The sequence below is a fragment of the Phocoena sinus genome, chromosome X (genome assembly GCF_008692025.1).
Source record: "Phocoena sinus isolate mPhoSin1 chromosome X, mPhoSin1.pri, whole genome shotgun sequence".
Classification (NCBI taxonomy): domain Eukaryota; kingdom Metazoa; phylum Chordata; class Mammalia; order Artiodactyla; family Phocoenidae; genus Phocoena; species Phocoena sinus.
This window is the reverse complement of record NC_045784.1, coordinates 97755123-98331838: the sequence shown is the minus strand read 5'-3', so window position 1 is coordinate 98331838 and position 576716 is coordinate 97755123. Positions and strand designations below refer to the sequence as shown.

At 36.6% G+C, this 576716-nt stretch overlaps 4 protein-coding genes, 3 non-coding genes and 4 pseudogenes across 8 annotated transcripts in view; 4 read left to right on the top strand and 7 right to left on the bottom strand.

Annotated features, from left to right (window-relative positions):
- Nucleotides 1–12391, bottom strand: part of LUZP4 (leucine zipper protein 4) — a 15497-nt gene extending 3106 nt beyond the window's left edge. The window contains 3 exon segments of the mRNA XM_032618963.1: nt 1293–1402; nt 2554–2682; nt 12304–12391. Coding sequence (XP_032474854.1) covers nt 1293–1402; nt 2554–2682; nt 12304–12391 — 327 coding nt within the window.
- Nucleotides 12392–81534: 69143 nt separating this feature from the next.
- Nucleotides 81535–184302, top strand: LRCH2 (leucine rich repeats and calponin homology domain containing 2). 2 transcript variants are annotated; one of them, XM_032620823.1, is made up of 21 exons: nt 81535–81935; nt 114325–114469; nt 117866–117992; nt 121718–121823; nt 121907–122043; nt 127034–127167; nt 131481–131568; nt 131870–131981; nt 132186–132283; nt 132380–132438; nt 134086–134193; nt 140085–140150; nt 155922–155970; nt 156049–156165; nt 165528–165572; nt 168589–168639; nt 170880–170937; nt 171699–171811; nt 171994–172131; nt 172285–172362; nt 181538–184302. In XM_032620823.1, the coding sequence occupies exons 1-21, from the start codon at nt 81584–81586 to the stop codon at nt 181655–181657; spliced, it is 2301 nt and encodes a 766-aa protein (XP_032476714.1). In that variant the 5' UTR covers nt 81535–81583; the 3' UTR covers nt 181658–184302. The 2 variants fall into 2 exon arrangements, with proteins under 2 accessions (XP_032476714.1, XP_032476715.1); XM_032620824.1 differs by lacking the exon at nt 81535–81935 and adding an exon at nt 138205–138261 and having other exon boundaries at nt 114328–114469.
- Nucleotides 162224–162457, bottom strand: LOC116748035 (annotated as a pseudogene).
- On the top strand, nt 168971–169099 carry LOC116748187. Its single transcript, XR_004348199.1, has one exon. It is a non-coding gene; the product is annotated as a small nucleolar RNA SNORA35 (small nucleolar RNA).
- A 72620-nt stretch (nt 184303–256922) lies between the features above and the next one.
- IL13RA2 (interleukin 13 receptor subunit alpha 2) lies at nt 256923–272977 on the top strand. The gene is made up of 10 exons (XM_032620332.1): nt 256923–256929; nt 257892–258013; nt 259794–259945; nt 261385–261538; nt 262067–262187; nt 265793–265977; nt 266921–267066; nt 268487–268631; nt 271984–272099; nt 272860–272977. The coding sequence occupies exons 2-10, from the start codon at nt 257920–257922 to the stop codon at nt 272908–272910; spliced, it is 1164 nt and encodes a 387-aa protein (XP_032476223.1). The 5' UTR covers nt 256923–256929; nt 257892–257919; the 3' UTR covers nt 272911–272977.
- A 45929-nt stretch (nt 272978–318906) lies between these two features.
- HTR2C (5-hydroxytryptamine receptor 2C) lies at nt 318907–563880 on the bottom strand. The gene is made up of 6 exons (XM_032619710.1): nt 563314–563880; nt 539506–539567; nt 421217–421331; nt 416288–416601; nt 342801–343001; nt 318907–322387 (listed from the first exon to the last, which is right to left on the bottom strand). Exons 3-6 carry the CDS (start codon nt 421249–421251, stop codon nt 321564–321566), a joined length of 1374 nt encoding a protein of 457 aa, XP_032475601.1. The 5' UTR covers nt 421252–421331; nt 539506–539567; nt 563314–563880; the 3' UTR covers nt 318907–321563.
- Nucleotides 363098–365320, top strand: LOC116747736 (annotated as a pseudogene).
- LOC116747474 lies at nt 368024–368547 on the bottom strand (annotated as a pseudogene).
- On the bottom strand, nt 475561–475663 carry LOC116748152. Its single transcript, XR_004348173.1, has one exon. It is a non-coding gene; the product is annotated as a U6 spliceosomal RNA (small nuclear RNA).
- Nucleotides 482707–511498, bottom strand: LOC116747167 (annotated as a pseudogene).
- On the bottom strand, nt 518416–518544 carry LOC116748186. Its single transcript, XR_004348198.1, has one exon. It is a non-coding gene; the product is annotated as a small nucleolar RNA SNORA35 (small nucleolar RNA).
- Nucleotides 563881–576716: the final 12836 nt, after the last annotated feature.

Below are 576716 nucleotides of genomic sequence, written 5' to 3'. Positions count from 1 at the left end.
ATCTCCTCCGTCAAACTTTCACAAATCCCCTTAATCAGAATGAATTGCTGCATCCCCACAATATATAACTTATAACCCTGTTAGAACATGTATTGTAAACTGCCTGGCATTAAATTTCTTTCTTATCTTTCTTTCCCACCACCACATATAATATTTGAAGCAGGGCTGTTCTGGTACCTTGCATAGTGCCTAGAATAGACATTTAATTAACATTTGCTAAATCAATCCTCTAAATATTTGAATATGCAACATGTTCTCCTTCCCCCAAAATTTGCATTTATATAATTTGGCAAAAATGGTTTAAGCTCCCAGAACCAACATTTTTTACTAAATGACCACATAACACTTTAAGAAGAATCACTTTATAGGGCAAGCTGAAACCATAGTATCAATGTTAACTTATGAATCTGGATATGAGCACCTCTAAAATTTCTGTCCAGTGACTGGCTCATCTATACAAGTTTAGAGGCGATGGATTTACCACCATAAAATGTACAACTATAGTAAGTCCCATCTGTTGGTTCCGGAGTTTATGTCATACACTAATGTCATCTTTTAGTTTTTACAATTCTTTCACAAGTCTACTAAAACTGTTTTTATACTAAAACTTAAGATCAACAACTCTTATTATATAAGGACAAAAATGAGAATGATTATACAAGACAAATCATGAAAACAGTCATCTCTTTTGGCATTTTATAAATTCAAAATTTCTAGCAGTGATTGAAAATAGCAAAAATAAATGTTTATTAAAACAGTTACAGGGGCTTCCCTGGTGGCGCAATGGTTAAGAATCTGCCTGCCAATGCAGGGGACACGGGTTTGAGCCCTGGTCTGGGAAGATCCCACATGCTGCAGAGCAACTAAGCCCGTGTGCCACAACTACTGAGCCTGTGCTCTAGAGCCCGCGAGCCACAACTACTGAGCCCATGTGCCACAACTGCTGAAGCCCGCGTGCCTACAGCCTGTGTTCTGCAACGAGAGAATCCACTGCAATGAGAAGCCCACTCACTGCAACGAAGAGTAGCCCCCGCTCACCACAACTAGAGAAAGCCTGCACACAGCAACAAAGACCCCACACAGCCAAAAAGAAATAAATAACTTAATAAAAAAAAAACAGTTACAGAGGAAAAATCAATTAACAAATATTGAAGTTAAATTATGCTTCAAGCAGCATGAGGGAGTACTAAGAAACAATCCCCGCTCTTAATAGAATTTTAAATAATCCTTAATATTAAGAAATATATTAAATTTAGGACCTTTATATTGGTTAATTCTTGGTATTTATTTACCTGCTTCTTTAAAGGCTGCCTGTTTAAAGAGCTTTGTCCAGACTTGAATCCAAAAGGTTCTCCGTTTGGCTTTTCATCATTTCTTTCCTCGTTTATGAATCTTGAGTATCCTTTAAAAGATAATTATTTTCTGTATTTTCAGTAGGTAAATTCAACATATCTTTCAGAAGTAATACCTGTGATCTCATTGTTTTCAAGCTACGCACTGGTATTTGCAAAACTTTCGATATTTCATTAATCTGATATCACCTAAGAGTCTCAGTGAACTCTAGAACAGTCTTTGCCATACTATTTCTATTTGTATACCTTAATATAGTAGTCTTCTCTGTATACAGCACCTCAAATTTGGTTTCATATGCCACCAAAGTTGGACATATTATCTGAAATTCATTGAAAGAATACTCTAATAGAATAAAGAGAGATGCAGAAAAACTGTTTTGTATTAATCATGTGAATATTTGCCTCAATCATCTGCTTTGATCTGGGTGTAAAGACAGCTTAAGGAATGATCAGAGAATATAGTTATCCAAAGGCTCACGAAGGTCAATTTTATGTTTAGTCAGAAACATGAGATTGGCCCCCTTACCATTCTTAGCAGCTTTGCCCCTATAATAACCACCATCCCTCCTTTTCTCAGAACCTGCTAAGCCACTGAAGGATTCAAACAAATACTGTAAGGAACATGGGTAGACAGCTGGAAGGGGCTCAGAGTACACACAATGTCAAGACGGTTCCAACCTGTTCACTAGACCATGGAGATCGTTAATTGTTGAAAAGAATTCTCTACTATGGCAATACACAGCACATTCACATTAAAATATGCACACTGCACTGACCAATGTGATTAGGGATACAAAAGGCTTTCTTCATGTTCTTCTGCACTCTCTTTGCCCTACAGCATTTATTTTTTCAAAATGTGGATGCCATGGTGCTCAGGCTATTAACCATACTCTTAACCCTTCTGTATTGCCTCCTTAAAGTGGAACTGGACCATCTAGACAGGCTTGGGAGCAAGCACAAAACATTTCTCATTCTTATCCTGCTCTCTCTTAAGGAAGTAACTCATATAAATTAAAAATTTTGTTTTCATTTGTCATGGCATAAATTTTTACCAATCCTGTATGCATACATTTCCAGGAAAGATAAAACTAGCAACACAGTGCAACTTTAGAACACATTCCAAATTTGTGAATTTGCTTTCCCAGTTACTCACAAATATTTCAGACTCTTTTTACCACGTGTGATTTTTTGTATACTTTACCTCTCTGCTGGTGATGCTTATCAGCATTTGATTGCTGTCTTGAAACTGAGGTATTTTTTTTATTGTTCTGTGTCTTATCCTCTATATCTTCAGTGTCCATACCTATCTTTCTAAGTATTATAATGTCATCTGTATTAGAAAACACAGAAAAAAATAAAGACAATGAAAAAAGCTGAATTACAACAATGTGTCTCAAGAGAATAATCTATATTCTTACCTCATCGTATTTTAGAATATTTAAAAAATTGGTAGCCCTGAAAAATAACACTATAATAATAATGAACTTGTAAAACCATAACTAAGATCAAACAATGCAGACATTTTAGGGTTAGTTTCCTGGAACAATAAAGAGAAAAATTCCTGTTAAACAGATTTATAGTAACTTCATTTATGCAAAAATAAAATACTCTCAGAATATAGTAGCTTAAGGGGGAAATCACTTAAATAAATGATTTTACTAAACGTTATTTTAGTTTCAGAGAAATGTAGAGCAGTAGTGTCATCCCTATATGTAAGATGACACTTTTGTAAGACTATATGTAAGAGCTAGATAATTAGTTGCATTTATTTTCTTGAAAAGTAAGAAAGAAAACAAGGGCAATGGACATTCACATGAGATACCAAAGAGGTGAGGAACCAAGATTAGTGTAATAGTAGGAAGCAATCAGATTTTACTTTGCAGTCAGGCATGTTCTTATGCGCTCATGTGAAGAGCACTTACATGGCATGATTTGAAGAATGAGAGACAGGTACCACCTGCTCTAAAGTATCTCTCCTAAACTCTGGGATGGAAAGGTCTAAAGGTTGGATGTTTTATCGGTGGATCAAAGCTTACTTAGGTCAAGGTATCTTTAGAAATAAGCACAAGTTAGGCATTTGGAAGGACCCAGTGAAACTAGAAGAAAGAGGGGGAGCTGAGAAGGGTGCAAAGAGGAAACAGATACCAAAGATTAACCACTCCTTTATTATTTTGCTTAATACTAGTCCTACCTCAGGTCTCCAAAAACCTGATTCTGATTTTCTTTGAAATAGTTGATACCTCCAAAGGTAAAAATCAGGGTAAAGCCGAATAATCAACTGAGCATCATTTCTTGACTATCCTATTTTAAGCCTTTGTTCTGTCTGTCTCTCAGCAGCCATTGGCTGTAATATTTCCTGCAGACATAGTCTTTAATTTTCTGTTCCTTGTATTCTTTTTTTAAAATTTATTTATTTTTTATTTATTTGTTTTTGGCCAAGTCGGGTCTTCATTGATGTGCATGGGCTTTCTCTAGTTGCAGCGAGCGGGGTCTACTCTTCATTGTGGTGCTCAGGCTTTTCATTGTGGTGCCTTCTCTTGTTGCAGAGCAAGGGCTCTAGGCACACGGACTTCAGTAGTTGTGGCACGTGGGCTCAACAGTTATGGCCCAAGGGCTCTAGAGAGAAGGCTCAGTACTTGTGGCACACGGGCTTAGTTGCTCCATGGCATGTGGGATCTTCCCAGAGCAGGGATCGAACCCGTGTCCCCTGTATTGGCAGGCAGATTCTTAATCCCTGTGCCACCAGGGAAGTCCCTGTTCCTTGTATTTTTTATGCATTCTCTTTTCTTTTTAATTTTTCTTCTGTTGTTTCTCTGTATTCTACATTTAAAATCTGTACAGACTTTTTTCTCATTACCTTACAGTCGACCCTTTAACAACATGAGGGTTAGGGGTGCTGACCCTCCCTGCAGTTGAAAATCTGCATATAACTTATAGCCGTCCCTCCCTATACATGGTTCTTCTGTATCCATGGTTCCTTCATATCTGTGGCTCTGCATCTGTGGATTCAATCAACCAGAGATGGTGTAGACTATAGTATTTACCATTAAAACAAATCCAAGTATAAGTTGTGAACAAAGAATGTTGCCTGCCATATCAGTAAACAAAGGATGTTGCTGCCAACTAGCCATCAGCTACTGCAGCCTCCCTGTGCACCCTGAGGGGATCCAGGATAGAAAACAACCCCAGATACTGGCCCTAGATAGTTAAGGTGCATATCAAAGGAATCATTTCAATGAGCTCAGATTCTTGCATCTTCCCATGTATAGAAAAGTGCTAAATTCATTAACAGCAGATGGCTGGTTTTCTTTAATTAACTTTATTATCTTTTGATTAATTATCTTAATTAGATAATTTAATTAATTATCTTTTGAGTTTCCGACTGCCTGTTTTTTCCATATACCCAGGCTCCTCCCTTACCTCTTTGTTACCAAGTCCAAGCTCGCTCTGCTTCCCGCACAACAGGCCAATAAATCGGGAGACAAGGTGCTGAGGCAAGGAATAGCGACTTTATTTGGAAAGCTGGCAGACCAAGAAGATGGCAGACTAGGGTCCCCAAAAAGCCATCTTATCTGGATCTGAATGCCAGTTTCTTTTATAGAATAGAGAGGGAGAGGAGGTGAGGAAGTAAAGTAAAAAAGCCATTTATCTTGCAAAATAGGAGGGGATGTGTTAATTTCTTCTTTTCTGCAGCCATTCACAGGTGGGCAGGGTCAGAATGTCTCTCTGTTGAACAAAGGGCTTTTAGTCTAACAGTCAGGCAGAGGGGCAGGGTTCCCTATGGCAGGTCATTATGTATGCTTACAGCTATAGAGAGTGATTATAATAACAAAAGCAACAAAAAGCAAAGGTTAAAGTATAAGAAACAGATTCAACATGGAGTCAGAATTGGCTCTTCCCTGTTACATCTTCAGAGCAGTCCCTCAGAGCTATCTGAGAGGCTGTCTTCTGGGCTTAAGTCCTCAGAAAGTCTGCCAAATTAAACCTAATTCTCAACTTTTAGGTTGTGCGTTTTTTTTTCAGTCAACAAAGTAGACTCGCATAGTTCAAACCTGTGTTGTTCAAGGGTCAACTGTATAAGGGAGTGCACTATCAGAACATTTTACAGGGCACCACAGGAAGATTTTTGAATCTCCAACCCTTCTCCCTCATCAGCCCTGAAACAATCACTACCCAGCCTACAGAGACCCAATGAGATAGGTGACTTCCCATATAGGAAAGCAAAACTTCCAGAGAGGAGAAAATGAAGCACTGGTATCTTTCACAATGAAGTAAGTGCTTTCACATGAGGGAGTGCTCTGCCTTGTGGCACTCAAACACAATTTGCAGTGCCTTTAAACTTTTCCTGTCCTCAGAGTGACCAAAATTAACATCAAGCTCTGTCTTAGAATTGCATAAGGATTAAACAAAATAGAAAATTTCTCAAGGCTCATGCTGACCTACAGCTACAGTTGAGAAATATTTATCCAATGCTTTATGACAGGGATGGCTCAATGGATAAACCATGTGGATTAATAATAACACTTTTAAGGGAGTTCACTGATGGCCTATTGGTTAGGATTCCGGGCTTTCACTGCCTTGGCCCATGTTGATCCCTGGTTGGGGAACTGAGATCCCACAAGCTGCACAGTATCACCAAAAAATTAAAAAAAAAAACCACCTTTAAATTGAATAACACTTTAAAGTTTACAGAGCATTTCCACATAAAAGCTCTTGGCACAGTACCTGGCATATATGAGACACTCAATAAATAAGAAAATAAATGAACAAACAATTATTAAGTGTCTGATATATACTGTGCCCCCACACTTAAAGGTCAGCAGAGATTAGCCTCACTTTTAACGAAGAAAACAGGAATTTCCTGGTTGTCCAGTGGTTAGGACTGTGCACTCTCACTGCCGAGGGCTCGGGTTCAGTCCCTGGTAGGGGAACCAAAATCCCACAAACCATGTGGCATGGCCAAAAAGAAGAAGAAAACAGACTCAGGAAGATTGCATGACTTACTTGAGGGCAGAAAATTATTCTGTTAACAAGCTAGGACAGATTCTAGTCCAAGACCCTTGCCACTACATTACACTTCCTCCTTTGAAAGCTCAGCTATTCCCCAGAATTAAAACAGCAGCACCGAGGCTAGTGACCATTCATTTGAATGTGGTATTCCTACTAAAATAGCATTTTCCTTTCAATTCTATTTGAAATTAATTGCACAAAGTCAAGTTTAGCATTCAATTAGTGTAACAGCAACCTCTAATCCAGTATTCAAGCACCCATTTTGCCCTGTCCCCCTGATTCCTTCAGCCTAAGATTTGGTATGCAACCATTTGGTATGCTTGTTTTGAACCACAGAGTGCTATACAGGAAAACTATGGCATGGCTTTAAATCCTGTCTGTGGTCTTATTTGCCCAAAAGGACTTCAGTCATTTGAGCTTTGAATCAAACCACCCTGCAACTCACATAATTCTTATAAACTCATGAGTGAAGTACATAAAATGGCTCTGGAAATACCTAGTGTCCTCTTCCCCTAAATTCAAATCCTTCTCCATTAGTTTAGCTTACACATAACATTATAAAGACTTCAGTTTTAAGGTCATCCTGAGAGTGCTACATTAATCCCACAGGATTTTTTGAATCCTTTCCTTTTGAATATATTACTGTATGGAAGCATTTTCCCGTCTCAGTTTGACTCAATCCAAATGTCATATAACTCCCTAGTAATATGAATGAACAAACGTCAGAGAAAGAGTAGCGAATAGCAGTAGTATGACAGAAAGCAAAAAGTTGTACATTTCATACAAGACGGGATTTTTATAAAAATGTCATTCGCAAATAGGCTTTACAGAGATTGTCAAAGTTCAACAAATATGTATAAGTTTCATATCTGCTACCTGGCCAACAGCATCAAGATATTTTGACTCATGGTAACTGTTTTAGAAGAGAGAAGGTAGAAATATGCTCTGGTATCCATCCAAATCTACAATAAGGAGACTCTTTGAGCCAATAATACATTATTTTCCCACTTATTTAGCCATACCTTAAGGCCATTCATTGCCCTAGACTACAAAGGATTTTGTTATGGTGTTGACATTTAAATTTTCTTAAAAATGGTCACTGCTTTCACCTAATTTAGACTCATAAGTGATAGTACTGGCTTCTCTTTAAAATATAAGCAGCCCTGTAATATGGGTTCGGGTTTAATGACTACACCCACAGCTGCTATATAAAATTCATTTAACTAATAAGAAATTCAATTTTCTCTTTGTTATTTTTCCATTTTTGTTGTACTTATCCCAGAATTGAATTTCATATCAATTGTGCAAAAGGGTCACTTGTACAAGGGAAGATAAGTACACCAAAGTAGAGTACAGGAAAACAAGCTACACAATAGACAGTAGAAATTTGTCCTGACAGTCTGTAACACAGGTAAATGAAACTCTGTTTAAAAGATGAAAAGGGGACTTCCCTGGTGGCGCAGTGGTTGAGAGTCCGCCTGCCGATGCAGGGGACGCGGGATCGTGCCCCCGTTCGGGAAGATCCCACATGCCGCGGAGCGGCTGGGCCCGTGAGCCATGGCCGCTGAGCCTGCATGCCCGGAGCCTGTGCTCCTCAATGGGAGAGGCCACAGCAGTGGGAGGCCCGTGTGCCACACAAAAAAAAGTTTTGCCTGTTCCCACTGAAAAGATCAAAACCCGGACTCATTTGTTGGAGAACCAATGTTTAAGAGCATGAACCAGTGACGTCTTAAATATTTTTTTACAACCCTAAAATTATGAAATTTTACTATCATATGCAGCCTCCAACTAACTTACCATATTCAATTCGACATCTTTCCTCGGCCTTGCAACCATGATTTGAGCCTATCTTTTCCAAATTACATTCTCCAGTATCCCCCTAGCTCTAATCATCTACTGAAATGACAGTGCCTCCTAAATCCGTTGAATCTGCTATTGTCCAAGTTAAACCAAACAAACACCTCCCTCAGTCTCCCAAAGCTTGACATTATCTACTGTTTAAACCCCATCCCTCAACCAAATGATTTTCAATCTCTCTCAAGTTGGCTACATCTCTAAAGTTTGATATCCAAATCCAGAGAGAGAGAGTAGGTAACTACTCCAGCTTCCCAAATTGCTAGCTACCCAAAAGTGAGGCTGTAGGTCCACTTTCTGAAGGACATATAGCAAATATATACTCAACTTTTTCCACAGGTTTGTGCGCATTACCTGTAGTATCTCATTTAATCCTCAACAACTCTATGATGCAGATACTACTCAACTGAGGAAACTCAGGCTCCAAGAGATAAAGAAACTTGCACAAGGTCAAACAACCACTAAATTTGGGGGACCAGGCTGCTCTGCAACTGTGACCCCTAATTCTCTGAATTTTGAGAGAAACTCATTGCTTTGGCTATTTACCAGTTTATATTTTTACCTCTATAAGCATCTGTTAAACACCAATCAATGAAATCAACACAAAGAAAAGTGCAGAAAGCATTTGGATTTACCTAAGTGCTATAAATTGCCCTCAGTTCTGGGATTTTCCCCCCACTCAGAGTCCCTGTGACAGGGCGGGGCCTAGAATAAGGCAAGTGAAACACTTACCTCAGGCATAAAATTTAAGGAGGCTCCAAAAAACTCAGTATGCAAGGTAAAAGTAATATTTAACACAATATTTTCAAAAATGAAAATCAATGCAAGAACAATCCCTGATGAACAAAATATCAACAACAAAAAAAGACCAGATCAGACCCTGTACTTGAACAACTTTGCCTTACTTGCCTCACTCCAATTCCTTTATTTACAAAAGAAAAATACTGTTTACCAAAATGGGGTGACCTGCCAGAGGGTTGTACCTTGGTTTTTAAAAATATTTCACTAAAATATTATTTATCTTGGGGGGTAGGGTAAATTGGGAGATTGGGATTGACATATACACACTACTATACATGAGTTAGATAACTAATAAGAACCTACTGTATAGCACAGGAAACTCTACTCAGTATTCTGTAATGTCCTATATGGGAAAAGAATCTAAAAAAGAGTGAATATATATATATGTATAACTGATTCACTTTGCTGTTCAACAGAAACTAACACAACATTGTAAATCAACTATACTCCAATAAACATTAACTTTAAAAATGTTATTTATCTTGATCACTGAAATTTTGGTGCCTCTTTAAATTCTGCACCCTTGGCAAGTGCCTCACTTGCCTGACCATAGTCCCAGCCCTCCCCAGTGACCAAATACTACTTTTTAAAAGTCATTTTAATGCCACAAAATGTTTAGGAACTCATGTTGGAGCTGGGGGTGGGGAGCAAGCAGTAGTGTGGAATCCACAAGGTCTATGTCTTAGAAGAGTAAAGCCTGTTGATACCGATCATGAAATAGATTGTTAAAAACATGTGAAAGCAGAAAAAAAGAAAAACAAGAAAATTTCTTAGGTACTATTCATGGCCATTCCCCCTCAGAAGCAAAGGGGGAGGTAGGAAACTTCCTCAACCTCATAAAAGGCATCTATGAAAAACCCACAGCTAAAATGATGATTCATGGTAAAAGACTGAAAGCTTTGCCTCTGAGATCAGAAACAAGTTAAGGACATTTGCTCTCACCACATCTATTTAACATTTCATTGGAAATTGTAGCCAGGACAATTAGTCAAGAAAAAGAAATAAAAGGCAACCAGATTTGAAATCAAGAAGTAAAACTATCCCTATTCTCAGATGCCATGATCACGTATAGAGAAAATCCTAAGGATACACACATACACACACACATATTAGAGCTAATAAACGAGTTCAGCAAGGTTGCAGAATACAAGATCCATACACAAAAATAAATTCTATTTCTATACCCTAGCAATGAACTACCCAAAAATGGTTAAGAAAGCAATCCCACCAAGAAGACCATTTAATAGGAGAAAGAATAGTCTTTTTAACAAATGAACTGGATATTCACATCAGGTAGTTAGATCCTACCTCATTCTATCTGCAAAAATTTAACTCAAAATGAAGCAAAGATGTGAATGTAAAAGTGCAAACTAGAAAACTCTTAGATGAAAACACAGGAGTAAATCTTCATCATTTCTTAGATATGATACCAAAGCATGAAAAACAGAAGAAAAAAATAAATTGTACTTCATCAAAATTAAAAACTTTTGTGCTTCAAAGGGCACTGTCAAGAAAGTGAAAAAGCAACCACAAAATAGGAGAAAATACTTGTAAATCATGTATCTGAGAAGGTTCTAGTATCCACAACATATAAAGAACTCAACAATAAAAAGGCAATCCACTTTCATTTCAAAAGTCCACCCTCCCTGTTTTGCTCTCTCACCCTCCTTATTTCTATGGTTCATTCTGCCTGCTCCCTACCACTTCTGAGGTTTTCCTGGCTGCAATGCTCTGCTCATTTCTGAGGTCTGCCCTCCCTGTTTCCTCTTCCACTCTCTTTCCTAAAGTCTACTGTCCCTACTCCTTGCTCTCCCCACTTTTCTTCTCCCCACTTCTAATGATTGCCCTTACTGCTGCTCCCTGTCTCATATTTTAGATCTGAACCCCTGTCCTTGCTCCTCATTTCTGAAGTCTGTCCTTCATCTCTTTCCTCATTTGTAAGATCAGCCCTCCCATTTCTAAGTTCTGCCGTCCCTGCTCTGCTCTCCCACCCTCAGTCTCTAAGGTGAAACCTCTTCTTACTGCTCTTCCCATTTTCAAGTTCGGCCCTCCTTTGCTCCTCCCCTCCATATCAAGTCGGCCCTCACTGCCCTGCTCCTCCCCCTCTCATTTCTAAAGTCCCTGATGCTGTGCTGCTCCTTCCCCCCACTCCCATGGCTAAGGTTTTCTCCTCCTCTGCTCTGTGCTGCCCCACCCCCACCCACCGCCAACCCCGCCTCATTTAAGCAGTCCATCCTCCCTCCCTCCCGCTGCCCATGTTTAAGTGGATGAGAGTGAGTAGAGCTCTGAGGTGAGACACTAGACAGCACCAGCAGAAGGGAAAGGCGGTCTATGCTGAATCAGCACCAGTCAAGCAACCAAATAAACCATCCCTTTGCCCAGTCTGGCTGCTCGACCACCACTCCTCACAAATTAGCCTTAGCCTTAGCCTTGCTCCTCCAACCCCTGGAATCCAGTCCTTCGTGATGCCCTGCGAAGAGTGAGGGACTGTGAAAGGGCGGGTAACTTGCTATCATTCCTTAAGAGGGTAAAATAGGGCTTCCCTGGTGGCACAGTGGTTTAGAGTCTGCCTGCCAATGCAGGGGACATGGGTTCTAGCCCTGGTCTGGGAAGATCCCACATGCTGCGGAGCAACTGGGCCCGTGAGCCACAACTACTGAGCCTGTGCGGCTGGAGCCTGTGCTCTGCAACAAGAGAGGCAGCGATAGTGAGAGGCCCGCGCACCGCGATGAAGAGTGGCCCCCGCTCGCCGCAACTAGAGAAAGCCCTCGCACAGAAACGAAGACCCAACACAGCCAAAAATAAATAAAATTAATTTTAAAAAATTGTGAATCACTGTTGTACACCTGTAACTTTAAAAAAAAAAAAAAAAGAGGGTAAAATATATGGACACAGCCGGCTTTTCATTTCCCACACAGGGTCCTTTCCCGCAATCCCTACTCCGTGATTTCTGTCAGCTTTGGCCAGTTTCCCACCTAAGAGGTCAGGGCTAGCCTGAGGCGGTCCGGTCAGGCCTGGTCTGAGGCGGTCCGGTCAGGGCTGGCCTGAGGCGGTCCGGTCAGGGCTGACCTGACGCGGGAAAATGGGAACAGAGAGGAGAGGCAGGGGCCAGAAGGCTGGCCAGGTGCTTTATCTACATGGGGGCGGGTGCTGGCACAGAGGGGAAGCCTCCCGGCACAGAGGGGAAGCCTCCCGGCCCAGGGTGTGTGCCTCACAGCACCGCTTCCAGCCTGCCTTTCTCCAGTCAGCCCTGACTAGCGGGGGCTGGGGTCCGGGATCTACATACCTAGAGACAAGTCTAGAATGTTCATTTTTTCTCTATTGTTAGTGCCTGTAAGCACCTTTACAGGAGGCAGTTTGGAAACCGAAGCCATCTCTTCAGCGAGACGGCGCAGCACTGTGGCACCTCCTCACGGCTTCCTAAGGCAGGCGAAACTTGTCAGCCAATCACAGTCCTTTGCTTCTCTGTTGCTAAGGCCCAGGGGGTAGAGCTTGGAATCTACCAATCAGGAACCTGGCTCGCCAGAAAAAAAAAAAAGACCTGCCCATTTCTTTCCCGCGCTTTCTAAAAATTGTCTCTTCTCACATGCATTGACCGCTCAGTCAGACACTTTTTTTTTTCTGTGACGGCTTGATCCTTGCTTTTCATAGCTCTTAGAAGAACCCCGTTTCTCCTCTTTGAGGTTGGCATTCCTTGTGAATAAAACCTTATGTTTTTGACGTGATGGACTTGTTCCCTGTTTCTCTCAAATTTGAAGAGCTACCACAAATCTAGCAGTTAAGACTCATCCACAGACATACAGTGCCACATACTTTTTCATGACTTCCCTATAGGTGCATCCATGACATTCTTTAAGAAAAATGTAATTGTTGCTCTTATTGCCTAATACTGCTCAGTATACACTACTTTTAAATGTTAGAGGAATCCTGTGTCACTGGTTCTTCAGGGGAAATAAAAATCAAATTAATAATTTTCGAGAGCTGAAAACTTGTTCAAGTTGTTACAGAAACCACAACATAAATGCAGAAGAGATTTAAAATTGTAAATTATTTAATTATTTGTTGTATTTAAGTCATTGCTTAGCACCAGGGTCCTAAAGATTAATAGGTCAGTCTTTTTCTCAAGGCATATACAGTTGCCTGAAAACAATAAATATATGCAAAATATTAATTTAGGTGCTATAATTCAGTCCATACAACAAATACTGAGCTCCTTACTGTGTTAGGCTCTGGGGATACTGGTAGCTACAAAATATATGTATGAGACAAAGGAGAAAATCCACCTTGTGTATCAGGAAAGAATCATTTAAGACTTGAAAAATTAGGGAGTAATTTTAGGGGTGGGAAGGATATTTCCTGGCAGAGGAAGCATCACTACCAGCACACTTTGGAAAGTGCAAGCCATTCCGTGTGGTGAGGTACTGAAAGATGAATCTGAAGAGATCAGCAGAGATTAGATTATGGAGGACTTTTATATTATGTGAAAGATTTGGAACAATTTTTTCCTATCAGATTTATTGAGTTATAGAGCGATAAGGGAAGAGGATCAAAGACAGAACCCCAAGGAAATTACAAAGGAAATCGAACAGAAAATATCAGAGTTATGGGAAAAAACAGGAAAGTGGTATCCAGGAAATAAAGGGAGAATTCCAAGAGGAACTTAACGGTCCACTGGGTCAAGTGTTGCTGGAAGGTCAAATTAGCTAAGAAGTGAATTCATTAAATTTAGCAATTAAGAGGTTTTTTTTTTCAACCTTCAGCAGAGTTCTAACAGACTATAAGTTGAGGATTGATCAATTAATTAATTAATTTTTATTTAACAAATACATATAGCATTTACTATCTGCCAGGCACTGTTCTAAGAACTTTATTAGTCACTCATTTAATCTTCATGATAACCCTGTAACCTAGCAGGACCCCGTGAGGACCTTCCCAGGACAGGCCTTCCCCCATATCCTCTGCTTTAGCTCCTCTCTGAAGTACCTAGATAACAGTATTTGATGCACATTTCCTGAGTTGTTTTGCAGATGTAAACCCCCACAACCACCCACCACTGTCTCCCACCCCCCACCCCCCAACCCCAACCCCACCCCCCCCCACCCCAACCCCCCCCACCCCTGCAACAAATGGAAGATGTTAAGTACTTGATGACCACGAGCACATAGCCCCAGGCCTCCTGGAACCTAAGGACTGATGATAACTCCTGTGACACCACCCTGCTGCCTCACCATCAACCAATCAGAGAATTGTGCACAAGCTGATCACATACCTGGCAACCCCACCCTCCCTCACCTGGCTTTTAAAAGTGCTTTGCTGAAGCCCCTTCGGGGATCTCGGGGCTTTTTAGGGCATGAGCCACTGCTTCTCCTTGCAGGGCCTTGCAGTAAAACTTTCTCTTCTCTAAATTCCGAAGTTTCAGTTTGTTTGGCCTCACTGTGCATTGGGCACATGAACTTTTATTAACAATCCTGGAGAGTCAGTCAGGAGATCTTGCCCGTGGCAGGTTGACCCCAGCCTGGGGCAGCCCATTCCGAGACCCCAGCAACTCCCGGAGCCCATTTCGCTCTGGGGATCTCAGAGGGATGGTCCCTGACAGGTGCCAGCCACCCATGGCATGAGGCTGTTTGGAGCCAAGAAACGACTGGAGCTGCAGTCTACATTCAGTGTTGTTGGGTAAGTCACTAAAGTTTGTGCAGGCTTGGAATTCTCTCCCCTCCATATGGGTTGTTTCTCTTGTGGGAAGTGAGCTACTTTGCTGGAGGGTAAGTAGTTCTTGTGTGTACAACTGGGAACAGTTTCCCCCCTCAGTTTGGGCTTTCCCTCTATGGGACAAGCCAACTTGTTTTGCATTTGATTGGGGTACCCTGTTGGAGAGGGGAATTGTCAGACTCTACCCGATTTGGGAACTGGTTCATTTCAAGAGCTGGGCCAATTTGTTAGGAGGCCTACATTTGGGAGTGGAAGTGGAATTCTAGACTACACCTCCACTGATTTTCTGTCTGTGTGACTGTAGCTTAGTTGCTGTTTGTGTTTTTGTGTGTATCATTTTGGGGTGAGCCACTCACGGTCCATTCTTTTTTGGGAGCCAGGCTGCTCTGGAGCCTCAATCTGGGAATGGAGGTGGAATATCTGGGCTATGCCTCATCTGATTCTTTGTTTGTGAGACCATATGTTTGTTGTTTGTATGTGTGTTAATACTTGCATTGACCAGTTGAGATGCCTTTGGTGAATAATGGGACTCGTGTGTGATGACACCAGGGTATCCTTCCCTATTGTGTTTGTTTCACCTGCAGCAGAGCATTGGTTGGGATTTTCTTCCTTTTTGGGGCTAGGGAACTGTGACCCTAAAAGACTGATTTAAATTGCTGTTTGCTTGATATTTGATAACACCGGCTATGAATAATTAAGTATGGATGATCCATCTCTGTTCCATCTTACAGTCCCCTGGGGTACTTTTACAAAACTAAGAGATCTTTAGCTATGCTCCCTAAATGAAAGAAAATGCCTTAATACTCCCTGAGATCTGGAGGGCAAAGGTCCTAATGCCTTGGCTATTATATCAAAGTAGGTCTTTTGCAATTGCTTTTATCTTACAGGTGTATGTGTGTATATGTGAATGAGTGTCTCAGTACCTGAGTCCAAATCCCTTTTTCTCTTCCTGGTTTTGCTGAAAGAGGGGCATATAAATGTGAGCGGGTGATATGTATTATTTATTGTATTTATATATTACTGTTATTTATTTGTTTAAACTGAAGTGGATATTTGGGAACTAGAAAAAAGAAAGTTCCCTGAAAATAGCCCAAGATGGATGGGTTTTGTATAAGTAGTTAGGAGAGGAATTCGCATTTCTCTTCCTGTGCCTTTGAGATGTAAATGATCTACCTGGGCTCTCTGGAGCTTATCTAATCAATCTGTGTTGCTTGGAACTGAAGAAAAAAGGGATTCAGAAATAACATTAAAAAAAAACAACCCTCAAAACTTCTGGGAATGCTCCCTCAGCCAAACTGTAATTCATAAGCTTCATAAGGGATCATCAAGAACAAATAGTAAAGCCTTAGTCATCTGAGCAAACAATTTTAATGTATTCTAACTGTTCTTTGTAAGCTAGTAAGTTTATATTGTAATACCTGATTCATAGCTGAGTTTTTTTTAAGTGCAGCTATGAAATCTCTAGTATTGATCTCGGGTGGCCTCAGCCTGAAGCGGCTTGAAGCAAGGTTTCGGTTCCCAGACAGAGATTGAAGTCAGGTCGCAGCGGTGAGAGCACCAAATCCTAGACATTAGATCACAGGTCAGTGACAAGGCCCTGGTTCTTCCACTCTGCAGAAAAAGAATTCCCACAAAGACGGAAAGTAGGGAAACAAGTAAGGTGTTTATTAGGAGGAAAAAGAGTACAGTACGTGTGGATAGGCACATGGGCAGGCTCAGAGAAAGAGTTGTGCCCTCATGGTAGTCTGAATCACTTTTATGGGGCATTTCTTCTGGGTTTCCTTTGAGTCATCTTGCTTTGCCTGGTTTTGAGTCTGTATTTGGTATATCTCAGGGTCTTCCCCTGTGTGCATGTGCATCTTTTAGCCAAAATGGATTCTAGCAAAGAAGCCTATGGGTAGTTGATGTCACTTACTATGGGGTGGTGCCCCCTCCTTTTTTGACCTCCAAGGAGCCTTTCTGCACATGTAGTCGGGGAAGTCTCCTAGACTTTGAGAATGAGGACTATGTGGTCCTTTATCTCTTATCTGGGCAGGGCCCCAGCCTCCTCCATCGTCCTGCTTTTATGGAGTTTCTGCTATTATGGAGTTTCTGTTCACAGGGGAGAAACTGTTCAGCCTGGGGCTCATCTATCTCCTGCCTCACTATTGTTTGTTTATATATCTGTGTACACATTATACATATGAGATATCTCTATTTCTGGAAAGTATTACCAAAATTGAATTTATAAAGAGCTCTATTTAATTGACTTTAAGTGCTTGCAAATTAAACATTAAAAAAGCTAGACAAAATAAGCTTCAAGTTCACGTGAATGGGGAAATACTCTATTAAGTTAATACCTGGTATTAAGGTTAGTTTTTTTGTTGATCTGATCAATATAGCCCTGTCTTTAGAGTCATCAACATTATGAATAATACTTTCACTGCACCTAGGTTTAATAGAAGTTAAACAAAATCTTGTTATATCTGTTTCAAATTTGTCAGCAAGAAAAATAACTTGGTTTGATGAAATTTTTATGAGTGAACTAAATGCAAATGGGATAAGAGCTTTTAGGTAAACTCTATAGGAATAATTACTTTCTGAAAATTATCTAAAATAGTCTCTCCAGATTTTGGTAACTATTACTTGCCTCTTGGTTTTCACTAGAAATTAAGGTTTTTAAGAGCTGGGGATTCTAATTTAAATGTGTAATTAAAGCTACTAAAAATTATAAAGCATTTCACTATACAGCAGGAAAGTGGGATATATATTTTGAGTAAAAAAGGAGTTTTATTCATGGTCAGGCTGAGATTAGCTTAAACTTAATTGGGTAGATGGATTTGTTATTAAAAGCAGACTGGTGCAGGACTAGACTTGGTTCCTCTCTGCTAAGAGAACAAGTTTACTTAGAATGCTGCTTTTGATTACAGATTGTGTGAACTTCCTTGCCTTTCAGTGATCTGTATTTGTTTTTAAATATTCACAGTGACCTATGATTCTATCTGACCAAATGTTTTTTAAAAAAACTTTTTGATATTTTTGATGAACTTCCTATCAAATTCTAATTAAAATTCTTTTGATTTCAGCTAGCTTTGGGATGCTCCAGAGGACCCCTGAGGCACTTCAGAAAAAATATATATACATATTAAACTGACTAGAATTGGTAGGTATGCTAAATTACATGGAAAGCATTGTCAAATGAGTGATAAGCCTCCTCAGATTATACGGTATGAATAAATGTTATTAATATAGACATTCTAAAAATTATATAAAGTTTCTGAAATTTGTATATATCCTGATATAATGTTATAATTTTAGTTGTTATCTTAAAATGTTGCATGTCACAACAACTTGGATAAGCTTCTTTGCTAAGAAGAATTGTAATCAGATCCTTAACCTTGCCTTTTTAAGAACTTTGTCATTCATAGGCAGCTAAGCTGATGCTTTGCAGAACTGCCACATCTTCAAGAAGAGTCATAGAAAGGATGTTTTGACAAAAATAGGTTTCTGATAACTTTTAAATTATATTGCTAAACTAGGTAAGATATTTTAAAAGTCTAATGGAAACCTGATTTCATAAAACTGTTAGTAAAAAAGATTAATTATACAAGACTGAGTAAACTGATGAATATGGTTGTAATTTTTTGATTTTGCCTGAAATATTACTGGCTTTTAATCTGTGTTTATCCAGATGTAAGGAAAGCTTTCCCCCTAAGTATAGTTATGACACAGTCAGAAAGTTAAAATTAATAGATAGGTCCAACTACAAATTAGATAACAACATCGCTAAGGGGTTTAATATTCCCTGCCCAAGGTTGATCAATTCCATTCCACAATCCCTTGTGGAAACCCTTCATCACCCCCATACAGCAGGAAGTAGCCAAGAGTGGTCATCACCCCTTTCCCCACAAGATTGTGGAATGGACATTGATGGGAATAGTAATAGGGAAGAACAAATCTGACTCCGTATTAGACCTGTTTCTTTTACTTTAACCTTTATATTCTATTGTTTTTGCTATAAGTTCATCACTAAAGGGATGTTGCTTATAGCTTAAAGTATACATAAGGCCCATCTCAGGGAATCCTGCCCCCCTGCTTGAATGTTAAACTAAAATACCTTGCTTCAGCTCACAGGGAACATCCCGACCCAGCCCACCTGTGAATGGATGCAGGAAAGAAGAAATTAGCACATCCCCTCCCAAGTCTGGCTGAAGTCAGGAGATATTTGCAACAACTTATAACCTATATTGTCTTTTTTGTTGTTTCTTGCTTTAACAAATGTGTGACTGAGTCTCTGATAAAATGATAATATATAGTTCCATGTGAGATCAACGATTGTAATCATGTAATACTAGATATGGGAAGAAGCAGCAAGAGGGAATATTTTCCTGGATCATAAGAGACTAATAAGATAGATGATCCAGAGATTTTTGCACTGTTAATAAGGTTTAGTCTGTTAGACCCAAGCGGTCTACGAGGGATTCCAACTCGCCCAAGAACCGCCAAGAGTCGAGAGCCGCTGCAACACGCAAGAGGTTTATTAGGAGCCGATGCACCGGGGTTCCCTGAACCTCACGCAGGAGGCCGATGGGGAACCCCTAAAAGCGGAATCACATACTTTTTATAGGTTTATTTATTCATAGGGCGGGTATATTCTCACAATGATTGGGTAAATGTGGTGACTTTTGAATTCATTGGCTTAGGAACTTTTGTCCCACCTTCTGGCCGTTATAGTTGTCTGTTCATTGTGGCGGTTAGGGCGTATACCTGTTACGGGCAACTGGAAAATTACCCGCTGTCTGGCAAGTCCCCGTCAACTGAAAAACTCCAAGAATTGGTTTCGATAGGGAGAAGGAGTGGCGCACGATAGGGAGAAGAATTGGTTTCGATAGGGAGAAGGAGTGGCGCACGATAGGGAGAAGAATTGGTTTACGGGAACAAGTGAGGGGGTGGAAAGTCCCTAAAGGCCCCACAAGTCCAGTGATAGCACATTGAGTGGCCTATCAATGAAATCTTCACCAGACCTGGGAATGAGCATTACTAGCACCGTGGGATGAAATGGTCATGAAATGCCCCCAAAACCATGGTCAAATTTATGACCATGAAGGGGCCCTGCTGGCTGAAAATTGGCACTTGCCATCTACCTCTTCACTGCAGCTGCTGACCTTCAACACCCCCCGAAAGGAGTTCAGGGTGGAGATCAGGAATGAGGCACTCTGTGCTCTGGGAAAAACTGGCAGAACAAGGCTTCAGATAGTTAGATATTTTCAGAAGATTTTATGAGCCCAAATTCTTGCACCTTCTCATATCTAGAAAAGCATTAAAATCACTAATAGTGACATCTGCTTTGGCCATTGAGGAGAGAAATGCATTTGGAAGTAAAAATGGAGTAGCTGTGTGAGACTCAGATGCCACCAGCCATTCTCAAAGCAGTGTCTGCTGGAATGTGGGTACCTCTGTCAAGTTTATGATTAACCTCCTTATCAGAACCTTTATTCCTTTTCTTGTCCAAAACTTGTTCTCCTCAAGATTGAGGAATACCAAAGAAAAGGGAGGAATTGTAACCCAGCAGGACCCCATGGGCGCCTTCCCAGAACAGTTCTTCCCCCATATCCTCTGCTTTAGCTCCTCTCTGAAGTACCTAGATAATAGTATTTGATGCGCATTTCCTGAGTTGTTTTGCAGCTATAACCACCCCCCACCAACAAATGGAAGATGTTAACTACTTGATGACCAGGAACACATAGCCGCAGGCCTCCTGGAGCCTAAGGACTGATAATGTTAACCCCTGTGACACCACCCTGCTGCCTCAACATCAGCCAATCAGAGAACTGTGCACAAGCTGATCACATACCTGGCAACCCCACCCTCCCTCACCTGGCTTTTAAAAGTGCTTTGCTGAAACCCCTTCGGGGAGCTCGGGGCTTTTTAGGGCATGAGCCAACGCTTCTCCTTGCAGGGCCTTGCAGTAAACCTTTCTCTGCTCTAAATTCTGACGTTTCCATTTGTTTGGCCTCGCTGTGTATCGGGCACACGAACTTGCGTTAACAATCCCATAAAGTAAGAGCTAGTATTATTTTTTTTTACAGGTAAGGAAATGAAGGCACAGAGGCATTAAAAAATTGCCCAAGGACACATAGCTAGTAAATACCGGAGCTACACTCAAACTCATGATTTTAACAGCTACTTCCACAAGGTGAAATAGAGTGTTTCTTGTTGATGGAAAAGATTTAGTTCAACATGTTTTAGGTTATGGGAAAGGAGGTAGGGAAAAGAGAGGCATTAAAAATAAAGGAAAAAGAATAGGAAATAATCAATGGACACAGTTCCTATGCTAGAGGAGACAGAAAGAATGGAATTAAGAGTGCAATTGGAAAAATGAGTCTTGAATAAGAGAAGAAATAAATGTATAATAAAGGTAAAATCTTAACGAATGAAAAACTTTCTGTGTATTACACAAGCTTTCTTAGACCTCACCTTCAGCCTGTGGGTATTAATAAGACTTACATTAATAGCAATAACTCAAATTTCAATGGTTTCTATTTCTGTATATTCTTGAAATATATCCAACTCCCTGAAGAATGTTTCCCTTAATATTTCCTGGAGGGGGGGCGTCTTTCATAATGTAACCACAAACAATTCAGTTAGGTGCCATACATAATCTGCTATTTCTTTCTTTTTCTCTTCCTCTGGACTCCTTTTCTTGATGTCTTTCAGTCTCCATCATCTGCTGCTACAAATGAGGAATTTGGAAACCTTAAGAAGTCCAAAACCACATGCTAAAGTGTAGAACTTCTGTCTCTTCTTCTGGGTCACATTTATTAGAGGGATACCAAAGTGATACTTCTAGAACCCCAATGTATTAAAAACTTTTACTGGAACATTTTTTTCCAGTTTTTTTTTTGTTGTTGGCAGTGCTGGTGGTGTTTTGTTTTTGTTTTTGTTTTTAAATTTGCCCTCCCCACTCTCTCTATGTTTCAGAATTGAACCTAGTAGAAATTGGGCCAGGTGACAACGTGAGAGAGACCTCTCATAAAATTACTTTGCATAAAAATTGCTTCTGCCCTCTGACAAGAATGTCATTTAAAAAGCAGAAACTAACACAACATTGTAAAGCAATTATACTCCAATAAAGATGTTAAAAATAAATAAATAAATTAATTAAAAAAATAAGAATGTCATTTAATAAGTCTGGCCTTGTGTAACTTTTTCTCTGCTTTCAGTCAAATAGGCTTAGGTTCAAACTAGGTCCCCTGCTACATAAGGATAAATGTACAGTTCTGAATGTTGTTTCTCCAAATCAATTGTAGGACAATTTGGTATTTTTAGTCAAGGATCTTTTGGTTGGAAATAATAGAAGCCTATTTCAGCTAGGTTAAACAAAAAGGAAGATTTATTAGAAGAATCCAGTGGAGGTCAGCAGTATGCAATATAGTTTATCCTCCAAAAAGATAGGAACTGGTTAATTTATTTGATATACCAGAAGTATTTGATGCATCTGATCACTTTTTACTCCTTGAAACGCTTTCTTCACTTGACTGCTAAGACACCACACTTTCTTGGGTTTCCTCCTACCTTACTGACTGCTCCATTTCAGTTTTCTTTTCTGGTCCCTCCTCATCTCCCTGACCTGTAAACCACTGGTGTTCAAACTTTAGCATATATCAGAGTCACTTGGAAGACTTATTAAAATACAGCTTGCTGGGCTTCACCCCCAGAGTTTCTGATTCAGTAGGTCAGGAATAGGGTAGGAAAATGTGCATTTCTAACAAGTTCCCATGTGTTGCTGATGTTGCTGGTCTAGGGACCATACTCTGAGAACAACTGCTTCGAATGGTGGAGCCAGAGCCCAGTCCTTAGACAATTTCTCTATTTACATACACTGCCTCAGTGATTTCATCCAGTTTCATGGTTTTCAAAAGTAGCTATACAACAAATGTCTTCCAAATTTGAATCTCTAGCTCAGACCTCTCCACTGAAAGTTTGTAAAACTGACTATCTACTTGACATCTCTACTCAAATATACAATGGTCATCAGAAATTTAATTTTTCAAGACCAAATTCTTTTTTTAAAAATTTTTTATTGAAGTATAGTTGATTTACAATGTTGTATTTATTACTGCTGTACAGCAAAGTGACTCAGTTATACATATATATACATTTTTTCTTTTTAATATTTCATTCTTTTTTATTTTATTTGACTGAAAATATTTTATTTAGTCTTATTTTATTTTCCCTGTCTATTTATTTATTTATATATATATTTATTTATTTATGGCTGTGTTGGGTCTTCATTGCTGCTCACAGGCTTTCTCTAGTTGCGGCGAGTGGGGGCTACTCTTCATTGCGGTGCAGGGGCTTCTCATTTCGGTGGCTTCTCTTGTTGCAGAGCACGGGCTCTAGGCGCATGGGCTTCAGGAGTTGTGGCACATGGGCTCAGTAGTTGTGGCACATGGGCTTAGTTGCTCCGCAGCATGTGGGACCTTCCTGGACTAGGGCTTGAACCCATGTCCCCTGAATTGGCAGGTGGATTCTCAACCACTGCACCACCAGGGAAGCCCTACATTCTTGTTCACATTCTTTTCCATTATGGTTTATTTCAGGATATTGAATATAGTTCCCTGTGCTATAGAGTAGGATGTTGTTGTTTATCCATTCTATGTATAATAGTTTTCATCTGCTAATCCCAAACTCCCAGTCCATCCCTCTCCCACCCCTTTCCCCAAGACCAAATTCTTATCTTACTGAAACCAAGCAGGACCCTGTGGGGCCCTCCTGGGCACAAAAGCTTTTCTCTGTCCCTGTTTATTGCAGGAAAAAGGCTTCAGTCTCCTAGACCTTCTTGAATATCAAAGGGCAGATTCAAACAGTTGCTAATCAGAGAAGTAAGGGAATGCAGGAACAAAGGAGGAATAATAAAAAAACAATAGTGCAGCAGTTAAAGAAGGGTCCTGGTTCTTCCTCAAGGGATATCCATAACAATATCTTTGCCTTCTGCAGGAACTAAGGCCCCCACCCAGGTGGAGGATGGTAACTTCAGGCTTAGCACAAGATTCCTGGAACACTGCCTTATTACTTCTTCATCAACCAATCAGAAGAAAGTCACACATACTGCAGCCCTCAACCTAAAATTTGCCTATAAAAACTTTTCCCTGAAAACCGCCTGGGAGTTCATGGTTTTTGAGCATAAGCCACCATTCTCCTTGCTTGACCCTGGAATAAGCCTTTCTCTGCTCCAAACTCTGATGTTTTGGTTTGTTTCATCAGAACACAAAATTACGTTTGGTAACGTTACCTTACAAAACCTGCTTCTCCCATGTTCTGCCCCATTTCAATAAATGACATCTCCATTCTTCTATTTGCTCAGCACAAAAGTTTTGGAGTCATTTTTGACTATTTTCCTTCTATCACACCCTATATCCAGTCCATCTGCAAATCCTGTGAGCTCTACCTTCAAAATATATCCAGAATTTCATCACCATTTCTCACCACCTCTACTACTACCATCTTGATTCAAGCCATCATCATTTCTTGCCTGGATTATTGAAATAGCTTCCTAACCTATTTTCTTACTCTGACCTGGTTTATTGTGTCTAATCTCCACACAGAAGCTAAAATGAGGCTTTTAAAACATAAGTCACCTGTCCAGCAAATGAAGCTCCTTCCTATTTTGGGGGAAATCCTACTTTTAGATTCTTATTGGGAGACAGATCCTGTCTCCCATTACAGCCGAAGAAAATTCTCAAGAAACTAGAGCAAAAAAATATGACGTAGACTTGGCTTACATGGAATCTGGCATTAGTACAACAAAGAGAGTGTAGAATTCATTATGGCCACAATAGCCAGTTTCTAGGGGCAGCAATGGCAGTGGTGCAAATTTCAGTATCAGTGTATGGCAATGGTGGCCTCATCAGATTAGTTTTGAGGTGTGATTTTAGTTGCAATTCTGATTTTCTAGCCTCTCGTGTTGACTGAAAAAGAAACGCACAACCTAAATGTTGAGAATTATGTTTTATTCAGGGAAGGCAGCCTCTCATATACTTCTGAGGGCCTGTTCAAAAGAGGTAAGGGAGGAGCCAGGATATATAGGAGTTTTTGCTGAAAAACACACATGTAGTTGGACATCAAAAGATTACTGCTGGAAAAAAAAATTACTGCTGGGAATTCCCTGGCGTTCCAGTGGTTAGGATTCTGTGCTTTCACTGCTGAGGGTGCGGGTTCAAACCCTGGTCGGGGAACTAAGACCCTGCAAGCTGTGCGGCACAGCCAAAAAAAAGACAATATCTGAGGTTTAAGCATTTTGGACATACATCTATACTTAAAAAAAAAAGATTACTGCTAATCACAAAAAACAGACATCTCAAGTTAATGATTATATATGGGAAGCCGCAAGAGTCTGAGCTCATTGAAATTATTCTTTTGATATACATCTTAACTATCTAGGGCTAGTACCCTGTTTTTCTCCATCCTGAATTCCCCTCAGGGTGTGCCACTGGGGGGCGGCTGCGGCTGCTGATGGCTTTATGGCTTCAACATCCTTTGTTTACTGAAATGGCAGGAGACATTCTTTGTCCACCGTTGATTCCTGCCCTTTTTCTTGAGCCTGGTTCTTTAGAGTCCCTGGCTAGTCCTTTAACTACCCAACTGATGTTCAATAAATTCCTTCCATGCTTAAGACAACTAGAGTTTGTCACATTCAATTAAGAACCCTGTTCCTACTGACATCAATAGAAATATCCAGTATAAGTGTTGTCAAACTCAGGTTCATGTGCCCAATGCACAGTGAGGCCAAACAAAAAGGTTGGAGTTTGGAGCAGAGAAAGGTTTATTGCAAGGGCCAAGCAATGAATACAGGCAGCTCATGCTCTAAAGATGCAAACTCCCAGGGAAGAGTTTTAAAGGCAAATCTCGGGGGAGGGCTGCAGAGTGTGTGACTTTCTTCTGATTGGTTGGTGGTGAGGTAACATGGTGGTGGTCCAGAAATCTCAGTCATCAGCTTTCAGGTTCCAACCAGTCTGGGGTCCACATGCTTGTGCTCAGCCTGAAGTTACCATTTTCCACCTGGCCAGGGGCCTTAGTTCCTGTAGAAGAACTCAGAGATATTTACCAGATTGTTAAGTATAGCCCTTGAGGAGGAACCAGGACTTGCTCTTTTGCTGTACTATTGTTTCTTGACTGCTTTTCTTCACTCTGTCACTTCCCTAGTTAGTAACTGAATCTGCCCTTTGGAACTCAGGGAAGGTCTAAGAGGCTGAAACTTTTTCCCTGCAAACAAGAATGGTGGGGGAATTCCCTGGCCCGGGTTCAATCCCCAGCTGGGGAACTAAAATCCCACAAACCACACAGTGCAGCCAAAAAAAAAAAAAAAAAAAAAAAAAAACAGAAAGAAAGGGGGGGATACAGAAAGGATTTTGTACCTGGGAGGGCTCCGTAAGGTCCTGCTCAGTTTCAATCTCCCTTTTCTTTGATACTTCTCAATCTTGAGGGGAACAGGTGTGGGACAAGAAAGGGAATATAGCTTTGGATAGAGAGGTTAATCATAGACTTGACAGGGGAACTCAGTTTCATAAGGGAAATAAGCTTCCATTATAAGGGAAAGTTTTCCTTTAGTATTGGCCACCATATATGAACTGATGAACTAGATTAAAACCAGGGAAAATCAACTAGATTTGTGAGGAGATTTAAATCATGTCATGTGAAGCAATATTGAAGAAATTGCAGATGTTTAGCCTATAGAGCAGAAATCTCAGAGGAGCATAATTGTTTTGAAATAATCCTATGGAAGAGGGAGGAATTTATTATTCTGTCTAGTACTAGAGGGCAGCACTAACCCAAGTGGATGAAATTTACAGGAAAATTGATTTCTGCACTGTACAGAGATATTCTAATAATTAAACCACAATAATGGGACAAAACTACAACAACAGGATAAGTTGCCTTGAATTGAGGTATTGACACTGGAAATATTGAAGCAGAAGCTAGATTATTGACTACTTCAGTGGGTTAGAGTCTGTGACCTCTGAGGTTCATTCTAAATCTGAGGTTAGAGTATAAGGAAAACAAACAGTGGTGACTCCTCTGCCCAATTATTTCAGTCATACAATCTAGAGACCAATATCAGTCTCTCGGGTTTTTAAAGTAGTAAGTAGGCATGATAAGAAAGGAACAAATAGGGAATCATTCCCATCTAGAGAGGTGATAGTAGCATAGAAGATTTTATGTACCTGGAGATTAAGCACTATATTTCAGTAAGAAATTAGGTATTAATTTACATACACTTAGCTATCCATTCTTAGTCAGATTTTCCTGGCAGAGTACCATAACAAATTACCTTGATTTAAAGGTTAAATTCTTTAGGGAAAGAACTCTGTTATACTGTTCTTAGCAGGTACTTTTAGGAATACAGTCATTCTAATTCTAGGTTATATCTTTTTTAACATGAGCATAATTTATTGTTTGGTTGGTAATTAGTTGATCCTTGAGTAACCAAATATATGTCCCAGCAATATTTAAAGCAAGCTCCTATTTCTTCCTTTTTTTTTTTTAAAAAAAAAGTTATTTATTTATTTAATTTCTTTGGCTGCTCCAGGTTTTAGTTGCTGCACACAGGATCTTCGTTGTAGCATGCAGGATCTTTAGTTGCGGCATGTGGGATCTTTTTTTTTTTTCCAGTTGGGGCATGCAGGCTCTTAGTTGCGGCATGCAGGATCTAGTTCTCTGATCAGGGATCAAACCTGGGCCCCCTGCATTGGGAGCGTGGAGTCTTTTTTTTTTAATATATTTTTAAAAATTAATTTATTTTATTTTATTTATTTTTGACTGCGTTGGGTCTTTGTTGCAGCATGCAGGCTTTCTCTAGTTGCTGCGAGCAGGGGTTACTCTTCTTTGCGGTGCGTAGGCGTCTCCTTGTGGTGGCTTCTCTTGTTGTGGAGCACGGGCGCTAGGTGCACAGGCTCTAGGTGCGCAGGCTTCAGTAGTCGTGGCACACAGGCTCAGTAGTTGTGGCACATGGGCTTAGTTGCTCCACGGCACGTGGGATCTTCCCCGACCAGGGCTCAAACCCATGTCCCCTGCACTGGCAGGCAGATTCTTAACCACTGCACCACCAGGGAAGCCCGAACATGGAGTCTTAACCACTGGACCACCAGGGAAGTCTCTCCTATTTCTTCCTTTAAAAAAAAACAACAACAACAACTTTTTAAATTGTACATTTAAATTATTGATTTCATTCATATGTGTGTAGGTAATTTGGAAAACAGAAAAAGTAAGCTGAAAAGAAAAGAAAAATAAATATTCAAAGATAACTCTAAACATTTTGTATATTTCCTTCTAGCTATACTTTCACATAAAAGATTTTTGTGTAGGTAAAACTTACATAGTAAAAGACCGTATATATATACATGGCAGAGAGCAGTTCAGGGTAAGGGAGCCCAGGAGAACTGCTCTGCCACGTGGCTTGAATTCTCAGGTTTTATGGTAATGGAGTTAATTTCCGGATTGTCTCTGGTCAGTTATCTTGCTTGGCCCATATTTGGTCTAACTCAGGGTGCTTCCTGGTGGCACATGCATCTCTAAGCCAAGATGGATTCCATCATGAGGGGTTCTGGGAGGTTGGCAGGACATATCATGTCCCTCCTCCTTTTGGTCCCTCCTGAATTCTCTGGGTAGTTTTTGGTTAGTTTTCGGCAGCAGCACCACATTCTTTATCAGGACCTCCTGTTGTGAGACAATTCAGTCAAGCAGTTGTCATCGCTCCTGGCCAAGGCAGGTGGTCAGCAGTTCCCTAACACACACACACACACACACACACACACACACACACACACACACACACATATAATGTTATTCCTTGCTTTCCCCCAAGGTTGATAAGGGTTTGCTTATGTAACTAAAAAAAATCTTTGCATGCATAGTTTTAAATGCCTGCCTAATGTTGTTGCTACTTAACCTCAGGGACACATCCTTAATTTTGTGATTATCACTACAGCCCTAGTAGTTAATATTCTTTTGGGGTAATTTTACCCATATTTTTAAAAACCATTTTATGAGAGGTTTTTGCTTATCATCTACTGATTATGATCATGTGACTTTTCTTCTGTAGCCTGCCTGTTTGATGTGGTGGATTACATTAATTGATTTTTATTTTATTTATTTATTTTTGGCCACGCCACGCAACATGTGGGATCTTAGTTTCCCGACCAGGGATTGAACCCTTACCCCCTGTAGTGGAAGCGCAGAGTCTTAACCACTGGACTGCCAGGGAAGCCCTACATTAATTGATTTTTAAATCATGTGCTTTAATAGAACACAATTCAAATGTTACCGAACATAAGTTTGTGTGCCTGAGGTACAGTGAGGACAAACAAACTGAAACGACAGAGTTTGGAGCAGAGAAAGGTTTATTGCAGGGCCACGCAAGGAGAACGTGTGGATCATGCTCAAAAAATCCGAACTCCCTGATGGTTTCTTGGGAGAAGTTTTTATAGGCAAAATTTGGAGTGAGGGCTTCAGGGTGTGTGACTTTCATCTCATTGGTTGGTGGTGAGGTAATAGGGTGGGGCTCCAGGAGTCTTATCCTCATCCTGCAGTTGCCATCCTCCACCTGTATGGGGGCCTTAGTTCCTGCAGAAGAACTCAAAGATATTGTTATGCACACTCCTTAGGAGGAACCAGGACTGTACCCTAAGGCTGCACTATTGTTTCTTGATTTCTCCTCCTTTGTTTCTGCATCCCCTTTCCATCCCTGATTAGCAACTGTTTGAATCTGCCCTTCGGAACTCAGGGAAGGTCAAGGAGGCTGAATGAAGCCTATTCCTACAAATAGGAAATGGGGGACATGGAAAGGATTTGTACCAGGGAGGGCTCCACAGGGTCCTGCTCGGTTTCACAAACACCCTGCTTTGTTGGAATGATTTCTTTGAACTTAGTTGCTGAATTTTCTGCAAGAAAAAGTACAGGTTATAATCTTAGACAAATTATGTTTTGTACATGTTGCTAAAATCTTGGCTCTCTGTGTCCCAATGCCAAACAGAAATACAGAGACAGAGTTATAGAGGAGAAAGAAAGAGTGGCTTTATTTCTTTGCTAGGCAAAGGGGGGACACAGTAGGCTAGTGCCTCAAGAACTTTGCCCTGCTCCGTGGAGAATAGGGAGAGGTGTTATAGTCAGGGCTGTAAGGGGTATGCTATAAGGATCAAAGCAGTAAGTCTTGCATTCTTCTTTCTTCTGCAAGAGTTTCAAAACGGTAGGGTAGCTGACAAGATTAGGGTGTGTGCAGGGTCTCAGGTAGTCTCTTAATCTTGATGAGCTTCTCTGGTCCCTTTAATCTTGCCTCAGGTGGTTTCGTGGCTGCTCCTCCCTTGATTAGCAACTGTTCAAATCTGCCCTTTGGAACTCAGGGAAGGTCATGGAGCTTGGAGCCTTGCCTACAAGAAATGGGGGACAAAAATGCTTCTGTGCCCAGGAGCCCTACAGGGCCTTGCTCGGCATCATAGATAGGTTTCAAACAGAAGGTTTCTGAGGAGACTTTCATTTAAAGGCTAATATTTCTAACAATTACTGATTATACAGTTAGATTTTTAAAAATACGTTTTCTCGTAACTACTCTTTTTTGATACGTATTAGGTAGCCTAGCAGGTTTTCAAATATTTAGGTATATGAGTATACAATCGTAGAAGGAGAGGATTACTTAACTTTTTTTTTTGGCGGTATGCGAGCCTCTCACTGTTGTGGCCTCTCCCGCTGCAGAGCACAGGCTCCGGACGCGCAGGCTCAGCCGCCATGGCTCACGGGCCCAGTCGCTCCGGGGCATGTGGGATCTTCCCGGACCAGGGCACAAACCCGTGTCCCCTTCATCGGCAGGCGGACTCTCAACCACTGCGCCACCAGGGAAGCCCAATTACTTAACTTTTAAAGAAAATAATACAACTTTTACAGTAAACTCTTTGAACTTTTATCAAAGTTCATGTTCACAGTTTTCAAAATTGCACAATGAGTGTTTTCCTAGAAAGTAAATCATTTGTTATTTCCTGCTATGTTGCAATTCTAGGTTACAAGACTGGCTAACGATAGATAGCAAATAGAATAGAAATAAATGGGGCAAACATTTATTACTCTTATAGGTTTTTTTTCTGTTCCAGTTTCTAACTTCTGACATTTTACTGGGGGCATTAGTGGTGGGGGAATTTAAACTCTGAAAAACAAGAGAAATGAAATAATTTATGTAAATATATACAAGTAGAAGTTACAAAAGAGTAGAACTCAACATTTACAGATACTTTTTCCCACACAATTGAATTGCATATAACATATACTGAAATGTATAAAGAAATTTGAGGGGGGAATTTTAGCCAAATTCAATTTGACATTTTCAAGTGTCAGTTGCACTTTTTGGAGTTGCGTTTGAGAATGTTGAGTATCACTACCTTTAACTCAAAATGCGAAGCACAGCAAGAATATCTTTGAGGCTAAATACAAAACAAGGGGATTAGTTCATTCATTTATTCATTTAACATTTATTGACTACTCATTATCTCTCTTGTACTTTACTAAATTCTACCATGCAGATAGTGGAGACACAGTAGGGAGAGAGACAAGTATAAAAATCATAAAAATGACAGTGAATTGTGAAAAGTGATATAACTTACCAATGAACAATGTGCTGCAGAATCACAGAGGATGGAATAACAACTCTCTCTTAGGGTATGAAGGTGTAGAGAAACAGTTACAAAGACATATGCACCTAGCAACAGAGCCCCCAAGTACATGAAACAAAAACTGACAGAACTGAAGTGAGAAATAGACAATGATAGTTGGAAAATTCAATACCACACTTTCAATAATCAATATAACATATACTTTAAGTGGGTGAATTTTATGGTATGTGAATTATGTCTCAACATATTCTTTTTTTAAGGTGTAGAAAGGCTTTGGTAGGGAAGACTTCATACGGCAAATGTACATCTAAAAATAACTCCGTTTTTCTGATTTTGTAAATGAACATTATCACATACATTTTATTTTTAAGTTTTTTTAAATTTATTTTTTATTGACATATAGTTGAATTACCATGTTGTGTTAGCTGTACAGCAAAGTGATTCAGATGTGTATATATATATATATATATATATATATATATATATATTTCTTTTTCAGATTCTTTTCCCAATAGGTTATTACAAAATATTCAGTACAGTTCCCTGTGCTACACAGGTGGTCCTTGTTTTTTATCTACTTTATATATAGAAGTGTGTATGTGTTACTCCCAAATTCCTAATTTGTTCCCCCCATCACGTACATTTAAAAAATGATAAAAGTAAAAAAAAATGATAAAAGTAATAAGTAATATATATTTATATGAGAAAAGTGTATTACACATAATTTTAAAAACCATCCCTTCTACCACCTAGTGGTATCTACTTTTTTAGACACTTGTTGACATTTAATATACTTGTGTTTTTCAATGCATATATTTTTGTTTTAAAATAGGTAGTATTTTAGGGACTTCCCTGGTGGCACAGTCATTGGGAATCTGCCTGCCAATGCAGGGGACATGGGTTCGAGCCCTGGTCCGGGAAGATCCCACATGCCACGAGCAACTAAGCTCATGCGCCACAACTACTGAACCTGTGCTCTAGAGGCCACAAGCCACAACTACTGAGCCCACGTACCACAACTACTGAAGCCTGCGTGCCTAGAGTCCGTGCTCTGCGACAAGAGAAGCCACTGCAATGAGAAGCCTGCGTGCAGCAACGAAGACCCAATGCAGCCATAAATAAATAAATATTTATTAAAAAATAAAATAAAATAGGTAGTAAAGTAGCATAAAATATAATACAGTTTATCTCGTTTCTAAATCTAAACTCCTTGATAATTTCTTAAGCCATTAAATATTCTTTTAAAGCTGTATAGTATTTCATTGCATATGTGTATCAGAATTTATTTAACCATTCCCCTTTGGTTGGTCACTTAGCTTCATTCCAATGTTATGCTGCACAAGGCATAATGCTTTGATAAACAGAGGCATACAAAATTTTTGTGCATGTCTCTATTTATTTCATTAAAATAAATCTCCCCAACTAGGACAACTAGGTTGAAGGATATCCAATACTGTTAATGTCCTTCAGAATATTTTCACCAAAATATACTTAAAAGTATGAATTTTACAGGACTTCCCTGGTGGTCCAGTGGTTAAGACTTTGCCTTCCAATGCAGGGGGTGCAGGTTCGATCTTTGGTCGGGGAGCTGGGATCCCACATGCCTTGAAGCCAAAAAACCAAGACATAAAACAGAAGCAATATTGTAACAAATTCAATAAAGACTTTAAAAATGGTCCACATCAAAAAAAATCTTTAAAAAAAAAGTATGAATTTTACAACAAATTTCTGTCAACATGACAAAGCTAAGACCATATTTGCATAAAATTCCTTTTTATTTATTGCTCTTGAGGCTGATTTTTATTTCATGTCTATTGGCTATTTGCTACTTATCCTTTTTCAAAGTATGTTTATGTACCATACCTGTTTTTCGACTGGGATATTTATATTTTTTGATTTTAGGAGCTCTCTAAAGGTTATGGATATTAACATTTGATCTATCACGTTACTGGGAGTCCTTTTATGTTCATTTAATTGTCTACAGAATGATGGAGACTAATACAGTATGTTACATGAACACTACTTATCTGAGAAGTGGTGAGAAGATTATGATGGGTAGTCCATGATCTTTCTGATACACATTAGAAACTATTTGGATTTGAATTAATCTTCACCTTTATTACATAGACTTTATACAATATCCAAATTGAAAATCACAACTATCTTCCTATCAGATCACCAGAACTTTATCACTTTCAACTAGTTTGCTTCCTAAAAGGACATTAGTTTGTTTCCATGTTCTTAGGAGGATATATATTCATCAATTTAAATATGCAATGCTTTTTTATCTTAGCTAGGATAATTGTTTAAAGATTGACATAATGGCATATCCTTTTTTTTTTTCTTAGCGGCACGCGGGCCTCTCACTGCTGTGACCTCTCCCGTTGCGGAGCACAGGCTCAGCGGCCATAGCTCATGGGCCCAGCCCTCAGCGGCCATAGCTCATGGGCCCAGCCGCTCCACGGCATGTGGGATCTTCCCGGACCAGGGCACGAACCCGTGTCCCCTGCATCAGCAGGCAGACTCCCAACCACTGCGCCACCAGGGAAGCCCCTCCTTTTTTTTTCTTAATTGAAGTACAGCTGATTTACTGGCATATACTTTACATGGAAGAGCAAAAATAAGATTTTAGAGATTATTCTATATTTCATTCTGTTTAATAAAACAGATTATAAAAACATTGATTTAGAAATGTAAGCTGTTTAATTAATTATTATTATTATAGTAAAAATATTTAACATAAAATTTACCATCTTAAGCATTTTTCAGTACATAGCTCAATAGTGTTAAATGTATTCACATTGTTATTTTTTTCATCCTGCAAATCCGAAACACTATGCCCATCAAACAACTCCCCTTTTCCCTTTCTCCCCAGTCCCTGATTATCACCTTTCTACTTTCTGTCTCTATGAATTTGACTGCTCTAGGTACCTCACATAAGTGGAATCATACAGTACTTGTCTTTGTGTGACTGGTTTATTTCCCTTAGATAATGTCTTCAAGGGTCATCCACGTTGCAGCATGTGACAGGATTTCCTTCCTTTTTAAGACAGAATGATAAGCCATTTTATGTATATACCATGGATGTATTTTGTTTATCCATTTATCTGTTGATGGACATTTGGGTTGCTTCCACCTCTTAGCTCTTATGAAAAGTGCTGCGATGGATGGGTGTGCAAATATTTCTTTGAAACTCTGCTTTTAATTCTTTTAGATATATACCTAAAAGTAGGATTGCTGGATCAAATGGTAGTTTTATTTTTAATTTTTTTGGGAAACTCTGTATAGTTTTCTATAGCAGATGCACCATTTTACAATCCTGCCAACAGTGCGTAAAGGTTCCAATTTCTCCACAACCTCACCAACACTTGTTATTTTTTGCTCGTTTTTGATAGCAGCATCCTACTGAGTGTGAGGTGATATCTCACTGTAGTTTTTTTTTTTTTTTTTTTTTGCGGTACGCGGGCCTCTCACTGCTGTGGCCTCTCCCGTTGCGGAGTACAGGCTCTGGACGCGCAGGCTCAGCGGCCATGGCTCACGGGCCCAGCCACTCCGCGGCATGTGGGATCTTCCCGGACCGGGTCACGAACCCGTGTCTCCTGCATCGGCAGGCGGACTGTCAACCACTGCGCCACCAGGGAAGCCCCTCACTGTAGTTTTGATTTGCATTCCCCTCATGATGAGTGATGCTGAGCATCTCCTGTGCCTTTTGGCCATTTGTAAATAAGCTCCTTTATTTTTTAACTCACCATTTTCCAACTCAATATAATTATTTTAAATTAAAGTCTTTGATAATACATTAATTAATGTCTTTGATGACATTGTTTTTCTCCTGGTATGCAGTAAAACCACAAAGTTTTTTCTACTAGTATGCAGTAATGCAGATTTCTGTAGTTAATTTGAAGATGGAGTGTTTTTTGCATACCTAGTTTTAAAATTTATTTTGTTTAAAATTTAAAATTTTTATTGTACATGATATAACCCCTTTGCAAGTAAACCATCTTTCACATTAGAAAATATATGTAAAATATATGGTAGAGTACCTAGCATATAAAGAAATACAATAAATATTATTTTCCTATTAATTAGTACTTAACAATTTTATTTATTCTTGAGGATTTTTACAAAATATACCTAATTTTCCACATGAATATTTCCTATGCTTGAATGTTCAAAATAGGGTTAGAAAAAGAAAGACTCTTGTCACAAATAAATATATAGAAATTATATATTGAAGAAAATAAAGTTACGTAGGGCAGAAAAAAGTTTTCTGTGGCCTTCTTAGGATCCCTGGCTGGGTCTGAAAATTAAACTGACAAAGACAAATAAACAGAAGTAAAGCATACCAATTTATTTAATATAAGTTTTACATGACACGGGAGCTTTCATAAGGAAATAAAGACCTAAATACACAGTTAGACCTCAGTATTTTATGCTAGGTTTAATGAAGAGTGGACAGTCATGGAGGAATATGATAGGTTAGGGAGTATGAGGTGTTAAAAGATAAACTGAGGTATATTAAACATTTTAAGAGTTTTCTGAGCATTTATCCATTCAAATCTGGCAACGCTGAACCTGAAGTGGTTAGGGGAACTCCACCAACAGGAGATAGGGAAAGGATTTATAGAGAGAATCACAAAAAGGAAATTATTTCATTTGCTATAGCTTAAAACCTGGTTGGCTATTTGTGATTGGTTGTTCTTAGCATTTTGATTTTGTAACCTTGAGGCATTTACAGGCTTAGATTTTGGTTTGCTTATGTAGGATTACATGGCATTAGAGCCACCTCAATATAATGGCCTCTCTTTTTAATCAATTTAACAGTAGATAATTGTAGTAAAATGAGGGAAATTTAGCAATATCTGCTTGTTAAGATTCTTGTTAGCATTCCTTTGTCTTTGGAGAAAAGGATTGTTAGGGGAACCACTGACTGAAACTGCCCGCCCTGCCCAGGCACCATAGTAACCACTTGCATGAGTTATCTTACAACAGGAGGTCCTGGTAAGGAATGCGGAACTAACAAGCTACCACAACTGGAAGAATTCAGGAAAGGTCAAGAGGAGAGAGGAGACTCCAGTCCATATGTCCTACCAACCTCCCAGAATCCTTCTTGCTGGAATCCATCTTGGTTGAGCAGTGTGCGTGCCACCAGGAAGGACCCTGAATCAGAGTGATTGGCCAGAGACAACCTGGAAACTAACCCAATTACCATAAGGCCTGAGACGGCGAGCCATGTGGCAGGGGAGTTCTCCTGTGTTCCCTTACCGTGCTCCTTCTCTTGCCCCTTCCCAATAAAGTCTCTTGCTTTGTCAGCATGTGTATCTCCTCAGACAATTCATTTCTGAGTGTTAGACAAGAGCCCACTCTTGGGCCCTTGAAGGGGTCCCCCTTCCTATAACAGTATGGGTCCTTTCCTCTGGGTATAGGGAGGACACAGCCTCATATGAAGGTTTTATGACCTGTTTCAGGGGAGGGGCTGTGGCAGGGAGGGGTGGGGGTGGAGTTCAGAGTGACCTTCGTGTTTCTGCTGTTTTCTCAAACTCCTTCAGTTTAAAATGTTCAATATGCGAAAAACCTAGAAACAATAAATGCTGGAGAGGGTGTGGAGAAAAGGGAACCCTCTTGCACTGGTTGTGGGAATGTAATTTGATACAGCCACTATGGAGAACTGCATGTAGCTCCTTAAAAAACTAAAAATAGAATTACCATATGACCCAGCAATCCCACTACTGGGCATATACCGTGAGAAAACCATAATTCAAAAATCATATGTACCCCAATGTTCATTGCAGCACTATTTACAATAGCCAGGATATGGAAACAACCTAAATGTCCATCGACTGATGAATGGATAAAGAAAATGTGGTATATATATATATATATATATATATATATATATAATGGAATATTACTCAGCCATAAAAAGGAACGAAATTGGGTCATTTGTAGAGATGTGGATGGACCTAGAGTCTGTCATACAGAGTGAAGTAAGTCAGAAAGAGAAAAACAAATATTGCATATCAACACATGTATGTGGAATCTAGAAAAATGGTCCTATTTGCAGGGCAGGAATAGAGATGCAAACATAGAGAATGGATGTGCTGACACGGGGGGGAAGGGGAGGGTGGAACGAATTGGGAGATTAGGTTTGACATAAATACACTACCATTTTTAAAACAGATAGCTAGTGGGAACCTGCTGTATAGCATAGGGAACTCAGCTCAGTCCTCTGTGATGACCTAGATGGGTGGGATGGGGTGGGGAGCGAGGTCCAAGAAGGAGGGGATGTATGTATACATGTAGCTGATTCACTTCTTTGTACAGTACAAACTAACACAAGATTGTAAAGCAATTATACTCCCATAAAAAAAAATTCAATATGCCAAAGTGCCATATTTAGGGTAGTGTGTCCTGAATCCCACTGGTTACAAATATTCATTTACAAATACAAACTTACAAAATGGCCTCTTTGTAAATTAGTTCTAACATTGAGGTGTAACACATTTAAGACCTGTTTCTTGGCATTACTCATTTTCATGATGGCAAAGAAGCATTTTTTTAAACCCTGAAATTCAAGTCACAAAAAGCATCAACTTTTCTTTAGATGTCATAATGCTTTTTATACCAAAATACCAGAAAAATATATCCCATGGTGATAACTAAATATCACAAGTGAAGAGTATGGAAGTTTCATCTCATGTGTGACTTTGAAAATGCCCTTTTGCTAGGAACATGGGAAAGCAATTCTGCCTCAAATGGTGCTACTGATAAATATCATATTGGCCATTTAACTGTTTTTAGCAATGTTCTGTACTTGTAAAAGAAGTGACCTTTTAGTAAAAGATTTAAAATTAATCTTCTTCAAAATGGAGGCATTTTGAATATTATTAATTGCATTACAAAATAATGTAATTATATGCTATGAAGTAAACAGAAGTTCAAGAAATTACATATCTCTTATGGGCATTTATGTGTATTTGGATAATTCAAGCCTACAATTTTTTTTCCTTGCCTAAATTGATTTTGGTTATCTAACTCATTTTCTTCCAGTCTTTCTTTTGTTCTGTACCAAGTAGATACAGAACAAAAAAATTTAAAAAAATAGGAATAGGAATAATAATAAAAAATAGGAATAATAATTTTTAAAAGGTACAGAATTTTAAAATGGAAAAAGAGGGAATTCCCTGGCAGTCTAGTGGTTAGGACTTGGCACTTTCACTGCCGAAGGCTTGGGTTCAATCCCTGGTTGGGGAACTAAGATCCCACAAGTTGCATGGTGTGGCCAACAACAGCAACAAAAAAAAAAAAAAAAAGGAAAAAGAGCCCTGCAGATGGTCCAGTCCAACTCTGTCATTTTAAAGACAAAGAAATCTAGCTCCAGAGAGGTTAGCTCTTTGTCTCACAACACACAGCTAGGAAGGAACTGGCAGAATAAGACTAGAGAACTAGTTTCCTGAGTCACATTATACTGCCTATCAAGGTAACCATTTGAGAGTGTTACTGAGTCCAAGCTCTCTCTGCTCGTGGCACAACAGGCCAATAAATTGGAGACAAGGTGTTGAGGCAAGGAATAACGACTTTATTCGGAAAGCTGGGCATCTGAGAAGATGGCGGACTAGGGTCCTAAAATATCATCTTATCGGGGTCTGGATGCTAGTTGCTTTTATAGAACAGAGAGGGGGAGGAGGTGAGGAAGTAAAGTAAAAAGGCTATAAGTCTTGCAAAATATCTCCTGGTTTTGGTCAGCTTTGGGGAGGGGATGTGTTAATTTCTTCTTTTCTGCAGCCATTCACAGGTGGGCAAGGTCGTGGTGTTTCCCTGTGAGCTGAACAAAGGCACTTTAGTTTAACGTTCAGGCACAGGGGCAGGGTTCCCCGAGGCAGGTCCTTATGTATGTCTATAGCTATAGACAGAACAAAAGTAATGGAAAGCAATGGTCAAAGTAAAAGAAACAGATCCAACATGGAGTCAGGTTTTCTTCCCTGTTACAAGAGGAAGGTGGGGGGATATTTTATTTTTCTTTTTCAATTGTCAAAACATACCTAGAGCATATTAAAACTTAGAAAAGTTAGCCAAGTTGTTTATATTTAGATTGATAATTTTGCTAACATTTTGAAATACCTACCCTCAAATAAATGGGAGGTGAAAATAAATGCATCCAAAAAATGAAATTGGGTAAATAATCAGTTAAGCTTGTTCCTTTTCTTATCCCTTGTATTTTATTCTGTGGCATTAAAAATATCCATTTCAGGGCTTCCCTGGTGGTGCAGTGGTTAAGAATCTGCCTGCCAATTCAGGGGACATGGGTTTGAGCCCTGGTTCGGGAAGATCCCAGATGCCGTGGAGCAACTGAGCCTGTGTGCCACAACTACTGAGCCTGCACTCTAGAGCCCATGAGCCACAACTACTGAGTGCGAGTGCCACAACTACTGAAGTCTGCGGGCCTAGAGCCCATGCTCTGCAACCAGAGAAGCCACCGCAATGAGAAGCCCACGCATCACAATGAAGAGTAGCCCCCGCTCACTGCAACTAGAGGAAGCCCACGTGCAGCAATGAAGACCCAACCCAGCCATAAATAAATAAATAAATAAAATTAAAAACAAAACCAAAAAAATATCCATTTCATAATTATATTTGCTAGATTCACTCACAAATCTTCACAAAGTAGTGGTAAGGTTTTTCATGAGCAACATGCTTCACATGTTCTCATCTGTTTAAAGCTATTGTCTTCACTTCTTTTCTCTTTCCACTACATTGGACATGGTATCTCCTCCCTCACCCCTAGCCTTTTTTTCTCATTAAGATTGCAGGTTCATGAGTTCCATTATTTAAGCTCAGACAAAGAAAAGATGTAATTGAGATCCTTCCTAAAGAGTAGAGCTCAGACAAATATGCATTTCTTTTCTTTCTTTCTTTCTTTATTTTTTTTGGTCTCTCATCTTTTCCATGTGATGAATAGGAATAGTTTGTGGCAGATCCCCCTGTGCTCACACTCTGATACACAGCTGGTGAATTGTTGAGCACTCGGCATGTGGCCTGACCTGCACCAACACCCAGAGCTGGGGCCAGGGCACACAGCTTCTGTCATAGTTGCATGCAGAAAACACACAAAGCTTAATTTGGAAAGTGAGAGAAAGGATAAAAATATCTAAGTATCAAATATTCAAATTTCTTTCTATCAACCTGCTTTCTTTATATATGGGAAATCTTACATTCCCATTATCTACCTAACTACAATTTCCAATTGATTAAGCAGGTTATTTTGCATTTTCATAAAAAAATGAAACATCACAATAACTCTCCTGTCTGAGGGTTTTTTTATTTTCCTATTTTTTGAAAATAGGAAAATACAAGTAAATACACAAATTCACCTTCTCTATCTAGACTACTGGAGAGTGATTATTTTTCAAAATGACAATCTGAAAATGTACCACATGTTCAAGCATAAAAAAATAGCTTGTTTTGGTATTCATTAATCTAATACAATTGAATTTGGTTTTATTAATATTCTTTAGAATATTCTTATTCAACAAAAATTTGAACAAAAATGAATTTAGCTACATTTCATAAGAAAATCGATTTGGTGAAGACATCCTTATTCCCTGAGCATTTGGTTCAGTTTTCATAATTTACTATCTATCCCTGAAGCCATCTTTCAGACATGGCATTTTAAAAGTTTCATTCCTATAAAATTCAAAGAAACATATTTTTTAAATAGGAAAACTATTTTTCAGTTCTGCCATATTTTCAACTGTGATATCAAATAGCTTATGTTTTGGGGGTGAAAGAATGCATTCAGTGAGAGATCTACACCCCTCATTAATGTGACTGTTTCATTTTCTGGACTGTATCCTGTCTGTTACTCTTCTGCATTCAGATATTCAGATAAATTATCTATTTTCACAAACTCAGTGAAGAATTATTAGTTGTATATTTAGGCATATTCAGCAACTCTGAAATATCCTTAGGCACATATGAGCTCTTTGTTAAGAACCTTCTGCAGATGAATAGGAGGGAACAGTTTTTGGTTTCTCTACTATCGTACAAAATACCACATAATAATAATCACAATTATCAATTATCTCCTTTTTTCATTAAACATTTCACTGAAAATATATTCATGATCAAGTACTATTGTTAAGTAGCATTGACCATTTGTTCTGATTTTTAATTCAAAAAGGGTTTGCCATAATTGCTGCCTTATATACCAAACTGATGTTTTAAAATAGATGTAGCATCTTCCGTTTTTCATTTTTCAGAACACAGAAACAAGTAAGAAATAAAGGAACTGCAACACCTTCAAAGGATATCAAACTAGCACATTCACATTTAGCTTTTGAATTTAGCTATAAGGGCCCTTGGGCTTATTCTTTGGTTTCGATAAGAGCCAATGCTTGCTTTCCAGATGTTGCTATTGCTTTACTTTCATGACTCATAATTCTGCAGTAGCATGTGTAATGCTATTTGTGCACATACTCTGGTGATAGTACTACCTAACTAGTAAATGGGGATACTGTCACTAGGACACAGCAAACTACTACTAACTCCTCTCACCTGCAAAGATTTCCTACAGGCTTCCCTTTCCCTTAAAAACTGGTGGATTGTTTACAGCTACTGTAGGGGAGGAAAAAATAATTTTCCCTCTACCCTTCGGAGTTCTTGGATGAGACCTTCCCCCACGTAATAAAAGACAGATTAACAAAAGAAGAACAAACAGAACTTTATTAACATGTATATTTCATGTATACATGGGAGATACCCAGGAAAACTGAGTAACTCCCCAAGACGGCCAAGTCATCACCTTCAATAAATACCATCTTCAGTTAAAGACAAAAGAAAGATGTTGGGTGTGGGGTGAACCAGTTATGGGAGGTGACCAGGAAAAGCACAGTAAACAAGGGTAAGGTTTGTTATGCAGATTTAAGTAGGCACCTTTTCCATTGATAAGATCCTGTTGTGATTTAGTCTTTCTTCCTTTCTTGGTACAGAAAGGGAGACACTTACAAGCGGAGATTTACTCTATAAATGTAAATTTCCCTTACAAAAGAGCAGCTTCTCTGTTTTCAGAGCATCTCCTGTGTCTGCTGTTTGTCAAAATAATTAGCTCAAAATAATTTATATGCCAAAGAGGCATATTTTGGGGTGGCATGTTCTGCTACACTTCACTACCTTAGTTCCTGTGGGAGAATTCGGACTCTATTTAACTCTACATGTAGAATTTGACTAGTCTTTGAAATGAATACTCAATTTAAAATATGTTACAAAATGTTCAAATGAAAAGCCTATATACACGTACACAATCACTATATGTATACCAGGTTTTTCAGTGATAAAAGAAAAAAATTAGTGATAGAACTGCACCCCATGAACAGAAATTCAGCTCTCAGACCGCTCCATTTCTCCTTATCGGGAAGTAACAGAGAGCAGGTTCTCTGGGTGTGTACACTTAGGAATAAGAAGGAATCATTGGCACAGATTCCTCTCTATAGCACACTTGTAAAGCTACTGTTGACTTAAAAAAATGCACAGTGTGAGAGCTGTGAGTTGTTTTATTTGGGGCAAAGTGAGGACTTCAGCCCAGGACACAGCATCCCAGATAGCTCTGAGAAACTGTTCCAAAGAGGCAGTGGGGAAGGTCAGTATATATGTGATTTTGGTGAAGGGGGAGTACATGCAATTGAACGGATATTTTTTTGCAGAAGATTTCTGCTAGTCACCAAGAGCAGTCATCACCATGAATGATTTTAGTGTTTTTCTGGATATGAAGAGATACAAGAATTGGGCTCATAAAATCGGCTCCTAAAAACATCTAACTATCTGAAGACCTGTTCTGCCAGTTTTTCCCAGGGCACAGAGTGCCTCATTTCTGCTCTCCCCCTGAACTCCTTTCAGGGGGTGTTGAAAATCAGCATCTGCTGTAGCACCTGATTTAATCCTTGTAGAGGTAGATGGCAAGTGCCAATGGCGAGTGCCAATTTGTAGTTGACAAGGCTCCCTCACAGTCATAAATTTGACAATGCTTTGGGAGGTATTTCATGACCATTTCATCCCACGGTGCTAGGAAGGCTCATTCCTAGGTCTGGCGAAGATAGGCCACTCAGTGTGCTATTACTGGACTAGGTCTTATAAACAATTGCTAAAGGTAGCTCTGGACCACCTGCTTTACTAATCTGTTATAGTCCAAGAAAAATTCCCTCTTGTTGTATCTTTCCATATCCAGAGTTACACTATTACAATCATTGATCTCATATAAAACTATGTATTTTTGTTGGAGGCTCAGTCACACATTTGGTAATGCCAGAAACAACAATCTTGTAAAACAAGCAAAATACAAATAACATACCTAGCAGTATTATTAAAGTCATAAGTAAGAATTAAGCCAAGAACTTCCATTAGGTGCAGCCCAGTATATCCTCAGGTCGTCTGACTTAGTCTGTTCTGTACCAATCCTTATCTTTCAGGAAAATTATATTTTGACACGGTCCATAATGCTCCCAGCCCAATTTCCTAGTGTTGCTAGGCTGGTTATCCTTAGTATAATTTGATTGTTCCCAAGATAAAGGGGGGCGTTAAAACTTAAATGACCGCAGCCTGTTGTTAACACATAAATCCATCCCATAATTTTGGGAGGTTTTATTCCTTGGCTGAAATATTGCTTGTTGCTCTGATTGAGCTTGAGTAACTTTAGAGGAAAATTAATTTTTTATGGCCAGGGTCAGAGCAGGTATTATTAATTGGCTAGGTGAGGGAATCCGCTGAACAAGACTATAATTTCTTTCCTCTAGAACAAATTACCTAAGGGTCATCCAATTAGAGCCCTGGAGGGGAGAAATCCACCAAGATAACCCAAAAGTACTAGACACAGGTAATTGGCTGCAAACCCAACAATTGGATTGATTTTTTTTTAACATCTTTATTGGAGTATAATTGCTTTACAATGGTGTGTTAGTTTCTGCTTTATAACAAAGTGAATCAGCTATATATATACATATATCCCCATATCTCCTCCCTCTTGCGTCTCCCTCCCACCCTCCCTATCCCATCCCTCTAGGTGGTCAAAAAGCACCAAGCTGATCTCCCTGAGCTATGTGGCTGCTTCCTACTAGCTATCTATTTTACATTTGGTAGTGTATATATGTCCATGCCACTCTCTCACTTCGTCCCAGCTTACCCTTTCCCCTCCCCAAGTCCTCAAGTCCATTCTCTACGTCTGCGTCTTTATTCCTGTCCTGCCCCTAGGTTCTTCAGAACCATTTTTTTCTTTTTAGATTCCATATATATGTGTTAGCATACGGTATTTGTCCCTCTCTTTCTGACCCACTTCACTCTGTATGACAAACTCTAGGTCCATCCACCTCACTACAAATAACTCAGTTTCGTTTCTTTTTATGACTGAGTAACACTCCATTGTATATACGTGCCACAACTTCTTTATCCATTCATCTGTCAATGGACACTTAGGTTGCTTCCATGTCCTGGCTATTATAAATAGAGCTGTAGGCTTCCCTGGTGGCGCAGTGGTTGAGAGTCCGCCTGCCGATGCAGGGGACACGGGTTCGTGCCCCGGTCCAGGAAGATCCCACATGCCGTGGAGCGGCTGGGCCTGTGAGCCGTGGCCGCTGAGCCTTCGCGTCCGGAGCCTGTGCTCCGCAACGGGAGAGGCCACAACAGTGAGAGGCCCGCATACCGCAAAAAAAAAAAAAATAAAAAAAAAATAAAAAATAAATAAATAAATAAATAAATAGAGCTGTAATGAACATTGTGGTACATGATGCTTTTTAAATTATGGTTTTCTCAGGGTATATACCTAGTAGTGTGGATTGATTTTTAAAATTAGCATAGGATCGTGCCCATGATAGGAAAACATTTGACTCATATACAAAGCTCTAAGAAGTCAAGAAAATATTGTAAATGATCGTACAAGTCAGGTCTAGGATCTTGGGCAACCTGTCTACTTCTGATGTCATCTTCTTCTTGTCCTAGTGTGAGTGTAATTTCCCCTCTGATAAGTGTCCTTTCATCTAGGTCGGAGATAGTCCTTTAGATTATGTCTCTTCCAGTATGCATAATCCCCTGGTTGCAAGTCATGGGGATTCTGATTTTCGTCCAAAGGTAGATTACTGAGATAAGCTTCAGAAACAAACTTAGAGTGTCCTTTTAATAATTCAATTTAACTTTACATCAATATAACATAACAGCAAGGAACTATCTGGGAAGTTAGTAAATACAGACCTCCATTAACAAAACTGGGATTTAACATTCATTGAAACATCTTTTTCTCTCTAAAATTACCCTCATTTCTACCAAATATAACCAAATTAAGACTAATTTGTTTGCAAAATAAATCTGGTCTAATAAACTTGGCCTGATGATTTATATAACTATAATAGATCGTATAGGCTTTTTGCTTGCTGAAACTGTTATAAGGAGTCTCAGACTGGACTTTTAAAAGACCTCTCAGGGCTAGGAAAGTCACACCAAGGGCTTATCACAGATTTCACCTAACAAATCTAGGTGAATTCTTCCCTTTTCAAGGTCACCAAAATACCTTGAGATTTCTATACCTACTAGTGAGGTAGCCTTCCTAATTTATCTGATAAAGCTGATGGGAACCTAAGAGTTTCCAGTGTCTGGAGGGAACAGATAAAAAAGATAAATGTTTCAATTCTGCTTACAAAGGTATAATTTACCAATTACTGTAAGTCATAATTAGTTTGAGGGGAAGGTTTACCTTACACCTGGAAAACACAGATTTAAACCAGTAATTTTTCAGATAAAAATCATAAAATTTATAACCATATTCACCAGTTCACCCAGTCCTATGTAACTAATACTTTTTGTTAACAGCTTTATGAAGCCATCAGGTTTTTCATTAGAATTCTTTAGTTTCCTACCCAGTTCAGCATTATGGTCTGAAAGTCAGAAACTTGTATTTATTCAAAAGCCCTTTCTATAAATCTTCTTGAAGAGGAAGCATTTTTGCCAAGGCATCAGAGTGAAACCATGTCTATAATGACAAAAGACTTAAGGCATGTTTAAAATCTGCTTACAATGCAATGCAACTGACAAAGCAACTTGGTTAATGCTGTGACGTACACTTTAAGATAATAACTAGAATTATGACTGATAACATTTTACCAGGACATGTCAGAATTTTAGGAACTGCATATAATTTCTAGAATATCTATATTAATAACATTTACCTTACACTAAAACCTAAGAAGATTTATTACTCATTTGACAATACTTCCCATGTAATAATGTACCAAATGAACCTATTTTATAATCTCTCTTTGGGATGTTTCAGGGGCACTTTGAAGCATCCTAAAGTTAGCTAGAGGTCAAAAGGACTTCATTAGAATTTGATTTAGGAAGTTTTGTCAAAAAATATCAAAAAGGATTTAGAACACTCAGTCAGGTAGGATCACAGGTCACTGTGAAACAATAGTTATTCACTTAGCCAAAGTAACAATAAAAGATTTCAAAGGCAAATACAGAACAGATCACTTAAAAGGTAAAAAAACTTGAAATCTATTATCAAAGGCAGTTCAACATTTTAAGAAATCTTGTCCTCTTAAGAGAGACAGAAGCCACATTCAAGTTTTGCACCATCTTACTTTTAAAATTAATTTACTCAATTAAATTTATTTTAAACTTAGTCAATCCTGACCATGCACAAAACTCTTTTCTCAGGGTCCTCTTTCCACAAACCCTTTGTCACTTTCTATATCCAGCGTTTTATTTTCCCATTCAGAAACAGCCACCTGTAAGTCAGATCTACTTCCTTTTCCCTTAATAAAATGTAATTCCATTCTTCATGCCTCCTTTACTGAAAACACACATCTTACTTTCCTTAAGCAACTATGAACTGTCTTTTATGTTAGTATTCTGTAGATTGGTGAACATAAATACCAGTGATATTTTCTAAAAACACTTGCTTTCTTTAGAGAAAGTGGCACCAAACATACTCATTAATAGTCCTAAATACCTTTTGTTTCTCTGTAAAAGTAAGCCAATGTTCAGTAATTAATGTTTCAGTATCTTATTTTATTTGGGAATGACCTAGCTATTCAATAAGCTTCCATCACTTAATTTAGCATAACTCTAGAACTGCAAGTTACCAGAATCTGGAGACACTATTGTAGATAGACATTCCTAAAGCAAAATTATTCTTAATAGAGTTTATCTGAAAGCTCTTATCTCATTTACGTTTTCTTTCCTTAACAAGTTTCTTCACATCAAGTTACTTTCCTTGCTGACAAATTTGTAACAGATATAACAAGATTTTATTTAGTTTATATTACACCTAGGCATAATAAAAGTATTATACTTAATGGTGATGACTCTAGAAACATGTCTATATTAATTAGATCAACAAACGTAAACATTAATACCAAATATTAATTTAATACTGAATATTTCCCAGTTCATGTGAACCTGAAATTTATTTAGCTTAATTTCTCTTGTATTTAAGAATTGTTTGATTTGTAAGCGCTTACTTTTCTTTAAGCCAATTAAATAGAGCTCATTTACAAATTAACCACAGCAATATTATCCAAAGACAAAGACACATACTGAGACATACATATATCCAGACAGACACAAGAGATCTAGCTGCATTTTCTATACTTAGTCATGAATCAGGTATCATAATATAAAACTCACTAGTTTATAAATAACAGTTGGAATAAGAAACAATTTTAAAAGGCTTCTTCCAGTTTTTTTTCTTCTCAATCTCAGGAATTAGAGATGGTCTAGATAAGACAAGTGTTCCTGAGACCTCTGGTCTCAAGGCACAGGGAGAGAAAATCAGGTTCTCCTAGTAGGACTTATTCCCTTAGGGTCAGAATTCTGAAGAGAATTTTTTTTTTTCCTTCAAGCTAGCTTTCTCTACTGGTTGGGAATTAAATGGGGGTCGGTTAAACTTCGACTGGCATTGTGTACTTAATTGGTGCAATTGAAGGTTCATAATTTTCGTAGATACCTCCTTTTCTTTCTTTTTAATGGTTTTGAAAAGTTGGTCTGATATAGTTTCAAGTAATTAATTATTGGTTTCCTGCAAAGAAGTTACTCTATCATTTCCTCTTTTAGAAGATTCTAGATACCAGTCAAAGTAAGCATTCCATTCAGTCTCTTTGATCTTACATCCGGCTTTTTTTTTTTTCCTGTGTGTGCAAAACTATTAATTTTGGAATATCAAAAGAACCCCAATTTGGTTTTTTTAGGTTGAGATCTCCTTTAGTATAAGCTTCCCAATTAAGTAGGTACTTGCAAGTATGAGTTTTTGTACATACATAAACCTGGCTGGAGTGTTAGTCAGAGGCTGGCTTTCTGATGCCCCTTGTTTCTGTGTTTGAGAAGCTCTATTTCCTATCTTAAAGTTGAATTTGTCAGGGATAAAATTTACTAATAAAGTTGTGTGGTGGGCCAGGGTGCTGCTTGTGAGCTTAACTCCTCTAGGCATCACCCCAGAGTCGTTTCAGCCCTCTTATTTGTCTCAGTTTCTCCCTTTGGCGGTCTAAGACCACTGCGGGTGCTCGGATCGCTGAGTGGCTAATTCTTATCTGCAACCTCTGGAGGAGCAAGTGTTTAATTAATGAATGGGTTTCCCTATGGGACCACTGCACGGTATGAGGACTCTGCCTCCACCATTCCTGTAAATTTCTCAGTCACCTGAGAAAGCTGTAACCGGCCGGGAGGAGTCTTGTCCCTTTTCTTTGGAGCAAAGCTCTCATGTAATATCTTCATTTCTATCCCGACAAATTCTATTAAGGCAGCTGAACTGAGGAAAAGCATCAGATCAGCCTCTTACCTAACCACTCAGCACAGACCACTCAAGTCTACAACTGAGCAAACCCTGATATCTTTCAACCCTCCCCCATTATCTTTCACCTGGGTGTGTATTCCCTGGTATCTTTCAACCAAGCCCCACCCAGTATTTTTCCACTGGGTATTTCCCTGGTATCTTTCAACCAGGGGCCCCCCAATATCTTTCAACTGGGAGGAGGCAGGTACCTGCTACACTGCCAAATAAAACTCAGGGTCATCAACCAATACGGGAGATCTGAGAACCAGGAGAGACTTACCCAAATTTGTCTGGACTCTCCAAGGAGGCAGATGGGCACAAGTAGCCTCTGCTGGTACCAAGGTTCCAGTTCCTCGTAGAGTTCAGGTGAAGGAGAGATGTCCACTCTGGGTCCCTTCGTGGTCGCCATAATAACTGTCAACATAAAAAAAAATGCACAACGTGAGAGTTGCAAGTTAAGGTTTATTTGGGGCAAAATGAGGACTGCAGCCTGGGAGATGGCATCCCAGGTAGCTCTGAGAAACTGTTCCAAAGAGGCAGTGGGGAAGGTCAGTATATATGTGATTTTGGTGAGGGGGGAGTACCTGCAATCGAGTGCATATTTTTTTGCAGAAGCTTTCTGCTAGTCACCAAGAGCAGTCATCACCATGAATGATTTTAGTGTTTTTCTGGATATGAGAAGATACAAGAATTGGGCTCATCAAATTGGCTCCTAAAAACATCTAACTATCTGAAAACCTGTTCTGCCAGTTTTTCCCAGAGCACAGAGTGCCTCATTTCTGCTCTCCCCCCTGAACTCCTTTCAGGGGGTGTTGAAAGTCAGCATCTGCTGTAACACCTGATTTAATCCTTGTAGAGGTAGATGGCAAGTGCCAATGGCAAGTGCCAATCTGTAGTTGACACTACAATTGCACATTTATTTAATTTGTTATTATTAATATAGGAAGGCAAAATATAGGACCAGGTAGTTCTGTAAAGACAGAAGTCAGCACTTTGGGTTGCCATCAGAAGCAAGCATGTGAACTGAGTTCATTATAGTTCACAGTTGTTAGATGCTCCCATGGTCAATGCCTAAAAGCAATCAAGCTGCTGTGTCTGGTGTTATACACTTTTCAGGAATATGCTGAAGAATAATGCCTAGTGGTAGAGGGAAAGAACAACCCAGAGAATATTTCCATATTAACATATATGGAAAGGAGTGCTCCTAGTCAGAAGCATCATCTCATGTGCTTCATTCATTCATTAACTTATTCAATAAACACATACTGAGCCAGATACTGTTCTAGGTTGTGTGAATACAGCAGTGAATAAAGAACAGAAAAATCCCTGCCCTCATGGAGCTTACATTCTGGTGAGGGAAGATGGACCATAAACAAAATAAGTAAGTAAAATAAATAGTATAAGTGATAAGTGCTATGGAGAAAAAAATATGAAGGGGGATAAGAAGTTGTGTTTATGGAGGTTGTAATATTAAATAGGATGGTCAGGAAATGCCTTTATGAGAAGTGACATTTGAGCAAAGGCATGAAGGGGATGAGGGCATCAGCTATGGAGAAAGCTGGTGCAAAAGTGTCATATGGAGAGAAAACCAAATACAAAGGCCTTGAAGTTGGGAGAGTGGCTGGTGCCTTAGTGAACAGGAGGCCAGAGTATTAAAGGTTGGGGGCGGGGAGGCGGGAAAATTGTGCATGGCTAGGAAGGAGCTATCATTAAATTTTTGGCTTTTTTTTTTTTTTTTTTTTTTTGGGGTACGCGGGCCTCTCACTGTTGTGGCCTCTCCCGTTGCGGAGCAACAGGCTCCGGACGCGCAGGCTCAGTGGCCATGGCTCACGGGCCCAGCCGCTCCGCGACATGTGGGATCCTCCCACACCGGGGCACGAACCCGTGTCCCCTGCATCGGCAGGCGGACTCTCAACCACTGCGCCACCAGGGAAGCCCAAATTTTTGGCTTTTTATGTGACTAAGATGGGAAGCCACTTGCAGGGTTATGAACAGAGGAGTGAAGTGGTGATTTGACTTATTTTTTATTTTTTTGGCTGCGTCGGGTCTTAGTTGCGGCACGCAGGATCTTTCATTGAGGCATGAGGGATCTTTTATTCATTGCAGTGTATGGGCTTTTCGTTGCAGCACTCGGGCTTCTTTCTAGTTGTGGTGTGCAGGTCTTCTCTCTCTAGTTGTGGCGCGTGGGCTCCAGGGCGCTGGGCTCTGCAGTTTGTGGCTCGCAGGCTCTCTTGTTGAGGTGAGTGATCTCAGTAGTTGTGGTGCGCGGGCTTAGTTGTCCTGCAGCATGTGGGATCTTATTTCCTGGACCAGGGATTTAACCCGCGTCCCCTGCATTGGAAGGCAGATTCTTAACCATTGGACCACCGGGTAAGACCCTGGCTTATGTTTTAAATATGAATCACTCTGGTTGCTGTTTTGAGAAAAGACAGTAGAGGGCAAGAGTGGAAGCAGGAAATAGGGAGACCCGTTATGCTGGTGATAGGTGATGGTTGCTTGGAACAGTATAGTGTAAAGGTGTAAAGTGGTTGGATTTGGAGTATATATTGAAGGAGCGAAATTGGAGGTGGAGTGTGAGAGAAATGGAAATATCAAAATCGTCAAATATTCTACATAGTTCTTAAGTTATTCCTCACTTTAAGTGTTAGAAACATTTCTAAAAAGTTGCATATATAACTGATTCACATTTGAAGTCTATCAGAGCAATTTATTGTTTACAATAAACGCATAATGAATCTATAAGAAAAAGACTTTTAAAATAATTTATGGATTCCCTAATTTCTGTTTTTGGTGTCATTGTTTATATATATTATTGATTTTTCATACATAAAATGTAGGATCCATTTATTTATTTAATTTTTCTAGCTTTATTGAAGTATGACAAATAAAAATTGTATATATTTATGTTGTACAATGCGATTTTTTAAAAGATGTACAACATGGTGATTTAATTGTATTATACATTGTGAAACAATTACCAAAATGACATTAATTAACACATCCATCACCTTACTTAAGATCTACTGTCTTAGCAAATTTCTGGTAATACAGTATAGTACTGTTAACTATAATCATCATACTGTACATTAAGTCTCCAGAAATTATTCATCTTATAACTGGAAGTTTGTACCCTTTGACCAACATCTACCCATATCCCGCACTCCCTAGCCTTTGGCAACCACTGTTCTACTCTCTTGTTCTATAAGTTCAACTTTTTTAGATTCTACATATAAGTGTCATCATACAGTATTTGTCTTTCTGTGTTTGGCTTATTCACTTAGCATAATGTCCTCCAGGTCCATCCATGTTGTCATAAGTGGCAGAATTTCCTTCTTTTTTAAGAATAATATTCCATTGTATATATATATATATATATATCATATTTTTTTAATCCATTCATCTGTTGACAGACACTTAGGTTGTTTCCATATCTTGGCTATTGTGAATAATACTTCAGTGAACATGGGTGTGTAGCTATCTTTTGGAGATAGTGATTTCATTTCCTTTGGATATATACCCAGAAGGGGGGAGGTTGCTGGATCATATGGTGGTTCTATTTTTTTTTTTTGTGGTGCGTGGGCCTCTCACTGTTGTGGCCTCTCCCGCTGCGGAGCACAGGCTCTGGACACGCAGGCTCAGCGGTCATGGCTCACGGGCCCAGCCGCTCCACGGCATGTGGGATCTTCCCGGACCGGGGCACAAACCCACGTCCCCTGCATCGGCAGGCGGACTCTCAACCACTGCACCACCAGGGAAGCCCTGTAAGATACTTTTAATTTCTTTAATATCTTTTGAAAATAAGAACTATCTTTCTTGAGTGGAGTTATAGAAGTCTATTCTCAATGACAGAGCAACAATTCAAATATACCTATGTTTTATATAAGATGGCACAGAAAGAGGCTAGCTGGCTGCTAAGGTTATATCTTACAGGATGTCTATACATGGTAGGGGGGGTGGAGAGTCTTAGTGCATATAGAGTCTTCTTATCAGGGACTTGAGAGGCAATGTTCACAATGAAAAATATGCTAGACAAAAGTCTCCTTTGGGAGACTTCCCTGGTGGCACAGTGGTTAAGAATCCACCTGCCAATGCAGGGGACACGGGTTCGAGCCCTGATCTGGGAAGATCTCACATGCCAAGGAGCAACTAAGCCCGTGTGCCACAACTACTGAAGCCCACGTGCCTAGAACTGGTGCTCCACAACAAGAGAAGCCCGCGCACCGCAACGAAGAGTAGCCCCTGCCCGCCGCAACTAGAGAAACACCGTGTGCAACAGCCAAATAAGTAAGTAAATAAATTTATACATATTTAAAAAAAAGTCTCCTTTCTTATAAAGGAAGCATGAAGGACTGAATTATCTTAATGGGCTAGTGTAATCCAATTATAATAATTAGACGCATCCATTGCTTCTATAGGGATGGAGCTGTCAAGAAGAATGGAATCCTCCTTCAATCCTCTCAATTGCATGGCACTGGGGAAATGGACAAATTGCTATACTCCAAGTACCTTACTTTAATATAGCTCCTTATCAGTCACCAAGACTTTTCTTCCATTTCAAATTTCCTCATGAAAGAAAAGTTTAAATGGCCTTGATTATAGTTCATTGTTATATTTTAAATTGACACCTTGTTTTATTTATTTATTTATTTTTAATTTTTGGCTGCGTTGGGTCTTCGTTGCAGTGTGCAGGCCTCTCATTGCAGTGGCTTCTCTTGTTGCAGAGCAGGGACTCTAGGCACGCGGGCCTCAGCAGTTGTGGCACGTGGGCTCAGTAGTTGTGGTTCGCGGGCTCTAGAGCACAGGCTCAGTAGCACATGGCATCTTCCCAGACCAGGGCTTGAACCCACGTCCCCTGCCTTGGCAGGTGATTCTTAACCACTGAGCCACCAGGGAAGTCCCGACACCTTCTTTTGAAGGGGTTGCTTCTGACTTAGGGAACTTCTAGTCCAAATGTCAACATGCTCAGAAGTCATTTCTTACATGGGCATTTTCCTGAGACTATTTTCCCAGGTGATTAATCTTATCCATTTGGTTTCAATTATTTTAATTTTCCCATCAGACCACAGCATTCCTGACCTCATCTAAAAATGTTGGGGGTATATTGTATTTGGAGCCTATAGTTCTTTTGACTGAGTACAGTTCCCATGGAGACATTTATTTATTTTTAATGTATATAATGCATTTCAAACCACTAAAGGATTAAGACTTTCACATTCTTAATTTTAGCTAAATACATCCTGAGTTACTGCCAGGTCTTACCCACACTAAGGTATATTCAAAAGCTGTTCCTCTGGGATTAGTCACGTCTCACTGACTTCACTTACTGATTAACAGGCTGAGTAAAGGTCAGTTGCTTTTGAGCAGGCCGATGAAGTATTTCCATGCATTTAAGCAATTTCTCAAATTGTAATATGAAACCTGCCGAAGAAAGATTATACGTGGGAACCAAGACAGATTTCTTTAGTTTCAATTCGCTACATTAAATCCTGTCTTGTCTCAATTTAGTTAGATTTTTAGTGCTGAAAGGATAACCAAAATGTTAGAAGTTTTGAAGTTAAAAATACAACCACTTTAGATTCCTCTAAAATAAAGAACACAAAACAAAATGGCCATTTGAGGACATCAATAGAAGTACTTTTCCATATTTCTTTATTAACATTTCTAAGATTACAGCTTATATATACCACTTATATTTTGTGAGACTATTTTAGATTTCCAAATGCTCTCATATTTTTATCTTTTCTGTACTATAACCACCAGCTATACTTTGTGGTACTTGAAAAATTATACTATTGTTGTGGATTTTAAAACTTGGGTAGTTTTTATATATAGATTCCTCTGATAATATGTTCCTAAAGGTGTAGAATGATTTAAAATTGTTTTGAAGTTCAGAAACTGAACATTACCTGAGTACTATGGCTGATCCATTATATTCTAATGTGCAAGCCTTTTAATGATGAATTTCCAAACCACTCTATGGGAGTTACCATGGACACTAAGAGGCACTCCACTGCCAAATCAGATAGATAGAAAAACGGTTCTTTTAATATATTTCAGGTATCTGCAGCTTTCCAGAACTGGTTCTGTCACAAATAAATCAGACTTAGCCTTAATTTATCAGAGATTTTCTGACAGCATTTCAGCTACACATATTTGTTTCATTCTCTTCTGCATTCTGCCTCAGTTCGTATTTTATCTTTGTGAGAGGCATTACAGTAAAGACGCATGATAATTTCCTAAATGTTAGTTAGCTGAGACAGTAAGACCTGTTTTCAGCATTGGACTGGCAGATAAGGGAAGGAGCGATTTGTTTAGTGTGTCTCCTCCACAGGGAGATCTATTGAATCTTGGAGAGAAAGACTTATTTCTGCCTATACCCTTTCATTTGGTAAGTGTAATCCTGCATGCATTCTTCTTGTTGTAATTTTGTGGTTGTTGCTATATATACTCCAAAATCATGAATTTAAAATCTATTCATGTTCTTCACAGGATCTTCTTTGATAGGGATTCATTATGTAATCCAGTTGATAGACTTATGAAGCCTATTCTTCCCTGAAGAAGTTTGATATATTGAGGGAATATCATTGTCATTATTTTTACCATAACATATATTTTGCTTTCTAAAAATCTCTTTTAATTAAATGTAATGTAATAAATTAGGACAAAATAGGGTTGGCTCTCTACTTGTTATACAATAGTGAGATATTTTCATATATTATCAAATATTTCTCAAATATTTTAATAAATTTATATTCATGTATTACAATTTTGCTTCTATAGTAGTGTTTTAAAGCTGATCTATGATGTTGAGTTAATCAAGGCACTGACAAAAATTTATGTCTTTTCCTCAGTCTAGTCATTTAATTATTTTTATCTTTAGACAAACTAAAATTTTTATTACTATTAGGCCTACACAAATTTAAATCCTATCTCTATGAACCACTCTACGTCTCTTTTAGAGATTATGACCTTAAACATACCTAATTCAGCAAAGTGTTATGTAGCATTATTCTTTGCCTTACCATATCAATTATCTTTATTTAGGCCACTTGTTCAGAATTTCACCTATATTGGCAAGACTATTGCTTGTTTTCATTTCTTCGGCATTACTGTACCAACAGATACGTTAGGAAGATAGGCAGACAGCTGGTGAACAGACTCATTCCCTGCCTTGGGGCTTACAAAGCAATTCACCAAATTTATCTTTCCCTAGTTCGTTTCACATCATCACTGTTTCCAAATTGCCTGCTTTTGACCTCTAAGGATTTGAGGATGTCTAATATATAAAAGCAGCTGAAAGTAAACTGGTACTTCATCAGTTTTGATATGAGTTGACAGGGTTTTCTTTTATGAAATTCTGTACTTTGCTTCCTTGTTTTTGATTGACTCATCTTTTAGTTTTAATTATATCATACAACTCTGATTTCAAAGATTATTATTATGAAGGTTGTAAACAACATATTTCCTAATACTCTGAATTATATATTTTCAGCATTAATCTCAATGCAACATTAGAATTTTTTAAATGGCCTTTTAATTAATCTTTTTGGTTTGTGTGAAATCAGAATCACAGTTACAGAAATAGAGAGAATGTTGAAATCATTACCAAGTGTTGAGGCAACTGGCGATCTCATGCAAAGGAAGAGAAAAGCCAGGGTCAGTGGCATCGAGCCACAACTGTAAATTACATTAGAGTAGGGAGATAAGGTGATGCTTTAGAGCCAAGAGCAACAAAACCTCATGATAATAATGACAGCCACTATTTGTGGACCCTCACTATGTTCCAGGTATTATACTCATTATATAGTTATCCCTTTTAGCACTAACAGTGGGATACGTATGTGCCAGAGTCCCCATTTTGTGGATTTATTGTTCAGTCAACAAATATTAACTGAGTAATAAAGATGTGCCAGATTCTAGTGAACAAGACTTTTGTCCTCATGGAGCTTATGATCTAGTGGTGATGAACCACTTACTGAGTCTTAGGTTGTATAACTAGCTTAAGATCAGTCTGTGTGGATCCACATTCACATATTGTATTTACCTTCTATCAATAGTTTATATTATGGTGGCTATGAGGTAGTAATCAGAAACCAGGTGGTAGTAACAGGAAACTTTGTGCCAGAGATCAAAGCCAGTTGGACACTGGATAAGCAGGTAAGTTTCCAGAACATTGCTGTTGAAAGTCAGAGCAAAAGACTGTTCTGTGTACTAAGGAATGGTTTTTTGTATATTGAATATTTGATCATATTACTTCCTGTATTAGAACCCTTCAATGGTTCCACGTTGCCTTTGGGGTAAAAGCCAAACTTTTAATAGTAATCTATGTGGCTCAGAGAGGTTGGACACTGTATACCATTTCAGTCCATTTTGTATCTCCTGGCACTTCTGCTCTAGCCATTCTGAACTACCTTCATTTCCTTGAATGGGCGTGCTGTCTCTTGCCCCCTGCCATTTGCACAAGCTCTTCCCTCCCTTGCCTTGCTAACTCCTGCTAATCACTGAGTTCTCAGCTTAGATAGTAACTCTTCCAGAAAGCTTTCCCTGACTCCCAAGTCCAATTAGGTACCCTTTCTCTATGTCCCCTTAGCACCTTATATTCCTCCACCACAGCACTTACCACTCTATAACTGTTGCAGGAAAGGGGACCCCTTCCAGGGCCCAAGAGTGGGCTTTTGTCTAACACTCGGAAATGAATTGCCTGAGGAGACACATGAGCTGACAAAGCAAGAGACTTTATTCAGAAGGGGCACCCAGGTGGAGAGCAGGAGGGTAAGGGAACCCAGGAGGATTGCTCTGCCACATGGCTCACAGTCTTGGGTTTTATGGTGATGGGATTAGTTTCTGGGTTGTCTCTGGCCAATCACTCTGACTCAGGGTCCTTCCTGGTGGTATGTGCATCACTCAGCAAAGATGGATTCCAGCAAGAAGGATTCTAGGATGTTGGTAGGACATATGGACTCGTGCCTTCTCTGTCCTTTTTACCTTTCCCGAATCCTTCCAGTTGTTGGTGGTTGTTAGTTCCACATTCCTTAACAGGACCTCCTGTTGCAAGGTAACTTATGCAAATGGTTACTGTGGTGCCTGGCCAGGGTAGGTGGTTTCAGTCAGCGGTTCCCCTAACAAATCCCCCCTGAGAGACTTCATACTCAAGATACTTCTTGGGAATTGGGGTGGAGGTCTCTTTCTTCTGTAACTACTTCCTGCTGAGAGTGGGCGTAGTCCTGCCTAGTAGAGTAGAAGTCTCTTTCCACCTGATCTAAATTGAGGTATTCTGTTCCCGAAACTGACTTTCACCCTCATAGTAACAACAATTTAGCCTGAAAATGTTGGACTCTGTCAGAGATGAACCTGGTAAGCAGTTGAAACAGACAAAGGCCAGGCCAGACAGGAGGCTAACAGGATGGTCATCACTGGGCCCAGAAAAGGAAGGCAAAATTTGGGGTGAGGGCTGCAGGGTGTGTGACTTTTTTCTGATTGGTTGGTAGTGAGGTAATAGGGTGGTGCTCCAGGAATCTTGCCCTCAACCTGAAGTTACAATCCTCCACCTGGGTGGGGGCCTTAGTTCCTGCAAAAGAACTCAAAGATACTGTTATGCATACTCCTTGAGGAGGAACCAGCACCCTGCCTCAAGGCTGTACCCCCACTTGACTGCTCCTCCCCCGTTTCTGTATCCCCTCCCTTCGCTGATTAGCAACTATTTGAATCTGACCTTTGGAACTCAAGGAAGGTCAAGGAGGCTGAATGAAGTCTATATGCTACAAACAACAAACAGGGGACACAGAAAGTATTTGAACTCCAGAGCCCCACAGAGTCCTGTTCAGTTTCAATTCAGGGAACTGGGCAATGACGGCTCTGGCCACTTCCTGTTAAAATGGGGCATGGTCCTGCCTCAAATTGGAAAATTGACACTGAATTGGAAATATTTCCGAGTTCCAAGTCCTGGATCTGAGTCTTGTATGATTAAAACCTCAATCCCTTGGTCTGCTATTTTGGTGTAACAGACTCAATTAGAAGTAGTTGGAGGAGTGACAACCGGAATTTTAAGAGGCAAAATAAACCTCATTTCTTTTCAGGAGAATAAGCCTGAAACTCAGTCTGGACCTGGCACTGTGGGGAGACTTTTACCCAGTTGTTTAGTTTTATCTAAGTAGGTTTTAACTTTTAATGTGGTATTAACACGTAGATAACAGGTGCTATTGGTTATCATACATGTCTCTTCTTTTTGTTAATGTACGATCTAAACCAATTTCATTGTCTAAAAATGTAATAGTTACAAGAGGAGACATTTAAAAAGTAAGGTTGCAGTTACCAGCTGCCAGCAGGCATTGTTTTGAGAATGGCTGGTGGCATCCAAGTCTGACAGAGCTCAGAAAACCCAGGTTGTTAGCAATACAAAGACTTGTCCAAAATCTCACCCATAGTGTCACCTAGTTACTTCCTTGGATGTCGGAACCATAGCTACTCCATTTTGACTTTCATTTGCATTTCTCTCCTTAATGGCCAAAGCAGATATCACCAATAATGATTTTAGTGCTTTTCTGGGTATAAGAAGATGCAAGAATTTGGGCACATAAAATCTTCTGAAAATATTTAACTATCTAAAGGCCTGTTCTGCCAGTTTTTCTCAGATCACAGAGTACCTCATTCCTGATCTCCACCCTGAACTCCTTTCAAGGGGTGTTGAAGGTCAGTGGCCACAATGGCCATTGACTAAATCTTTGCAGAGGCAGATGGCAAGTGCCAATTTTCAGTTGTCAGGGCCCATTCAGCGTCTTAAATTCAACCATGGTTTGGGAGGCTTTTCATGACCATTTCATGCCATGGTGCTAGGAATGTTCATTCCCAGGTCTGGAAAGGATTCTGCTGATAGGTCACTCAATGTGCTATTACTGGACTAGGCCTTATTAACAGTAGCCAAAAGTCTCTGGACCACCTGTCTTACTAGTCTCTTATGGTCCAGGAAAATTGTCCCTCTTGTTGCTTCTTCCCAAATCTAGAGTTACACTATTACAATCATTGATCTCATATGGAACTATATATCATCATTTTATCAGAGGTTCAGTCACACATTTGGTAATGCAAGAAACATCAATTTTGTAAAACAGGCATATAAAAATGTAATACAGCTAGCAGTATTAGTGAGGTCATGAGTAAGAATTTAAGTCAAGAACTTCCAGTAGGGGACTTCCCCGGTGGTGCAGTGGTTAAGAATCTGCCTGCCAATGCAGGAGACATGGGTTTGAGTCCTAGTCCAGGAAGATCCCACATGCTGCAGAGCAACTAAGCCCATGCGCCACAACTACTGAGCCTGTGCTCTGGAGCCTGTGAACCACAACTACTGAGCCCATGTGCCACAACTACTGAAGCCCATGCGCCTACAGCCCATGCTCCACAACAACAGAAGCCAGCACAATGAGAAGCCTGCACACCACATCAAAGAGTAGCCTCCACTCGCCACAACTAGAGAAAGCCCGTGCACAGCAATGAAGACCCAACACAGCCAAAAATAAATAAATAAATATTTTTTAAAAAAAAAGGAAGAAAGAAAACCAAAGCTTAGAAGCATAACATTTGAAAACAAAAAAACTTCCATTAGGTGCAGCCCAGTATATCCCAGGTCATCCCACTCCATCTATTCTGTACCAATCCTTATCTTTAAGGGAAATTATATATTGGCACTGTCCATAAGGCACCCAACCTGGTTTCCTAGTGTTACTAGACTGATTATCTTTAGTATGATTTAATTTTTCCCAACATAGAGGAGCCTTTAAACTTAAATTACCATAGCCTGTTGTTATCTACATAAATCCATCCCATAATTGTGGGAGATTTTATTCCTTGGCTGAAACTTTGCTTGTTGCTCTGATTGGGCTTGAGTAATAGAAGAAAATTCATATTTATGGCCAGGGTCAGAGCAGGCATTATTAATTGCCCAGGTGAGGAGATTCCATCTAGTAATATCAATAGTGACCTAAACATGACTATAATTTTTCTTTCAAAGTAAATTTCTCAGGGCCAACCAATTAGAGCCTTGGTGTGGAGAAATTCCCCAAGGTAACCAAGAAGTACTGGTAATTGGCCGCAAACCCAACAAGTGGATTGATTTTTAAAACTAGCATAGGATCATGCCTATGATAGAAAAACATTTGATTCATAGGCAAAGGTCCAAGAAGTCAAGGAAACATTATAAATGATCATACAAGTCAGGACGAGGATATTGGACAAGTTGTCTATTTCTTTTTTTTTTTTTTTTTAACATCTTTATTGGGGTATAATTGCTTTACAATGGTGTGTTAGTTTCTGCTTTATAACAAAGTGAATCAGCTATATATATACATATGCTCCCATGTGTCTTCCCTCTTGCGTCTCCCTCTTATGTTGTCTTCTTCTTGTCCTAGTGTGAGTGTAGTTTCTCCCCTGTTTGAGCATTGTTTTAAGGTGATTTTGAGGTCAGCCGTCCTCTCTATAGGCCAGTTCAGTGCAGGGGCTCTTTGTGAGTGGAAATTAATCCAAGAGTCAATTCCCTTCAGTTTCAGTGTGCATAAACTACTTAAGAGTACCTAATAAGGGCTCTTCCCTCCAGGTTTGAGATAGTCCTTTAAATTATGTCTTTTCCAGTATGCATAATCTCCTGGTTGCAAGTCGTGGGGCATCTGATCTTCATCCAAAGATATATTACTGAGATAAGCTTCAGCAACAAACTTAGAGTGTCCTTTTAATAATTCAATTAAACTTTACAACAATATAACATAACAGCAAGGAACTATCTGAGAAGTGAGTCTTAATGAATACAGACCTCAGTAAACAGAATTAGATTTTGACGTCTATTGAAACATCTCTTTCTCTCTAAAATTACCCTCATTTTTATCAAATATAGTCAAATCAAGATTAATTTGTCCACAAATTAAGTCTGATTAATTGATAAAAGGCTCCCTGGGCCAGAAAAGCCACGCCACAGGCTTGTCACAGATTTCACCTTACAAATTTAGGTGAATTCCTCCTTTTTCAAGGTCCTGAAAATACCTTGAGATTTCTGTACCTGTTAGTGAGGTAGCCCTCCTAATTTATCTGATAAATCTGCTGGGAACCTAAGTGGTTCCAATCTCTGGAGGGAGCAGATAGAGAGAAAAGATAAATGTTTCAATTCCGCTTACAACGGTATAATTTATCAAATTACTGTAAGTCATAATTAGTTTGAGGGGAAGGTTTTCCTTGCACCTGGAAAACAGAGATTTAAACCAGTAATATTTTAGATAGAAACCATAAAAATTATAACCATATTCACCAGTTCACTCAGTCCTATGTAACTAATACTTTTTGTTAACAGCTTTATGAAGCCATCAGTTTTCCCATTAGAATTCTTCAATTTCTTACCTAGTTCAGCACTATGGTCTGAAAGTCAGAAACCTGTATTCAAAAGTCCTTTCTTTAAATCTTACAAAAGACTTAAGAAGGCATGTTTAAAATTGATTACAATGCAATTGACAAAGAAACTTGGTTACTGCTGTGACATACAACACTTGAAGATAATAACTAGAATTATGGCTGATAACATTTCAAAAAGGGTTTAGAACACTCAGTCAGATAGGATCATAGGTCACTGTGAAACAATAGCTATTCACTTACCCAAAGTAACAATAAAAGATTTCAAAGACAAATGCAGAACAGATCACTTAAAATGTAAAGAAACTTAAAATCTCTTATCAAAGGCAGTTCAACATTTTAAGAAAACTTGTACTCTTTTTTTTTTTTTTTTTTTTTTTTTTTTGCGGTACGCGAGCCTCTCACTGCTGTGGCCTCTCCCGCTGCGGAGCACAGGCTCCGGACGCGCAGGCCCAGCGGCCATGGCTCACGGGCCCAGCCGCTCCGCGGCATGTGGGATCTTCCCAGACCGGGGCACGAACCCGTGTCCCCTGCATCGGCAGGCGGACTCCCAACCACTGTGCCACCAGGGAAGCCCAGAAAACTTGTACTCTTAACAGAGAGAAAAGCCAAATTCAAGTTTTGTACCAGCTTACTTTTAAAATTCATTTACTCAATTAAACTTATTTTAAACTTAGTCCTGACCATGCACAAAACTCTTTTCTCGGGGTCTACTTTCCACAAGCCTTCTACCACTTAACTTATTTTAGCACAATTCTAATTTTCGAGTTGTCAAATATCTGGAGAGATTATTTTTAGGTAGACATTCCTAAGATATAATTATTTTGAAAAGTTCAACAAAAGCTGTTATCTCATTTACATTTCTTTCCTTAAAAGTTTCTTCACTTCGCGTCACTTTCCTTGCTGACAAATTTGTAACAGATATAACAAGGTTTTATTTAGCTTATATTAAACCTAGGCACAATATAGCTATTACACTTAATGTTGATGACTCTAAAGACATGTCTATATTAATTAGATTAACAAACTTTAACTAAATTTAATACCAGATATTAATTTAATACTGAATATTTCCCAGTTCACATGAACCTGAAATTAATTCTGACCAGTTATATTCTATATTTTTCAGAATTTATATAAGCACTTAACTTCCTCTAAGCCAATTAAGTAGAGCTCATTGACAAACTTTGATAATACCATCCAAATGTAAGGACATGTATATAATGCACACAGACATATAGACAAACACAACCAGAGATCTCATAGCTTAACGGAACCAGAATTTCCCATTTCACAAGGCAGAATGGCCATCACAAATCACAACACAGAACACAAAGTATAAAACACAGGCCTGGCTGTCCTAATCAGACACTCCCTTAAATACAAGATTGCAGTCTCTCGGAAAGCCTTCTACAGAGACACAGAACTTCAGATCCGAGTACTAACAGAGTAACTGGAAATATCTTGGGTCTTCAAAGATTTCAAAGGGAGGAAAGGAGGCCAGGTTGAAGGAAGAGGGGAAGGAGGGGGGACAAAAGGGGCGGCCTTATGGACGTCTCCTGCCACCTGCAGATGCCCAGGTGTTATGGGACTTTTCCCTGGGCTTCCAGGAAGGGAGGACGGGAACTCGGCCCTACCAGAAACCAGAGACCAGATAACAGACCACAACCGGAATTCAAGTTCTCTGCCCACTGGAGGTGATCAGGCTCCGACCCTCAGATCAGGCTGAGGCCCTTCAACCAGACTCCTGCATCCAGGACGAGGACAGAAGAAAAAAGATTAGGATAAGAGGGGTTGAAAAGAGGAAAGAGAGAGGGAAGGTGAAAGAGGTCAATAAAGTTCCCTACCCGGTTGGGGAACCCTGGCCAGTCGTCCACGTCAGGAGGAGACCAGGGATAAAAGGGTCCCCGTTGTGGCCACTGGGTCTTGTCTGTAGGTGGGAGAGCTTGTCCCCAAGTACTCCGAGTGGTGAGAATGTCAGTCATAGTGAAGAAGAGGCCCCACCAGAGTTGCCATTTGTTGCAAGAAGGGGGACCCCTTTCACAGCCCCAGAGTGGGCTCTTGTCTAACACTCGGAGATGAATTGTCCGAGGAGACACACGTGCTGACAAAGCAAGAGACTTTATTGGGAAGGGGCACCTCGGTGGAGAGCAGGAGGGTAAGGGAACCCAGAACTGCTCTGCCACGTGGCTCACAGTCTCAGGTTTTATGGTAGTGGGGTTAGTTTCCAGGTTGTCTCTGGCCAATCACTCTGACTCAGGGTCCTTCCTGGTGGCATGCACATCACTCAGCCAAGATGGGTTCCAGCGAGAAGGATTCTGGGAGGTCAGTAGGACATACGGACTGGTGTCTCCTTTGTCCTTTTTACCTTTCCTGAATTCTTCTGGTTGGTGGTGGCTTGTTAGTTCCACGTTCCTTACCCAGGACCTCCTGTCGCAAGATAACTCTTGCAAATGGTTACTGTGGTACCTCGCCAGGGTGGGCGGTTTCAGTCAGTGGTTCCCCTAACGTAACTGGACTTTTACCATTTACTCATGACACTATAAATTCCATGAAGACAGGGACACTGCTGCCTGTTGACCATTGTATCTCTACAACCTAACACAGTGTTCAGCACATAGTAGCTGCTTATAAATGAATGCTAAATGAAGGAAATATCAAAGAGACCAGGAATATCAACTTTGGAGGCCATGACATAATTTTAATGATTTGAAGTGTTTTGTATAAATTCATCAAACGTATGAGCTAGAAGAGACTCAAGAAGTCACTTTGCTCAACTTCCTACTCAATGTGAGAATTCCTACTACATCATCCCTTAAAGAGAACTCTCTATCCTCTATATATGAACACTTCCAGGGGTAAAAATTCACTATTTTGCAAGACAGTTACTACTTCTATTGATGGCTATATCTAATTGCTTTAAAAATAACTTCCTTATATTTGGACTTTCCTACTATAGCTTTCATCCATAGTTTAAGTTCTTCCTTCTTGAACATCACAAAACTAATCTTTTACTTTCTTGAGAAACTCAAATTTAATCTTGTCCTTTTCCTAGAAGAACCCTTACAAATAGTTGAAAGCCATTATTATGTACTTTGTAAATCACTAGTTCTCAAGCTTTAATACGCAAAATAATTGTCTAGGGAGCATGTTAAAAATCTATATCACCTAGTCCTATCCCCAGGGACTCTGATTCAATAGTTCTGGGATAGATCTTAGGAATCTGAAAATTTAACAAGCATCCCATATAATTTTGATGCAGATAGTCTATAGACTACTCATCAAGAAACACTGTCCAGGAAAATATATTTAAAACTTTTCCCAATGAATGGTGTTTGTAACACTTGATTTTCAAACTCACTGGACATTTCTGTTTATTCTCTTCAAGTGTAGCTCTTATGCTGGAACCAAATATTCAGTTGTATTTTGATTAACAAGAAGTAAAGTGAAGATAATATCTCCTTTAACCTGATTCATGTACTTCTATTGAAATAGTACACAATTGTGTCACCAATTTTCAGTAGATGTGTCACATTATTGACTGTGACTCTGTTGTTAACTAAAACCTGCTAGGGCAGGAATGAATTACAAGGAAAGGATGACCCAAAGTCACAGAAAAGAAAGAAAGAGGGAATGGGATAAGATGACAGTAGACGAAGGCATATCTTTAAGAGGGGTAGCAATATATAGTATTTCCACCAAAGGTGGCACACTGACTCCTCAAAAACTCCAGTTTCCCTCTCCAACAGCACATGAGATTTCCTACTGCCAGCCATGTATAAGAGCTGTTGCTCACTGTCACCTACTGATACTCTCTCTGAAGTCAGCAGATAAGCAGTCTGTTTTGCTCCTTATTAGACAGCTGGTAGACCTGCTTAGCCTACAATAAGAATCAGCATTCTGTAATCAGGAGTTGGACCTTGACACACTTCTTTGGAAACATTTTTGATTTCTAACAGACTACTGAGGGTACCTTGGCATATTTGTTGAAGATTATCTAAAACTCTAAAAATAGCTATGAGCACAAGTCTCCCACATGCATACAATTTGAATAGGTCTGGCAAGATGCTTTTAACCTCATAAAAGTGTCATATAATGTTATGAATTGGATTTACATGCTTCATACACCCGGTGTACAGATTAGCACTTTCTGTTATGACACCCAGGCTCTGTGCCCTCTACTCCAAACAGCAGGAAAAATTTATGAGCCAGAAAACCTTTCTTGGAATCGGCCTTAGGGCAGTAAGCAGTGGAATTTAGTTGCTCACAAGGCTGGAGTCTGAGAATGTACCCAGGACTGAAAATAACAAATCGTTGAAACATGGCAACTTTGTGTTAAATGCAAGGATAGAGAGCCGATCCCAACTATGATGTGGAAAGAGGCGAGTTTAGAACGTGATTCTGAGAAAAAAAGGATCATTCTATTACAGATGTTAAGATTAAATGATTTCAATTCTCATACACATATGTGTGTGCCTCAAAAGGTGTTGGGATCACACTCTTTTAAGTGGTACCCAGGAGCCAAATATAAGGTGTTTATCCTAAGACTTATATGGTAGTCATCTTTGCATTTCTCTATTCTGGAATAAATATTTTTGAGTATCTACTATGTGCCAGAACACACATATGAATTTGACACAGTCCCTGCCTTTTAGGAGTTCACATCTGAGTGAAAGGAAACAAGACAAAGAGGTGATAATGTGTTATAACTAATATGATAGAGATAAGCACAGAGTGCTTTGAGAACACAGTGAACTGGAGGGAAGGCAACAGATGAGAAGTTGAAGAAAAGCTTTTTGGAAAAGTGATGCCTAAACTGAATCCTGAAGGATGAGAAGAGTTACTCGGAGGAAAGAGTTTGGGGAACTCATTTATGTCAAGAGGAACAGCATGGTGTATGGCAGGAAATGTAAATGATTTAGAATGGCTAGACTAGAGCATAAAGTAGAAAGCAAGTGAGTGGTGAGAGATGAGACTAGAGAAATAGGCAGGAACCAAATCATGAAAGGCCCTATATGCCATACTAAGGGAGCTGGACTTTCTTCTGTAGGCAATAGGGAAGCTGGTAAGTGACCTTTTTTTAAAAAAATAAATTTATTTTATTTATTTATTTTTGGCTGCGTTGGGTCTTCGTTGCTGCGCGTGGCCTTTCTCTAGCTGCAGCAATCAGGGGCTACTCATTGTGGTGCGTGGGCTTCTCATTGTGGTGGCTTCTTCTGTTGCGGAGCTCGGGCTCTAGGTGCGTGGGCTTCAGTAGTTGTGGCACATGGGCTCAGTAGTTGTGGCTCGCGGGCTCTAGAGCACAGGCTCAGTAGTTGTGGCGCACGGGCTTAGTTGCTCCGCAGCATGTGGGATCTTCCCGGACCAGGGCTTGAACCCGTGTCCCCTGCATTGGCAGGTGGATTCTTAACCACTGTGCCACCAGGGAAGCCCGTAAGTGACCATTTTTGATAAGTCACTCTGGCAGCAGTGTGGAGAATAGAAAGGACCAGAGGCCAGACCAGAAGCAGGGAGACTAGTTAGGAAGCTGTTGTAACAGTCCAAGAGAGAGATGACTAGGGTCTGAACAAAGGGGATGCATCGGGGATTGCAGGAAAGAGATGGGCTTGAGTTTGAGACTGTTGAAGAAGAGTTTTGTTGTTGTTCTTGTTTTGTTTTGATCCAAGACTGAGTTTGACCTTGAGGTCTAATTGGTTGATGTGGTGGTAGTAGAAAGCGGGTAATGGGATGGTGTGATGCAGCATCATAAAAGTTTATTTCAGATAAGATATTTGTTGAAAATTTCTTCTGAAAGTGTTATTTTCAAAAAATACTCTTTTCTGCTCAACTTTCAAGGTAACCATTTGCTGGAGATTGGATGCTTAGCCTGTTGGGGGTTAATAACTCATGTGGTTTATCCTGCTCTAGGCTAAATTGTGCAGTGGGAATAAAGAAAGTTAGGGTCAGAATGAGGGAGAGAGGCTCTGCCTGCTGTCTCTTTTTCCTCTCTCCCAAAGCACAAATACCCTCTAAGCAATCTCACAAAAAAAGAAGCTTTCTGTGCCAGAAATGTTTATTTTGCAAAGGAAGAGTCCAGAAGACCATATGGAATGCAACTGATGATAATATTCAGTTCAGAAGTGTACAAGAACAGTAAGAAGAAATAACTAGAATAAATAGCAAATTATTAGTGCATAATGCTGAATCACAGAGAATTAAGTTTAAAATACTAAACAAACTTTATGAAGATAAGGATTGATATATCCATTTAAAAATGAATCTTGTGTACAAAGAAAATCAGAATAAACTGTGTATCAGATTATGAAATAAGGTTATGATAGAACACAATTACACATTAATGAAAGTGAACTCAGAATTATTAATACTGAATAAATTAGTCCAGAAGAATGAGATGATATATTATGCTTGAATAAGAAGAGAAAAGATCCCAGGCTTAGATTACATAAATGTGACTATGTAATTATTCTTGAATATAGTTGTGAAAGGAGATGTAAATGTTAAATTAACTCTAGATATCAATCAGATGTCAAGGAATAGAACTAGTGATGTGAGGGAATAAAGGTCTAATATGTCTCCAAGTCCTGTTGAGTCCTCCTATAAAATCTCTCTTAAATTTGTCTCCTAAACATTTCTAATACCTCTACTTTAGTCTAACGTAACAGTTAATCTTCCCCACTCCAGTTGCCCTCTGCTTAAACTCATGGAATATATGATGATGCCAGATCCTCTTTGAGAAATTTATCTAATGAATCCAATCTAATCACTTCTTTCTGACTTCAAGACCAACCATAACCCAGTTCCATCCTACCTATGCAAGCTTATTTTCTATTCTCCCCAACATGCCCCCTTTGCTCTGGTCAGGCCACACTGAATACTGTTCCTAAAACACCATGTGCTCATTTCTGTGTTTGTCCCTTCCTGAGATGTCTTATCCCTCTGCTCTGTCTAGGTCATCATTCTTCAAGGCTCAGATCAAGTTCCAACCCCTCCATAAAGATTTCCTTAACTCTATTCTCTGATTTCCCCATACAAGTATAAATGGGACCACATATTCTCTAATTTAATTATTATTTAACTACTTATTATATGCAAGTCTTTCTTCTACAACTACATTGCAAACTCATCGAGGGGATATAATTCACAATTACCTCAATTATCATTGGGGCTAGGCCATTTTTATTCTAACATTTTGGGCCATTTTGATACAGTAGATATTTGGACTCTAAGGACATGTTGATTTCCTAATTATGTACATATATACATATTTTTATAAACTAGTTCTTCCACAAGATGGACTATAATGCAGCCTTTTATTAATTAATTAATTTAGTTTTGCTGTGTTGGGTCTTCGCTTCTGTGCGAGGGCTCTCCCCAGTTGTGGCAAGCGGGGGCCACTCTTCATCGCGATGCGCGGGCCTCTCACTATCGCGGCCTCTCTTGTTGCGGAGCACAGGCTCCAGATGCGCAGGCTCAGCAGCTGTGGCTCACGGGCCTAGTTGCTCCGTGGCATGTGGGATCCTCCCAGATTAGGGCCCAAACCCATATCCCCTGCATTAGCAGGCAGATTCTCAACCACTGTGCCACCAGGGAAGCCCTGTACAAATATTTGATTCAGAATTACATTCCACTATTTTTGTCAAGAAAGCATATTAAGAGTAAACTCAGCTCATCCAATTTACTTCTTTGATCAATTTATATTAACTGCTATCAAAGTCTTTAAATATTTTTTGTATTAATTTTTATTTTACTGAAATTTTAATCTTAAAAAATCTTTTCCATGTTCATTTTACAATGAATAATTTGTCAATTTTAACATTTTTATAGAGGTTTAATTGACATACAAAAACTGCACATATGGAAAGTGTCAATTTGATAAATTTTGGCATATATATATATACCTATGCAACCATCACCACGATTAAGATAGTGAATACACCTATCACCCCCAAGAGTTTTCTTGTGCCCCTTTGTGATTTCTCTCCCCATGCTCCCAACCTCTACATGCCCCCAGGAAACCACTAATCTGGTTTCTGTCCATATAGATTAGTTTGCACTTTTTGAGTTTTATGTAAATGGAATCATACATTATGTACTCTTTTTTTTTCTGGCTTTTTTTCATTCAGCATATTTATTCTGAGATTCATCCACATTGTTATGTTGTATCAATGGTTCATTCTGTTTATAACTAAAAGGTATTCCATTGTATGGACATAATTCAATTTGTCCATTCTCCTATTGATGGACATTTGGGTTGTTTTCAGTTTTTGGCTACTCCAAATAAATATTCTACTAACATTCATGTGTAAGTCTTTGTACGTATATGAGCTTTCTTTTCTCTTGAGTAAATACCTAGGGGTGGAATACCTGAATCATATGGTAGGTGTATGTTGAACATTTTAAGAAATTGCCATACTGTTTCCAAAGTGGTTTTACCATTTTTACATTTCCAACAGCAGAGTATGAGGGTTCCAGTTTTTCCACATCCTTGTCAACACTTGGTATGGTTAATTTTTTTTTAATATTAACAATTCTAATAGATGTGTAGTAGTGTCTCGTAGTTTTATTTTTCATTCAGTAATGACAAATGATGTTGAACATCTTTTCATGTGCTTGTCGGCCATCCAGATATTTTCTTTGGTGAAGTGTTCAAATCTTTTGCTCATTTTTTTTGGATGTTTGCTTTCTTTTTATTACTTATGACTCTTATTACCCTGGAGAGTTATATACATAGTGTAAACGCAAGTCTTTATCTTACATATGGTTTGCAAATATTTTCTCTCATTCTGTGGTTTGTCTTTTCATTCCATTAACAGTGTCTTTCAAAGAGCAGAGGTTTATAATTTTGATGAAGTCCAATTTATCAATTTTTTCTTTTATGGATTGTGCTATTGGTGTCATATTTGAGAAATCTTTGTCTAAATCAAAGCCAGAAATATTTCCTCCTATGTTTTAAGTTTTAGGTTTTGCATAAGTCTATGATATACTACTGGTAAATTTTTATATGTGATGTGAGGTATGGATCCAACTTTGTATTTTTGCATACGGATATTCAATTGTGCTAGCAGTATTTGTTGAAATTGTCTTTTTTCCACTGACTTGTCTTTACACCTTTGTCAAAAGTCATTTGTCCATAAGTAGGAGTTTACTTCTGGACTTTTTAATCTGTGCTATTGACCTATTTCTCTATCTTCACACCAGTACCACACTGTCTTGATTAGTGTAGCTTTGTAGTAAGTCTTGAGTTTTCATAGTCTTAGTCTTCCAACTTTGTTTTCTTTTTCCAACTTTTTTCCACTATTCTAGATTTTTTGCATTTTTACATGCAAAAAAAAAATTAGCTTGTCAATTTCTCCAAAAAAGACCTGCTGAGGCTTTGGGGAAAACTGGCATCATAACGATATTGTCTTCCAGCCCATGAAGATGATATATCTCTCCATTTATTTATGTCTTATTTAATTTCTTTTAGCAATGGTCTGTAGTTTTCAGTGTACAGGTCTTCACATCTTTATCAGATTTTCTATCCTGCAACTCTGCCAAACTCACTTATTTGTTCTTGTAGCGTTATTATAGATTCTATTTATTTTCTACATAGATGATCGTATCTGTGAATAAAGACTCCTTTCCATTCTGGATCCTTGCCTGCCTGCCTGCTTCCCTTCCTTCCTTCCTTCCCCACTTCCCTCCCACCCTCCTACCTCCCCTTTCCCTCTTTTCTCGCCTTTCTCTCTCTTTCTTCCTTTCTTTCTTTCTTTTTCTCTTTCTTTTCTTTCTTTCTTTCTCTCTTGCCTTCTTATTTTGTCTGGAAACTTTAGTAAAATGTTCAATGAATTAGTGAGAGTGGACACCCTTGTCTTGCTCCTGATCTTAGAGAGAAAGCATTCAGTCCTCCACCATCAGGATTATTGTTAGCTGTAGGTGTTTCATAGATACTCTTTTTTCCAGCTGAAGAAGTTTCTGGAAACTCTCTCAAAGCACTAAGATTGGGCATTTGCCGGTCTTACTTCTTTTGTGTCTCATACCCCAGTTATTACTGGTTTTGTTGACTGATATTCAGTGTTTTGAAAGCCATAGTTCTATATACATTGTCCAGATTTTTGGTTGTTTCAGGTGGGAGGGTAAGTCTGGTTCCTTCAGGCCACGTTGGCCTAAAGTAGAAGAACCAACATTCTCTTTTGTGTCATATATAATATAGTAATGATATTTAAAAACTGAACGTCCTTAATACTGGCAAAAATATTCTTACTTAAGTAATTCCCTGGTGATCCCGTGATTAGGACTCTGTGCTTTCACTGTTGAGGGTGCGGGTTCAATCGCTGGTCTGGGAACTAAGATTCCACAAGCTTTGTGGTACAGCCAAAAAAAAAATTCTTACTTATATTATTACTGACAATGTAAATTAGTACAAACCTTTTGGGAAGCAATTGGCAATGTTTATTAAGAGAATTAAGATATTTCTACCCTATGATTGAATACATGAATTTCTTGGAATTTAATATAAGGAAATAATAAATAAGAAAAATGTTTTATTAATAATAATATTAATAGAAAACTTATGTATAATAAAGGAATATTGGTAAGAATCTAATTATCCCATAACAGATGTACATATCAAGTAGTATGTGGTTATATAATATAGAGTACTATATAATATATAGTATACAGTTATAATATCTGTAAAGAGTATGTAATGATAAAAATGCTTATATGATTTTATAAAATAAATAAATGTTATAAATATTTATAAATGAAATAAATAATGAATAAAATAAAAATTTGTGTTAGTAGGAAAGCCTGGAAACAAATGCGTAAAAATCTTATCACTAAATACATCCCTTTGGCTGTCTTTGTGAATTGGGATTATGGGTAAATTTTCATAATGAGAAAAAAACCTTTTAAAATGCCATTGTAATAATTTGGGTTTACGGTATTTTGAAAAAGAAGCCAGTAAATATAAGTCCATATAAGAAAATAGGCCATCATCAAAAAGTCTACAAATAATAAATGCTGGAGAGGGTGTGGAGAAAAGGGAACCCTCCCACGCTGTTGGTAGGAATGTAAATTGGTGCAGTCACTATAGAAAACAGTATGGATGTTCCTTAAGAAACCAAAAATAGAGTTCATATGATCCAGCAATCCCACTCCTGGGCATATATCTGGACAAAACTATAATTGGAAAAGATACATACACCCCAGTGTTCATAGAAGCGCTATTTACAATAGCCAAAACATGGAAGAAATGTAAATGTCCATTGACAGATGAATAAAGAAGATGTGGTATATATATATATATATATATATATATATATATATATATATATATGATGGAATATTACTCCACCATAAAAAAGAATGAAATAATGACATTTGCAGCAACATGGGTGAACTTAGAAATTATCATACTAAGTGAAGTAAGTCAGAGAAAGACAAATATGATATATCACTTGTATGCGGAATCTAAAAAAATGATACAAATGAAGTTATTTACAAAACAGAAGTAGACTCACAGGCATAGAAAACAACTTTATGGTTACCAAAGGGGAAAGGGAAGGGGGATGGATAAATGAGGAGTTTGGAATTAACAGATACACACTAGTATATACAAAATAGTTAAACAGTAAGGACCTACTGTATAGCACAGGGAACTATATTCAATATCTTGTATAATGGAAAAGAGTCTGAAAAAGAATATATATATATACATATGTATGTATATGTATAAAACTCAATCACTTTGCTGTACACCTGAAACATTGTAAATCAACTATACTCCAATTAAAAAAAAAAGTAGGTTGATTTGAAAGTCGATGAAAGGTGTTAATGAATAAATTTAATGATTTTATGTAAGCTAAAGAGGCAGCACTTAGCAACTGGGAATCACCGTTTTATGGAGATAGTTTAGAGGGAGTTAGCAGCTAAGAATTTTTGGACTGAGAAAAGATACTAAGTCAGATAGATTACTGCCAGAAGTTACAGTGATTAAGAGCCTTGGTTTAGCACTCAGGCATCCTTCTATTCAAATTTTTACTGTGCCACTTCTCAACTGAGACCTTGAACAAGTTACTTAATTTCTCTGGACCATAGTTTCCTCACATATAAAATGGGGATAATAATAATGTCCGCTGCACAGGACTCTCGTGCAATTAAGAGAGATAATTTACCTTTCACTGCTAGATATTATTAGCCAGTGGAGTATGTTAATGATAACGATAATGACAATGATACTAGCTAAAGTTCTTTAAGTTCTTACTATGTACTAGACATGTATTAAGTAATTCTAATCCTCACAATATCCCTATAAGGTAGGTAGTATTAGCCCTATTTTTCAGATGAGAAAATGGAGGCACAAAGAAGCTAAGGTACTTGCCCAAGGCCACATAATTATTAAGTGGTAGAGGGGTGGAAGCAGAAAATCCAGTTAGGAGGCTACTGTAGTAGTCCAGAGAAAATAGTGACTTGAGTTAAGGTTATGGCAGTGGAGACGATGCTAGTAGTCAAACAGTACGGTGTGTTTATATCTTTGGTTTTGGCAACTTATCAAAAGTCTACTGCCTATGACCAGTAGGAGAAGTCATAGCCAGCTAAGGAAATTTTAAAGTTCTCTGGAGTTTTATGTATGTGTCCTGGAAAAAAAGGATTTATTCTAAGTAGAGGTACGTATTTAAGATGATTTTATTAAGGAGTGTTTAAGAAATACAAAATGGAAGAACTGGATGAAGTTATCAAGGATAACCTAATTGTTTACTAATTAGTACCTTAGAAATATCTACTCCATTATTTAATGACTATGGTTAGCTGTTTTTTTTTTTTTTTTTTTTTTTTTTTGGTACACGGGCCTGTCACTGCTGTGGCCTCTCCTGTTGTGGAGCACAGGCTCTGGACGCACAGGCTCAGCGGCCATGGCTCACAGGCCCAGCCGCTCTGCGGCATGTGGGATCTTCCCGGACCGGGGCACGAACCCATGTCCCCTGCATCGGCAGGCGGACCCTCAACCACTGCGCCACCAGGGAAGCCCTGGTTAGCTGTTTTAATAAAGAGACTTTTAAAACCACAAAAGAGTGGCAAAGTATGTTAGTTTCCTACATTGATATGCCTGTTAATGCCTGGAAGTGTGAAACATGAGGTCATCTCAACCAATATATTTTCTCCTACTTTGTGGAATCATACCATAATTGTAGACAAAGTACTTAAGCAGATGTAAATATCTTCTTGAGGGTCAGCATTGCCAACCTAAACTTATAATGTAAGTGGATGCTGAAATTTCTGACTGCCTCACCAAAGCAAAACACATCTAAAATATCCTGCAATATTTGATCACACTCTCTTGTTTAGGGAACAGAGCTTTGACCCTTCCTTCTGACAACTCACAAATAGGCTAACTGGGGTCATGATCATGACCATGGTTAAGAAGAAATAGTCTTGTTGCCACACAGAGAGAAGCATTGGATTTTAGGGTCACATGTGATCCAGTTATCACTTGAGAGCTTCAGGTTTACAGATTCAGTCTTTAAAAGAAATTTCATCATCAATCAAAAAAAACCTTATAATCTGGGTACACTGCCACCAGGCTCAGAGTCATTTCAATTACAGTCCCACAGAGATTTACGTCATACGTTTATTTGATTGAGAGAAACAAAAACCCATAAACCTGTAACAACCACACTTTGCCATATATAGTGATGAAGATTTGAAGCAAAATTTAAGCAAAAATTAAGGAAAACAAATATAGACTTTGGTAGATGCCCAACTTGATTCTTTATCACTTCATTCCAACCTCCGTTTTAGACACAGATTTTGGTCCAAATGTTTCTATTTCATTCTGTTTAAGGAAATACAGAATCTAAACCGTTTTGGGATTTATCTTTTCTCCTGGGGTTTTAATCTATCTTGATACTGTAATTCCTTTAACAGGCTTTACTGAAATGCCATTAACATTGGATTATTTTTTTCTCTCACAGGTATAGCCTGCTTAGAGGTAACACGATAGTTGCCTAGGTTTTCCTTTTAGGAATTTGGATTTTGCTTGAAAAGGCCCTATTTGATCATTTTCTCTCACATACTGCAAGAAGAGGAAAATAATTATTGTAAGACAAGCTTGCCCAAAAGGCATATGGCATGTTTCCATGTTTACCTATAAAGAGGAGACTTTCCAATGTAATACTAAAGAAGACTAAAAACTCTTCCTCAACCTTATATTTTCTAACTGGACGTAACAGGTTTAATAATTTAATGTCATGTTTTATTTACTTTCCTTTGGCCAAGGTAAACTAAGCAAAATTCAGCAATCTGTATCTTTTACATACTACTGTAATAAAAACTCTTCAGGACTTTTAACAGACCTGTGTTGCTTACACAAAGCAAAACATCTAAGATATATTTTTTAAGAAGGATTTGGAACAGATATTTAAATGGATTTCATGATATCAGGTAAACATACTAGAAACACAGAGGTCAAAAGCTGGGATTGCATTAGAGACAGTAAGCAAGAATTGGAATCAAGTTACTGGATCATATAGTGAAAACACAAGAGTTAGGAGAGGCAGAAACATGGGGTGAGTCAATAAGGATGTAACTTCAAGAGCAGCACAGAGGAAAATGTCTATTAGTGCTGGTAGCACAATAGTACAGAGGAATTTAAGAACTGCTATGCTGATAATTCATGGTTCACTCAGCTCAGTGTTCTATCGGTAAAGTGAACCCAGAAAAAACAAACTGTTATACTATGTGTTTTATGTAAATATCTCACGTAATCCTCACTACAATCTTATGAGATAGCTAATAATGTTATGATCCCTTGTTTATAGATGAGAAATCTGAGAGTTTGAGAGCTTTAACGACCTGTCTATCTTGCATCTTGTAAGTATCATAGCAGGGATTCTAACCAAGAGAGAACATAATAGTGCTTATTTTCATCAACATTGAAGATTAGGCATGTAATAGCTTCTTTTAAGTAATAGTTATCATTCATACATTTGTCCAAATCCCTCTTGAGTTAATAAATATTAACTTTGGGATTAATGAGTTTGTTAGGATTGGTTAAAGCAATGCAAAGGGGGAATTCCCTGGTGGTCCAATAGTTAGGACTCCATGCTTCCACTGCCGGGGCCTGGGTTTGATCACTGGGTGTGGCCTAAAAAAAGAAAAAAGAAAAAAAAAGACAGAGGAAGGAGGATCAGGGATGTCATATATAGTGTGCTATAAATTATGCTAAAATAAGTTAATATATACTACTCTGAAGGTTCCATGCCAGAACAGGGATTTTGGAAGGGACTGAAGATCAAGTTACCAGAGAGATGAAGGCCAAGTAAATTTCTCCTTCCATCATTTCTCTAATCATTTTAGGTGTACTTCTTAGGGCTTTCTCTAATTCAGGACTTGTGCTGAGAGTGGAGTGAGCAGAACTTCACATCACATTCCAGCAGCAGCTGTGGAATAGTTCAGTAAGATGTAAATTAATATTTTTCAGGGTTTCTGGTATATATCTTGATGATACTCAACATTTCATTGTCCCCCACCTCCACAACCCCCGAGGTTAGTATTTAACTGATGTGAAATACTGATGTTTTCAGGAAACAAACTGCAGAGACTCCCATGGCTTTTTTCCTGGATCCTGCTCAGGATTTAAAAAAAAATCATATTATAGTTTGATCTAGTTAATCCCCAAGTTCGTTGCCTTGTTCTAGATTCTGAGATAAAACATATCTCACTTTTGATTTATTTATAGGCTGGCAAGAACATCCTGTAGTCTATCCCAATAATCTTGATCTCTAATAGAAGAATTTGGAGCTTTGGACTGTGACTTTACTTCTCTATATTATTTAAAAATGTTGAGTAGGGGCTTCCCTGGTGGCGCAGCGGTTGCGAGTCCGCCTGCCAATGCAGGGGACGTGGGTTCGTGCCCCGGTCCGGGAAGATCCCACATGCCGTGGGGCGGCTAGGCCCGTGAGCCATGACCGCTGAGCCTGCGCGTCCAGAGCCTGTGCTCCGCAACGGGAGAAGCCACAACAGTGAGAGGCCCGCGTACCGCAAAAAAAAAAAAATGTTGAGTAACTACCAATTTGCTTGGGATAGCGCTGACTATAAACTGACCTGGAATTTCAGAAGTCCCCTCTAGAGTTCTCTTGAATACAAATCACGTTTGAAGTTGGCCAGTGCTTTATTTAATAGAGGCTGAATATTTTGTTCAAAACCCCTTGTTTCCCTTCTATAATCTTTGATACATGTCATCTAGTCCTGGTGATTTGTCAACAGTCAATTTTTAAGTTTGGCTTGGATAATTCTGAGTATTGTCTGTAATTTAACCAATTACCAATGTGTTCACATCGAGAATAACATCAAAGTGGTAATCACTGTAAAAATATCCTCTCGTATAGGCTGAAACAAAAAATTTATGCAATATGTCAAATATCTTTTTGCCCACAATTATCAAGGAATTAACTGATTTCTTCCTTGGCTTTCTCCATTTTGTATATTTTTTATTATTTTATTTTCTTTCATGAGGGATTCACGGGTGTAGTAGAGAAATTAACATTTATTGAGCACCTAATTCTATACTGTTACTTGCACAGAGAATAGTTCCTTGCACAGAGTAATCACTCAATAAATGTTTACTAAATGAATGAATGCCAGGTATTGCAGTGTCACTTTACGTACGTGATCTTACTTATTCTTACAACAATCCTATGTGAGGTATATGCTATTTTTCTTCATCCATAAAATGGAAGAATAATAGTACCTATTTTACAGGATTGTTATGAAGATTGAATGACTTTATATAAAGCAATTAGAACAGTTCCTGGTAAATAGTAAGCACTATTTATATATTATTATTATTATTATAAGTATGATTGTTATTTTCCAGTGTTCCCTATGAGGAAACTGAAGTACAGAGATTTTAGGTCACTTTTCTGAGTATTACACTGGCAGTTAAAGGGTTGGAACAAATTTCTAAATTTCATGCTCTTTCTTCTAAACCTTTTACCTCCTGCTAAATTAATTAAACAAGAAGACCATTAGACTGAGATGGCTCTAATGCCATGGTGGCCTACATAAGCAAACCAAAATCTAAGCCTATAAAAGCCTCAAGGTTAGGAAATCAAAATTCTAAGGATAACCAATCACAAACAGCCAACTAGGCTTTAAGCTACAGCCAATCAAATAATTTCTTTTTTTTGCTTCCTCACTTTCTTTATATAAGTCTTTCCCTTGGCTCCTGTTGGTGAGTACTCTTAACCACTTCCTGTTTGGTACTGCCCAATTCCAATAGATAAATGCTCAAACTCTTAAAATTTTAATATGCCTCAGTTTATCTTTTAACACTCCTTATAGCCTTGGTGTTCTTGTCAAAGAGCTCTAGAATGTGTTATTTTGTCAGATTTTCATGTATATCTAGCCTATTTTGTAGGCTTCCTATTTTTCCTACTTAGATTATCTTTTAAATTCTTTGAAAGATTACTTTCCTTCTTAAATTTGGTTGTACATGGCCTTTTTCACTTGACAGGTGTCCTGATCCAGAGGACATACTTTTCCTGGAGTCCAATACGTTGTTTTAAATAATTACTAAATTTTTTACTGGCTAGTTATTAAACATTCTTTTCCTAATCTTTTCTCTACCTAATGAATTTAGTTTCCCTTTCCACCTCTTTTGAATTGAGAACTTCTGGAAGTTCTCAATTAATACCTGATTTGATTTGCGATATAAGAAAGATGAGATATAAGGTACAACTTTCTCTTCTGACACCAGTGGGTTTAAATAATTTGATTTCACTTGCTAATTCATTGTGGAGGTCTGATTCTCAGTTCTGTTCCTTCTGTGGGTCATGCATCTGGCAAATGTAATTTCTTGCAACATAATTATCTTAGTTAACCTATATGGCCACAAAGCATTTTAGACAAGTTGTAATTCTTTCCCGTACTTTTTTTCCAAAGCAGAAATTTTTGTGGAGCTTTCTCCAAGAAAATGAGACTGTTGACAGATTGCTTAAACTGAAATGGATGTAAAAGAGATGCGCAGGATATTCAAATTAATGATAACTGAATATGACCAAGCATTCTGATAGTTTTCTTGTGTAACTTTTCTATTAGTGAAAAACATTTGAATAACTCTGAGTGGGAGTGGAGGGATGGCAGTGGCCTGTGTGGTTGCGTTCATGTTCTAAGAATGAACTCCTAAAATCCAAGATTGATTAGCTTCATATCCACAGTGTTAAATCTTCAGAATTCTACCTAAAACCAAAACCTGTATTTCAAAAATAAACTTTAAGGTTGTTTGATGATCAAAGAGTTTTACATCAGCCATGCTGACATGATGAGAAGAAACTCGAGATATTTTGGAGATCTTGGCACAACTTCAAAGACTTAGAGGACAGAATGCCGAGAACTTTTCCAAGTTTTGGAAGGCAGCAGTTTGGCTGAGACCCACACGCACTGAAACGAGAGGCTTCTTTGAAAACACTTTAAAAGTCTTTTCCTATTTTGGAATTCTGAATTATGGCAAAATTCATATAGGCTTAAAACTCAATTCTGCACCCATTTTCCTCCCCAAAGTTTCTCTCCGTGTTAACACTGCTAAAGGATTCCTGAGGCATTTGCCGTAAGCATTTCAGTCAGGTCCCTGATAGTCCTTCTAAACGCCGTTTCAAAATACTCTGAAATGAATCCCTTTCATCTCTATCTAATATATTTACCTTTGTTTTGCAGACGCAAAAGGTGAAGCAACACGGAGATTTGGGGGCATATCGCCAAATGACTTACAGTCAAGCTGGTGTCGCTTCGCAAGATTTTGGTACCCAAAGCAGCGGAACCGGGATTCAGCATCCTTCCTCTGATCACACGTTTCTTAAAGCAAGCATTCTGCGCGTTTGAACAGCGCCTCTTCATCCCCAACACCTCCTCCCAGCCCGCCCCCTAGTTCCTTCCCACCCTCTACCTCGCCCCCCCACCCCGCCCCCAGCCTGCGCATGCGTCCTAAGAACCCCCTACACTCGCGGCACAAGCTGAGAGTATTGTCGGGGGCTATTCTCTCTCCCAGGAACATGGCGGCGAGTCAGGGAGGTGGTGGTAACAGTGGGGGCGGCGGTTGTGGTGGAGGTGGAAGTAGCGGTGGCTGTGGCGCGGCCGGAGGGGGAGGTGGCGGAGCCGGAGTGGGAGGCGGCGGCGGCGGCGGCGGGACCCTGGTGGTGCCCGTCCCGGTACCGACTCTTTTCGGTCAGCCGTTCCCCAACGGGCCGCAGTGGAACCCGGGGAGCCTACAGCCTCAACACACCGTGAGGAGCCTGGACCGGGCCCTGGAGGAGGCGGGCAACTCCGGCATCCTGAGCCTCAGTGGTAGGAAACTCCGAGACTTCCCGGGCAGCGGCTACGACCTGACGGACACCACCCAAGCAGGTGACAGGACGGGGAGGGGGAGGGGAAGCTGGGCTGAGAAGGAGGAGGTGGGGGGAGTGGGTGGCTGCGTGGCTGCGTTGTTGGACTCTGCTGGTCTGGGCGGGTGCGCGGGGGCGGCGAGACTGACAAAGTCAGAGCAGCCAGTTCTGAATGTGAGGGGAAGAGCAGGGAAAGGTGGGGGCGGGGGCGGGAATGCTGACTGAAGGGTGTATGGAAATCGGGTGGGATGTGAGGGGTGAAAGAGCATTATTGTTAAAGCGAGTTTCCCCAGTAAGGGAGGTATTGACACCTTCCTGAATGCACTGCTAACTCTCGTGGATGTTCCCATCTTTCCCGGAGGAAAAAAAGGCAATACATAACATCATAATCTATACATATTCTTTAAAGCCATACGTGCCTGCAAGAATGGTATATCCCTTTTCCTAGTACAGCAGCAGTATTGCCACGGTTTTTCTGTGTTTTTATTTTGTGTGTGTTTTAATCATCCTAGAATATTCTTGCCTTCTTGTCACATATGCCTTTAAAGACTGAGATTTGTCATTTTCCTGGTGTTGAGATAGTGGTGGTTAAATTAGTATTTGCTGCAGTGGAAAATTAAATCATCAATCACTTATGTGTCTGGTTTACTAGGGGAAAGAGTCCTTGTTTGAGTTATGTTGGAGTCTTAATTTTTATTGCAGATATAACCAGAAATTTTAAGGGCATTTTTGAGAAACAAAATTAACTCCATTCTTCTTGGAGTTGTGGGTTAATGGTTCATCATTTTGGACAAGAAATTGGCTATTGTAATGTTCTTCATATACTCTCTGGTACTCTTTGTTGTGGATGGCATTTTTTGTTATGAACACACTCTCTTTCCCCTCTGCCTTATAAGCCAATGCCGGTTATTTTAGGTGTGTTTTGGTTTGATGAAGGATTTTTTACTTTTCGTAATCTTTAAATTTGTTATTTATGTGTCTGTTTTTATTTGCTTTGCTGAAAGAAATCATGGACAGATTGATTTTAATAGATTTAGTGATTTTGAAGCAATATAGTAAGTAAATTCACTCATAATGAGAAGCAATAAAAGACCTCTTATTTTCAGAATAACACAGTTTCATTGTATTACGTTTCTAGATATTAAATCAAGGTGTGTGTTTGGGTGAGGGTGGGGAGAGGAGGAAAACCTAAAATTGAAGCCTTCTACCCAATTATTCTCTTAGGAATTATCCTAAGAACTAGAAATGTGTAATTGATCAGTGATTTTGTATTTTGGAAAGCATGTTTGAGTATTTACTCCTTCACTCTGAACAAACAATATGTTCACATATTCATGATACATTGGCAAGATATTATACTACTTGGTATGTTCTTCAAAGGCATGAAGAAAAATGGTTTCAGACTGCATCATTATAGAGATATGTTGTTTTACTTGTTACCTATAAAAGATTTCTTTATCTATAGGACAAAGTTGAAGCATCCTCTCTTGGCATTCAGGGCTTTCACTGCCTGGCTCCAATTTATTATTGCAACCTTAACTCTTCAAATGCTCCTACATAGAACCCTCTGTTCCAACTAGGTCAGTTCTCTGTCCCTCAAATATAGTTTATGAATTTTTGCCTTATCTTTGTAGAAGGTCATCCACATGCACGAGATTTCCTTCTTTTCTCCACCTATTTAATGTTGTTCAAGCTCCAGCTTTTCCAAGATGCTGTCTCCAACTCCCTTAGTCCACAGCAGTCTCCTGTTTCTTTGAATTCCTGTGGTACTTATAGTCTTTACCACTTACCTGCTAGTGCTGGCTTTATTTTCTTTTTATGTTTTGCTTTCCCTGAGAAGATGGAGAGCTCCTTAAAGGCAGGGAAAGAGTCATATACTTGTTCAGTTTTCTCATTATATATTGCTTATATTGTACTTAATAATATTTTTCATAAATATGAATATCATCTTATGTGGTTATAACCACTGGCTTTTAAGGCTTCAGTTTGTTTCCTGAGGCAAGTTTTAACACAAACCAGAACCATATTTGTTCTTGGTAAAATTCATTCATCATAAACTTTATCAGTGCCTACAGTAACAGAGGACTTTTTGAGATAATTCCACCGCATTTTACTTTTTTAAAAATTGAATATATGTTCCTTGTGGGAACACTTCACAATTTAAATGAGAAATCTGTGGGTGACTCATTTGCCATTCACTTTTGACCAAATTCAGCCATGAACTAGTTAGGGACAATAATCTTATATGTAAAGAGACTAGTATCCATTATATATAAATGGAACTGAAGACAAACAGAGCACGTTTGAGATTATACATACATGCCGTACATACATACACATATATATACAGACATACAAATATGTATATACAGTATATTCTCTGCTTGATGAAAACAGTTCTGTTTGTTGATATTGTTATACTTAAAATGACTCAGTGGGATACTGTTTCAGTACCAAATTGATTAGACAGCAGTGGTTTATTGGGTTGGGAAGAGATTGGAAGAAGGGAAAATAGGTAGAAAGCTATTTGTTAATCTAGGTGTGAGGTGGTGAGAACCTAGGTTGAAACAAAATTGGATTAGAAGGGGAAATTGATAAATTTCAGAGGAAGGGAGAGGGCTTTTCACATTACTTTGCTGTTCCTTACATATACATAAGATGAAATAGACCTGTGGTTTACCACCTTGCCTGCATGTTAAAATCACAAGGGAGTGTGTTTTATTTTTTAAACCTATGTCTGGGCCCCACCCTAGATCAATTTAATCAGTCTCAGGGGCAAAGAGAGGGTTTTTTTGTTTGTTGGTTTGGTTTGTTTTTTAAGAATTCCCAGGTGATTCTAATGTGCAGTCAGGGTTGGGAAACTCTAAAATAGCTCATTTTTTAGGCACTCAAGATATATTTATTGTTTGAGTGAATGAGAACATTGATAAAAGTTTGGTGACTAACCTAAAGCTACTTGTCAAGAGGGTCAAAACCAAAGCTAGGAACCAAGTGTTCAAGTTCTAGTTCAGTATTCTTTTTGATAGACTTGAGTAAAGCAGACCCATTTTTTTCATCATATTATGTCTGTAGTGACTAGAAACTTACCAGGAAACTATAATTTCTCCAGTTCCCTACTGTTGGATAAATTTGCGTTAAGAAAATAATGCCCCTAGAATATGTAGCAGCAAAATCTTGTTTTGTCTATTAATAGTCTTCCTGTGAGGGAAAGTGGATAATAGGTTGCTGATGGCAAAGTTTATCTTTGGTACCTTTTTATTTCTCTTTGCATTTCTGGTGTCTGTTCTTCTTCACCTGTCCCCTCTCTCCTGCTGCCCTCCTTATTTCTTTTTCCGTCTTCAGCCTCACTCCTCTTCCTTTGCTGGGATGGAGCTCAACGCTAAATAATTATGGCAGCCTTTCCAGGCAATTAACATTTAAAAGGGAGAGTTTGCCAATTTACTTGAATCTCCATTTGGTGGTTTGTGCTCGCGACCTTTTTTGAATTGATATGCCTTGCAGATACTTTTTTTTTTTTTTTGGCCACGCGGCATGTGGGATCTTAGTTCCCGTGGAGTCTTAACCACTGGACGGCCAGGGAAGCCCCTCCAGATACTTCTTGATTAAAATACTCACCCGTATAAAAACATAAAAATAGGGATCAGAAAGTTGGTTACCCATTTCAGGAAAGTAGCTAACTCTGGTTGTAATGTCTTATCTTTGCTGGTCTGTGGGTAGATTTGGCAAGACAGAGGGAAATTGCCTAGAACTTTAAAAAGTCTGTCTGGATACTGTGATAATTTGTTGACTTTAAGAGAGCTTGGAAGTGATTTTAATGGCTACCCAAACAAATCCTGAAACTTTTCATATTTGACTTTGTCACCAGTGCTACAAATAAGTCTCAGTCTACTTGCAGCTGCTCCCTCTGCGTCTTCATACTTCTTTATGTCCATAAACAATAGGTCTGTGAAACAGATTTAGGAATTCTTTACATACATCAGATTGTGCTGTGTCCTGGTTAATCACGTGTTTTCCTGTAAACCTGGAGTCAACTCTAGTATTTCCTACATGTGCTGGTTCACCTCTTCAACTGTGGGGCATGGTGCATTGTATCGGCTTGTAAAATGGAGCCAGTTAAACTGTGCAGCATCTGATTTTGTAACATAGGTGAAGGCCATCTTAGCGCATTCAGTGGAATAACCTTGTGATTTTGTGGCCTGATTCAAATATCTGCCTTGCTTTACGTAATAAATATCTTACTGAAAAGTTGAATGTGAAGGACACTTTTGACGGTTGACTCATATTTTAATTGCTTCAGATTGAATTTGAATTGCTGAACCTTGCAGTGATTTATTTTATTCAGTGATGAATTCTTCTATAGCATAAATAGTTGCCCCTTAATTTCTTTTGCAAGTTCACACTTTAAAATAAAATGTTATCTTAAATTGGAGGGTATGTTTATCATTAAAATAATACCATTTATACAGCTCTTTATAAATTCTGAGCACTTTAATATATATTACCCTATTGTATCCTAATAATAACCCTTTGAACTTTGTAGAGTGCATAGTAATTACTCTTTGTTGTTGAGAGAGGTTAAGTGATTTGCCGGAAGTTCAATGGCTAGTGTATGCCAGAGTGTGGATCAGAGGCTAGGTTTTCCAACTCTAGCACTATTGCAGTGTTATTTCCATTGCAACACTTTCTCTTCTTATAACAAAGCTACTATTAAACACTGTGCTAATAAATAGGTTATTTAATCTGAAAGATGAATGCTTATTTAGTTTCATAGATTATATAGTTTTTGTTTGTGGTGCAGTGTGTTTTGTTTTGTGCATGGTATTTGCATAGCTTGTCTTCATGCCCCTCTGTTGGTTTTAGAATAGATTCATTAAGCAAGCTTTTATTGAACTCTAACTTTGGAAACATGATCCTCGAAGGGTTTACAAACTAGGTGAATGTGTACAGTAATATATGTAACAATTAGAAAAGAGTTATAATATATAATGTTCAAAATTGTATGTTTTAATAAACTGTACAATTAAGTGATATGGAACTGGGGCATAAGGCTTAATTTTATTGGGGGTTAAGTTAGTTTGAGAAAGTTTCCTATAGAGTTAGATATAGCTGAATCTTGAGATAAATGATCAGTATGGGATCAAGTTATGATTAAGCAGGAGGGACAGTTGCACTGTCAGGGGAGAAATTGCACTGATACGGAGTTGAGAATGACATTGCATGTTAAGGGCAGATGTTAACTGCAGGTTCACTCTATATTTTCTCAAACATACTTGGAGGCTGAAAGGAGGGAACTAGTAGAGAGTTCAGTGTTAAGATGCAAGAAGGGGAGGGGGGATCTTCATGGAGTGGGTGGAAAGTTGTTAGCAATGGAAGGGAGGAGTTACCTGACTTTTGCTAAGGTGAAGGGGAAGGTAGATGTTTGGGGACATTATTGTCTTAAATTTTAATCTTAAGTGAGGCAGTGTCATCTGGGAGAACAAAGTTACAAGCATAGGAATAAGTACTCAATAGAGCAAAATGCTTTAAGGAGTCATTATGGAGAGTAAGCCATAGTTTAGAATTAGGACTGTGTTAAGCAGCTAAATTAGTTGCTTTTGAACAATATGAGCTTACGATGTTTTCTGAAAAAAATTGTATATACTGCATGACAGGTAAAAGAACAGAAATGGTTGATTGGGATATTTTTGAATTGGGGTTATAGTGACACTTGATTAAGTTTAAAATTTAATATTTTGATTTAGATTATTTGTAACATAAACTCTGAAGCATTTATTTATCATCAAAAGCATAAAGATGTACAAGATCCAGAACCTCATTGACAGCATGAGAGATGATGTTAAGGACACTTCACAAATAAAAGTAATTGAATACTTCGAGCATATTGATTTCCTGGGAGGTGATATTTAAGTTCCAAGGCATACAGAGAAGCTTTGCAAAAGGGCATATCACTCTCCTAGTCTATCCCAGCAGTACACTCTAGGGGATACTTAAACTGTATGATGCCCACCCCCATCGTACAGAGTCTGTTCATCCTCATGATGTAGAAGGGGAAACCTTTTTCTTTTCTCTACACTTTGTGTGTATTTAGGTAGTTCTTGAAGCATTGTAACACTCTTATAATCAGTTTTCTGAAAAGTTTCAGAAAGTTTTCTCTGCTTCCCTTTTATAGGAAAAAATACCTTATACTCCAGGGAACCATTTAATGTAATAAAAGAAAACTGTACAAGTGAGTTTTATAACAATAATTTAAATTTGTGTTTAGTCTCACTTTAAACTAGTGTATTCAGTCTGCTAAAGGTCTAACTTTTAATCTTTACATTTCTCCTGTTTCAAATAAATTATAAATTGATAGCATTCCACTTACAGAATACTAGTCAATGGACTGTATGGATAATTAAACAATGGATATTGTCTCATATATTTTTTGACCGCAAAATTTTTTTAAAGTTTTTTTCCAAATAAGAAAGTAAGTTCTTCCCTATTTGTGGACGTTGTTAATCTGTGTACTCTTATAATTTGTGACAGAGATTGTTGTCACTTTTAAATTAATTGTTTAAGTTCCTTTCAGTGGAATTTTATGTATAATATTAGGGATTCAAGGTGACAAGAAACAGAAATAAAATAACTGTGCCATAAAATTTTATTTGAACTCTATTGAGACTAACCAATTCTAGAGCATTTGTGTATCTGGATTTCATTCAAAAATGACTTCTCTACATTATTATGTCCCTGAGAGACTCTAGAATGTGCAGCATAGAAATTTTCCCCTCTTAAAAAAGTAATTACAATATATAAATCCTTAATACTTTGAGCTAATTGGTTGGGGATGTCTGTGTCAATGAGAAATCAATTACTTTTAAAGATATTTATACATTAAAAATAGTAAATTGAACATAGCTATCTCCTTAATTTACCTTGATTAGTATGTAAGAATGGATTTGTCATATCTATTTTATGTAAATGGACAGGGTGATAAAGTTGCTGCCTTTAAGGAACTTATGATTTCCTAGTGGTATAAAATAAGTACTCATGTATCTATTATATAGGCTAGATCAAGGTTTCAAGGAGTGGGGGAACTTGACCCCAGGAGATATTTGGTAATGTCCGGGGACATTTTTGACTGTCACAACTTGGGGCTATTACTGATATCTAGTGGGTAGAAGCCAGGGATGCTGCTAAGCATCCTACAATGAACAAGACTGCCCACACAACAAAGAATTACCTGGTCCAAAATGTCAGTGGTGATTGAGATTGAGCAATGCTGGGCTAGAGTAAGATAAATGTCTTAAGTGAAAACAGAGTGATGTGCAAGTTTGAAGAGGGAGCGGTGACATGATTGTGTTGGTAGAACATCAGAGGGGGCTTTATAATGGAGATGGAGGATGGGCTTTGAAGGGGGAAGGATCAGATTTTATACTTAATCATAAAAAGAGGATACTATATGAATATTGACGTCCTAGAGTCTCTTCAAACTCAAAATGTCAAAAAAAGATCAACTTTTGTTATTGACCCTAGGCCCCCTGATCTCCCAGACCAGAAAGTTGGGAATTATTCTTGACTCTTCACTGTCCCTCACCCTCTATATCTGGTTAGGACCTAAGGCCTCTTGATCATAACTGTTTGAATAGCTTTCAGATCTGTTTCCTTCCTGTCCTCACTGCCATTGTTGTTCAGGTCCTCCTCTCCTCACCTTTAACTGGACCTATCAACAGTTTTCCCAAATGATCTCTCTGCCTCATGTTCAGTTTGCTTCAAGTCCAATTAGTCTTTCACACTGTAGCTGGAGCACTCTAATATGCAAATCTGATTGTCACTTGTTGCTACTAAAACACCTTCGATCCAGTAAGCCAGCTCCTTAATAATACGTTGCTTATTCCTTGTTTTGAACTTTACAAAAATGTGAAAAAGCTAATACATAACTCTGCTTTATATAACTGGTAATTTTTATATTATATTAATATTACGTTGCTCAGATTCATCCAAATTGTTGTATGAAGCTGTAGTTCATTCTATTTTTTAAAAAATTATATATTTATTTATTTTATTTATGGCTGCGTTGGGTCTTTGTTGCCGCACACAGGCTTTTCTCTGGTTGTGGCGAGTAGGGGCTACTCTTCGTTGCGGTCTGCGGGCTTCTCATTGCAGTGGCTTCTCTTGTTGTGGAGCACGGTCTCTAGGTGTGCAGGCTTCAGTAGTTGTGGCGCACGGGCTTAAGTTGCTCCATGGCATGTGGCATCTTCCTGGACCAGGGCTTGAACCTGTGTCCCCTGCATTGGCGGGCGGATTCTTAACCACTGCGCCTCCAGGGAAGTCCCTGTAGTTCATTCTTTTTGGTGGCTCCATTATCTTTCATTGTGTGACTATAGTATAGTTTATCCACTATCTTACTCCTGGCCATTTGGGTTAACATATTTTTGCTCTTGTGAGCAGTGCTGCTATAAGCGTTATTATACATGTCTTCTGTTGGGCACGTGCAAGAATTTCTCTTGTGTTTATTCTTGGGAGTGGAATAGCTGGATTGTATGGTATGTTAATGTTCAAATTAAGGAGATAATGCCAACTGGTTTACAGTTTACCTTTCCATCAACCTCTGTAAGAGATCCTATGAATTCGTATCTCCTCCAACACATAGTATTGTCAGATTTAAACATTTTGGCCAAACGAGTTTATTATTTTTAATTTTTTTGGCTGCACTGAGGCATGTGAGATCTTAGTTGAACGACCAGGAATTGAACCCGCACCCCCTGCAGTGGAAGCGCGGAATCCTAACCACTGGACTGCTAGGGAATTCCCCCAAACGAGTTTAAAATGGTAGTTCAATGACGTCTTTTTTTTTTTGTAGTATGAAACTATTTTTTTTAATTGAAGTGTAGTTGATTTACAATGCTGTGTTAGTTTCAGGTGTACAGCAAAGTGACTCAGTTATTTATATATATGTGTGTATGTGTGTGTATATATATATTTTTTTCAGATTCTTTTCCATTATAGGTTATTACAAGATATTGAATATAGTTCCCAGTGCTATACAGTAAGTCCTTGTTGTTTATCTATTTTATATATAGTATCTGTTAATCCCAAACTCCTAATTTATTCCTCCCCGCTCCTTTCTCCTTTGGTAACCATAAGTTTGTCTTCTATATCTGTGAGTCTGTTTCTGTTTCGTAAATAAGGTCATTTGTGTCGTTTTTTAAAGATTCCACATATAAGTGACATCATATAACATTTGTCTTTCTCTGTCTAATTTACTTCATTTAGTATGATAATCTAGATCCATCCATGTGGCTGCAAATGACACTATTTCATTCTTTTTTAAGACTGAGTAATATTCCATTGTATATACATCTTTATCCATTCATCTGTTGATGGACACTTAGGTTGCTTCCATATCCTGGCTACTGTAAACAGAGCTGCAGTGAACATTGTGGTACATGACTCTTTTTGAATTATGGTTTTCTTAGGGTATATGCCCAGTAGCAGGATTGCTGGGTCATATGGTAGTTCTGTTTTTAGTTTCTTAAGGAACCTCCATACTGTTCTCCATAGTGGCTGTATCAATTTACATTCCCACCAACAGTGCAAGAGGGCTCCATTTTCTCCACACCCTCTCCAGCATTTATTGCTTGTAGACTTCTTGATGGTGGCCATTCTGACTGGTTTGAGGTGATACCTTTCTTGGTTTATATTTCCCTGATCACCAGTTTCATTAACATATCTTCAAATGTCTTACCTACTTGGCCATATATGTTTCCTGTACTGTGAAATAATTTATTTTGCCCCAAATACTAATACTATACTAATCATTTGTCCATTTTGTATATTGTATTTTCTCCTAGTTTGTAACTTGTCTTTTTTGCTTTTTAAGGAGTCATTTGCTGAACAAATGTTCTACATTTTAATACAGTCAAATTTATCAGTCTTTTATAGTCACTATTTTTTGTGTCTTGTTTAAGAATGTGTAAAATATATTCATGTATGTTTTTTACTAAAGGTTTTAAAGGTTTGTTTTGGGTGTTTCAGTTCCTCATCAATGTGGAGTTGATTTTTATGTATAGTGTGAGGTAGAGGTCCTATTTTGTATTTTAGTACATGGACCATCTTTTTCCAGATATATCCCTGCCTACTTCTTTTCTTTTTAACATTTTACTGAGATATAATTCACATGCCAAAAATTCACTCATTTAAAGTATATAGTTTATTGGTTGTTAGTTGTACACTCATCACTGCAGTCTAATTTTGGGATATTTTTATCACTTCAAAAAGAAACCCCATACCCATTAGCATACCCCCCCACCCCGCCACCAATCTAGACCTAGGCAACCTCTAACTTACTTTTTGTATTTATAGATTTGTTGATTCTGAACATTTTATATAAATAGATTCTTACAGTATGTGGCCCTTTGTGATAGTCTTCTTTCGTTTATCATGTTTTAAAGTTCATTTATGTTGTAGCATATATCAGTACTTCATTCCGTTTTATATCTGAATAATATTCTATTGTACATTTTGTCCATTCATCAGTTGATGGACAGTTGGGTTGTTTCCATTCTTTGGCTATTATAAATAATATTGCTATGAATATTATGTAAAAGTTGGGTAGATGTATGTTTTCATTTCTCTTATACATGTAGGAGTAGAATTGCTGGATCATATGTTTTTTTTTTTAACATCTTTATTGGGGTATAATTGCTTTACAATGGTGTGTTAGTTTCTGCTTTATAACAAAGTGAATCAGTTATACATATACATATGTTCCCATATCTCTTCCCCCTTGCGTCTTGGATCATATGTTAATTCTATGTTTGACATTTTGAGGAAATGCTAAATTGTTTTCCAAAGTGGCTGCACCATATTACATTTCCAGTAGCAGTGTATGAGGATTCCAGTTTCTTCATATCTTCAACAACACTTGTTGCTATCTGTATTTTTGTTTACAGTCATCCTAGTAAGTGTGAAGTATAATCTCATTATAGTTTTGATTTGCATTTTGCGAATGACTAATGATGTTGACCTCCTTTCATGTGTTTATTGTCCATTTATATATCTTCCTAAGGAAATGTCTGTTTAGATTCTGTCCACTTTCTAATTGGGTTGTCTTTTCCTTATTACTGAGTTATAAGAGTTTTTTTTTTCTTTTTCTTCTATACATAAAACCCTTACCCAAGTATATAGCTTGCAAATGTTTCTTTCCTAGTCTGTGGGTCGTCTGCTTTGAAACACAAAATTTGAAAATTTTGATGAAGCCCATTTTATCTTTTTTTTTCTTATGTTGCTTGTGCTTTCTGTGTCATATCTAAGGAGCCATTGCCTAATCCAGGGTTATGAAGATTTACTCTTGTTTTCTTTTGGTTTTATAGTTTTAGCACTTACGTTAGACATATTATCCATCTTGAGTTCTTTTGTTTGTTTGTTTGTTTTTCAATTATAACTTTTTTCTTACCAGTAAATACTGTATTTTACCCCTCAGGTGTGTTGGTACTTTTTTGTTTTTCAGTACACGGGCCTCTCACTGTTGTGGCCTCTCCTGTTGCAGAGCACAGGCTCCGGACGCGCAGGCTAAGCGGCCATGGCTCACGGGCCCAGCCGCTCCGCGTCATGTGGGATCTTCCTGGACCGGGGCACGAACCCACGTCCCCTGCATCAGCAGGCCAACTCTCAACCACTGCACCACCAGGGAAGCCCAGTACTTATTTTTTAAATTAATTTTTTTATTGGAGTATAGTTGATTTACAACGTTGTGTTAGTTTCTGCTGTACAGCAAACTGAATCAGCCATGCATATACATATATCCACTCTCTTCTAGACTCCATTCCCATATAGGTCATTACAGAGCAACTAATAGAGTTCCCTGTGCTATACAGTAGGTTCTTATTAGTTATCTTTTATATGTAGTAGTGTGTATATGTCAATCCCAATCCCCCAGTTTATCTCCCCCCTTTCCCCTTGGTAACCATAAGTTGGTTTTCTACATCTGTGACTCTTTCTGTTTTGTAAATAGTTTCATTTGTATCATTTTTTTAGATTCCACATATAAGCGATATCATATGATATTTGTCTTTCTCTGTCTGACTTAGTTCACTCAGTATAACAATCCCTAGGTCCCTGTATGTTGCTACAGATGGCATTATTTCATTCTTTTTTATGGCTGAATAATATCCCATGGTATATATATACCACATCATCTTTATCCATTCCTCCATTGATGGACATTTATTTAGGTTGCTTCCATGTCCTGGCTATTGCAAGTAGTGCTGCAATGAACATTGGGATGCATGTATCCTTTTGAATTACGGTTTTCTCTGGATATATGCACAGGAGTGGGATTGCTGGGTCGTATGGTAGTTCTATTTTTAGTCTTTTAAGGAACCTCCATACTGTTATCCATAGTGGCTTTGCCAATTTACATTCCCCCCAACAGTGCAAGAGGGTTCCCTTTTCTCCACACCCTCTCCAGCATTTGTTGTTTATAGATTTTTTGATGATGGCCATTCTGAGTGGTGTGAGGTGATACCTCATTATAGTTTTGATTTGCATTTCTCTAATAATTAGTGATGTTGAACATCTTTTCATATGCCTCTTGGCTATCTGTCCATCTTGAGTTCTTTGTGTATGGTGTGAGATCAGGGTCCAACTTTGTTCTTTTGCATATGTATATCTAGTTGTCCCAGCACCATTTCCGGAAAATACCTTTCTTTCCTCATCCAGTTTTCTTGTTACCCTTGTCGAAAATCAACTGACCATAAATGTGAAAGTTTATTTCTGGACTCTCAATTCTATTCCATTGATCTGCATATCTGTTCTTTTTTTTTTTGCGGTGTGCGGGCCTCTCACTGTTGTGGCCTTTCCTGTTGTGGAGCACAGGCTCCAGACGCGCAGGCTCAGTGGCCATGGCTCACGGGCCTAGCTGCTCCGTGGCATGTGGGATCTTCCCGGACCGGGGCACGAACCCGTGTCCCCTGCATCGGCAGGCAGACTCTCAACCACTGCGCCGCCAGGGAAGCCCTGTATATCTGTTCTTATCCTGGTACCACTCTATCTTGATTTCTGTAGCTCTGTATTAAGTTTTGTAATCAGGAGGTGTGAGTCTTCTTCCAACATTGTTCTTTTTCAAGATTGCTTTGGCTATTTCGAGACCAATATGAATTTTAGGATCAGCTTGTCAATTTCTTCAGAAAGTGCAGTTTGGGATTTTGATAGGGGTCGTGTTGAATCTGTAGGTCAATTTGGGGAAATTTTACCATCTTAACAATATTAAGTTTTCCAGTCCATGAATATGGGATGTCTTTTGATTTATTTGTATCTTTAGTTTCTTTCAATAATATTTTGTTGTCTTCCTCAGTCTTTATTTTCTGACATACTATCATATAGAAAAAAATAGAATTTTTTCTTAATTTCATTTTTGGGATATTCATTGCTAGTTTATTGAAATATGTCTTTTTTTTTTGTGGCTGCACCACGTGGCTTGTGGAATCTTAGTTCCCCGACCAGGGATTGAACCTGGGCCCTAGGCAGTGAAAGTACGGAGTCCTAACCACTGGACCCAAATATAATTGACTTTTTTTTTTAGTAGACTTTATTATTATTATTTTTAGTATTTATTTATTTATTTATCTATTTATTTAGTGAGCTGTGTCAGGTGTTCGTTGTGGCATGTGGGATCTTCATTGTGGCACGTGGGATCTTTCATTGCAGTGCTTGTTGCGGTGCACGGGCTCTTTGTTGCAGCACACAGGCTTCTCTCTAGTTGTGGCGTGTGGGTTTCCTCTTCTCTAGTTGTGTCGTGGGCTCCAGAATGCATGGGCTCTGTACTTTGCGGCATGCAGGCTTTTTAGTTGAGGCACGCAAGCTCAGTAGTTGTGGCACACAGGCTTAGTTGCCCCACAGCATGTGGGATCTTAGTTCCCCGACCAGGGATTGAACCTGCGTCCCCTGCATGCGTCCCCTGCATTGGAAGGCGATTTCTTTACCACTGGACCACCAGGGAAGTCCCTATAATTGACTTTTACATAGTGGTCTTTTATCTTGCAACCTTGCTGAACTTGTTTCTTCATTCTAATAGTTTTTTAATGGATTCATTAGCATTTTCTGTATGTACGATCATGTCATCTGCAAATAGAGATAGTTACACTTCTTCCTTTCGAATCTGGATGCCTTTTATTTCAGTTTCTTGCCTAATCATCCTGGCTAGAACTTCTAGTACAGTGTTGAGTGGATATGGTGAGAGTGGACATTCTTGTCTTATTCCTGAATTTAGGAGGAATGCATTCAGTCTTTCACCATTAAATATGATATTAGCTCTTTTTTTTCATAGATGCCCTTTTTCAGGTTGAAGAAATTCCTTTTTATATCTAGTTTTTTGTCTTTTATTGCATTAATATGGTATATTACATTGATAGGCTTTTAGCTGTTATATCCTTCTTGCATTCCTGGCCTACCTGCTTTTCAGTTTAGTCTCATAGTGTTCCAAAACTCTACATTCCAGCCTGCCAAATTCCATGCTGTTCCTTGAAAGTATCATGCTATTCCATGTTTTCATGTTATTTTTGCCCTTACTGTTGATGTCCTTCTTCTCTCTCTTTTCTGCCTTGTGAACTCCTGTTGATCTTTTGTATCCAAGATCAGGCCTTTCTTTATTACCTTTTCCCTTTCCTGCATCCTCTACATATAGGGATTACTCTATCCCTCTAATGTAGCTGCTGTGATCCTTTATTGCAATTAATATACTTCCCCTATTGTAACATTCATTATCAATTTAATAACTTTTCCAGAAAAAGAGAAACACTACCACAATAAGCACATACATGGATTTTAGAAATGTTAACATTAGACGAAAATGTGCATTGTAAGATCAAAGAAATATGGTATTTGTTTACATTTCTCTTTTTATTGATTTTGGAGGTTTTTGAGTATAGTTGCTTTGTTGCCATTCCAACATTTAGTATAGTGTGTGGTACACAGTAGATGTTTAGCACATTTGTTCAATTTAGCCTGCTTCTTACCCTGGGGGCCTTTTCAGGTCCCTCCACAGTTTGTCTCTTTCCTTTTCCACTATGTTTTCCAAATACTTCTCATGTATGTACCTGTTCTTCAGTCAGATTGGACTTCTTACTGTCTCTCTGATTTTTGTTTTTATTGTTTTGTTATATTATTTAAAAAAAGAAAAGCTATCAGAAAGCAAAAAGTAATAACAGCTTATTAATTGCTTCATAAGCAAAGATATGATTATTAAATTTTAACAGTTGCAAATTAGCTATAGTTTTTATATATTGTTATATTGTATCACTGAATATGTTTTTATTTTAGAATAGTTGACTGCTTTTAAATATTTAGGTTAACTAATAAAATTGATTTGTAAGTAATGTTTATGACATTAAATAACATGTTTGGCATTAAAATTATTATAAAATGTTTTGAGGATTAATCTGTTGTTTTAACTAATCCCATCTTGAAAATCATATTTGTAGATGAAGTCCAGGAAAAACTGTGAGATGAATGCCTATTTTGGCTTGGGTTTAGCAGATTTTCCAGTAGTATAGCTCTAAATTGTTTAAAATTATTTTCATGTGTCTTGGTCTAGTTTTCTCTTCTTACATTGGTCTACTGTCCTCCATTTGCCATAAACTCTCAGAAATAATTGCTGTATATATTTTCACTGCTTCTCTTGTAAAAAACCTCATCAACTCATGAATGAATGTTTTCTCAACATTAATTTGTGTAATGTTGTTGCCTTAAAAGTCTTTCCATTATAGTCTGTTGTATACTTTTCTTCCAAATTGTTCTTTCTGAGAGTTTTGTTTATGCCACTGTTCCACTGAAGAAAAATGCTTTATAACATGATTTTTAACGACTGCCTAATAGTCTATTGTATGTATGCACCATATTTTATTCAATCATTCCTCTATTGTTAGTTGTTTAAGTTACTATTTAATATCAGTACATAGCCAGGTGCAGTTGTGCTCTTAGCTTTACATTGCTTCCCTCAAGAGGAGTTTAAACTCTTTGAGGGCAGATAACACTTTCTATACAAAAATACCCTATAGTGTTTGGTTGACTGCAGTGTCTCTCTGCAACAGTTGATAGTAAATGCTTGTCAGATTTCTAAACTTAAAATTATGGGAAGGAGCATGATAATTTTATGTACTGACTTCTTATTCTATTTGTGTGACTATAAACTAGAGGAATGGCTTTGCCATGGTATCTTGGTGATCTTGCACATCTCCACATAGGCAAGGCTGAACCACAGTCTGACTCAAATCTTGGGGAAAGACTCTCTGATCCTCCCTGGTACATGGCAAGATAGATGACATAAGGTCATTTTGTGTCCACCTCCCTATCTTGTGGGAGGCTGCCTCAAGGCAGTTTATTATCTCCTTCCCTCATTCTGGTGAGACATGGGACATTCTTTCAGATACGGTTGTGAGTATAAAATTGCAAAGCAGCAGTCTAGAGTTGGCTCCTCCATGACAGAGCAACCCTCTGTGCATGTTGTCTGTTATTTGGTCCTTCCCTCCAGTTTGGTTTTGTCCTGCGGGACTAGGGACATGGGGAAGTGACACCATACAGATCATGCTTTCTCTGTCTGTGTTAGTAATAAACTGTCTGAATCCATTTGGTCTTATTGGTAGCTGCCAGTGTGCTGCTGTGTAGGAGCCACTTGAACATTTAAGATATACTAGTGGGGTTTTCTTTGGCCTGGTTTGTGGAATTTGTCATTTCTTTGTAATTAGTTTACTGTAACTTGCTTTTAATTTCAGCATCCAATATTTAGTGCCTTGTTAAATAGCTCAAATAAGGATGATCCTTGCTCCGTAAATAGTTTTTTTTTTTTTTTTCGGTACGCGGGCCTCTCACTGCTGTGGCCTCTACCGTTGCGGAGCACAGGCTCTGGACGCGCAGGCTCAGCGGCCATGGCTCACGGGCCCAGCCGCTCCGCGGCATGTGGGATCCTCCCGGACCAGGGCATGAACCCCTGTCCCCTGCATCAGCAGGAGGACTCTCAACCACTGCGCCACCAGGGAAGCCCAATACAGTATTTTTTTAAGGGGCACAGTACACCGGCTGTAAAATTTGTCTTAATCTGGATACATCAAAGATGAAGCAGTTAGTTTTGTTTAGCATAGTAGCTTGCACTTGGGTTTTTTGTTTTGTTTTGTTTTGTTGGGTTTTTTTTTACCCTCCTCCAGGACTGCTTTTGTTTTGGAATCCAAAGCCTACTAGAGTTATATTGGGAAGTCAGTTTGACATAGACTGTTCTTATGTTACATTAGACTTTCCTTTCTCATGCAGTAGAAATGTACTAAGGTATCATAATTAATGCAAATAAAAAGTATACTGTGTGCTTGTCCCTCAGTATCCATGGGGGATTGGTTCTAGGACCCCAGTGAATACCAAAATCCACAGATGCTCAAGTCCCTTATGTAAAATGGCCTAGTACAATTGGCCCTCCATATCTGTGGGTTCCCCATCTGTAGATAAGGAGGGCCTACTGTATAAACAGATCCATTTGATTTTCAGTGACTAGTTGACATTGACCTAGGCAGAAAGTACATCAATGTTAGATTAATCATGCATCAGTTCAGATATCTTAGAGATGGTCAAGGTGACATGTTTTGTTATCACTTACTTCATTATCAGACTAATTATAACAATTCAAATTGTATAGTTTTGGGGGTTTGCTTTATGAAAATAATTTACATGAAAGCATGATTTTTGACATTAAAACTTGCATACTTTCATAGTAATTTGCATTTTAAAAATTATGACATATAATATTGGATTAGCAATAAAACATGACAGCACAGTGGTGATGTTTGGTAGCGGGCCAAGTTGTGCCCCATAAAAACAAAATAATCATATATAATACCAACTTATAATTAGCCTATAGCTGTCTGGATACATCATTCTTATGAATGAAATATATATGGTTAGAATTCAGTTTACATTCTGAAATATAATACTTTTAAAGTAGTATAATATTAATAGTGTTTCCTTATAACAGAAGCATGCTTGCTTATTGTAGAAAATTTAGAATATTAAAAGCATAAAGAAGAAAATACAAAACGCTCCTTATTCTACCAACCTTGAGTAAACATTAACATTTTGGTGTATTTCCTTCATACCCCCACACTCATCACCTTGTACATACATACCTGTCGGTCTTTGTATGTGTATATACTGAGTGTATAAAATGTACATTTTAAAATGAAACAATTGGCTCATACTGTGTATATAGTTTAATATTTTGAGTGTTCTAGTTTTTACCCTCTGAGCATTATTTCCATATTAAGGAATAAAGTCTATAATATTATTTTTAAAGGTTGCGGGATATTTCACTTTGAGGGTATACTGTATTTTAGTTAGCCTTTACCTATTGTTGGACATTGAAGTTGTTTCTAATATTCTACTCTATTAAATAACTGAAATGTACATCATTTTTTATGCATCTTTATTTGGTTTTAAAAATTGCTAGAGATTGAATTCTTGGATCAATGGGTATGAACATTTTTAAGGCTCTTGATTCATATTGGCAAGTTTCCTTCTAGACAGGTTACCTCATTTTGAATTTCCATCAGCGGTATATGGGGAAGTGCCCAATTCAAACTAGCCTTGCCAACATTGGGTAATATCTTTGAAAACTTTTAAATTTGATGGGTGAGTTATAGTGTCTTATTCTTTACATTTCTTTTGATTAACAGTGAGGTTGAATATATTTTCATATACATCTTGGTCATTGATGATTTTCATTTTTGAATCTGTTCATGTCCTTGGGCCAGACTTTATCTATGAGTTGTTATCATTTTGCTTTTTGATAGACTGCAGTTTTCCTTTTTATGTAGCAAATCTAGAAATCCTTTCATTTGTGAATTATTTCTTTATTTGATGCTTTGAAAGTCCATCCTTCATTCTAGAATTGAGTGACTATTCACTAGAATGTTTTGCTAGTTTTTTATGATTCATTTTTCATGTTTATCTTTTTCTTCCATCTGGAATTTATTTTAGTGAAAGTTATGTGATGAGGCTCTAACATTTGTCTTTTGAAAATAAAAGTTTTTCAAGAACCACTTAATAATACTACATGAATTCAAAATGCCAAATTTATAGTCTAATAAATTTTATAGGGGTTGAAGTATAGTGTCATTCTCAAATATCACTTTGATGTTTGAATGTCATTATACTGCATTATTTCTTGGTGAAATTGAAACACTTTGTAGAATTTCCTACAGACAACTGTGCATAGAGCTGCCCCTCCCCCCTTAAAAAAAAATAAAGTCTTGTCCTTCCACGTGGCTTAATAGTTGTATGACTCACAGTCCTTTTCTCACTGAGCATGCATATAATCTACCCTCTGGTTAGCAGCTGTGGTTTCTCCTTGCAGCATCTGTTTTTGTTTGCCCCCTTGCTTCTCAAAGTGCCTGTGCTCAAAAGGAGCCTTCCATCATTGGTTGCTGCAGGTCACTAAGGTCTGCTTGTTATTGTTTCTCATAACTGTTGGCTTTAAAGCATTTTTTCTTCACTTTTTCTAATATCTACTTCATACTTTTTTTTCCTCTCCACTGTATTTATGGTTAATATTTTAACATCATGGAGTAGTTTAGAAATTCTTGAGCTGTACATCTTACTCATTCAACAAGGCTTTAATGTTATAGACTGACTTTTCATTATCTTTTCCTGAATGACAGCACAATACCCTTCTAGGGAATACTGAATCAAGAAATCACCTGTCTTTGCTGAGGGCATCTGTTGAAAGCAGATGCCAGAGCCATGGGGTTGTCATTTCCCATCAGGTTCCAACATCAGAGTCTAATACTTCAAAGACACTCTCCATTCTTGCATTGACAGACAGCTGTGGTGCCTCCTGTTTTCTTGTTGCTTTTGTTTCTAGTCCTAACACTTCTTTTAGATGGAAAAGTAGGTAAGGAAGCATTAGTATTTGAGGGTGTATTAATCAGATTTTACGTGCTGTAACTGCTCACATTTGAGTAATATCAGTTACTGAAGAGCACAGAAAATTATTTTCATTTTCATGTTAGGAAATAAGTATTTTAGTTAGTTGATTTTATGCACTCTCCTAAAGACATAATTCTAGCATATATTTTCCATGTAATAAGAACTGAATATAATTGCAATTTCCATCATTTTATTTTAGATCTTTATGAACATTATATATCATTAGGTACAAATTGATAATTTTCCTGTCGTTTCTTTTGCTTACTTCCTCTAAGGATTTTAGGTTGTTACAGAATGTTTATTCATTTTCAGTAGCTCTGAGATAATGAGTAGTAGTAATTAAGTGATTTTGGCGATCTTTTATAGGTAATCATCAGTAGAATTAGAATGTAATTCAGATACAGTCTAGTGCTCATCTACTAAATAACAGTTATACCTCATTTTTCAGTCTGTAGGACTTCTGTAAACTGTGAGATACACCCCAAGGATTATGAAGTATTGGTCCCATCACAACAGCTTTGTAAAAAATCACACTTTTAGTTGAACTAAGTGGGGGTGATTTTTTTTTTTATAGTTCCTTTCACTGAAGTGTTATTATCTGAGCCGATAATATTTGGTGCTAGGGTGGAACAATAATTGGGATTGCTTAGACTTGGTGTCTGACTGGCTTTTAAGCTACCCTAACACGTAGTACCTAATTCATGGTGCTTAATGGAATTTTGAATGAGTGGCACAGCCTATGAGTCAAGTCAGAATGCTGCCTGGGAAATAAGAATGAGACTTGGAGGGTGAGAATCAGGATTTGCCTGCCTCTGTCCCAGACTCTAAGGGCAGAACCACAGATAATTTGATGCTTATGATATTTAATTATTTTACTTTGTGTATTTTCTGTGGTGAGGCTGCAACTTCTGATCCTTGGTCAAAAAGGAATGTACACCTTGGGAGATAATTTTCCGTGGGTCTCATGTTTCTGCATATCTTGGGAGTGAGGCACTAACTGCCCTTTGTTCAGGACTATCTTTTGGAAGAAAGGACAATCATGCTTATTATCCAGTAAAATAATGTCTCCCTTCGAACAAAGTGCAGGCATGTGTACTGTCTATTATAAAAGATTTGGGTTCCTGCAGCTTAGACTTCCTCTCCTTTAATGTGATGTATTGTATGTGCAGGAATCCATCTATACCCATATATGTTGCCCCTGTGAGATTTGGGGGGGGCAAGAGGAACTGATACAGACTTGCTGCTCATGCCACTTGCTGTGCTGTGAGTAATAAAGTCCTCTGACACGCAGGAGTCTCATGCCTTCTGCCAGCCTCCATTCAACTGTGGTAGGCTAGCTTGTTGGCTGACAAGTAGGCTAAAGTCTCAGATCCTTTAGAGTTCTTGACAGGTACTCAGCCTATAAAATGTTACAAATCTTTTGAAGAAACTCCTTTACTTTTTAATTTTCTTTTTAATCTTTATTGAGTTGGTTAAAATATTGAAAAATTAATAAGGGTCCATTCTTTAAGGAGCCAAGAAAGCTATGTTTTGGCTCAGACTAAACAGTCCCGAAATGGTAAATTGGGAACAGCTGAGAGCTTTATAATGGTGTTCATTATTTTCTTAACTAAAAATTGGGACTTGAAGTAAGATATATATTCTGCTTCTTATTGCAAGAATAAATCTAGGCTATGAATGTAGTTAGGAGATTTAGAATTTCTCTGACCCTGCTTTGTGGTTCCAGTGGAACAGAATATTTGGAATCTGGAACAGGAAGTCACAATAGTGTGTTGGAGGAGTGGAAAAGCACACACAGAACATGGACTTAGAAGTCATATCTGAGTTTGGAACCCCTCTGCTGTCAGTTATTACTAGTTTTTTAACATTATAGTCATGCCATTCAATATGTCTTTGATTCATATGTATAATGAGGAATAGTGGCTACCTCATAAGGTTGTTATGAGGATTAGAAATGATTATGCAAAGCCCATAGCCTTCTGACCTAGCATATGTGGAGGGTGCGTGTGTGCGCGCACACGCGCACACATGAGACAGTTGCTTCAGTTCCACTTAGGTTATTGTTGATGTGAATTTAAAGTTCTGACTTCAAATTATTTCTCTCCTTAACTGTCATGTTCCTTTAAGCAGAAAATTCTCTGTCTCTGTTACTGATGAGTGTTTTCTAAAACACACATCATTGTTAGAAGTTTTTCCATAGGTGAAAATGTGACAGATTTTCAAACATAATCTGGCATTTTTTAAAAATAAGAGGGACTATAGCAATCTATATTATTATCACCCAGAGAAGACTCATGTATCTTAGTTCGTTTTAACAATGTGTGACAGAAGTCATACAGCCTTTTGAACACTGAGTAAAATAAAACTATAATTAGTACAGTATAATAGTATACTTTCTGAAAGTCATTTTCTATATTTTGGCAGAAATGCTAGCTGGTGGGCCAAGAAATGCACTGGGTGACAGATGGACCCGTCTGTGGCTCTTGTGGCTGCAGCTTGGGAGGCAGCAAACAGATTTCCATTCCATCTGACTCCTCTCTTCCCTTCTCTAGCTTCTTTGACCTCTGAAGCTCAAGAGTGATACAGAACATAATTTAGATCAGATTATTTAAAATGATCTATTAATGTCTAACAGGCTCCCAGCAGTTTTACAAGGAGCGATTTGAAGGAGGCAGGAAACAGTACACAGCAGTCTGTCTACTGTTGAGTTATTGCCAATACTGCTTGATATGATTTTATAATAAAAACCAAGACAAAAGAAAAATAGTTCAGTGGTTATAAAGGCACTTATCCTTAAGGATACTGAGATATCACCTTACTGTTTAAGAAAAAAAATGTACGACTATTTAATTAAAAATTTTTTTGCAGGTATTCTCTCATTAATTCTGATTTTTGAGGAATCTGTTTATTTTCTGTGGCTGCTGTAACTAGTGACTACAAACTTGGTGGTTTGAAACAACAGAAATTTATTCTCTTATAGTTCTTGAGACCAGAAGTCCAAAATAAGTCTTTTGAAGCTAAAATCAAGGTATCAGCAGGACCGTAAATCCTCTGGAGGCTCTAGCAGAGAATCCATTCCTTGCCTCTTCCAGCTTCTGGTGACTGCTGGCATTCCTAAGCCACATCACTCCAATGCCTGCCTCCATCTTCACATGGCCTTTTGCTCAATGTGTCTGTCTCATTTCCCTCTGTCTTCCCCCTATAAAGATACATGTGATGGCATTTAGGGCCCAGCTGGGTGATGCAGGATAATCTCCATTGCAGGATACTTAATTATATCTGCAAAAATTTTTACCCTATAAGCCAACATTCACAGGTTCCAGGAATTAGGACCTGATATCTTTGAGGGGCACCATTCAGCTTACTGCAGGAAGATAAGGAGCAAAATTTAATTTCCTTTCTTGTGTGTGTGGGAAAGGTGAAACATCTTTATAATTTTCTTTTCCCAAGTCCTACTTGTCCCCTAAGAAGGCAGACTTTAAAGCTGTTGTGAAATGAATCTCCCCATAAGGAGTAAATTAACAGTTTGTTTTCCATCTTTAGATGGAACCATATTAAATAAAATACCAATTTTGCATGTACTTCTTGAGTATGAATATGTTCTTTTTTAGTCATGTTATTCTAGTTGCCCCAGTGCATGTGTTCATTAAATGATTTTTAATGTTATAAAAACTTCCTTATGGTTTAATTGTACATCACAAGATAAAAACTTAAATCAGAGTTAAATTTTATCCATTATATCTATGTAAACGTTAATTTTCACTTTTTTGAAGGAAAATATGAGATGCTGTTAGTGTGAGATCAAGAAATTAAAATACAGTTTTGTGTTATTGCCTACCTTTGCCTCTATGGTTGTATTTTTCTTTTGCCGCTCTTTCTCTGTTTACCCAATTCTTAGAAAAGATGTTTATACATATTTAAAATCTGAAAAAGCCTAGAACAAGATTTCCTTAATTAGAGGCTTTGTAATGGCTTCAGTTTTAATTTTAACTTTATTATGCTTTACTTAATTAAATTAGAATAATAATTGTAATTTTAAGTGGTATTTACTAAATAAATATACTACCTCATCCAGAAAATAGTTTATGAATTTAATTAAATTCCCTAAGGGAACTCATAATATTATTATTTTTTTATACAGTAGGTTCTTATTAGTTATCTATTTTATACACATCACTGTATACATGCCAATCCCAATCTCCCAATTCATCACCCCACCCCACCCCACCCCCCACCACTTTCCTCCCTTGGTGTCCGTACGTTTGTTCTCTACAACTGTGTCTCTATTTCTGGCTTGCAAACCGGTTCATCTGTACCATTTTCTAGGTTCCACATATATGCATTAATATACGATACTTGTTTTTCTCTTTCTGACTTACTTCGCTCTGTATGACAGTCTCCAGATTCATCCACATCTCTACAAATGACCCAATTTCGTTCCTTTTTATGGCTGAGTAATATTCCATTGTATATATGTACCACATCTTCTTCATCCATTCGTCTGTCGATGGGCATTTAGATTGCTTCCATGTCCTGGCTATTGTAAATAGTGCTGCAATGAATACTGGGGTGCATGTGTCTTTTTGAATTATGGTTTTCCCTGGGTATATGCCCAGTAGTGGGATTGTTGGGTCATATGATAATTCTATTTTTAGCTTTTTAAGGAACCTCCATACTGTTCTCCATAGTGGCTGTATCAATTTACATTCCCACCAACAGTGCAAGAGGTTTCCCTTTTCTCCGGACCCTCTCCAGCATTTGTTGTTTGTAGATTTTCTGAGGATACCCATTCTAACTGGTGTGAGGTGATATCTCATTGTAGTTTTGATTTGCATTTCTCTAATGATTAGTTATGTTGAGCAGCTTTTCATGTGCTTCTTGGCCATCTGTATGTCTTCTTTGGAGAAATGTCTATTTAGGTCTTCTGCCCATTTTTGGATTGGGTTGTTTGTTTTTTTAATACTGAGCTGCATGAGCTGTTTATATACTTTGGAGATTAATCCTTTGTCCGTTGGTTCGTTTGCAAATATTTTCTCCCATTTGGAGGGTTGTCTTTTCGTCTGGTTTGTAGTTTCCTTTCCTCTGCAAAAGCTTTGAAGTTTCATTAGGTCCCATTTGTTTATTTTTGTTTTTATTTCCATTACTGTAGGAGGTGGATCAAAAAAGATCTTGCTGTGATTTATGTCAAAGAGTGTTCTTCCTATGTTTTCCTCTAAGAGTTTTATAGTGTCCGGTCTTACATTTAGGTCTCTAAGCAATTTTGAGTTTATTTTTGTGTATGGTGCTAGGGAATGTTCTAATTTCATTCTTTTACATGTAGCTGTCCAGTTTTCCCAGCACCACTTATTGAAGAGACTGTCTTTTCTCCTTTGTATATCCTTGCCTCCTTTGTCATAGATTATTTGACCATAGGTGCGTGGGTTTATCTCTGGGCTTTCTATCCTGTTCCATTGATCTATGTTTCTGTTTTTGTGCCAGTACCATATTATCTTGATTACTATAGCTTTGTAGTGTAGTCTGAAGTCAGGGAGTCTGATTCCTCCAGCTCCGTTTTTTTCCCTCAAGACTGCTTTGGCTATTTGGGGTCTTTTGTGTCTCCATACAGATTTTAAGATTTTTTTGTTCTAGTTCTGTAAAAAATGCTATTGGTAATTTGATAGGGATTGCATTGAATCTGTAGATTGTTTTGGGTAGTATGCTCATTTTCACAATATTGATTCTTCCAATTCAAGAACATGGTATATCTCTCCATTTGTTTGTATCATCTTTAATTTCTTTCATCAGTGTCTTATAGTTTTCTGCATATAGATCTTTTGTCTCCCTAGGTAGGTTTATTCCTAGGTATTTTATTCTTTTTGTTGCAGTGGTAAATGGGAGTGTTTCCTTAATTTCTGTTTCAGATTTTTCATCATTAGTGTATAGGAATGCAAGAGATTTCTGTGCATTAATTTTATATCCTGCAACTTTACCAAATTCATTGATTAGCTCTAGTAGTGTTCTGGGGACATCGTTAGGATTCCCTATGTATAGTATCATGTCATCTGCAAACAGTGACAGTTTTACTTTTTCTTTTCCAATTTGTATTCCTTTTATTTCATTTTCTTCTCTGATTGCCTTGGCTAGGACTTCCAAAACTATGTTGAATAATAGTGGTGAGAGCGGGCATCCTTGCCTTGTTCCTGATCTTAGAGGAAATGCTTTCAGTTTTTCACCATTGAGAATAATGTTTGCTGTGGGTTTGTCGTATATGGCCTTTATTATGTTGAGGAAAATTCCCTCTATGCCTACTTTCTGAAGAGTTTTTATCATAAATGAGTGTTGAATTTTGTGAAAAGCTTTTTCTGCATCTATTGAGATGATCATATGGTTTTTCTTCTTCAATTTGTTAATATGGTGAGTCACATTGATTGATTTGCGTATATTGAAGAATCCTTGCATCCCTGGGATAAATCCCGTTTGATCATGGTGTATGATCCTTTCAATGTGTTGTTGGATTCTGTTTGCTAGTATTTTGTTGGGTATTTTTGCATCTATATTCATCAGTGATATTGGTCTGTAATTTTCTTTTTTTGTAGTATCTTTGTCTGGTTTTGGTATCAGGGTGATGGTGGCTTCATAAAATGAGTTTGGGAGTGTTCCTTCCTCTGCAGTTTTTTGGAAGAGTTTGAGAAGGATGGGTGTTAACTCTCCTCTAAATGTTTGATAGAATTCACCTGTGATGCCATCTAGTCCTGGACTTTTGTTTGTTGGAAGATTTGTAATCACAGTTTCAATTTCATTACTTGTGATTGGTCCATTCATATTTTCTATTTCTTCCTGGTTCAGTCTTGGAAGGCTATACCTTTCTAAGAATTTGTCCATTTCTTCCAGGTTGTCCATTTTATTGGCATAGAGTTGCTTGTAGTAGTCTCTTAGGATGCTTTGTATTTCTGCATTATCTGTTGTAACTTCTCCTTTTTCAGCTCTAATTTTATTGATTTGTGTCCTCTCCTTTTTCTTGATGAGTCTGGCTAATGGTTTATCAATTTTTTTAATCTTCTCAATGGACCAGCTTTTAGTTTTATTGATCTTTGCTATTGTTTTCTTTGTTTCTATTTCATTTATTTTTGCTCTGATCTTTATGATTTCTTTCCTTCTACTAACTTTGGGTTTTTTTGTTTTTCTTTCTCTAGTTCCTTTAGGTGTAAGGTTAGATTGTTTATTTGAGATTTTTCTTGTTTCTTGAGGTAGGATTGTATTGCTGTAAACTTCCCTCTTAGAACTGCTTTTGCTGCACCCCATAGGTTTTGGACTGTTGTGTTTTCATTGTCATTTGTCTCTAGATATTCTTTGATTTCCTCTTTGATTTCTTCAGTGATCTCTTGGTTATTTAGTAACATATTGTTTAGCTTCCGTGTGTTTGCGTTTTTAACATTTTTTTTCCCTGTAATTGATCTCTAATCTCATAACATTGTGGTCAGAAAAGATGCTTGATATGATTTCAATTTTCTTAAATTTACTGAGGCTTGATTTGTGACCCAAGATGTGATCTGTCCTGGAGAATGTTCTGTGTGCACTTCAGAAGAAAGTGTAATCTGCTGTTTTTGGATGGAATGTCCTATAAATATTAATTAAATCTATCTGGTCTATTGTGTCATTTAAAGCTTGTGTTTCCTTATTAATTTTCTGTTTGGATGATCTGTCCTTTGGTGTAAGTGAGGTGTTAAAGTCCCCCACTATTGTTGTGTTACTGTCGATTTCCTCTTTTATAGCTGTTAGCAGTTGCCTTATGTATTGAGATGCTCCATTTTTTTTTTTTTTTTTTTTTTTTTTTTGTGGTACGCGGACCTCTCACTGTTGTGGCTTCTCCCATTGTGGAGCACAGGCTCTGGACGCGCAGACTCTGGATGCGCAGTTTCAGCGGCCATGGCTCACGGGCCCAGCCGCTCTGCGGCATGTGGGATCTTCCTGGACTGGGGCACGAACCCATCTCCCCTGCATCGCCAGGCAGACTCTCAACCACTGCGCCACCAGGGAAGCCCTGAGATGCTCCTTTGTTGGGTGCATATATATTTATAATTGTTATGTCTTCTTCTTGGATTGATCCTTTGGTTGTTATATAGTGTCCTTCCTTGTCTCTTGTAACATTCTTTATTTGTAAGTCTATTTTATCTGATGTGAGTATTGCTACTCCAGCTTTCTTTTGATTTCCATTTGCATGGAATATCTTTTTCCATTCCCCTCACTTTCACTCTGTATGTGTCCTTATGTCTGACGTGGGTCTCTTGTAGACAGCATATATATGGGTCTTGTTTTTGTATCCATTCAGCAAGCCTATGTCTTTTGGTTGGAGCATTTAACCCATTCACGTTTAAGGTAATTATCGATATGTATGTTCCTATTACCATTTTCTTAATTGTTTTGGGTTTGTTTTTGTAGGTCCCTTTCTTCTCTTGTGTTTCCCACTTAGAGAAGTTCCTTTAGCATTTGTTGTAGAGCTGGTTTGGTGGTGTTGAATTCTCTTAGCTTTTGCTTATCTGGAAAGCTTTTGTTTTCTCTATCGAATGTGAATGAGATCCTTGCTAGGTAGAGTAATCTTGGTTGTAGGTTCTTCCCTTTCATCACTTTAAGTATATCATGCCACTCCCTTCCGGCCTGTAGAGTTTCTGCTGAGAAATCAGCTATTAACCTTATGGGAGTTCCCTTGTATGTTATTTGTCGTTTTTCCCTTGCTGCCTTCAATAATTTTTCTTTGTCTTTAATTTTTGCCAATTTGATTACTGTGTGTCTTGGTGTGTTTCTCCTTGGGTTTATCCTGTACGGGTCTCTCTGCACTTCCTGGAATTAGGTGGCTATTTCCTTTCCCATGTTAGGGAAGTTGTTGAGTATAATCTCTTCAAATATTTTCTTGGGTCCTTTCTCTCTCTCTTCTCCTTCTGGGACCCCTGTAGTGCAAATGTTGCTGCGTTTAATGTTGTCCCAGAGGTCTCTTAGGCTGTCTTCAGTTCTTTTCATTGTTTTTTCTTTATTCTGTTCCACAGCAGTGAATTCTACCATTGTGTCTTCTAGGTCACTTTTCCATTCTTCTGCCTCAGTTATTCTGCTATTGATTCCTTCTAGTGTAGTTTTCATTTCAGTTATTTTATTGTTCATCTCTGTTTGTTTGTTCTTTAATTCTTGTAGGTCTTTGTTAAACATTTCTTGCATCTTCTCGATCTTTGCCTTCGTTCTTTTTCCGAGGTCCTGGGTCATCTTCGCTATCATTATTCTGAATTCTTTTTCTGGAAGGTTGCCTATCTCCACTTCAGTTAGTTGTTTTTCTGGGGTTTTATCTTGTTCCTTCATCTGGTACATAGCCCTCTGCCTTTTCATCTTGTCTATCTTTCTGTGAATGTGGTTTTTGTTCCACAGGCTTCAGGATTGTAGCTATGTTGTAATTTAACTAAATAATCTTGCTTTTGGAGGGGAAAGAACATGAAGCATCATACAATAATATATAAATTATTAAAATAATATCCTGATATTATTTAAATTATTAATACTGATATTTTGTCTTTTTCTCTGGTTACTTCTTCGAACACTCTCTTTATTGTGATTTTTGTGTTTTCTCTTGACTATTATTTTCAGTCTTCTCTGCTTGTTGTGTTTTTACTGCTCAACTTGTAAATCTTGGTCTTCTGGATGGCCCAGTCTTGAACTTTCTTTCTGACTCAATACTCTGATTTTAGATGATGTTTTCCATTTCTATGATTTTAGAGTAATAACCATATTCCCACAACTTTCAGTTTACTATATCCATCCCAGACCTCATGTCTGAGATCCAGAATGATGTGATTAACTGCCCATTTCACAGTCCCCTGTGGGATATCTTTCAGTTATCTCAGTTTGTACAAATATAAAATTGAACCCTTGATTCTAACCTCTGTTTCAAAAAACAAAACAAAACCCTAACAGCAAAAACAAGAACAAAAATCCTGTTCCACTTCTCACTCATCTATTAAGTAGCATCATTTAGTTGCCTAGGCCAGAATTCTGGGTGCCATCCTCGATTACTACCTCTTATTTATCCCGCATAAACAATCACTTGCCCAATTCTTGGAAGTACTAATATCAAATATATTTCAAATTCTATCTACTTTTTAAAATCCCTATTCTTGGAGTCTCAATGCAAGCTACCATCATCTGTTTCTAGGGCCAGTGTATTATTTATGAGTACTTACTAGATATACAGAATAACAAACTGGGCATAATTTTGTTTTTAGTGTTTCAAATTAACTTTAATCAGTAATTTTCAACTCCCAACTCCCAGGATTCTTTTGGTTTTCTTTTTTTTTTTTTTGGCTGTGTTTGGTCTTCATTGCTGCACATGGGCTTTCTCTCATTGCAGTGAGTGGGTGCTACTCTTTGTTGCAGTGCACGGGCTTATTGCGTTGGCTTCTCTTATTGTGGAGCATGGGCTCTAGGTGAGCGGGCTTCAGTAGTTGTGGTGCGTGGGCTCAGTAGTCGTGGCTTGTGGGCTCTAGAGTGCAGGCTCAATAGTTGTGGCACACGGGCTTAGTTGCTCCACAGCATGTGGGATCTTCCCGGACCAGGGCTCAAACCTGTGCCCCCTGCATTGGCAGGTGGATTCTTAACCACTGTACCACCAGGGAAGCCCAACTCCCAGGATTCTGAAGTTACAAGAATAAGAGGTAACAGTCAACTGTAAAAGAAACATTCTAAACTAAAAAGAAAAAAAAAGACTTAATTTTTCCCCCTAAATAGAACTGCACGATGCTTGGGTGCTCAGAGGAGGTGAGCCAGGAAAATGAAAGTTCAGAATTCGGTTTCTAATAATTCTGTCTATCCTTTTATTTAGTTATTCAGAATCTTATGGTGGGAGGAAGAATCCAAATTAATCTTTATATTATATAATCATAACTAAAGTTTTCTTTCACCAATTACGAAATTTTGCATTAGGTGAGTGTGTGTGTATACACACATACATAAAAACATATTAATACATGTATATTAATATTCTGAATAGGGAATTTATTATACTGCTAAATATGTAGGTCTCATCCCTCAGAGTGAGGAAGTTGAGTGTTGGTAGGAAGCTGTTCTTATGAGGGCATACCAGATGATAAGTGAGGTACAGTGGGCTAAAATACACTATAGATGTTCTTCTTGACAGAGGTGAATGATAGTCTTATGTTTTTAACCAAATAAGTATAATGAAGTTGTGTAAGCAAAGTATATTCCTACTGTAAGATAGCTAATTTGATAGTTGTTCAGGCAGTGGTCCTCAACAGGGGTAGGAGGGTTTGTACTCCAGGGGACATTTTTTGGCTTTCATGACTAGAGGGTGTTACTAGCATCTAGTAGGTAGTTGTCAGGGATGCTGCTAAATACCCTACCATGCCCAGGAAAGCCTCATACAACAAATAGTTACACAGCCCAAAAGGTCAATCGTACTTTGGTTGAGAAATGCTTTTAGGGTATTTTTTTTCAACCTGCCACATGATATCCTAAATATTTTTCAAAATTTCATTTAACAAATAAACTGTCAATAGAGGTATAATAGTTATAATAATTCCATGATTTTATTTTTATGAAAACTTAAATGAATAGAAGTATATTTGTGTGTACCTGGAATAATTTAGGAGAGGAAGGAATCAAGGGTGAACAAGTTTGTGGTTTGAGCAGCTTGTGAGCAGGATGTTGGTGACATTATCTAAGATGAGAGAAAGAGATATGTGGAAGATCTTCAGTTCCGATTTTACACTTGGAGAGTTTGAGGTGCCCGAGAGATATCCAGAGGAAGTCCTAAAGACTAGAACATAGGTGTTCAAACATATATTTAATTTGAAATTTGTCAATATATGAATACTAACCCCAGTTTTGGATAAAATCACCTAATAGAGTATATATCTTAAGGAAAGAGTACCTTATGTCACAGCCCTTAGGAACACTAGTATTCACAGTATGGGTAGAGAAGAATCTAGCAAGAGACTAAGAAGTAGCCAGGGAGATAATAGGAAATGATCCAGAAATGTAGTCTTCCAAGCCAAGGGAAGAGAAATATTTCCAGATGGCTGACTGGTGGTTGATAATGGAGGCTGTTGGTGACCTTGGTGGGCATGAGAATGAATAGAAAGCAAATTACAGTGGGTTGAGAAGTCCATGGTAAGTTAGACAGTTATGTTGTAGATTTATGTAAATTTGGCTATAAAGGAGGCAGAGGTGGATGGAGGCTGATGTGGGATCAGGGGAGGGTTTTTTCGTGTTTTTAAATATCAGAGAGAATTCCTCACTGATACTTTAAAAGATAATGTTTAAAGATAGTGAAGTATATAAAGTACGGTTTGTTAATGAACCGACTTTCCATGAGGTCAATATTTAAAATAGTTGCTTGGATTCTAAGTGATTCAGCAAGTGTGAAAATAGTTCTGTTAATTCCATAAATACAGGTGTATGTTTGACACTCAAACATTACTTTTATTTTTCAGATCTTTCAAGAAATCGTTTTACAGAAATTCCTTCTGATGTCTGGTTATTTGCACCTCTTGAAACGTTAAATTTATATCATAATTGCATCAAAACCATTCCTGAAGCCATTAAAAACCTACAGATGTTAACATACCTTAATATTAGGTAAGGAAACAATTTTGTGGGGGTAGATTTTGTTTTTTATTACAGTTCTGATTCTTTTTAGTTGAAAAGGAATGTATTTGGTTTGGCTATGTAGCCTATATCTCAGGAGTATCTTATTTGTATTTTTTATTTATCCACATTATAGGCTTTTGGTCTTGCTCTTGACAGCAGTGCTTCTCAAACTTTACTGTGCACAGGAATCAGATGCAGATTCTGATTCCATAGGTCTGCAGTGGGGCCAGCATTTCTAACAGCTCCCTGGTAATGCCCATGCCTGCTGGTCCTTAGATCACTTTGAGTACCAAGGCTTTAGATCAGAAATATTTTACTGAAATCATAGCACCACAACACAGATTTATTTATATGCATCCTCAGTTAAAGTGGAACATTATAAAGAAACAGTTCTTGATTTATATTTTTCACTTTTGTGACTTCTTGTTGCTACTTCAAGGATGGATAGATTGGCATGGGAGTATTGGAAGGTTAGGAAGCGGGTAATTGATGTTAATAATAAGTGCTTACTGTGTGCCAGCAGTGTTACAAATACTTTACCCATATTACCTCATCACATCTTCACAACAGCATTTTGAGATACGTGGTTAATTATCCCTGCACTGCAGATGAGGAAACTGAAGCACAGAGAGAGGTTAACTATTTGCCCAAAATTATATATATCGCAAGTGGTAGAGCCAAGATTCAAATCAAAGCAGCAGTATGGCTATAGAACTCTCATTCTTAGCTATTACCCTATATTTATAATAGAGTGAACATTGAATAAGTATAAGAAAAAATTGCCCTATCAAATGAGTGACATTGAAAAAAAAAATGAGTGACATTGAATGGAAACTGGTATATTGTGACTTAACTTTAGAATCTTTTTCTTATTTTTCTTTTATGTTTCTAGTTATAAGGAATAATTTCTTCCCCCTTCCTTAACAAAGTTACTTGTCTAAATTCTCATATAGGGAAATAGTAAATATAATTAATATACATAAATAATAGCATTTCTTTCTCTCTGTGATATATTATTTATGTCTCCCCCAGTGGTGTAACCTGTCAGTACCTACTATAACTGAATATAATACTTTAACTGAAACCATTTTACACCTTAAAATGTGTGAGAGGAATTTCCTTTCATAGAGGTTGGTCATTTGGGTTGTTCCTTTCTCTAATTGGGTACATAATCTCCCTGGCCTCGCTTGGGAAAGGTTTGAGGAAAGTGAGGTATTTTTAAGTTTTTTGTCTTTTTTTAATTTTGTTCTTTTATGGAAAAAGTGATTTGTCAAAATTGAATTGCATTTCTATATTAACATATATGGTAGATCTTAGAATAGTTCTGCTAAAACTTTCTGTGATTCTTTCCTGTTTTGATCTCTAAAAGTTGACTCCTGGTTTTTGTTTACAGTCGGAGAAATTTTTGAATACACTGTATTAAAGTAACATTTGTTCTAGTGACTGACTTCCTTTGACTATCTCTAAAACGTGTGGCAAAAAAGTGAAGATTGATGACTTATTAGCTGTGTATAAAGAAATGGAAAGCTGACTGCTAACTCGATAAACCTGCTTCTTAAGGGAAGAAAAGAAGCCAGTTTTTAAACTTTCTTGGTGTGAGGGAGATTAGAATGAGTTTGTATGTGCCATTCTTTTTCCTGTTTAGTTTTTATTTTGGTGAGAAGATCTTGAGAAACTTGTAAGATAATTTTTTAGCTCTTTCTTTCTTCCTGGATTCTACTCTCCTTTTCAGTGGAATCCTCAGGAAGATCCCTGTGTGCTCTAGACAGACCACTTTCCCAAGCATCCTACTTGATCCTTAAAGTGCAAGGGTTGTGACAAGCACCTGGCATATTTGACATTCCACCAGTCCGGCTAGGATTGCTCGTCTTGGGGCATTATCCTTTTTTATTAAAGCCTGTGCCATGTGATTGAAGCTAGTCTAGTGTTTCTGGACATCCTCTGTGGGCATAAAATGAGGTGAAAGGTCTTGAAGTCCCCCCAATGGGGTAACATTGGGCTTTTGTTGCTCTGCATGTTACACAAAATGCTAGGTACAAGTCTATAAATATCACTTTGAAAAGCAGGAAAAATAATAGCAAATTGCTAATGAATGCTTGGTAGTATGTAAATATAATGATGCACTTTATATATTTTGGTAGTAGGATTGTCTTAGTCTGTTCTCGTGGTGCTGTAACAGAATACCATAGACTGGGTGGCTTATAAACAACAGAAATTTATTTTTCACAGTTCTGGGGGCTGGGAAGTTCAAGTTCAAAGTGCCAGCAGATTCGTGTCTGGAGAAGACTTGCTTCCTGGTTCATATAGATGGCTGGCTTCTAGCTGAGTCCTCACATGGCGTAAAGAGCAAGGGAGGTCTCTGGGATCTCTTTCTAAGGCCACTGATCCACCTCCCTAAGGCCCCACCTCCAAATACCATCACATTGGGGATTAGGTTTCAACATTATAGTTTTGAATGGGGAGGACACAAACAGTCTACAGCAGGGATTGTTTGGGTCAGTCTGCATTGGCATGTAAATTTGACCAAAATTAGTTTGAGGGTAAGGGACCCAGAGCCAAATTGCCTGGATTTGAATCCTGACTCTTCCACTTACCAGCTCTGTGACTTTGAGCAGTTTACCTAATCTCTTTTAGACTTTTTCTTCATCTGTAAAATGGGCATCATGATAGTGTCTATCTTCCTAAAGTAGGTTGTTTTGAGGGTTAGTCAGGTTAATTCATGTGAGGTGCTCTGAACATGGCCTGCCGCATAGTAAGCACTCAATAAATGTTAGTTGTCCTTATATTTAAATGTATGCACAGAGACAGGAATGTTGTATCAACTTCGAGCTGAGATAAAGGTGCTAGTAGACTGTTCTACCATAAACCCATAACAAAAGCGAATGGGTTGGGTTACTACATGTTTTTAAAGATATAATTCTATTCATTCTTTCATAAATTTGAACACAGCACATGCAAATTTATCCTTGGAGCCTTTCCCTAGGGGTGTAGAGGTATTGAATATAGTGAAGTTATGCCAGAGAGCAAGGTTCTAGCAATTTCTAGCTCAGAAGAATAATTCTAGGTTTTGAGGGCTGGTGGTGTGTAGGACAATATCATAGGTAACAGCACAGGCTTTGCAGTCTGTTGTGCCTGGGCAAGTCACTTAAGCAATTTTAACCTTTATTTTTACTTGTATAATGGAGATAATAGTCTTGTGGGGTTACTATGAGGATTAAGTGAGATAGTGCATGTAAAGATTTTAGCCTGTTACAAAGTAAGCACTCATTAAATGATAGTTACTATTTAGTGAAAATTTACTTTTGAGGTGATCTGTTCTTTTTCAACATAACATGTCAAGTTTCAGACATATTTCTCATAATGAGACTTTCTTATTCTTTTCAGTCGAAATCTTTTATCAACATTGCCAAAATACCTATTTGATCTTCCCCTTAAAGTTTTGGTCCTCAGTAATAATAAACTGGTATCCATTCCAGAAGAAATCGGGAAGTTAAAAGATTTAATGGAATTGGTGAGTAAAATAGTTGCATCGATTGTATATAATATGCATAATACATACCTTTATATTTCTGAAGATTAATTCCTTTATGGAATTTCACTGTAATTAAAAAAAATAACTTGGTATATGCCTAAGTTCACTTTAGTGAAATTTTGAGATACCATTGCTTATGTCTGATTTTAGCTCACAGCTACAATAAAAGCCTGGTTGTTCCTCAGTCCTAGTGAGGTTAGAAGGCTTGATTACAAGTCTTAAATGCTTTCAAACAAATAAGCATTTGTCTATCCATCTTGTGGACAGTAAAGGTTTTAGACCAGGAAGAGATAAGGTGGGTTTTTTTTTTAAGGTTTTACAGGGCTTCTGTGAAAGCGTCAGAGAGAGGAGAGTACAGTGCCTACAAACAGTAGAATTAATAAAATGACCTTCCTCTCCTATATCCTTGTGTGATTTTATGACACCAAGATAAATGGAACCAAGATAAATGGAAAGAGGACATTTATATAATTGATTATAGAAATTGATATAATTGATTATAGAAATATAGGAATAATTTAAAGTAATTACTTTGAACGTACCATTGTAGGTATTAAAGGACATTGAACTCTGAGAGAAACATAATCAAATCTTCAAAGCACTGAGCTGTTTTCACATTTTTCTGTTACTTCTACCCATACAATATACCATGCTGTTTATTTTTATTTTCTGTTTTATCTTGAGTAATGCTTTCCCAATACATAGATTCTTTTAAAAAGTGTTCATAAATATGACTTTTTAATGTGTGGAGGGCCAAAAGTTTTCTTGAGGAATTTATATACAGTTTTATAATGGGAAATTAATGTGCAAATAGAATGTAAGGAACAGAAATTTCAGGAATGTCTTTTTTTTTATTCATTAGAGAATACCTACATGTGCAATTGTAATGCAAAGAAACTTCCTTGAACTTAGTCTTGTTATGTTGTAGAACCACAGAATTTTAATATTGTAAGAGATCTTATAAGTGATCAGATGTAACCACTTCCTAACACAGGAATCCCTGACACATCTAGTTGTATATTTTCAGTGGTGGACAAATCTTCGCGTGTGTGTATCTGAGGCAGCCCTAATTCTCTTTTGCAGAACTTTGTTATCTTTCTTATTTTGAATTAAGATACATGCCCCTATCACTTTTATCCATTGGTCCTGGGACTACCATGTGAAGAAGTATATAGATAATGACAACTTTTCTTCCCTTCGGATATTTGTAGTCTGTTGTATGTCTGCTCTCCATTTTACCAAACTCTAAGACCTGTTTTTCTGTAGCTTAAACATCTTTATTTTATTCCTTTTCATATTTTCTATATTTCTATTCTTTATTACTTTTTATCTTTAGCTATGTCTATACTGATAATGCTCCCTTTTATTAAGGTCTCTTTTAATGTTACACTCACAAATGAACAGAAGATGTGCTCTAACTTGTGATCTAACAAATTCATATTACAAGGGACCCATTACTTTCTTTGCCCTGCACACTGTTAACGTTTTTAAAGATTATATATATATATTCTACTTAAAGATTCTGTGGCTCTGTAATTTCTTTTTCATTCAGTTTTTGGCCCTATGTTCTAAATTGTATTACATGAGATAGTTTTTGGATAAATGAAATTTCAAAAATATTTAGGATTTTTAGATTTAGTGTAGTTTATTTAAATAGAATGTGAAAAAATATTAACCATTATTTTAGTAGGCACTATAAAATTATTGTGCTTTAAACTCTCAAAATTAGTAATGGTGGGTAGGTTGCATTAGGCTGGCTAATTGACAGTTTTAAATCACACAGTGAATTTGTGGGTATTACCTGTCATTGGAATGTTTTCCCAGGACACTATTCCATAAGAGTGTGGTAGCCAGCTATAGTGAAGTTCTGTCATTAGATCTAGGAAATACTCTCAGGCCTTCAATCCCCAGCAGAGTATTTTGTAGAGTACCCATTGGTGAGTGGGTCAGTATCCTGTGCCTGGGTTTATTTCTTCTGGGAAGTGGCAGCTACCTATCAAATTCTTATGGATTTTTTTGTATGGAAATCTTCAGTATTAGGCACCTTCAGGAGGAAGCCATAGTATTTGCTTTAATGGGCATTTTCCCAAAATTTTATTATCCATCATTTGGACAATAGCCTATCTTCAACACAACAGCTAAGGTGATCCTGTCAAAACATAAGTGAGATCATGTCATACCTCTGTTTAAAAGTTTCTGGTACCTGCCCATGTCTCTGAGTAAAAGCCGAAGTCTTACCCCTTCCTCCATCCTAGCCTTCCCCTTGCCCACTTCCCTCTAGCTACATGGGATTCCTTGCTGTTCTTAGTACATGTCACACATGCTTTGCCTAAGAGCCTTTACATTTATTGTTCCTTCTGTCTGGAATATTCCTTTCTTATGTATTGGCATGGCTCATACTCTCACCTCTGATAATATTGCTCAAATATCAGCTTCTTTATGAAACAGTCTAAATTGCTAATATCCCTCCCCACTATTAACTAGTACTGCCATTTTCCTTTACCCTGCTCTGTTTTTTCTTCCATAGCACTTATCACCTTCTAGCATATTGTATAATCTACTCCCCTTGTTAGAATGCAAGTTCCATAAGGAGCTGCGAAGGCAGGAATTTTTGTTTGTTTTATTCATTGATGTGTCCCCAGCACCTACAACAGTGCCTAACAAATAGTTTGTATTTGATAAATATTTGTTGTTGAATGAAGATGCCTTAGATATAGTTAGAAAGAATTATGTAGGATACATTTTTTAAATCATCTGTGGGTTAGATGATTAGATATTATTTAATATTCTTTATCTTCTTTTGAATTTACCCTCCTGCCTTTTTTACTTTTGATAAAACAATATATGTATGTGCCACTCCTCTCCCTTCAAGCTAATGTCAGTTCCAGAAAGTTGGAAATTGGGGGCAGTTGCAGTACAACATGAATTTCATTTGCAGTGTGTCTGGAATGACTGCTGCCTGAGATCTTGTTGCAGATTTTTCTTCCCTTTTTTTTGATGTGATAGTAAGAAAGGGGAGGGAGAGGGACCACAGGTAAATAATTTAAGCTGTGCCTTTATCCTCATATTATGGAAAGGTGGTCTTGTTTACCTTTAAATTGGGGTTTGCATTTTAACCTAACCCTGAGACATTTCTGATTAGATCTCCTAGAATGCCTTTTGGTTATGAGGTGAGCCACACAATTTTGAGCTTGTAATCCCTCATGTTTTGTATCCCTTTGAGAAATAGGTTTAGTTAAATCGATGCTGACCATGGTCTTTGGTTCTTCAGCTCACATCTGTAAATCCTTGACTTTCTCAGCTTCTGCCCAACCAAGTATCTCAAAACAACTACTATAATTGACAAATTATCACAATGATTGATAGTTGTCTTTCATTTTTACCTATGAATTAAGAGCACCTGGATCATCCTTACTTCTGTTTTTAGTTGGTAAGAGTGGTCTTTAGTTGAGATTTTCAAAAGGCTGACTTATGTAGTACTAAGTTGTAACCTTACATTTTTGCACAGAAAAATGTATGTTAACTGTGCTGAGTTGATTTCTCGATGTAATATAAATGGAAATCTGCCTGATAATCAATGTTTAGAGAAATGACATTAGAGGTGACTTTTACTAGCTATTAGCCATGTGGTTTAATTTAAAAGTTGAAATACATCTCTATTTCTCTGTTAGTTTGTTATAATTTTATTTTCTTGTTTTCCTTAGGATATTAGCTGCAATGAGATTCAGGTTCTTCCCCAACAAATGGGAAAATTACAGTCACTTAGAGAGCTAAATATAAGAAGAAATAATCTTCATGTATTGCCAGATGGTAAGATGCTCACTGTTCTTACTCACGAGAACAAGAGAGTACCTATGTAGAATTTAATTTAATTATTTTTTATTCCTGAACAGAATTAGGAGATCTTCCCTTAGTCAAGCTGGATTTCTCTTGTAATAAAGTGACCGAAATTCCAGTTTGTTACAGGAAGCTGCATCATTTACAAGTAATAATTTTGGATAACAATCCATTGCAAGTACCACCAGCGCAGGTTTGTAATTTTAAAAAATGATACTTGTTTCTTCTATTTTTATTAAGAATTATATCTGTTACTGGTAAATCAAAAAGCATCAGAATTAAGAGTCAATTTGTTTTTGAGGTATTGTCTCAAAGAGTTTTTCTGAGAAGTGACTTTTTCACTTTGGCAGGAGGTTTAGCGTACTTTCTAGAGATTAGGATTTGGATCACCCAGATATCAACTTTCTGCTTGTGAACTGATAATTCTGGTTGTCTATGTTATTTTAAAAGGATAGACTATGGAGTCTCTACCTCTGTCCTACTCAGGTATATATCTACTTGAGATTTGTTGTGTGATTGATCAGAATACATTTTCAGCACTGATAGGTGGAATCATAACAGAAAGAAAAATATACAAGTGGAAAAGTTTTAATTCATACATTTAGTTTGAGAATTAAATCCACGTGGAATCCACTAAAATTATAGCATAGGAATACACTAAGCTGTAAACCCACGAGGACAAAGAATGAGACAGAAGAGGACAGCAGGGGAGAGATGGCAACAGAATGTTGGAAAATGGAAAATAAGTGAAATAGTGGTAACTAGGATCTCTACTTACACGGCACAAGAGTATCTGGCTGAGGAGGCACATGGTAGTGAAATGCCAGCCTGCACTCTATTTCTAAGCTACATGCCCTGGCACTGGGTTTGTATACATCCAGAAGACAGGTTGCCTTTTTCTTCCTACAAAGGTGCATTCCACTCATTGCAAAGGAGGTGCCTTTTTAGGCTGGCTGGGGTCCTGGTAGTAGCTGCCCTAGCAGATTGGGGAAAGCTGAAACTGTGTCTGCTGTGGGAGAAGGCAACAAGAAGCAAGTTGATTTTACTGTGTTAAATCTGGGAATGGCTTGACTGTTTCTTTTGTGATTATTGAAGGAATCATGTAACTACAAATATAGGTATGAAAGACTGAAAACATGAAGGTCTGTAGAATATCTAAGGCTTTGATATCCAGTAAACTTTCTGAATGATTGGAGTGTTCTATAACATGTGATGTCTAATACCATAGCCACTTGCTATTGAGTACTTGAAATATGGCTAGTGCGACTAAGGAACCAAATTTTCAATTTAATTTCATTTTGATTAATTGAAATTTAAATAGGTTTACATGACTAGTGGTTAACATATTTGATACTACAGGTCTAGGTTGACACTCTGATTCTTGTCCTTAGCTCCACAGCTACATGACTTCCCCTCCCTTGCCTTAGCAGAAGCCTAGGGTTTACTCTGAGGAGTAGGTGGATTCTCTCAGATTCTCCTCCTCAGCTCAGCAGCCAAATGAGTATAGTTCCTTGCCTCAATATAAGCCTGGAGTTTACTCTTTAGAGCAGCACTGTCTATTAGAACTTTCTGTGATGATGGAAATGTTCTAAACCTGCAGTGTGGTAGCCACAAGTGGCTAATGAGCACTTGAAAGTACATAGTGTGACTGAAGAATTACATTTTTAGTTTTATTTAGATTAAATTTAAATAGCCACATGTGGCTAGTGACTACTGTATTGGACAGCACAGCTATAGAGAGACTCAACCAGAGTCAGGGGCTCCAGGTACAGCTGTGGGTAGGGGTGAGACCCCATACTGGAAACAGTGAATGCTTACATACTGAATGCTGGGACTCTCCAGTAGATGTCTCTTGCTTGGCTCCCAGAATACTTGCAGCCTCTCTTATATATCTCAGGCAGAGTTGGTGGATTTCTCTCTTGGTAAATTGACTGAACTAGGAGAAAAGACCTATAGATATACTGATCGTTGGCAGGCCCCTGAAGAAGTGTGCAGTCACTGTCTGAAATCTAGACAGTGAGGCTCACCGTTGATAAACTTCTCCCTCATACATAGAGCTTCCATTTGGCTTCTTATTGTTTCACTTTGAAAATGAACAGACAGCAATGGATCACTAGATATTGCAGAAATAATTTCTAACATGAAAGACCAAAAACACTGAAAGGCTTCCATTGAAACAACATGGGTCACATTCATAGCGGTGGTAATCAGAATGACTTCTCAGCAGCAGCATGGGAAGCTAGAAGATGTTAGAATGATGCCTTCAAAGACTGAGGAAATACCTCCAACTTTATAAAGTCAAACTATCAGTTAAATGTAAGATAGAAAAAAGTTTCAAACATGAAAGATCTCAGAAATTTTAGCTCTCCCGCACCCTTTACTAGGAAGCTAGCAGAGGATATACTATATCAAAATGAGGGAGTAAATTAAGAAAGAATTCATGTCCAAGATAAACAGGTATGCATAGACCTAGAGAGCAACAAGTCAGTTTGGAAAAGGGGGGTTGTCTCCAAAAAGAAAATAGAAAAAGAAGAAAGAAATTGATACCTGACTTGATGTGTTTGTCAATATGGAGCGATGTTTTACAGTTCTGTCAGAGTCAGGAATGAATTAGTAATAGGCATACAGAAAATTATGCAGAGGAAAAAAATGGGACAAGTAGTCATTTTAGGAAAAAAAAAACAGGAGAAAGGAAGTGTAATCTACTAACCTATGTAGCTCATCTGTGAATATTTTCTTGGTCATAATATTGTACATACTGGATTTTGATTTAATGAAAAATTGTGACATAGTTATAATAATAGCAGAGATTTATATGGCACTTACCATGCTCCAGGCACTGTTGAAAATGCTTTACATGCATTAATTCATTTCTTATAGCAACCCTATAAAACAGGTACTGTCATTATACCTCATTTTATATAGGAGGAAACAGAGGCATAGATGTTTAGTGACTTGTCCAAGGTCACACGGCTAGCATATGGTGGAGCCTGGTTTCAGACCAAGGTAGTCTGACTCCAGAATCCATGCTCTAACCACTATGTTATGCTTCTGAAGAGGGAGGAAGTATGTTTATATGAGTTGGTAGGGATTGGGGATGGGAGGAAGGTGGTTTGATGATATGTGATAGTGGTGGTGATCTTGTGGAGACAGCAGTGAGCGATGGCTTGAAGCGAGATCTTAATTCCCTGCCCAGGAATTGAACCTGGGTAGACTGGGTGAAAACCAGGAATCCTAGCCACTAGACCACCAGGGGCTAGAGGCTAGAAACAAAGTTTCCCTGGCTCTTGCCACGTTTGAAAGCAAGAATGTTTCAAGGAGGCAAAAACTGTAAAAACAGGTACAAAGTTTAGAGACACAGCACAAGTGGGAGAGCACACAGAGAAACTGTTAAGACAGAAGCAAAGCTGAGATACACACCTGGAGAGAAAGGGTGTGGGCGTCCTCCTTAATGAGCAGGAGCGCACCAGAGAGGTGATTCAAATCACTTATATAGGGCAGTTCTTCCGGGTTTCCTTTGCCTGGCTCTGAGTCCATATTTGGTTTAACTCAGGGTCCTCTCCTGTGTGCGCATGCCTCTTTCAGCCAGATGGATTCCAGTGCAAGGATTTCTGGGAAGTTAACCAAACGTATTATGGTCTGGCGCCCCCATCCCTTCTCTGACCTCTGAGGAACCTTTCTGCGCATGTGTAGTTGGGGAGGTCTCCTTGACCTCAAGAATGAGAAATGCATGGTCTCTTTATCTTTCATCCAAGCAGGACTCAGCTCCTCCTTGCTCCTGCCATTATCTTTATCTTGGAGTATCTGTCCACAGGGGACAGGTTCCAGCTGCTCAGCCAGGAGCCCATCTATCTCATGCCTCAGTGGTAGTGGTAACATAAGGAATCTAAGTCCTCATCTTCCTTAGTAAGACCTCAATAAATAAAATATATAATTGAAAAATAAAAAAATAGCATTCGACCCATGTTATTTATAAATATGAAGGTAAAAAGCAGAAACCAACTGAAAGAGTTGAATGTGGGGACTGGGTCTTAGAGATTGAAAGGGGTGGAATGGGGGATTAAGTTTTTGTTATCAGTTTTGTAATTCACTTTGATTTTTAAAACTATGTACATGAATTATTATGATATAAATTAAATTTACAAAAGAAAGTAATTTGCCATCATTTAATTTGGAAATAGATACTTTTTAAAAATAGTTTGGACAGACAATAGGATACATTTTAATTGGTAATGTATTTATATTCTAATAGCTCAGATGTTTTAAATTTTCCTCTTAAATGAAGTTTTTCAGTGGTCAGGTCAGATCTGGTATCTATTAGGTTTATCCTTTCTACGTGGAATGATAATTACATTTTAATGTACTTTTCTTACTGTTTTCTTTGTTCATTGTTTTGTGTGTTGCTAGGTTATGTGTGCCCATAAAACAAAACATTTTTTATTCTAATTTTTGAGAAATACTTATTCGATAACACTTATGGTGACTGTAGTTAACCTTTGTAAAGCTGACTTACTGTTTCCCTACTGTGCATTGTCTATCTTTTTTATTATAGAATATTTTCTTTCACATAGTATTTTTCCCTTCGTTATTCCTTTTCTTTATCACCAATGAAAATAACTTTTCAGGATATTGTCTTAGTTGAATTGACCATTTAAAGCTTTATTTTATTCTAACTGGCCTACCGTCACACCTTTCAACAAATTCATTTTTCCTATATTTACATTCTTTTGATTAGCTTTCTTCCAGTGTTTAGCCCAAATGACTTAGTGATTCTGATGAGATTACTTTAAAGAATTACATGGATTATTATTTTCTGTTCTTACCACTACAATGAATATATTTCTTTTCATTTTTTTCGAATAAAGGCAACTTTCATGAATTATAAATTTTATATTGTTTAGTGGTTTGTACATTGTGCTTTTAACAAAAAAACCCAGTGAAATACAGAAAAATTAACTTATTTTTCTAATAAGAACAGAGACCGCAATAGAATTTTAGTTGGTATCAGTGTTGTCAGATTTTTTTCACCTAGTGTCAGAAGTACAAATTATTTAAATATGCAAACTATCTCTCATGATTGTTATGTCTCCGAATAATTTGAGATTATTAAAATTTATCAATAAATTGGTAGATGACATTTATATTTGGACCTATATAATTAAATCTTTATTATTTACTGACAGATATGTTTAAAAGGTAAAGTACACATATTTAAATACTTAAATATCCAAGCATGTTGCAGAATGGATAAGAAACCAGATTCTCTGGATCTTCCATCATTGAGTAAAAGAATGCCCTCCCAACCTCTCACAGACAGGTAATGTAATATTCTGACAGTCTCATTTCATGATTATTGTGTCTTCTTTCTATATAAAAGATATTTATTAATCTCAAGTATACTGAATACACTTAGACTGATTGGCCCAGTGTTAAATAATTGGCTGAAGTGAAATATCACCATCATAGAATGAACTTTTGGTATACTAGAATACATTTGGAATTTTCTCAAAAATTTATTATTAAAGCTTTTAGTAGTAAAATGTAAAGATTTGGCATAGTACAGAAACACTAATTTCTCAGCACTTGACAACTGTTAATTTACTCCTGTGATTACTCTGTTGTACGTGTCAAATAACAAGTAGAATTTGACTTTGAACTGAGGTTAGCGGAAGAGCAAGACATTTCGGGATACCTTTCACCTTCATATTCTTTATGTCTGGATCAAAGTTGAGTTACCATTGATGTTCTCTATGATATTGGTGTTTTTCTACTCATGAGATTTTGAAATGTTAGATTTGATATTTTGTTTTTAATTCATCCTTTCGAGATGTAGATTGGTCTGAACAATTTTATGAAAACATAATTCCGTCTAGTAGCATGGAAAATAATTTGGAGTTGGATGAGAGTATACTGTTGTTAACAGTGCAAGTTCTTGAATTCACAAATAGGACTTTTTCTTGAATATTTTTGTTGCCTCAGTAGAATTAAATATCAGAACATTAACTTTAGTTCCCAAAGATTATTTTGTTTAATATTATAAAAGATAGTAGACCAAACAATTCTATAAAAATTAGAATTAGTTCATATACTAATCTCTATTAGTATGCTTTATATTTATTTAAAAATTACTTTAGTAACAGCATTCATTGTATTAGTCATTTATTTATTTTAAAAATATCAGTTGGGGCTTCCCTGGTGGTGCAGTGGTTGAGAGTCCGCCTGCCGATGCAGGGGACACGGGTTCGTGCTCTGGTCTGGGAAGATCCCACATGCCGCGGAGCGGCTGGGCCCGTGAGCCATGGCCACTGAGCCTGCGTGTCCGGAGCCTGTGCTCTGCAACGGGAGAGGCCACAACAGTGAGAGGCCTGCGTACCACAAAATAAATAAATAAATAAATAAATAAATAAATAAAAATATTAGTTGAATGCCTACCGGCAGGTTCAGGGTATGTTTTTTTTTTTTTTTTTTTTTTTTTTTGCGGTACGCGGGCCTCTCACTGCTGTGGCCTCTTCTGCTGCGGAGCACAGGCTCCGGACGCGCAGGCTCAGCGGCCATGGCTCACGGGGCCAGCCGCTCTGCAGCCTGTGGGATCTTCCCAGACCGGGACACGAACCTACGTCCCCTGCATCGGCAGGCGGACTCTCAACCACTGCGCCACCAGGGAAGCCCTCAGGGTATGTTTTATTTAATTATATACACATTGGCCTTGGCTCTCATGAAGCTCACATTCTAGTGGAGGATGTCAGTCAGTAAATAAAGCAAGAACACACACACACACACACACACACACACACACACAATTTCAAATTGTGGTGACTGCTTTGAGAGAAAGGAACAGGTTTCAGGAGTGTGGTCAGGGAATGTCTCTGAGAAGGTGAGGTTTTAAGTCAAGACGTGGAAGGAGAAAAGCTAGCTGTGGCAAGAGTGAGGGGAAGAGCATTTCAGGCAGAAATAATGCCATGTGCAAAGGCGTTAAGTTAGGAAGAAACTTGCTGTGTTAAAAAGCTGAAAGGAGGCCAGCATTGTGGTATAAGTTGATTTTGGAGAGGTAGTCAGGGCTGAAGTCATGTGGGGGCTTTGGGGGCTGTGGTAAGGAGTTTGAATTTTATTTAAAGTACAGTGGGAAGTCATTGGACAGTTATAAACAGGAGAATAACATGATCTGAATTATGTTAAAAAAAAACTATTTTGGCTCTTACAGAGAGAATACATTGGAAGTATACAAGAGTAGAAGTACAGGGACTAGTTAGGTTGTTGTGGTACTGCCAAGAGATCAAGGGGTCTTGAATAGGGTTATTGCAGTAGAGATTAAAAGGAGTGGACAGAATTGAGATATATTTTGGAGATGTTCTCTAGCAGTGCCGTCCAATAGAAAGGCAATGTGAGCCACGTAAGTAATTTTAAATTTTCTTGTAGCCCACTTAAAAAAAGTAATAAGCAGGTGAAATTAATTTTAATAATGTATGTTACTTAACCCAATATATCATGTCATTTCAACATATAATTAAATGTAAAAAATTAGTAAGCTATTTCACATTCTTTTTCTTCCTTTTAAATCTTTGAAATCTAGTATTTATTTTACATTTATAGCATGTCTCAATTTGGACTAGTCACATTTCAGATGCTCAATAGCCATATATGACTGGTGGCTACTGTATTGGACAGTGCAGGTCAATAGAGTTTATTTATGAGTTGGCTTTTGGGTGTGCTTATCTCTCACTCACAGCTGGTACTGAATTACTTAGAAAGTTCTTGTACTTTGAGTTTCACACTCATGTTCTTGGCTATATGGTTCTTACTACTTTCTGTGCCTTGACTCTTTTGTAAACTCTTTATTTTACATAGGCATTACAGTAGCTATACTTATCATCAGCTTTTGGAGTCAGACATAATATGCCTGTGAAGCTCTTCTCCGACCCTTAATAACTGTATGTCCTTGTGTCATGATATCTCTGGTTCTCAGCTTTATTATATATGAAAAGGGAAATAACCATATGGATGCTGTCAGGATTAAATGAAATAATGTATATAGAGTACTTAACACAATGTCTGATCCATAATAATTCCTCAACAAATAGCTTATTATTATCATTATTGTCTATTACGAATACACCAATGTATTTTAGTATAGTACATGGATGTATTATTGTGCAGTGGAGTCAGATGGATTTCAGTTCTAATCATGGTTTAACCTCTCGTAATTCCTCTGTGGGCTGTGTAAATTATTTAATCTCTCTGAGCCTGTTTCTTTATTTAAAATGTTAGCAATACACACTTCATAAGCTTGTTGTGAGAATTAAATGTGTGCTTGGCAACTAGTTCAATGAATAATATTCAGTAAATGTCATAATTTTCCCCCTTGGGAAGTTAACTTTTGTAAGCTGTATTATCTTCATTTGTAAAAAGAAATAATGCGTAAATTGTATAATGTAAGGATTATAAATAAAATATGATGTGTACCTGGCATAGTATCTAACACAATGTAGACACTCAACAAATGCTAGCAATTGTTGCCTCTTTTCATCCTTCAAGATTCATCTCAAATGCCACTTTCTTGGATGAGGCCTTTCCTAACCTTACCAAGGAGAATTAGTTAATCTCTCTTTTCTCACAGCACTTTATATTTACCTTTGTCATATTCTTCAAAACATATAAACATACTCCCTTCCCCTCTGGGCTGAGAGCCCATTGAAGCCAAACATTTTAAAATTCATCTCATCTCAGGTGTTCAGCATAGTGCCTTGACACTTGGTAATTGCTTCCCTAAGTTTGTTGATATACTTTTGAAAAGTATAAAATCAGTATTTGGGGAGGGAGTATAGCATAGTGATTAAGATTAGGGACTTTAGTGTTAGATAATCTTGGGAACAAATTTAGACTGCCATTTACAAGTTGCGTGTCATTGGGCAATTTTTTCAACCCCTCCTGGCCTCACTTTCCTCTTCCATAAAATGAAAAAGCACCACTAACCTGCTAGAGTTTTCACAAGGAATGTATAAGGTATTACCTTTAAAGCACCTAGCCCAATTCTTGGCACATAATCAGTGGTCAGTGTAGAGTGTATAGTAAATTTGCAAATTAAAGTGAAAAATATCTTGCAACCTGGGTGGCATACTGTAATTCAGAAATTTGCAAGGACAGCTCTATCCTCACACCAAAACAATTGCTTATTCAATGAGTCACAGACTTTTTTTGCCTTTTTTCTCTTTTCTTAATTACTAAATGGGCCTTATTTACAAATCTAAAATATATTTTTAAAGATAATGAAGAAAAAACTCTATGAATTAAAGTTAAAAAACATTTCAGCATTCTGTGGTGAAATTTGTCAAACTGATAAAAATAGGTCTTTATCAAGATGATTTTCTAGCATGGCTGTCTGCTTTTCTGAATCTCAGGAGAAATAATAAGCTATTGTTAAGTTTTTACAACAGAGCACATGAAAGAAAAATATTACATGAGGGACATGAATAAAGTGTTTTGTATGATCTGATATTTTTCTCCTCATGTCTTTAAGGATCCTACATATCAAAAATGTGTAAGACTGTATTATCTAGGGAAATTTTAGGTCAGTTATGTATTATCTATTTAAGAAGAAAACCCTAACTGCCCTTAGAATTTGTATTTCCATAGTATGGAAGATTTTTATCCAAATAAAAATCATGGCCCTGACTCTGGAATTGGAAGTGATAACGGAGAGAAACGATTGTCTACAACGGAAGTGAGTCTTCTCTATTGCTGAACTGTTTTATTTTAAAATTTTATTAGAGCTTTGAAATAGACACTTGCACACACTTGATTTCTTTTGCTTAAAAATATGATCATCATGCATTTTATGACTTCAAATGAAAAAAAGACATGCACGTTTTAAAAAGCAGAACAGTAAACCTCATGTTAATTTTTGGTTTGAAAACTGGAGATTTAAATCAGATGTTCTATACTTAAGATGTGATATTAAAGCAACTTAATCCTTATCATATGTTTAAAACGCCTCATTTTTACTTTTTGCTTATTCTGTTCAGCCATCAGATGACGATACAATCAGCCTTCATTCTCAAGTCTCAGAATCAAATAGAGAGCAGACATCAAGAAATGACAGTCACTCAGTAGGAAGTAAACCTGATTCTCAGAAAGGTAATTCATATGGTGTCTGCTATTTTTATATCATGTACATAGCTCTTATTAAAAATGAATATTTTATTTAAAATGGCCTTTAAAAAATTATAGTATCTTTGGCCAACTCTTTTATTGGGAAAATGTACTTTTTTCTAAGCACTGCAGTGTCAGAGAATACTGTTTACTATTCATATTTTCTAATAAATATTAATCTCCACTTAGACCAGGAGGTGTATGATTTTACTGACCCCAACACAGATGATATAGCAGTTCCTGAACAGGGAGATGCACCTATTGGATCATTTGTCACTTTCCTTAAGGTAAAGAAAACTTTGAACAAGTATTAATAACATGTTCTCCTTAATCTCACAAAAGTGAACAATACATTTTAAAATGATAACTTTCTTTTGTATAAGGGAAAAGAAAAAGGCCCTGAAAAATCTCAGAAAAATGAAGAATTGGGAGATGAAAAAAGGTAAGCACACACTAATTCTCAAATTGAAATGTTACTTACTAATACTTGAAATATTCTTTAGATATTTCTACTTGAACGAATTTTTTTTTGTTCATTTACCTGTTAAGTTCAGATAGTTAATTTGTGAATATTTCATCTGTCTGCATTCCTCAATTAAACTGAAAATTATACTGAACATATAAGTTGAGTGTAGTATATACTCTGTTTTCCCCTATAAGTGTAATTATAATATCACCCATTATTATTACTGAAGAATACTGTACCTTCCCATACATTGCCTCATTTGAGCTATCTAACAACTCTTTAAAACAGATGGTATTGGCATAATTTAACCGATAAGGGTACTGAGGCTTGGAGTTTCAAATGTCTGGAACTCAGGTGTTCTGACTCTTGGTCTAATACACTTTCTGTTTCATCAGACTGGTTATGGTAATTTTAAGGGTATTTACTTCTCTATTTTATTAAAATAATTGTACTTTGGATCTTTTCTGTATCATTTATCTTATGAAATGATGGAATATGACCTACCACATTTTTCAGTCACTCCTTCAAGTTACTTCATAGCTGCAGGAAGCAAGGAGCATTTGTTGAATACCTACCATATACCAGGATCTGTGCTATGTGTTTTGCCATGTTTCTTACTTAATCTTCACTAAATCCTGTGGGGTCGATATTGTCCACATTTTTACAGATGAGGAAGGTGAAGCTCGGAGACTGAAGTTTCTTGTCTAGAACTACTTAGCTAGTGTCCACTAGAACCTCGGGTGTGAACCTAGCTCTCTCTCTCTGATCCCCAAGTTTTTCTCTTTTCTCTGCATTGTGCTTCCCCCAAATGACCTCATTGGTAACTTTTTAACAGTCATTAATTAATCATCTCTGGTACCCCATAGGGAGATACAGTGCTTTGTCTTGTACTCTATATTTCATTCGTCTCTTACTTTCTCACCTTATCTCATGAGGACAGTTGCCTATACTTGAGTCTCCAGTGGCATGCAAGATATGGTAAAGATACAGAGTCTTAGGCTTGGTACCATTTTTTAAATGAAATACCTTTGGGGTAAAATTACTAGAGTTTGGAGGACAATTTTAAAATCTCTTTGTTCTTTTTGAATGATAAAACTATATATTTTAATGAGTGTTTTTTGGCAAATTGCCAGTCTGTCAATCTATTTTGGATTTCTACTACTTAAACATCTTACATAGAGATTTTGAAAATCAAAACGAATAAACTGCTAAGAGTAGAGTGGCTTGATAAAATGAGAGATTTTCATAGCATTTTCTATCTCTAAAGATAGGCCAAATAGAGCTCTGTGGTCCTTATTACACTCAAGATGGAGAATATGCATTGTTAAACTACTATGGCCATTACACATTTCAGAAATTACAAAATGGTGGTGCAGTTTACCTTTTAGCCATTAATTATATTAATATAACCAGTATGCCACGTTGCCTATTGAGAGGATAGATATGTTTTTATATTCCTTAAATATTCTTTATTTCTTATTTTAACATTTTAAATACAAGGACGTTATAGGGCTTTAGCTTTCACATGCTATTAAAAATAAAAAATGGTTTCTACATTTGGAAGCTGGCATAAAATATCATCTGCCTTACTTTTTGGATAACCATGTTTGTGTCACCTTTCAGACTTGGGAAAGAGCAATTACTTGCTGAGGAAGAAGATGATGGTTTGAAAGAAGTAACTGATTTGAGGAAAATAGCTGCTCAGTTATTGCAGCAAGAGCAGAAGAACAGGTATCTTTTTCAGTAATGAGATTTAAGTGGGCAACTTTTATAATCATTAAATCTGAGTATTTAAAGATTCTCAAATAAACAGTAAATAATAGGACCATCTTAAGATCTATTTCAAGGGACTAACTACTAAAAGACAATAGGAAATTCTTAGGAGAGAAATAGAAAGTTACATATACAATTAACAGAATACTTTATACTCATCTAGTCATTATATTTAATTATTGCTTTGATATCTCTTTTTTATTCCTGGTGCTAAATAATAATAATTGTTGATATTCACCTTAGCTCACAGTAGCATTAAATATGTTATGAGCATTTTTTTCCAAGTACGTGTCACAAGTATATAGTGTGCTTTTTATCAGATTTTGAGTTACTTGGGATATGTGTAAACTCCTTAAAATTGAACTGAATTATATAATCGTTGATTAAATCAGTGTGACGATTTGAGAGTCACAGGTTCACTTTAGTCTGTTTCTTGGTCAAGGAGCATTTCTCCCTCTGGCTGGGCTTTCTCCAAATGCGTGTTATTGGCAATGAGGAGGACATTGTGTTAATGAGTGTAAAATCAGTGCAGGTCCATTTTTAACACAGAAAAAGTTCTATGTGCTGCTGAGGGTCAGCTTTATTGCCATCTTCATGTACTGAGAGTACTGCATTTATAGTTTTGAAATAATAAAGCAGATCTAAGATTTTTTTGTTTTGAGAAAATTAAAAGAATAATTTTGGTGCACTTAACATGGATAACTACTAAGCATTTTACTTATTCAAAGCAATAAATGTTTATAGATCATATGACCATGTTTTGGGAAGCTTAAAAAAGTATACTGGCATTTCAAAGATGCTTTGAAAAATAATTACTATTAAAACTTATTCAATGACAGATGTGTGGTTTTAGGGGCTACTATTTTTAAAAAATAATCACTCAGTATCTTTTTTTTGCACTGCTACTGCATTTATAGAATTGAAAACCATACTAGAAAATATCACTCATCTTTATCCCTTCTATATCTATATCTAATGTATCCTCACTCTCAATTGACATTTTTCTTCTGCCATAACTTTCTGTCACCCTTTTCTGTGAATCTTCTAGTCTTTCCCTATGATTCATTTTTAACTGGGCTTTTTAAAAATTGGCTACTTATGAGGTTGTGTGTGTTTTCCCCCTTCAGTATAATTAAAGTATTGATCTCCCCATTGGTTTAAGAGGTTTGATGAAGCAAGCCACCACCTGCTCTGTGTAGCTTAAAAAATAGTTGAGTTTCTACCTCCTCTACCTGGCAGGAGAAAAAATTGCATTTATCATTATGGACAGAGAATACTGATTTTATAAGAACCCACAACAATATCCATTTCTCTCATTGTGTTGAGAATAGCATTTGAGTGCATAATTTTAGATTTTAACATTGCCATATATAACATTTCTATATTTTCAATTTTCTCCTATTGTTGTATTAGTTTTTCATCTATCCCTCTGACAAATTATTCTTTCTAGCCTAGATACAACATCAAATGATGTTTCATAGGTCTTGTTTTTGTGATAGTTTTGTAATCAGAACAAAACAGCGCCTAGCACTGTACATAGTAGGTACTCAGTAATACTGTTACTGGTTAAATAATTGCTTGAAAATGAGATCAACAAATTTAAAGCTAATAGGAACCATTAATTTAGTTAATTTGTTCTCTCTACATAATTTCTGTTATTTTTTGAGATTTATACAAAATTAATTCCTCTCTCTCTGAACTGTTTCTCTACTTCATCCTCCTTTTCAGATGTTAGTGCATACAAATATAAGAGCTTTTTGGATTAAATATTAATATGCCGTGACATTAATGTTATAACTATGTCTAATTTTTGAAGGCATTAAAATTTTATAATATCTGTTCATAAAGTAAGGAGTACATTTTACTTTTAAAATTTGTAATCTGTAGACAATTTAAATTAGATCCCAGATTTTTTTATGCTGAATCTAGTGTTTTCTCCATTAAATGATCTCATCCTTCCTTCTAAAATATGTTGCTATTGCTTATATGTCTTAGATGTAGATAATTAAAATTTTTTGTTTACTGTTACAATACTAAAATTTGAGTGAGTCCAAAAAGTCAAAAGTAATCTTGTATAAGAATATATGCCTTAGAGGATGTGAGTTTGTATACCTTCTCTGGTTGTAGTTTTTCCCTTTCACACTGTATTGTTTTAGATTCCAACTTTATTAATGAAGAATCTGAAATGCTATTTAAAATTGCAAGTCAACCAGGAGTTGTAAAATTTCTTTTTAAGTTTTAACATAATCATTGTAATGTTTTTGTTTGTTTATTGTTAGTCTTGATTTAAAATAGTTTATCTGGGGTAAGATTATCTTTGTATATCAGGAAGTACCGCTTAAGACTCCTACTTTGACTGTATGCTTACTGTTTAACTGCTCTTTAGCTAGCTACTAGTCAAAGGTAAATGCAGTGTTAACTCTCAGCTAAAAGAAGCCATGCGTGTACTCCAAAATTAGAGGCAATTTAAAAATTGCTTATGTTGAGTTTAGTGATGATTTTCTTAGAGCAGCTTTGCCACTTAGTTTGCACTGTTTTTTAAAATATCTGTGATTCTTTTTTTTTTTTTTTTCTTTCTGCGGTACGCGGGCCTCTCACTGTTGTGGCCTCTCCCGTTACGGAGCACAGGCTCCGGATGCGCAGGCTCAGCGGCCATGGCTCACGGGCCCAGCCGCTCTGCGGCATGTGGGATCTTCCTGGACCAGGGCACGAACCCACGTCCCCTGCATTGGCAGGCCGACTCTCAACCACTGCGCCACCAGGGAAGCCCTCTGTGATTCTTAAAGAAGGTTTATACTAGTACGCGGTGGATGAAACTGTCCTAGGAAAGTAACAAGAAGATATCACACAGAATTAATAATCAAAAAGGGTGGGGAAAAGGATCACCAAATAAACCATCAAGTAGATAACTCATAAGTGTTCAAAGTCTGAAGCCTAGTTATTTAGAAGACTGCCCCTTTTTTGTCTTAGATGCATAGATTAAACTACTTTGTATTGACAGTTTACTGTTAAACTTTTAAAAGCTAATCTTTATCCCCTTTGTCAAACTATTGGATTATTTCTACTGGTATTTGAGGGTATTGAAGTCCCCCTGAATCAATGACTTTGTCTATATTAAAATAGCTGTTCCACAAATCATAATTTTATCTCCACAAATCATAATTTTATCTTCACTATAATTTGGGAAGCTAAATAAAAAACTATTGTCTTAAGAAATCATTATTTAAAAATAATGTTGCTCTGTAAATTACTTAGCCAATTCTTCAAATTTCCACCAACTCTACTTATGTATGTTAACATTAGAGAAGTGGCTACTGCTCTTCTTACACTGATTTTCTTATTACATGGCTGATTAAGTAGATGTTTAACTGGCTTCTTAAAATTTGTTTGATTATCATCCTAAAGAAAGGATTATAATACATGCAAGCAATGAATAGCTTCAGTTGACTGGTTCCCATTGCATGTTCATTCCTTCTAACTTATTCTATAGTATTTTCTATTACGTCTTCACTTTTAATAATTATTTTATTTGCTTTTAGGTGTGTCCTGAGAATTTTTACTTACTGTACAAACGTGCTTCTGAGTGCTATGTGATATAGCTAAATTTAAAAAAGTAATTATGAAAAGTTATATTGAAGTATAATTAATTAAGGATCATGGAAAGCAAAATCAGATTTTGAGCAGTTTATTATTTTGGTTTAGAATTATAGAAATTATGTACATTACCTTTTCATGTGATTTTTTTTTTCTGATCACGTGAACTCTAATTTGAGGAGCATCATGTTAATCTCTAGCTTGTTATAACTAATCAGGTAGTTCTCTCAACCCTTAAAATCTATCCATTCTTTCTTTTCTGCTTGCTTTACTAATGACTTCCCTATCCTCTCCCAAAACATCTTACTTCTTCCATCTTTTGGTTTGGTTGATGTACGTGAAATGTGAATACAGACGGAGACCTTTATGTTATAGAGCATCATTCAGTGAAAAACTCTTCCAGAGGACCAGAACAGCAGGACGTGCATCAAGGTATCTAGAGTTTGTGGACGCCTTAAGTATTAAGGGGCCAGGTTGATGCAGCTGAATTATATAGAATTATATAGTCTTTTACTTAAAACTCAGTACTGGTACCTGGATTGGGGAAGTGTCTTAATAATCTAGAAGAGGTATTTAGATAAAACAGACACTCATTTTAACTTTGAATATCGCAGAGTAAAATATTAAATATCAATTATACACAAAATTTTTCATAGGAGAATTTTCAAGTACATAAAATATATTTTATAGGTAAGTAGATCTCAACTTTTGTTCTTTCTGCTCCAATATGACTTATACACATAAATAATCACAACACTAGTGAGTATGGTATGGGGAGAATTCAGAATTTACTGCAGTGAAGGGCACTGTAGTTTGACCTCCCCTTCCCAGGGAATAATTCTGACATTGCCCCCCAGGATATTTCACACTGCTATATCTCCTTTTTAAATTAAGATTTTTTTTCCCTTTCAGTTTTATTGAGATACAGTTGACATACAGCATTGTATAAGTTTAAGGTGTTTGGTATAATGATTTGACTTACATACATCATGAAGTGATTATCACAAGCAGTTTAGTGAACATCCATCATCTCATATAGATACAGAACTAAAGAAATAGAAAAAAATTTTTTCCTTGTGAAGAGAACTCTTAGGATTTACTTCCTTTTTTAAAAATCACTCTTTAATGATGTAATTTTTCCTCATAGTCTTAGATAATTTATTATCTAAATTCTTCTGCATTTGGGGATTCAGTACAATTTTAGTGCCTGCCCACACAAAGGTGTCAGTAATCTCGAAATTGTTTGGTGCAAAGCTACACTGCTTTGCTTGTGATAGTTGACCTTTGCCCCTCACTGGGACTTCTTCCTGGTGAGGCTCTACTAGATCTAAGCTAGTGAGGAAACTGGGGTAATGGAAATTGGTTTCTTTATGTTAACCATCTTTCTGGAATTACCCACTTATATTTATTTCATTATGTGTTTTAATAGTTAGTATGTAGCTTTAATTTGGAATTTCTTTTCTCCTGTGTATTCTTTTGATAGTTGACATCTGATGATATTATTTTGAATAAAAGGCAGATATTCTACTCCTTATAAAACTAAACTTAAAATTGAAAATTAAGATAACATTTATATCTATAGTAAGGGTAAATATTAAGAACTCTTAAATATGTTACTTATATTAAAGAAAGATAGTTAATAATTCATTACTTTTGACTTTGAGATTAACACTTAGAATTACATAAAATTATGGACAAATAGTTCTCTCATACAGTGGTTTATCATTCTTTATTTTTCTTTTGTTTTTTGGTTTTCTTTGAATACTGTTTCATTTGGTTATTAAAAGTTTAATAAACTTGTGGAGTTTTTTTTTAAAGAATTGAACTTTAGCACTGGCTTTGCATTTTGAATTAAGTTTTATTGGCATTAGGCAAAATGATACTACATCAGCATGATCCTGTCATTTGCTATCCTGGGAAAACTAAATCAGTTGTGATGGTACCTAAACAATCTGCATCTCTTTATCTTCTGTCTCAGCCAAAAGTTAGATATGCACAGGGAAATAGCATGGCTTGAAGATATCCAAGCCTTGAGAAAGGGTTTATAAGAGAAGATGCATGGAAGAGTTGGTGAACTTCATCCTCCATAATAGCCAGTGCGCTTATGAGCATCTGATCTAAATAACATTTAAATATTGTTTTCTAGCAAAGATCTTCATGGACCAGATGCAGTTATTTATGGACATCTTTTATATCATGTATATACACTATTCTCTTTAATATACTATGGAATTAATGTGTTGATTTACTTCTAGGATTCTTAATCATTCAACTTCTGTCACAAGAAACAAGCCAAAACAAACTGTGGAATGCAAAAAGAGGTATAAAAATATCTTAGTACTTATAGTTAATATTTTATAATGAAAGTTGATCCTTTAACAGTAATGTTCCTATATGTGGGCTTTAATTGAATAATTGATATCAATTTAATATAACTAGATAATTTAAAGAAGAAATGGGCTTTTTTTTTTAAAGAAATGTGTTATACAGCACAGGTTTAATTGACTTTTGATTTAAACAAATCCAAAAATGCTGATTTGATCTTTTTGTACTCATACCTGCATTTTGTCTTGATGACAGATTCATTTATCTGTTTAGCAAACATGTATTGTATTACTGTTACTGTCAAGAATAATGTGTTTCTTCATCATTGATTGCGTTTATTCTCTATGTATTGTTCACTTTTTTTTAATTAATTTTTATTGGAGTATGGTTGCTTTACACTGTTGTTTTAGCCTCCAAGGCACAACAAAATGAATCAGCCATACACATACAGATATCCCCTCCCTTTTGGACTTCCCTTCCATTTAGGTTACCTCAGTGCATTAGGTAGAGTTCCCTGTACTCTACAGTATGTTCCCATCAGTTGTCTATTTTATACATAGTATCGATAATGTATATTTGTCAATCCCAGTCTCCCAATTCCTCCCACCCCACCCCTTTCCCCCTGGGTGTCCATACATTTGTTCTCTATGTCTGTGTCTCTATTTCTGCTTTGCAAATAAGATCATCTATACCATATTTCTAGACTCCACATATATGCGTTGCTATACTGTCTTTGCTTTTCTCTTTCTAGCTTCACTCTGTATGACACTCTCTAGGTCCATCCATGTCTCTACAAATGATCCAATTTTATTCCTTTTTATGGCTGAGTAATATTCCATTGTATATATGTATGACATCTTTATTCATTCATCTGTCGATGGGCATTTAAGTTGCATCCATGACGTGGCTATTGTAAATAGTGTTTCAATGAACAATGGGGTGCATGTGTCTTTTTGAATTATGGTTTTCTCTGGGTATGCCCAGGAGTGGGATTGCTGGATCATATGGTAGTTCTATTTTTAGTCTTTTAAAGAACATCCATACTGTTCACCATAGTGGCTGGCTGTAACAATTTACATTCCCACCAACAGTGCAAGAGGATTCCCTTTTCTCCACACCCTCTCCAGCATTTACTGTAGATTTTTTTGATCATGGCCATTCTGACTGGTATGAGGTGATACCTCATTGTAGTTTTGATTTGCATTTCTCTAATGATTAGTGATGTTGAGCATCCTTTCATGTGTTGGTTGGCAATCTGTATATCTTCCTTGGAGAAATGTCTGTTCAGGTCTTCTGCCCATTTTGGGATTGGGTTGTTTGTTTTTTTGATATTGAGCTGCATGAGCTGCTTGTATATTTTGGAGATTAATCCTTTGTCAGTTGCTTCATTTGCTAATATTTTCTCCCATTCTGAGGGTTGTCTTTTGGTCTTGTTTATGGTTTCCTTTGCTGTGCAAAAGATTTTAAGTTTCATTAGGTCCCGTTTATTTTTGTTCTTATTTCCATTTCTCTAGGAGGTGGGTCAAAAAGGATCTTGCTGTGCTGTGATTTATGTCATAGAGTGTTCTGCCTACGTTTTCCTCTAAGAGTTTTATAGTGTCTGGCCTTACATTTAGGACTTTAATCCATTTTGAATTTATTTTTGTGTATGGTGTTAGAGAGTGTTCTAATTTCATTCTTTTACATGTACCTGTCCAGTTTTCCCAGCACCACTTATTGAAGAGGCTGTCTTTTCTCCATTGTATATTCTTGCCTCCTTTATCAAAAATAAGGTGACCTTATGTGCATGGGTTTATCTGTGGGCTTTCTATCCTGTTCCATTGATCTGTATTTCCATTTTTGTGCCAGTACCATACTATCTTAATTACTATAGCTTTGTAGGATAGTCTGAAGTCCAGGAGCCTGATTCCTGCAGCTCCATTTTTCTTTCTCGATATTGCTTTGGCTGTTTGGCGTATTTTGTGGCTCCAATACAAATTGTAAAATTTTTTGTTCCAGTCCTGTGAAAAATGCCATTGGTAATTTGATACGGATTGCATTGAATCTGTAGATTGATTTGGGCAGTATAGTCATTTTCACAATGTTGATTCTTCCAATCCAAGAACATGGTATATCTCTCCACCTGTTTGTGTCATCTTTGATTTCTTTCAGTCTTATAGTTTTCTGCATACACGTCTTTTGTCTCCTTAGGTAGGTTTATTCCTAGGTATTTTATTCTTTTTGTTGCAGTGGTAAATGGGATTGTTTCCTTAATTTCTCTTTCTGTTCTTTGTTGTTAGTGTATAGGAATGCAAGAGATTTCTGTTTATTAATTTTGTATCCTGCAACTTTACCAAATTCATTGATTAACTCTAGTTTTCTTGTGGCATCTTTAGGATTTTCTGTGTATGGTATTATGTCATCTGCAGTGACAGTTTTACTTCTTCTTTTCCAATTTGGATTCCTTTTATTTCTTTTTCTCTGATTGCCATGGCTAGGACTTCCAAAACTGTTGAATAATAGTGGGAAGAGTTGACATCCTTGCCTTGTTCCTGATCTTAGAGGAAATGCTTTCAGTTTTTCACCATTGAGAATAATGTTTGCTGTGGGTTTGTCATATATGGCCTTTATTATGTTGAGGTAGGTTCCCTCTATGCCCACTTTCTGGAGAGTTTTTATCTTAAATGGGTGTTGAATTTTGTCAAAAGCTTTTTCTGCATCTATTGAAATGATCATATGGTTTTATTCTTTAATTTTTTAATATGGTGTATCACACTGATTGATTTTCATATATTGAAGAATCCTTCCATCCCTGGAATAAATCCCACTTGATCATGGTGTATGATCCTTTTAATGTGTTGTTGGATTCTGTTTGCAAGTGTTTTGTGGAGGATTTTTGCGCCTGTGTTCATCAGTGATATTGGCCTGTAGTTTTCTTTTTTGTGTGATATATTTGTCTGGTTTTGGTATCATGGTGATGGTAGCCTTGTAGAATGAGTTTGGGAGTGTTCCACCCTCTGCAGTTTTTTGGAAGAGTTTGAGAAGGATAGGTGTTCACTGTTCTCTAGATGTTTGATAGAATTCACCTGTGAAACCATGGTCCTGGACTTTTGTTTGTTGGAAGATTTTTAACCACAGTTTCAATTTCATTACTTGTGATTGGTCTGTTCATATTTTCTATTTCTTCTTGGTTCAGTCTTGGAAGGTTGTACTTTTCTAAGAATTTTTCCATTTCCTTCAGGTTGTCCATTTTGTTGGCATATAGTTGCTTGTAGGACTCTCTTACGATCATTTGTATTTCTGTGGTGTCAGTTGTAACTTCTCCGTTTTCATTTCCACTTTTACTGATTTGAGTCCTCTCCCTTTTTTTCTTAATGAATCTGGCTAAAGATTTATCAATTTTGTTTAAAGAAGAACCAGCTCAAAGAACCAGCTTTTAGTTTTATTGATCTTTGCTATTATTTTCTTCATTTCTGTTTCTTTTTTTTCTCCTCTGATGTTTATGATTTCTCTCCTTCTACTAACTTTGGATTTTGTTTGTTCTTTCTATAGTTGCTTTTGGTGTAAGGTTAGGTTGTTTATTTGAGATTTTTCTCATTTCTTGAGGTAGGATTGTATTGCTCTAAACTACCCTCTTAGAACTGCTTTTGTTGTATCCCATCGGTTTTGGGTCATTTTTATTTCCTTTCAGTCGGGTTTTATTAAATTCTTCTATATGAATATGTAGTCTAATCCACATATATGAATTCCAGAGAACTATAAGACATCAAAAGTTTCTATTTATTCTTTTTGGTGGTTTGAAAATTTGCATCAGACTCAACTCCTGAGTCATTCCTCTGGAAGTAAAAAAGTCCAAGGCTAGGGCGTAGGTACAGAAGAACACACAGAGAGAATTAACATTTGTTGAATGCTTGTTAATATGTATACCATTTTTAGTGCTTTAGATGTATGATGTAATTTAATCCTCATAATAACTCTATGAAAGAAAATAACTCTATGAGTTATTGTTACTATTGTCATCCCCATTTTATAGGTGAGAAACTGAGGCTCAGAAATTACCTTAGCTTGTTCAAGGTCACACAGCTAGTAAATGGTACAGTGAGGATTTAAAACCAGGTTGTCTGGCTCCAGAACCCCAAGTCTTTTTTTTTTTTTTTTTTTTAAACATCTTTATTGGGGTATAATTGCTTTACAATGGTGTGTTAGTTTCTGCTTTACAACAAAGTGAATCAGCTATACATATACATATGTTCCCATATGTCTTCCCTCTTGCGTCTCCCTCCCTCCCACTCTCCCCATCCCACCCTTCCAGGCTGTCGCAAAGCACCGAGCTAATATCCCTGTGCCTTGCGGCTGCTTCCCCCCAGCTATCTACCTTACTACGTTTGTTAGTGTGTATATGTCCATGACTCTCTCTCGCCCTGTCAAAACTCACCCTTCCCCCTCCCCATATCCTTAAGTCCGTTCTCCAGTAGGTCTGCGTCTTTATTCCTATCTTACCCCTAGGTTCTTCATGACATTTTTTTCCCTTAAATTCCATATATATGTGTTAGCATACGGTATTTGTCTTTTTCTTTCTGACTTACTTCACTCTGTATGACAGACTCTAGGTCTATCCATCTCATTACAAATAGCTCAATTTCATTTCTTTTTAAGGCTGAGTAATATTCCATTGTGTATATGTGCCACATCTTCTTTATCCATTCATCCGATGATGGGCGCTTAGGTTGTTTCCATGTCCTGGCTATTGTAAATAGAGCTGCGATGAACATTTTGGTACATGACTCTCTTTGAATTTTGGTTTTCTCAGGGTATATGCCAAGTAGTGGGATTGCTGGGTCATATGGTAATTCTATTTGTAGTTTTTTAAGGAACCTCCATACTGTTCTCCACAGTGGCTGAACCAATTCACATTCCCACCAGCAGTGCAAGAGTGTCCCCTTTTCTCCACACCCTCTCCAGCATTTATTGTTTCTTGATTTTTTGATGATGGCCATTCTGACTGGTGTGAGATGATATCTCATTGTAGTTTTGATTTGCATTTCTCTAATGATTAATGATGTTGAGCATTCTTTCATGTGTTTGTTGGCATTCTGTATATCTTCTTTGGAGAAATGTCTATTTAGGTCTTCTGCCCATTTTTGGATGGGGTTGTTTGTTTTTTTGTTATTGAGCTGCATGAGCTGCTTGTAAATTTTGGAGATTAATCCTTTGTCAGTTGCTTCATTTGCAAATGTTTTCTCCCATTCTGAGGGTTGTCTTTTGGTCTTGGCTATGGTCTCCTTTGCTGTGCAAAAGCTTTGAAGTTTCATTAGGTCCCATTTGTTTATTTTTGTTTTTATTTCCATTACTCTAGGAGGTGGGTCAGAAAGGATCTTGCTGTGATTTATGTCATAGAGTGTTCTTCCTATGTTTTCTTCTAAGAGTTTGATAGTTTCTGGCCTTACATTTAGGTCTTTAATCCATTTTGAGCTTATTTTTGTGTATGGTGTTAGGGAGTGATCTAATCTCATACTTTTACATGTACCTGTCCAGTTTTCCCAGCACCATTTATTGAAGAGGCTGTCCTTTCTCCACTGTACATTCCTGCCTCCTTTATCAAAGATAAGGTGTCCATATGTGCGTGGGTTTATCTCTGGGCTTTCTATCCTGTTCCACTGATCTATCTTTCTGTTTTTGTGCCAGTACCATACTGTCTTGATTACTGTTGCTTTGTAATATAGTCTGAAGTCAGGGAGCCTGATTCCTCCAGCTCCTTTTTTCGTTCTCAAGATTGCTTCAGCTATTCGGGGTCTTTTGTGTTTCCATACAAATTGCGAAATTTTTTGTTCTAGTTCTGTGAAAAATGCCAGTGGTAGTTTGATAGGGATTGCATTGAATCTGTAGATTGCTTTGGGTAGTAGAGTCATTTTCACAATGTTGATTCTTCCCATCCAAGAACATGGTATATCTCTCCATCTATTTGTATCATCTTTAATTTCTTTCATCAGTGCCTTATAATTTTCTGCATACAGGTCTTTCGTATCCTTAGGTAGGTTTATTCCTAGATATTTTATTCTTTTTGTTGCAATGGTAAATGGGAGTGTTTTCTTGATTTCACTTTCAGATTTTTCATCATTAGTATATAGGAATGCCAGAGATTTCTGTGCATTAATTTTGTATCCTGCTACTTTACCAAATTCATTGATTAGCTCTAGTAGTTTTCTGGTAGCATCTTTAGGATTCTCTATGTATAGTATCATGTCATCTGCAAACAGTGACAGCTTTACTTCTTCTTTTCCGATGTGGATTCCTTTTATTTCCTTTTCTTCTCTGATTGCTGTGGCTAAAACTTCCAAAACTATGTTGAATAAGAGTGGTGAGAGTGGGCAACCTTGTCTTGTTCCTGATCTTAGTGGAAATGCTTTCAGTTTTTCACCATTGAGGATGATGTTTGCTGTGGGCTTGTCATATATGGCTTTTATTATGTTTAGGAAAGTTCCCTCTATGCCTACTTTCTGGAGGGTTTTTATCATAAATGGGTGTTGAATTTTGTCGAAAGCTTTCTCTGCATCTATTGAGATGATCATATGGTTTTTCTCCTTCAATTTGTTAATATGGTTTATCACATTGATAGATTTGCGTATATTGAAGAATCCTTGCATTCCTGGAATAAACCCCACTTGATCATGGTGTATGATCCTTTTAATGTGCTGTTGGATTCTGTTTGCTAGTATTTTGTTGAGGATTTTTGCATCTATGTTCATCAGTGATATTGGCCTGTAGTTTTCTTTCTTTGTGACATCCTTGTCTGGTTTTGGTATCAAGGTGATGGTGGCTTCGTAGAAGGAATTTGGGAGTGTTCCTCCCTCTGCTATATTTTGGAAGAGTTTGAGAAGGATAGGTGTTAGCTCTTCTCTAAACGTTTGATAGAATTCACCTGTGAAGCCATCTGGTCCTGGGCTTTTGTTTGTTGGAAGGTTTTTAATCACAGTTTCAATTTCAGTGCTTGTGATTGGTCTGTTCATATTTTCTATTTCTTCCTGATTCAGTCTTGGCAGGTTGTGCATTTCTAAGAATTTGTCCATTTCTTCCAGATTGTCCATTTTATTGGCATAGAGTTGCTTGTAGTAATCTCTCATGATTTTTTTTATTTCTGCAGTGTCAGTTGTTACTTCTCCTTTTTCATTTCTAATTCTATTGATTTGAGTCTTCTCCCTTTTTTTCTTGATGAGTCTGGCTAGTGGTTTATCTATTTTGTTTATCTTCTCAAAGAACCAGCTTTTAGTTTTATTGATCTTTGCTATTGTTTCCTTCATTTCTTTTTCATTTATTTCTGATCTGATTTTTATGATTTCTTTCCTTCTGCTAGCTTTGGGGTTTTTTTGTTCTTCTTTCTCTAATTGCTTGAGGTGCAAGGTTAGGTTGTTTATTCGAGATGTTTCCTGCTTCTTAAGGTGGGCTTGTATTGCTATAAACTTCCCCCTTAGAACTGCTTTTGCTGCATCCCATAGGTTTTGGGTCGTTGTGTCTCCATTGTCATTTGTTTCTAGGTATTTTTTTATTTCCTCTTTGATTTCTTCAGCGATCACTTCATTATTAAGTAGTGTATTGTTTAGCCTCCATGTGTTTGTATTTTTTAAAGATCTTTTCCTGTAATTGATATCTAGTCTCATGGCGTTGTGGTCAGAAAAGATACTTGATACAATTTCAGTTTTCTTAAATTTACCAAGGCTTGATTTGTGACCCAAGATATGATCTATCCTGGAGAATGTTCCATGAGCACTTGAGAAAAATGTGTATTCTGTTGTTTTTGGATGGAGTGTCCTATAAATATCAATTAAGTCCATCTTGTTTAATGTATCATTTAAAGCTTGTGTTTCCTTATTTATTTTCATTTTGGATGATCTGTCCATGGGTGAAAGTGGGGTGTTAAAGTCCCCTACTATGAATGTGTTACTGTTGATCTCCCCTTTTATGGTTGTTAGTATTTGCCTTATGTATTGAGGTGCTCCTATGTTGGGTGCATAAATATTTACAATTGTTATATCTTCTTCTTGGATCGATCCCTTGATCATTATGTAGTGTCCTTCTTTGTCCCTTTTAATAGTCCTTATTTTAAAGTCTATTTTGTCTGATATGAGAATTGCTACTCCAGCTTTCTTTTGGTTTCCATTTGCATGGAATATCTTTTTCCATCCCCTTACTTTCAGTCTGTATGTGTCTCTAGTTCTGAAGTGGGTCTCTTGTAGACAGCATATATAAGGGTCTTGTTTTTGTATCCATTCAGCCAATCTGTGTCTTTTGGTGGGAGCATTTAGTCCATTTACATTTAAGGTAATTATCGATATGTATGTTCCTATTTCCATTTTATATATTGTTTTGGGTTCGCTACTATAGGTCATTTCCTTCTCTTGTGTTTCGTGTCTAGAGAAGTTCCTTTAGCATTTGTTGTAAAGCTGGTTTGGTGGTGCTGAACTCTCTCAGCTTTTGCTTGTCTGTAAAGGTTTTAATTTCTCCATCAAATGTGAATGAGATCCTTGCTGGGTAGAGTAGTCTTGGTTTCAGGCTATTCTCCTTCAGCACTTTCAGTATGTCCTGCCACTCCCTTCTGGCTTGTAGGGTTTCTGCTGAGAGATCAGCTGTTAACCTTATGGGGATTCCCTTGTGTGTTATTTGTTGTTTTTCCCTTGCTGCTTTTAATATGCTTTCTTTGTATTTAATTTTTGACAGTTTGATTAATATGTGTCTTGGCGTGTTTCTCCTTGTATTTATCCTGTATGGGACCCTCTGTGCTTCCTGGACTTGATTAACTATTTCCTTTCCCATATTAGGGAAGTTTTCAACTATAATCTCTTCAAATATTTTCTCAGTCCCTTTCTTTCTTTCTTCTTCTTCTGGAACCCCTATAATTCGAATGTTGGTGCGTTTCATGTTGTCCCAGAGGTCTCTGAGACTGTCCTCAGTTCTTTTCATTCTTTTTTCTTTATTCTGCTCTGCAGTAGTTATTTCCACTACTTTATCTTCCAGGTCACTTATCCGTTCTTCTGCCTCAGTTATTCTGCTATTGATCCTATCTAGAGTGATTTTAATTTCATTTATTGCATTGTTCATCGTTGCTTGTTTCATCTTTAGTTCTTGTAGGTCCTTGTTAACTGTTTCTTGCATTTTGTCCATTCTACTTCCAAGATTTCGGATCATCCTTACTATCATTATTCTGAATTCTTTTTCAGGTAGATTGCCTATTTCCTCTTCATTTGTTAGGTCTGGTGGGTTTTTATCTTGCTCCTTCATCTGCTGTGTGTTTTTCTGTCTTCTCATTTTGCTTATCTTACTGTGTTTGGGGTCTCCTTTTTGCAGGCTGCAGGTTCGTAGTTCCCGTTGTTTTTGATGTCTGTCTCCAGTGGCTAAGGTTTTTTCAGTGGGTTGTGTAGGCTTCCTGGTGGAGGGGACTAGTGCCTGTGTTGTGCTGGATGAGGCTGGATCTTGTCTCTCTAGTGGGCAGGTTCACGTCTGGTGGTGTGTTTTGGGGTGTCTGTGGCCTTATTATGATTTTAGGCAGCCTCTCTGCTAATGGGTGGGGTTGTGTTCCTGTTTTGCTAGTTGTTTGGCATAGGTTGTCCAGCACTGTGGCTTGCTGGTCGTTGAGTGAAGCTGGGTGCTGGTGTTAAGATGGAGGTCTCTGGGAGATTTCCGCTGTTTAATATTATGTGGAGCTGGGAGGTCTCTTGTTGACCAGTGTCCTGAAGTTGGCTCTCCTACCTCAGAGGCAGAGCCCTGACTCCTGGCTGGAGCACCAAGAGCCTTTCATCCACACGGCTCAGAATAAAAGGGAGAAAAAGTAGAGAGAATTAGTAGAAGTATGAGGAAAGAAAGAAGGAAAGGAGGAAAGGAAGGAAGGAAGAAAGAAGCAAAGAAGGAAAGAAAGGAGGGAGGGGGGGAGGGAGGGAGGAAGGAAGGAAGGAGGGAAAGAAGGAAAAAAAGACAGAAAGAAAGATGATACAGTAAAAATAAAATAAAGTATAATATAGTTATTGAATTAAAAAATATTTAGAAAAAAAAAGGGACGGATAGAACCTTAGGACAAATGTTGGAAGCAAAGCTATACAGAGAAAATCTTTCACAGAAGCATACACATACACCTTCACAAAAAGAGGTAAAGGGGGAAAAATCATAAATCCTGCTCCCTGATACCACCTCCTCAATTTGGGGTGATTCGTTGTCTAAAGGAGGGAGGGAAGGAAGGAAAGAAAGAAAGAACGAAGGTAAAGTATAATAAAGTTATTCCAATTAAACTTAATTATTAAGAAAAAGAATTTTTTAAAAAAAGTCATGGACGGATAGAGCCCTAGGACAAATGGTGGAAGCTAGAGTATACAGACTAGATGTCACACAGGAGCATACACGTACACCTTCACAAAAAGAGGAAAAGGGAAAAAAATCATAGATTTCGCTCCTAAATTCCCCCTCTTCAATTTGGGATCATTCCTTGTCTATTCAGGTATTCCACAGATGCAGGGTATATCAAGTTGATTGTGGAGCTTTAATCCGCTGCTTCTGTGGCTGCTGGGAGAGATTTCCCTTTCTCTTCTTTGTTTTCACAGCTCACAGGAGCTCAGCTTTGGATTTGGCCCTGCCTCTGCGTGTAGGTCGCTGGAGGGCGTCTGTTTTTTCGCTCAGACAGGACGGGGTTAAAGGAGCCGCTGATTCGGGGCCTCCGGCTCACTCAGGCTGGGGGTTGGGGGATGGGGGAAGGAGGGGCACTGCGTGCGGGGCCGGCCTGCGGGCGGCAGAGGCAGCGTGACGTTGCGGCAGAGGCCGGCGTGACGTTGCACCAGCCTGAGGCCCGCCGTGCGCTGTCCCGGGGAAGTTGTCCCTGGATCCCGGGAACCTGGCAGTGGCGGGCTGCACAGGCTCCGCGGAAGCGGGGTGTGGAGAGTGACCTGTGCTCGCACACAGGCCCCTTGGTGGCGGCAGCAGCAGCCTTAGCGTCTCCCGCCCGTCTCTGGGGTCCGCGGTTTTAGCCGCGGCTCGCGCCCGTCTCTGGGGTTTGTGCTTTCAGCCGCGGCTCGCACCCGTCTCGGGGGCTCGCGCCCTCAGCCGCGGCTCGCGCCCGTCTCTGGGGTTTGCGCTTTCAGCCGCGGCTCGCGCCCGTCTCGGGGGCTCGCGCCCTCAGCCGCGGCTCGCGCCCGTCTCTGGGGTTCGCGCTTTTAGCCGCGGCTCGCGCCCGTCTCTGGAGTTCCTTTAAGCAGCGCTCTTAAACCCCTCTCCTCGCGCACCAGGAGACAAAGAGGGAAGAAAAAGTCTCTTGCCTCTTCGGCCGGTGCAGGCTTTTCCCCGAACTCCCTCCCGGCTAGTCGTGGTGCACTAACCCCTTCAGGCTATGTTCAAGCCGCCAACCCCAGTCCTCTCCCTGAGCTCCGTCCAAAACCAAAACCCGAGCCTCAGCTCGCAGCCCCGCCCGCCCCGGCGGGTGAGCAGACAAGCCACTCGGGCTGGTGAGTGCCGGTCGGCACCGATCGTCTGTGCAGGAATCTCCCCGCTTTGCCCTCCGCACCCGTCGCTGTGCACTACTCCGCGGTCCCGAAACTCCCCCCTCTGCCTCCCGCAGTCTCCGCCCGCGGAGGGACTTCCTAGTGTGTGGAAACTTTTCCTCCTTCACAGCTCCCTCCCACTGGTGCAGGTGCCGTCCTTATTCTTTTGTCTCTGTTTTTTCTTTTGCCCTACCTAGTTACGTGGGGAGTTTCTTGCCTTTTGGGAGGTCTGAGGTCTTCTGCCAGCCTTCAGTAGGAGTTCTGTAGGAGTTGTTCCACGTGTGGATGTATTTCTGGTGTATCCGTGGGGAGGAAGGCGATCTCCGCGTCTTACTCTTCCGCCATCTTCAAGGTCCCCCCCCAAGTCTTAATATATGGCAACAAGAGCACTTTGCTTGCTCCAGATGCATACATTTCACTGATATGTTTTCCTAACTACCTCACAGTCTAAACTGAACTTACTTTTCCCAAATCTGTTTATTCTCTTGTAGAGTTTGCCTGAGTGAATGTGCCACTATTTATATAGTCAACTTTGGAATAATTGGAAATTCCTTTCTCTTATGCACCCTTCCCAATCTGTTCAGTCACAGAAAACTATAGCGTCTTAACATTATTTGCGTCTGTCCCAATCTCTCCATTCCTATTACGGTTGTGTTGGTTTAGCCCCCGTCTTTTCCACCTGGATCACTGCAACAGGCCCCAGACATATCTCCTTTCTTGAATTTGGCCTACCTTTAAATCTGTTTTCTGTACTGGTGGTGTAAGAGTGATGGTTCTAAAACACAAGCCTGACTATGTGACTCCCATTTATTATCTTCTAATAGTTCTTTCTAACTTTTAGGATAAAGCTTAAAATGTTTGGCTTAACCCACAAGATTGAAGTGAATTTCTGCCTAGCTGGAGAGCCTCATCCAATATACTGTTCCACTGGCACCTTTTCTGGCTAGGAATAGTAGTACTCCTTTCTTTATTACAAAATAGTTTCACATCTCTGTGTTCTATATCCTGGTATCTCTGCTGGGATTACCCTTTCTTCTTCCATTTTTCACTTAGGCTTTTAGAATTCGGTTCAGGCATAAGATAACTTTTCATACCCAAGTCTAGAAACATTCATCTCTGTCAAATTTCATTTAACTGGATTTAACCCACTCTCTCCCTTTTTGAATACTGATTCTTTATCTTACATATTTTGTTGTCCTTGAACTTTCTGTTATTACCTTCCTTCTCAGTTCCTTTCATTTCTGTCTTAAGCTTTCTCACCAGGTTTATAACATTCTCTTGAGAAAGCCCCAGCTACCCAAACTTCAAAACTGTGATATTCAATCCTGGCCTTTTTTTTTTTTTTTACAGAATTATTTCTTCCACTTTTCTCATTTTCAGAACAATCACCAATTTCTTCTTTAAAAAAAATGAAAAATCTTTTAGTTTTTTCCTGATTATAAGAATAATGTAGCTTTATTGTTAAAAACAATAGGAAAATTTTATCACAAAGAAAAAATAAATATCATCTATTATCCTACTCCCCAGAGATGAGAAGTCTTAATATTTTGGTATTTTCCCCTTTAAACCAATTTTCTATATATGTGCATGAACATTTGCATGTTCATGTGTGTATGTATGTACATACATATACACACTGCAGAGTTGTATTACCTGTTACCTACTCAGCACCTCCACTTGGATGTATAATAGGCATATGAAACTTAACTTTCCAAAATAACACTCTTAATCTTTCTCTTTGTACCTCTAAACTTGCTCTTCCTGCCTTTTTCCCCATTTCAGAAAATGTCAACTCCATCTTTCTAGTTGCTCAGCTCAAAAACCTCAGAGTCATCCTTAACTTGTAATTTTCTTTCACACCCCATAACTAATCCTTTAGCAGATCTTGTTGACTCTGCCTTCAAAATATGCCCAGAATCTAATCATGTCTTGCCACCTCCATGCCTACCACCCTAGCTCTAGCAATCTCTTACTTCAGTTATAACAGCCTGGTAACAGGTCTCCTTTCTGCCCTTGCTTTCCTTTAGTCTGTTTTCAAAAAAATATATCAGATTGGTATTTTAAAAATGTAAGTCAGATCATGTCATTCTTCAGAATTCTCTAATGACCTCCCATTTCATTCAGAGTAAAAACTAGAGTCCTTTAAGGACTTGTGAACCTCTACATCATTTGGCTCCCTACTGTATTCCTCTTGCTATGCTCTTCCTGCTGTTTAGCTCTTCTCTAGTTATACTGGCCTCCTTGCTGACTCCCAATACTCCAAGCATTTCCCACCCCTTCAAAGCTTTTGCCTCTGCCTGGAGTGATTTCCTCTCAGATAACCATATGGCTTATTCCCCTGTCTTCACATTTCTGCTCAGATTTCACTTCATCAGCAAGGGATTACCTGAACAACTTATATAAAAGAGCATGTCTCCTCCACTCCTTTGTCCCTTTTCCCAGACCCTGCTTTATTTTTCTCCACAGAACTTAATTCCATCTGACATTGTAAATATATACTTTTTTACCATCTGACATTCTCAATATATACTTCTTTATTTATTCATTTCTTGTCTTTACCACCCCAGCACCACCTGGGTGCACTACAATGTTGCTTTTATCAGTTATTAAGAGAAGACTATTTGAAATCTCCAACACTAATTGTGGATTTGTCTTTCTCTTTAAAGTTCTTTCATTTTTCCTTCATATATTCTGAAGCTGTTGTTAGATGCATAAATGTTTAGGATTGTAATGTCCTTTTGGTGAATTTACACCTTTGTCATTATAAAATGACTTTTTAAATATTCTTGGTTATATTCTTTGCTCTGAAGTGTACTTTTTTGATATTATATAGTCACCTCAGCTTTCTTTTGATTAGTGTTAACATGATATATCTTTCTTCTTCCTTTTATTTTTAACCTATTTGTGTCTTTATGGAGAAAGTGGGTTTCTTGTTGTTAGCATATGGTAGTATCTTCCTTTTCTATCAAATCTGACAATCTGACTTTTAATTGTGGTGTTAAGATTGTTAATATTTAATTGGAACTATTGGCATTCATGGATTTAAATCTACTGTATTATTGTGTGTTTAATTTTTACCTTATCCATTCTTTGTAGCCATCTTTCCTCTTTTTCTCCTGTCTTTAGAATTAAATTTTAAAATTCCTATTTATCTCCTTTGTGGGCTTATTTAGCTACAACTTGTTGTTATGTTAGTGATTGTTTTAGGGTTTAAAGTATAATATTTAGCTTATCACAGTCTACCTTCAAGTGCTATTATGTCATTTTATATGTCCTATAAGAACCTTACAAGAGTATACTTCTGTTTCTTCCCTCCTGGCCTTTGTGATATTGTTGCCATACATTTTACTTCTGTGTTACATATTACATTGTTATTCTGGCTCTAAATAGTCAATTGTTTCTTTAAAGAGATTTAAATAATCCGAATAATGTCTTTTATCTTTACCCCTTTAGTTACCATCTCCAGTGCCCTTTGTTCCTTTGTATAGCTCTGTATTTCCATGTATATCATTTTCCTTCTACCTGAAAGAGATATTTTAACATTACTTTTACTGCTGGTCTGATGTTGAATCCTTTAAGTTTCTGTAATGTTTAAAAAAGTCTTTGGGGTTCCCTGGCGATCCAGTGGTTAGGACTTGGCGCTTTCACTGCTGTGGCCCTGGGTTCAATCCCTGGTCAGAGAACTCAGATCCCACAAGCTGTGCAGCACAGCCAAAATTTTAAAAAAAGTCTTTATTTCACCTTCATATTTGAAAGATATCTTTGCTAGTATAAAATTCTAGGTTGATACTTTTGTTTTCTTTTGGTACCTTAAAGAGGTTTTTTTACTGTCTTCTGGATTGCGTTGTTTCCTGTGAGAACTCTGTTGTCAGTATTCGTTTCACTGGACCTATTGTGTCTTTTTTCTCTGGCTGCTTTTTACATTTTCTCTTTATCATTTGCTTTTAATTTGATTATGATGTATATTGTTGTAGTTTTCTTCATATTTCTTTTGCTTGGAGTTCATTGAGCTTCTCAAGTTTGTGGGTTTATTGTTTTCATGAAATTTGAAAATTTGTGGTCTTTATTTATCTTTAAATATCTTTTCTGTCACCTGAGTTATATTATTCTGGAACCCCAATTATATGTATATTAGGCCACTTGAAGTTTCATACAGATCATCTAAAGAAATTATTATTATTCTTTTAGTTTTTGGTAATTATTTTAATATAATAAATATCCTGTGTTTTGACTATGTCTTAAGATATACATATTAAGGCATCTTTAATTTTTTAGTGTCTCAGCAGATGAAGTTAATTCACCATTATCACCCCTCACATGGCAGGTAAGAAGAAATTAAATTACTGTTATATCTAATATTTTGTTCTCATTTATTTAGTTAAAAGAAATTATTTTATTACAGCCCTTAGAAAGTCAAAAGGATCAAATAGATGAACAACAGTGGCCAGAATCTCAGCCTATAATCTGGCAGAGTGAAGAAAGGAGGCGGAGCAAACAGATTAGAAAAGAATATTTCAAGGTACTTTATTAAGTTTTAAAATTTACTCTTTAATTATTAGTTTTGACTTTATCCATTTTGTTTTACATTAATATGACAGAATATAACTCTCTAGTTAGGTATAGTAGATGTGTTATTTTATCTTGATTTCCTACATGTATGTGGTATACATATATGAGCCAGTTATTTCCATAAAATTTCAGTAATTCAAAATAATTAAGAGTAGATCAGTGTGAATTGTGATTTGCCAGATACTTTACAAGAAACATGAATGTTTGCTACACTGCTAGTTGTAGCAATATGTAATAGTATTTTAAAAGAATTGCCCAAAAAAGGTCTTTCATTGGATCTGTTTCAGTAAAGAGTTGACACATTTTTACAATTAGCATTTAACTGTTTCTATGTAAATAAATGCTATTTACATGATTCTAAAAATGCCTGAAAGCATTTTCCCCCATTTTCTTTTCTTATTACCTTAATATATTTCTTAGGATGGCATTTTATCTTAGATAAATTAAAAGCTCAGACCATCTGAATTATCTCAAATTTCTAGTTAGAAGGGTTTTAATGAAATTTCATTGTGTACACCTTTGTAAATATTGTAATATTGTCTAATTTGTGATTAAGGTCTGCTGTATTTGTAGTGGCCAGTCATTAGAACTGGAGTAATCTTTAATACTAGTTAGAATTTGTTATTGGAATTTCTGACTCAGTGCAACCAAGCTCCTGCTCTATGCATAGCAAATTTTATTGTTTTTGTGGACCTTTTCTATTTCCCAAAACCTAATTTTTATCTAATAATAAATACATATCTAAATACATGTTCTAGGTTAAATTATAGGTAATTTGAAGTTTATATCACTAATAAATACGATTATATTTCATGCTTTTCTCAGTTTGGTAAAAGTGGGTCTCTATGCACATTGATCAGTTTCCTTATTATGGGAGTGTAACATACATTTGGAAGTAGTATCATATGACCAAAGCAAAAATGTTATATGTCTTAGTCTGTGATAAGTTTACTCCTTCAACAAATAATTACTGAATCCTTTTAATGAGCCTTATGTTACCTGGTCAATATGAGAGATAATGAAGAAATTAAAAGACATAGGGAAAAAAGGAAAGACATTCTTAGCAGAACCCTGGTCAGTACCCTTTACAAATCTTCAGTTATATTTGCATTCTGGCATTTATTAATTTGTAAGTCCCCTCTTTTAGTTTATGGCACTTGAACAAACTCACTAAAGAAAATTTGTTAACAGATAAAACTTAATGAATAACTGATGATGTGGTAGAAATTTTAGTATTTCTAACTAATAAAAGAGATTTGATATTTATTTGATCTATTAGTATAGTAAAAGCATACAAATTCTGACTGTTTTTCAAAATACTTACATGGCACTTAGTAAGAAGTAAGTGCATTTATTGTCATTCCTATTTTATAGATGGGGAAATTAAGGCACAAAGAGGCTAAGTAAAATGCTTCAAGCCACTTAGCTAATAAGCAGCTGAGTCAAGACTTGAACCGAGAACCTATGCTGTGCTGCCTGTTGATCTGCTGTGGATAGCCTAATAGCAAATGAACACACTTTCAGATAAATACAGTTTTATTGTCTTTTAAATATTTTATTGTAACTCAAGTAAACTTCTCAGTAAAGTCTTAATAGAAGCCTCAGTGAACCTTTAAAAAATAGTTATTTGATTTAATAGTATCATTTGTTGATAAATATTTTATTTTTTATGGCTTAAGTATACCTTCCATAATATTGCTATTTTTTAAGTTGCTAAGAGATCAAAGGAGATAATATTTGAAGAGTCCATAATCATCATTCAACAAATGTTAATTTCTACTATAGTTAATAAAGTAGGTGCAAAGATAAGCTTCAGTAACTGGGAATGTTTTAAGGAGACATGTAGTTCTCCTCAATAGTCAGAAGATGTCAGTGTTAGGACACTGTAAAAAAATAAAGTCAACAGTTTTTTCCAGAGGTGTTAAAAAAAAATTATAAAACTGAGATACTACTCTCTAAGTGAAGTCAAAATGGTTATTCAGATTTGCCAGTATTTTCATGATTAAAATATTATCTATGAAAAAAAATATTATCTATGAAGTGTCTTTCTTTCAAAAAGAAAATTTCTCTTAATCACTTATCTCAAGAATAAAAAGGCTTATTCATAAGATAATAGTATTGAACTTAATTTGGATTTATAGTTAAAGTATACTACTCTAGAGATATATATCAGATTATCACTAAGCTCACTCAGTGATGGCTCCTTTAGCTTTGCTTTGTTATGAAACATACAGACCTTTTGTGCAACTTTATCCTAACATATATAAATGACTGAACCACAGGATTTCTTTGTTTGTGTCCCATGGTAAATTATTCATGATGCTGTTATTTAGAAGATTTATTGAAAGTGTGTGTGTGTGTGTGTGTGTGTGTGTGTGTGTGTGTGTGTGTGTGAAATCTAGCTCTCCAGTTTCATAGTTGCTAGGACTGATTTTGGGAGGTATGTTTTTCAGGTAAGCCCCTGAAACTAAATTTTAAAAAGTTTCAACATAATTGGCCAGAGTATGTGAGTAAGAAGGTAATTTAGGTCAGATTATATAAGTAAATCATTGTAGGAGAGTTATATTAACTCTTTTAGACTCCCAGCCGCTCTTGCGTAGATTACTATTCTAGTAAATAAAATTTAATGTCATTGTTGCTGAAGTAAAATCACTGCATTTCTCAGAGTGAAGGTATTCCAGAAAATACATTACTTTATTAAAAATTGTAAGGCCAGCAGGTCCGGGGAAGGGCCCAGGGAGCCAGACGGAACCCCCGCCAAAGTGGCTGATGCAACCGACACCTGACATTGACACACCACTCGGCCCCGGTCTTCCCGCTCCCCGAGGGACGGAACCAGCGGCTCTGAGGCTGATGCAACCGACACCTGACATTGCCACAACACCCGAGAGATTACCAAAAAAGGGCTGCTTCACACAGCAAGCACCTCCCCTGCGTCCGCCCCTATAAATTTTGTTTGTGCCCGCACCCGGGTGCGACTTCTCTGGCCCCTTTCTCTCGGACCAGTGAACCTCGCCCAGGAGCGTTCCCAAATAAAGCTTGTTTAAGCTCTCCTCTGTTTTTGGTGCCGTTCCTTACAAAAATCTTTTACAGAAATTTATTAATATCATTTGAATAAGATACACAACAAAGTATGAAAATCTAACCTTTTTTCGACAATGTTCAATGTAAATTAGTAGCTTTAATTTCTTGTAAGAATGACAACACAAATTTCTAAATGCGTTTGATGATTCATTTCTAAATAAAGTTAAAAAACATCAGAATAACTATACCAAATTAGTTTTAAGGCTTATTTGATTTATTTAAATGCCATATATATTTGTCATCAAATGTATCTCACTACTTTTGTGATAAAACATTATAATGACTCTTAAAATACATATCTGATTTCATAAATATAGTACAATATTTTAACTTAATGGCTAACCCCAAGGAAAATATTTTTGTATATTTTCTCTGACCATGGTTAATTTTATACCGGAATAGGGAAGCCAACTGGGCTTCTGAAATAACCTGATTTGTTCTGAGTCAGAGTTTGTGCACAAGTACTGTCCCTTCTGTGAAATTAATATAAGCTTCAGAGCTGAACTGATCTTTGTGTTTCTGAACAGGCCTTTATAGTAGTATTTGAATTTAGATATAATAAAACTTCAGTTATTCCAACTAATGTTAACTGACAGCTGAGTTGAATTAGTAAGAAGTTGGACTTATAGAATATTTAAAAATCTGTGTATATATTCTGATTTGGATTTTAGGACCTTTAAATATGTGCAGTAATGCAAAACTAAGTATCTTCCTAAGTTTTCATGTATAATGGATATTTTAAATTAGAATAGCAGTTGAGTAATAATAATACAAGTCTCATTATCTAAGTTCTCGACTGTATCATCCTCTGTTTCTTTCCTTTATCAATTATCCGTTCAGTCTTCTATGTCCTTTCTCTTTACCTTCCATCTTATAAATGTGCTCAGACCTCTACCATTATCCCTGATTCCCCTTTCAGCTGTTGCCTTATCTCTTTGTTTTCTTCTAGGGCCAAACTTGCCATTTCTAGATCTGCAGTTTCCGATCACTCCTTAACCCACTGCAGTCTGTCTTTTACCTCCATTTCTCCATGGAAATAGCCCCTCACTAGAGCCTAACATGTACCTACTAATGGCAAAATCTAGTGTAGCATTTGACAGTGATGACCACATCTTTCTTCTCAAAACTCCTTGCTTGGTTTCTGCCTCATTTTCCTTTCCTGATTCTTCTTTTTTCTTTTTGATGCTCCTGGCTAACTTTTCTTCTGATTTTTCTTCTGCTTGTTTTTAGGGGTCTCATCTTTTGTTACTCTCTCTGAAGCTTTTATGATTCCAGATGTCTCATATTCTCCTGGGTCTAAAGTTACATCTCATAACTTTTTTTTCCTGTTCTCTGTACCTGTGTTTCTAATTGTCTGGATGCCATGTTTTTCAAATCAATATGTCTCCCCTTCCTGCCGCACTATGATGGAACTTGCTCCTCCTCTCTGTTCTTTATTTTAGTTAGTAGTAGTATTACCCACCCAGTTCTCTAAGCTCTATACCTCAATCCTCCTTGATTTTGCTTTCTTTCTTTCTTCTTACCTTATTGGTCATCAGGATGCTAATTATGCATCTTTCTCCAATTCATTACCTCTTCTCCATATCTACTGCCCTTGCTTTTGTTGGAACCCTCATTCTTTCTTGTCTGGGCAATTGTAATAACTTCTTTTTTTTTTTTTTTTTTTTTTTTTTTTTTTGCGGTATGCGGGCCTCTCACTGTTGTGGCCTCTCCCATTGCGGAGCACAGGCTCCGGACGCGCAGGCTCAGCGGCCATGGCGCATGGGCCCAGCAGCTCCGCGGCATGTGGGATCTTCCCAGACCGGGACACGAACCAGTGTCCCCTGCATCGGCAGGCGGACTCTCAACCACTGCGCCACCAGGGAAGCCCTGTAATAACTTCTTAATGGTCCCCCTTTCTCTAGTTTCACGGTCCTTAGAGAAATCCCTGGCTTAAAATTCTTTATTGGCTCCCCATTATAAATTACATAAAATTTGGACTTTTAAAAAACTTCACAGCCATCCTTACCTACTTCTTTAAGTTTTATTACCTGCCACAATTCACTCGTTACTAGCTACTCTTTTTTACATAGGCTGAGCTTTTTTATTCCTTTGTGCTTCCCTTCTTCTGAGCATGCACATTCTTTTATTCCTGAAAAATCCCTACTAATCATTTAAGATTTAGGGATGAGAGTATAGCATAGTGGTTAAGAGCTTTGACCTCAGAAATCAAACCACTTTGGTTCCAGTCCTTACTTAGATATCTACTAACTGAGTGACTTTGGCAAATTATCTAATCTTGCTGAGCTTATTATTATTTTTTTTTATCTTCAGATGACTCTAATAGTATCTTCCTTCATAGGATTATTATAACTACTGAATTATTTAATAATATAAAGTGCTTAGAACAGCACTTGCCACAGAGTATACACTAATAAATATTAGCTTATTATTCACTAAAATGTCATTCTTTTGTTTTTCTACCAGTCATCTTTTTTTAAATAAATTTATTTATTTTATTTATTTATTTTTGGCTGTGTTGGGTCTTCGTTGCTATGCACGGGCTTTCTCTAGTTGTGGCGAGTGGGGGCTACTCACTGAGGTGGCTTCTCATTGAGGAACATGAGCTATTGGTGCCTGGGCTTCAGTAGTTGCGGCACATGGGCTCAGTAGTTGTGGCTCGTGGGCTCTAGAGTGTAGGCTCAGTGGTTGTGGCACACGGGCTTAGTTGCTCCGTGGCATGTGGGATCTTCCCGGACCAGGGCTCGAACCTGTGTCCCCTGCACTGGCAGGCGAATTCTTAACCACTGCACCACCAGGGAAGTCCCTACCAGTCATCTTTTTTCAGATGTTAATTCTCAATTAGGATATGAAAGGACTCAGCAAAGATCAGGGCTGCTGGGCAAAGAAGGTCATGGTCAGGAATGCAGACTGCGTCCTCCTTTTCAGTAGTACTTGCATAACTGCTCATGTTTGAGTTCCTTGTAAGAAAGGCAGTAGTTGAAAAGCACATAAGCATGGAAAGTCCAGTGAAATACTTGTAATACTCATAGTAACCTCTTTGAAACTCTCCAGCAGTGCCTTTAGGGGTGAAATCCTGCATCAGTATCAAGCTTGGGCAGCTCCCCTGTTTTGACATCCATGAGTTTCTTCGCCTTCACTAGTATGCCTGATGCCATCTTGGGGTCCTGGTGTCCAACTGTCTAAATGTCACTTTTTTGTTGAAGTAGAACAAGAACAAGTGTCATCAGTGACTTTGTGCCTAAGGATGGCAAATAGGTTTATTCGCACATGCCAACTCTATTCAGTGGCTACCTGGAACATTGGATTGAAAGTATATTGAGGCTATGTCTGGAATCAGCTGGAAAGAGCACTTTGGTAGATTAGTGATAGTTGTCATAAGTCATAGGAGAGACAGTGGAGGAATTTAGGTCTTGTATTTGTCATCCCTAATGCTGCTCATCCTCCAGTTTGTGGTTGAGCTATCAGGTAGGTTATCTATTTTTCCAAGAGTTATGGAAGATAATGCTGCATAAGTAAAAGGGGCTATTAACTAGAACCTTGAATGCCAGGCAGAGAAATTTGGACATAATCTGAAAGTTAGGTTTTTTCAACAGAAGAGTCATGAGTTGCATGTAGTATTTTGAAAAGGTCAATCTGCCACTGATTTGCAGGATAATTACCGGCGAGGAGGAATCAGAAGAACTTTAGTGGTTGTCATAACTGTATTTCCTTGATTTCCTGCTCCTAAAAACAAGCACTGTTTTTACATTCTAGAATTTGTGATAGTAAGCATATTACCTCTGTGCCTTAGTATAAAATGGAGATAATATTGGGTTGGCCAAAAAGTGCCTTTGGTTTTTTTTTTTTTTTTTTTTTTTTTTTTGCGTTACGCGGGCCTCTCACTGCTGTGGCCTCTCCCGTTGCGGAGCACAGGCTCTGGACGCGCAGGCTCAGCGACCATGGCTCACGGGCCCAGCCGCTCCGCGGCATATGGGATCTTCCCGGACCGGGGCACGAACCCGTGTCCCCTGCATCGGCAGGCGGACTCTCGACCACTGCGCCACCAGGGAAGGCCCCTTTGGTTTTTAATTTAAAAAAAAAGACACAGTTTTCATTTTCACCAAGAACTTTATTGAACAACATATTCACTCTTTTGTTCCACTACTTTTTCCCATTTTTCAGGCAACTTCATAATTCCATCTTCCCAAAACTTTTTGTCTTTTTGAGCAAAGAACTGTTCCAGGTGCCTTTTACAGTTTTCCAGGGAATTGAAATTTTTTTCGTTAAGAGAATTTTGTAAAGACCTAAATAAATGGAAACCCAAAGGTGCAATGTCTGAATATGGCGGATGAATCAGAACTTCCCAGCCAAGCTGTAACAGTTTTCGCCTGGTCATCAAAGAAACATGGGGTCTTGCGTTATCCTGATGGAAGATTATGCGTTTTCTGTTGACTAATTCTGGACGCTTTTCATTGAGTGCTGCTTTCAGTTGGTCTAAGTGGGAGCAGTACTTGTTGGAATTAATCGTTTGGTTTTCCGGAAGGAGCTCATAATAGAGGACTCCCTTCCAATCCCACCATATACACAACATCACCTTCTTTGGTTGAAGACCAGCCTTTGGCATGGTTGGTGGTGTTTCATTTTGCTTGCCCCATGATCTCTTCCATTCCACATTATTATACAGTATCCACTTTTTATCTCCTGTCACAATTTGTTTTAAAAACAAAACTTTTTCGTTACGTTTAAGTAGAGAATCGCATGCAGAAATACGGTCAGGAAGGTTTTTTTCACTTAAGTTACGTGGAACCCAAACATCAAAGCGATTAACATAACCAAGTTGGTGGAAATGATTTTCAACACTTGATTTGGATATTTTGAGTATGTCAGCTATCTCCTGCGTGGTATAACGTTGAGTGTTCTCAGTTAATGTCTCAATTTGATCGCTATCAACTCCAATTGGCCTACCCGACTGTGGAGCATCGTCCAGCAAGAAATCTCCAGCACAAAACTTCGCAAACCACTTTTGACACGTTCGATCAGTCACAGCACCTTGTCCATACACTGCACAAACCTTTTTATGCATTTTGGTTGCGTTTTTACCTTTCTTGAAATAACAAAGCATAATATGCTGAAAATGTTGCTCTTTTGTTCCATATTTTTTTTTTTTTTTTTTTTTTTTTTTTTTTTTGGGGTATACGGGCCTCTCACTGTTGTGGCCTCTCCCGTTGCGGAGCACAGGCTCCGGACGCACAGGCTCAGCGGCCATGGCTTACGGGCCCAGCCGCTCCGTGGCATGTGGGATCTTTCCGGACCGGGGCACGAACCCGTGTCCCCTGCATCGGCAGGCGGACTCTCAACCACTGTGCCACCAGGGAAGCCCTGTTCCATCTTTAATATTAAAATGGCTATACAAAAATTTAACAATTTTGATAAGTCTTTTTTAAAATGCAAGCTGATATGACAGCTGTCACATACAATCTAACAAAATTGTTTTGAATGAAGTTAAAGACAACTAAGTGCTGCTAGAGCCATCTTGCAGAAAAAACTGAATGAACCTTTTGGCCAACCCAATACTATTTACCTCAGGGTTGTTAAGAATATTAAATGGGTTCATACATGTAACACACTTCAATCAGTGCACGGTGTATAGTAAGCACTGGTATAAGTGTTATTATCACTGTTACTGTTATTGTATAGTCAATATATACATTTAATGTAGTATTTTTTTAACCTAAAATCAGTAGGTTTCTTAAAAATGGATGACATTTTTGAATGGTGAGATTACAGGCTAGGCGTGAGATAGTGGGGCCTAGAATAGAATAATATTTGAGAGAATTCAGAAGAAGTAAGTCTGAGGGAGATCACAGAAAGAATTGACTTCTTGATGTTTTGTAAATAGCGGATTAAGAAAAAGGAGGATTTAAGACAGCACTCAGATAGCAAACCTGAATGAATGGGAAATGGATTGGTTTAGGAAGGAAATGTTACTTGATGTATGTACTTAGAACAATGCCTTGCACATAGAAAGTACTGTTTTGTGTTAGCTATTAGTAAGTAGTAGGACTGTTTAAACTGGTTATGTAATTACACAGTTTATTTATCTTTACATATAATTTACATTCTATATATAATTTAGATAATTTAATAAAAGTACCAAAATGTGAATAAACCTCATATATAATTTACTACTTAGAGAATTTATTTGTTCAAGGAAAAATAAAATAATGTGATTTAAATATTTTTCAGTATAAATCATCAAGGAAGAGTTCAAGTGGCAATGAAAACGATGAGGTGAGAAAACAGGGTAATATTAGCAATTGTTTAAAATATTTACTTTCACATGTAGTTGGCTCAGTCAGAGTAAAATGTAATTCATCTTTCAGTTTGTTATTGATTTAATGCACAAGTTTTCTCCAGTAATAAAAACTGAGCATCGTTAGACAATTATTAATTTAATCATGTAATTTCCATCTGTCCTTTGTAGTTCAGCTTTAGAATTTTATTAACATTCATCTTGAAACTAATTAATTTAAAATTTTTACATTTTCCTATATTTTATCTTCTTAAATCAACCTGGTGGTCAATTGAGATTTTTCCTTTGGAATTTGTTAATCTCTTTTCACAGCTCTGTATACTATTTCAACACTTAAAATTAGATTTCTACAGTTTGTGCATTACTATAAATTTTTCTACCTCATCATTTTAAGCTGTACAGCAGCCTGGCATTTTTGAAATGATACAGTCTCATCACCATGAATACTTAAGCTTTGTGTATTTTTGTTTGGAAGGATTGGTAATTCATTTGATGTTGGATACTTGGCAGGGTTTCTGAAAACTTTAATTTTAGGAAATGGAATCACCAAAAAAACGTTTGTTGTACCTGAGCTAGAAGTTCAGCTTGGATATTTTCCCTGTCCCTTTATATATTATATCCACTTTGATCCTGCCTGCTTCAATATCTAATCAGTTACCAAAACCTTTTTTTTTTTTGATACAGAAATATTCTGAATACATTCCCCACCTGCATTTCTGCTCTGGCACAGGCCCTCCTCATTTCTTGCCTGTATTACTGCAATAGCATCCTTGATCTTCTCCCTTTCTCCAGTCCATTCACCTCTCTGCTGCAAATGATTGTTTCAAAGAACACAAATATGATCAGGCCATTCCCTTGCTTAGAAAACTTCACTGTCTCCTCATCACTTAGAAGGTAAATTCAAGGTCCTCCTTCATTAAGCTCCTGCTTACCACATCAGCCTCAACTCACGATTTGCCTTCCTTCCACCATACTGTCCAAAAATGTGGAATTACAAGGTTTTCTGCACTCATCCTTACATTTATTGCTTTTTTTAAAACATTTTTATTGGAGTATAATTGCTTTACAATGTTGTGTTAATTTCTGCTGTACAACAAAGTGAATCAGCTATACATATACATATATCCCCATATCCCCTCCCTCTTGAGCCTCCCTCCCACCCTCCCTATTCCACCCCTCTAGGTGGGCACAAAGCACCAAGCTGATCTCCCTGTGCTATACAGCAGCTTCTCACTAGCTATCCATTTTACATTTGGTAGTGTATATATGTCAGTGCTACTCTCTCACTTCATCCCAGCCTCCCCTTCCCCTTCCCTACGTCCTCAAGTCCATTCTCTACGTCTGCGTCTTTATTCCTGTCCTGCCTCTAGGTTCTAAAGAAACATTTTTTTATTCCATATATATGTGTTAGCATACGGCATTTGTTTTCTCTTTCAGACTTACTTCACTCTGTATGACAGTCTCTAGGTCCAGCCACCTCACTATAAATAGCTCAATTTTGTTTCTTTTTATGGCTGAGTAATATTCCATTGTATATATGTGCCACATCTTCTTTATCCATTCATCTGATGATGGACACTTAGGTTGTTTCCATCTCTGGGCTATTGTAAATAGTGCTGCAATGAACATTGGTGTACATATGATTTTTGAATTATCGTTTTCTCAGGGTATATGCCCAGTAGTGGAATTGCTGGGTCATATGGTAGTTCTATGTGTAGTTTTTTAAGGAACCTCCATACTGTTCTCCACAGTGGCTGTATCAATTTACATTCCCACCAACAGTGCAAGAGTGTTCCTCATGACATTTTTTTTCTTATATTCCATATATATGTGTTAGCATACGGTATTTGTCTTTCTCTTTCTGACTTACTTTACTCTGTATGACAGACTCTAGGTCCATCCACCTCAGTACAGATAACTCAATTTCATTTCTTTTTATGGCTGAGTAATATTCCATTGTATATATGTGCCACATCTTCTTTATCCATTCATCTGTCAATGGACATTTAGGTTGCTTCCATGTCCTGGCTGTTATTACTTCTGTGCCTTTGTCCTTGTTGTCCTCTCATCTTGGAATATTGTTAAACATCTACTCAGTTTTTTAGTTTCTCAGGAAACTTGATTTTATCCACCACCCCCACTGTTTCCCCAAGTGCCCCTTATCTGTGCCTCATAATATATCATGCATAGCTCTATCCTTATACTGAAAAGATTGTACTACCCATGTAAATGAATCTGTTTTCACCCTAGACTGAGAGATCCTTGAGTGGATGATATTTTACTAAATTTCAGTGTTCTCAGTGTCTAGCACCAGTGTCTGACATATAGTAGATAGTAATCATTTGTTGATGATGAATACATGTCCTCTTTGGTATGCATATTCAAGATTAAATGTTAAGAATTTTGTATTTGTTTAGTAGTAGTGGTTGAAAAAACATGGACCATTTAGTAGTATTTTATGCAATTCAATTAATTCTTTGTCATTATTTCTAAGCCTATGTTAGATACACATAATTTTCCAGGTAAATGTTATTATTTGGCGTGATGGAATTTTTGCATGCTTCCATGTACCTGTCTCAGATGGTAACATATTGTTGCCATTTCCCATCAGGAATTAATCTTAACACATGACTATTTTCTAAGAAATATAGAAAGGTTTTTCATTTGTGATATTTAAAGGAAATACATTTATAAGAAAATATTTGATGTAAGTAGATACTACTTCTAAAACTTTAAAGGGCTTATGAATCACCTGAAATACAGATTCTGATTCATTAGGTCTTGGGTGGGGCCTGAGATTCTGCATTTCTAACAAGCTCCCAGAGGATGCTGATGCTACTGGTCCACAGACCACACTTTGGCAAGGTGGTAGATGGCATTTTCCAGATTCTTCCTTTAGTAGTTAATCAAAAAATTTTCAGTTTTCCTTTTATATGTCTAAATCATCATTCATATTTTAATTTCATCTTTCATCTTCTTGTTTTTATATTTTAGCAAGACAGTGATAATGCTAATATGTCACCACAATCTCCAGTATCATCTGAGGTACAAGTTCTGTTTTTAAATGTGTTTACATAGGTTTCTTTGTCTCTTCTCTCTAACCTCATCTTTCTTTTTTTTAAGTGTAATTTATTCACCCATATTTAAAAATCCATAGTAGGTTAATTTATACAAACCTAGCCTATAAAAAATTCTAAGAACACCATATTTTTGAACAAATATTCATAATCAATATCACTTAAATTAGTTATTGAAAAATGCCTATAGATCACAGAAAATAATTCACTTTATACATTTTTTATGTTTTATAATTCATCCATATTTTGAAATCAATGATAAGAACAGCTTTCAGATTTTAAATTTGAAAAAAGTACTTCAGCATTGTGCAATGGCCTTTGGTTTTTCTCATAACCAGTTAGGTCTGAAAGCAATGCAAGAAAAACTTCCTTTTTCCACGAGAAACATCCCTGTAGTGGGTTGTTCCTATCGACAGGAGGGTACACCTTTCCTAGCATCTTAGACCTAAGGAGGAGCATGGGGAGAAGGGGTAGATGAAAGTTAGAGTTTCTGAGATCTCAACCAAATACTTTGGTGGTTTGAATGATTAACTCTTCTAATTTAGTTAAACCTATTGCTTCACAATAAGAGATAAATTAAAAAAATTCTAAACAGTATCTCTTACTTCAGATTACTTTAGTATTCTAAAAGTATATTGGCATTAGTAAATAGATGATTATGTGTTCATTTGGTGAATTCAGAACTTTGTCTAAACGTTTGGATGATCCAAATTCACCATATAACTTTGGTTAATTAGCCAGTATTTCATCTTATATAGGTGGTGTTAATTTTTTAAAAAGCCAGGATTCTTTGTCTATTGTTTTGGGTGAGTTGCATTATAAAACTGTTAAATGGACGTGGACATTAATTTTATAAATATGTTTCTAAATTATTTATATGGCAGGAAAATGATTTGCATTCTTTTAGAAAATAATTTAAATTAGGATATCCTAAAATTAGTCTTTGTCACATGCTTTTGTAAATCCTTTTTTTACTTTCAGTTATAACAAATGTAAGTGCTGCCTTATTTAACTAGGTACTTTATGATTTTATGATCTGTGCTCATGGGGAGAGTATCAGTGCCAGTTTTCTCAAATAAATTATATTGCTTTTATAATACATTTTTCCTTACATTTGGATAAGTGAAAATTTTGTCTGGAAATTCATAACACTTTAACCGAAGTAATCAAGACACACTGAGGCTTGTAGAGGGATAGGGTGGTGAGCATGTATTTTAGAAGCTCAACTGACTTTCAACTTGAATTGCTTATCATATGTTAATCAGAAAATTAAGAGAGTCAACAGAATTCTGATTGTTTTAGTTTCATCTGTGAAAGGAAAATGATAAAAACAATTAGTATAGTGCTTTACTATTAACAAAGTGCTTGCCTATACATTTAAACCTAAGAGCAGTCCCATGAGCTGGGTAGTATCCTCATCATTTTACAGCTGCAGAGACTGATAACTTTTCCTAAAGACTCCAGTCGATAAATGGTAGAGAAGTGACTGAAGCCCAAACTCTGGCTACTTCAGTTGTTGTACAGATTAAATAAGATGCTGCTAAAATTACATTATCTTTCCACCTTATAATTTACGAAGTGTTTTCTTTTAGTTATCTCACTTAATCTTTACAACATCCCATTTTAAAGGTGAAGGAACAGTTACAGAGAAATTAAATGTTTTGCTCAAGGCTTAGCCTAAACTTTCTGACTCTAAGTTCAGATTTTTAAAATATACCACGGTTCTTTCCAAAGCACACTACTGTGTGAAAGCACTTTGAAACAATGTGCATTCAGATAGAAGAAATAATACTTTATTATCTATCACTCTGCAGCCCCTATTAGTATGAATGTGTATATTTGCCTCAGATTATCCACTAAGGGTCAAGTCCATAGTAGGTACTGAGTAAGTTTTACTAATTTCACTTATCTTTTCATTGAAGCTTTTTTTCATTTTGGGGGAGACTTTAATCTGGTTCGTCATTCAAGAAATATCTATTTTATATGCTTCAATAATTTTCATTTTCCTTATACTATGAGGGAGAAGTCAATTAGCAAATATTTATAGACCTTTTAAAAGTGAAATATATCAATTTGAATTGAAATGCAGTTTACCTTTCTCTACTACACTAATCATGGAAAAAAATACTTCTCAAAATTGGAATGGATATGAATAACTACCTTGATTATTTTGAAAGAAAAGAGGTTTTATTTGTTTTTTGTTTTTAGGAGTATGATAGAACTGATGCTTTTTCACATGGTCCCTTTGGCTTGAAGCCTAGATCAGGTAAATATATATTCTGCAAATAAAATTTATTGGCTATATATGAAACGAGTTTCTCAGCTTAAATGGGATTGATTCCATAGTTTTAAGTACACATAGATTCTTTCCCCTCTCCTAAAAGTAATTTTCTCTTAACCTTATTTGTCTTTCCAATTCCCATTCCCCATTTCTTTCTTCCTCTTTACTTTCAAGCTCCTGAAACCTCAGCTTTTTGCCTTAGATATACTGCAGTCTTATTTCTACTCTACTGTGACTGCTATTAGAATGACCACTCTGCCAGCAGACCAAACACTGTTTGAAATTATAGCACTCCATTATATTGTGGTTTTAAAAAGGGATCTTTTCGCATTTGGCAAGCCCAAAAGAAAATGGATCCATGTTACTTGGCAAGGTATTGAATTATAGTTTTTATTCGTGAATAACTGTATTGACCTTCAAGAATAATTTCCTTTTTCTTTAAAGATAATAAAGGCTGATTTGTGTTCAGTAATAATTCTTAACCTGGATCATAAGTTTCTAATAATATATGTTTAAGTAAGAACATGTATAGGTGGTAGAAATTGTTACCCTTGTCTTCCCTGTTACTTTCAATTATGCAAATAAGCAGATTTCAGTTATATTCTGTAAAAAATATTTAGAATTTATTAATAATAATAGTGTTTTATGTCATTTTGTTCTGGTTCTTTTTATCATGTCTCTTTCCCCACCGATGGTTGATCCTTCCTGTTAGCTTTGTAATAAGCTAGGAAATTTCTGTTTTATAGCTTTTAGCCGCTCATCTCGTCAGGAATATGGGGCAGCAGATCCAGGTTTTACAATGAGAAGAAAGATGGAACATCTACGGGAAGAACGAGAGCAAATACGACAACTTCGCAATGTAAGTCATATTGACCTTTCAGGTCTCCTTTATAGAAATGGGTTTAACGTGGGAAATTAACAAGGTATATTTTATTTTCAGTACTCCTTAAAATTTTAGATTACATAATGATTAGTTGTATAAATATATAACATATATGTTTAGATAGAATATCTGTGATTTATACCCATTTTTTTTTGTAGAATCTCGAATCCAGGTTAAAAGTAATTTTGCCTGATGACATTGGAGCTGCACTGATGGATGGGGTTGTTCTTTGCCATTTAGCCAATCACATAAGGCCACGCTCTGTAGCTAGTATTCATGTGCCATCACCAGCAGTGGTAAGTTTTGTCTGCAATTTGTTAGTTCTCTAAAGGAAGATAGAGCTTCTTGAAACAATCTTTAAATAATATACTTCAATAAATCTAATTTTCAGTTTTTATTAATTTCGTATAAATATACCTGAAAATATACCTTTTTTTCTTACGTTACAGCCTAAACTTAGCATGGCAAAATGTCGAAGAAATGTAGAAAATTTTCTTGATGCTTGTAAAAAGCTGGGTGTCTCACAGGTAATTATTTTTCTAACAAAATGATCATTTAATTATTAATTTATTGCATGCAAACTGGATTCTTCTTCACAGTAGGAATGAGTAATGCTTTCTGAACATGAAAATGAATACCTTCCCTTGGTACCTTCTACTGAGTCTCAGCTTCAACTGTAACAGCTATCTAATGAATGATTTTAAGCTGCTTTTAAAGTAATTGTAGAAATAGTTTCAGTTTTTCACCATTGAGGGTGATGTTGGCTGTGGCTTTGTCATATATGGCCTTTATTATGTTGAGGAAAGTTCCCTCTGTGCCTACTTTCTGCAGGGTTTTTATCATAAATGGTGTTGAATTTTGTCGAAAGCTTTCTCTCCATCTATTGAGATGATCATATAGTTTTTCTCCTTCAATTTGTTAATAATGGTGTATCACATTGATTGACTTGCGTATATTGAAGAATCCTCGCATTCCTGGGATAAACCCCACTTGATCATGGTGTATGATCCTTTTAATGTGCTGTTGCATTCAGTTTGCTAGTATTTTGTGGAGGATTTTTGCATCTATGTTCATCAGTGATATTGGCCTATAGTTTTCTTTCTTTGTGACATCTTTGTCTGGTTTTGGTATCAGGGTGATGGTGGCCTCGTAGAATGAGTTTGGGAGTGTTCCTCCCTCTGCTATATTTTGGAAGAGTTTGAGAAGGATAGGTGTTAGCTCTTCTCTAAATGTTTGATAGAATTCGCCTGTGAAGCCATCTGGTCCTGGGCTTTTGTTTGTTGGAAGATTTTTTTTTTTTTTTTTTTTTTTTTTTTTTTTGCGGTACGCAGGCCTCTCACTGTTGTGGCCTCTCCCGTTGCGGAGCACAGGCTCCGGACGCACAGGCTCAGCGGCCATGGCTCACGGGCCTAGCCGCTCCACGGCACGTGGGATCTTCCCGGACCGGGGCACGAACCCGTGTCCCCTGCATCGGCAGGCAGACGCTCAACCACTGCGCCACCAGGGAAGCCCTGTTGGAAGATTTTTAATCACAGTTTCAATTTCAGTGCTTGTGATTGGTCTGTTCATATTTTCTATTTCTTCCTGGTTCAGTCTTCGCAGGTTGTGCATTTCTAAGAATTTGTCCATTTCTTCCAGGTTGTCCATTTTATTGGCATATAGTTGCTTATAGTAATCTCTCATGATCCTTTGTATTTCTGCAGTGTCAGTTTTTACTTCCCCTTTTTCATTTCTAATTCTATTGATTTGAGTCTTCTCCATTTTTTTCTTGATGAGTCTGGCTAATGGTTTATCAATTTTGTTTATCTTCTCAAAGAATCAGCTTTTAGTTTTATTGATCCTTGCTGTCGTTTCCTTCATTTCTTTTTCATTTATTTCTGATCTGATTTTTATGATTTCTTTCCTTCTGCTAACTTTGGGGTTTTTTGTTCTTATTTCCCTAATTGCTTTAGGTGTAAGGTTAGGTTGTTTATTTGAGATATTTCTTGTTTCTTAAGGTAGGATTGTATTACCCTAAACTTCCCTCTTACAACTGCTTTTGCTGCATCCCATAGGTGTTGGGTGGTTGTGTTTCCATTGTCATTTGTTTCTAGGTGTTTTTTGAGTTCCTCTTTGATTTCTTCAGTGATCTCTTGGTTATTAAGTAGTGTATTGTTTAGCCTCCAAGTGTTTCTATTTTTTACAGATTTTTTCCTGTAATTGATATCTAGTCTCATAGCGTTGTGGTCAGAAAAGATACTTGACACGATTTCAGTTTTCTTAAATTTACCAAGGCTTGATTTGTGACCCAAGATATGATCTGTCCTGGAGAATGTTCTATGAGCACTTGAAAAGAGTGTGTATTTTGTTGTTTTTGGATGGAATGTCCTATAAATATCAATTAAGTCCATCTTGTTTAATGTACCAAATAAAGCTTGTGTTTCCTTATTTTCATTTTGGATGATCTGTCCATTGGTGAAAGTGGGGTGTTAAAGTCCCCCACTATGATTGTGTTACTATCGATTTCCCCTTTTATGTCTGTTAGCATTTGCCTTTGTATTGAGGTGCTCCTATGTTGCGTGCATAAATATTTACAATTGTTATATCTTCTTCTTGGATCGATCCCTTGATCATTATGTAGTGTCCTTCTTTGTCTCTTGTAATAGTCTTTGTTTTAAAGTCTATTTTGTCTGATATGAGAATTGCTACTCCAGCTTTCTTCTGATTTCTATTTGCATGGAATATCTTTTCCATACCCTCACTGTCCGTCTGTATGTGTCCCTAGGTCTGAAGTGGGTCTCTTGTAGACAACATATATACGGGTCTTGTTTTTGTATCCATTCAGCCAGTCTATGTCTTTTGGTGGGAGCATTTAGTCCATTTACATTTAAGGTAATTATCGATATGTATGTTCCTATTACCATTTTCTTAATTGATTTGGGTTCATTATTGTAGGTCTTTTCTTTCTCTTGTGTTTCCTGCCTAGAGAAGTTCCTCTAGCATTTGTTGTAAAGCTGGTTTGGTGGTGCTGAATTCTCTTAGCTTTTGCTTGCCTGTAAAGGTTTTAATTTCTCCATCAAATCTGAATGAGATCCTTGCTGTGTAGAGTAATCTTGGTTCTAGATTTTCCTCTTTCATCACTTTAAATATGTCCTGCCACTCCCTTCTGGCTTGCAGAGTTTCTGCTGAAAGATCAGCTGTTAACCTTATGGGGATGCTCTTGTGTGTTATTTGTTGTTTTTCTGTTACTGCTTTTAATATTTTTTCTTTGTATTTAATTTTTGATAGTTTGATTAATATGTGTCTTGGTGTGTTTCTCTTTGGATTTTTCCTGAATGGGACTCTCTGTGCTTCCTTGACTTGATTAACTATTTCTTTTCCCATATTAAGGAAGTTTTCAACTATAATCTCTTCAAAGATTTTCTCAGTCCCTTTCTTTTTCTCTTCTTCTTCTGGGACGCCTGTAATTCGAATGTTGGTGCCTATAATGTTGTCCCAGAGGTCTCTGAGACTGTCCTCAATTCCTTTCATTCTTTTTTCTTTATTTTGCTCTGTAGTATTTATTTCCACTGTTTTATCTTCCAGGTCACTTATCCATTTTCTGCCTCAGTTATTCTGCTGTTGATCCCTTCTAGAGAATTTTTAATTTCATTTATTGTGTTTTTCATCACTGTTTGTTTGCTCTTTAGTTCTTCTAGGTCCTTGTTAAACGTTTCTTGTATTTTCTCCATTCTATTTCCAAGATTTTGGATCATCTTTACTATCATTATTCTGAATTCTTTTTCAGGTAGACTGCCTATTTCCTCTTCATTTGTTTGGTCTGGTGGGTTTTTATCTTGCTCCTTCATGTGCTGTGTGTTTTTCTGTCTTCTCGTTTTGCTTATCTTACTGTGTTTGGGGTCTCCTTTTTGCAGGCTGCAGGTTCATAGTTCCCATTTTTTTTGGTGTCTGTCCCCAGTGGCTAAGGTTGGCTCAGTGGGTTGTGTAGGCTTCCTGGTGGAGGGGACTAGTGCCTCTGTTCTGGTGGATGAGGCTGGATCTTGTCTTTCTGGTGGGCAGGTCCATGTCTGGTGGTGTGTTTTGGGGTGTCTGTGGCCTTATTATGATTTTAGGCAGCCTCTCTGCTAATGGGTGGGGTTGTGTTCCTGTCTTGCTAGTTGTTTGGCATAGGATGTCCAGCACTGTAGCTTGCTGGTTGTTGAGTGAAGCTGGGTGCTGGTGTTGAGATGGAGATCTCTGGGAGGTTTTTGCCGTTTGATATTATGTGGAGCTGGGAGGTCTCTTGTAGACCAGTGTCCTGAAGTTGGCTCTCCCACCTCAGAGGCACAGCCCTGATGCCTGGCTGGGGCACTAAGAGCCTGTCATCAACATGGCACGAAACTCCAGAACTCCACACTCCTGAGGCCCCTGTCTGGATGTGCCACCTCTCCCCTTCTGTGCAGGTCCAGTTAATTTTTATATGTGTTGAAAAGTATGGATTGAAGTTATCTTTTTTTAGGCCTGGGATTGGGTTACACACATTTTTTTTAACATTATTATTGAGATATAATTAACATACCCTAAAATTCACCCATTTAAAGTGTATAATTCAATGATTTTTAGTATAGTCACAGAGTTGGGCAGCAGTCTAAGTGTAGAATATTTTTTTGTTTTTTGCATTTTTGAGTGTTTTATTTATATGAAACTGGATAAAATGTGTTTATTTCTCAGACAGAAAAGACATGTGGAGGTAGAAATGTACCTTTCAACTATTCATGGGTACACAGGTACACTGGGGCGATTGTAAAAGTGCAGATTGTGATTCAGTAGGTCTGGTGGGCCTGAGTTCTAGTTTTTTCACAAGCTCATTTTTTTGTTTAACATCTTTATTGGAGTATAATTGCTTTACAATGGTGTGTTAGTTTCTGCTTTATAACAAAACGAATCAGTTATACATATACGTATGTTCCCATATATCTTCCCTCTTGCGTCTCCCTCCCTCCCACCCTCCCTATCCCACCCCTCTAGGTGGTCACAAAGCACCGAGCTGATCTCCCTGTGCTATGCGACTGCTTCCCACTAGCTATCTATTTTACATTTGGTAGTGTATATATGTCCATGCTACTCTCTCACTTTGTCACAGCTTACCCTTCCTCCTCCCCATGTCCTCAAGTCCATTCTCTAGTAGGTCTGTGTCTTTATTCCCGTCTTGCCTCTAGGTTCTTCATGACCATTTTTTTTAAGATACCATATATATGTGTTAGCATATGGTATTTGTTTTTCTCTTTCTGACTTTTCACTCTGTATAACAGTCTCTAGGTCCATCCACCCCACTACAAATAAACCAGTTTTGTTCCTTTTTATGGCTGAGTAGTAGTCCATTGTATATATGTGCCACATCTTCTTTATCCATTCATCTGTTGATGGACACTTAGGTTGCTTCCATGTCCTAGCTATTGTAAATAGAGCTGCAATGAACATTTTGGTACATGACTCTTTTTGAATTTTGGTTTTCTCAGGGTATATGCCCAGTAGTGGGATTGCTGGGTCATATGGTAGTTCTATTTGTAGTTTTTTAAGGAACCTCCATACTGTTCTCCATAGTGGCTGTACCAATTCACATTCCCTAAGTGTAGAATATTTTTATCACCCCAGAAAGAAACCTCTTACCTGTTAACAGTCCCTCTCCTGTTCTATCTCTTTGAATTTTCCTATTTTGGACATCACATATTAATGACATCATATGTTGTGGGGTCTTTTGTGTCTGGCTTCTTTCAGTTAGCATAATACTCTCAAGGTTCATCCATGTTGTAGCATAAAGCAGTACAGACATACCCAGTTTTATTGCACTTCACTTCATTGTGCTTCACAGATACTGCATTTTTTACGAATTGAAGGTTTGTGGCAACCCTGCATTGTCAGATGATGATTAGAATTTTTTAGCAAGAAAGTATTTTATAATTAAGGTTTGTTTTAAGACAGTGTTATTGCACACTAATAGATTGTAGTATAATGTAAACATACTTTTGTATTCACTAGGAAACAAAAGTTCATGTGACTTACTTTATTGTAATATTTGCTTTATTTTGGTGATCTAGAACTGGAGTCTCTATCTCTGAAATATGGCTCTACCTCATTTTTTAGGGCTCTATGTATATACCACAGTTTGTTTACCATTCATCAGTTGATGGATATTAGGGCTGTTTCCATTCATTGTTTATTATGAATAATGCTGCTATGCACATTCATGAACATGTTTTTGTTTGAAAATGTTTTAATTCTCTTAGTTAACTAGGTTATATGGTAGTTTATATGGTTGCTCTATGCTGGATTATATGGTAGCTCTATGTTTACCTTTCTGAGGAACTGCTAAGTTATTTTCTGATTTACATTACCAGCAGCAGTGTATGAGGGTTCTAATTTCTCTGAATTCTCACCAACAATTATTATTGTCTACCTTTTTTTTTTGCGGTACACGGGCCTCTCACTGTTGTGGTCTCTCCCGTTGCGGAGCACAGGCTCTGGACGCGCAGGTTCAGCAGCCATGGCTCACGGCCCCAGCCGCTCCGCGGCATGTGGAATCTTCCCGGACCGGTGCACGAACCCGTGTCCCCTGCATTGGCAGGCGGACTCGCAACCACTGCGCCACCAGGGAAGCCCTTGTCTACCTTTTTGATTCTAGTCATACTAGTGGGTCTGAAGTGGTCTCATTGTGGGTTTTTTTTTTTAATATTTATTTATTTATTTGGCTGCACCGGGTCTTAGTTGCGGCATGCCGGATCTAGTTCCCTGACCGGGGATCGAATCCGGGCCCCCTGCATTGGGAGCACGGAGTATTAACCACTGGACTACCAGGGAAGCCCTATTGTGGTTTTGATTAGCATTTCCTTAATGATTAATGATGTTGGGCATCTTTTTGTGTGCCTATTGACTATTTGTATATATTCTTTGGAGAAATGTCTTTTCAAATTCTGTGCTCATTTGTTAATTGAATTAGTCTCCTTTTTATTATTAACTTCTGTATATATTCCAGATACAGGTTCCTTATGAGAAATATGATTCTAATTTTCTGAGAGTTCTTACCACAAATGGATGTTGAATTTTGTCAAGTGCTTTTTCTACATCTGCTGAGTTAACATATTTTTTCTTTCACAGCATTGTGAATTACATCGGTTGATTTTCAGATATTAACTCAAACCTGGACTGCTGGGATAAACCCCACTTGGTCATGATGGATTTTGTTGTTGTTATTTTTATATTGTTGGATTCAATTTGCTAAAATTTTGTTTAGCCCTTTTGCATCTATGTTAGTGGGGTTATTAGTCTTCTGTTTTCTTTCTTTTAATGGTTTTGCCTGGTTTTGGTGTCCAGTAATGCTGACCTCATGGAACATGTTAGGGAGTATTCCCTGCTGTTCACTTTTCTTGAAGATTTGGGGTAGAATTGCTATTATTTCTTTATTAAATATTTAGTCAAATTCATTATTGAACCTTGAAGCCATCTAGGCAAGGGGTTTTCTTTGTGGGAAAGTATTTAATTACAATTCAATTTCTTTATTAGATATAGGGCTATTCTATTTTTCTGTTTGTTCTTGTATGAGCTTTGGTATACTGTATCTTTCAAAGAATTTGTCCATTTCATGTAGTTTGTCAAACTTATTGTTATAATGTTGTTTATAATGTCCCCCTTATTATCATTTTAGTATTTGTAGACTCTCTTGTGGTGTCACTTCTTTTATTCCTGATATTGGTAATTCTTGTATTTTCTCTCTTTTTTGTGATTAATCTAGCTAGGGATTTATGAATTGAGAAACATTTTCTCAATGAACTAATGTTTGGTTTCATTGTTTTTTTTTTGCTATTATTTTCTCTTTTTTAATTTTATTGTTTTCCTCTCTCATCTTCATTATTTCCTTCTTTATGCTTACCATTGGTTTAATTTGCTTTTCTTTTTCTAGTTTCTAAGATGAGAGTTGAGGTCATTGATATGAAACCTGTTTTTCTTTTCTAATATATATTTTAGTGGTTTTTTGAATAAATAAGCAAAATATTAGGAGGGCAACAAATGTTGCAGTGAAAATGGAGTGAGAAGATAGTTTTTGAGAACTCTTGATAAATGAGATATTATCAGTAGTATTTGGTGATTGACTTATGGGAGTAAGGAGGAAAGAGACCACTATGATTCCCAGGTTTATGTTGAGAGAGATTGAATAGTGTATTACTCACTGAGGTATAGAATACAGAGGAGAAGTTAATTTAGTAAGAAGTAGTTCTGTTGTGGACATATTGATTTTGATATGTCTGTTGGATATCCATTTGGCTGTATCAAGTTGACATTTGTATCTGGAGCTCAATAGAGAGATCTTGGCAGGAAATAAAGACTGCCAAAAATATAGTTGTTACTATTTGGGAATAAGGACCCTGTCTTGCCAAGGCTTCCAATGTTTCTAGAACCACTGAATTAAAAAAAAAAAAAGTGGGCTTCCCTGGTGACGCAGTGGTTGAGAGTCCGCCTGCCGATGCAGGGGACACGGGTTCGTGCCCCGGTCTGGGAAGATCCCACATGCCGCGGAGTGGCTAGGCCTGTGAGCCATGGCTGCTGAGCCTGCGCGTCTGGAGCCTGTGTTCCGCAACGGGAGAGGCCACAACAGTGAGAGGCCCGCGTACTGCAAAAAAAAAAAAAAAAAAAAAAGTAATGTTTCTAGATTTTTCAAACACTGTGGTAGCTAACTAAAACAAATTATGAACCAGATGGGACCTGTAGATGGTCTGTTTGCCACCCAATGTATCCATTCTTATTTTCCTGAGATGAGCGAGTGTCCTACCTGAAGCAGTAGAATTCATTGTTTCTTCAAAAATGCTACCAAATTTATTTGTTGTGCACATGCATGCAGACCTTCAGTTAAAACCCTTGTAGTTTTGATGAGGCTTTGAGAATACCAAGGAGAGGATATAGTTTGAAAAGAGAAGAGGGTGAAGACAGAACCGTTGGTAACATTAAGATTGTTAGAAGATCAGTGAAGGCTAATGAAACCTAATGCAAAGTTGTCTCTGAACCCTCTTTCTCATAGAGTTGTGAATATCAAATGACACACGTGATGACTTAGAAGAGAAGGCAGTTGTTATTTATTAAATTCTAGACTATTGGAACTAAGAAGCAACACATCACTAGAAGCTGGAGGGAAGTAACCTTAAGACAAAAAAAAAGTACTGAAGTGCTGTATACATCACAGACCATGGAACCTCAGAACTGATAGAAAGAACCAGAGTGGCTAGTTTTGTATAGGACTGAACAGTTTACAAAGTGGTTCCGTATATAGACTGCTGTGTTTGTTTCTCACACAGTTCCATTTTCAGGTTGAAAAAACAGAGTCTCAGGGAATTTTAGTACCTTTAGTACTTCATATGGCCCTTAGATCCCTTGGCTGGAAATGTAGTGCTCTTTCTGCTGTAGCACGAAAGCTTAGGGAACATTTAGCACCACTGTCTCACTTTAAAATATTTGCTTATTGTGTGTATCAGATCAACTTCAGGTCAAAATACAACCTGTAAAATAGAATTCCATACCATAAAAAAGTATTGAAACAGACATTTTAAAATTAGATTTTAATCTAATTAGAATTGTGTACTTTTAACTTGAAGTTTCATAAAAAGCATGTTTTAAACACCCAGTTCTGACTTTTTCAGGTTTTGCTACACTATTAAAAAGCAAATGTTCAGATATCATTTGTTTTTTTTTTTTCAGGAAAGACTCTGTTTGCCTCATCATATTTTGGAAGAAAGAGGTCTTGTGAAAGTTGGTGTCACAGTTCAGGCTCTTCTTGAATTACCTACAACCAAGGCATCTCAGCTTTCTACGGCTTGATATAACATTTAAAAATCATAAGTGTCTAGTTTCATTTGAAGTGATTTCAAATATCTCAAATTTATGAATAAGGATGTCTAATCAAAAATAATTTTATTACATCAAGCCTTAGGTTTAAGAAATATTATGTTAAAACATTAAAATTCAATTTTGCATTGCCCAAACTTCTTTTGGGGGAAAACTGGATCAACTTAAGAGTTTTTGATAAATTCAAATTCTCTTTTTACTAAGTCAGCTGATAACCTTGATTATTTTTCAATAATCAGATTAATACTAAATTTAAAATGTGGTTTCAATTCAATAATCACATTAGGTTTAATTTTTTTTTATCATAGCATACTGGTGAACATGTGGATAAGGTAATCATTTTTTTACCAATTTAAAACAATTCTATATTTGAGTTATTTAATATGCTTGTAATTCTAGTTTATACATAATTTCTTCAATCTTTGGTCTTAGTTTTCTAGAAAAAAGTGAGTAGAAATTATAGAACTCTGGCTTTATATTAAATTCTTTTAGTATTATAGGTTGGTGCCAAAATATTTTCAGTTGTACTGTAGATTGTTTACATGTGAAGTGCCTGTGTAATTGATGACTCTTATATAGTCTTAAGCATTTTTGCAATTTCTTTTTATGTATTAATGGAATCAATGGAATTTTAAAATATTTTAGTAGATTTTGTAAGTTCAGTAATATGTGAGGATAAATGTGCCTCACATTGTGACATTTGTGTTTTTTTATTTAGTCCATTGCAGTTTTCGTAAATTGGTTATTTCATGTTGTCAGAAAAACAATGTTAATATGCTTAATTTATGCTATTTAATTTTGCAAAACTTAATCATCTTTTAAAATGTATTATTTGAAGAGTATTTTATTTCTGTATTGAAAATGTTACACAAAGCAGTAAGGTTTTTGCAAATTAGCAGAGTAATTAATTGTCAAGGACATTTTGATAAAACTGCCAATGTTTGGATTTATATCTTGACTTTCAGGAACGTTATTACATCAGTGTGCTGCCTTTGGTTACATTCAGATTCAGAGAGCAGCAACTGAGGAATAGGTTTTTATTAGAAAATATGTCCATTTGTGGAACCTGTAAATCTTAATTGATCCTCAACATGATGTTGAAATAAACACAAACCATTCTATAAATCTTTTCATAAGTATACTGTTACATAAAGTCCTTGTTTAATTTAGAGATGGATAAATTTGCATTGGTAGTAGTGCAGGAATTTTTCAAAACCATTACTGTGATGAATAACTCAGTTTGCTGTAGAAAAACCTTAGTATAATTATAATTACTTTTGTAGTAGTCAAGCAAGTATCATATCTTAAATATGTGATTATTTGCACTTGTTACCTCTTAATATGGATGCAACTTACTAAAAATGTTGGCCTGGGTATTTCAAAGGTATATATAAAAGGTAAAAACCATTGTGCCAAATGGTATAGTAAGGGTTGGTTTAGGAACAACTCTACTTTTTTGATCAATCGGCATGAAGCCATATAATTAAGTTTTGGCTTTAGGATACAGATGTGTTCTTTACATTCCCCAAGGGTCAAATTGAAGCTTTTAAAGAATTAAAGCTTCTTATGACTAAAAGGTTTAAAAATTAAATTATTAGTAATTTATTACTTTAAATATTTGAGCTAATTAGTTATTATTTTTCAGTTGGATCTTAAAAAACGGCATTGACATAATCAATCTCTCTAGTGAAAACTTGGGTAATAAAGGTAAGAAATGACAAATACCTTAGTTGTTAGTTTTTAATGTAAAAATTTGACAATGTTACAAATAAAGCGATCATTAAAAGCTACAGCAATCATTCATACTGCTTTCATAGTTATCATGCTGTAGAATTCCTCTTGTTAATCAATCTAGATGTTAATTATTTTACAAGTATCTTCATGTTTCATATTATTGAAATATTAGTGAAATTATAGGCCATTTCCTTATTGCATTTCACTTACTTGTCAATTAGTTATTACCTTAAAGAGAAAATACACCAGAACGTTTGTAGCATTCTTTACTGCAAAGCAGAATTCCATTTAAGATGGGTCTATCTGAGGTCCATACCATGGCAGTTTATTTAATGTAGTGGCAAAAGGCAACATCACCTCTATGTCAGTTTCACAGCATAGTCCCCAAGCACACATTATACCAAGGCTCTGATGTATTTCTTCTAGTATTTTTGAGTAAGTGTAAAGTTATTCTAAATGGTCTTTATGGTTATTATATATTTACTTCATCAGTTATTGAATTAAGAATAATTATCATTATTTGAATTGGATTTGTGATTTGAAGAAGGTTAAATAATCAAACTAAAATATTTTATTAGGACCTAAAACATGCAGTAGATAGCTGCTTCTGCTAAATTTTATTCCTGTATCGCACAAGAAAGAGGTGATGTCAGATATGTTAGAATTGAAATAAGGAGTAAAAATACATTACCATTTGTTTCATAATTATCTTTACAGAATGCTAGTTTATTGACTTTTCTAACTGAATTTTTTGAAGAATTCAGCAATGTTTGTATTGGTCACAGATCTATTATGATTGATTTTCTGATGCATTTAAAAATAAATGGAACACTAAATGTATATTACTGATGCAAACTGTGGATAAAGTTGAACAAAAAAATTAAAGTCTGAGATTTCTTTTCTCCCTTTCTACCTCTTCTCTTAACATCACAGCATTCATTTTTTGTAGGTATTTGATAGCTTGTGTCTATGTTCTCTAGTATGGAAAAATAGACTTCAAGAGGATATTCAAAGTAAGTTGAGTCTAGATTTTCTTTACATCATGATATTTTTAGTAGACAATGTTTTCTTTAAAAAAACAATGATTTCCTCAGATATCTTCACAAAATGATGTCACCTTAAGATAGACTGGATATAACATAAATGTCAGATAAACCTTTACATAAAATAAAAGGTAGGACACTCCCTTCTGGCCTGCAGAGTTTCTGCTGAAAAATCAGCTGATAACCTTAAGGGGATTCCCTTGTATGTTATTTGTTGCTTTTCCCTTGTTACTTTTCATGTTTTTTCTTTATCTTTAATTTTTGTCAATTTGATTACTTTGTGTCTCGGTGTGTTCCCCCTTGGGTTAATCCTGTATGGAGTCTCTGCATTTCCTGTCATTTAAAGTTAGGAATAGATTGATTTTTACTGTGCCCCATTAATATGCATCAAGTAGCTACCTAAGTAGATGAGAAATGCATTAGGTATGTACATAAAGAGTAATAGATTTTTCAGTTAGCAAATTGAATTTTCTAGAACTTTGTTGTTCAGATATCTCAGTCACTTCTATTGCAAAGAAATACAAAGTAATGCTGTATAATTTATAAAGTAGTAATTAAAATTATACCTTAGGGCAGTGATTCTTTTCTTTTATTATATAAGTTTCAGGTATACAGCATTATAATTCGACATCTATATATATATACACTACAAAGTGGTCACCACCACAAGCCTAGTTACCATCCATCACCATACAGTTTACCCTCTTCACCTGTTTTGCCCTTCCCCAACCCCTTTCCCCTCTGGTAACCACTAGTCTGATCTCTGTATCTATCAGTTTGTTTTTGTTTTATTTTCTTTGTTTGTTTGTTTGTTTTTTAGATTTCACTTAGCATAATACCTTCAAGGTCCATCCATGTTGTTGCAAATGGCAGAATTTCATTCTCTTTTATGCCTGAGTAGTATTTCATTGTGTATATAAACCATATCTTCTTTATCCATTCATCCATCATGGGTGCTTAGCCTATTTCCTTATATTGGCTACTGTAAATAATGTTGCAATGAACATACGGGTGCATATATATTTTCAAGTTAGTGTTTTTGTGTTCTTTAAATACCCAGAAGTGGAATAGCTGGGTCATATGGTAGTTCTTTTCTTAATTTTTTGAGGAATCTCCATACTGTTTCCATAGTGGCTGCATCCATGTACTATCCCACCAACAGTGTACAAGGATTCCTTTTTCTCCACATTCTCACCAATACTTGTTATTTCTTGTCTTTTCAATAATAGACATTCTAACAGGCAGGTGATATCTCATTGTGGTTTTGATATGCATTTCCCTAATAATTAGTGATGTTGAACATTTTTTCATGTACTTGTTGGCCATTTGTATGTCTCCTTTGGAAAAATGTCTATTTAGATCCTCTGCACATTTTTAATTCAGTTTTTTTTTGTTGTTGTTGAGTTATATGAGCTCTTTATATATTTTGGATATTAACCCCTTATCAGATTTGTGATTTGCAAATATCTTCTCCCATTCAGCAGGTTGCCATTTTGTTTTGATTATGGTTTCCTTTGCTGTGTGGAAGCTTTTTAGTTTGATGTAGTCTCATTTGTTTATTTTTGCTTTTGTTTCCCTTACCTGGAGTCACATCCACAAAAACATCGCTAAGGCTGATGTCAGTGAGGTTACCACCTATTAAAATTTATCGTTTTTCCTGCTCATATTTTGCAAGCTAATTTTTAAAATTTACCTCTCAGTACTACATTTGTCATTGAATATTCATTTCTGCTAGTTGGTCCCAACAATCATGTTCCTTTGAAAAGTAATTCTGTTTATTTTGAATGATTGTACATCACATTTGCATGGAGGAAGTTAATATATCCATTCCACAGATTTGTAAAATAGTCTATGTAGAAAATGGTGTATTTCCTAAAATTTTATATTTTTTCTGGAATAATTTATTTCTAAAGCAATTAGCTTTGAAATCTTTCTCTGTGTTGTTTTAGAATAATTCATTTCAGTTTAAATGTAATGTTTTTATGTTTATGGTTCTATTGTAGATATAACATTAATATAACTCAAGTTCTGGTAATTTTGGCCTATGGAAATGTTAAAAGTATTTTTTTAAACAAATTATAAAGTACTAGGAAATTTTTCACTGTTTTCTATACTCATTTCTAGGTGCTTCTGATATTATTTGAAAATCTTATTGGTAATATTTATATCAGTAGGGATCTAATTCTTTAACTGATCTTTTATTTATTTGACTTGTCAGTTATTTCCAAATTGTTTTCTCTTTCTTTCTATGGCAAAGTTGCAAGTGATAAATGCAAATGGAAATGGTTTTCTTTCTGCTAGATCTTTTCTTAAACCAAGGTGCCTCTTTAAAATTGCTTCTGTACTTTCAGCCTGGTTAATTTACAGGAATGAAAGAAGAGACTACCACAAATGATCCTGTTTTGCCCTTAGGCCTAGACCCACGTGTTTTCTAGCCAGACTTGATAAAATACGGTTTTGTTGATAAAGGGATAAGGTAGGACTCTAAATAGTAAGATCTAATATTTAGTGAGTTCTTAACTATGTGCATAGCATTGTACTGAATGTTTTCAAGCATTATGTAATGTAATTCTCAGAATAACCCTATGAGATGGGTACTGTAATTATCCTAGTTTTACAGATGAGGAAAATTAGACCAGAGGTTAAGTAATTTACCCAAGTTTACCCATTTCATAGGTGGAAAATCTAGGATTCTAATTCTATCCAACATCAAAGAAACTTTATTTTACCACATCACCTTCAGGAAATAAAGTTCTTTAGTCCTCCTAAGGAATTAATTGTTATGAATCCTTCACTTGCTTATTTTTGTAGTTTAGACTATATTTTTTCTGTGGTATATGTATATATCTATTTTCTGTATAGGCCTACACAAAATATGAGTCCATATACATGTTTGAATTTTAATTATTTTTCTTGTATTGGAGAAACTTAATGAGAAATTTGAAATAATAACAGGCACCATGGCGTGTCTCAACACTTGAGTTTTAAATCACTCAGGAAATACTCAGTATCTATTACTTGCCAAGCATTGTGTCCTGGGTGCCAGGTATGCACTGATGAATAAGACAGATACCTATACCTTGAAGGGGCTCACAATCGCAGTATTCTATATAGAGTGCCTTAAGAGTTCTGTTTTCTAAGCCTTCTGTGACTCTTAGAAATATAAAGATAGAGTTTATCACTTACTATTTGATTTATACCTCAGCCTAATATGACGGTTTGCAATAAAAGTAATCAATAAATTACTGTCATGTATCCAGTTAATGGATAATAATATGACGGTTTGCAATAAAAGTAAAAATAATATGATGGTTTGCAATAAAAGTAATCAATAAAAACTGTCATGTATACAGTTAATAGAGAATAAGAGCCAAGTAATGAATAGGATGGTAGAACAATTATAGATAGAAAATCCAGACTGAAGTCAGTTACTACAGTTTTATTCAAAACTTAGCTCTGAGCCTCCTGCCAGATAAGAAAATACATGAATATATCAAGAATGTTGTTTCCTTAGGCTTTGGAGATCAGTCAACGCTGCATTCACTGAACCTTAAGTGTAGTAATCTCTGTTATGTATTGAGCACAGGCTTTGCAGGACAGACCGTTTAATTCCCAATTCCTTTAGTAGCTGTGGAACTTTGTATGTGCTAACTTCACTTGTCTGTGTGGCTACTGCATAGAGTTGAGTAGATGAAATGAGAATTGTGTAGATTGCCTACCACAGCACCTCATGCGAAGTAGGTTTCCTCCATTTGGATATTAAACATGTAGATAAAGATTTTGTTGCGAAAATTATTATATCCTAATTCAGATGGAAACCTTATATTGGTTGGCCACAGGATTACCTGTAGGTAGGTACCAAAATTCCTTTATGAATGAGTATCATCTATTTGAAAGTCTTAACAATTGCTCAGTTGAAATTCCAGATACCCATCATAAAGCAGAAGAGATGGCTTTAAGCCAGGAGTTACTAATTATCTTCCATAGCAACAAATTGAGTTTAATACAGTTCCTACAGATCACTTGAGTTTTGAGCTGGAATGCTATCTCAATGAGCCAACCAGAAGTAATTTATATCCTTTCTTCAAATTTATTCCCACAGTCTCTCAGTTGATTAATCTGTTTTAATACTTCATTGAGAAAATAGAAACCATCAACTGGGGACTCTATAATCTTTCCACTTGTAATCTTAGCTGCCCTTACACCTATTAGATTATTCAATGCTGTTACAGTGGAAGATGTGTCTTTCTACTTATCAAAGGCCACATATTCTCTGGGATAAAAAACCCTCTTTTGTACTTCACTTTTTTGGTTGATAATTCTTTGTGCATTTTTGATTTCTGCCTCTCTACCTTGATTGTTACCATCGACATAAAAGCATATGCTAGTTTCATTTGAAAACAACCATAAAACTCCCACAATACTCCCAGCAACTGACCTTTTTTCTGCTTGGCTAAAAACCCAGATCTCTTAGAAGAATACTCTATGCTGTCTCCACTTCCTCACCTTTCACTCATTCTTCAGTCCACCCTGTTCTAGCTTCTTACCTGATCTCTTCACTGATGTTGATTTCTCTTATCAAAATTACCATGATTTCCATATTGCAAGATAATGTCAGTTCTTTGTTCCCATCTCTTTTGATCTTTCACCTGCTTTCATCATAGTTGGCCCCTCCCTCCTTGAAACATTGTCCTCTCTCACCTCTTTATAACATTATATTCCTCCAGTTTGCCTTCTATCCTCCTGGCTACTCCAGCCGTACTTCCAAACGAATGGTTCTCAAACTTTAGTGTACTTTAAAATAGCTTTGAAAGCTTGTTAAAATGCAGATTCTTGGACTTCACTCTCCCAAGTTCTTTTTTAACACCTCTGAATTAAGCCTAAGAATCTATAGATTTTTTTTTTTTTTTTTTTTGCGGTACGCGGGCCTCTCACTGTTGTGGCCTCTCCCGTTGCAGAGCACAGGCTCCGGATGCACAGGCTCAGCGGCCATGGCTCACGGGCCCAGCCGCTCCGCGGCATGTGGGATCTTCCCAGACCGGGGCATGAACCCGTGTCCCCTGCATCGGCAGGTGGACTCTCAACCACTGCGCCACCAGGGAAGGCCCAGAATCTATAGCTTTAACCAGTACCCCAAAAGGTTATGATGTAGATGGCTCATGAATCTCAATTTTGAAAACCTTTGCTCCTTAGGTCTCATTCCTGTGCCTGCCTTCTGTCTACACTTTCTCCTTTGGAGAGCTAATCCATTCCTATCTATATGTCAATGCTTCTCAGCCCTAACTGCATAAAGAATCACCTAGGGAGCTTTTGAAAAATGTTAATGCCCATTCCAGACCAATTAAATCAGAAATTCTGGAGATGGAACCTGGGCTTTAGTATTTTTAAAAGCTTCCCACGTTATTCCCATTTGTAGCCAGGGTTGAGAACCACTGTTCTACAGATGTATAACTTTTATCTTTAGCTCAGCCCTTTCCACAGAGTTTCATATGTATGTATTCAGTTGCCTACTTAACTGTATCTCAGATGTCTCAATCCTAGAATGACCAATAAAGAACTATTTATTCTGCACCCTGGCCTCAAACACATTCATACCCATAGAAGTATAAATGTTAATATCGTTGATTCAGTTGCTTATGACAAGAAAGAGGGAGTCATTGTCAATTTTTTTAACTTTATTTTTTCAGGTTCAAGTCATTAATAAGACTTGTCACTTTTACTTTCCAGAATACATATCAGCTTTGTCTCATGCTTTCTATCTACACTGCCAGGACTGTAGCCCAAGCCACCATCATCCCTTGTCTGGACTGCTGCAATAGACTCCTAATTGGCTTCCACACTTGCTTCTCTAGTTCATACTCCATATTGCAAACTCAAGTGACCCATTAAAGCCATAAATTATCATGTCATCCCCGTACTTAAAACATCTCACTTATAATAAACCCTGGGTTACCTCTCCAACATCAACTCCACTACCTCTCTTACAACTCCCCATGCTCCAGCCACATGGGTCTCCTTTCTGTTTATTGATCTCATCAGTGTATCAAGGCCTTTGTATGCTGCCTGAAATGCAATTTCCCCATGGCTGCTTCTTATTATTCAGCTTGAAAGTCTCCTCCTCAGAAAGTTCTCCCTTATTATTTTATAACATAACACGCTGTTTATTTCTTTCATAGTACTTCTCAATGTGACATTTTATTTTATGTGTTAATAATACTTTCCTATAAGACTGTAAGATTCATTAAGGCAGGGATCTATTTGATATGTCTTGTTCATTACTGTATCTTTAGCTGGTAACACAGTGCCTGGCACCTAGTAGGAACTCAGTATAAACTTGAGTTATGAATAAATCAATTTAATTAATATCCCCAGATAACTAAATGAAATGACTCCGTGAACCTCTCCTCCGTACTCACTGAACTTGACAAATCCCAAGTCATCATTTAGGTGCAGGATTTCTTAAGGCTCCCTTTGTCAACTGCCCCCCCCATTAGTTTAAGCTCCTTTTTTACACATTCTCATACATGATGTTAAAAATTATTTCCCTAGTATTTGTTCAGTCAATGAATTATATATCAAAATAATCTAAGACTACATCAAATTACTTAGAGATGGGGTCATTCTTACCTATTCCAATTTCAAGATAGTTTTAGAATAAAGGCTGTGAAGAAATATTAAATCCTGGGAACTATATCTAGATCATATAGCATAGTTCATAGATGGCTTCAATCTATATATTCATAGGTCAAAAGTTTTTCATTAAATTATGTAAAATTCTTATGTAGTTCTCAATTGTGTGAAAATAGGGAGTTAAGTAATAGTTAAAAGGAGGCCATTTGTGTTTTTTAAAGAGCATTTTTGAGAGACGGGGAGAGAAAGGAGGGAGGAGGAGAGGACAATTTTGAGGAGATATTTAGAAAATTGATGAATTGTAATCTTGGAGAGAGAAGGCTTTAAGAAATGGGATAAACGGTACTTTGATCCCATCCTGCCTAAATTATGTCTGAGAATTTAGAGTAAAATGTTTTCCGAAGATTGGAATTTCCAATGATTCAAATAATTCTTATGACAGATCTTCCTAGGGTTTTTAAACTTCAGCACAAAGTTTTAAAGGATTTCAACTTTAAACTTAAAGTAGTTAATAAAATGAACTGTAACTGGTAGAATGATTAGTTTTCTCATAGAGATAATTCTGGAATCTAAAACATAGGGCTTATAAACCTAGGAGAAATAGCTCCCAGTCTCCATTAGGCACTGGTGTCTCTCACTAAATGAGATCAAGGGAAATGTAATCACAGTAATGATAAATAAAAAAGGAATAATTACTAATAATTTTTGTCATTTGATTAAAAATGTGAGTGAGCTCCTATCTTGACCTACCCAACAGATTATCCATCATATGACAAGATTAAGTTGTGATTAGATATATATGATCGAGCATGCATCTACATGTTTGGTTTTTTTTTAATTTGGAAGCTTGGTAAGGCATCAAAGAAGTATTTTGTTCACTTCTCTTCGTTAAAATAATATACTCTACAAGCAATTGACAATACTCTATTCAAAAATATTAATGGATGGTAGTACATAGAGCTTGCAGGTGCTGTAATAAAAGTTGTGAGATTATAAGGGGGCTGATTTACTTATTGCACATAGTGGTGCCAAAGTAGAAATATTACTTGGCCTTGTACTGTAGTTATGTTTAAAATGCCTTATATTTAACATGCTTTTTAAATGTGTTGTGATTGGGGACATATTATTATTATGTTTTTATAAAGACAATTTCTGTAGAAAAGGAAAGATTATTGGTCAGAGTAGATCTGTTTTGACTACAGGGACATACTTGAGAGGCAGAGACTTTAAGATTGCAACACAATGGCAATAGTCATTTTTTTTCTTCATATTGAGCGTATGTTTTCTCAACACCACCTTCTAAATAATCCATAATTTTTCCTTTGATTTGTGGTACCACTTTTATCATATTTCAAATTCTCATATATATGTGTATCTATCTCTGGGCTCTCTATTTTGTTCTATAGGTCTATTTGTTGAAACAATATTAGTTTTTTAAAAGTAAAAATAGGTACTTAAAAATCATTTATGCCCCCTGGATTCAGCACTCAAGCAGGCCATGCTAACAGAGCAATGCAATTAACTTTTCCTATAAATTAAATGTGCAAATGTTCTGTGGAGCACTTGCTTAGAATAATTTTCTATCATTTGCAGAATGTGGTAGAAAAATTTTCTACCAATGGCTAGGTGGTTTGAAGATTAATTACAGGAGGACCTTCAGGATGGTGGAGGAATAAGACGTGGAGATCACCTTCCTCCCCACACATACATCAAAAACACATCTACATTTGGAACAACTCCTACAGAACACCTACTGAACGCTGGCAGAAGACCTCAGACCTCCCAAAAGGCAAGAAACTCCCCATGTACCTGGGTAGGGCAAAAGAAAAAAGAAAAAACAGAGACAAAAGAATAGGGATGGGACCTGCACGTCTGGGAGGGAGCTGTGAAAGAGGAAAAGTTTCCACAAACTAGGAAGCCCCTTCACTGGCAGAGACGGGGTGGGCAGGGGGAAGCTTCAGAGCCATGGAGGAGAACACAGGAACAGGGGTGCAGAGGGCAAAGCGGAGAGATTCCCACACAGAGGATCAGTGCCAACCAGCACTCACCAGCCTGAGAGCCTTGTCTGCTCACCCGTTGGTCTGGGTGGGGGCTGGGAGCTGACAATCAGACGTCAGAGGTCAGATCCCAGGGACAGGACTGGGGTTGGCTGCATGATCACAGCCTGAAGGGGGCTAGTGCACCACAGCTAACCGGGAGGGAATCCGGGAAAAAGTCTGGAACTGCCTAGGAGTCAAGAGACCATTGTTTTGGGGGTGCGCGAGGAGAGGGGATTCAGAGTACCACCTAAATGGGCTGCAGAGAAGGGCGTGAGCCGTAGCTATCAGCGTGGACATCAGAGACAGGCATAAAATGCTAACACTGCTGCTGCAGCCACCAAGAATCCTGTGTGCAAGCACAGGTTACTATCCACACCTCCCCTCCCAGGAGCCTGTGCAACCCACCACTGCCAGGGTCCCGTGATCCAGGGACAACTTCCCTGGGAGAACACATGGAATGCCTCAGGCTGTTGCAGTGTCATGCTGGCCTTTGCGACTGCAGGCTTGCCCCACATTCCATACCCCTTCCTCCCCACCAGCCTGAGTGATCCAGAGTCCCCTAATCAGCTGCTCCTTTAACCCCCTCCTGTCTGGGTGAAGAAAAGATGCCAGAGGGTGACCTACATGCAGAGGTGGGGCCAAAACCAAAGTGAACCCCAGGAGCTGTGCAAACAAAGAAGAGAAAGGGAAATTTCTCCATGCAGCCTCAGAAGCAGTGGATTAAAACTCCACAATCAACTTGATGTACCCTGCATCTGAATAGACAATGAATCATCCCAAAATTGAGGTGGTGGACGTTGTCAGCAACTGTAGACTTGGGGTTTGCTGTATGCCACTGACTAGTTTCTGATTTATAGGATGATCTTAGTTTAGATTTTAGCGCTTGTTATCATTGGTGGATTTGTTTAATGGTTTGGTTGCTTATTTTTTTTTATTTTAATAACTATTTTATTGTACTATTTTTTCTTTCTTTTTTTCCTCCCATTTCTTCTGAGCTGTGTGGCTGACAGGGTCTTGGTGCTCTGGCTGTGTGTCAGGCCTGGGCCTCTGAGTGGGAGAGCCGAGTTCAGGACATTGGACCACCAGAGACCTCCTGGCCCCATGTAATATCAATTGGTGAGAGCTTTCCCAGAGGTCTCTGTCTCAACGCTAAGACCCAGCTCCACTCAATGACCAAAAAGCTCCAGAGCTGGACAACTCATGACAAACAACTAGCAAGACAGGAACACAACCCCACCCATTAGCAGAGAGGCTGCCTAAAATCATAATAAGGACACAGACACCCCAAAACACGCCACCAGACATGGTCCTGCCCACCAGAAAGACAAGATCCAGCCTCATCCACCAGAACACAGGCACCAGTCGCCTCCACCAAGAAGCTTACACAACCGACTGAACCAACCTTACCCACTGGGGGCAGACAACAAAAACAACGGGAACTACAAACCTGCAGCCTGTGAAAAGGAGAACCCAAACACAGTAAGTGAAGCAAAATGAGAAGATAGAGAAACACACAGCAGATGAGGGAGCAAGGTAAAATCCAACCAGACCAAATAAGTGAAGAGGAAATAGGCAGTCTACCTAAAAAAGAATTCAGAGTAATGATAGTAAAGATGATCCCAAATCTTGGAAATAGAATGGAGAAAATACAAGAAGCGTTTAACAAGGACCTAGAAGAACTAAAGAGCAAAAAAAAATGATGAACAACACAGTAGATGAAATTAAAAATTCTCTAGAAGGAATCAATAGCAGAATAACTGAGGGAGAAGAATGGATAAGTGACCTGGAAGGTAAAATAGTGGAAATAACTACTGCAGATCAGAATAAAGAAAAAAGAATGAAAAGAATTGAGGACAGTCTCAGAGACCTCTGGGACCACATTAAAGGCACCAACATTCGAATTATAGGGGTTCCAGAAGAAGAAGAGAAAAAGAAAGGGACTGAGAAAATCTTTGAAGAGATTATAGTTGAAAACTTCCCTAATATGGGAAAGGAAATAGTTAATCAAGTCCAGGAAGTGTAGAGAATCCCATTCATGATAAATCCAAGGAGAAACACACCAAGACACATACTAATCAAACTATCAAAGAAAAATATTTCAAAGCAGCAAGGGGAAAGCAACAAATAACATACAGGGGAATCCCCATAAGGTTAACACCTGATCTTTCAGCAGAAACTATGCAAGCCAGAAGGGATTGGCAGGACATGGTTAAAGTGGTGAAAGGGAAAAGCCTACAACCAAGATTACTCTACCCAGCAAGGATCTCATTCAGATTTCATGGAGACATTAAAACCTTTATGGACAAGCAAAAGCTAAGAGAATTCAGCACCACCAAACCAGCTTTACGACAAATGCTAAAGACACTTTTCTAGGCAGGAAACATAAGGAAAAGACCTACAATAACAAACCCAAATCAATTAAGAAAATGGTAATAGGAACATACATATTGATAATTACCTTAAATGTAAATGTATTAAATGCTCCCGCCAAAAGACAAAGACTGGCTGAATAGATACAAAAACAAGAACCATATATATGCTGTCTACAAGAGACCCACTTCAGACCTAGGGACACATACAGACTGAAAGTGAGGGGATGGAAAGAGATATTCCATGCAAATGGAAAATCAGAAGAAAGCTGGAGTAGCAATTCTCATATCAGACAAAATAGACTTAAAAGTAAAGACTATTACAAGAGACAAAGAAGGACACTACATAATGATCAAGGGATCAATCCAAGAAGATATAACAATTGTAAATATTTATGCACCCAACATAGGAGCACCTCAATACATAAGGCAAATGCTAACAGACATAAAAGGGGAAATCAACAGTAACACAATCATAGTAGGGGACTTTAACACCCCTCTTTCACCAATGGACAGATCAACCAAAATTAAAATAAATAAGGAAACTCAAGCTTTAAATGATACATTAAACAAGATGGCCTTAATTGATATTTATAGGACATTCTATCCAAAAACAACAGAATACACTTTCTTCTCAAGTGCTGATGGAACATTCTCCAGGATTGTTATATCTTGGGTCACAAATCAAGCCTTGGTAAATTTAATAAAATTGAAATTGTATCAAGTAGCTTTTCCAACCACAATGCTATGAGACTAGATATCAATTACAGAAAAAGATCTGTAAAAAATACAAACACATGGAGGCTAAACAATACGCTACTAAATAACCAAGAGATCACTGAGGAAATCAAAGAGGAACTCAAAAAATACCTAGAAACAAATGACAATGAAAAAATGACAGTCCAAAACCTATGGGATGCAGCAAAAGTAGTTCTAAGAGGGAAGTTTATAGCAATACAATCCTACCTCAAGAAACAAGAAACATCACAAATAAACAACCTAACCCTACACCTAAATCAATTAGAGGAAGAACAAAAAAACCCCAAAGTTAGCAGAAGGAAAGAAATCATAAAGATCAGATCAGAAATAAATGCAAAAGAGATGAAGGAAACAATAGCAAAGATCAATAAAACTAAAAGCTGGTTCTTTTAGAAGATAAACAAAATTGATAAACCATCAGCCAGACTGCAAGAAAAAAAGGGAGAAGGCTCAAATGAATAGTATTAGAAATGAAAAAGGAGAAGTAACAACTGACACTGCAGAAATACAAAGGATCATGAGAGATTACTACATGCAACTATATGCCAATAAAATGGATGACCTGCAAGAAATGGGCAAATTCATAGAATAGCACAGCCTTCCGAGATTGAACCAGGAAGAAATAGAAAATATAAATAGACCAATCACAAGCACTGAAATTGAAACTGTGATTAAAAATCTTCCAACAAACAAAAGCCCAGGACCAGGTGGCTACACAGGCAAAATCTATCAAACATTTAGAGAAGAGCTAACACCTATCCTTCTCAAACTCTTCCAAAATACAACAGAGGGAGGAACACTCCCAAACTCATTCTATGAGGCCTCCATCACCCTGATGCCAAAACCAGACAAAGATGTCACAAGAAAAGAAAACCACAGGCCAATATCACTGATGAACATAGATGCAGCACATCCAAAGGATCATGCACCATGATCAAGTGGGGTTTATCCCAGGAATGCAAGGATTCTTCAATATAAGTAAATCAATCAGTGTGATACACCATATTAACAAATTGAAGGATAAAAGCATATGATAATCTCAACATCTTCAGAAAGAGATTTTGACAAAATTCAACAGCCATTGATGGTAAAAACCCACCAGAAAGTAGGTATAGAGGGAACTTAACCTCAACATAATAAAGGCCATATATGACAAACCCACAGCCAACATCATTCTCAATGGTGAAAAACTGAAACCATTTCTACTAAGATCAGGAATAAGACAAGGTTGCCCACTCTCAGCACTATTATTCAACATAGTTTTGGAAGTTATAGCCACAGCAATCAGAGATGAAAAAGAAATAAAAGGAATCCAAATCATAGAAGAAGAAGTAAAACTGTTACTGTTTGCAGATGACAGGATACTGTACATGGAGAATCCTAAAGATGCTACCAGAAAACTACTAGAGCTAATCAATGAATTTGGTAAAGTAGCAGGATACAAAATGAATGCACAGAAATCGTTTGCATTCCTATTACACTAACAATGAAAGATCAGAAAGAGAAATTAAGGAAACAATCCCATTCACCATTGCAACAAAAAGAATAAAACACCTAGAAATAAACCTACATATGGAGGTTAAAAGACCTGTACTCAGAAAACTGTAAGACAGTGATGAAAGAAATCAAAGATGACACAAACAGATGCAGAGATATACCATGTTCTTGGGTTGGAAGAATCAACATTGTGAAAATGCCTGTACTACCCAAAGCAATCTATGGGTTCAGTGCAATCCCTATCAAACTACCAATGGCACTTTTCACAAAACTAGAACGAAAAATTTCACAATTTATATGGAAACACAAAAAAACCCTCATAGCCAAAGCAATCTTGGGGAAGAAAAGCAGAGCTGAAGGAATCAGGCTCCCTGACTTCAGACTATATTACAAAGCTACAGTAGTCAAGACAGTATGGTACTGGCACAAAAAAAGAAATACAGATAAATGGAACAGGATAGAAAGCCCTGAGATATACCCACACACATATGGTCACCTTATTTTTGATAAAGGGGGCAAGAATATACAATGGAGAAAAGGCAGCCTCTTCAATAAGTGGTGCTGGGAAAACTGGACAGCTACATGCAAAAGAATGAAACTGGAACACTCCCTAACACCATACATAAAAATAAACTCAAAATGGATTAAAGACCTAAATGTAAGGCCAAACACTATAAAACTCTTAGAGGAAAGCCTAGGCAGAACACTCTGTGACATAAATCACAGCAAGATCCTTTTTGGCCCACCTCCTGGAGAAATGGAAATAAAAACAAAAATAAACAAATGGGACCTAATGAAACTTCAAAGCTTTTGCACAGCAAAGGAAACCATAAACAAGACGAAAAGACAACCCTCAGAATGGGAGAAAATATTTGCAAATGAAGCAACTGACAAAGGATTAATCTCCAAAATTTACAAGCAGCTCAATATCAGAAAAACCAAAAACCCAATCCAAAAATGGGCAGAAGACCTAAATGGACATTTCTCCAAAGAAGACAGACAGATTGGCTACAAACACATGAAAGGATGCTCAACGTCACTAATCATTAGAGAAATGCAAATCAAAGCTACAATGAGGTATCACCTCACACCAGTCAGAATGGCCATCATCAAAAAAATCTACAAACAATAAATGCTGGAGAGGGTGTGGAGAAAAGGGAACCCTCTTGCACTGTTGGTGGGAATATAAATTGATACCGCCACTATGGAGAACAGTATGGAGGTTCCTTACAACCTAAAAATAGAACTACCATAGTATCCAGCAATCCCACTGCTGGCCATATACCCTGAGAAAACCATAATTCAAAAAGAGTCATGTACCACAATGTTCATTGCAGCTCTATTTAGAATAGCCAGAAAAAAAAAAAAAAAAGAATAGCCAGGATATGGAAGCAACCTAAGCATCCATCAACAGATGAATAGATAAAGAAGATGTGGCATATATATATATATATATATATATATATATATATATATATATAAAATATTACTGAGCCATAAAAAGAAACAATTGAGTTATTTGTAGTGAGGTGGATGGACCTAGAGTCTGTCATATAGAGTGAAGTAAGTCAGAAAGAAAAAAACAAATGCCATATGCTAACACATATATATGGAATCTTAAACAAAAAGTTTCTGAAGAACATAGGAGCAGGACAGGAATAAAGACGCAGATGTAGAGAATGGAGTTGAGGACACAGGGAGGGGGAAGTGTAAGCTGGGACGATGTGAGAGAGTGGCATGGACATGTATACACTACCAAATGTAAAATCGATAGCTAGTGGGAAGCAGCCGCATAGCACAGGGAGATCACCTCGGTGCTTTGTGCCCACCTAGAGAGGTGGGATAGGGAGTATGGGAGGGAGACACAAGAGGGAGGAGATATGGGGATATATGTATATATATAGCTGATTCACTTTGTTATAAAGCAGAAACTGACACACCATTGTATAGCAATTATACTACAAATAACATGTTAATAAAAAAGCTCATAAATAAATGAAAAAGAAATGAAGGAAATGATAGCAAAGATCTGTAATACTAAAAACAGAAGTCTCTTCTTTTCCTTACTGTTCCCCTCACTGCTGCCTCCAACTAACTTTTGTACCAGACTTCGGTCCCTTTCACATATTCACAGGGCATTTTCAAGGATTTTCAAAATTAGTTTTGGGGGGTCTGTGTTTACCTGTATAGCTTCTCTAAAATTAATTTTGGGACGAAAGGTAGTAATTGTGCTCGTTTTCCGTCGTTGACATGATCTTTGGAAGTCTTGCTTATGTATTTTATATATGAACTAATATTAAACCAGAGTCCCCTCTTCTGTATTTGTCCAATTTAGTTTTTGAACCTTTACATTTCTTCTCAATATATTTTATTTGTTAGTTGTCAGACATTTCCAAAATATTTTTGAGTCTTGATTCTGCCATCTACAGGTTAACAATTATCACCTCCAAATTTTATAAGCACACCATTTATGTCTTCATCTAAGTCTTTATACATTGTGGTGTTCAGCATTTTATCAATGTGGTGTTCTGCTTGAGACCTTATTCACTATTGATAGCAATCAACACTATGAGTATTGTTTGTCAACCAGCTATGTACCTACCAGAATCATCTAGGCCACTGCTTCTCAAACATTAATGTGCATAAAAATTACCTGGGAATCTTGTTAAAATGAAGATTTTGATTTAGTTGGTTTGTGGAAAAGCCTGAGATTTTGCATTTATAACAAGCTTTTATGTGAGGTTGTTGCTGATGGTCCATGGAACAGACTTTGAGTAGCGAGGATATAGGCACATTTCTTAATCACAAATAAAATAATCATGAGCAGTTTTATAAATAACTTTTTCAGGAATAAGATACATTAAGAATAAGAGGGCTTCCCTGGTGGTGCAGTGGTTGAGAGTCTGCCTGCCGATGCAGGGGACACGGGTTTGTGCCCCGGTCCGGGAAGATCCCACATGCTGTGAAGCAGCTGGGCCCATGAGCCATGGCCGCTGAGCCTGCGCGTCCGGAGCCTGTGCTCCGCAACGGGAGAGGCCACAGCAGTGAGAGGCCCGTGTACTGAAAAAAAAAAAAAAAAAAAAAAAAAAGAATAAGGTTTTCCCTGACTTGCCTACCTGGTAAGACCAATAAAAAGACATTAAATTTGCTCTATAAACCGCCACAAGAAGCTGCCTGCTAGTCTCTCTGTACATTGCCCAGCATCCTGAAAACACTGAAGGTACAATTTTTGGTAACAATGATATTAATAATGAGCACTATTTTGGACCAGCTTGGTTTCTGCCAAGTCTTCAACATAGTCAGACAGACTGACAAATTAGACCAAAATACTTTGTAATTCTCATTCACTTCTTTCCATCTATTTACCTGCATGTTTCTAGGCTCCTGGTTATGATGAAAATGTGGAGGAATGCTTGATATACAGATATGATTGATTTAAAATCATCTAGATAATGGTAAGTAGGTGTTTTCTAAAGTGTTTTAGGGTGCTTGTAAATACTTTCCATGTATTTTAGATATGCCATGAAAGGCTACTTTTGCTTAGCTTAATTCATTTCAATTATGTATGAAAAAAAATTGTTAAGCAAAAATAGAACAATCAGAATTTTGTCTGGAATATTGGTATCAGTGCAATTCAAAATTTTTAATGGTATTTGGATGTTTAGAACAGTACTTCCAGATATCTGTTTCCTATGTTATTATAAGAGAAATAACATTAGAACCATCCACCTCCTTAAAAGTGCTGGATTAAATATATATATATAACAAAAAGTGGTAAAGTAGCCATCCTCCAAAATAAAGTTATAAAGGGATCATACTACAAAAAATAAAATAAAATATGTATTGCTGAAGACTTTGCTGAGCTGATAATAAGGCATCCGTAAGTGCAGATCAGCCTGATGGTTTCTGACAAAATGTCTGTTTTGACAGTTGCATGGGACTTAAGGATAGGAGATAAAATTTGACATTTTTCAAAGTTGGCATTCCAAAAGCCAGCAAAAGGAGAATGTGGCATGAGGCTTAGTCTTCAAAGGGTTGTCTGATGTACAAAAAAGGAAGAGGAAACTTTCCTGGCTTGACTTTGACATTGAGTGGAAAAGAAAAAAAAAAACTCTCATAAGTATTAATAACCTCAAATTAACCATCTCCAGCATGGGCTTGTGACTTATTGCACATTTTTTTGTGTATATTCCCAAAACCTCAAGCATAGAATTTAATTAAATTATACTCTGATTGTTGGTGTTTCCGGGTAACTGAACAAAGCAAAAGAGTATCTTTTCTAGAGGAGTGTATCTTCAATCTCAAATTCCCACAGATAGGGATCTATAGAATATGAGCTCACAATCAGATTTCAAAAACAACCCGCAAGAAAACAAGGGTTCAGCAGAGATAATAGAAAACAGACTAAGACATGAAAATACTTTAGATATTGGAATTATTGGACATGGAATATAAAATAAGATTTTTGAAAATGTTTGAAGAAATTAAAAATGGAAATTGACAGTATGAGTAAAGTACTAAAGACTATAAAATGGGCCAAGCAGATTTTTCAAAAAGTATCAAAATGATCTAGAAATAAAGTTATCACTGAATTTAAAAACTCAGTGAACAGATTTTGAGCATATTGGAAGTAGCTGAAGAGAGAATGAAGAAGAAATTACCTGGAATTCATCATAGTGAGAAAAAGAGAAATTTAGACATGGAAGATAAAAGGGGAAAGATCTAAGCTGTATGTAATGGGGTTTCCAAAAGGAGTGGTGAAAGAAAATGGGTGAGAGGGAACATTTGAGTAGATGAAACCTGAAATTTTCCGAAATGGATAAAAGACAACAATTCTTAGATTAAAGAGCCCAGCAAATCTCAAGCAAAGTAAATAGAGATCCACTCATACAAATCTTGTGATAAAATACAGAATACCAGAGGGAAAGCAAAAGATGAAGCACCTAGAGTGAAAAGAGCTACAAAGCATCAGTGACTATACTGATTGCTTATTTCTCTAAAATAACAATGAAAGCTAGAAGACAGTAGAATAATATACTGAGTATCTGATAGAAAATCATTATCAACCTAGATTTGTATAGTCAGTGAGACCATTTTTTAAAAACTAGAACAAAATAATATTTATAGACATGTAACAACTAATATTGTTTACCACCCATAGAATCACATTAATGAAAACTTTAAAGGAAGCACTTTGGGCAGAAGGAAAATGACCCAAGATCATCTGAGATTCAAGAACAAATGATAAATAAGAGTAAAGGTGAATATATGGGTAAATCAAAACTAACATTGACTCTATTAAATGATAACAACAATGGCTAATTTAAAGACTATATAGGATAAAATTAAAATACCAGACCATACTTAACATACCTTGAGAGGGAGGTGTGATTTGAGCTAATGTTCTGTGATGCTTGTCTTTTCCGGAAAAGGTAAGTTTTTTTTTTGACTTTAGACTTTAAGCATGCATGAGAAAATGCCTAGAGTAAAAGTAAAAGATTAAAGAAAAATATTCTAAAATAAGAGGAGGAAGTTGTATGAGAAAGAAAGTCAATCAAAATGGAAGGATGATGAGAAGCACTTCCACATTGGTGGAGTGAGGACCTCTGAAAATCCATTCCTTCACAGAAGAAATAAGAACACAGCAGAAACTGTCAAAATTAGCTTTTCCACAGCTCTGAAAGTTTACCAAAGGCTTGTAAAAATCCAAGGAGCATTTATTTTTTAAAAAACAGCTGAATCTCAGTAAAACAACATTATGAAGTTTTGACTTGCCCTATTCCCATCCTCCTTTCCTGAGTTCTGGGGTAGCCTTAAAAACCAACAGTCTCAGGACCATGTGTAGCTGTGAATAACTGTAGCCTAGCAGACACAGAAGGGGGAAGATTGGATTTCGAGCTCCCCAAAGAGCCTCATACCCAGAGAAATGTCAGCATTTGACCTTTTTGGCAGTTCCCTGGGAAATCCTCATTATCAGGACTGGCTTTTGTTTGACCCAACTGTTGGCTTGCTCGATGAGGAAAACCTTATGCTTAGGACATTTTTCATTAAAAAAAAAAATTAGAGGCAATTGTTTAATATCACAGTCTCCTGAGGGGACCATTAATATTTGGGGCAAACAGACAGCATGCCAAAAACCTTAAAAATCTGGGGAATGAAATGTCCATAGGGATCTTTGAAAAGTTCTGACATATCCCTAAGGATCTAGGTGGCCATGAACATGTGCACATCTGAGCAAATACCCAAGAAAGAACTGAGAGGACCCTAATCTCTTATCTGACTGACCTTGAAGCTCTGTAGAAAACAGGAAATAAAGACTAAGGCGGGGTTGTAAACTGCCAGTATTGAAGGTATTTTTCAACAAACAGCACCTCAGCAAAGGGTGGGAAGCTTACTAGTTTGAGGTGATGGAGGTAATCTCTGTTCAATCATTAGCTAACCATTCAGCTATCTGAACAGAGACTTCAATGGCCACAAAAGCCAAAGAATATAGACTCTAAAGAATTAGTTAGAGTTAGTTAGGGAAGTCACTAAACAATAATCAACAACAAGAAACCCTGGGGAAGGAAGATCTGATTTCCAGAGTTGCCACATTATATTATTTAAAACATCCAATTTTCAATAACAAAAAATTAGAAGACACACAAACAGGAAAGTATGGTGCATATACATAAAAATTTTAGTCAATAGAAATTATCCCTGAGGAAGCCCTGAATTTTGATATACTACTCAATGAATATAAATAAGCAATTATAAATATGTTCAAAGAATTAAAGGAAACCATGTCTCAAGAGTTGAAGTATGAGAATGGTGTTCACCAAATAGAGAATATCAATAAAGAGATAGAATTTATAAGGCAGAACCAAATAGAAATTTCACAGTTGGAAAGTGCATTTCATTAGGGTCAGGCTCAAAAGCAGATTTGAGCTAGCAGAAAAAATAATCAGAATTCTTGAAGATTGGACAATTGGGATTATCCAGTGTGAGGAACAGGAAAAAAAAAAGATGAAAAAAATGAATAGAAACCTGTGGGACACTGTCAAACACACTTACTTACACATAAAACTTCCCAAATTTGACAAAAACTTTGATCTACACACCCAAGAAGCTTAACAAACTAAGTAGGATAAACTCAAAGAGATCTACTCCAAGACAAATCATGGTCAAACTGTCAAAAGACAATGAGGGAAACTTGAAAATAGCAAGAGGGGCACTAGGAGGCTGATCTCTGCTTGTGAGAACAAGGGCTGCTTCTTGCTCCCTCCATGCCTGTTTGCATTCTTGTGGAGCCCCTAACAAGATGGAGCAGATCTCAGAGGTGACTTCAGGAGAACAGGAGGGTGAAAAGGTCAAGCTGAAGGCTAAGGGAAGGGATAGAAACAGAGATAACCTGTCCACCATCTTCTTAAATCCCAGGGCCCTTTGAAAACCCTGCAAGAAACGGGAGTTCTGTTAATCTGCCTTGATCTCCAGTACCTCACTCAGTACCTAACACAGTGGGAGACACATAGACCTTTCTCTTTAGACACAGGGAGTGGCCAGTTTCCTAGGCGAGGTGGGGAGAAGGTCCTACTCCTTTCAGAATGGATCAAAGGAAACATTCAGGGGTTAGTATGCAACAAAATTTGAATACCTACCATGTGCCAGACGTAATCTCCCACTCCTGCTACTACCCTTCTGTTACTTCAAGGGCCTCTCTCAGGAAACTGTCCATTTCTGGTAAATTGATCTGGAAATCTCATCCAGGGAAACACATCCAACCCAGCCCCTTTCCAACTCTGCATACCTCTTCTACTTTTACCATCTTTAACCCACAGACATGTCTACAGACTTGCTTGTTGTAGTCTTAGGAGACTGAGCAGGCTCTACTTTTTGTTTAGTTCAGTCACCAAGGTTTCAGTAGTCATAGCAACATTTACACCTCCAACAATGAGCCTAGGCCTAGGAGTTGATTGGTCACCTGGACTGTTGCCCTGGAGACCTGAAGGGAATCCTGGTTCTCCAGCCTTCTATTAGTGACACAGGCAATTCTATGAGCAAGGACCACAGTCGCATTTTAGGATTTCTTCTTTTGTGGTCCCAAGGAGTATCTATGGTTCTAGGTCCAGGGAGCATATCACATGCCTGTTTTACTAAAGAACAACTATAAAGGAATGAATCATATGCTTCATTTTTTAATTGTTCATTTTATTAAATAGTTTATATAAAGTCAGACCAATTGGTCTGACCATAAAAAAGAAAAAAGAACACAGCAAGAAAAAAGTGACTGATTATGTACAAGGGATGTTTAATAAGATTCACAGCTGATTTCTCATCAGAAAGAGTGGAAGCCAGAAGGCAGTGAGATGATGAAGTGCTAAAAGAAAGATTCAATTAAAAATTCTATAACTAGCAAAATTATTCTTCCAAAGTGAAGGAGAAATTAAGATACTCTGAGATTAAAAACAGAATTTGTCACTAGCTGACCTGCCCTACAAGAAATACTAAAACCTGAAGTGAAAGGACACTAGATAGGAGCTTGAATCCACATGAGATAAAGAGCACCCTAAAGGTAAGTACATAGATAAATATAGAAGTCAGTGTAAATGCAATTTTGTTTGTAACTCTTTTCTTCTATCTGACATAAAAGACTTCTGTGTAAAACAGTAATTAGAAAACTGCACTCATGTGCTTATAATGTATAAAGATGTAATTTGTATGACAATGAGAAAAAAAGATGGGGGAGGGGCAGAGAAATATTGGAGCAAAGTGTTTGAATACTACTGAAATTAAGTTGGTACTCATCTGAACTATATTGGTTTAATGTTAGATATTAATTGTAACTCTCATGACCATCACTAAGAAAATAACTAAAAAGAGATTAAAAGAAACAAGGGAATGAAATGGTATACTACAAAATATCTATTTAAGAGAAAAGAAGACAGTAATTGAGGAATAGAGGAACCAAAAAGACATAAGATATATAGAAAACATTGCATTTACATTTACATTTATAAATACAAAACCATAATAAGGTACCACTTCACACCCACTAGGATAGCTATAATCAAAAGGACAGATAATAACACGTGTTGGTGCAGGTGTGGAGAAATTGGAACCATCGTATATTGCTGACAGGAACATAAAATATTGCAGATACTTTGGAAAATAGTCTGACAGTTTCTCAAATGGCTAAACAGAATTACTATATTACCCAGCAATTCTATTTCTAAGTATATGCCCAAGAGAAATGAAAACATGTCCACAACAAAACCTTGTACATGGATGTTTATAGTAGCGTTATTTATAATAACCAAAAAGCAGAAACAACCCAGATGCCTATTAAATGATGAATGAATAAGCAAAAAGTTGTATATTCATACAATGTAATGTTATTAGGCAGTGAAAAGGAATGATGAACTGATTCAGGCCACAGCATAGATAAACCTTGAAAAAAATGCCAGGAAGGCAGTCACTAAAGACCATACGTTATATGATTCCAATTACATGAAATGTCCAGGATAGACAAACCTATGGAACATAGGTTAGTGGTTTCGTAGGACTGACAGGGTGAAAAAGGGGGTTGGGTGTACATACTAATGCATGTGGGGGTTTCTTTTTGTGGCGATGAATATATTCTAAAATTCATGGTATTCATGGCTGCACAACTCTGTATCTATATTAAAATCTATTAAACTGTACACTTTAAAAGGGTGGATTTTATCATGTGTGATTATATCTCAATAATGCTGTTATTTTAAAAGATAAAATATGGAGAAAAGCAAGACAAAAAGTAGAAAATAATTTTAGACAATAAATGTAAACAAAGCTATATTTCCAGTTAAAGGCACAGATTGTCAAATTGAATCAATATATAAAAGAAAAAAGATAGACAATTATATGCTGTCTGTAAGATACACTGAGAGGGAAATCCCCAGTGGTCTAGTGGTTAGGACTCTGAGCTTTCACTGCTGAGGGCCCGGGTTCATCGGGGAACTAAGATCCCACAGGCTGCACGGCATGCCACCCCCCCACCGAAAAAAAGAAAGATACACTGATGTTGAACACTGAGGTCATAAAATCATGGTAAAGTTAGCAGGCAACTTTTAACAATATAGAGCTTATGTGTTATACTGAGGCAAAATAGACAATAAGTATGACACAGTCCTAGCAACAGTTAACACATTATAAAAGTCTCAACTTGGGGCTTCCCTGGTGGCGCAGTGGTTGAGTTCGCCTGCCAATGCAGGGGACACGGGTTCGTGCCCCAGTCCTGGAGGATCCCACGTGCCGCGGAGCGGCTAGGCCCGTGAGTCATGGCCGCTGAGCCTGCGCTCCGCTACGGGAAAGGCCACAACAGTGAGAGGCCCGCATACGGCAAAAAAAAAAAAAAAAGTCTCAAATTATCATGAAGGTATAGTAAGTCCAAATTTGTGTGTACCCAGTATCTTAGCCTTAACATATATAAAGCAAAATCTCTAGATAGAAAATTTAAAAATTAATAAATCTACCATCGTATATTTTAATATCTTTCTTAGTGTTTGATTCATTAAGAAGACCCCTCAAAAATGACTAAAGAATAGAGAAAATTTTGACAGCACAATTAACATATCTGATTAAAATCACTTTTATATAGAATGGTGCACCAAGCAAGTGTAAGGCCACAAAACATGGGAGTTGAGGATACTGACAATAGAAGGTTGAAGTGATAGAACATGAAATCTAAATTTGATAGGGAAGAAAAGCAAAGATATTGGTAGGGTGAGAATCTGAAAATATTCTCAAATGGTATGGTGACCAAATTTATTTCAGAAGTAATTAGTTCTGGGTGACTACAAGTTCCAGAGTGTTGCCATGAAAGTATATGGCTGAAATGGGGTAGAAGTCATGGGAGGTAGAGATTAAGGTACTGAAAGTTCAGAATGATGGATATGTCATTAACATAGGTTTGAAATACCCTAAATGTCAGGACTTGAAGCGGAAAAGTGTTCTGAACTAACCGTAAGTCAAATCTTCATTGAATGGAGGAATATTAGCAGGGATTGGTAGTTCCACAACCAAAGAAGGTGTGGTTAGAGCTAGATGGCATAAACCAGGGTTTTCACAGGCAACTAGATGTGTGAGGCTCTAAAAGTAATATGAAATGAAGAGAACACTGGTCCCATCACTTACCCAGAGCTAAATTGAATGTGGGAGAAATAGCAGCCTCTACCTGGCTGTATAGCAAGAGAAGTATTATCCAGAGATAAACCTGTTTAAATTAAGGTTAGAGAAGGAAATTGCAGTTAGTGAAGGAGCTTAAATTGTATCACAGTTTGTTAAAATATTTTGGAGGTTTAAAAGGAGAGGTAAGAGATTAAAGAGACCAGTGGTAGATTCAGTCAGGGGAAAATAATTGTTAGAAGGAGAATGGACAGCTGAATGAACTTATATTCATACAGATGACAGATGTGTGGATTAAGCTGGTTGATAGTTATAAGTAATCCTGGCTTTCCCTTAGTGGATGGTGACAAGCAGGTGTAGGTCCATTGCACTTCTGAGAGGATTTGAGTCTTCGATGGATTCAAGGGAGGGAGTTATTATCTGGCTTGAATTCTAAGGGGTCTGGCTCATAGCTCTAAAGATTCAGAGTAGATGTGAGGCTCCCATTACCTCTTTTTCATTTCATTAAGTCTTTTGAAGAGTCCAGGCTAGATGTTCTGCAGAATTTCACACATTCTGGATTTATTTGAAGTTTTCCTTATGATGAGTTTCAGGTGAACCATATCTAGCAAGAAGATAACATGAGAGTGTGTATAATTCCCACAGCATCACATTAGGTTACATATCATGTCAAGCCATTCTGTTATTGTTGAGGTCAAGCTTGACCACTAGGTTAATGTGGTGACCACCAGATCTGTCCACTGTAAAGCACTATTTCCTCTTTGGTCTAATCAGCCATAGCTTGAGGGTGAACAGGGTCATTTGGTATAGACCATGGTGACATATACCTAGCAGGGTTGTGAGAAACAGGCAATAAGCCATGACTGGTATACACAAATAATCCACATATGATATAAATTGGTAAGAACTGTAAGAAAATTGCTTATAGAAACATACACGAGGGAGCAGTCTTTTCTGTGTGCCTAGAGTGGGGATGGTGGTTGTGGAGGAAATAAAGGAAAGCTGTGGAGCAAAGGTGATATTTGAGAGTTGGATCTTTCAAGACGAGTTAGGGCTTATTAGTGGTTGAAAGTGGTGAGGACATCCCAGGCTGAGAGAAAAATCATGAGGGGAAAAAACAAAAACAAAAATAGAGGCCTGAAATTATATGGTTCAACTAACCATATAAGAGAAAAAAATCCTGAGTGCTAGCATATATGATGCATAGAAACAAGTGACTGGGAGATAAGGTTAGAAAGGTAGACTAGGATAGGTTATGAAAAACCCTGAACTCCATGTTAAGGAATTTAGCCATGATTCTGTAAGTAATGATGCTAAGGAAGGTTTCTAAGAAAAGGAATATTCATATTGGGCTTTTAGAGAGACGTGTGGATGGCAGTGTGGCAGAATAAGAGGGAAGATTGGCAAGAAGTCTGACAGACAGGTTTTTGTGAGAAATGATGAGGGCACAGGCTAGGTCAGTGGCAGTGGGTAGGAGAGGAAGGAATTGATATGAGAGATATTTTAGGGGCAAAATCAACTGAAGTTGATGAGTGGCTACATGTTGGCATTGGAGGGGAAGTCAAGAATATTCTAGGCTTTCTGACTTGAATCATATTAATGGTGATGCCATTACCAATATAAGGAAGGTAGTAGGAGAAGCAGATTTGGAATAGGGCAGTTAAGTTCTAGATATACTGAATTTGAGTTACCTAAAGTGTACAATTTTCTGTTGTAATTTCAGTTGATTTTTTCTTCTTTTTTATAAAGCTTTTTTCCTCTATTTTATTCCATATTCCTATTTGGATCACAGGGAGTAAACTGGAGTGATGTATACAAGTTCCAAGTAGGCATGCAGAAAGCAAAATATGTCCTTTGACCTAAAGATAACTAGGAAGGAATCAATCAACTGTTTCCTGGGCTATACATTGGCAGTCATTATATCTGAACAAACTTGGATTAAAATTCTAGGGAAGACCTGTTCTCAAAGGATTTGTGTACCTACTCATTGATATGCTTTATGAAGTGACTTGAGCCATTTAATTTCTCAGTCGAATGAGAAAATCAACCCACAGATTGACCCTTAACTTTGAAAGTTTTGCAAGGATTAATTAGATAAAATGTTCCTTTTTCCTTAGAAGCCAAGGATTTGTTATATTAGTCCCAACCAAGATAAATCAAGTGTTTTTTTTCTCAAATTTCTTTGTTTTTCTGACAAAGCTGTTTTTATTTATTATTTAATTCCACTAAACTCTCTAATTTCAATAGATGCTAAGAATAAATCCCCTAGAGGAGAAAAAAATAATGAACAAAGAGAGAAAATAAGCCAACATTATGACATGGAGCTGCATACACAGCTGACTGCACACTAATAAACAATGTCCAAGAAGACTGGGTTCTGAAGAACATTTCCTTAATTATGGTCATGATCTGTGCCTTCCAAGAATAATATAGTATGTGCAGTATTTTAACAAGGGTAGAAAAGACATTAGTAACAAGATCTCTATTTTTATTGGAATTTTTCAGGTCATGACATGTATATAAAAATGTTTATCATATATTCCTAGGAAGGTTGGATAAGAAATCTTTAAGCCATAAAAGGTTGATAATTTTGAAAACATTTAAAAATGGAAATGATAAATTTATGAAACTTTAAATAAAACCTCAAGATTTCTAGGATGCTCAGGAGTTTCAAGGCATGGGTGTTTTCCCCCCTCTAATTCAAAGCAAGTTCCTTCTTTTGGAAATTCCACTGCCAATTTCATTTTGTTTAATTTAGGTTATGTTGGGTAATGTGCAGGGTTTATAACTCAGTCTTCCCAGATGTATTTTAATTTAATGTTCTTTCTCTGGACTGTCTCCCAGTTTTTTCTAGTCTAAAGATTGTCTAATATAATTTTGATTGTGAAGGTTACTTGGGGTGAGAAAACAAACTGAGATTGAAGCACTCTAATGGGGAAAAAAGCCATAATACATGTTTGCCTGTACTTCATACTTTCCTGTTTATAACTTGGCTTTCTTCTTGTATACCTCCTCTATTTGTGCCCAGAAGTTTCACACTGATTTTTTATCTTCCAATCTGCTAGATCGACCCTTTCTGGATTAGGAATTAAAGAACAGTGATTAAGAAATGAAGTATAGAATGAGGAATCTGCAGAAAAAGAAAAATAAAGGGGGAACCAGAAGATCTGGAGATGGACCTAACCAAATTTATGAAGCAGACAAGCACATATCTTTGGTACCTTCTGTTCTCCTTGTTCAGCCTCTCTCCCCACTTCCACCATCCTACTTTTGCTCTTTCATCCCCTTCCCGCTTAGCTTGATTTTCCTTCCTATACCGCCTTGCCCTTTGCTAGCTTGTCAGCTGTTTCCTCTAAGATAATAATGGACCCATCTAAAAGTATCCTTCGCACAAGTATTTGCATTTTACTAAAAGTCTATTACAGAGTAGAATTCTCTCTAGGCCCAATAATGAGTTCCTAATGACTTAATGGAATTTGCTTCACCATTGTATATGGGTGTACTTTGTGCTCCTAACTTTCATACTTCTCACTTTCATGTCTGCTTCCCTCCTGAACTTCATTCTTCCAGCAACCCCAGTCTCACGAGGTTTTGTACATGTTCAATTCCCAGAAGATATTGCTACTTTCACCAGGAGAGTCAAAGTGAAGTGTGGTGGTTGTGTGTATGAGGAGAGTGGACAATACCTAAATGTACACACACACACACACACACACACACACACACACAGAGGAGGGACAGGTTTGCAAGCTTTACTGAAAGCTATAATTACAGTCTCTGTGGAATGAAGACTCTTCCAATCAACATAAGAACCTCTCTCACAAGGGACATCTGCTTGACAACTGTATTCAGGGAAAGAGGATTTTATCTATTTCAGGAAACTCTTCTTGTATCTATTATTATTTTTGGATTATTTTCCAGTGAACTATGACTATCAGATCTGTGATACAGACTTGAAAATAAGCTTTTTTTAGTTACTCTGAAATTATTTAGCAAGTGTCTCTCTCTCTCCTTTTCTCTCTCTCGCTTTCTGTATTCCCTTTGCATTAGCTTTTCTCTCCTTTTCCATGGGAACAGTATGTATTTGCAGGGATAGAAACTACTCCCTGTTGCTCTAGGGAACATAGGACATAGCCAAGATGGCCTTGGGGAATGTGGGAGGGAAAAGAGGCTTAATTCTTTTGAAGGCCACTTTGATCATAAAGATGGAATAGGGAAGAAAAGAAAAATTGTAAACCTTGCCAGGCCATGAGAAAATTATCTGTTTTAGTATGATGTTCTTCTACGATCCATGTGGAAAAGAGGAAGAGACAGTTTGAATGAATAAAGGTACAGATGGGACTACAGACATACTCATTTTACTGTATTTTGCTGATACTGTGTTTTTCATACATTTCTTTCTTGGTGGCAACTCTGCTTCAAGCAAGTCTATCAGCACCATTTTTCAAGCAGCATTTGCTCGCTTTGTGTCTCTGTGTCACATTTTGGTAATCCTTACAATATTTCAAACTTTTTTATTATTATTACATTTGTTATGGTGGTTTGTGATCAGTAATCTTTAATGTTACTATTGCAGTTGTTTGGGGACGCCATGAACCTCACCCATATAAGATGGTGAACTTATTTGATAATCATTGTGTGTGTTCTGACCGCTCCACTGGCCAGCCATTCCCCCCATTACTCTGCCTCTCCTCAGGCCTCCCTATTCCTCTCTATAACAATATTGAAATTAGGCTAATTGAAAACCCTACAGTGGCCTCTAAGTGTTCAAGTGAAAGGAAGTCACATTTCTCTCGATTGATTGGTTGATTGCTGGCTGCGTGGTTTGTGGGATCTTAGTTCCCTGACCAGGGATCGAACTTGGGCCCTCGGCAATGAAAGTGCAGAGTCCTAGCCACTGGACCACCACATTTCTCTTACTTTAAATCAAAAGCTAGAAATGATTAAGCTTAGTGAGGAAGGTGTGTGTTGAAAGCCAAGATAGGCCAAATGCTAGGCCTCCTGCACCAGTCAAGTTGTGAATGCAAATGAAAAGGTCTTGAAGGAAATTGAAAGTGCTACTCCAGTGAGCACATGAGTGATAAGAAAGCAAAACGGCTTTATTGCTGATACGGAGAAAGTTTTAGTGGCTGGATAGATGATCAAACCAGTCACAACATTCTGTTAAGCCAAAACCTAATCCAGAGCAAGGGTCTAACTCTCTTCAATTCTCTGAAGGCTGAGAGAGATGAGGAAGCTCCAGAAGAAAAGTTTGAAGTTAGCAGAGATTGGTTCATGAGGCTTAAGGAAAGAAGCCATCTCTATAACATTAAAGTGCAAGGTGAAGCAGCAAATGCTGATGTAGAAGCTGAAGCAAGTTATCCAGACCATCTAGCTAAAATAATTAATGAAGGTGGCTCAACTAAACAATAGATTTTCAATGTAGAGGAAGCAGCCTTCTATTGGAAGATGATGCCATCTTGGACTTTCATAGCCAGAGAGAAGTCAGTGCTTGCCTTCAAAGGACAGGCTGACTGTCTTGTTAGGAGCCAGTGCAGCTGGTGACTTTAAATTGAAGCTAGTGCTCATTTACCATTCTGAAAATCCTAGGGCCCTTAAGAATTATGCTAAATCTAGTCTGCCTGTGCTCTATAAATGGAATGGCAAAGCCTGCATGACAGCACATCATGTTTACAACATGGTTTACTGAATATTTTAAGCCCACTGTTGAGACCTACTGCTCAGAAAAAAAATTGCTTTCAAAATATTCCAGCTCATTGAAAATACACCTGGTCACCCGGAAGCTCTGATGGAGATGTACAGTAAGATTAATGTTGTTTTCATGCCTGTTAACATAACAACCACTCTGCAACCCATGGAACAAGGAGTCATTTTCACTTTCAAGTCTTCTGATTTAAGAAATACATTTTGTAAATCTATAGTTACCATAATGATCCCTCTGTTGGATATGGACAAAGTCAACTGAAAGCCTTCTGGACAAGATTCACCATTCTAGATGCCATTAAGAACATTCCTGGGCTTCCCTGGTGGCACAGTGGTTGAGAGTCTGCCTGCTGATGCAGGGGACGTGGGTTCGTGCTCCAGTCCGGGAGGATCCCACATGCCGCGGAGTGGCTGGGCCCGTGAGCCATGGCTGCTGGGCCTGTGCATCGCAACGGGAGAGACCACAACAGTGAGAGGCCCACGTACCGCAAAAAAAAAAAAAAAAGGAACATTCTTGTCATGGGAAGAGGTCAAAATATCAACATAAACAGGAGTTTGGGTAAAGTTGATTCCAACCCTCATGGATGACTTTTAGAGGTTCAAGACTTCAGTGGGGGAAGTAACTGCAGATGTGGTGAAAATAGCAAGAGACTTAGCATTAGACGTGCCAGGTGAGTGAATTGCAGCAATTTCATGATAAAACTTTAATAGATGAGGAGTTCCTTCTTATGGATGAGCAAGAAAGTTGTTTCTTGAGATGGAGTCTACTCCTGGTGAAGATGCTGTGAAGATTGTTGAAATGACAGCAAAGGATTTAGAATATTACATGAACTTAGTTGATAAAGCAGTGTCAGGGTTTGAGAGGATTGACTCCAATTTTGAAAGCAGTTCTACTGTGGTAAGATGCTATCAAACAGCATTGCATGCTACAGAGAAATTGTTCATGAAAGGAAGAGTTAGTCAACGCGGCAAACTTCATTGTCTTATTTTAAGAAGCTGCCACAGCCACCCCAGCCTTCAGCAGTCGCCACCCTGATCAGTCAGCAGGCGTCAACATCAAGGCAAGACCCTCCACCAGCAAAAAGATTGTGACTTGCTGAAGGCTGAGTTGATGGCTAGCATTTTAGCAAATAAAGTATTTTTTAAATTAAGGTATGTATATTGTTTTTTTAGACATAATGCTATCGCACACTTGATAAACTACAGTGTAAATGTAACTTCTATATGCACTGGGAAATTTAAAAGATTTGTGTGACTTGCTTTAAAGCAATATTTGCTTTACTGTGGTGGTCTGGAACCAAACCTGCAATATCTCCAAGGTATGCTTGTATAATAAATTGGAAGGTATGTAAACACAGTGATTTGGTTGTGAACCTTTTCTCCAACAGCAGTGGTGTGTTTCCCCATCCTTTCTATAAACTCTGATTTCCTATACATACAGACATTGTTGTCTTTCTTATGTCTGTTCAAAAATCAACTACAGACTGATAACTGTCTACCAAAGTCTGTTCTGCCCTACTTCCTGTGCACCCAGCTAGACTACATTTCCCAGCTTCCCTTGCAGTTAGGTTAGGCCATCTGACTAAGTTCTCTCCAATGGAATGGGAGCAGAGGTTACATATGTCAATTCCAGGACGTGCCCATAGAACCTCCATATGTGCACTTCCAAGTTTTATTTGCCTTTCCATGGAAAGGAATGATGGCAACCAAAGCAACATTGGAAACCATATGTTGAAAGTAGAAAGATTACCTGGTGACCTGAATACCCACTCTGGATTGTTAAGTGAACAAGAATTAAGCCTTTGTTGCATTTGAGCAATTGCATATTTGTGTTTATTTGTTAACAGGAGTCTAACCTACCCTACTATGTTGTAGTAGGAGAGCACTGTATTCCCCACAAAGTGTGGCACAGTGCTGAGCATAGAGTTGGTACTCAATAAATATTAGTTGAATGAATGAGCCACTACACTAGCCCATTCATGAAAACTTTCCCGGAAGGTATAACTACCATGCAACACTAAGCTGAAAATTTTGCACCATTTGCACATAATTTCATTTATTTTAAGTGATAATTGATATTCAGTTATTGAGCACTTAACTGAATGACATGTTTTACTCACAAAAAATCCTGATGAGGGAGATGATACTACTTCCATTTGACACCTGAGGAAACAGGTTCAGAGAATTAAGCTACTTTCCCAAGGCCACATAACTCCTAAATGGCTGAGCTGGAATTTAAATTCAAGCCTCTCTGACTTCAAAACTCTTTCCATTACATCATGCTGCCTTAAATACGTTTGGCTTAATACACCATGTTTGTTGTTTAGATTTATAGTCTTGAGAATATAATATGATTCAAAGCAAAGTACAATCACTTGGAACTTAGTCTCTAAATAAAGTAATAACACATGAGATAATCTTAGCCTATTAATAGAACCATTTAATTAGTCTGGTAACCAGTTTACGACCATCTCTTACACTCTTTCTTCCTAAGTGTTCTTTAAAATTATAGAGTAAATATAGTAAAAGCTCAGCTAGAAGGCATGGGGATTGAATTTGAGACACCATGGCTAGACAATTTTCTGGGTAGGGATCAGAAAGCAACAGAAAACATTTTTAGTCCTTGTTGGAAAATACTTCAAAATTTATAAATTCATTTTCTGACCATCGCATGGACTGGTGCAGTGGTATGTCAAGCTAGAGAAATATACTCTAGGGGTTGTTTTAGGTGGACATTGTTGTTGAGTATACATGTAAGAATGTCTATTTATATTTATTTTAATAAAAAATAATGAATCTTTTATTGTATATAATAAAATATTATATATAATTGCATATATATATATAAACGATGTTGTCATCACTTAGTCTGTTTGATAACAGAGGGTCACATGTGATGTCATATAATATCTCTGAGGTATCCCAGAGCAAAAGTGTAGAGGAATGGACCAAAACACTCACTTATTAAATTTCACCATAGTGTAAGATATTGCAGTTTACATGTTCCCAGTTAGATTTCTCAATCACATCATCAAATTTTAAACTAACCCTCACAAAATGACTCTAAAAGATTCCTGCAAAGAATATTGATGATATTACTAATAATGCAAGAATGACTGAATAAGAAATTGACAGCATTCTTTGCAAACTACATTATTAGTTTAAATACAAAACAAAAGAAATCCTAAAAACATGATCTAATAAGACCTGCTAAAATGTTGGCCTACAGTGTTCAAAGTTAACAAGACTTTGATATATGAATTTATATCCTGTATAGTAATAGTGAACTTCACCTTGAAAATGCTTTTTGCCTTAAGATATTAGCTAATTATGACACTGTACGTGTATAATTTATAAATGAACATACATCTACTGAGAGGATGTGTTCAAAATAAAACAGTGAATTTTATTATCTACAAAGTTTGGAGACCTCTTACTGTATTAGCAATATTTATTTACATGTCTGTTTTCTATACTAAATACTAATTTCCTTGAGGGGAGAGAGACTGTGTCTTATGTTTATATCTAGAGTACGCAGCTCTTGGTTTTTTAGTGCTAGGTGCTAGGTGCTCAATTAATATCTGCTAAATGGAAATAGAAGAATATAGGAATACAGACAACATTAAAAGGCAGCCTGATCTCTGTTAACAGATAGACAATTTTTTGTTATGTGATTTTGGAAAATGCACTATTTTCCTCATCTAGAATATGGGGTGAATACTTCCTGTTCTTCCTATCTCAATGGTTTCTTATGAAACTCACATGTAAAAATAAATATAAAATTTAAAGTCATGTACAGCTCTGATGTGTCTATACTATTTTTAAAATATAAACTACTTTGGAAGCTTAGTATCATGAAAAACTAAAAAAAGAAAATGACAGAGGAGAAAAATATTAACTATGTCCTGAAAATTAAAATAAATGCCTTTCAGTGTGTTTTGCCTTTGGAATGCTGACAGTTTCCTCCAGTTGTTCAAACAAATTATTTCAATGAACATACGATAAATGTTACAGGGTTTTTTGGGGTTTTTTTTACATCTTTATTGGAGTATAATTGCTTTACAATGGTGTGTTAGTTTCTGCTTTATAACAAAGTGAATCAGTTATACAAATACATATGTTTCCATATCTCTTCACTCTTGCATCTCCCTCCCACCCACCCTCCCTATCCCACCCCTCCAGGCGGTCACAAAGCACGTAGCTGATCTCCATGTGCTATGCAGCTGCTTCCCACTAGCTATCTACCTTAGGTTTGGTAGTGTATATATGTCCATGCCTCTCTCTCGCTTTGTCACACCTTACCCTTCCCCTCCCCATATCCTCAAGTCCATTCTCTAGTAGGTCTGTGTCTTTATTCCTGTCTCACCCCTAGGTTCTTCACGACATTTTTTTCCTTAAATTCCATATATATGTGTTAGCATACGGTATTTGTCTTTCTCTTTCTGACTTACTTCACTCTGTATGACAGACTCTAGGTCTATCCACCTCATTACAAATAGCTCAATTTCGTTTCTTTTTATGGCTGAGTAATATTCCATTGTATATATGTGCCACATCTTCTATATCCATTCATCCTATGATGGACACTTAGGTTGTTTCCATATGCTGGCTATTGCGAATAGAGCTGCAATGAACATTTTGGTACATGACTCTTTTTGAATTTTGGTTTTCTCAGGGTATATGCCCAGTAGTGGGATTGCTGGGTCATATGGTAGTTCTATTTGTACTTTTTTAAGGAAGATCCATACTGTTCTCCACACTGGCTGTATCAATTTACATTCCCACCAGCAGTGCAAGAGGGTTCCCTTTTCTCCACACCCTCTCCAGCATTTATTGTTTGTAGATTTTTTGATGATGGCCATTCTGACTGGTGTGAGATGATATCTCATTGTAGTTTTGATTTGCATTTCTCTAATGATTAATGATGTTGAGCATTCTTTCATGTGTTTGTTGGTAGTCTGTATATCTTCTTCGGAGAAATGTCTATTTAGGTCTTCTGCCTATTTTTGGATTGGGTTGTTTGGTTTTTTGTTATTGAGCTGCATGAGCTGCTTATAAATTTTGGAGATTAATGCTTTGTCAGTTGCTTCATTTGCAAATATTTTCTCCCATTCTGAGGGTTGTCTTTTCGTCTTGTTTATGGTTTCCTTTGCTATGGAAAAGCTTTGAAGTTACATTAGGTCCCATTTGTTTACTTTTGTTTTTATTTCCATTTCTCTAGGAGGTGGGTCAAAAAGGATCTTGCTGTAATTTATGTCATAGAGTGTCCTGCCTATGTTTTCCTCTAAGAGTTTGATAGTTTCTGGCCTTACATTTAGGTCTTTAATCCATTTTGAGCTTACTTTTGTGTATGGTGTTAGGGAGTGATCTAATCTCATACTTTGACATGTACCTGTCCAGTTTTCCCATCACCACTTATTGAAGAGACTGTCCTTTCTCCATTGTACATTCCTGCCTCCTTTATCAAAGATAAGGTGACCATATGTGCATGGGTTTATCTCTGGGCTTTCTATCCTGTTCCATTGATCTATATTTCTGTTTTTGTGCCAGTACCATACTGTCTTGATTACTGTAGCTTTGTAGTATAGTCTGAAGTCAGGGAGCCTGATTCCTCCAGGTCCGTTTATCGTTCTCAAGATTGCTTTGGCTATTCGGGGTCTTTTGTGTTTCCATACAAATTGTGAAATTTTTTGTTCCAGTTCTGTGAAAAATGCCAGTGGTACTTTGATATGGATTGCATTGAATCTGTAGATTGCTTTGGGTAGTAGAGTCATTTTCACAATGTTGATTCTTCCAATAAAAGAACATGGTATATCTTTCCATCTATTTGTATCATCTTTAATTTCTTTCATCAGTTTCTTATAATTTTCTGCATACAGGTCTTTTGTCTCCTTAGGTAGGTTTATTCCTAGATATTTTATTCTTTTTGTTGCAGTGGTAAATGGGAGTGTTTTCTTGATTTCACTTTCAGATTTTTCATCATTAGTGTATAGGAATGCCAGAGATTTCTGTGCATTAATTTTGTGTCCTGCTACTTTACCAAATTCATTGATTAGCTCTAGTAGTTTTCTGGTAGCACCTTTAGGATTCTCTATGTATAGTATCATGTCATCTGCAAACAGTGACAGCTTTACTTCTTCTTTTCTGATTTGGATTCCTTTTATTTCCTTTCTTCTCTGACTGCTGTGGCTAAAACTTCCAAAACTATGTTGAATAAGAGTGGTGAGAGTGGGCACCCTTGTTTTGTTCCTGATCTTAGTGGAAATGCTTTCAGTTTTTCACCACTGAGGACGATGTTAGCTGTGGGTTTGTCATATATGGCCTTTATTATGTTGAGGAAAGTTCCCTCTATGCCTTTCTGCAGGGTTTTTATCATAAATGGGTGTTGAATTTTGTCAAAAGCTTTCTCTGCTTCTATTGAGATGCTCATATGTTTTTTCTTCTTCAATTTGTTAATATGGTGTATCACGTTGATTGATTTGCGTATACTGAAGAATCCTTGCATTCTTGGAATAAACCCCACTTGATCATTGTGTATGATCAGTTTAATGTGCTGTTGGAGTCTGTTTGCTAGTATTTTGTTGAGGATTTTTGCATCTATGTTCATCAGTGATATTGGTCTGTAGTTTTCTTTCTTTGTGACATCCTTGTCTGGTTTTGGTCTCAGGGTGATGGTGGCCTAGTAGAATGAGTTTGGGAGTGTTCCTCCCTCTGCTCTATTTTGGAAGAGTTTGAGAAAGATAGGTGTTAGCTCTTCTCTCAATGTTTGATAGAATTTGCCTGTGAAGCCATCTGGTCCTGGGCTTTTGTTTGTTGGAAGATTTTAAATCACAGTTTCAATTTCAGTGCTTGTGCTTGGTCTGTTCATATTTTCTATTTCTTCCCTATTCAGTCTTGGCAGGTTGTGCATTTCTAAGAATTTGTCCATTTCTTCCAGGTTGTCCATTTTATTGGCATAGAGTTGCTTGTAGTGATCTCTCATGATCTTTTGTATTTCTGCAGTGTCAGTTGTTACTTCTCCTTTTTCATTTCTAATTCTATTGATTTGAGTCTTCTCCCTTGTTTTCTTGATGAGTCTGGCTAATGCTTTATCAATTTTGGTTATCTTCTCAAAGAACCAGCTTTTAGTTTTATTGATCTTTTCTATCATTTCCTTCATTTCTTTTTAACTTATTTCTGATCTGATTTTTCTGATTTCTTCCCTTCTGCTAACTCTGGGGTTTTTTTGTTCTTCTTTCTCTAATTGCTTTAGGTGCAAGGTTTGGTTGTTTATTCAAGATGTTTCCTGTTTCGCAAGGTAGGATTGTATTGCTATATACTTCCCTCTTAGAACTGCTTTTGCTGCATCCCATAGGTTTTGGGTCGTCTGGTCTCCATTGTCATTTGTTTCTAGGTATTTTTAAATTTCCTCTTTGATTTCTTCAGTGATCACTTCGTTATTAAGTAGTCTATTGCTTAGCCTCCATGTGTTTGTATTTTTTACAGATCTTTTCCTGTAATTGATATCTAGTCTCATAGCATTGTTGTCGGAAAAGATAAGTGATACAATTTCAATTTTCTTAAATTTACCAAGGCTTGATTTTTGACCCAAGATATGATCTATCCTGGAGAATGTTCCATGAGCACTTGAGAAAAATGTGTATTCATTGTTTTTGGATGGAATATCCTATAAATATCAATTTAGTCCTTCTTGTTTAATGTATCATGTAAAGCTTGTGTTTCCTTATTTATTTTCATTTTGGATGATCTGTCCATTGGTGAAAGTGGGGTGTTAAAGTCCCCTACTATGAATGTGTTACTGTTGACTTCCCCTTTTATGGATGTTAGTATTTGCCTTATGTGTTGAGGTGCTCCTATGTTAGGTGAATAAATATTTACAATTGTTATATCTTCTTCTTGGATCGATCCCTTGATCATTATGTAGTGTCCTTCTTTGTCTCTTCTAATAGTCTTTATTTTAAAGTCTATTTTGTGTGATATGAGAATTGCTACTCCAGCTTTCTTTTGGTTTCCATTTCCATGAAATATCTTTTTCCATCCCTTTACTTTCAGTCTGTATGTGTCTCTAGGTCTGAAGTGGGTCTCTTGTAGAGAGCAAATATATGGGTCTTGTTTTTGTATCCATTCAGCCAATCTGTGTCTTTTGGTGGGAGCATTTAGTCCATTTACATTTAAGGTAATTATCAATATGTATGTTCCTATTCCCATTTTCTTAATTGTTTTGAGTTCGTTATTGTAAGTCTTTTCCTTCTCTTGTGTTTCTTGCCTAGAGAAGTTCCTTTAGCAGTTGTTGTAAAGCTGGTTTGGTGGTGCTGAACTCTCTCAGCTTTTGGTTGTCTGTAAAGGTTTTAATTTCTCCATCAAATCTGAATGAGATCCTTGCTTGGTAGAGTAATCTTGGTTGCAGGTTTTTCTCCTTCATCACTTTAAATATGTCCTGCCAGTCCCTTCTGGCTTGCAGAGTTTCTGCTGAAAGATCAGCTGTTAACCTTATGGGGATTCCCTTGTGTGTTTTTTGTTGTTTTTCCCTTGCTGCTTTTAATATGCTTTCTCTGTATTTAATTTTTGACAGTTTGATTAATATGTGTCTTGGCATATTTCTCCTTGGATTTATCCTGTATGGGACTCTCTGTACTTCCTGGACTTGATTAAGTATTTCCTTTCCCATATTAGAGAAGTTTTCAACTATAATCTCTTCAAATATTTTCTCAGTCCCTTTCTTTTTCTCTTCTTCTTCTGGAACCCCTATAATTCGAATGTTTTTGTATTTGGTGTTGTCCCAGAAGTCTCTGAGACTGTCCTCAGTTCTTTTCATTCTTTTTTCTTTATTCTGCTCTGCAGTAGTTATTTCCACTATTTTATCTTCCAGGTCACTTATCCGTTCTTCTGCCTCACTTATTCTGCTATTGGTCCCATCTAGAGTATTTTTAATTTCATTTATTGTGTTGTTCATAGTTGTTTGTTTCATCTTTAGTTCTTCTACGTCCTTGTTAAATGTTTCTTGCATTTCGTCTCTTCTATTTCCAAGATTTTGGATCATCTTTACTATCATTATTCTGAATTCTTTTTCAGGTAGGAATTCTTTTCCTAATTTTCTATTCAGGAATTCTTTTTCCTCTTCATTTGTTATGTCTGGTGGGTTTTTATCTTGCTCCTTTATCTGCGGTGTGTTTTTGTGTCTTCTCATTTTGCTTATCTTACTGTGTTTGGGGTCTCCTTTTTGCAGGCTGCAGGTTCGTAGTTCCCGTTGTTTTTGGTGTCTGTCCCCAGTGGCTAAGGTTGGTTCAGTGGGTTGTGTAGGCTTCCTGGTGGAGGGGACTAGTCCCTGTGTTTTGGTGGATGAGGCTGGATCTTGTCTTTCTGGTGGGCAGGTCCACATCTGGTGGTGTGTTTTGGAGTGTCTGTGGACTGATTATGATTTTAGGCAGCCTCTCTGCTAATGGGTGGGGTTGTGTTCCTGTCTTGCTAGTTGTTTGGCATAGGATGTCCAGCACTGTAGCTTGCTGGTCATTGAGTGAAGCTGGGTGCTGGTGTTGAGATGGAGATCTGTGGGAGATTTTCACTGTTTGATATTATGTGGAGCTGGGAGGTCTCTTGTGGACCAGTGTCCTGAAGTCGGCTCTCCCTCCTCAGAGGTACAGCAGTGACTCCTGGCTGCTGAACCAAGAGCCTTTCATCCACACAGCTCAGAATAAAAGGGAGAAAAAGTAGAAAGTAAGAATTAGTAGAAGCAGAAACAGAGAAAGAAAGGAGGGAGGGAGCGAAGGAGGAAGGAAGGAAGAAGGAGGGAAGGAAGGAAAAAAAGAAAGGAGATAAAGTAAAATAAAATAAAGATAAAATATAATAAAGTTATTAAAATAAAAAAAATTATTAAGAGAAAAAAAAGAAAAAAAATTTAAAAAACGGGTGGATAGATCCCTAGTACAAATGATGGAAGCAAAGCTATACAGAAAAAATCTCACACAGAAGCATATACATACACACCAAAAGAGGAAAAGGGAAAAATATCATAAATCTTGCTCTCAAAGTCCAGCACCTTAATTTGAGATGTTTCGTTGTCTATTCACGTATTCCACAGAATGCAGGGTACATCAAGTTGGTTGTGGAGGTTTAATCCGCTGCTTCTGAGGCTGCTGGGAGAGATATCCCTTTCTCTTATTTGTTCTCACAGCTCCCAGGGGCTCAGTTTTGGATTTGGCCTCGCCTCTGCAGGTAGGCCCCCGGAGGGCATCTGTTCTTCGCTCGGACAGGACGGGGTTAAAGGAGCCGCTGATTCGGGGGCTCTGGCTCACTCAGGCCGCAGGGGAAGTTAGGGGCACGGAGTGCAGGGCGAGCCTGTGGAGGCAGAGGCCGGCGTAACCTTGCACCAGCCTGAGGCATGCCGTGTGTTCTCCCAGAGGAGTTGACCCTGGATCCCATGACCCTGGATCCCGTGACCCTGGCAGTGGCGGGATGCACAGGCTCCCTGGAAGGTGGGTGTGGATAGTGACCTGTGCTCGCACACAGGCTTCTTGGTGGCGGCAGCAGCAACCTTAGCGTCTCATGCCCGTCTCTGGGTTCGCCGCGGCTTGCACCCGTCTCTGGGGCTCCTTTAAGCATCACTCTTAATCCCCTCTCCTCTCACACCAGGAAACAAAGAGGTAAGAAAACGTCTTTTGCCTCTTCGGCAGGTCCCGACTTTTCCCCGGACTCCCTCCCGGCTAGCCGTGGTACACTAACCCCCTGCAGGCTGTGTTCACGCCGCCAACCCCAGTCCTCTCCCGGCACTCCGAAGCCCGAGCCTCAACTCCCAGCCCCGCCCGACCCGGTGGGTGAGCAGACAAGCCTCTCGGGCTGGTGAGTGCCTGTCGGCCCTGACCCTCTGTGCGGGAATCTCTCCGCTTTGCCCTCCGCACCTCTGTGGCTGCGCTCTCCTCCGCGGCTCCGAAGCTTTCCCCTCCACCATCCGCAGTCTCCGCCCACGAAGGGGCTTCCTAGTGTGTGGAAACCTTTCCTCCTTCACAGCTCCCTCCCACTGGGGCAGGTCCCATCCCTATTCTTTTTTCTCTGTTTATTCTTTTTTCTTTTGCCCTACCCAGGTACGTGGGGGGTTTCTTGCCTTTTGGGAGGTCTGAGGTCTTCTGCCAGCGTTCAGTAGGTGTTCTGTAGGAGTTGTTCCACGTGTAGATGTATTTCTGGTGTGTCTGTGGGGAGGCAGGTGATCTCCATGTCTTACTCTTCTGCCATCTTCCTGGAAGCCTCCTACAGGGTTTTTTTGAAAAAGAGAAAGAGGGAAATGTAGACATTGCTTACCATTTCCAAATGCTTCCTATAGTTCAAATGGTTTCAGCATTCCCTTTGTTCTTTTTTAAGTCAATTCTACTTAAAAAGAAATCATTTAGAGATAAATGAAAATGGAAAGCACAAAAGGGAAACTATTGGGGCACTTCCCCATTTGGTTTCAGACTCATTTCCAGAGAATGTGCACGCTTATAGTCACATGGAAAAGCAAGTCTAATACTTCATTCCTATTTTGTTAGCTAAGGTAAACAAATAAGTTTGGGGTTTTGTTTTTTCTTTTTTTTGAGTGTGAGGAAATGAACTACAGTAGTTTAATGAAACCAGGGATATGCAGCACCTTGGGAGAAGGGAATTTGGTTTTTAATAGGTAGGGATCCCAAGAGCAGGAAAAAATGAGTGAGGTTTATATGGAGTGAGGCTGACCTATCCTACCTGATCTAAGTTAAGTTTCATGAGAGATCCAGGTGAGACATTTCCTGATTATGTTCTAATATCACCTCTAGATTTTTCCCTGACCATTTTAATACTCTCTTCAACTACCCCAAAACCACTTACTCTCCTCTCAGTTCTCAAATCAGCCCATGGTTGTCTCCATTTTGTTTTCATTTTCTTTCTTCTATTCTCCTTTACTCCTTTTGCTTCTTCCATGTGTGCCCTTGTCTAAGTGTTTATAGAAAATACATATGTGGTTGTGTATATGAATATATATATCTATATAAATGATGAAATGCAACTTGTAAGCACTGAATAAATGTTTTGAAATAAATAAACGAAAGTAACATTCAATAATATTTTGCAATTGGTTGAATAATACTTGCTATTTCTGTTTTCAACTTAATGATTTAACTGATGATTGATGCGTTCAATAGTATATCAAAGTAGAGCATGTCATAGTGCCAGTCTGTATACTAGCTATCCCTCAGGGATTAGTCAACTCCTTCATTCATTTAGAGCATATTTATTGAGCACTTAACGTGTGTCAGGTACTAGTTTTAGGTACTTGGGCATCATCAGTGAACAAAACAGACAAAAATACCTGCTGCATATAACCTACAGTCTAGAGGAGAGAGACAGGCATAAATGACAATTAATTCACTAACTAGATGATATTGTATATTAGAAGGAAATGCATGCTTTGAAATATAGAAATAGTAGGTGTTCTGTGCATGTGTGTGCGTGTGCATGTGTGTGATTGGAACAGGTTGCAGTTCTAAATAGAGTGGACCTAGTGTTGGTCTTATTGAGAAGGAGATGTTTGAGAACCAAAGAGAGCAAGTCAGGTACTGAACCAGACTGATCTTTTAGGGCCCCTCAAATCTTACTACAAAGGTGATACCTATTCTGCCTATGTGTAGAGTTGGTCCAATTTGTATACCACGTCAGGGGTAAATCCAAAGGGCACCATTACTTTCTCTTGTTGAGAGTCTGATTCATCAATAGAAAACAGAAGCCTTAGAGAGGCATTAGTTCTTGTGCTATTGTGTAATATTTGGGAAGACAGCTTTTACATTGTCAATACCTTCATACATTCCAAAAGCTCAAATTTCAAATATATAGCATATGGCTATTAGAACATAAAAATGCACCTTGGCCTGCACTATGTAGTTCTCCAGAGATTCTAACTTCACAAAATGAAGTGGTCTGGAAATGAGGACAAGTATCGAGTGCTCAGCCAAAATATTTCTCTGGTGACATAAGAATTAGGGAGCCAAGAACTGCATCATCCACTCCAGATTTCTGGCTTTCTCCCAAGAGTTTAAACATTTGTTTCCTGAGAAATACCACAAATAATTTCTTGGCTTCTGGACAGGATACCACAAAGCTAAAACTGCACTGCTCTTATTTTGTGAGCTTGAATTAGGACTTTTGCATTTTTTTAATTTATATTTTTTTACACTGTGGTTATACAGCTATATTTTGGATAATCTGGGTGATTGCTTAATATTATTCTGGCAGATAAAATCTTAGGTAATGAGCAGATACTACAGACCTCATGTAAATTCTAAATACATTCTAAAGGGTTTTAGAGTATAAAACATAAAATGAGAAGCTCAAATCTAGGCAGGCCTTACCAGAATTCTGAAGCATTTACCTAGAGAAACAGAAAATAGGTCACGGGACATAGAGATGTGCTCTGAGGGGAATGTTGAAAGAACAGTATTCATCAACCCAAAGAAGAAAAGCCTGAGGGATAATTTAATAATTGTCTTAAAATATCAATGACTCAGATGCAGAGGATAGTCAATAGTCTCTTTATTCTTAGGTGATTAAATAAACTTAAGAAAGGGCAAGGGAGATTTTTGTTAGACCCTTAAGGAGGAATCTTGATTGTGAACACTGGAAATGGATCCTGAGGAAAGTAGTGGAATCTTCTCTCTAAAGAGGTTTATAAATAGGAGAAAGTCTCACTTGTCTATGATGGTTTGAATGTAGCAGCAAGACCTAGCGACCCTAAGGATTCTTCTGTAGTACTACATTTGGTACACTAGCTCTTTTGGAATCATGTTGTCTTTATATAATGTTGGAGTGTGCTGGCATGATTTGCATTTAAAGTATTGGTTAAGTGATATTTAAAAAAAAAATCTTCTATAAACAAATTATAATCTTTAGTAGTTTCCTCTCATTTCAAAACATAAGGATAGTCTGAGTAATATCTCAGTATGTTTCCTTACCATATCAGTAATAATTATTTCACTGGTGATGATTAGTATAAATATTACCCATTCTTCTTGGAAGGAGGGAAAATAATGTGAACTGTGCCAGTCCACACAAGTTCTGTTACCTTAAACATTTTGTAAAAGCAAACAGTATTTATTTGAATAATTTCCTTTCCACAGATATCATCGAGGTTACCACATTTAATGTTTTTTCATATAAGTTCATTTGCTTTTAACCCATATTACTCTTCTTACACAGGCCTTGTAGAGACAGTTCACAAGAAGTGGCTGGGTCTCACACATTTGGAAAGGTAAGTCTTAATTTTCTTAAAATTTATAATAAACTTGTGTAAAATAAATGTATTTTTAATAAAGCAAATTTTATTTTAAAGTATTTTTGGAGACTAATTAGAGCTGGATATGACTTTGTAGGTCATCAAGCTTATTTTACTGTTGAAGAAATTGAGGTCCTGAGAAAATGAAATTTGCATCCAATGTAACAGTGGTAGAATTATGGCCAAAACTCAGGTCCCCTAATTCACAGTCTAGTGCTCTTAATACACATCACTAAATCTGTCTCTATTTTGATGGTTATTTGTCTGGTGAGGTGCCATGGGTATGTATATGTCTGTGAGGGATAAGAATCTGTTGGTCCATAGAAGTGTGACAGGCATATGAGAGAGAGATGACTCAGAAGAGCATGTTCTTTAAGATCGAGGGACACAGGAAGGGTACCATGGCAGAGGGAGATTCATACAGAAGATATTTCTTATGACTTTAGAGATGACCTTTTTCTTTTGGGACTCTTCTAGAATAAGGGGTGAGGAGGAGAAGGGAGAGATACTAATTTACCATGCTTGGAAATTTTAAAAAAAGGTTGATATCATGGGAATTTGACTCATATTAAATATCATAGATGATAGTTAAGAAATTAAATGTGGCATATATTGGCCACAACAAATCCCACCAAACCTTATGAAAAAGAATGTTCACAGCTGTTTAATTTTTTTCTAAGGAGTCCATAGTAAGCAGCATCTATGTAGCTTGGAATTAGAGTCTGTCTGTGTCATTAAGTATTTGGATGACATAGCAAATGACAATTGTCAAACAGTGTGGCATTCTAAAAGATTCATGGTAATGTGGAAGGCTAATGTCACTGATACATTAAATGAAGGAAAAAGAAGATAGTCCAAATTTACACACAGTCAGGCTACCTTGTCCTAAATAAAAACTATGTTTGCTGGACCCATCTCAAGTTCTCCCTCCCTGGACAACTCAAGTCCTCCTTCATATTTTTCTTGTGCGGCCAGAGAGGGTGGGCCAGAGGGAAGATAGGGAATACTTTCAATACTCCAAAGAGAAGATAGTGAGACCTCCTGTTTATCATTTAAAACTCCACTTAGACATCATCCCCTCGCTGAAACCCATAGCCTGGATTTCCATAGACCCACATGGAAAAAATGCTTCTCTCTATCATAGTATTTAGTAGACTGCATCATATTTGTCTTTGCACCTGTCTACCTCCCTAGACTAGACTGTGAGCTTCTTGAGGGAAGAAAATATATTTTTATGCCTTTCCCCTAATTTAGGTTTTCCAAGCTTTAGGAAGAAGTGGGAATGATAACTGCTTTTCTACACTGGCTTCCTTACAATCCTTTATTCTATCTTCTGGGTCTCTGAGATTCTGCAGCCCACTCTGGCATATGGAACTGATAAACTAGGGAAGGAATCTGGTCATTGTTATTTAATGTTTGAGAACTTATAATTATCTGTGGATGTTATATCCTGAGACACTCTGCTGCATTTTCTCCAAAGGAGGGGCCTCTTTTGTATCAATAATGGAACTTTAAGGATTTCTGTTAAGCATTTACAGAAAATTGTTCCTCTTACTTAAAAAAAAATGCAGGAGGCTTAGGCATAGTTGCCAAGTATGGGAATGAGGTCTTTGATGGCTTAGCAGTTCTTGCTTTCCCATCTCCTTCCCTTTTGATATTTTCTCATTATGTTTATCCTCCCTCTTCTAGGATTTTTTGTTTCGTTCATACATGCATCCATGTATTCATACCTTCATTCCTTACAGATCACTAAAATGTAGCAGTCCTAGTCTTTGTACTTTGCAAAATACTCAAGATAAGAATTAGTCATACTGTGCAAATGTGAAAGATTAACACTTACCTGCTTCTTTCCCATACAGACCTCTTGAGAACTTTATGTGAATATCAATGCGTGCTTTAGAGAAAATAATTCCTGCTTTGAGAGTTTATCACAGAGACGTTATGCCAAATTGGGACTTGTAACCCCAGTAGGTGGCAAGGGGTAAATCTTGACAAGTAAATGGACAGATGGAGCTTTATTTTATTCAACCCCTGCCCAATCTTCTGATTAAAATCTTCTATCACCTAATTCACACATAGGCTTACTGTGCACCAGGCACATAGTAGATGCTTTACACATATTCATTTAATTCTCACTGCAATCCTGTGAAGTAAGCCCTTTTAAAGATGAGGAAAGTGAGGCATGAAGATGTTTAGTACATTCTCTAGGGTCACGCAGCTAGTAAATAATGGTGCTGAGATTCAAACCCAGGCAATATGACTCCAGATTTAATGTTCTTAGACACTGTACTAAGATCTGAAACTTTTATGATTAATTTAGTATGTATATCTGCATTTCTCTTAGCTATTCTGTGTCTTCTTCTAAACGTGTGTCACATATATATGCTAGAGAGCAGCTCAGAACCAAGGAAAATGGTATGTAACTTTGCTCTCAACATTTAAACACAGCACACAAGGATTAATGGGGAATCTACCAGAAAGATCAATTGAAACTAGTAGTAACAGAAAATCAGTGCAACAATTTGGTGATACAGAATGAAGGAAGATTTTTTAAAAATTATTTTTAACAGCTTAGTGAGGTATAATTGATATGCAAAGAACTGTACATATTTAATGTGTACAATTTGATGAGTTTGGAGGATTTTTTTTAAAGGTGTCTTTTGGGTCCTGAAATTATGAGTCTTTGAACAACTTTCTCTTCAGGGAAATTTTCATTTATTGTCCCTTAGTTGTTACATGAGCACAAAAATTTTTAATTGGTCTTCAAACTTGAATAGAAAAGAAAGGAAATGAGGGGTTTAAAAGTAAGGAAGTTTCATATTTTAATGCAGTAATGCCACCAGCCAGGTAAGGAAAAGTTCTAGAAAAGAGCTTTGTAAGAACAAGTCTTATAAAGTGAATAAAAGACTGTGTGGCTTTTAGAAACTTAGTGATTAGCACTGTAGAATTAATATTGCTGAAACTTCGACTATTTAAAATAGAAGTTAAAAGAAAGATGACTGAATTAGTTCTGACATGTTACCATGTGAGATAATATACTTTTGTATTTGAGAATAAAGGACAGAAAGATTAAAACCAGTGAACACCATTTAGTTTATCTAGTGATGTTTGATTATTGTTCCAATCAGCAAATGTTCATCTTTTTTTTAACGGTGTGGTAATTCTCTAGAGTTCCTAATTTTCTAGTTTTAGAATGACCCATGCCTCAACCTGCTACACAATCCAAATGGTCACCGGACAATCTCATTCTCAGTCTCAGAGCTTTAAGGACCATGTATATATCATGAACTCTCAAATTTTATCTTTAGTACTGAGCTCTCTGCTACGCTCCAGATTTGTGTATCCAACTGTCTACTCTGTATCTTCACTTGGAAGTTTAATGAGCATCTCAAAGTTATCATGTCCAAAATTGAATTCTTTATTCCCACACCAAGCCTGCTCCTCCCCCACTGTGCCTCCTTTCAATAAACGGCATCACCATTTACCTAGTTGCCTAGATTAGAATCCTTGGTGTCATTTTAGATTACCCTCTCTCTCACATACCCTACCTCTAATCCTTTAGAAAATCACATCAGCCCTACCTTCAAAATATATTCAGAATATGGCACTCCCCACCATCATAATGCAGGCTGCCATCATCTCTTGGCTAGAAAATTACAAAACTTCCTCGGATAGAAAACTGTTTCCTTTTCCAGTTTATTGTCTACTCAGCAGCTGGAGTTATCTCTAAGCTATAACTAATTTCATATACTCCCCAATCAAAACCTTCCAATGGCTCCCCATCTCACTCAGAACAAAAGCCAAAGTCTAAAATGGCCTGGAAGGCACCACACAAACTGCCCTCTCTGTCAACCTCTCTGACCTTTCCTCTTCTTACTTTCTTCCTTGCTTACTTTGCTCCGGCAACACAGTCTTCCTTGTCACAACCTACACAGTCCCTCATCAGGGCCATTGCACTTGCTATTCCATTTGCCTGAAACACTCTCTACTCAGTTATCTTCATGACTCCCTCCATCCTTTTATTCAGATCCTTCCTCAGAGAGGCCTTCCTGATCATCCTTTCCAAAATAGCCTTGTTTCCTCACTCCACCCATTACTATTTAGCCTCTTACCCTGCCTCTTTTTTTTATGGCATTTATCATTACCTAACATATTTTTTTGTTTGCTTGTTTGTTTGTGATCTATCTCCACCACTGGAATGTAAGTTCAGTGAGGGCAGGAATTTGTTCATTCATTGCTGTATCCCGCTTACCTAGCACAGAACTCAATGTTTGTCAAATAAATGACTGACTGACTGAATGAATGAATGACGGTAACCTAGGGAGAAAGTAGGTCATAGTCTTAGGAAAAAAATAAAACATTTCATTAAAGATATGCTGCCAATCTAAAATATAGTTCACAAATATTAGTGTAAAGTATCCAGCTGTTCTCTTTTCAGGTGATACAGCCACTTTGAAGTCAAATGTTAATATGCAATAAATATGATCCATAAAATCTGTGGTTTTCTTCTAAATTAAATGCAAAGATTAATAGATGAGATGGTTTTGAAACCGGTTTAGGAACTGTTTAAGCATTTTAAAACCCGTATGCCACTATTAGAATGGCAACTTGAGAAAATTAATGTGTATTGTTGATCTTTATTTTTCCTAAAATTATGCTGGGCCCTGGCTGTTAGGAATTTTCTGCTGGCTGTCCGGCCTCCAGCTGGGACTTAACTTCCTAATTTTATTAAGGCGCAATACAAGGACACACATGTGTATACTCTGGTTTCCTGTTAGTAGTTAATTAACAAGTTCATTATATGTTTGTTCCTGTCTCAGCATTATCAAGACAAATAGGGAAAGATCATGATGTTATGGTAAAATTCTATATGATTGTTTCTCTGAACTCTTTTGATTGAAAACTGTTTATTTTATAATACATTTAGATGTTAAAGGGGATAAGTGGGAGAGTTGTAACTTGTATTCTCAGAAAAATTCGGCAGAACAGACTCATCTGGAGAATAGCCTAGTCTGTTTTAATGAATTTATGGAAAAAAAAGGCTTTTACCACGTTTCATCAATTATTTTCAAAGGATTCAAATAAACTAAGGAGTATTTAATACTAAATAGCAGTGTGATATAGTGGAAACTGATTCTTATATAGGCTGTTACTAACTAAATGGCCTTGATTAGGTCATCGCTGCATTCAGGGCTTTGGTTTACTTGGCTGTAAAAAGAGGGTGTTAGACTAGGATTTTTAGATTTGTTTCAGCATTTAAGCAGTATCTGTGAACATGATGCTTTCTTACCTTTGAAAGTAGGAATATCAGTTTTCATGACATGATTAATAAAAATTTTATCTTGATAATTATTGAATCTAGATAATGGGTACATGCAGTTTCATTATACTATTTCTACTTTTATATATCTTTGAATATTCTTAAACAATAGCAAACTTAGAAATATAATTGATGAATAAAATGCTTGATAGCAGATAATATGTTCAAACTGATCTTGTGAAGTCTATTTCATGTCTATGCTATTTTCTTCCAGTGTCATCTGAAACATTTATATAAAATAGCAGTTCCTCTTATGATCATTCCAGGGCAGTTTTCTTCAGTTTTTAGGAAACTGTGCCAAGGTTCACGACCAGATTAAAAATATCCCCATGTACAGATTTTCAAGGTGAAAGTATTCCTTGATCAGAAAACTAACAAAAGTTTCTTACAAGCATCATATAATTTATATTGATTTGGCAACTCACAACATGAACTTTAGATTGGCTTAATTATCTGTACCTCATTCTTAAACCCAGGCTAATTTTTCCCCTCACCACCCTACACATTGCCAGGTCATTTCTGGAAGATAATATGGCAGACTACATTGCAGCTGAGCAATCCTGGGTTTAAATCCCTATTTCAACCATTTCCTAAATGTGAGACCTTGGGAAAGCTTTTAAACTTCTCTGAGCCTCAGTTATCTTTTCTATAAAATGGGAATGTCAATAGTAGTATCTACATCATGGAGTTATTGTGAGGACTAAAGAACATGGGTAATCATTAAACACACTGCCTGACAAGCAGTTTAAACCAACATCATCAGCCTATTCTGTCATTATTATTTTTGTCACTTAGTTGTTTGCATTATTAGAATAAAGCTATGTGTGGAGAAATTTTTTTAAAAAGGGAGAAAATATGGCTGTTATGGTTACCTTCACTAGAAGCATTCAATACATATTTATTGAACATCTGCTATACTCTAGGAACTAGATTTATAGAGGCAAGTAAGGCACACTTCCTGCTCTTAAGGAAATCACATACTAAGGGGAAAAACTGACATGTGAAAGCTTAGAGTCAGGGCTGAACTTAAAAGAGTGGGCAATTGTTGGCATGCTGATATTTAAAGGGAGCTAAAAACAAAATATAACCAAAGCCAGAAACCTCTGGCCTATCACTACATCTGAATTACCATTAGCATATTTTTCTTTGGAGTTTATACATTCTTTGATTTTTGGATTCCATGTGCAAATGCCTTTGGAAAGAGTAACACATTAAGTAATATCAATTGCATCTTTAAAAATATATAAGTATAGTTGATTTACAGTATTGTGTTAGTTTCAGGTGTACCACATAGTGATTCTTTTTTAATTTTCTTTTTTGCAAATTATATCTCATTATAGGTTATTACAAGATAATGGCTATAATTCCCTGTGCTATACAGTAAATCCTTGTTGCTTATCTATTTTATGTATAGTAGTTTGTATCTGTTAATCCCATACCCCGAATTTGTCCCTCCCTCCCTCCCTCTCCCCTTTGGTAACCATAAATTTATTTTCTACGTCTGTGAGCCTGTTTCTGTTTTGTACATGGATTCATTTGTATTATTTTCTAGATTCCATGTATAGTGATTTCATATAATATTTGTCTTTTCTCTGACTTATTTCACTAAGCATAATATTCTCTAGGTCCATCCATGTTTCTGCAAATGGCAATATTTCATTCTTTTTTATGGCTGAGTAATATTCTATATATACCACATCTTCTTAAGCTAAGCATTTGTTGATGGGCACTTGGCTTGCTTCCATGTCTTGGCTATTGTAAATAGTGCTGCTATGAGCTCAATTGCACTTTTTTTTTTTTGCGGTACGCGGGCCTCTCACTGCTGTGGCCTCTCCCATCGCGGAGCACAGGCTCCGGATGCACAGGCTCAGCGGCCATGGCTCACGGGCCCAGCCGCTCCGCAGCATGTGGGATCTTCCTGGACCGGGGCACGAACCTGCGTCCCCTGCATCGGCAGGCGGACTCTCAACCACTGCGCCACCAGGGAAGCCCTCAATTGCACTTTTATGAAGATTTATTTCTATGTTATTTAGAGTACAGAGAAAATTGCTATAATCAAGACACCTCAAAATATTATGGCTAAAGCAACAGACCAAAGGTGGGCAGGCAGCACTGCTGCAGGAGGTCATCCAAGGCCCAGGGTCCGTCTGCCTGTTGCTTTGCTATCTCCTAGTATGGTGACTTTGTCTACGTGGTCAAAGTTTGGCTCCCATTATCATGTCTGTGCTATAGCCTACTGGCTGAGTGAGGAGAGAGACGGAAGAGGACAAGAGTTTTTTTTTTGTCAAAACATGATCCAAAGGTTGCACACATTGCTGCTGCTTGCATATCATTGTCTAAATTTCTATCATATCTTCATACCTAACTGCAAAGGAGTCTGGAAAATATAGTCTCTGGCTGGGAGGCCATGTACACAGCTAAAGGTTCTGTTACTAACAGGAAGAATAGGAGAATGGATACTGGGGAACAATTAGGGTCTCTGCCACAGTTTATCAGACAACTTTATCTTGATAAGCTTCCTGAAAGACCTAGGCCTTTCCTAATAGGGGGGTTGTATGAGTCATAAAGAAATGGTTAAAAAGACGGTTGACTCGTCTGTGGTGTTTTCTGACATCAACCAATTATTCAGTCTCAGATTTTCTAATACCAACTGGGTATCCTACCATTCAATTCAATTCTGACACTATCTGTAGTTAGCAAAGACCCCACAGGTTAAGAGGTCAGTCCATCAAGACTGTCCCTGCTTCAGATGCCAGTCGAAAGTCCCAGCACTTCTGACCAACTAGCTATAAATTTAGGAAGTCCTAACGACTCATTTCAGGTTTGATAGTTCACTAGAATGACTCAAGGAACTTGGGGAAACACTTTATTTGCTATTAATGGTTTATTATAAGAGCAGCCAAATGGGAGAAATGTATAGGGCAAGGTATTGGTGGGGATGAGGGTACCACAGCTCATGGAGTTTTTATTCTCTCTCCAGGCATGTCAACTTCCTAGTACCTTAATGTGCTCACCAACCTGGAAGCTCTCCACACCCAGTTGTTTAGGAGTTTTTATGGAAGTCTCATTAGTAAGGCATAATTGATTAAATCTTTAGTGATTGAAACTCAACTTTCAGCCCCTCTCACCTTCCAGGAGCTCAGGGGGTGGGGATGATAGTTCCAACCTCTAATCTCAAAATCGGTTTCTCTGGCAGCCAGCCCTAATCCTGAGCTAAGTGGAGGCTCACCAATCATCACCTCATTAGCATAAACTCAAGTTTGCTGAAAGGAGCCCATTACGAATAACAAAAGCCACTCCATTAACTCAGGAAATTCCAAGGGTTTTAGGAGCTTTGTGCCAGGAACTGGGGACAAAGGACCAAATATATCAGGAGCAGCAGTTCCCCCCACCCAAGCCATCTCTTCCTAAAGATGCTCACCTTTTTTACCACAATGCACATAGAATGAGTTGTTCTTTCCTCTGAGCTCCCTTAGCTGCCAATGATTCTATCATAGTATACTGTTCTTATCACACAGTACTATAATTATCAATAGTTTCCAGTTTCTATCCCTCTAACTAGAGTGTGAACTACATGAGATACTATCTAGCTCACATTTGTACCCCCAGCATCTAGCAAGGTGCTTGACACATCATTGCTCTGTGAACCGTTAAATGGATGTGAGAGGATAGAAAGCAGAGACTGGCACTGCTGACTTTTGGCAGTCTGTGTGTCTGTGTTTAAGTGTGTTTGCTGTTAATCTGGGGACTAGATCATGATGTTGCTGACTAGCATTTCCCAGCTCATTTGGATTTCCTGAGAATCTCAGCTCTGGTATCCTGCTGTTGAATCTGTGGTAGTCTGTAGGGGAACTCAGAGTTCATAAATTAGCTGGTTTCAGAGTATTAAAAACTGGATTTGGGGGAACACAGGCAGTCTAGATGCCCTTTGTCTTACAGAGCATGTTCTTTATAGGACACTGCTTTTCTGTATACATGTCAACTATACCAATAACTTTTCAAGTCAGTTTTCCGGGGTGTTATGATTTTTAAAAATCCCCACAGAACCTAAGAAGTTTAACATTTGCCTGAAAGTTTAAAAACTGTTCTCAGATTCAGAGAATTTTTTTAAGAATGGGGTGTCTGTGTGCGTGTGTGTGCGCGCATATATAAACTAGAATGGTTATTTTATTTATTTTTTAAATCTTTATTTTTCTTGTTCATGCTAATTTGATGTCTTTTTAGCATTACAAAGGAAATAACACTTTGGGGCATTAAATAATGCCTTTGTTGATTGCCTCACTTGAACAGCAGTTCAGGAATACCCATTTCCTGTTTTGATGGTCCACAGAGTGGGAGTCACTGAGCTTTACACAATGAAAGAGATATCGTGATCCCTGCCAGTAAGCTATTTTAGCGGCTGAGGTATCAGGAAGAATCCCAGTAGTAGCTCTGTAGGAAGAGCACTGGACTATGTGTCAGGTCTACCTAGGTTTTATTTCTCTTGAATTTTTGACTTCTGGAAGTTATTTAACCTACTGAAACTTATATATGTTCCTGCTAAAGAGCTCAGAGATAGTACTTGTCTACCCTAGGCCCATCTAGCTTCACTTCACGGTGTCAGCCTAGGAAGTCTCAGTTCTGATATACCTCTGGCCCAATGAGAACAATTTTCTTTTAGCAGGTAGAAGTCTGGAAATAACCTAGTGTATGCTATGCCTCTGGAATTGATTTGGGCCCCTGGGAAACTTTGTAAGCATCAGGCTTTAGCATTTATCTCTTACCCCACCATCTGCTACTGGCTGTTTAATTGGACTTTGGTTCCAATCTGGAAGCTCAATTCTTTTTCCATGTCTCTGTTGAAATTGGGATCCAGACCTAAATCTTTTGCCTAATTTCTGCTGGCCCCTTTCCAGGGACTGACAGTTGACTGCTTACAGAATCATTTGTATCATCTTGCCTTATTCTCTCAGAAGAATGACTTGACCCCAGTTGTCCTTAGGAACTTCCCCACTCTGAGGCTTTGATGTACCTCTTCATTTCATGTCCCTTGGGTGAAATGAAGGGACATGACCCTGGCCTGCATCAAACGTGGGTTTATACACTTTTTTTGGTGTAGACCAGCTTCCAGCTATGGGGGCACCATTCCAACTAGTCTTATCCCACCTCCTTTCTCTACACCAATCAGGCTTACTCCCAAATTCTCTCTTAGGAGTTGCAACATGCCTTGTATCTGTGTCAGAGTAATGAGTGCTAAGGTATAAGCATACAGGTTTCACTGGCAACTTCTAATGATGTCACTAGAAAGCCATCAAATAGGACTTTTAGTATATTAAAATGAGTTGTCTTTTTAGTTTCTTTCTCTTCACACCAAGGAGCAAAGCTAAGCCTGTGCTTTCACTGATTAAGCTATCAAATCAATGTAGAAGTTCAAATCTAATCAACTTTAACATCTGAGGCATGGTGCATTATTGTTTCCAACAGCATTTTATTAACTTTACAGTCGGCCCTCCATATCTGTGTGTTCTGCATCCACAGATAAGGAGGGCCAACTGTACTGCACCATTTTATATAAGGGACTTGAGCATCCATGGATTTTGGTATCCGTGTGGGGATCCTGGAACTAATCTCCTGTGGGTACCACGGGATGACTGTATTTAATTTATGGTTCGCATCTCTACAAATAAATGTGCTGTATTATTCCAAGGTATTATTATACTTTTATTTCTTTGAATTGTACCTCTCCATTATACTACTATAAAGTATAGTATAATAAAATATTTGCAAGGGCCAGAAAATTTGGGGGAAATAGGAAGCTTGAAGAAAACTTCCTGGAGAGTTGTTTTTTGTTTTTTCTTTTTTTAAATAGAAGAAAGTAAATGCGTTAATTGGAATTGTAGTCACAGGGAAAGGAAAGAAGATTTTGAATCTAGGTCTCCTTTTTCTTACCATCATGTCAGCAAATTCTGATTATAAAATTCCTCACGTAGGCCTGATAAGTAATTTCTGACAAAAATGACTGTGAAAGAGGCAAACTAGCTGACATCTGAAAAGCAGATACCAAACTCCCTAAACAATTCTCAGTTTCTTTCCACTTTCCAACTTCAATTTAGGGGGAAGCATTAACTATGCGAAAGAACACAGAAAGAAAAAAATATCTTAGGTAAAACATAAAGTTAGTAATGGAGTGAAGACTGTAATCCATGATCCCCTCTTCATTCAGACTCTTTGCTTTTTCTTTGTTTATTCATATATTTAGTGTAAAATATATCTTTGGTATTTGAGAGAAGCTATCAACTCTGAACCTGTGTTCCAAAGCAAGGACGATACTTTTTATCCATTGGAATATTAGATGGTATATAGACTGAGATCCAGTCTCAATTCATCCCTATTTCAGAATAAATCAATGATGTCACTTCACCTACTTTAGAAAAGCATCAAAAGTATCCTGGCTTCTTATAGTTTTGCATGGTTCCTGGTCATGGAGATAAAATCAGGGGTGAATTAAAAACTCTGTGGAGACTTGAAAGATGAGGGGTGATTTGGTGTTGATCTGAGTTTCTTAATTTAATTTTATCTGGGCTGAAATAAAATCTTGTTTGGTTATATAAAGAACTATTTGATAAACTTTCAATGGGAGAAAATATGCATGACACTTAATGAATTTTAATTATAACACTGAGGATTTTAGAAATCAGGGAAACCTTAGCCATCATCTAGTTCTAATGCTAATTTTACATATGAGAAACTGACCATTTCTTAGGGAAAATGCAGAGGCAATTTTTGCTTGGAATTGAAAGTTAGACTAGATGACTTCTGAGGTTACATTCAATAAATTTTTTGAAACTGAGGCCCAAAGAAGTTAAGGAAATCGCCCAAGGTCACCTAGTTGATTGTGGGAAGGAGAGCCTAGAGTTGAACCCAGGTTTCTGGATTCCTTGTCCACTTTTGACTCTCTTCCTACTTAAAGATATTTGAAACTCAACACAGTGAGTTTATAGTCCTGGCATAGTCCTAGCATACACATACTTACCTTTGGATTATCTTTTAATTCCCAATGTGGTGAGTCACATAGTAAAATAATATTAGCATACTGAAATGCTGTATCAGGAACTAATTAAAAGGGAAAGAAAATCACTCAGATGAACTTCATGACTTCCTCTCAGTCTTTTGACAAACATAACCTTGAATGCTGAACTGCTTTGAATGCACATTTTCTCATGACAGTACATTTGGTGGATAAAGCAGAGCTCCTCCTACATAAAGACTTCAGTTCTAAGGTCATATAAAATCCACCAAGTTAAAAAGCTGTTCAATGAGCAGATTTCAGTGATATTGCAGAAGAATTTGATTATAACTGGACACATTATTTACTTATAGTAAGTCTGGAACTTAAATTTGGGGGAGGGAGAGAGGGGATTAGAGGTAAATTGTTTTGAATAATTATTTGTTTCACTTTCTTCACCTCTTTTAAAATGGGTTCATAGATCTTTTTTGTGGCAAAAATTGTTTGACTTGACATAATATTAATTTGGGGAAATAATGTAATTTTTTGCATGAAGCTAATTAATAGGTGCTGGTTAATCAGTATAAATAACACTAGTGATTTTAATTTTTATTGTTGTTTTCTTATTAGCCTTTATTTTCTATACAAATCATACCTCTTATAAGCAAACCTGGTCCTTCAGAAATGGTAAGAATAGTTGAATTTTAGAGTTAAGAGGTTTTCTGAGATTGTTTTCTATGTGATTTTTTTTCTATAAGTGAGAATCTTCCACTTTGCCATAACTTTTCTCTCTTAAGCTCAGAAATAACCATAGAGCTCCTCTAAAATGAATGATTTAATTTACCTTTATATGATATTTTGATTTAATTTATGGAACATGCATACATGTATATATGGTGATTTCATTTATTTGAATATTATAGTTACATATATCATAGATTATTAAAATAAAAATGACAATTTTCACTGCTTTTGCTCTGAAATGAACTAACATTTTATACATTTGATGCTTGTTTTCCTTTGAAAGAATCCATAGTTAAGATTTAAATCTGACCATCACTTTTATACATTGCACTCATTTTGGATGCTTCCAGGTTAGCCTTCTTTCTTCAATATGTAAAAAGATATATAAAACCAGAACACGAATATAGGGCATTTATCAGCTGTTTTTGGTTAAAATTTTATTAATGTATAGAACTTTTAGAGCATTCAAGACTTAACTGCATAGATTTATTATTATTAAGTAATAAACTAAGGACTTAGAGATCTGGGTTTTAGTTCTAGATCTTTTCCATATGGTCCTGTGACCTTAGGATGGACATCCTACCCCCTCTCCATCTTTATTTCTTCATCTGTAAAGTGAGCCAGATGTCCTGACTCTGCCTAATGTTGTGAAAGGCAGTAGAAATGTTAAAAATGATTATTTAAACAATAGGATTAATCAAAGGAGAGACAGAACAACTATTGGATTCTTCTTATTTTTTTCTGATGCTAAGATCTTACCTGTAAGTGAAAAGCTGCTTTCAGGGTATTTTTTTGAAAATCGGAGGAATATCACCTGTATTTTTCTGCAACTTGGAGGAGTGGGGTGGGGTAGGTTGCTGGTTCCTTTGATGTATTTTTCAGAGTGTCTTCAAAGAATTAATAGGAGGTGACTCCTGGATATGGGAGAAGCTGAAGGCAGCTAATAACAATTGGGTTATTATGGCCACTATGCTGCAGGACATTTATGTGAACTATCCCAGGGCTCCCAACCTCTGGGCCATGGACCAGTACCGGTCTGCGGCCTGTTAGGAACCGGGCCGCACAGCAGGAGGTGAGCAGTGGGTGAGTGAGCAAAGCTTCGTCTGTATTTACAGCTGCTTCCCATAGCTTGCTTTACGGCCTGAGCTCCGCCTCCTATCAGCGTTATGGTGAGTTGTATAATTATTTCATTATATATTACAATGTAATAATAATAGAAATAAAGTGCACGATAAATGTAATGCACTTGAATCATCCCCAAACCATCCCCCACTCCCGCCACCACCACCCCCCGCCCTCCCCAGTCCATGGAAAAATTGTCTTCCAGGAAACCGGTGCCTGGTGCCAAAAAGGTTAGGGACCACTGCACTATCCCATTTAATTATTTCCTAAGCCCCAAGTATTACTGCCTTCATTTTATAGATAAGAAAATTTAAGTGCGGAGAGCTGAAGTGTCTTCTTTAGATCTGTGTGGCTGCAGTGTCTGGGCTCTTTCCATTATTCCATGCTGCTCCAAGAGTCTCATGGGCAATACTAAGAAGATTTGGAATTACGTCTTCCATTCTCTCTGTGGGAATCAAGACTTATACTGGGGAGATGGATAACGTGGAGTCACAGAGTAGGTAGGCAGGTGCCTACATGATATGATTTGGGAAGCAGTTGACAGGCCTGCCCACAAGTATCATCTTCATTGGCTTGTCACATTCACTTTTCCTGAGATTTTACCACTAAAATGATTACTTTGCTTGTTTTGTTTTTCTTTGCCAGGTGGGGAGGTTTGTGAGGATTTTCAAATGCACATACTCCTAGGAGAGTTCATGTATTTAGCAGACAGTGTGAAATTGGAGAAAGAGCTCAGATTTAGGAGCCAGGAAGACCTGGAACTGAATTCTGATGCCGCCAAGTCCTAGCTTTTTAACTTGCATGTGATAACTAATCTCTCAGAGCTTCACTTTCTTCTTGAATAAAACAGAGATAATAATGTATATGCATAGGCCCTTATTATAATAATTATAATATATTACATATCTGGTATGGGTAGTTGTAGTAGAGTGGGAAGAGCACTGGAATGGAAGTCAGGAGACTTGGTGTCCCTGCCATATGCTTCATTCATTTGCACAACATCAGTCACTAATACTATTTTAAGCTGTGTAAATAACAAACCTGTACTTATCAAAGAAAGGCATGGAGAAGAAAAGTATATCTTCCCCTAGAACAGTGATAAATTCCATTTATTGCAAATTTTCTTAAATAGCCAGATGATCCTTCAATACATGATTTCAAAACACAGATGGATGTTGTAATTCAGTTTTCTCTGTTTCAAAGAACATGAATACACAGGGATTATAAATATTCAAAACATTAATGCAATTTATCATCATTTTCCTTTCCTCTATTTCCAGTACCAAATGGTAGCATAAATTCCCAAGCAGTGTCCTAAACCAGAAACAGGAATCATCCTAGATTCCTTTCTCTCATTTATCTTCAACCATCATTTCATACCCACACACATCACAGATCTCCTTCTCTAAATACCCATTTTCAGATGGAAGATCATGATTTTGGTGTTTGATATTTTGCATTTGAGGTGTGTTTGAGACTTCTAAGTGAAAAATTTGAGAGAACAATTAGATATACAGGTCTGGAGCTCAGAAAAGTAGCTTGAGTGAGAGATATATGTTTGAAAGTCATTGGCATATAGATAGTAATGGAAGCTGTGGGAGTGGATAAAATTACATAGGGAGAACATAGAGTCAAAAGAGATGAGGGTTTCAAAGAACTTCATTTAATATTAGGATAAGTAAAGGGTGAACCTAAAATGAAATGAAAGTGTGGCCAGAGAGGTAGAAGGAAAACTGGGAAGCTGGTGTGAGAAAAACCAAGGGAACTGTGTTTCAAGAAGGATGGTGGTAAACAGGTGAATGCCACTTTAAGGTTGAGATAAAAAATATTGATTGGATTTCAGTAACATGGAGGCCATTAGTTATTTAGTGGGACATGTTTCAGGAGAGTCATGGATTGGTGGTGGGATGAAGGAAGAAGCTAGAAGGGAATGGAGTGGTGAAGAGTGAGTGGGAGGTGTGAAAATAGCAAGTATAGACAACTCTTCCTAGAAATTTGGCTGTGAAGAAGATGGGAGTATTGGGGCAGTAGCTGGAGACAAATATATGGACAGATAGTTTTTTTTTAAGTTTGGGGAGAAAATGAGCATATTTAAATGCTAATGGATATATCCACCTGATATTTACGTATGTATGTATACATACATCTCATGTATGTTGAAAATATATGAGAAGAAAAAATTAAATTGTAAGATTCCTGATAATGTGATCAGGGTTGGCATCCAAAACACACATGAGGAGTTTTTACCTTAGTAGGAAATATTACTCCTTTATTACAGCAGTAGGGAAGGAAGAGAGGGTGTGGGGGAAAATGTGGAATCAAGAAGATGAGGGAATTTCCATCTGATAGCTTCAATTTTGTTTTTCATTTATTTTTAAATTTTTAGTATAGTTGATTTACAATGTTGTGTTAGTTTCTGCTGTACAGCAAAGTGAATAAGTTATACATGTATCACTCTTTTTTAGGTTCTTTTCCATATAGGTCATTACAGAGTATTGAGAAGAGTTCCCTGTGCTATACAGTAGGTCCTTATTCAGTTTTGTTTTTTAAAGAGACAAAGTCATGTGCTGAGATTGGGGAGAGGAGATGAGAGGATTGGAGATACTGGAAGAAGTTTTTAATTGTTGTCAAGAATAGAATAAAGCTGAACAGAGACATGTAATGTTTCTGAGTAGTACTGTGGGTTCATATGAAATTGAGTATTATAACTTTATCATGGAACTAATCTATTGTGGGACTTATTCCTTCAGCACCCACCTTCTCTGGTATAGGCACAGAGAAAACCTGAAAGTTGGATTCATTCAAGCTTGGGATTTTGTTAGGAAGTTATGATAACAGGCAGAGGGACAGCTTTAGTTTGGGGTATGGAAACTAATCTAGATTGAATAAAAAAGGGAAGAAAGCAAAGTCTGCCAGATGGATTTGGAAAAAACAGTCAAGTCTTTGCAAAGCTGAAAAATGATCACAGTGGCAGTACTTAAAACGTAAGCTAGAATGAAAGGAGATTATGGGAAAATCACTTAACTTCTCTGGCTTGTTTTCTCATCTGTATATAAGCCATGGTGATAGACAGTGGAAGCCAAGTATGTTTTGTGTCTGTATAAATTTATGCATGTATCTCATTGCCTTTTGATAGTAAGTATCAAGAGAATCAGGAGGACCTAGGAATTTCTGAAGAGCATCCTGCCCACTTCTAAGGAATGAAGTAGGGTTGGAGGATAGGAAGTGGAATGAAACAGGGTTAGAAGGTAGGAGGTATGAGTCATTCTAACTCTCCCACTGATGCTCAGTCAAAGGAAGACAAAGCCATGCTTCTATAGGTGTGATTCTACTACAAGTAGTTCTCTTTTCTCTAGGTATGTTTGACTTTGCTCATCCAGCAGTGATTACTCTCTAACTACGGAATCAGCCATCTCCTTTATCTAGCACTTTTGCAGGAAGAACAGTGTACATTATTGGTGGAATTAGTACTGATTCATTGAGAGGAAACTTGAACTCCAGGGCATTTTGATAATAACCAAAGCATGTGGATGAGCTATCAACATCTGGAAAAGGTGAAGCAGCATAGGATTAAAATTATGTGAGTGCACCATCAGAACATCATTCAGAAAACTGTGGCAGCAGCTCATGGTGATGGGAAAAGTGCTGTGGTACCTGAGAGCAGCTCATGTTAGCAGAATCTCCAGATGTCCAGAGAGAGTTCTCTAGCACTTATTTAGCACAGTAAGGACTTTGAAGGCCTCAAAGGGGATGTTGGAGTTTTATCACATTGTGTTTTGTCACTGTGAAAAGTTTCTACTTCAGCATTTGTGGTTATAATATTTGCAAGTGGGGTGGTTCAGTATGATTTTCTCCCCCCAGGTATCTGGTTGGAGACTTTAGCCAGGGAAGTGCTACACAGCTTAAATGTAGCTGACTCAAAGCCTATGTAGAAAATGTGGGGTTGGACTGTATAAGCGCATACTTTGATTACCTGGAAATTTGGGCCTAAAAGATTATGAACTTTTAAAGGATTTTTAGGGAATTCCCTGGGGGTCCAGTGGTTAGGACGCAGCACTTCCATTGCCGTGGGCCTGGGTTCAATCCCTGGTCGGGGAACTAAGATCCTGCAAGCCATGTGGCGCAGCCAAAGAAAAGGACTTTTATACACAGTGCTAAATACGCCTCTAATTAGGTTGCAGGCTCTTCTTAAATAAGAAAGTGGTTTATTTTGCTCTCACATAACTATCTGGAGGTAGCTAATCCAAGGCTGCATGAAGCTTTACTTCATGAGGTCAAAGGCCCTGGGCTATTCCAAACTTGTTCTGCCATGCCTAGGGTGTTTTCCTCATCTGCTTAATCAAAGATGGCTCACTACCAGGACCACATTCTAAGAAGCAGAGTGGAGAAAGGGGGAAAGGGAAAGGGGAGAAATGGTCTATTCTCTTTAAAGGCATGACAGAGATTGGAGATAACACTTCTGTTTATACCTCTTAGGCAAGAACTTAACGTTGTCATGGTAGCCTTCATTTTGTATGCCCATGTGCCCAGCTAAAACATGGGGGTTTCATTACACTGAAGGAGAGGAGAATGAATATTAGGGAACAAGTAGTAATCTCAGCCACACTGCCTCCAAAAAAGATTCTATCAATTCACATTTCTGCCAGTAGCCCAAGGAAAGCTCACACACTATAGTAACAATTTTGTTTATTAATTTTGCTTATATTATAAATTATTTAACTGTAAGTTTATATAATTTAATTTTTAAAGACTTTATTTTTTTAGAGCATTTTTAGGTTCACAGCAAAACTAAGAGGAAGGTACAGAGATTTTCCATATACCTCCTGCCCCCACACATTTATAGCCTCTCCCATTATCAGCATCCCGCACCAGAGTGGTACGTTTGTTACAAGTGATGAGCCTACATTGACACATCATAATCACCCAAAGTCCATAGTTTACATTAGGGTTCGTTCTTAGTGTTGTATAGTCTGTGGGTTTGGGCAAATGTATAATGACATGTATCCATGATTATAATATCATACAGAGTATTTTCACTGCCCTAAAAATCCTCTGTGTTCTGCCTAGTCATCCCTCCCCCTCACTTCAACCCCTGGAAACCACTGATCTTTTTGCTGTCTCCATAGTTTTGCCTTTTCCAGAATATCGTGTAGTTGGAATCATCACTTATATTGCCTTTTCCGATTGGCTTCTTTTACTTAGTAATAAGAACTTAAGGTTCCTCCAAGCCTTTTCATGGCTTGATTTCTTTTTAGTAGAGTAATATACCATTGTCTGGATGTACCACAGTTTATTTATCCATTCACCTACTGAGGGACATCTTGGTTGCTTCCAAGTTTTTGCAATTATGAATAAAGCTGCGATAAATATTTGTGTGCAGGTTTTTGTGTGCACATAAATTTTAAACTCCTTTGGGTAAATAACCAAGGAGCATGATTGCTGGATCATATGGTAAGAGTATGTTTAGTTTTGTAAGAAATCACCAAACTATCTTCCAAAGTTGCTGTACCATTTTGCATTCCTACCAGCAAAGAATGAGAGTGCCTGTTGCTCAGCATCCTTGCCATCATTTGTTGTTGTTGTCAGTGTCCTGGATTTTGGCCATTCTGACAAGTGTGTAGTGAGTTACTGTGGGGTTTTGTTGTTGTTGTTTTTTGGTTTCTGGTTTCTTTGGCTCTCCTTCCATAAACTTGATGACAGGGAACTCTGTGTCTTGCTTGCTTTCATATCTGCAGCCTTGAGTGCAAAATGGATGCTCAGGAAATGTCTGTGAAATGAAGATCTGGATAGATGCCTATGATCGTATCAGCACCAATACAGCAATCAAAGGCACAGGCCATAAAAATAGAAACTGAGGTTCTATTTTGATGAGAAGCCCCTAAAGTCATTTAAGAAACATTGTCTAACCCAACCTCAAAAGCAGCTATCAAAAAAAGTGAGAAAGTAGGTGAGTAGGCAGACCTACCACTTAAAATTATTAGTGGATTCAGAGCTTTTAAGCAGATGATTATAAAGAACCAGTTCTCTTAAAGCAGGAAATTCATTTTTATGAAGGGCAATCAGTCCAGTGAAAAACAATAAAGCCCTGACGACATACAAGTAAAAAATAACCTTTTTATTATAAGTACTTTAAAAAAGTAAACTCACAAAGTTACAAAACTGGTCTAATCTTCAAGTAATGCATGGAAAATATTCTGAAGCCAAACAACTAATGAAAATGTATTGAGGGACTTCCACTGGTGGTGCAGTGGTTAAGAATCCCCCCGCCAATGCAGGGGACATGGGTTCAAGCCCTGGTCCGGGAAAATCCCACATGCTGCGGAGCAACTAAGCCCATGCGCCCCAACTACTGAGGCTGCGCTGTAGAGCCCGCGAGCCACAACTACTGAAGCCCACACACCTTGAGCCTGTGCTCCGCAACAAGAGAAGCCACCACAATGAGAAGCCCACACACTGCAACAAAGAGTAGCCCCCGCTTGCCGCAACTAGAGAAAGCCTGCGTGCAGCAACGAAGGCCCAATGCAGGCAAAAATAAATAAAATAAATAAATAAATAGATTTATTTAAAAAAAAAAAAGAAAAGAAAAGAAAATGTATTGAGAAGAGAGAATGCTCCAGTATATTTAAAATAAGGACAGCCAGGAATCCAAAAATATATTTATTTCCACTTAATGGAAAAGAGAAAACATCAGTAAGAAAGAGGAAAAGAGGGAGAAAATGGAAAAAGAAAAATATAAGGAAAGAAGATGAGGGGCGTGTGGGAGAAGAAGCAGACAGCAAGAGCCTGAATGATGAAATAGGATCATCCATGCTCTGAATCTCAAATAGGCTGCCAATCTAAGCCAGAATACAAATCCTCCTGCCTAGAGATATGCACTTATTGGAGCCCTTTGGGAGTATGGACAGTTATATTATTTGATCCCTCAGTTTCAGAGTTTTCAAAATACAATAAAGGCTTTATGTTCCCTAGAACAAGAATTTCTGATATCCCTTGATTCTGATTTTCAATCATGTTTCTAGACCAATAGCCAAGTTTTTAAAGTGCCCTATAAAAATATAGTTAAAGTTGTTTCTGATTACTTTTGCTGCAGAAGACAAATTTAGAAGAAAAACAATGAAATCTCAGATTGCACATAGATGGAAAGTAAAGATGTTCTACAGTCCGGAGAAATTGCAGGCTTTTAAAAATAATATTTCATTGGAAATGTGACAAGATGGAGATACCTTTGTAAAACAATTTGAGCAGATGGAAAGTATTTGTTAAAGTAATCACTGGTGAAACTAAACTTTGATAGTTTCTAATTGTCTCAGAAAAATGTTCTACCTTGGTATGGTGCCCTTTGATAAGTACAATCCTAAAATACTCTGGCCTGCATCCCTCAAATAAGAACACTCACTGTTACTAAACAGGTACGACAAAAATCTAAGTAACAACAGGATCAAACCTTTATGTGAGGGCTTCCCTGGTGGCGCAGTGGTTGAGAGTCCGCCTGCCGATGCAGGGGACGCGGGTTCGTGCCCCAGTCCGGGAAGATCCCACATGCCGCGGAGTGGCTGGCCCGTGACCCATGGCTGCTGAGCCTGCGCGTCCGGAGCCTGTGCTCCGCAACGGGAGAGGCCACAGCAGTGAGAGCCCTGCATAGCGCAAAAAAAAAAAAAAAAAAAAAAAAAAAAAAAAAACCTTTATGTGAGATGTTCTCCATTCCTGTTTTCAAGAGGGAAGAAATGAGTGACTTCCTCCTAGCAAGAGAACCTTATGTTCCTTCATTGCAAACTACTCAAGAGAGTTATCCATACTCATTGTCTCCCTCCCATTCTTTCCTGAACCCACTTTAATCTGAGTTTTGCTCCAGACATTCCACTTATTTCCTTATCAATGTCACCAACTATCTTCAGTTTGTCAAATTTGTTAGACCATTCTCAGGCCTTATCTTACTTGGCCTATTGGTAGCTTTTGACATTGTCTATCACTTTATCCTTGAAACATTTTCCATACTTGGTTTCTGGGACACCACAAACTCTGGGTTTTCTTCTCACCTCCTTGGCCTCTCCTTAGTGTCCTTTGTTGATACCTCCTCATTTCTTTGGCCTCTATATATTGGAGGGTCCCAGATCTCAGTCCTTGGTCCTCTTCTCTTTATCTTATCTACACTATACTCTAGGTGACTTTAATTAATCCTATGGCTTTAAATACTACCTATATACTGATGACTCTCAAAAATATATCCATAGCTCTGGTCTTTCCCCTAATCTCCAGAGTCAACTATCCAACTGCCTACTCATCTTCTCCTCTTGGATGTTAGTTAGGCAGCTCAAACTGAAACATATAAAGCTGAACTCTTGTCCATCATCCCCAAGCCCCATAAACAATTATTCAGTTGCCCATGACAAAAATACAGGCATCATCCTCTGGTACTCCACACTCAATCCATCAGTAAAATCCTATCAGCATCTCCACTGCTGTCAAGTTGGTCCAACTTACCATCAACTCTAGCCTGGATTATTGCTTCTATCCTTCCCTTCCATACAGAGTAGCCTTTTCAAATGTAAGTTACATCATGTTATTCTACTCACAGCTATCCAATTGCTTCTCATTTTACTAAAAATAAATAGGAAATCCAGTACCATTGCCCACAGTCGGCCTATCTTTGTGAGATCATCTAACCTTTTCTGTTTCTTATCCTACTGTTGTTGCTATTCCTAGAACTATTAAGCTGATTCCCTCCCCAGGGCTTTTGAATGTGCTATTCCTTCTACCTGCAAGTTTCTTTCCCTGTATCTTCATCTGGTTCATTCCCTCACTTCATTGAGGTCCTTAATGTTACTTTTTCAGAGAGGCATTCCCTGACCACCCTATCTAAAATGAACTCTCATTACTCTCTTTCATATTATCCTGCTTTATTTCTTTTTGTGAAACTTATAATTATCTGATATTGTCCGTCTGTCTGTCTGTTTATTGTCTGTCTCCCACTCCAGAAAGTTAGTTCCAAGAAAGCAGGTTCTTTGTTTTGTCCACTGCTGTACCTCCAGTGGCTGGAACAGTGCCTGGCATGTAGTAGGCTTCCAGAAATAATCGTTGAATAATGAATACATGATAGAAATATTTATGTGTTTTTGTTAACATTCTTTTCCATAACTGATGGCAGTATATGTTACACAATACCATATTTTCATGTATTTACAGTTTATATCTTATGTACACGCAAGAGCATACTGGTAGAATAACATTGAAACAATATAAAATCTGCTATTTTTTGCTTAAGTTGTATGACCTTGCGTAATTTACTTAACCTTTCTGAGCCTCAAACAACTCATTTATAATACAGTATTGCGATAATAATAATTGTAACTATCAACGACTTAAATGAGCTAATCCATATCAAACATCTGGCACAGAGCTTGACACCTGGTAAGATAAACTGTAGTCCCTATTATTATCATTTTCTAAATCCCCTGCCAAAGTTGGTGCTAGAGCCCAGATCTCCTAGTCAATGCCTTCTCATGTAAGATCATATAAATTTGTCATTTCACCTCCAGACAACATTTAAGCCTTTGCAATCACCCTGAGGCAGGGAAGACCGGGTGGGGCCCAAGGACATCCTCCTTATGTATATGCATTAGGCACAAGGCAAAGCCACCTCCTTGTTTTGCATTTAATGAGGCCATGACGCAAGTCAGAATGGCATCTAAAACAGAAACTTTGTAGCATCTGAGCAAGAAACTCTGAACATGAAAACAGTGGCGCATGCGCAAATAAAAATGCACAGGAAAAAAAAAATGCACAGGTTGCTGATGAGCCTGTACAACCTTCCAGGTGTGGCGCTCAACTAGTAAGGGAAAATATAAGGGCAAACAGCTCTTAGAACGCATGTACAGTGGCTTCAGGAGGCAAGTGTGCCGGAAGCTGATGCAACCTGGTGCAATCCAGGCCACACCGAAACCTTCCCCTCGAGTATTCTGCTCCTAATCAAAAAGACCCCCACCCATTCAAAGGACTAAAAATAAGATGAAAAGGGGGATCAACAAGCCTGTGGGCACTCCTCACTCGTGAGGACGCACTTAGCTGGCACTCTTAGCTTCTGCCCTAAATAAACTGCTTCTTTGTTCTCTTTGCTCCTCAGCCTCAGTGTGTGTGTGTGTGTGTGTGTTTATTTTTCCTTGGTGTCTTGTGTTCCTTGCCCAAACTCTTTTGGACAAGTTGAACAAGAGCCTGGACTTTTGATAAAGCTTTTCCAGTATCAACCCTACTTTTCCATTTCTCTCTCCTCAAGCATTACTTCTCTTCTATTTTCCCATTTTCTTTTTCTCTTATCCCTATTCTAATTGCTTTGGATGATATTTTTAGATATTTTAAATAATACAGAAAGTATCCAATTTCATAACTTTTTTTTTTTTTCTAAACAACGGCAACAGAAATAACATGGCCATACTTCCTTTAGGAGTTTTTCTTAGAAGCCACTTTAGTGACATTGCAAAACCCCATTCATCATTTTATAATAGATAATTATTTGTCTTTGTAACTTGGTCACTGCCTTTACAAACAAAACAAGAACCTGTGGCTATTTCAGATACTTTGGAAGGATCTTTTTTTCTTTGTCAAGGCAGAGAAGGAACTTTTCTACAAAACCGTATTATGTAAGTGACTGCATTATTAGCTTTACAACATATTTCTGTTCCTTATTTCTGTTACCTTTCCTTTCAGTGTGGATTGTACCAGCAGTGGAGTCTTGTTCAAGTCACATTACCTCTCTAAGCCCCAATTTTACTGATTGTAAATATGTGATACCAACATTTCATACCTGCAGATTTGTTAAAATAATTCAATAAATTCTTGGTAAACTATAAAAAGCTAAACAAATGCAATAGATTATTATTACTAAGACAAAGACCAGTAAAGGCAGCTACTGGATCAACAAGGGTGGTAGAAGTTAGAGGTTAATAATAAGTACCTACTTATCAACTGTGCACAAGTCAAGTTTGCTGAATTAGTAGGAGCAGATGTGTAGTTTGGAGCAAGCTGTTTTCAAGTTCTTTCATAGTAACAAGGTGCTCAGAAGCAAACCCCTTGCAAGTATATAGAGCAATTTACTATTCTCTTTCACTTTTACATACATTATCTCATTTAATCTTAAAACTGCCAGGCTGGTGTCATTACCTCCATTTTATAGAAGAAAACTGAGTTATAATTTGCTTCCAAACACATTAGTGGTTGAGGCAGGGCTGAAATCCAGGTTGATATTTACACTATTGTGCCTGTATACAAGCTCCTCATCTATATATCTATTGGCTTATTCAAAGATTACTTAGTCCTGTCAGCTTTTGCAACACTGTGCTGTGAGTCTAAGTTTGCTTTGGATGGCTTTTAGCCCTACCCATAACCTCCCCTATCTTGTGACTTACAGAATCTGTATCCTGGCCCACTGGCTGTTTCAGGAATACCAATCTATTTTTTTTCAGTGTGCTTGATTATCAGACAGGAAGAGAAGTGTTAGAGTTTCAGTAACTGTCTCTCAGTTGGAGAGGGGAAGAAAAGAGGGGCTGTGATAATTGCTTATGATAATCCATTTCTTGAGAAACTGTATTATTGGTAAGTACCTGTAGTTTCTGCAATAATGCAAGGATTATCCCAGCCAACTCTTAGAATGAAGGGATTATGTAGCATGGCTTTGAAGAGGTGGGGAAGTGAGGCTGAAACCAGGAAATAACTTTAGGCCTGCCATTCCAAAGGAGATTCTTAGTGGGAAACTGTCTAAGTAACAGTGTTGTGGGAAACTGAGTGGGTAGAAACAGGAAGCTGTCCTCCACAAGGGTTACACTTGTGTAGTGGTTATCAAGGGTTCTGATACTAGGCGGTCTGGGTTCAGATCCAAGCTTCACCATTTATAGCCTGTGGTAACTTGCAGGGAGTTGTTTAATTTCTCCTTGTCTCAGTTTCTGGTCTTTAAAATGGGAATAAAAATAGTACATACATCCAAGGCTGACCGAGTATTATATGAGATTATGCACGTAAAGGGTTTAGCACAGGCTAGTGCCTGGGGTGCTGGGAAGGGTAAATAAATAGTAGGAGGTATTATTTTCATTATTACAGATGTTATGATTCATCACTTGTACCTTGTGTCTTAGACAAGATTCAGCTGGGATAGTATTTGGTAAAAAAAAAAAAGTGCACAATGAAAGATTATTGAATTATTACTCTGCTAAAAATGTCATGATGATAAAACTATGTGGTGGGGTTGATGGTATGGGTGGTGACAATAGGTTGAGGAAGGTTCGCAGGGAGCCTTCTGGTAACATAGGTTCAGGACAGACTCCTTATAACAAGAAAGTTCATTTGCTAGTCAGTGGAAAGCACTTAAGAGAGCTGGTTTTCAGTCCTAGCTCTGCCCCCAATAAGTTGTGTGAGCTAGGATAACTCACTTTCCTCGCTGGGTATTTCCTCATTTTTTAGAATAAAATGACCAGATGAGTGGTTGTTAACTGTGGACTGGGGGTGGGAAGTATATCAGAAAATGTTTCAAATTTTGTATCTCTGCATTTCCATCCCCCATCTTCCCTTTGTCTTCAGATCCCTTCCCTCTTGTAAAAAAACTCTGTCCTCTGGTAACCATATAGTATACAAAATACCTCATTGCACTAGTGACAGTCCTGTAACCCACAAGCCAAGGAAAGAATTGTCTTCATGTTCATTTGGGTAAGAAAGTCTAGGTGGGACACTAAGGTTGATTCAGGAATTCCTTTTGTGGATTTCTAGATAAGTGATTCAGGAAGCCAGCTATCCCATTTCCTACCTTTGCTTAATGTATTTGGCTAATCCAGGAAGTGCTATTTGATAGCCTGAATCAAATTTCAGTAGCCTATAAATAGAATAGAAGCAAGGTATTTTTAACTCTTAGCATTTATGCTGTATATGACACAGGGCTATGAAATATTTAAGGACAGATTGATAGGGGAGAGAGAACTTTAAGATCTCTCTGAGAGGGACTTCCCTGGTGGTCCAGTGGTTAAGAATCCTCCTTCCAATGCAGGGGACGTGGGTTCCATCCCTGGTCGGGGAACTAAGATCCCACATGCCCACTAAGCCCACGTGCCGCAACTACTGAGTTCGCAGGCCACAACTAGAGAGAAGCCGCGTGCTGCAACAAGGAGCCCGCGTGCTGCAACTAAGACCCGATGCAGCCAAAATTAAAATAAAATAGTTATTAAAAAAAAATCTCTCTGAGAGCATTTTAAGGGAAGCCTGATTGTCTTAGTCTTTATAGGTAATATGAAAGGATTTCTCTTTGTCAGACCTATTGCCTTGGATCCAAAAGTAACCCGTCTGTTCCCCTCAATCAGTAAAAGCAGCTCTATGGCAGAAATATGGCTTTCTGTTGACGAAACCTACTTACTATTTATAGATGCCTTAGAAGGCAGCAGTGGGCTGGTGGTGGGGAGGGAGGAATTGAGGAGAGAGATTCACTGGACCTCAGTAAGAGAAATGGCATCCCCTTATGAGTTTATGAGACATAGAAAAAGAAACAGCATCGTGTTGATTCAGCCTGGCTAGCTAATTGAAGGAAGACTTAAATGCTGGAGTCTCAGAGGAAAAGCTTTCATAATCCTGAGTCAAACATGTGGGATCCAGCATAGTAAGGTGGAAGTGCACTAGAGTGGGAATCTCATCTCTTCTACTTCCAGCTCTGTTACTAACTTGCTGTGTAATCTTGGGTAAGTCTGAGTTTTACTTCCCAATATATGAAGGAGGATTGGACTAGCCTTGCCTCCAATATACTTGCTGGCTCTAACAGTTTGATCCCAAGGTTCCATTATGTAATAATCGAAGCCTACCAACATGAGAACGTTACAAATGGACCAGGTAAGATGAAGAGGGTGGAGCAGGGAGAGAGGGTCTGTTCTGCTTAATTAATTTATGTAGGAGAAAAGAAAGGTAATCCCTGACTGTTGGGGGGTAAGTGACCTTTAATCCTTAACTTCCTGTGAAATTGTTGGTTTTAGGAATATAGGCTCAAAGAGAAGTGTAGAACTGCAAGTAGTGATGTTTCATTGAAAGGAGAGTATTTTTTGATTGAATGAATATGTGGAGACATGAATCCTTTTAGTTTCAATCATAAACTATTATTCTTCAATAATAAAAAGATGAATAAATTGTATTCTGTGACAGTGAAGTGCTCTTTTAAGAAAGAGGTGGTAAATTCAGATTTGTCCTTACTGTATGTGGTGTGAAAATGGTTTGGAGGCAGGAAAAACTGGATAAGGAGACCCCTGATGATGAGATCCTCAATTTAGGAAGGGGAGATTGGATGGGAGAGGGAGGAGTTGAGGAAAACTCTCAGGTTTCTGCTTTGGGCAACTGGGAAGATGATGATGCCATTTACTGATATAGGAAATAACATGGAAGATTAGAACAGATAGGAGAGTAGAAGATGATGATGATTTTAATATTTATGAAGAAATGAAGCAAAGTTCTGAGTTATCTGAGGCTTTGGTGTAGATTCTGAGCTTTGTCATTATTCAGATAACTTTCAAATCCTGGTCATAGCATATGATGTGTAGAAAAGTGTGTGTGTGTGTGTGTGTGTGTGTGGCGGGGGTGGGGGTTGAAGGGATATGTTTGTTTGTTTTGCTTTTTTTTTTTTGCTCTCATAAGAAGAATGAGACTAAAATCCTCCTTTCCAATTATTTTGGTTCCAAACTTGATTTTTTTTCTGTTTAAATGGTTCAAAGGGACACAGTTTTCACAAGTCTTGATAGAATGCACACAGAGAGTTCCCAAATGTATTTTTAGTCACATTTAGTCCTTTTTGAGGTATGATAAAGTTAAACTGCTATATTTTTCCTTCCTAGAGTAGAAATTTGAAGGTATTAAATCTTGGAGAAATGGCTTTCATTCATTTGGATATCAGATGCCTGTATACCCTTCTTCTTTGCACAGCATTCGGCTCTACTTTGTCTTCAAATGCTGAGATAAAAGGTAAACCAAGAATGGAGTAGTTTTAAAATTAGGGATATTAACTGCCTTTTCAACCTACCCTATGAAAAGTGCATAACAAGTAGATGGCTTGTTATTGGAAATATTTCAGGGAGTCCATACACAAAAGATATGTTCTTACTAGTCAGCCTCATGTATAAGGTAACTGATGATAATAAACATTTTGTGGGATAAAAGCCAAACTAAAAGACACTTTCCATACCTTTCTGTGTAGTCTTTTCTAACAAAGAAGTTAATTATCCGAAACCTCATTGCCTGGTACCCAACTAACTGAAAACTTTCCTTTATTACTATCCTTAACTTTTAAGACAATTAGATAAATTTTAAAAATACAGAGATTTAAAATAAAATTTTAAAATAATTACAGAATTATTAAATCATGTCTACTGAACTTTTCATTGCAGAAGGTAATTAGAACAATGCGCTTAACAAAGATTTCTAATCATAAAAGTTGAAACAATAGTATTGTCATTTCATCCTCAATAGAAACCTTCTTTATTTGTTCATGCAGGTCCCATTTCAAATCATTATTTGTGCCACCGTTTCTTTCTGTTGATTCTTTTCCTCACCTCAACAAGTAATATGAAGTGAAGTATTAAAATGAACAACAGGGCAGAAATGAGAGGAAATTGTTAGCAGAAAGGCAACATGAGGACAGTACTATAGTACTAGATTTGCTAGTAGGTTTAGTAGTTTATAGAATAATTTGTTGTTTTATGCTTTTTAAATCACCAGATGAGGGAGCCATTGCCTCCCACTGCCCCCACCCCCTCAAAATAAACAGGCTTGTTTCCTGTCACTCTACTCAGCTGCCTGCCACTTTTTCTTGAGCCCTTCCAAAGAGTGTCTCTGGTTTGCCATGTTCTACAACATACCTCTGAACTTCAGTTGACTAGAGGATTCAATTATCTTGAATGGACCAACAAGATCTGCCTGTTCTCCTAATTCTTAAGGCGCTAGCCATAGTAAGTCATATTTTGTATTTTCTATCCCTTTTTTCGTGTGGGCCATGATGTTATTTACATATGGTAAACACAGGATTAATACTGACTGATTCTTGCTATGAGACAGATTTAGGTAATAAAGTGTATTCCCATCCTAGACTAAATTCTTGTCTATATTACCACAGAGATAACTCCATGTTGAATTTCTTATTTCCATGAAAACTTATTACCTAGCTTGGCTAAGTCACATTTACATATGCAATTCCTTAAAGAAGGGACAACTATGTAACAGTAACCTAGAGTTTTAAAAACAGCTTTATTGAGATACAATTTAAAGGATATAAAACTTACCCTTTTAAAGTATAACTGGGCAATGGTTTTTTAGTATATTCACAAAGTTGTGTAACAGCCACAACTATCAAATTCCAGAATAGTTACATTACCACACAAAAGAAAACCCCAAATCCATTTCAGTAGTCACATCTCATTCTCCCCTCCCTCCAGCCCCCGGCAACCACTAATCGATTTTCTGTCCCTATGGATTTGTCTATTCTGATATTTCACATAAATGGAATCATACAATATGTGGTCTTTTGTGGCTGGCTTCTTTCACTTAGCTTAATGTTTTCAAGGTTCATTCATGTTGTAGCATGTATCAGTATTTCATTATTTCTTATGGCTGGATAATATTCCATTGTATGGATATATCACAGTTTATCCATTCGTCAGTTGATGGACATATGGAAGTAATCTAGATTTAGCAATCTTTGTCATAAGACACAGGATAAAAATTAAAATATCTTATTGATTTTTTTCAGTTAATCCTCCTCAGGATTTTGAAATAGTGGATCCTGGATATTTAGGCTATCTCTATTTGCAGTGGCAACCTCCACTGTCTCTGGATAACTTTAAGGAATGCACAGTAGAATATGAATTAAAGTATCGAAACATTGGTAGTGCAAGCTGGAAGGTAAGTAAAGCATGCACTTAGATATTGGAATGATTATTAGTTTTCTTGTGATTCCTGATGTCAGTGTCTACTTTTATTCCTGTATCTCAATAGCTATTATTAAGATATAAGCTGCATGCTAATGAGAACCTACTGTATAACACAGGGAACTCTAACTCGCTGCTCTGTGGTGACCTAAATGGGAAGGAAATCCAGAAAAGAGGGGGGTATACGTATACAGCTGAATCACTTTGCTGTACAGCAAAAACTGACACAGCAGTGTAAAGCAACTATACTCCGATAAAAAAAAAAAAGAATATTCTTCACAGTTTCACCACATTTTCCTCCTGAATTATCTAGGCATAAAATGGCAATTCTTTTATTTGTATTGGAAAAGAGTGGACATTTCAGTTATTTCTGAAATAGTAATTACAATGTCCATTGCATTAAATCAGCTTTTGATTGATTTATGACTCATTAAAGTATTGTATCGTGGAATAAAAGTTCTTAAGAAAAAAAATAATAAGCTGCATGCCTGCTGCTATCTCCTGTGCATCCTGCAACATCTGTTTTCACCCCACCCAGTATTAAGTCTACCATTGGAAATACAGGAAAAAAGAAAACTTGGTCCCATAGAATATGGACTTGAAGAGTACTTACACATTTTACCATATTTCAAAGTTACTTATATACCTGTATGTGGGTCTTATATATGCTACTGGGCTATGTGAGCTTTTGCTCTGTAGGAATCAAGCCTTATTTATCTTGTACTCTCCCTACAGAACACAGCATGGTTGTGTGCATATATTGTATTAAGTGCTCAGTGAAGGTTTACTGAATTAACTATTTACCTAGTCAACAAGCATGTTTATTCAAAGATTTTTGGTTGTACAAGGCATTCTGTTACCTTTCCTAATTCAGCTAGGTAGTTTCAAGGGACAATTCAAATCAACATTCATTGTGCAACTTTTTTTCTCCAAGCACTCCACTAGCTAGGTATCGGTAATAGAAGGATAAATGATACATGATTTTAGTCCTTCAGGAGGTCACACTTTGTCTAGCTTTCTTCAGTTACCTCCAAGATTTATATGATTCCTGAAGAGTTCATATGATATTTGAAATGTGATAAATTGTCATGTAATAGGCATATGGTACATGAAAATTCTCTCTCAATTTCAACTTGACGGTTATAGCTCAAAAGTTCCTCCCATAGAGCCTTTTTGTCTTCCAGAATTTTTTTTAATGAGATGCTAAGATTCAAATGATGTCATCAAATGATATAATATGCAGAAGTGAACTCTGCCAGGAATATATCTGGGACATTTTATCAGATAATCATCAGGAATTTCTTAGATATTGGGAACTCTCCAGGGTGTTAATGACTTTTTAGCCTTATTAATGTGGCTCATGATACCATTATTGTTTTAAGCTTAACTTTGTCTCATCTTTTTATCAAACAGACCATCATTACTAAGAATCTACATTACAAAGATGGGTTTGATCTTAACAAAGGTGTTGAAGCAAAGATACACACACTTCTGCTAGGGCAATGCACAAATGGATCAGAAGTTCAAAGTTCATGGTCAGAAGCTACTTATTGGATATCACCACAAGGTTAAAACAAAGCTCTCTTTTCATATTTAATACTTTCAGAACAATCTATATGGGAAGTAAGTCTCTTAACCTTTATACATCAGATTACATGTACAATTGAGAATGTGGCACAAAAGAGGATCCTTCTTAGAAGTGGGTGACTGGCCTTTTTGAATTCTTTAAATCAGCAAACACATGTGGCAAAACCTACATCTTATTAGGTTAATATAGTTCCCAGTTTGGGGCTCATATTAGTAAATATGCATGTGACTATTTATGCAACTGCTCAGAGCATCCTAGAATTATTAATTTAGTACTTTTGCATATGCTTACACTAGTACCAGTAAATAAGCCCTCAAAAGTTTTTGATTTTTCATGTCCCACTTACAGTTGAAGTGATTTGCAACAACTTCCTTTTGGAATATTCCTGATTATGTTGATTGCTAAATCAAGTGGAGAGGTCAAAGGAAATGAAATAAATTGCATAGTTATTTCCCACATGATTCATCGTCATGTCTTTCAAGCATTCACAGTTTTTTCATTTCTTAGGAAATCTGGAAGCTAAAATTCAGGATATGGATTGTGTATATTACAACTGGCAACATTTACTTTGCTCTTGGAAACCTGGCATGTGTGTCCATTCTGATACCAATTACAACTTGTTTTATTGGTAAGTATTTTTATAAGAATTCCATATTAGGAAGATATCTATCAAAATTAATTCACAGTATGAGTAACTGTATTTTCATTAAATTAAATTCATTATATCTTTTCAGAGTTGTATTTATGATGAAGTTTATTTACAATTATTTGGGATTTTCAATGGGAGTAAGTAGGTTTAGGCTGTAGCTACTAGAAGGCACTCTATGGGCAATAATAAGGAATGCAGTCATTGTTTCTGTACTGGATTAAATATTTTGTATCTTTTAGATAGATGGAGTTATAACCTAAAAAGTTTTGGCATATTTCATATTCTTGCCTTTTGATCCTTTTTCTGACTTCCCTACGTTTGTTAACTGTCACTAAGGCTTTTAAACTTACAACCATCTTGAATCTTCTATCTCCTTCATTCCTTAATTTTTTCATGGTAACATTAATCACCACAATCAACAATGACACTGCTTTGCAAGGTCTCACATCTGTTCTTTACTTCCCATTTCTACTGTAAGAACTCTTCTTCAGGCTTGCCTCGTTCCACACCTGGATGATTGCCATAGCCTCCCAAATGATGGTCTCTCTGCTTCTAGTCTCTCCCCTTCCTATTCATTCTGCACACTGTAGCCAGATTTATCTTCCTATTCTTCTATTTTCATATGCCATTCTTTTGCTCAAAAACCTGCCGTGGCTACTCATTGTCTCCAGGATAAAGTCTAGGCCATTCGAGTCTCTGCCTCACTGCATCACTGCCTTTCCAACATTACCGTCTACTACCACCAATGTGAATGTTCTGCTCCATTTAGACCCATCTCTACATATTTTTCTATCCATGTTATGATTGATCTTTTATGCCTTTGTGTGCATTGGTACCTAGAATACCATCTGACTCTCTCTTTCACTAACCCTTATCCATCCTTCAAGACCCATCTGGTATTCAATTTCATTAACCCTTTACTGCTCACATTAGCTTCTGTTCAGTTTTTCTCTGAACTATTACTTATTATAGTTCTTAACTACTTATTGTCCAGATGACCTTTAAATTTTTGTCTCCTTCCTTTCTTAAATTTTTAAGAGATTGGTGGGCACAAACTATTTCTGATACTTCTCTTGACTGTCTCTGCTGTGCTATGCCCATAGTAGATTATCGCTAAATATTCATTAAATGAATGAACCAAATGATGATAATAACATCGGTAAGTTGATAGACAAGTATCAGAACTTATGCATTTTTAAATAACAGAAAAAACAAGAGAGGACAAAGCATTACTCTTTGTGAGTCTCAGACACAAATTATCATGGTGTTTTTCTTTAGAAAATTACAATGTATAAGCAATAAGGTATAAGCTATTAACAATCTCCTGAGTACTGGGTTCTAATCCATATTATGGCATCACTTAACTTAGTGGTCTCGGGCAAACAATTTCTTGTTGTGGGGTCTCAGTTTCCTCATCTGGAATTGGATGGGTCAATTTCTAAGTTCTAATTTATTTGTTAATTAAATAAATTCAATAAATATTAAGCAATTATTAAATGCCAGGCATTGTTCTAGATAAAAGGAAGTATGAATAAGGCAAAGTCCCTGCCCTCTTGTTCATTGTAGCTCATGTTTAACATAACTTTATCCTCACCTTAGTAAAGTAGTGAGGGATAAATATTGACATTTTAGAGACTGGAAAATAAGGGTACCGTGAGGCTTTCCACTGGCATAAAGTAAATTATGTAAAGTCAAGCCTAGAAGGCAAATATCCCAAACTCTAACCAGGTGAACTAAACCAGAGACTACAATTTTGCAGACTTGGCCTAAAATAAATACTTGGCATAAAGTGAATTCAGTAGAGTCCTGATAGTTGTACCAGCACCTTATCAGCTGCTAGATTAGCCTCATTGCAAACGGGATTTTGGCTGCTTTTAAGATAATGTCAATTTTGTATTACAAGTTATTCTTTAGGAAAATAAACCAGGCATTTGTTCCTTTGGAAATCAGTAGGGAAATTCTCCCCTAATTCCCATTAGCTTTATTACTGAAAAGAGGTTAACTTTCAATGATATGGCAACATTTCTTGTCTAGGAGAATGGGAAGTTAGATATTTACTTGCCAAACAACTCCTCTTTTTCTTTTTGAGCCCCTGTTGGCTTTTCTGAGGTTTATCTCTTGATGTGTATTATATCCTCAGAGGATTTTAATTCATTTTATTAAACATAACGATATTTTGTAAGTCTGCTTTTATTTATCAAAAAATTTTCTCTTAAATTTAAAAAATTTTATATATCTTTTATCTTTAATTTTTGTTTTATATTGGAGTATAGTTGATTTACAATGTTGTGTTAGTTTCAAGTGTACAGCAAAGTGATTCAGTTATACATATACATATATCCATTCCTTTTCAGATTCTTTTTCCATATAGGTTATTACAGAATATTGAGTAGAGTTCCCTGTGCTATATAGTAGGTAATTGTTGATTTTCTATTTTATATATAGTAGTGTGCATATGTTAATCCCAAACTCCTAATTTATCCCTTCCCCCTTTGGTAACCAGAAGTTTGTTTTTGAAGTCTGTGAGTCTGTTTCTGTTTTGTAAATAAGTTCATTTGTATCATTTTTTTAGATTCCACATATAAGTGATATCATATGATATTTGTCTTTCTCTTTCTGACTTACTTCACTTAGTATGATAATCTCCAGGTCCATCCATGTTGCTGCAAATGGCATTATTTCATTCTTTTTTTTATGACTGAGTAATATTCCATTGTATATATGTACCACATCTTCTTTATCCATTCCTCTGTTGGTGGACATTTAGGTTGCTTCCATGTCTTGGCTACTTTAAATAGTGCTGCTCTGAACATTGGGGTGCATGTATTTTTGAATTAGTTTTCTCCAGCTATATGCCTGGAGTGGGATTGCTGGATCATATGGTAGTTCTATTTTTAGTTTTTTAAAGAACCTCCATACTGTTTTCCATAGTGGTTGTACCAATTTACATTCCTACCAACAGTGTGGGAGGGTTCCCTTTACTCCACACCCTCTCCAGCATTTATTGTTTGTAGACATTTTGATGATGGCCATTCTGAGTAGTGTGAGGTGATACCTCATTGTAGTTTTGATTTGCATTTCTCTAATAATTAGCGATGTTGAGCATCTTTGCGTGTGCTTTTTGGCCATCTTGTAAGTCTGCTTTTAAATCTGTTTTCTTATTAAAAAATCTGTTTTCTTCTAATAAGTTCTCCAGTACAATAGAAAAAAAGCAGTATCATTTAGGATTATCAATATAAACCCCATATTTTCTTAATAGGAATCTTATTCTTTGATTCTCAAATCCTGTTTGTGAGTCAACATAACCTAAGTATATGAGTAAGAATTCTTGCCTTATAACTGAGATTTTGTAAAGACTCCCACCAGATTTTAAGCTCTGTAAAATCATGGCCTATCTCTACTTTCCTTACTATTGTAGCCCTAGCACTTATCATAGGATCTGGCACATAGTTGGTGCTCAATGAGTATTGTATGTTATTAAATGATTTTTTTATTTACCTAGTATCTTAAAATAATTGAAAATTGAATACCATGCTACTAGGAGATATTGGTAAACACAGCTCTTACAACACTTCTTTTTACAGGTATGAGGGCTTGGACCATGTGTTACAGTGTGCTGATTACATCAAGGCTAACGGAAAAAATATTGGATGCATGTTTCCCTACTTGGAGTCATCAGACTATAAAGATTTCTACATCTGTGTTAATGGATCATCAGAATCCCAAGTTATCAGACCCAGCTATTACATTTTTCAGCTTCAAAATATAGGTGAGGTAAACAAACAACTTCAGAATGTTTCCAGTTTAGGCCATTTACAATCGACCATGTGGAAGAGAAGAGATAGAGATAGAGATAAAGGAGATACCTACAGAAATGCAAAGCCAGAAAACTGGGGGCCAACAGAGTATGAGGAAGCACTGATTAAATATGAAAGTATGGAAGATAAGGGATTGAATGAGTATAAAGTATCATTTTCATTTAGAACTCACAATTTGTTTCCCAGCTTGAGTCTGTCTGCTATAAAGTATTTTTGTCCAGTGTTGGTGATGGAGTAATTATGGAATCACTTATTCCCAGGCCTCAATAGGCAAATGGGTGGATATTTTCTGAGTTTGTGTTCTCAGTCCTAACAGTTATGAGAATGACAGGTTCTAGGGTCAGTCATACCTGGGTCTGAATCTTGAATTTACCACTTTCTAGCTGTATGACTTTGGGCGAGTTACTTTTAACATGTTTCAATTTCCTTATCAGTAAAATGAGGATAATAGAGGACCACCTCATAGATTTATTGTGAGACATGAATAAGGTTATGATGTAACATTCCTGTTTCACTGCCTGACACATCATAAGCTCTAAATAAGAATTAGCTATTAATAAAAATAGTAGTAGTAATTTGTTGTGGTAGTTGTTTCTAGTGCTATAAAATGGAAAAATGAGTGTAATGATTTGGGTCATCTAACTTTTCTCTTGGACTTAAATATTTGTCAATATGTGACTTATCAAAAAATGAGTTCCCCAAATAACCAGGTTTCTTAATAAACTAATCTTGGTTGGCAAGCCGCTTTGATTTTAATTCACATTATAGTGAATAGTCTTGAGCCACCTAATTTATCCTGGAGGCTTCTGTTAGTAAGTGTCCCTAGCTTTTGATAAAGGCCACTGCTAAACTTTAATAACCTCCATGTTGAAATTATTTCCTTCTGCTTTTCAGTTAAACCTTTGCCACCAGACTACCTTAGTCTTACTGTGAAGAATTCAGAGGAAATTAACCTGAAGTGGAGCATTCCCAAAGGACCTATTCCAGCAAAGTGTTTCATTTATGAAATTGAATTCATAGAAGATGATACTGCCTGGGTGGTATGGATATTGTGTTTATTTGAGAAAATCATGAACATAGCCTTTTAAATAAAATGGCAAACATAAGAACCAAAATCAGTTGCTATCCACATGAAGAATAGAACATGACATGTACCTTAGTTTAACTTCCAGAAAACCAAATAATCAAATAATCTAGTGGACAAAAGAAAGATGCTTGCAGTCTGAAAGTATTATCAATCAATTATACCAATTTTAAAGCTACATAGGTCCTTAGAGATAATCTAGTCACTTGTTTCCAATATTATGTCAAAAAATTAAAGTTGTCAAGCACATGCATAAGACGGATTGCGAAGAGGCCTCATGTAAAAAGAACACAAAGCAAGAAGCACAAACAAACATAAAAACCACTTCTTGAGGAGCAACTATCAGGTCAAAATCAGAATAGAGCCTGTCAGGGCTACCAGAGAATTGCTTGTAGCAGGGAAGAGAGGCTAACTGGGGAAGTAAGCCATGGTTCCAAGACTGATTACCCCTCAGCACCAGCAATGTGATGATGCCTTTAGCCCCACTGTGTTATATGTTAATTTTATTCATTGGTTTCCAACTTAGGGAGTGGTGGAGACAAGTAGGTGAGCCATTATTTCTAATCAATTCATTTCACTTACAGATGAGAAAACTGGGAGTTGAATACATTTACAAGTCCCAAGGAAGTGAGTTGACTTACAATCAAATTACACAGCTAGAACTAGAATCCAGATCTTATTCCCAGTCCACTTTAACCTACATTACATTGTGCTGTCTCCCAAGAAAAGTTACAACAAAAGAAAAGCTGTTATTTTGGATGAGAAACACTCTTCAGCTCTTTGAGATGCAAAATTTAAGTAATCACTTCAGTGATTTTTTTTTCTTTTAGTTGTTTTGAGATCATCCAGCCTTGTGTATTCTCATATTGGAAGGGGTAGTTTCATGCCAAGCCCTGAGCACTATTACACTGGTCTTATGATGATTAACCAAAATAAGAATAAGGGAAAAAAGAAACTTTGTGTATATGAACTCTACAGTTTCCATAGAAACAACATTCACATGAGGACTCTTTTTGCTAACTCAGTATATATAGCATTTTCCAATTTATGGAATCTGGGAAATTTGACACTAATCCAAAATGGGTGTCATAAGCACCAAAACTACCTAGGAATTTTGCCCTGTCACACATGCCCTTTACTACTAGTAATCCATTATCACTATAGAAAAAAATGTAAATATAAATAAAGAAGAAAAATGAAAAATAAAACACCATACAGAGAGATAACCACTGTTAGGATTTTGGTATATACCTTTCTAGTCATTTGATGCATTTCTTTCATGTAACAAAACCCACTTAGAAAATGACAAATCAAATGGGGGTGGCTAGCTGCAGTTAGATCAAATAATGATATCTCATTTTTTCCTTGGCTTTCAGACTACCACAGTTGAAAATGAAATATACATCACAAGAACATCAAATGAAAGCCACGAATTATGCTTTTTAGTAAGGAGCAAAGTAAATATTTATTGCTCAGATGATGGAATATGGAGTGAGTGGAGTGATGAACAATGCTGGAAAGGTATAAGATAAAATAACAGTACCTAGAGTATTTCTAGCACTGTTTGAGGAAGAAGATGCCTTACTGGATGTCATAGGTCACTACAGTTCAGTGACACTGGTTATGAAGGTCATAGGGTCAACTCTTCATTATTTTTTTTATTGAAGTATGAGTTATAGTTGTACAATATAGTGATTCACAATTTTTAAAGGTTATATATACTCCATTTATAGTTATTATAAAATATTGGCTATATTCCATATTTTTATAGATGTCTATAACATTAATTGAGCTGTATCTTTTCCACATTCCAAGAGTTAATAGATTCTGTTTGATTCTTCCTACTTTCATTTGACAAACTAATCTTACCTGTTTTGCTTTGATTTTACTAGTGGATTACTTTCCAGTGGTAGTCTTAGCTCCAAAGTATGGTGGCACTATTCTCGAGCTTCTTATATACTAACTAGATGTTAACCAAATCTGCGTGTATTAGTACCAATTGTAGTCGTACATTTACTCTGAAGTTTTACTTACAAGTATATATGTATTTTATCAGAATCTTGACATTATTGTGTGCCTTCTTTATATGGTTTGAAAAACTATGTGCTCATTATTCACATTTTTTATAGTCTGTGCCTTTTCCCTATTGAGAGTTAAAGGAATCCATTTATACAATGTTAGAAAGAAGGAACAATCATAAAATATGTTGACATGGTTATTGAAGAAAATATATTTAAAAAAAGAACAGCAAACTATTTTGCTAACTATTGGCTAGCAAAATAATTTTCTCTCAGTGTATTTTGTAATTATGGAAGTCAAAATACTCTTGCATATAGTCTATAAACAGAGAAGATAAATTAGCAATCACCACAATTGAACATAGATTTATGGAAAATCTAATGTTCAGTTTTAACTAGTTTAAGAGTCTTGTTATAGTTCAGTCATCAACATCTTGTTTTTCTGACTGTCAGTAAAGAGAATATGCTAGTTCTTTGCGGGGAAGCCTATTTTAATCAATATTTTCCTATGCTTTCAATTTTCAAGAGAACAAATTTTAAGCAAGGATAGGTAGCATACACTTGTTTTCGAGTGTCTGGTACTGTGCCTAATGAATATTTTTCTAATTAATATGTCATCATTAGTAAAATGAACATTCCGTTCACTTCCAACACTGATTTAAAGTGACTTATGATAAAAGACATGTTTAAATTAAATATATTTGGGATTGACGTGTACACACTGCTATTTTTAAAATAGATAACCAACGAGGACCTACTGTGTAGCACAGGGAACTCTGCTCAGTACTCTGTAATAACCTAAATGGGAAAAGAATTTGAAAAAGAATAGATACATGTATATGTATAACTGAATCACTTTGCTGTACACCTGAAACTAATACAACATTGTTAATCAACTAGACTCCAATATAAAATTAAAAATTAAAAAAAGAAAATAAACTTTCATAGAAGACAAAAAATAGCAATATAAACTAAAAAATCTTGAGAATGAGGCAAAATATTATTGTACTTCACAGTATACTGGCTTTATCAATAGAAAATATTAATAGTTGTTTGAAATTGAAGGAGATTAACTCAGCATTGCTCTTTCACATAAAGGTATATAAATACATATACAGATATAGATGCAAACATAATGGCATTTCTATCAATCATCTCCTTTTATGTTGTTCCATTATAATAGAATTTGTGTTTGACTGTAATCTCCCTATTAATATAGTGGTGTCATTGTTCTCTTTCATACACGAAATATTTATTAAGCACTTACTATGTGTCAGACTCTTTCAGGCACTGGAGATATAGCAGTAAAAAAAAAAATCCTTGTCCTCATGGAATTTATATTTTATTCCCAAGTTGAGTAGAGATAGACAATAAATAAAGAAGCCAAATATATCATATAATCAGGGCCATGGAGAAAAAATAGGAAGAGAGAGGAAGAACTCAATTAACTAAAGATATATGGAATCAGAAAGAATACTTACTTGTTCTGTTTTTCATTTTTGTCACTAATATAAAAAATCTGGAGACTCTGTGGAACTGACATTGAGAAAGTCATGCCCTGAATTATATCTTGTTATTATTCAGTGCATGGTTTAAAGTAGATATGGTGAGTTTTTAGGCATATCCTCAAAATATACATACTTTTATGTATTTTATATGCAATCTTTTTTTTAATTGAAGAATAGTTGATTTACAATGTTGTTTTTTGTTTTTGTTTTTTTAATTTTTTTTAAATATACACTTAACCATGTTATTTATAACAGATTTCTTTTGCCCTGATGGGTGTCTCTTGGTAGAACCTTAATAAATTTCAGATTAGGAACAACGACTTTCCTGAGATGCATGTGGTCTTTAGTTCTTTTGGACATTTCTTATTGGATGTTTTAAGTTATAGAAAAATAGCACAATAATTTTTTTTGGAAATGACTATAAAATTAACTCTACTGAAATGTCACAAAAGAAGCCTGTTTTCCCACTGTTAATTTTGCATGCCAAAAAACTTACGTTATTAGTCATTTCTCTGGATTATATCGTTGCAATTCTTAACTGAACTGAGCCTATGAATTTGGTAATTTTCTAGTAGAAAATAAGATCCCAAGGGACTAGGACAAAGAAAAATGTGGGGTTGGAGGTAGCTTTGAGTCTAGATATAGACCTAGGATTCAAAGTGTTCCATAGTATTTCAAAACATGTGGGAGATACTAGTTTTAGAAGGACAAGCTTTGTGTACTTTTTAAGTTTATCTAGTGATTGCTCATTTCTTGCTATGCAGACGAACCATTAAAACTTCATCCCTAAAAAAAGAAAAGAAAAAAAGAAGAGAAAAACCTCATCTCTTTAGGATCCAGAATGTGAGGCAACTTTAAAAACATGACCTTTAAAGAATATTTATTTGCACTGAGACTTTTATTGAAGACCTGCTTTCACTCACTACATCATTGTATGATATAATGTAAACATTTGAGTTATTGAGAGTTAAGAGATACATACACAAGACATGTTTATCTAATCACTTGGCTAACGTTTTATCATTTTGTTATTATGAAAAATTCGCAAGGTCAAATTTTAAACAAAATCATATAAGCAAATAAGAATGGGGCTTTAGGTAGTTATTTTTCTAAGCAAAATAAAGAGCTGTCACAGTTCAGTAAAGTAGTACAGCAAAAAAGTGCACAAATGAAAGGAATGCTGTTCTCAAGCATCACTATGGTATCTAGGTACTGGCAAATATGGCAGAAGTTGCCAAGTTTGACTCAGTTCTTCACCATTTACTAGTTTACTTATAAAATAATTCAGTTTTTAAAATAATTGTACACATCTAACCCTTCCCACTTTTTTGGTGATTTTAATCCTAGGTGACACGTGGAAGGAAACCTTAATATTTTTCATGATACCATTGGCTTTTGTCTCATTACTTGTTTTGTTAATAACTTGCCTGATTTTGTATAAGCAAAAAAATTTGCTGAAAACGGTAAGTTGTATGACATTACAATGTTTAGTCTGAGATAGTAGATAAAAAATATTTTGCATTTAGAACTGATGGACCTACATTTTATAATTTTGCCTGTACACTGTGAGTGTTCATTGATGTTGTGTAGACTATGATAATGTCTTCAGGGAAAGTACAGTAATTTTAAAAGTCAACCCTAAAAAGCTACGTTTTGGGGTGGATTTACTTTTGAATGAAATATAAGAATAATGCTTTAGAACATGAAACACTATTTACCTCTAGATAAAGGGAAAATATGAGAATTACAGGAGAAAAGCAGGATTGGGGAAAGGAAAGAGTGACTTAAAATGGACATAGACTGAGATATACTACTAGTGTGCCACAGGCAAAAGATCACAAAGATTAAAAAAACTTGGTGCGTACCCTCCAAGAGCTCACACTCTAGTTGGAGGAGCTAGAATCTATACAAAAAAATATAACCTCCATTATGAGCTGATTTTATCTGATTGCTTTTTGAGTTATACAGATAATGCTATAGAATTTCAGAAGATGGAGGGACCACTATGGGTTGGTGAGCTTTAAGGAGGAAGTGTGACTTGGAGAAAAAAAATATCTTAATGCCAGGTCTTTTAAAGATAAAGAGAACTGTGAATGTGTGTGAAATGTTTTGCTTTATTTCTCTGCTGAATGCTTTTTTGTCTATTTCTCTGAGTTGTTAATCTAAGTGAAATAGTTTGTGTTATTAATGACTGTTAATAATGGAGCTCTTTCTTAATTTCAGATTTTTCATACCAAAAAAGAAGCTTCTTCTAATCAGGTGATACGGTGCTGACTCAGTAAATTCCAGGCTTATGGCCAAATGTTAAACAAGAGTCTTATCAAACTGAATTTTTTCCCCAAATGTTGAATAAATCTTATCTTGAAAGCCTTGTTGTATTTAAATAGACATTAGATTATTAAAATCCTCAACTAGCAGCAAATTATCTGAATCCTATTAACAGATTTTTTTCTTGTTAAAAAACAAAGTTCAACCAATTAAATTGACAATCTAATTGGCTTTATTAGATGATTGTGAATCAGGCAGTATCCCATCTAGCAAGTAGAAGGGTGCTCTGAGGGGTTGTACAAAATAAAAGGTTTTTATAGGAAGAAGGATGGGACAAGGTCCTATTAGCAAAAGAAAAAAGAAAAGATTATTTTTAGACCAAGACATCTTTTCTGAGGGGGAAGGGAAAGGAAAGGGTTTTATCATGCAGATTGCCTCTTCTTCCTCTTAGGGGATGTAGAGGGCCCACGTGGCAGATGACCTCATTGGTGCTGACCAGAAAATTCCAGGCTGGTTGATTAAGATTACATTTCTGGGGAAGGTCAAAACTGCAGTTAGGTTAGTTGTTAAATCTAGGTTTGGTATCATGGGCTTTAGCACAAGTTATGCCTTTTTGGGCCTGTGGTTTTTCTCTTTAACATTCCTTAATCCAAGATGAGAGTGCTGCACGTAGAAAAGTCAAGGGAGGGGTCAGAATCTAATCTGTGATGTATTCATAAAGCAATGTGATTTTGTGACTTTCACTGAGCCATAGAGATATTGTCAAATCTTGGAAGATGAGATTCTAGTTTTTTTTAACATTGCACTTGGGATGAAATTATTCACCATGAATAAGGTTGTTTGGCTTTAAAAATAACCTGTGGAGAGGATTAATAAGAAGCAAGAAGTTTTAAATATATTCATAGTCTAAATGTGTGCTTCACGTTTCATCAAAAGGCGGGAAGAATGCAGTGCTTAAAAGGCTGAAAATAATGAAATGACTAGAGATCATATTCGAAATATTCAGATGTCACAAACTACACAATACAAGCCTGAGAGTTTCCTATACTAGTTGGCAGGCAGTATTTCCTACTTTCTGATGGTGTGATTTTTTTTTTTTTTTTTTTTAGTTCAGAGACCAAAAGGCACAAGCCTCTGAAATCAGTAAGAAGCCTTTCAAAGCATATGCAAACTTTAGACTAATTGACAGTTGACTTCTAGGAGAAGACGTGGCAACCTAGTTATAGACAGTTACTTTAAAATTTAGAGAATAATGACCTACAGATTACAATCAAGTTTTAATTTGGATCAATACCTAATATTATTCATAATGGTTCTACTCTGGTCCACAGACCAATAGAGTGGGCATTACCTGGGAGCTTATTAGAAGAAATGCAGAATTCGGACCCCAACCCAGACATACTCAATTAGCAATCGGCATTTTAACAACATCCCTAGGTGATTCATTTGCACATTCAATTTGAAAAACACTAATATATTGCAGTATTCTAGAATGGAAAAGACTAAAATAATATAATGGAGAGGTAAGCCCATGGGCAGAGTAACTATAGCTTTGACTATCATTGGCACTGATCATCTATCTCTAAAAGGGGAAAAAAGAGCTAAAACTGAGATGTAAACCAGAATACCATCCTCTACTATCACTTGTAATCAGTGATAGGATGCACCACCATTTCCTTAAGTAGACCTATCCTTGTTAAACATTAAAACCCCCAAGGTAATATGAATTAAGACATAATGTTTGGCAAATTACTCTCAATTCAGGGCTTGCTAAAGTTGTTCTTAGTGTGTTAAGGGATTGTGGGGAGGAAGGAGTGTGGAGGGGAGAGGTCATGGCTAGGTAGGGAAATCGCAGGCAATCCCATCCTTGGAGGCTGAGTGGGTCTTTGGGACCTAGTATTTCAATTCCCCTGTTCAGAACGTGCATAGCAAGCTCTTCTAATCAAAGATTTCTGGAATCCCTGCCATAAACTTAGCAGTCCCTACCAGAATTGCCCCAATAAACTGGCTATAACAACCATGTGGCACCAAATCTGGACAGAGCTGGACCTTGCAAAAGGACCCCTGGAACTCCTGGCCTGCTAGCTGTATAGGTTTATTAACCTTTAAGTAATGTGACCCCAAATTTTCTGAAATTGAATTTTTTGAAATTGAATTTTTTAAAATCGTTCTCTCTCTCTCATTTTTGTTTTGCATTATGATAGAGTTTTAAGGTACTGAATATTTCCCAAATGCTTGGTATATACAGAGTGCTTTAAGCCATGGTCCCCCTCTTGGCCATCTGTCTTCTGCCACCTAGGGCTGCCCTAGCCCCTTACTTTGAACCCCCCTCCCCTGGGCTATCCCAGCAACTAAGGAATAATACCTTTTATATCAGGAGTTCCCTAGGATCCTACTCTTGGGCAAAAGTGAGCGAGGACGGCTTCATGGGTATGTGTTCTGTGCAGTTACACAGGGCCCTATTCTTGGATGCTTGGAAGGGCCTCAGCCATGGTTTAATGATCTGCTGTCACCATCTTGAAATTTTTAATCATTTTTGAAGAAGGGGCCCCATATTTTACTCTTTACTGTGTTCTGTTAATTATGTAGCCACTCCTGAGAGCCAGCATCAGTTCTGATTTAGTTTTCTCAGGATGTACCATTAAAACATTTTGGACATCACCCCTGGTTTTTTATATCGGTAAATCAATAACTAGAACCTTAGAAATCACTCACCACCCACCCATCATCCATTCATTTGTCCATCCTTCAATCCAGTTCAACATTTATTGCACAATACCATATTCCAGACACTGTGATAGTCACTAAAATAGCCATCCAGCCTGAGACAGTCATTTGCTTGAAGGGGAGAGAAGTGACATTTATTGAGTGTCTACTATGAGTCAACTTCTAGGCTAGGTGCTTTATATAACACTATTTCAGTAGTCTTTCAATCCTCATCACAATCTGAGAGGTATATAAAGTGCCCATGTTATAAATAAGGAAAAACTTAGGCTAAATAATACACTTAAAGTGTTAAAGCTAGAATGGGAATTCATTATTATTTCCATGCTCTGAACAGCCCTAGGTTCATTCACTCTAAAAATAAGTTATTTGAAAAAGCACTCCTAGATTGGTGGCATGAGGAGCTCGATGGAGCCTCTCTATCAGCAAAACAACCATAACTGGTAAAAATTATTTTAAAAAAACAAATATTTAAAGTATCTAGAAATTGCTCTAAAAGCCTACAGCAAATGGAGAAACATTTATTCAAGAAAATCTGGTAAATCTTGGTAAGATCAGCTAGAGTCTATGGCATTTGAACCATGAACTATGCCCTACCTCCCACCTTTCCCAGCTCAGTGCAATGGGAATTCTATTCCAGGTAGGTGTAGCTAATAACACGGGACTTGCTCTTTTTCCAGATTTCAGTTTAAGACAATGATTTCTCCCCAGGAGGGGTTGGCCACCAGCGTTCTTTATCCTTCCCAGCTCTGTTGCAGAAGCTCTTTTCCAGGCAAGAGAGATCTGAGGCTCCCTTCCTCCACACAGCTCACATGCATAGGACAGAAACTCTACCCCAGGCATAGTAAGCTGAGAATACTAGGCTTCAATAATCTTCACACCAGTTTCCCTGTAGGGCAGAGGTTCCATTCTGTGAGAGACAAACCAAGAAGACCAGCGATGCCCCATCCCCTCCTGCCTCCCAGCCTAGAGTCTTGCTTGTAACGGGTGGCACTGCAAGAGTAAAAGTTCCTGCCCCCATCTCTGGAGCAGTAGCACAGAGGTTCTGCAAAGGGTGAGAGTCAGGCCATAAGAACAGAGAGCTGTGTAGCTCTCCCTGACTTTATTTGGAATAGAGACTGAGGAAGTTCAAGTCTAAGGGTGCTGTAAAGAAATGCAGATTTTGCTGGTGAGGAAACATAACACAAAAAGGCAGAAGAGGAGATAGAGCTCTATAACATTTCTGTATGTCACTGTCTTTAAGTTAGTATAAATCTGAAGTAGATCTAATAAGCTGTATACTGAAAGTCCACTTAACCACTAAGAAAATAAATATAAATGTAGAGAACAATCTTTAAAGTAATTCAAATGCTACACTGAAAACATTTACAAATGAAGGCAATAAAGCAGAAAAAGAAAGAAAAAACGAGTCAGAAAAAAAGAAAAAGTAAAATGACAGTCATAAATTCAATCATATTAATAATGACATAAAAGAAGGCTATATGAGGGCTATACGTACTCATTATTTCCCAGTTCCTCTCATTGGACAAGAGTTTGGGAAATGTACATGTGAGCGTGTATGCATGCATGTGTGTATCCTCCTTATATACCTCAGGCTGTGCTATCACAAAATGCTGGATTGTCCCCAACCCATGTGAATACCTTTCTCAACCTGCTCAGACTCTGACACCCCACTCCAGACCACCCTTTCACAGACATGACCCCCTTACCCTGCTTGGGCTTTGATATTTTGTGCTGGGACTCCCCCATGTGCAGATACTCTCCTTGTTCCACTCAGCCTCTAACTGCCCACACAGGGATGCCCCACCTCCATGCATGGATGCCCTCCTCACCTTGCTTGGCCGCTAACTTTCTACACTAGCCTGCCTCCCCCTTGTGGATTTCCTCTTCTCTGGACTTAGGCTTTTACTCTGCATGCCAGGCAAGCCTCCTATTTAATATCCTCCTGACTAAACTGACTTCTTGTGTCAAGCTGCTCGGCTCTGTGAATGCTTCTTAATCACACTTGGCCACTGACTGCCCATAACAAGTCCTAGCATGGTCATCCTGTTTACCCTGCTCACGTTCTGACATCTCATACTACACACCTCCCTTCCCTGCTTTTGTGGATCTTATCATCTCACCCTGTTTGAGTTCTGACTCCCCATACTGGGCTACTCTGACTGCATGGGTATTCTCTTCACCTCCACTTCACCTCTAACATATCGCTCTGGGTCACTATGATTCCACTCCTCCCTGTCATGGATGCCTATCTTGATCTATCTCACCTAATTGCTTTATGATGAGTTGCTCAGCAAGAGGAAGAAGGGGAAGGAAGGGGGGTCTTGAATTGAATTTGGAAGGACAAGTGGGCATTGCCAATCAAAGATAGATAAAGGGCATTTTGGGTAGGGAACTTATATGTGAATTATGGGGTATAGAAAAATAATTTTTCAAGCTTATAATTCTTCCAGAAGGTTACTAAATAATTGCATCACAATTTGTTGAACAAACTCTCTTCTCCCGATGCAAAATGACACCTTCTACCTTTATCATATACTTAATTTGTATGCGTATGTGTGTGTGTGTGTATCTTAGTCCGCTTGGGATGCTATAACAAAATACCACACACTGGGTTACTTATGAACAACAGAAATTTATTTCTCACAGTTCTGGAGGCTAGAGGTATAAAATCAGGGTACCAGCATGGCCAAGTGAGGGCCCTTTTCTGAATTGCCGACTTCTTTTGTATTCTCACATGGTGAAATGGGGCTAGGGAGCTCTGTGGATTCTCTTTTGTAAGAGCATTAATCCCCATTCTTGAGGGCTCCACCCTCATGACCTAAGCATCTCCCAAAGGCCCCACCTCCTAATATTATCACACTGGACATTAGGTTTTCAACATGAATTTTCTGGGGACACAGACATTCAGACAAGAGCTGTGTGTGTGTGTGTGTGTGTGTGTGTGTGTGTAGTTGAGTTTATTTCTGGGCTCTCTTCTTGCCTAGTGAGCTGTAAGTCTAATCATGTACCAGTACTAGTCATGTACCAGTACTTCTCTATTTAACTATGTAGTCTAATAATATGCTTTAATATCTAGTAAAGATAGCCCTCCATGCTCATAAGTCTTCTTTTCCAGAAATTTCCTGCCTCTTCTTAAATGTTTATTTTTCCACATATATTTTAGAATTAGCTTGTTTTATTCCCCACACCAATCATATTGGTATTTTTGTTGAGATCTCATCATAATTATAAAATAATTTGTGGGAGAATTGATATCTGTACAAAATTTTTCCAATCCAAAAAAATAGGTATCTTTCCATTTTGTCAGGTATTATATTGTGTTTTTCAGTAGCATTTCAGAGTTGTCTTCAAATAGCTATTGCATGTTTCTTGTTTAATATATTCCTAAGTAATTATCTGTTTGTAGCTTTTGTAAATGGTGTCTTCCATTATAAATGTAATTGGTTGTTAGTGTATAGGAACACTTTGTTTTATATATTGTTACTTTTACCCAGCCATCTTGCTCAATTCCTTTAAAGTACAGTTGTCCCTCGTTATCTGTGGGAGATTAGTTCCAGGACATCCTGCCCCCACCACAGCAGATACCAAAATCCACAGATGCTCAGGTCCCTTATATAAAGTATCATAGTATTTTAGTTTTTGCATATAACCTACACACATCCTCCCATATACTTTAAATCATCTCTAGATTATTTATAATACCTAATACAATGTAAATGATATGTAAATAGTTGTAAATACAATGTAAATTCTATGTAAATAGTTGCCAGCACATCATGAATTCAAGTTTTGCTTTTTGGAACTTTCTGGAGTTTTTTTTTTTTTTTTTTTTTTAATCCACACTTAGTTGAATCCTCGGATGTGAAACCCATGGATAGGAAAGGCCAACTGTATATAATAATTTTCTCTTGGGGTCTCCAGATATACAATTATGTCATCAGTAAGTAATGCTAATGTTACCTCCATCACTCTAGTTTTTAAAAATGAACTTAAAAAAATCTTAGGACAATTTTAGATTTACAGAAAAAAGCAAAAATAGTACAGAGAGTTCCCATATATCACACATATTATTATTAACTAGAGTCCCCACTTTATTTCTAAGATTTTTCCTACTAAGATTTCCTTAGTTTTTACCTAATGTCCTTTTCCTGTTCCAGGAACCCATCCCAGATCCCACATTACATTTAGTAGCCATGTCTCCTTAGGCTCCTCTTGGCTGTGACAATTTCTCAGGCTTTCCTTATTTTTTATGACCTTGATAGTTTTGAGGAGTACTAGTCAGGTATTTTATAAAATGTCCCTCAACTTGGATTTGTCTGATGTTTTTCCTATTAGCCTGGGACTATGGATTTTGGGGGAGGAAGACCACAGAGGAGGAGTGTCCTTTTCATCGAATGATACCAAGGTTATATACTATCAACATGACTTGTCCCTGTTAATGTTGACCTTGACCACTTGGCTGAAGTAGAGTTTGTCAGGTTATTCCACTGTAAAGTTACACTTTTTCTCCCTCTCCATATTGTTGTATTTTGGGGGAAGGAAGTCACTCTGTGTAGCTCACTCTTAAGGAATAGGGAGTTATACTCCACCTCCCTGAGAGCAGAATTACCTACATAAATTATCTGGAATTCTTCTGCATGGGAAATTGGTCTACTCTCTCACGTTTGTTTATTCAATCGTTTATTTCTATCAGTGTGAACTCATAGATATTTATTTTATACTTTGGGGTCTAATCCAATATTACTTTATTTATTGTGTTGCTCATATTGTTACAGCTTTGGCTATTGGGAGGTCTTTCCTGTCTTCTTTGACATAACCCCATCACTGTGGGTCTTTTTTATTTTTTAGCACTTCTTTACTTTTTGACACAATAAGATCCTCCAGGCTCATCTTCTATATTTCCTCTCTGAGCCCTAGAATCAGTAATTTCTCCAAGAAGCCTGGTTACTTTTATTGGAAAATAGTATTAGGAACCAAGATCTGTGCTTATTTCTATGTCGTTGTTTCTTTCAGATTTTAGGAGTATCATTTCTTTTAGACCGTTTCAGCTAACAGGACAAAGAAATATATGTGTGAATACTCATAATCATATAATATACTCAAATCATATTAGTTACATATACAGATATCTATATTTCTACATATAAATATTTCTGTTTAAAAGTTATACTGATATATCCAACAGTAATACATTACCACGTGAATCACTTTGCTATCTATACCCTCCCACTCTAACAGTGAGAAACCTGTCTCCCAGCATCTGCCATCTATTTAATTAGTTGTTAAGTTCAAGTATACATGTATAACAATATCAGGATTGTTAACCTGTACCCCCATGAGAACGAACATTATCAACTAGAGTACAGTGCTTTTTTCTTTCGCTTTTAGTCTTACAAACTCTTATAATTTCCCAAGTTACTTGTCAGCACCGTTTTCCTCCACCCCGTTAGTGAGGTTGTTTCATACATTTGTAATATAGTTAGATTGTTTAGTCAAATTCTGCATTCCATTCTCGGTGTCAAAATATATTTTTTTCATATGCATACATTAAGATTCGCTTTTTGTGCTGTAAAGTTCTATGGGTTTTCACAAATGTGTAATGTCATGTATTTACCATAACATCATACAGAATAGATTCACTGCCCTGAAAAATCCTCTATGCTACACCTGAACCCCTGGCAACCACTGATATTTTTATTTATAGTTTTACCTTTTCCAGGATGTCATATAATTGATAACATACAGTGTATAGCCTTTTTCAGACTAGCTTATTTTACTTAGCAACATGCATTCAAGTTTCATCCATCTCTTCTCATGATTTGATAGCTCATTTCTTTTTATTCCTGAATAATAATCTGTTATATTCATGTACCATAGTTTGTTTATCCATTCAACTATTAAAGGACATCTTGGTTGCTTCCAGTTTGTGTGTGTATGTGTGTGTGTGTGTGTGTGTGTGTGAGAGAGAGAGAGAGAGAAAGATTATGAATAAAGCTGGTATAAAGTTTGTGTGCATGTTCTTGTGTGGGCATTAGCTTTCAAATCAGTTGGTTAAATATCTAGGAGCATAATTGCTAGACATTTTGGTAAGACAATGTTTAGCTGTGTAAGAAATTGCTTCCAGAGTGACTGTACCATTTTGCATTCCCACTAACAATGAATAAGAGTTCCTGTTGCTCCTCATCTTTGCCAGTAATTGGTATTGTCAGATTTTTGGATTTGACGATTCCAATAAGTGTGTAGTGGTATCTCGTTTTAATTCACAAGTATACTTTAAAAAGTTATTTCCATATTTCCACTGTAGCATTTACATTGTGTTTTAGTACCATAATTTCCACAGGTGTTTAATCTTATGTTTAAATAGATCCACTGCTCAACAAAACTTCTGCTGCTGTTTATACCATCAGTTCTTACTTTGCTAAATTTGTCCTCTAATAATTTTTTTCATTTATATTGGAAAATATTTATTTCTAATTGAACAACACTGTCCATATTTTCTTTTCCTGAGTACTGCTTTGTCCACTAATGTTTAATGCTTCTACACAAAAGTTTAAGTTCTGCATGAACTTCTCCCACTTTTTATTTATTTATCCTGTATGGGACTCTCTGTGCTTCCTGGACTTGATTAACTATTTCCTTTCCCATATTAGGGAAGTTTTCAACTATAATCTCTTCAAAGATTTTCTCAGTCCCTTTCTTTTTCTCTTCTTCTTCTGGAACCTGTATAATTCGAATGTTGGGGCATTTGATGTTGTCCCAGAAGTCTCTGAGACTGTCCTCAGTTCTTTTCATTCTTTTTTCTTTATTCTGCTCTGCAGTAGTTATTTCCACTATTTTATCTTCCAGGTCCCTTATCCGTTCTTCTGCCTCACTTATTCTGCTATTGATCCCATCTAGAGTATTTTTCATTTCATTTATTATGTTGTTCATCGTTGTTTGTTTCATCTTTAGTTCTTCTAGGTCCTTGTTAAATGTTTCTTGCATTTGGTCTATTCTATTTCCAAGAGTTTGGATCATCTTTACTATCATTATTCTGAATTCTTTTTCAGGTAGACTGCTTATTTCCTCTTCATTTGTTAGCTCTGGTGGGTTTTATCTTGCTCCTTCATCTACTGTGTGTTTTGCTGTCTTCTCATTTTGCTTACCTTACTGTGTTTGGGGTCTCCTTTTTGCAGGCTGCAGGTTCGTAGTTCCCATTGTTTTTGGTGTCTGTCCCCAGTGGATAAGGTTGGTTCAGTGGGTTGTGTAGGCTTCCTGGTAGAGGGGACAAGTGCCTGTGTTCTGGTGGATGAGGCTGGATCTTGTCTTTCTGGTGGGCAGGTCCACGTCCATTGGTGTGTTTTGGAGTGTCTGTGGACTTATTATGATTTTAGGCAGCCTCTCTGCTAATGGGTGGGGTTGTGTTCCTGTCTTGCTAGTTGTTTGGCATAGGATGTCCAGCACTGTAGCTTGCTGGTCATTGAGTGAAGCTGGGTGCTGGTGTTGAGATGGAGATCTGTGGGAGATTTTCACCGTTTGATATTATGTGGAGCTGGGAGGTCTCTTGTGGACCAGTGTCCTGAAGTTGGCTCTCCCACCTCAGAGGCACAGCCCTGACTCCTGGCTGGAGCACCAAGAGTCTTTCATCCACACGGCTCAGAATAAAAGGGAGAAAAAGTAGAAAGAAAGAATTAGTAGAAGTAGAAAGAGAGGAAGAAAGAAAGAAAGGAGGGAGGGAGGAAGGAAGGAAGGAAAAAATGAAAGCAGATAAAGTAAAATATAATAAAGTTATTAAAATAAAGAAATAATTATTAAGAGAAAAAAAATTTTTAAAACACCAAAAAAAAAAAAAAAAAAACGGACGGATAGAACCCTAGGACAAATGGTGGAAGCAAAGCTATACAGACAGAATCTCACACAGAAGCATACACATACACACTCACAAAAAGAGGAAAAGGGGAAAAAATCATAAATCTTGCTCTCAAAGTCCACCTTCTCAATTTGGGATGACTCATTGTCTATTCATGTATTCCACAGATCCAGGGTACATCAAGTTGATTGTGGAGCTTTAATCTGCTGCTTCTGAGGCTGCTGGGAGAGATTTCCCTTTCTCTTATTTGTTCTCACAGCTCCCAGGGGCTCAGCTTTGGATTTGGCCCCGCCTCTGCGTGTAGGTCGCCGGAGGGCGTCTGTTCTTCGCTCAGACAGGACAGGGTTAAAGGAGCCGCTGATTCGCGGGCTCTGGCTCACTCAGGCCGGCGGGGGCGGGCACGGAGTGCGGGGCGAGCCTGCGGAGGCAGAGGCAGGCGTGACGTTGCACCAGCCTGAGGCGCGCCGTGCATTCTCCCGGAAGAGTTGACCCTGGATCCTGTGACCCTGGCAGTGGCGGGCTGCACAGGCTCCCCGGAAGGGGGTGTGGATAGTGACCTATGCTCGCACACAGGCTTCTTGGTGGCGGCAGCAGCAGCCTTAGCGTCTCATTCCCGTCTCTGGGGCCTGCGCTTTTAACTGCGGCTCGCGCCCGTCTCTGGAGCTGCTTTAAGCAGTGCTCTTAATCCCCTCTCTTCAAGCACCAGGAAACAAAGAGGTAAGAAAAAATCTCTTGCCTCTTCGGCAGGTCCGGACTCCCTCCTGGCTAGCCGTGGTGCACTAACCCCCTGCAGGCTGTGTTCACGCCGCCAACCCCAGTTCTCTTCCTGTGCTCCGACCAAAGCCCGAGGCTCAACTCCCAGCCCCGCCCACCCCGGCGGGTGAACAGACAAGCCTCTCGGGCTGGTGAGTGCCTGTCGGCCCTGATCCTCTGTGCGGGAATCTCCCCGCTTTGCCCTCCGCACCCCTGTGGCTGCGCTCTCCCCCGCAGCTCCGAAGCTTTCCCCTCCGCCATCCGCAGTCTCCTCCCGCGAAGGGGCTTCCTAGTGTGTGGAAAACTTTCCTCCACGGCTCCCTCCCACTGGTGCAGGTCCCGTCCCTTTTGTCTCTGTTTATTCTTTTTTCTGTTGCCCTACCCAGGTACATGGGGGGGTTTTTTGCCTTTTGGGAGGTCTGAGGTCTTCTGCCAGCGTCCAGTAGGTGTTCTGTAGTTGTTCCACGTGTAGATGTATTTCTGGTGTATCTGTGTGGAGGAAGGTGATCTCCGCGTCTTACTCTTCCGCCATCTTCCCGGAAGCCTCCAGATATTAACTAAATTAGTAAGCAGGAATCCGGATTTCAGGACTCTCAGTTCGAGTCCCCTTTCCGCCATTCCAATTCAGGCTGATGATGTTTCTTCCCAAACATGGCGAGGAAAAACAAAACAAAATCAAACAAAACACCGCTTTTTGTTGGTTTCTTGGAGCCAAACAGCCTATTTGTGTCTCTTTGAACCACAAACCAGCCAAATTGGGACGCTGGGCCCTGCAGTGCTGTGAGGCGTGGGCAGGACGGAACCAACAGCCTCCTAAAGTACCCTCTTTTAAATTCCCATACTTGAAAAAAAATTTTTAATAACAGACCTACGTCAGACCTTCACAATGGTTTTTGAAAATTTACTGGTCTTTGAGATAAAATAATTTAAGAATCCCTATACTAAGGCCTGTGATCACTATGAGATACGCTTAAAGATAGAGCATCAAAGCATAAGTTCTCACTTCCTTTGGCTATCTACTAGTGCAAATAACCTATTTCTTCCAGCTGTCTTTGAAAGTGGTTTTGGTTTTCAACTGACAGTTTTCCAGAGCAGCTGTCATCTTGATGTTAAACACAGCAACAGACTTCGCTCACACATTAGATAAAAGGCAAGATTCATAAAGATGGTGGCAGTGATCTCTAGTTGTCATTTTAGGATTATTTATGTACTTCACAATCACCGAAAAGCCTTACTATGCTTATCAGTTAAATAATTAAGACATGAAACTATTAGAAGGGATTATTGATTCTGTTATTTAATGCTTCCACATTAATTCTATCAAAAAAGGAGATAAATTCTTATGATACACTGAGGTATCTACCATATAAGGCACTTAAAATGCTTTGCAAAGATTAAAGCACTAGAGAAGTGCAAAATACTATTAGCTGGTACCCACCTGAAAACTGTTTCTTCTACTTTTTTATTTGCCTCCCTCATAGATTTATGACTTTTCATGTGCTAGAGAAAAGACCTAGGCTATGTGTTTGGATACTCCTTCTAAAACACTATTGTTAGGACCTCAGTTATAATTAAAATTTCATTAAAAGCATTAGAGTTGTTGTTTCTTGATAATATGCTAATAAACAATAGTCTTTGAAATTTCTGTACTTTCCAAAAATTAAAAAAAATATTGTGAATATAAAAATAAAATAAAATACAAATATAAAATAAAGAATAAAATCATTCAATGTAGCAGCTGGAAATGAAAGTCATTAAATAAACCAAGCTTGCTTTATATCTGGTAACCACTGGGTGTCAGCAATGTATGATTTTCAACCTAGAATCTTTAAATGAAGTTGTATGATAATCTGAGTCTATTTTGTGTTTGTATTTCACTTAATATTTATTCTCATTTGAGATTTATATTGTTGCACCAATTTTATATATTTATGATAATTTTATTCCCTGGCTGATAATGCTTTATAATCACCACAATATTATAGAACACATAATAAATGACACCTCCTTGTAATTCGATAACATAATAAACTGAAGACCTCTAGAAAGCAAACAAAATGTAACCAAGCTGTTAGATTACAGTTTTTTTTAATTTTATTGAAGTATAGTTGATTTACAATGTTGTGTTAATTACTCCTGAACAGCAAAGTGACCCAGTTTTACATATGTATATTCTTTTCCATTATGGCTTACCACAGGATATTGAATATCGTTCCCTGTGCTATACAGTAGGACCTTGTTGTTTATCCATTCTATATATAATAGTTTGCATCTGCTAACTCCAAACTCCCACTTCATTCCTCCTCCATCTCCCCTCCTCCTTGGTAACCATAAGTCTGTTCTCTATGTCTGTGAGTCTGTTTCTGTTTTGTAGATATGTTAATTTGTGTTATATTTTAGATTCCACATATAAGTGATATCATATAGTATTTGTCTTTCTCTTTCTGACTTGCTTTGCTTAGTATGATAATCCCTAGGTCCATCCATGTTGCTGCAAATGACATTATTTCATTCTTTTAATGGCTGAGTAATATTCCATTGTACATCTATATACCACATCTTCTTTATCCATTCATCTGTCAATAGACATTTAGGTTGTTTCCATGTCTTGGCTATTCTAAATAGTGCTGCTATGAGCATAAGGGTGCCTATATCTTTTTGAATTATTTTCTCTGGATATATGCCCAGGAGTGCGATTGCAGGATCATATGGTAGCTCTATTTTTATTTTTTTTAAGAAACCTCCATACTGTTTTCCATAGTGGCTGCACCAATTTACATTCTCATCAACAGTGTAGGAGGGTTCCCTTTTCTCTGTACCCTCTCTAGCATTTATTATCTTTAGACATTTTAATGATGGCTATTCTGACCAGTGTGAGGAGGTACCTCATTGTAATTTTGATTTTTCATTTCTCTAATAGTTAGCCATAATGAGAATCTTTTCATGTGCCTATTGCTCATCTGTAGGTCTTCTTTGGAGAATTGTTTATTTAGGTCTTCTGCCCATTTTTTGATTGGGTTGTTTCTTTTTTGTTATTGAATTGTCTGTACATTTTGGAAATTAAGCCCTTGTCAGTCACATCATTTGCAAATATTCTCTCCCATTCTGAGTGCTGTCTTTTCATCTTGTCATGGTTTCCTTTGCTGTGCAAAAGTGTTTACGTTTAGTTAGGTCCCATTTGTTTATTTTGGTTTATTTTTGTTTTTATTTTCATTACTCTAGGAGGTGGATCAAAAGAGATATTGCTACAGCCACAGAGAACAGTATGGAGGTTCCTTAAAAAACTAAAAATAGAACTACCATATGACCCAGAAATCCCACTACTGGGCATATACCTTGAGAAAACCATAATTCAAAAAGAGTCATGTACCACAATGTTCATTGCAGCACTATTTACAATAGCCAGGACATGGAAGCAACCTAAGTGTCCCTCGACACATGAATGGATAAAGAAGATGTGGCACATATATATTACTCAGCCATAAAAAGAAATGAAATTGAGTTATTTGTAGTGAGGTGGATGGACCTAGAGTCTGTCATACAGAGTGAAGTAAGTCAGAAAGAGAAAAACAAATACCGTATGCTAACGCATGTATGTGGAATCTAAAAAAAAAAAAATTCTTATGAACCTAGGGGCAGGACAGGAATAAAGATGCAGATGTAGAGAATGGACTTGAGGATACGGGGAGGGGGAAGGGTAAGCTGAGACAAAGTGAGAGAGTAGCACTGACATATATACACTACCAAATGTAAAATAGATAGCTAGTGGGAAGCAGCTGCATAGCACAGGGAGGTCAGCTCAGTGCTTTGTGACCATCTAGAGGGGTGGGATAGGGAGGGTGGGAGGGAGACACAAGAGGGAGGGGATATGGGGATATATATATACGTATAACTGATTCACTTTGTTATACAGCAGAAACTAGCACAACATTGGAAAGCAATTATACTCCAATAAAGATGTTAAAAAAAGAAAAGATATTGCTGCAGTTTATGTCAGAGCGTGTTCTGCCTATGCTTTCCTCTAAGAGTTTTATAGTATCTGGCCTTACATTTAAGTCTTTAATCCATTTTGAGTTTATTTTTTGTGTATGGTGTTAGGGAGTGTTCTAATTTTATTCTTTTACATGTAGCTGTCCAACTTCCCCAACACCACTTGTTGAAAAGACTGTCTTTTCCCCATTGTATACTCTTGCCTCCTTTGTTGAAGATTAATTGTCCATAAGCATGTGGGTTTATTTCTGGGCTCTCTATTCTGTTCCATTGATCTGTATGTCTGTTTTTGTGCCAATACCATGCTGTTTTGATTACTGTAGCTTTGTAGTATTGTCTGGAGTCTGGGGGGGTTATGCCTCCTGCTTTGTTCTTTTACCTCTGGATTGCTTTGACCATTCTGGGTCTTTTATGGTTCCATATAAATTTTTGGATTATTTGTTCTAGTTCTGTGAAAAATGTCATGGGTAATTTGATAGGGATCTCATTAAATCTGTAGATTGCTTTGGGTAGTATGGCTATTTTAACAATATTGATTCTTCCAATCCAAGAGCATGGGATATCTTTCCATTTTTTGGAATCATCTTCAATTTCCTTTATTAATGTTTTGTAGTTCTCAGCATATAGGTCTTTCACCTCCTTGGTGAGGTTTATTCCTATTTTTTAATGCAATTTAAAAGGGTTTTTTTTTTTTTTTTTTTTTTTTTGGGGTATGCGGGCCTCCCACTGTTGTGGCCTCTCCCGTTGTGGAGCACAGGCTCCAGATGCGCAGGCTCAGCGGCCATGGCTCATGGGCCTAGCCGCTCCGCAGCATGTGGGATCTTCCCGGACCAGGGCACGAACCCGTGTCCCCTGCATCGGCAGGTGGACTCTCAACCACTGTGCCACCAGGGAAGCCCTAAAAGGGATTTTTTGCTTGCATTCCCTTTCTGATATTTCATTGTTAGTATAAAGAAACACAAATGATTTCTGTATGTTAATCTGGTATTCTGCTACCTTGCTGAATTAATTTATCAGTTCTAATAGTTTTTGTGTGGAGTCTTTAGGGTTTTCTATATATAGTATCATGTCATCTGTATATAATGACAATTTTACCTCTTCCCTACCAATTTGAATAACTTTTATCTCTTTTTCTTTTCTGATTGCTGTGACTAGGACTTCCAATACTATGTTGAAGAGAAGTGGTGAGAGTGGATATTCTTGTCTTATTCTAGATTTTAGCAGGAAGGCTTTCAACTTTTCACCATTGAGTATTATGTTGAGTGTGGGTTTGTCATAAATAGCTTTTATTATGTTGAGATATGTTCCCTCTATACCCACTTTTGTAAGGGTTTCTATCATGAATGGATGTTGAATTTTATCAAATTATTTTCCTGAGTCTATTGAGATGATCAAGTGCTTTTTGTGTTTTCTTTTGTTGATGTGGTTTATCACATCGATTCATTTGCGTATGTTGATCCATCCTTGTGACCCTGGGATGAATCCAACTTGGTCGTGGTTTATGATCTTTTTTATGTGTTGTTGGATTCAGTTTGCTAGCTTACAGTTTTTTGTATACGTGTGTGTGTGGGGGGTGTTTATAGATTCAAATCATTTAAGTACTAGATAGAGTGGGATTGCCCAGAAAACACATTAAAGAAGCCATTCTTTGATTCAACTCTACAGTCACACACTTAACACACATTTACTGAGTGCTTACTGTGTGTTAGGAATTGTTCATGGTACAGAGGATAAAGTGGTGAATAACATAGACATCATCCCTTCTCTCAAACTGTTCAGAGTCTAGTTGGGAAGGCAAAAAAGTAAAATTACAATTATAGGGAATATAATATGTGCTGTATAATACGTAAAGGGATGACAGCATAGTAGTGGGGTTAAGTGCTCCAGCTCTGGAGTCTGGCTGTCGTTGTATTCCCATCCCTGGTTTTACCAGCCATCTGACCTGAGCACAAATACCTAATGTCTCTCAGCCTTGCTTTCCTCATATGTACAATGATGATAATTATAGTACCCATCTCATGGGATTGTTTGGAAAATTAAGTGAGGTGATCCATTTAAGGTACTGGACACAAAGCACTCAGTGTATCTCATAGTATTAGTTTGTTATTAATGAACCCACAGGTTGCTGTGGGGGGCAGTAAGGAAAGGACATAGGGATGAGAGTGAATAGTTATAGGGTTGGAACTTCCTTCCAAAGTTGACAGCATCTGCAAAAGCATGAATACACATTTTAGGAACTTAAAATTGTTTAGTATGGTTGGCAAAGAACATGTGTATAGAGCCACTGAAGTAATGACATTGGAAAAAAAATCAGTGGTTAATTTTGGACAGGTATTTGAAGATGTTGGTGGACTTCTCATAGATAGTTGGATATAGGTTTGGAGTACAGTGGAAAGATTTGGGTTGAAGATTTGGGGGTCATCAGCATATAAGTGATAGTTGAAGCCATGAATGTGGATGATGGATAGGGAAGTAATTCAAAGAGTTTCAGCTCTGGAATTATGTGATTAGTGTTATAGAAATATCACTCTGATCGCAGCACGGAGGATAGATTTAGGATGGGTGGTGGGGGTGCTTCTCTAATTCTAATGGCAGAAAGACAATAGAACTTGTCAAGAATATAAGATTTTCATTTGAACAGCATACTAACATGATTTATTTCAATAATAATGCACTATGACATTAAAAAGTAGTAAGAAAATTTTGTAAGAAATCATGCAAAGTGTACACAAAAACTTTAATGATATTTGCTTCAAAGTCATCACCTTAGGAAATCATACACTGTTATAGCAAGAAGATAATTTTTTTTTTTTGGTCACGCTCTGTGGCTTGTGGGATTTTAGTTCCCCAACCAGGGATTGAACCTGGGTCCTGGGGCGGTGAGAGCACAGAGTCTTAACCACTGGACTGCCAGGGAATTCCCAAGAAGAGAATTTTTTGATTATGTATTAACATGATTTATTTTTCTTGTACTGATTACCCTTTTATTCTAGAAGAGTCACACATGTCTGGTGAGGTTTAGGATAATTACAGCAGAAATTGAAAGACATAATTAGTTAATATGTTTCTAATCTTCAAAATAGATTAGATTGAGCCTCTACTGTGGGAAATTTTAGGAGTAAGTTGAAGAAGCAATTTTTATCTTAAAAGCCAGGCTTTATTGAGAGGGAGGATTTTCTACCCCCTTATCTCTTTGTTGCACATATTTACACGGGAGATTTTGTGTTTAAATAGAGTGAGCAGAAGAGTTTTGGATTGGAGTAGGGATTTGTGGGAGGATTGAAGAAATAATGACAGAAGATGTCATGATAACTGGAGATTGAACTGTTAACATGAAAAATGTTGAGACTGAAGTTGAAGGTGCTATTTTCATGAGACATGGTAAAACTTTCTGTCTTGACTGACCTTTTCACAAAGAGATGGTGAAACATAATGTATTGGAGGGCAAACATAAAAAAATGACAGACTTGAGAAGATTTTGTTTACCAAGAAAGACATGCTTTACCTTATTATCTTTGATCAATGGACTGTGGATAACAAAATTTTTACCTGTACCACATTTGTACAAATATGGACTTCACGTTATGTAGACCAGGCCTGACAAGTTCTTTCAGTAAGCTAGTTGGCCAAGATAGCAAGATGATGTATGAAGTGGAATATTACCTAGTAGTTTAACAAATATAAGTATTGTACCCCAGTTTTCAAACATCTTCCAGTATAACCATGCTGATATTGGTCTACTTTATTATATCAGTCACAGAGAAAAATATTGCAGTATTCAAGTATAATTTTGTAATAGCTTATTTTTCAGTTCTCTCCATTTTTGCTTCTTTTCAATTTTTAAATTTAATTTAATTTAATTTTTTTATACAGCAGGTTCTTATTAGTCATCAGCTTTATACACATCAGTGTATACATGTCAATCCCAATCAAACAATTCATCCCACCCCCACCACCCTGCCACTTTCCCCACTTGGTGTCCATACATTTGTTCTCTACATCTGTGTCTCAGTTTCTGCCCTGCAAACCAGTTCAGTTGTACCATTTTTCTAGGTTTGACATATATGCATTAATATATGATATTTGTTTTTCTCATTCTGACATTACTTCACTCTGTATGACAGTCTCTAGATCCATCCACGTCTCAACAAACCACCCAATTTTGTTCCTTTTTATGGCTGAGTAATATTCCATTGTAGAGATGTACCACTTCTTCTTCATCCATTCGTCTGTCAATGGGCGTTTAGGTTGCTTCCATGACCTGGCTATTGTAAATAGTGCTGCAATGAACATTGGGATGCATGTGTCTTTTTGAATTATGGTTTTCTCAAGGTATATGCCCAGTAGTGGGATTGCTGGATCATATGGTGATTCTATTTTTAGTTTTTTAAGGAACCTCCATACTGTTCTCCATAGTGGCTGTATCAATTTACATTCCCACCAACAGTGCAAGAGGGTTCCCTTTTCTCCACACCCTCTCCAGAAATTGTTTGTAGATTTTCTGATGATGCCCATTCTAACTGGTGTGAGGTGATACCTCATTGTAGTTTTGATTTGCATTTCTCTAATAATTAGTGATGTTGAGCATCTTTTCATGGGCCTCTTGGCCATCTGTATGTCTTCTAAGGAGAAATCTCTATTTAGGTCATCTGCCCATTTTTGGATTGGGTTGTTTGTTTTTTTAATATTGAGCTGCATGAACTATTAATATATTTTGGAGATGAATCCTTTGTCAGTTGATTTGCGTGCAACTATTTTCTCCCATTCTGAGGGTTGTCTTCTCGTCTTGTTTATGGTTTCCTTTGCTGTGCAAAAGCTTTGAAGTTTCATTAGGTCCCATTTGTTTATTTTTGTTTTTATTTCCATTACTCTAGGAGGTGGATCAAAAAAGATCTTGCTGTGATTTATGTCAAAGAGTGTTCTTCCTATGTTTTCCTCTAAGAGTTTTATAGTGTCTGGTCTTAGATTTAGGTCTTTAATCCATTTTGAGTTTATTTTTGTGTATGGTGTTAGGGAGTGTTCTAATTTCATTCTTTTACATGTAGCTGTCCAGTTTTCCCAGCACCACTTATTGAAGAGGCTGTCTTTTCTCCATTGTATATTCTTGCCTCCTTTGTCATCGATTAGTTGACCATAGGTGCGTGGGTTTATCTCTGGGCTTTCAATCTTGTTCCATTGATCTATGTTTCTGCTTTTGTACCAGTACCATATTGTCTTGATTACTGTAGCTTTATAGTATTGTCTGAAGTCAGGGAGTCTGATTCCTCCAACTCCGTTTTTTTCCCTCAAGACTGCTTTGGCTATTCAGGGTCTTTTGTGTCTCCATACAGATTTTAAGATTTTTTGTTCTAGTTCTGTAAAAAATGCCATTGGTAATTTGATAGGGATTGCATTGAATCTGTAGATTGCTTTGGGTAGTATAGTCATTTTCACAATACTGATTCTTCCAATCCAAGAACATGGTATATCTCTCCATCTGTTGGTATCATCTTTAATTTCTTTCATCAGTGTCTTTGGTTTTCTGCATACAGGTCTTTTGTCTCCCTAGGTAGGTTTATTCCTAGGTAATTTATTCTTTTTGTTGCAATGGTAAATGGGAGTGTTTCCTTAATTTCCCTTTCAGGTTTTTCACCATTAGTGTATAAGAATGCAAGAGATTTCTGTGCATTAGTTTTGTATTCTGCAGCTCTACCAAACTCATTGATTAGCTCTAGTAGTTTTCTGGTGGCATCTTTAGGATTCTCTGTGTATAAGTATCATGCCATCTGCAAACAGTGACAGTTTTACTTCTTCTTTTCCAATCTGTATTCCTTTTATTTCTTTTTGTTCTTGGATGGCCATGGCTAGGACTTCCAAAACTATGTTGAATAATAATGGTGAGAGTGGACATCCTTGTCTTGTTCCTGATCTTAGAGGAAATGCTTTCAGTTTTTCACCATTGAGAATGATGTTTGCTGTGGGTTTATCGTATATGGCCTTTATTATGTTGAGGTAGCTTCCCTCTATGCCTACTTTCTGAAGAGTTTTTATCACAAATGGGTGTTGAATGTTGTGAAAAGCTTTTTCTGCATCTATTGAGATGATCATATGATTTTTATCCTTCAGTTTTTTAGTATGGTGTATCACATTGATTGATTTGCGTATATTGAAGAATCCTTGCATCCCTGGGATAAATCCCACTTAGTCATGGTGTATGATCCTTTTAATGTGTTGTTGGGTTCTGTTTGCTAGTATTTTGTTGAGGATTTTTGCATCTATATTCATGAGTGATATTGATCTGTAATTTTCCTTTTTTGTAGTATCTTTGTCTGGTTTTGGTATTAGGGTGATGGTCGCCTCATAGAATGAGTTTGGGAGTGTTCCTTCCTCTGCAATTTTTTGGAAAACTTTGAGAAGGATGGGTGTTAGCACGTCTCTAAATGTTTGATAGAATTCACCTGTGAAGCCATCTGGTCCTGGGCTTTTGTTTGTTGGAAGATTTATAATCACAGTTTCAATTTCATTACTTGTGATTGGTCTGTTTATATTTTCTATTTCTTCCTGGTTCTGTCTTGGAAGGTTATACCTTTCTAAGAATTTCTCCATTTCTTCTAGGTTGTCTGTTTTATTGGCATAGAGTTGCTTGTAGTAGTCTCTTAGGATGCTTTGTATTTCTTTGGTGCCTGTCTTTTTTCATTTCTAATTTTATTGATTTGAGTCCTCTCCCTCTTTTTCTTGATGAGTCTGGCTGATGGTTTATCACTTTTGTTTATCTTCTCAAAGAACCAGCTTTTAGTTTTATTGATCTTTGCTATTGTTTTCTTTGTTTCTATTTCATTTATTTCTGCTCTGATCTTTATGATTTCTTTCCTTCTGCTAAGTTTGGATTTTTTTTGTTCTTCTTTCTCTAGTTCCTTTAGGTGTAAGGTTAGATTGTTTATTTAAGATTTTTCTTGTTTCTTGAGGTAGGCTTCTATAGCTATAAACGTCCCTCTTAGAACTGCTTTTGCGGCATCCCATAGGTTTTGGATCATCGTGTTTTCATTGTCATTTATCTCTAGGTATTTTTTGATTTGCTCAGTGATCTCTTGGTTATTTAGTAACGTATTGTTTAGCCTCCATGTGTTTGTGTTTTTTACCTTTTTTCCCCCTGTAATTCATTTCTAATCTCATAGCATTGTGGTCAGAAAAGAGATGCTTGATATGATTTCAATTTTCTTAAATTTACTGAGGCTTGATTTGTGACCTAAGTTGTGATCTATCCTGTAGATTGTTCCATGCACACTTGAGAAGAAAGTATAATCTGCTGTTTTTGGATGGAATGTCCTATAAATATCATTAAATCTGTCTGGTCTATTGTGTCATTTAAAGCTTCTGTTTCCTTATTTATTTTCATTTTGGATGATCTGTCCATTGGTGTAAGTGAGGCGTTAAAGTCCGCCACTATTATTGTGTTACTGTCGATTTCCTCTTTTATAGCTGTTAGCAGTTGCCTTATGTATTGTGGTGCTCCTATGTTGGGTGCATACATATTTATAATTGTTATATCTTCTTCTTGGATTGATCCCCTGATCAGTCTGTAGTGTCCTTCCTTGTCTCTTGTAACATTCTTTATTTTAAAGTCTATTTTATCTGACATGAGTATTGCTACTCCAGCTTTCTTTTGATTTCCATTTGCATGGAACATCATTTTCCATCCCTCACTTTCAGTCTGAATGTGTCCCTAGGTCTGTAGTGGGTCTCTTGTAGACAGCACATGTATGGGTCTTGTTTTTGTATCCATTCAGCAAGCCTGCGTCTTTTGGTTGGAGCATTTAATCCATTCACGTTTAGAGTAATTATCGATATGTATGTTCCTGTGACCATATTCTTAATTGTTTTAGGTTTGTTTTTGTAGGTCCTTTTCTTCTCTTGTGTTTCCCACTTAGATAAGTTCCGTTAGCATTTGTTGTAGAGCTGGTTTGGTAGTGCTGAATTCTCTTAGCTTTTGCTTGTCTGTAAAGCTTTTGATTTCTCCATGGAATCTGAATGAGATCCTTGTGGGTAGAGTAATCTTGGTTGTAGGTTCTTCCCTTTCATCACTTTTAAGTATATCATGCCACTCCCTTCTGGCTTGTAGAGTTTCTGCTGAGAAATCAGCTGTTAACCTTATGGGAGTTCCCTGGTATGTTATTTGTCATTTTTCCCTTGTTGCTTTTAATATTTTTTCTTTGTCTTTAATTTTTGGCAATTTGATTACTATGTGTCTGGGAGTGTTTCTCCTTGGGTTTATCCTGTATGGGACTCTCTGCACTTCCTGGACTTGGGTGGCTATTTCCTTTCCCATGTTAGGGAAGTTTTCGACTATAATCTCTTCAAATATTTTCTTGGGTCCTTTCTCTCTCTCTTCTCCTTCTGGGACCCCTATAATGTGAATGTTGTTGCATGTTGTCCCAGAGGTCTCTTAGGTTGTCTTCATTTCTTTTCATTCTTTTTTCTTAATTCTGTTCTGCAGCAGTGAATTCCACCATTCTGTCTTCCACGTCACTTATCAGTTCTTTTGCCTCAGTTATTCTGCTATTGATTCCTTCTAGTGTATTTTTCATTTCAGTTATTGTATTGTTCATCTCTGTTTGTTCTTTAATTCCTGTAGGTCTTTGTTAAACATTTCTTGCATCTTCTTGATCTTTGTCTCCATTCTTTTTCCAAGGCCCTGGATCATCTTCACTATCATTATTCTGAATTCTTTTTCTGGAAGGTTGCCTATGTCCACTTCATTTAGTTGTTTTCCTGGGGTTTTATCTTGTTCCTTCATCTGGTACATAGTCCTCTGCCTTTTCATTTTGTTTGTCTTTCTGTGAATGTGGTTTTCATTCCACAGGCTTCAGGATTGTAGTTCTTCTTGCTTCTGCTGTCTGCCCTCTGGTGGATGAGGCTATCTATGAGGTTTGTGCAAGCTTCCTGATGAGAGAGACTGGTGGTGGTAAAGCTGGGTGTTGCTCTGGTGGGCAGAGCTGAGTAAAATTTTAATTGGCTTGTCTGCTGATGGGTGGGGCTGAGTTCCCTCCATTGGTTTTTTGTCCTGAGGCGACCCAGCACTGGAGGCTACAGGCTCTTTGGTGGGGCAAATGGTGGACTTTGGGAGGGCTCATGCCAAGGAGTACTTCCCTGAGCTTCTTCTGCCAGTGTCATTGTCCCTGCCGTGAGCCACAGCCAACCCCCTGTCTCTGCAGGAGACCCTTCAACACTAGCTGGTAAATGTGGTTCAGTCTGCTTTTGGGTCACTGCTCCTTCCCCCTGCGTCCTGATGCACACACTACTTTTGTGTGTGACCTCCATGCATGCAGTCTCTGTTTCCCCAAGTCCTGTCAAAGTCCTGCAATCAAATCCCACTAGCCTTCAAAGTCTGATTCTCTGGGAATTCCTCCCCCCATTGCTGGACCCCCAGGTTGGGAAGCCCGATGGGGAGCTCAGAACCTTCTCTTCAGTGGGTGGACTTCTGTGGTAAAATTATTCTTCAGTTTGTGAGTCACACACCTAGCTGTTATGGGATTTGATTTTATTGTGATTGCACCCTTCCTACCATCTCACTGTGGCTTCTCCTTTGTCTCTGGATGTGGGGTATCTTTTTTGGTGAGTTCCAGTGTCTTCCTTTTTTTTTTTTTAAATTTATTTATTCATTTATTTATTTTTGGCTGTGTTGGGTCTTCGTTTCTGTGCGAGGGCTTTCTCTAGTTGTGGCAAGCGGGGGCCACTCTTCATCGCGGTGCGCGGGCCTCTCACTGTCGCGGCCTCTCTTGCTGCGGAGCACAGGCTCCAGACGCGCAGAGCTCAGTATTTGTAGCTCACGGGCCCAGCTGCTCCGTGGCACGTGGGATCTTCCCAGACCAGGGCTTGAACCCGTGTCCCCTGCATTGGCAGGCAGACTCTCAACCACTGCGCCACCAGGGAAGCCCCCAGTGTCTTCCTTTTGATGATTGTTTGATAGTTAATTATGGTTCTGGTGCTCTTGCAAGAGGGAGTGAGGGCATGTCCTTCTACTCTGCCATCTTGAGCCAGTCTCCTCACAAATATATTAATTTTTTATTTTATGTGCATGGGGGTATCACAGAAAGAAATTAATGCCCAAATCAGCAGTGAGATTTGAGAGTTTATAGGGGAAAAGCAGGGGAGGGGATGAAAGGCCACTTATGGGAGAGCAAACGATTTTTAGGAAAGATAAATGAGCCCTTAGGAGAATGGATGGGAGATAATTTTTGACAGTGTCTGTTTGAGTATGGTACTGACTTCTCTCCTCTTTTGTGATAAGAGTCAGTCTTCCCTGGTTGATTAATCTCTGAAGGAGAAGATTTATGACAATTGCTTCTTTCTTTTTTTTTGGAGGATCTGTTTTTAAGCAGAGAAAGTAATTTCAGAGAAAGCCTCTTCTTAAATTCATTGATTCTCAAATGTCTTCAGCTCAAAATTATCCTTATTTAAGAGTGGCATATTTGGGGGTGGCATATTTTGATCACCTGCAAGTTCTATATATGACCACTGAATCAAGATTGTTAACTGTGTTGTTTAAATCTACTCTATTCTTACTAAATATTTTTTGCTTGACTGATCAGCAATTTAGAAAATCTTTTTTTTTTTTCTCAGTACGCGGGCCTCTCACTGTTGTGGCCTCTCCCGTTGTGGAGCACAGGCTCTGGATACGCAGGCTCAGCAGCCATGGCTCACGGGCCTAGCCGCTCCGTGACATGTGGGATCTTCCTGGGCCATGGCACAAACCCGCGTCTCCTGCATTGGCTGGCGGACTCTCAACCACTGTGCCACCAGGGAAGCCCTAGAAAATCTTTTTTTTGGTGGTACGTGGGCCTCTCACTGCTGTGGCCTCTCCTGTTGCAGAGCACAGGCTCCGGCACTCTCAACCACTGCGCTACCAGGGAAGCCCTGGAAAATCATTTTGAAGTCTCCCACCAAGAGTGTAAATTGATTAAATTTTCTCCATAGCTCTGTCAATTTTGCTTATATTTTGAGTCAACATCTTTTGATTTATACTACTTAGGATCCTTATATTATATTTTCTGAGTCACCTGAACATTTTATCATTATGTAGTAGCCCTCTGTATCTCTTATAATGCATCATATCTTAAGGTATATGTTGATAGATACTAATATAACTACCCAAGGTGGATTTGTATGTGTGCATGTGCATGTGTGTGTGTGTTGACCAAAATTCTGTCCTTGAGCAAACTCTACTCAAGCTCCTCTGAACTTTTTTCAGCTAGGCCTTGACTTTTATACTTCTGTATTCCTCTCTGTATTGCCCAATTTTAGCAAGAATCCTACTTAATCTGCTTAGGTGGAATTCCCTATAGTCCATATCTGGTCCTTGATATCTGTTGGGTTACTCAGTCTCTCCTGTCCCCCAGGTGATGCCTGATTACCCTGGCCTGTCTTAAGCAAGAATCCTATTAGGTTGGCTTAGCCAGAATCCTCCCTTACCTCTGATGTTTCCTCTTAGTAATGTTCCATTCAGTGACCCCCATCCTGCTCCTTGGCTTTAAATTCCCATTTTCCTATGCTGTATTCAGAGTTGTGCCTAATTTCTCTCCCCTACAGCAAGACTCCATTTCACTGGTCTTCTACTTATCACAATAGTCCCACCTTAAATAAAGTCTTACTGTCTTTAAACAAATGTCATTGAATAATTGTTTTAAACAGTATGTGTATGTGTGTGTGTGTGTGTTTGTATGGGTGTGTGTGTGTCTGTCTGTCTGTGTGTTTTGGTTAGTAAATGCTTGGTGAATCTTTTTATTTTTACATTCAAATTTTTCTTGTCTCTGTAACTTGTGTTACACAAAGGCATCATCTCCTATCCTTGGGCAGCTGGTCATTTAACATTCAGGTCTCATCATTACAGTAATGAGAGAATGATCCCAGGGTAGCCATAGATTTCACTGTAACTTAACTCTCTGGTTTCTTGCTTCTTCTTTGTTTTTCGCCCTTGGGGATATCCTATCGTTTGTTTTGAGTACTATTATGAATTTGAAAAGTCAATTGAGAAGGCCTTGCTTTTCATGACTTTGAGCTTCTGCAGCACCCAACAACCCACAGCAGTTCTGTCTTTCTTTTTTTGTTTGTTTTTGGCTGTGCTGCTAAGCTTGCGGGATCTTAGTTTCCCCGACCAGGAATTGAACCTGGGCCCCTGGCAGTGAGAGCACCGAGTCCTGACCACTGGACTACCGGGGAATTCTGGGAAAAATATCTTTTGTCATGTTGGGGAGGAAAAAAATTTTCCTCTACCCTCGTAAGTTCTTATGGTTGGTCTAAGAATTAAAATGATGTGAGATAGAGTAATAGGTGAAAATCCAATTTAATTTTGTATATACAGAAGGATCATGAAAATCATGTTCAGAGAGTTACCAAAAGTAGGCAGCTTTGATATCTTTTTACATAAAGAAATGTTAAGTTTGTGAGGATTAGACAGCACAAAGAAGCTTAGGTTTGTGTGCCTAATTAGTGAGGAATTTAAGCAAAGTTTGGGCTTGGGGTAGTATATTATTAAAGAAGAAACATGGTTTGTTTATACAGGCTTCTCAGCCTGAATTCCCTATCTCTAGTGATAACGGTGTCTCTTGTTAGCTTCCTAGTGTAAGAAGGGTACCCTTCACACATGGGAAATTTATTTCCTTCATTCAGGGAGACAAAGGAGGGTCAAAGTGTTCTTTCTGAACCAGCTGCTTTTCAAGTAACTTTAATTCAAAAAAATCAATATGCCATTAAAGCATATTTTGGGGCAGCCAGCCCTGGGTCCCAACAATCAGAAAAGTTAAAAATTTCTGTGGATTAAAAATTCCATAAACAAATTACAATTTAAATGTAAAATTGAGAAAAGTATTTGGAGCACACAATAGAAATGGAGTGACTCTCTTACAAATAATTATAGACTAATATCTTGATACAAAAAAATGAAATGTTCAAGTGACAAAAAAAGTCTTATCTCCAAATAAGAATAATTCAAATAAAACAGAAAGGAAGTAAATATTCCTTTATCACATTAGTAATGGTGAAAAGATTGACTTCACACTGTCACTGTCACAATGTTGGCATGTGTAGGGGAGGAAAAATTTTCCTTGACCCTCTTATGGTTCCTAGCTGGGTCTGAAAATAAAACTGACAAAGATTAACAGGAGGAAAACGTACAAATTTGTTTATGGGATACAAGAGCATTCATAGGGAAATGAAGACCCCAGGAAACAGTTAGACCTAAGTATTTTTATGCTAGGTTTGATAGAATGTGCAGCTGTGCAGCAATATGGTAACTTAAGGACTATGAGGAAACTGTAGTAAACTGGGGAAAACTTAGCAAGGCCTGTTTGTTAGGATTCTTCTAGGTGTCCCCTGTCATCAGAGATAAGGATGCTCCTTTCCTCCAAGTATAGGGAGAGCACCTCTCACATGAGGGTTTTATGACCTGTTTCTGGAGAGAAGAGCTAGAAGGGCTGGGTTGGAGTTGCGGGGAGAGGTGAGGAAGGTCAGCGTGACCTTCCTGATTTTACTGTCGACTTAAAAAAAATGCACAACATGAGAGTTGAGAGTTAAGTTTTATTTGGGGCAAAATGAGGATGATAGCTCAGGAGACAGCATTTCAGATAGCTCTAAGAAACTGCTCCTGAGAGGCAGGGGGGAAGGTCAGTATATATGTGATTTTGGTGAAGGGGGAGTACATGCAGTCGAGCACATATTTTTTGCAGAAGGTTTCTGCTAGTCTCGTGAAAGTTACTGCTAGTCAAGAGGAGCAGACATCACCATGAAGGATTTTAGTGTTTTTCTGCATATGAGGAGATACAAGAATTGGGCTCATAAAGTCGGCTCCTGAAAATATCTAACTATCTGAAGACCTGTTCTGCCAGTTTTTCCCAGGGCACAGAGTGCCTCATTTCTGCTCTCCCCCTGAACTCCTTTCAGGGGGTGTTGAAAGTCAGCAGCTGCAGCAGCACCTGATTTAATCCTTGTAGAGGCAGATGGCAAGTGCCAATGGCGAGTGCCAATCTGTAGTTGACAACTGTTTTCTCAAACTCCTTCAGCTTAAAATATTCAGTATCCCAAGGTGCTATAATTTGTGGTAGCATCTCTCGAATCCCATCACAATGTAGGAGTGGAAACATTTCCCCTTCTTCCCTTTTAGGTTCTTTAGCTGGTACAATAATGAAATTGATATGACAGATTAACAGGAGAAAAACAAACAAAATTACATACATACAGAAGCCGCATAAAGATATGAACACACAAATGGCAACCAGGTAACTGAAGCTTATATAACATCCTGAGTTAAGGAAAGGAGTAGGGGTCTGGGGATGCAAAGAGGAAAAAAGCCACCTCAGAGGAGATGTTTAGAAAACAAAGTTTGCCCTGTTATGCAGATAAGTTTCAAAGGTAAAAGGGTATCTCTGGTGTTAAAAAAAGAAACAACAGGCCCAAGGTGGAGTCATTGCTCCGAGAAGAGCGAACCAAGACTTAATTGTAGTTTCCAGCCCCTTTCAGGAGTGAATTTTAAACTAATCAGTCTGGAATTTCCTGGCCATCACTAGTGAGCTAATCCGCTTAAGACCCCCTGCCTTCCCCTAACGGAAGGTAACTTTGCCTGCAATAATCCACTCTTTTAACTTCCCTACACCACCTCCTTTCTGCCTATAAAAACCTTCCATTTTGTGCAACTCCTCAGAGGGCCTTTCTACTTTCCTAGGTGAGATGCTGCCTGATTTATGAATCACTTAGTAAAGCCAATTAGATCTTCAAATTAACTTGTTTGAATTTTGTTTTTTAACACTGGTAATAGCTCTCTTCCTGGTACAGGCCCCTTTCCAATGTAAATTTAGGCAGTTGAGGGGGAGGTGAAGAGCTTTTCCTGAATCTGCTGGGTTTTAATCTGTCTTTTCTTCATCTCAAAATAATCCTCATGCCAAAGTGGCATATTTTGGGATGACAAATCCTAGTCCCCTTCAAGAAGAAACTGGAGGAAAAAGAAAAATTGGTAAAATCTCTATAGAGGACAAATAATACCTGTCAACACATAAAATGCATACACTCTATGATTCAGAGATTTCATTTTTGTCTAATGAGTCCTCCATCTCTACTACCTCATATATTCACAGCATATATAAAAGACCGCCTACTGCAGAACTGTATTATCAAGACACTGAAAAAACTCTAAATTTACATCAGAAAGAGTCTATTTAAATACATTTTAGCATTTTTCTGCAACTGAATGAAGTAGTTTTGCATCTCCTGATTTTGAGTGCAAAACATTTCATAGTTGAGTTAAAAACCTTTTGGAATATAAAGTTGAGTGAGAAACTCTCAAATGCAGAATAATGCCTTTTATAAATAAGAGACACAGTACTGATATACATATGTATGTATATGTCTGGAAGATTTTTGAAAGGACAAACGACAACTGTGATAACGTTTACCTCTAAAATACAGGATTATGGAGTATGGAGCTAGTTAGAGGGAGCCTTTTCCTTTACTGAATATATGTACAATAAGAATTTTTACCCAGAGCAAGTTTTATTCTCATAATCACTCTTTGAAAAGCAACAAAGGTCCTTTTACTTCTAGATATTACATAATAAGTATGGCAGGTTAAAGCTTCCACTGACTATGACTAAAAAAAATTGGATATTTTACAAAATCATATTTTAAAGGCATCAGAAAACTATGGAAGCAACAATCACTAAATTGACTAAAATTCGGAGATTGAAAAACTGAGCAAATTATTGGTCACTATTTTTCCACTGTGGGCATTTGCTGTTTCTGGGCATAAAGGAAGGGCCACGTCTGGAGAAAGAGAAACCAGCAGAGCTTTTATTTATTACATGGCTCTGGTGTGACAAAACTGGAAATTAGGCCTCAAATACAGAGGCTTTATTATGATCCTATGTAGGAAGGTAAATAGCCAAGCTAAAAGCTTCAGAAGGGCAAAGTAAAATGTCCCATGGGCTCAGAGTATTCGGGAAAAAGAGACTAGCCAGGAGGAAGGGCCTGCAAAATCAAGACAGAAAAGAAATGAAAGCTCTAAAAGGAGTGATGAGTTAACACTGAGGCTGTATGGTCCCTTTTAACCTGGGGGCATTTATTAATGCTGGACTCATCTAGAGTTTACAAATGTAGGTTGGACCTCGTTTAGAAGGCCACTGTTGGGGGCAAAGATCTGCAGAGATTTTGGCATTCATGTGAGGCTACAATGACAAAACTGGAAATTTGAAAGGCCTCCAAAAAACATTGCTATTTCCTGCTCAAGACATTTACCAAATTTTGAAGCTGAAAATTTCTAAAGGGCAGAATTGAATCTTTAACAATCTTCCAGGCCAAGGAGACAAAGCTCTACCAAGGTTTCAGCTGAAAACAATGGAGGGACAATGCCATAAAATCACTGATGACGTAGAGGTAAACAACCTTATGAAAATTTAAATCCAGTAAAAATTAACTCAATCCTTGATTAGATTGTCATGACCATCCCTTCCCCCCACATCATATACTATTAGCTTAATAGACAAAAGGTAGGCCACCTGTGGTAGAAGGTAGCCTCATTTGGAGTTTCTATGGTTCTTTAATTAATGATGTTGGGTAAACAATAAAAATTATGACACATATAAAGACGCAAAATGATGTGACAGATGTCAAGAAAGAAAAAAAACAGATGTCAAGCACCCTCACAGGTGATCAAGATACTGAAGTTAATGGAAAATACTTTAAAATAACTATGACTAGGTCTTCCCTGGTGGCGCAGTGGTTGAGAGTCCGCCTGCCGATGCAGGGGATGCGGGTTCGTGCCCCGGTCCACGAAGATCCCACATCCCGCGGAGCGGCTGGGCCCGTGAGCCGTGGACGCTGAGCCTGTGTGTCCGGAGCCTGTGCTCCGCAACGGGAGAGGCCACAACAGTGAGAGGCCCTCGTACAGCAAAAATAAATAAATAAATAACTATGACTAGAATGTTGAGTTTAATAGAGAAAATGAACAAACAAATAAGATTATTTCATCTTGGAATCTATAAAAATAAATAGGCATTCTGAAACTGATAAATACAATATCTGAAATTAATAACTCGATGGATGAGTTTAACAGCAGATTGGACATCAATTCCAGAAATGGTTAAATAGGAGCTAGGTTAATAGAAAATACATAAACTGAAGTAAAAAGAGGAAAATAAAATGGATAAAAACAGATGACAGATTAAGAGACATGTTAGACATATTCAAAAGGTTGAACATATGGGTTGATGGCTAGCATTTTTAGCAATAAAGTATTTTAAATTAAATATGTACATTTAAAAATATTTATTTATTTATTTTGGCCATGCCACGTGGCATGTGGGATCTTTGTTCCCCAACCAGAGATCGAACCGAACCGGCACCCCCTGCAGTGGAAGCGCAGAGTCTTACCAAATGGACTGCCAGGGAGTCCTTTACACTTTTTTAGATACAATGCTGTTGCACACTTAATTGACTACAGTATAGTGTAAACATAACTTTTATGTGCACTAGGAAACCAAAACATTTGTGTGACTTGCTTTATTATGATATTTGCTTTATTACAGTGATCTGGAACTGAACCTGCAGCATTTCTGAGGTATGTCTGTAGTTCATTTATGTATGTTTAGAATTCTTAGAAATCATAACAGGAGAATAGTTTTATGGAGGAGCAGGCAGCTTTCTAGAGAAGACTTCTTTAGCACAAATGTAATATGTCAAGGTAACATATTTTGGAGTAGCATATCCCGAACACCATAAACTTTTTTAGTGTGTATTTTTGGCTGCATATATTTGATAACCTCTTCATATGTCAATAATTTTGTAGTATATTTTGCAGTAGAATGTTTTGAATGATAAGACAGTCTGTTTTTTTTTAATTTAACATCTACATTGGAGTATAATTGCTTTACAATGTTGTGTTAGTTTCTGCTGTATAACAAAGTGAATCAGCTATATGTATACATATACCCACATATCCCCTCCCTCTTGCATCTCCCTCCCACCCTCCCTATCCCACCCCTCTAGGTAGTCACAAAGCCCTGAGCTGATCTCCCTGTGCTATGCAGCTGCTTCCCACTAGCTTTCTATTTTATGTTTGGTAGTGTATATTTGTCCATGCCACTCTCTCACTCCATCCCAGCTTACCCTTCCCCCTCCCCATGTCCTCAAGTCCATTTTCTATGTCTGTGTCTTTATTCCTGTCCTGCCCCTAGGTTCTTCAGAACCGTTTTTCTTTTTAGATTCCATATATATGTGTTAGCATACAGTATTTGTTTTTCTCTTTCTGACTTACTTCACTCTGTATGATAGACTCTAGGTTTTTTCATACTGCTCACACTTTACATCATATAACCTACTTATAACTTAGCTAAAAATATGTCTCCCCTGAATGGAATGTAAGCTGTATGAGTACAGAGATTTTTGGGGGCTGCTTTGTTCACACTTCATCCCCAGTACCTAAAGAAATGCCTGGTAAGTAGTAGCTGTTTGACAAATATTAGTTGAATAAAATAATAAATAAATGAATGATTATTGATTGTAAGCCAAATGTGAAGTTTTTTTAAAGTTGATTGCATTCAGATGTGTCATGGTAAGTAGAAAATAACCACTTTGCTTCAAATACCAGGAAGTAGTTCATAAGAGGAAATTGGTAGGCAGAGATAGAGAGGTTGTAAGGCAGCTCGCACCTGAAGAGACCCCTAGAAGCCCCACAGGCCCCTCAGGGCACTTAGGCTTCTCAACAGCAGGTCTGTCTATCTTAGTGGAACCAAGGGTGATCAGGCAAGCTGTGCCAAAAGCACTGTTTAAATGCAGTCTCACTGTTGTATATGAAGTCAGGTAAATTATGTAAACTCTTGTCAAGTATGAAGCTGTATTACTTCCTAGAACATGAAACTGCAATATTTGTGAGAACTTAATTGTCAGCATACAAATCCCATACACTGCTTTAGGACTGTTACAAGGTGGATTTGATTATGTTAAAAAAAGTGCTTATAATATTAAATTTGAATTGTTACTTGTCTCTATCAATTTTCCTATGGCCTCATATGGAAGATGTTGGGACAATTACAGAGTTTATTGTAATCAACTCCTACTTACCAATGAAAGCCTTAAAGTAGTCTGAAGATAATTTAGACAAACTCTCTCAGGAATTCCAACAGTTCAGTCAATAAAGGGAATAGAAACCTATGCTGTTTCTCATGTCAAGTATATTTTAGTAATACTGTTTTGAATTGGCAACTTTGCATAATAAGATTGATAAAAATTTGAGCAACATAAAAAAATGAATACAAAGTTATCATTTGGGTTCAAAATTTATGACTGTACAGTCTTGTGCTTATCTCTTTTGTTTATTTCGTTTTTATGACATTACTCCAAATGGGTTATATTTATTGTGCTTATCTAAGAAGATATAATTATATTTCCTGTAACTGCTCTAATTGTTTATTTATTATAATACAAAATATGACAAAATATATAATGTTTTGTGGTGAGTTTTTTCCCAGTGGTATTCATTGGCATGAATATATTTGGGATATAATTCATTTGCAAACTCTGGTATTTAATAATTTTAATAATTTAATGATTTTTATTTCTGTAGTTTATTTCTTGCTGACTTTACAGTTTTAATAAAAACTACTTTGGACTCTTATTCAAGATGGCAATTATATCCCACATATTTAACACTCCTTCTGCCCTAGTTCTTGTAATTAAAGGAATATAATAATTTCAGTAAACACTGGATCAGTACTAGAAGTAGGGAAGGTTGCCAGCAACAAGCTCAAATTTCTAAAAGATAATAAAAGACATGATCTAAATATAGGAGCATTGCCATTACTTTGATATCCAGAGTATGCAAAGAAAAAAATCTCCAAAGGAGGTTATTCCAGGGAAAAGAACAATAGGAGCTAATGGGTTGGAAGAGTAGATAGCAAACCTACTAGCATCAGCACAATGAGGAGTTGGCCATGTCCTTCACTTTAAGACTTAATCTTTCAGAAGACCCTTAGATAATCCTGCTTGCAGGCTAATGGATTTTGGGAAATTGGCCATGTAAGTCATTCCTCTTGGAAAGAGAAGGGGTTGATGCACTGTCACTAGTGTTCCTAGAGCATAATACTAGAAGTCTCTGTCCATTCCATCCCAAGAGATGATTTACACAGGTTGTAAACAAGGGCTGGAAATGGACATATATATTAATCTACAAAATTCTTATGTATCTCATTGTCCAGAAAACATATATGCATACAACATTTTAATGATTCTATTATAGAATAGGAAAAAGAAATCTGTCTTTCAGTGCCTTGAATGGAGATGAAATGTAAAATGTAAAAGTTGAATTTCATTATTGTGAATTAATACTACTCAGGAAAGTTTATAAATAAAAGCTGAGATCCAGACACTTTTCCCTTTCTAAGCAGTTACAGTATATTACTATGAAGCCTGGCTTTGGGCTTGGCTTTCTCTTTGTCCATTCCTTCAATTTGGAGCACATAAAACACTACTGTGACTTCTGAAAAAAGAAAGAAACAAAGAAAGAAAGAAAGGAAGGAAGGAAGAAGGAAGGAAGGAAGTAAGGAAGGGAAGGAAGGAAAGGAAGGAAAGAAGAAAACTCACTAACAGAGATCTGAAAAGCATTGAAAATAGTATCTGACCATTAATATTATATTAGGCAAAAAGATAAGGGAGTTGTATAAAAAGTTTGATATTTCTCTGTTTCTTGGTGTCTTGAGATTTTTATCTTATTCATTTTATAAATAGTCAATGAATTAGATGGAGGGGAACATAGAGAAGGAGGCAGTCCAGATTTTGACAAGATACTCAACCAAGGGAATGCATAATAACTAAAATGAGATCCTTAGTTACAGTGGATTCCTAATGAGAACAAGCATGACAATTAAAGAAGTGTAGTGCCATGGCCATCATATATGGCTGGGCAGATTTTGCGAGGTGCTATACACTTACACTGCCAGAGTCATGCGACTCCGTGGCCTGGGGTGATGTCCCAGGTAATTTAGGGCTAACCCAGTTAAAATCAATTATAGAATATACATTTTGTTATAATATGTTACATGCATTCTAGAAAAATAAATCTCATATCATGCAATCTTTCACTAAAAATAACAAGGTTTATTGGAAAATAAGTTTGAAGCACGTGATTCAAAACATATGCAACTTTGTAACTAGTGCACTAACAAAAACAATAACAATTTTTAATTTTTTTTGGCCACACAGCATGCAGGATCTTAGTTCCCTGACCAGGGATTGAACCCATGCCCCCTGCAGTGGAAGTGCAGAGTCCTAACCATTGGACTGCCAGGGAATTCCCTAAAAACAATAACAATTCTAACCAAGATAGTACCACAGTTAAAGTGCTCAAGAGGATATTGCATCCATAAAAAGGAAAGAATTTGAGATCAGAAATAATAATATTCAGATAAAAAAATTAAAATATATGCTCAGTTAATAAAATGTTGGGTATTTCAGAACATGAAATCAGTAAATCAAAGTTCAGTTTAAGGGACTTCCTTGGTGGCACAGTGGTTAAGAATCCGCCTGCCAATGCAGGAGACATGGGTTTGATTCCTGGTCTGGGAAGATCCCACATGCCGTAGAGCAACTAAGCCCATGTGCCACAACTACTGAGCCTGGGCTCTAGAGCCCGCGAGCTGCAACTACTGAGGCCTGCGTGCTCTAGGGCCTGCATCCTGCAACTACTGAAGCCCACATGCCTAGAGCCCATGCTCCACAACAAGAGAACCCACCGCGATGAGAAGCCCATGCACTGCAACGAAAAGTAGACCCTGCTCACCACAACTAGAGAAAGCCCGCGCGCAGCAATGAAGACCCAACAAAGCCAAAAGAAAAAAAAAATTCAGTTTAAGAAATTATGCTAGCACTTGGAAAAAAGGGATGTGTAAATGACTATCATGAATAAAAGGATGAGACATGAAAAAAATGACAAAAAAACATCTAAAATGTATATCATAGGATCCTAGAAGCATAAAACAGAGTACATGGCTCAGAACAAACAATAAGAAATTATAGAAAAAATTTCCCTATAGCTATATAAAGTCTTTTCAAACTCAAAAAACCTACCAAGTACTAGAAAAAATTAAGGAAAAGAGATCTACATGTATACAGTATTGAATTTTAAGAATGAAGTAAAATTCTACAAGCATTAAAAAAATAGCCTGTCAGGAAATTTGGGTAGCAGATATGTAGGTTTGAGGGGAGAATATTTTTACCTACGAATTCTATGCCCAACTAAGCTATCATTTATGTGCAAGGGTAATAAAGAGATAGTCTCAGATTTGCAAAAACTCAGAAAGTATACTAATAATTACTCTTCCTGGAAAAATATTGTTTAAATAGTTTTAGAAAACTGAAAATGGAAATAAATCAAGAGTTTAAGAAATAGGGACAAGTTATCAGAGCCATGGCATTGATCACTGAAACCAGTAAGCCTTGAAATTAATGGATGATGTATAAAGGTTATAAAATCAATATTAATGGCAAAAACTCTTCAATATAGAATCTAAGTAATGTACAAAATAAATCAATAATGTGAATATCAGTTGCTGAGATTATTAACAAAAACTAGGTACAAGGAAAATACAAATGAGAGTCTAAAACCATTATCCATATCTCGTTACATATGAGAAGGGAATAAATATTTTTACATTCGTGTTGGAAATTAAACCAATTCATGTAAATACTGAAAAAGAGCTGGTGAAATGTAATATATCAAAGAAATACAATTCGTCAAGTATGGAAGTAGCAAGTTGCCTAAAATAATCAAGAAAGTAATTTAGAAAGCATAAATGCACTTAATTAGAACTAAGAATGTGGACATAATCACTGATAAAAACCTAAAAGAATTAGATAGTACTTTATCATATCTCTGAAAATATATTTGAAAGTAAGATAAAATTAGTGATTTGAAATCAAAATTCCTTGGAGAAGAGATAGAGAATAAGAAGAGATAAATTAGTATGGAAGAAATTGAGAAAGTTGTCAATGAGATTTCCCTCTAACCCCAAAGAAAATCCCCAGGGCAAGATTTTGGTAGCCCCAGGACCCAGGTTTTACAGGTAGAGTCTTTCTAAGCTTCAAGAAAAGATCAAACTTTTTTACTCAAATTCAAACTATTTTAGAGGTGTGGATCAGGAGGAAACCTTCCAAACTCATTTTATGAAATACTGTTAATCAACATTGAGAAAGATTATAATAATGTAAGTAACTATATTATTTCTTTGTCTCTGATTTCTTTGACATGGCTGAATCACAACTTTTATAGGCTCACAACAACACACACACGTGTATATACGTATATGTATGTATGTATATATGTAATATAAATATATATATAAATAGTTATTTTGAATTTTCATTATATACCATAAAATTCATCATTCACCTGTTTTTTTTTTCTTTTCTTTTTTTTTTCTTTTTTGGCCGTGCTGTGTGGCTTGCAGGATATTAGCTCCCCGAGCAGGGATCAAACTGGGGCTCTGGCAGTGAAAGAGCTGAGTCCTAACCACTGGACCTCCAGGGAATTTCCTCATTCACCTGTTTTAAGTGTACAACTTAATTTTAGAATGTTTCATTTGACCCAATAAGATCTCTCCTGCCCATTTACAGTTAATCCATGTTCCTATCCTTATCCCTAGACAATCATTAATACACATTCTGTAGGTGAATTGTCAATATTCTAGACATTTCATATAAACATAATCATATTTATGAAATATGTGAAGTGAAAATACTGACTTCTTTCACTCCACATAATGTTTGCAAGCTTTATTCATTTGTAGCAGCTATCAGAACTACATTTTTTTAATTGCCAAATAATATTCCATTTTCTGAATCTACCACAATTTATTCATTCATCAGTTGGACATCTGGGTTGTTTCCACCTTTTGGCTATTATGAATAATGTTGCTATGTACAAGTTTTTATGTAGACATATTTTTTCAATTCTCTTGAGTATGTACCTGTGGGTAGAATTGTTGGATCATATGGTAATTCTTTGTTTAATCTTTGGAGGACCTGCCAAACTGCCCTTAGCAAAGGTTCATTTCAATTATTGTACTTTTTAGAGCTATAGGATTTCTATTTGGTTCTTATTGATAATTTCTACCTCTTGATTGATATTCTCTCTTTAGTGAGATGTTGTCATTCTTTCTTATTTATGGTTTAATAGCAGCTTTGAAGTCTTTTTCTGCTGAGTTTAACTCCTGGACCCCATCAGAATCAAATTCTATTGCCTTCTGTTTTTCCTGAACATGGTTCACACTATTTTGTCTCTTTGCTTGTCTAATTTTTTAAATGGAGAACTAGATATTTTAGATCATATACTGTAGCAAGTCTGGATTCTGATTACCCACTAGGGCTTGGTTTTTTATTTTTGTTTGTTTCTCAATGACTTGTATAGACTAATTCTGCAAAATCTATTTCCCACACAGTGTGCAGGCCTCTGATGGTGCAACTCTATTTTTTCTCCTTGAGTTTATTTTATTTATATATATAAAAATGTATTATTTATTTATTTATTTTTGGCTGTGTTGGGCCTTTGTCACTCGTCGCTGTGTGAGGGCTTTCTCTACATGTGGCGAGCTGGGGCTACTCTTCGTTGCGGTGTGTGAGCTTCTCATTGCGTTGGCTTCTCTTGTTATTGAGCACGGGCTCTAGGTGTGCAGGCTTCAGTAGTTGTGGTGCGCGGGCTCAGTAGTTGTGGCTCATGGGCTCTAGAACCCAAGCTCAGTAGTTGTGGTGCATGGGCTCAGTTGCTCCGTGGCATGTGGGATTTTCCTGGACGAGGGCTTGAACCCGTGTCTCCTGCATTGGCAGGCGGATTCTTAACCACTGTGCCACCAGGGGAAGCCCCTCCTTGTGTTTATTTTTAAAGTCTGGCTTCCTAGAAGTCATCCTTAAAGTTAGCACTGCTTAGTGTTCTGCTAGTGATTTAGCATAATTGGTTTTTGATTCCCGTGAGGCAGTAAAACTTCCATCCTTTGCAGATAAATCTGTGTGTGGCTTGGGGAAGGCTTTCAGATCTGTCCCATGTCTAAAATGTCCACTCTAGTCCCTCCTGAATGGGTGCAGCCTAGCATGTGTGCACAGCTTTCTAGACCTCCAGCAGTGAGTATACTATTAACAAGGCCCTTTTTGGCCCTTTCTTTTGCTGGTTCTCTCTGTTAAACTTCTCTCTGGTTTTGTTGCTACTAGTTTCATTGCGTTATTAGCTTTCTCTGAACTGCTGACCACTAACAAAGTAAAGAATTATGTGTTTACTTACTGGCTTTACAGTGACTTGAAGTTGTAAGTAATATGTAATATGCTATTTTCTATTCTTCTTTAATCACCTAAGGGGAAATAGTGTACATTTGGAGGGCAGAAGAACTATTGATTGAATCGTAACAGAGAAATGAACCAAGAGTTTCCAAAATTGAACCGAAGGGTGGTTCCTACAATAAATTGAAGGACCAGTATCTTTCCCTTAAGACACTATCTCTTTGAAACAGCCTCTGGTCTGTTATCATGGTATCATTTCAGAAGACCAGGAGGAGTGACTGAGAAGGTGTATAGGTTAATGTATGTGCTTCTCAGCTGCTTTTAGTGAAGGTACTTTCAGGGCACTTGGCTCCCACTCTAATTTTTTTTTTAATTTGGCCACGTCACGGGGCATGTGGGATCTTAGTTCCCAAACCAGGGATGGAACCCACGCCCCCTGCATTGGAAGCGCAGAGTCTTAACCACTGGACCACCAGGAAACTCCCACACTCTAATTTTTAAAGATGACATATTCCTGAGGTACCATCTGAATTGGGGCATCAGGATCAGGAGGCATCTGGGTGGTTTAGATTATTCTCAAGGCCCAGTAAGCTATATGGCACAGTAATGGCAGTGTAAAAGGTCAAAGTGTTCTGAAGAAACCAATAGAATCACCAAAGTCCTTAGTTTCCACCTAGGTAAGAGATCCAGGCTGTCATGAAGCTCCAGTGGCAACGTAGGCTATGGTTTGTCCAGAGGTTGCCAAACTAACTGTGGTGGTATCTTTGAATTCATTGCCTGCTTGAATGCATTTTTCACAGAGCATCCATTCAAAAGAATACAGACACTTAGTGTATAATTCAATAATTTTTAGTAGATTGATAGAATTGTGCTACCATCCTCACAATCTAGTTTTAGGACATTTTCATCACCCACAAAACTTCCTTCATGCCTATTTGCAGTAAATCTCTACTCCTACTACCAGTCCCAGACTTGTAGATTGTACCTCAATAGAACTGTGTTAAAAAATAATGCAAATAAAATCTTATCATGTATTGCTCCTTGTAATATTAATTGTATTTATTGTTAAAAAATAAAATATTTGTAAAACTGAAAAAAATTATACAGATATGAAAGAGGAAAGGAGTGAACAGTAGAGGAAAAGTACTTAATGATGGGGTCCGGAGACACTTGAAACTAGAGTAGCTCCACACTTCAGTGATTTACTGAGAACCCATACCCTTGATGCTCAAAGGCCTGCAAAATTCTCCTTAGAATCATGCAGTGGGGATATTAAATTATGTTACCATCCAGGAGCAGCTTTCATGTAAGTTATTTCCAGTTCTGTTAAAAACATACCCTCGTAGGTTTTGGAATTGAATGTCTCTCCTGTTTTTTTTTCCCTTTGAGCCTTTTTGTTGACTGTCTCTGTTAGACTGTCTTACACAGAAAGATTACTTCAGCTGGGAAGAGCTAAGCTAGGTTTTTCCATAAAAAGCATATGGGTAATTTCTGAATTAAACATTGAAATAAAATTTTAGCCTTTTTGCCTAGTAAAATTAAACTAATTGCTATGGCCTGAATATTTGTGTCCCCCCTCCCCATTCATATGTTGAAGTTCTAATGCTCAACATGATGGTATTTGGAGGTGGGTCTTTGGAAGATGCTTAGGCATGAGGCTGGAGCCCTCATGAATGGGATTAATGCTCTTTTAAAAGAGGCTTCAGAAAGCTCCCTCACCCCTTCCACCATGTGAAGACATGGCAGGACACAGGCAGTCTGCAACCTAGGAGAGGGCCTTCACCAGAATAGAACCGTGCTGACACCATGATCTTGGACTTCCCAGTGTCCAGAACTGGGAGAAATAAATTTCTATTGTTTACAGACCACCAAGTGTGTGGTATTTTGTTATAGCAGCCTGAATGGGCTAAGACACTAGTCTTAGAATGAATCCCCTGTTGAAATAGTAATTGTATTTTCTTTGATGTTAGAATGTCATCGGCAACATTATCTTCATCATCAAAATTATTTTATTGTGTTTCAAGCACCCCTTTCATCTTAAGCATACACAAGTCACTGCTGAGAGAGTTGTCTTTGTCACTATGAATCTCATGTTAGTCGTTGTTTGTTCAATCCTTGTCCCCTTTTCCAACCTATTCAGGGTAAAACTCTCTCATAATAGGGATTCACAGTGGACTATACATGGCCATCCTTATTAATTTTAACGGCAGGAGTTAATGAATTTTAAAAAGGCTATTCCTAACTTGCACTCATCTACTTCTTTACCCCATTTTGAAGTGGTAACACTTGGAAAGATGCACTTTAATATGGGTTGTGCTTCCTGCCCTGGGGAAGCCAGTTTTGCCTATGGGACAGTAAAGAGGAGTCATATGGTATATTGGGAACAGCACAGCCTTAGAAACCAGATAGTTCATCCTCTGCTCTTTCCAGCAGTGTGATTTAGGGGAAGACCCTTTACCTCACTGACCTTGGTTTCCATTATAGCAAAGTGGAGATTTTTAAATGTATGAACCACCTGTTTACATAAGACAAAGCACGTCTGTGTTTGGCCCCTTGTGAGGTTTTAAGACAGAGAAGTACAAAAGGATCAAGCATAAAGTTTCCTTCTGTGTCTTCCAGTCCAGCTTCTCAGACTCTTAACAAAAAGAAATTTTTTTAGAATAAAATAGAAATAATTAGAGCTAGACCTGGAGCTTAGATGTAAGGTTAGAAGAAAGTTTATAGTTAGCCCTAAGGGAGGGTTAAAGACAAAGGAAGCATTGGAGTTAATAGTAAGTGTGAGGTTAGAGTTTTGAGTAAGGTTAGAGTTCGCAGAAGGCAGGATCATGGTTAGAGGTAATTTAGAAACAAGAGTCAGGGTTAGAATTAATTATAAAGTTAAGAGCAGGACAGGACACACATAGAGATAGCTTTAAGGATAAAGTTAAGAACAAAAATAATGAGATAGCTTTAAGGATAAAGTTAAGAACAGAAATAATGTTATAGGTAAGACATGAGGGTATGGATAGAGTTAGGATTAAATGGAAAGTAAACGGTAGGGTTAGTTTTGGTTTAAGAAATAGATTCACTAAATTTCTGTCCCTCTGCTACATGGAAGCGAGTGTGAAGGATGAAGCCTTTATCACCATTTTTTCCCAGAGTAACTATGATGAGAAGAGGTTTCCTGGCAACCCACGTTAGACATGGAGTGTGAGAGCAAAATGAGTGTTTGTTTTGTTAAGCCATTGAGACTTTGGGATTGTTTTTTACTGCAGCTTAGCCTGAGCTATCCAGATGGGTTCAGAAATCTAAGAATCCTAGTAAGCTGTTGATTGAGAACACCTTTAGCATGAAAAGAAATCTCATATAAAAACATATATTTATTTTCACCTCCATTTGCCTTGATTTGGGCTTAAGTAACAGGCAGCCAGGTTCTTTCATGTTATTTGTATAGGTGCTGAACTAGGTGGTGAATCTTTTTGAATTAGGTGGTGAATCTTTTCTACTCAATAAATGTACTATTTGTTATAGATGCTATGCTACACTGACCAGATCCTACCTTCAGGGCTGAAGGGTTTATTCCCCAGGTGATGGGAGATTGTGGACTTGACAACTTTCAGGTATAAGCCCTCTTGGGGAGTTGCCTCTGTTGAAGAGAGTGACCTGGCATAAAGTCATATATCTCTCTTGGGGACAGTGGTGCTATAGAGGATTGGCCCCTTGCTTCAACTTGGGACAGCTCTGAAGCTTCCCATGAGTCATCTAAGTGTGATACTGTTTTTGTTGTTCACACCTCTCAATTGTCTTTCCCCTGGTGTTATAGTCTTTGAATACATGCAGAATTAGTCAGGAAAGGTGATACTTTTTGGTTAAGTATGTCTTTTTGAACTTATTTTATAGAACTCAATTTAACTTTCAAAGAAAATGAGGTGAAGTGGTATATTTTTCCTACCAAAGATGCAGGGGGAGTAAGTCCTTATTGTAACTACATCACAGCCCAACTTTTCCCTCTGCCCAGTCATCCTTTTTTCCCTTTCCCCGTGCAGGTGGGTCCCAAGATCACTTCCTAATAAACATCCTGCACACTTATTTCCATCTCAGAATTTATATCCCAGAGGACCCATCTTAGAGCTATTTATGTTTAAAAGTGTGTGCTATGGGTCACATAATATTTGAGAGCCACTATGCTGTCACCTACTCCTGTTGGCATTGCCTATAAAAATACCTCTTTCTAATATATTCAGCTTTCTGTGTGATATGTTAATATATGTCTAGGGGAATATACAAGGAGAAATGGGCCTCAACCATGGAGATTGCATTGACTTAAGGGGGAGCTGATTAACTGTGTGGAAACTGTGTGTTTCTGCTGTAAGCAGAAATGTACTGCTGCCTGATGGCAAGGAGCATCTTTCTTTCCTCAGACCATGAAGACCTTCCTGTACAATGGGATGTGGCACTCCAGTCTTCCTCTGCCCCTCCTTCCCTTTCATTGGTAGTAACAACTCCAGGTCTGTGCCATCAGAAATTTCAACCTCTCTCCATTGCCTTGCTCTTGGGGAAGAGTAGTCCCTAGCTTCAGTGGTACAAGATATTTCTAGCCATGGGCAGCAGTGATGCTGTTGTTTCAAAGTGGCAGTTCAACCTTTATCCTTTGACCCATTCCTAGGACTCAACCTAGTCATGGTTGCAAAGGGATGAGGTATTCCTGCTTTCTTCTCAGGGAACTGAACTCATGCCAGTGGGCTCACTCAGCGTCAGGAAGGTACAAATGTTGAAAGAAAAGGCCAGTGTATTTTGTCACCCATGGCTTCAGGTATGGAGGAACAGAGCAGCTTAGTATGGTGACCCTGATGATTGCACAGGTATCCAAAGCCATTTGGGATAGGGGTCAGTTAAGGTGATCAAGTCACACCACATGACTGAATAGTGGGGAGTTGTAAGACTCCTTCTGGCAACAGGAACAGATAATACAATGCCCACAAATACAGACGCTTAATACGTGTCTGTTGAACATAGAGTGGCCGCTGTCAACTGGGGATAAAACCATCAATAAGGTAAACATGGTCCTCTCTAGGGGAGCTTAGAGTTTGATGGGAATAAGATAGCAATGATACCTATAGCAAGGAGAGCATATGAGCCACCCCAGGCCCCTGCTCAGGTTAAGGAAAGTAGGATAATTTGAGACTGCAGTTATTCTGCTTACCAGGCATCAGTGATGTTGTTATTAATATTGCATTTGTTGTTTACACCTCTTGTCTTTCCTCAGGTGTCACAGTCTTTGAGTACATAGAGAAGAGTAATATTTTCTGGTTGTATTTGTCTTTATGAACTTATTTAACAGGTTACAATTTAATTTTCCAAGAAATGAAGTGGTGTATTTTTCCCTCAAAAGATGCAGGGGGAAAAAAGACAGGTGACATATTAGGCAACATTTAATAAATTTAATAAATTAATAGGAAGTATCACAAAAACCTGGAATGGATAACGTACAGGAACCAGGAATAAGACAACACTTTGCAACCACTCACAAAAAGTACCACTTGATGAAGAAGACTTACAGGAAATAATATAAGGCAGTCTGTTGCACGTGTCTTAAACAGATATACATACATAATAGGACATCAAAATGATCTGTTTGACAGTAAATTCACCACGTTTACACTTATCACATGGACTTCAAAACATTTATAAAAGTTGTAGGTTTAACATTGAACTGTAAGGTTTATATCCAAATGAGTGTACTTGTTTCATACCAAACTGCACAGAACTTAATGAATAGCACACAATTTGAGAATAATTACTGTGTTGGGTACTATTAAGTACTACTACTTGATGGCATAAGAATTATTAACAAATGTGCTGTAAGCTATTATTGTTCAACTTATTGCTAGTGCTTTTGAAAATCTGTGGTTTATATTTTATTTCTTTGTAAAACGTGCTATGAGCTTGCCCCGATAGTTCAGGAAAGAAATCAGATGTTTCCAATTTTCTCTAACACTCACCATACTTCAGATCTGATTGCGTGGTCTTTTTAAAGACTGCTGAAGGATTTGCTTCAGTCCTTCTTATATCACCTACTCTGCCTTACATTAATACAAATGGATGGATTTATGCATCATACATGGCATACATGCAGGACACCATCTGTATGTGCAGAACTCATGCTCAGTGCATGGTGTGTTTCTTCAGACATTTTCGTTTCAGTAAGAATTAGATCTCACTCAATTTCATATAACTGTTTTAACATGCAGTTCAACAGAGCCAACAGGCAGGTAGACTTTACTTTCATGTCATAATTGGACATGCTCAAGCAATTGACTGGCATTTGGCAGTGTTGCAAATCACGTAGGGACTGTATGAGTTTCCTCAAATACGTCCGTTGGCTCTCCCACCGCCCTTGTGGCAGACTGTTGGATTTATCTATGCTGTGTGTTGAGGACACACACCAGGGGTTTTAGAAATTCAGATTCTGCCTTCACCAATTTCAAGATACTCTAAGGTGTGTAAGTAACTGTCAGGCATAAGAAATAGCATCATGAACTCTTCAGAAATTGATCCACAGTTGTGTGACATGGACACACGTGGAAATACAGTTACTGGAAACCCTTGTACACTCTGCACACAGCATAGACTTAATGGTCTGACTTTAGCAATGTTTGGAAACCTTTCACGGTTAACAAACTAGTAAAATGGTACTGAACTCTTAGAGAGCAGCAGGCCCAAGAATGAAACAATGGCCAACACTTACTGTAACACAACACTATATTTTAACAAAGATTTAAACTTCTGGTACATAATTGCAGTACAATGAAGAGCTTGCCACTTTTACAAATTAGCTGCAGCCTTGCCTGCACTAGAGAGTTTGGAAGGATCTGTAAATGAGATACATTTTATTTAAAATCCAAATGGAAACTCTGTATTTCTGTTTTTCCCAAAGTTCAGTAAAAGCTTCTTTTTAATTCCTTTTTTTCACATTCTAAGGGCCCAGTTCTGTAGTCCTTAATCAAGCAAAACTTCCAAGCTTTTGATCATCTATGCTTCCAACGCAAGTTTTACTCAAAAATGGACTGCTAAATTAGGTCCTATAGATAGAGGTACCATAATTAATATACTATTTTAATAAGGCTCAAAATGCTAATTTCATTTTGTGTGTAGCACACAAACTTCCAGGATCCTGAGATCAAAACCCAATTGATGATGAATCCTGGATTGGGAAATAACTCTGGGATTTTGTTTCCCAGTTTAATCATGGAATTAGGTATTTACTAAGGACCAGAATGAAAACACTAATTCCAGTTTGCTTGTCATTATAAGCAGAATTTGAACATTGTCTGTAAGAAGTGAAAAGCAGTTATTGGTGTATATATCTCATATCATCCTTCCACTTCTGTAGTCCTGGTTAACCAGCTGCTATGTTAAAATACCACTGTCTGGTGACAGACATTGCAGTAAAATATCAACAGAACATTCTGACAATGTCAAAATTTCCCCTATGTGTGACAACAAGGCTAAGTTCTGCCTTTGACTCACTAATAGTTATGATAGATTATCAGAAGGCAGAAGCTATCTTACTGTGTTTATGTGTGTAGATGAGCCGAGCAAGAATTTAAAGTGTATATTTACTGTTAACCCAGAAAATAGATTTCACTGAATTTGTTCAATTTTCGCGTGGTTGAAATGTAACCACTGTCCTGTGCATCATTCTGGTCTCCTGCAAATGTCACCTGAGATGAAGATCAACACTTCCGTATGTGAAAAAGAAAAAGAGAGAGAGAAGAGGGAAAGAAAGAAAGCAAGAAAGAGAGGGAGGGAAGGAGGAAGGAAGGAAGGAAGGGGGGAAAAAATCAACATGTTTGCATCAAACAACCAAAGTAAATTATTCTCAATCTATTATAAACAGTAAATACAGAACCCTAAATCTCACTACTGTAAGCATGATTGTAAAGTACAGGATTGCAAAGCTATATATAAAAACAACTTTTTCAGACAGCAATATTTACATTAGGTTATGACCGACAGAAGAATTATAGAACAATTTCCTACACTGTAGCTTTACTGTAGGAAAAGGCTGCACCGCTCTTTCTTACACGCTACTAATCCTTTCACTAACCACATTGGAGGGATTAACTGGTAGCTCCAAATTCTCGATTTGCATCTCGATACCGGCCTCCTGGTCATCAGCTTTCTTAATCACTGGTTCATTGGTGTGCCGGTAAATGTTAACATTAAGCTCCCTCCCAGACAAAGCAGTGGCAGCAACTCTTGGGATTTGTCTGATCGGAGGCTTTTTATCTGCCTTATAATTGCAGCGCAAATAGTTGGAGAAAGCCCTTCGGTAAACTTTGTTGAAAAGAGTGTACACCAGAGGATTAATTCCTGAACAAACATAGCCAATCCAAACAAACACATTCAGAAGTTTTTCCATTAGCTTTTGATTACAAGCCTTCCCACAAAGAACCGACAGGATATTAGTAATAAAAAACGGGCACCACATGATCAGAAACACAAAGAAAACAATGCCAAGGACTTTCGAGGCTTTCCGTTCATTGTTGATAGCTTGCATGGTGCCCCTTGGCCGTCTTTCCTTCTTCTTCCTTCGGCGTGGGTTCAAATCTTGGTTAGGGTTTGCAGAGTTCTCTTCATCAGTATTCCTCTTGCAGCACTTCAGGAAATCCAGGCTAATTCCAGGCGGTTCCTCCGTGTGGCCGTGCAGTAACATCAGAGCTTGTCGGCGAAGGACGTGGATCGTTAGACAGTATGTAATCACCATGATCGTCAGCGGTATGAAGAAAGCTACGAAGGACCCAATAAGAACGAAATTTGGGTCATTCAGCACGCAGGTGTTGTTGTTGATGAACACCTTGTCTTCATCCCTCAGTCCAATCACTGGGATAGGAACTGATACACCTACAGGAACAGAAAAGAAGGTAGGACATTGTTACAACATATTGAAGGGTCGCACAGATTTGTACAGTGGGATGCATTTAATTGCATTTCACTGAAGAAAATTTAGATCTATCTGTTGAAGGCTATTCACAGCATAAATGGGTAGTCACATGAAAGAGTAGCAGTATGATATCAGAAAATGACAGCTTTTTTCAAGTTAGGAATGCCTTCTCGCCAAATTTCCTGTAGAAGATGTGGAATTATCATTATTGAGATAATTATAGGTATGGTTGTGCATAAGAGTGGTTCGTGTCTTTTTTGTTTTATCTCCAATTCCTAGAACTGTCCTGGCTCATAGAAAGCACTCAATAAATATTTGTTGAATGAGTGAATAACTTCACATCTATACTCAATGACGTCAATAAATTCAACTGTTCATTTTTAAGCATCTTCCAAATGCAATAAAAATGATGTGTATGCCACCTACAAGAGTAATTATAGCATATCAGGGTTGGCTGAGCTTTTAGCCAAGGACATCTTTTCCTGAGGAAAGTGGTCAAGAAGAGGAACTTCTGTGTGTGTGTCCTTTGGAGACAGGGCCTAGGAGCTCTGGAGTTACTGGAGATGGAGAGGATAGTATGGCCCCCAAACAGGAATTAGATCTGACCACAGTGTGGACATAATCTATGCAGAAACTGAAAGGGTTGTCTTTTTAGTAAGCATTTTCCTGAGACTCTGTGCTTAAGCAGGGTCAAGAGACAGATAGAAATGCTGAGTTGGGAAAGATACAGTCCTCCCATTTCTGTGTGGAGTTTTGAACTCTTGTTTTTTAAGAATACTGAGAGGTAGTAATTTGGTAAGCACTTCCATTAATAAAGAAGCTCACAGACAGAAGATATCAACAAGGAGGTGGGAGCAGAAGGTGATCTTATGCCTGAGCATAAGTAAGAAACCTAGAAATTTTTAGAAATCATTATGGTAGATCTCGAAGAGGTCCTACATTAATAAGTAGGGATAACTTGCAAGTGAAATTCAAATTTTAATGTTAATTTATTCTCTCTTGTGTCCACGGGAACTTGAAGCCTGGGAAAATTCAGACTGCATTTTTAGGATTCTATCAGAGATTATTATGAGGAATCCTGAGCTGGTGGATATCTGCACTATGAACTGTGAGAGGGGATAGAAGCGCACTCTCAAAGATCATTGTTGGCTTTAGGGAACAGTGACAAATCTGAAACTGAAAGTCCCTATAGATTGTCTTTTTTTTTTTTGCCGCACAGCGTGGGTGGTGGGATCTCAGTTTCCCGACCAGGGATTGAACCCAGAATCCCAACCGCTAGGCCACCAGGGAACTCCCCTACAGGTTGTCATAACACACTTTGTCAGGTATAGAGTGTTTGGCTGGATGATCAAGAAGGAAATAAATGGTAAATGTTTCTTTGCTAAGAGCTCGCTGAGGATATTGATTGGTAATTAATTTCTAGGAAGACATGAGGAAGAAAGAGTCTTTGGAAAGTGATCTTTAAGCCTTCTAACTCAGACCCTGAATTTCTTAAATGACCGTTTTTTTTTGTTTGTTGTTTTTTCTAGAGAAAGAGGCCAAGTGATGGTATGAGAACCAGTGATAGATGTGACAAGACTTCTTGGGGTATTGGTATATGCCTGCAACCCTGAACCTGGGCATGCCATTCAAGAAAGTAAAAACGGCTGTGAAAACTAGGAGACACTGCAAACAGAAAGTGTCCTCAGGTAATACAGTGCAGGATCCGGTGAAAAGACCTTTGAACTCTGGATGGGAAGAGTGGCAAGTATCAGAAGGTAATATTCACCCAGTTTGATGAACCACGCAGATTACATTTCTTAAGAGTTATAAAATGACAGGTAAGAATGTGGTCAGTTTGTACTGTTAGGATCTTTATTCCAAAAGTTATAAATATGAGGGAATATCTAGAAAGAGTGTAGATCCAGCTTGCCTGAAAAAAGTCAGTATTGGCTTTATCCTTCATGAAATGTTTTAGTGAGGATTAGGCTGCAGGAAGTTTTCTGGAGTTAAGGAAGCTAATATGAGATTAAGAAAAGAGGGACGGGTTACTTAAACACAAATCATTTACAAGAGAAAAAATTAGAGAGAGAACCTAAGATTAAGAGAGACTTAAAAGACCTATCAAGCATTACAATATGTGGACCTTCTTGGGATCTTGATGCAAATAAATTTTAAAAAATATTCACGACACAGGTGGAAATTTTGAACACTGTTTGGCCTTTTGATGATATTAAATAATTTTTGTTCATTAATTTTTAAAAGTGATGTTGATATTGTGGTTCTGTAGAAAAAATCTTATATTTTTAGATATAGAGACTGAAGTATTTAAGGATAAAGTATTATGATTCTGAGGTTTATTTCAAAATAATATGGGAGGGAGAAGTGGATGGAAGTATGGATGAAAGAAGGCAGTCCATAAACTGATAAATCTTGGAGCTGGGTAATGAGTACATGGGTCTTTACTATATAATTCTATCTAACTTTACAATCTTTGAAAGTGTCTATAACAAAAGTTTAATATTTTAAAAATTGAAGAAATTAAAAGAAGACATAGAAGTCCTTTCTGAAACAGAGAAAGAAATGACTGTTAGACCTCAGATCATAAAAGTCTCTAAGATTTACTACCACTGCTAACTTTGGAAGTGATTATTTCTAGAGCAAAAGTCTTGGCCTCCTGAGTGGAAACGCTCAACATTTTCATATAAATATAGAGAAGAAGGTGGTTTTCTGACAAAATGTTGGTAGAAAACTATGTTATACTTTCTCAGGATCCTATAGCAAGACCAGAGGAGGGGTATAGTGGAATGGCTCCCCTTCCAAACTGCACCCCCCCCCCCCCCCCCCCCCCCCCCCCCCCCGCCCCTGCCCTCTAGCAATGTGAGAACCAGAGCCTGAGGCTAGAAACTTGATCTGGGGAGTTTGCATTCATTCTGGAGGAATCCTGACAAGGGTAGACATATCTACACTCAGAAAACAAGTGCTGGAGTGGAGATTCAATTCCCAAGGAAATGCTGCACAGTATTTTAGGTATTTCTAGATATCTGAAGTTTCTAGGGAAGGCCTCACACTCTGATCAGAAGGTCAGTGGAAGTCAGCATTACTCAGAGCCCAGCTCTGAACTGGTATTAGCTTGTTTCTGTTAAAAGATTTATTCACTTTCCTAAAGGATTCTTGGGCCTAAAAGTAAGCCTGTTGAGAGACAACAAGAGAGGGTAGCAGAGTGATCCCAGATGAGCTAAAGGAGTTATTGGGTATGTGAGGCCAATTTTATCCCTGGCATCTATTTGTATAATTTTATGTACATTGAACAAAGAGTGATTCCAAGGCTGCCTTTTATTGAGTCTATCTTGTATGCCAGGCATTGAGCCATGCATATTACTGACATTCAAGATATAAAATGTATTATCTCAATTTGGTTAAAACTCCTAAAATACAGATATTATTTGGTGAAGGAGCTTAACCATTTTACCAAATCTATATCATCACTAGTTTTATTGGTTTTTGGTTTTTTAGAAACTGTGAATGCAGTCAACAAAACAAGAAACTTAAGTTCTTTTGTCAGTATCTGGAAATGAAATGTAAATAATAGCAACTAAAGCAGCATTAATAGCAGTACCTATTGTACAGATTATCTTAATCAATACTTAAAAAAAAATTAACAGTATATGTCAGCAGTTTTCAAAGTGTGGTTCAAGGACCCTGGGGGGCCTCTGATACTCTTTTAGAGAGTTTGCTATGTTTCCCTTTTCCAGCTATTTATCTTTAAAACTGCATTTTCTTTATAAACTTCAACCCAAATAACATAAAACAGGTTGAATGCAGATACATAAATGAGAATCCAACTATATTTCCCTAAAACTAAATATTAAAGAGATTTTAAAACTGTAAAACAGTGTCGGCCTTCTCTCAATTATTTTTGGGAAATATAGTTTATTTTTATAAAAAATATTTACGTTGACATTAAATGGATTCATTACTGTTATTTAAAATCAAATGATTCATAAATATGTTAAACATTTCTCAGTTTTAAGTTATATTATAATAAATATCAATAGATATAATCCACACAAACAAAAGCTCTTTGAGGTCTTCAATTATTTCGAAAAGTATAAATAGGTCCTGATACCAAAGAGTCTGAGAGCTGCTGTTCTATATTAATGGATGAAGTTACTTAAGCCCTGGAGAGTTAAATTCAGCAAATTTATAAAGTCTTTCTCAGTATTTTAAATTTGTCAGCTAGTAGAAATTCAGGTGATGTTATGTCAGGGTAAACATAAACAACATCAATAATAGCAACTAAATATTTTACATGCATCATCTCACTCATTGTCGTAAAAATTATGAAAGGCGCATGTTATTTGGTGAAGTTAACTTCAGAAAAGTTAAATTAATTTAGCAAGTATAATGGAGCAGTCTTTGATATTTTTAAACCTTTGATATGTCCAAGGAGAAAAAGTGAAAATGAACTCCAAAGAAGATATACAGATTGCCAACAAACACATGAAAGAATGCTCAACATCATTAATCATTAGAGAAATGCAAATCAAAACTACAGTGCGATATCATCTCACACCGGTCAGCATGGCCATCATCAAAAAATCTACAAACAGGGGCTTCCCTGGTGGTGCAGTGGTTGAGAATCTGTATGCTAATGCAGGGGACACGGGTCCACACCCTGGTCTATGAAGATCCCACATGCCGCGGAGCAGCTAGGCCCGTGTGCCACAACTACTGAGCCTGCGTGTCTGGAGCCTGTGCTCCGCAACAAGAGAGGCTGCGATAGTGAGAGGCCTGTGCATCCCAATGAAGAGTGGCCCCCACTTGCCACAACTAGAGAAAGCCCTCGCACAGAAATGAAGACCCAACACAGCCCAAAATAAATAAATTAATTAAAAAAAAATCTACAAACAATAAATGCTGGAGAGGATGTGGAGAAAAGGGAACCCTCCGACACTGTTGGTGGGAATGTAAACTGATACAGCCACTATGGAGAACAGTATGGAGGTTCCTTAAAAAAGTAAAAATAAAACTACCATACAACCCAGCAACCCCACTACTGGGCATATACCCTGAGAAAACCATAATTCAAAAGGAGTCATGTACCACAACGTTCACTGCAGCTCTGTTTACGATAGCCAGGACATGGAAGCAACCTAAGTGTCCATCGACAGATGAATGGATAAAGAAGATGTGGCACATATATAAATGGAATATTACTCAGCTATAAAAAGAAATGAAATTGAGTTATTTGTAGTGAGGTGGATGGACCTAGAGTCTGTCATACAGAGTGAACTAAGGCAGAAAGAGAAAAACAAATACCGTATATTAACACATATATATGGAATCTAAAAAAAAAAAAAAAAGGTCATGAAGAACCTAGGGGCAAGATGGGAATAAAGACGCAGACCTACTAGAGAATGGACTTGAGGACACCAGGAGGGGGAAGGGTAAGCTGGGACAAAGTGAGAGAGTGGTAGTGTATATATGGATATATATACACTACCAAAAATAAAACAGGTAACTAGTGGGAAGCAGTTGCATAGCACAGGGAGATCAGCTCAGTGCTTTGTGACCAGCTAGAAGGGTGGGATAGGGAGGGTGGGAGGGAGGGAGATGCAAGAGGGAAGAGATATGGGGATATATGTATAACTGATTCACTTTGTTATAAAGCAGAAACTAACACACCATTGTAAAGCAATTATACTCCAATAAAAACCTTAAAAAGAAAAAAGAAAGAAAATGCCAGGTATAAATAACAACAATTGCAATAATAATAACTACTTTTTACTGAGTGCTTTTTATTTGTCACACGCTGAGTCATGTGTTTTATAATTATTACATACTTTCATATATTATTTAATCCAGACAAAAAACATAAAAAGGAATTATGAACTAGAATTACTAAGTCTTTCTGAAATTAACTTCAATTAATCTACATCATCTTTAGAATTTTAGAAAGAACAAAGATAAGTTATAATTCACATTCAGCTGAAAATATCAGATACTACTTCAACCAATAAACAGTCAAATATTTTGCATGCATTATCTCATTTAGTTCTCAGAAAATCCTGTGAAAGTGATTATTATTCATTAAGGTACTTAAACTCAGAGAGAAAAAAATACTTTCAATAAACATGTGGAGTCTTAGCATTTTAGGAACACTGAATTTAGTAATAGTTATAGTTCAAGTTTTTATTGAAAATATGTGTTACTATGGCTACCACGACTACTATCATTTATTGAGTGCTTACTAACTTTGGTACTGTATCTGCAGTATATACTTTATATGCATTATTTTATTCTAGCCTCATAAAAGCCATAAAATAACTTGGTGCAGTTATTTTACTTCAGATAAGGCAAGTAAGTTCAGAGAATGTATAAAGATGTTCGCATTATTTCTTGAAGCCTTGAATTCAAGCAACACAGATCAGTTCTCTTCAATCAGATAATAATACCATATGCCAATCATTCTTAGATGTACATTTCTTTTAGATTTTAACATCTTCTAATGTGTGATGCATCTTACAATTGATAGTATCTTACAATTAGTGTTGGCCAGACAGTAGTCATTACATAGCATTACATTGTCAGCGTATGTGTGAGCCTGGTCTGATAAACTTCTTTTGACATCTTCTGGTAAGATCAAAATTACCAGTAGCAAAATTTGCAAAGTGGCTATCAGCAGCATGGTAATAGTTCACTGTGAACGAAAAATTATGTCGTAACATGCAAAAAGAGGGAGTGTTCTGAACAAGGCATCCTCAACAGCATCAAATGTCACAGAAGGGTCTAGAATTTGAAACATTTCCTCTGTCTTTGAAAATGAGGTCACTGGTGATTATAGAGAGAACAATTATAGTGGAGTAGTGAAGACAGGAAACAGATTGCCAAGAGATGAATAATAAATGGTAATTAGATAGAGGAAAGAGAGATTATAAAATACATTTCCTGGAGCAGATTGACCAACATCAAAATGAAAACATAGATTAAGGGAATTTTTTACTGAACTGCAGGGCTATCTCCTAGATATCTATTTTCATGAGTTTTTCATGGAGAGGAATTTTTTCAAGGACACCTAGGAGGATGACACAATGTTAGGCTGATGGGAATGGTCCCTTGCCTCACGGAGTAATAAGTGAGTCCCTTGACAATGGGAATTGACAGCAGAAGATGAAGGAACTATTTTCAGAGAAGAACATAGAAGACAACACAAACACAAGCAGTGCTTCCTTAGTTCTCAGGTGACAAAGTGTGACTGAGAGTTGGAGAAATATTTTGCATACTTTGGCAGATAAATCAGTATTGTGATGATGCAGTGGGAATTTTAAGGAAGTCATAATCAGGTTGAGAGTCAACTTTGAACTTAAGGAGTTTTTAGCTTTGAGAAGAGTAGGAACCTAGGCATGCATGAATGAAGGATATCGAGTAAGGAAAAGACCTTAAATGACTTTGAGGGAAGTGGAACTAAAAGAAGAAGATTCTTCGTAAGCAGGAAAGCATGAGAAGACAGTTCATGAGGTGACAAAAGGAATGCCCAGGGTTTGTAAGATAAACTTGGGTAAGTGTTTCTGGACAGCTGGGTGTTAAAAAGAAATAGCAAGCACCAAATGGAGTCATCTGCCTCCATGACAGCAAACCAAGGCTTAATAGCTGTCTCAACTTCTCCCAATAATGTGACACTTTTTTTTTAACATCTTTATTGGGGTATAATTGCTTTACAGTGGTGTGTTAGTTTCTGCCCCATAACAAAGTGAATCAGTTATACATATACGTATGTTCCCATATGTCTTCCCTCTTGCGTCTCCCTCCCTCCCACCCTCCCTATCCCACCCCTCCAGGCTGCCACGAAGGACCGAGCCAATATCCCTGTGCCATGCGGCTGCTGCCCACTAATGTGACTTTTAAGCAATCTGAAATTTCCTGGTCAGCACTAATGAGGTAATCTGCATAATGACCCCTTCCATTACCTTTTCCCTCAAAAGAAGATGACCTAACCTGAAATAATTATTTTCTTTTGCTAATAACTTCCTTGCCCCACTCTCCTTCTGCCTGTAAAAACCTTCCATTTTGTCCAGTCCCTTGAAGTGCTTATCTATTCACTAGAAGGGATGCTACCCAATTCATGAATCATTGAATAAAGCCAATTAGATCTTCCAATTTACTCAGTTGAATTTTATTTTTTTAACAGTGAGGGAGGTCCTAGGGAGGTCCAACTATAATATGGCTGAGTGCATGAGGAAGTGAAATTTGAGATAACATCGAAATATGGCAACATTACTACTGATGGGTAGCAGAATATGCCACCCCAAAATATGCGTCTTTGGCATAAGGATTATTTTGAGTTATTTTGAGAAATGACAGACACAAGAGAAGCTCTGAAAACAGCCTAAGAGAAATTTGCATTTACAAAGGAAATCTCCGTTCGTAAACATTTTCCTCTCTGTACCTGGAAGAGAAGGATGACTAAATCATAAGAGAATCTTATCAATGGAGAAGAAGCCCACTTAATTCTGCATAACAAACCTAACCCTTGTTTACCTAGCTTTTCCTGGTCACCTCTTATAACTGGTTTCCCCCACCCCACATCTTTATTTGTCTTTAGCTGAAGATGGTATTTAAGGTGATGGCTTATACCATTTGGGGTAGTTACTTAGTTTTTCTGGGTATCTTCCATGTATACATAACATATAAATGTTAATAAACTTGTTTGTTTTCTCTTTTTAAACTGTGTTTTATTATAGGAGTCTAAACCCAAAACTCAGAAGGGTAGAGGGAAAATTATTTTTCCTCCCCTACATTGCTCACAAGCTAATGAAGATTGAGGAAACTAAGATTATATTTAAGGTGCAATAATATGCTTACACATTAAAGGTGAAAGCCAATAGAGTGGAAGAGCTTAAAGATACAGAAAAGAAAGGTTAAGATGTTAGATAAAGGTCCCTGAGGAGGCAAAGTTGGAAACAGTTGGAAAAATTACACTAGGACTAAAGACTGGTTGTTCCTTTCTATTAGAAGACATAGTAGTATGAATGGGTGGCAGAAATTATTGGGCCTTATACAAAAAGGTAGAAGAGAGACGAGAAGAAAGTGTTAAATGGCAAAAGAACAGAGTTGTTAACTGGATGCACAAAGTGATTTAAATGTATATCTGTTGATTCCACAAAGCAGTGAGAAATAAGGAGAGTAAATGCAGATAGATGAGTGTGGATAGTCAGCTTTCTTAAAGATAAAATCAGACAGTTGAACACACTTACATGCTATTGGAAAAATATTCAGGAGAGGGAGTTTGAAGATGTGGAGAAAAAGACATTGAGTAATGGAGCCAGACCCTGAGAACTTGAGAAGAAATAGACTCATGGGTTCCAGGAAGAAAGTCAAGACTTGGGTAGAGGGTGGCCTCAATTCTCTTGTAACAGGTTAAAAAAAAAAGATTATTATACAAGGGAAAGAATTAAGGGAAGAGTAGAGGGGATTGGGAGAATAGACAGATTTTTTGAGCCATTTAGAAGTTCCATTGATAGGATATGGTGATTGATAGGATGTGGCATGTGAGGGAGAGGCAAGAGTTAATAAGTAAATGAAAATTTCTGTTCTGTGTCATTAGGTAGATGGGGATGCCATTAAGCACAAGAACATAGATGAAGGAGCAGGATTTTGGCAGTGAAAGTAATGGACTCACTTTGGATTGTGTAAAGTTAGAGATGTTTGTGAGTATCAATATGGAATTCTCTGTGAATATAGTTGTTTAAAACTCAGGAGACAGGTGCGGTTGGGAACAGGATCTTTCTTATAAAGGGAAACTTCAAGGTCATGATCTTTTAGGGAGAACTTTGGTGAAAAGAAGTCATACAAAAATCTAGGGAAAGGGTTCCAAACCTTTTTGTACCTAAGGATCTCTTAGAATAATGTTTTTAATGTATAAAATAACATACAGGAGATTGCAAAGGAAATAAATTATTTTGACATTCTGCTATCAAAATATTAAAGATAAAATTTAGAAACAGTAATATATGCAGGTTTTAATTAGCACATTAAATAACAAAATCTAGTAATGGGCCTAACAGCTCCTGAAATTTGAAATAGTGATGAGCATCTATCATGGCAAGATATCTGCCACAACCAAATATGATTTTCAAGTATTTGTAATGCCTATTGGTGATACTGTTACAGATATTGCAAATTACTATTTTGGTTTATTGCTTACATTTGTAATTGAAGTAAATCCCAAATTTCAGTTATAAGTTAGTTAAAATAAAGATGCAGGGAGGGAGTGGCCAAGATGGTGAAGTAGAAAGACCCTGAGTTCACCTCCTCTCATAGGAACATCAAAATTACAACTATTTACAGAGCAGCCATCAATGAGGACAACCTGAAGACTGGTAGTAAAGATCTTTTACAACTAAAAATATAAAGAAGGAACCAAAATGAGACAGGTTGGAGGGGTAGAGACACAATATAGTCAAGACCCAGCCCCCTGGGTAGGTAACCCACAAATGAGAGGATATTACAATTGCAAGGGTTCTTCCCAAGGAATGAGTGGTCCAAGCCCCACGTTGGGCTCCTCGCCCAGGGGGCTTGCACCAGGAAGACAAGTCCCCAGAATGTTTGGCTTTGAAGGCCAGTGGAGCTTACTTTTGGGGAGGGCTGTAGGAAAAAGAGACTCTACTCTTGGCACACACAAAGCCTCACAAGCTCTGAGACCCAGGGCAGAGGCAGTAATATGAAAGGAGCCTGGGTCATAACCACTTGCTATCTTAGCCTCCTGGAGAGGCAGGAGAAAACTTGGATTTCTGATGGTTACATAGAAATTATCATTTTTTCTTACTCATCAATCACTATGCATAAAAATCTGTACATTTTATTGTATGTAAATTATACCTTGGCAACAAAAAATAAGGCTGCACCAAATACATTATACAACTGTTTCTATTTACTGGATAAGCTAAAGTGCAAAGCTACAATCTTTAAGAGACAGGAAGCCCATGTTTGAGCTCCCATTTACACAAGCTTCCTCCTGATGAGCAATTTTGAAACTATGTTTTAAGGAAATAGAGCCCAGTCAAAGTGTAGCACTTTTGCTGGGAAGTTGAGACATAAATAACATTTCAGAGCTGAATGGAGACTTAAATTTGGGTGTTATGCCAGGAGAGAATGGACAGACACACAGGGGATTCTCTGAAACTTGCATAAAATTTCTTCTCATGATTTTGGCCAACTCCTGAGATGCAAATGACCTAGGTAGGCCTCTTGGGGTCCTAGCATATAACAGACACTGGAAGGCTGGAAAGCAAAGCTGAGACTTTAGAGATCGTATACGCATAGTGGACCGTCTTTGGAAAATACTCAGGGCCTTTAGTTGAGACTGAAGTAAGGCTATGCACTAGGAATCTAATACAGTATCCAGGTGGTATGCTGATAATTTAACTTTCAGTTAGAATAAAATTTAACACTTACGAGAGAAAGATGACAAAATCAAGTGCTTTTATAATATAATACCCACAATGCTGGGCATACAATTAAAAGTACTAGATATGCAAAGAACATTGAAGCAGTAACTGCTGATCAGAAGATGAAAGAGTTAATAAAAGAGACCCTGAGGTGATTGAGTATTGCAAAAAGAATAAGAAAAGAAAAAAAGACAGAAAATAACAACAATAAAAAAAGGGACAAATAATAAACAGCAAAAGATTAGTTTTAAACCCAACTATACCAATAATCACATTATATATAAAAGATATAAATATGAGCAGTGGAGATAGCAAGATTAGATAAATAAACAAGACAACTATATTTTATCTATAAGAAACCTAGCTTAAGTATAAAGACAAAAGGAGGTTAAAGTAAAGAATGATGATACAAGTGAAGGTGACATTAGTGGAAATGGTGATAAAGACATAAAAATGCTCTTATCTATAAAAACAATGAGAACACTGGAAAATATTGTCAAAATCAACCTATCAGAACTCCAGAAATATGCCAAAGTCTTTCAGTAATTTGGGGAGTATTTATTCAAGAAGAAAGCTCTACTTCTGTAAGAACAGTGTTTTGTGGAATTTGAACTTGCCTTATTCTCATTCTTTCATTCAAAATTTGTACAATTTTTTTTAGAATCCACATATAAGTGATATCATATGATATTTGTCTTTCTCTGTCTGACTTACTTCACTCAGTAAGATAATCTCTAGGTCCAGCTATGTTGCTGCAAATGGAATTATTTCATTCCTTTTTATGGCTGAGTAATTTTCCATTGTATATATGTACCATATCTTCTTTATCCACTCCTCTGACAATGGACATTTAGGTTGCTTCCATGTCTTGGCTATTGTAAATAGTGCTGTGATGAACACTGGGGTGGATGTATCCTTTTGAATTATTGTTTTCTCCAGATATATGCCCAAGAGTGGGATTGCTGGATCATATGGTAGCTCTATTTTTTGTATTTTAAGGAACCTGTATACTGTTCTCCATAATGGTTATACCAATTTACATTCCCACCAACAGTGTAGGAAGGTTCCCTTTTCTCAACACCCTCTCCAGCATTTATTGTTTTTAGATTTTTTTATGATGGCCAGTCTGACTGGTGTAACATGATACCTCATTGTAGTTTTGATTTGCATTTCTCTAATAATTAGTGATGCTGAGCATCTTTTCATGTACTTTTTGGCCACCTGTATGTCTTTATTGGAGAAATGTCTATTTAGATCTTCCACCCATTTTTGGACTGGGTTGTTTGTTTTTTTGATATTGAGCTGCATGAGCTATTTGTATATTTTGGAGATTAATCCCTTGTCAGTCGCTTCATTTGCCAATATCCTCTCCCATTCTATGGGTTGTCTTTTTGTTTTGTTTATGGTTTCCTTTTCTGTGCAAAAGCTTTTAAGTTTAATTAGGTCCCATTTATTTACTTTTGATTTTATTTTCTTTAGGAGATGGATCAAAAAAGATATTGCTGCAATTTATGTCAGAGAGTGTTCTGCCTATGCTAAGAGTTTTATAGTATCTGGCCTTACAGTTAGACTCTTAATCCATTTTGAGTTTATTTTTGTGTATGGTGTTAGGGAATGTTCTAATTTCATTCTTTTACATGTAGCTCTCTAGTTTTCCCAGCACCACTTACTGAAGAGACTGTCTTTTCTACATTGTATATTCTTACCTCCTTTGTCATAGATTAGTTGACCATAGGTGTGTGGGTTTATTTCTGGACTCTCTATTCTGTTCCATTGATCTGTATGTCTGTTTTTCTGCCAATACCATGCTGTTTTGATTACTGTAGCTTTGTAGTATAGTCTGAAGTCAGGGAGCCTGATTCCTCCAGTTCCATTTTTCTTTCTCAAGATTGCTTTGGCTATTTGGGGCGATGCAGAGATATACCATGTTCTTGGATTGGAAGAATCAAAACTGTCAAAATGACTATACTACCCAAAGCAATCTACAGATTCAATGCAATACCTATCAAATTACCAAGGCATTTTTCACAGAATTAGAACAAAAACTTTACAATTTATATGGAAATACATGAATTAAAAAAAATACACAAGCTATGAAGACTAATTCACAAAGAAAAAGAAAATATGAATAGACCTGTTACAGTAAAGAGATTCCATTTGACATTAAAAAAACTCCACTAAGTACTGCTCAGGCCCAAATGGCTTCACTGGTGAATTCTATCAAATATCTAAAGAATTAACACCAATCATTCAAAAACTCTTCCAAAAAATAGAAAAAGAAAGAATATTTCCCATCCCATTTTATGGGGCTAGTATTACTCCTGATACCAAAAAAAAGACAAAGATGTCATATAAAAAGAGAAACCACAGACCAGTACTTTTTCTTAATATAAGTACAAAAATCCTCAACAACATACTAGCCAACCAAATCCAGCAACATATAAAAATGAGTATACATCAAGACCCAGGGGAATTTATCCAAAGAATGCAAGGTTGTATCAGCATGTGAAAATCGATCAATGTAACGTGATATTAATAGAATAAAGGACAAAATGCAATGTGTTTTTATGATAAAATAGTGACCATACAAAAAATAGAAGGGAACTTCCTCAACCTCATACAGGACATCTGTAAAACACCTACAGCTAACATCTTCCGCAGCATGTGGGATCTTCCCGGACGGGGGCACGAACCCATGTCCCTTGCATCAGCAGGCAGACTCTCAACCACTGCGCCACCAGGGAAGCCCTACAGCTAATATCTTACTTCATTATGAAAGACTGAAAGAGGAATTTTTGGTGAAATTAAACTTTCAAAAATATGAAACACACACACACTGAGAGAATGATTATTTCTGGTGGAATTATTGATAATTACAAAATATTAGAAACAAATGCTCATACTACACAGGAGACTGGTTAAATAAATTACAATATATCTATAAAATGCAGTACTAATGAGCATTTTAAAAAGGAATTTGGCTTTTTTTTTTTTTTTTTTTTTTTTTTGCGGTATGCGGGCCTCTCACCAATGCGGCCTCTCCCGCCGCGGAGCACAGGCTCCAGACGCGCAGGCCCAGCGGCCATGGCTCACGGGCCCAGCCGCTCCGCGGCATGTGGGATCTTCCCGGACCGGGGCACGAACCCGTATCCCCTGCATCGGCAGGCGGACTCTCAACCACTGCGCCACCAGGGAAGCCCCGAATTTGGCTTTTAAACAGAGTGTTTAGGTCATTTACATGATATTTGGGTTTACATCTACCATCTTACTATGAATGGATAGAGAGGGATTCCCAGGACATATTACAAAGTAAAGAACAGCAAAGTGTTAACATGTATGTAGTATTTTATCTTTTATCTAAGAAAGGAGAAACAAGAATATATATAGTTTTTTGAAAAAATAAACTTCGAAGTGTAGTCTAGAAATTATTGAATGGGTTAACCAAGGGAGAGAAGAAAGAGTGACACTTCTCTGAGTATACTATTTGCATACTTTGGAACATAATATTAAGGTCTTACATATTAAAAAATAAAGGCAGCAAGGTAGGGTAAATCAATACTGAATGCATACAGAAACCAAAAAAATCCCTAACTTTAAAGAATTGGTAACAGAACCACGCAGAAGAAAATATCCATATTAACTGTAATATTTTGAACAGAATGCTTTGACATATAACCTCAGTGGGAAACATTCTAAAGGCAAAAAAAAAAAAAAAAACCAAAAAACCAAAAAAACAATTGCAATACAATTTTAAACATAGCATTTTATTTATTTAGTGGTATAAGGATAGCATTTTTGAAATGAATTTTCATATTGTAGGATTTAGAAAATATAAATATTAAATAAATATATTGATGCTTTTGAGGATCAGGTTACTCATTGTGAGAAAGGTGAGGAATAACAAGGAATTGGGAAGGTAGCAGAAGAATCCTGTGTTACTGGATTGGAATTAAAGGCATAGATAAAGCAATGAGTGTACCTAGATACCATATCTGTTTGTAAAACCTCTGACCACTAAAAAAACCCAAGGGTTCCTTGTATGAAATAACTGATTTCAGAACTGGGACATGGAAAATAAAGGGTAAATCTGGCAAAATCAACAACAGAAAGTAAGAAAGTGCTTAATGTGCTGATGGGACATAACAAAATGAGTTATCGGACAAATCTGGGACAATTTGAGCGTCAAAATAATTAAGGACAGTAATGAATTAAGTTATATTGATTACAAAAGAATTCAAGAGTATTTACCAATATGAATAAATGAATAACAAAGTGGGAGGGAAAACCTTCCTTACAGTACAATGCCAACTAATAAAGGAAGAAAGAATAATAAAGTGAGAAAAAATCATTAGTTTACAATCACATAATAATAAATGGTTCAGAGAAGAGTCATCAGTGTATTCTAAATCCATTGGGTCATAGTTTATTGGAAAATAATTTCTTAATTTCCAAATATATGTAGATTTTTCTAGTTACCTTTTGGTAAACATTTCTATTTCATTTGAATTTGAATTACTTTATGATTCCAACACTTGAAATTTTTTGAATTAATTTATGGCCGAATATATGGTCAATTATGATAAATATTTCTTATGCAAATGATAGGAATATGTATTTTTCACTTGTCCATTAGTTCAGCTTTTTTCATTGTCCTCATACAATCACTGAAAAGGGTGTGTTAAAATTTTACACCATTATTGTAGACTTGCCTATTTGTCCTTACAATTCTGTCCATGTTTAATTTAGTAATGTTGAGGCCATAATATTATATACATACATTCATTATTCTGTGTCTTCCAAATGAATTAACTCCTTCATAATCATGAAGTAACCTTCTTTCTTTAAAATAATTGATTTTGCTGAAAAATCTATTCTGATAGATTACTACTATAGCTATACAGTCTTTCTGTTGGTTAGTGTTTGTGTGGAGTACCTTTTTAATCCCTTACTTTCCTTATGATATATATGTGTCTTTAAAACACATTGTTGGATTATTTTTTCAAATCTTATCTGACAGTCTTAGAATATTTAGTTCCATTTACAATTAATATAATTATGGATATATTTGGTTTTAATTTTGCCATCTTAGTATGTGTTTCTATATTTTCCCACCTGATCTGTGTTACTATTTTTTATATTTTATTGCCTCCTTTTGGATTTGTTATATTATTCTCTAATATTCTTCTAAAAATTTGGAAGGTAAACGTTTCCTTTCTATTAGTGATTACCATTGAATGGACAGTTATACTTTATTCATCAAAGCTTAATACTAAGTATCATTTTTATTTTTCTCCTGGACAATGATAAAAGTTTACTTTCAACCCTCTGTTCTTATATGCTATTGTTTTGTGTATTTTAGTTCCATTAATATACTGAATGCCGTAAGACATTATCATTATTGTTTTATACAGTCAATGTTTATTTATATTTAACTACACATTTACCATTTTCATTGCACTTAATTGCTTCCTGCATCTCCAACCTTCCTTTTGTGGCCATTTTCCTTTGTTTGAAGAACAACCTTTAGTATTTTGTTAAGCAGGAGACTGCTTTTGTCACGTTCTCTTAGTTTTTGCTTGATAATGTCTTTATTTCACTTTGATTCTTGAGGTATAATTTTGCTGAATATATGATTCTAATTTAGCATTTACTTAAAAACAATTTTTTTTCCACCACTCCCTGTGCCATGCGGGATCCTAGTTCCCAGACCAGGGATGGAACATGCGCCCTCTGCAGTACAAGTGTGAGTCTTAACCACTGGACTGCCCAGGAAGTCCCAGTATTCACTTTTCATCAGCACACTGACACTATCATTTTAATATCTTCTAGTTTTCACTGTTGCTGTTGAGAAGGCATTCATCCATCTTATCGTTGCTCTACTGAACTAACTTGATCTTTTTTTCTTTAAGGTTGATATATGTTTTCTCTTTTTTTGCAATGTCATGATGATGGGTCTAAATGTTGATTGTTTTTTATTCATTCTGCTTGAGACTTGTTGAGCTCTTTAAATGAGAGAATCGGTGTTTTTCATCAATTTGAAAAGCCATTATTTCTTCAAATATTGCTTTTCTGCCATTCTTTTCTCACCTTATGGAATTCTTCTCACATTGTACTGTATGTCCATTATCTTCTTATTTTCTCTTTTATATCCTTCTGATTTTCCTTGCTTCATTCATCACAGTTTCTTCTGACTGACCTCCAGTCATGCTCTCTTTAGCCATGTCTAATCTGTCTTTGAGTTCTAAGGTTTTCATATGTTTGAGCTCCAGGTTTTCTCGTTGTTTCTTATATCTTAAATGTTACCCTTTACAGCTTGCAGTTTCTCGCTGAAATATGTAAGTTCAGCTTGTAATTTACATGTTCACACTACAAATAGTTGTTTAAAGTCTATGTCAGGTAATTCAACTATCTTGAGTGCCTGTGGGTTCATTTGTATTATCTTTTATTGTGTTATATCTATTTCATTTGTCTTGTTTCTTCATGTGTCTGTTTATCATTGTATTTCAGTTACAGGAATTGAAAATTATTGAAAGAAGTCATTTGAAGCCCAGGATGATAAGGATTTTTTTGTTTATACCAAGAAAATTGGAAAGGTGAAGACTATGAAATCACCTTAATCCAATTTCCAGGCTCAAGATTATTTTGCTTAGATGGGTGGCTTGAACCGGGCCTGAACTCCATGCCAAGGATGGTTTAACCCTGGTTCATCCTTACTTCTAGTGTACAGTCCTTTGGGATCCCAAACTAAGCCCAAGTTCGTTGACCCTTGCCAGGCTTGTGAGACTTGAATGAGCTTCTCAACCTGTCATCACATCTTCAGGTTTGCAAATGCCTCATTAGCAGACGTGACCCAAAAGTCATAATCATTTTTCCTGGATTTCTGTCTTTTTATGGATGTCTCACTATCTTTTTTTTTTAACATCTTTATTGGAGTATAATTCCGTTACAATGGTGTGTTAGTTTCTGCTTTATAACAAAGTGAATCAACTATACATATGCATATATCCCCATATCTTCTCCCTCTTGTGTCTTCCTCCCACCCTGCCTATCCCACCCCTCTAGGTGGTCACAAAGCACAGAGCTGATCTCCCTGTGCTATGTGGCTGTTTCCCACTAGCTATCTATTTTACATTTGGTAGTGTATATATGTCCATGCCACTCTCTCACTTTGTCCCAACTTACCCTTCCCCCTCCCTGTGTCCTCAAGTCCATTTTCTACGTCTGCGTCTTTATTCCTGCCCTGCCCCTAAGTTCTTCAGAACCTTATTTTTTTTTTTACATTCCATATATATGTGTTAGCATACGGTATTTGTTTTTCTCTTTCTGACTTACTTCACTCTATATGACAGACTCTAGGTCCATCCACCTCACTACAAATAATTCATTTTCATTTCTTTTCATGGCTGAGTAGTATTCCATTATATATATGTGCCACATCTTCTTTATCCATTCATCTGTCGATGGACACTTAGGTTGTTTCCATGTCCTGGCTATTGTAAATAGAGCTGCAATGAACATTGTTGTACATGACTCTTTTTGAATTATGGTTTTCTTAGGGTATATGCCCAGTATTGGGATTGCTGGGTCGTATGGTAGTTTTTATTTTTTTAAGGAACCTCCATACTGTTCTCCATAGTGGCTGTATCAATTTACATTCCCACCAACAGTGCAAGAGGGTTCCCTTTTCTGCACACCCTCTCCAGCATTTATTGTTTGTAGATTTTCTTATTAGCTTCTCAATGTTTATAGTATTTTCCCCATATTATTGTTGTATTTAGCACAAGAGTCAGTCCAAATTACCCAGTCTGCAATTGTTAGAAGGTGATGCTTTTAATATTCTGATTTAATTTAGCTGTGTATTCCCTTTGTAAGTGCCGTAAGAACTGGCATCTTTCTAGAGAAGGTCTTCATGATGGAGAGGGTAAAATGTGTAAGTCCTTGAATATGTAGGTCAAATTGTGTATATAGATTTACTTTTTTTTCTTAGAGAAATTTCATTGTTTTTTATCCAAAGGGGTGTGTGTGTGTGTGCATTCACCTATAATAGAACAATCTTAAAACTTAAATTTATTTTATCAGTGAACCCAGAGTCAAGATCTTTAGATGATATCAGTAAAGACATCTTGATATTGTAAAATTTATCAGAATCTTTTACAGAAACATAACTTTGAAGAGGAATTATTTAATGAGACACTAAATGTACGTTCCAACTGGAGGAGAAAAAAAAGGAAAAAATGGATTGTAAAATCCCTTATATTCCAATTGGTTAAACTTTGTGACTTGAATATTAGTATTGTTGAGCATGAATATTTTAAATAAAAGCAGTAAGATGATCATTTCTCTCCCATTAACCTCCCCCAAATCTTTAAAGAAACCAATAGATGTTTTTGTTTCTGTATAACCAGAATTCAAGGAGATATTTAAAAGTGAAGGGGAAATAGTATATTTTAGGTTGATTAACAGCGTAAATTTTGACATGTTTACTTTGTGAAGATTCATCTTGCACTATAAAGTTTTCCACTGAAGATATAGAATTAGAATAAAAATATTAAGATTAATATTCTGGGATAGATTGATCTCTTCTAAGATTTAAAAGCTGCATTTTAAAAATTTAGATTTTACCATGTATCTTTGTTATCTTCAAATCGTTTTAATTATCTCAAAGGTTATGTGTCTGTGTTGCAGAATTCATTGGCATTTTTGACACATAAAATAATTTAGCAGGATAAATGGAAACTTTACATTTGCATATTTATATACTTTACATTTCTTACATTATTGTTAACCTAAATATCAGATAAATAGGTTAAGAATAATTATTAAATAGAGGAATCCCGATTAAACGCAAATGTTACCAGTCGACGTCTGTACGTTGTTCACAGTACATAATCCGAAAGTATTGAGCATAGCCGCTGCAATTCTACTGGCCAAGAAAGTTAATTACCTAAAGAAATTGCCCAAACAATAGCAATCTTCATGATGGCCTTAGTCCGTGAATTGAAACGGCTATGCTCAATAGGATTACGTATTGCTACATACCGATCCAGCGAAATAGCGCAGAGGTGCATGATGGACGCTGTAGAAAATAAAACATCTAAAGAAATCCAGACGGGGCACAAATATCTAGGTAATGGCCAGACATAATCTGAAAGAGAACAGAGAGAAGACAAGAACATGTTATGTAAATTATACCAACTGTAGTTTTAAATTTAGTCTACGTATTTTTTCTTCTCATAATCTAAGTTTATAAAAGAAAGTAAAATTTGGTAAACATTGTTTTCCATAGTAATGATATGACGATGATGATGATAATGCATTCAGTGTTACATACATTATTTTTTATTGAGGTAAAATTTACATATTATAAAATTAATCACTTTAAAGTGTACAATCTAGAGGCATTTAGTCCATTCACAACATTATGCAACCATCACCTTTTTCTGGTTCCAAAACATTTCATCATTGCAAAAGGAAACCACTACCCATTAGGCAGTCACTCTCCATTTTCGCCACCACCCCCAGCCCCTGACAATTTCTTATCTGCCTTTTGTCTCTTGAATTTAGCTAATCTGGTTATTTTATGTAAGTGGAATCATACAATAGGCGACCTTTTGTGTCTGGTTTCTTTCTTTTTGAGGTTCATCCATTTTGTAGTTTCTATCAGTACTTCATTCTTTTCTATGGCTGATGCTCTTATCAGTTGAAATTTTTTTGCATGCTCTCATAAATGAAATTTTCTTAATTTCCTTTATGGATTGCTCATTGCTCCTGTTTAGAACTATACCTAATTTTCATGTATTAATCTTGAAACCTTCAACTCTGCTGAATTCATTTATTAGATCTATATTTTTTTGTGTGGGTTCTTTAGGATATTCCATATGTAAGATCACATCATCTGCAAAGAGAGGTAATTTTATTTTTTCTTTTCCAATTTTCCTCTGCCTTTAATTTTCTTTCACTTGATTTCTCTAGATAGAATTTCCAGTACAATGTTGAATATAAGTAGTGAAAGCAGATATCTTGTCTTTCTCCTTATCTTAAAGAATAATCTTTCATTATTTCATTATTGAATAGGATATGTTAGCTGTGGGTTTTTCATACATGCCTTTTATCATGTTGAGGAAGTTTCCTTTTATTCCTAGTATGTTCTGTGTTTTTAATGATGAAAGAGAGATTTTGTTAAATGCTTTTTCTACATCATTTGAGATGATCACGTGGTTTTCTTACCTTCATTCTATTAATGTGATGCATTACATTAATTGATTTTTTATGTGCTGAACCACCTTTCATTCTTAGGATAAGTCACACTTGGTCACGGTGTATAATATGATGCCGAACTTAGTTTGCTAGCATCTTGTTGAGGATTTTTGCATCTATATTCATAAGTGATATTGGTCTATAATTGTCTTTTCCTGTGATGTCATTATCTGGCTTTGGTATCTGGATAATGCTGGTCTCATAGAATGAGTTACAAATGTTCCCTAATCTTTTATTTTGTAGGAGTTTGAAAAGTATTGGTATTAGTTCTTCTTTAAATAATTGATAAAATTTGACCAGTGAAGCCATCTGGTCCAGAACTCGTCTTGTTGGAAGATTTTTTGATTACTGATGCAATGTCTTTACTTGTTATAAAGTCTAATCAGAGTCTTTATTTCTTCTTGAGTCACTTTAAAAAAAAATTAATTAATTTAATTTATTTATTTTGGCTGTGTTGGGTCTTCATTGCTGTGCACAGGCTTTCTCTAGTTGCAGCGAGTGGGGGCTACTCTTTGTTGTGGAGCATGGGCTCTAGGCACACGAACTTCAGTAGTTGTGGCATGCAGGCTCAGTAATTGTGGCTCATGGGCTCTAGAGCACAGGCTCAGTAGTTGTGGCGCATGGGTTTAGCTGCTCCGCAGCATGTGGGGACTTCCCAGATCAGGGCTCGAACCCGAGTCCCCTGTATTGGCAGGTGGATTCTTAACCACTGTGCCACCAGGGAAGTCCCTTGAGTCACTTTTAGTAGCTTGCATGCTTTTAGGAATTTGTCATTTGTCCATTTTATTTAGGTTATGTGGTTTGTTGGAGTACAATTGTTCATTTATTCTTTTATAATCCTTTTAATTTCTGTAAGGTCAGTAATAATGCCCTTCCCCGCTTTCATTTTTAATTTTAGAAATTTGTGTCTTCTCTCTCTTTTTTTCTTAGTATTTCTAGCTAAAGGTTTATCAACTTTGTTGACTTTATTGTGCCTTAAATCTCAATTTCTCCATTTTTTGAAGGATAGTTTAGAGTTTTGCCATATGCAGGATCCTTGGTTGACAGAATTGTTGTTGTTGCTGTTGCTGTTGAGCACTTTATTTATTTATTTTTGTTTATTTATTTATTTTTTCCAATTTATTTATTTTTGGCTGTGCTGGGTCTTCTTTGCTGCATGCGGGCTTTCTCTAGTTGTGGTGTGTGGGCTTCTCATTGTGGTGGCTTCTCTTGTTGCAGAGCATGGGCTCTAGGCACGCAGGCTCAGTAGTTGTGGCTCTTGGGCTCTAGAGCACAGGCTCAGTAGTTGGGGTGCACGGGCTTAGTTGCTCTGCGGCATGTGGGATATTCCCGGGCCAGTGCTCAAACCCATGTCCCCTGCATTGGCAGGCAGATTCTTAACCACTGTGCCACCAGGAAAGCCCCTGTTGAGCACTTTAAATATGTCATCCCACTGCCTTCTGACCTCCATGGTTTCTGAAGAAAATTCATTATTAATTTTTTAAAGATCCTTTGTAATTTTGACCGTAATGTCTTGGTGTGGATCTTTTGGAGTAATATATGCTTAGCATTCATTGAGCTTAGTAAACTTGATAGTATCTTGTTTCTCTCAGGTGCTGTTCATTTTTCTTCATTTTTTCTCTTTCTTCTCCTCAAACTGGATAATCTAAATTGACCTATCTCCAAGTTCCTTAATTCTTCCTTCTTTCTGCTCAATTCTGCAGTTGAATTGGTCTAGTAAATTTTTAATTGAATTTTTGTACTTTTCATCCTCCAAATTTCTATTTGATTTCTTTTTATAATTTATATCCCTTTATTGCTATTCTTGATTTGTTGAGACAAATTCTGGTTTCCTTTAGTTCTTTGTCCATGGTTTCCTTTGGCTATCTGAGCATTTTTGAGAGAGTTGATTTAAAGTCTTTGTCTAGTAAGTCTAATGCCTAGGCTTCCTCAGGATCATTTTCTATTAATTTTTTTTCCTGTGAATGGGCCATACTTTCTAGTTTCTTTGCATTCCTCTTACCTTTGATGAAACTTGAATATTTTGAATTTTATAATTTGGCAACTCAGGAAATTTGATTTTGCCCCAGACATGTATGGTTCAGAGGTTAGCTAGAGATTTAAGCCAAGTTTATGGTTCCCCAGAGAAGAATCTATGGTTCCCTCTATCTCTACCCTTTCCTATATGCTCCCTCAACTTTCAGCTTTGAGATTTCCTCAAACTCTGTCCTCAGTTTCTTTGGGCTACAATAACTGCAGATTTTTTGGAGGTTTAGGCACTTGACCTGACATAGACTGCATCTTCCTCTTTGACTGTAAGTCATGAAATTTGGAAACTCAACCAGTGCTGTTCTCTTCTTCCAAGTCTTGAGACCCTCCAGAATCATTCTGTTTTAGGTTTTTCTCCAGTACCTTTAGATAGTTGTTTTTGTATTATTTTTAGAGTTAATAGAGTTAATAGTTTTTATCTGCAGAGGTGTAACTAACAACCATTGGAATTCAAGGAGCACAACAAAGAAATCAAATACATTATTAAAATTTTTTCTAAACAAAAATGTTTATGAATGTCCATTTCTGTTCATCATTATCTTGTAATCTCCTCAGATTGTATCCACCTAGAAGTTGATGGTGTTGAGGGTTTGGGTATTCTCGAACTGTTTGCCGTTCAAAAATTATTTTTCAAATACACAAGTATTACCTCACTGCCATTATGTGGAAAATTTTGTTGCCATAACCACTGGAATATAAGATGCATTGGGTCAACATTGTTATCTGTTTTATTTTTCTACTGTTTTATTCATAATGCTTAGGTCAATGCATGGCACAAAGTAGGCACTAAATAAATATTTGTTAAATGTATAAAAGAATACATCCCTCTCAACAGATCATAACCTCACTCTAAACCCAACTTCACCATATGCCAATATATAGCATCATGAGGATACATATCCACTCTGCAAAGTCAATACACTATCTGGTCATTTTTCAGCAGTTGCATATTTAATAATGGCAAAAATGGCAATAGCTATTGTACAGTACGTGTCATATACCAAGCACAGTGTTAGGTACTTCATTTTTAGTTATATTCCATACAACACAAAAAATTCTGTAGTGTCAGTTCTGTTATCCTACAGTGTGAGGAAAATGTGTCTCAAAGTTTCAGACTTGTTCAAGTCTACAGTGTGAGTAAAGAATTTTGCTCCAAGTCTGACACTTTTTCCTGAACACTAAGGTACCTCCTATCACCATACACTATTTCTTATTGAATAATAAATTCAATTGCTTTTATAATAGAGGACAATATTCCTTGTACAGGGTTTTCAAGAAGTCTACTTCCAAACATACAAGATGTACAATTATGGCTGATCACAATTATCCCCTAAGATTCTTATTAAATATATTCCTTCCTGGATTTCACTACAGACCTGCTAATTCAAAATATTTAGAATTTAGTTTTCATATTTGTCTTGTTAAGAAGACAAATGGATTTTTCAAGTTGTCTCAATGGAATTAAAGTGTACTTTCTTTAGATAAATTTATGTGATCAGGCACATTCCAGACAAGAAATATGTGAAAAGTTTTGTGGAAGTTGCATAGCAAAAAGGCCATATAGCATAATTTCCATGGGGGAGGTCAATTAGTTGAATGAGATTAAATCTTGTTTTCAGAGGTAAAAATTGTGTAGTGTTTCATAAGACATTTTCCTACATTCAGTCATTCTTTTATTCATTCACAGGTTACGTCAGCCTTAGTAACTCCAAAAATCACAGGCATCCCCACCAATATTGACAATAATGGCAAAAACTGAATAATAGACACTGTAAAATTTCAGTTCATTTGTGCAAATGAAAAAATACAAGGGCTTTATTTCTATGAAATAATGGAGACAAGCTTTGCCTTGCACAAAGTAGGCACTCAAAAAATATTTGTTAAGTGTATAAAGGAATAACCCCACCCTGAAAATTATAATTCCATCACAGAAAAAATAATTTTCCAATATTCTGATAATATAATTAAGGAATGTGGAAATGTTGGACTGTAAAGCCATCCTAAAGCTAGAATGGAAATAAAGAAGTTATAATTGATGTCTTTAAGTTAACATATATGAAAAGATGAATAACCACAAAAAAGTTTTTAAAATTCTCTAATTCATTTCATAAAATAATACAGTGTCAATATCAAAACTTACAAAATACTGAAAGAATAATACTAGAGACAAATAGCAGTCATTGATATAGATTCAAAATTACAAACAAAATACTCACAAATAGAATCCAGCAAAGAGTAAAATGAAAAATATATTACATTAAAACAAAACTTATTCCAGGAATGCAATGGTAATTTAATATTATAAAAATCTACCAATATAATCCCTTATATTATCATCTGTAAAGAACTTTTATGATCTTTTAATAGATTTTTAAGAATAACTTGATAAAATACAGGAGCCATTCCTAACTAAAACTTTAATTATATAGAGATAAAGGGAATCCCCTTAAATTTGATAACTTACAAAAACCAACAGCAATTATTGTAATCAGTAATGCATTAAATACATTTCAATTACATTAAATTTTAAAATTGGACAGTACAGTCTTTACAAAGCCTTTGAAGCAGCTCCCATAACCATACTCAGTGAAGAAACGGTGGATGTTGTTGAAATTAACAGAAAGAGGACTTCTTGAATAAGACATAGAACTTATGAAAAGAACCAAATGAGGAGTTTAGAGCTGCAGAAAATAACTGAAGGAAAATACTCACCAGGTGGGCTCAATAGAAGAATGGATATGGTAGATGAAGAGTCATTAAAACCAAATGCAAATCAATAGAAATTATCCAAACTGAACAAGAATGAGAAAAAATTAAAAATAAATGAACATAGTAGGGACCTATGGGACATATGTATGCATCTAACATTTGTGCCATTGGAATCTGAGGAGAGGAGAGACTGATACAGAAACAAACTATTTTTTTTTTTTTTTTTGCAGTACGCAGGCCTCTCACTGTTGTGGCCTCTCCCGTTACGGAGCACAAGCTCCGGACGCGCAGGCTCAGCGGCCATGGCTCACAGGCCCAGCCGCTCCATGGTATGTGGGATCTTCCCAGACCGGGGCACGAACCCATGTCCCCTGCATCAGCAGGCAGACCCCCAACCACTGCGCCACCAGGGAAGCCCTTTTTTTTTTTTTTTTTTTTGAAACAAACTATTTGAAGAAATAACTAAAATATTCCATATTTGATGAAAAATAAATTTACAGATTTAAGAAGTTCTGCAGAACCCAAATGGTTAAACTCAAATAAGATCATGCCTAGACACATAATAATCTGGTGAAAACAAAAGATAAAGAAAAAACTTTTTAAGCAGCTGAGAAAAATAACTCTTTCATCAGAGGCCAGAAGGCAGTATAATCACAATTCAGAATTTTATATCCAGTGAAAATACCTTCAGAGAATGAATGTGAAAGAAAGAGATTTTCATAGGAGGGGAAACTAAGAGATTGGTTGCTAGGAGACTTACTTTAAAAATTTTTAAGGAAGTTCTTCAGAAAGAAAGAAAACTTGTAAAAAAAAATACAAACAGCACATGCAGCTCAATATCAATAAAACAAACAACCCAATCAAAAAATGGGCACAAGACCTAAATAGACATTTCTCCAGGGAGACATACAGATGGCCAAGAAACTCATGAAAAGATGCTCAACATCACTAATTATTAGAGAAATGCAAATCAAAACTACACACAGGTCAGAATGGCCATCATCAAAATGTCTACACATAATAAATGCTGGAGAGGATGTGGAGAAAAGGGAACCCTCCCACACTGCTGGTGGGAATGTAAATTGGTACAACCACTATGGAGAACAATATGGAGGTTCCTCACAAAACTAAAAATGGAGCTACCATATGTTCCAGCAATCCCAATCTGGGGCATACCTGGAGAAAACGATAAATCAAAAAGATATGTGCACCCCTGAAGGCAGACAGCAGAAGCAAGAAGAACTACAATCCTGCAGCCTATGGAATGAAAACCACATTCACAGAAAGATAGACAAAATGAAAAGGCCGAAGACTATGTACGAGATGAAAGAACAAGATAAAACCCCAGAAAAACAACTAAATGAAATGGAGATAGGCAACCTTCCAAAAAAAGAATTCAGAATAATGATAGTGAAGATGATCCAGAACCTTGGAAAAAAGAATGGAGGCAAAGATCGAGAAATGCAAGAAATGTTTAACAAAGACCTAGAAGAATTAAAGAACAAACACCTAGAAGAATTAAAGAACAAACAACTAGAAGAATTAAAGAACAAACAAACAGAGGTGAACAATACAATAACTGAAATGAAAAATACACTAGAAGGAATCAATAGCAGAATAAATGAGGCAGAAGAACGGTTAAGTGACCTGGAAAACAGAATGCTGGTATTCACTTCCACAGAACAGAATAAAGAAAAAAGAAAAGAAATGAAGATAGCTTAAGAGACCTCTGGGACAATAAACCTACCAACATTCACATCATAGGGGTCCCAGAAGGAGAAGAGAGAGAGAAAGGACCTGAGAAAATATTTGAAGAGTTTACAGTTGAAAATTTCCCTAACATGGGAAAGGAAATAACCACCCAAGTCGAGGAAGCACAGAGAGTCCCAGGCAGGATAAACCCAAAGAGAAATATGCCAAGACACAAAGTAATCAAATTGACAAAAATAAAGACAAAGAAAAATTATTAAAAGCAACAAGGGAAAAACGACAAATAACGTATAAGGGAACTCCCATAAGGTTAATGCTGATTTCTCAGCAGAAGTGCTGCAAGCCAGAAGGGAGTGGCATGATATATGTAAAATTATGAAAGGGAAGAAACTACAACCTAGATTACTCTACCCAGCAAGGATCTCATTCAGATTCAACAGAGAAATCAAAAGCTTTACAGACAAGCAAAAGCTAAGAGAACTCAGCACCACCAAACCAGCTGTCCAACAAATGCTAAAGGAACTTCTCTAAGTGGGAAACACAAGAGAAGAAAAGGACTTACAAAAACAAACACAAAACAAGAAAATGGTAATAGGAATATACATATTAATAATTACCTTAAATTTGAATGGATTAAATGCTCCAAACAAAAGACACAGGTTTGCTGAATGGATACAAAAACAAGGCCCTAATATATGCTGTCTACAAGAGGCCCACTTCAGACCTACGGACACATACAGACTGAAAGTGAGGGGATGGAAAAAGATATTCCATGAAAATGGAAATCAAAAGAAAGCTGGAGTAGCAATACTCATATCAGACAAAACAGATTTTAAAATAAGGAATGTTACAAGAGACAAGGAAGGACATTACATAATGATCAAGGGATCAATCCAAGAAGAAGATATAGCAATTATAAATATATATGCACCCAGCATAGGAGCACCACAGTATATAAGGCTAATGCTAACAGCTATAAAAGAAGAAATCGACAGTAACACAATAATAGTGGGCAACTTGAACACCTCAATTACACCAATGGACAGATAATCCAGACAGAAAATTAATAAGGAAACACAAGCTTTATGACACAATAGACCAGATAGATTTAATTGATGTTTATAGGACATTCCATCCAAAAACAGCAGATTACACTTTCTTCTCAAGTGCACACAGAACATTCTCCAGGATAAATCACATCTTGGGTCACAAATCAAGCCTCAGTAAATTTAAGAAAATTGAAATCATATCAAGCATCTTTTCTGATCACAACGCTATGAGATTAGAAATAAATTACAGGGAAAAACGTAAAAAAAACACACATGGAAGCTAAATAATACATTACTAAATACGCAAGAGATCACTGAAAAAGTCAAAGATGAAATCAGAAAATACCTAGAGACAAATGACAATGAAAACATGACGATCCAAAACCTATGGGATGCAGCAAAAACAGTTCTAAAAGGGAAGTTTATGGCAATAAAATCCTACCTCAAGAAACAAGAAAAATCTCAAATAAACAATCTAACCTTACACCAAAAGGAACTAGAGAAAGGAGAACAAACAAAACCCAAAATTAGTAGAAGGAAAGAAATCATAAAGATCAGAGTAGAAATAAATGAAATAGAAACAAAGAAAACAATAGCAAAGATCAATAAAACTCAAAGCTGGTTCTTTGAGAAGATAAACAAAATTGATAAACCTTTAGCCAGACTCATCAAGAAAAAGAGGGAGAGGACTCAAACCAGTAAAATTGGAAATGAAAAAGGAGAAGTTACAATGAACACCACAGAAATACAAAGCATCTTAAGAGTCTACTACAAGCAACTCTATGCCAAAAAAATGGACAACCTGGAAGAAATGGACAAATTCTTAGAAAGGTATAACCTCGAAGACTGAAACAGGAAGAAATAGAAAATATGATCAGACCAATTACAAGTAATGAAACTGAAACTGTGATTAAAATCTCCCAACAAACAAAAGTCCAGGACTAGATGGCTTCACAAGTGAATTCTATCAAACATTTAGAGAAGAGCTTACACCCATCGTTCTCAAGCTCTTCCAAAAAATTGCAGATGAAGAAACATTCCCAAACTCATTCTGCAAGGCCACCATCACCTTGACACTAAAACCAGACAAAGATACTGCAAAAAAAGAAAATTACACACCAATATCACTGATGAATATAGATGCAAAAGTCCTCAACATAATACTAGCAAACAGAATTCAAAAACACGTTAAGGGCTTCACTGGTGGCGCAGTGGTTGAGAGTCCACCTGCCGATGCAGGGGACACAGGTTCATGCCCCGGTCCAGGAGGATCCCATGTGCCGCGGAGCGGCTGGGCCCATGAGCCATGGCCGCTGAGCCTGAGCCTGTGAGTCTGGCACCTGTGCTCCACAACAGGAGAGACCACAACAGTGAGAGGCCCGCATACCGCAAAAAAAAAAAAAAAATTAAAAAAAAAAAAAAAAAACACATTAAAAGGATCATACACCATGATCAAGTGGGATTTATCCCAGGGATGCAAGGATTCTTCAATATACACAAATCAATCAATATGATACACCATATTAACAAATTGAAGAATAAAAACAATATGATCATCTCAATAAAAGCAGAAAAAGCTTTTGACAAAATTCAACACCCATTAATGATAAAAACTCTCCAGAAAGTGGGCATAGAGGGACGCTTCATCAACATAATAAAGGCTATATATGACAAATCCACAACAAACATCATTCTCAATGGTGAAAAACTGAAAACATTTCCTCTAAGATCAGGAGCAAGACAAGGATGTCCACTCTGGCCGCTATTATTCAACATAGTTCTGGAAGTCCTAGCCACGGCAATCAGAGAAGAAAAAGAAATAAAAGGAATACAAATTGGAAAAGAAGAAGTTAAACCGTCACTGTTTACAGGTGGTATCATACTATACATAGATAATCCGAAAGATGCCACCAGAAAACTACTAGAGCTAATCAATGAATTTGGTAACGTTGCAGGATACAAAATTAATGCACAGAAATCTCTTGCATCACTATACACTAGCAACGAAAGATAAGAAAGAGAAATTAAGGAAACAATCCCATTTACCAGTGCAACAAAAAGAATAAGATACCTAGGAATAAACCTACCTAAGGAGGTAAAAGACCTGTATGCAGAAAATTATAAGACGCTGATGAAAGAAATCAAATATGACACAAAGAGATGGAGAGATATACCATGTTCTTGGATTGGAAGAATCAATATTGTGAAAATGACTGTACTACCCAAAGCGATCTACAGATTCAATGCAATCCCTATCAAAGAACCAATGGCATTTTTTATAGAACTAGAACAAAAACTCTTAAAATTTGTATGGAGACACAAAAGACCCCGAATAGCCAAAGCAATCTTGAGGCAAAAAAACAGAGCTGGCAGAATCAGACCTCCAGACTTTACAGTATACTACAAGTCTACAGTAATTAAGACAATATGGTACTGGCAGAAAAACAGAAATATAGATCAATGGAACAGGATAGAAAGCCCAGAGATAAACCCACACATCTATGGTCAACTAATGTATGACAAAGGAGGCAAGGATATGCAATGGAGAAAAGACAGTCTCTTCAGTAACTGGTGCTGGGAAAATTGGACAGGTACATGTAAAGAATGAAGTTAGCACACTCCCTAACACCATACACAAAAATAAACTCAAAATGGATTAGAGACCTAAATGTAAGACTGGACACTATAAAACTCTTAGAGGAAAACATAGGAAGAACACTCTTTGATGTAAATCACAGCAAGATCTTTTTTGACCCACCTCCTAGAGTAATGGAAATAAAAACAAAAATAAACAAATGGGACCTAATGAAACTTAAAAGCTTTTGCATAGCAAAGGAAACTATAAACAAGACGAAAAGACAACCCTCAGCTGCTGATGAGGGTGTGGAGAAAAGGGAACCCTCTTACACTGTTGGTAGGAATGTAAATTGATACAGCCACTATGGAGAACAGTATGGAGGTTCCTTAAAAAACTAAAATAGAATTACCATATGACCCCACAATCCCACTACTGGGCATATACCCAGAGAAAACCATATATCAAAAAGACACCTGCACCCCAGTGTTCACTGCAGCACTATTTACAGTAGCTAGGTCATGGAAGTAACCTAAATGCCCATCGACGGATGGATAAAGATGATGTGGTACATATATACAATGGAATATTACTTAGCCATAAAAAGGAATGAAATTGGGTCATTTGTAGAGACGTGTATGGACCTAGAGACTGTCATACAGAGTGAAGTAAGTCAGAAAGGCAAAAACAAATATTGTGTATTAACGCATGTATGTGGAATATAGAAAAATGGTACAGATGAACTGGTTTGCAAGGCAGAAATAGAAACACAGATGTAGAGAAGAAACTTATGGATACCAAGGGGGGAAGGGGGATGGGATGAATTGGGAGATTGGGACTGACATATATACACTACTATGAATAAAACAGATTACTGATAAGAACCTACTGTATAGCACAGGGAACTCTACTCAGTGGTCTGGGGTGACCTTAATGGGAAGGAAATCTAAAAAAGAGGGGATATATGTATACGTATAACTGATTTACTTTGCTGTACAGTAGAAACTAACACAACATTGTAAAGCAACTATACTCCAATAAAAATTAATAAAAAATGAAGGTTCCTGATTTTAAAAAAAAGAATAAGTGAGGAACAACAGAAATGGTAAACAATCTGGGAAAATATAATAATTTTTTTCTTTTCTTAAATCTTTAAAATATATGTGACTGTCAAAAAGGAAAATTATAAAATCATCTGAAGGTTCTCAATGTATATAGATGTACTCCATATTGCAATTAAAACAAAAAGGGGGAGCGCCAAGGGGACGATATGGTTGTAAGTTTTTTATATTCACTTGAAGTGAATAAAGTACTAATTATAAGGAAATTTTGACAGATTAGGTATGTATATTTCAATCTAAGAGGAAATCACTAAAAAATTGTACAGAGAAATATAGTAAAACTTCAACAGATCAATAAAAATGGAATACTAAAATGAAATGTAGAACCCACCAAATAATTCAGAAATAGAAAAAAAGGAATGAAAAAGTGAAGGGATAAATAGAAAATAATAAAATAGCAGACATAATTACAAACAAATTAATAATTGCATTAAATGTAAATGGTATAAGGTGTAATTTGTATCAATTTAAAGAGATAGCCATGTTGGATTAAAAAGAAGAACAATAATACCATATGCTGTCTATAAGAAACCTACAAGTTTAAATACAATGTGGATAGATATATAGTAAGAGAATGGAAAGAGGCAAACTATGCAAACACTAATCAAAGAATGCTGGAGTTGCTATATTAATATTAGACAAAATAAATTTCAGATCAAAGAATATTACTAGGGATAACAGAAACCATTTTATAGTGATAAAAATGTCAATTCCTCAAGGGAATATAACCATAGTGAACATTTATGCACCTAATAACAGAGATTCAAATTTCATGAAGCAAAAAAAAAAGAAAACAAAAGTACAATCACTATATATATGTATATATATATATGTATATATATATGTATATATATACATATATATATATACACACACACACACACACATATATATATGTACAATGGACCATTGCTTCATCTTTAAAAATAATGAAATTAAGATATATGCTACAACATGGAGGAACCTTGAAGACATTATTCTTAGTGAAATAAGCCAGACACAGAATGATGACTCCACTTATATAAGGTTTGTAAAATAGTCAAATTCACAGAGACAGAAAGCAGAATGGTAGTTACCAGGGGCTGGGGGAAGGGAGCAAGAGGAGTTATTGTTTAATGGGTACAGAGTTTCAGTTTGGAATGATAAATTCTGGAAATGGATAGTGGTAATGGCTTCACAGCAGTGTGAATATACTTAATGTTACTGAACTGTATGCTTAAAAATGGTTAAAATGATGAATTTTATGATATGTATCTTTTACCAAAAAAAGGAAATAGCACTTTTCCAGCCACCTTAGAAGCCCTTCCATGTGCTCTGACCCAGTTGTAAACCCTTCTCCCCCCCAAATTAACCACAGTCCTGACATTTACAGTAACCAGTAACTTAACATTTCTTTATAGCTCTATCAATAAAGTGTGCATTCCCTAGGGGAAAAAAAGTACAATCATAATTATACTTTGAGATTTCAACATCTTTTCCTCAGTAATTAACACAACAAGTAGATAGAAAATTACCAATGATATGAACAGCACTAACAACAAACTACAACAAATTGGCATTTACAAAACACTCTACCCAACAATAGGAGTATACACATTCTTTTCAAGAGCTCATGGAAATTGATTGGGAAACAACACATCCTGAGTCATAAATTAAATCTTAAGGAATTAAAATAATTGATATCATATAATGTATATTCTCTGACCATAACAGAATTAACCTAAAAATCAGTAACAAAAAGATATCTTGAAAAAGTCAAAGCATCTGGCAATTAACACAGGTCTACACAATCCATGTTTCAAAAAGGAAGATAAATTAACTTAGAAAATAATTTGAACTAAATGAAAATTAAAACATCAAAATTTGTGTGACAGTGTTAAAGCAGTACTCAGAGGGAAATTACTAACATTAATGGTTTATTTTAGAAAAGAAAAAATATCTCAGATCCATGATAAGCTTCAATATTAAATGGACAAAGAAGGGTAAAAATTAAATCCAAAGTATCATAAGAAAGGAGGTAATAAATACAAAAGCAGAAATCAATGAAATTGAGGAAAGACAATAACAGACAAAATTCAATGAAATGAAATGTTGGTTATTTGAAAAGATTGATAAAATTGATAAACTTCCAAACAGACTGAGGGAGAAAAATAAAACTAGAAGACACAAATTATCATTATCAGTGATGAAAGAAGGAATATCTCTGTAGACTCCATAGACAGGTATAAGGGAATTATAATTATAAACAATGGTTGGCCCATAAATTTTGTGGGATTTTGGGGTCCTTAGACATGAAATCACAAATTTCCTGAACCATGAACCGAGGCCAGAATTTCAGTGGAGAGTGTGCTGCTGAGAATAAAATAAAATAAAATTAAATTAAATTAAATTAAATTAAATTAAAAGGATACAAGAGCTCTGAATCCCCAAACCTGAGTCAGCCTTTTCCTTAGCCTAACATTGGCCCACTTGCACTCTTTGAAGACTGCCAAAGCCAGGGCAGTTTACTGGAAACTTAACCCAGATTTGAATGCATAGTGAATAAAGCCTTTTTAGAACTCCAAAGTCTTTTGAGATGGCCAGGTTAATGTGGACCTTAATTAAAGTCTGGAAAACTCAATGGCATCCTAGGCTGTCACTCAGGTTGATGCTATTGACAGAATTGATTATCAGCAGCATCTCCTATAGATCAGTAATTTTCATATACAGGTCCATAGTGAAATTTTCAGTCTATGGAGAAAATTGAGAAGGTAAGTATGACAGTGTATTTTTAATAAAGCTATATTTATTCCATTTAAATATATTTTAGTTAAATAAATTAGTTCAATAAATATATGGACTTATTTTTATTCTGAGATTATCTTCTCTAGAGAATCCAGAAGTAGAAGAGTCTAGCCCATAAAATTCAGTAAAGCTGGATTTTGCTTTACTATTTTATTCCTTATCCTATGTTTTTGAAGGGCTCAGCCCTGTTCTTGATGTTTCCTATCACCTTGCCTTTGATGGAGTCTCCTGGATATCATTGGATACTGCATCTTACATCAATTATTTCTTCTAAATGCTTTCGGGGAATGCCACTAACTTTCTCCCTTGGAATCACACCCACTCCCTTGCAACTTGATTCTTCCCCGATACTAGACTGTGTTTGCACCCACTTGAACTTGATTTAGAATTACTGGATCTTCTCTGGGCCACTGCACCCAAATCTCCTGCTTCTGAAGTTGAGACATTTAAAAAAGTATTACCTTGACACTCAGACCTGAAATTCTGGGATGCTTTTTAGGCTATAACCTTTGCTTCTCTCTGCAGTAGGAATTAAATTCTCTCTCCCTCTATCTACTCTGTCTCTGAGCACCCTAAGTAAATATGTCCAACTACTAAACTCACCTACCTTGGTGTAGTGCTGAGAGGAGGAGGTGCAATTCTGGAGGCATTACCTGTATGGCTAGTGGAGTTGCTGGGAACTCTGCAGGTTCTTCATCTGGCTACTATTGTTCAATAATTTCCTACTGGCCCTGAGCTTACAGATCCACTCATACACCCACTGTCTCTCATGAGCCAAGGTCATAGAAAACAGTACTCTATCCTCTAATGAAGATTTGTCAGAATGCCTTTCTAGTCATGTAGCTCAGCATTTGTACTTCCTTGACACGTAGATTTTATGGTTCTTCAGTGAGGCAGAGTGGTGTTTCTGGTATACGTCCTGATGATGTGGGCGGTCTGGTATGTCTCGACGATGTGGGCGGGGAGATGGGACATCCTACATATGCAACCAGCCAGCCCCCTCTTAGTATAAAATAGGGATTTCCTGGCAGCACTATGCAGGATGTTCAACCTCCCCACCCATGTGACTGTTAACTGCTGCATCATGAAGTTCCTTCCAGTTTCTGTCAAAGGGCTTGTCGCTTGATGTGTCTTTGTGTGAACCATTTCAGGGAGACCTCTTCCAAGCTGGTCTTCTGTTCCCGATGAACTGGCTGTGATTACTAATGGCCTACATGATCTAGAAGCCTGGTAACTAATAACCCACCTCTTACTCAAACTTAAACCCCATATCTCTAACAATATACTTTTCCATCAACTTAAATAAAAAGAGAAAATTCTCTTGACATAGATGCCAAGATATATCATGGATTACAAACACTCTCCAGTTCCACTTCCAATTTTGTCGACCCTTACTAAATAAATACATAAACCTTTAAATTATATAAGCCACTCTAAATAATATAAACACAGACTTCTTATATTACAGTAGAGGCAATTCTATTGCTAGAAGAACCTAGATGGGCTGCATACATTTATCCCAGTTATCCCAGGTTATCCCAGTTGAAATTAACCATCTTATATGTATCACAAGTTATTTGCCAAAAACATAGGTCTAGAAGCATCATCCTGAGACTCGCTGCTCTGTGGCTATGCAGTCTGACTACCACATCCTGAAATAAATAAGAAACTTAGCTAAAGACAGATTCTGTCGGCCTCATTCTTTCAGCTGAATAAATTTTGCATTATGTACTTTCCTATCTCAAGCCTCTCAGCTCTGAGAACTTTTCTACCTGTAAAAATTCATGAACCTGAAGTTCCACCAGGACCAGACACCTGAAAGGCTCAATATGATGTATAATACCTTTTTGAATAACACCCTGGATTTGTTTCCCTGAAACAGTCCCACAACCCATCCACCCTGAAGCTTTCCTTATGATTTGCAATTGAGCTAGTTCCTTTCAAGTTGGCTTCAAGTCTTTCCCTATGGGAATATGGCAATGATTTCCATGTCTCTGTTTATATTTTCTCCAGAGAATGGAAGACTCAGCAATTTTATGGATCTTGGGTGGGAAAGGGAGAAGGACAAAGAAGAAATGATCAGTGTTTTCCTGGTGCTTTCTACCTAACCAAGTATACATTAATGAAAAATTCTGCTATTTGTAGTATGTGGCTCTACCCTAGCACAGTAGTGCGGGAAAAAGAAAAGATAGAGGTAAGAGAATAAGATATTATTGTGGCTTTAAATTTATGCCTCTAGATTTTTTGGTTTTGGTTTCATTTTAATACATTAAGCACACCCATAATCTGGTACTTTATATTCAAAAGAAAAAAAAAGCCTATTTGACTGTGTCATTTATGTAAGGTGATTGCTAACTCAACAGAAGAAAATATATTTTAAAAAAAGTATCTCTGGGCTTCCCTGGTGGTGCAGTGGTTGAGAGTCCGCCTGCCAATGCAGGGGACACGGGTTTGTGCCCCGGTACGGGAAGATCCCACATGCCGCGGAGCGGCTGGGCCCATGAGCCATGGCCACTGAGGCTGTGCGTCCGGAGCCTGTGCTCCGCAATGGGAGAGGCCACAACAGTGAGAGGCCCGCGTACCAAAAAAAAAAAAAAAAAAAAAAAAAAAAAAATCTGGTATTCATAATTTATCAAGTCTTGATGATACTAGCAGGATTAAATTTTGGTAATTCTCCTAGGTACTTGAATGATAAATATGATGACCACCCCATTATTCTAATGTTCACTAAAGACCAAAGTAAACCTAAAATGTTCTTTTGAATAATGCTTTTTTATAATAATCCTTTAAATCTCTAATAACGTATTCATAAATACTAAAATGCACATTTTATTAAAGATTAGTATTCAAGTAATGAATAACTTATCCCTGACTGAACAATTTATCATTTGAAATTTTTGGATCAATGTTTCTAAATTTTTGGTGGCTACTAGTTAATTTACTATTTGGGAGGATACATTTTCTACAATATATTTAAACTAAAGATATAGGACAAAACCTGTAAAATCAATTTACTTTTTTTTTTTAAAGAAGATGTTGGGGGTAAGAGTTTATTAATTTATATATTTATTTTTGCTGTGTTGGGTCTTCGTTTCTGTGCAAGGGCTTTCTCTAGTTGTGGCATGTGGGGGCCACTGTTCATCGTGGTGCACGGGCCTCTCACTATCGCGGCCTCTCTTGTTGCGGAGCACAGTCTCCGGACGCTCAGGCTCAGTAGTTGTGGCTCACGGGCCCAGTTGCTCCACGGCATGTGGAATTCTCCCAGAGCAGGCCTCGAACCCGTGTCCCTTGCACTGGCAGGTGGATTCTCAACCACTGCGCCACCAGGGAAGCCCCTCAATTTACTTTTATCTTAAATTTATATACTAATATTTACTAAAAATCTAGTCAAGTCTAAATTAATAGCTACTGATACTAGTGTCAACAACATGCTGCCAGGTATCAGGCAGATTTCTTAAAGCACTGAGCAGCAATCATGATTTTAGAACACTCAAAGTAGCTACGTCAAAGAGACACCATCTACAGCCTTAATTAGAGCACCCTAGTAACTGCTGTTTGTGAATTTGTAACCCATACCCATATCTGCTTTCTTTAGTTAGTGATCCTTCTGATTACTTGCAGTAAATACCCAAGGCTTAAAAATATTCAGTACGTCTCCAAGTGAACTCCAGGTATTAACCTTGAATGCCCCCATGACCTCCCTTCTGTTACATCATAGGTTGAAACCAATACTTATTCACTGCCTTTCATATGCCCAATTTCAAACATCCCCACATCCTAAGTTTTAGTAAAGCTTTTTGGTTTTTGTTTATTCCCTGTTCAAACAGTTTACTCTGCCGAATGAGAATAGATTAAAAGTTACTGTGGGGCTTCCCTGGTGGTGCAGTGGTTGAGAGTCCGCCTGCTGATGCATGGGACATGGGTTTGTGCCCCGGTCCAGGATGATCCCACATGCCGCGGAACGGCTGGGCCCGTGAGCCATGGCCGCTGAGCCTGCGCGTCCGGAGCCTGTGTTCCGCAACGGGAGAGGCCACAACAGTGAGAGGCCCACGTACCGGAAAAAAAAAAAAAAAAAGTTACTGTGAAATTTTAATTAACAGAAAACGGAAACTCCTTCTAAAGCTTCTTAAAGGGGAAAGGAAAGCAATATTGACATAGAACTTCATAGCTAAAAACAAACTATATTTTACATATATATGACTTATAAAGTTGTGGTTTACAATTAAAATATTGCCATTTTAAAAATTTCCCTAAAACTTTCACAAATTTGCTTTAAAATAACACAAAACCGCGCCTCGGAGACGCCACCGCCAGCACAGCCGGAGACCTGAGCCGACACTGGGGGCTGTCCGTGGGCCCCGCATTCCCTCGATGAATCGTAGAAGTCCCGTTGTATCAGAGTAAGATGGACGGTAGGTTTGATTGTGATTGTTGTGGTGAGCTGGAGCCACCTGGTCACTAACGAAAGACATTTTGTTAACCAACCGCCCCCAGAGCTTCCTGTTGAAATATACAGCAACAAAGGAAGAAAAGAAGCAAAACGGAAATAGTGCTTGCCAGCACCTTAGAATGATGCTGCTCAGGACCAGTCCAACACTGACTGTATCTGCACTGCGAGGAGAATGTTCATAGAAGCCTGTTGTGTGCATATTTATTCACATTTTTGTCAAATGTTAAATCCTTCAGCACAGTAAATCTGAGTGTCACTTCATTCCGTTTGAGTTTCTTGAGTGTTTTCTTTAAATGTCTGCAGAGTTACTGCCCCTTTCTTCACCTATGAGTACTGCAATCTTTTTAATTCTCAGTATGAGTAGAGCTTTTTGAGCTTCAAATCTAAGGGGAACTCAACAGGCCTGGTTGGCATATGCGATGAAACCACCTTGCTGTGGAAGCAAAATTATTATTTTTTCTACCTTTTTGAAAGATCTTTCTTTTTGATGCCAATTTTCTTCCTTATTTACACAAGTTCAACAATTTGAAAGGAAGAGGCAATAGTAAGGGTTTCAAAATGGCAGAGAAATTTAAAAGTCTCATGAAATCTGGGCTCTAGTTATATGGACTTAAAACCATTGGGTTGTGGAGGCAATGGCTTGGTTTTTTTCTGCTGTAGACAATGACTGTGACAAAAGAGTAGCCATCAAGAAAATTGTCCTTACTGATCCCCAGAGTGTCAAACATGCTCTACGTGAAATCAAAATTCTTAGACTTGACCATGATAACATTGTGAAGGTGTTTGAAATTCTTGGTCCTAGTGGAAGCCCGTTAACAGATGATGTGGGCTCTCTTACCAAACTGAACAGTGTTTACATTGTTCAGGAGTACATGGAGGCAGACTTGGCTAATGTGCTGGAGCAGGGCCCGTTACTGGAAGAGCATGCCAGGCTTTTCATGTATCAGCTGCTACGTGGGCTCAAATATATTCACTCAGCAAACGTACTGCACAGAGATCTGAAACCAGCTAATCTTTTCATTAATACTGAAGACTTGGTGCTGAAGATAGGTGACTTTGGTCTTGCATGGATAATGGATCCCTATTATTCCCATTAAGGTCATCTTTCTGAAGGACTGGTTCCTAAATGGTACAGATCCCCACCTCTTTTACTTTCTCCTAATACTTATACTAAAGCCATTGACGTGGGCTGCAGGCTGCATCTTTGCTGAAATGCTGCCTGGTAAAACCCTCTTTGCAGGTGCCCATGAACTTGAACAGACGCAACTGATTTTAGAGTCTATTCCTATTGTACATGAGGAAGATTGACAGGAGCTTCTCAGCGTAATTCCAGTTTACATTAGAAATGACATGACTGAGCCACACAAACCCTTAACTCAGCTGCTCCCCGGAATCAGTCGAGAAGCACTGGATTTCCTGGAACAAATTTTGACATTTAGCCCCATGGATCGGTTGACAGCAGAAGAAGTGCTTTCTCATCCTTACATGAGTATTTATTCTTTTCCAATGGATGAGCCAATTTCAGGTCATCCTTTTCATATTAAAGATGAAGTTGATGATATTTTGCTTATGGATGAAACTCATAGTCACATTTATAACTGGAAAAGGTACCATGATTGTCGATTTTCAGAGCATGATTGGCCTATACATAACAACTTTGATATTGATGAAGTTCAGCTTGACCCAAGAGCTCTGTCTGATGTCACTGATGAAGAAGTACAAGTTGATCTCGAAAATATTTGGATGAAGATAGTGAAAAGTATTTGGAGGATCCTGCTTTTGAGACCAATTACTCTACTGAGCCTTGTTGGCAATACCCAGATCATCATGAAAACAAATACTGGTAACTACGAAACGAGGTCATCATCATACTTAGATAACTTAGTTTGGAGAGAGAGTGAAGTTAATCATTACTATGAACCCACACTTATTGGAAAGAACAAAGCAAAGAAAAATCTGATAAGAAAGGCAAGTCAAAATGTGAAAGGAATGGATTGGTTAAAGTCCAATAACATCACAGCAACTTGCTGAAAAAGAAAGGGAAAAGAATCAGGGATTTGATTTTGATTCCTTTATTGCAGGAACTATTCAACTTAGTTCACAACATGAGCCTACTGCTGTTGATGACAAATTAAATGACTTGAATAGCTCAGTGTCCCAACTAGAATTGAAAAGTTTGATATCAAAGTCAGTAAGCCGAGAAAAACAGGAAAAAAGAATGGCCAATTTGGCTCAGAAGGCTTGTACCAGTCTTCTTGGGATAGCCAGTTTGTGGGTGATGGGGAGGACTGTTTTCTCATAAGTCAGTTTTGTTGTGAGGTAAGGAAGGATGAGCAAATTGAAAAGGAAAACACTTACCCCAGTTACCTGGACAAGTTCTTTAGCAAGGAAGAAGATATTGAAATGCTAGAAACTGAGCCGGTAGAGGATGGGAAGCTTGAGGAGAGAGGAAGTGAGGAAGGATTTCTGAACAACAGTGGGGAGTTCCTCTTTAACAAGCAACTTGAATCCATAGGCATCCCACAGTTTCACAGTCCAGCCGGGTCACCACTTAAATCAATGCAGGCCACATTAACACCTCCTGCTATGAAATCTTCCCCTCAGATTCCTCATAAAACATACAGCAGCATTCTGAAACATCTGAACTACAACACTCAGCAGGCATTTCTTTTTGTATTCTTCATGAAGTGTGTTTTGTCTTTGTTATTACTAGTGTTTAAGTCATTTTCTTACTTGAATCAGATGGTGTCATTTAGAAAGCATTTTTTTCTTGGTTTTTAAAATCCAGACTTTTTTTCTACATGTGAGATGGTTTTCATTTTAACTGGCATGTCATTTGCACACAAAAATAAAGAATAGGGCTTCCCTGGTGGCGCAGTGGTTGAGAGTCCGCCTGCCGATGCAGGGGACACGGGTTCGTGCCCCGGTCCGGGAAGATCCCATATGCCGCGGAGCGGCTGGGCCCGTGAGCCATGGCCGCTGCGCCTGCGCATCCGGAGCCTGTGCTCCGCAGCGGGTGAGGCCACAGCAGTGAGAGGCCCGCGTACTGCAAAAAAAAATAAATATATAAAAAAAATAAATAAATAAAAGAAACCCTAAAAAAAAAAAAAATAAATAAAAAAAATAAAGAATAGAGCAAAATAACGCAATGCGGGAGGAGACAAAAGAAATGCACTAAGACAAGTAAAAAACATTCTCTCATAGAACAATGATCTGTTTTACAGGAAACAAAAATCTTGCCTTGAAATTTACACAGTGAGACTGTACATAATTGCATGGAAATATCTATTTTTTTCTTAAAATATTTTTCATTCTTGAGTATTTTCAAGTTTTTCCTACTGTACACATTTCTTAAAAGCACATGATACCAGCAGCAACTGAAAATGAATGACGAATTTGGTACACATGTGTTATCTACCTCAAGGTAACAGAAGTATGTGGCAAAACATATACTACCCATAGTGCTTCACAATATGCACTTCTATTTAGCCAGCGTTTATTGCAGTAAACTATTCTTAATAAGATTCACTCACCGTTTATAAATGTTCTGGTATTCATTCTTTATAGTGAAGTGTTACTACATCACATCTTATTTATTTTAGCAAATCACTATATTTTCTGTATTTAATTCTAAAAAGTTAACTTAGTTTTTGAAATTTATTTGCAAATACACTTTTTCCATTTGGCACTATGGTTTGTTGTCTACTTAGCTGAATATATGTCAGCTTATCCTAAGGCTGTCCATGTACTTAATTTACTTAAGCATTCATTTTAAGTAAAGCGCTCACTGTGTATAGGAATTTGTATTTTGGAGGTACTTGATCTATCTACACAGAAAAATTAGGAATTACTTTATTATAAAATGCTCCTAGAAGTCTTAATTGTGTTTATTTAAAAAGAAAACTGTAATGTTAGACATGTGTGCATGGAAGTAATTAAGGTACATAATTATTGTAGTTTAAAAGTTTACATGATAAGACATATTTTGTTTCTACTGTATGTTTTTACTGAATGATCTATTCCCCATCCCAAGGCAAGCATGAATAAAATTAGGTTAAATGTAAAAATAAACAAAACAAAAAACCCCACAAAACCAGTGACAATATGTTTCAGGAGCCAAGTATTGAAGTAACTACTACATTGTATAATAGGCATGTTCTTTTCAGAGTAATACATTACTCAAATTACTAGTATGAATTGTTAATATGGTAGAAATATATTGAAATGAATTTTAGGAGAATTGGTATATTTTATTAATTTATGGATTTATTCTCTTCCTTGTTCCAAAATAAGTTTAAGGTGTTTTACTGATGTGGCATTGATTTATGTATTTAATAAATATTAAGTTTTTAATATATAGTAGGTAGATGGAGATAATGATACAGAAGGCAAACATTATACTTGTTCTCATGATTTTATAGTATAGTGAGAAATATTATAAGATAAAAAACTAATTAAATAAATTAACTGGACAAAAGAAAAGCACACATGGAGTAGAAGGGCATTTTATTTTTTTTCACATGCAGCAATTAAGAGAGAAGAAAGCCAATGGAAAAACAAAACAAAACCAAAAAACAAACAAGGAAAAACTTGGGATTTTCAAACGGCATCTTAAACCAGAGAATGGCAAACATTTTCTGTAAAGGGCTAAGTAATATATATTTTAGTCTTCGCAGCTACTCAACTCTACTTTTGTAGGTTGAAAGCAGCCATAGGCGATCCTTGAAAGAATGGGTGTGACTGTATTCCGAGAAAACTTTATTTATCAATATCAGTAGTCAGCAGGATTTGGCACATGGATGTAGTTAGCCAACACCTGACCTCAAGGGCTAGGAAGGGGGAACTGAGGTGTGGTTGAGGATTGATGGAGATGATTCAGTATTTTTTTTTTTAGTAATACAACTTTATTCTTAAAATATCATTTTTTTTGTTTCAGAGCTAAATACTTTTTTGAATTTTATTTTATTTTTTTATACAGCAGGTTCTTATTAGTTATGTATTTTATACGTGTTAGTGTATATATGTCAATCCCAATCTCCCAATTCATCCCACCAACCCTCCCCGCCCGTCCAGCTTTCCCCCCTTGGTGTCCATACATTTGTTCTCTACATCTGTGTCTCTATTTCTGCCTTGCAAACCGGTTCATCTGTACCATTATTCTAGATTCCACATATCTGTTTTTATCACAAAAGGGGTTGGATTTTGTCAAATGCTTTTTTGAGTCTATTAAGGTAATCAGGTAGTGTTTTTCCCTTTATTCTGTTAATAAGGGGCATTATACTGATTGATTTTCACAGGTTGAACCAACTTTGCTTTTTTTTTTTTTTTTTTTTGCTGCCAAAAGCTTTATTGTTTCCATTTGGTCCAGGGCTTGGGAGAGGGCCCCAGGGCAGTTAAAAAGCCCTAGTGGCTGCAGAGACGGGCTTCAGGCAGAAGCCCTGACACCAGGGGGGCTCCTCAAAGGCCTCTGGGCTCTGGAGGCTCCTAGTTGGGCTTGAGGGTGAGCCTTTCAAAGAGATACTGGCCGAGCCCAGCCTGGGACCAGCCAGCCTGTGGAGGTTAGTCGGGTGGTCGCCATCTGCTTGATGAGTTTCAGCTGCTCCTGCAGGAAGCGGCTCTCCAGGAAGTCACAGGGGTGCGTGTCTGCGCGGGCAGAACCCATGGCCTGCGGGTCCGCAAGGGCCTGGCTCAGGTTCTTCTCTATGAGAATGGCGGCTTCCATAGCGTCCTGGGTTTTACCCCACTCATCTTGGGACGGCTTCTGCGCTCCTGGAGGAGGGCGCGGCTGCTGCACTGTTTTTGCATCTTCAAGAGACGTTGGGCACCCTCGTGCTTCTCCTTGGCCAATTCGCAGAAAAAGTGGCCCACGTTCTCCAGAGCCACATCCTCGCGGTGGAAATAGAAGCCCAGAGAGAGGTAGGTGTAGGAGGACCCAGATGCATGTCAACTGGGCGGTTGATGGCAGCCTCTACCTAAGTGGAATAATTCTGAGGAATCTGGGAGCTCATGGTTGATTGGTAATACGGAGTTAAGCTCAAAAAATGGCGTTGGCTGGTCCTGAAAGCTGAGGGTGGCTGAGTGGCTGATTCCGAAAGTTGCGACTGGAAAAAAGGTTGGAGGGTGGTTGGAGGCTGGAGCAAGGGGCGTCCCTCGGTCTGTTTTGCCCCAACACTGTTGAAGCAAAAGACAGATCCGCAGGACCGCCTGAGCGGCTTGCCCCAACTTTGCATTTCTGGGATAATACCCATTTTATTGGTGTCCAACCTTTTTCATATATTTGCTAGTATTTCGTTAAGGATGTTTGCATCTATATTCATACAGGATATTGATTTATATATTTTTTCCCTTATGCTATTTTTGTCTGGTTTTGGTATCAGGATATTATCAGTCTCATAAAAAGAGTAGGGAAGAATTCCTCTTTTTAAAAAAATTTTTGAAAAAGTTTTTTTTTTTTTTTTTTTGAAAAAGTTTTTGAAGAATTGGTGTTAATTCTTCCAGGGAACCACCAGACATGTCAAATAATGACAGTTCTCTGGAAATGAGGCTCTGAAGGAGTGTGCTAACTCTGTTCCCTCTGGTAAGTATTGGGCTGCTAGTTTGCACTGAGATTGCAGGCTCTTGGTTTTCAAGGCTACCCTGGAGCCTGAGACGGGTAATGAAATAGGGCAAGTTAAAATGCTACAGAGACTGCTGCTCTTAGCAAAATTCAGTCACTTTTTTGAATAAACACTCCCTGGATTGCTTTGAGCTTTTAAGTAACTTCCAGAGTCCTGAATTAGTTGATTCTGACAATTTTTGTAAAATTTCTTGTTGCTTTTAAGGAAGAGAGAATTTTGGAAGGACTAAAGACTGATATCCACATATAATTTTTGTGTTATAAACACATCTTAAAATTGTATAATCTCACACAGTTTAGAAATTGTAGAAAAATTTGCACACTGAGATCATATTACTAATATCAGAATGGAAATGGTGATTTTGAACAGAAGTATGAATGAGAATATGGAAACATCATGTTCATATTCATTTCCCAGTATCTAGGGGATGCATTATACACTGTTCTTCTAAATAAACCTATAGGTATATTTTATAATATAGTATTTTAACACAATTGTTAAATATTTGAGACAAATGTTTTATGTCAGTCATTGCTTTATCTTATAATATTGCTTATGTTTGTTTCTTGCTGCAATTATTTTATCCCAGTCTACTTTACGTTTTTTAAAAAAATTTATTGGAGTATAGTTGATTTACAATGTGTTAGTTTCAAATGTACAGCAAAGTGATTCAGTTATACATATATCCATTCTTTTTCATATTCTTTTCTCATATAGGTTATCACAGAATATTGAGTATAGTTCCCTGTGCTATACAGTAGCTCCTTGTTGCTTATCTATCTTATATAGTGGTGTGTGTATGTTAATCCCAAGCTCCTGATTTATCCCCCCCCCCCCACGATGTTTCCCTTTTGGTAACCATAAGTTTGTTTTTCATATCTGTAAGTCTGTTTCTCTTTTGTAAATAAGTTCATTTGTATCATTTTAAAAATTAGATTCCATATATGATTGATATATATTTGTCATTCTCTGTCTGACTTCACTTAATATGATAATCTCTAGGTCTATCTATGTTGCTGCAAATGGCATTATTCTGTTCTTTTTTTATGGCTGAGGAATATTCAATTGTGTATATATATATATATATATATATATATACCACACCTTTATCCGTTCCTCTGGCAAAGGACATTTAGTTTGCTACCATGTCTTGGCTATTGTAAATAGTGCTTCAGTGAACATTGGGGTGCATGTATCTTTTCAATTTATGGTTTCTCCGGATATCTGCCCAGGATTGGGATTGCTGGGTCATATGGTAGTTCTATTTTTAGTTTTTAAAGGAACCTCCATACTGTTATCCCTAGTGGTTGTACCAATTTACATTCCTAGCAACAGTGTAAGAGGGTTCCCTTTTCTCCACACCCTCTCCAGCATTTATTGTTTGTAGTCTTTTTGATGATAGCCATTCTGACCAGTGTGAGGTGATACCTGATTGTAGTTTTGATTTGCATTTCTCTGATAATTAGTTATGTTCTACTTTACATTTTAAAAAAATGTTTCCGTAGTCAGAAATGTTATATTTTTATGTAGCCAAATCTCTCAGTCTTCTCATTTGTGTAATCACCTATGGTTTCTTCGTCTTAGATGTTAGGTAAATATCCAATAGTTGGCTAAATATCCTTTTCAATTTCTTCTTGTGTTTACTTGGATAGGTTTTAAATAGTCAACTTTTTAATCTTCCTAGAATTTATTTTCGTGTGTGAAATGAGGCAAGAGTCTAAATTTATCTAACATGTTTTCTTTTATCATTGATTTTGATGTCTTATCTATCATAAATAGTATGACCTATTGCTGTACTTTTAACTTTTTAAAAAATGTTTTTATATGTTTAATCCTACATCCACACATTGTTATTATACTGGCTGTTGACTTAGAATATATTAAGAAATGACTTTTCTATTTCCGTCTTTGAAAAATGTTTATTAGAAATATGCATTGAAGTTTATTAAATGATTTTCAGGCTCTACCAGGATTAATTATAGTTTATTGTGTTTAACCTATCACAATGCCATATTTATATATTTCATAATATGTTTAAAGATCCTTAAATTCATTAGATAAAAAGAAACTAGCATTAGTTAGGTATATATTTTTTTCCAGGAAACTTTACAGATTATATCATTTATGCATCACAATAAACTCATAAATTAGTTACAGATCAAAGCCCAAAACCCCTGAGGTTTGGTGATATTAACACTGAAAGTGATGCAGTTGATAATTTGGATTTGAATATACATATTAAAAGCCATGACTTCACCCTGTTAATTCAATTTGTATTGTGTTTCATTGAAAATTTTTCTATGTTAATAACTAGGGATTCACTGTATAATGGAGAGACAAACATGTAAACAAAAATTTCACTACAGTGAGTTAAGTGCCATGACAGAGGTAGTACACATGATATTCTGGAAATACTGAGTATGATAAACTTAACTCTCCCCAGGTTTATAAGATAAGTCTTCTCAGAGAAAGCTGGAAAGGGAAGAAAGTGAAGTTTGGAGGAAGCAAGAGAGTTGGACAAAAGTCAAGGAGATCTGCAATGATGTCATAGAACACAATATTTGTGAATGAAGGAGTTAAAGGGCTGGAAGGAAGAACTTTATATTGAGATGTAGGAAGTTGATTACAGTAGACCCGCTCTTATTTTTTGTCAAATTATAAGAGTAGCTATAAAAATCGTGTGGCTCTGTGAATTTACAGTAACGTGCTTTAAAAAATGTTTATTCCCACATTTGGCGTATATATGCCAACTATATAGTATTCTATACTTTCTCTACTGCCAGTTTTTTAGATTAATGCAGATTTTCTAGTCTTCCAGCTTCCCTTGTCATATCAGGAAGTTGGAAAGCAAGACTGAGAGTGAGTCAAGATCTCCTTTTACCACTTTTCCGTCCTAACCGAGGAGATAGAACTTAGGTTGAACATGTGAAAGGAGCAAGGTCAGTAATGACTGAGACGTGCCCTGAGGACCTCCATGTTCACTGCTTGTGCTGAACTTTTGCTGAACAGTCTAAATAAAACTGCTGAATAGTTGCTGAGTTGCCAAAAGGAAAAAAAAATGCTGAGAACTGTACTTTTTCTGAACTAGAGAAAACATACCTTTTCGTAGTAATAGATGAGATATGCTCAATAACCCAATTGTATTTATAGAACAAATTTATCCTCCAATCCAAATTCTTGGGAAACAACTTGTCTAAGCCTGCATGAGCTTCCCGCTTTTCCCCGTAAAAACCCCTATCCATTTCCTCTGATGGGACACTATTCTGTGTTCCTCTGGAATCTGTGATCCCAGAATAGCAATTCTAAGACCCCAAATAAACTGCCTTTTGGACTCTTTATAGTTTGTGGTCCTTTGGGTTGACAAACTTTAGTATTGTTTCTCATTCTAGTCACATCATTGTAGTTTTTATAAACATTTAAAAATTCTACCATGCATCCAATACTCTTTATTAATTTCTGCTGGGGTTTTAGATTTCTTTTTGTTTGATTTTATAGGACTTGTGTGAAATGCTAAGACCAGTTTCCAGCATTTTTACATATTCTGATACTTTAAGGTACTTTAAGGTAAAAGCTATTCTTTTAGTTTTAGCTTAGGGTTGAGGAAAAGTATCAAGGAGAAAGGTGAGCCTGATTGTCTGATGTAGAATATCTTTTTCAAGTCATCATCCGAATATCTCTTTAGCCCTCCTAAACATTACATATTGATTTTGAAAGGAGACAGAATGGAAATTTATGGTCAAATAGCCCAAAATAGGGCAGTGCTATTAAGTAGAAGCAGAATAAAAATGAAAGACTTATAGAAAAACACTCTGCTAGTTAACACAGTCATCCCTCGGTATTGGGGGTGGGGTTCAGATTGGTTCCAGGACTCTGGGCAGATGCTCAAGTCCTTTACATAAAATGGTGTAGTGTTTGCATATTAATCCTCCCGAAGGCATAAATCATATCTAGTTTACTTATAATACCTAGTACAATGTAATTGCTATGTAAATAGTTATAAGTACAATGTAATTGGTATGTAACTAGTTGCAGCTGTGTGGCAAATTCAAGTTTTGCTTTTTGGAATTTTCTGGAATTTTTTTTTTTTTTTTTTAATTTTGACCTGTGGTTGGTTGAATCTGTAGATGAAGAACCCGCAGATACAAAGGGCTGACTGTATTCTCTGGAAAACCTGGCAAGGATAAGTAAAACTTTATTTTAGTTAGGGAAAGGACTGTTTACAAAGCAGAATACTATTTATTATATAATTTTCTGTGTGGAACTTGATGAACACAAGATTTCTTTCAGCCAGTAATTTGAACAATGCATGGCTTCATTTTGGATGAGGAGAATTTGTGTTTTTTTATTATATTGTCATGGTATTAATACCTGCATAACATTTTAGATGTTGATTACCTAATATTACTGTATATTCTTAGTACTCAAGTCACATTTTAACTTCCTGCTAATTAATCATATAAAATGGTCTGTTGTCCTACAAATTTGTAGCACTGGCTAGGTACACCCTAGGTATAGTTTTAGGTTCCACGACTTCACAGGAAAGTCACTAAGAATATAACATGCATTATAAAAATAAATCTATAGGATTTCATTAAATAGTTAATTTTGCTTAGCTTTCTAAGAAATACAGCATTAGTTATGGTTTACAAGTGTTTTTGCCCAGATATTTCCTCATCCCATCAAGTATAAAACCTAAGTAAAGAGGTCATACCTATGTCATGAAGAATTATTTCTCTGAGATCTAATATTTTGCTTTTTACTCTAATCCCATCTCTAGCCATTTTTCCACTTTCATTTTCCCATACCTTTGTACATTTTGAATGTACATCTGGAAAACCTGGCAAGGATAAGTAAAACTTTATTTTAGTTAGGGAAAGGACTGGAACGCCTAGAATGACATCTGTAAAATACCCCTTCTTCAGATCCTTTTCCTGGTCCACTAGACAAACTCCTACACATAATTAAAGACCCAGCTGCGACAGTACTTCTGCAGAGTTTAGTAGTTTAGTTTAGTTTTAGTAATTAACATACAGAGTTAATTATTCCTTGCTATATCTTCCCATGGTACCCTGAGTACATCTGTATCTTAATATCTATATTTTGCTGTATTTTTCTTTTTCTTTTCTTTTCTTTTCTTTTTTTTTGTGCGGTACGCGGGCCTCTCACTGCTGTGGCCTCTCCTGTTGTGCAGCACAGGCTCCAGACGCGCAGGCTCAGCGGCCATGGCTCACGGGCCCAGCCGCTCCGCTGCATGTGGGATCTTCCCGGACCGGGGCACGAACCTGTGTCCCCTGTAACAGCAGGTGAACTCTCAACCACTGTGCCACCAGGGAAGCCCTGTAATTTTCTTTTTATCTCTTCTGGTATACTGTAAACTTCTTGAAGTTACAGTCTGCCTTAGTAATGTTTGTTTGTAATGTAATGTTTCACATAGCTCAGTTAATAATACAGACGTCAGTCTCTACGTGTTCTATGGTGTCACAATTCCCGATTATTGACATAATAAGCCCCACCCAGATTCTGGACCAATGAGAGACAGACCTAGTAGTGTACTAGAAGCTTCTAACAACCGGCTCTTGCCCTCTGTGGCCGAGCTGCTTAGCAGCTGGTCTCACTGCATAGGTTCCTGGTACCTAAGTTTTCCAACATTCTTGCTACAGAAAAAGATCTTTGGTAGAGACATAACTTGTCATTCTGGAATGACATAGCTTGTGTGGAAGCAGAATATCTACTTTTGATCTTCTATATCTCATCTCAGGTCTAGATTCCTCTGCATTAAAATCTTCTCCTGTGGTATCTTCTCTCGAGAGTGAATGTTAAGACTAGCAAAAACACCTAAAGTTACATCACTACCAGCACAAAAAGCTTCCTTGGACTGTCCAGATACTCCATGTTTGAACTGTAATTTGGCACTTCAGATTTGTGAATTTGGATTCAATCTGATGAACCAGTCTCCAGGATGGGGATAGCATTTTTTGTTCGACTATTTTATCCTACCCTGGAAGAAATTTATGACAGTATTAATGGGCCTCCTCCACTAACTTGTCGTCAAGAGTTTCCAAATCCTTCTTTCTTTTTTTTTTTAAAAGGAGAGGGTGTATTTGGAACAACATCTTCAAGTTGAGAAATATGATTACAAACAAAATCCTTACCCCATGTGCTCTGACACTGAAAGAAAAGCCTGGAATAGACCTGAAATGGGGTGAAGCTGAAGAATTCCTCCTTGTGAGCCTTATCATGCAGGAAAGTGGTAAATAGTCAGAAGCAACAGATACACGGAGAACAAGATGGGATGCAAATCAAGTCTGTCTTGTAAAGGGAATCAGCAAGTACTTTCCACGTCTGTGGACCATTCTATTCGCATTCCCAGCCTACTGGAGCATTTATATCCTTTCCCCCTCATCTTTTTCCTGAAGCTGGACCAGAGGCAAAGAGTGAGGAATATCACTACAGCAAAATCACCAGGATTTGTACCATCACCTCGTGCATGAGCCTAAGATAACTTCTTGAAGGAATGACTGTGTTTCATGGATGTTTTGGTGTCAAAAGGGGCAAATACCCTGAAATGTGTCACTGACTCGTCTGGGAGTTTATGCCTGCAGAAAGAAGTGTGTGGGAGCCTTTATATACATAGGATGAAGCGGATTTGAAAATGTGATGTGCTGTGGAACTTAAGGGCTCCTCTCAAATTAAGCAGTGGAGGAATCCCTGGAGCTAGTCAGAATGCCTCATACATCAGTTCATTCTAAATCTCCTAGAGAAATGGCTCAGTGGACAGACGTGGATTATTATGTCTATTCTAAAATGTGAAACCTGTGTTTATTTTCTTCACCAGATCTTTAGTGAGTGGAGAGAAGGAAAGAATTCTGTTTGGTATTTCTTTGCTTTCACGCAGTTTTTTTTTTGTTTGTTTTGCTTTGTTTTTGTTTTTCTTTAAAGCTGAGTAAAGATGGTTTAAGCTCTTTCATGGAACCAAGTGCTAATTTAGACTTTTATTTGAATTGCTTTTTGCTGCAGCAATGATATATATATATATATATATATATATATATATATATATATCAGTATAATAATACCAGGAATTAGTATAATGTATATATTATACTCTATAATAATATATATTATAATATATATATATTTATAAAATTATATATATATATATATCAGTATAATAATCCCAGGAATAACCTAGCTAGCATTTCCCACAAAACTGGAAGAGGCATTTTTTAAGTTATAGAACTTCTACTTCCTAGCAGCTTTCTTTTTACCTCCTAGTTTCAAGTGACTATTTTCCATGCTTCCCCTAGGTTTATGCTATTGTGTGCTGCTCTAAAGTGTCAGCCCCGGGAGAGAGTGTGGTAAGAAAGGAACAAAGCAATAGCTCACGACTATCAGGAATCCTATATTTGAAAATACTCAGGGGATGAGTCAGAGTGAACGATGATGATGAGTTAGGGTAATGGGCTTCCTGTGGGGGGAAATTAACACACAACAAACCTCTCTTGTTCCTTTTAAAGTGCCACTGACACAAACCAGGCCCTAGCATCTTCTTTTGGTACCCTGAGTTCCCTGGTTGGGGTGGACTTGAAATGGGGGAGGGTGTTGAGGATGACCGTTTCATGCCGAAGTCACAGAGCTCAGGTTCAAGGTAAGCATGCAAGACTGAATGGTTGCAGAACTGAAGGCTGCATCTTAGAAAGTGGAAGTACGGAACTGAATATGGACATGTGCACACATATATCTCTTCCTTGTCTAAAGTAATCAGTCTCTTGAACGATCACTTTCACCATGATAAGTTTGTCACAGAGGAAGGCAGTGGCCATAGCTTCCTGGTATTCTGGGCTGGTTCGAGGGGATAGATGCTGTGGTGAATGCAGGTATGTTCCAAAAATAAAAGGAAAACAGAGAAAGAGAATGAGCAAAATGAAAAAATTGGAGAAAGAGGAGAAAGAGAAACCAAAAATGAACAACAAAGAAAGAGTATGAGGTGGCCCTGCAGGTTTTCAGATGCAATATTCCCGCTTACACTCGCTCACTGTGTTTTGAAAATCAGTGTCATTTCTAAAGGAACTGTCCAAATTTTCCGGATATTCCTTCTCCTTCATCTGGTTGGTACGATGTGACTGCTTATGCTGGCAAAGGAAGCGGCTCATGGTGCCGATGATGGAGAAGATGATGAATATCACCACTGCTATCACTCCTCCGATGAGAGCCGAGTCAGTTTGCACTGCGCTGGTGGTTCATCTGTCTTCTCAAAAAGATCTGATGAAGAATGCAGCATGGTCACTGCATTCACATCTGAATCCATCATTGAGCCACAGCTGGATTCTGGCAAGATCCCTTGGATGGTTACAGGTGTGGTGGTGGCATGGCACAGGGCTGCCTTCAGTGGTGCTATGTGGTTGTATTGGACTGAAGCCAGACAGCCAACAAAACCCAGGGTGTTTGCTTTAGCAACTTCAGAATCCAATCCAAGATTCTCTGTGACTTTGCCCAAGGTGAGGGACCTGATAGCCCTGAACTCAACCTCTGAGGAGAAGTTATAACTGAGTCAGAGTTGCTGATCCATCTGAATGGTAAGCCCTCTGCCCTCTCAGTTAATCTTCAGGTGGTGCAGTCGTCTCTTGGCAAAGTTCTCTGTATAAATGGTGAATACATGGGTTTCTTCCTTGCTTAGCTGGTAGTGAACTTGTAAGCTTCCTGCTAGTGTTGGAGGGTTTGCAGAGGCGGGGGGTGGCTGTGTCCCACCGCGAGGACAAGGACCCTAGCAGCAGAAGCTCTGGGAAGCACCCCCTGGCACGAGCCCTCTCGAAATCCTTATTTCTTGAGTCTGTTTCTGACATTATTTAATCATTGAGGTTGTAGTTTTAATGTTTGCATGCATTAATAAAGGAGATTGTGAAATATATTTTGGATGTGTATGTTGGATTTGGGGTAGATTTTCATTTACGGGGAGTACAAAGAATTTAATTAGATGAAACTATAAAGACCTTTTTGACTTCCTAAGTCTGCAGTATGTTTAAAAAAGTTAATCATAAACTTAAATATCAAAGGACATTTTGTCTGGTAAAAATATTCAAATACTTATTATACTGTTTGTTGTTTTTTACTTTTATTTAACAAAATATCCACTCTTTAGCATAATAATTCAATTTATAAGCCAGCATTACTTGGGAAGTTTGGAAATTAGTATCAGCTACTTCAATTCACTAACAGTTTATTTGGGCTTAAGATGGCATTTTCATCATTCTCTTTAAACATTCTGGATCCGTCTTAGCTACTAGACAGTGTCTTCATAGAATATGGCCCGGTTTTCATAATGTAGGTTTGTTAAGTGTATAACCCATATAAGGGATGGGGAACAAAATTGGGGTAACCAAGGAAGGAGTCATAGAGTTTCGGGGTGGCTACCACTCTAGATAATGATTTCTACAGAAAAGCAGTTTAGGTGAGTAAATAACCATTCACAGAATACTAAGGGACATAAGAGAAGGTAGTGGGACTAAAAATATCTCCAAAATTGTGGCTGCATAGAGACAGTAGGGAAAAAAGTGACCCTCGGAAGAAGTGGTTGTTTTGCCATGAGGAACCTTGAATGTTTGGAGCATGAACTGGTGGTTGTTAATAAATAAGATTCCATGTAAATGACTAATGAAGGCTCATGCTGGGAGCAAGTAGTAGCTTTCCAGAAAGCAAAAATGTTCCCATGAAGAAGCTTCCTGCAATAACTCCTCTCCTATCTTCTATTCAGACTATGCATTTAGAAATATAGTGACATAAAACATTTAGCCTTGATAGACAAACTGTAGATTTAATATGCTAATATATTTCTCAGTGAATTAACTCTTCGTAATGAATGCCTGCAATGGGAATATTATCATGACTTTTTTTTTCCATAAGGCAGATATTGTCATGATTAAAGTGACAAGAAATGTCATGTAAAGGTAAAGAGGAAATATGTAAGGGTTTCCCCAGTATGAGTATTCCATATTTATATGTGACATCTGTATGTTCTTTGGATATTTTGCTATATTTCTATTGTCATTGTACTACTTAAATATCTTTCATTATCCAAAGACTTTAAAGGATTCTATAAACATTAGCATATTAATCCTCTAAAAAATATGTAGTGTGGGGGTCTGGGGAAAATTATGAAAAGATGAAATTGGTCCTTGGACTCTTTCATTACTTTCAAACCTCTTTTTCCCATTTATAGTACCTATATTTTAATTAAGCAATTTGAATATAAATTAGATTTCTATGACTGGAATTGTAGGGAAGGCAAAGTGACAGGGAACAATTTTGGCTGGTGTGGGAGGACAAAGCAACTTTCGCAGTGTCCCTCAAATTACACCTGATAAGAGGCTTACTCTGAAGTTCTAAGAATTCCAAGAACACACTTAGCCATTCTATCTATGATATAAGCAGTTTGATAGTCTAACTATGTCACATTTTGTCTGTTATTAATATTCAATATAATATAATATTAAATATTTTTATAAATTGGTTTTTAAAAACAGAAACTATACATTTTAGCTGAACCATCACTATCATATAATCACTTTGGGGTGAAGTATAAGAATTTTTCTTTTTTTGTGTGTGTGATGAAAGTCTTGGTTCAAAATTGAAATTGAAGACATGAAATGGCAAAAGAAAAGGTGTTGAGACAGTTACAGGGATGAAAATAGTGGATGGATGGTGAAACCATATTACAAGAGAAGGCCCTGAGCCCTGGTTAAGGAGGCAACAAAGGTTAATCAGGAAATGAAGCTGTTATGTCTACACCTTGAGGAACAGATGAATCTGTTAAAGTATGAAAATCAGATAGGCAGGGGGAATAAAAGGGAAAAAAGGCAAGAAGAAATGGCTGGAAAGTAAAATGGAGCAATTGCGGCACCCCATGGGACTCAGCAGGATAACCAGGGAAAAGTCTCCTTTAACCCATTGGTGAATCCCAGTTCTTGTCCTGCCTGTTTCCCTCAGATTAAATGTACTATCTGGCTACATTCCTAACTTTCAACCTTTATGTTTTGTTCCCTGGATTCTGATCAGCTTCCTTTTCCTTTGGCATGGCTTTTTCACAAACAGATAAGCTTTCCTCTTGGCATAAAAATATTCATAAGATCTGAAGATAAAAAGCTCAAAGTGGTGAAAAAGCTTGCGGCCTGGATTTTAGATTTGGGTGTCATTGGCAGATGGTAGCTGAGCATATGAAAGTAGATGTGTTGTCCAGGGAAAGACTGTAGGGGAAGTAGACACCGGACCAAAGACTTTGATAGCTTTTTGAATTACTTTTTACCTGAAATTATGGTACTGCAACAAGTCCCTAGAAATACCAGTTGAAGGCTGATTTTCTCCTTCTAAAATGTAGATTACAAAAGCTTACTCCAGAATCCATATACTAAAGCTGAAGGCTTCTAAATTTTTATTTTATTCCTTTTGATCACTTTAATGTCTTTTGGATATTGCAAAGTTTTACAAAATCAGAAAGTAATTTTAACATTACATCATTTTGGCAGCAATTATTTCTTAAAGATTTTTATTCTTCTTATCTCAACAACCTTATATAAAATAAAAGCATGCTATTCTTAGATTCAGCAACATTTAATTGCTGGTTCAGCATTGTACAACCTCTGCTCTTACACTATCGTGGAATGAACACAGACTTTGAAACTAGACAAACCTGAGTGTGAGACACAATTTCACTAGCTTAGGTGTCACCACCTCCACGAAGCCATTAGCTAGTTTCTTTTTGTCTTCTCAAGAAACTGACATAGATCTAACTTGACATTTATACCACCGTGTATTAAAATTATCAGCTACTGTGTCAGTTTCCTTCATTACGACTCCTAACAGGCAAAGGAATATGTTTATTCAACATAGAGCTCAGCACGTGTAGGTGCTCCTTTTAATGTTTGAAAAGACAGATGAATAGACAATACTCAAGTGGCTTGATTTATCTTTTTCTTACAGGAAGAATGAAAAGAGAAGGATGGTAACCTTTTTTCAGCTATGTAGATAAAAAGAACCTAAGCACACTGTGTCAGTAAAATAAGACCAGAAAATGTAAAGCTAAAAGGCATTATCCTGAGTAAAACTCGATGAAGTAAGTAGAGACCCTTATCAACAAAATCTCTGATTGTCATCATGGGCTACATAATAATTGTCATCTGGTTAGGGAGACAGAGGAGTTTCTAGAAATTAATTTGGCTCTTTGGAAATAATGGAGCATATTTCTGAGAAGAAGGTAAATTGTGAAACTCTATGGCACATTCTAAGATGACTGCCCCCCTTTTGTATTTAATTAGCTCATATTCCTAATGGAAGTGTCAGGAAATAGCACAGAAACTCCGTGCAAAAGCTCCTGACCTCACTCTATGATTTCCCATCTCTGTGTTTAATAGTATCATTAGACCAGACTTTGAAGTCAGCTTCCATAGAGACTCCTATTTGCTCAAGTAAAAGAGATAGATGAGAAAGCTCATTAGCTTGTATTTGGAACTTTATGCAGCTCCATAAAATTGTATATGAATACCTCATAGCTGGTGCTAAATATTCACTAGATAGCTCCCATAATTCTACTGCAGAATCCCTGATTGCTGATTCCAAAATTACAATGCCTCAATTTAAAATAAGTTATTAGGCTCTCAGGAATATGGTAAAAGTTTCATAAATGGATCTTTTTGGAATAGGGGAAATTCTTTATTGTCTCTCTACCTCATTGCACTACTACTTTCATCAAAGATGCTTTGTGACTTAGAAAATGCATCCAAATTTAGGGAAACTGCAGTAGTCTTTTAAAATTAAGGTCATTCATTTGAATAAATTTATATATATATATATATATGTACACAACCAGGTTTTCCTGATGATAAAGTTCTTTGCATAGTTAGAACTTGTCAAAGTGGTTATAGTTGTCCATAAATGCTCAGATTCTATCAGAGAGTGGATGTTTAACTTTGGTAGGAACTAACTCATAAAATTAGGCGAATCTAAGTAAAGTATGCCTTGCTAGCGTGGAGGCAAATATGTCACCATGATGGTAAAGAACAGGGCAGAAAAGCTAATCTTGATTGGAGCTCATTTTACTACATCTAGGCACCACATCTATCCATAGCAACAAATGATCTTGCATTCCTTTCTATCCTAGATTCCATGTAAATTGCTTTTTCTTGGATGCATTGATGATGAACTTTGGGGAGAGCCTGTATGATTCTGAGTGGAATCTCTACTGTGATCTAGGCAGATGTCTTCAAATGCTTATTGGTTAATGTTGTATGTCTGGGCAACATAGGAAAGCCAGAGGAAAAAATTAACACTGGAAATGACACTTGAGGGAAAAAAATCATAAATTAGGGCTTGGTATCTGTGTTAATGTGTAGGTCTGCTCTTCTCTTCTCCACTGCCTAATAAAGACAGCTGAACATTCTCAACTACCTAATAGGGGCTCCCTGTGTTCTTTACTGTTGCATTATGTTCCCCACTGCTTGAAAGGCTGCCTTGAGTCCCTCTGTGACTAGCATGAGCTGACACACACACAGAAAGGCTTATTGAGCCATATCTTATAATGAAGTGAGAGTTGCCTCAGTCATAGGAGGGCTAAATAAACTGCCACAAAAACTTGTTCCTATGGAATGGGTGCTTTTCTAGCTTACTCTAATGTTGACACACCCAGTATTCTTACCACACAGTGTTAATTTCCCTGATCACATCATGTATTCTTATTTACCACTCATTTTTATGTCATTCCCACTACTTACAATGTCAAGCCCTACTCCTTCTCTGCCTGTCAAAATCCCGTATTTTAAGAACTCTCTTGGCCAGCATATGGAATAGTGCTTCATACACGGTAGATCCTAAGTGAATACTAGTCATTGAATAAATGAATGAGTTAGTGAATGAAACTTCTGAGCTGATATATTCCTATCGGAAGTTTGTATATACTTCTAATTTAGCATCTATCAAATATTATCATGTGGAATGTATATAAACATATGGATATATTTATAAATACATAAATATATACTTTTCTTAGTACTTGTGTATTTCAACATGGCTCTTCAATGACTAAAAACTTCATTGCATATTATAATTTTATTAAATGGGAATGTGAACAGAAGGATGCATAACTTAAGGGATTTGACTGATGTGTCAGAACAGTAGTATGTTGCCTACACACAAAAAACTTTCACGTAGTGCATATATAAATATGTCCAGGAATGTGTGTGTGTGTATGTGTGTGTGTGTATATATATATATATATATATATAATACAAAGTAAGTGTCATACTTGGTATTAACTTGTTTAATGACTGATAAATTCAAGTCTATAATACTTGTTATATCTTTTCATTTAATGAATTTTTTGTAGTCTATTTTTAGATATTGAAGAGTTCATTTTTCTGCCCATTGTGGTGGGAAAGAATATGTACTAAAATTTCCAAATATCCCTCAAAAAAAAAAGAAAGAATCTTTGTAATTAAAATAAATCTTTTTATTCTTCAGGGAGGAGGGATTTTGAGTGACTCTTGACCTTATGGCTCCTGCCAATCGTTTGTAACTCACGAATGGTGATATAAATGATGCTAATAAATGCCAAAGAATGCATAATATTTCAATTTGCCTTATTGTCACTTTATTATTCCGAGTGGTATTCCTTACTAGAGAGCTGTGCGGAGACTGTTTACCTGAAAAATATCATCTTTTTTTAATTGAAGTATAGTTGATTTACAATGTTGTGTTAGTTTCTGGTGTACAGCAAAGTGACTGAGATATATATATATATATATATAACAATAATATATATATTCTTTTTCAGATTCTTTTGCATTATAGGTTATTACAAGATATTGAGTATAATTCTCTGTGCTATACAGTAGGACCTTGTTGTTTATTTTATATATAGTATTTTGTATCTGATAATACCAAACTCCTACTTTATCCCTCTCCCCCTCTCCTCCCCGATTCCCCTTTGGTAACCATAAGTTTGTTTTCTATATCTGTTTTGTAAGTAAGTTTCTGTTTTGTAAATAAGTTCATTTGTATCATTTTTTAGATTCTACATATAAGTGATGTCACATGATATTTGTCTTTCTCTGTCTGATTTACTTCACTTGATATGATAATCTCTGGATTCATCCATGTTGCTGCAAATGGCATTATTTCATTCTTTTTAAATAGCTGAGTAATATTCCATTGTATATATATACCACATCTTCTTTATCTAAGAATATCATCTTGGAGAAATTAACACATTGAAACTAAAGTTTTCTAGCCCTTGAAATTCACTAATAGTAACTTTGAGGTTCAAGAAAATATCATTTGAGTTTGATATTGTCTCAAAGAGTCCCTCTCTGACTGTTAATCCTTAGTCATTCCTCCCTTTTCTCACCTCACTTGACACACTGTGTATGTGTCACTTGGTCTAAACTGCTTTGCATTGTTTTTTATCTCTTTCTATAAACATCAAGGGTAGGGATCATGTCTTGTATCTCTGTGTCACTTGAGCCTAGGTACATAAACATTTGAAGGGGAGGAGAATGAAAATAATTGGGGGGGCTCTGTCTCTCTCTTGTGTTTTTAATAGCAAGGAAATAGTCATAAACTCGTATGGTCAAAGTTAAAGTAAAATTTAGACTATATAGACAATATTGAAATTTAGAATGGAGAGATAATTTTAAATATAATTAATTCAATGCTATATAGTGCTGCAGACTTGAGCAATGTTCTCCTTTTGTGGGGAGAAATACATATATACTGTATATAATATATACATTTACACACTACTATGGGCTATTTAATTTTATGTAAATAACTCTCAAAATAGTTTGTTCAATAATTAACCATGGAACTCACAGGAGATGTTTCTTAATGTTTTCAGAGTCAAGGATTTAGAAATAAAAGGTAAATATGTACAGTGAGAAAGTTGTTTTTAGTGCTATGATAATACACTGTCTTTACTATGACCAACAACAGCATATTACGGTTAAGCAGTGTTTTTATGTGTTAACTAATGCCACAACATATTTAACTTCATATAGAAAATATGATGGGTTTTAATTGTAATCTGAAGAATATAAGCACTACTTGAAAGTTCTTTGTGTGTCAGCAACATACTACTGTTCTGACACATCAAATTCCTTAAGTTATGCATCCTTCTGTTCACATTCCCATTTAATAAAATTATAATATGCAATGAAGTTTTTAGTCATTGAAGGGCCATGTTGAAATACACAAATACTAGGAAAAGTAAAGAATTAGGTCATTTCCTGACATTAAAACCCCAAGCACTGTGACTGGGTCAGATTAATCAGTTCCTGGTGTAGTCAAGGCCAGGTATGCTTGGGAAGCTCTAAATGCCTAGGGCTCTCTTGGTTTCAAAGGACTGCAGTCTGGTTCAACAGACTCTACTACTGCCTCTGAAACTACTTACCTTTGTGTCTAGAGTAATCAGTTAACCACACTGAACCTTAGTTTCCAAGTCAGTAAAAGGAGGGAAGCTGAGATGTTTGAATTTTAAGGTCTCTTTTAGTCCTCAGACTCTGGGTATAAACAAGTAGGTTGTCTTCCTAATTATCTGGGGAATATAGAGATGGCCAAGCCATTCTTTCAGGCTTACTGAAATCATATTAACAGGACAATGTTAATACTAATATAATTAAGTTACAGCAAGATTAACACTCAGAGCTGTGTGAAATCACATGAAGGAAGCAAATATTCTTACTGAAATTTGGCTATTTCATATATGTGATTTCTAAAGACCCCTATCTTAGCACATGCATACCATAACATCTCGTATAGGTGACAAGTACAAGGTTAATCTTACTACTGTGTCTCAATGGGACATTGCTTGTTCCCTTTCTCTAACTGATGATGATTCAGTCCCCGTATCCCAGAAATAAATCCCTTTTCATATATGCTGTTCTGGGCTACAGCCAGATGCTCCATTTATGAGAACAGACCTCATCCAGTCTGACTAGGGGTATTTCAGCTACACAGTGTCCGCCTTGGCAAAATTTTCTTTAGTTTGATTAAGCCTTATTGCCAACTTCCCAAGTGAGAACACTTATGGAACAATGGGATCTTTTATAGCCACTAACACTACTTAATCCTGGTAGCACAACAACTAATTGCTTATTTAATTAATTTAAGGGTAAGAAGTAAAATCTGTAGGCACTTTTATGCCCATGGATGGTTAACTTATATATACTATAGCTTAGGTTAAAAACTCAAAACACAGTGTTGCCTAGTCAGTGAAACTGAACTCTTAATTATTAGAAAAGCTTACATTAAATGGCCTTCACCAGAATTTACCTTAGGCCGACTACAGGTGGATTGGAGTTAAGAGGGCCACAATTTGGCAGAAAGAATGGTATAGTGGAAAGAAAACAGGGTCAAGGGTGACACATGATTTGTGGTTCCAGTGTTAACAATTACTGTCATAAGCATATCACCTTCTCTGGTTGTTAATAGAATGAAAAAAAAAAAAAACACTTGGTTGCAGATGTGGCACTCAATTCTCCACCATATCTTGATACATGAGAATAATGATAGTGCTTCAACCATCTACCTCTTTGTGTCACTGTGCTTATGAAATGGCATAAAGAGCTCAAGCTTTGGAGTCAGACAGAGCTGAGCTCTGTAGTACAGCCAGACCTGGAACCTAAATCTCCTGACTTTCAATCCTGTACTCTCTTTATTACACCATGCTTGATGCTGATCAATGGAAGAGAAAGATAACTATGAAAATCCATAATGTCCCCTTATAGAAAGGTGAACATGGGTAGTACAGGTAATGTGTGTAATGAAAAGATTATTCTTTGAAGATTATTTGAAGACTATTGATTTATAAAGTAACTTTTCCTATCAAACGTTAATTGTCCTAAGTCCAAGGGACAATGAGAAGCCAGTGATACCTAGCTTCAATATTTGGAAGTGTAAAGATTAGGTCAGTTAAACATCACTATCTTCCGGGGCTTCCCTGGTGGCGCAGTGGTTGAGAGTCCACCTGCCGATGCAGGGGACACGGGTTCATGCCCCGACCCGGGATGATCCCACATGCCGCGGAGCGGCTGGGCCCGTGAGCCATGGCCGCTGAGCCTGCGCGTCCGGAGCCTGTGCTCCGCAACGGGAGAGGCCACAACAGTGAGATGCCCGCGTACCGCAAAAAAAAAAAAAAAAAAAAAAAAAAATCACTATCTTCCTAAGAGACTCACTGTTAAATAATAAGTTTTTTTAAAGATTTTGCAAATACTCTCTCTCCCTCTGCTTTGGCTGAGGTCAATATATTATTGTATGGGACTTTGGTCAAGAAGATAAAAAGGCAGAATGACCCTTAGAAAATTATTGTGCTGCTGCTCTCATATGTCTGGACGGACCACAGGGCTTAGTAGCAGAAACTGTCTTTCTGAAAGAAAGATCTTGATAGAGAACAGTGAGAGAGATCTTTTTTTTTGGTTGAGTTGGGTGTTTGTTGCTGTGCGCAGGCTTTCTCTAGTTGCGGCGAGTGGGGGCTACTCTTTGTTGCGGTGTGTGGGCTTCTCATTGCGGTGGCTTCTCTTGTTGCAAAGCACGGGCTCTAGGTGCACGGGCTTCAGTAGTTGTGGTGCGTGGGCTCAGTAGTTGTGGCTTGCGGGCTCTAGAGCACAGGCTCAGTAGTTGTGGTGCACGGGCTTAGTTGCTCTGTGGCATGTGGGATCTTCCCAGACCAGGGCTTGAACCCACGTACCCTGCATTGGCAGGCGGATTCTTAACTACTGCACTGCTGGGGAAGTCCCGAGAACAGTGAGCTCTTGATAGAGAACAATATATTTGTGGGAAGATGAGCAGTGCTATATTCTAAGTTGGAGAAAGGAAAGGATTATCATTTTCTACTCTGTATCGCTAATAAAAATGTATATTGGTTTGAGTGCTTATTTTTCGACTTAGCTTCTAAAATGGAATTTTATAAGTACAGTGGAATATCTATCTATCTTTCATATATCTTATCACAATGAATTCCCATAAAATAGAAAATTATTTTTTCTATAAAGAACTGATATTGCCTAACCTAAGTGATTCATTGGCTGGGATTCAGAAATCATTTTGTTTTTGTAAAACATTTCAACATAATGGTACTTTTGGACTTTATTTGCCTCAAACATTTAATTCAGTACTTATGGAGATTCATGCCACTAAACATATCCATTTGATAGGAAAGCAATTGCATCTCAAATAGATTATTAAGACAATAGAACCAGTGGAAAAAATAAGGGCTTGGAAAGACATAGAAGTAAATATTCACATTTACACCTATTGTGCAATTTTGTTTTGAATATCATGAGGGCTTTGATTATCCTGAAAAAGAATAGTAGGATCTTTGTTCCTAGATATCTTGAAGAATGGGACAGACATCTAACTACATGTACTATATAGATATTTTTAGATATTTTTTTAAACATGACTGAAGAACAAAAAAAATGCAGTAATGTCCTTCACAGACTAACCAATCTGTTATTGTCTATTTAGAATAAACAAAGCAATTTATTTTATGCAAAATGTAGCCAAAATATAAGTACTTAGATGCACAAACATAACTCAGCATTGTTCAAAAGGTACTCTAAGGGCCTATAGATAATATAAAAACTTGGTAGGAAACAAAATCCTTAGAATACTAAACATATTATTTACAGCAATAGTAAGTAATATATGTTGCTTACTATGCACCAGGCACTATTCTAGGAGTTTTATTTATTACCTTACTTAGTCCTCAAATCATGTAAAGTACTTACTATTATCATCCCCATTTTACGGATAAGGAATTTGGAGTATATCTGAGCCATTTTCTCATCCTCCAAACTCTTGTCTAAACATAAGAGAGGACTTTCTTACTTTCTCCCCTTCTTATCAGTATTGTCCTTGGTTGTGCGTGTGTTAGCAGTATTTCCCATTTGTGGCCTCCATGCTTTTGCTAAGCTCAAAGCTCACTTTTCGAGTTATTAGAGGTCCTTGGCAATTTTCTTTTTACCTTAGTATTTAGGATAACTTCTAATTAAGATCACTAGTAATTATAATTACTGGTAATTATTTTCTTTCTGAGAAAGGCCTGTAAAAGGTTAGCTTACTTTCAGGAATCAACTGAGAAAGAATTAAATGACTTTTTTTTTTTTTTTTTTTTTTTTTTTTTGCGGGACGCGGGCCTCTCACTGTTGTGGCCTCTCCCATTGTGGAGCACGGGCTCCGGATGCGCAGGCTCAGCGGCCATGGCTCACGGGCCCAGCCTCTCTGCGGCATGTGGGATCTTCCCGGACTGGGGCTCGAACCCGTGTCCCCTGCATCGGCAGGCGGACTCTTCGCCACTGCGCCACCACGGAAGCCTTAAGTGACATTTTTAAAGGCTTTAATTTCCAGTGAGAAGCTGCAGCACTGGGAGGATTTGACTCAACATAGTATAGCGTGTATGCCTGAAATTAATGAGAAATGCTGGGGTATTTGGTTCCTTGTAAGTGTAAAGTAAGATAAAGCATGAATCATAATTCTCTTGTACAGTAACAAAATAATGACTACACCAAAATATTTGGCATTCTGCGACACAATTAGAATCTCAAACAGTTTTCCATTCTGATTACCACAAAAGGGTAATCAAACTGTTTCAAAATCTTTCCTTCAAAACTCTCCCTGGGCCAAAAGTTTGAAGCAAATTATTTTCTTCTTGAGCTGGTATCACTAAGTGGGGGGGAGGTCTCAGCTTTCTTGAGAACTGCAGTTTTTCTAATGCTTCTTCTAAGAATAGACCAGAGCAAGTGTACTTTGAGGAGACTGACATTAATAAAGTCATTTCCTCCCCAGACAATAAGTTAAAGTAGGAAGACAAAAACTTGAATTTGAGATATAACAACAAATTTCCCAAAATGTCCCTGACGCTGTCCTAATTTCTGAACCTGATTTCATCTGAATTGGGAAGGTTATATTGATGAAGCATAAAACCTCATTAGAATCTGAAATTTATCTAGTTAATAAAGACTTACAGCTAGTCTGGAGGTAGGGGCAAGGGGATGGAAGGGCAGAGACAGGGAATTCCTTAGTTTTTCTATTGGATGAATAATGCAGGACTAATCCCTGAACTTCAACAGAGTGTTCTCATCCTCCTAAACACAAAATATATATAAAAATGAATTTCCTCATTATTGTAGGGAATATTTGGGGATTTTAAAATTTAGCTTTGGTGTGTTTATTTCTGCATGAAAAGAAAACCCCAGCTTTGAATCATTAGAAAAAGGTCTACCTTTTAGGCCAAAATTACATTGTCATTTTATAGCTTTCTTTTTCCAGATTATTTAATTTAATTCAATCTCTTATACTTAAGACAAGTTGTCTCAAGCATTTGTGAATTTTAATTCATTTTTTCCACAACCAACAAATAGATATTTCTGGTCTGTGAAATCATAAAGACTTTCTTGTGACCAAATTTTTCATGACTTGCTTGTCATCTTCCTTTATCTTCTGCTGTCTTCTTAAAACCTTGAACTATAATTCTGAGAGAAATTTCTCTGTGTGTATAAATTGATGCATTATGTTTTCTTATTTGCTTCCATGAAATTTTGGAAGGATATTTCAAACTTGGTGGGTTTCTGTTGTATAGACTCCTCTGGGGGACGAGGTGCAGGGACAGATGGTTTACTCTCATTCTGTGTATAGGGTGACCCAGAAAAAGATTCTTATGGGTTTTTAAGTTAGGAAAGACTCTGTTGCCCAGAAGTGGATGACTAGTACAAATGTATGCCAAAGACTGTTTTTCTCGGCAGATGTTGACAGTTGTTATTGCTTTCATCATTTCCATCCCCCCGTGGTTAATCAGATTGTTTTGCCCCACAGTCACTTAACAAAATGAGAACTGGAAGAAAGAATCAACCACAGCCCTTTAGCAACAAAGGCTTTTAGAGGAAAAGAACAAAGGAAACTTTTTTCACGGATAAACGACAGCTTAGAAAGTCATTTTGAGTGACAGAGCTAAGGAGAAGTAGGCTGATACATCGAGCAAGGTGATTTCAGGCCAACTGGGCTTAGAATTTAGGAGAGCTATTAGGCTGAACCATATGAATTTGCTAATACTCAACTCTTGACTTGCAAGAATGCCAGTTTCATATAGTTCAACCTAATAGTATTCATTTCCTGCAAAACAAATTTAACAGAGGCAGCATAATGTAATAGCTAAAGACTTTAGGGTTAGATTGCGTGGAGGCAAACCGCAACTCTGTCACTTAAAATTTGTGTGATTTGGGGTAAATAGCTGCACCTCTCTGTGCCTAAGCTTCCTCATCTGTATAGTATTTGGTTATATTACCAAAGGCAGCAACTTAAGTATCCATTTTATTATTGCTTATACAATTTAGTTCCTTTTAGTTTGGGGTAATTACAAGCAATGCTGCTACAAATAATTCTTTTACACATATCTTGATGCTCAGGAGTAAGCCTCTCTCTATACTATATACCCAGCAATGGACCTTCTGGATCATAGGGTACACACTTTTCTAGTATTGCTATATAATGCTATATTGTTTTTAATTATAGTTGTGTCAATTTACATTCCCATCACAAGTGTATGACTTCATGTTTTTCCATATGCTTGCCAGCACAAGTATAGTCACACTTTAATTTTTGCCAATCTGGTGAGTATTTACCAGTACTTAATTGTAGTTTTAATTTCCCTGATTACTGATAAGTTTGAGCATCTTTACATATGTTTATTGGCCATTTGGACTTCTTTTGTGAAGTACCTCCTCAATTTTGTCTTTTTGTCAATTGCATTGTTTGCTATTTCCTTATTGATGCACAGGGGCACTATATTCCAATAATATTATCAGCTAAATTTATAGCTTGAATTTTTTGGACCACTGAAAATGTGAGTTCTGGCTTATGGTTAAAAGTTATCAGGGACAGGTTCCCTCTGCCCCTCAATTCCAAGTCACTTTTCCTGGCAGACCGTAGGGGTGAGGGTGTGGTTCTGGTTTACCTCTGGATCACCCTTATATTAAGGTATAGTCATTTAGGGTGCCAGCTTAAAACGGGAATGATCTTCTGCTTGAGTTCTTGTCTGCATACTCTCAAGCTTCCTTTTTAAGCAGATTTCTGCAGAGTAAACATCCTGAGCCTATGTCTGGGTTCCACTCTTGACTAAAATTTTTCCTTGATAATTCCTTACTTATATTTGCTTGGTAGTGTTGTTCAAACAAACTTAGACTGCCATATTTCAGAAAACAGAACTCATTGCTAAATAACCTTTATAAAGTCTCATCTTGTACCTAATGCCTCCACTTCCCCTACAAATAAGTTGAGGTCCCACAAAGGGAAACTAAGCTCTGAACTAGAGAGATTTTCATTGAAATGTAGAGTTATCATTTGAGATAGCTGCTAATCTTTGAGTATGACACCCCTGCCCCTCCAGTGGCTTTCCAGAGTAGTGCAGTGTGAGTCTGAAAGAGCTCAGGGCCCCACTGTCCATGTGAAGCAGTGATCCTGCTTGAGTTTAAAGGATTTTTGCCTAGAATAAGAAGCTGCATTGGAGATATTACGCATTACTGTTAATAGGTGCTTAACTCTCCTTCCAATCTGCAGGGCACAGGAGAAAACATTCTATGGTTCTAATGAGTATGGTTCTAATGAGGAAGGGAAGAAGAAGATTTGCTTTGTCACATATTATCTATAAGTGTGTATCCACTTTGGGATTTAGTTGGATTTTTTTCCCTTCTGAAAACTCAAGAAAATTACCTGTTTTATCTACTTTGTAAGTTGTTTGAGAATAAATAAAAATAATGTGTATGAATGGGTTAAATATTTAAGATAGCAACTATAGTCTTCCACCCAAGATAACATACCTCTGCTGCTTATGCTTCAACTGTCCTCATAAGTTACCCAAAGCACTGAACCAGTGTTGGGCCTGTGCACTCTTCCCTACCTCAAAGGCCTATGTAGACAACTGGAAATTAATGTTGCAACAGGAGGCAATTTTATCTTCTATCAAATGTCTTTGGAAATGGAATGCTGGGGAGGTTAGTCAGTCTGTGATAAAGGACATAGGATTTATACACAAAACTTTTAATATTCTCTTTGATTATTTAGCTCTATATATTTTTTATTCTCCATTTTTCTTTTTTTTTGTTTATGCGGAGTTTGAAGAGATAGTAAAGAGAATCAGGATGGGAACTGGATGACCAGCCTGGAAGTTAAAGTTTTCCATGCCTGACGTGGGAGAGCAAAGATTCCTTATTGTACAGCCAACCCTCCATCTATGTCCCAGAAGGTCCGTCACTGTCTCTTATATAGGAAGCTTCATCTAGGTGGCTCTGTTTTCATAATGACAGATACAAACTTTTTTTTTTAAACATGGAAATGGCAACAAAGATATATATATATGAATGGGAAAACAAAGTATATATGATCATTTCCCACTCCACCAAGACATATATGCTGCACACAAAAGTGCTAATCAAATCCTACTCACAAAGCTGTAGGGCACTTCCACTTGTAAGCTGACTTGTGAGATATTGTATTCTTAAACAAAGGCACAGAACTAACCTAAAAGACATTCATTTAAAAACAACCTACTTACATTTGATAAGAACAGTGGCATCTGTGTTTCCCTTGAGGTTGCTCCTATTCTCCTCCTGGCTTAACAGTGGAGCACAGTAGCCATGAAGAACAGCTGCCAGTGGAATGGGGCCTGACTTGTTTTGGAGTTCCTTGTAAATTTCCATCCCCATAGCACTGTACATATTTTTATAATATTTACAGTAGTTTCCTTGGAACACTCTATTCCCATGGCATGTGGCTATTTGATATGACTCTGAATTCAGTCCCTCAGAAAAAGTCCTATACCTTGGGTATTATTGAAACAATAGCAATAAGTTGGATTCAATAACACTGTAGTTGTGTAAGGCTGTGAATTCAGTTGGAACAAATAAGAACCTGGCTAAAAGTTTAGAAGGAATGCCTTTGTAATAGGAATATGACAAATATAAAGGACTTTAAAAAGCTCCAACATATTCTAAGAGACCTAAAGAGGCTGCATACATGCATGGCTGTGCATATGCCCAAGAAAGCCTGGAGAGGACCCCTGCTAGTTCATCTGTTGCTTTCCTTGATTCTCTTCTCAAGTAAGAAGTAAAAGTAAAAGTCTTAACTGACTTGTAACCCCCAAGAAATTTGAAGGTATGACTTCACACACAAAAATCCCCATGGAAAAGGGTGGAAGTATAACTGGCTTAAAACATTTAATGAAATATTCTGACCAATCATTGACTGATCAGACACTATGCAGATTCAGGGGTGACTCCTAAGAAGCCAGGCTTAAAAATAACAACAAGAATTAAAAAAAAAAAAAGAATAAAAAAAAAAAAACCCACCAGAAAAAATAGCAACCACACATTGCAAGGAATATAGAATCTATAAGATTAATCTAGGAAAGTCACTAAAGCAAGCAGGAATGAGAAAAAAACCAGCAACAACAGAAAACACCGGAAGGCAAGGGGTCTAATTCCAAAGTTGTTACAATATATTATTTAAAATGTCCAGTTTTCAACAAGAAAATACAAGATAACAAAGAAACAGGAAGGTATGGCCCATAGGCAGGAATAAAAGCAGTCATTTTCTAGTATCCAGGAGGGGGTTCAGTTGTTGGACTTATTGGACAAAGTGTTTAAATCAACTATAAAAATATATTTAAAGAAGTAAAGGAGACTATACTTAAAGAATTAAAGGAAACTATGATGATAATGTCTCACCAAATAGAGAAAATCAATAGAGGGATACAAATTAGTCTAATATTTAAAACAAAACCAAAAACAAATAGAAGTTCTGGAGTTGAAAGGTATAATAACTGAAATTATAAATTCATTAGGTGGATTTAACAGTGAATTTTAGCAGGCAGAAGAAAAGATCAGTGGGCTTGAAGATAAGTCAAAAGAGATTATCCAGTCTGAAGAACAGAAAGAAAAAAGAATAAGAAAAATGAACAGAGCCTGTGGGACACCATCAGATGTATGCATAATGGGAATATGTATGCAGGAGGAGAGGATGGAGAGAAAGGCAGAAAAAAATTTTGAAGAAATAATGGCTGAAAATTTGATGGAAAACATTAATTTACACATCTAAGAAGCTCAAGGAACACCAGTTAGGATAAACTTAGAGAAAGACATCTAGACACTTCATAGTCAAAGTCAAAAGACAAAGACAAGGAGCAAATTCTAAATACAGCAAGAAGTAAATGACTCAACATATGTAAAATGACCCAAAAAAGATAAACAGCTGACTTCTCATTGGAAACCAACAAGTCCAGAAGGCATTGGGATGACATATTCAAAGTGTTGACAGAAAAAGACTGTCAACCAAGAATTCTATATCCAGTAAAACTATCCTTCAAATATGAAGGAAAAATAAAGACATTTCTAGATAAACAGAAATTGAATTTGTCATCAGCATATTTGACTTACAATACCTATTAAAGTGAATCATCCAGGTGAATTGAAAGGCTAGACGGTAACTTGAATTCACATGAATTAAAACACTTTTCTCCTAAATGTGAAAGACATGAAAAAGTATGTAAAAGACAACTACATAAAACAATAACTACAAAACTATTTTGATGTGTTATAATGTATAAGATGCAATATGTATGACAATAATAGCACAAAGAAGGGGGAAGGAATGGAAGTATATTGGCACAAAGTTTCTATATACTATTGAAATTCAATATTAATCTTAACAAGATTGCTTTGAGCTAAAATGCATATTATAGGGAGTGACTGCTAATTTGTATGGGGCATCTTTTTGAGGTGATGAAAATATTCTGGAATTAGATAATGATGAATGCCCAATTTTGTGAATATACTAAAAACCACTGAATTGTATACTTTCAAAAGGTGAATTTTATGGCATATGAATTATATCTCAATTTTTTAAGAGGAATGAAAATAAAGAGATGCATATTATAAGACCTGGAGCAACCTCTAAGAAAATTCAAAAAACATAGTAGAAAAATTCAACAAAGTAAGTTAAATGATACAATAGAAAATATCTCTATCATTTCCATTTAGTTGACAAGGGTAAAAGATAATTAAGAATCTTTTGTGACTAGCAGTAGTTGGTCTTTCAAAATCCAGAAAAATATTGTCATAGTGGTAAGAAATTGAGCAGAAAAATAATGACCTGGACTTTTTTCCATATGTGTCATTCCTTATGTGGTATATGTGAGGGGGTTGGCTTCTTCTTTAAGGGAAAAATGATTAAACCACTTGTATAATTTTTACTTATTAGCACACTGTTTTGAAATCACTACATACTCATTTTTTTTTCTCCCCAGCTTTAAGTATAGATAATGATACCTGTAACAAAAGACTGTTTTGATGTTTTAGTGAATAATATAAGTAGAAATATTAAATCTGAGAAACTACTATTATTTGTGTGACACAGCAAAGCAGACTGAAAAGAGCATAAACTTTGAGGTTGAATCAGTTGTTCAACCTGAACCTAGATTTCCTCATCTGTAAAAGATGAATTGTAACACCTACATTATGTAATATTTTTAGGTTAAATCATAAGATATGAGTAAAGTGCTTGGCATATAGCTGGGCCCCAGTATAGACATAACTATCACTATTATTGGTCTTTCTTGTGTTATTGTTTTGTTAGCATATAATAATTTCCTTAGGCCATAGCTCTGCCCTATTAGGCATGAATTAAAAAAAAGCAATAGGTAAGAAAGCAACGTGAGTCTACCTACCACTTTTACTTTCTGTATTGTTTTATTTTTTCTACTATCACCTTTGTGTACTGTTTAAATTGTCTCTTTTTTTTCAAGTAATCCTAACACGTCTGAAAAACAAATTCTAAGAGAACATCAGGTAGGCTACAAGTGTAATATTTTTACTCATATTTTGTTTGTTTCACAATAAAAACAGGGTAGTTCTTAATTACAGTGTTGCAATATTTTACATCAGAATTAAATACAGTCAGATTCTCTCACTATATTTCCCCTCTTTTGTTCAGTCATTTATATAACTAATTTAATTAGAGTTCACTAATCGTGTAAAATAATATTGTGACTAACCTAAAATTAAACTTTTAGGTGAATAAGCCATGGTAAAAGTTAATTGAGTAATTTGTCATAGTATTGCATGCTAAAAAAATTATTTATGAAATATCGGTCTTCAAAATTTGCCTTGTATTTTTTTTTTTTTGCGATACATGGACCTCTCACCGCTGTGGCCTCTCCTGTTGCAGAGCACAGGCTCCGGACGCACAGGCTCAGCAGCCATGGCTCACGGGCCCAGCCGCCCCGTGGCACATGGGATCCTCCTGGACCGGGGCATGAACCCGCGTTGCCTGCATCGGAAGGCGGACCCCCAACCACTGCACCACCAGGAAAGCTCTGCCTTGTATTTTTTAGTGAAGTAAGTTTTGACTAACTGATCCTTTAATTTTCCTACTCTAATTAAACTATAAGAAGCTTACTTACTTCATTATAATTAAACAGAAAATTTATATTTTATATTATATTATAGTTAAACCAAGAAAATACTTCCAGAACATTTGTTTTGGTAGATGTGGAAATACATAGTTTATATTTTCATATGCACATTATATTTAAATTTAGATAGAGGCTTGGTTTAATGTAATACTAAAAATAATAATATCTTTAAATCGTGTAGAGGCTTACAGTTCACTAAATAATTTCACTTTCGGTCTTTAATAGTCATAAGTACCTGTAAAGTATATGCTAAGTGACGTAATGTAGGTTAAAATACTTAGCGTGATAGGTACACAATAAAAACTAATCATTCATAAAGGAGAATCTAATTCTTAGAGATATCCACTGATTTGCTCATAGTCACAATATTAATATGGCATTATTGCAGTCATTTGATCAAAAAGATATAGTTAAAACACAATATTTCTTAGGCAGACTTGGAGCTAAGGACAAAAAACTATCAAAATTCAAATATGTATATGATTAACTTATATTCATGTTCGGCTTTTGTATAATTTTTCTATTAAACCGTTTCCTTTTTATTGGTAACTAAGCAAAATATAATTCAAATCTTTGAAATAATTATCTTTATTTTTTACTCCAATTTCCCTCCTAGAGAACACCCTGGTTGATTACAATGGTTTCTGTGCCACCCACTGGTGAAATTCATGTATATACAGAGATTATAATCCTAGGTTTTTGAGGAATTGAAAATTAGAGACTTCATTCTCTCCCATCATGAGAAATACTTCAAAGAACATAAGGATTTTACTTTTCACTATTTATCTGTGCTCTGTTTTGAGTATATTTTCCATTTGAAATGAAATACACGAAAGTTAGCTTCATCTATATTAGTCCAATAGCGCATATTTAACTTCCTCTTCTGTACTTGTTCCTAAAATAGGAAACTCAGAAAATTCCTTTCTGCCTACAAATATGGAAATTTTAAGCTGAGAGTATATAAGATGGGGTTAAAATAAAATAGAAAAATGAATAAGTGCCTGATAAATATTAAATGCCTTTCTTTTATCCCCTTCAAGGTTTTTGCTACATAATTTTGAGGAGAAACTTTTTTTTTTATTAGCTAGTGAATTCTTTTGGGCTCCAAAATGATCTTGATCTAGAATAAGGAATACTTTTGCTCTACAGAAGGTGTCCTGATGTAGTTATCTCATGTGTACCTACTAATTCAGAATACTTCCTTTCCTGCTTCATTCTGAATAGAGTTAAAAATCCACAGTAGCTTTGATCTTATAATTACATAGTAAACAGTGATAAATAATCTACAATGGTTTGGGCTCATTTGAAATTGTATACTTCCATAAAGACCCTCAAATATCTCTTGCCATGTAATTAAAGAATAAAAATAAAGATACATAGGCTGGGAATTAAAATTCTGCTTTTGCTACCTATTTTATGAAATATTTCTCAGTGAGAAGATCCATACTAGAAAAAAATCTCATCTAACCTTGACTGTCTTGGTGATATTCTTATTAAAAAGAAACAGTGGCATCAAGTCATGGAAAAACAATTTATGAAGTATATTTTTGGAACTTAGTGTTATGTGAATAATGGGTGAGTAGCTTGCATTTGCTATATTTTGAATGCAGAAAAATTAGAGTGCAAAGATTTTATATTTCTGATATCTTTTACTTGGAACATGAAACAAATTTTAGCACTTGCAGAATATAGAAATTTACTTTGACTAAGGAGGAAAAGAAAGAAATCAACTTTTAACAATTAGTCCAAGAACCTGGATACTACACAGTTCAAGCACTGTGTTAGGAATACATAGATATAAACGAGAACAATTCAGATTCATCGTTGTAAGCGATTCTATTTAACATATGAAAGACAGCTTTCAAGATTGAATTACTGCCCTTTGAGATAAAGGCTAAGTAGGCTATTCTTATTCATCTCATAATGTTTAAAAGTGAGGGTTTTGGATATACAGTCCATTCATTCTAAGCAAATTTTCTTTTGTGTTCACTTAGATGGCAACAAGAGAGAAAATGTCTTCTGAGTTGTTAAAATAATATATAATTAATGAGTAGGTTTTTCATCCAGTGTCTCTTAAAAGCCCATGTGAAATGTAACCCTGTTGTATGAAATAGTAATTCTTTTCATCTCCCTGTCATTCCTTCTACTTCCGTAATGATAATTTCAGACTCCAAGTAACTCATTCAAAGTGACATCAGTAGGAAACTTAATGATACAATCTGAAAACATAGGAGGAAACACAGGAAGTATCTAGTGTAACTTCCTATTCGAAGCAGAAGTTCCTTATATAACCTCGGTAATGGAGTGGTTCCTTTCTTTGAAAGATAGAACTTTTCATTGATAAAGAACATTTTAATGAACCCTAATCTGCTTCTTTCTGTATCTTTTACCATTTATTTTGGTTTTACCTTTTGGAGCCATGAAGAGCCTTCAACTATTTGAAGATATATTATGCCCCTCCCCCACCCCCCCTTAATTCTATTTTCTAATCACATGGCAACAAAGGCGTTGAAACCTGGGCCTTCAAACTCTGTGTCTGAAGGGGATGTTAATAGAGTCTAAAATGTACTGAACAGAAATTACTTTGAGCAAAGCTATGTTTCTAAAAGAGTGTCTATCAGCTAAAATGATGTATAGCACTGATATGTGTAAAAGAACTGTGAGCTATTGTTATCATTGTAGGGCTTGGAGAAATTACTCCTGGATATACAAGAGATTATTTTCTTAGTTATGGTACTCTGTGTGTCTAAAGCTGTATCAAGACAGCAGCAAGAATCAGCATTTGGTTTTTCAGGAAGATATAGCAAGTTCCACATTTCCATGGATGAGTGGCAAAAATATCAGTCTGAGTAGCAGGGGGAATGGGACCCTTAATGTCATTGATCTAAGTGAGAATGGATATTAGCCTTTCGTGGCCCTAAAATCAGGTAAATTGTGTGCTTTCGTTTTCCTCATCTGTAAAGTGGCGAAAATGTAAAGTTCTACCTATACCATCCCCCAAATATGCTGCTTTGGCATAAGGATTCTTTTGAGCTGAAGGCAAATGAGAAACAGCCAATATAGGAAAAGCTCCTGACCCTCCCCGTTTCTGCCTAAATTCAGGTTATAAATTTCCCCTTGTGAAGGTGTCCGCATCCCCACCTCTACCAGGAAGAGGAGAATGACTCAATCACTGGAGACACACTTATCACCCCATACTACACAAGATTGAGGCTTCATAACAAACCTTACAAACGTAACCCTTATCTTCCATTAGTTTTCCACATGTATTTACCTTCCCACAATTTACCACCCCTAGAAGCCCAAACTGCTTTTCCTTTGTCTTGTCACTTCTCCACAATTTATTGCTCTTTGTTAAAATGATACATACACCCTTGGGGTCTAACTGCTTCTTTGGGTTTTCATTTCTTTTCTATGAAGAACTCAGTATGCATAAGTAATAAACCCTTTCTCCTGTTAAACTGTCTTTTGTCAATTTAATTTGCAGGACCCCAGACAAGTTTTCCTTCCCATACAGTGCTCAATTAAAGTTAGCTATAATAATTATTGTTATCATCATCTTCTTTAACATCATCATGGAACCAAGTTAAAAGGCTCTTGGATCACACATACCGGATTAGGGGAAAGAGTCTTTGGAAATAAGAGCTGAGAATTTAGCTTTCTAGGAATTGGCACATCATAACATGATATAAAGCCAGTGAACGTTTCCATGAAAAACAATGAGATTTTCCAAACTCAAAAAATACCTATATCAGGAATTGTGTTTGGGATTAGCCAAATAGAAGTAAAGGATAAAATGAAGTGAATCTTCAGAACATCAGCAATGGGTACTCTACCAGGAAACCCAAACCCAACTTGAGAAGATAGAAGAGAGTTTCCTGTTATTGTAGAAAATGTAGGGGGATTTTTTCCAACTTGGCAATAGATCATTGGTAGTACTTAAATTCTTGGTGTTTTGATTTCCCTACCTGTTAAATGGGGATAGTAAATGTATAGCACTTAGAATAGGGTCCAACACTGAGCCAGCACTCAGGTGTTAGTTATTAGTGAGCTTAGTGCTGCCTATCTGTCTGTAAGTGAAGTGATTTTTGCAAGTAGAACTGGAATGTTAACTAAAACTACATTATGAATTTGTTGGAGAATAAAAGAAGTAATCTGCAAAAGTTGTTCTAAGGAGGAAAGAAGAAAGTACAAAGAATTACTAGAGATAGCAGACTCTAGAGGTAAGAACAACAATCAGGACCTCTGGACTGTGTTCTTTAATATATGTCACTGTAATTTTCTGTAAATATACTGAATGCCATTCTTCCCATTTACACTTGGAATTAAAATTTACTTGGTAAAGAAAATTTTCGCCCCAGGATAAAGAGACTGTAGTGAAATGACTATGTGAATTGGGACGGGGATATTGGGAGTAGACATTTAAACCAAAAAGTAAAGATTCACAGTTCTAGATGTGTGGGGCTGGGCTATCCCAAGTATCTTAACCTCATGAATTGATTTGCAAGAGGGAAAGAAGCCTTCATTTATTCATTAAAAAATACCAGATACAGGGATAAATGCTGGGTTACAAGACTGAGAAGGTCACTGCTTAGCCTTTCAGGGAGAAGTTTTTATGTGGATGCTTGAGGACAGAAATTAAGGCATCAGCAAATATACTCTAGATCAGTCCTATAGAATGTAAGCCCTGAGGAAACTACAGTAAGTAAAAAAGAAAAAAAAAAGAGTTGTTTTACAGAGGGATTTTGTGAAGAGGGCAAGGACAAGCATTACTTTTTCCATGTTTAGGCAACAAAGTGTGCTACATATTCCTAATTTTTGCAGGGAACACTAAATATAATACTGAAGCAAATGCAGCACCATGTGGTATCTTGAGGGTTTGTAGGTTTGGCTATACCAGGTGACAGTACCCAAGACAGGTAAAGCAGCATTCTCATGGAAGTCACGGGTGGTGAAATGGCAGAGCATCAGCAGAGACCACAATGCCTGGTGGGAGATTGTGGATTCCCAACAGACAGGGCGGTACTCAGCAGATGCCCAGCAAATGATGATGGATGCCCAGTGGGCGATGATGGATGATCAGTGAGAGATGTTGGATTATCAGCAGATATAGTGAATGGTGGCAGGTGACGGTGGATACATACGTGCCCGATGAAAGCCCAGAACGGTTGCAACAGTGAGTGATGCAAATTGATTTATTCATGATCACATGTGAGATAACTCTTGGGGACTTCTAGAAGTATTTGGAGGGAAGGTGTGTACCTTTCTAGGGGATTGGAATAACTTTGTTAGCACATGGGGATAACAAGCCAGTGAATTTAGGGTATTGATATCAAGGTTGTTTCTTTTGTGCCCACAAGCTGTGAGTCCTGTCACAAACTTAAATGCTTTTAGGGACCAGGTAGGTTTATAATCAGTGAGTAAGGCAGCAAGGTGTAAGAAAATGGGGAGTAGTAGAAACACAGCAAAGTTGGAACACATACACAATTGAATAAAAGATATTCAATTTACGAAGTTCAAAAATCATTGGTTAGGGGCTTCCCTAGTGGCGCAGTGGTTGAGAGTCCGCCTGCCGATGCACGGGACACGGGTTCGTGCCCCGGTCCGGGAAGATCCCACATGCTGCGGAGCGGCTGGGCCCGTGAGCCATGGCTGCTGAGCCTGCGCGTCCGGAGCCTGTGCTCCGCAACGGGAGAGGCCACAGCAGTGAGAGGCCCGTGTACCGCAAAAAAATAAAATAAAATAAAAATCATTGGTTAGGGTAAAACAAAACTCACCTGCAGGCAGAAGTCAGATAAAGAGCTACAAGATAGTGGCATCTGGTTTCGGTGAACGCTAAGTACCAATGTCCTAGAGCCTAGTACATCATTTATCTAGGAATGTGGTACCACCTTTACACAAATAAGAAAATTGTTTCATTTTGAGAATGAACTCCAGGTATGCAAATTTTGGATATATGTTAGGTACATGAGAAGATTATCTTCTACTATTTGTTAACCAATTCAAAGAAATCAGAAAGATTCTATTTATCACATGTTTATTTCCATTAACTCTAGCTTTTCTAGAATGTTTTAGGATAAAGGCTTTTTCACTCAATGTCTTTAGAGCTAAATCATATACTTTAAAAATTATATTTTAATGTTAATGTTATAAATATAATGCTGTGTTAATATTATAATTGTATCAATATTGATAATATTTTTACCTTTAACTATTAATAAATATTAATTAGTAATAATGTTGATATTATTTATTAATATGTTTTATTAAGGGATTCCCTAATATTGGGCCAACATAGTGTTACTGGAATTAATCCCAGTTCATCGTATAATATTTTTTAATGTGACATTGGATTCTGTTTGCCAATTGTTTATAAAGAATTTTTGTCATAAGTGATGTTAGTCTATAATATTCCTTCTTTGTGCTTTGTCTTTATTTGGTTTATGTGTTAAACCTATGCTTGCTTTGTATAAGAATTAGGAAGGTTTTTAAAAAATTATTCAATGGTCTTAAACAATTTATGGAATATTATAACTATCTGGTCTTCAAGCGTTTTAAAGAATTCCCCAGTGAAACTATCTGTATCTGATGTTATTTTTGTGTGGTAGGTCCTTGATAACTTTATTTCTTCTACTGAAATTGTTCTCTTTCTTTCTATATCTAATGAGGTTAATTTTGCTAACCTGGTTTTCCCTGGGAAACTACCTTTTTTTTTTAATGTTCTCAATTGATTTGCATATAAACCTACAAAGTAATCTAATTTTTAAAATTTACTTTGCTTCAATGGTTATTTTCCTTGTTATTTCTTATTTTGAATATTTTTGTTTCTTCCTTTTTCCTTGTTTCAGTTAGCTAGTGCTTTTATTTTGTTTAAAATTTCCTTTTATAAAAGCAGGATTTTGATTTATTAATTAGGTATATTGTTTTTCTATTCTCTACCTAATTAATTTCTGCTTTTATCTTTAGTTTGTTTCTTTGTGCTTTCTTTTGAGTTACTTTGCACTTCTTTTTCAAGGTTGCTTTCTAGGAATTTAATTCATTTGTATACCTTCATTTTTACTTATAAAGGTGATGAGGGCTATGAATTTTCCTTTGATCATTGCTTAAGTATCTTCTATAGATTTTGATATGTAGTGTGTATGCTATCATATTTCTAAAGTAGTCAGTAATTTCAGTTTGCATTTGTCCTTTTGACCAACAGTTGTTTAAAATTTGTTATAACTTCAAGATCAGATGGTCTTTAAACTTTTGTTGTTAATACTTTCAAGCGTTATTGTGTTCTTATCAGAAAGTATTTTTCATAATAGTTTTACTTTTCTAACATTTTCTTTGTGGCCTAATGGATAATTAATTTTTGTGAGTGTTCCATGAACTCGTAAAGAAAATATACTTTCTATGATAAGGGTATAAAGTTTAATATACACCCATAAGACCTACATGTCCAATTTTTTTGTACTGAGTATGATATTTAAAGTCTCCCATTAGTAGAATGTATCCATAAATGTATCCTTCCATGTTCTTTAGTTTTTGCTTTTAAAAGAGCATTGCTGTGTTATTGGGGGCATAGATATTCTTAACTGCTATATACTTGTTAATTACAGCTTTTAATCATAAATAAACATCCTTTTTGGGGAAAAAAAGCATCATTTTTTTTTTTACTCTTACTGGTTTTTTAATTTTTTATTTAAAATTTACTTTGTCAGATGTCAACATCACAATTTCTGTTTTCTTAGTGTTTCTATTTGCTTACTATACCTTTGCCCATCCCTTTATTTTAACCATTGTGATTCACTGGGTTATGAGTTCCACTAAATATAGAGTATAGTTGGGTAATTTGTTGTAAGCCAACTTGAAAATCTTTTATTTTTAATGATAAGTTAGGTTCATACAAGTGTATTGCTATTACTGGTATGTTTGTTTTCAACTCTGTCATTGTATCATGGTATAATGTTGAGAGTATTGTTTTATTTTCTTGTGTTTCTTCCTCTACTTGACTTTTTTTTTTTACTCTTCTATTAATTGCATTTCTTTTGGTTTTAGATAGGTTTGTCTTTTTGTTCTAGTGGTTAACCTTATATCATGTTTATATCATGTTTTCTTTACATCCTGTTTAATACTCTTAGACCTCTGTTTTCTTATGAAATCTAGTTTTTCTGGCTTGCCATTTTTTGGAGTCATATAAATTAACACCCATCTTTTGTTTACAGAAAAATCAATGAAATTATTCTACTTTCTTCTTTCTCTTTTCTTCCCAATTTTTAGTTGCATTGCTTCTAAGTTGTTAGACTAACAAATAATATATATCACATAAGATATGACAGTATTCTTATGCCCTTATACCACCTTTATTTCTGTCTTAGCTCTAAAATTAAATATATTAAACACTCATGATCCATCTTTTTGAGGAAAAGTTCCCAATCATCCCTTTGTTAGATGAATCTTATCCATTATTCAGTTTCTTAAGAAGGGCTCATGGGTTCAGAATTCTCTGGGTTTAAAAAATATTAAACTTTTTACAGTTTGATGGCCAACTTGTCTGGATATAAAATCTTGGTTTGAAACTTTATTTGAGTATTTTTCTTTTTTAAATTTCAGGTATAACTTACATACAGTAAAATTCACCCTTTTAAAACTGCATACTAGAATATATAGTTTTTAAAATTTTGAGAAATATATATACAACCACTACCACCATCAAGATATAGAACAGTTCCATACTACCAAAGTAAATGCCCCTTTGGAGTCAGCATAGGATGTTCAGACCCTGGAAACTAATGATCTGTTTTCTGTCTTTATAGATTTACTTTTGAAAGAATATCATATAAGAGGTTGACTTTTATAAAAATATTGCTTCAGTGTTGCTTTGTTTTGTTATTTTTTAAAATTATGAAGCCAGTCTAATTCTCTTGCTTTTGTAAATTATTTCTTATTTTTGCCTGAAGATTTTTCTTTCTATTTAACACCTAATGTCTCAGATATATCTCAGAATTGACTGTTCCAGGTCAAATTTTTGGTACTGGGTTGGCCCTATCTATATGTACATTTAGACCCTCTTTTATTTCTGGAAAACTTTCCAGGATTATAGTTCTAAATATTAATTCTGTTCCATTATATTTTTTTCTTTTCAAGGATTCTCATTATACACACATTGGATCTTTTATTTGATGGTCTTCCATCTCAAACACTTTCTTTTTGACCTCTTTTACTTCTTTCTTCATCTCATTTTCATTCTTTCTGTTGTTTCCGTGTTTTTCTTTAGTGCCCCTTATTAAGTTTTCATATTAATCTATTCTTCTTTAGGCACTTTTAATTTAATGTTCATTCCAATATGATTTTATCTTTTTCTCCTATTTTATTCTCCTGGGTTCAATCAACTTTTGCTTTATGTTGACCAATTTTTTTTATCCATTTCTTTTCTTAGTTTTTAGATTTCTACTTCAAGGTTTTTTTTTTATAGATATATCTTTAAATGTTTGAGAAAATTTAGTTTATCTTGAAGTATTTTGTTACAGCTTTTTTGTTTTCTGATCATTCTTTATTTGTGGGAACTTTCATCAAATGGCTTTTTTTATTCTCATGTTCTGCTTTCTTTTTACAGTAGCTTGGTATAGATGAAAGTTGGTTGCATCTTTGAATTTGTATGAACATGGCTAGCAGTTTGTGGGTGGTTTCCATGGCTAGCAGTTTGTGGGTAGTTTCCAAGATTCTAAGCTCTGGAGCACCCTTTTCTCTTCATATAACAAAGTATGATTTCTTTATTGGAGGACTTTTGGGGTACAGTGGAGGACAGTGGGGGGAGGGTTGATGGGTTCTTACATGTTGACTTTTTTTGTCTTATAAGATGATGAAATTTCCCCTCTTGTTTCTTTTTCCCTTCACTGTGCATTTTTTTTTCAAAAGTCACCTCTCCCTTTTAACCCTTTTCTACCTCCAAAGAGTTCCTCTCCAACACTGCTTTCTTGAGTCATATGTACACTTCTAAGTCACTTCTCTAAAGGATGAGCTTCCAGAGAAGTTTCTCAGAATTTTCATACTTGGAATAAACTTTCTTTCGTATGATGATTTTAGATCAATCTTAGGCTTCCTACTAGTTTTCCTCCTCTCTCTTTCATCCAGTATTTACTGGACTGCCCTTCCTCTTCACAACAGCACATGGCGGGAGCCTAATAGAGAGCTCATTGTGATCTCTTATTTATTTTCTGCTTACAGATAATTTGGAATTTGAATGTTCTCCAAATTAGGTGGTGGTATTGTGTAGTTTTATTTGTTTTTGTTGTTCTTTATTGCTTGGGGGTGTGGTGATGGATGTGTTAGGACATTTGGATTTAGGCTGATGCCATTTTTTGACCACTCATATATTTTTAAGGGAGAAACTGGCAAAATGAAATAGACACCACAAGACAAAGTATACCTTCTAAAGCACATTCATTCCAGTGACCTTTTCTTACATAACTTGGAGCTATAGTGTGGTAAAATGCTCACAGAGAAGGTAAAATACTTATACTTTGAAGTTAGTGCATCATTCAAACTCAGTAAATATAAGGAAAGCATATTTCCTGAGAACACTATTTATAAAATGCCTATTGAGACAATCTATTACCACTGTGTATTTAGAACAGGATAATTAATTTGTAAATTCCATGAGAGATTATTTTCTAGATGCAGTAATCTTCTTTTAGGACTTGAGAACTAGATACACTTTCAGTATTAGTCCTTCCAGTCTAATTCCATTATACACTCCAGGGAAAAGGGAGTCTACTTCACTGCCTTGTGAGATGAGCATATCGGCAATGAAATTCAAACTGGGTTCTCCAACTCCCTAGGAAAGAAACTTTGCAGTGTAGTATAAGTGGTTTTGATTGTTCTTAATAAATATTAGCTAGAAACAAAAGTTAGGTTAAAACGAATATGGCAAAGATATGGCAGAAAATCAAAAGAAAAATTAAAAGCTCTCTAAAATCATATATCAAAATTTTCAATGCTTGAATTTTTATTGTGATAATATGACCTTGAACTTATATAATTAATTTTTATCACTGTCTCCTTTTAAAAACATGAATTATAGACTCTAGGAAGAAGAATAGCTGTTATTGAGTGCTTATTATGTGCCAAGCACTTAGTTTGTCAATGTTTAAGAAGATTACTTAAAATATGTTTTTAAAGATGATGAGCCTTGGGGACCTTCAAGATGGCAGAGGAGTAAACGAGGAGATCACCTTCCTCCCCACAAATACATAAAAAATACATCTACATGTGGAACACCTCCTACAGAACACCTACTGAACGCAGGCAGAAGACCTCAGACTTCCCAAAAGGCAAGAAACTCCCTGTGTACCTGGGTAGGGCAAAAGAAAAAAGAAAAAACAGAGACAAAAGAATAGGGATGGGACCTGCACCTCTGGGAGGGAGCTGTGAAGGAGGAAAAGCTTCCACACACTAGGAAGCCCCTTCACTGGGAGACACAGGGGGTGGGCAGGGGGAAGCTTTGGAGCCATGGAGGAGAGCACAGCAACAGGGGTGCAGAGGGCAAAGTGGAGAGATTCCTGCACAGAGGATTGGTGCTGACCAGCATACACCAGACTGAGAGGCTTGTCTGCTCACCCGCTGGGGCAGGTGGGGGCTGGGAGCTGAGGCTCAGGTTTCGGAGGTCAGATCCCAGGGAGAGGACGGGGGTTTGCTGCATGAAGACAGCCTGAAGGGGGCTAGTGCACCACAGCTAGCCGGGAGGGAGTCCGGGAAAATGTCTGGACCTGCCTAAGAGGCAAGAGACGATTGTTTCAGGATGTGTGAGGAGAGGGGATTCCTTCCCTTTCTGCCCACAGAAGGCAGAGCACCACCTAAACGAGCTCCAGAGACAGGTGCAAGCCGTGGGTATCAGCTTGGACCTCAGAGACCGGCATGAAACATTAATGCTGCTGCTGCAGCGGCCAAGAATCCTGTGTACAACCACAGGTCACTATCCATAGCCCTCTGGGAGCCTGTGTAGCCCACCACTGCCAGAGTCCTCTGATCCAAGGAGAACTTCTCTGGGAGAACACACAGTATGCCTCAGGCTGTTGCAACGTCATGTCAGCCTCTGCTGCCACAGGCTTGCCCCACATTCCAATTATAACTACTGTACCCCTCCCACCCCCCGGCATGAGTGAGCTAGAGCCCCCTAATAGGCTGCTGCTTTAACCCCGTCCTGTCTGGGCCAGAACAGATGCTGAGGGCGACCTACATGCAGAGGTGGAGCCAAAACCAAAGCTAAACCCCAGGAGCTGTGTGAACAAAGAAGAGAAAGGGAAATTTCTCTCTACAACCTCAGGAGCAGTGGGTTAAAGCTCCACAATCAATTTGATGTACCCTGCATCTGTGGAATACCTGAATGGACAATGAATCATCCCAAAATTGAGGCGATGGACTTTGGGAGCAATTGTAGACTTGGGGTTTGCTGGCTGCGACTGATTTGTTTCTGATTTCTTATGTTTATCATAGTATAGTTCTGAGTGCTTGTTATCATTGGTGGATTTGTTTAGTGGTTAGGTTGTTCTCTTTTTTTAAATTATTATTTTATTTTAATAATTATTTATTATTTTTTTTCTTTTTTTGTCCCTTTTCTTCTGAGCTGTGTGTCTGACAGGGTCTTGGTGGTCCGCCCTGGTGTCAGGCCTGAGCCTCTGAGGGGGTACAGCCGAGTTCAGGACATTGGACCACCAGAGACGTCCCGGCCCCACATAATATCAATTGGCGAGAGTTCTCCCAGAGGTCTCCATCTCAACACTAAGACCCAGCTCACCCCAAGGGCCAGCAAGCTCCAGTGCTGTATGCGCCATGCCACAAAACTAGCAAGACAGGAGCACAACCACACCCATTAGCAAAGAGGCTGCCTAAAATCATACTAAGTTCATAGACACCCCAAAACACACTGCCAGATCCAGCCCCACCCACCAGAACACAGGCACCAGTCCCCTCCACCAGGAAGCCTACACAAGCCACTGAAACAACCTCACCCACTGGGGGCAGACAACAAAAACAGTGGGAACTATGAACCTGGAGCCTGCAAAAAAGAGACCCCAAACACAGTATTTTAAACAAAATGAGAAGACAGAGAAATATGCAGCATGAAGGAGCAAGGTAAAAACCCAATAGACCAAACAAATGAAGAGGAAATAGGCAGTCTACCTGAAAAAGAATTCAGAGTAATGATAGTAGAGATGATCCAAAGTCTTGGAAATAGAATGGAGAAAATACAAGCAACGTTTAACAAGGACCTAGAAGAACTAAAGACGAAACAATGATGAACAACACAGTAAATGAAATTAAAAACTCTCTAGAAGGAATCAATAGCAGAATAAGTGAGGCAGAAGAATGGATAAGTGACCTGGAAGATAAAAAAGTGGAAATAACTACTGCAGAGCAGAATAAAAAAAAAAGAATGAAAAGAATTGAGGATAGTCTCAGAGACTTCTGGGACAATATTAAAGGCAACAACATTCAAATCACAGGGGTTCCAGAAGAAAAGAGAAAAAAAGGGACTGAGAAAATATTTGAAGAGATTATAGTTGAAAACTTCCCTGACATGGGAAAGGAAACAGTCAGTCACGTCCAGGAAGCACAGAGAATCCCATACAGGATAAATCCAAGGAGAAACATGCCAAGACACATATTAATCAAACTGTGAAAAATTAAGTACAAAGAAAAAATTTTCAAAGCAGCAAGGGAAAAGCAACAAATAATATACAGGAGAATTCCCATAAGGTCAACAGCTGATCTTTCAGCAGAAACTCTGCAAGCCAGAAAGGAGTGGCAGGCCATAGTTAAAGTGCCGAAAGGGAAAAACCTACAGCCAAGATTACTCTACCCACCAAGGATCTCGTTCAGATTTGATGGTGAAATTAAAATCGTTAAAGACAAGCAAAAGTTAAGAGAATTCAGCACCACCAAATCGGCTTTACAACAAATGCTAAAGGAATTTCTCTAGGCAGGAAACACAAGAGAAGGAAAAGACCTACAAAAACAAACCCAAAACAATTAAGAAAATGGTAATAGGAACATACATATCGATAATTACCTTAAATGTAAATGGTTTAAATGCTCCAACCAAACGATATAGACTGGCTGAATGGATACAAAACAAGACTCGTATATAAGCTGTCTACAAGGGACTCACTTCAGACTTGGGGGCACATACAGACTGAAAGTGAGGGGATGGAAAAATGTATTCCATGCAAATGGAAATCAAAAGAAGGCTGGAGTAGCAATTCTTATATCAGACAAAATAGACTTTAAAATAAAGACTATTACAAGAGACAAAGAAGGACACTACATAATGATCAAGGGATCAATCCAAGAAGATATAGAATTGTAAATATTTATGCACCCAACATAGGAGTACCTCAATTCATAAGGCAATGCTAAAAGCCATAAAATGGGAAATCAACAGTAACACAATAATAGTAGGGGACTTTAACACCCCACTTTCATCAATGGACAGATTATCCAAAATGAAAATAAATAAGGAATCAGAAGCTTTAAATGACACATTAAACAAGATAGACTTAATTGATATTTATAGGACATTCCATCCAAAAACAACAGAATATACTTTCTTCTCAAGTGCTTATGGAACATTCTCCAGGAAAGATTATATCTTGGGTCACAAATCAAGCCTTGTTAAATTTAAGAAAATTGAAATCATATCAAGCATCTTTTCCAACCACAACGCTATGAGACTAGATATCAATTACAGGAAAAAAACTGTAAAAAATACAAACACGTGGAGTCTAAACAGTATGCTACTAAGTAACCAAGAGATTACTGAAGAAATCAAAGAAGAAATCAAAAAATACCTAGAAACAAATGACAATGAAAACACGGTGACCCAAAACCTATGAGATGCAGCAAAAGCAGTTCTAAGAGAGATGTTTATAGCAATACAATCCTACCTCAAGAAACATCTCAAATAAACAACCTAACCTTACACCTAAAGCAATTAGAGAAAGAAGAACAAAAAACTCCAAAGTTAGCAGAAGGAAAGAAATCATAAAGATCAGATAAGAAATAAATGTAAAAGAAGTGAAGGAAACAGTAGCAAAGATCAATAAAACCAAAAGCTGGTTCTTTGAGAAGATAAACATAACTGATAAACAACCAGACTCATCAAGAAAAAATGGGAGAAGACTCAAATCAACAGAATTAGAAATGAAAAAGGAGAAGTAACAACTGACACTGCAGAAATATAAAGGATCATGAGAGATTACTACAAGCAATTATATGCCAAAAAAATGCACAACCTGGAAGAAATGGAAAAATTCTTGGAAAAACACAACATTCTGAGACTGAACCCAACATAGGTTCAGTAGCAATTGAAACAGAAACAGGTAGAAACAGAAAATATAAACAGACCAATCACAAGCACTGAAATTGAGACTGTGATTAAAAATCTTCCAACAAACAAAAGCCCAGGACCAGATGGCTTCACAGGAGAATTCCATCAAACATTTAGAGAAGAGCGAACACGTACTTCTCAGACTCTTCCAAAAAGTTGCGGAGGAAGGAATGCTCCCAAACTCATTCTATGAGGCCACCGTCACCCTGATACCAAAACCAGACAAAGATGCCGTAAAAAATGAAAGCTACAGGTCAACATCACTGATGAACATAGATGCAAAAATTCTCAACAAAATACTAGCAAACAGAATCCAACAGCACATTAAAAGGATCATACACCATGATCAAGTGGAGTTTATCCCAGGAATGCAAGGATTCTTCACTATACACAATTCAATCAATGTGATACACTGTATTAACAAATTGAAGGATAAAAACCATATGATAATCTCGGTAGATGCAGAAAAAGCTTTTGACAAAATTCAGCACCCATTTATGATAAAAACTCTCCAGAAAGTAGCCACAGAGGGAACTTACCTTAACTGAATAAAGCCCATATATGACAAACCCACAGCCAACACTGTTCTCAAAGGTGAAAAACTGAAACCATTTCCTCTAAGATCAGGAACAAGACAAGGTTGCCTGCTCTCACTGCTATTATTCATCATAGTTTTGGAAGTTATAGCCACAACACTCAGAGAAGAAAAAGAAATAAAAGGAATCCAAGTTGGAAAAGAAGTAAAACTGTCACTGTTTGCAGTTTACATGATACTATACATAGAGAATCCTAACATGCTACCAGATAACTACTAAAGCTAATCAATGAATTTGGTAAAGTAGCAGGATACAAAATTAATGCACAGAAATCTCTTGCATTCCTATACACTAATGATGAAAAATCTGAAAGAGAAAATGAGGGAAACACTCACATTTACTCTTGCAACAAAAAGAATAAAATACCTAGGAATAAACCTACCTAAGGAGGCAAAAGACCTGTATGCAGAAAAGTATAAGACACTGATGAAAAAATCAAAGATGATACAAACAAATGGAGAGATATACCATGTTCTTGGATTGGAAGAATCAACATTGTGAAAATGACCATACTACCCAAAGCAATCTACAGATTCAGTGCAATCCCTATCAAATTACCAATGGCATTTTTCACAGAACTGGAACAAAAATTTTACAATTTATATGGAAACACAAAAGACCCCTAATAGCCAAAGCAATCTTGGGAAAGAAAAACGGAGCTGGAGGTATCAGGCTCCCACACTTCAGACTATACTACAAAGCTACAGTAATCAAGACAGTATGGTACTGGCACAGAAACAGAAATATAGATCAATGGAACAGGATAGACCTCCCAGAGATAAACCCACGCACATATGGCCACCTTATCTTTGTTAAAGGAGGCAAGAATATACAATGGAGAAAAGACAGTGTCTTCAATAAGTGGCACTGGGAAAACTGTACAGCTACATGTTAAAGAATGATATTAGAACACTTACTAAGACTGTATACAAAAATAAACTCAAAATGGATTAAAGACCTAAATGTAAGGACAGACACTATAAAACTCTTAGAGGAAAACATTAGGCAGAACACTCTATGACATAAATCACAGCAAGATCCATTGAGAAATGGAAATATAAACAAAAATATACTAATGGGACCTAAGGAAACCTAAAAGCTTTTGCACAGCAAAGGAAACCATAAACAAGATGAAAAGGCAACTGTCAGAATGGGAGAAAATATTTGCAAGTGAAGCAACTGACAAAGGATTAATTTCCAAAATATACAGTCAGCTCATGCAGCTCAATATCAAAAAACAACCCAATCCAAAAATGGGCAGAAGACTTAAATAGACATTTCTCCAAAGAAGGTATACAGATTACCAACAAACACATGCAAGGATGCTCAGCGTTACTAATCATTAGAGAAATGTAAATCAAAAGTACAATGAGGTATCACCTCATACCAGTCAGAATGGCCATCATCAAAAAATCTAGAAACAATAAATGCTGGAGAGGCTGTGGAGAAAAGGGAACACTCTTGCACTGTTGGTGGGAATGTAAATTGATACAGCCACTATGGAGAACAGTATAGGGGTTCCTTAAAAAGCTAAAAATAGAACTAGCATATGACCTAGCAATTGCACTACTGGGCATATACCCTGAGAAAACCATAATTCAAAAAAGTGTCATGTACCACAATGTTCATGCAGTTCTATTTACAATAGCCAGGACATGGAAGTAACCTAAGTATCCATCAACAGATGAATGGATAAAGAAGTTGTGGCACATATATACAATGGAATATTATTACTCAGCCATAAAAAGGAACAAAATTGAGTTATTTGTAGTGAGTTGAATGGACCTAGAGTCTGTCATACAGAGTGAAGTAAGTCAGAAAGAGAGAGACAAATACCGTATCCTAACACATATATATGGAATCTAAAAAAAAAAAAGTTCTGATGAACCTAGGGGCAGGACAGGAATAATGACACAGATGTAGTGAATGGACTTGAGGACACAGTGAGGGAGAAGGGTAAGCTGGGGCGAAGTGAGAGTAGCATTGACATATATACATGTAAAATAGATAACTATCTATTTTACATGTATATATCTACCACATGTAAAATAGAAAGCTAGTGGGAAGCAGCTGCATAGCACAGGGAGATCAGCTCGGTGCTTTTTGACCACCTAGAGGGGTGGGATAGGGAGAGTGGGAGGGAGACACAAGAGGGAGGGGATATGGGGATATATTATACATAGAGCTGATTCACTTTGTTATACAGCAGAAACTAACACACCATTGTAAATCAATTATACTCCAATAAAGATGTTTAAAAAAAATGAAGATGATGAAAGATGAAAGCTTCTTTCATCTTCTTTGTATAAAAGCTGGTACTAGGTATGTGTACTGCCCGGAACATAGGGGTAGGCACATGTTTCTTTCACTGTCACAATCTGTATATTGGAAGGCAATTGTCATTGTTTACAAATGACACTGAGCAATAGAGTATCTATATATGATTTTAATATATTATAAAACATTTGTTTTGCTCTTTCAAGAGTCTGCTACTGATTTATTTAATAAATATACACACATCCAATTTCTTCTGTCACACAATTTTCTTTTTTGTTTATTTTTCAAATGATACAAGTAGAATAATTAACTTTCTGATTTTTTACGAAAACTGCCACAGATTTATGACATGATCTGAGATCAAAATACTAATAAATTTGTACTTACCATAAAGGATTGCAAGCAGAGACAGTGGCATGACAAGTAGTCCCACTAGCATATCAGCAATGGCTAGGGACATTAAGAAATAATTGGTGGCATTGTGCAGTTTCTTTTCCAAGCTTACTGCCATGATAACGAGAATGTTGCCACCTATTGTCAAGATTATTATTATGACGATTGAAAGTGCTGGCCAGTTTTGTACCCCGTCTGGGAATTTGAAGCGTCCACCATCGGAGGTATTGAAAATGTCAGTTACTATGGCTGCTACTGGGCTCACAGAAATATCACATTGCCAAACCAATAGGCCAATCAGGTGCACACTGAAAATTAAGAAAAAAATAATCAGGTATATATTATATTGCTTGTACCTAATAAATTACTTATATAAATCAACTGCTTTTCCTTTAACAATCATTATTATTATCATCATCATTTCTACTCTTAATTAAACCTCAGTATCTCTTCTTTCTCTCCCCCAAATACTTTTATTGAATGCTTAATATGAGTCAGGCACTTAGTTTACTGAAATATATATGTATAATCTCTTTTGATCTCATATAACATCCTCATGAAGTCAGTACTGATTTATATCTATTATGTATAAGGAGAGACTGAGGTTCAGAGAAGTTAAGTAACTTTCTCAAGGAAATATAGCCAGTAAGTAGCAGGGGCAGGGTCCGTACTCAAGTCCCGTTGAATTCAAAGCCTGTGTTTTAGACTTTTACTCTCTACACTCAATCTGAAACCACAGTATTGTTTGACTTGCTGAGTGACTTTATGCTGGCCCATAATTTCTTAATATCTGTCCTGTAAATTTTCCTTCTACCTGACACTCTCCCCATTTATGTCCTATGTTTTCTGGTGTTGTTCTAGGTTAGAAAATGATTTGTGGTGATAATTAACTCCTATGGGTTTGCTGCTTTCCTATGCTGGAAAAGAAATCTCTTAAGTCATTTAAAATGTACACCTCTCATGATGGTACTTATGTAGATTTTTACTGGTAGGAATTTCAGGCCAAGTGGCAGACTAATGCAAGAGAGACAGACGTGGTTATGTTTTGTACATTCCAAATTAATTTCCTCTGATGGTGATACGAGATTTATTCAGGTTTCATACATTAATGTAAGTCCCTAAATTGTCTCATGAAACTAATATTTATTTTCCTTAATAAGATAAACAAGAAAGATAAGTATATTCAATATTTCCTGCTTAAAAGCAAGAATTATTATCTGTGAATGACTGTCTTATGTGTATTCTATGTTCAGTAATAGTTATTTAATGAATACTAAGCAACAACTATACTATATGTACTAGTTGTTAAACCCTGATATTATTTATAGAGAAGAAAATTTCCTCTACTGGTACAATATGTGCTAACCAATTCTCTATGCAAGAAAATTGCATGGGGGATGGAACACATGACATTACAAAATCGAGAGTGTATGAGTTCTCCATGTAAAAGTTTTGATTTCATTATCTCGTTCACTTGTTCTTTGAGCTAAAAATATTATTTCTACAGGGAAAATATATGTGTGATTAGATTGACTATCACTTATTATCAATCATCAGAGAAACTTGCAGTAGTAACACTAGATGATTATGATTATCATAATTGTATCTATAATATTACACACACACACACACACACACACACACACACACACATACACACATACACACACACCATACTTTCTGAACCAGAACTGGAACACTGAACCTGAAAAATTATTGGCCTTATTTAAACTTAAGTAAAATATTATAATAATTTTCTACCACGTTTAAAAATTATTTCTCTTAATATCTTGTTAATATACTTTATGTATTTTAACTTAATGAAGAAATCATGAAAATATTTTGACTTTCTCATTCTACAAGGGGTGAAAACTAATACTTCAGACATTTAGCTTAAAACTACTTCCTCATTAGTCAAAGCTGCCTGATATCCTAAGCATCATGTCGGTGGGAGACATACATAGTAATTTTCTTCAAATCATGAAAAGTAATCATTAAATTCTTTCCAATGCTGGATGTATTCTTTTTTCCTGAGACATAAAAAATAAGCTAAAATAATATGTGATTCAAAAAATCTGTATCATAATTAATTTGTGATTAAAGTGAATAGAAATTATAGAAATAAAGGACCAAATAAATAGAAGCAAGGTATTTGCCTTCAGCTTTGATTACTCTGTCACTGTATTTGTTGTATTTGGCATGTGGCTAATGTCCTGGCTACTTGACCTAAATGATTTTTTTTGACCAGTCACTTAACCTCTCAGAAGATCAATTTCCTCATCTTTACAATGAGGATGATCTTTATCACATTATTGTTGTGAAAATTAAATGATATATGTAAAGTCTCAAAATAATACCTTTGTCGTAATAGGCCCTCAGTAAATGTTGGAGCTTACCTTCTTTCTGTCTTCAAAGTTAAACGAAAGTATTTTGTGGTAGCTATACCCTAAATGTACTTCAAAATTTGTCAAGAATTTAGGTCCTGGTTTTATTTTAAGAAGGTACTTATTTATGCAGAACTGGCTCAGATAGTAATTTTAAATCCAAGTTCTTTTCTGGCCTAGCTGTCGAAAAACATGTTCTTCTGAAATTAAAAAAAAATTCTGGTTTAAATTAGTTGATGATCATTTCAAGTAGTCCCACAAGACTTTATGCTCACAATGATATGCTGCATCTTCAATTTTCAGTTGCAGAATCACAAATATATTTATTCTTAAGCCTAGATAATATGATCCTAACAGGATATGCAATGCAACTTCAAATTTTCTCAGTAAATTGTGAAAACATCTAAATCCTTTCACATTTCTGTAAAAATAGTAGAAGAATACAAAATAAAATTGTATATAACAAAAGTACATGAAAAACTATGTCCAATTATGAATTTTATGATTTGAGTATCTTAGAACTTTGGGGTAGAAAACCACTTAAAACATTCATCTTGCCTACCTCTGCTGGTCAAATATATTTTTACTTTTTTTTTTTTTTTTTTTTTTTTTTTTTTTTTTTTTTTTTTTTGCGGTACGCGGGGCCTCTTTTTTTTTTTGAGGTACGCGGGCCTCTCACTGCTGTGGCCTCTCCCGTTGCGGAGCACAGGCTCCGGACGCGCAGGCTCAGCGGCCATGGCTCACGGGCCTAGCCGCTTCGCGGCATGTGGGATCTTCCCGGACCGGGGCACGAACCCGCGTCCCCTGCATCGGCAGGCGGACTCTCAACCACTGCGCCACCAGGGAAGCCCATATTTTTACTTTTTATTAAAGAGTCCATGAAACAAATACTGAATTATTGAGGAAGCTTGTAGAATCTAAATATATCTTTTGTGAGTTATTAAATAAAGTAATGGTGTTGGGAAAAATCCTGACAGAGTTTTTACTTCAGTTTCCTGGTTTCAATTCAATTCAATTTAATAAATTCTTATTGAGCACTACTTATGAGCAAATTATTATGATTTTTACTGCAGTCAGTCCTATTTTCTACAGTATTATAATCAAGAATTGGCTGTATTCTAATTAAACCTAATTTCTAACATTTACATGTTCAGTGAAAATCATACAGTCCTTTTACAGAAGAGGAGTAATCTAGGTCTTGTTTCTAAAGCTTATGCTGATTGCTATTAAGCCCACAGAAGTCTCATAAAATACGTGCACAAAAATCACAATTTCTATCTGAACAATTGAAATAACTTATTAATTGCTACTAAGTTTTGAATGAAAATATCTGACATTTTTAGTCGATAAACAAAATTATAATTTGATTTAAAAGTCTGAGTACATTTTAAATCTACTGAGTTTTTGCATGGCATATGACAATGGGCATTATTAGAAGAGATGAATGATCCCTTGTTTCTCTTAATGTAATGGAAAAAATTCTATGTGAATTCTTTAATTCCATAGCAGAATAATTTGGTACTCTTTAAGGTAGCCCTGCATTTGGTATATGGATCAAGGCCTATATACTAAGTTGTCCTTTCATTTTTCCCAGACCTGGCTCTTTATTTCCCTTCTTTATCACTGTCCTTCACCCTTTCCTTTTCCTCTCTGCTCTAGTTTTCTTGGAACCACGTATCCTTGAGACTATCATCACTACAATGTACAATGACATCCAAGATGGACTATAATGGTGCATATTGCAGAGGATCCAGTGTTGATGTACTTTATATCTACACTGCTCTGTAAACTGTTTCCTCAGTGAGCACTTTTATAGAAATCACAGAGGAGATTGTGCAGGAGCAAGGTGATTCAAGGCTTCTCAGTTGTACTGATCAGAGTTTACAGAGCCCTGGATCTTGTTTTCCATGCCCCCATTCCTCAAAGAGTAGGTTTAGAAGAAAGCAACCCAACCTTTTACTAAGTTAAAAAGAAGATATACCTGGATTAGATCATGTTTTGAATTGCTTAGTGCTTGAATTCAATGCTTTCCTTATCACTTTTATGTTATGTTCTATTTAACTACTGGTTCATTGTTTCAAGGCTACATCCTGTCCAGCTACATCCTCCAACCCCTATTCCCTGACTTCTCGCTCATTCTTTTGCAACCTTAACTATTTTTCATAGAACCAGAGACTTGTAAAGACATTTATTCTCTTGGCTGTTTAGTTCATGAAGGAAGGAAGAGGAAAGAACCTTTCTTATTTCTACATTTTAACCATACAGAAAGCAACCACAAGTATCAGAATTATTTTTGAATGATATTACTTGTTTGAACATATGAGTGGTTGTGTTTAATTGGAGTTCAAGTTATTGGTTTTTTTCCCATTTATTGTTTTTGAATAGAAAACACCAGTAATATTAGTCTATTGGAATGCAAGTCATTTATACAGATTGAGGCAAATATAGCTGAATAATCATATAAAAACCTTTTTAACATTTTTGAGCAAACTACTATGAAAAGTTATTTTTAAAAAATAATAGGTAATAACATCCTTACAGGAACGAGTGCACTGCCTTCCTCAGGTTCACCATAATTGCTTCAGTCTTAAGCAACCAAAGTTTAAAATTGAGAAGAGGAAATTTAACAGACTGGATTCATTATGCCATCCTTTCTGGGGAGAGAAAAAAGAAAAAGAGTTAGTTAAAAGTTTAAATAACTTTAATAACCTTCGATTAAATAAAAGTAAATATATTTATTAAGTGGTAAGAAATAATCAATACTAAATTTAGCAAACAAGCAAGCATATTATATAAGTGATAAAAAATGGCAAGGAGAATAGATTTTTCATTTATTTACCAATATACAACCATCATAATTTTTCTAAAATTTCTTGTATATACTTTCTTTATATGGGGCTTCTACTAAATCTCCCCCTGCTGGAGTACAAAGCAGTGTTTTGAAAAAGAAATTAAGAATATATGCTTCTTAATTTGCAAACTATTGGGGGAAAGTTTGTGATCTAATAATTAAGTAGCATGTATAAAGTAAAAAGGTTTCATCTTATAGAGCAATGAAAAACTAAAACAAGTTTTAAGCAGTTTTATAAAGTGAACATATTTTGTACAACATTTCTAACTTTTTTTTCCAGTGAAGCAATCTGCTTTTTCATAGATAGCTTTCTTTATACTTTTGCATTAACCAACAATATTATCCAGAGGGTAGCCACAGGTTTATACCAAAATAAATGAGTTGATTAAGTTTACCTAATTAAATATAGCAACAACCCTATGAACCAACTAGTTAGTATCCAACAGATAATATGCTGCAGTCAGGGCACATGGGATAATGTTGAAAATTGCAAGAAAAAGGTCAGTTGCACTCGATGATTGAAAAACAAAATTTAGTTTCATTTATTAAGAACTGACAGTGCATCTTCAGAGGAATTAGGAAGGAAACATGAACACTCTACAAACATCAAAGAATTTCAGAGTGAGTACCTTTGATTTCTGTAGGCTATTTTTGAAGGAGTTATTGGTTGCAATGCAAAACCCCACCAAATATTTACATAAGAGATTATTCACCACTTAGCCCTCGCTATATTCAGTGTGCTAAAATGTTGGCCAAGAGTAGACTGGATGCAAATTTGCTGAGGATCTCTGCTGTGCTCCTTGTGGAAATAATATCTTTACACGGAGTAAAACGTGTCACTATGAATTTTTACATTGACATTGAAGAAATACCCAGAGTGAATCCTAATGATTAACATAGAGACCCCTTGGTTTTTCTGCATAGCAATTCTTAACTGGGAATAGAGTAGGTAAACCTCTCTGTTTTTCATGTTGCCTTCTCTATATCTTCTTATTTTGGATTTTGATTATACTCTCTTCTCATACCAAACATGTAACTGTATTCTTTTTGGGGATCACAAGCTATTATGAGAGTCAAGATTGTGATGTTAAGTTTGCATGTAGTGGGCTGTCAATGAGAAAAATTTAGTTGTGTATGTTTGTGGGTGGGGAGAGAGAGAAAGGGAGAGAGAAAGGGAGAAAGAGAGAGTTGAATAGCTTGAGAACATGGAATAATGAAAGGTCATCGCTTTTGTTTAATTTGTAAGTATTTTCAAGGAATATGATAAAAATTTGTCAGTAATCTTTTTTAATGTTTTCTAGTTCCTTTTAGAAATTTGGAAATAAAATTTTACCATAAAAAATTGCACCTCCCTATGTTTCCCATCTTATTCAACAGCACTCTTATTCTAGTCAGTCAAGCTACAAATTTAATTTTTTCTCACTTCTTATCCCTCAACTCTCACTTGTGAGTTCTCTTAGTGCTACCTACACAAAAATTTATCCCCAAATCATCCCCTTAACTACAGTATGAGAAATGTTCTGTGAGTAATTCTACAAAAAGGGGAGGGGATGCAAAATCTCTTAAAGCCTTGGATAAGAAATTAATAAGAGAAACAAACAAACAAAAACAACTCTAATTGGACACTGATCTGCATACCTCTCAGATTCCACCAATAACGGAATTCTCATGATTGTGTGAACACAAACACAAAAATATATGTGAGTTCAAGTATTCAAAGTTGGGAGGACTTGTGTTTTATAAAATAAATTTAAAAATCACATGGGATAACTGACAGAGTAATTGATTAATTTTTAATGAGAATTTGTGATTCTTATAGAAACTATGTTTGATCATGTAGCAACATAATAAGAATATATATACACATTTATATGTGTGTATGTATGTATATATGTATTTGTGTTTGTGTATATATATAAATATATATATAAAATTTTGTGTAGAGAAAAGTATTGATTAACCTGAAATTGTCTCAAGCATGAAGAGAAAATTACAGATTAAGTCACAGAAATAAGTTCAGGATCAGTAAATACACATTCAGACCAATCTCTCATTTCTTTCTGCAACATAAATCACAAATCTTTTCATGCTCTCTCTAAAGCTCTGTAAGATCTTCAGGCATCACTAACAGTAACTACGTTTGCTAAGGTAAAAAATGTTAGTTTTCATATTGTTCTTTTTCTTCATATAGTTCTTAATAGTACACAAGATATTGCAGAATAACTTCAGTTAATGTGGAATTTCAACTAAGCAAAACTCATATCCTGAGCATTATATTTAATTGATGCCTATGAAATCTGTGCCCATATGTCAACATATGTCACCTGTCATATAGCATACATCATCAAAAATAGTGTGAGCACTTGAAAATAATTGGCCCTAAATAGGATCTCCACTCTATATTCAGAACTAAATTTCAAACTATCAGAATCAGTATCACTCATAGAAATACTTAAAAGCCATTATTAATAATCATCTTGGAAGTGAAATTTTTTTAAAAAAAGCAAAACAACACTGTGGGGAAGAAAGGCTGGCATGAATTAAAAAGAACAAAAGCTATTTTTGACTCTTCCAACATGGTTGCAGGCTAGACTTGGGAATTTGTTAGTTTAAATAGCTAATTGGTGTGATTCTCATTTAGCTCTAAATTTAAGAATGACTATGATGGGACCTGGCTAAGATTTCTTCAGCACACAGCTTTGATTTTGACTTCTTCTTAGTGACCTTATAAGGGTTTTTCATGGTCATGAGTTTAGTCATGCTACGCCTCTTGCCTCATTGGGCAATAATGTGATGATTCACTTGGAAGACCAGTACCATGCTCTCTCTAAGAGATACCTAGTTTTCCACGCCAATTTGCCATCCAAGTGGTGGGAGATATATGACCATCCTTGTGGTCCATAGAATACTTATTAAATTCATTTGTGAAAACTACAAAGATGAGGAAGGGAAATCAGTTTTGCACATTATCTCAGTTTTACACACATTTAGCTGATAAAAGAGCATCTACATGGCTCTCTTTTTGAAGTAATAACAAGAACAACAACAACAAGGGGAAAAAAACCCATGATTTTGGTCTCCAGTAAAGTCATAATTGAGGATTAGGTTTAAGAGTCAACTGTTAAACCAGTAGAGAGTAGACATTAGAGAAAAAAAATAAAGGGAGAGGGCAGCAAATAAAATGGAAAGAATAGGCAAAAGGGAAAATGTCAAGGGAATGTATTTTGAGAAGGAACAGAGTGCATACGGTGTGATTTGTCTAAAAGGAGATTGATTGCTGGTGAGCTTAGCACCATTTCAATAAAGTAGTGTAGAAAGGATCTAGAATGTAGTTGGATGAAGGGAAGAGAAGAGGACTAGCCAGATGAGAGGAGGTGGTTGGTGAGGAAATGGAAAATGTTCAAAGGGTTTTGTCCGATGCAGCAGAGGCAGATGTGTACTAAATGTGTACTAAAGACAACTTTTTGAGAGGAAGAACCATCTAAGTGTACTTTCCAGGTAACTCCCACATTCCTTAGTGAAGTGCTGGGTACAAAGTAATTGGCTGATTGAAGGAAAGCGAAAGGGAGAGAATTGAAGTGATTTAAGGTGTGACATCAAAATATCCTAAGAATAAAGGGAGAGCTGTGGTTTTGTCCAAATTGTGTTTGGAGATGATAAAAGTCTACAACTTTATTGAAAACCATGGACATTTCCTTGCACCTTCTAAGCTAACCATTTATAGTTCATTTTTACTATTACCTTTTCCACCTTTGACACTGAAGAAAGATTGTTCATGTTTCAATCGCATTTTCTGTCCTCAAACTGTTTCTTATTCTTTCTTTCCCAGACAAGGTCAAACATAATATTGATGAGGCTAAAAAGAAAATGCCAGTGTTTCTACTTGATGTTTTAACAAAATTTGGGGGGTATACAGTAACCCATAAAAAGATGTAGTTTACATTAGATTTCTGGAAATTCCACGAGCTCATCATGGTGATGCAGCAGATTGGTTTCTCTCATACCGAAGAGCCTACATCTGACACTAAATGTTGTTAAAAATTATTGAATAGGCAGTTATCTGAGATCATTCTTCTCTGATTTTTTATAATAAAGCATTTAAGAATTGAATGATAATATACGAAGAGGTTTAATTTTTGTCAGTTTTCTCTGTTCAGAAACTATGGACTCATAATCTTAAAATATGAATCTTCCTTCTGGTTACTATAGCCTCTGAGCTTTCAGCAGATGGCTAGATCAAAAGTGAATTAGTCAGGGCTTCCCTGGTGGCGCAGTGGTTGAGAGACCACCTGCCGATGCAGGGGACACAGGTTTGTGCCCCGGTCCGGGAGGATCCCACATGCCGCGGAGCGGCTGGGCCCGTGAGCTGTGGCTTCTGGGACTGTGCATCCGGAGCCTGTGCTCCGCAACGGGAGAGGCCACAGCAGTGAGAGGCCCGCGTACCGAATAAAAAAAAAAAAAAAAAGTGAATTAGTCACAAATGTTTAAATTAGTCCTGGGAAGACTATATTAATGTGGCACAGATTTACAACATTTTGAGGGGAAATCTTTTAATTCAAAAATTGTTCTTAGGACTAATGAATGTTGTAGGAATTTTCTTTCAACTTCAAATGTGCTGTAGAGATTTTCTAATAAAATATACAGTTGTCATACGAAAAATTCACCTTTGCTAACTACAGCCAAATCAGATAATAACTATTTATGGTTTTAATAAAAATTGCTAAGTTATCCAGTTATAATCAGTGTGATTAAAAACTCTTCTACAATAAAGAAAAGAAACCCTGCTGTTCCATCAGTCAATCCAGGATTTTCAAGCATGTCAGGCTCACTTAGAAATTTATTCTAGGAAGTTAAATAAATTCAAAACTTCTGTATTCAAGTAAGGTCTTAATTTCTTCTACAATTATGAATTCACAGAACTCCTAGGGCTGAAAAAATTATGAGTGATCACATAATCCAGTCCTCTGCCTTCAGACAGGCCTATATTTAATCTACTTTAAGAAATTTGATAATTGATATTCTTTAGAACAACCTTTGGGAAAGGCAATTTCATGACCTTCGAATGTTTAGCAATCTGCTTTGCCAGAAAATTTTGCTTTATATTAGGCAAAAAGCCTCAAGCTAACAGTCTTCAATGGGAGTGATTAGTTCCTTGCTAAATTGAGTATCTATATCACAGGATAATATGATACTAGCAACTTGCTTACTGCATCTTTCTTTGGTTTGCCTGAGAATGCAGCCGTTCAGACACAGAAATGGACATTTCCTCATAAAGTGCCATCGAGAACTCTAACTTTTCTGAATATGCAATATATAATGTTGGGTGATTTTATAATCTCTTCTCCAAACTGAGATACTTTTGTAAGTGAAGGTTGGGGGCCGGGAGCATTAACTGGATGAGACTCTGGGTCTCTCTTGGGCATTTCATTAGATCTGGTAATAAGGTGATTATTCTATTTGAATGCAGATCTAGTGTCATTACTGTCATTTCCTTCCCCCACCCCCTCAAGATAATGTAAGTGGTTGTTTAAGCAAATTCAGCTGTTCCTCTTGTACTTGAAATTAAAATGAAACATGAGTTTCTCCTTATTTGTATTTACTAACTGCTTCTGCTTGCATTTTACATATTTCATGAGAGTGATTACTGTTTAATTTAGTGAGACATTACAAGATAGTTAACTCCTAAAATCTACAGTATATAAAATCCTGTTTTTCACAGCTAGACCTATTCCATTTACCTAAAATAATACTTCAAAACCAAAATAGCCTCCAAATTGATAGAGTTAAAATAGCTATCAAACTCACTTCGTGATAGTAGTGTTGGGTCCCAGGTCAGGCTGCCCCCAAATATGCTTCAATGGCATATTGATTATTTTCAATTAAAATTAAGAAACAGCCAGTGCAAGAGGGACACTCTGACCCTCCTTTCTGTCTCCCTGAAAGCAGGAAGTAAATATCATATGCACTCCTTGCATTTGGAAGTAGGACATCCTTATTGTCAGAGATAGGGAATTTGGGACCAAGAAGTCTGTATAAACATACCTTGTTACTTCTTTAATTTACTATCTCAAGCTCAAACTCTGTTTAGATTCCTCACTAATTAAGCACCCAAAGCCTAAGTTTCTTTGTCCTGTCAACTCCTCACAAATTTATTGTCTCCTTGTCTAAAAATTATACAAGCTGCCTGCTTTAGCCACTTCTTAGGTCCTATTTCTATGAGTGCTTCCTATGCATGAATTAAAATCTGTTTCTTTTTCTCCTGTTAGTCTGTCTTGTGACAATTTTATTAGTCCAGCCACAAGAACTCAAGAAGGGTAGAAGGGTAAATGGAAGTAAACTACTTCCTGACAGTAGTAACAGACATTGAGAGAATCTGGCTTTGTGGGCAGTGTGCTCAGCGATTTGAAGCTGCTTTCTCCACAGGTGGCAGCAGAACTATCCCTGAATTATCTCAACATAAGTATCCACATAGCAGAGTAAATTGAAGGCTTTTAAACAGGGGAGCTCGCGGAGCAAACCACACGCTAAATCTCTGTGTTGGAGACCAATTCCGACTGATTTGCAGGACTGAAAACTCTGTATAACAGCACTTTCATGAATTCAGATATTTATTGATTGCCTATTATATGGTAGGCACTCTGCCAGGTGCTGTAGCAAACAAAGTAGAACAGGTCCCTGCTCTCCAGGAGCTTGTATTCTAGTAGGAGATACAGACAATAAACATCTAAACAAATAAGTAGGATAATTTCAGATAGTAAGAATTGATATGAGTAAAATGGAGTGGCATAATGGGATAAAGAGTGACTGGGGGAAATACTTTAGATGGACTTGAGTATGTAGCCATAGCTTGAGGTTAGATATTTTAAAAATATTATAGTATACTAACAATATGAGCCAGCATTTGCTGGGCCTTCTCAATCACAATAAAAAAATCCAGTCCTTTTACACTGGTGAGTTAAGCACACAAGTGTCATTGGTGGGAACAGTTCAACATTTTCTGTTAGTTTGATTTTAATTTTGCAAACTAGGGTGGGAAACTCTCCTTCATCTTTTGCTAAGATACTTAAAATTCAATTGAGCTGCAAACTAAAATGTTTTCCCACTTATATTTAGATTGTTGTCTCCTCCCCAGTAAGCAACTCCCACTTCCCATATCATTAGGTTAAGAGATCACAAACTTTTGGCTATATAGCAGGCCCTTCTGGCTGTAGAGGATTCCAGTCGAGTCGTGAAAAGCGAAAAATTCAATCAGTTGCCCAGATGTATTTATTGCCAAGTATCGGGGTACTTGGATACATCTGGACAGCTGAATGAACTCTTAACTTCTCCTCTTTCCAATAGCTATTCATTTCACAGCTTCAGAATCACCTATATAAAGGGAAGAGAAACAAACAAACAAAAAGCTACTTTGGAGTGGAAGGATCCATCTAGTGCTGGTTCTGCTGCCCCAGCTACAAAAAGCAACTCCTACTATTGTTTTATACGTTATTATTATACAATGCATATAAATCCCTAAAATTGGGCAATACTATTAAATAACAAATTAATAATGTGAAAATAAAATATATCACAAATTCAAAAAATTGAGGCAAAATTGAAATTAATTGTATAACTGATAAGCTATATAATGTATACATCATTCTAATACTATTCAGTCACCTAGGTGTTAAATATGTGAGGTATAGCAAAAAGAACATGAGGCTGAGAGGTAGGAGACCTCGGTTCTAGTCTTGATTTTATCACTTAGTTGATGTGTGATTTAGGATAAGTCACTGGGCCAATTTGGGCCTCAGCTTTTTCAACCATGACATGAAAGGGTTGTGATAAAGGATCTCTATCCCTTGTGACTCCAAAAGGCTGTGATTCCGGTTTTCTTCATAAATGTTGAACATTATTCTATGCTATTTTACAAGTAAGATGCTTCTAAATAGCTAAGTTTGGTTACAATTAGATTCTACTTCTATTTATTGCCAATGAAATGTAGGACATGATATTCATCTGAGAAAGCCTCTTGATTTGAAAGGAAGGTGAAAGTGGTTTTTACCTTGATTTTTCTTGTGATGCAGCCTGCAAATTAATGTGCATGTATTCTGTCCCATCTCTTCTTTCTGCTTCCTTAAATGATTCTTAAATATGTATTTCATTCTCAAGGAATTAGGAGACTACCCAGATGCACACAAATTTTAAAACAAAATTATTTGTGATTTTCTGATTTTAAAACGTCTTTATGCCTAGGATACTTTACAGAAAAGTGAAGTATAAGAAGTACTGGCCAGTTTCGTGGTTATCTAAAGTTTCACTTCTGCTTTAGTGGTCTAATGCTCAACTAAAACCTGTTTACTGCTTTTTGTACTCTTCTTCCTTTTTATTTATTTATGGAGAAAAATGGTACTGCAATTCGACAACTTTGAAAATACTGTTTCTTGCACCAATTCTGTGAACTTTATATCAGATGGTGTTAATATTTAGAGAAACAGAGCTGCCTATTTTATAATTCCTCTCAGTGACATTAAAGCTAAAGTATCAGACCACAAATGACATGTGATATGTTTTCACTTTTTTCCTAATTAGACGCATGAAGAATTCTTCTAATTGCCCTCCCAGAGTACATCCTGTACAACTCAGTTTACAAAAATACAATCTGTCAAGAAGTTCAAACCAACATAAATCCTCAAACCCTTTTGCTCATGATTTCAAAGTGTGTACACGTGTGTGTGTGTGTGTGTGTGTGTGTGTGTGTGTGTGTATGTATTTTGGAGCTGGGGAATGAAAAGAAAGGTGCTATGAATATACAAATTTTATCATCCTCCATAACACCATAATCTCATAAGTTGAAATCATTTCATGATGATTCAAAGCCCCTTTGAGTGGTTGAATATTTTCATTCATGTTTTTCAAGCAGGAGAATTAACTTACCTAATTTTAAAAGTCTATGAAATATTGATTACTGCACATTTGGCAGAAATAAGCAATTTGTGAAATAACAGATGCTTCATAACAGCAACACCGGTTTTTACATCTCATTGAAAGATTATTCTATATATAGGCAGTCACGACTGTTCCACCCACTCATGTACAGTAGAGACAGTTTTCTATCACATAGATTCATAGTGTAATATAGACCAACTGTAGGAAACTTTGGTAAAATATCACCATGTTATTCTACAGTTTCATCCAAAGTTAAAGTAAATTTAAGAAGAAAAATATAAAAAGGTATTTCTGAGACAATTGAGAAAATGTGAATATGGACTGGAATAGTAGATGGTACCAATGGATTATTCTTAAAATTGTTAGGTATGATAATTACATCATGGTTATGTAAGAATATACCCACAATTTTAGAAATGCATGCTGAAGTAAAGCAAAATCATTTAAAATAATTCAACAAAGAGAGTGGGAGAGAAAGAAAAAGGGATAGATGAATCAAGCATTGAAAAACCTTATTAATTATTAAATCTGGGTGATGGGTACATGAAGGATCATTATACTATTGTCGCTACTACTGTGTATGTTTGAAAGTTTTTCAAAATAAATTGTAACTACAAATGAGATATGCTTTCAGGTTATATAGCATGACAAATATTTAGTTTTCTCAAAGATGACAGAATTCATTGTTTTATGCCCAACCCAGTTTTTATTTTTAGCACCGTAATATGCCACCAGTCCAGTTGTTAAAAAGAAAAACAAAACACAAAACATTATTTTAGCCATCTCTAATGTGATGAAGACAATGTATTTTCTCTAGAAAAAAATTGATCTTTCTAGATACTGTAAACTTATCTAGGCCTCTTTCTTCTTTGATAGCTTTCTTCCCAGTGGATATTATGACAGTGTATTTTGAGAAAAGTAGCCTCCTTGAGTGAACCACATTTCAAATACCAATTCATTAAAAGTCTTTTCATCAGTACACCCTCTCCACTTCAACAACAGCTTACAACAACTTGAACTCTCTCATTTAAGCTATCGAGGGAGACGCAATCATGGTGATTCATTAAATACAGGGCATGGCTCTAATTTGGTAAAGGTCTTAAAAATCTTGCAGGACAGCAATGTGATCATTTAGAGGAGGGTGACTGACTGTAAATAAGGTTTTCTGACAGCTTCACATGCAGTATGCATATTACAATATTTAAATTTGCTATGAATTTCTCTAGTAGCTGTAAATTCAAAAGTGGTTCCATTGTGCATGACTGGGCATAATTTTTAACAGTGACTAAATATATTGAAAATTTGCATTGATTAAATGTATTAATTTCTCATTGGAAACCTCTGTTCACTCAGCAAATTTATAAAGGAAAATGTATTTTGTGCTAATCCTCACTGAGGTACGGTGTGACCCCTTTGCCTCATATGTGATTTTACAGACCTTTGAAATTATGCTGGGAAATAGGTTAATGAGAGTACTTTATTCTTTTTTCTCATTTCAGGGGCTCAGTATTTCATGATATCACAGAAATGGCATTTAAATAATGCTTTATTTTTCCAAACAGCATATCATGCTGACTAAATTATGCATTTGTTCAACAAAAATATATGCATCAACATGGACATTTGTTCTTCTTAAGTAGTAAATCATAGGCAGTGTTGTTACTTCTATTGTTACATTAAAAAAACTGTCACAGGAGTCCTATTTTCTTATTTTACAAATAACAATTTCTAGGTTAAAGTTCTAGGGGCCTATTTTTTTCAAAATGCAGGTACAGTGCTAATAAAACAAAATCCACAAACATTTAATGACCACCTATTGTGTGCCAGGCACTATGACAATTAGTTTCACCTAATTTGAAGTTCCACAGCTCATTTTACAGAAAAAGAAATTGCTAGATTCAAAGAGGTTAAGCAGTTTTTCCTAGTAAATAACAAGTCAAGATTCTAAAAGAACATTTTATGGATTAAAAAACCAACACATTTAGAAAGACAATATAAGCAGAGAGCTTAAGTGCTCATCAGGGCATTGTTCAGTTATTCAACACATTTATTTAATGCCTAGTATATGCTCGACAATATTCTAGACACTTGGAATACAACAGTAAATAAAGCAAAGACCCCTGCCCATGTAGAGATTACATTCTTGTTCTTTCCACTGATTATCAATTATTTCTTAATGGAGAATATATGATAAAATAAATTGGTATAATTTCTAAATGTTTTCAAGATTTTACTCATCTCTTCTACAAATAAAAGAATAAAAGTTCTGCAAGCTACTTTTGTCAAATTACCTCAATCCTTAAGGTTACTGAATAACATATTTGTGATTTTATATTCACTGCTGTTCTCTATTGAAACAATTTTTCCCACCATCTGCTGGTATTGGAGTTCTGAAATAAAACCAGTTGTCACCTCATTACTTGTTATTGAAAGAAAGATTCCTTGAGTTTTACAATCTTATTTTAAATTACTAAAATATTTTGGTCCAAATTAAATCCATCTGTGTAGAAAAGCAACTAAAAAAAAAAAAAAGCCAAAGATAGAAGAGTTGGCAATATAGTGCCTCCATAGCCGATCATATTACATCACATATATATATATAGGTTTGAAAAATTCTACAGATTCCAGAGAACACCTGCTACTCAGAGAAAGCCAGAAATTATCTAAATGGTCATTGCAATTAACTTGCCAAAAACTGAGAATTTACATTCATAAAACAAGTACTCAGCTCTTGCCAATATTTGTGTAAATTTATTCATCAGCTTCCCACGTACCTTTTGGCTTGATATTTTGCATCTGGCAGTAGAGAAAATCTCAGTACAGGACTTTATAAAGTTCATGCCACTGAATCTGTCATTGTGATATACCCTGGGAAATGTTAGTATCTAAGTCACCATTTGTCACCCTAAGATATGTAGAGAGAATAGAGGATCTTCCTGATGGAGTAATCCCTGCAGAAATTTCTCAACATGAAACGAATATGAGGGACTTCCCTGGTGGTGCAGTGGTTAAGAATCTGCCTGACAATGCAGGGGACACGGGTTAGATCCTTGGACCGGGAGGATCCCACATGCCGCGGAGCAACTAAGCCCATGTGCCACAACTACTGAGCCCATGTGCCACAACTACTGAAGGCCGCGTGCCTAGAGCCCATGCTCCGCAACAAGAGAATCCACCGCAATGAGAAGCCTGTGCACCACAATGAAAAGTAACCCTTGCTCCCAGCAACTAGAGAAAGCCCACGTGCAGCAATAGACCCAAAGCAGCCAAAAATAAGTAAATAAAATATAAATACATTTATAAAAAAAGAATATGAAAAGGGGATGCATAATAATTGTTTCCATTTACTAATTTATTATTATATGCCAAATGCTGTGAGAAATACTTCATATAGTTTTTCTCAGTTAATCTTGGCCATGATAACAATGCAATACCAAATTAAAAAATAAATTGAGATGTTAAAATATCACATATAGATAGTAAGTGGTAGAGATGGATTCAATTTCAAAATTGTTCATTCCAATGTCTATACTCTTTCACTTTGTACCACCAACCCTTACAGTGGTTCTTTGATTCCTATAAGAAACTATAACATTCTCTAAGTTGAACATCATACCTGTCAATTTCTATGTCTAATAAGTATGCTCTCAGGAAAGGTATTGAAGGGAACACTCAAAGACCATCCAACTTCCTGTTTTGATGGTTGAAGCAACTGATCCAGAAGAGATAAATGACTTAACCAATGTCCTTATGTTAATTTTTGTTAGTGCCAAGATTAGAAGCAAGTCTATTCTCTTTCCAGTCCTTTGATGCTGAGCCTTACCAAGAGCAAAGGACCTCTAAAAGTCACAGATGTTTAAAGTCTCACTAGTTTATGCATAATGTTTAGTACCAATGTCTCATATCCTCCCTTTCAATAAAAGAAGTGAAGGAAATATCATAGACTACACAATTAAATGCAGTAGAAAGCTACTTTGGAATGTATTCCTGAACATCTCACTCTTTAAATATTCAAAAAAAGGAAGAAAGGCAGAAAGAAAAAAGGAAGAAAGGAAGGAGAGGAAGAAAAAGAGAAGGGAGAAAGGGGAGGAGGGAGGGAGGAAGAGAGAGAGGAAGAGAACAGAAGGAAGAAGGGGAAAGAAAATTGTTTTCAAATTTGTATTAATTCCTGGATGTCTGGAAGCCCCACATGGTTGTGTTATGCATACTGTTCCAGGGACTAACTCTTCAGGAATAGCTGGCAGGGCTATTCTCAAACATAAGTTAGTGTTTATGCAAAACTTAGTTAAATCTCACAGTTGCTTTCTTGATCATTTAATTTACTGACAACAATAGCAAGGGGACAAAGTGATTTTTAGATACAAGTAACACTTCCATGACTAGAGTAAAAATGTAAAGAAGGCAATTTTGTTCTGTTGGAAAACACACTAGTTTATGTATTCAAACAAGTAGTATGGAGATAATCCCACCAACCAACAGTCCTAGATTATTAGTTTAATACAGTTTGTGAATTTAGCATAATTGACACAATTATAGGCAAAATAAAACTCCACTAGGAAGGTTTTAAATAGCAAGAAAGATAGCTTTGGTGCACTAGGATTAACCCAAGTGATTCACATGATGACACTGCCTTTCATCTTATAAAAGTAATTGCACTAGTAGTTTTGAAAGCAGAGACTCCTTTCAAGCAATAAAGTGTTCTATTATAGTTTAAGAGTTGCCAAATAATGCCTTCTCCCTCTGGGTCACATAGTTAAGTACGCATAGAAAGTCTTTTGTCCATTTCACGTGAAACTGAATAATACTAAAATTTTTGAGTCAGGTAACCAACTTTTGGAGGACATTATGTCTCTAAACCTTTAAGATAAGGTGCGTAAAATACTGGGATAAGCTGACTTTAACTGTTATTAAAGGAAGACAGAAGTATGCTGCATTTGAATGAGCACTGAGTTTTGCGGTCCAAAGATAGAAAGTTGAGTACAACTTTTACATCTGAACTTTATAACTTTGGGCAACTCATTTAATCCTTCTGTGCCTTTTTAAATCTAGTGTGTAGCCAAAAAGCTGGTAAATGTGAAATTGCTCTGTAAAAAGCTAAATGATTGGCAGATATTAAAGAGGTATGTTGATTTAGTGAGTAAGTGCATTTTCTGAAATTAGTCAATAGAATCATGTAATTATTTTAAAATCGTGGTCAGAGTAACATGATTAGGTACCAAACTATTTTAGTTAACGTTGATTGATTTCCTAATATGCAACTCTAATACAATAGATTCGTAATGAAACAACTCACAATAAACATTTATTTCATCTAGAGTTTTTTCTTTGTCTTCAAAGATTGGGAGGCATGCCACTTAGAAATGGTTATAATACATTTATGTATAAGTAGTCTTACTTTCAAGAAAAGGGCAAATTTGACAGAAAGACTGAATTAACTGTATTCAAGCCTGACTAGAACTGAAATCAACAGGGTTTCCATGATACTCAAATGAGGAGATACACAAACACTCTGAGAATTTACACGGGTAGGGAAAGAAAGTCACTCACATAAGCCATGAACTGAAATATGGGAATAAGTGGACTGTCAGAAGGAGAAATTATTTCTGATAGTAAAAAAAATCACTCTTTTGTAGCATATTCAGCATAAATACGCTCTTCAGTCAGCTTCATCTTCTTTATAATCCTCTGGATTATAGTACCATCCTGAGCTGAAATCGTTAGCTTTTGGCAATCCATTCAAGGGAAAGTGGTAACTGAACAATCATGATGGTTTACTATAAAAGCACATGCTTTCAAACTGATGGGCCTTTTCTACAGGTTTTTAAAGTGATGTTTAGATCTTTAGGTTTATAGTCCCATTGAAACAATGCACTATTAATACATCTTTATAAAATATGATAGATATATGTCTTTAATCTAAATGTCTGTAATAATATTTTGAGTAAAAATTCCTTTAAGAAGTTTCTATCACTTCATCATTTTTTTTTTTTTTTTTTTTTGCGGTACGCGGGCCTCTCACTGTTGTGGCCTCTCCTGTTGTGGAGCACGGGCTCCGGACGCGCAGGCTCAGCGGCCATGGCTCACGGGCCCAGCCGCTCCGAGGCATGTGGGATCTTCCCGGACCGGGGCACGACCCCGTGTTCCCTGCATCGGCAGGCGGACTCAACCACTGCGCTACCAGGGAAGCCCACTTCATCATTTTTTAAGCATACATATAGTAAGCACTCAAAAATAGTCTTGAGCTTTTTGAGTTGAAGTTTTAGGATAACAAGTTCTTGGAGATTTTTTTCTGATTTAAGTTAGGGTGGCTGGCTGGTATTCATTGACAGTTTGTATTTTCTCTATATATACAACAGCAGTTGAAATCTTTTTTGTTTGGTTTGGTTGTTTTTAATAAATTCTAGAAAAAAAAAGCCTGGACAAATCTTAAAATCTTATTTTTTTAAAGCACTGATTGATTACATTTCAATTTATTACCATATAATAATTTTTAAAATAAATTATACGTGATCATTTGGTTACTACTTTTCTTTTGTCTGGATTACCAAAAACTATAGATTTCAGCATAAGATGGTACTATAATCCAGCCTATTTTATTTATTTATCTATTTATCTATCTATCTATTTATTTATTTATTTATTTTTGCAGTATGCGGGCCTCTCACTGCTGTGGCCTCTCCCGTTGTGGAGCACAGGCTCCAGACGCGCGGGCTCAGCGGCCATGGCTCACAGGCCCAGTCGCTCCGTGGCATGTGGGATCCTCCCGGACCGGGGCACGAACCCGCGCCCCCTGCATTGGCAGGCGGACTCTCAACCACTGCGCCATCAGGGAAGCCCCAGCCTATTTTAAGGAGGATTAAGCCAACTGGAGAGTGTATTTATGCAAACCGATTTTAACAGATCACAATTCTTTTTGCTCTTAAATCTTGTAATGAGCATAAAAGAGTCAAATAACTGGGTTATTTTTACTTTCAAGTTCAAAAAAATCAGGGCAAGCAGGTGTAGAAAAAATGAGCATGTCCAATTTATTTGAAGTCTTTATATGGATTCAAAGCTCATCAGCAAAACATTCTTGAGGCCTCTATTTCAGCAGGGCATTTGTTATTCTAATAAAACAATAATAAAATGAAGAGCCAGTGAATTAGGGAAGGTGTATTATGTCCGTCAAACTTTAAAATATGACAGAATGCATTTTTTTATTGACAAAGGCAGGTACAATCACATGCCTTCACATCTATTTATAATGATTTAGAGTAGCATGTCAGTCCTATTTACACTCAGCATAATTCATATTCCACTTCAAGGAATAATTTAATGCTTCATTATATTACTTATGTTATTATAAAAGAAGAATTATGAATGAGTACAAAATCACCTGCCAGTATAAACTGCTAGAGTGAAATGAAGAGAAACATTTATTATGCTTATATTATATATACTTTCAAATCTGTAGACTCATGCTTTCCTTGCCAAGAAATTCATATTGAATCATAAGAAATGCAACAGACCACTATCTGTGGCAGTAACCTTTGATGTTAATGAGGGAACTGGCAGTCATATAAAATCAGATGGATCACAGAAAATACAGTTTCAAGAAAGTACACATTGGCTAGCAGTTTGATATTTCTTCTCTTCCTCCATGAAAATTATATGCATGAAAGGATTTTTTAAAAAAATCAACATTTTATTTAAAAAGTTGCACAGGCAGACTTTTGAAACTATACCTTAAAGTAGTTGCCTTCTTTTTGCAATGACAGTAAAGGTGATTCACTTTAGCCTTAGTACTCCCTGAGAAAAAGCAAGGTCTCTAACAAAAAAGCACTTCATGAGGAAAAAAGAAAAGAATCCACACTCATATCCATCATTAATTTATTGCATAAGCCTTAACTGAGGGCCTTTTATGTGTCAGGCACTATGCTAGGTGCTGGTGACATGGTGACAGGCAGAATAGACATCCTTTTTTTGTATGGAGAAGAAAGTCTATTGCATATAACAGACTTTGTATGAAAAATCACACCAATTCCATATCACTGGAGGTTGTGATTGGTGCTAAGAAAGGAAAGGATAGGGTGCTTTAAAGAAGTAACAATTAACTGGGATCTGAAGGATTCATGCTAGGCCAGTTTTTCATTTGGTTACAAGGTTATTGGAAAAAAATTGTATGTCAGTCTCAAGTTTAGCAGATCCAAATCCATTTATAGTGCTGGGGTTGTAAGATGAGTATATTAAAAAGCCATAGCTTAAAATAAAAGAAAAAGCTATTATAAATATTTCTCAAAGAAAACTGGAGGACATTAAATTATACCATGTTAGGGCTTGCTTTATTGTTGAACAATCTCAAGATTCCATAGAATGTCTGAGGTAGAATTCTAATACTTAATAAATAGACTCCCTTCTGTGGGCACCTTTTATTTTTATTTTTTTATTTTTTATTTTTTTAACATCTTTATTGGAGTATAATTGCTTTACAATAGTGTCTTAGTTTTTGCTTTACAACAAAATGAATCAGTTATATATATACATATGTTCCCATATCTCTTCCCTCTTGCCTCTCCCTCCCTCCCACCCTCCGTAACCCACTCCTCCAGGCGGTCACAAAGCACCAAGCTGATCTCCCTGTGATATGCGGCTGCTTCCCACTAGCTATCTATTTTACATTGGGTAGTGTATATATGTCCATGCCTCTCTCTCGTTTTGTCACAGCTTACCCTTCCCCCTCCCCATATCCTCAAGTCCATTCTCTAGTAGATCTGTGTTTTTATTCCTGTTTTACCCCTAGGTTCTTCATGACATTTTTTTTCTTAAATTGCATATATATGTGTTAGCATACGGTATTTGTCTCTCTCTTTCTGACTTACTTCACTCTGTATGACAGACTCCAGATCTATCCACCTCATTACAAATAGCTCAATTTCGTTTCTTTTTATGGCTGAGTAACATTCCATTGTATATATATGCCACATCTTCTTTATCCATTCATCCGATGATGGGCACTTAGGCTGTTTCCATCTCCGGGCTATTGTAAATAGAGCTGCAATGAATATTTTGGTACATGACACTTCTTGAATTATGGTTTTCTCAGGGTATATGCCCAGTAGTGGGATTGCTGGGTCATATGGTAGTTCTATTCGTAGTTTTTAAATGAAACTCCATACTGTTCTCCACAGTAGCTGTATCAATTTACATTCCCACCAACAGTGCAAGAGGGTTCCCTTTTCTCCACACCCTCTCCAGCATTTATTGTTTCTAGATTTTTTGATGATGGCCATTCTGAGTGGTGTGAGATGATATCTCATTGTAGTTTTCATTTGCATTTCTCTAATGATTAGTGATGTTGAGCATTCTTTCATGTGTTTGTTGGCAGTCTATATATCTTCTTTGGAGAAAGTCTATTTAGGTCTTCTGCTCATTTTTGGATTGGGTTGTTTGTTTTTTTGTTATTAAGCTGCATGAGCTGCTTATAAATTTTGGAGATTAATGCTTTGTCAGTTGCTTCATTTGCAAATATTTTCTCCCATTCTGAGGGTTGTCTTTTCGTCTTGTTTATGGTTTCCTTTGCTGTGCAAAAGCTTTGAAGTTTCATTAGGTCCCATTTGTTTATTTTTGTTTTTATTTCCATTTCTCTAGGAGGTGGGTCAAAAAGGATCTTGCTGTGATTTATGTCATAGAGTGTCCTGCCTATGTTTTCCTCTAAGAGTTTGATAGTTTCTGGCCTTACATTTAGGTCTTTAATCCATTTTGAGCTTATTTTTGTGTATGGTGTTAGGGAGTGATCTAATCTCATGCTTTGACATGTACCTGTCCAGTTTTCCCAGCACCACTTATTGAAGAAGCTGTCCTTTCTCCACTGTATATTCCTGCCTCCTTTATCAAAGATAAGGTGACCATATGTGTGTGGGTTTATCTCTGGGCTTTCTATCCTGTTCCATTGATCTATCTTTCTGTTTTTGTGCCAGTACCATACTGTCTTGATTACTGTAGTTTTGTAGTATAGTCTGAAGTCAGGGAGCCTGATTCCTCCAGCTCTGTTTATCGTTCTCAAGATTGCTTTGGCTATTCGGGGTCTTTTGTGTTTCCATACAAATTGTGAAATTTTTTGTTCTAGTTCTGTGAAAAATGCCAGTCATAGTTTGATAGGGATTGCATTGAATCTGTAGATTGCTTTGGGGAGTAGAGTCATTTTCACAATGTTGATTCTTCCAATCCAAGAACATGGTATATCTCTCCATCTATTTGTATCAACTTTAATTTCTTTCATCAGTGTCTTATAATTTTCTGCATACAGGTCTTTTGTCTCCTTAGGTAGGTTTATTCCTAGATTTTTAATTCTTTTTGTTGCAGTGGTAAATGGGAGTGTTTTCTTGATTTCACTTTCAGATTTTTCATCATTAGTATATAGGAATGCCAGAGATTTCTGTGCATTAATTTTGTATCCTGCTACTTTACCAAATTCATTGATTAGCTCTAGTAGTTTTCTGGTAGCATCTTTAGGATTCTCTGTGTATAGTATCATGTCATCTGCAAAGAGTGACAGCTTTACTTCTTCTTTTCTGATTTGGGTTCCTTTTATTTCCTTTTCTTCTCTGATTGCTATGGCTAAAACTTCCAAAACTATGTTGAATAAGAGTGGTGAGAGTGGGCAACCTTGTCTTGTTCCTGATCTTAGTGGAAATGCTTTCAGTTTTTCACCATTGAGGACAATGTTGGCTGTGGGTTTGTCATATATGGCCTTTATTATGTTGAGGAAAGTTCCCTCTATGCCTACTTTCTGCAGCGTTTTTATCATAAATGGGTGTTGAATTTTGTCGAAAGCTTTCTCTGCATCTATTGAGATGATCATATGGTTTTTCTCCTTCAATTTGTTAATATGGTTTATCACATTGATTGATTTGCGTATATTGAAGAATCCTTGCATTCCTGGGATAAACCCCACTTGATCATGGTGTATTATCCGTTTAATGTGCTGTTGGATTCTGTTTGCTAGTATTTTGTTGAGGATTTTTGCATCTATGTTCATCAGTGATATTGGCCTGTAGTTTTCTTTCTTTGTGACATCCTTGTCTGGTTTTGGTATTAGGGTGATGGTGGCCTCGTAGAATGAGTTTGGGAGTATTCCTCCCTCTGCTATATTTTGGAAGAGTTTGAGAAGGATACATGTTAACTCTTCTCTAAATGTTTGATAGAATTTGTGTGTGAAGCCATCTGGTCCTGGGCTTTTGTTTGTTGGAAGATTTTTAATCACAGTTTCAATTTCAGTGCTTGTGCTTGGTCTGTTCATATTTTCTATTTCTTCCTGATTCAGTCTTGGCATGTTGTTCCTTTCTAAGAATTTGTCCATTTCTTCCAGGTTGTCCATTTTATTGGCATAGAGGTTCTTGTAGTAATCTCTCATGATCTTTTGTATTTCTGCAGTGTCTGTTGTTACTTCTCCTTTTTCATTTCTAATTCTACTGATTTGAGTCTTCTCCCTTTTTTTTTTTTGATGAGTCTGGCTAATGGTTTATCAATTTTGTTTATCTTCTCAAAGAACCAGCTTTAAGTTTTATTGATCTTTGCTATCGTTTCCTTCATTTCTTTCTCATTTATTTCTGATCTGATTTTTATGATTTCTTTCCTTCTGCTAACTTTGGGGTGTTTTTGTTCTTCTTTCTCTAATTGCTTTAGGTGCAAGGTTAGGTTGTTTATTCGAGATGTTTTCTGTGTCTTAAGGTGAGCTTATATTGCTATAAACTTCCCTCTTAGAACTGCTTTTGCTGCATCCTATAGGTTTTGGGTCGTCGTGTCTCCATTGTCATTTGTTTCTAGGTAATTTTTTATTTCCTCTTTGATTTCTTCAGTGATCACTTCGTTATTAAGTAGTGTATTGTTTAGCCTCCATGTGTTTGTATTTTTTACAGATCTTTTTCTGTAATTGATATCTAGTCTCATAGCATTGTGGTTGGAAAAGCTACTTGATACAATTTCAATTTTATTAAATTTACCAAGGCTTGATTTGTGACCCAAGATATAACAATCCTGGAGAATGTTCCATGAGCACTAGAGAAAAATGTGTATTCTGTTGTTTTTGCATGGAATGTCCTATAAATATCAATTAAGTCCATCTTGTTTAATGTATCATTTAAAGCTTGTGTTTCCTTATTTAGTTTCATTTTCGGTGATCTGTCCATTGGTGAAAGTAGGGTGTTAAATTCCCCTACTATGAATGTGTTACTGTCGATTTCTCCTTTTATGGCTGTTAGTATTTGCCTTATGTATCGTGGTGCTTCTATGTTGGGTGCATAAATATTTACAATTGTTATATCTTCTTCTTGGATCGATCCCTTGATCATTATGCAGTGTCTTTCTTTGTCTCTTATAGTAGTCTTTGTTTTAAAGTCTATTTTGTCTGATATGAGAATTGCTACTCCAGCTTTCTTTCGGTTTCCATTTGCATGAAATATCTTTTTCCATCCCCTTACTTTCAGTCTGTATGTGTCTCTAGATCTGAAGTGGGTCTCTTGTAGACAGCAAATATATGGGTCCTTTTTTTGTATCCATTCAGCTAATCTGTGTCTTTTGGTGGGAGCATTTAGTCCATTTACATTTAAGGTAATTATCGATATGTATATTCCTATTCCTATTTTCTTAATTGTTTTGGGTTTGTTATTGTAGGCCTTTTCCTTCTCTTGTGTTTCTTGCCTAGAGAAGTTCCTTTAGCAGTTGTTGTAAAGCTGGTTTGGTGGTGCTGAACTCTCTCAGCTTTTGCTTGTCTGTTAAGGTTTTAATTTCTCCATCAAATTTGAATGAGATCCTTGTTGGGTTGTGGGCACCTTTTATTTTGGGCAATACACATCTGCCATCTAGTGACTACCACAATAACTACTAAAAACGTCATTTATATTGGTAGGCCGTATGGTGGTTTTTACACAGAATAAAATGCTCCCACCTAAATACAACAATCTATGTATTGAATTCCTAATCCTCTTTCTTTACATGAAAAGTAATTCCATGTGCACATGACAAAGATACTAATATAAAAGGAGAATAGGATAAGTTACTATTAAAAATAAAAGAGCTCATTTCAAATTTTATCTCATCCTAATTTTCATAGATCAATTTTGCAGATCACCAAAATTACAAATGGGTTTCCAAAAATGGAAACAGAAGTGACTGTTTTTCCCATTTTGGCTAAAAAAAGTTTTGCCCTAAATTTAGTAGGTTAAAGCAATCTTTTCTTTTTATGAAATAGAAAATAACATCATTTATTGCACACAGTAAGAATTCTCTTTTGTGAAACTGTGTATGTGTGTGTTCCGAGTTTCGCACTACAATGTATTTCAATACTATGGATATCAATCAAAAATGTTTGAAAGGCACTAGAAGGCTTTCCATGATAATGGGTTAGCATGGTAGGCAAATCTTTTAGAATGACCTCAGTGACACTCACCCTTGCATAATCCCCTCCTTTTAAGTGTGACTGGAACATGTAAATATGAGATATCACTTCCATGAGTTTGTTGCTTTATACGGCAAGAGATATTATCTAGGTGGACTTAATCTCATCCTATTAGTGCTTTATAAGTTGATAATTTTCTCTAGTTTGTAAGTGAAGAGAATTGAATCATGAAAAGGATTCTATATGCAGTTGCTGGCTTTGAAGATAGAGAGGGCCATGTGAAAATGAATGTGGGTTTCCTCGAGGAACAGAGAGTGGCTTACAGTTGGCAGCCAGCAAGAAAATAGGGATTACAGTCGTACAGCCCTAAGGAACTGGATTCTGCCAACAACTTGAATGAGCCTGGAAGCAGATTCTTCTCCAGAGCTTCCAGATAAGAGCTCAACCCAGCAGACACATGGACTTCAGCCTTTTGAGAACTTAAGCAGAGAATACAGGGGAGGTCCCTGGACTTCTGCCCTACAAAGCTGTGAACTAATAAATGGGTATGGTTTTAAACCACTAGGTTTTTGGTAATTTGTTACACAGCAATAGAAAACATACAATTAATCAATACAGTTAATATAAGAGGCATGGGGAAAATGTTCAGTTATTATAGGGGCAGAGACATGAGCAAATAGAATCAAAGTGTGAGGAGTAGGAATGATTGTGATATATCAGGAAAGGTAGAAGAGTGAGGTCGATGGCATGGGCAAAAAGTAGAGTCTCAGAAAACTGACTAGAAGAGAATAGAGGCAAGGAACAGAAGAATCACAAGATGTAGCAGGCGAAGTCTTGTTCTCCTTGTTAGGTAAATGGGTTTAATACCTTTACATTTTAATTTATTTAACTCATTTTTTTCTGGCATTCTCCTTGATAGAAATGGGAAAATCAGGCTCAAAATGGGAAAAAATTAGAAGTTGTACATTGTCACAATCCATCTTAATAGAGAAGCTTTATTGGATTTGAACAAGCATGAATAAGAATTGAATTAAATTTATGCCAAAAAAAGCAGAAGACACTTTATTTGGATTGATGTGGACTAAGAAATCAAGTGATCAAGTCAGTACATTGTTAGATTAGTGGCATAAAAGGAAATGGAAACATTGAAAAGCTTTGCTTGCTTAATATACAGAATCAGGTAAAAGACTGATGGCTCCAAAGCAAGTAAATGGGAAATTGATCGCATATTGCACAGAGTGATATTCCTCTGAGACTTTGGATAACAAATATAACCTACTTCAGGAAAGATTCCCAGAATTTAAAACTCAGAGCTGTCAGATCATGAAAAGAAAAATTCCGAATAGGCTGTAATTGTTATTGAAACACTGAGGCAATTAAAATCTTAAATGTGAGGAAAGGCAAAGAGATGATGGCTTCCCAGGAGAATGCCATAAAACTTTAAATATCTCCTGTGCTCTAAACTGCTCAGAGAACTAGCAGGATTATTAAGTTTTTAATTCCTTTCCCCACAGTGAAACCTCATAGAAAGCCATTAATAAGCAACTACTATGAACAAGACATTATTTTCTTCTCCTTAGGGTTTATATAATAAGAGGGCAAATGCTAAGCCCACAGAGAATTCATGCTCTAAGGAAACAGAAGAACGATGAACAAGAAGAATGATCAACACTGTATACTTTTATCAGTAATCATCAAATCCTTTTCCCCTTGTGTCACAAATCTTTAAGAGTCCAAAACAATGAAAATAAAACCACTCTCAACTTGAACTTAAGATAAATGAAAAAAAACCTGTTACGAATGTACTTTCATTCAGTTTTGCACCTGTAACTGCTATTACAGTCCATCTTTATGGATTCTTGGCATTGTATCAGTGTTTCTAAACTTATTTTCCACCCCCAAATGGTATAGGTAAATGCTACACTTAATTTCATGATTTTCAGTAGCATATGTAAGACTTCTTTTTTCTTCTGCAAATACTTACTGGTTTCTCAGTAAATTAGAAACATCATCTTAGTAGGTGCTATTGATTAGATACAGATTTTATTTCCAAGTACGGGTGAAAAGAAGAAGGGTAAAGCAGATGCAGGTATACCCTAGAAGTCACTATACTGCAAGTGATGATGGGTGACCTGACTGTTGTAGTTAACAAGAGGTACCAGTGAATCATATTTTATCTCAGCTTTTAGAAAACGGACGTATTTCAGTTTTTTCTAGTGAGCTTAGGGTGTGGTCTTACTTGAATTCAGGGAGAAGGACTAATGCTTATATAATCTTGTTCAACACTGTGTGAAGTATGCTCCATTATATGCCTTTGAAGAATTGACTTGAAAGCATGCTACTTGAACAAAATTGTTTCGTTAGTGACATTCGTTTGTTTCCTAGTGTGAATATATGATTTCTGATGTTAATGAAAAGAGGAAAGTTTTGCTAAATCAACTCTTAAGATATAATTAAATGACACTAAGCTTCACTGCAGCTCATCATTATTATTATCATGGTGCATTTATCTGGCATTTCTTATTTGCAATGTGCAAAACAAATGCACTCATATTAACTCTCCTATTGAGTTTGGGGAGTCAGGGTGAACACATAACTCTATTGTTCAATTAACCAAGTTGAAAAGTTTACAAAACCTCGGAGGAATTATTTGTTCACTATAGCACTGCTGGTTCCCAACTAGTGTTTACTATTGACTGGGACAAAACTTAATTTTTGTAATTCTGCTATTAAAAATTCATAGCTCTTCAAAATTTTTCAGTGAATAAAGATCATGGTGCTAGGAATTATATAATACAATATTTTAAAATGACTTCCTTGTGTTTATTACAATGAACTTGTGGAGGTAAAGGGAGAGAAACATGATGAGGTTGAAGATAATTGATTTTGAGATAGAGCAGTAGGACAGTGAGCTGATTATTTAGGAAACATAGATATTCAGCATTAGGAAAGTTAAAGAGCTTTCTTTCTCTGTTGTCTCTTGTCCCCATTCACGCACAAACAAACATATTTTAAATCTTACCTCAGGAATCTGAGTCTATAGTATCAAAAACAAAACAAAACCCAGAACTAGGCCTATGTTCCCATCATACAATTATTGGCATATTTTCTTTTTTGTGGTTCACTTTAGGAGTTTCTAATGCAACTAAAAGATAGTTTCTATTTAAAATTTCCCCATCAAATAATCGTTTTCATTGTTAAAAGCATATGAAATTTCTAAGGGCATTAATAAATCAAATAATTGCTTTGTATGACAAACTTCCCTTAGGGGATGATACTGCAGACAGGAAACTCTTATTTTTAAAAGGCCAAAAGCTACAATCTTCTAGATAACAAGCCTAAAGAGAGGCAAGGTATCAATAATCCTTGCCTTTAAACTTTAAAGCTTTAGTGGGAAGCTGTGAAATTAACTGAAAATTTTAAAATACTTCAAGCTTTTCTATCCCTCTGCAACCCCTCATTCCCAGGATCCAGCAGTAATTTCTAAATTATTGGTTAGAAATACAGAGGACGTTGTGCTACTAGTGAGGTTTGAAAGAGAGTCTATAAAGCAAAGGAGAACAAAAACATTTCTTTGAACACAGTATAATCCTAGCAGTCCTAGAAAGCATAAACATAACAGATATTATAGAATATATTTGAGAAAAATCAAATTAATAGATAGTTCTAGCTAGAATAAGTATTCCTTGTTTTAGTGTGCTAGGGATAATTAAAAGAAACCCTCCCAGCAGCCATAAGGTCTCAGGTAAAGGAATATTTTGTCCCTGCACTGAGTTTATGCAATACTTAATCAATCATTAAAAATATGCTTAAATTATGTTGCCTTATTAGTTTAAATTTTTTATTTTGCCTTCCTGGTGCTCTAAGTGTTATCTGGGAAGGCACCATAATCTTTTCAGTGCTTAGAGTCTTTAAAATCTTACTTTGGCTTGACCTGGATGTAACTGGAGTTGTGGAGGACACTGATGTCTACTGTTGCTACCAGGAATTCGGAGATTCTTGAAAGTAATTTAACAAGGATTTTCTCACTGAACCTTTGTGGTTGCACCCATAGGGTCACTTTCCATATTGGGTTTTATGGTTATTGTCTCAAAAAATAAAAGGAGAGTAAAAAAAGAAGCAGGTCATGGTCTAAGAATTGCTGATGACTTGGGGCAGTATTTAAAAAAATCAACTCTCATTGAATACCCTTAGATTTCTTTGGGAAATTCTGTCTCCAGTTTTGATGAATTTTCTTTGTTTTGTTTTATTTTTTAACCTTCCATTTTAGCCAACTTTTATTACAAAGATGGGAGAGCATAATCCAAGAAGATAGGCGATGTTGGTTTTAAACCGACCATGGGAATGAATGCAGAATAATATGACTACTACTACTATTACTACTAAGATGTTCTTGAATACTAGGAATATAATATATTTTCAGACAAATTTATAACTGCCCCATATTTTTCCTCCATACTGGATATGAATTTTTAACGAAAAATCATGACTTGGAAGAGAAAGTCTGATTTCCAAAGTTCTCATGAAATATATGAGCCGTCTTCTGTGAAGTCACTGTATTGATTACTTATTTTTATTTTTTATATTTATTTATTTATTTATGTATTTTTGGCTGCATTGGGTCTTCGTTGCTGTGCACGGGCTTTTTCTAGTTGTGGCGATTGGGGGCTACTTTTTGTTGTGGTACCTGTGCTTCTCATTGCGTGGCTTCTCTTGTTGTGGAGCATCAGGTCTAGGCGCGTGGGCTGCAGTAGTTGTAGCATGTGGGCGCAGTAGTTGTGGTTCACGGGCTCTAGAGCACAGGCTCAGTAGTTGTGGCACATGGGCTTAGTTGCTCCGGGGCATGTGGGATCTTCCTGGACCAGGGATCGAACCCATGTCCCCTGCATTGGCAGGCGGATTCTTAACCACTGTGCCACCAGGGAAGTCCTTGATTACTTATTTTTAATCTACCATATCGATTTAAGAATGAGGAGTCCAAATATGAATAAAAAATTAGTTTGGGAAGCTGCATTTTTCTTATCTGGAATTATCTTACTAGTACAAATCACCCTGATAAATCATCTTAAATTAACTGGTGACATTAAGTAATCTGAAGCACATGTGCAAGTATTTTGACTGCACCCTTATTCAAATACATAATTTAACAAAAAATATGTTTGGTGAAGAATACTGACATTGAACTGTAATGCCAACTTTAGGTAGACTAGAGAAAACTATTTAAGCTTGTTCTAACATTACCTTATTAGGTATATAAAATAATACTCTCAAAAGCACACAGATAACAATGTCTGATACTTTCTGCTCATCTTTTCCAGGAACACTTTTCAAAGGCTTGTTTTCAAAGATTATAATGTTATTAGAGGAAGTTTAAAAGGCTACTTAGAGAATACCATGTTAGCATTCAACACAATGAAGCACTGACTGACAACAAATGATCTTATCATTCCTCATTGTGTCCTCTGTCAAGTGCCTTGATTTGCCCAATATATGAAACATAGATAATACCTATTTTGTCCAAAGATTAAAAGCTGGAAAAACAATTTCAAGAAGCCATTTTTAACATTACAAATACCAATTCTTAATATTGCAGAAAATAATTAATATAATTTTTTAACGGAAACAAATTATTCATAAAAATGTTCATACCAACAAGCTCACTCAATTCATTGTTTGCTATGTGCCAGGCACATCATGGCAGACATCTGGGGACCAACAAATAAATAAAACACAGTCCTTATCAACAAAGGGTTCATAATCTTGTACGAAAAATTCACAGCAAAGATCGCTTCTCTTTGCTGATACTTGCTCAGCTGAATTATTTTCTCCACAAATTTAAGACTTTTTGAGTGTCCTCAGAAAACACAGAGCTTAGAAAAGTGAATGTTGAATATACTCAGGGCAAATAACCTGAGGGGAGGAAGTCACTGGATTGCTGCCTAGAAGATGCGCTGAGTTCAGAATATGTTATTCATCATGGCTAAGCAAGTTAGAATGGGGATGAGAAAGTAAATAAATGAAGTAATAGACAAAGCACCTGGCAGAGTCCATAGCAAAGATATGATTCTCAAAATATTCAATGTAAAGTGACAATTGTAGAAGACTACATTGTTAGTGAAACCAGGGGGTCAAGAACAACCTAAGATTATTCCTCAACTAGAATTTTGAGACTCATTAAGCCTTTGCAAATAATCTAAGGACTCAACATTCAGAGATATAAAACTATTTCTTACAAACGAAACAGTTAAAATGATAACTTTTTTTTTCATTTGTTCCTACAAAAAGTCATCCATAAAGAAAATTCTCTTAATAGCTTAAAATGAAGCCTGCAGTCAACTGAATGCACCAATTTTCAGAAAATATGTAATGATGTACATAAATCACAGATGCTATCATTTTGAATGCGTTACTTCCCAGGGAGCTGCTCAAGGAAGAGTAATAAATGTGACTATTACTGAATATTAGTCTCATAAAAACACATAAAATTATAAAAAATAATTTTTTGTATTAAGAAAAAAATGTTCTGCTCTGATAATGTTCATTTATTTGTATGCTTACAAAAAAAATCTCCCATTAGTTAATGCTGACATCAGAGCTTATATGATACATGTGTTTGAATTATTCTGCAAAGCACACACATTTTTCTCCTTCAAATGAGATTCTACTATCTTTATTTTGGAAACATGTTAGAGGTCAGCACTATCTTAATAGGGGGAGAGTTCCTTAATTACATCCTGGAGGAAAATCCAAAATCTAGATCCTGAGTTGAAACATTGACCATTTTATTAGTATCAAATATGCTCCTGATTTCATCATAAAACTGCACAGCATTCCTTCCAGGATCAATCAGAAGTCCACTTATACAAGGAAAGATATTATCATTTGTACAAGGGACATTTTAGAAATGATTACAGTTTCATAAATATTGAAATAATACAAAAATCTGAGCATATACATTAGATACATATATCTAAAGGTACATTTGGATAATTGAAATAAATTTTGTTTATTCAATGTGCCAAATAAATACTCCACCTGTATAGAAAGCAACTCATAATAAGAAAAATCTCCCAAAGTAGAATGAATAATCCAAATAATTGTGATTTTATTTCATGATGGAAAAATTTAGATCCTTGGTAAACATAGCAAGAGAGATATGTTGAATTTGATCAAAAGTGACAGAGAAAGAAAACTACATTTGCTGAGAAAATGAATTATTTCAACAAGTAGCTAATTATTACATCCAAAAATTAATCACCTTGCTGACTACACGATTCCCTATCTGTGTATTTCTCATAAATCATCTTGAGTTGGCTATGATTTCTAAAGTGACTAATTTGGGAGATGGCCTAAGAAAAATGAAAAAGGGATGGAAGTAAATTAAAAATGACTGGGCTAGACTAGGTTTATGAAAAAACAGAATAGATGGGGTAGTTAAGCATGCAAAATTGTGTTCAGTAGGCAATAATATTTTCCTCTGATCTGTCTGTGTACTTTTTGTTGGACATTTCTACCCTAAAACTGTCCAATGAATATTTAGTCATGGAATGAAATAAACTGAGCTTGGAACACATGTAATCCATGGTTTTATAAAGCCCAAGCAGATGGAGTTTATTTTTGGTGTCTATAATAATAAAGAAATTCTATGTAAAACACCTGGATTTCACCATGTGGAAATTGCTAATAAATGGAAGCCAAGAAAAAATTATAGAATAAAATAAATTATTCCTCAAGCTTTCAAGAGTGAAGGAAAATAAATAATTTCATGAATTATCTTATGATTTTTTTCTTTAGATGAGAAACATGAGGTTGCCAAGGAAAAGATAGGTGGAGTAATTTCAAAATCTGAGACAGAGAGAACCAAAGATATTCCTTGTTAAAACTTTCAGAAAAAAATGCAGTAAATTTTGATTGCTAATTACAACCATGTTTTGACACAAAATAACATTTTCTTTTTTTCTAGCATTTTGCTTGGTCATACTATTATTTGCCTACTTTTTCATAGGTAGAAAAAAATGACTAAGCTTCAGACATAAGGCATTTCAAACTGTACCAAAGAATAGTATGTTCTCATTATGATTCTCTTTTCTCCCTGTTTTTATTTTTAATAAAGGGTAACACTGTCTACCCTTATTGCCAACCTCAAACATTCATCTTAGTATCTCATGGTGGGGGAAAAATGGCTAATTGATAACAGTGAATAACTAAGGCATGAAAAATGTTTACATTTGTCAAATTATAACTAAATATTTTGATGAATTCATCCCAATTTCTTCTGGCACCTTCATCCGCATTAGTCAGGATGGCACTAACAAAAGACTTCACTTGGGGCTAGAATGAATGGAAAGTTGCTGGCCTTGATAGCTTCTGTTTTTATTACTCATAGACACCAAAAGCAGCATTTTTCTTCAAAAAGAAGGAGGCCCAAGCAAGTCCATCAGAGATGCTTTTAAATAATCCATGGATGTCATTTTAAATAAGGGAGAGTTGCCTATCTTTAGATTAGGTAATAATTTCTGTTCTTCCATAGCATTTATTTTGTGGATATCTTTGGGATAGTGGTTATTCTTCCTTTTCTAAACGTCTCCTTCACTCCAGTGGAAATATTTAGGGTCTAAGTCAGTAGTTTTTGACTGAGAGTGATTTTGCACCTCAGGAGACTTCTGGCAATGTCGAGTCATTTTTGATTGTCATAATTGGAAGAATGTTGCTACTGGCATCTAGTGGAGAAAGGCTGAGGATGCTGCAAAACTACCTGCAATGCATAGGACAGCTCCCACAACAAAGAATTATTTGGTCCAAAATGTCAATAATGCCGAGGTTGGGAAATTCTGGTCTAGCTGTACCTTGCCAGGGATTTAGTCCTTTTTTATTTATAGTAATTCTTTAGCAAGAGACTTTAGGCTTCTGTATTCAGTGGTATATATTTCACATATATCAGCTCTTTATAATCTATTTGCCATTATCATCTTTTAAGGAGCAGGAAGTCCTGGGACATTTTACATAGAAGTCTCATACTAGTCATCTAAAGATAATTTATATTTCTCAGTATGGATGTGCTTCTCTTTCATGACTCATTATATATGCCTCTAATTATTCTTCAAATGATGCCATTTTATTCCCAACATTCATCATGAACACTAGATTAAATACAATGTTCTGTTAGCCCACTAGCATTTCAAAATATGGTGGTCAATGCACTAATCTCTTGATTATGTTTAACAACATAGAGCAATCTAGCAGACAATCATCTACTGAAGCCTCCTCACCCAAGCAAAGTCATTTATTTTTTAAAAAATCCATTATCACATTTTTTAATTCAATTTTTATTCTTCATTTTATTTAAGACATAGAACAAAATATAGCCTTTAGATCACGTTGTTTCTTCAGATTAATTTTTCTAATTATAACGTCAGTGCTGCATTAAACAATTTAAAAGCAAATTACAGTGGATAGTAACTAAAGTTTCAATTAAGGTACCATTCTCCAAATTAAACACTATTAGGTATATTTTAATCTGAATTTTAATATGCTAAGTAGACCAATTATGACAGTGATATGAGTGAGGTAGGACCCCATCCATTGTTAATCTTGTCTTGGATAGCAGTACCTTAGCTGCTATTAGGACAGACTCTGTCTTTAATACAGATGCAAAAGCTGAAAGGGGTTGATACTTTGCTATCGTGATAGTACATTCAATAAATCTAACTTTCTTTACCATTTAGTCTGGTTTTTTTTTTTTACATCTTTATTGGAGTATAATTGCTTTACAATGGTGTGTTAGTTTCTGCTTTATAACAAAGTGAATCAGTTATACATATACATATGTTCCCATATCTCTTCCCCCTTGCATACCATTTAGTCTTTAGTGGGGAGAATAAAGTCCCCTTAGGTATAATGGGCTCCAGGGATCTTAAACCACAGTTTAGCTTTAGCAATTGTGATTCATGATTCAACCATATTTTAAAAATGACTATTTTCTTCATGTGTTTTTTCTTGTAGTCAGGTTAATTCACTGATCTTAAGTGAACATTAAGTGGATTATATCAAATTAGGTTTTTCACAGCCAGCAGCATTGGAAAATTTCAATTTCAATATTCTGTGTAGAATTACAGAAACTGAGAATTTTGAAACGTAAGAGAGTTCTTTGGATATAGAGGCAGTCTCAAGAAATATTTGTTGAATAAGTTTTCTGTAAACCACTGACTTTCAAACAAAGCAAGTTATGTATTTTAAGACTGAAATGGACTAACATTGTTTGGTGTGCTAATTAAGTTTTCAAGTTTCTCTTCTAGGCAGCATTTCTGCTGATGATCTTTTGTTGCAACACTTATAATACCTATATTATTTAGCACTTAGAAAGCTATTTTAAATTTGAAAGAAAAGTTTCACTGAAGGTTTATAGCATATGCAAAACATGCCATATAGTATTTGGGTGACAAAAGAGGAGGCAGAAAGTTTAAAGAATATACCAACTCAGTTTATGATGCCCAAGCCACACACCTCTAGTTAATAAATGTATGCAGACAAGAGATCTTACACTAAATTCTTAAATCTTTTTTTTTTTTCGGTACGCGGGCCTCTCACTGTTGTGGCCTCTCCCGCTGGGGAGCACAGGCTCCGGACGCACAGGCTCAGCGGCCATGGCTCACGGGCCCAGCCGCTCCGCAGCATGTGGGATCTTCCCAAACCGGGGCACGAACCCGTGTCCCCTGCATTGGCAGACAGACTCTTAACCACTGCGCCACCAGGGAAGCCCTAAATTCTTAAATCTTTTAGCCATATGTGATAAAAAAAACTACTTAATTTTTGAAAAGAAAAAGTTAAGCATGCTTATCCCCTCTGGAAAAGTCCATAAGAACTGACATTTTCTATCTAGCTGGCTATAAGAACTCACTAATTGTTTTATAATGGGCAGTGACTTACTTGAAGTCTTGCTATGAAATAAGTACATAGAAATAAATACTTCTAAAATGTTCTACTTTCTTTTTGGCTGAAAAATGATAGTCTTCAGGAATGGTGCCTGATGAATATTAACATGATATTCTTGAAATAAAATGTATAACCTATAATTTACCAAACTTTTAGATCTGAGTGAAATGCTTTTTCTGGGACTACTTAATATTGGAAGCAAAACTATATTATTGGAAACAATTATTGCCAATCAATTCTTCCTCCAAGAACAAATGTTTCAGTACAGTAATATGGAAATATAGGTCAATATTTTCTTTGGCTTTATGCTGTAATAAAGGAGATGCTAAAGTGAGGCAAAACACCTAGCCAAACTATAAATTAAAAAGAAAAAATCACAGTCCAGTTACCTGAGTTCATTCTTCTGTTTTAAAATGAGAGTCATTTAATTCTTTAACACTTTCTGGTTAACCTAAACATCCTGAACTCAAAGAACTTTTTTCACCAAAAGAGACCTAAATATTTTTAACTCATTGTTCCATTCATTCCCATGAGATAATTAAACAGACAGGCTTGGGAATTCAATGAAGAGATTGGGAACATGACAGTACAAAGATCCTCCATACATTAGTGGATCATTCCTGTACCATATCCCCAAACTCCTAACACCCCTAGAGTCGCATTAGTGTACACCTGAAGTCCTCCAGTTCCTTCTCTCTAGCTAATTTTCCTTCCTACTTCATCTATGTACCTGCAGCACTAGGGATCCCTACTCTAAGCAGGAAAAGGGATCAGAAAGCAAACTATCAGGCTCAGAATCCTGTTTTCTTTTCTAAACTGACATTCTGGGATTTTGGACTCTTCCGCTGAATACTGTGGTCAGGTTTCTCCCATCCAATTCTACATCTATTATCAAACGGCCCCAAACCTGATTTGCTCCTGACAATGGATGCCTCCGATTGTTTAACTCCACCTGCATTTCCCAGTTTTAAGACTTTTGTACAGATTGGGACTATAGATGCATTAGCTCCCTAGGCACAACTTTGATTTCTTGGCTCTCAAGTGCTTGATAAGCTTTTGATCTTTGGCATTATATGGGAAAGAAAGTTCTTATTTGCCGCTTGTGTCCAACTCTTTCCCTTCCTACTTGTCTAACTAGAACATATTACTGTCTGTAGAGCCAGCAGTAGGAACCCCAATTTCTTAATTCCTGTTTCATTTCTTCTTACATGAAAGGCACAAATACTGAAAAATTGATAGTCACTTCTCCTGAACGAGTTCGTTCTGTAAAAGATAGTAATTTATGAAAAACGTAGTACTTCTCTTTTAGTGAAGAACATTTTTCTGTTGTTGCATTTCTTTTCCTCCTAATGTTTCAAGAATTCCAAGCTAGCAGTGATGATATCAACAAGATATATAGATGCTATTTTTTGCTAACAAGTAGTAGCCATCTGGGGCAAACACATTTTACGAAACAACCTATTTATTTGTACCAATACATTTGGAACTAATTTGTTTTTAACGTGCAAAGATGCCAAAGTGAATCCAAACCATGTCTCAGATTATCAATGTAGGTATTTGACATTTGACATTAAATTCCTTAAGACAGAACCTGGCGTAGAGTAGGAGTTTAGTAAATATCTGTTCAATGAAGAAACTATTGAAATTTCTCAAACTAGTTGAGATTTTCTCAAGAATTTATACAGAATTAAGGAGGCATGCAAGACAGAGAAAATACTTTAAAAAGAAAGAAATTTCAAATAATTGCTCAAAAATATGCCTTGTCAAAGATAAAGAGCTAACAAAAAAAGCAAAGGGTTATATGATAAATGTGTAAGTTTTGGTTTTATACAGAAATGCTTTCTAACTCACATTTCTCCTCAGTCTGTGCTAAAGCAAAATAAACTTAGTTTCAATGTTAAGTAGGCTATGTCACCACTATTGTTTTGTCACTTCTAACGTTCAGCATGGGGCATTTGCTGGTGTGATTTCTATGTTGCCTCAGTCCTGTGTATAAGACTGAAGAGCATATGCCTATTTCTAGTTCGCACACACTGGTTTGCCATTGATTTCCATGTAATTATAATTGATTTTCATATAATAATTTCCAAGGAGACCAAAGAAGGAAGTGTTCTAATATTTCTTTTAAAGAAAATTCCTTTCTTTCTCACTGTGTGGCCTTGTTCTACAAGGTACTTAGTCACTTTTAGCCTCAATTTCCTCTTCTATAATATGGAGGTAATAATAGCATCAATCTCGCTGGGTTGTTATGAGGATTGAGAATGATAGAAATTAAGATTATTATTGTTGTTAATATGATTGTGATGATAAAACATAAATAGTGATACCAATTCAAGGGATACCTGTTTAATGAGACAACTCATGTCTATAAATAGGATGCAGTGTAGTGTCAAAAGGGGTCTCAGTCTAGGGTTCAGGCTATATGTTTTTCATAACACGGTAAACTTGCTAAATAATTTTAGACATTTTTTTCCAGTATTGTATTAAAGTATTAATGTTTTCATCACAGAGAATAAGTAAAATATTGCATGCTTATTGTTTTTAATCTCTATTAACTGAGTTTTATTTTTATAATGCTCATCTCAAGCTAACCATCAAATGATATACAAAAGAGTACTTGCTCTATTATCCCAGAATCAATGACTGCCTTTTTAGTTACTAATTTACTCAGTATGGCATAAAGGAATCCTCTATGGTTCATCTATTTTTGTTTGTGAGTTGTTTCCCATAATGTAGTCTTTTAATTAAAGTTCTTTCTTTGTATTCCATTTTTTATATAGAATTCTTTTGTTAGATCAGAAGAAGATGATACAGAAAAAAAGAAAAACATCTTACAGATATTGCAGCAGATGGAAAACAGTCAAGCAATCAAAATCAGGTAGTGCTAGTTTTCGTTTCTTTTAGGTATATTCTGGAGGGGAAAAGAAAAATGGAAAGGAAAACTGTCATGTACTACTGAATACCAGGCACTATGCTAGGAATGTCCACATGTCTAGATATTTTTTTTTTTTTTTTTTTTTTTTTTTTTTTTTTTTTTTGCGGTTCGCGGGCCTCTCACTGTTGTGGCCTCTCCCGTTGCGGAGCACAGGCTCCGGACGCGCAGGCTCAGCGGCCATGGCTCACGGGCCCAGCCGCTCCGCGGCATGTGGGATCTTCCCGGACTGGGGCACGAACCCGTGTCCCCTGCATCGGCAGGCGGACTCTCAACCACTGCGCCACCAGGGAAGCCCCAACATGTCTAGATATTTAATCCTTGCCTTCAATTTGTAGAGGAAGAAATGGCTGAGTTGCAGATTGGAAATTCTTAACCAGATCTACATCTGTATCTCATAGAGTCAAGAAGTGTCATGATCATCTTTAGTGCTCTGAGGAAAAAAGGCTGCCTTTCTAGGGTGCTGCTAAGATATGCTGACCAAAATAATTCCTCACCCAGGAAACAGACTTTTCAAAATAGCGATAGACACAACAGATGCTTTAGTTGGAAATTACACAGAGTTGCAGCATTGCTGTTCTTATTATTTGAATAAAAAAATATGAAGTGCTGTCAAATTGATAACTTTTATAAATAGTGATTTTTTAAAAAAAAAATGAGAGCTGAGTTATCTTACAAGTGACAGGAGATGTTCCCAGTAATAACTGTAAACTTAATTTCACTTTAAAAAGTTACTGCATCAGGGGCTTCCCTGGTGGCGCAGTGGTTGGGAGTCCACCTGCCGATGCAGGGGACACGGGTTCGTGCCCCTGTCCGGGAGGGTCCCACGTGCCGCGGAGTGGCTGGGCCCGTGGGCCATGGCGCTGGGCCTGTGCGTCCGAGGCCTGTGCTCCGCAACAGGAGAGGCCACAACAGTGAGAGGCCCGCGTACCGCAAAAAAAAAAAAAAAAAAAAAATTTACTGCATCACAAACCAAACCATATTGTACTTCACTTGAACTATTAAGTTACTAGTATCAGGACTAGTGTTGTATTGAAATTCCAGTGAAATCTAGTTTGTAGTCTAATGTCTTTGCATTGTTTTGGTTATAATGAATCATCTGATGTGTTACAAATCCTGAGGTCTCTTCCATTTTGGAGAAAACGTCTTTGCAGTCACACAGATATGGTAGTTGGGAACACCACAGTTACACAAGTGTTCCCAGTTTTCCATTTATTAATAAGCCTCTGGCCAGCCAAATTGTACTGACAAATGCAACTGAGTCAGAATTGTCCAACAAAAAGCCTATTTTACTAAATTAAAGTAAGGAAATATACTCATATCTCCTTATTTCAAGGAACTGAGTCATTTTGGAAGCCAAATTGATGTGACATTAACGAAAATAGAACCAGAATGACACTGTGTTAGCCTCAAAATGAACTTTCTATCCAGATTAAGTAGACCTTTCTTGGATCACACTCACACCCTAGAGGATAAATTTGTATGGCAAGGTACTATTGGGGAATATGAGACATTTGCCACCAAAAATCTTGCTTTTTAAAAATTGAACTCTCTTTCTCAGTGGCCAGACGTTTTTAAAAGTGCAGTTGTCTGAATTTTCTAAGCTTTTTAGAAAGGAAGCATTTGTAGAGATTTTCTCCTTTTAAAACCATTATTAAAAAATAATTGTCAGAAGTACCATTTGCCTCTGGTCTAGACTGAACCATTCTAATGCAAAGTAGACCTGGTTCAAACAAAATGCTACTAGGTTTGCTCTGATTCTACAAGGCTGTGGTCCTTTCCCTCTTCAGTATCTAGTTTTCTTGTGAATTTTTATCAGGACAGAAAACAAAGGTATCATTTTTTTTCTATTTTCAATCACTTGAATAAAAAAATCCATTGCTTCAGAAGAAGAGCTGATTAAAGCTCTAATGACTGATATAATCTTTATCCAAGTTGTAGTTTCCTCAAAGACTCCACATTACCTTATGAAGAAGCACCATCCCCTTAAGATACTAATAGAAACTGGGCAAGTTCAGCAAACGTGGTTTGTGAGGACAGTATGGTGCCCACAACACATTAATAAAGGCTATTATTTAAGCCCTTTATGGTTGTTTCATAGATTTTGTACAATAAAATTTGGTTATTGGAAATTAATAGTTATGTACCATTTTTTATAAGTGCTTACTTTAACTTCTGAAGATACAAGATTAAATCATCCTGTTTGAGAGAAATGTCTAGTAGGAGAAACAGAAAAATAAGTGGGCCATTGCAGGTCAGTGACTTACATACTATGATGGAGGTACCTACAAGGTGTTATGAGAGCTAAGAAGAAACACATCTCATCAAGACAAGAATTTTTAAAACTTCCTTATAGTAAGTGAGTTTTGAAACATAAATAAGAGTTGGCTAGAAAAAGGGACTTAGGATATGGGTGAGGAGTGTTATCTGAAAATTTGGTTCTTCCCTTTTTCTCTTCTGCTCTTTCAGTGTTGTATCTTCCCACATAATAAGTACTTAGATCTGAAGACAAAATTCTCATCTGCGCTTCTATGACCAGGAATAAAAATCTGCTCAAATTAGAATTCTCCTCATCTGTCTATTATTCAATTTCCTTATTTCAGTGAGGCTTTCATCAAAGAATGAACGATAAAATAGCTTTCTCTTCCCAGGTAGCAACAGCTAAATTAAGTGTACTACCTATTAAACTTGACTGTTAAATTATAAGACAGCTTTTTTTACTATGTCATAGTACATTATGTATATCATTAATTGGTAATCATAATTCATTTTCTAGCTAGCTGTGTGCCTGTAGGCCAATTACTATGGTGTTGATATAGCACTTTCCCCAAATGCTAATGTGAATTTCATTTCCAGATTTTTTAAACAGATCTGTGCTTCATAAAACAATTGGAACTGAGTTTAGTATTTATGACTAGTTTAACATTTATTACGATCTAACAGATGACTTTAATGAAGATCAGAAGCATAGTACAAAAGGAAGGGCCTGAGACATTAAAAATTGACAAAGAATGGAATTATAACTTATAAAGGAAATCTAATAAAATAAAGTTTGCATTAAAAGATCATAAGGTTAAGAATCTCCAATGCACTTTACATTTATAAATATGAATCATCTATACCAGTATTTTGTTGACTAAGAAATAATACTTTTCAAAACTTAAAATAAATTACTCTGAAATTATGCTACTAAACTTCATAGATCATACCAGATTGGTCTTGAGGTTAGATAAACCTAATCTTAATTGTTAGCTATACAAAATTCATAATAAAGTAAAAACAGATTTTAAGCATTTGTTTACTCTCTGCTAAAGGAATTATAAATGCTTTTATAGAAAATATACAACAAACATGACATTTTATAAGCAATGCACTGCTAATTGCTAGGGTTTAGGATACCTTGAGGTGATGCTGAAAGACACTCAAATTCCCAAATCAGTGCAAGTACACAAAACATATAAAACATGGATACATTATTAAATGATGAAAAGTGCACAAAATAATGTACTGTGAACGTACAAATATAATTGTGTCTATCAGCCAGCAGAAACCTAATTGCTTTCTGAACAATGTAAGTTTTCAGAATATTGTTTTTCATATGTATTTTCCACTTTATCTCATAATATATACCAAGTAACTGTTCTGCATACCGCTTTCCAAAACAAGTTTTAAATGCTTACCGGAAGAAAATATAACTGGTGTAAATGATAGGAATAATCTTTTTAATTCACAAAATCTCTTCTGAACCTCAGCATAATTAAGTCAATGCCATGAATTCCACTATGGCTGTATTTTCAAAATGATATTTCAGGCAGTGACTTTACATACAAATTTTACTTCTCCTAAGAAAAACTTCAGCTATATAAGATATATCAAATATTAAAATAAAGTAATTTAAAAAATTTCTCACTCTTCTTTCAAAACAGAAAATAAAATGCAATTCATAAGGTTTTAAATCTATTTTGTTCTTATCTGAAATATTATATTATGAAGGTATTGTTATTTTTATTTATGGTAAGTTTGTATCTATAATGTATTCGCACAATGGCTATTTAGTATATTTATTTTAGTTATGTTCCTTTATATGTATCATAAATCTGCTTTTATAATCTTCTTTAAATGTTATTTTAATTGTTTTAATAAAAATATAATTATTCTGGATAGAAGTAATACAGGTAAATTTTTCCTTCCTTTCTACCTTTGCCTACTTTCCAAATTAAACATTTTAAATTGTGAACACTTTAACAAACTTATATTTTAAAATAATTCACAAGATGTTAAATTAGAAATAACAACCTCGCTCTTCCACCAATAGACCTATTGCCCTCTCAGAAATAAGTTCCTAACACATTCTCACATTGAAACTTCAGCCTCAACTGAAGATGAATATTCTAGCAATACATCATCAAGAGTTACCACTGGAAATGCCTTTTCAAAGTAAGTACTTTTCAAAGTTAGTACTTTCTTTTTTTTTTTTTTTTTTTTTTTGCGGTACGCGGGCCTCTCACTGTTGTGGCCTCTCCCGTTGTAGAGCACAGGCTCCGGACACGCAGGCCCAGCGGCCATGGCTCACGGACCTAGCCGCTCCGCGGCATGTGGGATCCTCCCAGACCAGGGCACGAACCCGTGTCCCCTGCATCGGCAGGCGGACTCTCAACAACTGCGCCACCAGGGAAGCCCAAAGTTAGTACTTTCTGACTGGAGAAAAATAATTCCAAAATTTGTACGTGCTCAGTAGCATCAAAGTGCTGACATTCCTTGTTTCTCTTTTTATTTGCCCATGGAGGAAGGGCTCTGAGGAATGTGGAACCAATGGAGAATTGTTTCTGAAACACGCTGTAAAGTAGAGTAGCTAAAAATTCTTCCTTCTGCTAGAGGATTCTCATATCCTAATCTGGTCAAAAGTTTTAGATAACAAAGTTAATTTTTTAAATGAAAGATGCATTTTAATCATGTCCGAGGACAATAAAATATTTAGAGTAAATGGTAAATACTAACAGGGAAAGACTGTCAGAGAATTACCAAAATGACCTTAATTTATATTGTTTATTTTTAAAGGATTTGCTTTATATCAACTGTCCTTTATTGAAGGCTAAATATTGTTACACTTCATTGACTTGCATAGCAACATTTTTAATGAGGAAAAGGTAGGGGCTAGGTAGAAACACTTAACTGAATCCTCATTTGTAAAATAAAACAATTGGGCTACATTCCTTCTTGTTATAAAGTCCTAGGAATCTATGCTAACCTACTGTTATAACCTGTCTCAGATAAATGTGTGGCTCTGACAGACCATCCAGGGACTGACAATTCCCTGGTAATGGGTTCCTCTAATTTCAGTTTTGTTTTAGGCAAAGAAATCAACTCCTGAAAGCTGTATCAGCACATATAATCACACACAGTACTAATAAAAATTACATCAGTTCCAGTAATAGATTACTACTTCATTGATGAATTCAGAATTCATGAGATTGGTTCAATGAAGTGGCACCAATGCAAAGTGATAGGTTTATTGACAGGGTCTCCATGATTAAAGGATATAAAGAACTATGCTGCATTCATCTTATGGCTTTTGAAGGTACTAAAGTGCCAAAGTACCACTGAATATGTGAAACAAGAATACTCTATTAATATCTTGCTTATAAGCTGTATAGTCAGGATAATTAAACATTGTTCTGGTGGGATGAGAAGATTTAATTAGTCCAGGGCATTTAGAAACCATTAATAAAAGTTTAAGTATTCATCAATCTTACAGCTATTGTTAACTGGTTCACTAATACATTATCATGCTATTTATTAATGATGCAAATTAATGGCATTTATAATATAAATGGTAGAATTAATAAAACAGTAATTTAAAAAAACATGAATATCACCTTTAGAAAAAAAATACCCACCAAATTTTAGTTTACTAAAGTGTTTTGACTGCAGTACACAGATTCTATTATTGCTCTTCTAGTTTTCTTTCCAGTGCATCAAATTACACCTCATTATTGTTGAAAGATTTTATTCTTTTGACCTATTGTATCTAAAATATTTGTATAAACCTATCACCTGCCTGGACTTAGAGATAAAAGTTTTACAGTAAAGGTTTTTGATTTTAGAAGGAACTATTTTTGATTAAACTTTTAAAATAGCAAATTCATTTATATCATGGTGATTTTTAAAAAGTATATTGTGTTAGTCCTTTTCTATAAAAGTATATTTTTAAAGTATGTGAGGAGAAATAAAATCCTCCGACTTTCATTCCCATTTTCATAAATTTGATATTTTTCAAAAAAACTGCAATGCTTTATATGCCAAAAAAGCTTTTGTACTTATTCTTAAGTGTGTTTTTAAATAGTATCAAGAAAGTGGAAATTGTCTGTCTTTCTTTAGAAAAATATCTCCCCCTTCCATGAAATAAGCAAGAGAACCAGGGTAACTACTAAACAAAACTAGATTTTACAAATTTCAAGACTGTGAAATAAGAGAGGTATTTTCTGTTATTAAACACCTGGCTTGGAAGAAGAAAATGAAAACACTTTCCAAAGCATAATTTTTCTTGATAAAGAATATTAATTTTAGTATAATCAATGCTTCTTTCTAAATAAGTGTAATCTTTGGATTCTTGTCCAGCTACATTTATGCTTGGCCACAAGTTCTTAGAGCAATATCTTTACTTAAGGTCAGTGAATAATGTCCTCTTATTGCATTCTTCAGTCTTGGTAAGCAAATAATTTTACAAAATGTGAGAAACAGTCATGATACAAAGTATGTTAGAATACTTCAGTGGAATTCTAAGGTAAAACTGATACAAAAATATAAAAATACTAAATTGGTAAGTAGTTGATAATAACCAAGTGGGCTATCAATATAACCTGGTATCTCAAAGGGTTCTCAATATAAAGCTGCTTTCTTATGTCATAAAAATATATTTATATTAATTAAATATATTCACTGCTGCCAAGGGTTATTATTTTTTTCAGGGAAAGGGATGTACCTTAGCCGTTGGATGAACTTGTAAGAGAATATTGTTATTTTAAAAGGTAATTCTCATAACAAAATTTTTGAGCGCAAAAAATACAGTTCTCAGAAGTCAAGCATTTTGAATATAGAGTATCTGGGATTCCTAAATAAAGGCTTATTCTTCTTTGCCAGTGTACAAATTTTATGAATGATGAATGCCCCCTCCCCCCCGCAACCCATACTTCAGTGAAACTTCAGCTTACATTTACTAGGTATGCAAAATTTGGAAGTGCAAATATGGCATTCAGGGACATTTTGTGTATGAAAGTGTTTTGTATGGCTAAATGATATACTAGCATAGATGAACAGCAGTATAAAGATAAGTTGTCTCTTTCTTCAGCTCGATGCTTTGTGACGACCTAGAGGGGTGGAATAAGGAGGATGGGAGGGAGGCTCAAGAGGGAGGGGATATGGGTATATATGTATACATATAGCTGATTCACTTTGATGTACAGCAGAAACTAACAACAATAAAGATGTACTAACTTTATTGGATGAAACTAACATCCAATAAAGATGTAAAAAAAATAAGTTATCTCTTTCTATCCTCAATCTATTATTTTCATTATTTGTATTTCAACGTGTGTTACAAAGAAAATCACCAAGAGAACATTCATCTTTGTATATGTAGCAACCGCTGATGAGTTAAAAATAGGTAAAAAGTCAACCTGTGTTTCAAATACTGAAGTGTTTCATCAAACTTCCAAGAGTGACACAAAGTTGTGACATCTCTGGCACGTTTGTTCTATTTATCTTATGGCCATAATTACAGCCTCATATTATGTTTCCATCAGCAAGACAGGGAACCAGCTCTGCTTACCTGGTGTCATCAGTATGAGTACATGTATTTTCCAATTTGGCAGAAAGAGGAGCTTCTATTTATATACGAATAATGTTAAATTAATGGAAACGTTTGATGAAGTGACTAAGGGCATACTGCTCCTTTTCAAATAGTTATATGCAATAGACTGTTCTGCTTCTTAAAAAAAAACAAAAAAGCTTAAGGACAAGTCTGGCTGAAGCCTATTATACACGGGTTGGGTTTCAGAGCCACGAGGAAAAGGTATTGGGTGGGTATGAAGGAGTCGGGGAGGGAGACAGGGAGACAGATCTGATCTCTAAATGAATTGTAGATTTCTATTTTTTTTTTCTGGGTAGGCAAAAAAAGAAAAAGTTTATTTCAATGAAGATGTTAGTCTAAAACTTAATAAGCAGCAGAAAGCTAATGAAGTATTCTTTTAAGAGAATGACAAATCTCACTTCTAAGGCAACCTCATTCCCTGAACTTTGAAATTCTGAAAAGAGCAGCATATTAAATGATATAAAAAGCACATTTACATATGAAAATGTCATCTAGAAATTTCAGTATGTGTTACCACCCACTAATTATAGATACTAAGTAGTCCAGTTTTATAAAAGATTCAGTTTCTATTTAAAATAGTACTACTCACTTAAAAAATATATCTAAAAGGTTATTGTTGAGAGAAGAATGGCAAACTTTATTCTACACCAATTAAATCTCAATATAGCATTTTAAAGGTATTCATTTTATCATTCTTCCATTAATGCTTTTAACATATGCTTCTTTATGGTTCTAGGTATTCATTACTTGTTTTATTGAAAAAATAAGTGTGACCTTGTGGAATGAGTTTCCTAATCTTTAAATTCTTTCTCTGAATGCAAGGTAATTATATATCAATGGCATGTATACATTGTAAACAATTGATTTTTGTTGTTGAAGTATAGTTGATTTACAATGTTGTGTTACTTTCTGGTGTACAGCAAAGTGATTCAGTTCTACATATATATGTATATGTATATATTCTTTTTCAGATTTTTTCTATTATAGTTTATTACAATATATGGAATATAGTTCCCTGTGTTATACAGTAAGACCTTATTGTTTATCTATTTTGTATACAGTGGTTTGTATCTGCTAAACCCAAACTTTTAATTTATCCCTCCCCCTGCCCTTTGGTAACCATAAGTTTGTTTTCTATGTCTGTGGATCTATTTCTGTTTTATAAAATAATTTCATTTGTATCTTTTTTTTACATTCCCAATATGTGATATCATATGATATTTGTCTTTCTCTGTCTGACTTACTTCACTTAAAATGATAATCTCTCAGTCTATCCACGTTGCTGCAAATGGCATTATTTCATTCTCTTTTACAGCTAAGTAATATTCCGTTATATATATATATCACATCTTTTTTATCCATTCCTCTATTGATGGACACTTAGGTTGCTTCTATGTCTTGGCTATTGTGAATAGTGCTGCTATGAACAGTGGGGTGTATGCATCTTTTCAAATTATAGTTTTTTCTGGATATATGCCCAGGAGTGGGATTGCTGGATCATATATCATATGGTAACTCTAACAATTGAATTTCTAGAGGTGGCAAAACTTGACTGAAAATAAGTCTTAATTTAAATTGTTCAGATAGTAAAGATAGAAAAATTCCTTCTAAAAATTAAAATAAGGAATCCATGTGTCCCGTATCCCACTTTATTGATTGCATTTTCCTCATTTCTTTTGTGACATTGCTAGCCATAAATATGTGTGTTTGAAGGAAGGGGAATGTGGTTAATAGAAAGCAGACTGGCAGAGAGGAGCTTTTTTTTTCTTTGCGGTACGCGGGCCTCTCACTGTTGTGTCCTCTCCCGTTGCGGAGCACAGGCTCCGTACGCGCAGGCTCAGCGGCCATGGCTCACAGGCCTAGCCGCTCTGCGGCATGTGGGATCTTCCCGGACCGGGGCACGAACCCGTGTCCCCTGCATCGGCAGGCGGACTCTCAACCACTGCGCCACCAGGGAAGCCCCTGAGGAGCATGTTTTGACAGTAGAGAGCTCTAGTATATTCTAACAGGTTACAGAAACATTAGGGATAGTCCCTTCAGCACAGGTTTCCACTATAGAAAGAAGAGAGCTGACAATCATGATTATCTCCTGGGATTAGATCACTAAAATACCTGAGACTTTTCATTAATCTGAGAGGTAAAAGACAAACCAGGAAAAGTATGATCAAAGGTGATAACTTCATTCAAAAGTTTGAATGAAACTTACTGATGACACCATTGCCTCTTTTTTTTAAAACTAATTTTTATTGGAGTAGAGTTGCTTTACAATGTTGTGCCAGCTTCTGCTGCACAGCAAAGTGAATCAGCCATATGTACACACATATCCACTCTTCTTTTCGGATTTCCTTCCCATTTAGGTCACCACGGAGCACTGAGTAGAGTTCCCTGAGCTATACAGCAGGTCCTCATCAGTCATCTATTTTATACATAGTATCAATAGTGTATATATGCCAATCCCAGTCTCCCAATTCGTCCCCCTGCCCCAACACCATCGCCTCTTCTTATTTCCTTTTCCTCACTTTGGAGGTAGAGGTTAGAAAACCCAACTGCAAATCATAACTTGAGCCCCCTTTATCCTTTTGTTTCTTGCATTGTTACCCAATGTTAAGGCTTGATCGACGACTCGTTGATTTAGGATAAGTCATTTTCTCAAAATATCAGTTTCCTCCATTTTAAAGTAGGGTAATATCTACTTCAAAGAGTTGTGGGAACCATGGAATCCTGCAAGTACATAGCACCTAGAAAGCATTCAATGGATGTATATTATAATAATTATTAAGGCTGGCAATGACCAAGGGAGTGATTTCATAATGATATCTAAATATAAATAGTAATCTCACTTAGAATAAGTTGACCAACTGTCCTCAATCTCCTCAGGGGATAGAAAGTGAAAGAGGATAACTTTTTGGAACAACATATTTAACTATAATATAAGAAAGAAGGATACTGAAAAAATTCAGTATTGACATAGGTTTCTGGATGGAGTGCAAAACGGATAGTCAGATGAAATGAGGTTTCCATATAGCTGTCACCAATGTTAACCAGTATAGTACAGTACTTTCTCTTCTAAGGTCTAAATTAATTAAACATAGAATATGGGCACCATGATCTGCGTGGCAATATTTTTATTGAAGTAGAAGGCAATAGCAGGCTTTTTCTGTGAAACGTGTAAAGCTTGAAATTGCAAAACTTTGGGACATATAGGATACAGGGAGATAACAATACTTTTGTTACCACCAAAGGTTGCTTTAAACAAAGAGTCTCTGTACGAGTCTTTTGGTATATATTATTCACTTAAACACTTTTAATCTTCACAGAATATAACCTATCAACTAATCTTATGCATAATTTTCTTCTGGAGATTTTTTTTTAGCTTTCATTCTTGGCAAGATAATTAATAAACTTCTTGGATATTAGAAGTGGTTTCAGATCTAGTAATTAATTACTGCTTGTTTAAAGGGGACAACAATATCTTTTTTGTTATTTTGGTCACTTAATTCTGTTGTCTTTTCCATGGTTCCAAATTTAAGTCGAGAAATTGTAATCAAATATTGTCCAATTATAAACCAAGTGAAGTAGGTATCGTTTGTAATTTACCAAGTATATATCAACATAATCAGATTCAAGAGTTACTAATTTAGTGTGAGTTATACATTAATAACCAAGAAAATATTATTCTCCTACCTAAATTTTACTCATTTGAAGATGATATCGGATCCTTAAAGAAACTCCGTGGCATGTCAGGCAAAGCATTAAGCTAGGAGTGAAGATCTAGATTCTAGTTTTGTGAACTCGGACAAATTACAATCTTTTTAGAACTGAATTTCCTCTTCCATAAATATCAGGTATGCATTATATATAAGCTATTAGGTTTAGGAATACAGCTATACTGTAAATATAATATGGCCTCTACTTTGACAGAGCTTACCTTCCAGATGGGTGTGATTTTCTTACTGGATAATCTCTAAATTCACATTCATTTAGAAAATTCTGTGATAGTAATGTTCTTTCAGATTGCCAAGGATTGGCCAGCATTATATGTAGGAAAAGAAAGGACACAGGACACACAACAATTGTGCATTAAGTATGGAATGAGAAAAAGAGAGAAATAAACAAGCCCATGCCCATAGAAGGCGCTCAATTCAGAATTGTTTACATAATCATTTTACTAAGAAGTCTAACAATGTGTTTCCAATTTGTGGTTTAGCAGATTTGTTTATCCAATATTTTATATTTCTGCCTGTTTCATTTATATTTTAATTTTTTTTTCTTTAGGAAACTCTTGTGGAAATCTAAGAGGACATCTTTCAGTGGGTGAAAATACTCCTTCTAATTGACAGATTACTTAGGCAGCAAGAACACTTTACTAGCTAAATTCATAGCTCTTCTTAGTAGTGACATAATAAAAATGCAATGGCTTAAGGCTAACATTTTAAAAGTGACATGTGGGTAACTGAGAAACTAAATCTGAGTAGGAGAGATGAAAATTACTACATCATTTGAAATGTTACCTAAACCCAAATGTGTAATGTTCCTAAAATCTATGGTATTTTACAGTTTGCAAAGCACTTTCACATTCATCATCTCATTTGAACCTCACAAGGTCAAGATCACCAGAATTGGAAACAAGAGGAAAAAAGCAAAGTAAATGCTATCTTTCTTTATAAATAGTATTGAGGCTCTATTCATTCCCCAGTATGGTCTGGCTGCTAATCTTCAACACCACTGCAACACTAGAACTTTATTTTCTCTCTCTTGTTCCCATCCTCACTACTAAATCAACAACAGCATTTTCTGGTTATGCCTATCACTTTTTTTCCAGTTTGAGTTAGGAACATGGAAGTAAGAATACAGGTGGGGAGGTTGACAGAATTTGAGGGGTTGGTTAGTTTGATCCTTTAAATTTGGTTCTGTTTTGCATCAGTCTTTATAAATGTGTGAGTGTGTGTGTGCACTCGTGCGTGGTTTGTGCATGGAACCCAAATATGCAGTTTTAAAATATCTTGTCAAGTACATACTGTCTGATCAACCTTTAATATTTACTACATGTTCAGAAGAAGAATCATTCTGCCCATACTCTATTCACAGGGTCTATTTACCTTGATTTATGCTGGGGTCCAAAAATAATTCAAAGAGCAGGAAAAAGGAGAGGAGGATGGCCAGACCTTCTGGTTCAGAAGTAATTTAATAAATTTTTAATTGTAAAATGGCATTGTTTCGTAGCAGTACTTAATGTCCTTATATGTCATAAGAACTCAGGAAAACAAAAAAATAGAGTGCTTTAGGATATCCATTTTTTTAGCTATGGCCTAGAGATCATTTTGATAACTTGGCAAATCATAAAAGGGAAAAAATGGTAATATTAGAAATAGGTATAGTAATATTTTCATTTTTTCCTAATCTCAGATACATAGAATTGAGCCCGATTATGTTCTGTTTAAGAAGGCAGATAATAGTTGCAAAAAGTTTAGCCTGCTTGTAATTATCATTCTTTTCTCCTTTATTGACAAGTACTCAAGATTATTTACAGTCCGTTGTGATTTCTTATTAGCAAAGGATTATCATCTGAGCTCTTTAGTTTTTAAAATCTCCAAGTCTTTTGGTGTTTTAAAATATAAGGCCTTATTTGTCATTAAGAAGCTGCTGGCTGAAAAACAGAATTTTTAACTCCGTCCAATATACTGTTTCATTGTGTCATGGTTAAAGTACCAGTGTGTACTTCATTATTCTCTAGGGCTGAACGTTTTCTTGTAGTTAAATGAGGTTTGGCCTCCAAGAAGAAGACGAAAGCAATCAGTACTTCATTGAGATATTATACACTGGTAGTTTTCCCAGATGACTTAAGTTTAAGGCATCAGCTTATCAAAATATCAATGTTTTCGGATCTGTTCCCTCCTTTCCTGTTGGCCCTCATCAACTTTTGTCTAGACTATTCCAATAGTCTCCACATAGTTCTCCTTGCCTCTAGACTCTTACTTGCTCCAATTCTTCTCAATATTGCCATTATAGCTTAATTCCTGTGTGAGATGTGATCATGTTATCCATCAGCTCAAGAAATCTATATTGACCACAGAATAAAGTCCAAACAAAATTTTTAGCCCTTCACAAAATTCCCAAAGCCTATTTCTTATTTCCACCGTCAATAGTGGCCCTGCAAACACACAACAAATGCACACACATCTAACACAAATCATAATATATTTCTTGAATGTGTCAGGCACTTTCACTAGTCTATACTTTTATTATTACGGAGAGGAAATCAAATACAATTGCTCGGTATTTTAATTAAATTAAGGAGTTCAAACACTGAACTAGAGGAAGATTTTAAGCAAGCAAATCTCCCTCTTCTTCTAGCCCTTGAATTTCACACTCACCCACTCAGGCCACCTGTTATCTGACTAGTTTTTAGCTCAAAAGTAGATAATTCCAGAGCAGTCTTTTGATGGTTTTCTAAGGATTAAGAAAACTTCGTATAGAGCATATTCATTCTGATCTAAAAGTAAAAAAGCAAGCAAGCAAGCAAACGACTGAAAAACAGAGTATCATAGGGCAATAATAACAAATTACTTAAGCCCTTTTTTGGGGAGAAGTAATTTTCTACATTTCTATTTTAAAACTCTTATGAGTAATTCTTTCAGCAATTAATAAATCCCCACGAAAGAAAAAAATCTGTATTGCAATTTGACAGTTGTCACACCTGTAGCTCGCAATGAATTCTTTCTTTTCAAATGATTTCTTAGCAATGATTTTTCCAATGTGCATAAAAATGGAAATATTTTTGCATTTTGCAGCCCAAGTGATCTTTTAATTTCCTTTTCAAAAGTGGGTCTTTTCTTCCCTCAGAAAGCAGAAGTGGAACACATTTCTATTTTCAGCATGGAACAATGGCTATGGGCAATCGAAGGTGATTATATCACAAGATTAAGGATAATTCTGAATGTTAGAGAGCAAGCCTTTTTGCTTAGTCATTTTGGTAGATTAATCAATTTCATTTATATATATTTTTTCATGTATGTGTTAGGCACCCACAGACAAAACTTACGATTACAGGCAAATGATATTCAGAGTTAATATTTACCTACTCACTATTAAATATGGTTATCAAAACAACCCTTAAAAACTATAAAAATCTCTCAACATTGCAATAATTGTTCATATTTTTTCACAACTTTTATTCCTTTGAATTTTTGTCCAATGAAATGATCAAGATGTCAGGGTTTAAACTATTTCTATGTCTGGCCTCTTGGGAAGCTAAAGCAACTATTTCAGGTCATCACATGTTATTCGATGACTCATTTTTTCACTGTACTACAACAAACTCCAGGGAATAAAAGGAATAATGTAAATACCAAAGGTCCTTAAACTGGAACTGTCAAGGAGAAAACATAAAATAACCTTTCAACAAGCATGTGTTAAACTAAGTATAACACATTAAGAGAAAATTAGACTGTGCCATTCCATGGGTCCCTTTCTACTCTTGAGCCTATAAATATAGATTGATTACCTCTTTGGTATTCCTTGGAATTCTCCCATTAATGTAAACGACAGATTAGATATTTGAATAAAAACCAGAACAGAAGACTTATGCATTTTAGAAAGATGTACAACTATAAGCATTGAAATTAAAAAAACAAAAAGAATTTAACCAGAAATTGTGTCACCAGACTATTCCAACTTAACAAAGTCAACTTGTTTTGAGGTTAATTTATCTAATATTTATAAGAAGGAATATTTTTGTACCTATATCACATATATACAACCTTTTAAACTGGCTAACCACAGATGTATTAAATAATACAGAATATTTGCTGCTGAATATATAAGCTTTTCTCATAATTATGCCACCAGATTATTTATAATACATCTATGTTGAAGAAAATGTTAATGTAATATTTAGAAAGCCACTAGTTTGCTTGTTTTGTAGGCACAATGTAGGAGCCAAAGGCAGCAACTGGCACAGTGCCTCCTATGTTTAGCTGTAATCAGACGAAGTGTAGTTCCATATTTTTCTAAAGTTTAGGTAAGTATGATTTTGCGCTCAGGGTCCATTGTGAACAGAGTATGAAACTGTAAAATAGGATCTAAGATCTACCACCTTCTTAGACCTCAGTAATGAATAGAGTATCAAGAAGATTATCTGGTAGACAGCAGAGTTTAAAGTCAGAAAACATGGGTTCTAGAACCACCACTGCTTTTAAGTCACTGCTTTTGACTTTAGGCAAAACACTCCCTCATAACTTAATCAAACATCTGTTAAATGGGTATAATAGCTGTCCCACTACTGGGGGGCTCAAATGAAATAATAGACGTAAATTTTTAAGGATAAGACACTATGTAATATAAAGTATCTTTTATTGTGCTGTACATTTTGACTTAAGAACATTGATCAGCCTTGAGTACTTACCACAAATATATTATTTCAAATTCTTTGATTTAGGATTTGGAAAAATATGGGCAGAAACACAATGAGAAACTTGTTTGAAGTGAGAAAGCAGATAAGAAAAAGGGGTGTTAGAAGATACATTTTTCCTTTTTTTCTTGCCTACTGCAGACTTAGAGAAAAAAATTTCTTGAAAACGTCTCACTGTAAAAAAAAAAAAAAAAAGTCACTACGAGTTCAGCAGTTTCCCTGAAAAGTTTGTTGTTTAACAGGAGAAATGGTGGCTCTTGGAGTGTTTCAAATTCTAAATGTTGCCATAGAAACACAGCTTCAGACACTGGATAGAATGAACCGTATGCCACTCTTTCGTTTTTTTTTTTCTGGTAAGGATTTTCTTAGGAGTATATCTTGGAAAAACTAGACTATGAAATAGGTGGAAAGACACGTTATGAAGCTCTTTGTTGGGTCATGATTGCAGAGCCTGGACCTTGTTTAACCCACAAGCACATTTGTTCATGTGTTAAAAGGTGTCTGTGCACTGCCCTGAGGAGCTACTGTCAGGAAAAACACAACTACTGAGAACAGAGCTATTCTCCCTACTGCCCATAACAAGCTGGGAGTTCAAAAACGTATCAAATATAGCCTGGAAGCAGCCAGAGGCTAATGTGTTTTCTTATTAGAATATATTATAGGGCTTCCCTGGTGGTGCAGTGGTTAAGTCCCCAATGCAGGGGACACAGGTTCGAACCCTGGTCCAGGAGGATCCCACATGCCACAGAGCTGCTGGGCCCGTGCACCACAACTACTGAGCCTGTGTGCCACAAGTACTGAAGCCTGTGCACCTGGAGCCTGTTCTCCCCGCGTACCACAACGCAGAGTGGCCTCCGCTCGCTGCAGCTAGAGAAAACCCGCGCACAACAACGAAGACCCAACACAGCCAAAAATAAATAAATAAAATAAATTTATTAAAAAAAGAATATATTATAATATAATGTATTATTAATGTAAGTATTTTGAGAGATCTGGAGACAGAAAATTTTAGTTATAGAAGTAGAAGGTTTGAGACTCCTTTTGGTCTTTGTGGCAAAAAAATTTCCAATGTTTTAAGATATCACATTATTTCCATTGCTTATAAACAATATACATATATAGCATATAAAATTTGAGAAACAGAAGAGAAAGAATATAAAGATCCCAAGTGATTTTAATGCTCATATATAACGACTTTTAAACTTCTGTATATTTTCACATAGATGAAATAGGAAATGTATCATTTTATAGCCATATTTTTCTACTTAATATTGAGATTTTTCACTGAAAATAAAACCTCACATTGCCATATGATGCCAGATAGTCTATAATAAGAATAGTAGAATTCAAGAATATCGAATGCCAAATGATGAATGTGTTTCTCCTTTTCTGAATTTATTTGCATGTCCTCCATTAAGGATGGAGATCCTGAGAAGAGGCAGTGGCCAAAAGGCTTTTTTGAGTTTATATGAAGGAAAAGGTGAGTTGTAACAACCTTAGATTTCTTAACATTGCTTTCAAAATCTTGGTTTCTTTGGCTTAATATCAATACGTCCTTTTTTTTTTTTTGCAGTCCAAAGGTCTTGAAAACACGGATTGCTTCATGAATTTGTGTGTCATTCTTGCACAGGGGCCATGCTAAGTGTCTCTGTATCATTCCAACTTTAGTATATGTGCTGCTGAAGCAAGTGCTCATATTTGTCAAATTTATCAATCATATATTTTGCATCAAATCCATTAAAATAGTCATAGGAATATAAAGATAAAAATAAAGTTTAAAAATTTGAATAATTTAGTGAAATAATTTATCTCTTAGTGTTTTTGTTTCCTTGGAATTTACTATTTAATATAAGGTTTACCCCAAACTGAAGTTAATTTCTAATTAATTCAAGTCAGTAAAGTGAGATTCAGTGAGTTATTACCTTAGGCCAATTATAGTTCTTTGGCAACCTAAAGAGTTAATATAGCTTTCAAGTTTGTCTACTTGACAACTGGGAAAGAGCTTTTGCCCTGAGAATATCTGGCTCACTAATGGAGAATCATAGAATTTTTAAAGCCCAATTATGCATGGGGAAGCAGCACTTTAAATCCTGGTGATCTTAAGGGTGCAATCAGATAAGTCTCCTGATCCATATTAATCTTGTTATAGTTAAATGAAGATAACCTTCCTTCATAACTATGCTGTTCATGTTTCATTTAATAATGAAAATTTAAGGCAGGAAACACTGACCAAACAATGTAGTCAAGAACAGAAAATTGTAACACAGTCTAATAATCTCAATTTCTGCCTATTAACTTTAATACATATGTGTACATTGGCTGCCATTTTTCCAAAGTCATATTTGAAAATCCACAGAATACGTGTATGCGCCTCAATTTGAGGCTGTTTGTATATGTTGTGAATATTGTTAATGTAGATATTAGCTGTAGCTATTTAAAACTATGTATGTAATTATATTATTTCATTTAATCTTTGCATCAAAGCTGTTATCCCCATTTTAAAGGTGAGAAATACTTATTTTACAGGAAAGCTAAGTAAATTGCCCAAGGTCATATAGCTAGCATATTCCTTTAAAAATTATTTTGTATAAATAAATGCTTATGCGTGAAGTTACTTAATCCAAAATATAAAATGGAATTGAAATTTTTAAGTGATTTTATCCAAGTGATGTGAAATATTATTTTACAGTGTATTTCAGATAAATTTAATTCTGTAGTCCAAGTTACTCTACTTCTAAGATTTAACATTTCTCTCTTATAAAGGTAAATGCTCCCAAAGAGTTTTTTTTTTTCTTGTTTCTTGTTTGCCTATGTCTAACAGAACCCTGACATTTTCATTTCTGTACTTTAGAAAGGAAAAGATAAATGTTTGGGTACTGTCATTGCTCATTTTCTATGAACAGGCTCTATAACAAGTGCATATTAGACTCATTCTCAAGTATGTTGCAAGTGAATGCAACTATCTATACAGACCTTCCTTAACTTACAATGGTGTTATGTGCCCAAACCCATAGTAAGTTGACAATATCGTAAGTCAAAAATGCATTTAATACACCTAACCTAATACACCTAACCATAGCTTAGACTAGCCCACTTTAAACATGCTCAGAACAATTACATTAGCCTACAGATGGGCAAAATCATCTAACACAAAGCCTATTTTATAATAAAGTGTTGAATATCTCATGTAATTTATTGACTACTGTACTGAAAGTGAAAAACAGACTGGTTGTAAGTGTATCAGTTGTTTACCTTTGTGATCACATGCCTGACTGGGAGCTGCAGCTTGCCCAGCATCACGGGAGAATATCATACTATATTCTGCTAGCCCAGGAAAAGATTACAATTCAAAATTTGAAGTATGGTTTCTACTGAATTTGTACCACTTTTGCACCATCAGTAAAGTTGAAAAAAATCATTAAGTTGAACCACTGTAAGTTGAGGACTGTCTGTACTTTTAGAGAAGAGACGGTAATAGTATCTGAATATTTTTTTACTTTCCAATGAACCGTCAACTATGAATAATGGTAACGCCTGAGCCCAATACTGTGCATGCCAAATTCTTAAAAATATGGTCCCTGTCAATAATGTCAATGACTAGCATTTAATAATTCTAATGATCAAAGAAATATTCTGAAAATTTTATGGTATTTCAAAAGATCTACACATTATGGAATGTGACAATGTCTAAGCCATCATAGATCAGCTTAACAACTGCAGAAATAAATACAATATTGTTGTACGACATCAATCACAATGGAAATGTAAAAATAGCTGAATTAACAGTTAAAGTCAAATCCAAAGCAGTCTAAATGCTACAAACCCGAATCTTCTGAATTTTCAGTCTATTGATTAAAAAGCGCAAGATACCAGTAATGCAGCAAAATGCTCATTTTAATATTTGTTACTGAGATTAACCATAATTTTTATGTGATTTGGTGATTGGGCATCTGGGATCTGAAAACAAGGCATATAATTATATTTACATATAATTGCTTTTGTCATTTTAATTAGATTTTCACTTAAATTTTTTTTTTTTTTTTTTGCGGTACGTGGGCCCTTCACTGTTGTGGCCTCTCCCGTTGCGGAGCACAGGCTCCGGAAGCGCAGGCTCAGCGGCCATGGCTCACGGGCCTAGCTGCTTCGCGGCATGTGGGATCTTCCCGGAGCGGGGCACGAACCCGCATCCCCTGCATCGGCAGGCGGACTCTCAACCACTGCACCACCAGGAAAGCCCAGATTTTCACTTAAATTTATCTGAAATTGATGAAATTTATTTGTCAAGAACCATTCATAAATTTCAGTAAAGAAAGCACTCTAGAACTTTTTCCATCAGTGAATACCTGTGGGCATACATGAATATTTAAATGTAAATCTTCAGCTTGATTTCCCCCATGGTGTGTTAAGAACTGTATAGAAACAGTTTCACAAAGTGGAAGATATTGGATATGTCCTAATTAAAATCATTGACCAAAAAATATCAAATAAAGGCCATAAGTCTGATGATGAGGCTAGCTCATGGTTTACATGGTATGCCACCATGCATATATATAGATAACCAAGAATAGATAATTCACTGAATGCATCCAGTAATTTTATTTTTTTTACATCTTTATTGAAGTATAATTGCTTTACAATATTGTGTTAGTTTCTGCTGTATAACAAAGTGAATTAGCTATATGTATACATATATCCCCCATATCCCCTCCCTCTTGTGCCTCCCTCCCACCCTCCCTATCCCACCCCTCTAGGTGGTCACAAAGCACCGAGCTGATCTCCCTGTGCTACGCAGCTGCTTCCCACTATCTATTTCACGTTTGGTAGTGTATATATGTCAATGCTACTCTCTCATTTCGTCCCAGCTTACCGTTCCCCATCCCCATGTCTTCAAGTCCATTCTCTACTTCTGCGTCTTTATTCCTGTCCTGCCCCTAGGTTTATCAGAAGCATATTTTTTTTACATTCCATATATGTGTGTTAGCATACGGTATTTGTTTTTCTCTTTCTGACTGCTTCCAATAACTTTAAATAGAAATACATTTTAAGTCCATTCTTTATTCAGGTCTGTTCTCCAGTTAAACTCATACATTAATTATAAAAAACAGACTACTTTTGTGTAAGAGAAGAATATTTTGGCCCTGAATACATTTTATTCAGGCAAAATGCTTAAAAGCAAACACATGGCCAACTCATAACAGTCTGTGGGTTTGCTTGCAAGGGTATTAATCATCGACCTGCCACAAATGTATATATTTAATGATAAATTTAATATACTGCATAAATTTCCATTTTGGTCAATACAGAGTCATTATACACAGTGAATCCATATTGTTAGATTAGTAAACACCATAAGATGTGTTATTGCATGCTAGGCTGAGAAGAAAAATATCAATTCTCTTTTAACTGTACAACTGTTTAACTGCTTATTTCAGGGTAAGTATGCACTGCTTTGGGGCAAAGGTCAGTATGATATTTACATAGTTAATAAAGACCAAACACAAAAGAATGATTTCTGAGCATAAAAATGGAAAACTTTATGCCATAAATTGCTAAAGGAGGTATCTCAGCTTTGCTGTGTACAAGCTGTATATCTTGGGCCAGTTATTTAACTTCTATGTGATTATTTCCTTATCTTTTAAAAGAGTAGCAAAACTTATCATAAAAGGTTGTTGGAAGAGACAGTGAAAAATGCATGTAATACTCTTAGAATGATTCTGAGCTTACAGTAAATGTTCAATGAATGTGAGCTGTTATCAGTGCACAACACTCCTAGTTTATTGCACAAAAGTATTCTTTCAACTCATTGCTTAAAGGGTAGAAATGTATGTATTCATCAATAAAATAGTTAACTATATCTTTTCAAAAGTAAATTCTAACTGAAAGTCTCTTTAAAAAACTGTTTGACTTGGTTCCCAGTATGCAGAGAAGAAATGAAAGTTGCATGGAAAATTTTGTAGCTCAGAGGTTCAACTAATTCATCTTTAGGTTAGGAGAGTCTGGAAATAACCAATTATTGTTATGCCAAGGTCACCATTTATTTTTTCTCTGCAAAGAAAACTTTAAAGAGAAAAGATATAATCTTGTTTGGCAAGTACTGAACGGGAAGAGTTGAAACCAGCGGTTTTTTAAAATTGAAGTATAGTTGACTTGCAATATTATATTAGTTTGAAATCGGTATTCTTAGTAAGCTTAATTTGTTCAATGGCATGGCTCATACTGGCTTACCTGATGATGATTATACTCAATCAAATGACTCATAATTCATCTGATCACCAAAATTCTAATTAATAGACAAAGTGGGCTTAGTAATGGCTTAGGCACTATTACATAAATCACCAGGGAATTAGGCTTTATGTTTTTCTACTCCAATAAAAGAGCTCTAGTATACCAACCTGATCATCAAATTAAAGTAATATTTCACATGCTGAGAGAACTCTAATTTATTACCAGAAAATTATTTATGTGTGAATATAATTCTTAGCTTAATTTGAAAGATTTAAAACCACCGTATGATTGCTATCCTTTTTATCAGTTTTTACGGTGACATCTTACCTATTAAAATGCACTTTATAAAATAAAAGACCTTTTGAAAGGAAATGGAGTGCAAAAAGGCTCTTCTATATATCAAAAATTGACACAAATATAGAAAATATACTATAAAGCAAGCATAACACAAGCATCTTTACTTTTGACCTCTCTAAGTCATTTGAAAGAAAATATCTCTTCATGCCCTGTACATCAGCAGTACCACTACCCTTCAAAAATTACTTGGTTTAGAAAATAGCCTGAACTATATCATATATACGTATATGTTTTATTGAAGTAGAAGTTAATTTTTGGTCTTAAATATGTAACTTTACTTGAAATAGCTAAATGATTCCAAAGAACTATTGTGACTGTATAATCTCCCTTCCATTTTGAATTTTAGATCCTCCCAAGCAGAAGCGTTATAAGAGCATCTTTATGAAATATTATAGGCAAAGAAAAATCATTCCTGGTACTCATTTTTGTGATTATATTACTGTTTCAATGGTTATGAGATATGCACTTTGCACCTACACAGTAGAATGACACTGGATTAGAGTATTTGCAAGAAGGAAGTGTATGGAGTGGAATTTACTTATTGGGGCACATGCTATAAAACTTACTTTTACTCCTATCTATGCCTTTTCGGGTTCTGCACCCACCTATCTTAAATTTAAATCTAGCTATAAATACACATCTTTTAAATAATTATAGAACTTTGGTCCTTCAGGGGATGGATTCCCTCACAGAATTTCTGAGAGCTAAATAAAAATTTAAAAAAATTTTTTAAAATGTGTGGGTGAGGTGTAAAAGTAAATCAGAGTACCTGTCATTTTGAATTAGATGATTAGTAATTAACTTCAGGTATTCTCAAAACGTGTTCACAAAGTACCTTCAAACCTATTGTGTAAGGCTCTTGCTAAGAGAATTTATTTTACTCTAAAAGGAGCATAGATCAGGCATCTATTTTAGGAGGATAAACCCATTATCAGTCTCATTCTGGAAACATAAGGCAATATCTTGTACAAAGGAAAAAGTACTGAGAAGGAAAAAAATCATAGGACTTGTCATTGAGAGTCTACTATGTTGATATTAAAACCCTTTCATTATTTACTATGTTTAGTAAATCTAATGTATGTTTGTATTGTGGATATATGCATATATTGCTCTTCAGTATCAGTGAAGCAGAAGTTTTAGTATGTCCTCTCTCTTCCAAGACATGGGCAGATATAGGTGATATGTTTTACTAGAGGAAAGTAAATTTTTCCATACATAAGAAGAAAGTATGTAAATGAATTTAGCTAAAATTATTGGAATGCAAACATTTAAAAAGTTTGTGTATTTCTAGAAATGTTTAAACACCCCATAATATGTCATTGCCTATCAGTAAAGGTCATGTGTCTGGCTCATAATCAGGACACACAGTTTAACTCCTTCCATAGCTGCCTCGGGTCTGTGATACACATTTGGAAGAGAGCCTGTGTGCAATCTGTGGTCACAACACTGAGAAAAGCTAATTGGGTCCAATTTGGTTACTTGGCTTCCTAGAAATTAATGCTGCATGTGACTTCAATGCCATCTAGTTCCACAGCTCCTGTTTCACCTTCAGTTGCCTCAACATATAATAAATAACATAAATATTCTCATAAGGTTTCCAAAGTCCAAATTAGTCCTATTTTCATTTAGTTTAGACTCCTCAAAATACAAGTCAGTATATATTTTATAGTATCAATATATCTTTTATAGGACACTGGAAGGAAAGAGTAAGCTTTGAGTGTTGGATTGAGGAATAAAAAAATAAGTTAGCTTCCTAACATAGATGCCTGATCTTTGCTCCTTTTAGATTAATTCAATAATTCAATTGTTTATGCCAGCTTACAAATAGGTTCAGTAACTAATACTAAAAAAAAAAAATGAGACACAACTAAAGAAATCCTCTTCTCCAAAATTTACTTGTCTTATTCTCAAGGTCTCAGGAAAACAAAGACAGAAACCAAGTATCCTTTCACAGAGAGCAGAATTAAAGTCATGTGTAAATAATTGGGGTTTTTTTGCTGCAAAAAGCTTTATTGTTTCCATTTGGTCCAAGGCTTGGGAGAGGGCCCCAGGGCAGTTAAAAAGCTGCCTAGTGGCTGCAGAGACGGGCTTCAGGCAGAAGCCCTGACACCAGGGGGGCTCCTCAAAGGCCTCTGGGCTCTGGAGGCTCCTAGTTATGCTTGAGGGTGAGCCTTTCAAAGAGATACTGGCCGAGCCCAGCCTGGGACCAGCCAGCCTGTGGAGGTTAGTCGGGTGGTCGCCATCTGCTTGATGAGTTTCAACTGCTCCTGCAGGAAGCGGCTCTCCAGGAAGTCACAGGGGTGCGTGTCTGCGGGCAGAACTCAGGGCTTGCGGGCCCGCAAGGGCCTGGCTCAGGCTCTTCTCCATGAGAATGGCGGCTTCCATAGCGTCCTGGGTTTTACCCCACTCATCTTGGGACGGCTTCTGCACGTCCTGAAAGAAGGTAGTGTCGTGGCACTGGTTTTGCATCTTCAAGAGACTGTCAGTATCCTCATGCCTCTCCTTGGACAATTCGCAGAAAAAGTGGCCCATGCGGTCCCGAGCCACATCCTCGCGGTGGAAATAGAAGCCCGGAGAGAAGTAGGTGTAGGAGGACCCAGATGCAGGTTGACCAGGAGGTTGGCGGCGGCCTCCACCTCAGCGGAATAATTCTGAGGAATCTGGGAGCTCGTGGCTCATCAGTAATAAGGAGTTAAGCTCAAAAAATGGTGTTGGCTGATCCCAAAAGCTGAGGATGGCTGAGTGGCTGTTTCCAAAAGCTGCGACTGGAAACAAGGGTTGGAGGATGGTTGAGGCTGGAGCAAGGGGCGTCCCTGGGTCTGTTCTGTCCAAACACCATTGAAGCAAAAGACAGATCCGGGGGATGGCTGAATGCACTGCTGTAAGCAATACTTTATTGTTGTTCTCTAGGGATCTTTTATTGTTAAAAAGCAACAGATTCTATAAATGATAGTATTATTTTCAGATTAGCTCATAATCTACTATTTAGAATTGTTGCTTACAACTACAAATCAAAAACATACAATAGATTCACAAAACCAAAAAGAACATAAGTGTAATAGAATTGTTGCTTACAGGTTTGAATATATTAAGTTCCCCACAATGTGACACTGTTTTCCTCTATTTAGTAGAGCCCAGAGTTCGCTTAAAACTCAAGAAACAAATGATTAATAGTTCAATGATACCATGAATTATAAAAATGTAAAACTATTAAATTATTTTCATAATTATATAGTGATAACAAGTAATGATTGAAGTAACTAGCAAAGGTTTTGCTGTAACCTATTTTAATAATAGATATCATTGAATACTATAGAATGTTTGAAATCATTGCTCAAGATCAAATTAACAGTGCCCCATCATCTCACTTGTCTGTTCTGATATAATGTGACAGTCACATTGCTAAGAAATCTTGCATGATGCAAAAAAAATGTTTTCAAGGGAAAAAAACCCTGGAGTTTCTAGTGAACAACATTATTGTTTCTGAAGGAATTTAGAGTATTTCCTAAACCCCATACTTTTCTTTTGTTTTTTACTTAGTCATCCTCAATTTATGTCCATTCTGAATTAATGAAGTGTGACTAAAAAAAGGGTTCAATGATTCTGATAATCCATAGACTATATAGAATACTATAAATCCGCGCAGAAAATGAACATATAATGCAAGGATGTTGTAAGGGAGCTCTATTATTTACATTACTGCTTCAGTTACTAAGTAACATTTTAAGTAAAAAACAAACAAAAAACAACAACCAAAAAACCAGAATACAGTAAAAGATTATTCAGGAAAAGTGTAGGGAAGTAATTTAGTTACTGTGCATTTTCTGAAATATAAACTGTACTTTAAAAATAAAGCTCTATGACAAATAATTTACCCAATGCATTTGGTATCCAATAGTATCCAGTATTGCTATTCATTGAACTTAAGGCATTATCAAACTCCTTCAGAACATTTTAAAATTTGGCTGTACAATGGATTATACTTAAAAAATAATAATAGTTATGTGTATGTGTTAGGAAAAAATAAAGCTCTAATGTAAATGACCTTAAAAATCACATCTACTAGAAGGAAAAAGAAACACAGTGTGTTCAATATTGATGTAAATAACCAAACACAAATCTCATATCTTGAATTGCCTCATGTTATTACAAAACCTAAAATGTAATTTTTGCTCAGAATTCAAGTTTTCGACTCATCCTACATAATATGGCACCTTGGTAACACTAATATGGTAAAACTAGATAATTGTAAAGAGAAATAAGATGATTGTTAGAAAGGTTGTTCTCTGAATAAACTTTAGAAAAACTATTTCTTAGATACTCAGTTTGCTTTTCATTTCAATTTCTCTAGAAAATTATGTTAGTGACTATTACATTTTATTATTTTTAGCAACATTCCTCACAACTATCTTTGAAGGTTGGTTAGCATGACTTACTCCATTTCTGCAGAGAGAGCTGAAGCAAAGAGAGCAAGCTCAGAACAGAATTGAACTCAATACTCACAACTGTAGCTTGTGTTTTCAATCTGCTGCTTAGCCTCTAGGTCATTAGATCTTATATCTAATGTTTCCCCTGCCTTAGTACATTTAATTGATAACTGAACATGTTGCTTTGCCTACTATCACTATGAATCTTTTGTCAGCAGCATGAAATAGGCAAACATATCTCCTTATAAACAGGTTTTAGTCCAAGAAATAATTAGGTTGTAAATGATAGGGATGGAAAAATGACAACTGTTACATCAGATAGATAAAGAATACATTTTAAGTAGAAAAATCTCTCTTAAGGAAAGGAGAAAATAATGTGTCATGGATACTAAAAAAAGAAAGGGACCTTTAGTTTCTTACAGGGTATGTGTGCCAAGAAGAAAGGCATATCAAAAACTAAGCAAATATTTAAATTATATCTCAATAAGTCTGTTTAAAAATGAAACCACATATTTACATGAAAATCAGCAAGAGGAAACAGAACACTTTTCAGCACTGTGGAAAACTTCACCTTAAGCTACAAATCAGCTTGAAGTACTTGGGTAAATTGAGATGACTTTCACAGCCAGTGGCAGCCATACAGGTGTATGTCAGAGGGGAAGAGATATATCTGTCTAGTCTCCACCGATCTCATGATTTGCCTAATTTCTGGGATGTCTATCTGATGCATAGGTTTGGTCTTTTGACATAAACTTCCTATATGCCTGGACCTTAACTGCTGTCAGTATTCATAATGTGCCTAATCAGAGATTTTCCTGGTTGGTTACTAATTAGGACCTTAGTAAATTGCCTGCCTTGTCCCCTCCTGATCTCATGTGATTCTTCTTCCTAGAGAGTCCTACCTGCTGAGACAAAGATTCAACCTATCCTTCTGGCTCAACTGATAAAAATACATTCAAGGTAAGTTGACTTATTGTCTTCCTGTTTATCTTCTGAAGAAAGGCCAACCTAGTAAATAAATAATTAAAAGCAAACACAGGTTTGTTAGAAACACTTTTCCCTCACTTGGTGGTGGTTAAATTTGTAAGATAGCCTTGCTGTTTCAGAGATCTTAGCATCATATAAAACCAATTCACCAAAAGCACAAGCAAAACAAAAACTACAAGGAGATGGAAATGATTTTTTTTAAATGTGTGTTTAGTTTTTGTTGACTCGTCTGAGAGATTTGGATGAAAATTGCAAGCATAGATTTCAGTTGTTTTTGATCCTCTTGTCATATTTTCACTCAAAGCTTCACATGGAATGCAACTACGTATCTGCTATGGTCTGAATGTGTTGTGTGAAAATTCATAGTACTTTTTCATGTGAGTAGCCCCTCTTATACTTCGGACATTTACATTAGGCATCATGATGTTCCTGTTACTTATGCAAGTACTTTACAATAAAAGGCAATACTATTGTACACATTTTATTTTAGGTTGATTTTTCTCCCTAAATCCATGTGATTCCTCACTTATTCCCAAAACAAAATATAGTGTCTGATTTGTTGACAATTTTTGTTGGCAATTTCAAAAAGAATAAGAGGTGATATCCTACTGGCAAGATTTTCACCTAGTCTATTATTTAATAGACTAGGTGAGTTACTACTACTCACAGTTGGTCCACTCAATGACCAGCAAGCTACCGTGCAGGACACCCTATGCCAAAAAGCTAGCAAGACAGGAACACAACCCCACCCATTAGCAGAGAGGCTGCCTAAAATCATAATAAGGTCAGAGACACCCCAAAACACACCCCCAGACGTGGACCTGCCCACCAGAGAGACAAGATCCAGTCTCATCCACCAGAACACAGGCACTAGTCCCCTCCACCAGGAAACCTACACAACCCACGGAAACAACCTTAGCCTTGGGGGCAGACACCAAAAACAACGGGAACACGAACCTGCAGCCTCCAAAAAGGAGACCCCAAACACAATAAGTTAAGCAAAATGAGAAGACAAAGAAGCACACAGCAGATGAAGGAGCAAGGTAAACACCCACCAGACCAAACAAATGAAGAGGAAGTAGGCAGTTTACCTGAAAAACAGAGTAATGATGGTAAAGATGATCCAAATTCTTGGAAATAGAATGGAGAAAATACAAGAAATGTTTAACAAGGACCTAGAAGAACTAAAGACCAAACAAACAATGATGAACAGCAAAATAAATGAAATTAAAAATTCTCTAGAAGGAATCAATAGCAGAATAAATGAGGCAGAAGAACGGATAAGTGACCTGGAATATAAAGTAGTGGAAATAACTACTGCCAAGCAGAATAAAGGAAAAAAAATGAAACGAATTGAGGACAGTCTTAGAGACCACTGGGACAACACGAAATGCACCAACATTCGAATTATAGGGGTCTCAGAAGAAGAAGAGAAAAAGAAAGCATCTGAGAAAATCTTTGAAGAGATTATAGTTGAAAAGTTCCCTAATATGGGAAAGGAAATAGTTAATCAAGTCCAGGAAGTGCAGAGTCCCATTCAGGATAAATCCAAGGAGAAACATGCCAAGACACATATTAATCAAACTATCAAAAATTAAATACAAGAAAAAATATTAAAAGCAGCAAGGGAAAAACAACAAATAACATAAAAGGGATTCCCCATAAGGTTAAGAGTTGATCTTTCAGCAGAAACTCTGCAAGCCAGAAGGGAGTGGCAGGACGTATTTAAAGTGATGAAAGGATGAAACCTACAACCAAGATTATGCAATCCAGCAAGGATCTCATTCAGATTCGATGGAGAAATTAAACCTTTACAGACAAGCAAAAGCTAAGAGAATTCAGCACCACCAAACCAGCTTTACAACAAATGCTAGAGGAACTTCTCTAGGCAGGAAACACAAGAGAAGGAAAAGACCTACAATAACAAACCCAAAACAATTAAGAAAATGATAATAGGAACATACATATTGATAATTACCTTAAATGTAAATGGATTAAATGCTCCAACCAAAAGACATAGACTGGTTGAATGGATACAAAAACAAGACCCATATGTATGCTGTCTACAAGAGACCCACTTCACACCTAGGGACACATACAGACTGAAAGTGAAGAGATGGAAAAAGACATTCCATGCAAATGGAAATCAGAAGAAAGCTGGAGTAGCAATTCTCACATCAGACAAAATAGACTTTAAAATAAAGACTATTACAAGAGACAAAGAAGGACACTACATAATGATCAAGGGATCAATCCAAGAAGAAGATATAACAATTGTAAATATTTATGCACCCAACATAGGAGCACCTCAATACATAAGGCAAATGCTAACAGCCATAAATGAGGAAATTGAAAGTAACACAATCATAGTAGGGGACTTTAACATCCCACTTTTACCAATGGACAGATCATCCAAATTGAAAATAAATAAGGAAACACAAGCTTTAAATGATACAGTAAACAAGATGGACTTAATTGATATTTATAGTACATGCCATCCAAAACAACAGAATACACTTTCATCTCAAGTGCTCATGGAACATTCTGCAAGATAGATCATATCATGGGTCACAAGTCAAGCCTTGGTAAATTTAAGAAAATTGAAATCGTATCAAGCATCTTTTCTGACCACAACGCTATGAGACTATATATCAATTACAGGAAAGAAAACTGTAAAAAATACAAGCACATGGAGACTAAACAATATGCTACTAAATAACCAAGAGATCACTGAAGAAATCAAAGAGGAAATCAAAAAATACCTAGAAACAAATGACAATGAAAACACGATGACCCAAAACCTAGGCGATGCAGCAAAAGCAGTTCTAAGAGGGAAGTTTATAGCAATACAATCCTACCTCAAGAAACAAACATCTCAAAGGAACAACCTAACCTTGCACCTAAAGCAATTAGAGAAAGAACAAAAAACCTCCAACATTAGCAGAAGGAAAGAAACCATAAATATCAGACCAGAAATTAATGAAAAAGAAATGAAGAAAAGAGTAGCAAAGAGCAATAAAACTAAAAACTGGTTCTTTGAGAAGATAAACAAAATTGATAAACCATTACATTAGCCAGACTTATCAAGAAAAAAGGGGGAAAACTCAAATCAATAGAATTAGATATGAAAAATGAGAAGTAACAACTGACACTGCAGAAATACAAAGGATCATGAGAGATTACTACAAGCAACTATATGCCAATAAAATGGACAACCTGGAAGAAATGGACAAATTCTTAGAAAAGCACAACCTTCCAAGACTGAACCAGGAAGAAATAGAAAATATAAACAGACCAATCACAAGCACTGAATTTGAGACTCTGATTAAAAATCTTCCAGCAAACAAAAGCCCAGGACCAGATGACTTCACAGGCGAATTCTGTCAAACATTTAGAGAAGAGCTAGCACCTATCCTTCTCAAACTCTTCCAAAATATAGCAGAGGGAAGAACACTCCAAGCTCATTCTACGAGGCCACCATCACCCTGATACCAAAACCAGACAAAGATGTCAGAAGGAAAGAAAACTACATGCCAATATCACTGATGAATATAGATGCAAAAATCCTCAACAAAATACTAGCAAATTGAATCCAACAGCACATTAAAAGGATCGTACACTGGCCTTTCTCACCTTCTGAGATGGCCCACACTCTGTCTGTGGAGTGTGTTTCTCTCTAAATAAATCTACTTCTTATCTATCACTTTGTCTCTCACTGAATTCTTTCTGTGATGTGACATCAAGAACCTGAGCTTCATTAAGTTCTGAAACCAGGTGTGTGATCTCAGTTGGAAGACTGTGGGTTTTGGCCAGGTCTAAGTCCCAGCCTCATGGGTTCAAGTCACAATCCAGGTTTTGGCCAGGTTCAAGTCCTGGCCACGTGGGTTCAAGTCCCAATCTGAGTTTTGGCTGTGTTTGAGTCCCAGTCCGAGGTGCATGGTTTCAACTGGGTTATCTCCACCTTGTCCTTTTTTTTTCTTTTTCTGGGGGGCCAAGCTGCACGGCATGTGAGATCTTAGTTACCCCAATCAGGGATGGAACCCATGCCTGCTGTGGTGGAAGCGAGAAGTCTTTAACCACTGGACCACCAGGGAAGTCCCTCCACCTTTGTCCTTGACAAGACTATCTCACAATTCTTTAGAGGTAGAAGTTGCAGAAAACTGATAGTAATGCAAACAATTTCTGTCCATAGAAATACAAATTGTATCTAGTAAAATGCAAGCAATTGTAAACCTATGAATATTGCCCAGTTTTGCATACATTTGCAAATTTATTTCAGCATCCCTATCTGACTGTGAAGGTGGTATGTTGAGTTCTTGTCTGAACTAGTTGTAATATCTTACTGGGTCCATGAAAAAAAAAAAAAGGATCATACACCATAATCAAGTGGAGTTTATCCCAGGCATGCAAGGATTCTTCAATATACACCAATAAATCAATGTGATACACCATATTAACAAATTGAAGGAGAAAAACCATATGATCATCTCAATAGATGCAGAAAAAGCTTTCAGCAAATTCAACACCCATTTATGATAACAACCCTCCAGAAAGTAGGCATAGAGGGCACTTACCACAACATAATAAAGGCCATATATGACAAACCCACAGCCAACATCGTTCTCAATGGTGAGAAACTGAAACCATTTCCACTAAGATCAGGAACAAGACAAGGTTGTCCACACTCACCACTATTATTCAACATAGTTTTGGACGTTTTAGGCACAGCAATCAGAGAAGAAAAAGAAATTAAAGGAATCCAAATTGGAAAAGAAAAAGTAAACCTGTCACTGTTTGCAGGTGACATGATAGTATACATAGAGAATCCTAAAGATGCTACCAGAAAACTACTAGAGCTAATCAATGAATTTGGTAAAGTAGCAGGATACAAAATGAATGCACAGAAATCTCTTGCATTCCTCTACACTAACGATGAAAAATCTGAAAGAGAAATTCTGGAAACACTTCCATTTACCATTGCAACAAAAAGAATAAAATACCTAGGAATCAACCTACCCAAGGAGACAAAAGACCTGTATGCAGAAAACTGTAAGACACTGATGAAAGAAATTAAAGATGATACAAACAGATGGATAGATATACCATGTTCCTGGATTGGAAGAATCAACATTGTGAAAATGACTCTACTACCCAAAGCAATCTACAGATTTAATGCAATCCCTATCAAACTACCACTGGCATTTTTCACAGAACTAGAAAAATAAATTTCACTGCTTTTATGGAAACATAAAAGGCCCCGAATAGCCAAAACAATCTTGAGAAAGGAAAGTGGAGCTGGAGGAATCAGGCTCCCTGACTTCAGACTATGCTACAAACCTACAGTAATCAAGACAGTATGATACTGGCACAAAAACAGAAATATAGATCAATGGAACAGGATAGAAAGCCCAGAGACAAACTCATGCACATATGGTCACCTTATTTTTGATAAAGGAGGCAAGAATATACAATGGAGAAAAGACAGCCTCTTTAATAAGTGGTGCTGGGAAAACTGGACAGCTACATGTAAAAGAATGAAATTAGAACACTCCCTAACACCATACACAAAAATAAACTCAAAATGGGTTAAAGCCCAAAATGTAAGGCCAGACACTGTAAAACTCTTAGAAGAAAACCTAGGCAGAACACTCTATGACATAAATCACAGCAAGATCCTTTTTGACTCACCTCCCAGAGAAATGGAAATAAAAACAAGGATAAACAAATTCGACCTAATGAAACTTAAAAGCTTTTGCACAGCAAAGGAAACCATAAACAAGATGAAAAGACAACCCTCAGAATGAGAGAAAATATTTGCAAATGAAGCAACTGACAAAGCATTAATCTCCACAATTTACAAGCAGCTTGTGCAGCTCAATATCAAAAAAACAAACAACCCAATCCAAAAATGGGCAGAAGACTTAAATAGACATTTCTCCAAAGAAGATACACAGATTGTCAACAAACACATGAAAGGATGCTCAACATCACTAATCATTAGAGAAATGCAAATCAAAACTACAATGAAGTATCACCTCACACCAGTCAGAATGGCCATCATCAAAAACTCTACAAACAATAAATGCTGGAGCAGGTGTGGAGAAAAGGGAACTGTCTTGCACTGTTGGTGGGAATGTAATTTGATACAGCCACTACCGAGGACAGCAGGGAGGTTCCTTAAAAACCTAAAAATAGAACTACCATATGACACAGCAATCCCACTACTGGGCATATACTCTGAGAAAACCATAATTCAATAAAAGTCATGTACTACAGTGTTCATTGCAGCTCTATTTACAATAGCCAGGACATGGAAGCAACCTAAGTGTCTATCGACAGATGAATGGATAAAGAAGATGTGGCACGTATATACAATGGAATATTACTCAGCCATAAAAAGGAACGAAATTGAGTTATTTGTAGTGAGGTGAATGGACCTAGAGAGTCTGTCATACAGAGTGAAGTAAGTCAGAAAGAGAAAAAACAAATGCCGTATGGTAACACATATATATGGAATCTAAAAAAAATGGCTCTGAAGAACCTAGGAGCAGGACAGGAATAAAATGCAGATGTAGAGAATGGACTTGAGGACACGGGGAGGGGGAAGGGTAAGCTGGGACAAAGTGAGAGAGTGGCGTGGACTTATATATACTACCAAATGTAAAGTAGATAGCTAGTGGGAAGCAGCCGCATAGCACAGGGAGATCAGCTCTCTACTTTGTGATCACCTAGAGGGGTGGGATAGGGAGTGTGGGATGGAGACACAAGAGGGAGGAGATATGGGGATATATGTATATGTATAACTGATTCACTGTGTTATAAAACAGAAACTAATACACCATTGTAAAGCAATTATACTCCAATAAAGATGTTAAAAAAAGAAAGATGTAACTTCATAATATTCACACCTATGTAAACAAAATTAAGCAAAATATTCAATAATTCTATGTACTTGTCAACATTCTGTATTATGAGTGTGATAAATATGAAATTAAGAAGTACTAAGTGAGGTATTAAAATGCCTTGTTATTTCAAAAAGCCAATCTCTTCATCTCGTATTCCCAGATAATATTGAAAAATTCTGCCACTCTTTTATTTCAGCATTTATTTTAGCCCCAAAGAGGAAGATAATTGCTGATAAAGAAAAATCAATATAGAATGAAGCAACATATTGGCTGTACAATACATAAAAATTCATTACATATGTTTAAACACTTTGAAATGGCTAGTTTGCAGTAAGATTCTATCTGAAAGGGCTGACAAGCTGACTACTATAGCATTGTAGATTAACTGGCAATTTGAACGTTAAAAAAGAATGAGACCTAGGGAAAGTAAGACTTGATCGATGTGTGTGTTTGCTTGGGAGATTTAAGTAAAAGTTAAGAAAACCCACAGTTGGGCATTACAATAGTGGTCCCTAAACAGCTTAGGGATTTGAGAGTACTGGAAGCCAAAAGGACGGCAGAATATGGATAGATATGTGAGATATAGTTTTTTATAGATAGATTCCTTGGTAAGTGTTGAATACTGATTGATTTGAGAAGAATGAAAAAATTAAGTATATCTTATCTGCTGCTGTTACTGAGTCTCATGCTAGGTATCCTAGGAGATTATAGATGCTATGAAGTCATAATCATAAACCTACTAGGTTTAAATGTACAAAACCTATTCTTTGAATCTCTAGTCTTGGCATTGGGTAATTAAGATATGCACAGAAAAACTCTGTATACTGAATACATTATTTTCATATTATTTAAACCTCTTTGGTAAACAAAGGAAACATTAGATCATAAAAATAAAACAATGAAGTACACACATATTGCAGTCTAGTCTTAATATTAGTTGGAAAGTAAATAGGCACAGAAGACCAAGATATTATCCATGAAATAAGAAATTAGGCAATAAATATAATTGATAACTCAATTTCAAATAAAAACCTAACTCAAAATTTAAGAAACGAGTATATTCTACAAAATAAAAAATAGAAGACTTCCCCCAGCACTGATTTGTTCTTCTAAACAAATTATTTTATGCAAGTTTGGTTTTCAGCATTCCTAGCTGACGTTCTGGAGTAAAAATTATTTTTACTTTATAACACATATATACTCTCATTTCCCTTAAAATACGTGTTACTTTGTGGAATAGTTTGTTGAGTGGTATAAGGGAATATGGCAGCATTTTTTTCATGTTCTCTCATACTGTTCAAATTAACCAGCAAAATATTTGTTGTGTATTTACGTGCTGGCTTTATGAAAGAGTCAAATGAAATGAGTGACCTGATTCCTACCTACAAGGAACATGTAATTTAATTCTGTTGATAAACTACATATTAATAAAATAAAGTCCTAAACTATCTAGGGAAACAATCATAAGACAGGGTATGTATTAAAATAGTACTGATAAAGCAGTACAAACAAGAAGTATAGTAGGAGTTTGGAGACAGAAGGCAGAATAACAGGTGCCCTGTAAATGCCTGCTGAAAGGAACTAATTAATTCAGTCAGTAACATTTAATGAGAAACTACTGTATACTGATCTACATACTAGAAATTCAAAGATGAAGAAATCCAGGGCTTTGCCAGTAGTAACCAAGAGATTTTAAGCCGAGGTACCTTGGTTTTTAGCCTAGATGCATTAGATGTTCAGAACATGATTGACTGCTTCCCAAATCATCAATTAATTGACAAGGGTCAATAGTTTTAAAGAAGGCATCAAAAGAAAAGAACAAGCTTTTAGCTTATTCTTCAGGAGTTCTAAGCTATAGTTATCAATAATCAGTTTTTTTTCATGGAAATTATGAACTCTAAAAATATGAAAATGAAATAAAATAATTACCTCCCCTGAAGAATTTGATTAGGTGGATCATGATGTATAAAAACATATTCATGCCTGCTCTAGACAAACTGTATCCTAAGGGAAGTAGACATCACATTAAAACAGATTTCTTCTATTCATTAAAATTGGTTACTTGTTAATATCACTAAATACTTTCCATATTACATGTAGTTTATAAAAATGCATTTTCAGGCTGCATTGCTGAATTTGCATGAATTATTTATAAAGCAGAAAAGTTTTGCCCATATTCTTATTATCACAGCCTTTGTGCATGTAACCTGCTATTGATTGCCAGCAAATAAGGATTTAAACAATTAAAAATGAAGGGTAATTTAGGTAAATACCCTAAAACATCAATGGTCTTTAAAAACATAAAATATCACATGAATGAATTTTTTTTTTTTTTTTTTTTGCCGTATGTGGGCCTCTCACTGTTGTGGCCTCTCCCGTTACGGAGCACAGGCTCCGGACGCGCAGGCTCAGCGGCCATGGCTCACAGGCCCAGCCGCTCTGCGGCATGTGGGATCTTCCTGGACCAGGGTATGAACCCGTGTCTCCTGCATGGGCAGGCGGACTCTCAACCACTGCGCCACCAGGGAAGCCCTGAATGAATATTTTTTAGATGATTTTTTTTTCTGGTTCCATTCCACCCTTATTTTGAAATGAAAGAGCAATCAAGTTATGGGAAATGTATGAAAATATTTCTATTTTAAACTAATTTATTAAAAATAAGGAAGTGTGACATAGCAACTAATTGAATTATGCTGAAGATACATGCCTCTCAATTTCATTGAGCTGCAACTATTTATTTATAAGATTGTTTCATAATCACAACTTGAAAATTCATTTTTGGAGTTAAGACTATCTCACTGTAAACATTATTTATTTATTATTTTATTATTATGTAATATTCATTTCTTGAGATAACTTAGGCCTTTTCCCTACCAAGTTAAACATGATATAAGTATATTTAATTTTTTGTTTCTTTTTCCCAGATGCCCTTTTCTAGATCAAGATGTCTTTTGACCAAATTGAAATTAAATGAAATTATCAGTGTGTTAACTTTTCAAACTATATGACCTGATACAATTTGACTATATCTAAAAATGACTTCAGAAAAAATATTCATTTCCATGAGAAGGTTTTGTGTAAGGTCTATGATAATGGACGGCTATTTCAAACAGAATATTTTCATATTAGATAATTTTTGCTCAATTTCAAATCTATTCCAGAAAAAAAAATTACCTGATATTACCTGACACTTGACTCAACTTTAGCAAACCCTTTCTAAGCAATGCTTGAGATATATGTGTATATATATATATATATAATATATATATATATATATATAATATATATATATATATATTCTCTCTCTCTCTCTGTCTCTCTGTCTCTCTTCTTTTTTAGACTACAGGGAGTTAAAGGTAAAGCAAAAGAGAACTTGACTCAGTGGAAATAGGAATTTATTGCATTAAGAAGTTAATGGATATAGCCATTCCTTTGTAACCAACTGTGTTAATGATAGTTACAAAATAAATGAATAAATGGATCAATGGGTGATTAAATGAGAATTCTTTTTTCTTCATGTTGAAGCAATACCTTAGGAAAAACACTGTGTAAAAGCAGAGAGGACAGGAATAAATTCGGAGATTAAATTAAACTAATTATTTTTCTCTCCATCTTTAATTTCTCCAGTTAAACAATAAGCAGGGAGACAAAGCATCCAAGAGTAACAAAGTTAGCATATAAAACAATGATAGGTGATTCTGAGATAAAAAGTTCAGAAAAGATAATAGAGAAACTCAGAAAAGATCTGGGACAGTTCAAAAGTTTATACAGTAGCAGAAATCAATCAAATGGATGAAACAATGAGATAATTCATTTTCTTGTACAAAGTGAGCTAAATGAAGGTAAGTTGGCTGAAATTACCATGCAAACAAAAAGTAAATGCATATTTGAAATAATAATGAAAATATGAAGAAAGCCAGGATGGAAATAATCAAAATAAGTGTGCTATGATTCAGCAAGTTAGTTTTGTAACCTTAATTAGCAGGTTAATTCAAATGAGTAGAGTTTTACAGTTAAAACTTGAGAAGGGGGCTTCCCTGGTGGCGCAGTGGTTGAGAGTCCACCTGCCGATGCAGGGGACACGGGTTCATGCCCTGGTCCGGGAGGATCCCACATGCCGCAGAGCGGCTGGGCCCGTGAGCCATGGCCGCTGAGCCTGCGCGTCCGGAGCCTGTGCTCCGCAAAAAAAAACTTGGGAAGGTACAGTATCTTCCAAAAGAATCCAGTCAAACCAGTGAAAGGAATTTAAGAGGCAGAAAAGATTTCTACAATGTGTAGCCTCATCAGTCTCCTAAAATGGCAGATCTAGATATAGCTCCTCTAGCATTTTTAGTAAACCAATTCATTTACTAACATTTTTTGGCTTGGTACATGAGGTAGTTGTAAAATTATTTGTAAAAATATAGTAAAGGAACACTTAGTCTATGATATGTGCCGAAATTACATAAGAAGTTGAAGAACAATGAAAAAAGTAACTAATAACCATGAAATGAGCGTATACAGCAAAAGAATATTAACATAATTCATTAGCAATACACTAATATGGGTTGAGAACACATTGAAGGAGTGTAATTAAGAATAGATATTAAAGTAGCCATTATAACACATTAACACATTTTGGCTAACAGATTGGACAGGTGGTTTGCCAGACCATTTAACACATCTAAAGAAGTAGTGTAATGGCAAATTGCCCTCATAGCAATGTTCAGTTCTACAACCTAATGCACACAACTCAAAATGTGTGTCTTGTTTGGTACTTAAAAAGTCTAAGTACATTACCCTCTAAGAAAAATCCTTAGCATTGTCACCTATCAGTTTGCATTCAACCTCATAATTCGCAATTTCCAGGAATTGTACCCGTGACCATCTGATTCCTCATCATACCTTATTTACTTACTAGGTTCGTGAAAACTGCCTCTTTGTTTCTTAGTTTTTCTTTTCTTTTCTTTTCATCTCCACCGCTAGTCCCAGAAATGTGTTTTGTAGTTCCTTGTAGTACAAAACTCAAAGTAATCAAACAATAAATTCTTGCTACATCTCTCAGTTAGACATTAAATATTTAAATAATTTGCATTTCAACCTCTGTGGGAAGGACATGAATAGGCAGGAGACATGCAACACTGATACCACCTTCTCTAGGAGCACTGCTTTCATGTGCTCTCAAAGCATGCTGGGCTACTCCTGCTGTAGCACTTCCAACACAGTATTTTAATTGTATGCTAACTTGCCCACTTCTCCCAATAAAATCTGATCTCTTTGAGGAGAGGGATTGAGTCTTATTTATCGTTGCATCTGCAGCTCCTAGCACAATACCAGACATTAGATACAACTTAATTAAATGAATAAAAGAACAATATGGATAAATTTTCAGTTCAAGTTAAAAAAAAAGGAGCTCACCAATAAAAAGTATTCTACAATTACTTCAATTGAAGGGCCATTATCAATGGTTCTTTAACTTTTAATCCTTCAAAATATAGGATTATTAAACATCTAGGGATACAATCGTGTATGACAAAGCTTTTGATCTTAAAAATTTGTGTTTAGAAATGTCACGGATTACATACTTAGAAATGATAATATTAATCAGCATTACTAAGTAGGTGTCATGAGTTGTGTTATTAAAAGATATATATATTTGTGTATTATTTTTAATTTAGGGGGTTTTAGAATCCCATGTAGAATTAGTTGCAGTAACTAATTAGTTTTAATTAATAAGCAAAGAGCAAAATACTCCACATGCATTTTTCCACATAAATTTTAAAAAATTATATTCACATTTTCATCCATAATAAATTGGAGCAATAGATTTTCTCATTCAATCCACTGCCTTCAGATTGACAAGATATTATTAGTCAGATTTTATATTGAGAAAACCTGAAGTTCAGGAATATGAATTTACTGACTTCAGGTTACACAGCTAAAAAGTGTTGAAGGGGTGTGAGGCAGACAGGCCCTAAGTCTTCTGTGCTCTTAGGCAGAGTTGGGTAGAGAAGCAGTAGTAGAAATATTTTAAGAGTTTATAAAATAAAAAGCATTTGCATTTTATTTTAGTATGCACTGTGTATACTCAGGAGTCAGATTGATCTTCCTATATTGTGTTTCTTGATTAGATTGCTATATTTAATTGGGTTTTCTTTTCCAGACCAAGTGGTTATTAATTTATTCAACAAATATTTATATGGATGCTCATTCAAGCCCATGGACTGTGTTAGTAGTTGGTAAAGAATGGTGAGCAAAACCTGCATGATCTCTGTACACTTAATAAATATAAGAAGAAACAGGAGATAGAGAAGGAAAAAGAGGAAAAAGAAAATGGGTGTAGCTAAATTCTATCTGATAAATAGGAAAGTGGGTTAGGAGCAATATGCATGAAAGGGGTGAGAAAACTAGCTTAGAATCCAAGTGATTTTCATATCATTCATATGATAGGCATAAATCTCTTGGGTGGGGCAATCAGCTTGCTTTACTCCTAACACCGCTCCCTACCATGATGAAATCAACATTTCCTAATACTGGGTACTTCTCACAAAGGTGACCAAAGAGGAAATAAAGAGAAAAAAAATTAAACTCTTTGATCTTCCCAGGAAGGAAAACAGTTACAAGTTTTTATACTAGAAACAACTAATGTTGTTTTCATGATTTAAATTAATTTCTAATAACTTAGGCTACAAGTTTAACATGAAGAATAAAATGATTGACAGAGTAATTACTGAAATGTTTTGCATATGCTCTACTAGAATTGATATATGTGACATATTAAGGAAAAACAAAGCCAAGAGACAAAGAGGCTTCCAGGAACCTAGACTATTTCATATTATAAGAAGGTAAAAGGCAAATGGAATTTTAAAGAATGGATGATTATAAAAAGATTTCTTGATGATCTGATATTTGTTTTTGATTCATTAAGTGTCTTATAGTAATATTGATTAGTAATCTTTATATATTTGCTTAAATTTCTACAATAAATAATTTTGCTCACTTAATTTTTACTAATTCTGAGGCTCAAGTCACCTTTTCTCTCTAAAACCTTCCCAGATGGGAAATGATCTGGCTTTCCTCGACCTTTCAAGATACATTTATTCTTATCACACACTTTCTTATGTAGTGGTTATTTGTGCATCAGCCTTATATTTCTTCTCTCCCATATTAGATCATAAGCTCTGTTTGGCTCGTAGGTTTTTATCCTCCACATAACAGGTGCTCAAATAAGACTTGTTGGTTCTCTTATTCTTGCAACAAATACTTATTGAGGACCTGCTATATGCCAGGCATGAAGAAACACAATGTGTTGAACATATTCTGACATTTTCTTTAAAACTATTACACCATAATTTTGTTTGATAATATTATAGAAAATATCCCAATATTTCAAATGAGCATTTATTAAAATTCCTCTTTCCCTATAAGCCCATTTTCTATCTCTATTCTGTTTTATAGGTTCACTCAAATGTACTTTTGTTATTTTTCTTTTCTATAATATCTTTTTATTCATCTTTTGAACCAAGTCCAGGTCTCTTAATAAGAACTTCTAAATATATATTTTGCTATTAGATGTCTAAAAGTCCAGCTTTTGGTTCTTAATATAAGCAAGGAGATACCAAAATAAGAATAACAAAACAATTTTCTAATTATGAGGACTATAGTCATGATTGGAGCAAGTATATTTTATATTTGGAATTTTATGCAAAGATCACACAGCTGTCAAATCAAACTAATTCATTCTAATACTCTAGGCATTTTTTTTTCTGTTTCAACTTAAGGATATAAAATCAATTTATAATTATTGAAGTAATAGATTCTCATTGTAAAAATATTGGAAATTATAGAAAATTTTTAACAAGGTGGTTAAAGAAACATCCATTTAGCTGATCACAAGATGATATGTTCACCAATATTATCATGGGGTAAAATCATACTATGGAGATTTTAATTATCAACTGTAAATAGAGAGCATCTGTTGTGTCAGCAAAGAAATATCAATAAAAAATCATAATAATTATGTTCTTCCAAATGTGCTTTTTATAGTTCTATTAAAAGAATTCTTCCGTTACTGAAAGCTAACTTTGACTACCCATGTGAAATTTTAACAAATTTTTAATCTAAATAAAAGAGGAATAAAAAAATCCATTATAAAAATAGAAGTACGCAGATTCCAGTTATGAGTTTGGAATCTAGATTGTGGAATTGAAAGTTCGGAGGCAGGTTTAGTACAAAGCTTAAAATGTAGAGTTAATAAATCTACATGAAGCACAAAATTACTTTTTAAGAATTTGTGTTTTACCCTCTGGCTGTCTTTCAATCTCTATTATGTTCACACTGCACGCTCTGGGTATTGAATAAAAATATACACAGCCCATGCAATGAGCACATCCTAGAGCCAAGTCCAGCTGTGATATAAAGCTCAAAAGGTAGTATCATTTGGTCAAATTTTAAATGTTAAATAAATTTGAAATGATTTATTCTGAAAGTCGAAAATTTGGCCAAAAGACTATACTAAAATCTTAGCACTTGAAGAGACCATACTGAAGTAATCTCTTACCCTCTAGCCATATCCTTTACCCTTTCCCAAACCATACCAGACAGATGAATATCTATTCCAAGTGCATTTCAAAGATATTTGGGAACAACCTGGGATAACTCTTACCAGAATTTACAAACTGTAGTAAGAAATGTCTTTGTTTATTACATCCAAATTAAATTCCTTGTTCTGCAGACTAAACCAAAAGTGGTGTCATGGAAAAAAATATTGGACATGAGACTAAGAAAACATGAATTATACCTTATAACTATGTGACAAGTCAGTTAAATTCTCTGTGCCGCAGTTTCTATGCCTGTAAAACAGGGATAATAATAACAAATTTACATATTTATTATGTGAAAGGTTAAGGGACTTTACACATGCAAAAGTAGTCTGTAAACTATAAAAAACAAGCAATTATAATGGATTCTTTCTCTGGAGTAGTAATGCTCCAATTCATATCACCATTTTCTTCTCTTCATAGGTCTTATTTTCTAATCCTTTCATCATCTCTGTATCTCTTCTCTGAAATCTTTTCAATCTTTTCTCTTACATCATTATGCAATTCCACCACCCTGAACTAGACCTAAGATTTAATCAGTTAGTTGGCTGAGGTCTATTTTTATTACTTATCATTCTTACTTCAATAAACATGCAAACTGCTTGCTTGAGATATAGCTGTGAACAAGACAGATAAGGTCCTGTCTACAATGGAATTTACAATATAGGGACAGGGAGAGAGTCAATAAGGAAGTGAACAGATAAGATAATTTTATATAGTATTAGTGCTGTGAAAAATAAAACGGATAAACATGAGAGGTGAGGGTGAGTAGTTTAGCTGGGGTCATCAGGGTAGAAGTTTTGAGACAGTGATGTATGACCTCAGACTTGAAGAAAGAGGGGGATTAGTCAGTTGAGGATCTGGGAGAATAGTGTTCCAGAAAGAGCATCAAATGCAAATGGCTTAAGGTGGGTGTGAGCCACTGAGGCTGGGGAATAGTGAATGAGTTGTTTAAGAAAAAGCTAGAGAGAAAAGCCTGGGACCCTATCATTATGGTGTTTGAAGTCATGGTATGATGATAAGAAGGCATTGAATGGTTTTTTTTTTTCATTGAATGGTTTTAAAGATGGAATGATGAGTTACAACGAACTAAAAAACCTACCTTCAGAGTTACCCAGTGATTTCTGAATCCTCTCAATACATTCAACTGAGTATCAGATGGGTTTCTTTTACTTTGTAAATGATCTGCAAATTGGACTTTAGGATTTTCCTTTCATCTGTGTTTAGTAAGCATTAATTAGTTGTTTATGTGATACTTTGTAATAGAGTAATGACTGACATTAAATTTAGTCAACTTAGAGATCTATGCCATCCGTTTTGTCCTCATTCTCCAGATATGCCAAAAAAGACTGACAGATCAGTCTTGTGCTATTTCCATTTCATAGGAAGTCATGCAAAATGACAGAACCACTCTGTATGTGGATAAAACCATGTTTTATCCTACTTCTCACCTGTCATTCAATGACGAAATGATTGAATGATGTTATACGGATATTTTAAAAAACTAAAGAGGAAAGCCTAAAAGACTACCTTGTTTTTCTCAGGCTGATACAGCTACAGCTAAAAGCCCTGCTGACATCCTCTCTCTTCCCTGACCTGTGCCCCACCTATGAAAAAACAAAGCATTCTTTCAGAGAAAAATGCAATTTACAGTGCAATAAACACTGTGTTTCTCTATTCTAAAAGAAAGACTGCTGTATCATATTGTATTGGGAATAATCAAAATAAATTAATCATCAAGAAAAAAACCCACAAGAATAAAAATTACTATTTGCATTGTTCGCCGGTAGACAAAAATGACAAAATGTGCTCCCAACTGTTAATAGTTTCTGCATAATATTTAGATAGTATTGAAAGAAAACCTGAATTTGATAAGTGAAAATAGAATATCCTCCCAAATGCTTGAAAAGTATACTAGGCACTATGGATTTAGTACTATAATTGTCATGATCATATGTGGAAAACACTTACATGAAATAATTGGGGAAAAAATTGAGAATATAATGCCTGCATCTGAACTGATGTACTACTAGTCCCTTGGAGCCAAGGACTGTGGATATTTTAGGGGAACAAAACTTGCCACCCCAAAATGTCTCTTTGGCATGCAGATTATTTCAAGCTGAAAGCAATCAAGGCCCAAAAGACTCAGGAAGAAACTTTGACCTTCCCCCTAACTGCCTAAAAGAATTTAGATAGAGGGCCTGTTCCCAGAATAGAGCTATGACCAGAGATAGCTGCAAAGAATATGGGCTCAGTGTGATGGTGGTGGGGGGTAAAGAGGGCCTAGAGATCAGAGTCCACGCTGTGTCTCATTGTTTCTGCCTGGCCCAGTAAATATTTATTTACCAAACATTTTGCTTTTCCATCTCCATGTGAATTGCCTTCCTCCCCTTTGAAGTCCCAAACCACTACCCTCAACATCCTCTTTTGTCTTTAGCTGAAGACAGCATTTAAGGTGGTCTCTTGGGCCATCTCAGGTAGTTAGTTTCCTGAGTATCTCTCATGTATTCAGGAGGTACACATGTTAATAAACTTCTTAACTTGTCTTTTATTATAGGGGGTCTCAGCCAAGAACTCAGAATGGTAGAGGGAAAATTATTTTTCCTTCCTTACACAGACTACACTGTTTTAAGACATCCCTGTCTTGGCACATGCTATTTCTTCTGTCTGGAATGACCTTTGACCCTTTCCATGCTTGGCCATCTCAGAGTCATGACATAGAGCACTGCTAGATATCATGTCCTCTGTGAAGCCTGCTCTGACAGTGCCAACCATTCCCTTCTCTACAGTACTTGTGGATCTCATACTTATTCCATCACTGTCTTCATGCCATTTTATTTTCATTATTTGTCTGCATATCTCTCTCCTCTGTGAGACTGGAAGCAATTAATTAACAACAAATATAACTGAATCTTTTTTGAGTCCCCAACACCTGGCATAGTGCCTGCATACAGTAGGCATTTAGTAAACTATTACTGAACTGAGCAGTGTTAAGGAAACTACCTGCAGATACCTGAAGTTGAGGAAAATAGACATGCTGATTTTAAAACCTTTGTTCATACTGGAAAATGAGAATCAAAGCATGTTGCCAAAATACTGTTTCTCATCCACAATCACATTTTTAATGACTCTTCTATGTTTGTTTTGTAAAAAAAATCTAGTGACTGATATTTTTCATTCAGAAATAATCGATATTCACCCCTTTTCATAAAAGTGGTTTTTTCATTATTAAATCTGATTTATTGACCTGAAATTGCATAAACCACCACAACCTTCTGCATTTTTATAATCCTGCCTTTTGCATTCTTATACTACACATTGCATGCACATGCTTTCAACTGTGTTACACTTGGTTGTCTGATTTTAAATAATTCTTCAAGATTCCCTTTAAACTTTCTTAAGTTCTCCTGACTTTGCCCTTTATACTTTCAAAGTCAGCTTCCAACTAGGGCAGCTTGTTTCCCTAATTCTTTGTCATTCATTCATGGTTTTGTTTTTTTTCTCTCTCCTTCCTTCTTCTATCTTTCTTGATCCCCTGGTGGCTCCCCGGGGAAGCTGCTGACTGTTTTTCAGGCTTTCCATTGTATTTTCTCATATTCATTATTTTCTCCTCTATGGAGCTATCACCTTCATGCTGTTTTCTTAAGGCACTTTTTTCTTTACATGAGGCCTAATGTATCTATTTTCTTCCATAGTTTGCATTCCTGTCACCACCTGATATTTATATATATTTTTTCCTCTGTTACTTCCTGAGCTTCCTCATACTTCCTTCCTCTCTTTTGTAACTGTTAAGTGTCTTTTTGGCATTCAATAGAACAGGGACTATTGTCACCAGCTCAGAAATTCTTTTGTCTCCCAAAACAATAGAGGTATTAAGTGCTGCCTTTTCTTCCGCTTTTTTTTTTTTTTTTTTTTTGCGGTACTCGGGCCTCTCACTGTTGTGGCCTCTCCCATCACGGAGCACAGGCTCTGGACGCCCAGGCTCAGCGGCCATGGCTCACGGGCCCAGCCGCTCTGCGGCATGTGGGATCTTCCTGGACTGGGGCACGAACCCGTGTCCCCTGCATCGGCAGGCGGACTCTCAACCACTGCGCCACCAGGGAAGCCCTCTTCCGCTTTTTTATGGGCTGCTTTCATATGTCTTTCCTCTCCAGTTACTCACAGTCCCTTCCTGAAAAATGCTGTATTCGAGAATCTACTTTGGGATTATTTGAGCTACCATTCTCTGTTGACTCACCTTCTTCTCAATGTCTGGCCCATACCCGAGGCCCTCAGCCACTCACATCACGACTATGGACTAAGCACAATTAAGAAACTCAGTATTGAGGTCTACAACTTTATTTAGTATGCTCTCACTTTTCATTTATTTCTATAATTATGTTGCCACCAATTTTTAATACTTTCAGTTCTGAGGAAAGAATTACTTCAAAGCCTGTAGCAGTACTTATTTTATTAGCAGGGGCATGTAACTCTTATCTACAAAGGCTCAAATACCAAAACCTTCAGATCCTATAAGCAGGTGATATGCCAAATTAATAAACCATTAAATAGGAATGACATATCTAATTTTCAAGGATACGATGCTAATCTGATTAAAGTGTGAGGGGGAAGAAAATTAAATGGGAACAATTCAGTGTGTTTAAAAAGAAACAATAGGCCCCAAATGGAGTTACTTGTGCTAAGCTCTATGTCAGCAAACGAAGACTTAATACCTGATCTAACCACAGTTACAACCACCCCCAGGAATGTAGTCTTAATTGGTCAGTTTGGAATTTTCTAGTCAGAACCAATAAAATAATCTGCCACATAGTCTCCTTCCGTCCCCATAGGTAGGTTACCTAAGACTGAAATAATCCATTCTTTCCCCCCTTCTGCCTATAAAGGGCTTCCATTTTGTACAACTCCTTGGAGCTCCTTTCTATCTGCTAGATGGGATGTGCTGCCCTACTCATGAATCATTCAATAAAGCCAATTAGATCTTTAAAATGTACTCAGTTGAATTTCGTTTTTTAGCAGGTAGTTCTAGTCATCCTCCTATGTGAATTCAGGAGACTCGTGAGGTGCTATAGATAGTTTCCATGCACTTAAAATATGACTTAATGAAAGTTCAGTTACATATAACTTCTCAGAAATGTATCTATTGCCTAAAACAAGGCAAACTCACACTTATCTCCCACTAGCTACATCGATTTTTGAACAATTTCGGCTATTCACTTAGGTAAGCACACGAGCTCCCAAACTGTTTCACTAACTATTGATATAATTAGAATTGTGATATATAGCAAAGAGAATAAGCCTCCAAAAACACTGGCTCAAAAATTTAAATCTAAAATCTGCTTTCTTTGCACCTTATAGAGCAGTTATTTCTTGGTTGGTGCCTTGAAGGGTTTTTTTTCTCTGCAAGACTGAAAACTAACAGAAATTTTTTTGTTTAGTTTAGCAGCAAATTGCCTGAAATTGAGCCAGCCCAAGAACATGTAGTTAATAACTGTCAGTCCTTGCAAGTAGCTCTGTATTCTAATTAACTTGCACTTTCATAATTTCTTAGCAAAGTTCCTTTACACTGTGAGGTTTTTCCTGTTAAAACTGATTCATTTTGGATCTGCAAAGAGGACAGAAACTCAAAGCTCAAAGGCTCTCCCCTACCCTCATCCTACCCTGTACTATCTAGGTTAAATCATTCAATTTATCTGTGGTTCATATTTTCATCTTTAAAAACCAAGATGTTAATAAATAATATGTGAAGGCTGACAAAGCATTATGGCAGTGAGAAGTCTGCATTAAAAAACACCAGCACATACATTAAAGAAGACAAAATAGAGAGTCAAAGTAATCAATATTGCTTCATCTTTTTCTAAGACACAAATAAGTAACCTAGCTACTAGGGCTCTTGTGAACACTAAAAGAGATCTGTTTTTCAGATGCTCTGTAAACGGCAACAACTGATTTATCCAGAAACATCATTTATATAGAACAAAATTGCACACAGAAAGGAAGCAAAAGTAATATGTTATCACAAAGGTCACATCCACTTCATTAATAATAGCATTGTTTCTCCTTTTAAAAAAATCACGTCTCCTAGTTTCTAAATATTTTCTTAGAAAATGGGTTCTGTTTTGCAAAATTCATTGTTAAATTTCTTTTTCCTGATTTACTCATTAGTAACACCAGTATGCAAAAGTTGGGAGTTAATTATCAAATCATTGTGGTGAGCTAAAATTTATTGTTAACAAGAAAACAAATGTGTGTCAGTGGAAAACTGAAAATTCATGAACAATCCAAGAAATCTTTCTACAAAAAACTAATCTGTTAAAAACTAATTTGCAATTATACCACAATAAAAAAAGAACAAATCAGAAATAATATTAATAGATAGTATATAGGATCTATATAAACATGACTATAAAAATCTACTTATGATCTAAAAGGAGATATACATATGTATATACATGTATGTGTAGATATAGATATAGATATATTTGTATATATGTATGTAATTTTGTTATTGGATTATGTAGTGGACATCAGTTGCTTTTGTCTTTCCAGTATTTTCTCCTCCCTTTTTTTTTACCAGTGTCTTCCTTCTTTTGAGGAACTCTACTTTCGCTAATCTGTATGGTTCTGTGGAAGCTCCCTCCCCCAACCAGAGGAGGCTACTCTCTCAGGCTGGGTCTATAATAGTACCTTAGCCTCTTGGTCACTCTAATGATCCTAGGGACCATGATTTGATCCACATAAGTCAATTATAGTCCTTCTCAATTATTCCAAGGTGGAAATTAAGGGAAAGCATTCTCAATTCTCCTGGATGATCATCTGTAAGGATGGCTCTTTAAAGATGATAATAGTCACATTTCCTGACACATAGAACAGTCTAAGAGAATGAGGATAGCACATGCACAAGAGCTGAAATAAGAAGTAAAACAATGGGGTAAGGGGGTGGTTGTGACACTTTTCAAATTCCAGGATGCCATCAATTCCAAGTCCTGTACTACTCCTTACCTTATTTTAGTTTGGATATATGAGCCACTGAATTTGCCATATTTAGTTAAGATGGTTGGAATTGTGTTTCTAAAAAAAGAAAATACTAATTTGCATAAAACTAATATGGTTCAATACCCTAAATTACAACATCATACACTTTTCTAAGTAAACTTGGAACCTAGAAAAAAATGTTATCATTTTGGTATAGTAATCCCACAAACAAAGCAAAAACCAAGAAACAACCATTAAAACATAAGTAAATACATACAAAAAAATGCAAAAAAATATGTCCTATTTATTACTCTGAATGGCATCTACCATGTTATATATAAAATACTAACTTGTATATTCCCATGGTAGTTTCAAAGTAAGACATTTGCTCAGGTTTTTTAAAAGTTTTGATATAGATATCACATAGTATTAATGAAAAAAATCAGTTAAAATTCTTCACTTGAATTGTATCTTTTTTTTTCATGTAAGGTACAGTAATAAGATCTAAGCTATGAAAATGTAGACTTGATATTTCCAAAGATGTATAAATATTAATGCAGTTTATTTTATCACTGCCTGAATGAAGTCTACATCCTGATGAAATGAGATAATATTCTTTTTTAATGACCTGTTTAAATTATCATCTACTGGGAAATAGTTATACTTTGTTCTTGAGAGCAATTTGAACTTTATTGAAAGTTGAAAGTAATTATTGAAAGAAAATTAAGTTTTCCCTTGTTGATCTTATATGGATAACCACTTGCATCTAACCAAGTTTGGAATAACAAGAATTTTTTTTTTTTAATTTCAAAAGCTAATCAATTAGAAAAAAAAACCTTCAATATAAGAGCTAGTCAGAAAATCACTCTCAATATTTCACTCTCAAATATTCACCAATTCTCAATATTTCAGAATTGGTTCTTCACCTTTATTTATTTATTTAAAAATCTTTATGTGAAACCAGATTTAATTATTTGGCCACACCTCGAGGGATCTCAGTTCCCTGACCAGGAATTGAACCTGGGCCACTGCAGTGAAAGCCCAGAATCCTAACCACTAGGCAAACCAGGAACTCCCCCATTCTTCATCTTTAAATGAAACTATACCAACCAAAGTCTCCATATCAGAAGAGGTTCCAACAGAGTATAAGGGCCCTGATTTCATGTTCTTAAATATAAGGACTCAGCAAAAGCAGAAAACAGTTTTATGTTAGGAAAAATTATCTGAGTCTATTTGTGAATTTTATATGCCAATGTAGTCAGGTAGCACTTAAGCAGAAAATCTACTACCAATGAACACTTAATCCTTTGAGTTTAAGAAACAAGGAGAAACAGAAAGCACAATATAATAGGTGGTGTAACTCAAATGCATAAGATAGAAGCGTTCTACTTTTTTTTTTCTTTTTTTGAAGAGTCCTACTTTTGAAAGGGGTTGAGAGCTCTCTACTGCCAGGCTGTAAACTACTTGAATGCACAGAATATGCTTTTGTTTTCATTGTATTTAGTATAGTGTCTGGTATCTATTAAGTCTTCAAAAGATGTTTGTGTGACTGCACTGAATATCAAATTCAAATAAGTTTCAATAATTTTTAAAATGTGCATAATTTGTTACCAAAACTGCAGCTGTTAAACATTTGCTCTCAAACTTCACTGCGACATGGCATAGCCTGGGAACACTCTGTGACACTCACCTTCTGTGAAGAATGAGATTGGAGTCTCATAAGATCAAAATGTGGATACAATTCTACCTGTGGTCTTGCAAAAGATAAGATGTTATTGACAAAGTCTTTAATGTTCCACTTGCTAATGGCCCATCTGTGTACTTCCCTCTAGCCAGAGGTCCATGCCATGTAGGAAGGGTCCCTTGATTGTTCCTACTCAGTAATCACTCCTAATGATATTTATGTTTCATCTTTTCATTCAAAGTGAGAGTAAAATATATTTAAGCAGAAACGTAGAGAGTGATGACATCCAATGCTACATTCCATGGTTCAGGGATGCATTACCAACAATCAATTGAAGATAATACTACCTGCATTACTAGGTTGCTAAGATTGTTACCATTAAGAATAGAGGAGCTTCCCTGGTGGCGCAGTGGTTGGGAGTCCGCCTGCCGATGCAGGGGACGCGGGTTTGTGCCCCGATCCGGGAGGATCCCACGTGCCACAGAGCGGCTGGGCCCGTGGGCTGTGGCCGCTGAGCCTGCGCGTCCAGAGCCTGTGCTCTGCAGTGGGAGGGGCTGCAGCAGTGAGAGGCCCACGTACCACAAAAAAAAAAAAAAAAAAAAAAAAAAAAGAATAGAGTATGCATGGAAAATACCTTGCACATATTAAGGGTTATATAAGTATTTGTTGAATAAAAAATGAATGATAAATTTATATTTTAATTGCACTATTATAATATACCACGTTCACTTCAAATTTCAGTTTTGAGAATCATGGAGTTCTATAAAACAACCTTACTTCCTGGCTTGAGCTTAACCTGTAATACACTTCAAACTTAAGGGCAGGAAGATTGTAAAATATTTGATCATATATGAATCTTCTTACATTTACTAATAATTCTACAAAAATTTTTCCAAGTAGCATTATACAAAGTTCAATATAAAATTAAAATAATCTCAGTCATTTATCACTATTTTTGTCATTGGGTGTACATTTTACCATTACAACATTATAATCTGTGAACAACACATGGCTTAAACATTGTGTTGTTTAGAAGGGTAGATGATATGAGAAAAGTATCTTGCATTTCAAAATACTTAAAATTTGAAACATTACTGCTTTGTTCTACCTTGAGGAGTTTTAACGGTTTCACTGTTCTGAGAGAATTCTCAATCCATTGATTACAATCAGCTGGCCAGTCTTCTATCCCAACGAAATCAATCACGGTGACAGTTGCCACTCTGGCCTCCTCCCTGTATTTTCGAAGCATGGAGGAGGACAAGTGAGCACCTGCCTCCAAGATTTTAGATTGGAAATATTTCTTGAACAAATCAGGAATCTTTATACTATGGCAGAATACAACCTTCTGAAAAAGGCTGGGTGGGACTGCCCTAACAGATATGTCCATGCTCTGATCATGTTTTCCTTAAAAAACAAATTCCTTACATAATTTGTAAATGGAATTTAACAATATGTACAATTTAATCATCAAGAAATGGCTTTTAGATGTTTATGTCACATTGTTTATCACAATAGAAATTAATAAAAGCTTGATCAGAATATTCATAGAGCTATTTTTTGTAACAAGAGAAGCCATTTATTTTTCTTTTCACAATAAAAATAATGTACAAAATGAATATTCATTTATGGAGCTGCTCAAGCAAAAGCAAAACCCAAAATATTAAAGATCAGTAAGGATATTAATTCTTCTCTTAGAATATTATTGAAACAGTTGACACATTTTTATATAATGTAATGACATAGTATTACATAATGGCCCAAAACATATCACAAATGATCACTTTTAAAGTTGTACAAGAATTCCATTTACAACATATTTGATCTATGTATTTCCTAACCTACAGGCCCAGGGAATATAACATCTCATGCCTCTGCATTTCAATAATGGATAGTGACAGATGCCATTAAATCCCTATTTGAAGGTATTAAAACTGATAGACTTTGTCCTTAAATTATGAATTTGTTTATTGTATTGAACTGTCAGGTTATTTTGCTGCTGCCTCTCAACTTGTTCTCAGTACATGGTCAGGAAATGGGTAGGTTCACGTGAGCTCATCTGAGAAGGCACTCCCCATTTCTGAAATTCTATAAGTAGACTTGTTTGGAAAAATCAGTGAAACATTCCATTTAATCAGTTATTTCCTTCTACATTAAAAAGACAAAATAATCTATGACTTTGTTATAGAGCCCAGTCAGTTGCTCTAAAACACCATGGGTGCAGATCGATCTTCTTATGATGCTTTCTATCCTAGAAATGTTTCGTATGGCATGAGGAAGAAAGTACCCATCATCCTGTTGGTCTCAAGTCAAATTCCTTTCTTTTTGTTCTTACACTTGCTCTGCCTTAGCCAGTCCTGGCTTTCTTCAATTGCAATTACAATGTCTTTTTAAAAACAAGTTTGTCTTGCTCAGGTTCTCAGCTTTTTGGGTTGTCTACGGCTGGTTACCCCTCCAGGTCTCAGTGTGAGTTAACATCTTCATTTTCCTTGTCTTACACCTTCCAACAGCTCTGTAAGGTGTCACCAATCTCCAGAAGTTTGGGAATGAGGCATAGAATTTGGATCATGCTCTTATTTTGCCAGAACAATGATTAAACACACAAACACACACACACACACACACACACACACACACACACACACACACAGAAAATGAGTAGAGGTTTAAATTGTTTTTACTTCTACACCCTGAAATAATTGAGGCCATTTTCAAAAGAAATAATCTACTTTTGAATTTGGCCTTAATTTTAAAATACACTTAGTTAGAGATGCCTGCGGATTAATATTTCAGCACATTGTCAAGTGATTCCATATGTCTTTTATTTTTCCTCTTTCCACTTCCCCCCTTTTAGTCAAAAGTATTTGAAGTTTAAGTGTTTTGTAAATCAAGGGGTAGAATAGTCTACTATGAGTGGCAGAATAAAACAGATTGATTTAAAATTCACGAGCAGTATATTTGAAAAGACAGATTCTCAGTGATTTACTTACAACTCTATTTTCAGCTCCTATCAGTTTTCAGCTGTTCATATCTCTGATTTAATGCTTTATGTAGTTGCTTTAGTACATTTACAGATTTAAATGTACAGGAGTATGTATTTCTGAAAAAAATGCACTGAAAGTTTAAAATTTCAATGGAACTACCTGTAAGGTTAGTAGAGATTTCTTAGTACTTGGAATTCACTTGGAATATTTTCCTAAAAGGACTTCAATTTTCCGTTTCATGCCTAACCATGCAAAAAGTAAGGGGAAACCCCTTATAGCAATGTTTACACCATCCTAAGCAAAGTTATAATACGGAGAAAATTAATACCCTCAGTTCTAAATTTCATAATTTGCTTTCATTGCAGCAATCATTTATGATAAAACATCTATTATAGCTCCTATTTCTTCTGTTACTTCTGTTTTTCATTCAACTATTCTTTATAAAATCTTGACTTCTCTCCCTCTCATCCCCTCCCACTATGACCATGACCACCACTAACAACACTGACAGCAGACAGGTGAACTTGCAGCTGGTTTTAAATACATCCTGGCATTTCTACCAAAAAAAAAATTTGTCTCTGTTTAATGATGCACCAAATGTAAATGAACTAAGTAGCAACTTAAAAGTTGTTAATATTTGATCTTGTATTTCATATCTACTATATTAAGAAGGCTCAGAATTATTTGTGGATATTACACCACAATTTTAAAGGACAGAATAAATATTAGACCACTAAATTTTTTCTCTTGTTCCTCAGATTCTTTTTAGACTAGATCTACCTCCAACTTCTCCAGTTAATGGAGTGGAGGATCCATGTGCATTATCAAAAGTGATGTATAATCCATTCTGATGGTTTGGGCCGCTTTCTCCACTCTCTGCGATAGGAAAAACTGCCAAGGCAAGTGGGCCTACAGCCTTGAACCAGCTAGATTCATAGAAGACATCTCAGCTTCTTTGAGGTGGTACAGTTCCTTGTGTAGGTGCTACAACTTTACTCCAGAGAGCATGATCTCTCCTTTTAGGTGATTAGAACTGGGAACAAGAGCAAGCTTTATGATATCAGAATGGGTAACAGGCCTCAGTTGTGAGAAGTGACAAAGGAGACCAGTGCATGGTATCCAGGCTTCCCAGCTGAGCTGTCTGAAGCCTTGGTTACCTGTAGCATAATGGTGGTTTTCACACTCTGAAAATACGCAATGCCAGCTTCTCCTGAAAGAGTCCCCCATCATTCTAGGGTTGCATCATTATCAGAAGGAATGAAAATACGGTCTTAATCCAGTTAGGAAATAAAGGACACTTGCTAGGAAAAGTTTCAAGTCAACACAACAAATATTTGCTGGTTTGGGTTAACTTACCTGCAAGAAATGTTCTTTTTTTGTGACAGAGAAGCACATGATCCCAAACCAGTTACAACTATGTCCCTGGAAACATTGGTGATGGAAGTGACATTTCTGTAGAAGTTAGAGCAGGAAACGAACTTTAGAGATCCTTTACATAGCCCTTAGTAGAGTACCTTGCACAAAGTAATCTCACAATAAATAACCGATGAATGGATGCATCCAGTTCATGCCCTCTTTTTACAGATGAAGGTAATAAAGCCAAAGGGAAGAAGTAATTTACTCAATGACATAAAGTTGACCAGTGGCAGAGCCAGGATGAGAGACCAGAATTTCCAAGTCCTTCGTGATTATTCTCTCTACCATACCCTTCTTTGTATTCAGTCATTTCCACTGTTGATTGATCAGCAGCGAACTGTAATCATATCCATCCCTAGAAATTTGTCCATGTGACCTCATGACTGCAAGGCCCTTTAGCAGAGCAGTAGCTTAAACTAGGCTTAACAGCTCTAGTCCACATCCATTTATCTCTCTGAATTCCAACACTGCTTATTGCCTGTACCACATATTTAGAATCTTAATACAAAGAATTATGGATTATTTTGCAGTGATTTCACATGTATTTCTTTTGTCATTAATAAGTTTGCATGCTCCTCTGGGTAATGGACATTTGCTTATACTTCTTTCACATATGTCAGCATGTAACTCTTAGGTTTGTATGGGTACAGAAGAGATCGAATAAACATGTGACTTAGAATCCAAATTGGTACACTCTTGAGAGTCAAAGAAAGTATTCATATTTGCTTGATAAGTGTAAACTGTGACTATTCTGGACAAACGAATGTATGATCTCCCTAACAGCAGTTGACTTGCTCAACACATGTTCAATTAGACTCATTCACCAATGATTGTATAATCGTCCAACTATGGGATACTGTTTATAGTTTACCTTATTACACTGAGTGGAATTATTTCTAAAGTAGTAATCACTGAAAAATCATGAATATTGTGGAATTCTATTTACTGACTACGTATATGTATGTGTTATTTGTTTACAAGTTATTATGAATATTTCCACAAAATATTCATTTGTTGCCTTAAAGTTGTAAGGATAAAGTTAAGTGCAAAACTTCTGCTGGTCCAGTTTTAATCATTCCAATATTGAAAATGTGGCTAAGAGTGGGAAAAATGGCATTCTCTTTATTTTCCTGATGGTAAAATATGAAATCTCATGATTTCATGTGGGGTAGGTCGGGCAGGGTGCTGTGAGGAGCTATGGACAAAAAGGCCTAAATTTGAAGTTTAAAAATAGATTTAAATTTAAACACTCTATTCAACTATATCAAGACACATCATGATCTAAAATTTCTTTTGGGATAAAACATGGAGACATTAATAAAGGAAACAAGTAAAGTCCACAATAAATTTATATATAAAAAATGACTAAAATTTTATAGCATTTACCCATCATACTATATACTAACTTAATGAAAAAATCTTTACATTCATTTGTTAAGAAATAAACAAGTTTTTTGATACAATTTTCATTTTCATACATATAAATATGTATTTTTCTCTTCAGATATGTAACAAAGGTTCAGACATCCCAGACAGAACAGTCCATAGATTCAATTTATTAATAGCCAAATTAGAGGTTTAATGATAAAAATTCCCTGCAGCAGAATGAATTTTAAGCACTTAAACAATGGCAGTTACACCATCTGCTCCAGATAGAAATTTGCTGTCTTGACAGTAATAAAGGACAAATAGGCAAAACAGATACATCAAGCCAACAAGAGGGTAAATGCAAGAAGGGAAGAAGCATTTCCTAGATAAATTGCTTTTTCTTTTGAATACTACATTCTATACTAAATAATACTTCATTCAACTATAAGTAGATGTTTATCAAAGAGAATTCATATTCATAATCTTTATCACAAAAATCATTCTATATTATGAGAGAATCTAAACAATCATACTTTGCCATTCCTCATTCCATTAATTTCCTAAATGAAATTAAAGTACACAAACAGGAAAAAAAAACACAAAAATAATCACATGGGAAACAAAATAGCATGTTGCCCTTGGGAAAAATACTGAGAACAGACATTATGTTGACAGATTCTCACCCACCCACACGGACTTCCAAGACAAGCCCCTAGACTACATTATTTTAAGAAATTGTTTTAAAAATCTATTTAAAAGACTGTCTTCCCACATCCTGTAATCAGTGTAATATGTGTGTATATGGCTGAGGAGGAATAGGGGAGTGTTCAAATAGCATTTGTTCTACATTAAAATAATAAGGGGAAAAATAAAACTCTGTATCATTATAACACATTAATTCACAAAGTTAGATCATATAAATATCTTGCCATATGTCTAAGAAAGAAGATATTTACTTTCATTTTTAAAAAAGAGGCCAATTTTTGGAACCTCAAGACAAGGAAATTTACATAGAGGCACATGGCCCATTTTCTACTTTCATTTCATATCACTCACATACTTGATGTTCAAACTTCTTTTATCTTTGGTTCAATGGTGGCAATAAAGATGATAGTTTGAAAGATAGTTGAAAGAAAGAAATTAAAAAAATATATACTGTATAAAAAGTCTATTCCTTATCAATTGTCAGAAAAAATGTGTCATAGTTTTTATTTCATTTTGTATTTCAATCAACAAGGATTTATTTAGTGTGATATATATTTTTCACTGATACATTTCATCTCAATTGTCTGAAAATAATAATAAGCTGCAAGTTGTGTATACTATATTACAATGTTGGCCTAATTGTCAGAACATAGCTATGACCTGAGGTTAGACCTATGAGCCCAACGTCCTTTCTGGCTGAAGGCCCTAAAGACATTTCCTGGGAAGGCAAGTTTACCATCCACAATGTTAACACAAAAAAAGTGTGAGGTCTTACTTCAAAATAATTATTTTCACTTAAATAACTTATCATGAATTCATCTCTCACAAACTAATCTTTTCTTGATTTTAAATGAGTTTTCAGTCTATGTTTTATTTGCCACATAAAACAGTGCCATGTTTTGTATGGTACTAAAACTAGGGTATTCAACTTTCTAGATCTTGTCTTCAAGTCCTGGTTATAAGAATTAATGAATGACTTCACAGGTAACGTACATGAATTTTTCCATCAGTAATTATTTATTGAGCTTCTACTTTATGCAAGGCAAGGGTCTAGGTGCTGCAGTAAGTACTAAGATGTATGAGAAGATAGGGTCTTTTCTTTCAAAGAGTTTACAACTTAGCCAATAAGTTACCGACATAAGTGAGTACAAAAAATGGGAAACTAGTTATTGCCAAACTGTGTGATAGAGGGAGAGGTTCAAGGGGGACTTGAGTATTCAAAGGTATTATGAAGGAACGAAGGGGCTAGGAATGGGTCTTGAGCATAGATCTAAATTACAAGAAATAATTGGGAAAGAAATTCTGTCAGCACTAGATTTAAATAGACTGTTAAACTATCTACAGGGATAAACTATCTACAGGGAATGAAGAGGCAGGGGAAGGTTAGTTTGTCAGAAAGCTGGTAAGAATGTGGGGCAAATAAAATACACAAGAGCCAAAATCTGTAAGATAATTATAATCTATTTTTGTCACATCAAAAGGAGAAAACAACTTATCTCTCCTATCCTAACACTTAGTGAGCAATTTGCCAGTGAATATAAATGAATTTATCTTGTAATATAATCACCATGACAATCTTAGATCATTCCAGTAGTGTCAAGCTTATTTTATGGGCTAGGACACTGAGTCTAAAAGGGTTAATGTGAATTGCTAAGAGCTACACAGCTAGCAATTATGATGATAATAAGCAATAACGGTGATAACATTTATTGAGTACCTGCTATTAAGCTGATTCAAACATAGTCACTTTTATCTATTAGTAGCAGATACTGAGCTGTTTGATTTGTTTCTCCACCTCCTCACTTTTCTTAGGCAGGGTCCCAGGACTCAGGAGATATGTACCCACCTGCATGCAGGAGTAGCCCACAGCATGACTCTCCCAGCTTTGTGGAGGGATTTGCTTTGGCACTGCTCAATGCCCAGTTGGTCAAGGAGGAGCCCAGTGGGTCACTTGCCAGTGCTGTTGACAGTGGAGCTAGGGTTGGGACGCTGTGTTTTGTGCCAAAGAACCAGCTTGAAGGAGGGTGTGGATGGGAGACCTGAAACATCTCAGGATCCATTGCTTCATTCCCTTGGCATGGCTACCGCACACATGGGTCAGGTTCAGGTGAAGGAATTGTGAGTTTAGAATCAGGCAGGTCTGGGTTCAGAATCCAGGCTCTGACACTCACTAGCTATGGAACCTTGGAAACTCATTAAAGCCCTCTTGGCCTATGTTTCCTCATATGTGACTGTTGCGAGAGTTAGAAGAAATAACTCGTAGAGTCCAGTCCAGTAGGTGACATTAGTAGATGTTCAATCAATAATAGCTGTTGTCACAACTAAATGCCTCCCATGTAACTAATGGCAATTCTCTTTTTCTTTTTCAAATTACATTTGTGAGGAAGTTAGTTAAACATTTTTAGATATTTTTTCTGTTAATAATTCCATATTTTTCTACTTGTCTTATAATTTTCCTTTACAAAAGCCAAGTTGCTTTATACCTAATTGTTTATGTTGGCTTAAATGTTGAATATGACTATTTAAAATTGCCTAAAGTTTCTTGATGAGAATTTGTAGATCACTACTCTGAAATTATGTAAAAGACAAAGACACATTTTTCCTGTGTATCTGGAAGGAACTCACATTCTCCCAAATGTACAAAACAGAAAACTATCCATTTGATGTGCCTCCCATTTTTTCTCCTGGTTATGTCTAAAAATTTGTCACCTTAAGCAGCCATTGGCAAATAATCATTATTACTTCTTTATCATTATTTGCTTCATGAAGTCATTGATAAAATTCTATGAACCAAGCACTACTCTAAATGTAGAGTGTTCCTATTTAAAAAAAGCCTTTTTCTATACCCCTTCTAATTTTGCCCTAGCCTATTATGCTGCCTTACCAAGTGATGCCCCCTTGGGTACTCAGCCATCCTGGAATTTGAAAAATGGTCTGGCCTTAAGTGCACAGGACTGGATTAACTCTAACCATTGCTATGTGAATCACCATTATCATCTCATCAACATGGATCCATTGACAAAATCGATTAATCAATGAAAAAATAAAACAGTACATTGTACTGTACATTGTGAATATTCACTTTTAGGAGATAATGCCAACTTTTTTCCCCTAGTAGTTGTACAGTGTATACTTCTGCCAGTAATGCATAAGAAATCTATTTGATTCACATTCCCTCAAATGCTTGGTTCTTTTAAACTTTAAAGATTTTATCAATACAGGAGGTATAAAATGTTCCATTTCCTTCTTGCCTGCCCTCCCTGAATAAGGAAGGTTCATTACCAAAGTTGAGGTTTAGAACTTTTCTTACACACCTGAAAGAGAATGGAATCAAATACAAGAACTTTCTCAGCAAAATGAGAACTACTGGTGATATTCTAGGCCTTTGTTGGTGAAAGGTTTTTAAAAATGAAGAGGAAGAAAACAATTTAAAAGTAAGCAATACCTAATTTAAGAGTAGAGAAAAAGTGCACTCCCAAATTTAAAGTGTACAATGACACTTATCTATGACTGATAAAGAATGTATTTTCCTGCCTAAAATTCTAGAATAATGGCAAATTGAAGAGAAAAATATGAATTCACACTTGTTTCTATTTTTCCAACAAAGGAGACTTATTTCCAAACTGTTGGTTAACCTGTTAGAATATAGATAGTCTTCAATGTGCAGACTATTTGATGGATATAAATACAAAAAGGTGGAAAATAACATGTGACAAACTGTTTATTAATTATGTGTTCTAATAGTTCACATTTTCTTTAGAAGACTATTCATTTATAAAGTTGTCATCCCATTTAGTTCATCATGTAGAAAAATATGTGTTCATTATTCCACAATTTTGAAAAGCATTTGCAGTTTCCTAGAGTAATTATTTTATATGTAAGTATGATTGCAAGAGCCTTAATGCTAAATTATAATATTACTTCCAGTATGTATACTCATCAAAATGCAATGCTGTAGTAGAGATAATTCACCTAAAAGAAATTTAGTCAAGGTTTTTATCAATATTTCCTCAGTGTTAGCCATTCTATCCCTATCTATGATGATGTGTCATTATTGTCTAACCATGTCCCAGTAAAATTATGTACGTGCCTAGCATTAATTGCAACAATATCATTCCATGCCTCTTGTTTTTGTGGAAGAGGAGCATGTCTAAACGAAAGTTCCTTAATATAAAGATATGAAGATTAAAAAAAAGAAATCCTGCTTTTCTTAAGCATAAGATAGATACTACTTAAATACTGCTCCTAAAAGGAGACCAAACTCACACTATTTAAATATTTGCTTCAATTTTTGGATATATGAAGCATTAGAGAAACATTTCTGCTGAAAAGTTAACTACTGGCATTATTAAAATCTTGATATTCTAAGTCATGACTAATTGATGCAGACCAGTGAACCAAAATTGTTTTCAGAATCCAACAAGCATTCACATTTTTACCTTCATTCTTCAGTGTCGTGAGGGTGAGCTACTGGGCACTGCACTCTTTAAGAAGCAGATCTATAAGCTTTACTTTCAGACTGGCACTATGATCTAATGATAAGGTACTTTATCCATGGTCAATACAGATTTTTCTCAAGGTAAGTATATATTGGACAGAAAAGCAAAATGTCTGTCTTTTGCTTGCTTTTACTAATATCCTTCTCAAAAACTTAATTGATCAACCAGCAAATATTTATGCATATAAGATACTTATGTACAAGATACTTACATGAATGCCTGGGTAAGGTGTAAAAAAGACAAATAGACTGCTTAATGAGATGGAAGAGATAATGATGGCAAATTTGTGTACAATTCATCCCAGTTTGTAAGCTCACTTCCTGAAGATTCTGAAAGGCTGAAATGCAGGCTTCATTGATTCCTCCCCGTTGTACCTGTATAATCTTTATTGCTCAGAGCACATGATTTGGCTTTTTGTAACATTCTTCCTTTTTTGTTTGTTTTTCCATAATTAATCTTATCTCACCAATAGGGTTATAAGCAACCTGAGATGTCATAGATCCTAGCTAAGAGTTATCTGCAACGCCCACAGTTCCTGGCATAGTGCTCATCACATAGTAATTCTCCATAATTATTTTGGTTAATTAATCTAATATTTAAGGGTATATTATCCAGATAACTTAGTCCACTCATTCTTTATTCTAACCGCCGGAGACTCAAGTGGGAGGAAAAAAGATAAAATTCACTGTTATCACCATCAACTACTAGTTCTGGACTCTTCTATTAGTTAAATGTTTACAGCAAATTGTGTGAAAACTTAATAATTTAGAGCAATAAACGTCATCCTTTTCTTGTGACAGGATACTTTGGTATGTAAGTTGTAGTGTTTTGCTTTTTAAAAACTAGGTTAAATCATTTTAGTTCTAATGCAAACTTAAGGCACTACTTATTACTATGAAGAGTCAAAAATAATGATCTTGGATTTACATATTTTTTCCAAAAAATAAACTGAGAACTTTATGTTCTCCGGGGAGTGATATCATAAAGTATAATGAAGGCAGAACTACTGGATCTGTATTCTGCCAACTCGTACTATCCAAATTGCCATTGACCTTCTCCTGAAGGCTTTAGAGAGCCTAGCTATACTTTTCTTTTCCTCTAATTCAGTTGATATCCCTTCTCACAGCTATAACTCTGCCATAGGAAATCTCAATTAGTCAATTGTTGGAGAGGAGTAAAAAAAATATTTTTAACTGGCAAAATTCAATGTTGGATAGCAAACATAAAGAAAGTTGTCTGGGAACAAGTCATATGTTATAGTGTAAGGTACACAGAAACTAAATACAAATCATATTTACTCCTTCTATTTCATTTGTTTTGGTGCCTCCCTTGGGAATTTAACACATAAATCAATTCCCTAAGCTTGGGAATATTGAGAAGTGATGATCTTAATTCAACTTTTCCTAAAAGGTTGTCTAGATAGATGGGACGTTAAGTAGATGACCAGATTTTAAAAGTTGTGGCTTGGAAGGACTTTCGTCCCCCTAGAGTCCCAACCACCGGAAAGCTACCTAGCATGACACAACTCTATAGCCACCTGGTGGTAGGGGATGTTTGTTACAGGTGTAATCATTGGAGGGCACAATACCAAAGCATCAGAACTGAAAGATGAGAGATCCAGTCCCATATTTCTAAATACTTATAGGAGTTTCTCTTTGGAAGAGCTGCTATAAATATTATCAAAACCCCTTAGTCAGCATCTTCCGCTCTCATTTCCATGTTGCTCTCACTTGGTCTACCCCACCTTATTTCGTTACTAAGTATAACCCAATAAGGTCACAGGCCCCATCAACTCTGCCTCATTCAATGCTCGTTCGTTTCCAATCTTTTCATGCAGCCCTCCCCCACCCCCACCCCCAACACACACATTTGAAATGCTCTTCCTCCTGCCCTCTCCACACTCTAAATTCAACTGCATCTTCAGTGCTGAGTTCAGAGACACTTCCTATACCTTATTACAACACAAGCAAATCTTACCCATTCTTCATTTCTTTTCCCTCATTGACTTTACAGCTTTCTTCCCCTAAGCTATCTTTTCAATGATCAGCTCTCAAGTAAAAAAATTTTCCCCATAGAATCACTCTCTTTAAAAATGTACTTTTTAATATTATGTGTCAATTATATCTCAATTAAAAAATAGCATCAGAAAGGGAAGTGAACTAGAGACAAATTTCTAGAAGAAAGAAAGTGATGTGTTTGTACTGACAGGTAAATCAGCGATGGGGAAGTGGCTGTCTACAATGGGAGACAGCTGAGATGGAAGTGGAAGCCATAGAAAAACTTGCTACCCACCTGCCTACTAGATATCACCCAATGGGCATCTTAGAGGCAACTCAAATCCAACATGTCTAAACTAAATTTATCTCTGTCCCTCTCCCCAAACAAAACTGCTTTCCCTCCTCTTGTATACCCCATCTCAGCAAAAAGTATCTCATATCACTAACTGCACAAGCCAGAGAGCTGAGAATCATCCTTGGCTCCTCCTTCTCTCTTACTTGTTCACAACCAATCACCAAGTCCTGACCCTCAAATAGGACAACTACTGTCAGTTCCCACCACCCCATTCCACCATGTTGTCTGGACACGCTGTCTTCACTTCCTTACAGCTAAACCCTCTCCAATCTGGCTTGTCTCCACTGCTACACAAAACTCTTATCAAAATCACCAATGACTTGCATGGTACCAAAACTAACAAACATTTTTCTGATCTCATAAATTAAAGTTCTGGCAAGAAACAGAATTTACTTTATAAATTTCATATACACCTGAAAAATTCAATCCCACAGAAAAGTCTAAATCTTCTTTAACCAATGAGTTATAATCCCCTCCACCAAATTCTTTTCTAGAGCTGGAACAAACTATAGAAGTGGTGGATTTGACTCTCCTGTCCTTACCAGAAAACAGAAGTACCTTCTAGCTCTGCCTTTATTGGACAAATTTGGAGAAGACACTGAAATTTAAGGTTTCTTTAGGATGTTAGAGATACTTGGTCATTTTTTCCCTTTTAGAATCAGAGGTTTCTGTTAGCCAATAACATAAAGATCTGTTTGTAAACTGAAAATTTGGCTTACACTTTAAAGGCACAAGGAGTGCCAACTCATCAAAATGAATATTAAATAAAGAAAAGCACCAAGGAGCAAACAATGTAAGGAAGGTGTGCTGCACTTAACTGTTAGCACATCAAGTACCAAAGTCAATTTTAACTATAATTAAAAAAAATAAAGTGTAATAAAGACTAATTCAAGGGCTTCCCTGGTGATGCAGTGGTTAAGAATCTGCCTGCCAATGCAGGGGACACGGATTCAATCCCTGGTCCGGGAAGATCCTACATGCTGCGGAGCAAGTAAGCCCATGTGCCACAACTACCGAAGCCTGCACACTGCAACTACTGAAGCCTGTGTGCCTAGAGCCCATGCTCTGCAACAGAAACCACTGCAAAGAGAAGCTGGTGCACCGCAACGAAGAGTAGCCCCCGCTCGCCGCAACTAGAGAAAGGCTGCGCACAGCAACAAAGACCCAACGCAGCCAAAAAAAAAAAAAAAAAAAAAAGACTAATTCATTTATGCTTTTATATCCAGGGGAACATTATGTGTTTTGTTAAAATGAATTTGCAGAGATAAGTATATATGCAATTTAAAGGAAGCTTTCTGTGCAGAAATCTAAAGATATAAAAATAATAATGTACGAGTCATTCATTCACACTTTCATACAACGTTTATTGAACACATTTATTGAGTACTCCCACATTATCGATAAGCATTGCTTGAACTATTAAAAGACAATGTTTAAACTGGGGCACAAATGAATGAATTATACTATTTTAATAACATTATGAATAATACTATTTTGTTAAATACACAAATACTTTGGAAATATCTGTACAAGTCTTTAGAGATACAAATTATAGGAAGTAGTAGATGGAGCAGGAAAAAAGCTCAGAAACTTTGAAGTATGTGCTGAGTATTTTAGCCATAAACTCTCTTAACCTCCTGACGCCAGGCACTTAAACCAAATTCATTTTCTAGTCAAACATTGTTTTCTGAAGACAAACTGTCCAGTTCATTATCCAGGGGTATGCCACTAAATAACTGGAAATATCAATATCTACTGCCTTGTTTGGCCTCATTTAAAAATATAAAGTATCCTTCAAGAGAAATATTCATACAGTTTTGACATTTACTAAGTGGCTTTTATATGCTAGAAACTTTAAGTGGGTTGTTGCATGTAATCCATCTGACAAATTTATATCATACTAACTTCCATGTTATTGTTGAGCTAAACAAGGCTTAGAGGAGGTGAGTAAATGGCAATAATACTAATAACAATAGTAACAATAAAAACAACAATAGCTAACTTTTGTCTAGCATCTAGTATGTGCTAGGCACTTAATATTACTGGATTGACAGAATAGCAGTTTTTCTTTGGCAAGTCCAGAGGACTCAGGAGACTTTGGATAACTCACTTAAGCCCTCGAGGCCTCATATATTAAGTACAGGTAATAATAAGCACTTTCATTGGAATGTTGTGAAAATTAAATGGAATAATTTGTATAATTTTCAGCATATTGCCTGACATTGAGTAGTATTCAGTAAATGATAACTTAAAACTATGTATAACATCGCTCCTCATTTGATGGGAAACTTTATCACAGGTCCTTTGAACGTTAAAAAAACTTACAATTCCCTATGTCTACATTTGCTATCCTAACTCTGATTAATAAAATTATGTTGCCTTTCCTCTCAAGGTCAGTCAGTATTTAAAAATTACCTAAAATTTTCTGATCAAAATTTGTGCGTTCCCTCTAGTGTGGAAAAGTGAAAACTCTCCCTTTGCTCAGCCTTCCGTTTTTATCCCTGGGTTATGACTAAGCCACAGCTACTAGTAGATGTACTCCCTGTTTTCAGGGAGATATAGGTAAATAAGTGGTAGCAAAAATTCCCCATTTATTAGCTTGTTGGGAGAAATTTTTTTTAAATTCTGAAGTCTCTTCTGTATAATAATTTCTCATTAAATCTTATTTCACGTCTAGCATTCCAATGAAACAAAACTCCAAAACAACTGGACAAAGTCCTTTTGGGAGGGATGAGATGGAAAATGGAAAGAGAATTAGAGGAAGAGTAAGAATTCCTAAAAGTATTTGGATTGAGTTAATTTTGTACTTGATATTCCATCTTTCATAATTCCTAACTCTGGTGTTTTTTGTAATATTTCATCATCTCACTCCACTTCCATTTCCACAGAAGTAATAGAAACATCTTCTATAAAATCTATATGCTTGTTGTGCCTGTCATTGTGTATGCCTACACTGTAGCTCATCAGCAAAGTCTGTCAGATGCTGAGACATTGGTAGAGACCATATTTTTTCTTTTTTAAAATAGATCTTTATTGGAGTATAATTGCTTTACAATGGTGTGTTAGTTTCTGCTTTATAACAAAGTGAATCAGCTATACATATACATATATCCCAATATCCCCTCCCTCTTGCGTCTCCCTCCCTCCCACCCTCCCTATCCCACCCCTCTAGGTGGTCACAAAGCACTGAGCTGATCTCCCTGTGCTATGCGGCTGCTTCCCACCAGTCATCTATTGTAGTGTATATATGTCGATGCTATCCTCACTTCGCCCCAGCTTCGCCCTCCCACCCCAGTTCCTCAAGTCCATTTTCTATGTCTACCTCTTTATTCCTGCCCTGCAACTAGGTTCATCAGTATCTTTTTTTTTTTTTTTTTTTTTTTTTTTTGCGGTACACGGGCCTCTCACTGTTGTGGCCTCTCCCATTGCGGAGCACAGGCTCCGGACGCGCAGGCTCAGTGGCCATGGCTCACGGGCCCAGCCTCTCTGCGGCATGTGGGATCTTCCCGGACCGGGGCATGAACCCGTGTCCCCTGCATCGGCAGGCGGACTCTCAACCACTGCACCACCAGGGAAGCCCCATTTTTTTTTTTTTTTTTAAGATTCCATACATATGCGTTAGCATATGGTATTAACTTTTTCTCTTTCTGACTTACTTCACTCTGTATGACAGTCTCTAGGTCCATCCACCTGACTACAAGCAGTTCAATTTCGTTTCTTTTTATGGCTGAGCAATATTCCATTGTATATATGTGTCACATCTTCTTTATCCATTCATCTGTTGATGGACATTTAGGTTGGTTCCATGTCCTGGCTATTGTAAATAGTGCTGCAATGAACATTATGGTACATATATCTATATGAATTATGGTTTTCTCAGGATATATGCCCAGTAGTGGGATTGCTGCATCATATGGTATTTCTATTTTTAGTTTTTTAGGGAGCCTCCATACTGTTTTCCATAGTGGCTGTATCAATTTACATTCCCACCAACAGTGCAGGAGGGTTCCCTTTTCACCACACCCTTTCCACCATTTATTGTTTCTAGATTTTTTGATAATGGCCATTCTGACCGGCACAAGGTGATACCTCATTGTAGTTTTGATTTGCATTTCTCTAATAATTAGTGATGTTGAACATCTTTTCATGTGCCGCTTGGTCATCTGTATGTCTTCCTTGGTGAAATGTCTATTTAGGTCTTCCACCCATTTTTTAACTGGATTTTTTGTTTTTTTGATATTGAGCTACATGAGCTCTTTGTATATTTTGGAGATTAATCCTTTGTCTGTTGTTTCATTTGCAAATATTTTCTCCCATTTTGAGGGTTGTCTTTTTGTCTTGTTTATGGCTTCCTTTGCTGTGCAAAAGCTTTTAGGTTTAATTAAGTCCCAATTGTTTATTTTTGTTTTTATTTCTGTTACTCTAGGAGGTGGGTCAAAAAAGATCTTGCTGTGGTTTATGTCAAAGAGTGTTTTTTCCTATATTTTCCTCTAAGAGTTTTAGAGTGTCTGGTATTACATTTAAGTCTTTAATGCATTTGGAGTTTATATTTATGTATGGTGTTAGGTAGTGTTCTAATTTCATTCTTTTACATGTAGCTGTCCAGTTTTCCCACACCACTTATTGAAGAGACTGTCTTTTCTCCATTGTATATTCTTGCCTCCTTTGTCATAGATTAGTTGACCATAGGTGTGTGGGTTTATCTCTGGGCCTTCTATCCTGTTGCATTGATCAATATTTCTGTTTTTGTGCCAGTACCATACTGTCTTGATTACTGTAGCTTTGTGGTATAGTTTGAAGTCAGGGAGCCTGATTCCCCCAACTCCATTTTTCTTCCTCAAGATTGCTTTGGCTATTTGGGGTCTTTTGTGTTTCCATCGAATTGTAAAATATTTTGTTCTAATTTTGTGAAGAGTGCCGTTGGTAGTTTGATGGGGATTGCACTGAATGTGTAGATTGCTTTGGGTAGTATAGTCATTTTCACAATATTGATTCTTCCAATCCAAGAACATGGTATATTTCTCCATCTGTTTATGTCATCTTTGATTTCTTTCATCAGTGTTTTATAGTTTTCTGAGTACAGGTCTTTCACCTCCTTAGGCAGGTTTATTCCTAGGTATTTTATTCTTTTTGTTGCAGTGGTAAATGGGAGTGTTTCCTTAATTTCTCTTTCTGATATTTTGTTGTTGGTGTATAGGAATGCCAGAGGTTTCTGTGCATTAATTTTGTATCTGCAGCCTTACCAAATTAACTGATTAATTCTAGTAGTTTTCTGGTAGCATCTTTAGGATTCTCTATGCATAGCATCATGCCATCTGCAAAGAGTGACAGTTTTACTTCTTCTTTTCTAATTTGTATTCCTTTTATTTCTTTTTCTTCTCTGATTGCTGTGGCTAGGACTTCCAAAACTATGTTGAGTAAGAGTGGCTAGAGTGGACATCCTTGTCTTGTTCCTGATCTTAGTGGAAATGCTTTCAGTTTTTCACCATCGATGCTTGCTGTGGATTTGTCATATATGACCTTTATTATGTTGAGGTAGGTTCCCTCTATGCCCATATTCTGGACAGTTTTTATCATAAATCGGTGTTGAGTTTTGTCAAAAGCTTTTTCTGCATCTATTGAGATGCGTGATGCATATTGATCATATGGTTTTCATTCCTTAATTTGTTAATGTGGTGTATCACATTGATTGATTTGCATATATTGAAGAATCCTTGCATCCCTGGGATAAATCCCACTTGATCATGGTGTATGATCCTTTTAATGTGCTGTTGGATTCTGTTTGCTACTATTTTGTTGAGGATTTTCACATCTATGTTCATCAGGGATATTGGTCTATAATTTTCTTTTTTTGTGGTATCTTTTTTTGGTTTTGGTATCAGGGTGATGGTGGCTTCATAGAATGAATTTGGGAGTGTTTCTCCCTCTGCAGTTTTTTGGAAGAGTTTGAGAAGTATCGATGTTAGCTCTTCTCTAAATGTTTGATAGAATTCGCCTGTGAAGCCATCTGGTCCCAGACTTTTGTTTGTTAGAAGATTTTTAATTATGGTTTCAATTTCATTATGTGTGAAATGTCTGTTTATATTTCCTAATTCTTCCTGGTTCAGTCTTGGAAAATTGTACCTTTCCAAGAATTTATCCATTTCTTTGTGGTTGTCCATTTTATTGGCATATAGTTGTTTTTAGTAGTCTCTTATAATCCTTTGTATTTCTGCAGTGTCAGTTGTGATTTCTCCTTTTTCATTTCTAATTTTATTGTTTTGTGTCCTCCCCATTTTTTCCTTGATGAGTCTGGCTAATGGTTTATCAATTTTGTTTATCTTCTCAAAGATCCAGCTTTTAGTTTTATTTATCTTTGCTATTGTTTTCTTCATTTCTATTTCATTTATTTCTGCTCTAATTTTTATGATTTCTTTCCTTTTACTGACTTTGGAATTTCTTTGTTCTTCTTTCTCTAGCTGTTTTGAGTATGTAGGGTTAGATTTATTATTTGAGATTGAGATTTTTCTTGTCTCTTGAGGTGAGATTGTATTGCTATAAACTTTCCTCTTAGAACTGCTTTTGCTGCATCCCATAGGTTTTGGATCATTGTGTTTCATGGTCATTTGTTTCTATGTATTTTTTAATTTCTTCTTTGATTTCTGCAATGATCTCTTGGTTATTTAGTAGTACACTGTTTAGCCTCCATGTATTTGTGTTTTTTTACAGTTTTTTTCCTGTAATTGATTTCCAATCTCATAGTGTTTTGGTCAGAAGTGATGCTTGATATGATTTCAATTTTCTTAAATTTTCCAAGGCTTGATTTGTTACCCAAGATGTGATCTATCCTGGATAATGTTCCATGTGCACTTGAGAAGAAAGTGCATTCTGCCACTTTTGGGTGGAATGTTCTATAAATATCAATTAGATCTGTCTGGTCTCTTGTGTCATTTAAAGCTTGTGTTTCCTTATTTATTTTCTGTTTTGATGATCTGTCCATTGGTGTAAGTGGTGTGTTAAAGTCCCCTACTATTATTGTGTTACTGTTGATTTCTCCTTTCATGGTTGTTAACATTTGCATTATGTATTGAGGTGCTCCTATGTTGGATGCATAAACATTTATAACTGTTATATCTTCTTCTTGGATTGATCCTTTGATCATTATGTACTGTCTCTCCTTATCTCTTGTAACAGTCTTTATTTTAAAGTCTATTTCAAGTGATATGAGTATTGCTACTCCAGCTTTCTTTTGACTTCCATTTGCATGGAATACCTTTTTCCATCCCTTCACTTTCAGTCTGTATGTTTCCCTAGGTCTGAAGTAGCTCTCTTGTAGACAGCATAAATATGAGTCTTGGTTCTGTATCCATTCAGCCAGTCTGTGTCTTTTGGTTGGGGCATTTTATCCATTTACATTCAAGGTTATTATTGATATGTATGTTCCTATTACCATTTTCTTAATTGTTTTGAGTTTGTTTTTATGGGTCTTTTTCTTCTCTTGTGTTTCCTGCTTAGAGAAGTTTCTTTAGCATTTGTTGTAAAGCTGGTTTGATGGTGCTGAATTCTCTTATCTTTTACTTCTCTGAAAAGCTGTTGACTTCTCCATTGAATCTGAATGAGATCCTTGCTGGGTAGAGTAATCTTGGTTGTAGGTTTTTCTCTTTCATCACTTTACATATATTCTGCCACTCCCTTCTGGCCTGCAGATTTTCTGCTGAAAAATCAGCTGATAACCTTATGAGATTCCTTTGTATGTTATTTTTTGTTTTCCCCTTGCTGCTTTTAATATTTTTCTTTGAATTTAATTTTTGTTAGTTTGATTAATATGTGTCTTGATGTGTTTTTTCTAGGGTTTATCCTGTATGGGACTCTCTGTGCTTCCAGGACTTGGGTGACTATTTCCTTTCCCATGTTAGGGAAGTTTTCAACTATAATCTCTTCAAATATTTTCTCAGACCCTTTCTTTTTCTCTTCTTCTTCTGGGACCCCTATAATTCGAATGTTGGTGCATTTAGTACTGTTCCAGAGGTCTCTGAGATTGTCTTTAATTCTTTTCATCCTTTTTTCTTAATTCTGCTCCTCGACAGTTATTTCCACCATTTTGCCTTCCAGCTCACTTATTCATTCTTCTGCCTCAGTTATTCTGTTATTGATTCCTTCTAGTGTATTTTTCATTTTAGTTATTGTGTTGTTCATCTCTGTTTGTTCTTTATTTCTTCTAGATCTTTGTTAAACATTTCTTGTATTTTCTCAATCTGTGCTTCCATTTATTTCCAAGATTCTGGATCATCTTTACTATCATTACTCTGAATTCTTTTTCAGGTAGATTACCTATTTTGTCTTCATTTATTTGGTCTTGTAAGCTTTTACCTTGCTCCTTCATCTGTGACATATTTTTTGCCATCTCTTTTTTTTTTTTTATGAGTAGGATTGTGTTCCTGTCTTACTGGTTGTTTGGCCTGAGGCTTCAAATACTGGAGTTTGTAGGCTATTGAGTAGAGCTGGGTCTTGGTGCTGAGTTGAGGACCTCCATGAGACCTCACTCCAATGAATATTTCCTGGGGTCTTAGGTTCTCTGTTAGTACAGTGGTTAAGACTTGGAGCTCCCACTGCAGGAGCTTTGGCCTGACCCCGGGCTCATGAACCAAGATCCCAAAAGCCACCAGTTCACTTGGGGTTCCTCCTGTCTCCTTGGTCATCAGAGTTCCCCACTAGCAGCCAGCAGGCATCCTAGTTGTGGGGAGACATTAACTTTGCATCTTCCCACACTGCCATCTTGACTCCGCCTCCTGAGACCATTTTTTAATTTTCAGTTGTCAGTTTTTAGGTGCCCTTTTGACTTTGCTCTGTGCTTTGTAACAGTGGACAAATGGCTTGCCTGCATTGCTCTGCCTATCTTTGTGATACTCATTTCACTGTTCATCAATGAATTTGTGAACCCTGATCATTTACATCAATGCTTCTCCAAAGCTTTCAACTGAGAACAGTCTGTAGTCACTTGCAGAGAGTCCTGACCTTTCAAATGCATTTTGTCCTGGTTTACTTAATCATTTCTATTCTCTTTTTCCCTCCCAGTGTACCAGTACTCTCTGGAAATTCTAAAATATGGAACTTAATAGCATCCCCCACTTCTCATTCTGCTCACCTGACACCACTACTCATTAAAACTGGAAATTATTTAGATATGCATATAAGTAATTCCCATTTCCTTTGAGCCTTCTCCACCTAGGCAGGCTTGTTGTTCTTATGTCACACTCCTATGCTTTCAGTTTAGAAACCACTAATGCTGTTGCTTGCCTATAGCTCTCTCTTTCACTTCCTACTTCTTCTCTGTCCAGAAAACCATTACTTCTTCAAGGCAGCTGTAATGTTTTCTACAGAACCTGTCTTACCACACACCTCCAGCCTCAGGCAAAGTCACCCAATGGTACTTTATGGACTAGCAGTGTGGTCGATAGACTACAGGTTGTTTTTGTATGGCCTATGAGCTAAGAATGGCATTTACATTTGTATATGGTTGGGAAAAAAATAAAAAGATGAATAATATATCATACTAAGTGAAAACAGTATGAAATTCAAATTTCAGTATTCATAAAGTTTTCTTCGAACCTAGCCCCACCCATACTCATTTATGTATATGTTGTCTATAGCTGACTTCATGCTACAACAGCAGAGCTGAAAAGTTTCAAGAGACCATATGGTCCACAACATCAAAAATATTTACTATCTGACCCTTTTCATAAAAAGTTTGTTGACTCCTGCTGTTACCTTACTACTCCAAATATAGGCCGAGCACCAGCAGCATCAACATCACCTGGGAGCTTGTTAGAAATGCAGACTCCTTGGCTCCTTCTCAGACCTAATGAATCAGAATCTGAAGATTTAAAGGATCCCCAGATGATTCTATCCACAGTAAGTTTTGTGAAACATTGCTCTAGCACTCATTGTGCTGTCTTAAAATTGTTTGTCAATATTTTAACAGATGAAAAAATGGAAACATGACTAGGATATTAAACTGTATGAGTTATGGCAGATATATGTAATTTAAGACAAACTTGGGCCACTGCAAGATAGCAAGTGAAATTCAGTGGAATAAAAATAAAGTACAGTATGAGACTAAAGTAGAAATGAGAAAGCTTCGTTAGCCAGGAGGAAATATGAACTAAGAATTAGACCACTTAGCAATGTATTCATTTAGTAACATCACATTTCAATTATATTAATATATATATTCATTAAATATATTCCATATATTCATATAATCAATTATTATTCATAATTAAATGCAATATATATATTGAATATATATATTCTTTTTAAATTAATTTTTTATTGAAGTATAGTTGATTTACAATATTGCATTAATTTCTGCTGTACAGCAAAGTGACTCAGTTATACACATATACACATTATTTTTTATATTCTTTTCCATTATGGTTTATCCCAGGATATTGAATATGTTTCCCTGTGCTATACAGTAGGACATTGTTGTTTATCCATTCTATATGTAATATTTTGTATCTACTAACCCCAAACTACCAGTCCATCCCTCCCCTACCCCCATTCTTTTTTAGTGTGAAACGTAAGCTCCATTAGCAGTAATCCTTAATACTTTACAACTTATGCTTAATTCATTTGCCACAAATTTGAATTTACTTATTTAATAATGCATAGCAGTGATATAATTTGGTTATGTGAATATGAAGCTCTTAGTGCATGGAACAGGGCAAGAGAAACCTATTCAATATCTCTGTTGGACTATTCAACAATTCATACGTGGTATTAGGCATTTATAAAAGTGTCAGCTGCTTGTGTAGCTAATGTTACATTTAAAGTCATGGCAATACTTTTACTGCTGTCAAACTTAGTAGGTAGCTGACACTTGCAACCCTATGTTAAGGCCTTAGTAACTGAGGGGTCTAATTTTTCACCAGGCTGCAATATTTATAACTACCACTGGGGGGGAGTAGAAAAAATCTTCTGCAATTGAACAACCACAGACTAACCATCACAAAACGTTACACAAATGACTTTTAATAGATAATACCTAAATTTGTTCATTCAGTTAGTCAGTCAATGAATAGTTACTGAATCATATGTTGGGCACTCTGCTAGTCACTAAGAATATAATACTGAGCAAAAGCAAATACAGTCCCTGATCTCATGGAGTTCACATCTAGTGGAGGCCATAGCAATCCTCACCTAATCACAAACATAAATGTATAATTATGGACTGTGATAAGTGCTATGGTGGGAAGTTACACAATGTTACCTATGAGGGTATATAACAGAGGAACCTGACTTAATCTTGGGAGGTAGGTAAGCAAGAGGGCTTCCCTGTTCCCAGAAGAAATATCTTTTAGGTTATGTTTTGAAGGTTTAAAAGAAGTTAACTGGCGATGTGTTAGGAGAGGTGGGAAATGCAAGGAAGTTTTCACAGCAGAAGAGAGAGAATGGTGAGTTCAAGGAACTGGAAGTAGACCATGCCGCTGAAGCATTCATGAGGAGGGTGAGGGGAAAGTGTAAAATATGATGCTGAAGAGGTTGACAGGGGCCAGATCAGGTAGTTCCTTGTAAACCATGATAAATATATGGGTATTTATTCTAAGAGAAATAAGATTTGGAAGAATGAATTTGGGAGTGCAAATGTATAATTGGGTGCATATTAGTTAGGAGCCTATTCCAGTACTCAGACAAAAGATAATGGAAAGCCAAACTGGTATAATGATGGTAGAAATGGAGTGAAGACATTTAGGAGCTAAAGCTGACAGGAGTTAGTGATGAATTTGGTTATGGGACATAAGGGATAGGAAGATGTTCAAGGATGACTGACCGTTTCTTGCCTAATCTAGCTATCTAAGTGATAGTGCCATTAGCAATGATGCTAAGAAACTTGCAACACATTGAAAGTTTGTTCTCTCATAATCAAAACCCTATGAAGTCAATTAGAATACTCAGTGGAATGGCAGTTAATTATATACAGATTTTAATGAACATACCATAAATATTTGATTTTCATGTTTTCTTATTCTCTTTTTATTAGTTTAGTACTAGCTTATTAGTATCTCTAAAAATACAAATAAAGATATTTAATTTTGAGAAATTTAAATGAATGACCGTACCTAGATTTATAAAAAGGGAATATTTCAGAAAGCAATTGTTAGCAAGCTAACCTATGCAATGTATTACTTGTCAGGATCACATGTATAATTTTGGTGGAGGTAAAGTAATTTTAAAATTAGAGTTAAAGAAAAAAAATTAGCGTAAAATGCAATAGAAACATGACTCAATACACAAATATTCATTTCACACAACATATAAAAATTCCACTCCACTAAAGTATCTGTATTTTATTTTTAAAATATGTGGTATTATTTAAATTAGAGCAATATGTACTAAACTTAAGACTAATAAATATTTTAAAAGAGTGAAGTAAAAAAATCAACGTTTATGTCATAAACTCTTTGATCATGATATCCTCTTATATGACATATATTAATTTGCTTACTGCAGTTACTTAAGTTATACCCATATTTTATATTTAAGGAGATATAAATGTTTTGAAAATGTATACTTTAAAAGTGGAAGCATATTTTGAAAGGCATATATCCAAAAACAGAAAACATACATGTGAAATTATTTTACTGTTATTATCTAGTATGGATGGAAATGTAACTCTCCTTTGAAACTGCTGGGCTACTTACCTTTCCAAAATAAAGTAACTTTCACTTCTTTTGAACAGTTGAAATAGCTTAGGATGTGTACATTCTAAACTATGTTGTCAGCCTTGGTGGATTTTGGTGCAGGCTACTCAGAGTGAAAAATGTGTATGGTACATGGTTTTTCAAGTTATCAATTGGCTCAATTAGATTATTAAAATCAATAAATATTTCTTTAAGTACTTAGTTAATGCCATGTTTTTCAGTTTAATTGATTATTATAAAGGACCACTTAAATGTTTGGAATATTAATAAAGGTAAAAAATGTGAGGCATGTGGAATTGTCTTATAAAGGCTGAGGTTTTCCTATGCTTTAAATGTGTATATATATTCATTTGCTAAAAATCATGCCTGATTGAGTACCTCTCTTCTAGAAGTGCCATTATTTTACCATTATTAGTTTGTTATTATTGAACGAATTATTGAATATATTATTAAATACATATTATGTGTGAGATATTGTACCATGTTAGTTCCTATAGGTGACAAAAAAGACATATACTCTGTACAGGACACACTATATTCTGTTACTTAACACTCGATTCTATATATATTTCATGAGTTTTAATTATGTATTATTTACTTTAACCAAATGAAGAGTTAAGGAGTGATAAAATATACTTATTTTATCAAATCCAAGAAATTAAACTATTTGTGAATAAAGCAAATAAGTACAATACACTGCAAAGTGAAAATAATGGAATTGTCTATCAATGTAGGTAATACTTGATTTTTGTTATAGTCTACTTAGGTTTTAACTAAAGTAATTTAATTATCTAGAGAAAAAACTCTGCAATAATAGACACTCAGTTATATATCAAAGAACTCATACTGAAAAAAAATTCTAAGTGAATTTGTATTTATTCTTAGCAATAGAAGGCCACATAAATAAAAGGTTAAAAGATAGAAGATAAAATTCTTAAATTGTTAATATATGTGTCAAGAGAGCGACAAGTATAAATCCTACCATAACAGTGTAGAATCAATGTATGTACACCATTTCTTCATTACATTAGCATTTTCTGAGAAGAAACTTTAAATGCTAATATGGCTTTACAGAAAAAAGATAATGTTTACTTTTGATACTTACTGATATTACAAACCTTATCCAGCTCAGAAGCACAGTTGTCCAACTGATCATTTTTCATAGGAGACTTTGAATACATTACCTAAATTATTACCTTGACTGTGATATACATATTTCACAGTAGCATAGGTAGCATAAGTAGGGCTTTAGGGAAGGTCTTACTAAATTCGAATGACAGCTGGAGACAAATCAGGTCAACTGACTTATTTTTTAAGATCAATTGAATCTTATATAGCTAAAATAGCCACAGAAATCACCAGGTACCCAACATTTTAAATACTTGGAAAATATCATTTTAAAGACTTGGAATGTACACATATACATTATAACATAACTCTTGGTACTCTTCTATATACAGTGAGAATTAACACATTTAACATTAACAAAATTATTTACCATAAATAACCAGTCTCTAACCTTTATATTAAGCAGGTTGTACATATATTTTTCATGTCACTAACATGCCCTGACAAGGCCAGCCTTTCAGAGAAGTGAAGTAGGCAACAACCTTACATACCCACGTGATGAGATTTGGGGCACATTTTCTCTTTCAGCCCATCAAGAAATTCAGTTGTTGGAGCCACATTTTCAATGTTAAAACGTGCCTCTCTGGATGGGATAGGACTTATTAGGTATTGCCACCCTAGGATGAATTTGTGTATCAGATCTTCTCCAATTAAAAGCTGGATAAGAGCAAGATGTCAGCGGGTGTGTGTACAAAGAGGGGTGCACAGGCCTGGGAGAAGAGCAAGGAGCAATCATAATGGAGACAATATGGTAAGGATGGAATAGTGCTGAAAGGGAGATACTAAAAATAAAATTGACTTACGTCACATTCTACTAAGGCTGACGTTGGTCTTTACTACCTTGGTCTTTACTTGGTCTTAAGGCAAGGCTTATGAGGCCATTGATTTATGTGAGATGGCCTTGTGTGAGCACAGTTTGAAGCTTGAGAATGTAAACTTACCTGCATGTGCACCTTAACCTATTTCTCCAACACAGTGAAAATATTTGCAGGCAAGCTAGGATCTTCACAAACTTATAATGAGTGACTTCCTGTGCACTCTGAGGAGAGCTGCTGGGGCTCTTTCAATTTTTACATTTTACACTTTTTAAATTTCATTTTTTTCTCTTTGGAAAGCTGGCTTTCAATAACTTTTTCAATACATACTTAACAAAGGAAGTAAAACCTTTGTCATCATCGTAAATGGTGATTCATTAAATAACAAAGCAAGACAGTTTAATGGTCGCCATTCTAACTACTGGTACATTTTAATACAGTCATTTTGATGCAACTGTCTTGATGTAAAATCACCATTCTCTTCTATTTTTTGATTATCAATAATGCATATAACAGACATTCCCAACCCTGTTCCCTCCCTAATCTCTTTCCAATTTTGATAGAGTTCCACTCTCTATTTTTGTATTACTTAATTTCCTTTATATATTGAGTATATATTAATTTTATACTAAATGAGTCTGTTAAAATTTTACTGTCAAAGTGAGTTAACCTCCACGTTCATATCAGTTCTTCCCCCAAAACTATCATTCTAAAAACATTTTGTGGTATTAAATATATGTATATGACTCTGAGAACACTCAAATTTAATTGAGAATCCCCTCTGCAGTTTGGAGTTTAAAATAAGACACCATATGTTGACCCACCTTACCTAAGTTGTAATATATTTTACCCAGTCAAATAATCATGCTCAGGAAGCCTATAGAATGCTGAGTTGTCCATTCTCTAGAGCAGTGTTTTTCAGCATTTATAACTTGATATCCCCTTTTGAGAAACAAAGTTCAGTTTTCCCTCTTATTCTTCCTGAGATTTTCAGGTCGATCCACCAGGAATATTTTCAAGAGGTTTGTTTTGTAAAATTTATAATAGGAAAATAATAACTGGATTTCCTATGCCCCAATCTTGGATATAAGAGTCTGTTTCTTAAGAAGAAAATGGAGCATTTATATTTTGTAACTTAATTGTTCTTAGGCTATCTTTCTAAAATATATTTAATATAAAGTCAGGTGATGGTTAACACTTTGGCAAGGGTGTCTGTTGATCACATTATTTGGTAATAAGATAGACTGAGACCTTTCCTAAGGTGGCATTAAAATGTCGTTTACCAGTTAAATAATATTCTTCTTCAGATATGGTAAGTCACTAATGGCAAATGTTTTACTAGGTCAGAGGTAGGTCTAAATTAGCTAAATAATAGGAATCACCTAAATATAATGGTTGAATATTATTGCAAATAAGAGTCCTCGGGCATGTTTATGGGTATACTTACAATTATTTTTGAAGGACGGTGATCATTGGCCTACAGATGCTCATGGATATTGGCTGATAACCCTAAAAGCAAACATTTAGAAAAATGCAATAAGAACTCTATAAGTAAGGTAACTATTTACACTATTCACGTATAAGACATAACTGAAAAGTAATGAGGCTGATATCCATTAGCACCAGAATAAAGACAGTCTCATTTATACAAAATGAATTTAAAAAAAAACAAACATTAGTATAGGATGTATATCAGTGTCAGTCCTTCAGTTCAAGAAGAAATTAAATATCAGCTAAGTATTATAAATGAATCAGCAAAATTCTAAGTCAAATATTAAGTTAAAACATAATTTCACATAAAATAATTACAGACCAGGTGTAGTTAAATGCTATTTTACCCATAGGTATTAAAATGATACTGGAAGCTGGAAGGGGAAATAGCATTTGAAAAATCACCATTTCAGTATCAATTATTTTAAAAGTATCTATTGACAGTATTTATTTTGGGATGTGGAAACAAAATTAAAACAAATATTAGCTAGCTACATTTTTGCAGTAGGACAAATTAGTTTGGTATAACAACATTAATATTTAACATGTTTTAAGCATAAGAAGTTTCCCAAAGCACATAAAACATGACCTAAACTTTTAAATACAAAGATTTTCTTAAAATATAAAGCTGTGGGAACCCACTTAGAGCCCCACAGAGTTGGTATACAGATTATTTTAAGTTGAAGACATTTTGAGATTCAATAGATGCAGAAAAAAAGCCACTTCGGAACTTCCCTCATCTGACTAAAAACAGCAACTTCTGGGAAATGAGGCTACCATAAACCTCTTCTCCAGGGGCGTTTTTTGGCTCTGAAGATGTAAAGACCACTCATACCTGTATAGACAAACATTACCACAATCTTATCTCCTGTCTGTTCTCCTAAAAACCCATCTGTCTTTCCAAATGAAACTTACTTATTTTTCCCATAGAAGCCATTCCTTACCCTTCCCTTCTCCCTGCTAAATTAGGTATATATGCCTTTAACTTGAACCATTAAACAAGCCAGCTGTTTTCTTTTGTTGCTCCCATATACATGTGAAATAAACCTTTTACTGCTTTTAGTCTCTCATTTGTCAGTTTAATTTGCAGGCCTCAAGAATAGAACCCAACAGGGTAGAGGAAAAGATTTTTCTCCCCTACAAAGCTAATTCTTTCATTCAGCCAAGTAAGTAGAATGGTGTGCTTTAAAGACCAGTTCTCATGTGATGAGAAATACATATGAAATGTTAATTATCATATTATTTGAAGACATTAAAATATTTTATTAGCTCATAATCATCAATATAAGTTAGCATGTTTGAAGCATAGTATACAATATTTATGTGATAAAATTTAAGGCCACAATTTAAATAATTTAATGTAATTACCCCTTTAATCATCCAAGATGCAATGGACTATAAGAACAAATTGTTATATTTTTCATTCCTTATGACAGTAAAAAAAAAAAAATAGTTCTGAATTCAAATTAGTAATAAACAAGTTGGATAAGAGCTTTGCTATTTTAATCTAAATTTCAGAAAATACATTTAATGTTATAAAAAAAAAGTTGAACCAGGATTTTCTTATTTCTTTTACAGCTCCAAATAATACAAAGATTTATTGAAATATATATGTGAGAACACATGATTACATTAAACCTCTATTTTAATGAAATGGTAGGGGACTTATAGTATATAAAAACAATTTCTTCATGAAAAGGGATGTAAAACTGGTTCTACCTAGTATGTTTCAAGAAGCTGAGGTACAAAATTAATAGCCAACTTGGAGCAATGATGAGACTCCATGCTTGATGAAGTTGGTGGCCAAGTTATTAGTCTATACAATAACAATTATACATAGCAATGCAGTAAAGCATAAAACCTTTTAATACACAGTAATGACCTGTTCTGCCTGCTGTAGCGCCCACTTAATTTCACCAACCAGTACAAGTACCCTTGCAGGGAATGAAACGTTCGTAGTCGGAGAACTGCTGCCAATGGAATTACAGCCCCCTAGTGGTTAACTGTGACTATTGCAGTCAGAACAATGTGAGCTGTGATTGTGGTTATGCCATTTATTCATGAAGGATTTATTTATTGCAGGTTCCCACCCCCACCCCTTGGGGAAGGATTGAGATATCTTATAATGGAGCATTTCTGTTCCTTCATTAAAAAAAACCCAATATGACAGTTAAAACAATTTCTTCAAAATCATCAACTGAAAATATATTTTCTGATGCTTCTAACATTTCAGTGTACATTTAAAAATTTTAATTAATTTTGAAGAAGTCTGGAATACCCTAGGGGAAATTAAATTTTTTTCTCAATTTCTGTCTCTCTTTAGCCTTACTTGATTTGCCCCAACTATGACATTCTTTATATTAATGTTTTGCCTCTATCATACACTCTCCTTTCCCATCTTTTTCTCTTATTTATACATAAGCCTAAGATATATTTTATTATCAACATTCTGTCATTTCAAGTTTCTATCCATCTTACTGAGTAGCTATTTTTGTAAATTCCCCCATGACTTTTATAGATTTTTCTCCTTTGCAGGCTAGTGACTCTACATAGAAAAAAACAACCTCACTCTACATATCAATCCAAACACCATACAATTCCGTCCTACAAAAATAGTGCATAGGATATTTTTGAATCTCATATGTGCAATCCCATGACCTCTGAAGCTATTTATAATTGATTTATAAAGTGACAATAAAGGCAATTTTGTGATTGTTCAAGACAGATTTTATCCTGCTTTTCCTGCAAAAGTATTGTTCTTTTGCTTTCAGCCTACCCTGAAAAAGGATATTATAAAACAGTACTTTCAATTCAAAATTGTACTTTAAAAGTCCTAAGAACTCTGTGAATATTTAATGGATGAGTTCGTTGCTTTTTTTCCCCTCAGTTTAAATAATGGGGAAAAAGCAGGCATTTAGAGTAGAATGTCTATCAAAGAAATGCCTATCTTAATGTGCCTAAGAGCTATTAAAGTGCCAGCTCAATCCAGGGTTGATGAGTAAATGCTAACATTACAAAAGAGCTGAATGTACTTTGGAAAGACATGGAGAAGGGTCATCTTTCATTCAGGATCAAAACACGACCACATTCAAACCAAAAGTTACCCTTTACTGCCCACTTTGACATTTAAAAAATCTTTTATACTTTTTATTATATGTAAATAATACTTTATTATATGTAAATTATACCTTTAATGAAGTATAATTTACATATAATAAAGTGTACATATTTAAAATATAGTTTGATCAGTTTTGATGAAGGTATACACACCTGTGTAATTGCCAGTGAACATAGAATGTTTCTGTCCTCCTGCTCCTTTGTAGTCACCCTCACCCTCACCCCCTAACTCCAGGCAACCAATTTCTTAATTCTATCATTATAGATGATTTTTGCCAGTGCTAGAAGTTCATAAATTGAACCATACAGTACACTCTTTTCCTTTTCTATTTCTTCTACCTTTTTTTCAAAACATTTTTTTCTCTCACCGAGTCCTATTTAAAGACTATTTAAAGCAAACATATCCCCTTGCCTTATCCTGTTGATTTATTAATTTAATTTTCCTTACCTTTCTCTTCAAGTTACCATGGATTTTTTAATATCTCAATCTTTGTCTAACACTATCCTGCCTTTTAAACTTACTGTGTCATGTCAAAGAGAGCAATGGAATAGACTATTGGTGACACTTGGAGCAATGAATCTGAAGTCCAACAGAGCATGGCAAACCAAAGGAGCAACTACAAATGACAAAACCACTGGAGAAAGCTTTCAAATACAAAATGATGCATTTTCTATCACATCCTCATATTTAGCACAATGCAGATAAAAACAGTTATTTTCTAGTGTGTATAGAGCATATTTACTAAAAAAAAAGATTAAAAGAAGTATTTGGGGATGTAAATAGGATTTTAAATGTAAATTTAAATAAAATTTATATATTTTATTAGACATTATGAGATTGTTTTAATGAGGAGTATACTAAATAGTAGATATCAATATGGTATCTTGGGTAGAAGGTTCTAGTTTTTATATTCAGGTTCTATGTACTTTAGAAAAAATTTTGATGTTGGCAGCTAAAATGTATACCAATTGAAAGTTCCTACTAATGTGTTATGCTACACCACTATTGTAAAAGAATAAAACAAAGCCAATCAGAAGAGAGGCAGTTTTGTTTCATAAAACTCTTCTGAATAGGTGTAATTTTAAGGAAGTATGTTTCATATTAGAGATTTAGAAAAAACAGATGGCAAGCTTGAATCAACTGCTTATGGTATTCAACTGCAAATAGCATATACACAAAAGTTTTCTGATGTAAATGCCTCATTTCTGGAAAGGATAGTCATGTTTGGCAAGTACTGATTGGATAGAATGGAAAAAATGAAAGAAATGGACTAGAAATTTAAGTTTACTGAATTTGAAATTTAGGTTTTCCTAATCAATTGCTTTTGAACGGTAGTACTTTGAGGATGCCTCCTTTTTATTGATTGTGCAGGGCTAAAGTAAAATTGAGTAACAAAAATAAGGATAATAGAAGTTCAGATGCAAAATTTTATTGCATTCGGAAATGTGAAACAATTAAGGATTTAGCCAGATAAGTCAAGACCTTATTGCCTGGCACTAACCACAAAGTTTCTTTTGTTTTATTTGCCAACTCCTCAATATAAAAAACCTCTCTGGGCTTCCCTGGTGGCGCCGTGGTTGAGAGTCCGCCTGCCGATGCAGGGGACACGGGTTCGTGCCCCGGTCCGGGAGGATCCCACATGCCGCGGAGCGGCTGGGCCCATGAGCCATGGCCGCTGAGCCTGCGCGTCCGGAGCCTGTGCTCTGCAACGGGAGAGGCCACAACAGTGAGAGGCCCGCGTGCCACAAAAAATCAAGAACCAAAAAAAGCCCTCTCTGACATTCCCAGCAAGTACATCTGTTAAAAGTTTGCAAGTTTTCAGAGTAAGCAAATCTATAGTGACAGAAAGGATTTCTGGTTGCCTAGAGCTGTCAGAGGGAGGGGGGGCTCGGGGAGTGGGGAGTGACCGCTAATGTGTATAGGGTTGCTTTTGGGGATAAAAATGTTCTACATTGTGGTGATGGTTGTACAACTCTGAGTATACTAAAAACCATCGAGTTGTATACTTTAGAATGGGTGAATTGTATAGAATGTGAATTATATCTCAATAAACTTAAAAAAGAGATCTTGGGTTAAATCCATTTCAAATGAAAAATCAGATCTTAAAATAACTTTGAAAGATAGACTGTATTATTTAAAAATCTATTGGGGAATACATTAATTTCACATAACAATAGTGTAAACATTTATATCAATATATCTAAAAATCATGAAAGGCCAGGTTTTAATTAAAAAATAATAATTCTAATATCTGAAGCTCTGCATGTGTAAACAAAAAGTATCACTTTGTAGTAATGTGGAAACTGGGTCAGGACATTAAAAAGAAAAACTAAAACAATGACAAATATGTCAAGATGACTAAAACATTACAAAGTCCTTTTTTTCAATTGAATAAGATACATTCAAAGGTCAATTTTTATCCAGCCTTTTTCTTGCATCAGCAAATATTTAGTGTTTATATTTATATAATGACAATGATATGAACTTTTCTCTTTGAGATGACTCTTTGATCTTAATACCAAACTATGCATACCAGTAACTTCTCTGGTGAGGAAACTGTCAAGTCTAAGCATTCAATAAATGGCCAAGTAGAAGAAACTCTAGATTCTTTATTATGGGCAAAAATTGTGTTTGATTCTTCATTTTAACTTCTCTAGTCATGGTGATATTCATTAAAGGTTATTTTGGGGGGCTCTGTACCTTGTTATGCAAGCTTGTATCTTCCTCTCAGGTTTCTTTTTGTTTAAACTGTACCAGCATATATACAACTGGTGATTTTAATTAAAAAATATTTTTAAGCTATTGAGTTCAGAATTGAGTTAGAAATTAGTGATAGATTCTGAATACTCTATAGGGTTTAGCTCTGCATAGTATTTGGAAACTGATTCTTAAAATATTTTTATATAGCAGGTGGATTTATTTGGTATGCTTTATTTTTATTAAAAAACATCTAGTCATAATATTTACTCAACTTGAAGTGACAAGCTTCATTGTAAAAATTATAGAAAATATGCAATACAAAATATTTTATCAAACTGAAGTTATATACCAGAAGAAAACATTTTAAAGTTATAGAAAGACATAAAGTAGAGCTTTACAATTTGACATTAATATGATTTGCACTTAAAATGCAGGTGCCATGTTTAGATTTGAGTTTGTTAATTATGAAAATATATGACTATATGAAATTAAATTGACTATTAATATGAAATTAGATTCAAATAGAATCAACTAGTACTATGCTATTAAGATACAAAGGCAGAATGGAATTTCATGATATATGTAGTCAAAATGTTTCTTATGTTACTATGACTGCCTTTTTTCCTAGTAAATATGATTTTGGGGAACTTAAGGTAAAACTGTCTGGTCTTTTTTCTTCTACTGTTTACTGAAAGTTTATTATGTGCTAAGTTCTTCATATACATTATACATTATATATCCTAGGGTCAATCCCTCAAGGAACAAATTATTATCCTCATTTTTAAGATGAAAAAGCTTAGATCCTAAAACCTATTTAAAGTGCTCTTTAAAACTATTCCCCAAACTACCCTTAGAACACTTGCTTACTCTATGTTAAAGAGTATATAGATAACAATATTAATCACTCCAAATATAACAATAATCTTCATTAATAAACACCATCTTCCAAAGCTTTAAGTTCATTTTTTTTAAACTTTACCTACTCTAAATGCTCTTAATCACAAAAATCTCTGATTAAATAATTTGTGTCTGTCTTTTTAAAAAAACATTATGATTAATTTCTTCCATTTTCCTATTTCATTGCCAATTACTATTATTAGATAACATTTTGCACACTTTTTCCATCTTTATTTCTATTAGTAAATGATTATTCTCTCACCTTTAAAAATGAACTGAGATCTTTGAAAATACACACATTCTTGATTTGTAGAAGCTGATATATGACTAATGTCTCTTAATTTGTCTTCCATTTAGTTCTTTGAGAACATTCTCAGTGACTAAGTAATTGTTATCCCAAGAGCATATTTTTTCCATGAGTATTTGGGATATTTTTAAAATGTAAGGCTGTTAAGGTGCCATGGTAAAAGTATACACAACCTTTGTGGTCAGACAGACTTAGGTTTGGCTCCAGGCTCTACCCCAGATTAGCTATGTGTTTGGGTATGTGACTTAACCTCCCTATGTCTGCATTTCCTATTTATTATGGTGGCTGTGAAAATTACTTAAGGTAATATATGTACTTTGCCAAATGCACTGACTAGGATATGATGGGGGCTCAATACTTGTTAATTCCTTTCCCTTCCTCTCCTGTTTTTACCAGAGGTTCCCATGATTTCTTGCCTGAACTACTTCTTACCTCAAAGATTCTGTTCTATATTTACTATATGGAATGGTAAATATAAGTAATTTCAGTAATACTATAGTTTAAAAGTTCTGATAAAAAGTTGGATGAGGGCTTCCCTGGTGGAGCGGTGGTTGAGAGTCCTCCTGCCGATGCAGGGGATGCGGGTTCGTGCTCTGGTCCGGGAAGATCCCACATGCCACGGAGTGGCTGGGCCCGTGAGCCATGGCCCTGAGCTTGCGCGTCCAGAGCCTGTGCTCCGCAACGGGAGAGGCCACAACAGTGAGAGGCCCGCGTACCACAAAAAAAAAAAAAAAAAAAAAAAAAAAAAAAAGTTGGATGAATAGAAAATTGATACCACTGATCAAAACACACATTGAGGATTTTTTGATCTATCCACTTTCCTTCTGGTTACCATTTCCTCTAGTGCACATCTAAATGAAAGTTAACTATTTAAAATTTGCTTACAAGATATGTGAATGTTTCAATTCGGTTTCAAATCAATCCAACATATGCAATGCACACATGCAAGTGAATAATGGAAGAAGAATCACAGAAGCAAACAGACTTCATTCTATAAAATGTACTTCATTTTTTTACCTTTTACATTATGCCATTGAACTCATGATTGTTTATATTATGATTTCATCTTTCACCTACTCTGTTGTTCACAGATTCATTGTCTTTAAAACCACATGAAGGTCACTAGTTTGTTTTCTTATAAAAATGACATAATGGATTAAAGCTGGAATTCTGTAGCTAGTGACTCATGCTTGCATTTGTACATTTTAAAAGATGTAATTTATAGAATGGAAGCATCCAGCCTTGAGCTGTTTCAGACTTCAGTTTCGCCAACAAATTAAGAAATAAAGCCTAAGATAAATAAGTGCACATGGCCTGTCAACTGCTCAGTCATCTAATTTAAATCTCAAAAAATACTCTTATTTGTATTTTACATGTTTCTTTCTCTCATTGTGACTATATACATATAATGTATATCGTATCTCACACACATCTTTTACCTATATGTCGGTAAGAATAGAAGTCATAATCTTGAAAGTATTCATGTACTTGTACTAACTTTCTAATTACTGAAGCCAAGAATGTAAATGTACTTTCTGTTCATTCTGAATTTATTAAGCATGACATGCTTCTCAAGGGCAGTATGCTGTAGTCAAATTTTTAAAGGCTTTCATTTAATATGCCACATAACCTTCAAGAAGCAGTGGGCCATGGTAAAGAAGAACCTGATTTCAGATTTAGGAAATTTGGGTTCTCTTTGTAAGCTTTACCAGTAATTAGCTGTGTGACCTGGAACAAGTCAGGAACCCTCTCTAAGGCCTTAGTTTATTCATCTTTAAAACACAAGCAATATTAAGTCTGTTACAAATTCTTTCAGTACACTTTTGTTCTATTGCTTTATTAAAATGCTTAGTACTTAACGTGCTGTTGCTTTTATAATTTCATCCATGCGTTTAGGAATTATAAAGTACTTTGCTAATATTCTTAAAATTATCCAACTCCATAAATAATCTAATAAAAACTCTTTTGGTATCGAGAACTAACAGTCACTTGATATTCAGACAGTTGATTTTATCTGAGATTTTAAACTACAGCTCATTATTTACTTACTTGCAGTATAAGCCAACGTGTAATTCAGATATCTATGGGCTTGCTAATAACAAATAATTCACATTACTCCTCTGTGTAAGAATCTTACATTGTTCAACTAACCTAACCCATTTCTGGACACATAAGAGGTGCTGAACTCACGTTTGCTGATTCATTAAGTAAGTTAAGAGTAAAAAGACTGGGCATGAATGACTCCAGACTCATGGAGAGTTTTTTTTAATCCATCTGAAAATTTGAGTCAGTAAAAAAGAGATTTGGTCATTATATGTTTAGGTTATAGTGAAAAAGTCACCTGAGAAAGTTTATCCAAATTCATATTCCTTCTTTAGGCTTTGGGACAAAGAAGTTTTCAGATCAGAATTTTAATCCCATACAATCTCTTTTTATCTACTCTACTCCTTGAAATTTGTCTAAGTTTAACAGTGGCCTTTTTCTGCCAAATCCTTTATGTAGAGTTTATATACTAGAGCTCTAACTAGACTCCAAACTACTGGAGATAAGAACTAAGTATTCTTTCCTCTTCTGCGAGGCCCTGGAGTACTGTCAAATGTCTTGCACAGAGCAGAACCTTAACAGTCACTGAATGTAGTAATGAATAAAGCTGGGAAAAAAGCTGGGAGCTTCATTTTGAAGATTCTGTGATAAATATGATCCTTAGATATTCCCCAAAGCTTTGAATAATCAATGCTTAAAGTTTGGATCTTTGTTCTTCTTTCTTTACAACCTTCTCTCCCTTGGAAAGTTTTGAAATTCAGCTAAACTAGACTAGTATGAATTGCTCTAAATTCTTTTACCTCCAGGCTTGACCTGTCTCCAGAGATCAAATATTATATTTTCAGCTATCCAAAGAACATCTGATGGTGCATGTCTCACCACTATCTTAAACATACTTAAATCAGTAACTAGTCCCTAATTTACGTTTTCTCACACTGTGAAACATGAATGTCCCACTGCCCTTGGAAGGTTTCCCTTCCTCTGTGTCAGTTCAAACCCTGGTTATCCTTGGGCTCCAGTTCAGTTCCTATCTCTTACAATAAAATTCCCTTAATTGTTTCTCTCTCTTCATTTGTATATGGCACATAATTTAGTATTTCATTTAGTATTATATAATGTCCCAATTTTTGTTGCATGTCTATATATTTTATCAAATAAGATGTAAGTCCTTCCATGGTAGTAACCATACCACAGAAGAAATGTTCATTAAATAGTGGCTTGACAATTCTGTGCCTCTAAAAATAAATGTTATATTCTCTGCCACGTTTTTACAATGTCAGGCATAATTAAGCTTCAAAAAATATTTCTTTAGTGATGATGATAAAAATCTACATGGCTACTCAGCTAGATCTAGAGTAGGCTTCAGTGCCACAGGTTGAAACCTGGCTGAGGACAAAAGTGAATAAATCTTTTGAAATTATTGTGTACCAAAACAAATGATATAACTTTAGATTCATTAAAGATGGTAGCACGGGAATTAGGTATTTTTCAGGGGGATGCAATTAGAGATCAAAATAGAACACAAGGAGAAGTCATGAACAAGCCATAAATGATCCTGCCTTTTCTCCTTCCTACCATCTGGCATCACCTTCAAAGACTCAAGAGTTCTAAATACAAGTAGAGTAAACCAAATACTCCTCATAAAGGATAGGTTTTGATACAGGGGAAAAGGATTATATAAAATGCAATTAAAGGCCTCCAGATGAATATCTGTCCACCAATTTCTTTTTCTTTTAAAGCCCTTTATAAAGTAATAGCTTATGTATTCAATTAAATCTAAGATATTAAAGGAATAAGATAATGTCTAATTAGGAAGCTCAATCATAAACTGGAGCATTGACAACACTGATATTCAGTAAGATATTAATGAGCTCCCATGAAAAATTCTCCACTGAAAGCTGACTTTGGGGTAAAACAATTCAATATTCTATCAATTTTTTAATGAGAACTAATAGGACCACTTTATACTAATCAGAATTTTCTTCTGAAAAAAAGTCTTTTTCAATACTTGTATTTAATTCTATTTTGAACATACAAAGTATTCTCTGTTATTAGGGCTCTGCATATCACAGAAAATTTGAACAGGGGTAGGGCTAGTGGTTCTAAAAGTAAGGAAAAAGACATAAGTTGAAACACTGTATTGAAATATTGGAAGGGGAAACCAAAGAGGGCTTGATTGACTTTCAAGAAACATTACTTGCCTAAAGTACAACTGGACAGCTAGCCTTACAATTTATTCTGCAGAAAGTGATTTGTTTTTTCAGGTTTTCATCAAAGTCATGTTACTCATCAATCAGCCTATATTTATTTAAACCTTGGCTATATACAAATGAACGTCTGCTCCTCTGTAGAAAAGTAAACATTTGTCAGATGTTTTTTAATCATCCCAGAGTAATATGACTTCTCTCTCTCTCTCTCATATTTATGCCACTTATTTGTGAACACCTAAAGTCCTCTGCAATTAAATGTCCATGGCATGAGGGGAAGGGGGTGTACTGGAAATAGACTAAAATTTTGAATGAGAAAGCATGGATTTATTTGAATCCTGGCTATACAACTAACTCTGTGACCTTGGATTAGTAATTTAACCTTTCTTACCCCTAGTTTTCTCATTTGTGTAATCAATGTAATAAAACTGGCTCTAACTAACTCCCAGTTATGTTTAAAATCGAATGAGAAAATACATGAGAAAGATATGTGAAAACTCTACATGTCTACAAATGTAAATTTCATTATGGTATGAGAAGTAGATATATTAATAATAAGAATGTTCAGTGACTGTATTATTAAACACTTCTGCTGTATATATTGCCTGTGTTAGAAAATAAGAGAAATAATGAGAGAGAAAAAAGAGGGAAAGGAGAATAAAAGAATAGCTCTTAGGCTGAAAAAGTCTACAATAGCAAATACAGAAAATTAGAAAGAGAAAATATAAAAAGTGATAAAAGAGAATATAACATAGATATTAAGTTGAATCTTTAAAAATGTACCTATATTAGCAAATATGTAGTGTTATCAAGAAATTTTGAGTTTTCTGCATATGATGTGTATTTATTCTTCCTGACACTTTTATAGCTATAAAAGTTAAGATAATGGAAAGTTTTAAACTAGGGAACATAAATATCTCTAATTTTCTTCTTTACTATGGGTAAAACAGTTATTGATGTTCAAAGGTTGACAATATGAATCACTGGAATTGTTTGTATTTCTGTATTGCTTTCCTGTTGAAAAGACTTTTTCTGAAGCATTTTGATCCACTTGACCTTTACTTCTTTTTAAACTTTGTATACCTATTAAACATTTAAAAATTTTAAAAAATTTAAAAAATTTTTCCTTAACTCCCTCAAAAAGTAAAATATCTGTCATGTTATGATTCACCATTCAAGATGATATAGAAATCTTGTTAGAGATCCTATTGAGAAAGGTAAATCAATGACAATTATTCTTTAGTGACATTTCTATAGCCTAAAGAAGTTAGTTTGTGATCTATTAGAATAACTATAATATATAACTTAATGGTTTCTGCAAAGACAGCAGGGTATTATCCATCCTATCAAGTCATTAAATAACTTCACTTGTGGAGGGTTTGTAGCTGCACACAGTTTATTTTAAACCACCAAAAAATGGTTATGTTTAATTTGTTATTGATAGCCAATGGTCTCTTAAATTTATTTTAAGTAATAAAAGACAAAAATAAGAGATATTTCCCCTCATTCAGTAATCTTTAAATAACATAAATCATTTCAAATGTAGGTCACTGGAATGAATGAATGGAAAATAACAAGGTCAAGACCTGAAATGAGGAATGGCTTTAGCTTGCTTAAGGGTTTCTTATGTAGTTAGTCATGAGCATTATTTTCTGGGCTATAAAAATCAGCTACCTGAGCATTATTATTTGTGGTGGATTTTCAGAACTAGAAAACCGTTAGTATTTTCATAAGATTGTACCATTTGAAGTGACCTTAGTAACCATCGAGTCTGATTTACTTTCTTAACAGGTGAGAACATAGAGGCTCACAAAAGACTATAACCCAGGTTATTTAATTCTAAATTTGCACCATAAAAATCTTTTCCCACAGTGCTCGTGTGCTTTTATATATTAATTATTCAGCAAATATATATTGAACGAACCCTCAATGTGTAATGATGTATGCAGAGGGTAGTTGGGGTGGGTGATGAATAATATATAACCTTTGTCCTATGTGAATTCATAATCCAATAGGAAAGATAAGACTCAAATTAAAAAGTGAGATGATGCATATAAAACTTTAAACACTATGCTTGACACATAGGAGACCGTGAAATCTAAAAACCAAATAACAACAACAAAGTGCAGTCCAGTGTGTTTAGTGGTGCAAACAATAGTTTCTATTTTCTTTCAAATTCAAAATTCAAATTCTAGTAGTCTTATGTACGTGGAGGTCAACCTAGATGCTTTTTTATATGGCCAGTAGTCTTTTTACACTACATATACAAAATCGTAACTCATTTGAATTTTAAGCATTGCTTCTTGGCTTATAGTCTGCATAGTACCTTCACCTCCCCCTCTAACCCCTCAGCTTCATAATAAGACAGTGCATCTTTCTCTGAATGAACCATGAGACTGTTTGCAGTCATTTCCCAATGTCACCCATTCCCTGGAGATCATTATTTCATGACCCACCTTGTAGTCTGTTTTACCTTGGCAGTTGATAGCTACTTTGGCATCTGGAGTTGGGCAGCATTATTCTGTGCCATTGTGGTGAGAGTGGGGGGTGTGCAGAGTTCAAACATGGAATTGGGAAGTTGTATGAAGTGAGATTTAAAGCACTAAGCATGAAATGCTGTAATCACAATGGGAATAAAAAGAGGGACATATCTGAGCAGCATTTTCCAAAAATTATTCAGAAGCTATAACGATGGATTTAATTGAGAATAAGATGAAGAGAGGTGATCCAAGAATGACTCCAAGGCAGAAAGAATGAGCATTATTTCACTTATCATGTGAAAGTAAAATAATTTGGGAGGAGGGGTCTTTTAAAAAATGTCTAACAATATGTGTTGCCATAAATGTATTCTATATTATGTTGCAGAAATACGTGTACATTTATTTGATCCTATTGCTTCATTCTGAATCAAGACACTCAGAATATCAACTATGGACATGCAAATTTGTCTGCTCTTCTGAAAATGGTACTAATCTAAGGTAAAAAATAATACCAAATTACTTTATAGCAATATATTATCTTCTAAGGTTTTCAATGTTTTTGAATTTTAAACTCTATTTTCATCACAGTGGTAAAATCTGTGGGAGTTTTCTCTATATTCTTTTCCCTGTTTTATATATTCATATAATTTGTGTCTTTAGATTTATAACCTTAAGGATGTCAGTTATTTAACCTCAGTGTTTTCCGTATTCTTGTTTGTAACAAAGAGGTTAGTTTGAAGGACGCTGACAGAAAGACCACCTACTTCAACTCTCATTTTATAGTTGTAAAAACTGAGGCTCAAGTAGAGCAAGTGACTGACCCATTTTTTCCTCATTCATCCTAAATGGGAGGGTAGGAAAGAGAGAAATCAATGAAGCCTGTACCATAAATTGAAGAACTTTATTATTACATGGAATTGCCTTTTCGGTATAATAGGACTATTAGCTTCTTTAGGGATGTATTGGGTAATATGTATATCACTTCTCTAACATCCAACAAAGTGTTGGGCATATAGTAGGCCCTCAACAAAGACTTACTGAAATCCACAATTCTTACAGGCTTTTAGACTCACCTTCATCTTATAGTTGACTAATTTGGCAGATAAACATGGATAGTGAATTTTGTAAATTTACTCACAAACTTTAGATAATTGGCTGATGTTTGGCAGTAGAAACAGGAAAAGTTGAGGTAGACCACTACCCAATGAGAGGAGGGTAATGAAATTTCAAACTAAAGAATATGTACTTGCTAACTCAAGACTTTGGAGAACAAGTGTCATTGTATCAGAGAGAAAGCATAATGGTGGTTTCCAGAGGCTGCGGGCAGGGGAGAATGGAAAGTTATTGTTTAATGGGTATAGAGTTTGTTTTACAAGATGCAAAGAGTTATGGGAATAGACGATGGTCATAGCTGCACAATAATGTGAATGTGTTTCATACTCTTGAACTTTACACTGAAAAATGGTTAAGATGGTAAATTTTATCTTATGTGTATTTCACCCCAATAAAATTTTTTTAAAAAGAAGTAACCATCTTAAAGAAAGATATCTTCCAAAGGGGGGAAAAAGAGTCATTGTACCAATGAGTAGTTTGGAGGCTTATACTTTTACCATACATCATAAGTTCTTTTCCATTTGCATAGTGAGTTTTTAAAATAGGTATGCAAGCATGATGAAAGGACTAGAGAAACCAGTTCATTTCTGCTTTCTTAAAAGTTGGTTTTAAAAAAAATTTGTTGGAAAGGTACCAGATCCTTCTTGCTTTACTTCCACCAAAAATACCATCATCAACTTCTCTCTGAATCTCTTTCAGATTGACATTATATAATATAAATATGGGTCTATTATTGTTTGGGAATCAGTGATTAACCAAAAAATTGCTAGAACAAGCCACAAAGCATTAAATTAATTTTAACTGTTTTTCTAATCTATGATGAAAAAAACTAACAGATTAATGATTTTATCAAAGCAATTCATTAATAGTAAACCTATGAACTCCTGTCACATTACAAAAGTGAGGCAATAAAGCTCTTGTTTGCAAATTTATTTGCTGCAAAGGCATTTGGGGATTATTTTAAAAAGAAAAAGTTCTGATTCACTCTGAGTCATCAACCCATACCATGAAATGAATCTAGACCTTTGAGATTACTAATTAAAGGCTAAATAACGAGGGGATTCTATGGCCAGAATGTGGAAATGTTCCTAAACATTGAGCACATCTTCACCAGATGGGTATGTAGCCAATAGAATGTGGTGCCTCTCTGTTATACAGATATGACACACTTATATATGTAAAACATGGTATGTTTCCCTGTGAAATGAAAAATGAAGCTGTACATAATAGGGCTAAGCTTTAGCTAATTAGTTTAAAAATACTTACAATTTATTAATTGCTCTAAAATTTGTTCAGGGAGATTACCTGTAATCATTTCAGAGAAATCTGTTATTCTTTTAGATGCCTTGAATTCTTAAATGCTATTGTGCAGGTGTACCAAAAATTCTACTTTAGTTCTTCCTTTATCTTCTTTCACTTTTACTTGAACCATTGAAATATACATTCCTAGGAGATCACATAGCTAGATACAGATATGGATATCATACATGGCAACGTATCAGTCAAGATACATTAACTGATTACTTATTATGGGCAAGGGGTTTGCCATATAAGTGGGCTAGTCAACAAAAGCTTCATGCAAGAGGAAAGGGCTTGAGCCAAATCTTGAAGACCAGGTAGAATTTAAATACATTTAGGAGGGGGAGCTCATACCACAGTACTGGACTTCTCCAATCTGACTCCACTATTTCTAGTAATAAATTATGGTTGGATCACGAATCACAGTTTTTGTGTCATTAAAATTGAAGTAATAAATGTAAGTTGTTAATTTAAAAGGAGAAACTTAAAAAAATCCTTTAAACATAAAGAATTTTTGTAAGTATGCTCTTTCTACCGTGCATTAACTTTAGTTTAAATATTGTACTCTGGTACAGTCTTTCTACCTGGGCTCAGATTGTTAAACTAAAAAGCTATTATTTTTTATAATACCTGTTTTTTAAGTCATAGTTATCAAATTATTTCTCCTGATGCCAGTGTGAAAAGGTAATACATGGTAAATGGGATCAAAACCCTTCAAATATCTCTGAAATATGATAAATGATTTTTAATGAGCCTTTTATCACTCCAGTCTCTGACCTCCAGGACTTCAATTTTCCTGTTTCAATTCCAAGTAGGCAACTTTATATAAATGACCAAATTCGAATGACCTTTGCTGTGATGTTGCGTAGAGAACAAACCACATACACCTATATGTCCAACTCATTATAGTGATACCTAACCCTTTGTAGTCATCCTCTGTATATAATAGCATTATGTCCCTGATTTCATTTCACTCTTTAAATGATCTCTGCAACTCCACTGAGCTTCACTCAGGCTACCTGTCCTTGTGTCCCTTGGCATTAGCAGTACTTTCTCATTTGCTCTACTTTTGTATCAGTAGCTGAATCTCCAGACAAAATGTTACATGCCTTTCTTTACCTTGCCAAGCAGCACATTAATGATTAATGGACACTGTCAAGAATATCCTCATGTTCACATGCAAATCTGTTCTACCGAAGACTAGTGACTATAGTATGAAAGAAAAACTAATCAATTCCTAAACACAGGCAGTAGAGTTTACTGCTTAATACCATAGTCTCTGGAATCAAAACTGCCTGGTTTCAAGCTTGATTTTCGTCAATTAGTTTGACCAGATTATTTAACCTCTGTGGTGCCTCAGTTCCCCCACCTGCAAAGTGCGGATATTAGTAGTACCTTCTCATGCGGAAGTTGTGAGGCTTATATGAGTAATACATGCAAATCTCTTAGAAATGTGTAGTACATAGTAACTTTCAATAATTAACAGCTAATATTATCATATTTTATACCTCTTTTTTGAAGACTAATTACTTGCTAACTTGGGCAAGTCTTCCTACCCTGATTACATGAAGCCATACCTGAAAGTATTCAATCTTGATTACTGAGATAAAATGAGAGATCTGAGTTTAAAATACACGTATAAAAAGATTTGAACACTGTGACATTTACTCATAGACATTTACTAATGATTTTAAAGACAACAGTCACTTTACACACACACACACACACACACACACACACACACACACACACACACACACATGATAAAGAGAGCCCTGGTCAGTTTGTTCATTGCTATTCTTTTCTAGAGGTTAGTTGACATTGTCTTTGGTTTCAATGGTGTTTAATTTTTAATAATTTTATATTGAGTCTACCTTCATATCCTGCCAATAATGCTGGTAACTCTGAATGTTCATCCTTCCTTCCTCACTCCCAATCTCAAGCTGCTTCATTTTCTTTGGACAGTCCTCACTCCCAATCTCAAGCTGCTTCATTTTCTTTGGACAGTCACACTCACTACTCACCTTCATTCCTCCCACACTTGGCTGATCACCTTGTACAGCAGTTCAGGCTGTCCCCAAGACACCTTGGACTAACTCTATATGCTTTGCTTTCTCTATTGGTCACCCCTTTTATCAGAAATCTATCCCCTTTGCTGTCCGCCAGAGGATACCTTGCTCTTAAAGTCACTTAGACTCGAATAATAAGAAACATGTTTAAAAATTTAGGACAGATGAAATGGTCATTGCTGACTACCTCAACATTTTCCCCTGTGCCAAAAGAAACTCTGATAGAGGAGTATGGTTGGAGATATGATGGGGAACAGGCTCATAGGAACATTTAATAGAAAAATGAGTCAGAGGAAAGCTTGGTTATTTTTTATTATTTATTTTTTTTGCGGTACACTGGCCTCTCACTGTTGCGGCCTCTCCCGTTGCGGAGCACAGGCTCCAAATGCGCAGGCTCAGCAGCCATGGCTCACGGGCCCAGCCGTTCTGCGGCACGTGGGATCTTCCCGGACCGGGGCATGAACCTGTGTCCCCTGCATTGGCAGGCGGACTCTCAACCACTGTGCAACCAGGGAAGCCCAGCTTGGTTATTTTAATAACTGTAAATGTGTAGTTTTCTTAGTTTTTTCCATTAATGCTCACAATCAGAGTAGAAAATAGGCGAGATTAACTCAAAATAGTGGAGGTAAAAGGTAGAAACACTAAAAGGGCAATGAGGGGTAAGTATTGGGTGATGATGAGAAACACAGACATGACTGGCATAAGGGTCAGACTAGGAAGAAAATGAAGTGAAGCCAAGAGAGGGCATTATAACTAAGAACTTTTAGAAGGGCCCAGGAAGACTTGATGAGGTTGAAGAGCAGGTACAAGGGAAGAAAAAGTGGGCGTGGGGTGGGGACTGAATGTCATCATCCGAGGGTAGTATTTCTGAACTTAAAGTTTTAGAAATTGATGCATTTAAGGTGTGGCCATGGGCCTGAAGCTGAGGACAATGGAAAATGTGAGGTCAAGGAATTATGAGACTAGACTGTTATCTGGCAATCTTCATAGATACTGAAGTCTCCAGAGAACAGAAAGATTAAAAATGAACAGTAGGAAAGAGCCAGGTGCCAAAAATTTCCATGAAGGTGTAGACAGCAGAGACAAGAAAGAAATGTTGGAATGGTACATGTTTCAATAAAGGATTGTTTAAAATAAGAGTAGAAGAGACATGTCCTAGTGTTTTGGAAGTTAAAAAAATGGAACTAGGAGAGTTTCAACCATAATTTTAAGCCCTTACATGTGGAGGAGTAATAAGATTAATGAAGTGGGGAGAAGTAGAGGTTAAGGATTAATTCATCTTCATTTGTCAGGAAGTTGGAAAACTTCTGTAGGAGAAATCCAAGTAGGAAAAATCCAGGTTTTGCTTAAAGCAAGGAGGTAGAGGAAGTGTTCTGTGAAAAATGTGAGGGTCCCTACTTTCTAGTACATTGCTGACAAAAAAAATTTTTCTGCAGTGATGGATATGGTCTATATCTGACTGTCCAATAGGTAGTCACTAGCCACATGTGGCTGAAATGTGGTCTGTGAGACTAAGGGACTGAATTTACAATTTTATTTAATTTCAATTAATTTAAATTTAAATAGCCACATGTGGCTGGTGGCTGTTGTATGGGACAGTGCAGTTCTAAAGTCTTTCTGATAGCCGTCAATAAATTTATGCTTAGTTATTAATAGGTAATGATAACAGGTTACCCCTCTAAGTGGATATTTGTATTTAAAGGAGACAATGACTAAGATTAAAGAAGGAAGTTCCTGAATGTAGAATTTTAAGTGCTGTGGAACAGCATGAAGGCTACTAGTTTGGGAGTCAAAAGGCTTTTCTAGTGCTTTTCAAATTAGACTATGTAAGTGGTCACCTACGAATAAGGTTAGCCGTATTAACAAGATTAGCTTTATCAAATGCCAACTACATGTACAATGTTGTAATAAGCAAGTATCTTAGTAAACAGCAGATGGCACAGTCTTAACCACAGCTGAAGGGAGGAAGGGATAAATAGGGTGAAGTAGAGATGTTGGGTACAGGGAGACAAAACATAATTAAGACTCCAGCTCATGTGTATCTTATTTGAAATCCTGCTTTCACTATATCATTTGTGCAGTAAAATTTCAGAAGTGACTGCCAAAGAGTTGCTGCATGTGAGCAAGAGTATAAAATGCGCTGGCAACTGGCTAAATGATGGTGCAGCTTAACTTCTTCGTTGGTTTCAATGTTATTTGTCTAAAATGGCGATTACTAGGCTGTTTTGCAGCAATGTTCTCAGTATATGAGGAAGCTGTAAAATGGTTTGAAGAAAGGCAGAGATAGAGTGATCCACTGATGGAACACTCATTAATCTGGTGATTGGTGGTTTCTAAGATTAAATAGTATACAAGTTTTAGATAAAATAACATAGGTATCTTGGAACAGTGACAAATTAATAATAATAATAAAAACATCGCTTTGTGCAATAATTTAAATTTTTTTAAATGCTTAATATCCATGTGTTTCACATCACATGGGGTTAATATACTATTATATTATTATATAACATTAATATATGTTATATTTAAATAATATGTTATTAGCCAGACTATGGTCAAGTTTTCTTAGTTTGCTCATGGCTATCCATCCATTAGTGGGACATAATTTATTATTTCTTATGTTAAATCACGAAGCTTTACCAGATGCTCTACTAAAATAATCTCAATACAAGTACGATACACTCTCATTTTGTGAGGTATTCCACTGCTCTAAAGGGAAGGTGCTGAAAGATTCTTTAGTGATACCAGCCAAATAGTCTGGAGTTTCTGGAGCCATTATAACTTAGCAACAGTCACCTTCTTCAATCTCAGGCCTTGAACAATTTAATAAGAGTAGCTGAGGATACTTAATATTGGTTACTGGTAATCTTTTCCTCAAATTTTGTTTTAATTTGTGTGTTTCCTTTAGCTGGAGAGTAATAAGGTTTACCTAAAGGATGTAAGTGGAACAGTAAAATAATTGGGGTTTGATGCAGACTTCAGGTTATTATTTAGGTTTATTTATTTACCAGTAAGTGCAGAAATATTCCTACATAATTAAGTACCAAACGATAGTGATAATCCTACAAATCTAATATGATTTTAAAATTCATTTTCCAGAGAAGAAATCTACCATCTGTAAACCTCTGTGGGTGAGATGCCCATGTTGCTTAAGCCCTTAATGGATTAGCCCAACATTATATCAGAGATGTTAATTTTTTTAGATTTTACTTTTATTGCTAAAGAAATAAACATATACTTCTCATGTAGCTTTGAAAGCACAAAGAAAGATTTCTTACACCATTGCCTTAAATTAATCTACAAGAATACCTTGAGAAATAAAAGGGAAAAATCCAATGGAACCAATAAAATAGGAATAGCTTCCTCTTCAGAGGCTGGCTGTGAAGACCATGTGAAATAATGTATATATGTAATGCTCTTGGCTCCATGCCTAGCATCCAGTAGGGTTGCAAAAATGTCAGTTCTCACCTCTCTTCCCATGAATTCATACTGCACCAAAGCCTGTCATGTTATTATCTGAAAAAGTCATCACCGTCATCCATGACAACTCTAGATACAGACCTCTCAAGAAAGCACAGAAAAGGTTAATAACCTTCTCTAGATTATGCAGATAGAAAAGCACTGTCAGTGTTGGCTTAAGCACCCCAGATCCTACCTTGACATTGCAATCACAAGCCTTATCCACCTTCCGAATCTCAGGACTTGCGTTGGGCTTGTTGCTGTAGATGATAAAAGCTATTAGGAAAAAAAATAGTGTGGACGAAACAAATAAATATTTTATTTCCTTCCAGGAAGACCAGAAGAACATATTTAGGGAATGAGAAGTATAGTTAAATATTTTATAACCTACCTCCCCCAAATATAGAAAGATTATGTAATTCCCCCCACCCATGGGGGTGAGGTAAATGGCTCTTAAAGATCAAAGTATCATGGTGCAAATAAATTATACTTTTCTGAAAAGATGTTATTCAGTGTGACTTAAATACTGCAAAAGAAATGGCAATGGTCATGGTAGAAATCATTTTTTCTGTGGGGCATGTCAGTTGGCCTTTTTCATTATGTCTACACATACATAGTCAACTACAGAAATACTCGGTTTCTACTGTGTTCATATTTTGATTGTCAGAATGGCTGCTATGTAGATAAACTTCTTAACTCCAGAACAGAGATGTCCTTTGCACCACTGTGTGTGTGAGGTCACAAATATCTGCAAACTGGGGAACTCAGAGGTTTCTTACTGCGCAGCATCTCCAACAACCCCAATCATTTTAGCTCAATGCTATTTCCCTCTAGAGCGAGGTTCCCTCGGTTAGCCTGCCGAAAATGTATGTGGTGAGGGGTATGTGCACTTAGCGGCTCAGCAATCAGAGTCTTCCTTGGATGGGACTTGTGATGGTAAATATTAATGAAGAAGCAGTGTTACTGGCAGTGATTCTTGACCAAATCAGATATTCTCTAAGTACCAAATGTCTCCCACTGAATTTGAGTGGAGGAGCGCTGTCGCTTAAAAGGTGTCTCAGACACAATACAAAACGTTTGTCACCTCAGGTCGCATATTACCCAACAGGAAGCAAAAAGCAAAGGGCACGGCGCACTAAAGAAACAGACACAGAGACACGTTTTGCAATGACGAACTTTATGTGGCATCAGGAATGGCAACCTGTTCTCATGTTTAGCAATTCCAAGGTACGCTGTTAAGATTGCTTGTCAGGTTAAATTGAGTAAAGGAACAGGAATACGAGGGAGCGCTGGAGACTTCTCGGCAATCCTTTTCAAAATATAAAACTGTCATCAAGTGACTTAGGTAAGCTAATAAAAAAGTCTCGCTGTATGCCCTTATACTCTCCTCTTAAACTTACGTGATCATCAACAGCGCTGTTCAAATTCAGCCAACAGCTGTTAGACCAAGACACAGATCCGCAGTGTTTTATCTCCCCTGAGTTACCGGTGTTCACTGAGACTCTCCGAAAATTAGGGTCGGTTTTCAATGTGAACTTAATAGCGGATCCTTCGCCCCCCCTCTGCTCCCACTGTCCCAAGCCTTGAGCCCCCTCCCACTTGCCCGATATCAGATTTCTTAAAGACGTAGTCGTCTATACCCCCAATTCAGTTGCACCTTCTGCAGCCCAAGCCTTTACACAGAGACACCCACATTCTGTCTCCCTCTCTTCTCCCTCTCAACTCACTTCTTGAGACCCCACGCCCGCCTTCGGTTACTCCCTCGGCTTCCCGGGCGCCGCGTTCAGGAGGCCTGCGCCTCTGCCCGGCGCCTTCCCATTTCGAGACCCCCCTTCCCAACCTCCTTCGAGACTCAGGTGCCCCTCCCGTGGAACGCAAGCTCCTCTTTCCTCCCCAAGACCCCAGTTCTTCGGCGATCTGCGCATTCAGAGTCCCTTCCACTCTCCCGCCCGGGTCAGTGCGGTCTTGCAAACTGCAACCATCCGGGATCTGTCCCCGCTCCCCACCCCACCCCCCTGCCTAAACCGTTAGGGTCCTGGCTAGCAATGCCGCCCGGGGCTCCAACTTACCACAAGCGTCCGGGAGGAAGGCAAGGCAGCGGTCGCCGCGGCGGCAGCTAGACGAGAAACGGACTCGGCTGCAATCGCCCAGCGGAGCCCGCGGCAGTCGGTGCGCTGCGCTGCGCTGCGCGCCGCAATCTCGCGCCGCGGCGGAGGGAGGGACGGAGGGAGCTCGGCGCGATGGCAAGCGCCGGCGAGTCGACCTCCTCTGGGCGACCGTGCGACCCCGGATAGGTTTGGCTTTTCTTGCTCCACTATCTTACTCTAGCATAGTAACTGACCACCTCCAGCATCTCTGCACTATTCGCGTCTTCTTTCTTCTTCGGTGGCCCCTAACTAGCTACACTATTCTAAACGGACGAAGGCCATCACGCGAGCACCACGACGATCTCGACGACAACGGTGTGCAAAAAGAGGTAAGAAAAGTTCATATGCAATCGCAGGTAAGGGGCAGGCAGGCCGATGGAGCAGCCAGGGCTGGCAATCTAGCTGCTCCAATGGCAGGATCAGAAAGATCGGTGCACCCGAGGAGTGAAGCGTCCTCGGCAAGCACCAGAGCGCCTACCCCGAGCCGGTGAAGCTGCACCCCGCTCTTGGGCTGAACAAGGGATGAGGGGTGGAGCCAAGAGTGGCCAATCAGCGCTCAGCGTTCCACTGCCCCTGGCCTGTTTGGACCAGTCTCTTAGTGCAGCTGGAGCCTGCTGGCAGGGGGCGCGAGACCCGGTGGTGGTGGTGGTGGTGGTGATGGTGATGATGATGATGATGATGATGATTAAGTTGATTCATGAGGCCTGGAGACTAAGGGGAACCGGGGTCAGTCGGCGGGGGTGGGGGTGGTCCTCAAGAATGTACCCTTAAAGGTTCAAAGAACACCCCTCCCCGAACACCCACACACACACCCCACACACCCTTGAACATTTCAGTTCAACAAACACTTCTCAAGTCTTGGAAGTTCCAAAGAGCTTTGAAATTCCCTCCCCGACTCCTGCCCCTTCCCCCAGCCGAGCAACTGAGGCATTCACAGGGTCAAATACGTTTAGTGCGCAAAAGCCTTGGCTCTGTTAAAAGTCTCAATTCCCCACCCTTGTCCCCAGCCTCAAACGCAGAGAAGGGAGAAAGGAAAGTACTTGGCCTTTGTGCCCCAAGAGGGCACAGCTTAGTTCCCGTCTTGAACCCATAGGCCCCCTGGGAAGTGCTTAGAATGACACCCTGAAGGCAGCTCCTTCGGGTTTCCAAGGCGGGGCTGCACCTATTTCTCCCGCACACAGTTTGGGGGCCACAGCCAGTTGGTCGCCCGACCGCTGCGAGGGCTGCCATGGCGTGGTCAAGGCAGCAGGGCAAGGGGTCAACCACGAACCTCCCTTTTGGCAACTAACGGGAAGCCGAGCTGCAACCCGGCAAAGAGAGCTCTTCTTCACCGACTTCCGGGGCGCCGGGCAGGTGCCTGCGGCGTCCTGGCTGCAGCACAGAGAAGGGCGGTCAGGGCCACCTTGGCCGAGACGCTTTGGGGGCACCAAGACCAAGCTTAGTAGTGGAGATGCTGTTTGCTGTTACTGAGGAGAGGGACAGAGAAGATTTCTCCTAAGAGGGAATGGGAGTGAGAGGTGTCAGATCTCTGCCGAGGCTGCATGGCACTGTACCGTGGGCCACGGGTGAGAGAAGTGGGAACTGGCTCCCAGCCGGTCCGAGGTAGCTGGACCTAAGAAAAAGATCGAAACTCTGGTTCTGCTGCTTGGGATCGGTCGGTGGAGCAGCGATTATATGGTAGAGGCTACAGGGAGGCCGTGCAGCAGATTGGAGGCTCGAACTCCGCAGAGCGCAGAAGGGAAGGGAGTCGCTGGCTGCTGAGGGACTGTTTGCCTCAGTAGCTCCGAAAGTTAGGGATGGGGAAGGATATGAGAGCAGTGATAAGAATCGGGCTCCTTCCTGATTCTGGGTCACTTCTCTCTGTGCCTTGGTTTTCCGATTTGTAAACGGAACTTTTTGTTCTACTCCAATAGGGGCATTTGGGAATTCTCCGATTCCCTCCATCCCCACTGAATTGAGCCACTTTGCAGGGCTCTGAAATTTAATTTGGTACTGAACATACAGTCACACTCAAGTTCTGTTTCGCAAAGCAAAACCCTTCGCAGTTTTCTTGAAGCATCTGTTGAATGCTACTGTACGATGCCTCACAGGTGGCGGCGACAGGGCTGCCAAGTCCAAGGATTGTACAACGCTCGCGTCGTTAGAAATGCTTTGTTAGCGAAGAGTAATTTATAAATATCGAAAAGAAAAAGTGTCTTCTTTTTAAATAATTAAGCACTCATCTTAAAAATTTACCCGTGTTCTCTTTTTCTATCCCCATGAGCAAGCAATGCTTCATCCTGGCTTGTCTGGCGGGACTTATATTTATTTTGTCGGAGACTCAGACATTGGTTTTACTAAAAGAAAAAAACGTAAATATTAATCCCTGTAATATGTTCGCCAAGGCACAGTAGACTCTGCCGAGCCGAGAGCCAGAGATAGCATCTGCCGAAGCCAGGGACCTTTTCATTCTCACCGGCTCCCGGGTGAACCGACTTAGAGCCGCTGACCGAAATAACAACAATGATGAGGATAAAGGTGATATTGATAATAATAACAATTATTATTACCATTATCATTACTACTAGTACTACACAACTGGCTCTTTAGGCTATTCTCTCTTTCTCCTCTAGAAGGGCAAAAATGCCGAAGGGACCCAGGGTGGAGGCTACTCAGGGAATGGGAAGGTTCCTGGTGCAGCAGCGAAAAAGTTTAGCTAGCCTGGCGGCGGGCAGAAGCGCGCCTGGGCTTCCGAATTCGGGGTGACAACCAGGCAGGCAAGTTCGCCTTGGAGCGGCGCTCGCCGCGGGGCCGGTAACCAAGAAGGCTGAACCCGAGCCGGGGACGGAGCCGGGCTCGGGGCGCCCTGGTCAGCCCGGAGTGCTGACTCCGCTCTCTCGGCCCTGGCGGCGCGTACCGCCTCTTCGGGTTCCCTGGGCGGCCGCCTAGCCTAGCGCTGGCGGATGCGACGGGCTGTAGAGGTTTTGGCAACACTAGCCTGGAAAATATAGTGCACGGAGAAATTTAGCGCGCACTTTAAGATCAGGCAAGCAAACTCAGAGCAAGTACGTGCCGGCGCGCTCTGTCATCGCCTAAGAAGTTTTCTGGAACCCCTGGCTAAAGTGTCCTGGGGAATCAGGCCAAAGTTTTCATGGCTTTCCCTTCCCTTCCTTAGGTCTATGGAAGTTGTCCTTGGAACGAGGAGTCATTTACTGTCCTCGAGTTTGATGCAAATCCCCAGCGCCCCCCAATACAGTTTCCAAAAACTGGCCCGTTTTCTAAAAATATAGACATGCTTTTGCAACTTTCGCACCAGGGGGATTTTCCCCACCTCAATACGTACCTTTCCAAAACTACTGACTTAAAAATTCAGGGACACGTTAAAGAAGATTGTTACTAAGTAGGAAACAGTTCCTCATCTTTTAAGATTTGGGGAACTTCCTTATAAATAATAGTAACCAACTGGAAAAGTTTAATTCTCAGGGAACCCTATTTTAACAAACCTAAAAAGTTATAGACTGTGATCGATTTAAAAATGAGAGACCTGGCTCTAGAAAAATACTCCAGGGCAGGTATTTTTGCAGACCAAAAGAAACTACACAAAAATTCTACAAGGAGATTCCGCCCCCACCCCCACCCCCGCCCCCTTGTTTACCACAAGACATAAATGCAAGGCATTTTGAGAACTCTGCCACCCTTTTTTTTTTTTTTCAGTTTTAAAGCAGATCCTGAGAGCCAGAGGTTTTTTTTGTAATTATACAATTGTATAAAATAATATTTTCAGCATTTCGTATTTTTGCTTAGCTGGAAAAACTCAGGATCATATCCATAATGTGCATCATTGTGGTATGACATACCCTCGATAAACTTTTATAATATTTTACGCAGCAAATTTCTTTTTTACTGTTTCTCAAGCGGGGTCACTGAATGGGAAAAAAATCTTAGATACAGATGGATCATTAAACATGAAGTCTTTTCTAAGTTGATAGGATTATTTTTAATGAAAACAAAGCAGTTGAACTCTATGTGTTGTGTAGGAAGGCAGGGGGCAGTCTCTGACCACGTCAGTCTTTCTCTGAGTGTACCTTCTTTTTGGAAAGATCCCGTTTTAGTGAAAAACAACAATCAACTCTGGTTCTCTGATACCCTCACGGGTGGGAGGAGAAAGAAACTGAAAACCCTTTGGTAGGATTTGGAAGGTCCCACCTACATATTTTCACCACTTCTCAGAATAAAACGGTATATCAAGATTAAAAATCTATGTTCAATTTTTTTGAAATAAGTGTTATTGAATTAATTTAATTGTATCTGACATTCCTGTGGTTGTGGCTTCTAGTAATCAAATATATATTTTAAAAACGACATTATATACATGTAAGTTTGAGTAGGGAACAGCACGGAATCTAGCAGCCTCACCAAGGAGGAGAAAGAACTGGAAGCTACCTAGATGTCATTTCTTTAGAGAAACATGTGTTGTCATGGAGCACATTCATGCTATGATGAATGCATCTTATATAATAGCATGCATTTCACTCTTCCAGCATAGGATGAGAAAGATGGCAGTTAGGACCTTTTGTTTAAATTAAACTAAGATTGAAAGGCCAGGGCAACAGTGATATTTCCTTTATTCCTAGCTCAAGACTACTAGGTCCCCCAACTAGCTTTCTTGCTACCTCCATATCTTATTCTGACTCTTTCACACAACTTTGATCTCTACTCAACATTTCTGTAGTAATTAGGCCTTTTACCATGCAACAAAACATTTGCTTGAGAGTCATTTCTAAAGTAATGGGCTTGGTTTTCTTGGTCTGTAAAACAATCTTATATTATTTCAAATGAGGTACACCAATTGCATTGCTATCCAATTTCTTCTTTTCTTTTTGTAAGAACTGTCTCCTCAACCAAGTTATAAGTATCTCAGGGGCAAGGATTTAGTCATATACTTTTCTTCACCTCTGTTGTTCTCATCTATCCTAATACTGGGCACAATGGTAACTACTAATTGTTGACACAAAAGAGGTTAGGATGAAAGGTCAAGAAGGACGGGACTGCTAAAACGTGAATTTCTCAATGACCTGAATATAAATATAGAAGGTATTTTACCAAATTGGCCCATCATGCAAAGAGATCATGAAGGTTTGAACTGACCAAGATGAAACTTAATAGGGATAAATTTGATATGCTGAACTTTGGGTACCAAACATCTCTGCACAAATTTTGGTCACAGAAGAAAATACTTGGTGGATTTTAGTTGGCATCAGGATGAACAGGTCCTCAGTATGATATGATATGTTGGCAAGAAAAACGTAACTTTATCTTGGACTTTTTCAACTTTCATAGAAAGAGTCAGACTATAACTAGGCTCTATTTGGTGCTTCCAGATACATATTTTAAGAATGAAATTAGTAGATTGGAGTTCATCCACAAGAATGTTCAGATCAGTAGGGGACTTGAAGCATGTTATATGATGAACAAGGCCTTTGTATCCTCTGGAAGACAAGACTCTTCGGATACATGCTGGCTGACTTGAAATATTTGAGGAATTTTTTTTAATGGAAAAAGGATTTGATTTGTTTCCTAAGGTCAGTATTTATATTTTATCTGTATTTGTCCCCTCAGTGCCTGGCACAGTGTCTGACACAAACTAGGCATTCAATAACTATTTGTGAACTGAAGGAAACTACAGGCACAAGAGGATAAAACTGGAATTAGTGGTGGAGCCTACAGAATCTGGCTCTATAGGAGGATTTTATAGCATTCAGAACTGGTCAAAAGGAATGAGCTGTTTCTGGAGGTAGTGAGTTCTCCTATATTGAGGTGTTCAACCCTGTACAGGTTAATCACTTTGTGGGGATGTTAGAAAGCAGAAGTCATGGATGAGGAAAGAGGAAAACATGAATGACATTTAAAGCTCTTTCCAATCCTAAATCTTGCAGAATCCATAAATGCTGTCTCAATCTAGTTCTCTGGGATAGAAAAGAATATTGATTTTTTCTGAAAAACAAACACTGAGGAAATTATGCACTGAAGGCCTGCCACAGATTCAGCTTTGCTTCAGGAAAGAAGCAGCTTCTTACCAAGTCCACAAGACACTTTTTTTGAGCTCTCTGCGGTAAGGACAGAGGAGCTAGGGAGCCTCGAGGAAGGTATTGGTTCGGAAGATGGAGGAGACGATCTTGTCGGTGGCGTTGATGGTGCCTTCGCTGTCTGAGCTGGACTGAGTCGCTGTTCCCAGAGTAGGCGCCCAAATGTGGGAGGATGCCGATACAGACGGCAGCAGAGGGGCAGTGAATGGAAGGACCGCTCAGGGATGTGCTTCCAAGAGTCACGCAGGACAGGACCGGGCTTCTTGATACTTGTCATCTGGGTCAGGGTCCGATTTCAGTCTCTTCACACTTTTGCCACTCTCTGAGCTCTTATGCTTCACAGCTCCTGCCAACAGCTTTGCCTGGGAGAACTTTTTTTGCTAACTACTAGCTTCCATGGAAAATAGTCTCTGGGAAGCTTATTATCATGAAAACAACAGTATCATGCTGGAATACTAGCGTTCTTTATAAGTTTAGAATACTATACAAAACTGATCAAACTACTCTATATAAAATAGAGAAGCAACAAGGATATATTGTATAGCACAGGGAATTATAGCCATTATCTTATAATAACTGTTAATGGAATATAATCTGTAAAAATACTGAATCACTGTGCTGTAATCTGAAACTAATATAATATTGTAAATCAACTATGCTTCAATGAAAAAATATCTGGTATGATTAAAAGAGGTAAATTAAATTGAGTGTTACTATGGGAATCTGATGAACACAAATTGAATGGTAGCTTTAAACAAAAGGAGAATTAGTTTTTTTTTTTTTTTTTGAGAATTAGTTTTTTATTATCCTGTATAATATGTGTGCATGGACTTTAGTATTCTCCAGTAACATCTTTGCCTAAGACTCTTGAGATTTGTACAGAGAAAATTTTTCCTAAGAACTCGCATAGAGAACAAATTGAAGCACACCTGAAAATAATGTTTTGGGCAGCTTCTTTTGTTTCCCTATTAATTATTTTAGGTAACTGAAAAAATTGGCAAGAATTTCAGGTGAACTATCATACTAAAGAAGCCTTAGAACTAAGTTCTGATTATAGTACTGTTTTATGTCAGAAGTGATATAGTTCACCAAGGTATGATAAATTGGAATAAAGGATAAGTTATAGACCAAGCTCAGATCAAACGTAGAACCTACAGTTAAGGAGTTTGGAAAATATGTACCTTATCATGCTGTCTTTGTATAACTGAGTGACCTGCTTTTGTTTATTTGACTCTATTCTTTTATTCTTGTCCCAAGAGTTATTATTTGTTATTAGTTCAGAGCTGCCAGATTTTTTTAAAGATAGAATTTAAATTAATGTTCAAAAATATTTTATGGAACTCAATAAATAATTTTATCATCACATAAAGCTGCATTACAAGTGAGGCCACTTGTTCAGTATGATGTAAAGCTAAACTTAGTACAGAGAGCTGTTGTTTCTTGATTTCCCTGAGGCTGCAATGAACACATTACACATTAAGTAGACATATACCATAACTCAAATACACGTGGGAGCCAAGCGCACATCTCAAAGGTGGGAAAGAGCTCTTTAAACTACAATTTGTAATTCAGAAGGGGGAAAAAATCTTGAGTTTATAAATCCCCTTTGAATGTCATTAACAGTGGCCTTACAGATGGGATAACAAAGATAAAAAGGAATTTACTTATCATTAATATTTGAAATATGGCTCTTTGTTTCTCTAAAAATCCTTCACTGAAAACTTTCAGTCTTTTTGAAAAAGATAAAAATTTCCTTTTATGTATATTTATTAGACAAGAATATGAATAACGAAGTCTACGTTGTACTGTAAGATGCTACCTAACAGAAAAATCTTGAACATAAAACTTTAGACAATAATCAATTTCACTACAGAACTCACACAGCTATGTAATTTCTTTTTTAGCTTGCTATCCATGCCTTCCCCAGTAAACATAATCAACTGAGTTTAATCCATTTGGATAACGTGGCTTATAAACTCCGTATCCTATGTTCTAACTCATTTATGGTATCAAATTTGCCATAGGGGGTTTGGCAAACCCTAAAGATAATGTATATTGGGAGACACCAGATTTAGCATGGCAGAACCAAACCAGCTATTAAAAACACACTACCACTACCACCACTACTGCCACCACCACTAATCTCATCATCATTATTGGGAAGCTGACTAACAAGAATTACTTAGTTGATTAATAAGCACCAATCATTTGCTTTGTTGATGGGAACTTCTTTTTGTCAGACTTTGCTTCTCTCTCTTCTCATCATGACATACTTACATAAATTAAGACCTGCATTATTTCCCTATCTAAGTGGCCTCCCTTCTCTGAAAAAGCTTCACTTGTAATGGAAGCAGAGCGAACTGGAAGATATTTTCTTACCCATCCTACTATGAATAACCTATTAACTATGCTTATTTAATAAAATGTCTCAATCAGGCTGCACTGGTAAACATAAAGCAGTCTTTTGGTTTAATGTTACAGATTGTAACATTAAACCAAAGAAATGAGGACTTTCTTTTCTTCTCAACAACAAATTTGAAGGACTAAGTCTCCACACATTTCAATGTCTTAGAGCAATAAAAGTCCACTCAAGATTATGCTTTGAAGGCAAGGGATAGCAAATATCCCCTTTTAAGACTAAATGAAAAAAATCTTAAATAAAATATTTTTTTATCACCAAAATTTTATATATTTTTTATTTATGGCCAAGTGCACAGATCCCTCATTCTCTCAAAGTAGTGTTTAATTTGAAGCAAAATCCAATATAGCAATGACTATATGCCTATTATTATGTAATGAGAGCCCTGGAGCAGAACTGCCTGAGTTGAAATTTATTTTCTGGACTTTTGATTTTGTCACCTGGGGCAAGACACTATTTGGGTGTCTTCTAGTCATTAGCAGGAAAATGATAGTAAAAACCTTTTACTAGGTGATCTTGTAATGGAGAGTAACGAATCCTTACACTGCCGGTAGAACAATGCTGGGAGGCAAGATTTGCCAGAGAATTCAACTTTGTTGTCCTTCCATTTGGCCAGAAATCTTCATCTACTAAGATATGATACAAAAACAAACCTTTATCTTTTAGAGTATTATATACAATGACCAAAAAAAAAAAAGCTGCTTAATCAAGAACTAGATGGCTTAATCTGTCATTGTCAACTCTGTGCACTTCTGGCTTTATGATGACTTCAATCTTTTTGTCGATATAACTGAGCTGAAGTTCAGAAGATATAAGGAAGGAAGTTAAAGGTGAACAGAAATATTGATCATTATATTACTTCCAGCCAGGTGACACAGTGGGAAGCAGCATTTCCACTGTCTGGTTTGATTACAAAGTATTATGGCTGGATTTTGTCAGTAGTCCTGGCTTGTCGAGAGGTTTTTTTGTTTGTTTGTTTTTATCAATTAATATGGCATTAAACATTTTTAACAGAGTTATCTGCAATTCCATCCCTCACAGAAAAAAAGTCCCAACAGAATATATACATCTAAAAATGTTGTCTGCCTTTCAAAGACTAGACACTCATTTCAATGATTCATCAAAATATTTCCTAACATTGCTTTTGAAATTAACATCTCTTTTGAAATTGCCTTAAGAATCAATGCCACATTATTTTCAATTTTTGGAAATATTACAAAGGTATTAACAATTATGTCTGGTGATTAAAGTTTTATGATCCTAAATTGTATCAAGTCAAGCAAAAGCACATGACCTTAAAACCCACTGGAGGAGCCAAAAAAAAAGTGCCTTGCTTGTGTAATTTATTTAGAGTGACAATTTATCCCAGAGTAGGCAAGAATTTTCTTCTATTTGTTCTACCTCCTTATATGTCTGCTCTAGTAGAAACGCAAGATGTAAAATTTCCTGGAATCGGACTTCCCTGGTGGCGCAGTGGTTGAGAGTCCGCCTGCCGATGCAGGGGACACGGGTTCGTGCCACGGTCTGGGAGGATCCCACATGCCGCGGAGCAGCTGGGCCCATGAGCCATGGCCGCTGAGCCTGCGTGTCCGGAGCCTGTGCTCCGCAACGGGAGAGGCCACAACAGTGAGAGGCCCGCGTATCGAAAAAAAAAAAAAAATTCCTGGAATCTTGCAGTCCACAAAGATGACACTTAGGTCAATATTTCAAAAATTAAAGCAAGAAGCACTTATCACTGATCTGGCTATTAGCTGTATTAGTATAGTAAAACTGGAATAAATACATCTCCTCTCACTCCCCTTCCAGAAGAATGGATGAATTAATAATATAAATTAGAACTGCTGAGCCCTACTCAGCATTCAATTACATGCTGTGTAATCTGAAATATTTATAACTTCACAGTGTAACCATGGCTAGAAGTCCTTTAAATTTGAGGGTTTTAAAAGAATTATGTCGATGCATATGGTTTGGAAATGTGTAGAAGAACCAATAGTATGTATATGATCTCTCATGAAGCTAATTAATAAAGTTAAATAAGAAAGCTTTTACTTGAGGAAAAAATGAGTACTAGGTAAGATTTAGTGACCAAATCCAAAATTAATACGCAAACTGACTTACAGTTTTGATCTTGACTATGCTGGTTGTCTATTGGTTGCATTTAGAATGGAATGGAGGCTTAAAGTACAATATTGGATTTATTAAAGAGGCATTTTCTCTGAAAAAGTCACCTCTGTGTTATTGCAGACAGTGTACCACAATTCAATCATCTCTACTCTTAAAAAACTATAAGTGCGGGCTTCCCTGGTGGCGCAGTGGTTGAGAGTCCGCCTGCCAATGCAGGGGACACGGGTTCGTGCCCCGGTCCGGGAAGATCCCACATGCTGTGGAGCGGCTGGGCCCGTGAGCCATGGCCGCTGAGCCTGCGCGTCCGGAGCCTGTGCTCCGCAACGGGAGAGGCCGCAACAGTGAGAGGCCCGCATACCGCAAAAAAAAAAAAAAAAAAAAAAAAAAAACTATAAGTGCTTCACTTCTTACTTTGTTGCAAAATCTGAGTTCTGACTGCTTATCTAAGGAAGCTGAAATACCACGTGATACAAAAAATTATGATTACAGAGAAACAGTTTGATCACATACCAGACTAAAATGCAAATCAAAGTAGACCCAGCCTTATTATAGATGAAATGCAATCTATTACTTAAAAAAAAAGAACCATGAACTTCAAAAGTTGCTAAAATGAAGAATGCTAAATTATCGAAACCTTTTCCTTTTCTTATTCTAACAGTTATACTAATGACTGCTGGTGTAGATGTTGGCTTTACTGGCTTCATAATGTTTCTTACTACACTGGGAATTGGATTGTGAAATATTTCATAAATGCAGTAATTCTTAGTATAGTAGAAGACCTTGCTAGAGTCTCCTCATCACTCAAAAAGCAGAAGTTTTATGATTTTATTTTTTTGAAGATAATTTAATTTCCAAGTTAGGGCTGTTAGACTTGACAACATTCTCCTGAGCAGAATCCATTAATTGATATAAGAAATTTGTTTGCTCTTTATTTACATCTAGTTATAAAGTTATATGTCCCTTTCTCTTTTGAAGTCAACACTACACAAGGAACAGCAGCAACATTTCATTTATGTTCTATTCACTAGTGCATAAAATGTATAATTAATTTTCCAAATTTAATATTGGAGGTTATTGGAAAAAAAGTATTTTTAGGGCATTGCAATCAACCCATATGACAACCTAACCTTCCATTAACATTATATTTCCATACAAAGAGGCTATAAAGTCTGATACATTGAAAGGTTTGTATTTATGTAAAGCCTTTCTCAGAAGAATTGGACATTACTTTTCTTATTTTCCTTAATATGGATTAGACTTATAAGATTTAAAAAAAATTCTCAGCTATAGAATAGTCACCAGAAAATAATTATAGAAAAAAATATAGGAGTTTTCCCAACCAAAAGTTCTAAAAACTTGATATTCCTAATACCCCCAGGATAAACTCTATAATAACCAGGACAGAAGTCAAATCTGACCAAATTGGATGGTAAGCCAGTTGGATGTTAAACATCAGAAACTTCAGATGAATCACTCTGGTAATTTAAGGGAAGATAAGTTAAAATTTCTGTGTCTACATACAGTACCAATCACATTTATACACCTATAAGGAAGGGTAGCAAAACTTCAATACCTTGGCTATATTTTCAAGACAGAAAGTGTGTTACACACACTGTGTTCACACAGCCTTAATTTGAGATTGATTTCACGAAGCAGAAACTCCAATTTGAATTTGAAATGGTTTCTGTAGAAGTAGTCTTCCATTTATCATTCCATTCACTGTTCCTTTCTTAAACTTTATGGCCTCTTTGCTTCTACGTTGTCCTTTGAGGGTGATTTCTGCAGTGTTTTCTGTCTTTTTTTCCCCTAGCTTCAGATTTAAACATTGAAAGAAGAAGGTAAGTAATTGGAGCTCTAGAGATCACCTGGGGCAATGTTAATTCATTCTTAGTTAATAAAAGTTTGACTCACTATTTCCTCCTATTTCTGCTCTCCTCTGTTCTCACCCCCCTGCCTTCCAAATGAGGACTGGGATGGAAGATGAAGGAGCTGGCCTTTTTATTTTACATAATTTTACAGATACTAACAAGCCTAGATCATTTGTAATTCACTTAGATTTTACTTAGAATAAAATGCCCACATGTAAAATATCTTACTGTGCTTGAAAAGTTTGCTGAAATCATCTTTGTCTTTAAATTTATAAAATATAGCTGACAATTTTAATTTCTTTGGAACTAGAGCTCCTCCCCTCTCCCCCCCCTCTGGGGCTGGGGATTCAAATGAATTTTTTTCTGTTGTTCTAAAACATAGTTTCTAACTTTTTAATAACAACTTTATTGAGATACAATTCACAAATAATAAAGTTCACCCATTTAAAGTATATAATTCAGTGAGCTTTTATTTATATATTCACAAAGTTTTGAAATCATTACCACTATCCAATTTTGGTTTCTAATTTTCAAATGCAACTTATAAGTGAGATGAATTTTGGAAGCATTCATAAAGATAGCAGCTTATTTTAGTAATTGTTTCTTCTTTGTTATACTGATGGTCACCTTAAAACATTGAGCTATAATTTGCAACATCATATTTCCTAAATTATAGACTAGTCTATCAAATCTGGAGAGACAGTCTGGACTTCTAGGATATTAAATTTTAATATTCTTAAGAATATTCGATTATTGCATGACTTGTCCTTTGGTGCATAGAAATATAATGTGTATTGGTTGATGAATAAGAATTTGGAGCACTCAGTAGTCTTAATGCTTTGTTAAATA

Excerpts from the sequence above, each read along its gene's own strand:
- LRCH2 (XM_032620823.1), top strand. The coding sequence starts at position 81,584 with ATGGCGGCGAGTCAGGGAGGTGGTGGTAACAGTGGGGGCGGCGGTTGT. Across the intron at positions 134,194-140,084 it reads CAGCAAGAGCAGAAGAACAG|GATTCTTAATCATTCAACTT; the intron begins GTATCTTTTTCA and ends ATTTACTTCTAG. Across the intron at positions 155,971-156,048 it reads TATCACCCCTCACATGGCAG|CCCTTAGAAAGTCAAAAGGA; the intron begins GTAAGAAGAAAT and ends ATTTTATTACAG.
- IL13RA2 (XM_032620332.1), top strand. The coding sequence starts at position 257,920 with ATGGCTTTCATTCATTTGGATATCAGATGCCTGTATACCCTTCTTCTT. Across the intron at positions 267,067-268,486 it reads AAGATGATACTGCCTGGGTG|ACTACCACAGTTGAAAATGA; the intron begins GTATGGATATTG and ends CTTGGCTTTCAG. Across the intron at positions 272,100-272,859 it reads AAAAAAATTTGCTGAAAACG|ATTTTTCATACCAAAAAAGA; the intron begins GTAAGTTGTATG and ends TCTTAATTTCAG.
- HTR2C (XM_032619710.1), bottom strand. The coding sequence starts at position 421,251 with ATGGTGAACCTGAGGAAGGCAGTGCACTCGTTCCT. Across the intron at positions 343,002-416,287 it reads TCTGCTTGCAATCCTTTATG|ATTATGTCTGGCCATTACCT; the intron begins GTAAGTACAAAT and ends GTTCTCTTTCAG. Across the intron at positions 322,388-342,800 it reads TGTTTGGGCAATTTCTTTAG|GTGTATCAGTTCCTATCCCA; the intron begins GTAATTAACTTT and ends CTGTTCCTGTAG.